A 482,234-nucleotide genomic window follows, 5' to 3' on the forward strand; every position below is an offset into this window, starting at 1 on the left:
GGACACGCATGTGGCATGGCACACCCAATGTCTACCAACTTCTAGTTTTCTGAGAAAACAAATATGGATGTCAGTGAAATATTGGCAACTAATGAAACTGAAAAAAAAGTTATGTTTGTTTTAAATATGGCGTAGGCCAGACACAAGTCATCTGCAGGCCAGAGTTGGTTTGTGGGTAGCCGGTTTGCTGGAATAGTTATTCTTAGAGTTTCCTTTCAAGTTTGACATTTGATCATTCCGTTCATTTCATTATTGCTATATCGTAGTATGGCCAGTAGGGGGAGAAAGAGTACTCTAATAATTTTTCTTTCCAGTTTGGTGGGATAACAACATTAAAGAAAATAACAAAGTAGAGATGGGGCGAATTGTAGGCTATGTCCCATGAACACTGAATATTACAAAGTGAGAAATTTCTGACTTTTGTAAATAGAATTTGAAAAAGTGAGAAAGGATTCCAAGCCTCAGTGAATCCTTGAATTAATAGACTAGTTGGTTTATCATGGAATCAACGTGAGATATCCATTCATCCCTCCATTCCTCTGCTGCCATGTATACCTGCCATGTAGTCCAAAAATGTGTGGATTATTTCATCTCCAGCAAAGGAAATCAACCTTAGAGGGTTTGCAACTGGAAGGGGAAGGAAATGGTAACAGGAAAAAGTGACTCAGTACCTAGTTTTTACCAGAGCCTTTTATGTACATTATCTTCCTCATGATAACCCTTTTCCTGTGCCCAAATCCCTCTTTATTTTTTATTTTTTTATTCTGCAGAAGAAGGAAAAGGCTTAGAGAGGCTCAGTAATTTACTAATAAAACAACACAGAAACAAACAATGCTGAAAACAAGCCCCTGTTTGACTCTGAAGCTTTTGGATGTTTCGCCTCGCTACATTGTCTAAAGCCAGCGTGGTAACTACTTAATAACTGCCTGGGGGTTGTATGCGTATGTATGTACATAAGTGTGTTATAACCTTTATTAATATAAATAATGTATGGCACACAATTGACAAATGATGATAAAATATACAACACTTTTTATTATAGATGTCATATAGTCAATTGATTCTCACAGAAGGCTTTCACTGAGTTTTGCTAAACTCTTATATGGTTATAATTCAGCCACAACTTGACAAAATCAGGCTATGAATAAATGCTTTATTACTATCTGATTTAGCAAAGAATTGCTTATGTTATTGATGAACAAGGGCGGTTCTGACCTGAATGTTCACTGTTATTTTCTTTTACATTTAAGACCAAAGTGAAACAACAAAGATATACCTTGGTCATATATCATCATATATACACTGTTGGTCAATGACATGAGTGAACTTTTTGCTCAGTCTGATGATAGTTTTCAAACACTGGGAGAATATTGCTTTCCCTCAATTTTTTGGTGCTATTTATAATGTACAGCTACACACACGATATACTTTTAACTGCATTAACATTTTCTTCATCACTTAAGTCTAGAAAATCAACAAAACAATAAACTAAACTCTAATTTGTAGTTGAGTTTGTAGTGTTTGCCAATTTCCATGCTATAAATATTCCCGCCATAGCATTTCAAGCTACCTACATGATGTCACTGAACATAAAGTTGGGAAGAGATGTGCACCATTAGATAGTACTTCCATTAAATAGTTACAATAGACATAAATAACATCAAGAGCACAGATAATAGCAAAATGTAGTGAAATAATTAGAGGTAAGTTTTGAAAACAAGCAGTTCTCCCTTTGCACAGTAGTGTGGGAACATAAAAATGACCATGCAAGCTGAAACCATGCAAAGTGATCTTAATAATCAATGGGAATAATTACAATTGTTCCCTCACCTTGAATATTTTTTGTTAAAGCATTACAAGCTCTCTGCTGCTGGTTATAAATGTATGTAGGAAAATGTAAAAATAGTACGGCTAATAGTATATAATTTAAGACATTAGAAACATTGAGAATTAGAGTTTTAAAGTTTTATTTCTTTGTAAAATACTTATCAAGAGTTTAAACAGTGCTTGCATTCTTCTCATTGTATAACTTATGCATATTTTCTATATCTTGGTGAATTGTACTTTTTGATCATCTTCCAACATTTTATCCTTCGCGCTTTGAATGTCATGAGATATCTCTGGTAACTCCTCTAATGTGAATTCTGTTGCTGGCATCACTTCCTCTCTGGGACATCGTCATCCTCTTTGTCACAACACTTTGCTAGTTTATGTTGATGAGTTTGCCTTCACTAAATTCCTCTGGCTGTATACGTACAGTCTCCCAAACAGCAGCGTGTCAGCCTTCTCACAATCAGCTTTGTCTTCTTTGGGTCCATTTACATTTGATTCACATTTGACTTCCAGCATTATCATTTTCCATTTCTCTGCTGCACTTTCATCTTTTTTTGGCCAATTCCCTCTTTCCATTATCCATTTTTGTAAAATGTCACGTGGGTTTATCACGGGAAGACAAGAAGGTAACAAAACTACATACTCTGCTGTCTGCATGAACTGATGAACAGATGCGCAGGGATCAATCACCAACAGTCTTTGGAAGAGGCGATGTGACTGGTCACTGATCATGAAGTGCGTTCATTATTAACCTAGTGATTTATGGACTGAAGAGCCAACAGCGAAGTTTGTAATTTATGCCTTCACTCATAGTAAATATACTGTGGTGGCTAAAATTTGGACCACATTGTTGATGGACTGGTGTTATTTAACTAAACTGTGGTAACTGAAATTTGTGCATATCGGAACCATATAAAGTGAGAGCTGCTTATATTTATTACTTTTGTTTTTAATATCATTTAATTGTAAGTTTATGAAATTCAATTTTTAACAATGAGTGTGTTTAACAACTGGTTCACAAAATAGCTGAAAATTTCTCAGCTGACTTTGGTACAAGCCAGATCCAGCACATCACTACGTAACGCCATAAAGCATTTAGTACTTCCACTTTCCTCATTTGTGTGAACAGCAGAGGGGCTGTTATTTGTTCAAGTTTATAGGCAGAATGACATATCCAAGGCTGCTGTTCTTTAAACTCTCCTGATAACTTGGGTTCAAATGATCTCAAGGTTTACTATAAGCCTCCAACCTCATGCTGTGTCTTCTTGGTATCCGTAAAGAGGATATGTAAGAAAAGTTAATAACTTTAAAAAAACGAAACATTTATTTTAGTTCTTCTATTTCATTCCTAGCCTTGTCTCTTTCATTAATAGCAGAGAGACTATTATTAGTCAACTTTCACTAGGTTATACTGCAGTAACAAATGACCCTCAACATCTCAGTAGCTAAAAGCAACACAGCCTTATCTCTTGCTCTTGTTGTATATAGGTCCCAGGTTGGTGGCAGCTCTGCTCCTAGCTACAGCCTATGTATAGTCCATGGATTTTCTTCATGTTTGTATCTGGACTAAAGGAGTAATAGATATTGGACATGCTCTCCTGATGGAAGAGGGAAAAGACGCAGAATTGGACCTTGCAGTGTTTCCTAAAGCTTATGAATGGAACTGGCATGCGCTCACTACTGTCACATGCCATTGTCCAAAAGAGTCATATGGCCAAGCCTCATATCAATAGGGAGGGAAAAACCAGGACAGCAAGACTACAAGTCACACGGTAATGTGTGAGGAAGTATAATCTTCTTACATGGAAGTAAAGAACAGAAGCAAATCTGTTTTTTTTTATTTCAACTCGTGAGAAGACAGGAATAGTTTCTCAAAAATTACCAAAGGTCAAGAATTTGATTTTTAAAAATTCATTTGTTGAGATAGGATTAAGCCCTGTGTTCAATGACCTAATGTCTTGTTACTCCAAGTGTGATCTATCAATCAGGATTAGCATCACCTCGGAATGTGTTAGAAATGCAGACTCTTGGGTGACCTCAGATCTACTTAATCAGAATCTTCTTTTTAACAAGATCTACAAATTTATGTACACATGAAAATGTATGAAACTTGGGCCTAATGGGCATCTCTACCTGGATGCCCTTTCTAGCTCTTGTTTTCTTCCCCCCCAAACCTCCCTTTCCTATATTCCCAGATCTTGGTTAATGACATCCTCAATCACCCCAGTCCAAAGGCTGAATGTTTTCCTCAATTTCCCGCCCCGTCCTCCTCCTATCATTAGTTACCCCTGTCAGATCCACTTCATCCTTGGCTCAGGCCTAGGAACTTGTCTAAACTAATGCTCTTATCTGACTTCCTTGCCTCCAGCCCACCATCCTCTCCCAGCTCCAACCAACCTCCTTATTACTTGCTGTGCGGTCTTATTAAAATTCAGTTCTGATTAAGATAGTAGCAGTGGAGATGACAAAAAAATGCTTAGGCAAGGGAGGCAGTGCAAGTAAATATCCAGTCTAACAGCATACTATTCATCAATAAAAAGGAACAAAGTTCTGAGAGCAGAGTTCTGCCTATCAAATTCAGTTTCAAGGCAAGTCCTTGACTATTTTCCCCCCAAGCTCCTCATGTGGAAATCCTGGAGTGGCCATTGTATGCTAGCCTGCTTTAAAATTGTGACTATCACTTTTAGGGTAATGTCCAAATCTCTTAGGGGGAGATTCTCTGTGATATGTCCTTGGTCTGCCTCACCAAGAGAATCCCTCGGGCTTCCCTGGTGGCGCAGTGGTTGAGAGTCCGTCTGCCGACACAGGGGACACGGGTTCGTGCCGATCAGGGAGGATCCCACATGCCACGGAGTGGCTGGGCCGGTGAGCCATGGCCGCTGAGCCTGCACGTCCGGAGCCTGTGCTCCGCAACGGGAGAGGCCACAACAGTGAGAGGCCCGCGTACCGCAAAAAAAAAAAAAAAAAAAAAAAAGAGAATCCCTCATTGCTTTCCTCCCCATACTAAGTAGCCATACCAGCATCCTGGTCTTGTGTGAAGGTACCTGTTGATTTATAATTCCATACTTTGGCATGGCTCAGAGGCCCTCTTTCTTGCCTCCATTTTGTCTGCCTGACATGTCCCAGCTCAAGTGTCATCTCCTCTGGCATCCTTCCTTGAGTCAGGAAGAGATTTCATATCTCCTTCCTTATGTCATTTTTCACCTATGACATAAATAATTGTTTTATGATTTAATTTATCCATTGCTATATCCTGAGACCCCTGAGGGCGATGGATTTTGTCTTGCTCGTCTTCGTAGTCCCAGTGAGCACAATGTTGGGCACATATTAATAGTAGAGATCAGTAAAGGTTTATTGAACGAATGGAGGAGTGAAGAAAAAACGATGGTTTAAATCAGACATTGTGAAGAATGATAGGATTGTGTTAACATATAGAAAGTCTCCACTCTCAGGCACTTAACAGGTACTCAAGAATGGAAGACATTATTACTGTGCATGTTGCCTTTATTATTATTTTATTATTATTTGGACGTGCTGTGCGGCCTTCGGGATCTTAGTTCCCTGACCAGGGATTGAGCCCATGCCCCCTGCAGTGGAAGCAGGGAGTCCTAACCACTGGACCGCCAGGGAATTCCCACAAGTTGCCTCTAAAGGGGTGATGGTTTCATCTGGTCTGAAGATGCACTTGATTAGATTTTCTATAAAATAGAAGTGTTTTTGGCAAACAAAAAGGGGCTTTGGTTGGTTGGAGGAGCTGGCATTTATCGCTAGTGGGCTAATATCCTTGTTAGGATACGTATTGTTTGTATTACGCTTCTTATATACCTTAAAAAAATGATAGAACTTTAAAATGAAATTTTAAATGTAAATATTCTCTCCTTTGTGTGCATTGAGAAAGGCTTTATATAAAAATAACATCAAAGATTTATTGAGCACTTTGTGCCAAGCTTAGTTTTTTTTGGACAGCTTTATTGAGCTATGACTTACATAACATAAAATTCACTAGTTTTAAGTGTACAATTCAATGAATTTTGGTATATTTACAGAGTTAATCGTCATCACCACGACCTAATTTCAGAATATTTCTGTCACCCTAAAAAGAGAGCTTGTGCCCTTTGCAGTCAGTCACTCCCCATTTTTCTTCCTTCGGCCCCCGGTCACCACTGTGCTACTTTCTGTCTCTTTGAGTTTGCCTTTTCTGGACATTACATACGTGGAATCATGTAATGTGTGGCCTTTTGTGACTGACTTCTTTGATTTATCATAATATTTTCAAGGTTCATCCACGTTGTAGCATGTTTCAGAACTCCATTCCTTTTTATTGATGCTGCTGGAGCACATTTTTTCTGTTCACCAATTCATAGAGATTTCGGTTATTTCCACTTCTTGGCTGTTGTGAATAATGTGCTGCTACAAGTATTTGTATTTGTGTGCACATTTGTTTTTATTTATGTTGGGTAGATACCTTGATATCTTGGGTTGACATGTCCAATTTTCTTAAAGAGGAATACTGAGGCACAGAGAGTTTACAAAATTTCCCCAAGGTCACCAGTTATTAGGTGATAGAGTTAGGACTGGAACCCAGGTTGTGAATCAGTGAGATTTTCAATGGCCAATGCTAGTTGCCATCCCACAGGGCCTGAGGAAAGGGCTTAACGTAGCTAAGCTGGAACATGAAGGCAAAGTGTGCAGTGGAAATGAGCTAGCCTCAGAGTGCCAACGCCTGGACCATATCCCCGCTCTGCGATTGGACGAGCCCCAAAAGCAACAAATATTAACAAGACAAATTAGCCCTTGATGGTTAAAAAACTAATTTTCTCCTCCCACTGGAGGATTTGGAGAGCAATTAGCCAGAAGCCGGGGAGTTGAAATGTCATTAATGGAAAACCAGTTCAAATCAACAAACACTGAATCTCTAGGCTGCCGTAGGGGCCAAGGCCAGGACTGAGGTCAGCATCACCCACCTGGCACTCGGGCTTGGCCCTCGTGGGTGCTGGCATCACCTTGTTGGGCCTGTTGTGCTGGGCCTTAGAGTGAGCTTTGGAAACTTAAAAACATAGGTTGAGAGATGAGCGAAAAGGGAAACCAAGATGATCCACTCTTCTGCAATAGCCTCATTTCAGGTGGCCCCTTCTCCCTAGTCTCATGCCTCTTCTAGTCCATTCTACCGGGTAGCTCCTCTCTCAGGTCCCCTCTGTGTGTGCCCACAGCACTTGCCAGGCGAGGCAGACGTGTGTGTTTACTTGTCTCCTTCACTCCAGGGTGGAGGCAGTGCCTTGCACACCGCAGGGCCTCCAGGACCTACCAAAGTTTTGGGCACAGGAAAGAAGGGCTTCACAGTGTAGACCTGGGCTTTGTACCAGCAGGGAGTGTGAGTAACAGAGATTAGAACTAGGGGAGAAATATCTGCTTATTGCAAAAAGAATGAAACAGGCCCAGGCATTCCCCTCCACGGCAATGGTGGGAATGTCAAGTTGAGGGCCTAAAACCACTGCCCAGGGATTGATCTCCCCACCCCCCGACCCCAATCCCGCCTCATAAATGCTTTGCACGAAAGACACTGACTTCATAAAGCTACATAGCAAAAAATTCACACATAGGTTAAGTCCAAAAGCCCTGTTTAAATAGACTAAAATTAACAAGAGGGTTTATGGTTTAAGAGGGCTGCAATTGTCATATTATATATAAGAGATAAGATTGATTGAGTGCTTATCGTGCGTCAAGAATACTTCTAAATGCTTGAAATGTATCAATTCAATCCTTAACACAACTCAAAGAGGTAGGTGCTCTTACTATTTCCAATGTTATAGATGAGATCTATAGAGATTATGGGATTTGCCCAAAGTTATACAGCTAGTAAATGGTAGAGGCAGAATTTAAATTTAAGTAGTCAAGTAACAGAGTCTGTACCCTCACCCATCAGTCAAGGACTGGGATCTCATCAAGCTTCCTGAGCCTGCAGAAAACCTCTCCGGAGCTGTTCCTACTGGATGAGGATAAGGTACAAACTCAGTCTCTCTACATCTGCCTCCAGCTTAGGTCTCCGGCCTTGAAGCAGGATCTCCTCAGGTCCCCTCTGTGCTGCCCTCACCAGACACTTTACTTTTCCTTGAAAAATGCTGCAAACTCTCACGCCTTTCTACCTTAACTTTTGTGGTGCCAGCAAACTCCAAGTTTAAATGTTACCTCCTTTCACCTCTCCTCTCCTTCCAGGCAGAAACAGCCAGCCCTCACCCACATTCTCGCGATGATGGGCGATGTGCATATATGCCTCTAGCGCATACTCACTGCATCTCTCTGAGGCTAATGCCGTATGTGTCTGCCCCCTAACTAGATTTGAGACTGGGGCTTCTTGAGGCTAAGCATTGTGTCTGCTGTTGAGGCCAGCTCATCAGAGAGAAAGATTCAACGAAACATCAGTCTAACCACCAAAAACACTGACAAGTAATTTATACCTTATCTAACTCTGGCAACTAATGTTGAAGGGAAAATCCCATTTACAATGCAGAGGATATACTTTGCTATCTCTCAGCCCCAAATCTCTGTCCCTCAAATCTCTCTCCACTTTCTCTACATGCTCACAGAGAACCCAGCTTTGGTTGGGTTTTGCCTCTCTTGCCTCATAGCCTCTCCCCTTCTGGATCTTTTCTATCTCTTAGGCCAGCAACGTTCTGTCCCTTTCCATGTGAATTCAGTCAGCCCCTCTGGCTTCCTCAGTCCTAGCCTCCCTCTCTATTCTCTCCCCACTGCAATGTGCAGAAAAGGACTGGGTTTGGTGGGGTGGGGTGGGGGAGGCTGTGACTAGTCAAGGGTTTATATTTCTCTCCATCACACCTGCCTGTGTGTCCTCAGCTGCTAACTCAGAGCCCGCACATCACTGGTGCTCCTGAGACTGACTTTTCTTCCCCTTTTCCTCTCCCTCCCTTTGTGAAAAAGCCCAAATGTGTCCAAAGACCTCCACAAGTTGGTCCCAATATTCCTTCCCCTCTCCACTTCCCACTTCTTCCTAACAGAGTTCTTAGCTTCAAACAAGGGGCCCCAGGGCTCCACACAGGCCTTTTTCTACCTCCCTGCCCACTTTTGCTCTCTTTTCTCTTTGCCCTCTTTCCCCTCCATGCTCCCTGCTCCTCAACACCTCCGCTGCTCCAAATCTTGGCATCTTTCAGTCCAACTTTGCCTGGACTGCTGGCACCATCACGCTCCACCCCGCTGCCCCTGGGATCACCCCTTGTGGCCAGCACCATGCCTCCTATCTTATGGTGTTGTCTGAATCATGGCTTTCTCATTAGTGGCTCAAAATGATTTTTTTGAGCTGTTTTATTGCTGCAGTTAGACTGCAATTTTTTAAAAAAACAGCAGAAGTGGTTTAATTGAACAGCAAACTTAAATAATAAGAACCCCAAGAAGGTATTACTATATGTCAACAAATTTTAGGTGCATGATAAGACACATCTGACTTCTGAGAAGTTAATATGTGAAAAAATGTGTGTCTTAGATGAAATATGGTGTTATTTCCATCCTACAGATGCACAGTAAGTGAGATTTAACACTTTTCCAGGCCCACTGGCTGGCTTGCTGTGCCCTGAATGCCCCGAGTTTTCACCCTTGCTGCCCCTTTTTCCTGGCATGCTCTTCCTGCCAGGCTTATTCCCGCACCTCCTTCAGGTCTTTGCTTAAATGTCACCTTCTTGGTGACACCTTCCTTCCCTCTATTTAACATTGCAACACTCCGTCCCCGATTTTTTCTTTCACACTGATTTTTCTCCATAGCTTTTATCACTGGCTGACATTTTATCTCTTACTTATTTGTTTATTGCCAGTGTACTTCCACTAGAATGTCAGCTCTAAGAGGGCAGGGATTTCGTTGGTGGCTGTTGTCTTCAGTGTCCAGAACAGTGCCTGACACATAACAGGCCGTCAGGAAGTATTGCTGAACGAATAGAGCTGGAGCTTCATCACATCAGGGACTGTATTTTTGCTCGTCACTTAGATCCCTGATGCCTCGCATAGTAGCTGGCAAGCAGTGGGCCCTCAATAAATATTAGTCAATAAATAGGGGATGTGTGAAGCTCCGATGAACTAGGTAACTTGCTTCAGGACATCCAGCTTCGCAAGGGGAAAAGCAAGGAGGCCAGTTCTGCTGATATCGGGCCCTTGTGTCCCACCGGATAGCGACTAAATGTCCTATTTTCAGGAAGGGACTTTTATGAAGAGACTTTCCCCTGGTCTTTCCAATGTGCACGGCTTTGCACATTGTGTGGCTGCAATAAATATTTATAATGCGTTTTAACCCAGAGTGTTATTGCAACTAGGCCACAGGCGCTTCGGTTCCTCAGGGGTAAAACGGGCATTCGGGTGTCCGAGAGCCCCTCAGAGAAGTAGTGAACAAACAGCACAAAGCGCTTCCCCCATCTAAAGGGCTTTCCAAAACCCAGGCCAAAGGGCTTTCTGACCTCTTCAGCACGTTGACCATGACTCTTTACCCCGCTTTTCCGGGCCGGAGGACCTTTCCTGTCCATCTCCCCTCCTCTAGCCGACGGACTGGTGGGGAATGCGAGGAAGGGAAGCCCACCCCCCCACCGCCCTGTACGGATGTCCGCGGCGCGCGAACAGCCGCGAGGGGTCCCCCTCCCCAGCCCGGAGCCCGGCGGGGCGCGCGGGTATGGGGGGCGCGCGGCGGCTCCACGCGAGGATGCGCGCGCGCGCCTGCCTCGCCTCCCTCGCCCGCTCGGTGGCTACGTGCTTTCTTTGTCAATGAGGCGCCGCTCTGAGCTGCAGTAACACTCTCGGCCAGGGAGCCGAAGCCGGAGCTGGAACCCGAACCCGAGCAAGCGAGCGAAGAGAGCGCGGCGGAGACGCTGCAGCCGGCGGCGGGAGGGAGGGCCCTGAGCGCGCCCAGCGGCTACCTGCCCCCGCGGCTCGCAGCCTCGCCCCCTCAGTCTGCGGGAGCCCGCCCGGGGGTGGGGGCTCCGGGCGGCGCCCGTCCCACCCTTGCTGCCCCGGGCGCGCCGGCGCGCGGCGACGGGCACCGTGGGAACCCCGGCCCGCTCCCGCCGCGGCTCCATGCGGCCCCGGCCCCTGCGCGAGTGAAGCCGCGGCTCCGCGGAGCTCGCTCCTGGCGCGGCAGCACGAGCCAGCGAGTCGCGCCGCCCGGCGCCCCCGCCCTCCGGCGCCCGGGCCGTGGCCGGAGATGCCCGGTGAGGACCGGGGCGCCGAAGGCTGGGCTCCCCGGAGCGGTGCGGAGCGAGGCAGTGGCCTGGATGAGTGAAGCGTCCCCATGGCTCGGCAGGAGGCGAAACCCCAGGGCCCGAGGGAAGATGGGCCGGAGGTGCGGGCGCGCAGGGGCCGGATCCAGGCGTGCGGGCTCGGCCGGGCTGGCGGGGGAGCCGCGCGCTGCCCGGGCGTGAGGGGCCCCCGGGCTGCCGGGTCCCAGGATGCGCCGCCGCTGCCGCCGCCACTGCTGCTGCTGGGACTTCTGCTGCTGGCGGCCCTTCCGGAGCACTGCCTGGCGGACCCGGGTAAGCACTTGGCGTCTGCTTTGTGCCCGCGGAGGTTTCTGGAGGAGCGGGGCTGCCCGTCGGGGCCGGCACCTGACCGGGTGGCAGTGGATGGAGAGGTCTTTGCGGCACCGGCGCTAGGAGTTTCCCCTCCCTTTGCTGCTGCAACAGCAGGCGAACTGTCAGCCTTCCCGGGAAGGCACCGTTGGGCGGGGAAGTAAAAAGAGGTGCATTCGCATCTTCCTTATGGACAAGTGGCAGGTCCTTCCTGGTGGTCCCCAAGGCACGCTTCATTTAGATAAAGATATGCTGTGTTTAGGACACCTGAAAAGGGATGTGTTTTAGTAGGACACACAAAGTGGGGACGTCTACTATGTTTTGGGCTCCCTGACGGTTGTCCACTTTGTTTTAACTGCACGAGGTGGCCCAGAGAGTTTTAGGCAATTCCCGTGTCGGCGTTTTCCTCACTGTCTTGACAGGAGACTCCTTTTTCTTTTGGGATAGAGGTACCTAAAATAATTGCTTGCGTCTTGCAAAGGGATCGAGTGTATAATCCACTGTTTGCAGGAGGTTAGTTAAAAATAACCACGCTTAGCTCTTTTGACTCCCAAGAATCCTCAGGGAATAGATTTCTTTAATTTCTTGGACGGTTTTTAAAAATCTGTTGTAACTATTTAGGGGGGATTATTCAGCTAATGTTCTTCAAAACTTCCTGTGCGGTCAGCAATTGCCTTTGAAATAAGAATGATTACTGTGGCACTTGTAAAGGGCAGGCTTTTATTTGTGAAATTCTGGGCTCTTGGTACATTTCAGTTATCAAGGAATATAGCCCTTGCTTCAGCCAGTATGCTTCTGTACTTCTGTGGTTTTTAGCAAGGGTTAAAGAGGACTGTTTTTTTCCCGGTGTGCCTCGCCCCCCAATTAGATTCAATCTCGTAATTATGAAGGAGTTCACACTGTTTTAGATAAGAGGGTTTCAGGTTAAAAACATTTCCTGTCTTCAACAGCTTAATTCAAAGCCCATTTTCCTTTGATTCACTCAAAAGGTTACTGACATGAGGTGTCTATGTGTGCAAGTTGCTCTCCAGGAATTGTCTATTGTGATCATAGTGGTGAGAAAGTTCAGTAATCTTTGGATGTGTGCCCGAGACGGGAGAAAACCTCCGAAGAACTTTAGCCCCCAGTTTTTATGCCTCTAGCAGTTTTCAGTGATGTGTATTTGATGGTTAAAAGGTAAGTTCTGAGTCAGACACGTGTCATTACCTTAGTATTCACTGGATCAGAAACACACTTGGAGTTTTTATTTAAAATGAATCAGATCCTTAATAGTTTTGTAAACAATTTATGAGATACCAACTTACGGAAGGTCTTCATTTGAGTGCAGATACCAAAATCTGTTCAACCGTTTGTAATATGTGAAATTTAGATTTTATGTATTTATCCTGTTCGGCCTGATATGTCAGATGATTTCCTCTGATCGGCTTTGATTTCTGATCTCTCTTCCGACCTTTGTACTTTGCCCCTTTGGAACCTCTGTGACTTTTCTTGGCTCTTCTTTCAGGCTGCCAGAGCCTGACTTAGGGGACTTCTGTTCTGTATCTTTTGTTTTTAGCCCTGATGTCCTTTTCCTTTATTCTCTTAGTGTGGGGATCCTGGGGATTGCTAGGAAAGATGCTTTGATTTAAATGATGGTAACAATCAGTAGTCCTCTGTCTTCTTCCTTCTCGTTGCGTCCTCTGTGCTTTTTGGGTGTCCTTTCTGCTGTCACTCTTGATGACCAGTTTCCCGTGGTCCAGCTCACCTGTGGATCCAGAGCCTACTGCCGGGCTCCACGGTTTCCCGTGTGTTTGCCTCTGATTCAACTTCACGACTTGTTGCTCTCTCAATGGAAGAGTTAAACGTTGGGCTCACTATCTTGCCTCCTGCCTGCTTTCTTTTGTTCTCTGATTTCTACCTGAGGCGGCTTTACTGCGGGTGAGTGCCTCCTGGACCTGATGCAGGGAGTCCCAAGGGGTTTGTGGAGGAAGCAGTGTCAGGAGGGAGGCAGGAGAACAGATGACATTTTCCTGAGACCTTTGACTTTCAACAGACTCCCTGGTTTTGAACTTTTTCTGAGGCACAGCTGCTGCTTGGTGCTGCCACTCGCTGTAGAGTGAGTCTGAGGCCGGGTTGCATGCGAAGCCAAACGCTGATTCTAAGAGCCCCCGAACGTGCTGGCTTGCTACAGTCATGTCATGTGCGTGGTTGCCGCATCTTGTTTTCTAAGCAAGGCTAAGCAGACATTTGCCTTGGCTGACAAATAGGTAAAAATAGGTTGGTTTCTGGACAGTGCTATAGGACCTTTGTGTCCTGGAGCCTCTGCAGTGTGTTCCCAGCCCACCTCCACCCACTCCACCCCAAATTCTTTTTATTTAATATTCCTGACGAATTGGAGTTCCTTCTCAAGGCTGCTGTCTTGAATGTCCTCTCTCGGACTTCCTCTCCTAACTTCCATCTCCAGGAAACCCTTGCTCCCTGACTTTTATTTTGCATGTGGGAGACTGGTGTGGAAAAGAAGGTTCTTTACAGAGGCAAGCTCTGACATCTCCCCATTCTGTTTTGCCCTCTGAGCCTCTGGGCAGATTGGTAAAGTTCAAATTTGACTACCCGATCTTCTTAACTACTGATCTTCCATTCAGTTCATGTCAGTAAACATTTCCTGTGTGTCTTTTAGGTGCAGGTGCAGTGCTCATTCCTTTATGTGACCTGGCGTCTCTGGACCTCAGTTCTCTTGTCTGTAAAATGGGGATAATAATAGCTCCAATCTGTTGTGAAGATTCAATAAGTTAATATATCCGAGGTGTTTAAAACAGTGCTTGGTACATAGTAAATGCTCAGTGAATGCTAGCTGTTCTTATAAAATTGACTGAACATTTACTCTGTCCAGGTGCTGTGCTGGGGCAGGGGATACAGACATGCATAAGCGTCAGGCAGTTTGTAGAAACCCCTCATGAATAGGGTGATACACATCCTTGAACTCTGATACTGTGTGGTCAGACCAAATAAAACGAAGGCACAGTTAATTCTGGAAGACCAGGAGCTTTGGAGGATGAGTAGGTGTTGGCAGGGTTGATGGTGGCATTTCAGGCAGAGGAGAAGTAAAGGTTCTTTACTTCTGTGGCCAGAAGCACAGGATGCTATAGCGAGGAGTACCCTGGACTCTCACACTGCCCTTGGGCTTTCTCAAGCCCTCCTCACAGGCACTCCACCCCCCCGGCCCTCCTCTGCTTCTCTCACCAACTTGTAAGTTCCTGATTTATCTTTGTTTCCCTCTTGCCTGTTACAATGCCCAGCACAGAGTAGGTACTCATTAAAGTTTCAGCCTTCTTTCACTCCTATTTCCTTAGCTTGGATGATTCTGTTAGATGTTAGAATGATTATCTCATCTAAGTAACCCACAGCAAGTTGTTAATGACTGCTTTATTCAGGGAATGTATTTGCATTTTGAAAGAATCTCTAATTGAGCACAATATATGGGGGATAATTTTGACCTAGGATGTCGTTTTTTTTTACCCCTCCCCAACATTTTATACATCATCAGATTGGAGTCCCATTCGAAACAGGTGCAACAGTTCATTTGTTCATTCATTCATTCATTCATCCATCCATCCCTCCATCCATCCATTCATTCAATGTATCTTGAGTACCTCAGCTTTTTGAGGTTACAATAATAAAAGAAAACAAGCTCCCATTCTCATGGCAGTTAGGAACTAGCCCAGTGCTTTCCAGACTTTACTGTGCGTGTGAATCACTTGAAGATCCTGTTGCAGATTCTGATTCAGTAGGTCTGGGATAAGGCCTGCGGTTCTGCATTTCTAACAAGCATCAGGGTGATGCTGACGCTGACCCCACTTTCAGTAGCAAATGAAAATAAACGAATAAATGTAGGTTGGATGGTGGTAAGAAAAATGAATCAGGGTAAGAGGATAGCAAGAGGCTGATGTCTATGTGCATGTGTACCCTCATGCCTGTGCCTCGTTATCTAGAGTGATGGGGGATGTCCCCCATGTCGAGGTGACATTTCAGTAGATAATTAAAAGTGGATATCTGGGAAAATGTATTCAGGCAGAGGGGAAAGCGACTGCAAAGGCCTTGAGGAGAGACTGTGTTTGGGATGGTTGGGGAACAGCAGGGAAGCCATGTGGAGTTGAGTGAATAGGGGGAAGGTGGTAAGAAATGACATTGAAGTGGGAGCTGGACCCAGATCATATAGGACTTTTTGACAAAGTGAAAACTTGGTATTTTACTTTGAATAAGATTAAGCAAGAGGTGATGTGATCTGACTTGAGTTTTAGAAAAATGCCCATGGCTATCATGGGGACAAAAGACTGTAAGGTTGGGACTTCCCTGGTGGCACAGTGGTTAAGAATCTGCCTGCCAGATGGCCCTGGTCTGGGAAGAACCCACATGCCATGGAGCGACTAAGCCCATGCGCCACAACTACTGAGCCTGCACCCTACAGCCCAAGAGCCACAACTACTGAGCCCATGTGCCACAACTACTGAAGCCCACACGCCTAGAGCCCGTGCTCCACAGCAAGAGAAGCCACCACAATGAGAAGCCTGCGCACTGCAACGAAGAGTAGCCCCCCATTGCCGCAACTAGAGAAAAGTCCGCGCGCAGCAATGAAGACCCAATGCAGCCAAAAATAAATTAAAATTAAAAAAAAAAAAAAGACTGTAAGGTCAAGGGTGGAAATGGGGAGACCAGGTAGGATGGCTTAGACAATGGGGAGCAGTGGTTAGATTTTGGACATCTTTTGAAGATGGAGCTAATAGAATTTTCTCATGGATTAGAGGTGGGGTGGGAAAGAAAGAGAGGAACCAATACGGCTCCAGGGTTTTTGGCTCAAGCACCTGGAGGTTGAAGTTGCCATGGAGATGGGGAAGGTTGCAGGAAGCTCAGGATTTGGGTAGGAAATAAAGAGTTGGTTTTGGGTTTGTTAAGGTTGAAATGTTTGTTAAACATCCAAGTGGAGATGTCAGATGGCCAGTTGAACAAAGTAGTCTGGAATCCCAGGCTGATACTGGGTCCAGAGATGTAAATTTGGGAGCCATCAGCACTCAACTAAGCAAGAAAGTATAGAGAAGGGGGAGATCTCAGCAATGAGACCTGGGATATTTCAGCATTTAGGGATTCAGGAGGCGGGGGACCAGCAAAAGAGACTGAAGAAGGCTAGATAGGGACTAGCAATGGATGTTGTATTTAGAGATGTGGAGGTGTTTGGTGGCCCTAAGAGTGGAGAGGACAAAAGTCTTGCTGCAATGGGTTCAAGAAAGAAAGGAAGAAGAGAAATTGGAGACAGTAAAAAAGACAACTCTTTTCGTCTTTTTTATAAAGGAAAGCAGAGACATAGGGGAGGTAGGTCAAAAGAGGGTTCAGATGGGTTATAATTACATTATATTTGTACTTTCTCATTATTTTTTTCCAAAAGGATTTTATTTATTTATTTTTTGAATTTTATTTTATTTATTTTTTTATACAGCAGGTTTTTATTACTCATCCATTTTATCCACATCAGTGTATACATGTCAATCCCAATCTCCCAATTCATCACACCCCCACCCCCACCCCCACCCCCCGCTGCTTTCCCCCCTTGGTGTCCATGTGTTTGTTCTCTACGTCTGTGTCTCAATTTTTGCCCTGCAAACCAGTTCATCTGTACCATTTTTCTAGGTTCCACATACATGCATTAATATACGATATTTGTTTTTCTCTTTCTGACTTACTTCACTCTATATGACAGTCTCTAGATCCATCCACGTCTCTACAAATGACCCAATTTCATTCCTTTTTATGGCTAATATTCCATTGTGTATATGTACCACATCTTGTTTATCCATTCATCTGTCGATGGGCATTTAGGTTGCTTCCATGACCTGGCTATTGTAAATAGTGCTGCAGTGAACATTGGGGTGCATGTGTCTTTTTGAATTATGGTTTTCTCAGGGTATATGCCCAGTAGTGGGATTGCTGGATCATATGGTAATTCTATTTTTAGTTTTTTAAGGAACTGCCATACTGTTCTCCATAGTGGCTGTATCAATTTACATTCCCACCAACAGTGCAAGAGGGTTCCCTTTTCTCCACACCCTCTCCAGCTTTTGTTGTTTGTAGATTTTCTGATGATGCCCATTCTAACTGGTGTGAGGTGATACCTCATTGTAGTTTTGATTTGCATTTCTCTAATAATTAGGGATGTTGAGCAGCTTTTCATGTGCTTCTTGGCCATCTGTATGTCTTCTTTGGAGAAATGTCTATTTAGGTCTTCTGCCCACTTTTGGATTGGGTTGTTTGTTTTTTTCATATTGAGCTGCATGAGCTGTTTATATATTTTGGAGATTAATCCTTTGTCCGTTGATTTGTTTGCAAATATTTTCTCCCATTCTGAGGGTTGTCTTTTCGTCTTGTTTATGGTTTCCTTTGCTGTGCAAAAGCTCTGAAGTTTCATTAGGTCCCATTTGTTTATTTTTGTTTTTATTTCCATTAGTCTAGGAGGTGGATACAAAAATAGCTTGCTGTGATTTATGTCATAGAGTGTTCTTCCTATGTTTTCCTCTAAGAGTTGTATAGTGTCTGGTCTTACATTTAGGTCTCTAATCCATTTTGAGTTTATTTTTGTGTATGGTGTTAGGGAGTGTTCTAATTTCATTCTTTTACATGTAGCTGTCCAGTTTTCCCAGCACCATTTATTGAAGAGACTGTCTTTTCTCCATTGTATATCGTTGGCTCCTTTGTCATAGATTAGCTGACCATAGGTGCATGGGTTTATCTCTTGGCTTTCTATCTTGTTCCATTGATCTATATTTCTGTTTTTGTGCCATGTACTTTCTCATTTTTTAACATTAAAGATGTATAGCAAGAGTGTTTGATTGGGTGAGCTTTCTTTTTTTCCAGGTATAGATAATCCAATAAAATATATTTAGACTTTTTACTCTCAATATTAATTATTAGTGCTTCAAAGATACTTGCAAGATGTCCCAAACTTGCCTCCCTTTCCTTCCCATCCCACACACGAAGTAAAGAAGAAAATTTTGGGACTAATGAGTCTGTGCTTTTAATACAGACATCAAACAGAAATCAGATGTCCCCTCCCTGCCCCTCACCCTTCTCTAGAACCGAACATCACTGTGGAAACTGAGATACTGAAATTCTTCTGAGAGAATCTCTCAGAAGCCTACTTATCTCAAGTCTTGAATTACTAGAATATGATCTGAGAATATTCAAAATGAATGTGCATGTTTCCTTTTTCATTTTCATTAACCTTCAAGCCCTTATTGAAGGCTTTCTTGTGGTTTTCTTTCTTTCTTTTTTCTTTTTTTTAAACAAACAACAACTCCACTCTTCTCCAGACAAAAATGAATAGTTGGAATGACCCTAAAACATTTTCGTTGCTTGACAACACATTACAGGGGATTTCTAAACACACAGAGGGACACATTATTCTAGGTCACGGGATGGCTGCCTTGGACGGTGGCTCCCTGTGGGGACTCCAGGACCAAAGGAGCAGCTGGCAATCCAGGTATTGGAAATGTCAGTTATTGTAGCCAATAGGATGGTGGCAAGTGAGTCACACTGATTTGATGGTATTTATCAAGCACCTGGCATATGCCAGGTCAAACTCTTTCCTAAATACTGGAGGTATAGTGGAGACGAAGCCAGGCCTGACCCCTGCCCTCAAGCAGCCTGTAGCCCAGGACAAGAAATCCTCACTCAGTGGCAGGTTGCTAAGGTACCTCTGGGTCAGGAGGGAGGATATGGCAAGACAGAAAGTACCTGCCTTGTCCAAAGAGGCTGTCTCTGCCCAGCTGCAGTGAGGCTCAGGGTGCCAAAGTTCTGAATTCTCAAGAAAAGCCAGATCTTTACTTCAAATCTTGTTTTCAAATGTCACCAGCGAATTCAGAGTTTTGAAATGTCATGCTGTACGTAAAGCACACCCATGAGCCACCACTCGTCTTTTTTTAAGTCAAGTTTAATTAAGGTGTAAATTACATACGGTAGAAGTCACCCTTTTTAGGCGTTCTGCATGACGGGTTTTGACAGAAGCATACACTCACGGTTCCACAACCACAATCCAGACATAGACCATTTCCGTACTTTCCAAAAATTCCCTCCTGCTCCTTTGCAGTCAGTCTTCTCCGCCAACAACCTAGTACCTGACAAGCACCAATCGATTCTCTGCCCATATAATTTTGCCTTTAACTGAAGGTCATATAAATGGAATCATACAGTATGTAATGTTTTGTGTCTGGCTCCTTTCATTGAATGTAATGCTCCTGAGAATCATTACATCTCTGGTCCTGTCCTTTTTATTGCCATGTAGTATTCCATTGCACCACAGTTGCTTATCCACTTGCCAGTTGATAGACATTTGGGTTGTTTCCAGTTTGGGGCATAAAAGGCTTTGTGTGGGCAGTTTTCATTCTCTTGGGTAAATACCTAGGAGTGTGATTTCTGGGCCATATGTTAGGTATGTGTTTAACCTTATAAGAAACTGCCCAGTCCTTTCCCGAAGTGGCTGCGTAATTTTGTATTCTTATGTATGTGAGTTCTAGTTGCTCCTCTGTATCCTCATGGGCACTTGGTCTTGTCAACTTTTTTTAAAATTTAAATTTCAGCTATTCCAATAATATTTTAGTGGTATCGCGTTATAATTTTAGTTTGCACTTCTCTAATTACTAATGATGTTATTGTTGCATATCTTTACATCTTCTACGTGCCATTTATATTTCTACTTTGAAGTGCCTGTTGAAGTCTTTTGCCCATTTAAAAAGATGGATTGTTTGTTTCCTTATTATTGAGTTTTGAGCTTTCTTTATATATTCTGGATACAAGTCCTTTATCAGATATGGTTTTTTGCAAATATTTTTTCCCAGTCTGTGTGGTTTTTCTTTTCATTTTATCAACAGTATTTTCCAAAGAACAGACATTTTAAATTTTGAGTAGTTCCAGTTTATGAACTTTAAAATTTTTTTTTTTTTTTTTTGGTATGCGGGCCTTCTCACTGTCGTGGCCTCTCCCGTTGCGGAGCACAGGCTCCGGACGCGCAGGCTTAGCGGCCATGGCTCACGGGCCCAGCCCGTTCCGCGGCATGTGGGATCTTCCCAGACCGGGGCACAAACCCGTGTCCCCTGCATCGGCAGGCGGACTCTCAACCACTGCGCCACCAGGGAAGCCCATCTAATAGCTTTTTATAGACTCTTTGGGATTTTTCTAAATAGAAAATCATGTTATCTATGAATAGAGAGTTTTATTTCCTTATTTCAAATCTGTATGCCTTTTATTTCTTTGTCTTGCCTTGTTGCACTTGCTAGAACTTCAAGTACATTGTTGAATAGGAATGGGGAGAGTGGACATCCTTGCCTTGATCTCCTAGTCTTGGAGGGAAAACATTCACTGTTAAGTATGGTGTTAGCTGTAGTTTTGTTTTTGTTTTTTTGTAGAGGCCGTTTGTCAGGTTGAGGAAGTTCAATACTATTCCTAGTTTGCTGTGAATTTTTATCATGAATGAGTATTGAATTTAGTTAAATGTAGAATTGGTAGAATTGGTATTATTTCTCCCTTTAGATCTGTGGTCTTAAAAATGAGAAGATCCCTCAAGGGTTTCTTTAGTAAAATAAGTGTCATGTACCTCTCGTACACTTCCTCATTTTCAGGGGTGCCAGTGGACACTTCCTAGACATTAGAACAGAGTTTGGTTTCAGGTCTAGAATGGCCTGGGTGAGGGGGAATTGTGTTGGATGAGTTCAGGAAATGGGTCTCCCGTAGCGGACTGTTTGCTGTTTTATCAAGTCACTTTTTGGGGCCTTAGTTTTCGCATCTGTGAACAAAAGCCTCAGGATCTTCCCTTCCTCCCTCATTACCCTGGGTATGTGTTTATGAGCCCTAAGCAGATGTTTTGGTGGGTTAGACCAATCCTCTTCTTACCTCTTCCTATATTAGTGGCAAGCCAGGTCACGGACTCTCATTCTGCAAAGGGAAGAATTTTCCCATGGTTTTCTGTCATGGTTCCAACCTGATGCTCAGACAAATGTTGGCTTTTTTAAAAAAATAAATAAATTTATTTACTTTTGGCTGTGTTGGGTCTTTGTTGTTGCGTGTGGCTTTCTCTAGTTGTGGCGAACGAGTGCTACTCTTCGTTGTGGTGCGCGGGCTTCTCACAGTAGTGGCTTTTCTTGTTGCGGAGCATGGGCTCTAGGTGCGTGGGCTTCAGTAGTTGTGGCACGTGAGCTCAGTAGCTGTGGTACATGGGCTTAGTTGCTCTGCCGCATGTGGGTTCTGACCAGACCAGGGCTCAAACCCATGTCCTCTGCATTGGCAGGCGGATTCTTAACCACTGCACCACCAGGGAAGCCTCAAATGTTGGCTTATCTTTAATCTTCATTGGCTTTTAAAAGTTGTAAAAGTAATATATACAGTACTTTATTAAATTCAAGTAATGCACAAGGTATGTAGCAAAATGAAAAAGGCCCTGTTGGCTCCATTGCTATTTCCTAGAGTTGTGTTGTCAAGCAAATATGGTAGGTCCTGGGCTTCCCTGGTGGCGCAGTGGTTGAGAGTCCGCCTGCCGATGCAGGGGACACGGGTTTGTGCCCCGGTCAGGGAAGATCCCACATGCCGTGGAGCGGCTGGGCCCGTGAGCCATGACCGCTGAGCCTACGTGTCCTGAGCCTGTGCTCCGCAACGGGAGAGGCCACAACAGTGGGAAGCCTGCGAACTGCAAAAAAAAAAAAAAAAAAAAAAATATGGTAGGTCCTTCCAGATCTTTTTTCATACAAATATTTATATACATAGCCTCACTTAATTTTTTTAAGATATAAAGGGTATAATATTTAATACCTTTCTCTTTTCATTTACCACTGTATTGTGGCCCTCTTTCCATGTGAAGTAAATTTTGTCATAAGAGAATTTGAACTTCTTCCTGAAACACAGAAAAGCCCTTATTATAAAAGATAACAATTTTAAAACCACAGATTGGATTCAAACCTACAGAGTTAAAATATCATCATTAGACCATTCTTCCTCTTTTCTCTACTCTTTGGCTTCCTTCCCTGGAAAATACTTCCACACATGTTCAAGGAAAATCATGGACCCTTTTAAACACCGAAAAGAACGGGGATAAACACTGTGTATAAATCAATTAATGCAGATGTAAATCGGGCCAAGGAGCTGCCTCAAGCTTCAGCCCAAGGTCATTGCTGCACCTGCCATCTGTCCACTCAGGCGAGACTTTGCCTAATGCCTCCTAACCACAAGAGGGGAATTTGATTTAGATTTAGATTTATATATGTTAAACCTATTCTTAGCTTGAAAGAAAACCTCCTGACCTCAGAAACACAAAATGGCTTTGGTATTTATGCAGTGCCAGTAAATAGGAAGGTCTAGGTTATTTCTCACTTTACTCTTTCGATGTGAAATATGGAATTAAGTGCTAGAATGAACCTGGACCTACCCCTCTACTTCTGTCCCTGCTTGTGAATGCTGCTCCTCAGTCACTTGTCTTTTTATTTACCAAACGTCAAGAGGGAACCAAGGGAGCCTGAAGAAAAATGTGTCTGAGAAGAAAATGTGTTGCAATTAATAGTGCAGCTTCTAAGTCCTTGTTGAAAAGAGCTGAACCAAAATATCTCTAAACCTACAGACATCATTATCAAATGTGAGTCTTTGTTTTGAAGAGAGCAGGAGGATCTGGATTATGAGCATTTTTGGAATATAATTGACCTGGATGGAAGCGTGTTACAAAATCACTGCCACAGAGCTGTCTTTGGTAGTTTCCTCTTATTTTATTAATACTGGAGGTGAACACATGAATCAGCCTGGTGAATCCCAGGGAAATTAAACCTTTTTTGGAGTGGGATGGAGAATGGGTTCTTGTCTCTAGTCCAGCAATAGAAATGACATTCGAAACAAGTGTTTCCCCGTTCTTATGGCTAACGTGATATATTTACTATTCGCTACGGGGATACTCATCCTCAGAGTTTGGTAGAGCACGTCACAGTTGTAGAAGTTTTCATTCTTGTTTCTTGTTTGAATCTCATATCACTCCTGAGAGAGGGTTGAGGAAGTAATTTGCTGAAGGTCACACAGTGGTCCAGGGATTTTTTCATTAGTCTGTGATTTAGGGGACAGATTACCTAGCTCCTCCACTAAAGCTAGCTCAAGTATGGGGCTCCAGGCCACAGGGAAATCTCATGTGACAGATTTGGAATAGGAATGAAATACGACGGGGTCACGTGGACAGTGTAACTCATTGATAGAAATAAATAAGAGGTAACATTTTTGAGCATTTACTCCTTGTATCAGCTCATTTGATTTTCACAGCAACCCTGTGAGGTTGGTTCTGTTGTGACCCCTGGGTTTCAGGTGCGGGGAGTGAGGCAAAAAGCAATTTAACAGTAATGTATTCAGCGTCGCACAGGTTAAGTGTCAGAGGTGGGCTTTGAACCCGGGCGGTTTGATTCCATGGCTCTCACTCCGCTTCGTTATATTGCCTTCCTTGACAGTGAGAAGCTGAGGTTACTGGCTTTGTGTCTCCTGGACCCGGAGGCCTCTCGTCTCTCTTTTCCTGCAGGCTGGGGCTGTCCATCTGCCTCTTTCTGCAGACTGGCCTCTGCTTACCTGTAGCTTCTGGGGTCCCCCATAACTAACCTTTGCAGGCGGCTTTGCTTGTCGTGGTGCTCCCTGCAGCCAGAGGTGACAAGCCTTTTGCATGTAAGCGCCCACCCTCCAGTCTCTGTCCCAGGTCTATATTTCCCAAGAGGGAAAATCAGGCTGCCATAGTGTGGCCAAAAAAGTAAGGAGTCTACCCCTCATCTGATCAGCAGAGGCCAGAGGTGAAAAGGCTGGTGGTTCAAAAATGCCCTCCTAGGGCTTCCCTGGTGGCGCAGTGGTTGAGAGTCCACCTGCCGATTCAGGGGACATGGGTTCATGCCCCGGTCCGGGAAGATCCCACGTGCCGTGGAGCGGCTGGGCCCGTGAGCCATGGCCGCTGAGCTTGTGCGTCAGGAGCCTGTGCTCCGCAACGGGAGAGGCCACAACAGTGAGAGGCCCACGTACCACCAAAAAAAAAAAAAAAAAAAAAAGCCCTCCTAGGCTGAGCCCTCCTTCAGCCTTGGCAGTGGGCAGAGTGCAGTTTTAAATTAGGTGTATGGATAGGGCAAACTTCCCCAAATTCGTCTCTTCCCTCATGACAGTAAAAAGAGGCTCATGTGCTGGCTTTATGAAAAATGGCAATGACAAGTGGCCTGATTGATAGAGTTGACCAGTTTCCATGGTATAAATACTGTCACCGTGGCTGATTTCAAGCTACCAATGTGACAATGGATTTGGGAAGAGATGCTCATGGTTGGCTGAGCGCCGAGATGATCCTGTCCATCTACGGACTGGATGCAGGTCAGCTTACACAGTAAGTGCAGGATGTCTCCAAGGAGTTTGAAGTGTAGGCTTACCAACTAGGTGGGCTTCTAATTATGTAACAGGGAAGGAGATTTCAAGGAAGAGAGGGTGGAAGTTAGGTTTGGCTCAGGCAGCCTGAAATAACTTGTTGCCCTAAGTGTGCATCTGCTAGGCACACGGGGCTGCTTTCTAAAAAATCGCAACTTCCTTTGCCTGCAGCGTCTCATTTGTGACATATAATGAACGCTTTCACTGATTTTAAGATGCCAGACCTCATTTTCTTGGAGGGGCATTGGTCTAGCACCGAAAGGTATAGTTTTTCCTTGCTTCTCTAAGTCAGCACTTCCACCTCGTTTGCTGGTGTCATTAATGGACTCCTTTCTTCCACCTTCCAAACCTAGAGATGCCGAGTCCACGTGGTGGCCCCTTAGACATCTTTCAGCTGTGTACACGCTATTAGTTTCGATTGGAGGCTTTTATTTATGACCATAAGGTCATCTCTCAGGTCGTGTAATTATGCTAAAAGCCAAGACCGGCTGGTGACTGCAGCCTCTGAGAGCATGTCAGATGCCGTCACAGATCTCAAGGCCCGTCTGGGTGGCTCTTTCCCTAGCACATCTGGAGAGGGGGTTGGGAATCTTGGCTTTGGTGCACTACGTACAATTCCCCCATCTTTCGCATGATGTGGCTCCGTTGTTAACCCTGGCCCGCTCCCATAAAGGGTGGTGGTGACCACTGGCAGATGAGGAAGGGGGTGTGGACAGCGTAGATCTCTCCTCAGACATGGAGTTCCAAGTGTCCTACTGATTGATGGAAGGTCAGCGTCTTTACCTATAAAAATAGCACAGTTAATTTATTCTTTTAATTTCCCCAGGGATGTAGCAAGGGAGAAATTTTACAAGATTCTTCTTTTATGTCTCATTGGAGTTTTGCCCTAGTTTGTGGATATGTTGACTTCTGAATAAGAGGACTAACATTTACGAAACAGCTACTACTTGTTAGTTGGTGGATCAAGAGTTTTGTATAATTTAATCTCACAGTGACACTGTTCTTGTCCATTTTGCTTGGAGGAAGCTAAGATTGAGAGAACATTTATGAACCTGACTTGCCTAAGGGCACTGTTGCTTGGAAGTGGTGGGGATGGGATTTGAAACCAGATTAGACTACAAGGTAAATATATTTTCAGCTATACTCTGCCGGCTGTCCCCCCGCCCTGCCCCATTTTATTAAATTTTCAAGCATACAGAAGAATTGAAAGTACTGTACAGTGAACAGACATATACCTACCACTTCGATGGTACTGTGAACATTTTGCTATATTTGCTTTATCGTTTATCTGTCCTTCCTCTATCCACCCATCAGTACATCTTATTTTTTGATGTATTCAAAGTAAGTTGCAGACATCAGTACATTTCACCCCTAAATATTTCAGCATTCATGCCATTGATTATAGTTCAATATTTGTTTATAGTCCTTTTTTTTTTGAGGTAAATTTTACATACAGAGAAATCGAGAAATCCTAAGTATATATTTCCAAGTTTTGACAAATGCATACACAGGTGTAACCCAAATCCCTGTCAAGATATAGAACATGACCGTCGCCTCAGGAAGTAAGTGTCCTCTTGCCTCTCTCCAGACATACCTCTCCCTACTCACCCCCCACCCCAGACATCACGGTTTGATTTTTCTTTTCACCATGGTTTAGTTTTATACCATGCAGTCTTAAATGATGTTGCCTGTTGTTTTCAAATTGACTTTTCATTGTTTGTATTAAGTCAAGACAGTATTTATTGAGCCCTTGGTATGTGGCCGGCACAGTGCTGGTACAAGGGGTACAGCGGGCAGGTAAAAGACATTGGCTCACATGGAGAAAGAGACATTAATCAGCTCATCACAGGAAGAAGTACCCTATTACCAGCGGAGGGGAGTGCTGAAGGGGGAGCCCAGGGTGCTGGGGGGGCTTGGTGAGTGATGAGGTGGAAGGTCAGGAAAGGCTTTCCTGAGGAAGTGACGTTGGAGCCAACATCAGAAGGATGCGTAGGAGATAAGCAGGCAGGGAGGTGGGGCAAAGGGCAAAGTGCCCACTGTCTTCCCTGGTGGGAAGAAGTGTGGTTTCTTCTGGAACTAGAGAGAAGGTGGATGTGGTTGGTGGGCAGGAATCGAGGGTGAGAGTGAGTGATCGAGTAGGCAGAGAGCTAGCAGGGGCCACATCACCCAGGAGACAGGCCTTGGCCTCTAGCCACCATCTTGAGCCATTGCCTGGTTTTAAGTAAAAGAGTGACCTTGACATTCAGTTATCCAGCCAGTTGAGTTGGATGAAGGGGAGATATGGACCGGATGTTCTGGAATCACAGCTAAAATTAAGTATCATTGGCGTGAAGCTTCCAGCTTTTAGGAGAACACTGATTTGCATTATGATCCTATATAGATCTTCAGATGCCGCATGTGAGTTTTCTCCCTCTTCTGCCTGCCTAACTAACTACCATTTAGTTACTAAATAAAGATCCTCTGTACCTCCAGCTCTTGCTTGCTCTTTCCTCCCAGTCTCCCTGCCTCCATTTCATTCTCTCCTCCTCCCTTAACTAATCCCCTTTCCATCACCTGCTCTTCCCTGAAACGGGCCCTCCTAGAGTCACCAATGACTCCCCGATTTCTTAGTCCTGGGGCGGCTGTCAAATCCCCTTGGCTCTGTCATTCTGTAGACCGTCCCAGGTGGCTTCATCCGAACTCATGGCTTTAACAACTGATTATGTACAGATGATGCAAAAACTCTTGACTCTCTCCTGAGGGTGAGATTCATACACCCACCTGTTTACTGGACATCTCTACCCATGACTACAGACAACCCGACATTTTCCCCTTAAAGTGAGCTCATTTTCCCTGGGGTCTTGCTCCCCATTCTGTATTTCCTATTTCAGTGAGTGTGCCCACCACCTATCTGTGGAGCCAGAAATCTGAGAATCATTCTAGGTTCTTTTCTTTCTCTCCTTCTCTTCATCTAGTTGAGCGCTAAAGTTGCTACTTGTATTTCTGAACATTCTCATAATTCTGTCCCTTTCCTGTCTCTGCTGCCTTATTTCAGACCCTTCCTCTTTCTGGTCTGTGTTCTTGTCAAAGCCATACCTCCTAACTGGCCACCCAGCCGCTAGTCTTGGCCCCCTTCTAAGTAATCTCATCCTCCATGCAGAGATTTTCATAAGACATGAATCCACCCAAACCCTTCTATGGTTCCCTGTAATTCTCTTCCACTCCACTGCTTAGCAGTCTGGGTACTTTATGGAAGAGCCACCTTCAACTCGTACCTGCCACCGTAGCCAGGCTTGCAGTCCCCCCAGAGCCCTTGCCTGACCCTTACGTTTTATTCTTTCTGCCTGGGAAGCCCTTCCCAGCCCTGTCTGCTTGGTTAGCATCTGCACTTCCTTCGAGACTCGGTTCAAATATTAACCTCCTTCAGGTAGCCTTTCCGGGCAGCCGCTCTGCCCTCTACCGTGGGAGGGAGACGCTGTCCTCTCTACTCCCACCCTCTGTGCCCTCTGTGATGGCCTTTGGCCTGTGTCCTCCATCAGACTGTGAGCTCCTTAGAGCAGGTGTCAAAAGGGGGGTCCTGGAAACCCTTTCACAGTAACTATGATCCATGTGTAAAAACTGTTTTCATTATAATGTGGACACACAATGTTACAGCCAAGTCTATTAGAAGGAACAATGAATTAAGTGGCTAGTGAGACAACTTGCTTAGAGCAAGAGGGAAAAATGTAAACTCACACCAGCACCGAGGACCACCTGGGCTCTGCCTCCTGCACACATGGCGGGAGACGATGCTGCCAGGGCAGGAAGTGGTGCTCCTTAGTACACGGCTGTAGGTTCTAGGGTGAAAGTGTGCAGACAACCCCTAAAGTTTGGGAACCCACCGTCTCAAAGGCTGGGGTCATGTATTTGTCTCAGCGCAGGCTCTTACACATACATGACAGACAGGGGATGGGTGTGGTGTGTATACAGGAAGGAAGAGAATTTCCAGGTATGTTCTTACTGTACTTACAAAGTCCTGGTCTGTTATTTCTGGTCTTAAAACCTTTCTTGGGACTTCCCTGGTGGCGCAGTGGTTAAGAATCCATCTGCCAATGCAGGGGACATGGGTTCGAGCCGTGGTCCGGGAAGATCCCACGTGCTGCGGAGCAACTAAGCCCGTGCGCCACAACTACTGAGCTTGCGCTCTAGGGCCCGCGAGCCACAACTACTGAGCCTGCGTGCTGCAACTATTGAAGCCTGCGCGCCTAGAGCCTGTGCCCTGCAACAGGAGACGCCACTGTGGTGAGAAGACTGCGCGCCGAAATGAAGAGTAGTCCCCACTTGCTGCAACTAGAGAAAGCCTGTGCGCAGCAACGAAGACCCAACACAGCGAAAAATAAAATAAATAAATTTATCTTTTTTAAAAAGTAAAAAAACAAAGTGCTAGTCCTTTTCTGTGGATAGCGCTCTACACTGCTTGCTATTGTGTTATCACTCCTCTTCTTCCATTCATAGCCAAGTTAGAAGAAGAGGAAAAATTCACCCATAATCCCAACAATCTAACACAACTATTCTTAGGATTAGTGTCTTTCCTTTCATCCTTTCTTTGTTTTTTTCTTTTTAAAAAATTTTTAAGGTAATTTTAGTACAGTTGTCTCATTCACCTAGGGAAGTTTAACTCTTAGAGGTGGCAAGCTCTTTTTTTTTTATAATTAAAAATACTTATTTTATTTATTTATTTTTGGCTGCATTGGTTCTTCATTGCTGCACGCAGGCTTTCTCTAGTTGCAGCGAGCGGGGGCTACTCTTCGTTGTGGTGCTTGGCCTTCTCATTGCGATGGCTTCTCTTGTTGCAGAGCACAGGCTCTAGGTGTGTGGGCTCAGTAGTTTTGGCATGTGGGCTTAGTTGCTCCACAGCATTTGGGATCTTCCTGGACCAGGTCTCAAACCCGTGTCCTCTGCATTGGCAGGTGGATTTTTAACCATTGTGCCACCAGGGAAGTCCCTTTCATCCTTTCTGTGTGTATGTGTGCCTTTTACAAATATAATTGTAACCATAATCCACCATGGTTTCCAAATCTTTAGATTCAGGTTCATAGTTGCCGTATTACGGACAACTTTTGTGTTTCATCTATAGTCTGAGTTAAAGACTTAGTAATCAGTTATGTCTCCTAATTGTTTCTCTTTTTAGGAATTTTCAGCTCCTTCAGTTCCAGTTAGTGTTTATAATATCTTAAGAGTTTTGGGGTTTTTTTGGGTGGGGGGGGAGGAGAGAAACTTTTCTTCTCTATTCTAAATGTTGTTGGTTTCTTGTCATGCAGCCAGAGAACTGCTAGAAAATAATTCAAACGTCTTTACCTTTCTAGTATTCTATTCTCATTAATCCCAGGGGTTACAGAAGATGCTCTTTTTATCCTCTGCTAGTTTTCTCTGTTAAGGTGAGGCAAAATTCTCTCAAGTCACCAAGCTTACCTGGTGGTTGAGACTCCAGGCGGTGAGCTGGCCATCTGGTGAAATGGACATCGCCTCCTACAAATAGGCATCTCCCATGGAGGAATGGCATCCCGAGGGCCATCGTTCTGAATCCCCCAGGCTCCATCCACTGCCCACTGGCCATCTGTTCTCCCCTACCCCAGGGTTTATTTTGGCTTTGCATGCTGACATATGAGATCTCTTCTGAGTCACCTGTGCCCACCTTGGTCTTATTATTATCCTTTAAAATCCCTTCCTAAACCTTGGAAATGATTGTACTCACTCGGTTTTGTGAATTCAGAATGACAAAGATAAAGAAGCAAGAAGGTTGTGGCCATGTTTTCGTCATAGGCTGTGGCATTCCAACTCCTCTTATGTGGCTTATCTGCCTGTGGGCTCAGCTTTTTGGCTCACAGCATCATAAAGCCAGCCCTTGCTGGAAAGAGCTAGCCCCACTCGTGCTAATAGGAAACTGACTTTTGATTCCTCACTCAAGTCATCTTGAGGAATGATGTTTAATAATTAGTTCTGGGGACTTCTTTGGTGGCGCAGTGGTTAAGAATCCGCCTGCCAATGCAGGGGACACAGGTTCGATCCCTGGTCCGGGAAGATCCCATATGCCGCGGAGCAACTAAGCGCGTGCACCACAACTACTGAGCCTGTGCCCTAGAGCCTGCGAGCCACAACTACTGAGCACATGTGCCACAACTACTGAAGCCCGTGTGCCTAGAGCCTGTGCTCTGCAACAAGAGAAGCTGCTGCAGTGAGAAGCCCACGTATCGCAATGCAGAGTAGCCCCTGCTCGCTGCAACTAGAGAAAGCCCGTGCGCAACAACGAAGACCCAATGCAGCCAAAAAGATAAATAAATAAATTAATTAAAAATAATAATAATTAGTTCTGAATTTGGTATTAATAGAAAAGTAATTTCTATGATTTTGACATAATATATACTTTAACAGTAATTTTGACAGTCTTATTGGTTTCTGGCCTTTAAGAGTCAATGCTATTTACAAATATGAAATTTTTACAAATAGAAATCAGCCAATCAAATATTTACAGAACATGCACGATGTTCTAAGTAAGGCCAGTGCTAGGGGAGGTTTTCTAAGTGGTACCAACAGTGTTTTTAAGGAATATACATGAGAACACAGTTGCATGAAAATAGCTAATTGAATGTGGAAGGTGCAGTACCCAGGTGCAAAATAAGCAGTATAGGCAATCAATGTTCAAAGAATTTATCCATTTTCATTCCTCATGGACTGTGCTGCCGAACTCAGCATCTACTTTGCTCCAGGTTACAATGGGAATGAACTGGTGGGTCCCTAATGCTAAGAACCGAGGTTACAATGGGAATGAACTGGTGGGTCCCTAATGCCAAGAACCTAGGTTACAATGGGAATGAACTGGTGGGTCCCTAATGCTAAGAACCTAGGTTACAATGGGAATGAACTGGTGGGTCCCTAATGTTAAGAACCTAGGTTACAATGGGAATGAACTGGTGGGTCCCTAATGCTAAGAACCTAGGTTACAATGGGAATGAACTGGTGGGTCCCTAATGCTAAGAACCTGTCTGAAACAGCAGTGGTTGCTGAGCATCTGTGATCTGGAACCCCATGGTCTAGGATGGCGCTAGAGGTCCTCTGGGAACTTCCAAGTTGTTGATTTTCCCTAGAGCAGGTCTTACAGAATCATGCACAGCAACAGAATCTTTAAAAGAGAAGCTGGCATTCTGCTTCTGAAATATATTCTCACTATAGACAGTGGGAATTGTGGAATAAAATTACCTCTAAACTGTTCTTACTTGAATTACCTTTAACTGGAGAATATCTTTACTGAACAACTCTGTGACGTGTGAGTTACGGTGAAAGTAGTAGTTTCCACTTATTCTGTCAGCACTTAGTATGTTCCTGACACTGTACTGGGTACCTGACATGCTTATGATGGCATTGAATCTTCACAGTCGTTTTATGAGATGTGAACTGTAATTATTCCCATTTTACAGATGGGGAGGCTGAAGCTGAGAGAGACAATGTAACTTGCCCAGGACCACAGAGCATAATGATGTTAGATCTGTACCTCTGCACCCAAGCCTGTGCTCCCGTCTGCTGCTTTGCTAAATGTTCTCTGTGATTGTACTTGCTCCCCCTCTGCCCAGCGAGCTGTAGCCCAGCCCTGAGGATGAAATAAAGCAGTTTTACTTGATAGGCACATCCCACATGCTTTACAGAGGGCTTTCACATCCGCCATCTCTGCCACAAAGAGGGTTTGTGACTCTTCATTTCAGATTTCACATACACACGAAATGATATTTATTTCCAGGCTCTTATTATTGGGGATGATGAGAATTGACTAGATTGTGTTTTGACACCCGTAGTGCTTGAAACTCAAGGACACTGGCAAGAATTCTAAAGAATTTTATGGAATTCTTAAAAACTCACACATGCAGATTGAATCGATTGTGCTTTTGGTCTTGTTTGGGCCCTTAAAAAATGCACAGGCCTGAGTCACACTGTGGTCACATCTAAATAAAATTTAGATGCAGTTGGATATGCTTCTGAATTTGCCCTTTGAGCTTGGCGAATTATGAATTTGTCTTGGAGACTCATCAGTTTCCCTGCCCTCGGTGACCACTACATTTCTCATGCTGGCAATATTGAAAAGAATGTTTAGGTTTCCAGCTACCTTTTGTGGAATTCATATACATTTATACCAGACAGTTGGATCTGAGATGGATATTGAGAATTTCCTGCATCTATACAGATTAAAAATGTTCAGTTAAAAATGTTGCAATAGATTTCTTCTATCATCCATTTATTCAACAGTAATTATTGAGTGCCTACTGCCTGCCATGTTCTGTGCTCTCCTTGACCTTGAAGTCTCACTATTGCTCTTGTCCAGCTCATTTTTCACAGTAGCTGCTAACTACATCTGAGTGACCTTCAGCGCTCACCTGTTCACTAAACATTAGTTGGAAGCCAGTTATCTGTAGAGATTGTTGGGTGTCAAGGCATGGCTGTAAATGTCTGTAATATGGTAGGCTGAGGCTGGGGGAATCTCGGTCAAAGAAATGCCACTAGGCATTGAAGCACAGGGGAAATCCCTCAGAAGCAAAGAATCAAACAAACAAAATAAATAAATGCTGGGTAGACAGGTAACAATCATTTAGTCCATCTCTCTCATTTTACAGATAAAATATTGAGGCCTAGAGAAGAGCCAATTGGTCAAATTAAGTAACCTGTAATATTGAAGTTTCATTTTAGGATTTGGCAACTTCCTTAGCTTTAAACTCCTCCAACAGGATGAAGGAATGAAATCGCACTTTGAAACGTTTTCCTGCATTTTGTCTGGCACTACGTGCATCATGTGGGTGGGACGCTGTTTTGAATTGTTCGGGGTTTCTCTGCTACCTTTATTCTTTCACCCTCATACAAAGCTTCCTCTCGTGTTGAGATTCCTGCCTTCCCCCTCCTTGTTGCTGTCACCTTCTGACTTTACGGGCACCTGGCCCCGCAGTTATCGAGGATTTGACTCTGCTCAGACTCTTTGCATGCCAAGTCCTGCCATCAGCGCCAGCAACATCAGGCTCACGAGGATAACCCACCGTTTCCTCCCCCAGCTTCAAAGCTTCTGGACTTCTCAGTTGGAACCATCTTTATTTTCACTTCAGTTCAGCCACCCTCCCCTACGGCCACACCCCGCACCGCCCTCAGGAGCTTGTGCCCCCTGTGAAATCTCAGACTCCAGTATTCCCGTCTTTGTCCACCACCCCTTAGCGTTCTGTTGCTCACTCCCTTGTTCCCACTGTCTCTACTCTTTGGCGTCCAGGCATTCGCTGTGTCTGCTTCAACCCACAGGCTGCTGGAATATAGAACAAATACAGCTGGGAGTTTGGTGTTCTTAGGATTCTTGTTTCCAGCATCCCTGTAGTCAGCTGGTCCAGCGGTGCTCATCTCTGCAAGGTCTTCCTTGCCAGTTACAATCCCTTCACGGATTCCTCATCAATTCTGCTTCTCATTCCCCATGACTCTCCTGGAACCTTCTAACCTGATTCCAGCCTCAATTCTCCTTCTCAGCAGATGACTTTTGTGGTACCTTCTACGTTTGTTCATCCCTTAAATGTGGGCGTGCCCAAGGTTCTTCCCTAGTCTTCAAGCTTCACCGATGTCTAGGTGGAGTTGACTCACAGGATGCATCACCAGCATAGCTTCTGAAACACGCCAGCCCTCTGCTCGCTCGTGGATGCTTCTGGTTAGATGCCCTCCAGTCACCTGGCACTCAGCCGTTTCCCAGCCTAACCTCCTAACCTGGTCCTCCTGCTGTATTCCCAGTCCTGCTGAATGGAGCCTGTCTGCCTCGCCATGCAAGCCGGAAACCAGTCACCCTAGACTCTTTCCTTTCAGTCTGCACATCTCTGGTCCTGTCAGTTCTGTCTCCTTAATATTTCCTGTGTCCGCCCCCTTCTCCTACAACCGTTACTCGAGCCCCTATGACCGCCCATCTGCATGATTTCTGTAGCCTTCTATCTAGTCTCCCTTCCCCCCTCCCACCTCAATCCATCCTCCACAGATCTTTCTAAATCATAGAACAAATCCCATCTTCTTCCTCAGCCTAAGGCTGAAAACAGCTCACAGATTTGTTTTATTTGACTGATAGTGTTGGCCCGTACCCTGTTTAAGAACAATTTTCTTTTGGCTTTTCTTGTCTATATTAAACAGCAGAAAACTTCACCTGAGACCTCCAGGTTTCCGGTTTGTCTTTGAAAACCAGAAACCCTGGCCCCCTGGCTCCTGCATTCCCCCAGGGTCTGCTGGATGGACAGAGGGACAGCTGTGCCTCTTAGATGGGGTGTGCCCTCATCCGTTAGTCACAGACTCACCTTCCCAGGTATGTTTCACTCACTCATGTCACCCACCTGGCTCTTGCATCCTTAGTCGGTGGCCTTTGGTTTGTGGAATGAAGTTGGGTCTCCTCTAGTTGCAAGGGCCCCACTGTAGTCCTTGTCGCCTGCACCCATTGAGCTGAATTTCTTGGAGTACGTCAAATTTGGGATTCGGTTTCACACCTCTGTGTTGGCATGTATCCCTCTTCTGGTTAAAAATCACATGAGAGGCAATAATCTTTCCTGAGGATCTTGGCAACCAGCTAAGATGACAGTTTCATCCTTAATCATTTGGACCAGGGGTGGTCCCTGAGTCCATGAACCCCTAGAGTATCCTTTCCTAAATTCACAACCACACGCGCACACACACCACAACTAAAAAAAGAGTGCCAGGAAATAATACTTCCCATTACCACTCTACCTCCTTCCTTCCCTTTTCCTCTTTTCCCTTCAGTTCCCTTCTTGCCTCCCTTTCTTCCTTTTCCTTCCAAGCTGGTCATGACCCACCAAACTGATTTCATGATCCACTAATGGATCATAATCTGTATGTTGAAAAACACTGCCTTGGGGGGTGGTGTCTATACATCCTTAAGATTACATGTTTAAATCTGTTGTATACCATACCTGTGTTTTTCTGGGAGAGGGAAACCTCCTTAGCATTCAGCTCTCCAAGGGGCCTGAAGAAACATTTCATAACCACTGATTTAGGTATTTTATTTTCAATGGGATTTGACATTGCCACTTTCATGTACCCAAACATAGAATTTAGTGATAATTATTATTATTTTTTAAATTTTTTTTAGAATAATTCGTTATTTATTTTATTTATTTTTGGCTGTCTTGGGTCTCTGTTTCTGTGCGAGGGCTTTCTCTAGTTGCGGCAAGCGGGGGCCACTCTTCATCGCGGTGCGCGGGCCTGTCACTGTCGCGGCCTCTCTTGTTGTGGAGCACAAGCTCCAGACGCGCAGTCTCAGTAGTTGTGGCTCACGGGCCTAGTTGCTCTGCAGCATGTGGGATCTTCCCAGACCAGGGCTCGAACCCGTGTCCTCTGCACTGGCAGGCAGACTCTCAACCACTGCGCCACCAGGGAAGCCCAGTGATAATTATTTTGAATGTGGGCCCTTTGTGTCAGCTCTCTGACATGTCCTGTATTGTTTGTTGTTAAATGAAGTTAATATTTGCAGACTCTCAGGGCGGGCGAAATGGATCCTTTAAATCTCTTGTTCACATGGGAAGGTGGAAAGCTGGGCAAGGCACCCTATAAAGGATTTACTTGGTGAAGGAGGTTTAATAAAACCTTCATTTAAAGTCAGATAAAATAACAACCCAGAAAACTTTTTTTTTTTTTGGTTGATATCAAGTCATTTATTCAACAACTGCCCTTGGTAATGGGAATGAAGAAAACAGTAGTGAATAGAATACTGTTCTATTCAAATTCAAATTATGGTATTTGAATAGTATAGTGTATACTCTACTATTCAAATTCTTGCCCTCATGGCTCTTTCAATCCAGAAAAGAAGAATGAGAAATAAAAATGGGGTAGCAACAAAGCATTGAAGTAAACAGAATAAATATCGTAAACGCATTGATGCCAAAAATATATATTAGAAAAACCTAGGTTTGTGGAAGGGACTGTGTAGGGAGATAACAGAAAAGACATTACAAGATGACCAAAATTATTTTGAGCTACAAAATTATTTACACAATGGTTTTGAGTAAAAATTCAAATGAAACCACCATAATAAATTAACAAAAAAATTTCCTGATTAAATATCCTCTGGTAATGTCTTTTCTGTTATCTCCCTCTATGTTTTTTTTTTTTTTAAAGCACCAAAAGCTGCATTGGGAATAGTATCTTATCTGTGTTCTAGGTGTCCCTGGCCCTGTTTTTAGAAGGGGAAGGCTATACGTCAGTAGGCTTATGGACCTGGCCTACTACAGGGAAGCTTAATGTTTCTCAAGTAGGGCTATTTATTATGATCGGTGTGTACCACTTCTCTGAGTGATTCCAGCAGTTGGAGCAAAACTGACTCATTACTACAATAGTCAAAGAATGAAAAATGACCACTGTGACAAGTGTTCCTTTTTTTTAACTTTAGTAACACAATTACAATATTATTATAATTTTTGGTGTGAATATAACAAAACCGTGTTGCTCCCCCTAGAGACGCCTGCAGAGAAGAAAGAACATAATCCGGAATCCCACGGACCCCAGCACACCCGCTGGTGGCGTTTCTCTTGGTAACTGAGTGCTGCTCTAATGCGCTTGGCTCGCTTTCAGGATGTCTGGGAGGGCAAGGGGCCCCTGCAGGCTCCCACTTACGCTTCACCCGTGCCCTGGCCATGTGGCAACACGACTGTGGGTGTGCAAGGAGGGGACGGCTGCCGGGACATTTCCATTTGGTGTGTCTGTTTTTTCAGATGATCTTTGGTCCAAATCCTGTGTCTCCCAGACAGGTGGATGTGGTCGGGGGCGGGGGTGGTGTGCTGGAAGCACACACTTATCCTCACTGACTCTGTGTTGTCATCTGGCAGGGAAATCTCAGCAAAGCTCCCCAGAGCCCTGATATTCCCGGAGGCCTGACATTTGCTCTCTGCCCTGCACACTTGCTTGTTTCTGAGGGCCCCCTCACCCCTGCATGGAGGGGATTATCTCCCACTTTCTTCACAAGTCTAATTGAAAGGCATCGGGCACCTTGCAGGGAGCAGTTCCTTTGCTGCTGCCTCTTCTTTTTCTTCTTCTCCTTCTCCTTTTTCCTCTTCCTCCTCCTCCCCTTCCTCTTTTCCTCCACCTTCTCCTCCTCCTCTCCCCCCACCCCCCGGGATAACCTTCGCTTTCATGTACCCAGGTATCAGAAGAGGTCTTCTTGCCCCTTAAGCCCTACTTGAGTGGGCTCCAGCCCCCCCTGTGGCCGCTGGTGGAAGTACAATGCTCTAAGTTTCCTACACATTCCTCAGGGGCCATATTCTTACCCTCAGTTTTGCCTCTGAGCTTCTGCTTCCAGCCAGTGAGCTCAGATTAGGGGCTCTCTACCCTTGTTCCTCACACGTGCATCCTTAGTTTCTTCAAACAACCCCCCTGGAGTAAGCATTTGCAAGTACACAGAAGACGTTATTTAATTTTTTTTTTTTTAACATTACATGCCCAGAATTTATCTTGTAACTGGAAGTTTGTACCTTTGGACCGCCTTCATCCACTTCCTCTACCCTCCACCCCCCACCTAGCCTCTGGCTCTGGAAACCAGCCATCTCTTCTCTGTTTTCAGGTGTTCAGTTTTTAAAGATTCCACATATAAGTGAGATCATATGGTATTTGTGTTTTTCTGTCTGACATTTCATTTAGCATAATGCCCTCAGAGTTCATCCATGTTGTCATAGATGGCAAGATTTCCTTCCTTTTCATGACTTAATAATATTCCATTGTATATGTGTACCACATCTTCTTTATCCTTTCATCTGTTGATGGACACTTATGTGGTTTCCATATCTTGGCTGTTGTGAATAATGCTGCAATGAGTAGGTGGGTACAAATATCTCTTTGACATAGTGATTTTGTTTCCTTTGGATACATACCAAGAAGTGGGATTTTTTGATCATACAGCAGTTCTATTTTTAATTTTTTGAGGCATCTCCATATTGTTCCCATAGTGGCTGTACCGATTTACATTCCCACCAACAGTGTACTAGGATTCCCTTTATTCTGCATATTCACCAACACTTGTCATCTTTCTCTTTTTTCTTTTAAACTTATTTATTTATTTTTTTGGCTGCATTGGGTTTTCGTTGCTGCGCGTGGGCTTCCTCTAGTAGCGGTGAGCGGGGGCTAACTCTTCGTTGCGGTGCACGGGCTTCTCATTGCGGTGGCTTCTCTTGTTGCAGAGCACGGGCTCTAGGCGCGCGGGCTTCAGTAGTTGTGGCATGTGGGCTCAGCAGTTGTGGCTCTTGGGCCCTGGAGTGCAGGCTCAGGAGTTGTGGCACACGGGCTTAGTTGCTCCGAGGCATGTGGGATCTTCCTGGACCAGGGCTCAAACCTGTGTTCTGTGCACTGGCAGGCAGATTCTTAACCATTGCGCCACTAGGGAAGTCCCTGTTATCTCTTGTCTTTATGATGATAGCCATTCTGACAGCTGTGAGGTGATATCTCATTGTGGTTTAGATTTGCATTTCCACGATGATGATTCGTGGTGTTGAGCACCTTTTCATGTTCCTGTTGGCCATTTGTATGTCTTCTTTGGAAAAATGTCCATTCAGTTTCTCTGCTCATTTTAAAATTAGATTCTTCGTGTTTTTGCTATTGAGTTGTGTGAGTTCTTTACGTGTTTTGCGTATTAGCCCCTTATCAGATTTATGACTTACAAATATTTTCTCCCATTCCATAGAATGTCCTTTCATTTTGTTGATGGTTTCTTTTGCTATGCAAAAAGGGTTTTAGTTTGATGTAGTCCCACTTGTTTATTTCTGCTTTTGCTGCCTTTGCTAAGAAGACCTTAAGGAGGATTGTGGAGTCCAAAGGATTTGCACTGCAGCAAGGCAAACGGCTTTAAAAAGTTCAATGACCCCTGCCTATAGGGTCTCATGTTCTAAGCCCCAAAAGCTCATCAAGATTTTTTCCCCCTCCTAAACAAGAGAATTAATTCCCTTCTTAAGGGCTGCTAAGATAATAGAAATTTCACCATGTCACTAAATTATCTACTTTCTAGAGGAAAAAATAATATCAATGAATTCTACTCTTCTGAAATAAGGAATAGATATTTGTTGTACGCACAAAATAAAGATTGAAAAGTGTCTTTTGTAGCATCTTCTTTTCTAAAACAGGCCATAACTGGGCTAATATGTTCTGGAGCTAGAAGGGAAGTTATTTCAACCAGTTGGGGGCCTGGGGGGCAACAGGGGATAGAGAACTAAATTATGAGCTGGAAGTGAAATGCAGGGGACTTTGCTACATATCAGCTGTATATATGGCCTTAGCTTTGGGCCAGTGACTCCCCTTCTGTTTCCCTATCTGCAAAATTAGATTCAATGGTTTCTAATGTTTTCCAACTCTAAATAAATATATGTATGTATAAATAAATACATTTTAGAGCTTCCTAAACCTTTAGGAAAGCTTTCTATACACAGATGCCTTGGGTGAGCAAGTTCTTCTGTGTCTCCATGTCCCAGCTCTGCATGTCCAAGGTGATATAGATTTCCCTCTGTTATAGGGTTGGTTGCCTCACCTATGACCCTGTCCTTGAGATTAGGTATCCTGCCCTTAAACTAGACTCTAAAAAAAGGCCAGAAAAAAAAAAAAAAAAAAAGGCCAGAGCTGCTTGCCTGGGAAATGTTTTCTCCTTTAAAATAACACAACAGTCAAAGGTTAAAGTGTAACTGATGCTGGGGGGTTGGGGGCAGGGGCAGATATCATAGCATCTGTGTTTGTTTCTTTTGTGGGGGGAGGGGTTTGTGAACCTTGGAAAGAGCCTCAAAACTGTTCCTCCGTCTGAAACCAAATCATGTCAATGCCAACACTTGTGAAACTCCAGACTTTTTAAGGTCCTGGTGGACTAAAGTGTTGATGGTTTGATGGCTTTGCAAAAGTCTTCATCAGAGGTGAAGGTGGTGATTCATAATTGATCGCTTTCTAAAGCGCTTTTTGTAGGAAAGTAAAATGGATGACAATTCCCATTCTGAAAGTTTCCTTTAAGTTCTCTTTTTTTTTCTTGCTGGTTTTCCCGGTGATTAAAGGAAGTAGCATTTCTTCCAAGATATTTCTCTTCTCTTTTGTGCTTCACGAACATTTTTGTTAGTCCACTAATTTCACTAAGGGTAGATTCTAATGTCACATTTTGATTGTGACTTCTCCCAGAATCAAGGAAGAAGGTGAAAGAAAATCAATAAAGATCAGTTGCTAAATCAAGGTCATTCTGCTTGCTCTTTCCTCTCTGTTCTCCTTACTCATTTATTCTCTTTCTTTGGAAAACACCCCTTTGGAAAGACTTCATTTGATCATTATCATAATCTCCTTTCTCAGTTTAAAATGAAAACCCAAAAGCTTGCTTTTCTAGTGCATTGTCACCTCTTTTTTTTTTTTTCCCCCCTGTACTTTTATTTCCATAGTGGTTTTCTGTAAGCCCTCAGGGCATTTTGGGATAAGATTTGGAAGAAAAACTCAATACAGTATAAGGTTACCTTACACCCATCTCAGAGTAGGTAAAAGACTTAAAACAGCCAGGAAAAAACCCAAGGGAGTCTGGGCTAGTGGGGGCCACAAAGGTCATTTTGTCTTTTCTCTTGTGCTCCTGGCTATTATCGCTACCTTTCCGTCTTTTATTTCTCTTTATTCATGGCCCTCTGCTGTGTCTACTTTTGCCTCCTTCTCCTTTTTCATAGAACTGTGGGATGCCAGATTTGGAATGTGGACCATGGGAATCACTAAGACAAACCTCATTTTTTGGAAAAGGAAGCTGAGGCTTAGAGAAGGTACCATGAAAGGAGGCAGTGGATTGTAGCGGAGAGATTTCTCACAAGCTTTGGAATTGCAAAGGGGAGGGTTTAATCGCTGGCTTAGACATTCACTCCCGGGTACTCTGGGGCTAGTCTCTCAACTGCATTGCTGGTGTGCACTGCATTTGCCAAAGGCGGACAGTAATATATTCCTCGTGGAGTTATGAGGGTTAGATGAGATAATGAATTTCGTGTTCCCAGGCAGTGCCTAGGAAATCACTCCCAAAATGGTAATTATTATCACTAACTAGTTAGAGTCAGTACCTGGATTTGTTCCTGTTTCAGGTTTCTTACCGTCATGGACATTGTTAACCGTCTTGGTTCTGAAACACCTGCCTCAGTCCATCTTGTGCTCTGCTTTCCTAGGTTTTCAGTCTTCTTGGCTTTTGACTTTGAGGTTGGCTTTTCTGCTTATGACCTCATCTCACTCCTTGAAATGAATACTGCATTTTAAATTCTACTAGGTTCCCTGCCCTGCGGACCCACGGATGGGCATAGGGAGTGGGTATCAATTGACTGTGTCCTTGATTTAAGATTGATGTGGGATTTGGGTCTATAGACAAGGTGGAAGGGAGTTGCAAGAAAAGGCAGCAGCATGAGCAAAACTAGAAGCAAGGATTTGCAAGACATGTTTGGGAAACAGTGAATTGCTTGGCAGGCTAGGAAGAAGACGGTTTCGAGAAGGGGAGACCAGCCCCCTGTGTGAAATGCTGCAAAGATGTGGAGGTAGGAGAAATGAGGAAAAGTGATTGGATTTGGCTAGACAGGATTCCTTTGTGAGCTACGAAAGGGCTACTTAAGTGGAGTGGAGCAGGCACAAGCCAGGTTGTAAGAGATTACAGAGTGAGGGATGGAGAAGTGCAGTGTGTTAGTGTGGACCGGGTATCCCCGAATGCTGGTCCATAAGCTTTTCAGCCGAGGTTGTTAGAAGTGAAACAAGAAATACAAAGTTAACATAGTATGTTTTTCTAGCACAGGGAGATCAGCTCGGTGCTTTGTGACCGCCTGGAGGGGTGGGATGGGGAGGGTGGGAGGGAGGGAGACGCAAGAGGGAAGAGATATGGGAACATATGTATATGTATAACTGATTCACTTTGTTATAAAGCAGAAACTAACACAGCATTGTAAAGCAATTATACTCCAATAAAGATGTAAAAAAACAACAACAACTCAATTTACCAAAAAAAAAACAAACAAAAAACTGCTGCTTAAATTGATGACCCCTCAGATTAGATGAATTATGACAAAAGAGAGAAGGCCCAAATAAACAGTACCAAAAACAAAGTAAGGACATTTCTCTCAATCTTAAAGATATTAAAGAGATATTAATAGGATGATATAAACAACTTACAAAAAAAAACATAGTATGTTTTTCATAAGCCTAATTTTATTTACTTTTAATGGCCGTCCTGTAATCTGAGATTATAGCCTTACTTTTTTGGTTTTAAAATGCCCTTTCTTTAATGGAATGATGGTGGTTCTCAACGCTGGCTGCACATTAGAACCACTTGGGGAACTTTTAGAAACAATGGAGTTCTGGTTCCAATTCAGACAACTGAATCAGGATCCTGGGGCAGGCCTGGTGCTGGTGTGGGTTCAAAGCTCCCCAGGTGATTCTGTTGTGCAGTCAGGATTGTGAATCTGCTAGTGAATGATAGGATTTTTGTTGTTGTTTTCCTTTAATTTTTAAAAGGCCTTATTAGGCAGAATTAAACAGTGGAAACCCTTTGTTCTATCACCTGTTTAAGACAAAAAGATAAGTGGTTCAACCAGCAAAATCGAGTTTATTTGGGAATAGCAGAAGAATTACAATTGGGGACATGCAAACTGTGGGGGACCCTAGGCAGGTCTGGAGAACAAAGGAAGAGTGTTCTTTTATAGAGGAAAGGGGGGAGTTGGGAGGGGCTGTTTTTGAATAAAAGTCCGTTGGAGAAGAGCCAGAGTTCAGAGGTTTGGTAGCTCCTTATTGGCTGAGTTGTCATGACTTCTCATTGGCTGGGCTGTTGCTGGGTGAGGAGATCATCTTTACTCCTGCGAGGTGTGTAAAGTAAGCTTCTTCCTTTTGGGGAAATACAAGGTAAGGCGGTGAGTGGTGGTGCATGTGAGCTCCCCTTCCAGCGCCTTCCGACTCCATTTTAAATGAGGTTTCCGGGACTTCCCTGGTGGCTCAGTGGTTACGAATTAGCCTGACAATGCAGGGTATACGGGTTCGAGCCCTGGCCCGGGAGGATCCCTATATGCTGTGGAGCAGCTAAGCCCCTGCGCCACAACTGCTGAGCAACCCCCGCTCGCCATAACTAGAGAAAGCCCGCACACAGCAACGAAGACCCAATGCAGCCAAAAAAAAAATAAATAAAAAAAATAAATTTATAAATGAGATTCCCTTTATTCATTTTCACAGTTCATTGCCCCACCTTGTTTGTTTTGTTTTGTTTTCATTTGTACTTGTATTTAATTTTTGTTTTACTGACTTGTGAAGTTCAAGTGGCAGGGACCCAAATGACAAGGGAGAGCTATAGCTGTCCTTTAAAAGAGTTAGCTCTTGGGCTTCCCTGGTGGCGCAGTGGTTGAGAGTCCGCCTGTCGATGCATGGGACACGGGTTCGTGCCCCGGTCCGGGAAGATCCCACATGCCGCAGAGCGGCTGGGCCCGTGAGCCATGACCGCCGAGCCTGTGCGTCCGGAGCACGCAGCGGGAGAGGCCACAACAGTGAGAGGCCTGCATACCGCAAAGAAAAAGAAAAAAAAAAAGCGTTAGCTCTCCTAGTGCTTTTGACTGGCATTCAGTGTATTCACATTTTCAGGATCATTGCATTTGTATGAAGTAAGGGTCACTTTTGTTCTCAAGCACACATTGAGTATCAGGATTATTGAGAGAGCAAGTCGGAGACTTAGATTGATGGATGTAAAGAACACAGAACATTCTCCATTTGAGTGTTCTCTTGTCAAGAGGGGGGGGGGTTCTTGTGTTTCAGCTGCGCCTTTTATTCTAGCTGCACACAGGACATTCTGTCCTTTCTGACCTTGAAGGTGAAAATCTTTTTACTTAAAACTGAAGCTCTGAAATGTAGTACCAGATAAGTGGAACATTCTGCTTTCTGGTGCTTCTAGTTATTTTAATGTTTAAAGGTCAGAGTAGGAAACATCTTAAATGCAAAGCATTTAATTTCCATTAGAGTTAAAGTTTTCTAAGCTTGTGTTATAGCCAATAAAAATGATGATGTTTAAATCAGGTAATGTTCTAGTTCTTACATGAATATTTTATATGAACTACACAGGCAGAAAAATCTATATGTTTATCCAGTGTTATGTCCAGTGGCTATTGGAAGCTTGTCTTCTTGGGTTATTATATGAATAACTCCTATTATATATATATATATATATATATATATATATATTTCCAGATTATAAAAAGAATTACATGTATTGTTTTTAGGGCTTGTTTTGTAGACTAAGTATTTGGGCTAAATCTTGCTAATATAGGCATTCCCTGAATTACTAACACCCGTACAGACTTGCTATAAATAAGACTATGTGGGCTGTGCTGTGCTGAGAGAGTGGCTAGGTTCTACCTTGGGGCAAGAAATGATATTTCTGGGTGCTGCCTTGCCCTAGTATTAGTACTGAAGTACATAGAGTCTTATAGTAAAGAGTGTCTTAATAGCCCTCCACTTAACCAGCTGACTGCATTAATCAGTGCTGGTCGTTTGCTCTGTGACTGATGGCATAGCACGCTGTGATAGCCCATGGTTAGAAAGTTGGTACCTTCTCCCACCAGGAGAGGATCAGTTATGTTTGTTCCCAAATCTGTTGATGTCTGTTCAACTTCTTGTTGTAATTTCTTAATTTATTGAAATATTATATAAACCGATTAAATATCAGTACAAACATTTCACATAGTAATCTACTATGAGATAGGTGCTATTTTTCTCTCCTTTCTATAGACAAGGAAACTGAGATACAGAGAGCTTAGATAACTTGCCCAAGCTAGTAGGTGACAGTGACAGGGTTTGAACCCAGGTAGTTCAATTCCAGCTATAGTCTTTTTTTAAAAAAAAATTATTAATTTAATTTATTTATTTTTGGCTGTGTTGGGTCTTCATCGCTGTGCGTGTACTTGCAGTGAGCAGGGCTACTCTTCGTTGTGGTGCGCGGACTTCTCATTGTGGTGTCTTCCCTTGTTGCAGAGCACGGGCTCTAGGCATGTGGGCTTCAGTAGTTGTGGCATGTGGGCTCAGTAGTTGTGGTGCACGAGCTTAGTTGCTCCGCGGCATGTGGGATCTTCCCGGATCAGGGCTCAAACCCATGTCCCCTGCATTGGCAGGCAGATTCTTAACGACTGCAGCACCAGGGAAGCCCCCAGCTATAGTCTTAACTGATCCAGTCTACTGCCAGGGTAATACATAATCCTGGCGTAATTGAAGGCTTTCACAAGGGGAAGATGAACAAGATTTTCCAAACTTATTTGAACATGGAATCCTTTTACCAAGAATACCTATTAATATTCTGCAGCGTGAATGGTCTATGGAACCTGACTTTTGTTGGATGTGGATTTAGAATAATTAATTTTAGGAGAAGATATGTTCCCTTAACAATGCTCAGTTAGGATTGCTTTGCTATCATTTAGCACAATATATATATATCTTTAAAACTTCTTATGACTTTGGTCTTTTAAACTTTATATTGTAGTACGATCTATACAGTTAATTATCCTTATTTATTGCATAAATTATAATTTATCCTTATTAACAGGCCAGGAACAGCTTTGGGCACTGGGGAAACAAAGAAAGTGACAATTATAATGAAAAATTTAGCAATTCATCTACATGAACTGTTGGCATGGACTTCTGTGCCGTACCGAGGTCCAGATACTACATGCAGAGCAGTCCTTTTATACTGTCTTGTTGTAGAGAGTAAGAATATTTGAATATGTTTAGAGTCTCTAGTTAAGGTGTTCACATTTATGAAAAGGAAATCAGAGCAGGGCTGACAAAGAATTTGTGTGTGAGGATATGTAAGACTTGCAATCTCCAGCATCTGGATCTGTAAGACTTGCAATCTCCAGCATCTGTTTCTGGAAACAGAATATTTGAAATTCCCTGGAAATGCTTTGGAAAACCCTGAGATAGCCATTGGCAAAGCATTTTTTGATGTTATAATTTCTTAATTCAGTAAACTTACTACCTAGTGTTTTTGTTAACTACTACTGTCAGCACACAAGCTTAGAAGTCTCTTAAAATTGTAATTGTTGGTCATGAAGATCCTCACTGTAAATGTGTTCTGCAACATCCTTCAGAATCACACAAAAATTAAGCTTTGTACAGTATGGATTTAGCATGAAGTATACTCTGTAATAGGATAATTTATGAAATAAATAATCCATTGATTAGAGAATCTGGTAAAAGAACTTTGAAAAGTTGTGATGAAAAGGACAAAACATGGGCTTCCCTGGTTGCGCAGTAGTTGAGAGTCCGCCTGCTGATGGAGGGGACACGGGTTCGTGCCCCGGTCCGGGAAAATCCCACATGCCGCGGAGCAGCTGGGCCCATGAGCCATGGCCGCTGAGCCTGCGCGTCTGGGGCCTGTGCTCCGCAACGGGAGAGGCCACAACAGTGAGAGGCCCGCGTACTGCAAAAAAAAAAGGACAAAACATAAAATTTACCACCTTAATAATGTTTAAGTGTACAGTTCAGTAGCGTTAAGTATATTCATATTGTTTTGAAACAGATCTCCAAAACTTTTTCATCTTGCAACTCTGAAACTCTACACCCATTAAACAACAGCTTTCCATTTACCCCTCCTGCCAATCCCTGGTAACCACTATTCTATAATACTTTCTGTTTCTATGAGTTGGGCTACGTTGGATACCTCATGTAAGTGGACTCCTACAGTACTTGTCTTTTTGTGCCTGGCTTATTTCACTTAGCATAATATCCTCAAGTTTCCTCTATGTTGTAGTATATAACAGGATTTCCTTCCTTTTAAAGGCTGGATATTATTCCATTGTATCTATATACATTTTCTTTATTCATTCATCAGTTAATGGACATTTGGGTTGCTTCCAACTCTTGGCTAATGTGAATATTGTAAAAGGACTTAAAAATTATGCATAGTTTCTGTCATAGGCTAGTAATACTCACTTACCAACCCTTCTATTGATGGATTTTTAGGTGACTTCTGTTTTCCCCTACCGTAAACATCTGTCACATAAGTCATTGATTACATCTCTGATTATTTCCTTAGAATAACTTCCTGGAATAGAGTTACGGATCAAAAGGGTGCATTTTAAGGCTTTTGGCACAAGTTGTCCAATTATCTTCCTTAAGTGTTTGAACAGTGAAGGAGGGAACCCATTTCTCCACACCCTTGCCAATGTTGAGCACTGTCATTAAAAAGCAAAACAAGGGCTTCCCTGGTGGCGCAGTGGTTGAGAGTCCGCCTGCCGATGCAGGGGACACGGGTTCGTGCCCCAGTCCGGGAAGATCCCACATGCCGCAGAGCGGCTGGGCCCGTGAGCCATGGCCGCTGAGCCTGCGCGTCCGGAGCCTGTGCTCCGCAACGGGAGAGGCCACAACAGTGAGAGGCCCGTGTACTGCAAAAAAAAAAAAAAAACCAAAACAACAGCATACCTTTACCAATTTGATAATTGAAAATGGTATCATATTGTGGTTTTAATGTGCATTTTTTGATTACTGCAGAGAGGTTGAACTTTTTCATGTGTTTATAAGCTATTTGTGTGTGTGTGTGTGTGTGTGTGTATGTGTAGATTCTGTTCACATCCTTTGTTCATGTTTCTACTAAGGTACTATGTATCTTTTCCTGTGTATTTTAAGATCTCTTTATAGAGTAATAGAATTAAGTCTTTATGATATGTTGCAGGTATTTTCCCGAATTTTATATCATTTTCCTTTTAATTTTTATAGTGATTTTGACATCTGATATTTAATATAGCCAAACCAATGAGTCTTTTCCTCTATGATTTCTTTCTTCTGTGCATTACTGATAAGACTGGTGAAGTATTAGGCAAAGCGAGTGTACTTTTCCCTGCTTCTGCTCCAATTCAGAAAGACAAATGAAGTTGTAGCCATATTAGGTTAGTGCAGGGCATTGTACATTTCATATTCAATCATTCATTCATTATTCATTCGAAAATATTTATCAGGTGCCCACCATGTTCTAGGCACTGTGTTAGACACTGGATTGCACAGTATGCAGCTGGGTTGCATGAATAAGATGCCCATACATAACAGATTTTCACAGATATTCCCAGTTTCAAAGATTCCACCCTATTGTCAGTTTTAGATATTAGACTACCTGTTCTGAATTTGGTTTCTGAATGCATGGATATCCTCTCCTTGAGTAACATGCTCATTGGGGATCCTTTTTGGTCTGCCTACACCTGGACCCAGAAGGCAAGTATATTCATCCATGCTGCAGCTGGAAGGGGGCCAAGGTCCTGCTGCAGTTGAAGGTGTGAACTCGAGGTGAGCATAGCTCATTCTGGTTCTCAGGAGTACCCTCCATTGAGGTACCCAGTGGAATAGCCAAGACCCTGTCCTCACTCCCTGGCCCACACTGCTCATGCTGGCACAGTCATTTCGCCTTTCTAAGCTACAGAGCAAGTCAAAGCCTGGGCTGGGACCCTCACATCCATAGGCTTCTTTCTTTACATCAGTGCTATGGGGAGAGCTGAGGTGAAGGAGCTGAAAACACTGATGATTCCCCAGCATGTAAAAGACCCCCTTCAAGCAGAAACCAGCCCCACATACTGCATGGTGAGGACCTGTTTTGGGGTGGGGTGACCACTCCTGAACAAGGTCCCTGAAAACCCTCCGTGTGATATATCACCACCCTCTCTGGGCTGCAGGACTTCTGATGATAACACTAATTGATAATCATTAGAGTCCCACGTGGGAATATTATGCCTTCATTGGATTTGGTTTCAGGCCTTGCTCAGAGCCAGGAAATGAATTTGTAAAAATCACACTGTTGTGTTATAATTGGTTAGCTGCCTGTTCCTGAAGTGCTCCCTTTTGGGATTTTGTAGTTTTTTTCCCTAGTAAGTCCTTAGAATTCAAAACAAACACTGGGTGGTTATTTATTAATAGTGACTTTATGGATCAGAAAATTGAGGCAGCCGTGCTTATGGCTGGTAAGTGTCAGGGTGATTTTCAGTATATTTTGGTTTTATCTCCAGCTGGATGCCAACTGGATGCCAGCTGGATTATGAGACAATATAAAATCAGAACCTTCCATTCAGAAAACCCATTCATCTGATCACCCTGGACACACTTGTAATTCTATCAGGTGACATTAGAGAGGTCACGAAACTCAGAGAGCCATCTAGAACTGTGCTTGCCGAGAGAATCCTGTGTTCAGATGGAAATATTTTATCTCTACTCTGTCCAGTACAGTAGTCACTGGCCACATGTTTCTGTTGAGCACTTGAAATGTCGCTAGTGTGACTGAGGAACTGAATTTTAATTTTTTTTTTTTGTTTTTTTGCGGTACGCGGGCCTCTCACTGTTGTGGCCTCTCCCGTTGCGGAGCACAGGCTCCGGACGCGCAGGCTCAGCGGCCATGGCTCACGGGCCCAGCTGCTCCGCGGCATGTGGGATCTTCCCGGATCGGGGCACAAACCCGCGTCCCCTGCATCGGCAGGCGGACTCTCAACCACTGCGCCACCAGGGAAGCCCCTAATTTTGTTTAATTTTTGTTAATTTAAATTTAAATAGCCACATGTGGCTGGTGGATAGTGTATTGGACAGCATAGATTTATGAAGCACTACATTCATGGTTTTCAAACTGTTCGATTGTAATTCGCTATGAGAAGCACATTTTATATTGTACTGTGGCACAGACACATGTGTATGAACACACACCCCCGCCCCCTGGCGCTCCCCCCCTCGCCCCGCCTCCATCACCAAAATTTCACCAAATGATATTTGGCCTTACTACAGGCAGTGCACAGGGGTATTTTCTTTTTAAAGGTGCTGGTTATGACTTGATCAGTTGATTTTGTGACTCATGAGTGGGTTGTGAGCCCCCAGGTGAAGAACATTGCCTTACATTACCTGCCTCCCGCCTCTAGCCATTTCCTCTATCTCTTTTCCTGTCTCTGCATCTGGCCCCCTTGCAGGGTCTTTGCATTTGCTGTTCCCTCTGCCTGACATGCTTTTCCCTATACCATCTCCTGACTGCATGTCTTACATCCTCAGATTTCTGCTCAGATGCTCACTGGAGATTTCCTCTTGTAGCCACCCTACCTCGGGAAGCTCCCCATCCCTCTTACCCTGACTTGCTTTTCTCTGTGGCAGTGTTCATCACCTGACATATACATCATTTGTTTATTGCCCACTTTCCCAGCTAGGAGGTCAGCTCCACAAAGGCAGGGGCTGTTTTGTTTGCTGGTATGTCTCAGTAGCCCGAAGAGGCTTTCAAAATAACTGTTAGTTGAGTAAATGAACAGACATGGCCCCATGACCTTACTCAGAGTTTTCCTTATGGCTTGATATACTGAGAGGTTTGTGGAATTGTTCATTTGTTCCTTTGGATATATTGAGTTGATACCAGTGGCCTGGCTTGTGTTATGGCTGCTGGGGATAGATATGCTGGAGGAGAAGGGAGACAAGTCTCTGTCCTCTTGGAAATTTTAATTGGCTTTGGGCCTCTGCTGTGTGTGGGTCCAGGAATGTTGTGCTGGAGGTTGTCTGGATATGTACCAGGCAATCAGAGGAGTAGGTGAAGATTTTGTATTTTTTAAAGTACAAGCAGCCCTTAGTAAGGCTGCTGAGAGTTGGGGACAGCACTGCATGGAGGTCTAGGAAAGTAACTGCAAACAGAATTTTACATGGAAACGCTGGGGTCCTGGCGATGTGGCCTGTCTTATGTTGTGGACTCTGTAAAAGTCTGAGACTAGAATTCAGGTCTCTTATCTTCCATGCCAGAAGCTCTCTCTGCACCTCTTTATGGTTGTCTCTTAACATTTTCCTCTCAACATAGGATTAAAAATGGCCAACCTAAAAAAAAAATTATTATTGCTTCAGGGCTGAGTGGCAAGCTTTATGAGAATTGAGGAATGGGTTTAGTGGATAGCTATCTAATTATAATCATACCTTGAAATTTTTATTAGCCAATCTTTATACTTGATGGTTTCTGCTTACACTACAGATATGCTGGTGGTTCTCGAATTCATTTTGAAGGCACAAAGTGTTTCTATTCTTGGTCTGTTCTCTCTCATCTTTTCCTTACAGTCAGATTTATTATTCCTTAGTCTTTTCCCCTGTCCTTCGTCAGAGAATCATCAGGATGGTGCTATTTTATTCTCCTCTGTTGAGTGTACACATTAAATATAATTTGTTGAATGGCTTTCTTTTTTGCAACAGGAAGTCTTCAAAAAGAACCTATTATAATATTAAGGCTCCAGGTAATAAACAGTAGAGCTGGACCAGTAAGTTCAAAACATCTGAGCAGTCTCTTTATTGTGTACACTCGAGCTTTTAGCTGCATACATTTTACAGTACCTCATCTGACGCTATTTGTGATACGTATCCCCCAGTGATTAAGTCATCATTTTATGATCTCATGCACAGAAAGTGCATCCACAAAGCTATTTACTCCCCATTCCTCGAGCTCAAATGTTAAGAATCCTGGTTTGTATCTGAGAGATCTTTTGTTGATTTTAGTCGAGCTGTTCTAAAGAGGTCATGCAGATTTTTACAAAATAGTTTTATGTAAGAAGTACCTTTTTTAGGGAGGGACAGAGTGAGTTGGGGATAGAACTGCCTGGTAGGGAAAAACCAGAAAATGGACCCTGAAGTAAAAAAGAAGTGGTGTCTTAACAGCTGTGGTTAATAAATGTTTACAGCGAAGTCTTGAGCTGCAACTCAGCAGTTTTGTTAACATAAACGTTCCATAACCACAGCATCTTTGATGAGCTCGTGGGGCAGGCGACTGATGCCGTGAGCGCAGAAGGAACCGGGCTCCCACTCGTGAGGGAGGTGCTGTCCGCGAGCATCGTGTTTTTCACTGAGTTAATGCAGTGGTCCCAGCTGGGATTTTGACTGTTCTCGACTGATGGAGCTCCTGGGAGGGTGACCAGAGCCCCTCTGGCCCCGAGGAATGACTGTTGATTTGCAGCCTCAAATGAAGCTAAAGCCGAGAGCTTATGTTTTAAATAATGAATAGTTAGCTTTGTGAACAAACCAGCCAGATCCTGCCTCCGGCCAATGCCCTCTGGAGGTGCTGGAGAGGGCTTGGGAAGTGTACTAACTCCCTCCACTGGCTTGAAGGGCACAGAAAGTCCCTCTTCTCACTCGGGGAACTGTACCTGTGGAAGCGTTGACCCACAGACTGACTGGGAGAAAGGGAAGACACAGGGAGTGTGGGGAGAGTGGGCAGGGGGGCTGCTGCAGCAGATCATGGGGTCTGAGAGCCAAGTCCAACTGGTACGGAGATGGTGTCCTGCTCCAGGGGCTTTGAGATGTCTGGAACCATGTAATGTCTTGCTACTCGCAATGTGGTCTGTGGACCAGTAACACTAGCATCACCTGGGAGCTCACTCGAAATGCAGAATCCTAGGCCCTGCCTAGCCTTATGGATTCAGTCTGCAGTTTAACAAGATCTCCAGGCGATTCGTATGCACATTAAAGTTTGAGAAGGACTGGCTGAACACTTTCATTTAGTACCTTTACAGACCCGTGGCCAAGCAATGTTAGTGACTTATAAAGCAGACGAGTAAGTCATTCAAATACACGCTGCTTTGCAGCCCATCTCGCGTGTTATAGGGAACGGAGTAACAGCAACAGCAATAATAACGTGAATTTGGCTGGGAGTGGAGGTGGTGGGGATTTTGATTCAGTTTTGGCCAGCACACATCATTGCCGGCTTGAGCTCGGAGCAGAGCTCTTCAGACTTGAGCACGCATCCCAGTCCGTGGAGGGCGTGTTAAAACACACATTCCTGGACCCCACCCCAGAGTTTCTGATTTGGTAGATGTGAGGTGATCTTTGAGAATTTGTGCTACTAACAAGTTACCAAGTGATGCTGCTGCTTCCGGTCCGGGGGCTACGTGCTGAGAATCACATGCTTCAGGTATAGTCTGCTCACGGCAACTGCGTGGTGCTTGTCCCTGTGATTCCCCCCCCCCACCCCGGGAATTCTTTGCTCTGGAGCTGCCTTGGCCTCCTCTCCTGCCAGGCCTCTCACCACACCTCGTTAGGACATTCTTGGAGTGTCCTCATGATCTGCCTGTACCTGCAGATTCCCAGAACCTTCTGACTCAGAATCCCTGGAGGAGCACAGGATGGTTCATTAGCATCTCAGGGTCACTATTAGGCACACATAAATAAACAACAATTGCCCTATGTGTTCCTTCCCCAGTGCATTACATCTTAGTTTCTAGGGTATGCTTTGCCCTTTTTTTTGGCCCTTTGTCATTTTGCTTGGGCCACTGTTGCTCTAGAAATGGCCTCTCACACCTACTCACCTGCTAGGATTCTCCCCTCCTTCCAGGTCTTCCTACGAAGCTGCATCCTCCTTGAGACTTTCCCTGGCCCTTCTAGCTGGATGTGATCCCTAGACCATTCTTTTCTTTTAAAATAAGCTTTTATGATGAATTGGGCGATTGGGATTGACATGTATACACTGATGTATATAAAATCGATGACTAATAAGAACCTGCTGTATAAAAAAATAAAATAAAATTCAAAAAAAATAAAATAAGCTTTTAAAAATGAGATGCCAATCTTTATATTTTGATCAATTGTAAGATGCCCTTTTCACCCCTCCTCATACCCCCTCCTCTTTTTGAGTTGAATTTTCAATATATGGCACTTGTGGCTTATTGTGAGGTGTATGTCAGTGGCCATTGCTGTGAAAAACAAGGAAAAGAATACCAAAAGCTTATGACTTTTTCAAAGTTAAGTGTCAAAAACCCAGTACATCACACAAGACAGCATCGGCTGTTAGGTATGTGATTATAGCTCCTACTGATTATAGGCTCCTGGACAACTGAGACTGTCTTATATTCATCTGTTTGGTTCCCCATATAGCTGGCGTATAGTAAGAGCTCAATAAATACTAGTTGAATGAAGTGTGATTCCTTTATCTGTGGGTGAAGTTGACACCCTTCCTTTTCTGGTTTGGCCTTTTGTTTATGTGTAGAAATATGCACCCTGCTCTGGATACTGATGAGAAGGGCAAACAGCAGAGATTCAACCAGGAGAATGATGATCTTCATTCAAACTCTAAATACATAGTGACCCCCCATCAAAGGCTGGCCTACTTCCATAGAGTCCTGGGTGTCTGTGGGACTCGGGGTGGGAGATAGATGGGCTAAGGGAAGTGCTACCCTTCTGGACTCTGTATGCAGGGCATGGGGAAAGCCTAAACTCCTCCAGCCTGGAGACCACGGGCCTCCAGTGTCTCTGAATCCCCAGCTCTTAGAATAGAAAACAGGCAGGGGTCAGTGTTTGTTGAGTGAATGAATGAATGAAATCTTGACTTTGAGTCTCTGGCAGGTATCAAATCTTGACCTCTTTATGTCTCATTTGCTTCATTTGTGGGGTAGGGATGTTAATATGTGATTCAACTCTATCTCAAGGAACTTTCGAGAGTCCAAGATGAGTTAATTGATCCGAGGGCACTTTTTAAAGAGTTGCATGTGTGTTATTACCTAGAGCAGAAGAGAACTCTCTTTTTTCTTATAAACAGCTCTTCTTCTTGGTCCTCAAGGCCTATTTAAAAAATTTGTCAATTAGGGGACTCTTGGTTCTCTTGGGTGGCTCATTCTCTGATGATTTGCAGCAGATGAAGGGCAGGCATTGCAAGTGTTTCCGGGTCACCATGTGTATCAAGGGATCCTCCTGCTAGTCCTTGTTTCTCTGACAGATATGTTTTTTACTTTGTACTATAGATTTCATTGAAGAAACTCCGGGCTTAACGGAATGATTTGTTGTGGCCTTTCCTTTTGGAGCATAAGCTTTGAAATGAGATAAATATATAGGAGTCATCCGGGGGTAGCAGTGAGAGTGGGTGGAAGACAGCATTTGAACTCAGATCAAGTTTAAGTCATGACTCCGCCCCTCATTTGCAGAATGTGTGCTCTTGGGCATGGTAGTTGCTTTTTCTGATCTCTGTGAAATGAGGTACATACTACCCATCTTCTAGCTTTTGTGAAATTTAAAAAGAAAGCATCCAGGGATTACACTTTTTTGTTAGCACTGGGTGGTGGTAGTGGGGGGGCGGGTTCAGCGCCAGGGAAGCTGATTTCCTCCCACGTTGATCAGACTTAATTTTGCTGTGTCAGGAGGCTGAGCGTCAGGTGGCCTTGGTTGGGCTAATTCCTGCTCTACCATTTACTAGTTTTAAGATATGGAGCAAAGTACTGAAAATCTCTTAGCTTTCCTCATTCTCTCAAATGGGGTTAATAACATTTGTCCTCAAAGTCGTGAGGAATGGCGATGATGTATGTAAAGAGCCTTGGATGCAGTGGTCACCATAGGGTTGATACTCTTTTTCGTTGGTCCTTTGGATACGTGAGTTCTCACATGGGACTTGGGGGCACTTAGGTGGTGAAGGGATTCTGGATGTGGCTGAGTGAGCAAGGGCCAGGTGGTTTGAGTTGGGCATGTAACTAAAATTCTTTTCCTCTTTTAAGCATTTTTGGGGATAGAATAATCTAGAATATTAAAAGAAAAATAAACCCTTTGGGTGCTGAGCATGATTACACTTACTGGTGTACAGATGCTGGAATGTGGATGGAAACATCTCTTTCCATCATGATCAGGGAAGGGCTGGAACTCTGTTTCACACTGAATCAAAGATGATATGAGAAAAAAAAAAAAAGGGAGAAACCCAGCAAACACCACCCGAACCAAATGATCGTAAGTGACAGTACCAGTAATGAGGTATATGGACATGTACCCCTCTTTTGATGCACTGAGATGCATAAAACAACACCTCTGGGAGATTTTTTACTAAAAATGCACAAGCTTGCTCTAATCAGGAGAAAACAGCAGACAAGTCCAAATCCAGGGACGTTCTAAAAATTACCTGACCAGTTCTCTTCGCAGATGTCAAAGTCATGAAAGACAAAGACTGGGGAACTATCACAGGTCGGTGGAGAAGGAGACTTGAGAACTGAATGCAATGCGGGGTCGAGGATTGAACCTTGCAGGAGAAAAAGAACATTAGAGGCAGAGCTGGAACGTTCATATAAGGTCTATGGAGTAGCTAATAGTACTTGATCAGTGTTCTTTTCCAGGTTTTGGCAGTTGTATTATGGTTATGTACGAGGTAACATTAGAGGGAGCTGGCTGGAGGGTACTGAACTCTCTGTACTGTTTTTGTAATTTTCTGTAAGTTTGAAATTTTTTCAGAAGTGAAAAACATGATACTGGGATACCTGGCAGCTTTTGTGAAATGTGCCGTTTTGTAGGAAGCGGAGGGAGCTTCATTTGCTGCGTATGAATTTGGGAGCTAGAAACACCTGTTTACTTTTGAGCGAAAGCAGTGGAGTTATATCTTGACTGATGAAGTTCCTGGCTGTCAGGTGAAAGCAAGGTGCATTAACAGACCTGCAGAGGCCACCCTGGTGCACAGGTGTTTGGGTGCCTGGAGCCGACGGTGTTTCGGCTGTTTCACCTTTCACTGGGTTGGTCTGGCAGAGCTGACCTGGCTAATAATGACGATTACCTCCTTAGATTGGATGCTGTTGTATGCTAGAAACTGAGTGCTAAGTGCTTATTATCATTAACACACATAATGGCCTTGAAAGGCAGGTGCCGGTTCCCCTGTTTTATGATACATCTCCGAGCAATTCATTTGCCCAAGACTTGCTGGACTGGAAACCTGCCTCCAAAGCTCAGACTCTGACTGCTGTACTGTTCTGCTCTCCTTCTTCTTAACGGGTGCTCCCGTGACCAGCCTAATACCAGCTCTCCCCTGCGGGGCCTCCAGACCTGACCCCTCTGTTATCATTTATGCCTTCAATGGATAGAAAAGAGGAAAAAGGGGGGTACCAGTATTTTCTATATCCCCTAATTGTTTGAGCATAGACTAGCATTTTATGTAGGCTCTTTGGGGCTGTTACTAGGTTTCTGTGGTCAAATATATTAGGGGGGAACTTAGGGATAAATAAATTAAATAGCTGTCTACCTTTACCCAGGCAACTGAATGTGGCTGGAGAAAAGCACTCAACCAGGCTGAATGGTGCCGTCATTTTATTACTGCTAATGTCAAGCGGGCTGTTGGAGCGGCCAGGCAATGCTGTCCTATTGCCCCAGCCCACGTCCCGCCCACTCCCCAGGATGACTGCATCACACCTCTCCTCCCTTATAAATCTCCACCTTTCCCAAGAAAAAACAACCAGGTGAAAGAGGGTTTCCAAAAGCCCCCACCACTGCCATGACCAAGCTGCCTGAATCCTGCCTTCTATCCTGTTAAGGATGAACCATCTGATTCTTGTGGGAGATGGACCCACAAGGTCTTTGTGCTCGAGGACCTCCTACCGGCATCTTTCCTCCTTCCCGTTGCAGATTGGCACGTCGGTCTACCATCCAACTGAGAAAAGCCCACCCTTGACCACACACACTCCTTCAGCTGCTGCTCTACGGCCCTGTTCCCTTTTCAGCAAATCTCCTTGAAAGAGTTTTCTTACAGACTGTCTCCATTTCCTCTCTTCCCATTCTTGCTTCTTTTAGAAATTGAGGTGAAATTCACTTAACGTAAAACGAACCATTTTTGTGTGTTAAAATGTATAATTGAGCAGCATCTAGTACGTTCACAGTGTTGTGCAGCCGCCACCTCTGTCTGGTTCCAAAACCTTTCCATCAGCCCCAAAGTAGCTCCCAGTACTTTTTAAGTAATCATTTCCTATTCTCCCCTCCCCCTGGCCTCACGCAACTGCAAATCTGTTTTCTGTCTTTATAGATTTGCCTATTTTGTATATTTTATATAAATGGAGTTGGACCGTATGTTGATCTTATGTCACTTAGCATACTATTTTCAAGGCTTGCCCATGTTGTAGCATGTGTCAGAGTTTTCATTCCTTTTCATTGCTTAGTAATATTCTATTTTATATGTGTAGCACATTTTGTTTATCCATGCATCCATTGATGGACATGTGGGTTGTTTCCACTTTTGGGTATTGTGATCAGTGCTACTATGAACCTTCAGGTATAAATATTTGCTTGAGTGTCTAGTTTTAACACTTTCGGGCAGATCCCTAGGAGTAGAGTTGCTGGGTCATCTAGTTCTATGTTTCACTTTTTGAGGAACTGCCAGACTGTCTGGTGGCTTGGACAACTGGCTGCACCATTTTACATGACCACCAGAAGTGTACAAGGATTCCAGTTTCCTTACATCCTTACCAACATTTGATATTTCCTTTTTTTCATAACCGCCCTAGTAGGTATGAAGTGGTATCTCATTATAGTTTTGATTTGCATCTCCCTAATGGTATTGAACCTTTTTATGTGTTTGTTGCCCATTTCTATATCTTTGGAGGAATGTCTCTTCAAGTCCTTTGCCCATTTTTCGTTCGATTGTTTTTTTGTTGCTGTTGTTGAGTTTCCCATTTTCTCTTGAATCTACTCGAATCAGGCTTTTCTCCTTATCATTCCACAAATTTGCTCTTATCCAGGTCACCAATGGCTTCCCACGTTGTCAAATCCAGTGGCCTATTTTCAGTCCTTATTTTTTTTGTCCTCACAGCAGCATTTAAGGGAAGAGCACGCCTTCCTTCTTGAAATGCTTTCTTTACTTGGCTTCCCAGATACTTTTATTTCTTCCTTCTTTTCAGCATCTTTTGCTGGTCCCTCCTCATCTTCATGACCTCTAAACATTACATTTTCCCAGGGCTCAGCTTTTATACCTTCTCTGTTTCTGTCTTCACTTCCCTGGGTGACCTCATCTGTTGGAGGACGGAGGAACAAAAAGTGCCCACTGAACTGAAAAGGCATCTGGAGACTGAAAATGAGGCAGGCAGCTCCATAGAGTCAATGGATCCATTTATTATTGGGTAATTTACTCACAGGGTGGGATTGGAATCAGGTGGACGACGATCTAGAAGCATCGCAGCTGCACTCTGCACTGCTGAGAGGCCACTGGGACAATTTTATAGTTACCCTACGTACGGGGGTACGTGCTTGGAAATAAGATGTGCATTCCCAAGTCAAGATTTATGAGGGGTTACTAGTCTCGTGGGCACCAGGAATGTGTCAGGGAAGGTTTTCATCATTGTTTGGTGACTAGAGAGCATAGTGATTATTAAACAGTATCTATTAACTGCAAAGCCCTTGATGACAGAGAAGTGATTTATTGCACAGCACAGTCCTGGGTAGGGTCAGTGGAAGGACAGGAGAAACTGAATGGGGCCCAAGATGGTGTCAGTTATTCCAACAGCCATATACCATCCTTCCAAGTTGTTCAGGCCAGAAATCTGGGGGTTGTCCTTGACCTCTCTTTTTCCTCCTCCACTTGGCTCTACCTTCACAATATACTCAGACTCTGATCGTGTCTCACAACCTCCAGTGCAGTCACCCAGATCCAAGCCACCATCATTTGTCAGCTAGAGTTTTGAAGTAGCCTCCTAATTGGTCTCCCTGCTTCTCCCCTTGCCCACCCCCATCTATTCTGCGTGAAACACAGCAGCCAGAGAAATCCTGCTAAATGGTGAGTCAGATCATGTTACAGCTCTGCTCTGAAAGCTCCAGTTGCATCTCATTTCACTCTGTTTGAGCCAAAGTCTTTAGCCCTGGCTTCCTCTTCCATCTTGTCTCCTGTCACTGCCCCCACAACCTGCTCATACCACTCCAGCCAACGCTATCCTCTTTGCTGTGCCTTATACCTGCCAAACACACTCCTGCCTCAGGGCCTTTGCACATACTGCTTCCTCTGCTTGGAGTACTCTTCTTCAAAGTCACATGGCTTTCTCCTTCCTATCTCTGCCCAGTGTCACTTGGTCAGAGAGGTCTCCACTGACCACCCTATACATAACAGCAATATCCTCCTCCCTCTTTTGATCTTCCTTACCCTGCTCTGTTTTTCTCCTTTTCACTTATTTATTGCTCCGTATCCTCTATTAGAATATCAACCCCATGCAAGTAAGGACTTTTTGTTTTTTGTTCACTGCTTTAGTCTCTATGTTTACAACTATGCCCAGTACAGCAACATAGATAGTTAGGACTTCTCCTAGTTTGTAATATGCTACTATTCGTTAACAATCTCGAAGGAGAGGATATTTTTGCAATATTCTCCTTACCTCCTTTCTTTCTTTCTTATTGATTTATTTACCCATAGGGTCTATTTTTTTGCAAAATATTTTTGGGAAATGCTGGAACAGACTCTTATTTGTGATAGGTCATGTTTGGGGGTGATGTAGGTAGGGTGAGTGTTATATAACCTGAGTCTTTTTTCCCTTGACTAATAAAACATTTCAGCGTGTGGGAAAACCGTACTTCCAAAAGCCCGGAATTTATCCTGAGGGTGTGTTTTGATAACTCACTAGGTGTGATCTGGCTAATTAATTCTTCTTTGATTTTGAAAAGTGGTTTTACCTTTGAGTGCTTTTGCATAGTTTCATGTTTATAAGCAAAGTGTGGCGTAACTTGGAAGCAGTTTCTCCTAGAGCTGTTCACCCAGTTCATACTTGTCCTTTCTCTGCTTTTGTCTCAGTTCTCCAGATGATCTCTGCTGTGCCCTTTGGGATGTCAGGATCCTGCAGGGTCCCATAGGCGGTCTCTGTCATTTTCTAGCCCCAGACTTCTGTCAGAAGAAGCTCTGAGAGGGTGGGGGTTATTTCTGTTTTGTTTACCACTGTAGATCCTAATGCCTAGCACCATGCTGTTCCCATAATAGGTGGCCAATGAACGTTTGTTGAATGAAACTTTGAAGTAGCACATCCACTTGACCTTGCCTCATGATGACTTATTTTTAGGGCTCAGGTTCAATGGATTTTCTTTGAAAATTTGCTTAAGAATGCTGTCCCAATGGGTTTCATATACAGAAAATTTTTGTGTAGTTCCTTCTGGGCACAATGAGAATTTTGTCCTCTGTAAAACCGCTGAGATTCTGAATGGAAATCTAAGTACCTTTTCCTCCTAGTTCCATGATCTCAGCTCACAAACAATAATATGGACATTCTTGGAAAGATTCTTTAGGTAGTTTGAATAGTTTGCAGTAAATAGATTTGAAAAAAAAGATTCTGTTTGGGTATTTAACTTGAAAGCCACCATAATGTAAAAAGCAGCTTGTGTGATTGACATTCCCGGAGGAAAGTTGCTCTGAGGACCTGCCCATGTCATCTTTTGATTTTGAAAAGGTAAAAGGTACAATGTCAGCCCACGGTGTAGATGGGTTGGTATTTTATTTCTTAGAAATGGTCAACAGAAAAGCTGTACTGTTTCTGGAAATTGGAAAAATAAAAGGTTACTTGGAAAAGCCCAAGATTTTTGTCTTTCAGCCTGCTCTCTTAAGCACAGAATGATGTGCCCTTCCCTTTTAGCTTTTCCAAGGGTGTTCTCTGATTTGCACAGTAAGAAGAATTGCATTGTATCTAGCTAATTAACTCTGAGTGCTAATGTCTGAGTATTAGTGTCTTAACTTTCTCTAATTAAGTTCAGCAAATTCAAAGGCCACCTGAATAGGGATGGGATGGACATTTGCTTTAGAAAGAGGCAATAAAATCAAAGGTGAGGAAGCCAATGGGGCTGTGTGTTTGGTAGTTTTTCACAGATGTCACCATAGTCACAGTGTCTCTGGAAATCACACGTATATTCCAGCACAGAAAATGAAGAAACCTGTGGTTGCAGGTGCAGATGTTAATCTTTCCAATTCTGTAGCTTTTTAAAAAACCTTTTGCTTCTACACATTTTAAGGTTTTTTAAAAAAAGGCTCAGAGCACTGGGATAGTAAATGTCTATTGGTGAAGTATAATATTTATTGAGGTCTTACGCTGTGCCAGACTCTGTCCTAAGATTATTGTCTTAATTCTAAAGTAACCCTGAGGTGTTATATTAGTCTGGGCTCTCCAGAGAAACAGAACCAATAGGGTGTGTATCTATACTATATTATACAATACTATGCTATACTATAGGATATATACTATACTATACTAGACTATGTCTATCCTTTATCCTCTAGCTATATCCATATCTATATCTCTATACCTGTACCTAGAGAGATTTATTATAAGGAAATGACACACCCAATTATGGAGGCTGAGAAGTCCAAGACCTGGCAAGTTGGCAAGCTGGAGGCCCAGGAGAGCTGATGGTATAAGTTCCAGTCTGAGTCTGAGTCTGAAGGCAGGAGAAGACCGATGTCCCAGGCAGACAGTCAGGCAGAGAGAGCAAATTCTTTCGTACTCAACCTTTTATTCTATTCAGGCCTTCAACTAATAGGATGAGGCCCACCCACATTGGAGAGGGCAATCTTCTTTATCTGGTCTACCAATTCAAATGTTATATCATCCAGAAACACCTCCACAGACACACCCAGAATAGTGTTTAACCAAATATCTGGGCACCCCATGGCCCAGTCAGGTTGACACCTAGAATTAACCACAGATGGGTACTGTTTTTGTTCTTTGTAGAGATGGGGAAATGGAGAGGATGGTATAGGTAACTTGTCCGAGGTCACAGGCTGGTAATAGCGGAGGCAGAACACACAACCCAGGCAGTCTGGCTCCCCAGATCCTCTCCTTAATTCGTATAACAAACTGCCTTTCAGAGGAGTAAACTGAGATGGGGGAGGAAGGGTGGGGAGGGGGGAAGTAACGTGCCTAAGAGCCGCCAACTAGTTAAGAGGCAGAGCTGGGATTTGAACCCAGATCTCCTGACACTGGACCCAGCCCCCAGGGAGTCCTTCAACTCCAATATGACTTATCCTCTGTATAACAGACAACTTGTTTGTGAAAGGAAAAAAGTTAACTTTACCCCTGAATTGTTGACTTAAGCACTCAGTGTAGTAGTTCCAGCCGTCTCACCTTTTCAGCATTGTACTTTGTGTCTATAATATTCCAGTCCTAAAATACTCTCAGATGAGTTAGCCTACATGGACAAGTATGGTAATTATTTTTAAAACACTACCTTCCATTTTAAAGCAAGTCAAGCTTTTGAGAGCACTCTCATTTATACACATTATTTAAAAAGTGGATTAGCTTGACAAAGTGGATTTATTCTGGGGTTGTGGCCTTTTGTGGATGTGAATGGAGAAAAGGCTTTTACCTCCTCTTAGCCAAGATTAGAAAAGGAAAAAATGAGTTATGAGAAGATGCTGGAAGAGAAAAGAGTGTTTATTCAAGCAGCATGATCATTGGCAGGCGGCTCTGATGGAGATTGAAGAGCCCTGGACCGGGAAATGTAGAGTCATAGAAACTATGGGTATTGAAGCCACACAGTTCTGGGTTCGAATCTTGGATCTGCTACTTACACATTGTGTCGCCTCTCTGGACCTTTCCTCCTTTGTGAGATGGGAATTATGCCTTGTACCTTACCAGATGGTTGTAAGCATGAGAAGTGCTTGTTCGGTGCATGGCACATAGTAAGCCCTCGATAAATAAGAGCTATTACAAATCCCACCACCTCTACTGGTAAGGCCTACCTTTACCAACCCTGAGAAGACCTTCAGTCTGCCTGCTCTTTCCCACCTATAGTGGCCACATCTGACTATTTATTCCCATTCTTGTCCCTGCCAGTGGGGCAGCTGTGGAGTCATCCTGCTGCTCTAGGCCAGGTGTAGTTGGAGACCACCTGTCCATCAGCCCCTTTGTGTGTGTCCAGCTGGATAAAGGGGCCTCTTCCCTGGTTCCTGGCTTGCATTCTGCATCCCTTCTGAACCTGGCCTGCCTGGCTGGCCCACTACCAGTTGCCTATCCTTCTCCAGCCCTGTCCTGGCCTCTTTCCTCCGAGCTGTCTCTGTCCCTGTTTTACCACTGTTGCTAACTGTTGGTGTCAAACTGGGCAGATTTTTTTTTGGACAGAAAATTGTTACACATGGATTGTTTTAGAAGGAGCTACACCATTTCAAGAGAGACAGTAGATTTGGTTCACTGAGTCAAATTCCTGGTCATTTCTGGGGGAAAAATCAGTTAAGCTGGTGGCTTACTGACTCCGTTGGCTGGTGGCTTCATTAAACTGACTGGCCTGTTTAATCTAAACAGTTCAGCTGGCGACCAGTTTAGACACAGACGTAATGTCCCGTTCCTCCTGGTTTTTACCCTGGTTTCTCCTTACCTTGTGCGTGGAGTATAACAGCAGAACTCCTTTGAACACCGATCTTCGCTTTGCTTTTGCTGGAACTGCCTTGAAAGGATCTGGAAGCTTCCATGTACGGGAGCCAAGGCTGAAGAGGTCTCAGGTGCTGTGCTGACAGGTGACAGGTGGAGGGCTGCTGCTTCCAGCAAGAGCGCCCTGGGTGCTGGACCAGAGGTCATGCTCGCCAGCGTGCCCAGGCCAAGAAAAGGCAGGGATGCAGGGGGCATCTGTGCCTTCCATGCCAACAAAAAGGCAGTTCGTTAAAGCGGAACCCACGACACCCGTTATCTGATTGCATGTGACTTTTTAGAATTACTATCATTCGAACTTTTTAACTGGATTCAGTTCCAGAAGCATCACTCAGGGCTCCAGGTACATGAGTCTCCACTCTGAGCCAGAAGGCACCCAGTACTTTACTTAGGCTCTGGAAAGCATCATTTATGGGGTAAGGAGTGTTCTTCCTCTATTGACATTTTCCCTTTCAGCTCTTCTGTGATCAAAGTGTAGAGGTTTGAAAGTCCTTTAAGATGTAACCTTGGAAACGGTAATTCTTGTTTGGCACAGATCCATCAGATCCATCAGATGCTGGTGACTCCGGTCATTCCTGACCATGTTCTGCTCGGTTAGTGATTTAGAGCTGAAAAGAATCTCCACGCAGTCCTTCTTGGCACGGGCTACATTTCCGACTCTTCCGGTTTCTCCCCCTTGTATCTGAAATGGATCCTAGCCCTGAGAAGGAAAGTCTTCGTGATTTAGTTTGTGGGCCTGGGAAATCCAAACCATCACGTGCCAGTCTTTTGTGAGAGAACAGTCTCAGATTGAAGAGACTCAGAAGGTGGAAATTTTTGAACAAGACTTTTATAAAACGGGGGCTAGTAATTAATAGTCTCTCACAAAGGATTTAGCAAAATTACCATTCCCTTGAAAATCTTAAATTTCTGTGTCTACCCTGAAAATTTTGATTTCAATTACATGTAGAATTTTCTTATCCTGTGGAATTGTTGTATTAAATTACGGCAATTATAGTTTACATGAAAATGAAAGAATAAGTTATGTCCAGCGTTCCTTAGTTGAGCAATTCATGGTTAGTCTGTCCAGTTTATCACTTTCATGAGTAATAAGCCCCTAGCTGGCCTCCCCTTTCTGAAATAGTTTGGACCCGTCTCAAAACTCAACCAGGGTGGACTCAGAGTCCAACTGTAAGCATTGACACTTAACTGCTTAAATATTCCTTCTGACATCTCAGATCTTCCTTTCAAATCACTTTCCTTCTGAGTATATTCTTTAAAAATTTCTTTAGTGAGGATCTGTTAGTATTGACCTCTATCCAGTCTTGTTTGCCTGAAAATGTCTTTATCTCACCCTTGTCTGGAGAGAGAGTTTTGCTTATTCTAGATTGACAGTTATTTTCTCTTGACTCTTTGAAGATGTCATTTTACTTTCATTTTGGCTGCTGAGAAATCAGCTCAATCTTTGTCAGTGATCTGTCTTTTCTCACTGTCTACTTTTATTTTCTTCTCCTTGATTTTGGTTTTTCGATTTCACTGAATGGTGAAATTTTTCATGTCTAGACACTGATTTCTTTTTATTCATTCTGCTTGGGATTTATTGCACTCCTTCAATCTGAGGTTTCATGTCTTCAATTAATTTTTAAAAATTCTTGCCCTTATTTCTTTGAATATTGCCTCTACTTCAGTCTCCTTATTTTTTTCCTTTCTGAAAATCCGATTAGATATATGTTAAACATTTTCACTCTGTTCTCCCTATCACTTAACTTCTTTCATGTACTTTAACTTTTGTCTCTTTGTGCTGCATTCTGGGTTATTTCTTCAAGACTGTCTTAAGGTTCATAAATTCTGTCTTTGGCTAGGTCCAGTATGCTACTTACCTGTTTTTTTTTTTCATGATTATATTTTATATTTCAGAAATTCTATTTATATTTTTAAAATATTGTTAACTCAGTTGTCATCATCATATTATTTCTTTACACACGTTAAACTTATTCTATGTTCTGTATCTGATTATTGAAATATCTCCTGTTTTCTGATAATTTTCACTCACAGTGACTTGCTTACTCTTAGTTTTAGTGATTTTTTATTGTGAGCTTATGTTCCGTGAAACTTTTTCTGTGGGAATTATTAGAGCCCTGTGTTTGAAGAGTCATTCTCTAGAGAGAAATTTTGAAATTTTCCAGCCATGGGGTAATGACAACCAAGGGCTGCTTTAATCCCATTTTCACCTCAGTGGTGGTGGTTGGTATTCTTCTAAGTCATATTGGTAGTATGAATTCTGGCCCTAAACCTATGTAAGTGTGGGCTTTTAGTTAGAGATTTTCAAGAGAGACTTTTTTTTTCTTTTTTTCTGCCTCTCTAAGAGCCAAGGCCAGGATAGATAAGTCTTCTTCTAAAGGACAGTTGTTGTGTTTTTTGTGTGTTTCTTTTGCATCATGATCTGAAGTTGCTTCCATTTGACTATTGTGGTGTTTTGGAAAGCGGTGTTTGATCTGACCTGTGACCAGGATCAGGCCCCAGGCTTTGTTCTCAGGTCCCCATACTAAAGCAGTGTGAAAAAAACTCAGGCTCATGTGTTAGCACGTGTACTTGGAGCAAAGGCCAGCAGCTCTGCATTCCATAGTAAAATTACACTTTCTTCTAGTTTCCGGCTTCCAGCTATTTTCCTTACTTTATTGCAACCTTAGCCATGTTTTAAAACAGATTTAAGAGAATATTTTTTCCCTTTCTTAAATGATCTGTATTAGAAGAGGCTTCTCCACGCATCTAGTTGCAGAAACAAAGGTTCTGCATGTTCTAGGCAGTGTTTTAGATGTTTGGGATACAGCAGTGAATGAGCAAGACAGTAAGACCCCATTTATCACTTATACTTAAGTGGTCGTGGAGAGAAGAAACAAATAAAAAATACCTAAATTAGTTTCAGATAGTATTGAATACTATCATCTTTTACAATATTCACAGTGACCCATACACGGGATTTGGTCCTGTATTTGTGTATTTAATCACCCCATCGTGGTGCTCTTAGATAAATCTACCCATTATTCCGTGGGAATTGAATAAAACCACCTCATTATTAAGTGATTGGTTAATTTAGTGATACGGACAGCATGGTAGAGAAGCCTTTGAATTTGGGCTCTGAGGTAGTTTGCATCTACATCCAACTAAAGCAGTTGCCCTAATGTGATTTGTTAAGATAGGTATGAGATTGAAAATGACGTTTTAATGACAAGCTGAGAGCAATCTTATAAGGCATGAATGCAGCTCTTCTCCGCAAGTAAACATTTTAAAGTCATGTTTTCATTAACAAAATATTTTGCCTCATTTTTATCAGTGATACAGACAGATTAAGGAATAACAAATAATTAGTACCTTCAAGCATTCCTCCTAATCCATACCTCTTTAAAGTGGAAACATGGAGAGGAGAGAAAAAGCTGAACATGTTTTTTTCTTAAATAATGAGATGATCAACACATCTGATAATAAAGTTGATGAAAGAGATTTTGATCATCCAGCGATCTGCTTTGGGGTCAAATGCTCTTTGAGAGAAAGCTATTTTTTATAAGAAATATCTCAAAATATCAAATCAGGAAACCAGGAAGTGAGCTTGGTTTACTGAGCCTCTTTCGTTTGATTTAGAAACAGGCGCCACTAATGAGAAATGTCAAGAAATTTTCAGAGGTGTAAACGGCGAATGGATGAAATGCTGCACTTTTCAAAGTAGTTGATTTTGCTTGGCACCCCCAAATTGATTTTAATCCACTGGTAGTCAGAGAGTCTTACTTTTTTTTGGTGCCATGGTCCCCTTTGGCAATCTGGTGAAGTTTATGGATCCTTCTCAGAATGATAGTTTTAGTATTTAAAACAAAATGCATAGAATTAAAAGGAAACCACAAATATTGAAATATAGCTTTATTCACAGACCCTTAAGAGATATCTAGATTATTAACCTCTGTGACATATTTACATTACCTCTCTATTCTTGATGGAAAAAAGTAGTTTATGACATGACTGATTTCCCCAGTTTTCTTAAAAGCGGAAATGGAGCTGGTATAAAGAGGCACTGTTAAGTCTTATCACATATATTTGAATAAAGCATTTCTGCTGTGGTAACAACATGGTCCCTCGGAAAGGAACTTCCTAAGTTTTGTACCCATATGATTTCTGTAAGATAAGAAATGAGTCAAGACCAGTGCTACCTAGGGCTATTGACACTATATGTTAAGGATGACCTCAGAAAACAAACAAAATCAACAAGGGAAAAACAAAAGAAAACAAAAAGGAAAAATAAAGTCCGTTTATTTGGAAAGCTGTGATTTATTTTTTAACTGCCACAATAGGATGAAATATTGTTTATTCATTATGCTTTTCAGTATCAAAGAAAACATTGAAGTGCTTTAAAACATTGGAAGCGATCTAATTGAACATCCTTACAGGAGTGGCTTATTATGTCATATGCATACAATAAAATCCTATGCAGCCATTAAAAAGGATAGAGATGCATGTGCTCTCATAATGAACTCTAAGATAGGTCATTAAATGGAAGAGGAAAGGTGTAGATGAGTACACTGTGCATTGTCATGTGTTAAGATCTCGCCATTGATAAATCCTTCCTGCGATGTTTCTGCAAAGAGGTACCGGTAATTGGTAACAATGATTATTTCTGGGAAGGGAACTTGAGGTCTAGAGAGTAATGGGGAGCTTGACTTTTCTTTGTGTATCTATTTGTATTGTTTGAATGTTTTGCCACGTGCTTGTATCAGCAGTTCTAATTAATTCATTTAAAAAATGAACTGTCCTTCTAGCAGCTATTGATATTGAAATGCAATTAAAGCATATAAAGAATATGGACTAATTAAGCCTGTCAAATAACACATGTCACTAACTACTACACTATTCTGTGCACCAAGAAGAAAGTCTCAACAATTAGGCCTGCTCCAAATAAGACCTACTGGTTCTTGAGTTCAGGGTTCAGAAGGTGAAGCCCGTGGTTCAGGGTTTCCCCAGGCCCTCTGAGTGTCCTTCTGGGGCCTGTTGTCTTCCTTACACCTCTCACAGACTGCTTTGTAGCTGTCTAGTTCTCTTCCCCTCTCCTCCTTGGTCTGTGAACTCCTGGAGCCACGTGTCTCCCACAGCGTGGCATGGAGCAGGCCCACAATAAATGGTGAAAGAATGATTCACTCGTGATCTTGCCAGGAGTGAAGTCTAGGGATGCAGAAATAAGTAGTAGGCCCCGAGTCTTCCTATAGTGGAGCAGGTGGCACAGTCAGACCCCATGGCTTGGTGGTTGTCAGCTGGATGGGCGGCAAAGGGAAGGGTGGAGGCGATGAAGGGGAGCCAGGGAGAACTGAGTCTGGTAAGGAAGGCACCAGTCCTTGGCATCCCATTTTTATCCCCAAACCTCCGTTGTGGGGCTGGTTGCTGGTGGAGGAGACAAAGCCAGCAGAACAGTGGGAGCAGAAGGTGGGAGTGAATCAGAGAGAATTTGGATAACAGCAGTTGTTCAGTGAAATTTCACAGTGCCTTTCAAGCATGAAATTCAATTTATATTTAGAATTTGATTTTAATCCAGAAGGAACACGCAAACTGGTTGATATTAAGACTCTGTAAGAAAGAATTTTTTGTGTCAGTTATTGAAAGGATTAGTAATCAAGTGTGACAGGGGCGACTGGTCATGCTCATTCATTTATTCATTCATTCATTTATTCCATATTTAATGTTGAGCCATGGTGCCCCAGGAGGGACACAGAGATGGATTAGATAGGTCTTCTTCCCTAAGTAGCAGATCATCAAAACATAATTTTGCATAATGATTAAGAATGATATGTTGAATTCAAGCTCCTGGGTTCAAATCCTGGCTCCATTACTTGCCACCTGTGTGACCTTGAGCAAGTTGTTTAATCTCTTTGTGCTGCAGTTTTCTCATTGTTAACATGATAGTAGCGCCTATCTCATAGGATTAAATAAACTACTACTCTCTATGTAGTTTGTGAAACCGAAAGTTTCTTACAAGGTAAGAAAAGTATCTTCTGGTAGTTGCTTTTTTTAAAAAAAATTAATTTATACCCCCTTCACCCATTTCTTTCATCCCCCACTCCCCACCCCTGGACCCCTGGAAACCACCAATCTGTGACTATGTGCTCGGTTTTTCTTTTGTCTTTTTAGATTCCACATATAAGAAAGATCATACAGTGTTTGTCTTTCTCCGTCTGACTTATTTCAGTGAACATAGTGCCCTCTAGGTCCATCCATGTTGTCTCAAATGGCAAGATTTCATGCTTTTTAAACGGCTGATTAATATTCCTGTGTATTCAATTTCTTTATCCTTTCATCCATTGATAGACACTTAGTTTTTTTCCATATCTTGGCTGTTGTAAATAATGGTGCAATGAACATGGGGGTGCATATATCTTTTCAAGTTAGTGTTTTCGTTTTCTTTGAATACATACCCAAAAGTGGAATTGCTGCATCATGTGGTATGTACTTATGGATACAGACTGAACCTCGTTGGTGGGAGTGTGAATTGGTACAGTTTTTTTGTAGGAGACTTTAGCAATGTTCTGACACTTTGACCCAGCAAGTCTACTTCTAGAACTCTACTTTATAGCTATACGTGCACATGTGGCCATGGCTGTCTGGTCAGTCACGGGAATCTCCATACTGTTTTCCATAGTGACTTCACCAATTATATTCCCATCAGCAGTGCACAAGTGTTCCCTTTTCTCCACATCCATGCCAAAACTTATTTCTTGCATTTTTGTTGATAGCCATTCTAACAGGTATGAGGTGATACCTCACTGTGGTTTTGATTCACATTTTCCTGACGGTTAAGTATGTTGAGCATCTTTTCATGTACCTGTTGATCATCTATATGTCTTCTTTGGAAAAATGTCTATTCAGATCTTCTGCTGTTTTTTAGTTGGATTGATTTTTTTTTTTTTGCTATTGCTATTGAGTATGAGTTCTCAATATTTTGGATGTTAACCCCTTATCAGATATATGATTTGCAATTTTTTTCTCCCATTTAGTATGTTGCCTTTTCATTTTGTTGATGGTTTCCTTTACTGTGCAGAAGCTTTTTAGTATGATATAGTCCCACTTATTTATTTTTACTTTTGTTGCTTTTGGAGTCAAATTCAAAAAATTATTGCTGAGACCTATGTCAAGGAACATACCACCTATGTTTTCTATAAGTGTTTTATTGTTTCAGGTCTTATGTTCAAGTCGTTAATCCATTTTGAGTTAATTTTTGTGTATGGTATAAAATAGTGGTCGAGTTTCATTGTTTTGCATGTGGCTGTCCAGTTTTCCCAGCACCATTTATTGAAGAGACTGTACTTTCCCCACTGTATATTCTTAACTCCCTTCTCATAAACTAATCGACCGTATATGCATGGGTTTATTTCTGGGTTCTCTATTCTGTTCCATTGACCAAAGCGTCTGTTTCTATGCCAGAATTTTATTATTACAGCTTTGTAGTTTAGTTTGGAATCAGGGAGTGTGATGCCTCCCTCCGCCTTTGTTCTCTCTCAAGATTGCTTTGGCTATTTGGGTTTTTTTGTGGTTCCATACAAATTTTAGGATTATTTGTTCTATTTCTTTGGGAAATGCCATTGGAATTTTGATCGGGATTGCATTGAATCTGTAGATTGCTTTGTATAGTATGGACGTTTTAACAGCATTACTTCTTCCAATCCATGAGCACGGAATGTTTTTCCATTTATTTGTGTCATCTTCAGTTTCTTTCATTATTGTATTGTAGTTTTCGATGTACAGGTCTTTTATCTCCTTGGTTAAATTTATTCCTAGATATTTTATTCTTTTTGATGCAGTTGTGAACGGGATTGTTTTCTTTATTTCTCTTTCTAATAGTTCATTACTAGTGTATAGAAATGCAACAGATTTTTGTCTATTGATTTTGTATCCTGTAACTTTACTGAATTCATTTATTAGTTCTAATAGTTTTTTTTTTTTTTTTTTTAATTTTTTTTTTTTTTTTGCGGTACGCGGGCCTCTCACTGCCGTGGCCTCTCCCGTTGCGGAGCACAGGCTCCGGACGCGCAGGCTCAGCGGCCATGGGTCACGGGCCCAGCCGCTCCGCGGCACGTGGGATCCCCCCGCACCGGGTCACGAACCCGTGTCCCCTGAATTGGCAGGCGGACCCTCAACCACTGCGCCACCAGGGAAGCCCTCTAATAGTTTTTTGATGGTGTGTTTAGGGTTTTCTATACAATACGTTATCTGCAAATAGAGACAGTTTTACTTCTTCCTTTCCAATTTGGATGCCTTTTATTTCTTTTTCTTGCCTAATTGCTCTGGCTAGGACTTACTTTTATATAATGTAATCTATATAATTATATAGTAGTTAATTTTTTTAAAAGCACATCAGAGGAGGCATCCTTTGCAGCTATCAATATTTCTAAGCTTAAAACTCCACTAGTTGATAGATGTTCTTGTGCTGTGGCTGTAAATGAAACATGACTACCAGAGTTGCATGTCCTTCCTATAATTGAGCTTTTTTCTCAATACTGTATGCATTTATCTTTTTTTTTTTTTTTGTGGTACGCGGGCCTCTCAATGTTGGGCCTCTCCCGTTGCGGAGCACAGGCTCCGGACGCGGAAGCTCAGCGGCCATGACTCATGGGCCCACCCGCTCCGTGGCATGTGGGCACAAACCCGTGTCCCCTGCATCGGCAGGCGAACTCTCAACCACTGTGCCACCAGGGAAGCCCGCATTTATCTTTTAAAATATATTTCCTTGCTTCAATGGCAATACCTTTAGTTTTCCCTGTAGACTTGACATGAAACATCTTGACTTGAAGATGTTTTTGTGTCACATTGGCACTAGATAGAGCCACAATCCAGGATATTTTACAGTGAAGGAGGTTGTAGGTCTGTGATGAGGGTAGGTTGAATCAGATATTGTTTATACTACTGTACTCTAGGACCAGCTTGAGATCTTTTTTAGGTTATTATTTTCTCAGTCGTCTTCAGTGCAGAAATGTTGGCATGCCTGGAGGTGCTTTCTTGTGGCCCCCTGCTTGTCCCTTGTCTGTGAACTTTAGGAAACAGCTGTACAGAGAAGACTGAAACCTTTATAGATTTCCAGGTACTACTGCATTTATGAAATTCTCCTCAGTGGCCACCATGCTCAGGTAATCTGAAAGTATGAATACCTTTGAAAAACATTTCAAAAGAAGCAACTTGGCCCCAAGGATTTTCTCTGGTCCCCGTTTTTTTCTTAGTAACTCACTTTGATTTTTTTTCTTGTTATCCACCTCTACTCACACTTAGCAATGTAAATGTTCAGTATCAAAGAATAAGCCTTAAATGTTACAGAGGCAATTAATTTTTGGTTCTACTGAAAAAGTGGAACTCAAATTTGATCTTAAATCGGAATAAAAGTTAACAGTAATTGTCTCTGGGTGGTGTGATTAGGGATATTTTTCCTTCTTTCTACTTTCATTTTGCCCTCAAAATCTCAAAAATGAACATGTACTATGATTTTACAGTGGGTTTAAAACCAAGACACTTGGGAAAATCTGCTTTCCAACATTTGCACTATATGTGATCTCTAGGCATTTTTGCAGAATGGATCCTGATTCCTCACTCCTTTTCCTCTTCGGAACTTAGTTTTTGATGTCAGTAATAGTGGATTGAGTGATGGCTTCAAGCAGCAGAAGAGGATTCTCATTTATTAACTAAAATTTGCCTGGAGAAGGTTAGCAGGGCAAGGCAGAGCCAAGCAAATGAGACCATGGAGTCACCGGAGACTGGGGCGGGCCACCAAGGAGGAGACATTTATTTCCACCCCATTCCTCTCATTTCCTATCAAGGAAGTTCAGAAACAGCCATTTTTCTGTGACTCTCTGTTGCTGATCATTGGGCAGTTTTACCCTGGCACATGTCTGCCAGTCTGCTGATGTGCCTTTCGGCTGGTGCTTTTGAAAAACCATCTCCTGACCATCCCCTCTGAACTCAACGGTCGCATTCTCCTCCCACCAACATCACAAACATCAGGTGGTTTGTGGGCACACTGTCTCTGCCTGGCCCAGGGTAACCAGATGACTCTGTGGTATGTCAGATAAAGTCCTACTCTGGAATAAAAAAAAAAAGTAGTGGATTTGAGCAAAGTAAGACAACCTTGAAAACACGTCCTAAATATTTGACTGGCTTACCAATTTTCAACTCCTTTGCTCTGATTCCTGCAGAAAGAACATACAGGTGACAAAAATAGATGAAATCAGCCTTCCAGCCAACCCACCAGGCATAATATATTACTGTTTGTCTTGAGCAAGTAGCTATTTGCAAAGCTGCTGCAGTGTGATGTGCCTTAATGGTACACTTGTAGCTTTTCCTTGGATGAGGATTTCAGAAGTTACTCAGAGTCTCTGATAACTGGACACCTCATCAAGTTATAACCTTAGAAACGTCTTTACCTTGAAGAAGAAGAAAGATATAAGAAAATCCCCTGATACACAACCACTTGGGATGAAAACGGGCAAGTAATGGGCTTTCAGTCCAGGCGTGAGCAAAGAAACCATCCTTAGAAAACCCTGAAGGGAGCTCTCTGTGCCGTTTCTGAGTCACAGGCTGTGGTCTTTGCTCATGTACAACATCGCAAAACTCTCCAGCCCTGCAGAGTCTTAATGGTGCATCCCTGATTTCTGTTTTCCAGAAGTATACTGGACAGGATTATAAAAATTGCAGACTCTCCGAGAGGGAGTTCTTAAACTTCAACAATACAGAGCTGGCTGTCTTCACAAAGAAACGGGATCCCTGTGTCCTTGACTACATGATGAAGAAACTGGACCTCAACTGATGGGCAGCTAGAGTTCCAAGAATTTCTGAATCTTAATAGGTGGTGTAGCTGTAGCTTGCCGTTACTCCTTCCTCTGGAGGAAGGAAGGCCGTTCCCACAAGCAAATCTGAGGAGCCCTGGGGCCTGGCTTTCAAACTTGCCCCCTTTCCTTCTAGCCTCCCAATCTCAATTTATTCTTCCCAGGCTACACTAGCCCTGAGCCCAGTGTACCTACCACCCCACGCAGGCCAGTCCTGCTAGTAGTAATAAGACAATATAGTTTTTTTTAAATTAATTTTTTATTGAAGTATCATTGAATTACAATGTTGTGTTAATTACTGCTATACAGCAAAGTGACTCAGTTATACACACACACACACACACACACACACACACACACACAAACACACACATTCTTTTTCAGATTCTTTTTCATTATGGTTTATCACAGGACACTGAATATAGTTCCCTGTGCTATACAGTAAGACCTTATTGTTTATCCATTCTATATATACTAGCTTACATCTGCTAATCCCAAACTCCCAGTCCATCCCTCTCCACCCCACCCTGCCGCGCCGCCGCACTTGGCAACCACCAGTCTATTCTCTATGTCTGTGAGTCTGTTTCTGTTTCATAGATAGGTTCGTGTCATATTTTATTTTACTTTTTATTTATTTATTTTAAAATAAATTTATTTATTTTTGGCTGTGTTGGGTCTTTGTTGCTGTGCGTGGGCTCTTCATTGCAGTGGGTTCTCTTGTTGTGGAGCACGGGCTCTAGATGCACGGGCTTCAGTAGTTGTGGCACACGGGCTCAGTATTTGTGCTCGTGGGCTCTAGAGCGCAGGCTCAGTAGTTGTGGCACATGGGCTTAGTTGCTCCACGGCATGTGGGATCTTCCTGGACCAGGGCTCGAACCCGTGTCCCCTGCATTGGCAGGCAGATTCTTAACCACTGCGCCACCAGGGAAGCCCTGTGTCATATTTTAGATTCTGCATGTAAGTAATATTATATGGTATTTGTCTTTCTCTTTCTGACTTACTTCACTTAGTATGATAATCTCCAGCTGCATCCATGTTGCTGCAAATGGCATTATTTTGTTCTTTTTTATGGTTGAGTAGCATTCCACTGTATATATGTACCCCACCTTCTTTTTTTTTTTTTTTGCGGTACGCAGGCCTCTCACTGTTGAGGCTTCTCCCACTGCGGAGCACAGGCTCCGGACGCACAGGCTCAGCGGCCATGGCTCACGGGCCCAGCTGCTCCACGGCATGTGGGATCTTCCTGGACCGGGGCACGAACCCATGTCCCCTGCATCAGCAGGCGGACTCTCAACCACTGCGCCACCAGGGAAGCCCTGTACCACACCTTCTTTATCTATTCATCTGGGGATCGACATTTAGGTCGTTTCCATGTCTTGGCTATTGTGAATAGTGCTGCTATGGACAAAGGGGTGCATGTATCTTTTTGAATTATAGTTTTGTCTGGATATATGCCCAGGAGTGGAATTGCTGGGTCATATGGTAATTTTATTTTTAGTTTTCTGAGGAACTTCCATACTGTTTTCCACAGTGGCTGCACCAACTTACATTCTCACCAAGAGCGTAGGAGGGTTCCTTTTTCTCTACACCCTCTGCAGCATTTGTTATTTGTAGACTTTCTAATGATGGCCATTCTGACTGGTGTGAGGTGGTACCTCGACAATGTAGTTTTAAAAAATTTTTAAAATTTTTTTAGTTTATTTTTGACTGTGTTGGGTCTTTGTTGCTGTGCGCGGGCTTTCTCTAGTTGCAGTGAGTGGGGGCTACTCTTCATTGCGGTATGTGGGCTTCTCATTGCGGTGGCTTCTCTTGTTGCGGAGCACAGGCTCTAGGCGCGTGGACTTCAGTAATTGCAGCACGTGGGCTCAGTAGTTGTGGCACATGGGCTTACTTGCTCCATGGCATGTGGGATCTTCCCAGACCAGGGCTTGAACCCATGTCCCCTGCATTGGCAGGTGGATTCTTAACCATTGCACCACCCGACAATGTAGTTTTTAAACACACAGTTACACACACACTCTCTCTTTCTCTCTCTCTAACGCTCAGGTTTATAGATAAGTCATTAAGTTTCTTTCCAACAGTTGTCTTGGTGAGGGTGTACTGTGTGTAGTTCACTGAGGATTCAAAAAGGGAGAAGACATGAATTTTCTCTCAAGGAATTCATACCTTAGATGGGTAGATGGGACTTCCATGCAAATAGATTTTACAAAGTTGAAAGTGAAAATTGCCCCAGAGAAGGTGTAGAGTGTTATGAGCTCGGCTCTGGACTATTTACAACAGGACAACACAACCAACCAACCTGGGTATATTCATAAGCGTTCACAGGCATAAAAAAAATGTTTATTTTCTTGACGCTTCTTTAACATATGGCCATTTTTCCCGACATTATTTCTATTTATTGCACACATTGTGGTAAATTTATGATTGTGCATAAATGTCATTAAATTCTGCTCACTGTCCACTCTCGAGTTAATTCGTTTGCTTTGTAGCCAAAGGGTTTATGAGGAACCATTCTGCTCTTGTCTGGAAGAAAACAGAAGTGTCCCACTTGTGAGGACTCCTCATCCTCTTTTATCCATATGTCAGCTATGTTTCCTTTCCTTAGAAGTTGAGTGAGCTTCTCTCCAGAGCTTTCCCAGTTTTTTTAAGATTTATTTTTATTTATTTTTGGCTGTGTCAGGTCTTAGTTGCGGCACGCGGGATCTTCATTGAGGCATGTGGGATATTTTGTTGTGGTGCGCAGTCTTCTGTCTAGTTTTGGCATGTGGGTTTTCTCTCTCTAGTTGTGGTACGCAGGCTCCAGGGCGCGAGAGCTCTGTAGTTGTGGTACACGGGTTCCAGAGCACGTGGGCTCTGTAGTTTGCGGCACGCAGGCTCTCTAGTTGTGGCACGTGGGCTTAGTTGCCCCGTGGCATGTGGGATCCTAGTTCCCCGACCAAGGATTGAACCCGCCTCCCCTCTGCGTTGTAAGGCAGATTCTTTACCACTGGACCACCGGAGAAGTCCCCAGAACTTTACCAACTTTGAGAACTGAACTGGACACTCTGAAAAAACCTCAAAAGCAAGGACCTTCCTCCCTCTTGTCTCCAAACAGCCAGCTCTTGCTTCCTTGCCACTCTTTTAGGCTTTGCTGGGGCTCCCCTAGAATTCAGGAGCAACTAGCTTTCATTTATTGAGTGCCTACCACGTCCAAGGCACTTTACGTATATTTTCTTTGAATTCTCTCACTTTATCGGATGAAGAAACTGAGGCCAAGCAGTCAAGTAGTTTGACTCAGATCACATAGCTAAAATTTGGACCCCAAACCCGACTCCAAAAACGGATGCTTTCCCCATTGTGCTGTGCTACTTCTAAATCAAAGAACCCAGTAAGAGAGAAGATACTTTAGTCCAAAGGAGAAAAAAAAAATCTCCCTGACCCACAGACTTTAAAGATAGTCTTCATTTAATTAGCTCTCTCTTATTGATAATCCCCTTATTGGCCTGCCCTTCTCCTCATATCCAAGAGGCAGGTGAAATGGGAAGAAACAGCAGGAAAAGGAGGTGTGCATCGTAACCATCCCACTGCAGAAGGAGAGTTTGTTCTACCTTTTTCCTACACTAGTAACCCGGTGGTGATTGGCTGTTGATGAGCTAGTTTTACCTCTTGTCCCATAGTTCAGCCTGTTGGGCATTTCACTGGGGGCCTCTCACCCTTCTCTGAGTGTCTTTTTTCCCCTTTGTGGATCTTCCTGCTTTGCAGCGTCCTGGAGGCTGGGGTGAGTGAGGTGGGTTGTGGGACCAATGCCTCTGTCTAACCTTTTTATGAAGCAGGAGTTTTTCCTGTATGCTTCCTACTGCCCAGTCTGGTGACTCAGACCTGGCCAGGATATACTCATGCTGAAGCTAAAAAAGGAACCTTTCCGGCCGGACTCACACTTTTAAGATGCTGTTGATGACTCTGTTTCCTGGGAAGCCACATGCGTTCTCTGAGTGGCTCACATAGTGTAGCGCTGCTCTTTCAGGTCGCAGCTGGATCCTTGCAAACGTCACAGGATGGATGAAGAAAACAAGATACTGGGAGTGTCAGTGAACTGCAGAGCTGTGAAAATTTGCAGTTTCGGGAATGAGTCAGATTATTTCTGGAAAAGATATCTGCAAGGATGGGCGGGGTGGGGGTGGGGCTCTAAATTTTTCTGGAGAGGGTTCTAGTTTTAGCTTGCTCCAAATTTTAGGATTGCTGGCAAGGGTAGGGAATGGAGGATAAGAGTTATTAAAGTAAGACTGTTGCAGGGGGAGCTTCTAGTTCATCGTGAGTTCAAATGTGACTCAGCAGTGTGAGATGGCTGGGTAAGAGAACTAATTCACTCCTAGGGCACCTTAATAGAAATACGATACCTTGAATCAGAGATGTGATTGTTCTCCATACTTGGGGATGCTGTGGAGATGCTCCTAGAGGACTGGGTTCATTTCTGGAATTTCAATTCTGTTTTGTCTAGGAAATTCTAGAATTCTAGAATCTTTCTAGGTCACTTTTCTGAGCTCAAAAAGCAAGCGTTGTCAGAGGTGACAGGCATCTGATCGTATCAAGAATATAATAGAATATGGCCAAATGGAGTCAGTTTCAACTTAAATTTTGAACCAATCAGATAAAAATAGCTCAGAAATATTAAAACTTAATCACCATTGAGCATCTGCAGTTTCTGCTTTGAGTAATGTTTAACTTTGAAAACTAGTTTTACTGTGCTTAAACTTTATGAAAATAAACTCAGAAGTAAAATACAGTATTGGTTCATCCAACATCCAGTTGATCCTCTCTTGGTGGATATTGCTACGCAAAATATTGTAAGGAACACAATTAAGAATAACACATTCTTTCCTCCCTCTATTCCCCAAGGTTTTTACTCCTCTGTTACCAAAATGTTTATGTTCTATTTTGGGAAAGAGGTAATACTGAATAAAAAGTTAAATAACAATTAAGGGCAAGAATAAGATCCCTTGCAGTAGAAAATAAGACCCACCTATCTGCAAGCAGCTATTATGCAAGCTCTCTGCCTAGAATCAAGAAGTAAGAATTCAACTGTAGGGGCTTCCCTGGTGGCGCAGTGGTTAAGAATCCACCTGCCAATGCAGGGGACACGGGGTTCGAGCCAAGGTCTGGGAGGATCCCACATGCCGCGGAGCACCTAACTACTGAGCTACTACTCAACTACTGAGCCTGTGCTCTAGAGCCCATGAGCCACAACTACTGAGCCTGAGTGCCACAATTGCTGAAGCCTGCGTGCCTAGAGCGCATGCTCCACAACAAGAGAAGCCACCGCGATGAGAAGCCTGAGCACTGCAACGAATAGTAGCCCCAGCTTGCCGCAGCTAGAGAAAGCCCACGCGCAGCAACGAAGACCCAACGCAGCCATAAGTAAATAAACAAACAAACAAATAAATAAATTTATATAAAAAATAAAAAATTTTTAAAAAGTAAGCGGAAGAGTCTCTGAGCTGGTGAATTAGACATCAGGAGATCCTGGCATTACAACGGAAGTTTACTGAGAACTCTTCATACCCTTGTTTATACCCTAACTATTCTTAATTTACAAACATTTCCAACTATAGTTCTACCATCCTTGCAATGTTGGCAAATCAGAGGCAACAATTGAGATGGTAAAAGAGGCTACCATTGACACAGGCAACTACCTTTTGGAAACAAGGTAGCCAATAAATAAATATAGGCAGATACCGTGACAGTAATAGGGCTTGACATTGACAGCTAGACAATAGATGTGACAGAAAGCTATAAAAATCTCTGCCTGGGGTAGGTTTAAATAGCCCCACTGAGCCCAGTGACCCTGAGGGCTTCATTGCATTAAGGTGCATTATAGTAATTGATGTGTTTCTTCTGAGTCTAATAGCCTGTGTTCATAACCATGACCCTGAGCCCTGCGGGAAAGATTCAGTTATTCTCAGTGGATGCTGTTTAAGAAGGTATGTGGGTGCACTGTATTATTTTTCTTAAATAATTTTAGAAAGATATTCTAATGTCTAAAGCAGTGGCATTGTCATAGAAGAAATATGTTTTGAAAGGAAAGGAGAAATAAGATGAAAAGGAATTGCTGCTTTAAAAAAAGTTGGAAAGCCATTTGACGAAAAGAAGGTTTAGTGATTGCTGCTTAGTTTTCCAGAAACCTTGGTCAGCCGCGAGGACTCATTATCCAAGGGAATTCTCTGGATTGCCAGCAATAATAAATGCTATAGAACTGTGCTGTCTAATAAAATGGTAGCCACAGTTACATATGACTATTTAAACTCAAATAAAATTAAGAATTCAGTGCTTTGGTTGCACTAGCCACATTTCAGGTGCTCACTGGCCACCTGTGACTAATGGCTACCATATTGGACAGCACGGATATAAAATATTTCCATCATTACAGAAAATTCTTTTGGCCATCACTGCCATAGAATGTCAGGAGGAAACAAGGCTTCATGTGGGAATTAAAACAATCATATAGACATCTTTCAGTCTTAGTCTCTTGTTTGGCTTTGAGTATTTGAACTAAAACTTCGTTGCAGAATTCCAGTTAGGTTTGGTTCTGTTAGAATTTGTCAGAAAAATGCTGTTTCTGAAACGATTTCATGAGTATAATGCTTCTGCATAGTTTTAGAGGCAGCTAGAAAAGTTCTTTGAAAATATGATGCTTCTGAGTCCTTTTTCTAAATGCACAGAAAGTTCTGGAAAAATCACAGAGTTCACAAGGCTCTTGGTTAATTCCATGCTAAGTCATTGGTGTATTTATCTTATTTTTTTTTTTTAGAGTTATTCTGCAAGATATATATTGTAAGTAGTAGGGGAAATAATCTCAGCCAGTTCTTCCAAATAGATTTTAGGGAGCAAAATGTCGTTTCTTCTTCACAAATGTGTTCAACCAAACACTATTATGTTTTAAGTTACCTGAGAAGGAAATGTTCACCAGCTCACTAGTGGTCCAATCTGTGAGTGATGGTCATGATAAAGAAGACTTCTCTTAGGAAAAGCGGCAGACCAGTAAATTATGGGGAAGATAAAGGTATTCAATTACTGACCAAGGGGGGCGTTCTCTTTAGCTGGTTGATAGTCGTCATGATATATGTAGGTTTAAAACGAAAAGAGGAGAAACTAAAGTCAGTTTAACAGGTAACATAATTTGAGCAGGTAACAAACTGACTTTCTCAATCTTAGAAAACTCAAATCGATGACCTAATTTATTTTTCCCCCAAGGGCAGCTGATGCTCTGTTGGAGGTGGGCGTCACGAGAATGTTGTAATGTCCGTGCATGCCTTTAGCAACCTAGGTATTTTATCCATGTGAGTTAATGAGCACATATTGGTTTATTGAACGTGCTGAACTTGGTAGGGCACATGTAGGAAACAACTTTGCTCTTTCTTATATCCCTTAACTTTTCTAGCCACTCTCAGGTGATAAGCCAGTAGTCTTCTTTCCCATGTATTGAAAACATCCATCCAATGTAACATCAAAATCCAATTAAGGGCTTCCCTGGTGGCGCAGTGGTTAAGAATCGCCTGCCAGTGCAGGGGACACGGGTTCACGCCCCGGTCCGGGAAGATCCCATATGCCGTGGAGTGGCTGGGCCCGTGAGCCATGGCCGCTGAGCCTTTGCGTCCGGAGCCTGTGCTCCGCAACGGGAGAGGCCACAACAGTGAGAGGCCCGCGTACCGCACCTTCTGCGTTGGCAGAGGGACAGTTGCTGGCTCATTGTGAGGTGCTTTTAGGGTTCTCTGGGCTCCCCCATTGCTGAACTTTCTTATTTTTCCAAGTAAGGACAAAATGTAAGTCCCCTCTCCAGGGGAGGGGGTGGAGTGTGTTGAAATATGCAGCACACTGGTAACTCTCTCCGTAGAAAATATCTTTGCCCTCCCAATGAATTCTTCACTCTCTCTTAAAGAGCCTGGAGGTGGGTGGTAGGCTCAAGCTAGCAGAACTGGCAGCTCAATCTCTTGGCAAGTCCTGCCAAGGTTGTCCAAGATACGAGGGATCTTAACATCTGTTGAGTAGTTTTGCTTCAACCACTCTGAGACCACAGAATAAGTGGACTTAACATCCTGTTATAAAAGCATCTGGACCACTCAGCCAGGAGGAGGCCTAGGTCAACGGGCTTTTCAGTTGTGAACCCTGATCGCCACATACTTGGTAACAAACCCAGGAATTTATGGCATTTCAGCTTAATGTGGCCACTGCTCACAAGGCTCCAAGTCTCTACTGGGGGAAAAGACTGATAAATACAAGCTCAGTCTATATTACAGGTGTTCCGTGCTCATCTAGGTGTTTCTACAGCCTTCATTTAATAAGCATTCATTGAACCTCCTGGATTTGTGTGTGTGTGTGGGTGGGTAGTCAGGGATGACTTCCTGGAGGTGATGATCTCTTCTGAGCTAGGTTCTGAAAGAGGAATAGGATATGCCTGCAGAAACGAGTGGTACCAACCTTAGGCCTGGGCCCATTCTGGCCCTCCTCAGTCTGCACGTTTCCATGGGGCAGGGGCTATGCAGGGACAAGGAGCCGTGCCCTCCCTTCTAGAGTCTAGAATCTGCATTAGGCTTTGGGTGCCCACAACTCTGGAATTCCCTATGCATGTCTTTCCATGGCCTGTGTGGGCTTCATTCCTTCCTCGCAAGGGCAGCCTGTGACACCAGTGTGTGCACCCATAGGCCTAAGAGATGACAAAGAAATGACTGCTCTGTGTGCTGAGATAGAAGGATGTGTATACACAGCCCAGCATTTCCATTAGCGCGAGTCCCCTTGTGCTGTGGGATGGGAGTGAGAAAAGAAGGTGGGCCGGCTGAGATCCAGGGGCTGAGGGCCAGAGTGAGAATTCTGTATTTGAAGCTGGCCTTCTAGGTCGTTACGAAGGAATCAGTAATAAGATAGGATAGAACATACTTCAGTTAGTAACTTGTCAGCTTGATTTATAACTTTAAATATTTACATTTATGGCATGCAGGCCTCTGTTTGTACTCCTGCCCCAGGTTCTGCAAATGTTAGGAGTGGGAGTGAAGGTAAGCACGTTAATTAGGGCAATTGGATGGCTTTAGATCATAGGGGTTAGAAGATAGCTCTAGATTAATTAGAAAAGAATCCTATTTAGGAGGAGATCCAAGAATCAGATGAATTTTAGGTGAAACCTGCAATTAAAGGAAGCTTAGTTTGGTGCAGGAGGACCGGCTGCAGGGTATCTGAGGGCAGCTGTGTCAAAGTGGGCCTGCCGTGAATGCTTACAGATGCTGTCTGGAACAGAGCAGGGCTTGGGAAAACTCACAGCTCGGTAGCTTGATGTTTGGCTCTGTTTGTAGGACCCGTAGTATTCAGAGCACAGACATCTGAAAAAGAGGGTGATCCAAGAAGAAAAAGGGCAGGTGGCCCCTACCCAGGTGTGTTTTTCACTAATGATTGTGCTGATCAAGTGACAGGAGTCACTGTCCTGGTGTGGTTGGATGAGAGCTCAAGATGCTCACTGGTGCTTTTGTCCCCCATGAGGAGCTCTAGATATTGGGTTGGCCAAAAAGTTCGTTCGGGGTTTTGGTAAGATGGCACAAAACCCCGAATGAACTTTTTGGCCAACCCAGTAGATTTAGGGAAAGTGTAGAATTCACAGGGTTAAACTCAAGAGCCCAAAACTTAGAACTTGGGAAATGGAGGCATCTGAAAGTGACAGCTGGGATGGTAGGAGTGGCAGGATGAGGAGTTTCAAGCTTTTAAACAACATGTTTATTACTTACATTGCTTTTTATAATCCCCAGTTCCCCAATTTTGCTTGCAATTACCAGCTGCTAGGAGATAGGCTTTTTTAATGGACTGCATTTATAAATTTGGGCATTTGGGTGCTACTGGAGAGTTTATTTCAACTTTACAGCAGACTGAATGGAAAGGATGCAGAGCTTCACCCATTTAGCTCAGACACAGCTATTTCTAACCTTGTTGGCCGGAGGGGTAGGATGGGAATCCACATCTATATTTATTTGGATCTATACTCTGATGCCGCCCCTTCAGAGGTCTGCTTCCTCCGTCTGCGTGTATGTGTTTTGGGGAGAGGAGGTGGGCACGGCAGGGCTTTCCAAAGGGTGGTTTTTGTCACCTCCTTTGGAAATGATCATATACATTTGGAGCCGTTACCCGACAGATCTGTCATCTAATGTCACTTTGCCTTTGGCCACTTGGCTGTGCTCAGTCTCACATATGTCCTGTCTCATGACGCTCAGCCCAGGAGGGTTTACTTTGTGCAACAGTGTGCTGTTAGCAGCATAATATATTACTTTTTATTTGTTACTATAAAAGGGGTGAGGAGTTGAAAAACCAGTGTCCTAGAGGATGTGGCACACGCATTCTGATTCATGGCCTCGGTCAGAACCATCCATCAGTCTTTTTCCTTTTCTCCTTGTATAAATAGCCTTCATCTCACCTGCTCCTTTTATCTTTATTTCTTCTCTCCCTTAGCAACCCACAGCATATCTTTTATGCTACTCACCACACTCGTGCTCTTCATGGCTACCTTGGACGGACCTGTATTGCTCAAACATAGCAAATAACAATTAATCCTAAGTGCTCGCTGGCCTCAGGGAGGGACCTCAGCTCCACTGAAGTGGAATTAGACAATTAGCTTTTCAGTAGTACCTCTTGATGGGAGCGGGTGGGAGCACAGGGATTGAGATGGGGTGGGTGGGGACAAGGGGAGTTGGGCAAGCATGCACATACCTGATTTTGAAATGCTCCAGAACCAGTCACTACACACAGGGCAGCCCAAGTCAGCTGCCTGGCATCGTGAGGATGGGGATGTGGGATGGAAATGAAATTCCGTTGGCTGGACTCACATGGTTGTGTATATGTATATGAGGTGAGGGTTAAGGGGTTCCTGGTGTATGGGAGCCATCTATTGGCTTAAAAACATGGAGTGGTATTGGAGTGCTGACAGACTCAATCATGCCTTCAACTTGCTTGAGTCCATGAATATTGACTCTATTTGGATTCAGCGTCAATTGTGAATGTGTGTGTACTTTTCTGCCTGGTACTTGGTTACATATTGTTGGTCGCAGGGAGATTTATGCATATTGAGGAGGTTGTAGGTCTTGGGGTAGCATGTTTAATTAAAAATAATTCCCTTACCTATGTGCTCCTGTGAAATAAATAGACAAAAATCCTTCTTAAGCATTTACATTTTGTTCCTTGCAAAGATTGGTGCAGGCAGGGATGGTCCTGAGGGAAATGGGATTCCTGGTCTTTGCTGTATGGGACTATTACAAATGGATTTGCATGTATGTATGTTTATAGGCAGAGAAAAACCTTCTGGAAGGGTAAACACCGAAATGCCACATGTAGTTATCTCTACACAGTGGGATTAGGGGAGGCTAATTTTCTTTCTTTTATTTAGTCTCTATTTTTAAGTTTTTGTTTTAGAGTGAAATTGCTGAGGTATTTAAAAACAGGTTGAAAAAAAAGAAGAGCATTAAAAATTGAGTTGGGGAGTTGATTTTTCATATATATATGATATATGATATGATATCTATGATATCTATGATACATGATATGATATATATATATATATTTCCCTATCTCTAAAGAGTAATCAGTTTTACATCATGTTTTCATAAGAAATTGATTTTTTTTCCTTGGTAGAAGAGAAAACAAAACATTCTTATAGACCACTCTCTCAATAAAGAGGAAACTTGACACTTAAGTAAAATTCAATAGGCTGCTATAGTAATAGTATCTATTGTTTACGGTGTGCCGGGCATTTAACACGTATTATTTGCAGTTGTTTCAGCAACACTACGTGGTAGGTAGTATCATCCGCATTTTATAAACGGGGGTACAAAGAGGTTAAGCAGCCTGCCTGAGGCTGCCTAGCAGGTGAGTGCTGAGCTGGGATTTGAGCAAATGTCTGACTCTAAACTTTGGTTCTTCCCATATGCCAGGCTGCCTTCCTCAATAGGAAGGCATCCAGGATGATTGCAGTGCATCTTGTAGGTGTTTGCTATACCTCATGATTGCTGTTTGTCCCCAGGCATCTCATTCTACCTCATGCCTGAAAAAAATAGTTCACACCTGTGCAACCTCTTCTCCCGAAGGGCCTGAGGGTTACTACTGCTAAATAAATTATCTGTTAGAAAAACACAACTAACCAAATAATAAAACCTGCCAACCTTTTCTAGAGTGCTCACCATGTGCCATACATATGGAGTCTTTTTTTTTACATCTTTATTGGGGTATAATTGCTTTACAATGGTGTGTTAGTTTCTGCTTTATAACAAAGTGAATCAGTTATACATATACATATGTTCCCATATCTCTTCCCTCTTGCGTCTCCCTCCCTCCCACCCTCCCTATCCCACCCCTCCAGGCGGTCACAAAGCACCGAGCTGATCTCATATGGAGTCTTTTATATGAATTGTCTCATTAGGTTTTTACAACGGCCCTGGGAGGTAGATATCATTATGATCTTCATCATTTGCAGATGGAGAAATTGAAGCATCAAGATATCTCAGCTTGTGCAGGAGCGCCCGGCTAGGGAGTATTAGAGCTGGTTTTAGGGTCCAGACAGTTAACTCAGTGCTACGTGCTTTATCAGGACAAGATGCTGAAGAAAGTGTAGGCTTCCTTCTTGGGGCTCACGGTGGCTAAGACTCTGTCACGCAGAAGCCAAGGATGTGGAGACTTTCTGGAGGAGAGGATGGTGTTTGCTGAATCCCAAAGAGTGTCTGAGTCATTTAGTGGCTAGCCAATTCTTAATTCATAAATGGACCACCATATGGACAGAATTTATCAATCAGCAGAATTCTTCCCTCAGGTTTTTGCTGGAGAATATTCTGAACCATCTAATAAACCAGCTGTCGGTAAAAACTGAATGGAGAACAATCATATTTAGGGACGGTAACTTAAGGAGCATATTCTCTGCTTCTCTGGATACATTTGGTTCCATGTATGGGTTGTATTAGAGTATGAGAAGGTGACATTCTTGGACCACATGACTTTATCCATGGGGAATTGTTTTCATTAAGCTGTGTTTTTATATAAGCCTTCTAATTGTTTTTGAAAGTTTTAACAAAACTATCTGCATATACCCCTTATGTAATATTTCTTTTTTTTTTTTTTGGTGGTACGCGGGCCTCTCACTGTTGTGGCCTCTCCCGTTGCGGAGCACATGCTCCGGGCGCGCAGGCTCAGTGGCCATGGCTCACGGGCCTAGCCGCTTCGCGGCATGTGGGATCTTTCCGGACCGGGGCATGAACCCGTGTCCCCTGTATCGGCAGGCGGACTCTCAACCACTGCGCCACCAGGGAAGCCCCTTTATGTAATATTTCTAAGAAATTTTTCTCTGAGTTTTTCACTAGGAAAAGCTTTTGCTTCCCTGAGAAGCTATCGTGTTTCTTCCCAAATAATAAGAATTATGTAATTCAACCTGTGTCTGCCTTCACCGTGACTGCCAGGAAACTCAGCAGTAGAGATACAGTGTATTCGGTGATAAGGGGCCTGAGCTCTCTGGTGTCAGACTTCCTGGGTTCAAAACCTGATTCTTCCACTTACTGAAGTTTCAAGTTTCTTAAGTTGGGCAAGTTTCTTAACTTTCCTGTTTTTCAGTTTCCTCACCTATAAAATGGCAGTGGTAATGCCGTGTTTCCTTGGTTTTCAGCCATGGTTTTTATGTTTGTTTGTTTTTTGTATTTTAACATCTCTGAATTGCCTTAGTTTAACTGGCAGTTTTTCCTTTCTTAATGATGCCTTATATGCAGTGAAATATGGTACCTTTCAACCATGTGGTTATTATAAGAACTACATAAGGTGACACACATCACGTAACACATGAATATCATGAATGTTATGACCTTTTTTCACGCTCACTCCCAGGAACCACAGTCATCCTTATTGTTGGCTCATCTGCTCTTCTCCTCTTAACTGTTGTTCTCCTTTTATTTCCATTTTATTCATTTTGTATTATTAGTCCCTTTTGAAAACCAGTGTAAATAAATTGCAAAAAAGTAGATAGTGTTGTAAGATGCATTAATTATTACTACCACCAACTGAAACCACCCCAAATAAATACCAACCTCTGGGACAAGAGAACAGTCAAGTCCACAGGCACACGTTCTTCTATCAGAGGAAAAGAAATATCGACTATCTGTTGTCAGGCTAATCCCAGGAACACCACTGAAAAAGTAGCTCAGTTAAAATCAATGATTATTTTTCTGTTTGATAGTTACTGGTCACAGACAGTCTGAACCTCTTTCTAATTGGCAGAACATGACCTGGAAAGACTTTTATGTTATGTTGTATCTGTGGCACCTTTCCTACATGCTTTAACTTCTGTGCTCTCTAAATAATAAGCTCCTGCTCTTTAGTGGTTCAGTAGCTACTGAAATGAGGATTGGCCAATTTTTCCCATTACAGACAAGGAAATTTTTTAGAAGTTGTCTTCCACTTGGCATTAGGTACAGGTCTAGAATCTCTACTTGGTTCTCCCCTTGTACTGTATTTCTGGAACACTGTGCTGGTGCCAGGTGGCGGGGGGAGGGAGGGCAAACAAAACTGAAAGGGGCAGAGTTTTGTTTGGTCAGTGCCTATGCTGTGCCAGACCTTTGCTTGGCAGTTTACGCACACGGTCTCACTTATCCTGATGATAATATTGTGAGCAGGTATTATTATCTTCTTTTTACAAATGAGGAAACATTCTCAGAGTGGATCAACTTGCATAAGCTCACACAGCCAGTAAGCGATAGATCTGTGATTTAAATCAAATCCTGCCCGGTTCCGAAGTCCATGATCTTTCCATTAATACTTCCCGAGGTCCCTGTCCTCTGTCACTTGTTTGTTCATTCATACTTTCACCCGCTCATTCAGGCACTCAGTCATTCATTCAACCAGCAGACATTTATTAATTGCCTGCTCTGTGTCAGGCACTGTGCTGGGCCCTGAAGATACAAAGATAAATACGACTTGGTCTCCCCTCTTACATCCCAATGGAGAACACAGACAGGCCAACAGACAAGCCAAGACACACGGTAGACATGCGTGACTGCAGAGCCCTGTGTGTGTGTGTGTGTGTGTGTGTGTGTACAAGCTAGTTGAGGACCCTTGCCCTTTTTTCCCCTAAACATTAACATTTACTGGTCAAAGAAGTTAGCAGTCCCATCTCCCCGTCCCTGCCGTGTCTCTTTAAATTCATTCTCTACACTGCAGCCAGAGTGGTTTTCCAGACGCACACCTACTTATATCACTTTCCTTTTTAAAACCCCTCGATGGTTCTTGATAGCCCCAGGATAAAGCCCAGACTTCCTAACAAGGCTTACTAGCCCCTTCTTGCTCTTCCCTGCATCTCCCTCCACCTTGCAGTGCTTGATTCGGCTGTCCGGGATTTCTGTGATGCTCTTAGGATACAGTCCAGACTTCTTATCCTGCATCTTCCTTCACCGCCAAGTCTTTGATCCAGCTCTACGGAACTTCTTGCAGATCTAAGAAATCTCAGAACATGCTCTGCATCTCTGAGCTCTGACCTTTTGCCCCAGGTGTTCTCCTCTCTTGGAACATCCCCACCTCCACCCCAACCCCCTCTTGACCTTCTTGTCTTCCTTCACCATCACCTCCTGTGGGAAGCATTCCCTGACCCCAAAACCTAAGTCAGGGGTCCCTGCTTTGTGTCCCCATCCCTTCATGCATGACCAGCATTTATCACATAGTTTTACAACCTCCTGTAGACACATCTGTCCTCTCTAATGGCCTGTGAGGGCCAAGAGCTTGAGCTTGTTCTCTGCTGAGTCCTCAGCAGCTAGCACCCTGACTGGCACATGGTAGGAGCTTAATAAGCATTGTTGAGTGAATGGATCAGAAATTTATATGCCAATATGAAGAAAACAGAGACCCCGTTTTCTTTTATACTAGTATGCACTGAAAAATGTTTAGCCTTTCTCTTTTATTTTTTTCACAGTCTGATAGTTAATATTATGTGTCAACTTGTTGGGTCATGGGGTGCCCAGATCTGGGTGTGTCTGTGAGAATGTTTCTGGAAGAGATTAGCATTTGGGTTGGTGGACTGAGTAAAGCTGCCCCAATGTGGGGTGTGTGTGGGTGCATCATACATCTCCTGAGGGCCTGATGGAACAAAAAGGGGGAGGAAGGGAGCATGCTTGTCTGGCTGATTGGGCTAGGACATCGAACTTTTCCTGCCCTTGGTACTCTTGATTTTCAGGCCTTCAGATTCTCACAGGAATCTACACCATCAACTCTCTGGCTCTCAGGCCCTGGAACTGGGTCTCCAGCTCGCAGATGGCAGGTCATGGGACTTGGCAGCCTCCATGGTCCTGTGAGCCAGGTCCATATAATAAACTTCATATATATAAATTTCATTATATATAATATATAAACAAATATATTTCTATCAACATAGTTAAATGAATAATACATTGTATAAATAATATACATATATTAAAATAAATACAAATATATTGGTTCTGTTTCTCTGGATGACCCTGACTAATACACATGGCTAAGTTGATGGACCTACACCTGATATGCAAATACACAAACAAGTGCAAGTTGAAAATTGTGGAAAGCAGCAGCAGTGAGAAGAAGGGATGGTGGTCTAGAATTTATTAAGATGAGAAGGCTGGTATCTTTTGTTCTATAATAGAACATGTTGTGATTAACAAGTAGGAAACAGAGTGCAAGTGCACCCACACTAGTGAGACAACTGAAACGTTTCTAATAAAAAAGCATGTCCAGGGCTTCCCTGGTGGCGCAGTGGTTGAGAGTCCGCCTGCCGATGCAGGGGACACGGGTTCGTGCCCCGGTCCGGGAGGATCGCACATGCCGTGGAGCGGCTGGGCCCATGAACCATGGCCACTGAGCCTGTGCGTCCGGAGCCTGTGCTCTGCAACGGGAGAGGCCACAACAGTGAGAGGCCCGTGTACCGCGAAAAAAAAAAAAAAGCATGTCCAGCAGAGAGAGTGACTGTGGAGCAAATGGAAGGCTCATTCTTGAGTCTGAAGGAGGAGCGTAGGGGTGGTACCTGCTGCATTAAATCAATGGCAGGGACAAAGTGGGAGGGCTCCAGGGGACATGGCCTGGCCACCAGGAGCTTAGTAGGTTTGCTTGATTGGAGTTGAAGTTCCACGTGGGAGAAGGAGAGGCTGGTAAAAACCTTGCTGAAGAGTCTGAGCTGCTGGTTGGGTGGTTTGCTGTGAATACCCTGGGTCTCTGGACGGATGGCAGACTACTGAACATTGGACCCTGAGAACAGTATTGCCATTTTCTTTAATTTTTAATTTTTTTTTTTTTACTGAGGTATAGTTGATTTACATTTCAGGTGTACAGCAAAGTGATTCAGTTATACATATATATATATATATATATATATATTATATATATATATGTTCTTTTTCAGACTCTTTTCCCTTATAGGTTATTATAAGATATTGAATATTGTTCCCTGTGCTATACAGTAGGCCCTTGTTGTTTATCTTATATATAGCAGTGTATATCTGTTAATCCCAAATTCCAAATTTACCCTTCCCCCTGCCCTATGCATTTTCTCTATTGCTTTCTCTGTCTGGGCAGTATAGTAGATTCCTTTTTTTGTTTTGTTTCTAGATCAGCATTAATGAAAATCTACTGTGGGTTGAGAGATGCCACCTTTATTTCGAGGGTGCAAGGGAAAGACAACGGTGACCCTCTGCAGCGAGCAGAGTGGAACACCTGGGGTCTGGCTTGCTTGTCTCATACTATCCCAGAGTTCAGGTGAAGGAGAAGGTGAAAAATTCTGCAGTCCAAAAAGAAAAAGAAAACAACAAAAAAAAATCCAAAACAAAATCTTGTCTTTTGTGCTCCTTTGGAGTAGGGCATTGGGCACTCCCAGCCACCTTGTCATTAATTCCCTGGATGTATCTACAGCCTTCTCCAGACAGCCACACTCTTCCACTGACAAAACATTTAATTCGCAGTGACATTTCTCCATCATTATAAATAGCAGGGAAGTTTCAGTCATGTTTTAAGTGCCAAAGCTTTTTTCGCCCAGTGGGGCTATAGTAGTTTGAGCAGAGCCATTTGGATCCTAAAACAGATCGACTGGCTAGTATTACACTTGGCTCTTCAAAGAGAACTGCTGATTTTAGCACATTAGGAAGTTTCACAGGGGTATACATTTTCATATTTTCCTCCTCCAGTCAGGAGTTTCCACGGCACCAAAATTTTTGTGTAGCTGTCGACACTCTGGGATAGCTCCAATGATCTCTAAGGGCGTCATACATTTTGAAAAAAATTATCAAAAAGAAATTAGTTTCAATTCACTGTAGTTATGAAAAATTCCCCAGCCCTGGCAAAGAGTGTTACAGAGTCACCCAGCTAGGTCACTCCAGACCTGGGACTCGCCTGTGTCCTCAGGTCCATCACTGTCACATTATCTGGAGTGATGCGTATTGCCCGAGAGCTTATCTTCCTCTGCTGTTCTGCCCCGTATCCCTTGCATTGTTCCTCGTTTATGTACTGGTGAGTGATATGGGTTAATAAAATTTGGGAGAAAACATCATGTATGAAGCAAGAAGATTAAATTTGGTGAGTGTTGATTAGCATTCTCAGTACTGCTTTAAAAATATATACTGTAATGAACTCTTCTCGGCTAAAATATGGTGTTACACGATCATAATTCTGGTTTCTGTGCCGTCTTAATCTCCGTGAGTATACTTTATTGCTTCCTGGTCCTGGGTAGAATGAAGATACTGAGCTTATTCTCTTTTTACAATGTTGTAGGAACATCAACAAATCGTTTTTTAAATATCCCCAGGAAGGTAGAAGTAAGTATTGAAAGAGGGAGCATTGATGTGCTCTGGGTTGTATTGGGTCTGGGCAGAAATGGTCCTCCAGTGAAGTTTTTTGGTTTGTTTTTGTTTCTTAAATAACAGCTTTATTGAGATATAATTTGCATGTCATAAAATTCGCCCATTTAAAGTGTACAACTGAGTGGTTTTTATATATTCACAGAGTTGTCCAACCATCAACACTCACTCATTTTGCAGTGTTTTCATCACCCTCGCAAATAAGCCCTGTACACATCAGCAGTCACTCCCTATTCCCCCTTCCTGTCAGTCCTAGGCAACAGCTACTTTCTGTTTCTGTGGATTTGCCTATTCTGTGCGGCCTCTTGTGTGTAGCTTCTCTTACTTAGTGTGCCGTTTTCAGGGTTTATCCATGTTTCAGCAAATATCAGAACTTCGTTCCTTTTTATTGCTGAACAATGTTCTATATGTGTATGTAACCTTGTTCATCCATTCATTGATTGATGGATTGGGTTGTTTCCACTTTTTGGAATTGTGAATAATGGTGCTATGAACATTTATGTGAAAGTTTTTGTGTGGATATATGTCTTCAGTTCTCTCTAGGAGTGGCATTGCTGGGTCATATGGTAACTCTATGTTTACTCATTTGAAGAACTGCCAAACTGTTTTCCCAAAGTTTCCAAGGCACTGTTTTACATTCCCACCAGCAGTGTAAGAGGGTCCCAACGTCTCCACATACTCATTAACACTTGCTATTGTCTGTCTTTTTGATTTTAGCCATCCTAGTGGATGTGACTTGGTATCTTATTGTGGCTTTGGTTTGCATTACCCTGGTGGTTTGATCATGTAGAGTGTCTTTTCATGTGCTTATTGACCGTTTGTACGTCATCATTGGAGAAATGTCAATTGAAATCCCTTGCCCATTAACATATTTTTAAATAGGTTTTTTTTTTAAGAGCAGTTTTAAGTTCACAGCAAAATTGAGTGGAAGGTAGGAGAGTTCCTACACACCCCCTGCCCCCATACACACATAGCCTCCCCAACTATCAACATCCTGCACCAGACTGGTACATTGTTACAGTTGGTGAACCTGCATTAACACAAAGTCATTATCACCCAAAGTCAGTAGTTTACGTTAGGGTTCACTCGTGGTGTTGTACATTCTATGGGTTTTGACATATGTATAATAACAGGTATTCACCATACAGTATCATACGGATTGTTTTACTGCCCTAAAAGCCTTTCATGCTCCACCTATTCATCCCTCTTGCCCCCCTAACTCCTGGCAATCACTGATCTTTTTACTGTCTCCATAGTTTTTGCCTTTTCTGAAATGTCATATAGTTATAATCTTACAGTTAGCCTTTTCATATTGGATCTTCCTAAGTGGCTGCACCATTTTGCATTCCCACCAGCAATGAATGAGAGTTTCTATTGTTCCATATTTATACTAGCATTTGGTGATGTCAACATTTTAGGTTTTTGCCATTCTAATATATGAGGTATATATTATATATATATTATAATATATATATTATAATATATATGAGGTATCTCATTATTGTTTCTTTCATTCATTTTAAAATTGATTTATTTGTCTTTTTGTTGAGTTGTAAGGGTTCTTTATGTATTCTGGATATAAATTATATATCCTTATCAGATATGTAATTTGCAAATATTTTCTCCTATTCTTTGGGGTTTTTTTCACTTTCTTGATGGTATCCTCTGAAGCACAAATGTTTTTAATTCTGATGAAGTTCAGTTTATCTGTTTTTTTTGTGGCTTGTGCTTTTGGTGTCATAGCTAAGAAACCATTGCCTAATTCAAGGTCATGAAGATTTAGTCCTATATTTTCTTCTAAGAGTTTTATAGTTGATGCTCTTACATTTCAATTGATGATGTATTTTGAATTAACTTTTGTATATGATATTAGATGGGAGCCCAACTTCATTCTTTTTTTTTAATCTTACTAAATATTGATTTATTTATTTTAATATCTTTATTGGAGTATAATTGCTTTACAAGTGGTGTGTTAGTTTCTGCTTTATAACAAAGTGAATCAGCTATACATATACATATATCCCCATATCTCCTCCCTCTTGCATCTCCCTCTCACCCTCCCTATCCCACCCCTCTAGGTGGTCACAAAGCACCGAGCTGATCTCCCTGTGCTATGCAGCTGCTTCCCACTAGCTATCTATTTTACATTTGGTAGTATATATAAGTCCATGCCACTCTCTCACTTCGTCCCTGCTTACCCTTCCCCCTCCCCGTGTCCTCAAGTCCATTCTCTACATCTGCGTCTTTATTCCTGTTCTGCCCCAGGTTCTTCAGAACCTTTTTTTTTTTTTAGATTCCATATATATGTGTTCGCATATGGTATTTATTTTTCTCTTTCCGACTTCACTCTGTATGACAGACTCTAGGTCTGTCCACCTCACTATAAATAACTCAATTTCGTTTCTTTTTATGGCTGAGTAATATTCCATTGTATATATGGGCCACATCTTCTTTATCCACTCATCTGTCAATGGACACTTCAGTGGCTTCCATGTCCTGGCTATTGTAAATAGAGCTGCAATGAACATTGTGGTACATGACTCTCAACTTCATTCTTTTACATGTGGATATCCAGCTGTCCCAATACTGTTTGTTGAAATGACATCCTTTCCCCTCGAAGGTCTTGGAACCTTTGTAAAAAATCAATTGATCAAAAAAAAAAAAGTCAGTTGATCGTAAATGTAAGGGTTTATTTCTGGACTCTAAACCTTATTCTGTTGAGCTGTAAGTCTATCCTTGTGCCAGTATCAGTCTCCATTATTGTAGCTTTGTGGTAAGTTTTGAAATCAAGAAGTGTGAATTCTTTGGCTTTAAAAAAAAACACATCATTTTGTCTATTCTGGGTCCCTGCATGGAGTTTTTATTGCTAGAATTCCATTTCCACTTAAGATTCTGGCTTCAGAAAGAAGGGGGCAGGGTTAGTGGCTGACGGAGGGGATAATGACTGAGCATAATGTTGCTGCAGTGTGATTCAGTCCTTTGTTCCGGTGTCCATGGTAACACAGGTACTTCAGTAGGTTTCTTACATTCTGAGGGAAATGTCTTTGAACACCACTACCACCCCCCAACTTTTCATGGCTTAGAGAAGCTGAAAGCCCTTTTTAAAACTTCTTTGAACATCCTCAGACTCGTGATCCCAGGGTCTCCCCTGTCTAGCACCTGCAGCTGGGTGGGCCATCTCAGATTCTTTCCCCGTGGCACCTTTGGTGACAGACTTAGCCACCTCGTTGGTTCTATAAATCATGCAATCATGCCAAGCATTTTGCAACTTTGGTAGACTGCCAGTGAAAATCGGCAGCTCGCTTGGAGTAGTTCTGCAGGGTAGGTAATATTCTTCCATCTCAGTCACCCTTTCTTCTCTCTCTTCTCAGTCCCTTCATTCCAGATCTCCCCCTCCCCTTCTCTAGTGCTTGATGCAGTTATACAGGACAGCTTTCCTCTTTCTTAGACGCCTCATTCAGGCTTTGAAGATATAACTTGTAGCCCAAGGAGCTCAGCAAAGCCTTTATGCAACAGCAGCAGATGTCTCTCTAAGAGGGATTCTCCTCACCACCTGCTAAGAGAAGAAAACCTTTTCCATCTCCTTTCTTATGTTAACTCGCAGCAAAGTCTGTCAGCTCTACCAGGGAATTTGTTAGGCAGGTGCAGATCCGACATGAGCTCTGGTAGGAAGGAACAGGGAGCCAGGTTTCTGAGGTCCTTCCTGGATCCAACATTTTGGGAGTCTGGGAATCCTTAGATTCCTTATCAGAACCTCTTCAACATTTTCATGAAAGCAACCAGACAGTGGCTTAAACATTCATGGCTTTATTTTCTCGTGTAAAAAGTCCAGAGTTAGGCAGCTCAGAGCTGGCATGCAGGCTCCTTGCAACCTGCTGCTCTGATGTCCTTAGAGGACCACCTTGGGATCCAAGATGGCTGCTTGAGCTCTCTGCTTCACGTCTACATTCCTTTCAGCAGGAAAAAGAAAGACAAAGACAGCGTGCCTTTTCCCTTTAAGGACACTTCCTGGAAGTGACAGACAACACTTCCACCTACATTTAATTGACCAAATCTTAGTCATATGGCCACACAAAGGAGACTGGGAACTGTAATTCCAAGGACCATGTGCCTAGTTAAAAGCAGAGTGTTCCAATACTTTCTCTGGACTTGGTGATAACACTTCACTTCCCAGAAGGCTGGACTTGGGCTCATGAGGCTCTGTGGGAACTGGTGTTTAGGGCCTTTGGATTCCATCATGTGACCAGGAGCAAGAGTAGGGGCTGACTTGGGAGGCAGACACACTGTAATTACCAAACCGGAAGCACGGTGCAGGGTATAAAATAGGGCCACAAGAAATGTTTGTTGGAAGAACAAAAGAACAAGTGAATTTACTGCACCTACAGTTCAGACTTGCATGGCTGTGGTTGTAGTGTCCTTTGGGGGCTTTTTTGATGCTGTTCGCTTTAACCCACCAAGCTTTTATTGAGCATCTATTACATGCCAAGAAATCAGGAATTGAGGGAAATCAAAGATGAATAACCATGGTGCCTACCTTCAAGGAGCTTCCGTCTAGAGGGAAAGACAGGAAGCAAACAGAAATTTCAATGTCAGTATTCGGTATGAGGAAGCCCATAGGAGGGGCACCCAACCCAATCTCTGGAGAACAGGGGACAGACGCCTCCTGGAGGAGGTGATGCCCAAGGCAAGTCTTAAGGATTGCTTAGGAATCATCCCAGCGTTGAAGGAAGGGAGAGAAAAGCATGTGTGAAGGGTCATTGGTGAGACGAACTGTCAGTAGTTGGAAGTGACCAGACTATAGTTATCTTGTCAAGGCCCCCGTTTTATCACCCCTCTCCTTTGGCCATCAGTGTTCTGTAATACCCTTTGCCTAAAGAACGTAGTCCCCACTTCCGGTCATGGCATTCAGGGCTCACCACCCTGTTGGTCTCCTACCCATGCTCCTTTCTAATCATATCGGTTTGGCCCCCATTCCCTGAACATGTTCCTCTTTCCCACATCTTGGCTGATTGTATAATCTCTGCATAGAGTAACTTTTCCTAGCTTCTCCTCTGGTCAAGGCTTATCTCCTTTTGGGAAGTTCTAACTAAGACGTCACCTTGTTTGTGAAGCCTTAAATTTGTCCTGAATTGGACCTGCTTTGCCTGTCTCCTGTGGTTCCAGGACTCACGTTTCACCATGTCGCGCTGATCACCTTCAATTCTATACCGTAGTCACATACCTGTTTACCTTGCCCATCGCTCTTCTGTGAACAACCTGAGGGTAGGGGCGCAAGGCTGAGTCATTTTTATGTCGCGATTCTTTACTAAAAGAGCGACATGAAAGCACACCCACTTTAGACTCAAATCTGGGCTCGATACTGCACTCAGGCAGGCGTGATGTGCCTTGGGGAAACCCTTTCCCTGCCCTGGCTTCCCAGCTTGCTCATTTGTACGAGAGAGATAACAATAATCACCACAGCAAGGAGTGGGTTGGATGATTAGATGAAATAACATAGGTGAAGTGTATTTCATAGAAACCGGCACATAATAGGGGCTCAGGAATACTTGCCACATGAAACGGGCTGCGACCTGATCGCTGCTGTTTGTTTTGGTCCTGTTTTTTCCAGGCCGGGGGTCTTGGGGCCTGTCATCCTCATACACAGTCTCATGTGAGAAATGGTGTGGGCATTCTAATTATTTGGTGCTGTAGACTTTTTTTTTAATGAAGGAGGGCTGCAAGATTTTACATGTTCAGGGGAATATCCAAGGGAATTGAAAGCCAGGAAGAATATGCATCTTCAGGGCATGTGGTTTTGAAAACCCTGCGTGTGTGGATTTGCCGGTTGCTGCTGCAGAGCTGTGACCACTGAAAGCTAGGAGAGTGAAGAAGCAGGTGCGTCTCATTCTCCTGCAGTGATGTTCTGAGCAGAGAGGGTCAGGGCTCCATATACTCACTAACCCATAATTCTTCACCTCCTCTTCTCCTTCCTGATATAGTCCTGATCCATGTAAGCAGGAGACAGTTGTTTTTTTTTTTTTTTTTTAAGGCGACAGTTTTTCCTCTTCTGATTCGGTGACTGTTAGTGTATGGATGTGTATTTATTTATTTTTTCCTTAGCCTTGTTCAAAATAAGAATTTGCCGTGGTGAGCTTGTAAATATAGCCTATCTCTCTGCAGTTTCATGGCTGTTAAGCAGAGGTGCATGTCGGAATTGCCTGGGAAACTTAAAAAAAATACAGATTCCATGCCCCCTCCATCCTGGCCGTCCCTGGGTGGTGATTCACTAAATCTAGAGTGGGCTGGGGCACATCTGGAAACTTCGCCAAGTCCCCAGGTGTGTCTATCCCTGGTTGAGAAGCTTGGCTCCACATCACCCGAATGGTCTTGTAAAATCTGGAAACCCCACACAACTGGCTAGAGTGACAGCCTGTGTGAGAGACGGCAAGTTTGAATGCCACTCAGGAAATTTATTACTGAGCTGAGATGGGCAAGCTGCCAGGCTGGCGGCGTTAAAGGGAACGAGAGTGCAGTTTTGTTGAAAGAGAAGTTTCCTCTGCAATCAGGGCACTCGGCTAACGAGCATGCAGACCATGCTGATTAGGGAATAAGGCATTTAGAGGAATGAATGGGGGTGTGTGTGCTCACTGAGAAGGCTCACCCCCATCTCTCAGTGTGGGCAGCAGAGAGGCTGGGGCCAGACGTTGGACTAGAGAGAACCTCAGGTCTAGTCAGCAAAAGTCAAGTTCAGAGAGGTTATCTGAGAAAAGGAGGAACAGGTAGATGCTATAGGGCCAGAGTCCTGAACACTTTTATTTTTATTTATTTATTTATTTATTTATTTATTTATTTATTTATTTTTTGTGGTATGCGTGCCTCTCACTGTTGTGGCCTCTCCCGTTGCGGAGCACAGGCTCCGGACGCGCAGGCTTAGCGGCCATGGCTCACGGGCCCAGCCGCTCCGCGGCATGTGGGATCCTCCCGGACCGGGGCACGAACCTGCGTCCCCTGCATCGGCAGGCGGACTCTCAACCACTGCGCCACCAGGGAAGCCCGAGTCCTGAACACTTTTGATGCAGTAATCTTTTAAAAACATGAGTCAGATCATGTCACCCTTTTGCTTAAAACTCTCCAATGAATTCCCATTGTGCTTAGAATGAAATCCAGACTCCATACAATGGCCTGCTAGCACCTACCTGCCCATCTCTGCGTGGCTGGTTCCTTTTCATTGTTCAGGTCTCAGCTCAGATGTCTCCTTGTGAGGCCTTTCTTGTGCACCTCCTCCCAATGTCACTTTGAAATGCATTACCCTGTTTTATCTTTGCTTTTTCATAGAATTTATCACCACATAAAAATCTCTCATTTATTTCCTTACTTGTGTACTTGCTGGTTTGCTTCTCTATCCGTCTCTTCCATCAGAATGCAGGTTCCATGAGAGCAGACCTATGTACCTGGTTCGATTCTGTATTCCCAGCACCTGGAACAGTGCTAGCCACAGAGTGGGAGCTCAGTAAATAAGTAATCAAGTGAATGAATGAATGAGTGAATGCAGATTCTAGATCTCAAGCCAGTAAGCTGGAGTCCAGACTGTAGTTCTAGCAGCTTGGGGTCGGCAACCAGGGCAAAGGCAGTCACACATCGGAGCTGAGAAGGGAGCCCAGTCAGCTCTGTCTGTGTAGGAGTCTCCTTACAGCCTCCTCAGTGGGACCTGAGCCCAAGGGGAGGAAAAGTGTCCACTGGGTAGATTGGTCCCCAGTGCACTGAGGAGGGAGCTGGGGAGTCTGCCTCTGACACCTCAGAAAGGGTGAATGTACATTTAACAAGATGTAGAAATCCAGTGAAGTATGACTCACACAAATGTTCTCTCCGACCTTCTGTCCAATGCGATGGAACACAATGAATTTTAAGATGCAAGATGTTTAATGTGGGGTTTTTTAGAAAGGCACCATGATGATGAACAATTTGTGGTGGAGTGTGCCTGGGAGGGATGCCCAGGGACACATGCACACGCAAAGAACTCACATTCCTTTGTGCACAATTCTCTTTGGCTAGGTCCTCACTTTTTGAGCTGCATTAAGGTGCCACTTGCTTTGGAAACCATTGCCCCAGGGCCATGGGAAGTGTTCTGATTTGCAGTCCCTTGGCCTGAGCACATCCTACCCGCCCAGGGTCATCAGTTACCTGTTCCCTCTCACACCCCCAGGACTGCGAGCGCCTCAAAGGACTGTGTTGTTTGTCTTTATTTCCCTCTCACCAAGCACAGTGCCTGACCCACAGTAGGTCGTAGTAAATGTTGGTTAAATGCACAAACACATGCACACACGTGTCACTGCAGGAACATATTTTGGCTTTGTCTCAGTTCAGGGAAACAGGGAATAGTCCCAGGGGCACAGAGCACTTGATCTGCTAAAATAGCTCGTGGTTTGGAAACCTGCAAAATACAGGTTAGATGAGCAGGCCACATTTGGACAACAGGCTGGGGTCCAGCCAGGGAGGGTGTTGGCTTGTCCCAGAGAAGGGCAAGGCTTGAGTTTTTCTCTGGGATTTACTTCCCTAGCATAAAAGGGCACAGGAGGGGAAAAATCCCCAACAGTAGTTAAAGCCATTGTCTTCAGCATGCAGATCCCTCTGACCTTGAACTCACTGATGACATGGTATCAATTGCACCTGCAATCCCACGGCAGCAGCTGCTAGCAGAAGCCATGCTAACAGGGCTCTGAGAGAGAGAGTTTTGTTCCAGCCTGACCAGCACAGCTGGCTTTGCCGCTTCAGCCTGGGCAGGGGTTTCTGTAAAGCTGTGTCTTGCACGGGTTGCAGTTTTGTCTTGGGAAAAACACAGATTGACCTGAACTGGTTGAGGGGAGGAACAGAGAGAAAGAGGTTTCTCAGGCTTTGCAGAGCTCTTATAACCACATGGAGCAGATTTTCCGAGTTGATGGGCTTTGCCTGCAGAAGGCTGCATAGCACCGAGGGAGGGCGGGTCGGGAGTCCTCCGTTTCCGTCCTCTGAAGAGCCGGTCACAGAGAGTAATGGCATCTTTCCCAGCGGATTTTTTATTTCGTCCTTCAGGTAAAGAGTAATCTATGATTTTGCCTTAGGTGGACTGATAGAACGACCACAGTCCCAAGCCTTTTACTCGAATCATCTCATTTAATCCACACAATATTATTATCCCCATTTTCACAAATGAGAAAACTGAGACTTGGAGAGGCTAAGCAGGTTGTCCCTTAAAGCCACCGGTTAGTAAATGACAGAGCCCAGATTTGAATCCAACACAGTTAAAGATGTATATGGGACAGATACAGATCTGCAGAACTTCAGAGTTTTCCTTCTCAGCAGTGAACCTTATAATGTCTTTGTCCTCTTTGCCTTTCTTTGGATAGAGAGGAGATGGCCACGGTCTGTGGATTTGCCAGCTGGGGTCTGGAGCGTCAGGGGGTGTCCTGGGGTAGCTGTCAGCTGCCCTGTGGTGACTGGGGAGGCTCTGAGGCAAGGCCAGAGGGCATTCAAGCCACACACAGACCACCCAGGAGCAGCCACCTGGCCTTTCCTCCTCTGGGATTGGCCAGTGTTAGGAAGAAAAGCCAGGATATGGAATTTACGAATGGCTTGTCCAGGGATGGGGTTGGGGGGCTTCCAGATTGAGAGAGGTTGGCAAAGAGTGAAAATAAATCTTCAACCCAAAAGTAAGGCAGCATTGGGCAGGAGGTCTGGGCTACACAGATGACAAGCTGGTCCTTGAAGTGGCTGAGCCAGAGAGAAAGGCTGGGAAGCGCCAGGAATAGAATAGGGAATCAGTGGGAAATTTAAAAGTTGAATTAGAAAATCTGAAATGAAAGCAGCGTCGGGGGGATATGAGAAGGCTCTCAGTTGTACTGGCATAATAGATCTTGTGATTCTCAAACCTTTTCTCCTGTTGTCAAGAGCATAACCTTAGGTCTGAACATTGAATTGAGATGTGTGTTTTTACTAGAATTGTTGGGAGGGAAAACAAGAGCCAATAGTGGCCCAGTTTGGTAGAGAATTAGACTTATTTTAAAAGAGAAAAAAGAAAGAAGAAGAAAAGATAGGACTGTCAGGACCAAGCAAGGGTGGGAGAAGAGAGCTGAGAACTCTACCCAGGGTCTCCATTTAGAAGTTGTAATATGTTTAGCAGGCAGGAAGTTGTTTCAAAAGACTGGGCTACACGAGACATCCTGTTAGCTTATTTTCCTAAATCGAGTTAAATTTGGCTGTAGGCCTCCACTTATCAGGGCCGGAGGCAGGTTCTTATTAATGGTGTGTGTGTGTGGTTTTCAACAGCTTTACTGATACAAAATTCACACACCAAACAATTCACCCTTGAAAGTATATAATTCAGTGACTATATATTCAGAGAGTTATGCAAGCATTACAATTTTAGAACGTTTTTGTTACTTTAAAAAGAAACCCTGTATTCATTCTCCTACTTTCCCCCAACCCTCCCAGCCCCAGGCAACCACCAGTCTACGTTCAGTCTCTATGGACTCGCTTATTCTGGACATTTAAATAAATGGGATCATACAATACGTAGTGCATTGTGAACTGGCTTCTTTCGCTTAGCATAATGTTTGCAAGGTTCATCTATGTTGTAGTATTTATCAGAACTTCATTCCTTTCTATGGCTGAGTAACAGTCCATTGTGTAGATATGCCTCACTTTATTTACCCAGTCGCCAGTTGATCTTTGCTTTTCTCCACCTTTTTGCTGTTACGAATAATGCTGCTGTGCGCATGTGTATAAAGGGGTTCCTCATAAGTTTGGGGGATCTCTGGTCTTCAGTCCCCATGAAGACCACAAGATGCTCATTTCCCAAATCTGTGTGGCCCATTTGAAAGTTAGTGGATCTTCTATTCTCCGTATCCTCTTAGATCCCCCTGCCAGGCTCTGCAAAGGGATGGCCACTGTTTGCAAGGCTGGACTTATGGCTCTGTTCCCTGGCAGCCATGTGCCACTCCCATCAGAAGCCCAGCTACCTCCTAGGATATCACGTGGAAGGAGCAATCTGCCTTTGCTGCTACTTAAAGGACATGGCAGCGACACCATCCTCCACTAAATCTACCATCACCAACATATTTTTTTTCCTGTATAATTGCACCAGCATTGAATTTTGCCATTTGTATTTATTTTAGTTTAATGTGTGCAGTTATGTCTTAAGTCATTTTAGTTTGTTTTGCTATAATGCCTAGGGATGGTACATTTCTCTCTCTCCTTTCTCTTTCCTTTCTTTCTCTCTCTTCTTCCTTCCTTCCTTCCTCTCTTTCTTTCTTTCCTTTTTACTTTCCTTCCCCTTCCTTCCTCTTTTCTTTCCTTCCCCTTCCTTCCTCTCTCTGTCTTTCTTTCTTTCTTTCTCTTCTGTTTACATTTCCTTTGGGCTAAGTGAACCATCTCCTCTGGCCCACTTAATGAATACAGTCTGGGCTTTTTGTATATATTTATATCAGTTCTTCATACATACTATTTTTGAATAGTGAAAGTTTTATCAGTTATGTTTGTCCTATTTCCACATTACTTTTTATTTATTTATTTTTCAAACCCATTGATCTTTTCTCTTTTATTTCTTTAATAGTAAGACCATTCTCTCATCTTCATTTTTCATTTCTAATATAATTCTGGTAGTTCTAATACATAATCCGTTGCCCTGTTTGAAACTTATTTTGTATCACCAGGACCTAAGGTACAACAAACCATTTTTATTTAAGTTGGCATTTAACAGTAGTTATTTTTTTCACTTTTGTATTGCTTCTAATATGTAATTTTTTTACATTCCTTTAATAGTTTGAATTATGTTTCTGAAGTGTATGTCAGACCAGTGATACTTGTTTTTTTGTTAATACATTTATTTATTTTTGGCTGCGTTGTGTCTTTGTTGCTGTGTGCGGGCTTTCTCCAGTTGCAGCGAGCGGGGGCTACTCTTCATTGTGGTGTGTGGGCTTCTCATTGTGGTGGCTTCTCTTGTTGCGGAGCATGGGCTCTAGGTGCACGGGCTTCAGCAGTTGTGGCGCACGGGCTTAGTTGCTCTGTGGCATGTGGGATCTTCCCGGACCAGGGCTCGAACCCGTGTCCCCTGCGTTGGCAGGTGGACTCTCAACCACTGTGCCACCTGGGAAGGCCCCAGTGATACTCGTTTTTAACAAAGCTGCATACAATTTCGATGACTGCGGTTTTATAGTTTACAATCCAGTAGGATGGATCCACCCGGATTTCTTCAAAAAAGTCTGTGATTCCTTATTTCTCCAGATGAGTTTTACTCATCTGTCTGGTTCTCGAAAGTATTCCAACAGGTCTTAGTAGATAATGGATTAATTTGTGTCAACATAGGACATGTAGTCATCTTTACCAACTGAACCATCTCTATGCCCTTAGCTGTCCCCTTTAAGCCCGTGGACTCATCCCATGTCCCCCATAAATGCCCAGCCCCCTACTTCCTCCTCTTTCTCTCAGAGGAAGTTGGAAATTTACCCTTGGAACAGGGAACATCACTCCATTTATTCCAATTTTCTTTATTTCTCTTAACAGAGTTTTACAATTTTCTTTAAGCATTGTGCATCTCAAGTTAAATGAATGTGCAGGAATTTAACATTTTATATTATTATTGCAAATAGCATTTTTTCCTGACTTTTTATTTTTAAGCTGTCTGGCACTAGTACAAGCAAAGGTTATTGATTTTTGAAGATTCATTTTATATCCACAATTTTGAGCAAGTCATTTTCTGGTTAATTTTGAATTTTCTAGGAACATAAACATGTCATCTGGAAATACTGATACTTCTATTTTTTTTTTCCTTCACTATCTTTGCACTTTATTTTTTCTTAAATAGTTATCTACGAATATTTCTAGAGCTAGGTTAAATAGAGATGGTAACAATGGGGCATTGCTGTTTTGTTTGCAGTGGGTATAAAACTGATGCTTCACAGTAAATATGCTTAGCCCTTCCACTAGGCTAAGACAGAAATTCTGTACCATTTATTTTATTTTATTTAATTTATTTATTTATTTATTTTTGGCTGTGTTGGGTCTTCGTTTCTGTGCGAGGGCTTTCTCTAGTTGCGGCGAGCGGGGGCCACTCTTCATTGCAGTGCGCGGGCCTCTCACTGTCGCGGCCTCTCTTGTTGCGGAGCACAGGCTCCAGACGCTCAGGCTCAGTAGTTGTGCCTCACGGGCCCAGTTGCTCCGCGGCATGTGGGATCTTCCCAGACCAGGGCTCGAACCCGTGTCCCTTACATTGGCAGGCAGATTCTTAACCACTGCGCCACCAGGGAAGCCCCCTGTACCATTTTTAAAAAGAAATTAATTAAAAATTAATGCTGAATTTCGCTGAGTTCCTTGTTGGCACACTTAATAATTATATGTATCTAAGGACTTTCTTTGAATATGCTACATTGTAAAAATAGTTTTTAAAATTTGTGCTAGATTTACATGACTGGGACAAACTCTACTTGGTTATAATGATTTTATCTTATTTAAATTAATTAATTTGATAGGTAAGAAGTGGATTTATTTAGAGAGAAACACACTCCACAGACAGAGTGTGGGCCATCTCAGAAGGTGAGAAAGGCACCAGGCTATGGGGTTGTCAGTTTTTATAGAGGTGGGTAATTTATAGGCTAATGAGTGGGAGGAGTATTCCTGCTATTTCAGGAAGGGCGGTGATTTCCAGGAATTGGGCCACCGCCCACTTTTTGCTCCTTATGGTCGCCTGGGAACTGTCATGGCACCGCTGGGTGTGTCATTTAGCTTGCTGATGTGTTACAGTGAGTCTATACTGAGGCTCCAGGTCTAGTGGAAGTGTCCGCCATCTTGGGCCCATTTGGTTCTAGTCAGTTTATGTCATGTCCTTGGTCTATGTCATTCTTTCAAAGGTTGTGCCTTGCCCCCTTCCCTCCTGTTTTATTCCCCCCTCAAAGATTTTACTCCCATATTCTTATGGGAAGCAGAAGTGTGATAGCCCGTCTTCTGTAACTGCTTCAAGGCTGAGTAGGGGCATCGACCCTGCCTGTCAGGGAGTAAAAATCACTGGATGCCTGATCTAGGGGACCCAGGGACAGGACAGGTCCTTGTTTTAAGTCAGTGTGGGCTGGAATCCTCGCATGGCCATCATCTTGGTGTGGAACTATTGTAACTGCTTCCATAGCCTTTCTGTGAATCTCCTTGATGAGGAAGCACTTTTTGTAACAGCATCAGAGTACAAAAATATTTATAAATGACAAAAGACTTAAAAGGCATGCTTAAACATGATTTTAGATGCTACCCCTTCCAAGGTAGTCTCCCAACCAGGTGTTAGTGCCCAAAAAGTTGTCACAAAGAAACGGCACAGAAGACATTCCCAACAGTGTTGACGACGAGCAGGGGTTGGTCTAGCTTATCACTGTCCTTTCATGGTCACCAGCTGAAACCATGCACCTCAGACTGGGACTCGAACCCATGCAGCCGGGACTGGAACCCAGCCAAAACCCACAGTCTTCCAACTGAGATCACACACCCGGTTTCAGGACTTAATGAAGCTCAGGTTCTTGATGTCTTGTCGCAGAAAGAATTCAGTGACAGACAAAGTGATAGGTAAGAAGTGGATTTATTTAGAGAGAAACACACTGCACAGAGTGTGGGCTATCTCAGAAGGCAAGAGCAGGCTACTTGGTTATTAATGATTTTAAATGTCAGTGTTTCCCTGATATTTTCATAAGACAGATAAACCACTACCCAGCTTCCTTCTCCCCATTTCCTTCCTTTGTTCCTTCTCCCCCATCCTCTTTTTTCCTCTTTTCCTCTCTCCTCCCTTTCCCTCCTCTCCCCTTCTCTCCCTTCCTCTTCTTTTTCTTCCCTCCATTTGTCCTTCCTTCATCCCTTGCTTTTGGTGGTACCTTTGTCAGGTGTGGGAGTCGAGGCCTTTATTTCATAAACTAACCTAGTTTATGAAGGTTAGTTCTAGAATATGAGATACTGCCCCCCCACCAGTAAGTAGAATATGAGATCCTTTATCTAATAAGTGGGTTGGAGAAATTTTCCTGTGAGTCGAGTAGTAGCAAATATCTTATTTGAGGGGTGGACAAGGGGATTGGAAGTTGTGCAGGAGAATCCTACATTCTGGGGTGCCCTTTAGGAGATTGATATGCCAGCCTTGAGTGGAATGACTTTGGGGAGATATGGATGGATAAACGATTCAGGGGTTGGATACATTCACCTAGAGAGAAGAGCTGATCTAGAATGGTGGGCATGACACTTACACATGGTGAAAGACACATTGTGAGGGTAGAGTTTATTCCATTTGGCATACAACTGAGCATGACAGGCAAGGAGGCAGGACAGGCACATGTTTTCTGCTCTCAGACCGTCTCTGTCTCTGGTAGTTATCCTTCCAACCAAAGAATTAGCTTGGCCATTTGGTCTCGGTCTTTGGGTCTGGAAAATATTCTTCGTGGTCAGGTACTGTCCATGCTCTGAGGGCTGCATGTGGCTTCATTTGCGGGTAGGTCCTTCCCAGATCCTTCTCTTTTCCTAAATGTGAAAGGTAGACTCTTAAGGTTATTCTTACCATTCCAACCATAACTCTTAATTTTAGAGGCAGCTCATGGATCTTCTCTTTGAATTTCAAGTTTAGAAAGCTGTTAAGTGCAAGTCTCCAGACCTCTCTTTGACTTCAGTCCTGCACGTGAATCTGCAGCTTTGTTGATTGATGTCCACATAGAAGTTGTCTTTCACATGAGGACCTTTGTCTTTATCGCTGCCCTCTTATGATCTCAGCATCATTGCATTTGTTTTCCTTTTTTCTGTTGGTGCCTGTGTCACAGGGTGTGGATCTTCATTCTGTTTCCAGTTATGGCTGTTCCTTCTGCCTTGGAGGCAGTGTGGTGTGTTGGTACGGGCAAGGGCTCTGCCTGGGTTCTAACACCAGCTCCACCACTTAGAGTCACAGTTAAATAACTTGGCCAGTTATTTATCTCTGGTGTAACATGATGTCTCCAACTCTGTGATGAGAATCATGACCACTCTTTCCATAGAGCTGTGAGAATGTGCTTATCCATATGTAAGGCTTTGTACAGTGTCTGATAGAAGTGAGTGTTCTATAAATACTGGCTGTAGCTTTATTGTTACAGTCTACCGGGGTGGTAAAGCTATAAATTAGGTTTTCTGTGGTTCTGTGTGTTCTCTGTTAAAAAATTCTGACTCTGATTACAATGTGTGTGTGTGTGTGTTTTACCCCACATCACCAAGCAATTCTCTGACACCAGCTGGGTTTCCCACAATTCAACTCAATTCAACACTGTCTACCCAGATTCCACAGGTGAAGGGCTCAGTCTCACAAGACTCTCCCTACTTCAGGTGCCAGTCATAAGTCCAGGTTGTTACCTGTGCTTCTGACCAACTGGCTATAAATCAGAGATATGTACCACCCCCGCCTTGGGTTTGATTAATTTGCTAGAGAGGCTCACAGAACTCAGGAAACTCCTTTACTCACTAGATTACTGGCTTATTACCAAGAATATTAAAGGATACAAATCAACAGCCAGATGAAGAGGTACATAGGGCGAGGTCCCGAACAAAGGGGCTTCTGTCCTTGTGGAGTTTGAGGCCAGGCATGGTGGCACGTGGAAGCGTTCTGTTTCACCAACCTGGAAGCTCTCGGAACCCTGTCTTTTGCGTTTTTATGGAGGCTTCATTGCATAGGTATGATTGATGAACTCATCAGCCATTGATGATTGATTCAACCTCCAGCCCTTGTCCTCTTTCTGGAGGTCAGTGTGGTGGGACTGAAGGTTCTAACCCTTTAATTGCACCGTTGGTTCTCCTGGCAGCCCCCATCCTTAGGTGCGATCCCAAAGCCATCTCGTTAGCATAAGAAAAGACACCTTTATCTTGGGACTTGGGAAATTCCAGGGGTTTTAGGAGCTCTGTGCCAGGAACAGTGGATGAAGACCAAATATACATTTCTTATTATAAATCGTAGTATCACACCATAATATCAGTGTTTTACCCCGCCCTCCCTTTTTTCAGTCCCACTCTAGAGTTTGTAATTTTACTGTGGTACCGTTACTTCACTGCCCAATCTTGCTTTGATAATTCATTTCTTCCTGCATCTTTTAAATAAGTAGTCATGTGTCATGCTTCTATTGGCCTTCAGAAGGCACCAAGCCAGTCAGGCCATTTTAAGGATCACCTGTCCACTTCTCCTCCCCTACTTGATCCCAGTATACTTGGGCTGCTTTTTCATCTCTCTGGGTCAGGCTTTCCTCAGCCCCTGACTTTGGCAGCTGCCATCGGCCCAGCACAGATCCGGCTTCCTTCTTTGGCACTCATAGCTCAGATCTTGAACCTTACAACCCAGGTTGGGACTTAATTTGTTACTGAACCTTGGTGCTTCCCGTGGTCAGGTAAGAGCCCCCCGTTCTAACGCAGCATTTGGTCATCTTGCCAACTTGCCCTTTGGAGTCAACAAAGCTTTTGAGGATCTGTGTCTTTTAAAATTGGTTTTAGAGCATACCTTGCTTGGTTTTATTACTGTTTCTGTTGGTTTAAGGCATTTTTTTATTTTGGCCAATTTGGTTCGGAGGGAATCCCCTGGGGATGCTGCCGTTCAACTTGTTGAAAAAAAATTGAACTACTATGCATTTACTTTATGTATGAAATTATACTCTGTATAATTAACTTAACTAAGTCTCTATAATAAGTGATATTATACTCAGAACAATGTTTTATTAAAGGCTAATAGACGATCTTCGATAGGAGAGACACTGTAACAGCTTTTCATCTTGTCATCTCACAAAGGACAAATTATCCTTTGAATCATTGCCTATATCTAGCAATTCTTTTAACATCTTTCAAATGTCAAGGTCTTTCCAGATTAAAGAAGAAAAGAATCTATGAATAACTCAACCAAGGAGCTGCCTGCAAAACTCAATTTCTGCTGGTGATTAGGTATGTCACAGAAATCTGGTTACTGATGATGGAGCAGGTATTCTCAGTCTTGTTCGAGCCAAGACTGCCTTTGGCCCATTCATTCCTAACAGTTTTTTTTTTTTTTAAATTGGAACCACTACATTACTGTCATACACTTTGTGGATCCATGAAAACAAGTGGCTTTAATCATTCTCAACAGAGCCTGCCCATGATGAATATCAAGAAATATTACATGGATTCCCTAGTAATTGATTATTCACTCAATCAGAAATAAATTGCATTTCTTCACTATGCCTTGACCTGTAGGAGGCCCACTAACGGGGAAAAGATAACATCTAATAAAGAAAAGGCTGGTTGTTTTTCGAGATGTCAAAGTGTCGAGGTCAGGTTCCACCAAGGACAGGGTCATTTGAGAAGATTATGAGCCGTCTCTTTTCTTGGCTCCAGCTATAGCTCATTTGCAAGATTCTTGCAGACCACAGAGACTGATTTGGAGGGGTGGGGCTGCACGGTGGGAGGGTGATATGTACTGACCAAAAGGTGCAGTCCACTAGATGGAGGCAGTTTGCTGGATGAAGAGCTCTGGAGGCAGGGACTGTGGTCTATTGTTTTTGTAATCCTTAGCAGCTGACACACAGAAGGTCTTGACTGTTCATTGAATGGCTGAGTGATTGCCATGGGGCTTTGGGAAATGGGATGTTCTAGCAAAGCTCTAGCATTTCAGTGTTGGAAGCTCTTCTTTCCCCTCTTGTCCTCAAAAGTCCATGAGCTGAAGCATTGGTTTGTAACTATGAATGCATTTTAGAATCACTTGGGAACGGTAAAAAAAAAAAAAAAAAAAAAAAGTGACACTTGGGCCCATGCTCAGAGATTCTGATTTAATTAATCTGGGGTAGGACCCAGGCATCAGCTTTTTCCAGAAGTTTTCTCATGTGACACTAATGTCCAGCCAGGGATGAGGACTCCTGGACTAACAGAAAGACCAGTGTAATGGTCTGAAGTTGAAAACCCAAGATCCCGTATGTTAGACTCCACAGTTGAGCAGGGTTGGTTGGGGAGCCTGCTAATGAGTAAGAACTCTGTGTCCTCTCTGTAGCTGAAATCTTGGAAATTAAATCTAGAATCATCTTTTAGAGGAAAGGTGATTTTCAGGGACAGAATGATAGAGTAATCCAGGAAATGGGCTGTGAGAGACTTAGATTCTGGTCCATCTTCTTATAACTAGCTGTGATCTTGGCCAAAACACCTAACATCTTGGAATCCCAGCTTTCTCATTGGTGAAACAAAGACTTCAAATTTTAGAATCTTTCCAGTTCTAAATATGGTTTGGTAAATGTGCCTTTTTGTGCTGACCCGCTCCCTCAGTAGTCAGTCTATGATGTTTGTGGTGCCCAAACCCAAAGAGAGTGTTAGGAAAGTGAGTTACACTGATGTCATAATTATTTACATTCCCTGCTCTAGTCTATGGACAATTCCTGAATGTGGATAAGTCCATCTACAGGTATGTTCCCCCTCAATTTTCTTGAAGAACAAACATTAAAGGATGGCAAAAGGACTAAGTCTAATTATTTTAGTTGTCAAAAATATTTATATTGATCAAATACTGTATGTCTAGGGCTTCCCTGGTGGCGCAGTGGTTGAGAGTCCGCCCGCCGCTGCAGGGGACACGGATTCATGCCTGCGGTCCGGGCAGATCCCACATGCCGCGGAGCAGCTGGGCCCGTGAGCCATGGCTGCGGAGTCTGCGCGTCCAGAGCCTGTGCTCCGCAACGGGAGAGGCCACAACAGTGAGAGGCCTGCGTACTGCAAAAAAAAAAACAAAAAACAAACTGTATGTCTAATGGGAAGGAAGGCCAAAGTGGGCAAAGCAAGACATTTTGGGTAGTTGAAAATTATAATTCGTATGTCCTATTTAATCTTAATAGTTATCAATGTTTATTAATTGTTTGCCATGTACTAGATGCTGTTTTAGGAACTCTATGCCTGTCTTCTCATTCAATACTCACAACGACCATACGAGGTAGATTCTATTATTATCCCAAATTTACGGGTGCGGAAATTGAGGCACATCAATGTTAATTAATGTGCCTAAGGTTACTATCCAGGAAGTAGCAGATCAGAGTTTTGAATTCAGGAAGACTAGTTCCTAACCACTAAGTCATATTGCCTGTGGAATAACAGCTTTCATTTCTATGATGCATTCACTTATAAGAGCCTGTCATCTGCCTGAGAGACCTGTGAAGTGTTATTCTTATCTCCGTTTTCAGGATCGGCTCAGAGAGTATGAATAATTTATTCAAGATCATCCAGTTTGTGTGCAACAGTGCTTGGAGTTGAACTTGGTCCTGACTCCAGATCTGGTGTTCTTTTCATTCTCTTTAAACATTTGCACAGCACTTAACAGTTTATAATGCATTTCTACATTTGCTATGTTGTTAAATGTTCACAACCCTATGAGATAAACTGTGAAAAATGTGACTGTTGTACTGTGCAGCTGTAGTTAGGTGGCACACTAGATGCTATACCAGATATACCCTGAAATTGCTCACTTAACACAATATCAGTTTATTTCTCACTCATACAGAGTCCAGTCAGTAATGAAGGTGATTCACTGCATGAAGTCATCATTCAGGGGCCCAGACTGATGGAGGTGCTGCCCTCCTCATCCCATGATCTCCAAAGTTACTCCATCCAGCAGCATACTGGGGAAAGAGTGGAGGATCCCACAGGAGGCTTTGATGGGCCAGGCCTGGAAGTGGTATCTGTCTCTTCCAACTGCATCCCATTGGCCGAGACAGTCCATGGCCACTCCAGACAGAATGGAGGTCTGCAAAATGTAGTCTAGATGTGTGCTCAGGAATGAAGGAAAATGGGTTTGGTGAACAGCTGGCCAGATTCTGCTGCAGTAGTTAAAAATAATGAAAACATCAAATATTACTAAGTCTTGCTATGTGCCAGGCACTCCATAATCTCAATAACTTACAAACATTATGTCAATAAATTCTCACAACCATCTTTGAGATAAGTTACTACTTCTTACAGATGCAGAATTTGAGAGACATGAAATCAAGCGACTTGCTCAAGGTCAAAGAGATAGATGATAAGTAGCCAATCTTGAATTCAGGCCCAGGTCTCTCTGACTTTGGAATCAATATTCATAACCACTCTGCAAGTTTTACATCTTCTTAGGGCAAGTCAGGAGAGTGGGGTTCCAGTCCCACTTTTGTCATTAATAGTACAGCATAGACCTTGAGTGATGAGGCAGCTAAGCATGTTGGGAAGCACTGATTAGTTTCCCTCTCTTATCCAAGGCCCAGGCCGTGAAGGGTCTGAGTCTCGTGTGGGAGTTGATAGAACTACTTAATTTACTTCAAATTAGCCAGGCTTTTCTAAATCCTGCATCCGTATACATTCAAGCAGATGTAAAAGTCTTTTCCCTTGATTATCCCTGGCACATTCTCCTTGCAGCTCCAGTTAGGTGTGTTAGCAGGGACCCAGGTGACCGGTTTTCCGTTGACATTTAACACAAAGCTTTTCAAGTTCTTATATGCCCATGCATCACCTGGGATCGTATTAAAATGCAGATTCTGCTTCAGCAGGTCTGGGGTGGGGCCTGAGAGTCTGCATTTCTCACAAGCCCCCAGGTCATGCCCACCTTGCTAGCCCATCAACCACGTTTTGAATAGTAAGGATCTGGTATCTGTGTAGCAGAATCGGACCGCTCCCTCCTCCTTTGTTCCTATCTGTCACTTCACTTGTTATATTGTACTACAGCTAATGGGATAGATGGCTGTCTTCTCAACTAGAATCTGAGTTTCTTGAAGACTGAGACCATTTATACCTGAAACTTCTGTGGCTGGCTTAGTGCCTGATTCATAATAACTGCTGAATCCATGTGTTTTGAGTGGACAACTAATGACTGCAAGTGCGAGTATGGAGCGAGGCTTCATGGAATCCTGCCCTTGAGGCACTGTCAAGGGCATTGCCTCTCACCCTATAGGGTGCTATGTGAAAACAGTTGGCCATCTGCAGGTCCCACAGGGCTTTTGATCCTTTTTGGTTCCTTCACTGTTCGCATGACAATACAAAACAAATGCAAGACCAAAGAGTAGAAGGATACATAGGGAAATTGTCTGGCTAATGTTAATTTGGTGGGTGTGGGAGGAGGGATCTGGAATACACAATCCATAATGTTCCAAGCAGCCAAGGTTGACTAGTTACAGTTCCTATTTGGCCATTTTCTTGTAGGTACTAGGTTTTGAATGTGGGAGTACTTTCCAAACTAAAAAATGAAGATCACCATAAAATATATATCTTTCCCCAACAAATCCCTTTTCACATTTTTCTACAGAAAAATCTGTTTTCTCTAAAGAAACAGAATCTGAGGGCTATAGTTGTCTGAAAATGAGATGGTATCGACCCATTTTGTAAAGACACTCCTTCCCCCCAAGTAGTGGACCCTTGAAGTTACCTGAGGTGGCTGGTTCCTGCAGTTCTCACCAGTGACAGACCACTGACAAGAAGAAGAGGACATGAATGTCAAGTGTTAGAGGAGAGATCTGGTTTCCGTCCGAGGTTCAGATGGCTTAGAAACAGGATCTGTTTGTAGAAGGTGAGATCTAGGAAGGGAGTCAGAATAGGCAAGGAGAAGAAGAAGGTAAAGTTTCTGAAAGGTTGTCAGGCTAAGCCTTTCTGTGGATCACCACAAAAGTCTGCTGGGACCCGTGGTACCTCTGCCCAGGAGGGCACATACATGCACAACTGTGCATATGATTGCAGCGAGTTCAGGGTGCCTTTGGGCCCCAGATTAAGACCAGGGTTACCCCTTGGAGTGACAAGACATGAAGACTAGGGTATGGATAACATGAGGCAGGATTTAAAGAGGTTCTGTCTCTCTCTCATCTATTCCCAAATGGAATTTCATGTGGGTACTAGTTATGGACATGGTTCTACCTTGTGTTATTTAGGCTGTTCAGAGAAAGTTTAGCTTCTTTTCAGACACTGATACAATCTCAGAGACGATCAGAGATGTCAAGAGCCTTGATAATTGGGCTGCATAGGTCATGGCATTAGTTCTGCTCCTTTAGCAAGATTGGATTTTATTGTCCCAGGCATGGGTACAATGTTCCCTATCAAAAACTATTCCAGGGACTTCCCTGGTGGCACAGTGGTTAAGAGTCCACCTGCCAATGCAGGGGACACGGGGTTCGAGCCCTGGTCCGGCAAGATCCCCCATGTCGCGGAGCAACGAAGCCCGTGCGCCACAACTACTGAGCCTGCGCTCTAGAGCCTGCGAGCCACAGCTACTGAGCCCAAGTGCCACAACTACTGAAGCTGGCGTGCCTAGAGCCCGTGCTTGGCAACAAGAGAAGCTACTGCAATGAGAAGCCCGCGCACCGCAATGAAGAGTAGCCCCCGCTCGACGCAACTAGAGAAAGTCTGCTCGCAGCAACAAAGACCCAATGCAGCCAAAAATAAATAAATAAATATCCTTCAAAAAAACCCAAAAAGCTATTCCACATACTCTGTTCATTATTTTATCTGCCTGCAGTACTGTCATCAGATGAATACCAATCATTCTGGTGGATAGTTCCCAATGCTGTTTGGAGTAACTGTTTTTCAGCTCAGTTAACATTAGCATTTGCAGTAACAAGGCAGGGAGCGGGGCGGGGGATAGGGAGAGGGAGATGATGCAGTTTATGTTCATCTCCAGGAAAACACAGTGTTTTCTTTTAGCGGGAGTCCATGCAGTTGTCATGATTTCTAATTTAAAGAAAGAACAGGAATCCTCATTGTCTGACTTGCACCTCTGCTTCCTGAAAGTGATGAGAGAAGGTCTTGGTCCCTCTCCTTGGGACTTGGCTCATTGCAGCAATAGTGAAGTTTTCATTTGAGCTGCAGCTGGGATGGTGAACTTAACTGTGCACATTAATGTGATGCTTGGGGCATCATACATCTAGCTCTCTGAGTGCCTGCTGTGTTGAAAAGGGCGATCCTGGTAAAACACAAAATTCCAGAATCGTGGAGACTGTTTCCCATGGGTTTGTGTATCAATTAAATTATGCCTTTATATCTAAAAACAAAATGATGGAGAATTGTCATTTTGATCTTTTGGCTGCCCAACCTCCATTTGCTCGCCTAATAGCACCCTAGTCCCCTTTTGGGGAATTACCTTTTCCCCAGTGCTACAGTCTGGCAGGCTAGTAACCACGTGCCCTGTCTTCCCCTAGCTAAGGGGCAGGCTTGTGAATCAAACTAAGCCAGTAGTACCCTCCCTCCCCTGGGATTTCAGTCTTGAATAGCCTGACTGAGGGACTGAAGATGATTGGAGAGCAGTCATTTCTAACAACAGGTCTCCAGTAAGAGCAGTCCTGTACGAGGCCAGTTAAGTCAGAGTCCCAGAGGACGAGGTCAAGACATCAATATTCTTTCTTTCTTTCTTTCTTTTATTTATTCTTTCTTTATTTTTTTGACTGTGTTGGGTCTTCGTTGCTGCGCACAGGCTTTCTCTGGTTGCAGAGAGTGGGGACTACTCTTCGTTGTGGTGTGCAGGCTTCTCATTGTCGTAGCTTCTCTTGTTGTGGAGCATGGGCTCTAGGTGCGTGGGCTTCAGTAGTTGCAGCACGCAGGCCCTAGAGCGCGTGGGCTTCAGTAGTTGTGGTATGTGGTCTCTAAAGCACAGGCTCTGTAGTTGTGGTGCACGGGCTTAGTTGTTCCGCGGCAGTGGAATCTTCCCGGATGAGGGATTGAACCCGTGCCCCCTGCATTGGCAGGGAGATTCTTAAGCACTGCGCCACCAGGGAAGTCCGACATCAATATTATTTAAAAGCTTTAAAATCTCCCCCGATGATTCAAGTGTGCAGCCAGGATAAGAACCATTGCCAAAGAGGCTGTTCCGGAGCCTCCAAACCTGTCTGCCTGGTTTCCACACCTAATTCACCTTCTTGTTGAATCTGTGAGTTACTAAAAACCTTCTTTTAAATCCTTGAATTATTTAAATTAATCAGTTTGTTTTGTTTCTTGTAGCAGATGACCCCAATATTAAAATAAAAAACAGTCGTATGTGTATGTTTTACTCTGAACCCAATGCAAGTTAAGCCACCTTGCCAAGAAACCCAAAACTAATGGATTTGACAGCTTAAAGCCAATAATTACTCTTCCTTTCCTAATGGAAAAGCCAAATCCACTCATGAAAGGTAAGCCCATTATTCCACCAACACAAAGACTGGGGATTTGCATGGTATTAGGAAAACTTTTTAAGAATCCCTGGAAGACTTAAGCAAAAGGACACTCTAAGTACCAACATGCCCTCTTTTCCTTCTCTACCTGCTAGAGAGAAATTAACATGTAGCCAAATAGCTACTTACTGGCAGCAAACGTGTAAATCAGGGACTTTGCAGGCACTCTTCAAAGGCAGTTGGCAACAGGAGGGCTTTCTGGACCTTCAAAGAGTTTTTAAGTGCCTTAGATTTTCCAGTTGGCATCACAGAAGAGGAAATTGTAGCTTTGAGAATGAGGGTGATAAGTGGCCAGTGAAAATGGAAAATTTTCCAAAAGCCAGATTTCATTTAGATTGTGTTGCAAATCCGGAAAAGAGCCACTTTGGCTTGCTGCTTCTCCCCTGGGTACACAGCTGAATTTCAGGCTTTGGAACAAAGGTGCAGAGGCATCTCATGCAGCTTTCCTGTGAGAAGAAAGAATTTGTAATTTGTGAATATTTATCTGCATTTATAGTCACATCGCCTTTTTTTTTCCCCAGCAAAGCATTTTTATTTTTTTTAATAGATCTTCATTGGAGTATTATTGCTTCACAATACTGTGTTAGTTTCAGTTGTCCAACAAAGTGAATCAGCCATATGCATACAGATGCCCCATATCCCCTCCCTCTTTTCTTTTTTTAAACATTCACAGAATATATATTTTTAAAATTTATTTATTTATTTTTTATATTTATTTTTGGCCGTGTTGGGTCTTCGTTTCTGTGCGAGGGCTTTCTCCAGTTACGGCGAGCGGGAGCCACTTTTCATCGCGGTGCGCGGGCCTCTCACTGTTGCGGCCTCTCCCGTTGCGAAGCACAGGCTCCAGACGCGCAGGCTCAGTAGTTGTGGCTCACGGGCCTAGCCGCTCCTCCGCATGTGGGATCTTCCCAGACCGGGGCACGAACCCGCGTCCCCTGCATTGGCAGGCAGATTCTTAACCACTGCGCCACCAGGGAAGCCCCTCCCCTCCCTCTTGAGCCTCCCTCCCACCCTCCCTATCCCACCGCTCCAGGTCATTGCAAAGCACCAAGCTGATCTACCTGTGCTATGCTTCTGCTTCCCACTAGCTAACTAACTATTTTACATTCGGTAGTGTATATATGTCGATGCTACTCTCTCACTTCGCCCCAGCTTCCCCCTCCCACCCTGTGTCCTCAAGTCCATTCTCTATGTCTACATCTTTATTCCTGCCCTGCAACTAGGTTCATCAGTACCGTTTTTTTTTTTAGATTCCATATATGTGCATCAGCATACGGTATTTGTTTTTCTCTTTCTGACTTAACTTCACTCTGTATGACAGACTCTTGGTCCATCCACCTCACTACAAATAACTCAGTTTCGTTTCTTTTTATGGCTAATATTCCATTGAATATATGTGCCACATCTTCTTTATCCATTCATCTGTCGATGGACACTTAGTTTGCTTCCATGTCCTGGCTATTGTAAATAGTGCTGCAATGAACATTGTGGTACATGACTCTTTTTGAATTATGGTTTTCTCAGGGTATATGCCCAGTAGTGGGATTGCTGGGTCGTATGGTAGTTCTATTTTTAGTTTTTTAAGGAACCTCCGTACTGTTCCCCATAGTGGCTGTATCTATTTACATTCCCACCAACAGTGCAGGAGGGCTCCCTTTTCACCACACTCTTTCCAGCATTTATTGTTCCTAGATTTTTTGGTGATGGCCATTCTGACCCGTGTGAGGTGATACCTCATTGTGGTTTTGATTTGCATTTCTCTAATAATTAGTGATGTTGAGCATCTTTTCATGTGCCTCTTGGCCATCTGTATGTCTTCCTTGGTGAAATGTCTATTTAGGTCTTCCACCCATTTTTTGACTGGATTGTTTGTTTTTTGATATTGAGCTCCATGAGCTGTTTGTATATTTTTGGAGATTAATCCTTTGTTATTTCATTTGCAAATATTTAATCATAGTCAAACATTGAAGCAAAGTGGTCTTGATAGGAAATAAATACATTCTTTATTCAGTGTGAAGAAAGGAGAACTATGCCTTGTTGTAAACAGATTCACACACTTCTAGTCCCTGGGGATTGTTGTCATGTGTATTAACGGCCTTCTTAGGCCACTTGCAGAGATCAGAAGTTGGAATGCAGTTGTCACTTTAAAACTCTTTGATCTCCTTTCACCCATAGACAAACAACCCCTGAAGTCATTGGACTTCCTTATAATATCTGGGAATAGGGGTTTAGGATCCCAGGACCTCTGGGTTGGGCAGCACTGGAGGGGGTGTCAGTGGCAGCCATTGATGTAGTGCTGGCAGCCCTTCTGCAACGCTGTTTTAGTCTAATGCATATCTCAGCTTACTATGCCCAACGTACAGCTTTGGAATTCTACTCCCAGACATGTTCCTCCCATTTCGGTATGGATGGCATCTTCAGTGGGGATGCCTTCTCAGCCTCTCCACTGTCACTCCTTATATTCAATGACCATAAACTTAGCCAGGCCACTGTAATAACTCCCAACAGGTTGTCTTGCTTCTCCTCTTGCCTTCTTCCCTCCGACACTGCAATCATTTCCTCACTATACAGCCAGAGTGATCTTCTAACATGCAACTCAGTTTATATCACTCCCTCATTTAAAAGAGAATAGCTTTTAGAGTAGAGAATTGCTTTCCATCTCAATAAACTAAAACTCAGACTCCTTATGGTGACCATAAAGCCCTATGATCTAATGCCTGCCTTTTTTCTAATCTTACCTTGTATAATTTTTCCCTTTGCATCATGTTCTAGCCACAGTAGCTCTCTTCCCACCCCTTCAACACACCAGCCTTATTCCTACCCCAGACCCTTGCAGTTGGTGTTCTCTTGGCCTAGAATCTCTTCGCCAACTCTTCCCATGCTACTCTTTCTTATGACTCACATCTTAGTGCCAGTGTCACCTCTTCTGAGAAGCTTTCCCTGACTACCCAGGCTAAGGTAGCCTGGCTCTCTTCAGCACCACATTCTACTTTCTCCATAGAATTTAACACTTTTGTGTCCTATTCAGCTGATTTCCCCCACTAGAACCTAAATGCCATGAAAGCAGTGACTTTAAAAAAAATTCATTGTTGTGTCTCCAGTACTTAGAATATTGCCCAGCACAAAGTGGGTAACAGTAAACCCCAAAGTAAAGCTTAATATGTAGCCCCAACGTTCAAAGAGTAACTTAGATTGCCTCACCTTAATGTGCAACTTTATTAATAAGCAGGTGACATTCTTTTGAGGGGGGGTGAACTTTTTAATTTATTTTTTATTTTGTTAATTTAAAAAAATTTATTGAAGTATAGTTGATTTACAATGTGTTAATTTCCACTGTACAGCAAAGTGACTCAGTTATTCATATACATATATTCTTTTTCATGTTCTCTTCCGTTATGGTTTATCAAAGGATATTGAATATAGATCCCTGTGCTATACAGTAGGACCTTGTTGTTTATCCATCCTATATACTAGTTTGTATCTGCTAATCCCAAACTCCCAATTCTTCCCTCCTCCGACCCCCTCCCACTTGGCAACCACAAGTTGTTCTCTATGTCTGTGAGTTTGTTTCTGTTTTGTAGCTATGTTCATTTGTGTCGTATTTTAGATTTCACATGTAAGTGATATCATATGGTATTTGTTTTTCTCTTTCTGACTTCTCTTAGTATGATAATCTCTAGGTTCATCCCTGTTGCTGCAAATGGCATTATTTCACTCTTTTTTTATGACTGAGTTACATTCCATTGTATTGTGTGAGTCATATCCCATTGTATTGTACCCCATTGTACCCCATTTTTATCCATTCATCTGTTGATGGACATTTAGGTCGTTTCCATGTCTTGGCTATTGTAAATAGTGCTGCTATGAACATAGGGGTGCATGTATCTTTTCAAATTATGGTTTTGTCTGGCTATATGCCCAGGAGTGGGATTGCTGGATCATATGGCAACTCTATGTTTATTTTTTTGAGGAACCTCCATACTGTTTTCCATAATGGCTGCACCAATTTACATTCCCACCGACAGTGTAAGAGGGTTCCCTTTTCTCCACACCCTCTCCAACATTTATTATTTGTAGACTTTTTAATGATGGCCATCCTGACTGGTGTGAGGTGGTACCTCATTGTAGTTTTGACTAAGCAAGTGACATTCTTTTTGAGAAAACTAAAAAATTATTATTTCAGCTCATATAAAGCCCAGTTGTCTTGTGGCCATGTTTAGGTATGATGTCACTTTCAAAGAAACATTACTCTGGGACCTCCCTGGTGGTCCAGTGGTAAAGAATCTGTCTTCCAATGCAGGGGACGAGGGTTGGATCCCTGGTGGGGGAACTAAGATCCCACATGCCGTGGGGCAACTAAGCCCACGTGCCACAACTGCTGAGCTCACATTCCTCAACTAGAGAGCCCACGCGCTCTGGAGCCCGGGTGCCTCAACTAGAGAAGAGAAGACCGCACGCCACAACTAGAGAGAAGCCCACATGCAGCCACAAAAGATCCTGCGTGCTGCAACTAAGACCTGACGCAGCCATAGAAATAAATAAATTTAATTTAATTTAAAAAAAAAGAAACATTACTCCATCCTCCAAAATAATCAAAAAGGAATTAGAATCTTTACTGCAGTCTAGAGTTAAAACTCCAAAACGCTTCTCAAATATCTTTCTTCCTTTTATTCCTCCTTAGTATCTCTAAGGGTGGAGGATTGCAATCTATTTGTTAATACTTTCCTTTTTTTCCAACTTACATTGTAAAAATAAATTTTGAAAATTAAAATATAAAAAGAACACAACATAACAAGGCAGTATTCTGTCACTACAGACATATTTTATATTTACTTAACCTTTCTTCAAAAGTACTAGTGAAGTTTGTGTTGAATAAATATGTGCACACAAAATAAAAGTCCATTAGGACTTAAATATGCAATTAAAGTACCAGCGGTTGCACTGCAGTTGCCAGATCTTGATGTTTATTTGAGCTACGGTACCAGACTGACCTGGATTCAAATCCTAGTTCCACCATTTGATGTCAGTGTGATCTTGGACAAGTCATGTAAGCTCTCTGAGCCTTGGTCTCCTCACCTATAAAACAGAGATACTGATAATGGTGACCTTATGGCCTCCTTTGTAAGGATTAAATGAGATCATGCATGGAAAGCATTTAGCACAATTCTGGACTTCTGGTAACCCTCAGTAAGGGTTAATTTTAACAACATAAATTCCTCTTGTTAATGGGACTGGGAGTGATGTCAGAGCATGTTAGTATTATCTAGGGGCTCTCCAGGAAGCTTTGCTATACCTTCTGTCTCCACCCACTCCCACCTCAGACTCACTGTGTCCTCCTTCCTCTTTTCAATTTTATCTGTCATCTGGCAGTCTGAGCCTGATAGCTACATTGAGAGGAGAATTGTCAGTGGTAGCTTGTGCTCTAATTAGAATATGATGTGTGGCTTGCCTCACTCAGGATCCAGCTGGCTGGACCTTTTATACCCTTCTGATGTATCCTATTCCCTGGGTTTTGGTGGAGATGATTAGTACATGCTTCATCATGTCTGGGTTGGCTTAAACAGCTGAGGGCCAGCTTGGATAGCTCAACTGGGGTTGTATGTATGGGTTTCTCCGTTCTCTTCTACATGATCTTTCCACATTGCTAGCTTATTAGGCTTCCTCATAGCATGGAGATCTCAGGGTAGCTGGACTTCTTACATGGCAGTTGCCTTCCTCCTAGAGAGAAAGCAGAAGCTGCTAGGACTTTGAAAGCCGGGACTCAGAAGTCCTGGAACATTTCTTTCATCACATGCTATTAGTCAAAGCAATTATAAAGCCAGCCCAGATTCAGGGGGAGGGGAAAGAGACTCCATCCACATCTTGATGGAGTGTGTGCATACAGGGAGGGGAGTAATTGTCGGCAGCTGTCTTTGGAGATAATATGCCACAGTGAGAAAGTGACCATTCCCTTCCTGCAGAGGGGTTGATGGGAGGGGATAGACTCTTCACACACAGTGCACTTGCTACAAGACCACCACTCGTAGCTCCTAGTCCTTTTCTTACATTTACCTGTGAGGGAGGTAGGAGGGCTGGTTCTTCATCCTGATGACTCTCAAAGAGCCCTGTGACGTAAGGCACGTGTCTGACTCTAAAGCTGGTATCTCTCTGAGCTTACATACGAACACTCAGAGCCTTTTTTTTTTCTTCTCCTTTTTTTCCCCCTGAACTATTGCACTGAGCAATTAAAAGACAAACCCCTACTTGACATTCTGCCGTATAGAAAAGATCTTCCTCTTTCCCCCATGTTAGCTTCTTGGTTATTTTCTCTCTCCAGCTTGTTTCAACAAGTAGCCTTCTCTATCTAGCCTAATCTACTCAGGAACTGAGTAGATTAAATTACTTGTTAAATAAATCCCTACCATCTGAACTTTGATTACTCTTTTGATGACACTCAGAGAGCAGCTAATGCACTGGGTGGCATCCCTCACTCTCCAGACCTGTATCCAAACTCTCCTAGGTTAATACTTATATTTCATATATTTGGGTATTTGGGGGTGGGGGTGGGGAATAGGGAGTCTGTATTCCCACCCTAGAATGTAAGCGTTATTGAAGGCGGAGTCAGCGTCCATCCTAGCCCTATGGTTTATTTAGCACAGCGCCTGGCATGTAACAGGTGCTCAATGAATAGTTGTTGATTGAATGAGTGAAGAGAATGTTACATGCAGAGGCTTAATGCTCCCTGAACCAGAGTGAACATGCTCATCTCTCCATTTTGGTTTTGTGCGGTTAGTTTTTGGACCAATTTGTAGGACCTCAGAGTTATCTCATCTCTATTTCCTCTTGTTAGATCTTGTCAGGATTTAAATCTAGAGCTTTCTGGCTCTAAATATAGTGCTCTTATGGTGCTGATATGAGAATTAAATGAGATAAAGTATGTATAAAGCCCCCAACACAGTGACCGGCATGTAAAGGCACTCAGTTTCCTGATAGAGAAGTCAAATTCATTCCCCATTAATAAAGCAAACAAACAAGGAGCACACATGAATCATTCTCCTTTGAAACTCAATGCAGTTCATAGCAAAATAAAGGAATTTATATGGGGGTCTTACTTAGCTCCAAACATCTGCATTCCTCATATTATGAACCATAAAGTGGAGCATTAGGGAGGGTGGGAGGGAGGGAGACGCAAGAGGGAAGAGATATGGGAACATATGTATATGTATAACTGATTCACTTTGTTATAAAGCAGAAACTAACCCACCATTGTAAAGCAATTATACCGCAATAAAGATGTAAAATAAATAAATAAATAAATAATTGCCTTCAGCGCATTTGGAAGCTGTTGCCGTTGCTGTTCGTGGTGCTGAATCGTTGTTGCCCGATCTCCCTCAGAATAATATTCTAAATATCAGGATAAGGAATGGTAACAAGGAAGAGAAGGGGCAGGAACACAGAGACAAAGCAAACAGACTCTGTTGGAAAGGCCTATTTGCTTACAGAAATTTCCAGGGAGAAAAAAGTGAGCCCTTTGTTTGCTGTTCTTTTCAAATACAGACGTCATTCGTCATTCAAACTTGGGATCAGATAGCTACAAATATATTTTCAGATAAACCTCCTGCTCTCCAAACTCTTGGTACTGGTACTATTATAAAATCAGGAATCAAACAGATTTGTATAACACAGTATCTCTGACAGTTCAAACTTGCTATTTAATCTCAGAAATTTAAATAATTTAGGTAACGAAGGACAGTTGTAATTGCAGTTCATTTATTCTAGTAATGTGTACTGAGCCTTCTGTGTCCCGGGGACTGTACTTGGCAACCAGACATAGAGGAGTGAACAAGAAGGATGAAATCACTGTTGTCATGGAGATAACATTTTTGTGGGCGAAGACTAAAGAAAAACAAATAAATATAAATAATTTGAGATTCTAGTAAGTACTATGAAGAAAATAAGCAGCAGTTATCAAGAAGGAAAATTATCTTTTTTCTTGGCAGTTGTATGTGTATGTGTGGAGGATATTGTATATAATTGATAATACTAACAAGTACTAGCACATATTTAGTGTTAGGTGACAGGCACTACTGTGAACATCTTACCTGTATTAACTCATTTAATAATTACAACAACTCTGTGATGTGGCTACTGTTTTTATCACCCCCATTTTATAGATGAGATGGCTGAGGCACAGGAAGGTTAAGTACTTGTCCAAGGTCACATGGTAAATCAGGGATAGAGCTGAAATTTGAGCCTAGATAGTGTGCTGTCAGAGTCCACCCCAGAATCTGAGATGCCCAGAAGCCAGTGGTGAGAATGAAAGGAAAATGGTAAGAGAAGAAAGGATAAGAGCAACCTCCTCAAGCAACCTCTCTTGGGAGAGGTTGGCCTTTCAAAGAAGCTCATGCAGAACTTTGCATCTTGCTTTTGCAGAGCTTAACCTTGCAGTCTTCATGAATCAGTCTTCATTTTACCGTCTTTTTACATCTGTGATTCTATTGGTGAGACCGGATTCTTAGTGAGATTCTGCTCCACAAGCTTCTGGATAGAGCTCCATTCCATCACTCATGAGAAGTCAGTTTTTTTTTCTTTTATAAATTTTTAATTTTTATTTATTTAGTTTTTCGTTGCGTTTGGTCTTTGTCACTGTGCGCAGGCTTTCTCTAGTTGCGGCGACTGGGGGCTACTCTTCATTGCGGTGCATGGGCTTCTCATTGTGGTGGCTTCTCTTGTTGCGGAGCACGGGCTCTAGGCACGCGGCTCAGTAGTTGTGGCACATGGGCTTAGTTGCTCTGCGGCATGTGAGATCTCCCCGGACCAGGGCTCGAACCCATGTCCCCTGCATTGGCAGGTGGATTCTTAACCACTGTGCCACCAGGGAAGCTCTGAGAAGTCAGTTTTAATCGGGAATTTTTATGTTACTACCTTCGGTCTCTGAGAGGAACTTCAGAGATAGGGAAAAAGGCTTAGGTCAGTTTGGTTTATGAAAAATTTTGTATTGAAAGCTTTAAACACTTCTTTAGAGCATCCATTTTTCCTTTATGTGAAGGCAACTTGGTGATATCTGAATCTAATTCTCTCTAATCCGCCCTCAGGCACACTCACTTTAGGAGTCGTTTTTTAGTTTCTCAAGTTGACCATGTAAACTTAGTTCAGAGTTTGTCCTGGAGTTTTAGTGTTTTATTCACAAAACTATACAAAAAGTGACATCTAATAGGAATATTGGTATCTTCAACTTTAAATGTTCACGAAACCTAACAAGCAGATGCCAAAGACAGATATATCAAAGAAATAGTTATTTTTATTACCAGAACATGCTTCATGGAGTATAATGTGGTCTCATGGAAAGAGCGTGAGCTTCTTAGTCTGTGAGACCTGGTCCAAGCCTCAGATCTACCACTTGTGAGTTGTGACCTTGAGAAAGTGATAATCTTAGAACCTTGATCATCTTGTGTCTTAAAATGGGGATAACCTCATACAGTTGTCTGTCAAGGTCAATTGGAATCATGCAGGTAAAGTTCCTAGCACAATGCCTAGCTAGTAATTGCTAGTTGATTTCTTTTTCTAATGCAAACCTTGTATGAAATATATACAATAGAAAAATGCACAAACCCTAGGTATACAGCTTGATGATTTTTTTTCAGATGAACGCATCTATATAACCACACCTAGATCAAGAAACAGAACATTACTAGCCCACCTGAATACCCCCTTATGCCGCTTCCAATCACAGTCTCACCTTATAGATAAATTTTGAATGTTTTTGAAATTCTTATAAATGGAATTATAGATTAAATTCTCTTTTGCGCCTGAGTTCTTTTCCTCAGCATTATGTTTGTGAGACTGAACCATGTTGGTGTGTGTAATTGTGATTGTTTATCCTCCTTGCTGTATAGCATTACACTGTATGAATGTATCACAATTATTAATCCATCCTGTTGTTAATGGGCGTTTAGGTGGTTTCCTTTTTATCTGTTATGGATTTTGCTGCTAATTATCATTCTAGTATGTGTCTCTTGGTGAACATATGGAGGCATTTCTATTGTATATGTATATTTTTTATTGGGCATATTTCTAGTAGTGGAATTGCTGGGTTATAGGATATGGTAGACACTGTCAGTGTCAGCTTTGGTAGTCACTGTCAGTCAAATGGTTTTACAAAGTGGTTCTACTTCTTCCTTTTCCTTCTACAAAGGAATATATCTCAAGGTTTTTTTAAATAAGTGAGTTAGTAAGTTTACCATATGAATCTATTTGCCAAAATTATATGGATAACCTGCATCTTCAGTAATATTCCCATTATATAAAGTGAAGTACGTCTGGGTGTGTTTGTAACTTTATTTCTGAGAGTTCCTTTTCCTGGGAATTATTGACTCTGCCACCAAAAAGTCATCTGACAGTTTCAAATATGGCAGGGCTTAAACTGGTTGATTTTCAGTAGTAGTTTCAGTGTTTATGCCAAGCTTTTCTCACCTTTCAATTCTGTGAGTGTAACCCTTGAATTATTTACTAGCTCTCACTGAGTCCTGGCTTGAAGCAGGGACAGTTAACAGAATACACCCACTGTTATTACTCAGCTCAAACAACATTCACAAAAATTCTGCCTTCAAAATGGCCTAAAGAATTGTTATTTTGCAATCTCCCAAGTTATGTAAGTTCTCCCCTTGCAATTTAAGAAGTTTGATGCTGCCTCCCATCTTTACTATCCCCATCATTTATTGCTTGCCTCTTGTGAACAGAGAGCACAGAGTGAATTACTTTACATGTGTTTCATTTAATTTTCATAGCAAGGCCATCAAAGAGGAATCATCACAGATTACTGAGCTAAGGCACAGAGAGGTGTTAAGTTGCTCCACAACAGCTCCCAGGTGGTAGAGTCAAGGTTCTAACCACAGTGCACAGGACTCCGAAGTCAGACCTCTTTCCTTCTGTCACACATCTTCACATCTCTGTATCCTTGCCTCAGAAGTACTTAAATCACAAAGAACAAAACACCCCATGCACAGAACTGCCTGAAACGAATGTTCTGTTCACTCAAGTTCATTAGTTGGTTGTGAGGAGACTCTCCAGTGAATGCATTATCTGTGCTTTTAGTCAGTAAAGGCTGAAAACTCTGCATCTGTGAACTTTTTGTCTCTCTTCTCTCCTTGCCAACTAGCGCAGTTATTCTGCGGCCAACACAGCCTTTCTCTCCTATTCCTGTTACCTGATACCCCATGCTCGATTCGCATTGGGTTCCAAATCAATTGTAAATTTTTAGCAAATTGCAAATCCAGGCCGCCTCCCACTCCTGCTCTGCACCCCCTCCCCATTTCCCTCTGTTTATCTTCTATTCCCACTGCCATCAAATTGAGCCTTCACCTATTATGTCTGCTCATCCTCTATTATTTCAGGTCTGAGCAAAGCAATGGAGACTTCCTTTCTTGTACCATCTGTGCTCTCTAGGAGGTTAATATAGCAATATTTGTGAAAATTAGTGAAAAGGAATCTTTTCTTTGATCCTTCCCACCTGTAGCTACAGTTCTGGGTTTTTGGTTTTTTTTTTTTTATGGCCAGATTTTTGGCATCTGGGAATATGATTCCAAGACTACAAAATCTTTCAGTGGCAAAGGGAAAGATTCTAATGTTCGACCTCCACAAAAATAATGGCTTCTATTTATTAAGCTCCCGGACCTGGGATCAAACCCATGTCCCCTGCATTGGCAGGCAGATTCTTAACCACTGTGCCACCAGTGAAATCCCCATATGACATATTAATTTATCAACATGACAACCCTATGAATTCTGTTATTCCCATTTTACAGATGAGGAAATTGAGGCAGAGAGAGTTAAGAAATGGACTCATGGTTATCAACTTAAAAATGGCAGCATGAGGATTTGAACCCAGAAAGTCTAACTCTAGTAACGTTTACTCATTCTGCTCCCCTGCCCAATGATGGATGAGTCCTGGAAAGAGCTCTGTATCTGAAGTTAGGAAACTGGGATGGTTCCTGGCCCTGCCATTTATTAGCTGGCCATTTAGAGTGGAGAGGTCGCTCAGTTTCCCTATGTGTAAAATGAGGACAAGCTGGGTTGATGTGATGTCCCATGAGAGTGCTGCATGTAAAAGTTCTCCGTGAGCTACAAAGCAAAGGCTAGAGCGGCGTTATGAGTATTGTCGCCTCGCATTACTCTCCTTGAGATGCAGCCTCAGTTCATTTAGATTTGATTCAAAACACATAATGGGGCTACAAGGAGCTGCCATTAATAACCATTTGCTGTTTTGTCAAGCTGGTGGGTTGCTTCATCACCATTTCTGCTACCTCCAAACTATGAAAACAGCCAGGTTTTGGCCCATTGGAAGAAGATAAAAATATTGGAAGTGTTTCTGAAATTAGGCTTCACTTGACATTGGAGCTCTACTTTAACAGGTCTACCGATACCAAAATCCAGTTTGTTGCAGGAGCCCCACCTCTTCCTAAACCAGGCCTCAGATACATGGAGGGCATGATGCTTGGGAAGAACCTCTGAAGGGTTGAGGTCCTTGGAATAAATAGGGTCCAGCCCTGTTCAGTTTTCTTTGCCAAACTCCTGAGCAGCTTGATTTCTAGGGAAAACACCTAGTTTCTGGTATGACAGTACCTTAAGTGGGAAACAGCAAGGCCTAGTGGAAAGAACACAGGGAGATTTGGGTCCTTTTGATGGCTCCTTGAAACACCACCAAATTACCTGCAGCCAAGACAAGGCTGAATTTATTGTTTGCTTCAGGCAGGCGAAGGCCACCTTGATGGAGTAGCATCTCAGGGGAGGAAAGTTAAGATATTTATGAGCTTTTGAGGAGGTCTTGATAAGGATTGGGTGAGGATCAAGGTAGAATATTGATAGTTTAGGATTAGGGGACACAGCAAGGCAAGAGTTTCTAAGGGTCTTGGAGTATCAATAGTCATTTGATGCTATCATTGAAAAACCAGGCAGTTTTAAGTAGGTTTTTGGGAAGTCTTTGAAATGAATAATAAAGTTATTTGTAACTTATATCTTCCTGGCCAAGAGTTTCCTGGAAGAGCAAAGTCATGTTGATGAAGACAGTGGAATAGTAGAGTCCTGTCAGTGAAGCCAGTGGAAGAGTCCCATTAGTGTAGACAGTGAGCTGCAGGTGTAGACAGTTTTCACCTCTCAGCCTGACCCCTGGTAGAGCTTACCAGCTGTGTAACCTACATCATTTTGTGTGAGATGGAGTTACTCATGCTTACTTTACAGGATATTTTTGAGGATTGATTCATAGAACATATATAAAATACCTTGAATGAGTAAGTACTCGACTATTAGTAAGTTTCTGAACTTTCAAGAACAACTGCCAAAAACTATCTTGAAGAGCTGTGCTCTGAAAAATCAGGAAGCTGCTATCATAGCTGATGGTTTGAGAATCACGCTGCTGTAGCCACGACCCCTGGCAGCAGAGCGCATGTGCTACACCTTCCTTTCTCTGCATGTGACTTAGCTCCAGATGGAAATCTTGTGCGGTGCCTATTCTTGTTGGAACCTAATTCACACACAAAACCCCAGCTGCAAGGGCATCTGGTAAATATGGTTTTTGGTTTTCCAGCCTCTTCATGCTACAAAGAGGTTGGACTGGGTATTGAGCAAAACGGTCAGTTCACATTATCCACATAGACAGTGTGCTACTGAAACCTTACCCAGACACTCTGCTCTTTCCCCATCCTTATCATTTCACTACCTTTTAGACTCCTAACCTCCAAAGGAAGCAAAGGCAAGGAGTGAAAGAGAAATAAATTGCTCTGCTTTGCTTCTTGCAGATGAAAGAGGTAAGGTTAAAATTAATTAATGGCTGCTGGTATAGTGCACAGAGCTCCAGAGTTGTGGAATTACACCTGAGTGTCTACTCAGGTTCGTTGTCCTCATTCTGCTTCCCCCGGGCTTTGGGCATGGTGATTATCCCCATAACGCAGATGTGGCTCACACCCTTCCCCTCCTACCGCTACCATGCCTGTACTTAGCCTGCTCTTCATTTAGTCATTCATTAATCAGACCACGTCACACACTTGCATGAGAAATGGATGTCTCTGTTGTGCACCCGGACATCTCCCACCACCAACTTGCAAATCCCTTTGAGATCTCTCCTCTGAATGAGGAAGGGGAAGAGCAGTGTTCAAGTAAGTGGAAGCCTGGATTTTTGCCTTAGGGCAGCCCATTTCTCTGCTGTGTGTATTGGTCAGCTCAGGCTGCCATAACAAATACCACAGACTTGGGGGCTCAAATAATAGATACTAATTTTCTCACAGCTCTTGAGGCTGGAAGTCCAAAATCAAGGTGTTGGCAGGTGTGGTTTCTCCTGAGGCTTGTCTCCTTGGCTTTCATGGCTGCCTTCTTGCTTTGTCCTCACATGGCCTTTTCTCTGTGTGTGCTTATCTCAGATGTTTCTCTCTTCTTATAGGGACACCAGTCCTCTTGGATTAGGGACCCATTCTTATCCTCTCATTTAGCCTTAGTTACCTCTGTAAAGGCCTTCTCTCCAAGTACAGTCACACTGAGGGTTAGGGCTTCAACATACAAATGGCGGAGTGGGCACAATTCAGTCCCTAACACTGTGTGGTCTTGGACAAGTCGTTTAACATTTGACCTCCATTTCCCCATGTATAACCTGAGAGGATTGGGGAATATGACTTCCTTTCAGCTCTTTGATGCTACCATCTCTCGGGGAGAAGTTCAGCTCCTAAATGACAACTGAGGGGGTGACTTGTTTTCTGAAGAGAGACCAGTGGCTTATGCCATCTTCTCTTGACCTTGACACCCCATTGCAGACTCCCTTCCTGCTCGGTTTCCATCACTCTTCTAGCATTTTCCATACTCACTGCATTGTACTTGTAATGATTCTTTGGCGTGTCTGTCTTTCCCACCGTCTTTACAGACAGGGACTGCTCTTTATCTTCTTAACTTTAAAAAGAAAGGCCAAACCTACCCTGCGTGATTTGCAAACAGGAAATACCAAAGCACTGTTCTAGGTCCCACTGTAGTTTCTGTATTTTACCTCCAGCAGGAAGACTTGCACCTGCTCCCCCTTTATTCTTGTTCCTTACTCCGTTACCCCAAAAGACCGCGTATTTTATCACCAGTGGTGATGGGATCACATCAGATAACATTTGTGATGTTCAAGAAGTACAAAGTCGGGCTCCCCTGGTGGCGCAGTGGTTGAGAGTCCGCCTGCTGATGCAGGGGACGCGGGTTCGAGCCCTGGTCCGGGAAGATCCCACATGCCGCGGAGCAACTAAGCCTGTGCGCCACAACTACTGAGCCTACGCTCTAGAGCCTGCGAGCCGCAAGTACTGAAGCCCGCGAGCCTAGAGCCCGTGCTTCGCATCAAGAGAAGCCACCGCAGTGAGAAGCCCACACACCACAACGAAGAGTGGCCCCCACTCGCAGCAACTAGAGAAAGCCCATGCGCAGCAACAAAGACCCAACTCAGCCAAAAATAAATTAATTTATTTTTTAAAAAAAAGAAAATAATTATGGTACAGTGGACTCATTTTTCTTATACACACAATTAGACTTTTAATTTGGCCATCATTTTCTTAAAATATTTACCTTTTAATACCGCAGTGGTGGTAACGATTAATGCATAATAGTCACATTTTTTTCAGGCAATCTAGTTTATTTCTGTTTTATAACAATCCCAAGGCAAGGAGGTGGTTCTACCTCATGAAGCCATCCAGGGATTCAGGTGCTTTTCTCTTGCTCCTTAGCCATGTCCTAAGGTGTGTCCCTTGTTCATACAGTACAAGCTGGCTTACCAGTTACATATGTTATGTTCCAACCCAAAGGGAGAGTATGAAAGAATGGTGGAGGGACAGCATTTTCTTTGTAAGAAATAGAATATTACTTTTGTTCACATTCCACGGGTGAGAACTTAAGTCACCTGGTCACGTCATTTGCAAAGGATAACGAAATATTGCTGATGGTTACTATGTATTGTACTAGGCACTATTCTAAACTCTTTTAATGCTGTGTCTCCTTTAGTCCTCACATCAGCTATGTAAGGAAGGTATTTCATAGGTGAGAAAATCGAGGCAGAGAGAAGTAAAGCAACTTGCCCAAAGTCACACAACAAGTGTAGTGCTGGGATTTTTATCTGGGTCTGTCAGGTTCCAAGGCTCATGTTCATATCCACCGAGACGGAAGAGAAAAAAGAAAGCTAAGAGAAAAATTGCACAGGGTTGAGAAATCTGAGCTCAGGGCACCTTTGTCAGTGTCACGTTGGCTCCAGCCCCCTTCCCCCACTGCATGCTTGACGATGTGGTGTGGTTGACGCCAGGACACAGAGACAGAGACGGTCAGCAGCGCTTTCTCCCAGGCCTCCCCTACATGGTGGCCAAAAGTGTCAGCTGGGAAGCTTGCCTCTAAATTTATAGTCAAATTCATCAAGTGTCTTTAAGAAAAAATGAATTTCAGGTGTTATTATGGTGTTTGGGACTGTCCTGAACTGTTCACAGATAGACTCCAAAAATGGGGTAAAATGAAAGTAAATCAAATTTCTTCCAACTCAACAGAAAATCCCCTGGTGACCTAGAGTCTTATCGTGGAGGGATTGACAGTTTTCCTCACGGGTTGGGGTGGAGGTGGGTTGCAAATGTACAGAAGGTTTGGGTGGTCGGAGTCTTTGGGTGCTGGTTACACTCATACTAGCTGAGCCAGAGACGGGAGTTTTATTGGAAGGCTGCAGGGGTACATCAGGGAACCCCAGAAGAGAGAGTACCACCGGGCTTGGTGAGAGAAGAACCAGCAGGTCCAGGGCTGGCCATCTCTGTTTCTATTGTCTGTCTCTGCCTCTCTCTCTCTCTTTCTTGTCCCACCACCCCAATTCCCTCATTTCTGCTTCTCTCTGGTCCTCTCCTTTACCTTTATCTGAAAACTTTCTCTGGGTCCATGGTATTCAATACAAATAGCCAACCTGAAAGGGCAGCATGGAGTCCAGTGCCCACACCCCACCCCCAACACCTTACTGAAGCTCTCCGTGGCCCAGGGACAGCTTGACTGCTGCAAGGTCAGGTACAGTTAACTCTCCCTGGGGCAGGTGTCCACTCTTGGACACCTGAGTGTCGGCAGTAGGGTATGATAGCAAACCAGCTTCGTGTTTTCAGGAGAGGGCGCTTGCTGGCAGAGGGGCTGCGCACTGGACAGAAGCTCCAAATAGTGTCTTCTGCAGCTGGACAGAATAATGACTGTTTATTGGTCATTTACCTTGTACCAGACTCTCTACCGTCTGAAAATGAAAATCAAGACTGCCTTGATCATTCCATAGTATTTTACTCATACCCCAATCTAGGGCATCTGGACAGGTCCAAGGCCCAAGGAGGTAAATGGCAAAGGCAGATTCAGTTACAGCTCTCTTTGCTCCAGGTACAAAGGTTGCTCGCTTGGAGAGTTTGGTTCGTGTTGCAGCGTAAGCTGCACAGCTGCTCCTCGCCATTCCAGGTACCTCTTTTGAGGCATCTGGGTGACTTCAAGGTTGACAACCGGGAAAAGCTCCAGAGGTTTATCTTTTTAGAGGTTAAATGTTACACGTGGTCTTGGAGTCAACTAGAGGAAGAATAAACTCAGCAAATCTAGAGTAGTATTTTATGCAAAATCACTAAAAAATTCAGAGATAATGAAAATTTTAGTCTGGAGTGTTCGTTTCCCAGAATGTGTGGTGGAAACCGCACACTGATCAACGCTTTGCAAATCGCATGCTTTTACAGGTCTACACTGCCTGATGCTGGCCATGGGGACATATCAACAGGATCTTCCCTCCACCTTCTCATTTTCTGTACCAGATTTGGAGGACTTCAGTGAAAACCCAATCCTTGCAAAAGTGAATTGTCTTTTAAAAAGGGTTTATCTCTCCCTACTTTATATCACTTTGCTTTCCTACAAGGAGGCTTCGGAGCAGTCTTTCTACAGGCTTTGCCTAAGCGCTCACCGGCACTTTATTTAATCATAGTTTTATGAACTCTTCCTATGCCACCAGCCAATTTTACAGCCCCAGAACCTTGCTTAGGAGACAGACACTGCATTTTCCCACAGTCGATTTTAAAGGCTTTACGTCTGGGATTTTTAGTAACTTGTGACTAGCAAACGGGTGTCATGTTTTCAGGACTTTGTAGCCTGAAAACTCTAGGGTTGTTGTGCAGAAATGCCTGGTAATAAATAAATGACATATACCTGTTTCACATTCGTTTGAAAAGCTAACCATCAAAATAGATTTTAAGTAGCTGATATCTTGTTTAATTTGATTTATTGCCTTAGTGCCTTACTTGGTGGATAAAAGTCAGTACATTATTGCAGAGGTTACCGTATTATGTCAGATTTTCTGAGAACATTTGACCTGGAAAAGGATACTATTTCTCATCTCCTCCTCTCCACAGCTGTCACTGTGTTCATAGAAAATGGAAACCAACCAGGGTTAGGTTGACTTGGCTGCGGTCATATTTGCTTGCAAAGAACAGAAGCCACCTGAGCTAGTTGAGGCAAAAAAAGTCTTATATTTTGGGAATCATGCAAGGGTATGTCACAGAAAACAGTGGTCTGGAACCCAGCTGAGTCCCCCTGGAATGTGGAACCAGAGCAGCTAATCTAACTGTCTCTTCTTAAGATTACATGGTCTCTTGCCCGTGCAGCTCCTTACATCTGTTTCATCCTTCTCTCTTTCTTCAAACCAGCATTCTCTGTTTGGGCACGTATGTGTGCCAAACGTGGCTTCCTGTTCTGTATCACTTCCCTAGTCAAGCACCCAACACAGAATGACAATGGTCTCCAGGTCCCAGCTTCAGATTCTGGGGGAACAGTTCAGTTAGCCCAGCTCTGACCAAAGTTATCCACTCCAGGTCCAAGCATCTGTGACCACATGACCAGAGATCTGCTCAGATGGGGCTATAAGAGCTGATGCTCAGGGATGGAGCAGGGGAGATGATACAAGTAGGTTCTCTCAGGTGAGTGGTGAGGAGGAAATTGTCAGTATCTTGGACTCACTAGGTGTGGAAGCAGCTAATTTGCATACCCCCTGTAGCCTGGAAGTCATGTCTATCCTCTGACCCATCCCTATTAATCTTGCTGATCTTTTCCTCTCTTTCATTTGGTCCCGCAATCATTCTTTAACTTCCTCTCTTTGCTTCTCCTCACTTCATTTTCTCTCCCCTGTCTCTTAGTTGATGCTTCAGGAAGGTAACATGATGCATCTGGTGATAGAAAGCACACGGTCATTGGGAATCCAAGACCAGCCTCTAATTCAGACTTGCCCAGAGCTAGACCTTGGCCAAGTCACTTAACCACCCTTGGCCCTGGTTTCATCTTCTGAAAATGAATGGAGCTAGGCTAGATGCTGGAAGAAATCTTAGAGATCACGTTGTCCAGGCTGCTAAATATCTATCTGTCTGCTGATGCTACCATTGTGCAAATATGGCATATGTGGCAGACATTACTAATAGATTCCAGCATGCTTCCCTGCTGATCCAGAACTGTGCTTAGAATCCTTCACAGCAGTCTGGGCAGCCACTACCAATCAGTTGAAGGCAACCCACCTTTGAGATGAGACCGATTAGCCATCTCTAAGGCAAGAAATCAAGGCTCAGATGTCTACCGATTTTTCTTCCTTTTACCTTCCTTAGAGGGATGGGATATGTGAAGTCACTATTCCTAATTTCCTGAAACTTTGAAGAAAAAATAAATGCCTTCTTCTGCCCTTTTCTTCCTAATATTCATTCAATCCAATCCATCCAGTTCAGCCTTTAATTTCTCCTGTGGCTGAAAAATTGACAGTTCTTTTAGCAAAGATGTGGAATCGGCCACATTTGTCTGAGAGCTCAGAATTAGACTGTCTCACTTTGCAACTGTGTGGTGGAAGGCAACAGTGAGCGTTATTTTACTTCTTGAAAATATGTTTTCTGCAGTTATATTTGGACTGAAAAAAGATCCTTGCATTCTCAGCTCAAATTATATTCAATGTTCCTAATTGCTGTTACCCTCAAATACGATATTGAGTGAGGTCACATCTTCAATTCACATTTCTCGTCTATATTTACAAATGAAACAGCTTTGAAACATCTGCTCTGCCTACAGAACACTCATTTTTGCAGATGATGCAGCTGTAATGGCTGGTGGCAGAATTGTTTCCTCGACGACAATGCTGGGAAACATATCTTTCTCCCTTTCTGCCTTTCCTGCTAGATGCTGTTTTTTTAAGTCGCCTTCTGGAGTTCATTTCCCCAGGAGAGACGGGTTTAAACTTCTAAGGTAGCATATTCCAATTATTTCTGCTGAAAGGCTGCCTCCTTAGAATAATTACTGATGGCAGCTTCCATGTGGTTAGAGTTAGGACCACCTTACGTAACGGCCTTGAGGTGGGGGAGCTGTAGGTCTAGAAAGGAGACTGATTGTAAGTAGAGGGATGAAAGGAAACTTTTCCAAAGAAGACCAGACCTGGGAGAAAATGCCTGTCTCCAATGCATTGGAGCTGGGAGAAAATGCCTATCTCGAATGCATAGGAGTCTAGAGCTGGCTTCCTAGTAAAAAAGAATCCTTGCTGTTGGTAGAGAATCTGGCCGTACCTCTTTATTCCTCCTTGGAAAGGGGTAGTGCTCTAGGTGAATGAGGAAGAGTGGGGTTACAGTCCATAAAGACGGCATTTAAATGCTTTTCTGTTGTCGTTATGTACTTCCCATTTAAAAATATTATAAGGTAATAGCAGTGAGGACTTAAATGCTTTCATTTCTGGAGACAACTGTCATTTGCAGGAACTTCAGAGGACAGAGGTATATGTTGAATTGCACCGTGAGTAGGTGCTGACCCAGTTCAGACTGTGGGAACTCTACAGGTTCAAGGTGACACATTGTAACGTCACAAAAGGAATGGAGGGCAGAACCTGGAGATTAAAAGATACCTAAAAGACATAACAAGTTTTTGTTTGTTTTGGGGCAAGATTAATATATATCTAGGCTGATAAAACTATTGAAAAATAATTTCCTAGATTAAATCATGCCATAATTAATGGGCTCTTCTAGGCGATCAGTTTTACCCTCTCATGTTACAGAGGAAGAACCTGGGACCCAATCAGACAAAGTAATTTGCTTCACATCTAAGTGGGAGAAGGTAGGAGAACCATGGTCAGAATCCAGATGCCCTGGCCCATGTGTGATGTTTCTACTACTCCCCGAGTATGATCTTTGTCATACATTAATTTTATCTTTGAGTTGATTGAAATAGATAAGATCACAGCAGAACCACGTACATATTGGAGACTACTTTGTGTTAATCTGTTCCGTTACCTGCTTTTCAAGCAAAATTGACTATTTGTCCTTTATATAGTGGCTGTAAGGAAGCCCAGGAGCTGTAGCATTCTCTGACTTTTAGATTCAGAGCATAAAGTTATTCTTTTACTTTCTACTTGTTTTGATATTATAAAGTCACTTTCAATGTTCAGCACTATTAAAATGCTCTAAAGTTGCAATTAAAGCTATTAAATAATCTTTACCTTTGTTATTAAATTTCTTTTTTTCCCAATAGTTCTTCCAGCACTGATTTAAATTACATATTTTCACATGTAGCACTTTTTCTTGGGGGATTCATTCTTATATAGACTGGATGTTTTGAAAATGGGAACTACCTGATGTAGGTTGGCATGAAAAATAACTAGTTAAAATTTCAGAATTCTGAATAAAGATGTGTATCACTACCATGAAAACAATTTAGCCAACAAATTCAACCTTCTGAAATAGATTTAGGATTTAAATTATTCAATATTTCAATATAGTTTGAGAGAAAATAGATTTTAATGAAGTCTCTATAATAGAGATGTTGATTTCTATATGACATATATTTGTCATTGATTATTTCTATTTTTGAAAGGAGCCAGGATTTCAAGATCACTTACATGTACTTAACAACCCAACCAGTGTGCCACAAGAAACATTTAATTTCTCTTGGTATTTGTAAAGAGTGAACAAAACATGCTACTATTTCACTGGTAATGGTTCTAACAGTTATTTACTGTGAAAATAATAGTGTTAACAATTCAGGGTAGAAGAGGGAATTGTATGTTATTTATTTTGCGGATAATAGTGTATGTTTTTAACTTCAAGAAGCTTTATATTGATACTAGGTGGCAGTTCGGCAGGAACACACAGCATCTCCCCCCTCCTCTCACCAAACGGTGTGTAGTCAGTCATTCCTAGGCTTCTTCTGGACCAGAGTGGGAACTGTGTTGGATAGGCCAGGTGCAGAGAGTACCAGCATTCTGGTTGCCTCTTGTGGGCAGCCCTAGTTCTGGCCAGACTCTGTTGCTAGTCGCAGATTGGCCTGGAGGAGACTGGAAAGATAAAGGAAAATCCATTGCCAATACTGAAAAATCATGTCTAATGATTCTGGTTAATACTAGGTAAGCCAAAGTATTGGGAGAGAGAAATGGAAATTCTGTTGAATGGAATAAACTTAATATAGATAGATCTTACTATTTTATACCAAATGAGGGAAAATGTAGTCTCAGGAATGTCTAAATTATAGAATTCTTAAAAAGTAAATGCTATCTTGATAGGACCACATGTGTAAACACTAAAGGCAAATAAACTATAAATGAACTAACACAACATTGTAAAACAACTATACTCCAATAAAAATTAATAAAAAATAATATAAACTATAAATGGAAATTGCTATGAACATATTGGCTATCTTATTGAATTTTGGTGCTTCTAAAGGGTTTGAAAATTATTTACTTAGAATAAATATTTTCTTTTTTATCTTAGAGGTAATCGGTTTGATCATTATTCAATCCTAATATAGTTGGTCAATAATTTCTTCCTACAAGAATCTGACTTAATAAATCCTGAGATAGTGATATTCATATTAATGAAGTTAGACTTCTGTAGTAAAACATATGCCTACATCAGTCACCAGTGAATATGAATTAAGAGTCAGTAATACTATTTGTATTAATATTGGCTACTTATTCTGCTTCTTTGGTCTCCACATAGATACTTGCAGGTTTTTAGTGTCTAATTGTGAGAAAATCATCAGTATCCATGAAGCACCACACAACCTTTTCCGGTAGAGCACTTTTTTTTTTAGGTCTCCAGTCAGGGGGGAAAACAGTCAAGTTATTGATATTATTATTTTACCTAAATTAAATTAACTTAATGCCCCAAGAAGGCATTAGAGCCAATCAGTATAATAATGGTGGTCCTTACGTTAGTGACAGTGCTTTACAGGTTTCCTAGTGGTTAACCTTGTGTTATCTCAGTGATGTGCATCGTTAGAAGAGTTCATGAATAAGTCTGATAAGGTATACCGGGAAACAAGCAAACAGAAGCAGAATTTGTCAGCTATGTAATGACCAAGGGTATGTTTTCTGATTCTTTAATGGATTCAGTCCACCCATCAGTGCTTCTTTAGTTTTTCTGTGTGTCTGAAATTGCTCGAGGGCAACAACTTTAAATTCTGCAGTGATCTAAGCTAGAATTCCAAAGTGTTCTTCAGTTGGGATATTAAGTGGTATCAAGCAAAAAAAAAAAAAGAAGAAAAAGTCCCACAGTCAACCAGCTTGAGTATTTTCTAGATGAAATAGATCTTTTGTTTATCGCACACTTTTCAGAGTCTTTAGTGTATTTGTTTGCACTGTGAATCTCCCACAAGAAATTTCCTGAACTGTCTTGAATATAGAACTTCTTTTCCCTCAAATCATTGCATGGGACCAGGATTTATTGGAACAGATGTTGGGACCTGGTTGTCTTTCCTTTTTCTCAGGTTTAAGAATGTCAGGTTGTCTGGATGTCCATGGGATTATTTTCTTATCAATCTAAAAAAAAATCGTGTGAGATACAAGATGAATGAGAAGGACTCTGCCTATCATGAACAGCAATGCAAATGGTACAGAGTTGAGGTTGCACACATTGAGTCCAGAGTTGGGCCTAGGGTCATACTATTTGGTCTTTAAAAGCAGTGGAAAGTTTTACATTCCCCTTTTGTGTGTATGGATGTTTTGTGCATGCACTTGTGTGTGTGTTTGTGTTGACTGTCACAAACCTTATAAAATTTTTATTATTTATTAATTGATAATTTATGCATTGCATAATTTATTATTATATACACATACATAATTTTTATATAACTGCACAAATGTATCTTGGAGTGTACATAGATTTCTGTTTTTCACTGCTGTCTTTTCCCACCCCCTACATACACAACATTTTTGCTTGGCTGCCTTGTATTCACTTACATATTTTGATCATTGCTTATTTGTTTAATATATCCATACTGGATTTGGGTGTTAAAGCAGTACTGGTTTCATAAAACAAATTGGGGACATTTTCACATATTTCAAAGGCCTGAATTAGTTTAAGAACATTAGAATTACCTATTTTTTTTTAAGTTAGATAGCTCTCAGCTGAATATATCTCATTCTGGTGCCTTTTTTAGTAGCGGCTCTTCTTTTTGTATATTAATTTGTTTAGGATTTTCATATCTGGTTTAATTTTGGTTATCAAAATTTTTCTCATGTAATAAGTAAATAAATATTAATAAATACATTAAGTTTAAAATTTGAGATACATATGTGAGAAGCTCTTGTTCTGTCTCTGTTTTCTTCTCTCAGAGTCTCAGCGATAGTTGTAGTTAGATTTGTAAAGAATCTTATTGGGAAAGTGTTCACTTGGCAACTATGCTGAATAAATCATCTTCAAAACCACATTCTTGACTGTGGAAATAAGCAGGCTTCAGGGGAGAAATCTAATGCAGAAGCTCTGTGAGCTCTTACTAATGCCTAAGAAAGCCAGACGGATTATTCAGGTACTTATTGGAGAATTACGGCTGGGGAAAAGGGATTCATTGTAAGGAGAGAGAACTATTCCTGAGAAGATAGAAGAAGTTTACCCTCAAAAGTGGGAGTATAAGAATTTATTTTCATCAAAGTTTAGAAAAAAGATATGCCTCTGAAACCTCTCAGTGGGATTTTGTGCCCCTTGATGATAATCATAACATTTTTTTTAACATCTTTATTGGAGTATAATTGCTTTACAATGGTGTGTTAGTATCTGCTTTATAACAAGGGGCAGGACAGGAATAAAGACGCAGACATAGAGAATGGACTTGAGGACACAGGGAGGGCGAAGGGTAAGCTGGGATGAAGTGAGAGAGTGGCATGGACATATATACACTACCAAATGTAAAACAAGTAACTTTTTTTTTTTTTTTTTTTTTTTTTGCGGTACGCGGGCCTCTCACTGTTGTGGCCTCTTCCGTTGCCGAGCACAGGCTCCGGATGCGCGGGCTCAGCAGCCATGGCTCACGGGCCCAGCCGCTCTGTGGCATGTGGGATCTTCCCAGACCGGGGCACGAACCCGTGTCCCCTGCATCAGCAGGCGGACTCTCAACCACTGCGCCACCAGGGAAGCCCCAAGTAACACTTTGACTGCTAACCACATACCAGGTTATGTTTCAAATACCCTACATGGATTAATGCATTTATGCCTCAAAACAGCCTGTGAGACAGCAATTCCTACCATCCTCATCTTAGAAAGGAGGAAACAGGCATAGAGAGATACTAACTTGCCTAAATTTACACAGCTGGAACAAGGCCATCAGCTGCTCTGTCCCCAGGTCCCACACCCTAAACCGTGGCCTTTGCCCACCTTCCCAGTGAGATCACAGTTGTTTTTTTTTAATTTTTAAAAATTTTATTATTATTTTTGGCTGCGTTGGGTATTTGTTGCTGCACGCGGGCTTTCTCTAGTTGTGGTGAGCGGGGGCTACTCTTCATTGCCGTGCGCGGGCTTCTCATTGTGGTGGCTTCACTTGTTGCAGATGGAGCACGGGCTTCAGTAGTTGTGGCTCACGGGCTCTAGAGCGCAGAATCAGTAGTTGTGGTGCACGGGCTTAGTTGCTCCATGGCATGTGGGATCTGCCCAGACCAGGGATCGAACCTGTGTCCCCTGCATTGGCAGGCAGATTCTTATCCACTGCGCCACGAGGGAAGCCCTACAGTTTATCAATCTTTGTAAAACAGCGACAATCAGATAAAGCATTCAATATGTATTTGTGGAATAAATGTTAAGTGATTGAGCAAATAAGGGAGATAACTGGCTGTAATACTAAGCAGAAGGGAAGTACTCTAATAGAGCTAAAAATAAAGAGTTGTGGGAACAGTGCCATCTTAATTATGGGACTATCACTTAGGAGTGGTTTACATTTAAACCTTTCAACGTGGGGGAAGACTAGTAATATGTTGTCTTTTTGCTCAACTCTCTAAGCTCCTGTTACTGCTTTTCTCTAGGTCCAGAATTTCTTAGATCTCCAGTATCTTGCTTAATGGATTTAAATGGTCTCAACTCCCCTTAAGGCCATCAGAATGAAATAGTAAAAATTAATACGCAATTTGGAAAGGTTTGCCAATAGGATTGCCCTAGTTGTGAAGGTCAGTTACTGGTGGTTAATTGTCTTCTGTCATTGAGTTAGGCCATCATGAAGTTTTAAATTTATAAATGACCCTGTCCGAAAGATCAGAAGGATGCCAGGGCATAGGGGGAGGAGAGAAACTCCAAGTCCTATTGGTTTATTTCTCTTGATGCAGATGATCTTCGGAGTGTATGGTGTCCTAGTCCATAAGAGGAGGTCATTGTATCTGTCCCATCTGCCACATATGGATTTTGATGACAGAATTGGAAGGAGATGAGGCCATTATTTATAATACTGAAAATTTATAAGCAACCTGTATCCTAACAGTTAGGGGATGGTTAAACAAATTATGATACCACATCTTAGTGGAAATAATATACAGCCTTATCCAATATGGAAAAATGCCTTAATATAATGTTAAAAGACAAGAAGTAGGTGCAAATTTGTATGTGCAGTGTGATCACCAGTCTGAAAATCAAGCTAACCCAAACTTTCCCAAGAATGAAGTCCGGAAGTACAAGTCACCACAGTATGAATCCTAGTTTTCTTGGTGTAGCTGGACATGCACATGGAGGGGGCCGAGGGCAGCACGGGGTTATTTTTCTTTTCTTTCTACTTTTCCATCTTTTCTGAATTTTCTGTAATGATCACATATGCCAAGGTTTTAAAAAACTGAAAATGAAATTTATTACTGTTATAAAGGGGGAAGATCAATTTTATTTTTAAACCTGTTTCACAAAGGATTTGAAAGCAATAAACTTTTTTTAAAGAAGAAAACAGGGGCTTCCCTGGTGGTGCAGGGGTTAGGAATCCGCCTGCCAGTGCAGGGGACACGGGTTCGTGCCCCGGTCTGGGAAGATCCCACATGCCACGGAGCGGCTAGGCCTGTGAGCCACAACTACTGAGCCTGCGCGTCTGGAGCACGTACTCTGCAACAAGAGAAGCCGCGACAGTGAGAGGCTCGCACACCGCGATGAAGAGTGGCTCCCGCTCGCCGCAACTGGAGAAAGCCCTCGCACAGAAACGAAGACCCAACACGGCCAAAAATAAATATAAAATAAATAAATAAAGTTTAAAAATTGTAATATGTTAAAAAGAAAACAGCTGTGAAGGAGCTTTGAAAGTTAAAATGCTTCTGTCGAAGCAGTAAACAGAACCTGTTTGCTGGCATCACTTCAAGGAATGGCAATTTGATTCTATTAACTGGTGCATTTCATTTTAAAAAGCCCCAGGAGAAATCATCTTAGGCAAAAACATCCCAGGCGCCAAACTTCAGGACTGTGGGGTCTGGGGTGTGGGGTGGATGCTTCAGCATAGCAGTGATGCTTAATCCATCTCTTCTGACCTTCTGGGAATCGAAGCCTGACAGGTCTTGGTGATTTAGAGCTGTGTTCCAGTAATGTTTGCCAAAGCAGCACCAAGGAGAGAGACTCATCATCAAACTCAGGAGAGGAGGGCAGCTACCATGTGGGCTGGAGGATGGAGCCCACCCCAGACCTGGAGATGGAGCAAGACCTACTCCTCATGTGGAACAGAGAGCCTTGGATCTGAGGTCAAAGGGGTTGAGTCATACTTGGCTATAGGGTAACTCTCAGAGTGACCTTGGCCAAGCCAGCACTTGACCTCCCTGAACCCTGGTTTCTTCACCTGTAAAATGGGGATAATAACCTTTATCTTCTACCTCACAGGAACTGTAAGGAACAAGGTGGGTTGAGGGTATGACAATACTGTGCAAACTGGAACGGGTTCCACAGATGTGTGGGATTGTGGCAGTGCATGATCTGCAGGCATTTCTAAGTTCTGACTGGTATCCAGATCCTCTGAGGAGGCTTCTGAGTACTTCCATGTCTACTCTGGGCTCAACAGGTAATAAAATAACAGTAACAATACTAGCTAGCAGTATAGGAGCACTAGTACCAGGCAGTGTTCTAAGGACTTGACATGTATCACCTCATTTTAATCCTTAAAACAATTTCGTGGTACTGTGGGTACCATGAAGTAGGGACTGTAATTGTCTCCTGAGGAAACTGAGGCACAGAGAGGTTAAGTAACTCGTCCAAGATCACACAGCAAATAGAGGAGTGAGTGGGATTTGAATCCAGGCAGTCTGACTATGGGACCTGATAGAAAGCCTCAGCTATTTTTCTCTGACATACAAGGAAGAAGAGTTTGGGATATTTATTAATTGGTTGCCTTAGTTTCCTACATTTAAGCGTTGTTGGGGATCAGGTTTGCTTTCCTTTAAGTGCTGCAGGGAGCAAACCTGCTGGTGAGCGGGGAGCGGGACAAAGTGGATGGTTTCTCGACCTTGGTTGAAAACGCAGCCATGCCTCATCACGCATTAGGCCGGCTGTGGAAGGCTGTCTTCCCCTCCATGTCGCCAGCAGTCAAAGAAAGGAGCAGCGCTGATTGGGAAAGGACTGTGGCGGGGTTACAAGAATGGTTTTGAGGAAACCAGCAAGCACCCCAGGGAGGGCAGCATAGAGGCCCTGTGAACCTGAATGAGAATGCTCCTTAAGTTGCAGACTCTGAGGGCTTTGGAAAAGAGGGTCTCTGAAAACAGCCATGGCCAGGGGACTGACACAGCCCTGGGGACTGAGGAAAGAGGCTCAGGTGAGAAGCTGCATCAGCAGAGGAGTCTGCTGTACCTGGGGGCTTCTGTGAGGTTAAAGTGTGCCCGGTGCAGGCAGCAGCATCGCAGCCCAGCTCTGCGTCTTATGTACAGGTACTGAGGATGATAAACGAGGAGCAGCGCCAGGGGCCTCAGGAAGACAGAGGCCTGAACAATCCATCATTACGCATCTCCGTGTTTCCATGTGGATCTCTGAGGTCTGGGGAGACTAAGGAGGTAGTTCTCACCATTTTGACATTAGTCAGTGACAGACTCTGCCTCCAAACCTGGCCAAGCACTTTCTTAACTTTTGATGTTTCATTATGTTAATGATCTGTTTCTGGACTCTTTTCGTTGAAGGCTAAGTTTAGCTGCCCTGGGACTCTGCAAACTTGCTGAGCAACAGAAGCACTTGATGCTTAACCTGTGCGTGCAAGCTTGTGCACTTTATTATTAAGTCTGATGTTTGGACAGGAGTGACTTATCACTTTCCTGAAGCTCTGAGAGTTATGGTTTTATTTAAACCTGACTCAGATAAGCTTGGTTTAAAATGCGTGTGTGTCGGTTGTCTGCTGAGCAGCATTTGTGTGACCACCCATCCTTGTTGCCTGAAGAAGGGAAGAGCTGACTCAAGTTAACTTTTCTTTTCATTATTTTGAGCGTCTTCATCTTGCTTTGCTTTCACTCATTTGCAACATAAGTTGATCTTTGCTCCTTGTCTTTCTTCATCCAGAGCCTCCTTAAATCTCTACCATCTAAACGACTTCCCTTTACAGTTCTTTAGATTACCAGTCCCTTTGTGGGAAACACTGTCCAAACAGAAGGTAATTGTTGGCTTGTCCGTGGAATAGATGATGTTTGTAAATGTTCAGAAAGGGTAGACAGCCTGGGGCTTGTGCGGAAAAACACCACTGTCTTTCATCTCCCTCTGTAATGTGTGGGACTTATCTTTGCTTTCTGTACATGTTTTGAAGACTGTTACCATATTTTCAGCAAAGAATAATCCATTTATTCTAAATAGAAGAAAGTTATGGGGGAGTGGAGATTGGAGAGTCAGCGGGAGTTCATTGAGAAAAATAAGAATTCAGTAATTTGATTAGAATGGTGTGGCTTTTTTTCCCCCTGAAAAATGGGATTTAAACAGAAGAGTACATACACCCTGTTTCATGGCAACATTCCAACGTGTCTGGCGCTTTTTGCTGCTGTGGTTTTGTTTCTGCTCTTGCACAGCCCTGTGTTCTCTTCAAATAACTTCCTCCGAGTCCCAGGTACTGTGTTAGAACTTTTACTTCACAGCTGTTCTCTGTGATAGTCCAAACAAACATATTAATTTGTGCTCCTTTTCTGCTGACTTGAGTACACCTTCTCGCCATCCTTCATGCTGCACTTCAGCCACGGTACCTCGTGCTCCGTCTCTGCCTCCTTCATTCCCTCGGCACCATATACCCTTCCACAGCGTGTTACTGCCTACTTATATCAGCTTTCAACTGTTGTGTAGTCAACTGCCACAAACTGTACAGCTTAAAACAGCACACATTTATGATCTCACAGTTTCCATGGGTCAAGAGGTTGAGGATAGCTTGTCTGGGTCCTTCGTATAGGGTCTAATAAAGCTGCCGTCATGGTGTCAGCTGGGCTGTGTTCTCATCCAGAGGCTTGGCTGGGGAAGAATCCACTTCCAAGTTCACCCAGGTTGTTGGCAGAATTCATTCCCTTGTGGCCGCCAGATTGAAGGCCCTGGCTTTTTGCTGACTGTCAGCCGGAGGCCACCCTCAGCTCTGAGCCGCCACTTGTAGTCCTTAGAGACCACGTGCAGTTCTAGAGGCCACCGACAGCTCTTTGCCACACGGGCTTTCTCAATATGGCCTCTTAATTCATCAAGCCATCAAGAAGAGCGAGTCTGCTAGCAAGGTAGAGCCTTATATAAGATAAGATCATGAGGGTGACAGTCTGTCACCTTTGCCATAGTCTCTTGGTTAGAAACATGTCACAGGTTCTGCTCTTACTCCAGGAGGGCGGTCACACAAAGGCATGACCACCAAGAGACAGGGATCATGGGGCTGCCTTAGTCTGTCCAACATACCACCTCTACCAAGCTTCTACTTCACTTCCTTCGAGTGTGTTTTAAGCCCTCTGTAATTTGGTTTTGTCCTACTTCTTGTAATTTACTTTCCCTTCTTAATCTATACCACCTACCTTTCATTTCTCCTCAAAATTTTTCTTCCCTTCTTCTTTCTGTGATGCATCTTTAATTAATACAAAAATACTTAAAATTTTTATTATTTATTTATTTTTGGCTGCTTGGGTCTTCGTTGCTGCGTGCGGGCTTTCTCTAGTTGTGGCAAGCGGGGGCTACTCTTCGTTGCGGTGCGCGGGCTTCCCATTGCGGTGACTTCTCTCATTGGGGAGCATGGGCTCTAGGTGCGCGGGCTTCAGTAGTTGTGGTGCGCAAGCTCAGTAGTTGTGGCACATGGGCTTAGTTGCTCCGCGGCATGTGGGAACTTCCGGGACCAGGGCTCGAACCTGTGTCTCCCGCATTGGCAAGTGGATTCTTAACCACTGTGCCACCAGGGAAGTCCAGTACAGAAATATTTTTATTAGCAGAGACAAAGTTCTAAAATCTTATGTGTAAAGCAGAAGTATTTTTCATTGAAATGAAGGCTTCTTAACTGTCTTTTTGGCTTCTGAATCCTTTTGAGAATCTAATCAAGGGTATAGAAACTCACTCCCAGAAGTGAGGGACACAACCCTGTACTGTTTCAGTTATTATTTCTGCACAACATACCACCCCTAGCTAAGTGTTGTAAAACAACAACCATTTTGTTGTGCTCATGGTTTCAGGAATTTAGACAGAGCACAGAGGGGATGGCTTGTCTCTGCTTCTTGATGTCTGGGGGCTCCATAGGGAAGACTCAGACAACCACAGTGATTCAGATGGTTGGGGGCTAGAATTATCTGGAGGCTTTTTCATTCACCTGTTTGTGCCTGGGCTGAGATGACTGGGAAGCTTGGCTCATCTGGGACTATTGACTGGAGTACTTGCACGTGATCTCTCCACATGGCTTGGGCTGCTCACAGAGCAGTGTCTGGGTTCCAGGAGGAACAATGAGGGAGGGGTATGGAGGAGCATTCCAAAAACCAAGCAAAAACTGCTTTTTATGATGGTAGCCTCAGAAGTCACATGGCATTATTTCTGCCACACTAATTGGTTTAACAGTCTCAAGTCCACCCAAGGGATGGGGACCTAGACGCCCACCTCTCAACGAGAGGCATATTGGAGAATTTGCAGTCATTAAAAAAAAAGAAAAACCCACCACATACACAAACACACACATTTTTTTTTGATTTTTAATTCAAGTTTTTATCAAACACCAATACTTCATAGACATGCAGGGCATGACCGTACTATATTTCCATATTTTCCACAAAAGTGTGAGGGATCACATGTTGCCCACGTTTTCCTTTTTGCCTCCCATTAGTGAATCTTTTTTTTTTTAACATCTTTATTGGAGTATAATTGCTTTACAATGTTGTGTTAGTTGCTGCTATATAACAAAGTGAATCAGTTACATGTATACATATATCCCCATACCTCCTCCCTCTTGTGTCTCCCTCCCACCCTCCCTATCCCACCCCTTTAGGTGGATGCAAAGCACCAAGCTAATCTCCCTGTGCTATGTGGCTGCTGCCCACTAGCTATCTATTTTACATTTGGTAGTGTATGTATGTCCGTGTCAGTCTCTCACTTCGTCCCTGCTTACCCTTCCCTCCCCATGTCCTCAAGTCCATTCTCTACGTCTGGGTCTTTATTCCTGTCCTAGGTTCTTCAGAACCTTTTTTTTTTTTTTTTTTTTAGATTCCATGTATATGTGTTAGCATATGGTATTTGTTTTTCTCTTTCTGACTTACTTCACTCCGTATGACAGACTCTAGGTCCGTCCACCTCACTGAAAATAGCTCATTTTCGTTTCTTTTTAGGGCTGAGTAATATTCCATTGTATATATGTGCCACATCTTCTTTATCCATTCATCTGTCAGTGGACACTTAGGTGGCTTCCATGTCCTGGCTATTGTAAATAGAGTCGCAATGAACATTATAAACACACACATATTTAAAGGAATATATTATCTTGAACTCTGAGAACTGAAAGGGACCGAGAAGGATTATCCATTTCAATCTCCCACCCACGGCTCAGCTCCTCTTTACAACTTCCTGTCATCACATACCTGGACCACAGCAGGTGTTTCCTTACTAGTCTTCTGTTGTCCACTCTTGCCCATTACAGTCTGTTCTTCACTCTGTAGCCAGAATGATTGTTCTGAAACACAGATTTGCTCCTGTACATCACCCACCCTCAACTCCATTCCCTCCCACTCCTCTTTGAACTAAAATCTGTGACACTCCAATGGTCCAGTCATCAACTACCTCTTCAGCCTTATGTCATGGCCACTCATGTTCTACTTGATCTTGCTATGGTTACTTTTTTAGTTCTTTGTACTACTTATGCTTCTTCCTGCCACAGGGCCTTTGCATATGCTCTCCTCTCTGCATGGAATGTTTTCCCCTACCCTCTTGGCTTGATTAATTTCTCCTTATTCTTTGGCTCTCAACTTGATAGTAACTTTCTCAGTGATGTGCTTTCTGACCTCCCTGGTCAGGTCACATCCTCTTATTGTATGCTCTTAAGGACGATGCATCTTTCATCTGTAACATGTATCATTTTCACATTTGTGAGAATGTCTGATTTAAGTCCACATCTCCCATAAGACTGTGAGGTCCATGAAGCCAGAGACCATGTATGTTTTTTGTTATTTATTCTTTATGTATTTATTCTTACATACAGATGTTATAAATATTATTTCCTAAGTATGCAATAGTTTTTTATTTTAGGAGTGAAAAAAATTTAATGCAGCCTAAGAATTTATACTTTCCTTGCTAGCCTACATTCCTATTGTAGCTTATAATGAGCTCCAGTCAAACCTACCTATAGTTAACGTAAGCTATCCTTAAAGGGAAGCTCCCCCATTCTGTTCTTGTCTGGGTAATATGTGGATTAAGGGTAAGCCTTTATACTTAATCCTAATTTATGTCTTCCTTCAACAATAATTTCAGTCAGTTGACATGTCTTTGAAGCGTGTTTCTCTGGAATTCTTCATATCAATTATTCTTTTGAATTTGCTATCATTTGCTAATTCAGTGAACATGCTTTCTTCCTTAGCTTTATGTATATCGGTGGGGTTATTTTGTCACCAAGTTCTGAGGTCAAATATGTTTGAGAAATATCCTAAACATATTTCAGAAGTTAAATATACTTGATCAATTTTGGCCAAAGTTTAATTAAACCATCCAACATCAATTCATGGAGTTTTTACTGCATCCCAGGCACTATGTTTTCTTGATTATGGGACTTCTCAGCCTTTATTTAAATGTTGATATACATGGGAGTATGCCCATTTAAGTTCCAAATCCACTCTGATACCAATTTCTGAATAGGTTAGGGTAAGTTAGGTTATGCTTCAGTAGCAAACAACCCCCAAATTGCAGTGATTTAAAAGAGCAAAAGCTTATTTTTTCCTCATGCTACCTGGACACACTTTTACAGCAGAGGGCTTTTGCTTATTTCAGTCCCTAAGGGACTCAGGCTGGTGGACCGACCTACAAACATTTTGAAGATTACTAGGTTCCTCCTCATCCTTCTTCATAACAGCTTACTGAGATATAATATTGCTAGGGTTTTTGTTTTTTTATGTCTTCAGAGGAAGCAAGTTCTGGAGAGTCTTGCTCCAGCATTGATTATGAATGTTCTAGACCAGAAGTGACACTTGTCACTTCTGCTCACAACTCATTGACCAGAACTAGTCACATGGCCCCACCCAACCATAGAGGTATCCAGAAAGTGCAGTCCTATTATATGCTCTGAAGGTGGAGAACCAGAAATATATGGTGAATAACATTAGTGACTGTTAGGTGTGAGTGTAGTGTACAACACTTCTCAAAATTGTTAGCTTGTTGAAACTTTTCCTCATGAGGCATCTTGGGACACTGTGTTTTGTAAGGGATAGCTTGGGAAACACTGGATTCTAGTCTAGAAACAACAAGGTTTAGCAGAGGCAAGTCCACTAGAGACTATTTCTTTACTTCAGCCTCCTTTGGCTGTGCCCATTCAGTCAATTACAATCCCCCTTGTATTAATCATCCAACACCCACTTCCCCTTCGTGTTTGTAAGATTTTTATGAAAGAGTTTGTAAAAAATATTTCTGAAAGCAAAAACTGCTTTGCCTGTCACATCCTTTTTGACTTAGAAGGGTACTTACTTGAAAACAGTTTAATTTGGTATGACTCTTGAATCCATGAGTTGAACCCATGGTTGACTCTATTTCCATGAGAGTCCAAAAGAAGAAATTCTACATAGATTCCATCTGACATGCCAGTAATAAAAATGGATTCTAAAGTGTTCACGGAAAATGCCAAAATGCACAAACTACATTAGATGGATGTTATATTCACTCGTGTAAGTACCGCCTATATACATAACCAGACAAGACTGCATGACAAGTGTGAAGCTGAGTCTATCTAGGAGACAAGCATCGTGAACAAGAAGGACTGAGGCATGACAGTAGTATCAGCCTTCCATATAAAATTGCAATCAAGGGAGCATGGATACTTGCTTAGGCTGAGTTTGGTAACAGAAACACAATTTTCATTGCAAACCATGAGGCAGCTCCCAGGGAGTGCAGATATTTTAATGAAAGGCTGTGTAGACTTTTTTGTCCTATAGCTGTATATACATTTGGCACTTTTCCTGTGAAAGGTGCATTTTTGCTGACAGAGGCAGGAGGAAGCTTTGGGTCCTGCAGGTGAGGGCTGTAGTGATTCTGATCTGGCGACAAGGAGACAAAGAGGCTGAGCCTGGCTTATGAAGATGGCTTGCCCAGGAGAAGGGGTTGGTTCTCACTTGCAAAATTAAATGAACAAGGCCGTCGACTGCCGTAGTATTGGCTTATATCCTGATGTGTTCTAAAAATGACTTACGGCTAATTCCTTGGGTGTCTGTAAATCCCGAGAATGGGAAATTTTTAAAACAAGAAAACAAAGAATCAGAAAGGAAAGTTAATTTTTTCTGTATTAATTCAGAGTAAAAGACATCGTTTGTCCTTGCTTTTTCCATCTTAAAAAATGAAACGGAAAACAATATTTCAGAACATCATCACGGTTAGGTTTTTGTGACTCAGAGTGTATTTCATATTCTAAGGGCTCAAATACATGAAAGCTTCAGCTTTAGCTGTTGGGTTTTCTGGCGGCGGATACAACGGGGGTGGAGTGACGGCTAGAACTGGTTTGGGAGAAGCAGTTGGGAAGAAGACGCTGCAATGGGAGTGAGGAAACCTCGCATCTGGACCTGCTTCTGTCCCTGATGGGTTATGTGGCTTCTGGCAATGATGTCTCCACTCTGGACCATAGCGTCCTCTTTTGTGAAACAAATAAACAGAAAACACAGGGACTTAGAGCCTGTAATGACCACTCACTTGTTTAGTGATTTTTTTTTTTTTAAGCATTTGTTTGGTGCTTTTCTGCTTGGGGAGCCCTTCCTTCCACCTCCTTGATTTCCTCTGTTCCTCCCAGCCAGCCAGTGGGGCAGTTAGAGTGTGCTTGTTGCCCTCACTCCTGCCACAGCAATCCGCAGGTGCACACGCAGCCGCGGGTGGCTAGAGGGTGCGTGCGGACCCAGGTCTTCTGACTTCCGCTCTTGGTATGTCTGCTTCTATCAGGTGGTTCCAACGTTTTTTTGGCCAATGACATAGAGAACTCTAGGAGTACCTTTTCTTTGTTATTTTTAATTTAAAATACCATTTAAGGGCACTTAGCCACCTCTGGGGGGTCATCAACACCATCGGGACCACTGTGGAAAGGGGGATCAGAGGATCCTCAAGCAGGATGTCATTTCTCTTCCCAAGCATGGAATTCCCGGCTTTCTGATCAGTTATTTCCTTGCCTCCTTTCCTGCGGAGCCACCATTTGGCCCCGTCTCCTCGCCTTTCTGCCTGCAGTTTTGCTCATTAGTGCTGACAGTTCTGGTTTCTCTGCAGGTGCTGGGAATGACACCAGGCCTCATGAGAGGTGTCTCTGGTCCTAGATGGGATGTGAATAGTGTTTCTCACAGAAATAGCCTAATTTGAAAGAAATCCCCTTTGCTGTTTGACATGGTGTGAACGATAGCATCAGGAATCCTTTTACATCCAACAAAATAAATATGTCTCCTTGGTGCCATGTTCCCAAACACAGGCAACCTCAGTTATTGTGCTTGAGATGCCCTAGGGTCTGAAATAAAAAAGATTTGCATTCAGATAGACAGTCCTTTCCCTTTGCATTTTGGATTATTGGATGGGATTTATTTTGGTGTCCGTGGCCATGGCAGGGAGCCATGTTCATCTTTGATTTTCCAGGTTGTGAGTTTCACAGTCCAACCCTTGTAGGTGGAACAGAAAAGAGATTTAAAATACACAAGTATCTTCCACATCTTTGCTTAAACGTCACTTCATCAGAGACCAGTTCTCACCAACCCTGCCCTGTAGGTTAGCTGCAGCATCTATGTATTTGTAATTACCTAAGTTATCATTTGAATGTGTTTAATGAGTCTTCTGTGATGCGGTGGAAGCTCTGTGAGGTCCGAGCGGTGCCTGTCTGGCCTACCCTTCTCTCCAGGACCTATGGTGAGCCGATGCCTGACTGCTTGATCCTTTGTTTCACAGGAAGGGACAATCTACAGATCACTGTCACCCCAACCCCGGTGTCATTTCCTCATGGGAAATTGTTACCGATTTCACCAACATGGCCTTTGTCCGAAGTTCAGTCTTCCTCAGCGGTGGACAGAATGAAGCCTGTGCCGGGACGGTCCCCTGACAACACGAGCTGGCCGCAGTCTGCCCAGACGCCTCCACCCAAGACACAGCGCCAAGCTCGGGCCCACAGGGACTTCTCTCCTTCCCCTTACCAAGGCAGTGGACATAGCACCTCCCTCGAGCCTTCCAAGGATTCTACGGAGGCCCTGGTCCAACCAAGACCTCCAGGGGGAAAAGAAGCAGCCGCCGTGTCAGGTTTGCCTCACACCAGCATGCTTCCCACACTGTCCCCTCTCCCACCAGTGGCGTCCTCCCGTGCTGGCCTCCCATCCCGGCCACCGTGGGTAGGGACTCCTTCCATGGCAGAACTACATTCCCCGAGGGCAGACGCTCTCCCCTCATCTTCACCTTCTTCATTGGCTCCTGCCTCACCTCATTCCATCATCTTTTCTAAGCCAGCAGAGCAACCCATCAAAGTGCTTTTATTCCCCCAAACAGCTCCAACTGACTCATCCTCAAGGCAGAGCATAGCTAATCCCCTAAACCCATTTGCTGAGGAAATGAACCACACTCCATCCAGAAATGCGCAGGATTTAATAGGCGTCCCTCGTCTAGGTTTTCCTGGATCCTCAAGCCCAGCAGAGGGTCCTGACTCAGCAGTCTCTCACACACCTGAGTTTCCGAGCTCCGTGGCCGACCTGGCCCATCCGTCTCTCCCTCCCCTAGCTCCCGGAAGTCTTCTTCAGCTTCCAGGTGGAACACCCTCATCATCGGTGTTGGAAGGGGCGCCAAGTCCTGCATCCACCCAGCCAATTGAAGCTGAGGTGGCTGAAAGAGCACGTAATGGGGTGTCTCTGCCAGCCTTTAAGAGCACCGCGACCCATGAGGCTGTGTCTTCAGCTGTCCAGGCTGCAGAATCGGTGGCAGTGGGACTGATCAGCCGAAAGGCAGCCCCTGCTACCGCAAAGGACTCCGCTCACCCCCTGCACTTGTCAGCAGCTCCAGAGAATTCCAGAGGGCCCGCCCTTTCAGCAGAACACACATCCTCCCCTTTGGTGCCTTCTCTGCCTCTCACCCCAGCCAGCCGAGGGCAAGAAATCCTTTCTGGGGAGGTTCTCACATCCCCATCAAATGGCGCAGTGGCGGACTTCCCCTCCATGCCTTCTTTCCTCCAGCTGGCAGGGAATCATGCCTTTCCATCCGCCATGCCCCCAGTGCCAACTCCTCAAGAAGCAGGCAATTATGGACCCTCTCCTACTGCAGCTGCAGACCTGCTCCTCTCAAGCACATTTCCTAATCTTCCTTCCACGACTTGGACATTTCCCCTGCAGAAAGAAGGTAGCGGAACAGCTGTTTTAAAGAAAAACAAAAAGGCAAATTTGACAGTTGCTCTCCAGACCGTTTCAAGTAAAGAGAGGCCAAGTCTTCACACTGTAAGTGGAGTCACCTCTGATTTTAGCACTGATCGGGTTTCTTCAGACATTACACCACCAAGAACAAACCTCCTTCCTTCAGAATTATCTCCATCTTCCATCCCCTTCGCACGAGCCACCCAGACTGTTTCCCCATCTCATAGCTCTTCCAACACCAAGCCAGATACTTACACAGTTGTGACGGACCATTCTGAGTTGCCAGTTTCAGCTTCCAAACAGGTGACAGCATTTCCCTCCTCCAGTGAGGTCTATGATTTCTCAACAATGGGAGACATGAAGAAGCCAGCAATCACAGATGTTTTCTGGCATTCTCTTGCAGCAGAAACTGGATCCCGTTCAACAGAACCAATGATATCTGGCTTGCTGCAGCAAACAAATTATGATGTGAACGGGCACACAATTAACTCCACAAGTTGGGAAACTCACTCAGCTTCAACTGCTCCTCCCGGTGGTTTAAATTCTGCTGCCAGTACAATAAAATCTCGGGATTTCAAAGATAATGTTGGGCATTTAGCGACTGCAGAAGGCTTTAGCGTTCAGGATCCAGTCTCTGGTACAAGCAGTAACCAGCTCGTCCAACAGTCAGACGTTACCATGGTTGGAAACCATACAGACTTCTTGTCTATAAACACTAACAACTATTCCAGAGACTTTCAAACAGCTGAGGTTGAAGATGACCCATCCATAAGTCAACCTTCTGTGTCTCATCCCCATCTACGGCTGCCTGCCCATCCAACACACTCTCCTGTGCTGACCTCTCCAAGTCTAACTTCCACAGCTAGCTTATGGGAAATGCTTTCAGATGGAACGGATACAAGTTTCCAAATTTCCGGCAACATCTATCCACCTCCAGTGATAAATGCTTCCCCACCGTTCCAGAGTATCCCGAGATATCACTCTACTGCTGAATCTCCTCCTCTATCAACCAGTGCCTTATTCAGGACCCCATCCAAAGCACTGCCGGCTTCTCAGCGCCCCGAGAAGTGGACAGGTGCAGCCACTAATGCAGGTAGTTTGTTTCCTGGTACCCCCTCCCCCAAAATAGGTGTGACTGCTTCTGGGGCCAAAGCATCTTCAAGCTCAACAGAGATACACAGCTTTGCTCAGAAGGAGCAGATATACCTGATTCCAGGATGGTGAATGAGTTAGCAGTCCAGATAGTCAGGCCCCTGATCTTCTGCCGACTTGATTTTTTGGAAAGTATTCAGAATTTAAGTGTCCTTATTTCCAACCATAGCTTTGCTCTAAGTGGCATTCTCATTATGGTTAATCGACTTAACGAACCTAAAGCTGTTTTGCCTAAATTCCAGTGCTCAGAGACTTTTCACCCCAGCAAATCCATAAGTTACATCCATTCATTCCCACAGTGGTGTGTGCATTCCGGACCAATGACAAACTTCGCTTTTCTCTCTTTGCAGTGGACTCCTCGGTGTCGCCCAAGGCAGAACCAACAACAGCAACCATGTTGTTTCTTCGGAAACCAAGTCCACTGGTGCTGTCTGCAGCCCTGGTTGCTAAGGGCGCCGGCAGCAGCCCTTCGGCCGTGGCCTCGGGATTAGTCAAGAGCAGCTGGACCACTGCTGTAGCTAAAAACGTCACAAGCAATGCAGCATCTGGCCCAAAGGTGACACCAGGGGCAGCCCATCCAGCCTTCTCGTTCACGCCGACCTACATGTTTGCAAGAACAGCACACACCGTGAGCACTCCCATGGCCATGCAAGGGAACACGGGCACTGCCTCTGGCCTGTTGTCCACAACACACCTCCCCAGGAAACCACAAGCCATGTACACGGGCTTCCTGAACCCCACCAACCCAGACACGCCCAAGGTGTCCACCGCACGCCCGCTGACAATCACGGCAGCCTTGACGTCCATCACTGCACCAGTAAGGGCCACCCGGATGCCGCCTTTGTCAGCAGAAAACACAGACGTCGCTCTTCCCTCTGTGTCCATGGCCATGGTCACAACTGGCAAAATGGCATCCAACCTGGAGTGTCAGATGTCCAGTAAGCTCCTGGTGAAGACAGGTAAGAGTCCACTGTCCTGATTTGACTTGAAAGCAGCAAGTGCATCGTGGCCTCAGAGGTGTAGCGGAATTATTAGATTTCTTTGAGATCAGTGGTTCTCAACCAGGGGGCAATTTTGCCCCCCTGCCCAGCCACCAGGGGACATTTGGCCATGTCTGGAGATGTTTTTGGGTGTCTACAACTTGGAGGGTAGGGAGGGTGTTACGGGCATCTAGTGAGTTATAGACCGGGGATGCTGCTAAACGTCCTACAGTGCACGGGACAGTCAGGCGACAAAGAACGATCCAACCCAAAACACCGGTAATGCCGAGGTTGAGAAGCCCTGATCTTTATCGGGTGACAGAGCAGAGGAGCATCATGTGACATGGATTCTAGTCCTGGGATCCATCCTGATATCAGAGGCTCCTGGGAAACCAGTTCTGCCAGCGAGTCTGAGACAACAAATGTACACCAAAGTTTGCGTGTGGAGACCTCGGTGATGTCTCACACGCGTGAATGATGTGATCGGTAAAATGCAGAATCTTGGGAAGGGCTTTCTGTCATGTATTTTCTCAACCAGCAGATACTAACAGTACAGCTACCGTACATTATGTTGGCGCCCAAGATTTCTTCTGATGTTAAAAAGGAGACCTTCTTGAAAAAGTCGCGTAGATGCTGTCTTTTTTAGCCCCCGCCTCTGAGTTGCAGCAGACGGGCCAGGAAGGCACAGGATGCTTTTAATAGTGTGGCAATGTCTGCTATAAAAAGCATTAGACACGTTATTTGAAAGAACATGCCAGTGTTGAATGCTCATGTCCCGCCTTCCTCTTCACCCCGCAAAGAATTAAATGAAATTATCTCTTGAGACGTGTCTTATTCTAAAATGGGAAATTGTGAAACTAGGCAGAGCAGAAAGCACAGTATCTTTTTCAGTTTCTCAAGCAGTTATACCATCTGGTTTTCCACATCCCAGCCACCTAGGTGCAGAAATCTGGAACATTCTCCCCTCCCTCTTCTTCACAACCTCCCTTCACCCCAGCCACCCCCAGTCAACGACCGGTTCCTTCCAGTTCTACCTCCTAAATACCTCTTCCCTCCACCCTCACTGCCGCTTCCCTGGTTCACACCGTCACCATCGCTCACCTAAATTTCTGAAACCACAGCCAGATTTCTCTCTCTGCCTGCAGACTTCCCCCACCCTCCAATCTGTTCTCCAGTCTGGAATCCAGAGAGCCTCCTAAAATACATGCCTTTGCTTTAAACCCTTCATTGCCCGCTGCCCCAGGACCGAGCCTGATATTGTAGGCTGAAATATTCACTTCTCTCCCCTGTGCCTTTGCACTTGGTCTTCCCTCTGCTGGGAGTGGCAGGGGGCAGTCCCTCCGGCCTGGGCCTGGTTCACGCCCATCATCCTCCAAGACTCAGTGGAAGCGACAGTTCCTCCTGGAAACTTTCCCTGATCCCCACCCGCTTGCCCAAGTCAGAGCTGGATCCTCCTCCAAGGGCCTCCAACCACATCCTAGGCTTCCATTCACCTAGCACCTGTCATGTTCAATCACAAATGCCTCTTCTCCATGCCAGGTCTGCATTCCTGTCTCTGTCCTGCTTGTGGGGCGAGGACTGCACCTCCCGATGCAGGGTTGATTTAGGCTGTTTTAGGATGCAGGGCCTGCAGTTAAGGAGGTTCTCAGGGATGCTGTTCCAGGAATTTCCTTGCATGCAGACCGGTCAGGGGCAGGCAAGGCTTAGCCTGGCTTTCAGGGTCAGAGGCAGCGTTGGTCAGAAGTGAAGTACCACCAGCATGCTAGCTCTCTCTCCACTAGGGCCACACGAATGGCTGGGGCCTTCTCTCCTTAGGACTTGAGCGGGACCAACGGAGCTGCTGCCCCATTGGTTGGACCTGTGCCCACTAGCTTTGCTCAGAGCCTGTAGGAGGTGGTGGGTAGCTGGGGAGGAGAGGAGGGCTCATGAATTAGGAGGTCTGCTGCCTTATGCTGATTGCATGCTTCTGTTTCGCCCCACAGTTCTCTTTCTGACCCAAAGGAGGGTGCAGATCAGTGAAGCCTTGAAGTTTAATGTAGCCAGAGGGCTCACACAGGCATTGCGGAAGGCATTTCACCAGAATGACGTCTTGGCTCATGTAAGCCCCCTGCTTTTGTAACCAGGCTCATCTATCTCTTCCTCTTGGGTCCAGAGTCTGTTTAGATTGTTTTCCTCCTACCTGGGTACCATAGCCACAACAGAAGTAGGATCTTTCATCATTTGGGCAAATAGCTAATGCATGGTAGCTGGAGAAGGTCAAATTCTGAGATGGAAAATTGAGGATAATTGCCTTATGTCTAGTTTTTTTTTTTTTTTTTTTAAGCCTGGAGGTTCTGTTTTAAATTGTCCCATTATCCTGTTGTTTGGGGAAAGTATTTAATTGTGTCAGTGTAATTTTGCAGAAATCATCCATTGTGTTTTTCCTTTATCTTCCTCACCATTGTGAACAATTAGTGATTTATTTCTGGACATTTAAAAATTACTCTGACTTGTCAACTGAGTCCACCTTTGCTTGAATTGCCAGCAGCAGATAGGGTAGTAAACATTTTTTTTCTCTAAACACTTTAATGCCAAGAACTATTTAACAGCCACTAGCTGATTTTGATGGCATATCTAAGTGATGGAAGCCTTGCTTTACACCCTTTTGGTTTGATTCCAAGTTTTCAAGCAGTAAGTGTGATTGGCAGTCAATGGACAACCCTTTACATCACTAAAAAATATTGCTGTCGCTTCCTCCTTTGATGCTTTGTGCCCCAGCTGCATTCAGATTAGGGGTCCTTCCCCACCACCACATGAAGGACTAGGAAGGAGATTGGGTACACAGTTTATTGGTCATGGTTAATCTCTTTTATGTAATTCTGAAAAAAAAAAAAAAGAAGAAATGCTCTCCACGAGAGGCATCTGTGGTTTCTGCACCAGAAACTTTATTTGAAAATGTGAGTGCTTCCATGTGGTTACCTGAGACAGTTTTCACTAAACTTTGGTTGTTTGCAAATTTTCTCACAGCTTTTGCCTTTTTTGCGTATCATCACAGACCGCTATGACAATTAGTACCTGTTAGTTTTTTTTAAAATCAGCTTTTATTTAAAAAACACTTAAGATTGGGATTGACATACACACACTACTGTATATAAAATAGATAACTAATAAGGACCTGTTGTCTAGCACAGGGAACTCTTCTCAATACTCTGTAGTGACCTATATGGGAAAGAATTTAAAAAGAGTGGATATATGTATATGTATAATTGATTCACTTTGCTGTACACCTGAAACTAACACAACATTTTAAATTGACTATACTCCAAAAAATTAAAAAAAAAAAACACTTAAACACGTTTCTGTTGAAAGGATGTTTGATATTACCACCATAAATGGCAATCAGGATCATTTGCCACAAATAAAAGGTAATCATAAAAAGGAGAATAGGGAGTTCCCTGGTGGTCTAGTGGTTAGGATTTGCACCTTCACTTCCATGGCCCAGGTTCAATCCCTGGTCAGGGAACTGAGATATTGCAAGCTGAGCGGTGTGGCCAAAACTTTTAAAAGATAAAAATAAAAATGAAAATAATGGAAACAGTCTGTTAAATTCAAGCTAGACATTGTTGCTTACAGAAGGCATTAAGGCTGGGCCTGGTGTTCCTTTGTTTAAAAATATGGTTAGCAAGGATTAGAGAGGTGTTAAAAGTCAATTATCCTCAAACTGAGACCTGCTCCTTGAGGTAATTGGAAGGGTTGGAATGGGAGTAACTTCCTTGCTGGGTGACTTGGTGGCATTTGGTGCTGAGTCCATGTTCCATCCAGAAAGTCACCTAAAGTCACCTTGAACACTGCCTTTAGGTAACAACGTGCTGGGGAGCACACAGTGTGGAGGAAGCAAAGGCATACCCAGCCTGCTGCAAAATCAATTGTCTTGGTTTCTTTGGCAAATACACATGACACTCCTAATGGAAATGCAAGAATAAGGGGGAGGAAAGCAGGTGTTAAAAACACCCTGAACTGCTGATATAAAACACTAAGAAAACAAAACAAAGTAAGAATAAAATCGAAAGTCTCAGAATCTTCCAGTTGGGTCAGAATGAGCTCAGATCATCAATATCCCTTAGGACTCAGCTGTAAGAGAAACTCTCCATGGCCCAACCCTGCCTTGGTCTTGAACCAGTCACAAGCTAAGAATGGAGTGAAGTCTGAACAGTTCTTCTCTCAGCTTCTAAAGAAAGGAATTCACCTCATTTACTACCTGACCCCTGTCCTGAAGGGCCTCCACTTAATCTATCACTTCTGCCTTTTAATGTTTATAAATGATGAGAAATAGGATACAGCTGTTTTTCCCAGCATTCCATTCCCTGGAAATCTCTTTTGCCTGCCGTCTCCTGCCTGCCTTCTTGGGTGCTAATCGATGCTCACAGGATTATACTGGGCACTTAAAGAATAATAATTAAAAAAACCCCACACATTTAATTCTATTCCAGAATTAAATTAAATATAGATTGAATCCTATATCCGTAGGTTCAATATAAACTATATTTTGTTGTATTCTTGTATTTTGAGACTTGACAATCCCCATAGGCTTATGGGATTGTTAGAATATTTGGCAAATGGGAGTGTCCTATTACTTAGCCATGCTGAGTAACAGTTGTGGTTCTAAGAAACACCAAGAAGAACTTAAAGTACCATGGAAATGAACACTGAGTTCTGTGGGTCCATTTGTTTTGTAGGTGGACATGCTGGAACATTCTCACAACGTCACTGTTGGTTATTATGCTACCAAAGGGAGGCTGGTCTACTTGCCTGCTGCAGTGATTGAAACGCTGGGCGTTTATGGGATCAGCAATGTCACTGCAGATCTGAAGCAACACATCCCAGCCTTGCAGTCTGTGGCAGTACTTGCCTCCCCGTGGACTCCCCAGCCTGCAGGCTACTTGCAGCTGAAAACAGGCAAGTAACTCAGAAGGAAAGGATTCCTATCCGTTCTGGGATCCGCGGTGGTACCAAGAGGACACCTGTTTGAAAACTCCATCACTGGCTGCTCTGTTATTTCTTAGAGTCATTGTGTACCTTCCTCCAAGGGCCTTGCTAATCAAATGTCCAAGTTCCCTGCACAGCAGCCTAAACTTTTCCAACCTGGACTCATTAGAAATATTCCTTCACAGGAGTCTTTCTTCCCAATTTATATAATTATGAGTATATCGTACTTGTGAGCATCATATACTGTATTTTTTTTTTTTCCTGTATTAGCAGTGGTTACTGAGGAGAGTTGAGCGTCCATAAAATCTGTGCTTTGCAGCAACATGTTCCAGATGCCCCTGAATCAGAATCTCTGAGCTTAGGCCTTGGAATCTTTCTTTCAAACTCCCTGGTGACTCTGATCTGTGGTTTGTAAACCACAAGAGTAGAGGAACCATTGAAATTGAAAGACTCAAACAACTTAGTCATGCAGGCCAATTGATTGTTTTTTTCCCCTGCAAAGAAATAGAAGACATGATCACTCTTAAGCCATTCTGTTGTCTTGGAGCAGATGTCTCCGTATGCCAATCAAATGAAATCACAAAATCCTTTGCATTGGAGGGAATCTCAGGTTAGATCCCGCTTTTAATTCTTCTATGTTATAAATCATTTTAGGAGCCACTTCCAAAATTGCAACTGTCCTTATTTGCCTGATTTCTCTGATGTAAAATCATGCCGTTTTATATCATGACTGCTATTAAGTTCAAGGAACTAAGACACAGAGCTTTGGTGAGCACTGATTTATTACTCTCATTCTAGTGCTACAGTTTGTGAGCCATTCGGACAACATACGGTCCTGCAAGTTTGCTCAGACGATGGAACACAGGCTACAGAGGGCCTTCCAGGACGCCCAGAGGAAAGTTCTGAATACTAAAAGCAACCTGACGATTCAGGTAAGGAGGAGGGTGCTTCAGCTATGTAGTTGACAGAGGCCAACCGGAACACAAATGTTGGCAAGAAGTGATTTGGTCCCGCATTTCAAAGCTGCCTGGTGTAAATGTAACTTTGTACTTCGGGCATGTGATATCAACAGGAGAAGGTGCCACTTTGGGGCCACCGAGTTGAGTCAGGCCTGGCAATGATGAGGATGTCTGGGGTGTGGTGGTCATGACAAGGGAGATGCTGTGATACTGTGTACCTGCTGTGATTTGGGATTTAATATTTATTTTCCCAAGCCTTTCTTGGGAAGACTTGAAGCTTCCTTAAGCCTTTCTAATACATTTATTATTATTATTATTTATTTTATTTTTTTTTGCGGTACGCAGGCCTCTCACTGTTGTGGCCTCTTCCATTGCGGAGCACAGGCTCCGGACGCGCAGGCTCAGTGGTTTTAAAATTGACATTTAGCATAAGTGAATTATCAGCAAAGCCAATATGATGTGAAAAGCATAATTTTAATTTGAATGAGCAGTCGTCCTTTTCTAGATTCACCCAAAGTATATATGGAAGTATCTCATTATGATCTGGTTCATATTAGACTAAGATCTAAAAACATGTCACAGACATAAGATTTATGTAAGGAGTGTGACTCAGCTCCTTTTTCTTTCTGTTTGCATTTATGATCCTCACAGGTACATGAGTCTTATTGGAGCTTGGCAGTGGAACATATTCTAATTATATTCAAGAAGCACAGACTTATCGACTAGCTTCTCTTTATCAGGCACTGGAAGGGACACCAAGATAAATAAGCTGCCCTTGGCCTTAAGAATCCTCTCTTGTGTTGTCGTATGATAGTCAGGGGCCGTGAGATGAAACTTTATAAAGCAAGTAACAAACATTCCTTGGGAAAGACTACAATGGGCAATTAGATAATTGCATCTAAATAGATTTTAGATGTTCTTGAACCTATCCACAGCTTTGGGTGAATTGTTTTATTAACCCTCTTTCACTTTTTGCCTTGGCTGGCAGGAAGCCCAGAGCCAAAGTTCTTGTGTGGATTTAGTAACCCTCTAGGCCCCTATATCATGCATAGATTGCTACATGTTAATCATCACCCCAGGGTTGTCTTTTTTTTTTTTTTTTTTTGTGGTACGCGGGCTTCTCACTGTTGTGGCCTCTCCCGTTGCGGAGCACAGGCTCCAGATGCGTAGGCTCAGCGGCCATGGCTCACGGGCCCAGCCGCTCCACGGCATGTGGGATCTTCCCGGACCGGGGCACGAACCCACGTCCCCTGCATCGGCAGGCAGACTCTCAACCACTGCGCCACCAGGGAAGCCCCAGGGTTGTCTTTAATCTGTTTTTTCAGGACCTGGTTTTATAATTAATAAATTACCATTTTATTGTATTAAATGTAATTTGTGGGGCACCTTGGATCTTTTGTGGAATAAGACCATGCAAATATTTAATTTGTTCAGAGATTCATCAAAAAAGTGACTTAATTATTTTATACTTGTATAGCATTGATATTAGGGGCTAGAGTATAGTAGACTCAGTTAGGACTTTTTGATTATAAGCAACAGAATCCAAGCTCACAGGCTTATGCAAAAAAGAGGAAGTGATTGGGTCATGTAACCGCAAGGTCTACAGCTCCTTACTTCAGGAGCAGTTGGATCCAGGTGCTTACATGATTTCTTCATGAAGTTCTCTCTTCGTCTGTTGGCTTGCCTTGCTCTGGGCGGCATCATCCTCAGGCCCCTGGCACCTCCAGGTTTGCCTCATCCTTATTACTTACAGTCTCATGGATCCAGAGTGCCTTTTTTGTGTCATTCCAGTCAAAATCCTGGATTAGTTTTCATTGAACCCTCTTGGATCACGTGCCCATTTCTGGACCAGTAACTGTGGTCAAGGATATGAAATATCCCAGTCAACTAAGTCTGGCTGAGATGCCCACTCCTGGAACCTGAGTGGGACAACTGCAACCAAAGCACATGAACTGATTGGAGAGGAGGAGGTGTTTCCCCAAGGAGAATTGTGGTGCTGACAAGGAAGAAGGGAGAATGGATACTAAGAATGAAAACAACAGCTTTCCATTCTGTCAGCGTTGTGGGTCTAATTAGCCAAATAAATCATGGCATGAGTGAATGGGAAGTAAGAGATACGGTCAGAACCCATACGAGTCTAAGAGTAGAGGGGTAATGGGAAAGTATCCCCTGCAAGGCACAAGGCATGACTATCAAGGAGCAGTGATATGACCTTGGTTTCTCTTCTTATTTATGAAGTTGTTGTTAAGCAGCCCCCAAGAATGGTCACACTTTTCTTAGCTATAAGAAAAAAAAAAGAGTACAGTAAAGAAAACACAAATAAATGGAAAGACATTCTGTGCTCATGAATTGGAAGACTTAGTATTGTTATGATGTCAAATACTACCCAGAATGATCCCTATGCAATCCCTATCAAAATTCCAGTGATGTTTTTTGCAGAAATAGAAAAATCCATCCTAAAATTCACCTGAAATATCAAGGGACCCCAAATAGCCGAAACAATCTTGAAAGAGGAAAACAAAGTTGGAGGTCTCACACTTCCTGATTTCAAAACTGAGTGCAAAACTATGGTAATCAAAGCAGTATGGTACTAGCATAAAGACAGACATATGGACCAATGGAACAGAATAGAGAGCCCAGAAATAAACCCTTACATGTATGGTCAAATGATTTTTGATGAGACCATTTGGTGGGGGAAGGGACAGTCTTTTCAACCAATACTACTAGGAAACTGGATCTCCACAAGCAAAAGAATGAAGTTGGATCCTCACCTAACACTGTATACAAAAGTTAACTCAAAACGGATCAAAGACCTAAATGTAGGAGCTAAAACTGTAGGACTCTTAGAAGAAAATGGGGGAAAAAAGCTTCATGACATTGGATTTGGCAGTGATTTGTTGATATGACACCAAAAGCACAGGTAACAAAGGAAAAAATAAATAAGTTAGATGTCATCAAAATTAAAAACTTTTGTGGCTCAAAGGACATAATCAAAAGGCAACCCACAGAATGGGAGAAAATATTTGCCAATCATGTATCTATAGGGGGTTAATATCTAGAATATGTAAAGAACTCCTACAGCTCAGCAAGAAAAAAACCAAACAACCCAAGTAAGAAATGGGCAAAGGACTTGAATAGACATTTCTCCAAAGACGATATACAGGTAGCCAATAAGCACATGAAATGATGCTCGACATGACTAATCATTAGGGAAATGCAAATAAAAACCATGAAATACCACTCACACCTATTGAGGATGGCTATTATATAAAAAAATAGAGAATAATAAGCATTGATAAGGAGAAATTGGGACTCTTGTGCACTGCTGGTGGACGTGTCAAATGGTGCAGCTGCTGTGGAAAACAGTATGGCATTCCCTCAAAAAAACATAGAATTACCATATGGTCCAGCAATTCAATTTCTGGATATATACCCAATAGAATTTAAACCAGGGACTTGAACAGATATTGGAACACCGGTGTTCATAGCAGCATTATTCACAACAACCAAAAGGTGGAAGCAACCTAAGTGTCCATCCATGGGTGAATGGATAAGTCAATGTGGTATATACATGCGATGGAATATTATTCATCCTTAAAAAGGAGGGAAATTCTGGCACAGGCTACAACATGAATGTACCTTGAGGACATCATGCTAAGTGAAAGAAGCCAGTCACAAAAGGACAACTACTGTATGATTCCACTTATAAAAAGTATTTAGTTTTGTCAAATTAATAGAGAGAGAAAATAGAATGGTGGTTTCCAGGAGCTAGGAAGAGGAAGAAATGGGGCGTTATTTAGTAGGTACAGAGTTTCAGTTTGGGGTGATGAAAAAGTTTTGGAGATGGATGGTGGTGATAGTTGCACAATAATGCGAATGTACTTAATGCCACTGAACTGTGCACCTTAAATGATTAAAATGTAATGTGTATTTTACCACAAAAAAGTATGAAACTAATATAATGTTGTATGTCAATGATGTCTCCTCAATAAAAAAATTCTATCTGAAAAAATGTATAACTTACCTGGTCGAGTGTAGTATGTACAGAGATACCATATTGCAAGCTCTTTGGGATCCAGTGAGATTTAGTTTTGTTGAAAAGCAAAAAAATAGAGTGTTCAGAATAGAGATAAAGGTTGCAAAGTTATTTCAGTTATTATTTTTATAGGTGACAGTGCAGTGAGGTCTTTTGAATTATTCAGAAAGAAGTGCCTTTTTTCTTGGTACCTTGGGAGAGGCATGAATATCTGTGGCTAAACCACATTCCAGAAATACTGTTGGAAAGGAAGTAATAGTTGACCAGAAAAGTTGACTCCGTATGTCGTTAATCATGGGACTCTCGCTACTGTGTTAGAGAATTTAAAAGGAACTTCCACTTATGGGAACAAGTTCGAAATAACATGAAGAAGCTATTCTTGACGGTCTTCTTCAAAGTAAGGTTTAAAAGGAACGTTGCAGAGATATTTATGTCTGAGCACACAAAGGTCTGGGACAGACTGGGTATCAGTTTCCGGCAGAAAGAGAGGACACATTCAAATGAAGTTAATTTGAGGAAAGTCCAATGAAATGGACTTTGTAGAAGTGTGGGCGGGCTCTAGGGAAACCACAGGGACAGTGCAGCTGCCAAGGCTGTGACAGTTGGGGCTGATGCGGTGAGAGGAGCCAGCAGTTGTGGGAAGCCTGAAGCCAGAGCTGCCCAGCGTGAGCTGTGACCCCACGGGAGGGAGTCCCTGACACCAACTCTGACCTCACTCTCCTCCTTCTCTCCCACATCCTCCTGAGCTCCCTGTAGCTGAAGCCAGGGGGCCAAGGAGCCCATTGATGTGGTCCACAGGGGTCTGCCTCTGGGGGCACTGAGCAGAATGAGGGCAGGGTGGCAAATGGATCTGGAGGGGGAAGGGGCAGACGCCAGCACAGAAGCCCATAAAGAGTGTCTCACCAGGTGGAATGCCTTCCTACCGCATCTGTTTTTCAAAGCTCATCTGTGGGATATTTTTATGTATACATTGACCTATAAAAGTCTCATTTCCTCATAACTAAAAAACTGACTTAGACAAGATTCGAGAAGAAAACCACACCATCTCATAGTAATATTAACATGTTTTACATTGAATTAATAGACCACAAGGAAATGGAATCTCTCTCTAAAGAAGCTGTTTTCTATTTCTGAATTCTTTTTGTCATCAGGTTCGGTCACGCTGTCCATGACTAGGTTGATGATGGACGGTGTGCATTCCCTGTCCTTTCAACTTTAAAACCCCCATAAGTTTGACTCAGGCTTTCTCTGTCTGAGCAGTTGAGTCCTCCTTAAATTTACCATTCCTATGCTCTATTGTGTATTTTCAGAACCATGAAAGTAGCCTGAGACCATTTAGCCCCTGGAAAAGATACACACACCAGTGGTTAAAACCTGAAGTCAGGCTGCCTGGGTTGGAATCCTGTCTCCGTCACTTATTAGCTGTGTGACCTTGGGCAAGTCCCTTGATCATTCTGGGCTTCAGTTTCCTCCTCTGTAAAAGGGAGTCATAACAGGATACACCTCCTAGGGTTGCGGTGAGGATTAAATGAGATCATGTGCCCTTAACACGATGTCTGGCATGTAAGCAAGCAATCCGTAAGTGACAACTACTGTTATTCTTATCTCTTCCTTGCTCTCTTCCCACCTCCCTTTCATTCCTAACCTCAACTTCTCCTTAAACTTCTCCTCCCACGGCCTCCATGAAACAGACCCTCATCTTATTTGGCATGTCTCCCTCCCCTTTCCTCCTGTGTCGATTCAGATGGTGAGCACGTCCAACGCCTCCCAGACAGTCACCTTGGTGTACGTGGTGGGCAACCGAAGCTCCTTCCTCAACGGCACCGTGGCCAGCAGCCTCCTCCGCCAGCTCTCCGCTGAGCTGGTGGGGTTCTACCTCACCTACCCGCCGCTCACCATCGCCGAACGTGAGTATGTCCACGTCCTACAGGGACTCTGCCACCTTCTCCGGGGCCTTGTCTGTTTAGCAAACCTCCATGGTGCCAGGCCACATGCTACCTCTTTTGTCATTATATCACAACTGAAATATGTGATCAATGGGGATTGAATTGATGAAAACTTTATTACACGTTGAAAAAAGCAGTAGGTGCTTTTTACCCTTCACTTATCTCGTATCTCATTTAATCCTCACAACGACCCTATAAGGTAGGTGCAGAATTAACCCCATTTTGCAGATGGGAAAACTGAAACTCCAAGAGTTTTAACAAGATGCCTACTCTGACATAGCTAGCGAGACGTGGAACCTGGGGTTTGAACCCAAGCAGTCTGCCTTCTGAGCTTATAACACTGCCTGGTATAGCATCTGTCCTTGTGGCAATCTGGGTTGCTATGGTTTCCTCCACTTCTGCCATCAGCAGATGTTCCTGGGCCTACAGCCCTTGCCCGGGCTATAGATATTATGATGCAACTCATGTGCAGTCAGCATCGTGACTTCACTTAATGAAGTCCCCGTAGGCTTGTGGCCTCATCTTCCTCTAATGCTTCAGTTACATAATCCTCATTACCATTCAGCAGTCATAGACTTTGAAGACGATGCAGCCTACATTTTGTACCCAAACATTTACTTGGTAGCCAAAGGAAGTAAAGATCTATGCTCTTAAATTTAATCATTGGTACATTTCTAAAGGTCACTGGGCAAGTTATTTTTTTAAACATGTATTAGCAAAATTGTTTCTATTTCCTTCTTTTATATATGGTAGCTAAGTGAGATAATGTGTGTGAATGTACTTATTAGCACATAGTAGACACTCAGAGTTTTTTTTAATGTTTGTTTAATGGCAAGCTTTTGTGACTTTCCATATACTAGGGAAAGATGCTTCTGGATTTTGTGGAAAAGATGATGTCATTAAAGATGGCATTACGTCACCTGGCAGCACATGAAGAATTTCTTTTTTCATCATCTTGATATTCTGAGAATAATAACAATAACACAACTATGATTTATTGAGTACTTACTATGTGCCAGGTACTATGCTAAGCCTTTTACATGTATTAACTCTGATGGTCACCACACCTGTAAAGAAATGGTACTGTTACATTTGGCTATAAAACTTAGTCCTTGACACTGCAAAAATCCATTCAAGAAATAATTATTCCTAAAAGTGTTGTGATGGTTGGATAATTTTTAAAGAGAAAGCTATTGTTAAGATAGGTTCTACCTGTAGGTCTTGACAATGGAAGTGTTTCACTTAAGAAGGTTTTGATGGAGAAACCAAAAGCAGACACCCAAAAGCCCTTTACTGAGTATTTTAGTTTTCTGAATAGCAAGTTTCAGTCTGTATGTCCTGGAATTCCCAAGAATGATAAAGCAGGATTTAGCTGCTTGGTATTTTGGCAGCTATGTCTATTTCTCTGAACAATATTTACATATAAAACCTGTGAAAGTAATTTGGTGTGTTTCTTGTTTGTTTTAGCACTGGAATACCCCAACCTTGATATATCAGAAACAACCAGAGACTACTGGGTAATTACAGGTAATCTCTTCTTTCATTTCCCCTTTCACCCTATCCGGTTTCTTCCTCCCTTCCTTCCTTCCTTCCTTCCTTCCTTCCTTCCTTCCTTCCCTCCTTCCTTCCTTCCTTCCTTCCTTCCTTCCTTCCTTCCTTCCTCTTTCTTTCTTTCTTTCTTTCTTTCTTTCTTTCTTTCTTTCTTTCTCTCTCTCTCTCTCTTTCTTTCTTTCTCTCTCTCTCTCTTTTTTTTTTAACATCTTTATTGGAGTATAATTGCTTTACAATGTTGTGTTAGTTTCTGCTGTATAACAAAGTGAATCAGCTATACATATACATATATGCCTATCCCCTCCCTCTTGCGTCTCCCTCCCACCCTCCCTATCCCACCCCTCTAGGTGGTCACAAAGCACCGAGCTGATCTCCCTGTGCTATGTGGCTGCTTCCCACTAGCTATCTATTTTACATTTGGTAGTGTATATATGTCCATGCCGGTCTCTCACTTTGTCCCAGCTTACCCTTCCCCCTCCCAGTGTCCTCAAGTACATTCTCTACGTCTGCATCTTTATTCCTGTCCTGCCCCTAGGTTCTTCAGAACCATTTTTTTTTTTTAGATTCCATATATATGTATTAGCATACTGTACTTGTTTTTCTCTTTCTGACTCACTTCACTTTGTATGACAGACTCTAGGCCCATCCACCTCACTACAAATAACTCAATTTTGTTTCTTTTTATGGCTGAGTAATATTCCATTGTATATATGTGCCACATCTTCTTTATCCATTCACCTGTCAATGGACATTTAGGTTGCTTCCATGTCCTGGCTATTGTAAATAGTGCTGCAGTGGACATTGTGGTACATGTCTCTATTTGAATTTTGGTTTTCTTAGGGTATATGCCCAGTAGTGGGATTGCTGGGTCGTATGGTAGTTCTATTTTTAGTTTTTTAAGGAACCTCCATACTGTTCTCCATAGTGGCTGTATCTATTTACATTCCCACCAACAGTGCAAGAGGGTTCCCTTTTCTCCACACCCTCTCCAGCATTTATTGTTTCTAGATTTTTTGATGATGGCCATTCAGACTGGTGTGAGGTGATACCTCATTGTGGTTTTTTGGGGTTTTTTTTGTTTTATTTTCAGTATGCGGGCCTCTCACTGTTGCGGCCTCTCCCGTTGCGGAGCACAGGCTCTGGATGTGCAGGCTCAGCGGCCATGGCTCACGGGCCCAGCCGCTCCGCGACATGTGGGATCTTTCCAGACCAGGGCAAGAACCCGTGTCCCCTGCATCGGCAGGCGGACTCTCAACCACTGCACCACCAGGGAAGCACCGCTCATTGTGGTTTTGATTTGCATTTCTTTAAAGATTAGTGATGTTGAGCATCCTTTCATGTGACTGTTGGCAATCTGTATATCTTTTTTGGAGAAATGTCTGTTTAGGTCTTCTGCCCATTTTTGGATTGGGTTGTTTGTTTTTTTGATATTAAGCTGCATGAGCTGCTTGTAAATTTTGGAGATTAATCCTTTGTCAGTTGCTTCATTTGTAAATATTTTCTCCCATTCTGAGGGTTGTCTTTTCGTCTTGTTTATGGTTTCCTTTGCTGAGCAAAAGCTTTTAAGTTTCATTAGGTCCCATTTGTTTATTTTTGTTTTTATTTCCATTTCTCTAGGAGGTGGGTCAAACAGGATCTTGCTGTGATTTATGTTATAGAGTGTTCTACCTATGTTTTCCTCTAAGAGTTTGATAGTGTCTGGCTTTACATTTAGGTCTTTAATCCATTTTGAATTTATTTTTGTGTATGGTGTTAGGGAGTGTTCTGATTTCAGTCTTTTACATGTAGCTGTCCAGTTTTCCCAGCACCATTTATTGAAGAGGCTATCTTTTTTCCAGAGTATATTCTTGCCTCCTTTACTAAAAACAAAGTGACCATAGGTGTGTGGGTTTATCTCTGGGCTTTCTATCCTGTTCCATGGATCTATATTTCTGTTTTGGGGGCAGTACCATACTGTCCTGATTACTGTAGCTTTGTACTATAGTCTGAAGTCCAGGAGCCTGATTCCTGCAGCTCCATTTTTCTTTCTCAAGATTGCTTTGGCTCTTTGGGGTCTTTTGTGTTTCCATACAAATTGTGAAAATTTTTGTTCTGTTTCTGTGAAAAATGCCATTGATAGTTTGATAGGGATTGCACTGAATCTGTAGATTGCTTTGGGTAGTAGAGTTATTTTCACAATGTTGATTCTTCCAATCCAGGAACACGGTATATCTCTCCATCTGTTTGTATTCTCTTTAATTTCTTTCATCAGTGTCATAGTTTTCTGTATACAGGTCTTTTGTCTCCTTAGGTAGGTTTATTCCTAGGTATTTTATTCTTTTTGTTGCAATGGTAAATGGGAGTGTTTCCTTAATTTCTCTTTCAGATTTTTCATCATTAGTGTTTAGGAATGCAAGAGATTTCTGTGCATTAATTTTGTATCCTGCTACTTTACCGAATTCATTGATTAGCTTTAGTAGTTTTCTGGTAGCATCTTTAGGATTCTCTATGTATAGTATCATGTCATCTGCAAACAATGACAGCTTTACTTCTTTTCTGATTTGGATTCCTTTTGTTGCTTTTTCTTCTCTGATTGCTGTGGATAAAACTTCCAAAACTATGTTGAATAGTAGTGGTGAGAGTGGGCACCCTTGTCTTGTTCCTGATCTTAAAGAAATGGTTTCAGTTTTTCACCATTGAGGATGATGTTGGCTGTGGGTTTGTCATATATGGCCTTTATTATGTTGAGGTAAGTTCCGTCTACGCCTACTTTCTGGAGAGTTTTTATCATAAATGTGTGTTGAATTTTGTCAAAAGCTTTTTCTGCATCTATTGAGATGATCATATGGTTTTTATCCTTCCATTTGTGAATATGGTTTATCACATTTAATTGATTTCCATATATTGAAGAATCCTTGAATTCCTGGGATAAACCCCACTTGATCATGGTGTATGATCCTTTTAATGTGCTGCTGGATTTTGTTTGCTAGTATTTTGTTGAGGTTTGTGCATCTATGTTCATCAGTGATATTGGCCTGTAGTTTTCTTTCTTTGTGACATCTTTGTCTGGTTTTGGTATCAGGGTGATGGTGGCCTTGTAGAATGAGTTTGGGAGTGTTCCTCCCTCTGCTATATTTTGGAAAGTTTGGTTTATTTTTAAAAACTGCATGCCATTCAGTGATAGAATTGGCATCTTTTCTTGGGTCCTGTCTTATACACCAAGGAATTACTTCCCTAGGACCAGAAGTGGGTGGAGTAAGCCGAGATAGGAAAAGACAGCATGCTGAAGATGAGGGTTAAATAACCAATTCAGAACAGCTACGTTGAAAGTCCCACCCAGGAGCTTCCTCTTCGCAAAATGTGTACCCATCAAAAGGTGCGGCATTAAGCTGTGGACGTCTGGGGCATGTCCATGTGAATGGTTGTCTATTTGTTTAAAGATCATTTAAAGACCGTAGGACTTTCTGCACTGCTTTACAAAACCCAAATGAAAGTCAGAGGAATGCCAGGCATGCATTTTTCTCTCTCCCCAGTACGCCCGCGCTGATCCTGGTGGAGCCCGGGCGTGTCCTGACAGTGAGGGTGGATGGAAGTAAAAGGGTGTTTGGGTGGCAGTTTCCTTTTTTCTTCCTTGACATTTCCCAGCTGAGATTTATGAAACAGCAAAAAATTTTTGCTTGTGTTTTTCAAAAGCCAGACAGTAGCTCTGAAAATTAGAGAAGCAAGGATTGGAAGTGGAGAGAGAGGACAGATGCTTGTAGCAGGAAAAGTGACCAGCCGGGCCATAAAGGGTGATGCCAAAAGCTCAGCTTCTTGGGCTTCCCAGGTGGTGCAGTGGCTGAGAGTCCGCCTGCCGATGCAGGGGACACGGGTTCGTGCCCCGGTCCGGGAAGATCCCACATGCCTCGGAGCGGCTGGGCCCGTGAGCCATGGCCGCTGAGCCTGCGCGTCCGGAGCCTGTGCTCCCCAACGGGAGAGGCCACAACAGTCAGAGGCCCGCGTACCGCAAAAAAAAAAAAAAAAAAAAAAAAAAAAGCTCAGCTTCTCTGTAACTGGTGACACACTGAATCTCAGAGACGGAGTTTTGGGTGAAGTAGAAAAGGATAGCTTCGTTGCTTTGCCAGGCAAAGTGGAACACAGCAAGCTCCTGCCTTGAAAAACTTTGTGTCCCAACCCAGGAGGATTTGATGAAGAGTTTTATAGCAATAGTTCAAGGGTGGGGTTGCTGATAAGATTAGGGTGTGTGCAGGGTCTGCATGCCTTTACTCTCATCTCAGGTGGTCGGTCTCCTAATCTTGATGAGCTTCTCTGGTCCCTTCAATCTCAGGTGGTCTCTTGGCTGCTTCTCCCTTGATTAGCAACTGTTCGAATCTGCCCTTTGGAACCCAGGGAGGGTCATGGAGGCTGGAGTCTTGCCTACAAGAAAGGGGGGACAGAAAGGCTTCCATGCCCAGGAGCCCCACAGGGTCCTCCTCAGTTTCAAGGGGAGGGACGGAAGGGTGTTAGTCTGCTAGAGCTGCCGTAACAACGTACCCCAGGCTGGGGGAGCTTCAACAACAGGAATTTATTTTCTCATAGCTGTAGAGGCTGGAAGTCTAAAATCAAGGTGTCACTTGGGTTGTTTTCTTCTGGGGTCTCTCTCATTGGCTTGTAGATGGCCATCTTCTCTCTGTGTATGTCTGTGTCTTAGTTTTCTCTTCTTTTTTTTTTTTTGCGGTACGCGGGCCTCTCCCTGTTGTGGCCTCTCCCGTTGCAGAGCGCAGGCTCAGCGGCCATGGCTTACGGGCCCAGCCGCTCCGTGGCATGTGGGATCTTCCCGGACTGGGGCACGAACCCATGTCCCCTGCATCGGCAGGCGGACTCTCAACCACTGCGCCACCAGGGAAGCCCAGTTTTCTCTTCTTATAAGGACACCAGTCGTATAGATTAGGCCGCACCCTGATGACCTCATTTTATCTTAATTGCCTCTTGAAAGGCCCTATCTCCAAATACAATCGCATTCTGAGGTCCTGGGAGTTAAAACGTCAACATGTGAGTGGTGGGAGGACACAATTCAGCCCATTACAAGGAGGGTGGAAGATTTTGCAAGTCCTGGAAGATGTGCTTGAACAAGCAGGCCCTCCCAAACCACCTTCTTCCCTTGCCTGTCTCCTCCCTCCCTTGCTGTCCTAAACAAGCAGTAGATGGGCTGCTGCCTGGAATACTAACCAAGGAGCTTGGTGAAGCTCGCTCAAGATCTCTCCTAAATTGCAGAAAATTGCATTTCTTTCTCCCCTGCAAAGCCGTGGATTTGTAGAGATTATTTTACCTGCTAAGAAGGCCAACTAAAGAAACGTTTACAGAGGAAACAACAACAGCCCATCAGAGTTTATGCTCGAGAGAGACAATGCACACATTTTGGAAACCAGCAGGTTATGTAACATTTACAAAATCATGTTTCCTGCACACGGAATGCTGTTTTTTAACTTGTAGCCATTTCCTCCCTTCTCGTAACTTTTAAGATTTACATTCAATGATAAAACATCCTGTCCTTCACAGACTCCTGTTTCATGCTTTCCTCATGTACCTGTGTCTTGCCCTGCCTCTGTTTTAGTGACATAACCTTAATAAAAAGCTCCATACATGGTCTTGTTTTCGGGATTCTTCTGGGACTTGACCCCTGCCCACTCACCTACGTATCCAACTTTGTTATCACTGTTGCTGCCTGTTGGTAATCAGCATACACAGTGGCACCCATCACTGTGTTTGGGGCTGATTGGATCAGTTGATTAGTGCTTGCGGGGGAAGAGGGGACAGGTCCAGGTCTCAGGATGACCCTCCTGCCTTCCCTTTGGCCCATAACCACTTTCTAGACCCATGGGCGGCCACCACCAACTTTAACCATCTTTTCCAGAAGGGGTAGGAGATTAGGAACTGAGAGATGAAGACAACACTTGTTCAAACCTACAGTCCCTAGAATAACCTGTCTGCCCAGATATTCATCCTGGGCATCCTGTCTTCTGCTCATTGCTAACAGCCAAGAGGATTTGAAGCAACTTTTCTTCCTGTAATTTGTATTGTAAAAGCCTAACATGTTTTCATCTGTTTTCCGACTAAGCTTATATTAAATATGTTTTGTCACACTGTCCACTTCTCCCCTCCCTGAGTGTGGGTCCCGCTGTGGTGGAAAATCACTGGCTTAGGGTGACTCCTGCAGCCCCTCTTTACAGAGTACCCAGGGGCTACCCTGCTCTCATGGATCCTGCAGTCAGGGGTGTATATATGAAGTGGGGTAGAAATGTACAGACTTAATGTTGCTGCCTGACAGAGGTGAGAGCCCCTCTTAGATTTCTTCATCTGTCTTTATTTCACCACCAGAGTCAAAATATCCCAGACCCAGCAATTACAGGATTTCTTCTGGTCTCAGCTCTGCTACTGACTAACCTAGTGTGTCCTTGAGCAAGTCAACTTAGACCCACTAGGCAGCACATGCTCACCTTTAGAATCAGGAAAAGATGTGAGCTGAGGATTGAGGTTCTTTTGGCTCTGAGTATGTGAGATTCAACCATGAGTAAAACAACTTAACTTGAGTTCACTTGGCCTGATCGTTGGAATCGTAGAGCCCAGTGCAATTGTAAACAAAGAAGGAATGAGAGACCAGTGATGTTACAGCCACCAAATCCTCTGGACAAAGCTCCTAGGAACACAGCTGGGACTTGCCTGCCTCCTCTGAGCTGAATCAGTGGTGGGTAAGGGTGGGTGGCCAGGGCCCTGGCTGATGTACTGAGGGGCTGCGGTCTTCCTGGGCCCCCGTGCCAGGGTCCAACCCCCGCTACTGCTTCCGTGTCTCTGTGAAAGCTGTGGGCACACACCTCTTTCCACTCCCTTCCAGGCGGGCAGAGAGGGCCAGGAGCCTGAGGTCCACAGTGCTTCTCAGGGAAAAGGAAAGGAGCTACAGTCCTGGAACACAGCTCTGTGCTTTCCAGGCAATTCCTTCCTCTGGTGAGGATGTGTCTAGTGAAGGAGGAGGCGCATTTGAGCAACAACAGCTACTGTTTACGGGCACCCCCCTCTCAAGTGCACTATGCTGGAAGCGTTTTTGTATAAAGTATACTGTTCTTTGCAATGATACAGTCAGGAGGAGCTTATGATAACCGTGTTTTCTGATGAGGAACTGGGGCCCAGAGAAACGAGGCAACTTGCTCAAGACACTCGGTAAGGGGGCATCAGGATTCAAACCCAGGCCCCTGGCTCTAACCCTCTGCTCTTCTTCAGCCGCCTCGAGAAGGACACATCCTCTTTGCAAATAGAGCCACGAGGCATGAGGGAGCTGCCCAGTTGATTCCGTGTAGCTCTGTGGCTGGTTCCCACAGGGCTGTACTTCCTGTACAGCTTCCTGTGCTTCCCTGGAGGTATTTTTTCTCAATTTTTAAAACTGTGGTAAAATAAACATAAAGTGTGATTTACCATTTTAACCTTTTTTTAAAAAAATAGTTATTTATTTATCTTTGTCTGCGTTGGGTCTTTGTCGCTCTGCCCCGGGCTTTCTCTAGTTGGGATGAGCGGGGGCTGCTCTTTGTTGCGGTGCGCAGGCTTCTCCTTGTGGTGACTTCTCTCTTTTTTTAAAATATCTTTATTGGAGTATAATTGCTTTACCATGGTGTGTAAGTTTTTGCTGTATAACAAAGTGAATCAGCTATATGTATACATATATCCCCATATCCCCTCCCTCTTGCGTCTCCCTCCCACCCTCCCTATCCCACCCCTCTAGGTGGACACAAAGCACCGGAGCTGATCTCCCTGTGCTATGCAGATAGCCAGTGATTTTCCCACTAGCTGTCTGTTTTACATTTGGTAGTGTATATATGTGCATTGGCTTCTCTTGTTGTGGAGCATGGGCTCTAGGTGTGCAGGCTTCAGTAGTTGAAGAACGCGGACTCAGTAGTTGTGGCTCACGGGCTCTAGAGCACAGGCTCAGCAGTTGTGGCGCATGGGCTTAGTTACTCCGCGGCATGTGTGATCTTCCCAGACCAGGGTTCGAACCCGCGTCCCCTGCACTGGCAGGAGGATTCTTAACCACCAGGGAAGCCCTTAACCATTTTTAAAGTGTGCAATTCAGGGGCATTAAGTACATTCACAGTGTTGTGCAACCATCACCACTATCTATTTCCAGAATGTTTTTGTCACCTGAAGGCGTCTACTCTTCTCTTCTTTGATGTCTGCCCTTGCATCATCTCTGGGATTCCTGTAAAGTAACCCATGATGACGTCCCTCGACCATCCTGTGTCCCCTCTCTTGCTCTTGTCCACCAGTTAGGAGAGACCAGTGTAGAAGTAATCCTTCAGCAGTTGGCGCTGTCCTTTTACGGGAGGGGTGTCTTTGAATGCGCAAGAACACGGGCTCTCCTTCTGGGGTCAGGAGGCTGGTCAGCCCTTCCTCAGCCTGACAGCTGTGTCAGGAGGGTTCCAAGGGGCCACAGTGGGAAGTGCAGGAGTGTTTTATCTTTGTTTGCAGGAGTTCTGCTGAGCTGGGAGTCCCTCATAAGGGCCCTGGAAGGAAAGCTGCTTTATACCCTCCGTGGGGATTATTTAGCATTTGTGGTTTCAAAGAAATGATTTCTAAGACTCAGCTGTGGGTTTTATTTTTCTCTTGATTGGTTTAAGCATCGTTCTCTGTATCTTGTTGTCATCCGTTGCGTGTTCTGGCCCTGTTAGAATGCCATCATAGCAACAATGCCGTCTTTATATCCAAGCTATTGCTAGATCCCAGTAGACGGGTGGTATTAATGCTCCTTGGCTGGACTGTAGTAGAACAAACTCTGCTAAATGAAAAACCTTGTATTACATTCCCAGCCCGTGTAAGTTTTGGTCTAAGAAGATGAGAATTGCTTTTAGCATTTTTGTTTTCAGGGATGACTGTATTTGGAGGGAGTGTTCGTGTGTTTGGGAAGAAGTGTGCTTCTTCCCAAGGGTCTCGGAGGAAGGGCTGGCTTTGGGGGTAGACAGCAAAAGGCAGTCGTCCCCGTAGTAATTGACCACAGCAGTCTTTGGACGGCTCTGGTGTTCACTAAATTCTCTCCCGTGCACCAGCCATTGCCTGGAATTCCATCACCAACACCTTAACCCATTGATTAAGACACCCTGGATGTGGGTGAAGCCCAGCAGTGAAGGAGGGATGGAAAGAGAGGGTTTCATTTTCCTTCTGCACACCAGGCTCTATGCTAAGCTGCTATATACATCTTATTTCATCTCAACCTTAAAGCCCACTAGAAATATATTTGCTGTGATATAGCCTGTAGCCCTTCTTATTCCGTTTTACAGAAAAGGACTTGGACTCTGAGAGGGCCGGTGGTTTGCCCAAAGTCCCCCAACTGGCAAGGGCCAGCACGGAGAGAGCCCAATCTTTCTATCACACGATCCTTCTCTCAAGTGAGAGAGACCCCAGGGGCCCTGGGCAGCTTTAGGGGTGAGCCCTGAAAGGACCCCATTGAGGAGACAAGGAAGAGGACACCGAACAGGGGGGTTTGCCCATGTGGAAGGGGCTGAATTGCAGGGTGGAGCTTAGATTTCTCACCAGAGCTGTTGGGAAGGAAAAGTAAAATCAGGGTAGTGCTGAGCCAGGGCTTCTGAGTGGGAACCACCAAAAATCCAAGTAGTTGTACCCATTAGCGATGCTGTATTCTCATATGGACTCTGACAACACATACTGTCTTAAATAAGGTTGGGACCTAATACAGCAGCGTTACACCTGTCACAGCTTGTGAAGGACAGAGTGCATGCTTTGGGGTTCCACAGGCTCAGGTTTGAGCCCTGGCTTTGCTGATTACTAGCTGTGTGACCTTAGACAAGTCACTTAACCTTTTCAGCATCTCGAACAGGTCAATAGCGATTCCTAACTCCTGGGGCTGATGTGAGGGTAAAGTGAGGGAAGGATGGCCAAACCCTAACGTGGGGTCGGGCCCATGGCCCTTAGTGGCTGGTGGGGGCCAGCGGTGGCGGCTGTGGTTCCGAGTCAGCAGGCAGCCTCTCCTCTGACAGCCCCTCTGTGTCCTGTGTCCACAGTGCTGCAGGGCGTGGACAGTTCCCTGGTGGGCCTGCACAACCAAAGCTTCGCCCGGGTCATGGAGCAGCGCCTGGCCCAGCTGTTCATGATGTCCCAGCAACAAGGCCGGCGGTTTAAACGGGCCACCACCCTGGGAAGCTACACCGTGCAGGTGGGTGTGCGTAAAGTCATGGGGGTCTTATAAGAAGGGTGTGGAAATGTGCTTCCTGAGCCTAAGAAAACCATGCTGCGTGCCGAGGAGCGCTCACATTGCAAGCTGATGAGGCCAGTTCATCCACACTGCTTAGGTTTGGGGGGGGGCGGGTGACAGTCATAATCATCGAAATCATGAAGGAGGCTGAGAGCTGCTCTCCCGACTACTAGCCTGTAGGGAAAGGAGGTCTCGGAAGAAATGCTGCCCACATGCACATATTTATTAAACAGAAGGCTATTAGTAAGCAAGCGCAACTCCTCTGCATCCTCTTCTGGAGGCTGGATGATGTCCCAGCTTTCAGGCCTCTCAGCGCCATGAGTGTGATCAGCAGAGACACCGATCAGCCTTACAGGTGTGGGATTCTGTTAGCCTTGTCGAATCCGTTTCCACAAATACAGCCCTCTACGTTTATAATGGACACGTGACCACACAGGGATTCAGGGTAGGGAGCTGTAGCAGACACCACTGGTGCCCTGCCCAAACCCCCTTCTAATTTCTGTGATGAACGCTGATGAACTCCCAGCATCTCTTTATTGATGGGCTGCTCTTGAGATGCCAGAACGTACTTTGCCCAGCCACGGCTGGCCGGAAGCGCCTGGGAATTCACCAGGGGTGGAGGTATAAATACCACAGCTCTCTTGCTTCTTGGCTGGGAGGATTCTGAAATGTATGCTTTAGGATCATTGCCAGAGCTTTCCCACAGAGAATTACGCTTTAGTTTCCCGCTGTGGTGACTGGCTTCATAATGCATCCCTTGTTAGCTCCCTTCCACCCCTGTCGGTTCCCTGCATCTCTCCAATAAATTACAAGCATTCAACTCATCTCAGAGTCTGCTTCAGAGGGAACCCGACAGAGACAGTAGCCATCCTGAGGGTAGAGGCTCTAAGCCTCTCTAGATTCTTTATCCAGTTCAAGCAAGAGTGGGAATGTCTATAGCATATTCTGGGCAATCCACGTATCTTGAGTACCACTAATTTCACCAAAAGAGAAACCATTTCTAACATTTGTTATGCTAATTAACAAGCTCTCTTGAGCAAGGTATCAGATTACAGAAGTGCTTCTGGTAGTTGCCTCTAGGAAGTGGGCTTCTTATTTTCTGGGATCTAAAATATCCCAGATTGCCCCTGGGCAATCTAAAATATCCCAGATTGCCCCTGGATTGGTAATTGACCACATCTAGTGTGTAACTTAACCCAAACACACATGCATGGTGTCTAACTAAGAGGAAGCTTTAAGGGAAATTGCAGACATTACCACAGTGTCTGCAGATCATGTCCCCAGGCAATCTTGGAAGTACAAACGACCCATCTTCTGGAACACACTTCCCTATGTTAGTCAACATCACGCCCCTGAGGGAGACTCCAGGTCCCCCGTTCGCAGTTGGTGAATTTGGCTTCTTGTCCTATTGGATGTTGCTTTGGTTCTAAAAATCTTTGTGGTCTGAGACAGCCTTGTCATGAGGTAAAGCGATAGTTAATTTCATGTGCCAGGTTTGTGATTTCCCTTCTGTGGGTCCACGTGGGCCCTATAATTCACACTTTTCCACATGACAGAAAGGAAGTTGCTGGGCTTCAGACAGTTGAAATGGGATTTGCCTCAGCTGAAGGGGAGGAAAGACTCACCCTACACTGCTGGTGTTATTTGTAAACCTAAGAAACCCAGAACATTCTAAGTGTCTAAAAGAGCCCAGTGAGATGCTGTTTCCTCTTTTTTTCTGAGTACTCAGTGTGCTTGGTCCCTTTCGTTGCCTGGAAAACCTGAGTGAAGTAAGTAGGGGTTTATTTCTGCAAATCCCCAATTTACCGAGGCTGTAGACCACCTTCCAACATCATCCTTGGAGAAATTTGGTAAGAAGAATTTGCTATTAAATTGAAATTGAGCGAAGTTATTAGATACTTGAATGTTCATTCACCTTGTACCTGGTTATACTAATGCTCTCCCTACCTCCTCTCCCACTGGGGACAGAAATAACACCCCCAAGTTTCCCAAATAAAATTCACCCTACACAGCTTACATCATCCTTCACCCAGAGAAGTCCTTCATCTTGGCTCAGATCATTTGTAAAGATGAGCCACCTTCATGAATATGGAGATTTTAATGTCTAGAATCTAAAGATATTTCTCTAGTGGATGTATTTGAGAAATTGAGTCCAAAGAAGATATACATATGACCAGTAAGCATTTTTAAACATTTAACTCTTGTCATAAAAGTAATGCAAGTTTTAACTACCACAAGATGCCATTTTCAAGATGAGTAAAATGGTACTATCCCGTGTTGATGAGGTTGCAGTGAAGTGGGCACCCTCAAACACAGTAAATGGATATGACCTTGCTGGAGGGCAGGTGAGCAATTTAGACAAGAATCTTTTAGATGGTCACAACATTACTCCTATAAATTCATTTCGAGGAGATAGAGATGAACACAAAGATGAAAGGGTAAGAGCAGTGTTTCTCAGAGAGGGTCCAGAAAATGACTCTATAAGGTGCCCAGAGGCAAAGGGGCTTTCTGGCCAGGGCAGTTTGGGCAAGGCTGCATCCTGTAGAATGTTCTTGAAGATTCCAAAGGCATATTGGCATACCAAAGACTCTAAGAAAACCTGCAAGTAAAGAAATCTCCTCGACTTTCTTCAATATACTGGTTTCTACATTTAAATGCCAAATAAGACCCTTGTTTATAATAATATCTACATTTCCCCAACATTTTATTATAAGCATTTTCAAACTCAGAGAAAAGTTGAAAAAATTATGACGTAAGCACCCATTTACTCACTGTCTAGGTTCTACAATTAACAGTGTATTATGTTACTGTTTTATATTTGATAACATATCATTTCCATACCGTAGATCAGTTTGGACTGTTCTAGAACCTCATATAAGTGGAATCCTACAGTATATTCTCTCTTGTATAAGGCTTTTTTGACTCTGTAGTGTTTTTGAGATTCATCCATGTTGTTCTTTTATTCAGTAGTTTATTCCTTTTTATTGTTGAATAATATTCCCTTGTATGAAATATACTACCGTTTGTTTATCCATGCTTCTGTTGATGGACACCTGCGCTTTTCCCAATTTTTAGCTATTATAAACAAAGCTTCTATGAACCTCTTCTGCAGGTCTTTCCATGGCCATGTGCTTTCATTTCTCTTGGGTATGTAGGAGTGGAATTCCTGGGTCATAGAGTTGGTCTATGTGAGTTCTAGGAGAGACTGCCAGACCTTTCCCAAAGTGTACAGTTTGACATTCCCACTCCCACCAACCAGATGTGGAGTTACCCCACCTCCTCATCAACACGGTGTTGTCAGCCCTTCTTATTTTAGCCACTCTGGTGGTTGATATTGATGACTTGTGTTCGTTTTTTTTTTTTTTTTTTGCGGTACGCGGGCCTCTCGCTGTTGTGGCCTCTCCCGTTGCGGAGCACAGGCTCTGGACGCGCAGGCCCCGCAGCCATGGCTCACGGGCCCAGCCGCTCCGTGGCAAGTGGGATCTTCCCGGACTGGGGCATGAACCCACGCCCCCTGCATCGGCAGGCGGACTCTCAACCACTGCGCCACCAGGGAAGCCCGACTTGTGGTTTTAAATTGAATTTCCTCATTGAGCATTTAAAAAATATGCTTATTGGCCATTCAGATATCTTCCTTTGTGAAGTGTCTGGTCAGACTTTTTTAAAACCCATTTTTTATTGGGTTGTAGTAATATTTATTTTAATTATTATTTATAGCATACATACATAGGAGCATAAAAATATGTAGAGTTTAAAGAACACTAGTAAAAAAGAACCCACAACCCAAAGAGTAAGAACATTACTGTTACCTTATCCCAGAAGCCTTTTCTGTGTCTTTTCTGATTATACATACTCACTTCCTTCCCATCAGAGTTGACTGTGCTTCTGAATTTTGTATTAAATCACACCTGTGTTTTCTGTATAGATTTTACCATCCTCATGTGTATCCTTAAATAGTACATCATTCGGTTTTGCATTTTATATTCTGTTATTTGTTTCTTTTGCTCCATATCAGGCTTTTATATTCACCCATATTGATACAAAGAGTCATAGTTCATTTACATGACTCTATAATATTGCATCGTGTGACTGTACCGTAACTCACGTATCCATCCTACTGTTAGTGAATTCTGAATTTTCAGATTTTTTTGCTATGATATGAACAATGCTGCTATAAATATTTTGGTAACATCTTTTAATATCCTGTGAAACTCGTAATCTGTAATGTACACTTTTGAAAATATTATGCCATAATGTTTGTCGATGGTTAATTACACTAGTAAAAAGTTGAAAACAACCTAAATGTTTAAAAAGGAAGGGTTAGTTAGGTTTAAGAGCCATGCATACAGTAGAACATTATGTAGGTTTTAAATTTATGTTTTCTGTATTTATAATGATTATCAATTGTTAGTTACAATGCTGAAAAATGAATAACAATTTAAGTGTTCAACAGTAAAGGATTGGCTAAGTTTATGAGGCATGCCTTGGAATGCCGTGTAGACGTTAACATTTATGCTTTTGTTATATTTAAGCCCATTATGGATGCAAGTAAAAATGGCAATGTATAATACTATATAGAGAGTATGATAAATAATTTTGTAAAATGATAAATAAAGGGCCTGTGTGGAAAAAACAAAGAATAGACAAAATGGTAATAGTAATTAGCTTGTGGTGGAAGGATTCCAGATTGTTTTTATTTTATTTCATTTCTCGATGCTTTTTTGTATTTTCAGATTTTTCTGTAGTGACGATGTATAACTTGTACAGTGAGAAAAAGCAACAAAGGTTATTTTAGAAAAAGAGCTTTGAGTCTCCAAGTACTGCTTTTATCAGAGTTCTTTTGAATTGCAGACATATAAGTTCATTTTTTTTTTCCTCTCTGGCAATTGCAGGAATTTGAAATTAGAAATCTTGTTTGAGAATAACCTAACATGCCCTGAATTAATGTGGAGGCCTAGTTTCAAATGAGGCCAGAGTTCTCTGGAGGCTGGAAGACATCACCATTTCAACGTTTCCTTCTCCAGCCTGAAACTGTTCTTTCCAGATGTTTATATTTTCAAAACCCTTTTCTCCTCCCTCCTCCAGCCATAGCAGGGTCTCTTGAGACGTTGGTGATAGGGAGGTGTGAGATGGGTGATGTCTAAAATATACGTCATGGGTCCACTTAGCCATGGAAGGCTTCGCAGTCGGGAGACAGCCTGCTGATTGCCCAGGTGATTGCAGAGTTAACGCAAGATGCCCTGTAAACATGGCCTGTCTTTTTCTGAAAGATGGTAAAGATGCAGCGGGTGCCAGGACCCAAGGACCCCGCGGAGCTGACTTACTACACCCTGTACAATGGGAAGCCTTTGCTGGGGACTGCAGCTGCCAAGATCCTGAGCACCATTGACTCCCAAAGGATGGCCTTGACCCTGCATCACGTTGTCCTTCTGCAAGCTGACCGTAAGGGGATAACCTTTCCATTCATTCATTTTTAAATTTTTAATTTATTTATTTATTTATTTTTGGCTGTGTTGGGTCTTCGTTGCTGCGTGCGGGCTTTCTCTAGTTGTGGCGAGTGGGGGCTACTCTTTGTTGCGGTGTGCGGGCTTCTCATGGTGGTGGCTTCTCTTGTTGTGGAGCACGGGCTGTAGGCGCGTGGGCTTCAGTGGTTGTGGCACATGGGCTCAGTAGTTGTGGCTCGCAGGCTCTAGAGTTCAGGCTGTGTTGTGGCACGTGGGCTTAGTTGCTCTGCGGCATGTGGGATCTTCCCGGACCAGGGCTTGAACCTGTGTCCCCTGCACTGGCAGGCAGATTCTTAACCACTGCGCCACCAGGGAAGTGCCGTCATTCGTTATTTTTAATACCAGTAAATGTTTCCTGAATCACTTGGATGTTATTAGACCCAGAGCGAAACATACTTCTGTTCTAGAAGGTTCTCAAATCAACCAGTTGTCTCCTGTGTTGTTTGAAGCAATAGGTTTTGGGTCAGGGATATGTTTTGGCTACTAGGATGATGATAATACTGCTTTTCCCCAGGTCCTATCCTCTCTTCCTCCTCAGTATAATCTTGTGAACAGTTAGAAAAATCACCACAGCTGAGCTGGTATTTGTCTGCTGGGGAATTAAAGGTAATTTCATTCAATAAGCTTTGTAGAGTCCTGCATCAACTGTGTGTTCAGTGCTGGAGGACATATAGAAGCGGGCAAGTCCCAGTCACTGCCTTTAAGGAGCAGAGAAGGCGTTAATGCAGATATAAAGGCATAGAATGCAGGAATGCTTTGAGGAGACAATGTGATTGATACAGGGCTCAACCGAGGGACAGATTGCTCCAAAGGGGCATCCGGGAAGGATGAACAGAGAAAGGATATGAAACATAACAGCTGCCTCTTTGAGGACCCTCCCCTGGCAGCTACTGTGTTTGTTGCTTTACATAGATTTTCTCAATTTCTCTGGGGCAACTTTATTCCACTCCAAATTACAGATGAGGAAACCTAGGCTCAGAAAAGTTAACTAACTTGCGCAACATCACAGAACTAGGACTCGAGTTGCCAAGGTATGAATCTGGATCTGTTTGACTTCAAAAGTGTGTTCTTAACTGTATTGCGTGCTACAGTTTCAGCAGAGGGAGAGGAGGATGTACTGTCCAGAAAGAGGGAGCAGCAGAAGCAATAGAAGGGAGGTGAAAAGTACCAAGGGTGCTTGAAAAAAAGGAGTTCCAGTTGCCTGGAGTGCAGAAGCATGAGGAGGAGGTGATGGGATTAGAAACGAGCATTGCTTAGGAGACTCAGGCGTTGGATGGCAGGGGAAGGAGATTGTACATGATGTGATTGGCTGTGGGGAGCTGTTGGACATTTCTGAGCAGGGCAGTAGTATCACTGGAAGTACCCATTATCTAGGGAGGTTAATCTGTCGGCAGTGCCCAGGATGAGAGGGGGCAGGACTAATGAGGGTCTCTGGTAGCCCAGGCATTGGGGCCCCAGAAGAGGGCTGTGAAGGCAGCGAGGGGAGAGGGGGTTGATGAAGGTGACAGATTGTGTGGTAGAAATATTAGATTCGACAGCACACCGAGCATACAGGGCCTGGAAGGTCATCTCCCGTTGATCTCCTAGTTGGTGTCCGTGTTCCTTAGGAACCTGACGCCTGGCTCATGGTTTTGCTCTCCTCCTCGTCTCCTGCCTTCGTCCGGGGTAGGTGTGGCTTCCACAGGGATGGTGCAGCCCACATGTGGTTACGGCCCTCACTTCTGCTCGGCCAGCACATCCTCACAGACACACCTTTGCCTGGAAATGATGGTCTCCCTCTACAATCTTGTCTTTGAAATGACTTTTTAACCAAGATTCTCTTCCTTTGCACCTCTCTCCTTCCCTCTCTGTGAGCTCTGTCCCATGTCTGGTCAGGTCAGCTACTAACTTCATCAGTTATACTGCATCTTTTTTTTTTTTTTTTTTCCCTGTACGTGGGCCTCTCACTGTTGTGGCCTCTCCCGTTGCGGAACACAGGCTCCGGACACGCAGGCTCAGTGGCCATGGCTTACGGGCCCAGCCACTCCGCGGCATGTGGGATCTTCCTGGACCGGGGCACGAACCCTGCATCGGCAGGCGGACTCCCAACCACTGTGCCACCAGGGAAGCACTTACTGCATCTTCTTTATGTGGGTTCCCCAGGGCTCCATTCTCGGCTCTTTCTCCGTCTCTCCAGGTAGAGAATGAACTGTAGAGGACTGGAGTGAAAACCACCGTAGGTGCCCAGGTGAAAGGGGAAGGTGTCTGAGGTGGAGACTCAGAGAAGTGGTTGGATTCGGGATATTTTTGGAGACAGAGCTGTTGGGGCAAGGTAATGGATTGTGTGCGTGGCAGGAGGAGGTGAGGGCTGGAGGACTCAAGGGTGACTCCCAGGTGTTTGCTTGAGCACTGGTTGTGGTGTCATCTGTTGAGATGCAGAGAGGAGAGGAGGAGGTTTAGTGGGGCTGCAGTGGCGGTGGGGGAGATGGAGTTGAGAGTTTGCTTTTTGTGAGCTTCCACATTCAGGGAGAGCTCAGGAGATAGGAACTCAGCAGTCATCCACACAGGTGACATTTAGAGCTAAGGGAGTAGGTAAGATTAACCAGATTTGCCTTGATTTAGAACTAAAGAGAAGAGGGTAAAAATTCAGGCCCAGGGCATCCACATGAGGGAAGAACTGGAGCCAGCAAAGGACCCTGGGAAGGAGCATCTGGGGAAAAGGAGGAGGTGGTATCTAGAAATAAGTGAAGAAAGTCAATGTCCTGGGAGGGAGGGAGCTGCTGCATCATCTTCTGTTCTGGAAGGATGGAGATGAAGTGAATTTGGTAAACTGAAGTTCGGTGGTGACCTTGGCAGGAGGGGTTTCCAGGAAGAGGTGGTGGAGACAGCTTGGCTGGAGTGGACCCAGGAGAGAGTGGAGGTGGGGAAGCAGTTGCTGGAGGGGCATATGGGAGATATTGGGGTACGTTTGAATATCATGGGTGACTAATAGCAAGGGAGAAATTGACGATGCAGAAGAGAGACGAACACTGCAGGGGTGAAGTCCATATGTGCTCGAGGGGGTGGCACAGGTGGAGGGTTCAGACTCAGCGAGGAGCAGGGACGGCTCAATCTTTTGCACCAGGAAGGAAGGCAGAGTACAGGGGTGTGGGTGTCGGTCAGGGGGTGCATTTGGTAATGGAAGCCTGAGGATGTTTCTGCGGTTGTTTCTGCTCTCCTGGGGCATAATGAAGTTGGCAGCTGAGGTTGAGATTGTGTGGGGGGCATTTGAGCAAGGGTGCAGTGGTACACACTGAGCATCAGCAAACTGATGAGAGAAAAACCGTAAGATTGGCAAGGCTCCCCTCCTCCTGGGTCCTCACTGCTATGTTCAGACCATTTCTTCTATTCTTTCAAAATTCTAGATGCTTTGAACTGCCCCTTCCTCACTGTAGTCACCTCTAGAGCCCAAGCTGGCCCCCATCATCCTGGTTCATTGTCTCTTCCTCTCCATCGTTTCTCCTGTCCCAACCCATCCTCTACTTTGAGGTCAGTTCCTTGACCTCCTCACATCTACTCCAGGCCTTGTGGTATTTGGGAAGGGGCAGAAATGGGAGAGCAAGAGGTGAATGGAGTGTCAGGAGGAGAGGTAAGGGGACTTTGCTGATGGAGATGGATGGGAACAGTGGAAGGTCTGAGAGCATGGGCAGGAGAGAGCAATCAATCAAATTAGAAGGTGCATGGAGCCTTGTGGAAATGAGAGTCGAGGGGTCACTCTGGCTCAGAGAGCCAGGATTCAAACTCTGTTCCGCCTGGCTCCGGAGCTGCTAGCCCTCAACCTTACTTCTTTGTTTCCTTGAAATCCACCTGGCTCTCTCGGTTCCCTTCTAGAGTAACTCACAAACTGTTTCCTCTTCTCCATTTCATCATTATCTCCTCTTGGACTTTGCAGGTCCTTCCCAAATGACTCAGCCTCAGCCTCTTTGCCACTAATGTACCATCCACACTGTAATTAGAGTCATTATAATAAACACAGGTTCTGGTCTTACATCTACTCCATTTAAAAAATATTTGGTGGCTCTCTGCTGTTCATAGAATAAAATCCAATCTTCTTAAAGTGGGTCTTTGAAGCCTTTCACAACAGGTGCTCAGCAAATGTTCAGGGCCCTTGACAACCTGGTCTCCAGGCTTCTTACCCAGCCGTACAGCTACTCTTCTCTCCTTCAGACCTAATGCTTCAGCCACACGGGAGGATTCATTCTTCACATTCCCTATGCCTCTGAAGCCTTCCCTGACCCCCGAAGCATGACCCCTCCCCGAAGTTTCCCTAGTTCCAGGGGCCTCCATTGCCCTTATCACACTGGGCAAATGAGTTGTTTTCTCGCTTTTCTCCCTCATGAGCTCTTTAAAAGCAGGTACCACATCTCATTCCTTTTTGAATATCCAGCCCCAGCTACTGCCTGGCTCGATCCTTGTGAAGGCAAAGAACCCACTTTCGCTAAATGCCTCTGCCAGGCCCTGAGTGAGGCACGTGGTTGGAAGACACCATAGCAGAGCAGTTGAGAGCAGAGCCTTTGTAATAAGACGGAAGACAAATGAATGACCCTCTGACCTACATTTTCCTCATACGTAAAATGGTGATATCAAAAACACTGACCTGGTAGAGCTACTGGGGGGATTAAATAAGGTAATTATTGCATGTAGAGGGTTTAGTACCATTTACTACGTGTCTATTAGGCTCGTAGTAAATGGTAGCCAAGTGTCTCATTTATCCATAAGGTAGAAGGACTCGAGGAGAGGCAATGAAGAGGGAAGGGAGATTTGAAGGTTAAGAGCCTGTATAATTCAGAGAATAGGGTGCTCTTAATGAAATTAGAGAGGGGGTTAGAGTGGAGAAGCACTTTTAGGAGGGAGAAGGTGATTTACTCAGTTTGGACCATGTGGAGTTTAAGTGATGCGCTATTAAGGGGTACCATGGGGGTGTTGAGGGCTGAGGTTAGGAAAGTTGTTGGAAATCCAAGCCTGGATCCCAGGAGAGAGGCCTAAGTTAACACTATGGATTTTGAGAATGTTGTAGATACAGGGTAGAATTTAAAACCTGGAGAAAATTCGAGTCCTGGAGAGAGTATAGCTAGATGACAGACCCTGGGAAATGCCTCCATCCCAGGATCAGATGAGGAGGACACTAAGGCCAGTGAAGAAGAGGAGAAACAGAGAGGTTTTAAATCTCATTTTCTCCTAATAGCTTTGAAATCAGCCTGAGATGTGAATCTGAGGTCAGCACTTTGAATAGAGAGTCATGGTGTTGAACAGACACCTTGTCCCTCTGAAGGTAGGGTGTAGCGTTCTGTGTGTTCCAGTGTCTTCTAAGTCGCTAGGTCTAGGGCCGATGTGCAGTGCCCTACAGCGGAATATATGATGCCCACTCTACCCATGTCATCTCTGGGTAATGGGGCAGCAATGACTTCTATAGAAGCAACTGCATTCCCGATGGAGGTTTTCATCCACTCCCTTTGCAGGATCTGGAGTGAGAGGCCCCTCAGAGAGGTTATCCAGCTGATGGAGTAGGGAAAATTCTCCCCATGCAGAAGCAGTCCAGGGCGGGAATTGGTTTACCTTACACGGCCATCAGAAATTTATCTCAAAAAAAATATCACTTAAAGAAAGCCATAGACTGACCCTTTGGTTAAGGGAACTCTCATTCATTCCTTCAACAAATATTTTTTGAGCACCTGTTATGTGTCTGGCACTGTTCTAGGCACTGGAGATACAGCCGTGAGTAAAGCAGGCAAAACCTCTGCCCTCATGGACCTTACATTCCTGAGCGGGCAGGTTAAACAGACAAAATAACTGAATAATATGTTAGATGCTAATAAGTGCCATGGAGAAAAATTAAGCACAGAAGGGGCTAGGGGATGCCGAGGAGATAATGGCTGTGATTTTAAATTGTTGGGGTGTCGAGAAGAGGATATTGAGGAAGTAACCTTTGAGTGACCACCTGAGGATACCTGGGACAAGAATCCAGGCAGAGGGGGGAGGGTTTGAGAGCCAGCGAGGAGGTCCCGATGGAGGAGAGCAGCAGCGATGAGGTCAGAGGTGCAGACTAGGGGCCACGATCGGTGGAGCCCCATGGGCTGCACCCAGGTGGGGTGAGAGCCACGGGAGTGTGTGGGCAGGGGCAGGATGGGCCTGGGCTCTCACCAGCTGCTGGACCCTCCCCTGTGTCCACTCACAGCAGTCATGAACTCTGATGTTTTGACAGCCACAGAAACGAGCTGGGAGCTTCTTCGAATGGATTCCTTCTCCTTTCAACATTTGCTCCACATGAGAATAATTATTCTGAGTTTAGGTTATGTGGACCCTTTGACTTCATTCCCTCTGACAGATACTTTGTGTGTGTGTGTGTGTGTGTGTGTGTGTGTGTGTGTGTGTGTGTGCATGCACACGCACACATGCACAAACTTCCATTCATGTGTGATAACTCAGAACTGACTTAAATTGTATATTTCAGAGAAATGAATTTTTTGGTAAAAAAAAAATATCTAACCTCCCCGGTGCTCAGTTTCTTCATCTGAAAAATGGGTATGAGAATCTTGACAAAGAGGGTATCCCAATGCCTAACACACGGTAGAAGCTCAAGAATGTGTTGTCTCATTTTCCTGTCCTTCCTCTGACACTCTTGTAAGTTAAATAACCATTTGTTCCTTTTCACCTCTGTACATGACTTTGTAGTTTTAGATCATTTTGCCGATGAATATACTGGGTTTGGATGACTTCAGCTGACCTAACTTTACTATCGCTTTGACTGTTCAATGAATTTATTTATTTATTTTTTTAAACATCTTTATTGGAGTATAATTGCTTTACAATGGTATGTTAGTTTCAGCTTCACAACAAAATGAATCAGTTATATATATACATATATTCCCATATCTCCTCCCGCTTGCGTCTCCCTCCCTCCCACCCTCCCCATCCCACCCCTCCAGGCAGTCACAAAGCACCAAGCTGATCTCCCTGTGCTATGCGGCTGCTTCCCACTAGCCATCTACCTTACGTTTGGTAGTGTATATATGTCCATGCCTCTTTATCGCTTTGTCACCGTTTACCCTTCCCCCTCCCCATAGTCTCAAGTCCATTCTCTAGTAAGTCTGTGTCTTTATTCCTGTTTCACCCCTAGGTTTTTCATGACATTTTTTTTTTAAAATTCCATATATATGTGTTAGCATACGGTATTTGTCTCTCTCTTTCTGACTTACTTCACTCTGTATGACAGACTCTAGGTCTATCCACCTCATTACAAATAGCTCAATTTCGTCTCTTTTTATGGCTGAGTAATATTCCATTGTATATATGTGCCACATCTTCTTTATCCATTCATGCGATGATGGACACTTAGGTTGTTTCCATCTCTGGGCTATTGTAAATAGAGCTGCAATGAACATTTTGGTACATGACTCTTTTTGAATTATGGTTTTCTCAGGGTATATGCCCAGTAGTGGGATTGCTGGGTCATATGGTAGTTCTATTTGTAGCTTTTTAAGGAACCTCCATACTGTTCTCCACAGTGGCTGTATCAATTTACATTCCCACCAACAGTGTAAGAGGGTTCCCTTTTCTCCACACCCTCTCCAGCATTTATTGTTTGTAGATTTTTTGATGATGGCCATTCTGACTGGTGTGAGATGATATCTCATTGTAGTTTTGATTTGCATTTCTCTAATGGTTAGTGATGTTGAGCATTGTTTCATGTGTTTGTTGGCACTCTGTATATCTTCTTTGGAGAAATGTCTATTTAGGTCTTCTGCCCATTTTTGGATTGGGTTGTTTGTTTTTCTGTTATTAAGCTGCATGAGCTGCTTATAAATTTTGGAGATTAATCCTTTGTCAGTTGCTTCATTTGCAAATATTTTCTCCCATTCTGAGGGTTGTCTTTTGGTCTTGTTTATGGTTTCCTTTGCAGTGCAAAAGCTTTTAAGTTGCATTAGGTCCCATTTGTTTATTTTTGTTTTTATTTCCATTTCTCTAGGAGGTGGGTCAAAAAGGACCTTGCTGTGATTTATGTCATAGAGTGTTCTGCCTATGTTTTCCTCTAAGAGTTTGATAGTTTCTGGCCGTACATTTAGGTCTTTAATCCATTTTGAGCTTATTTTTGTGTATGGTGTTAGGGAGTGATCTAATCTCTCAATGAATTTATTAATGTACATAGCATGAATGTGTTCTCTCCCCATTTAAATAGAGGTGAAAGGATTTTCCACACTGCATCAAGAAGGCACACCTCCATCAAAACAGAGCTGAGTAAGAGCAAAACACATGTAAATATTTCATTCTTGCTAATGAAAACACTTATATACATATATAAATATATGTAGGATATCATGTTCTGATCCACTATACATTTTTCTCCATCAGGATAGAACAGCATAGCCGAAAAGAGGCATACTGATATTTTTCACAGAAGCACAGAGCTTTAAAAAATGTTAATGGCCTAAAACTCACATATAAATACTGAATTACTAAAAGCAGCAGCAATTACATGTTTAATGTCAACAGGAGCACATTATCTAATGAGCTGTTTGCAGAAGTTAATAATGTGATTAATCACTGACTGACAAAAACTGTGGAAAAGAAGTTCTTTTGTACTGATAGTACTCCCAAGGCAGTTGCTGCCTGACGAGAGGTAGATCTTGGCTAGTGAGGTGCCAGTTCAAGTCAGGGGCTGGTGGAAGTCAGAGAAAGATCAGCTGGCTCCTCAGGCAGGCCCTCACCATGTGGCACGTACTGGTGGGGCCTTTGTATTCCAGAGTCCAGTCCTCAGCTTTGTGGGTCTAGTAGCCCCCAGAATTAAGCAGGATCAGGAGGACCAAGTTACACTAACCAGACTTATAAGAGATTGATATATAAACCAGATTGAAAGTATTTAGTTTAAAATATGGATTAGAACTACCAAGGAGAGGGGATTTCTTTAACTGGCTGTTACTCTATCCTTTGTGGAAATCTGTATGGGGAGCCAAATTGCAAAAGGAATAATGGTAGTTCAGTTACACAGTCATTCAACTTTTAATTGAGCACCTACTATGTGCAAGGCACTGTTCTAGGCCCTGGGGAATGCAGCAAACAAGGGACAAAAAACCTCCCTGCTCTCTTAGGGTGCACATTCTAATGGAGAGGCAGGGGGTGACAGATGGTGAGCAAATGTATATGTATCATGGCAGATGGTGATACGTACTTTAGAGCCTCACCACTCCAAGTGTGGCCTGGGGGCCTGCTGCATGGGTACCCCCGGGGAGCTTATTAGGCATGTTACCGAGTCCAAGCTTGTACTGCTCACCACACAACAGGCTGATAAATCGAGAGACGAGTTGTTGGGGCCAGGAATAGTGACTTTATTTGGAAAGCCAGTAGACTGAGAAGATGGTGGACTTGTGTCCCAAAGAACGTATTACAGGGGGACCCATCCCAACCCACAGAATCAGAATCCACATTTGAGCAAGATTCCCAGGTGATGGGCATGCACATTAAAGTTTGAGAAGCACTGATTTAGAGAAAAATTAAGTAGGAAGAGGGGGATGGAGAGTGCTAAGGGCAGGGATTGTTATTGATATTTTATAGAGAGTACAGGGAAGGCCTCACAGATATGGTAACACTTGTTCAGAGCCCTGATGGAGGGAGGGAGGGAGCCACGTGGATATGTAGGTGAAGAGCGTTCTAGGTAGTAGAAGAATAAGCTGGTGCAAAGGCCCTGAGGCAGGAGCATGTCCTGCATGTTTGAGGAACAGTAGGAGGGAGGTAGGCTGGAGCAGAGTGAGTTGAAGGAAGAGTTGTAAGGGCAGAGAAGTAACTAGATGGTTGGTCGGGCAGATCACTTAAAGTCTTATAGAAATTATAAGGACCCTGGCTCTTACTCTTAGTGGGGTTGGAGCCTCTGGAGGGTTTGAGCAGAAGAATGTTGTGATCTGAATTTTTAAAGGATCACTCCAGCTTCTGTCTTGCAAATAGACTATAGGGGACAAGGGAGGAGCTCATTGCAGTAATTCAGGTGAGAGATGTTGGTAGCTTGGACTATAGCAATAGAAAGAAGTCATATATTTTGAAGATGGAGATGACAAGGTTTGTTGCTCAGTAGGATATTGAGTGAGAGTAAAAGAGACAGGTCAACATTGATGGCAAAGTTATTGGTCTGAGCATCTGGAAGGAAGGAGTTGCCATTTGTTGGAGTGGAAAATATCACAAGAAGAACAGGTTTGGTTGGGGGTGGGGGGGTTGAGAGTTGGGCTCTGGATATATTAGAGACATTTCTTAAGTATCCAACTGGAGATTTGAGTTGATGGGTGGATACAGGAACCTGGAGTTCAGAGTAGTGGTCCTGGTTAGAGATATAAATGAGCAGCAACAGCACAGATGGTTTTTAAGCCTTGAGTCCATGAGATCATCTAGGGAGTGGGAGAGAAGAGAGCTTGTGTGGTATTAACAGTATCACCAAGCTCAAACAGCCAGCTGCAGCCATCTTGCCCACCAGATAGACCTGCCATCCGGCCAGGTTACCCATGTCTGCTGGTCGGGGTACCCTCCCCTGGCATGGATAAATCTTTGGTTCTCTTTTTCTAGATTTTCTGCAGACCCCACTCCCTTCCAATAACTCTTTATTCCTATAAACAATTATTTTGGTTACTGTTTTCTTTACTCCAGTCCTTTTGATTGGACTGAGGTGTTGCCAAAGCTTCCCCACCTGGGATCGTGGGGGGAGGACTCATTCATCTCATATCAAAGGCTTTTTCTTTTTTTTCACATTTTCCGAACCCAGCTTACTAAAATGTTGAAAGAATTGTACAGTGAACACCCATGTTGCTACCACCTCAATTCCACAATTAGCGTTTTACTCTATTTTAATAATCACATCTCTGTTCATCTAGTTTTCCATTCATCTGTTAATCCATCATATTTTTTGATGTATTTCAAAGTAAGTTGCAAACATCAGTAGACTTCAACCCAAAACACTTCAGTATGCATATCATTGCCTAGAGTTCAATATTCATTTGTGATGTTTTAGATAAAATCAACATACAGTGAAATGAACAGCTCTTAACTATACCATTTGATGTTTTGACAAGTGTATACACCTGTGTGACCCAAACCCCTATCATGATGTAGAGCATGACCACAAACCTGTGGCCCTTTGCAACTTAATTAATGCCAGCCCCACCCTCCTTGAGGCACCTACTGTTCTAATAACACATTCTTCCTACGACAGTCACTTTCGTTACTCTATTTCACTCTGGCTCTGAGAATAGCTGGATCGTTTTGATTAGACAAGGCATTTCCATGCCTCCCCAGCCAGCCATCAGGGGGCGGGGCAGATCCGTCCACTCAGGTATGTTTTATTCGTTGCTCACTCAGCGGGTGACTTAACTACAATATTTAGAGTCATCTCTCCGTGGCCTTTGCCGCCTGACTGCCCCACTGTACTAATCCTCAGATTGCTTCTCTCTTCTCTTTTGACTCACGGACATTACCAGTGGGGAAACTTGATACCAATCCATCTTCCTCTTCCTCCTCTTCATCATAGTGAAGGCTCACATTTCTTGAGCACCTACTAGGGGCCACACCAAAGCACCACATGTACCTTGCCTCTCTGATGCCTTGCAACGTGGTAGCCCCATTTTACAGATGAGGACACTGAGGCTCAGAGACTTTGAGTAGCTTGCCAAGGCAAGAGCCTTTCTGAGCCCAGACCCTCTCAACCATCTCACGACCTGGGACTGGAGGGCATTTATCTCCTGCTTGCTTTCCCCTTCCCTGAGCTCCTTGTCATGTGCTTCCCCTACTCTTCCCTGCAGCCGTGGTGAAGAACCCGCCCAACAACCTGTGGATCATCGCCGCGGTGCTGGCGCCCATTGCCGTGGTCACGGTCATCATTATCATCATCACTGCCGTGCTCTGCCGGAAGAACAAGAACGACTTCAAGCCAGACACCATGATGAACCTGCCCCAGAGAGCAAAGGTACGAGATGGAAGCTGTGAGGAGAGGGGCAGGAGCCCTGGCCCCTTGGGGCTCCACCTGCCTTTTCTGTCATGGCTCTTGAGGTCTTTGCAAGTACCTTCAGAAGCATCCTCATGAGTCCTCATGTTGAAGGAGACCCTTTATTTACTTATTTGAATGTTTTAAAAATTGTGGTAAAATATACATAGCATAAAATTTACCATCTTAGTCACTTACAAGTGTACAGTATTCTTTAGAATATTTGCATTCTCGTGCCACCTTTATTTTTATAATGAGGACACGATAGCTAATGCTCATCTAACGCCCACTCTTCGCCTTAAATGCTTCTCAGGGCTTTGCATATACCAGCAACCCCTAATCTTGCCAGCAACCCTTTGAGGAAGAACATTATTTTACAGATGAGGAAACAGAGGCACAGAAAACGAGTTGCTAGCTAGACCTGAAAGGGGCCTCAGAGGTCATCTGATCGGACACCTTCCCTTTTACAGAGAAGTGACTTCTTCACAATGGCACAGTTAGTAAGTAGCAGAACTGATAGTAGAACCAGGTCTCTTGGCTCCTAACTCAGGGCCCTTTGGGGCACATCAGACCCTCAAAATTTTCCTTCTTCCGCTGGCCGGAGTGGCTGATCTTCAAAGGCTGCATGACGGGCGAGCTACAGATGCTTGGCCGGGCAGCCATCAACCCCCAGTTCAGTGGCTCCCCTGAGGGCCGGCCGGGAGCCCCGGCCGCTTTCCACAGCCTCCATAGGGCCGTACCACCCATCTCCAGTGACTGGAAGGGGAATGAACTGAGGAAATTCCAAAGGCTAATTCTCCAGTCATGTAGCTCCCTTCACAATAGTCCCCGAAGGGGCTATAATAACCTGTAATACCCAGTGTTTAAATAATGCCTTACAATATCCTGGGCTATCCTAGGTCTGTCACCTTGTTTGCGCATCACAGTAGCCCTGTGAGGTAGGTTATAGTCAGGGCAGCATTTATGATTTTCATTTCACTGCAGAGAAACCCAAAGGAAAGAGAGACTGTGGGACTTACTCCACAGCAGTGGGGGAGGTACTCAGGCCCATATCCGAGTCTTTGGGCTGTGTCTACTTTATACCCCTTCCTGAGCTCTGAGATTTGGTGGGTAGGATCCTCTTCCAGCCCTGAACATCTGAGCTTTGTCTACCTGTGCAGGAATGAAACAGCGAATGGAATTTCACATCCACTGGGATGCATGACGTAGTGATCGTCCTTGCTGGGAGTCAGGCATGTCTAGTTCTTCCTGGATGATCATACCTTGCTTCAGCAAAAGAAATCAAATGAATTTGATTGTTTGTTAAACCGAGTCACCTGTTGAGAAGCTGCGGCTTGCTGAGACACTGTCTAGTGAGGAGCCCAACCCCAAAGCATGTCGTTCCGTGTCTGTTGACATAAAGCCACCCGCTGCGCGGACGCAGCACGATGTTGGTAATTACCCAAGCAGTGAAAAATGAAACTATTCCAAGAAGGGGTATTTCATTTCCATCTTAGCTTGGTTATAATCTGAGCCTTGCAGACATAACAGTAATTACCAGAATCTAATTGCAGCTGAGTCCAGGAATGCAAAACATGCCATACTGAGGTTGTAAATGCCATCTTTGTGTGCTAGATGAAGCCAAAATTTTACTAATTTGCCGAGATGAGTTGGGCAGCACATGATTTCAGCATATCTTCTGGCTGGAAAGCTGTCTGAGGCTGGAACAGATTCATGTGTGTGGGTTTTCATAGCCCCTTTTATGTCCCTTCCCGGTGCATTGTGCTGCAACAGATACCCGGCTGCTGTGGAAAATCAAGCAAATTTATGTTCCATGAGATGATTGAGTTCACTTGTGTGGGTTGATGGTGGTTGTTTTCTCCCTCAATGAGACTGGGCTACGCACTTGATTTCCAAAGCCCTTTTATCACGGGAAACCAGCGGGGTGGAACTGCCTGTTCTTACCGCAGTCCTGCCCGTTGCAACCCAGGGGCACTGCAGTGTTTGCAAGAGGAGAGAGCCGCCTGCATCACTTCTCAGAACCGTTGTGTGTGAGCAGAATTCATTGAACGCCAAGGGACCAGGCGGGATGAAAAAGTTAGCTTTCGCCACCAATCCAGAGACCGGGAGGGTGGTCTCCTAGTCTCCAGGGACACCACTGTGCCTGTAAGGATGCGGGCTGCAGTGCCAGAGGACATGGCTGGGGATCCTTGCTGAGCCCCACTAATAGACTTAACATCCTAAGAGGAGGTGAGTGTGGCTGTCCCGGGAGCCAAGACCCAGCCGTGCACGCCCACACCCTTCTGCAGAGACAAGGTACCACAGATGTAACCCTATTACCATTGCTGTCATCCGGGCTTCGGCAGGTAGAAGGTTGAGAAAATGATCAGCGCAGGAGGAGGGCCAGGCGTCATGCCTTTATCGCCTCCTTTCTTCCTAGTTCACTTTTCCCTCCTCTTTGTCATTGGATTCATAGCCTTTCCCCAGGTTTTCCCTTCAACTGAAGAGAACATGATCCCCTGGAACAGGCCACCTTAAGAGAAAGTTGTTAGGGCCATATCCAGGTGCAGAGTGAGCTTGGAGGGCCTGCACTGGTTGGCATGACCTTCTGCTTGGGATGGGTCTGCTTTAGTCACCCCCTAAAGATGCCCAGCTGTCTCCTGTTTCTCACATATTATCTATATGACCATACTTAACCTCTTTGTGCCTCAATTTTCCCATCTGTGAAATGGGGGTGATAACAGTATTCACTTACAGGTTGTTGTGAGGATTAAGTGAGTTATGTGAATTACTTTGAGTGTACCTCGTACAGAATAAATATTATATATAAGTTGATGTTATTATTACACATGCTTTCTTCTTAAAAGATCTGGGTAACATGTTTACCTTTGAAATTGTTGGAGATTATTTTGATTTGATAATTTTACAAAACTCATTAAAGCAACTGTAAATGTTTCATGATGTTGTATTAACGGTGTTAGGGGTCACTAGTGTGTGTCCCGTGGGCAGTTAGTTAATCTCAGGTGATTTTCAAGTTGGAGGTTGAAAGATCACTATCCTGTCAGTCAGAAGAGTAAGGTACTAGTCTTGAGTCTTTCACCACTTAGCTGTGTGATCTTGGCCAAGTCACCGAACCTCTCTGAGCTTTTGTTTTCTTACCTATAAAGTGAAGACTGTGCTGTTTGCCCTGCTTTCCCCATGTGGTTGTTGTGAGAATGAAGTGAGGTGTCTGTGTTTTGCAGGCTGTAAGTACTGAACATGCACAGGGATTGTTCTTATTAACCTAATAACAAGGGCCGCCTTTTAAGCTTGTTATTCCTTAATGTCTCCCTGCTCACCCACCGTCAACCCAGTCTCCTGAAGTGTCTAGCGGGCAACTTCAGCCCAGTGTGAAGGGTGAGAGGCCAAGTTCAGAGAGAGTGAGGATGAGGGGGGCAAGCCAGAGCTTGCTCGTCTTCCTCACTAGGTTCTCAGGTCATCTTAGCCGCCAGTGCAGACTCCCAGTACCTCACATACAGGCCAGGAGGCTCAACACAGGAGCCAGGCCAAGTGTGGTAGAAGATGCCCAACCAAGATGGCAGGCTTCAGAAGGAGAGGAGAGGCCGTGGGAAGAACCATCAAGCAGTGGTTGGGTGTTCTGGCTCTGGGCCATATAGTACTGGGTTCAAATCCCGGCTCTACCATAGACCAGCTGTGTGAGCCTGGGGAAGCTGCTGAACCTTTCAACCTCAGTTTCTTCATCTTTAAAATGGGGAACCATAACAATACCTACCTCCTTGAACTACAGTGAGGATGAAATGACATAATTTATGCAACGTATTCGATACTGTACCAGTAATATCAAGTGAAGCTGAAACTGTGAGCTCCTTGAGGGTAGGGGGCCAGTTATTACTCACCTTTATGTTTCCAGCACCAAGCGCGGTCCCTGACACAAGCCAGTGCTCAATAACTAGAGTTGGAGCAAAACTGAATAGGATAATGGGAGGATGGGGGTATGGCATAAAAGGGACCAACAGGAGATGAGGCTGGGCACATGGGTTCAGACAGAATGTGAAGGGTCTTGGGTGCCTTGCCAAAGGGTTTGGGTGCCATGGAGTGTTTTTCATGAGGTAGTGATGATGACCTGACATGGTTCTAAGGGAGGTAACTTTGGAGGCTTGTCAAGGGTGGGCCTGGAAAGGAGCAGAATGGAAGTAACAAGACCAGGGCAGGGTCCGTACAACAGTGGACCTGGAGAGAAAAGGTCAGCTTCCAGAAACATTTCAGTTGAGTTCAATTGGTGATCAGTTGTTTGTAGGAGAAGCAGGTGAGTCAGTATTCTGGGAACATCAGCACATCCTCTGAAGGCTCCTTTGTATTTCATGTACCACCAAGGGAGGGGAGGGAAATGAACAAACACTATTTCAGAAGCACATTCCCAGATCTTAGCATAGAATTTTAGTGGTTACCACGTGGGTCAGAGTGTGAGTGTCTCAGAGAAGAGGGACCAGTGGCCACACCTCCCAGAGTGATTTATCCAGGGAACTGTCCGTGGCTATACTACAGACAGCTTGAAATAAGGAAGCTTTGCTGGATTTAGCAAGAAAACTTCATCCTATTCTGAGACACTATTTGATGGGTTGGGCCAGGGTCTTAGACCATTAAATCTGGCTGGAGCCTTCCTGTTACAATTCTTAGCTAAGTTACCTGCTGAAAGAGGCACTTCTGAGCATATCAAGTGCTGATAGAACCCAAACAATAGAAGTTTCATCCCAAATTTTCTTAAGGAGAATCCACTGATGTCCATTTCACCTGGCCTATGATTTAGTAGGCAGGAAAGCAGTATTAGCTAATATTGATTGAGCATTTGCTGTGTGTCAGGTACTTAGCTAAATGCTGGACTTGAATTTACTTATGTAATCTACACAGCCTCCCTTTGAGGGTAGTTAAATATCACGCTCACAGACATACACGTTTGATCCTGCTTACGCTGTTATTCTCTCCATTTTACAGGTGAGGAAACATGTGCAGAGAATTTCAGTAACTTGCCCAAGGTCACCCAGCTAATACACGTCAGAGCCAGGATTTGAATCCAGGCTGTCTGCTTTCGGAGCTGCTGACCTTAACCTCCCCATCGTCCTGCCTCAGATCTGTGTTGTGCTGTTTTGGGGTGTCAAGCAGAATAGAGACACTCGCAGGAATTGTTTAAATATGCTTCTTGGTTTTTTCATTACCCCACTAATAAATGTCTGTTGGGTTTTGCTCACAGCTGCCCTATTCACTTGGGATTTCAGACATTGTACAACAAAAGCCTTGCTAATTTTTCAGTGATGAATTATAGGAGAGCCAGCCTGCTTAAGGGAGAGGTCTGGATTAAAGAGTGATTCCATAGATTCCATTTTATTATTAATAATTGTGCTGCCTCGCATATGGTAGCACATTTCCTCCCTCTGTTTTCAGATCTGTGATCCCCTTTCATACTCAAGGGTGGTGGAGGTAAAGCAGATAGGATTATCCTCATTTCTCAGATGAGACAGCTGAGGTTCGGAGTTCAAGTGACTTGGCAAGGCCACACACCTGCTATTAAACAGGCTTTAAGGGATGACAAAATATTCCTAGGTAGGAGAAGATGCGGGACCTGTTTAATGTAGCAATTAAGAGCTTCTAATTAGCAGTATCCTGTGACTTAAAACAAGTGGTCTAAAATCCTTGAAAGTATTTGTCCTCACACACGTATTTGCATCTTGTTTATACTCGTCATTTTTCTGAGTCTTAGCTATAGAGATTCTGGAGCTATAGGTGGAATTAACACGGATTTTGATTTTGCAGAGACAGAAATTATGATGGAGATTTCTGTTAACTCTTGTTCCTCAGAAAGCTAAGTATGGTCCCAGCACGTGCACTTTCCCACCTGTCTTCTCTTAAAGCTGCTGTGAGCGTCTTGCTTTGCCAGAAACGTGACTGCAAATCTGTTTCCTCTTTGCAGCCTGTGCAGGGCTTTGATTATGCCAAGCAGCACCTGGGCCAGCAAGGGGTGGACGAAGAGGTCATCCCCGTGACTCAGGAAACGGTGGTCCTCCCACTGCCCGTTAGAGATGTTCCTGCCTCTCAGGAAAGGGATGCCCCTCAGGATGGAAGTACTATCAAGACGGCCAAATCCATCGAAACCAGAAAGAGGTAGGCACGGGGCCAGCTTCTGCCTCTCTGTGTCAGCAAGAGAAATCATGGATGGGGAGAACAGCTGAAGCCCTCAAGTTAATTCCTCTGTTCTCTTTAAAAATTCCCCTTCGTGCTTGTTTTGAATATTTGAGAAGGAGACTAAGGGAGACGATAAGAATCACAATACCTGCTTCTCATGAGCCACTCGTAAGGTTTTAGATGCCTGATCAACCCCAACGGAAGAGGTTTAGCTCTTAGATTTGTTATAACAACTTTGGCACTGATGTCACACTTATATTTTTAATTTATCTCAAGAGCAGTGCCTTTGGTTCAGGATAGTTGTATTTTATCTGGCAATTTCTCTATAGCTTATGATTTTAGTTCAAAAACCATTTATTGAGCTTTTACAGAGCACTTTGACAGGCATTGGGAGGACTACAAAAAGGTTTAAGATTGATTCCTGACCCCGAGCATCTCCTGATGGAAAGACAGAAATTGCTGAAATACCAAACGTGATGGGCGGGTGCCCACAGTGGAGTCTGAACCAAGTCCTGGGGAAAAGAGAGGAGGAAGAATTTAATTCTGATGAGGGAAAATGTCGTGGAGGAGGTTATGTTGTAGCCAAGCCTTGAAGGGCAAGTGGGATGCCCATAGGTGGGAAGAGATAAAGGGATCCAGGCTGGCAGAGCCAGGAGAGATACGGACATCCATGCTCACTTAATAATGAGTGTCGCTGGGGCTTAGAGCTCACAGTGCTTGGGTTATAGTGAAAGATGAAACCAGAAGATAGATGAAAACTGTGGAGGGTCTTAACTGCCAGCCTAAGGAGTTTGACCTTTATTCTCTAGGCATTGGTAAGGCACTGAAAGTTCTTCAGGGAGACAGTGATGTCCAGCCTGTATCTTAGAAAGACTACTCCAGCGGCAATGTGGATGATAGATGGGAGAGGTTAGGCTGGAGGGCAGGAGCCTGTTAGGACTTTGCAATAGGCTCACAAAGAGGTAATGAACTCTCTGGCCAGCCCTGTTGTCTGGCTGAACCAGCTCCCATTGCCAACCTTACCTGGGGCCACAGTGGCGGCTGGAAAAGCTACATCCTCTCCCCCTCCTTCCCTCCCTTCACCTAACATATTTATCGACTGCTTGCTGTCTACTAGGCACTAGGGATACTGCAGTAAACAAGATAAAGTTCCTACTCCCGTGGTGCTTACAGTTTGGTAGGGAGAGATAGACAATAAACAAATAGAGAAATAGAAATATAGTAGGTTGGGCAGTGATGAGTACAAAGAAGAAAACCAAAGCATGGTAAGGGAATGCAGAGTTGGAGAGGGGAACATGAGGCTATTTTAGCAGGAAGTTGGGGAAGGCCTCTCTGATAAAGTGACATTTGAGGAAGACCTGATTGAAATGATGTGTGAGCCTTGAGGTTATCTTGCAGAAAAACTTTCCAAGCAGATGGAACAGTGTGTACAAAGCCCAGGGGAGGGAACTTCTTGACTTGCTTAAGGAAGAGCACGAAGGCCAAAGAGGCTGATATGAATGAGGGGGGAAGTGGTAGCAGGTGGGCCAGAGGAGCTGCCTGAGGTTGAGCATGGCAGGCTTTATAGACCAAAGTCAGGACTTGAGATTTTGTTGTGAATAAAGATCAGAAGTCATTGGAAGGTTTTGAGAGGAACAGTGATGGGATGTGACTTGCAATTTTAAAGGTTCACTATGGCTGCCATGTGGAAGTAGACTGTAGAGAAGCAGAATAGAAGCAGAGAGACCCATTAGGAAGCTATTGCAAGAGTGGAAGAAGTGATTGGGTTCTAGAGATGTTTAGAAGGAAGGGCTGACAAGATTTGCTGATAGATTGTTGTGGGGTATGGAAATAGAGAGGGATGAATTTGCCATTTATTGTGCTGGGGAGGACTGGAGGAGAAGTTCGTAGGGGACGATCAAGAGTATGAATGTGGGTATGTTAAGTTTGAGATGCTCATGAGACGTGCAAGTGGAGATGTTGAGAGCTCCGTTAACCATATGAGTCTGGAGTTCAGAGGAGAGGTCCAGAGTAGAAATATAAATGTAGGAGCTGTCAGCGTTTGGTTATAAAAAGCTCTGAGACTAGATGGGCACCTAGGAGAGTGTAGCTAGAGAAGAAATCAAAGAACTGACCCCTGGGACATTGCAATGATTAGAGGTCCAGATAATGAAGATGGATCAGCAAAAGAGTCTGAAAAGCATCAGTAAGAAAGGCACAAGGAGAGCGAAGCAACAGTGGAATCTGAGAAGCCAAGAGAGGGGAGTCTTTGCAGGAGAAGGAAGGATTGTTTGTATCAAATATATAAATTTTGCATTGGAGTCAAGCAGCAAGGCTCTGTGCTTTTCTCTAGGAGATCTTGGTACTTAAGAAAGAGGTACAGAGAAACAGGGATGGATTTCAGCTTGTGTGGGAAAGAATGTTGAGGGCATGTGGATTAATTATCTGTTGCCCTCTAACAAACCACTCTAAAGCTTATCAGCTTAAAACAACAACCATTTCTTTAGCTCATGATTTTTGGTGGGTCCGCAGTTTAGGCTGAGCTCAGCTGGGTGGTTCTTCTAGTCTGAGCTAGGCTTGGCTGATCTCAGCTGGGCTCACTCATGCATCTTTAGTCAGGTGGAAGGCCTGCTGGGCTGGCTTGTTGATGACAGCCTTGTCTGGGGTGGCCAGGTAACTGGGACCTCTTGACATGTGGTCTTGAACCCTCTAGCAGGCTAGCACTGACTTTCTCACAAGGTGGTTACAGGGTTCCAAGAGCAGTAAGAAAAGAAGCCCCAAACAGGCTTCAAGTCTCTGCTCTTATCATGTTTGCTACTGTCCTGTTGGCCAAAGCAAAACACATAGTCAAGTCCAGAGTCAGTGTGGGAGGGGACTACCCTAAGCTTGGTTACTGGGAGGTGTGAACAAATTGGGACCTTAACTGCAACAGTCCACCCCAGCATGAAGTTGAAACATACAGAGAAGCGATGGATGATTTATCTGAGTTGACTGGCAAGTAGTATTATCTATAGTAGTTATTCTCATTATGATCTTTGCCAAGTACTACCATAAAGGCATGCTAACAGTTTATCACCTATTTAGAGGACACTGAAAAGAAATAAATAGAATTACTAAAATTAGAATATGAACATAGCACTGCACTGCCAGGAAGAATAGAAACTTTTCCACCCATTCTAGTTGAGTGGTTTAAATTGTGCAAAGATTTCTTTAAAAAAAATTGTTTTAGGGGGCTTCCCTGGTGGCGCAGTGGTTGAGAGTCCGCCTGCCACTGCAGGGGACATGGGTTTGTGCCCTGGTCCGGGAGGATCCCACATGCCGCAGAGTGGCTGGGCCCGTGAGCCACGGCCGCTGAGCCTGCGCGCCCGGAGCCTGTGCTCCGCAACGGGAGAGGCCACAACAGTGAGAGGCCCGCAGACCGCAAAAAAAAAAAAAAAAAAATTGTTATTTTGTTTCTTGAATTTGCAAGGAGTCTATTCTTGCTAATCAACTTTAAATACTTAACCTCAGATTTTTATTAAGAAATATTAGCTTATGAAACAAATACAAATAAAGAAAACAATGCCTACCCTATTGAATGATTTCTCCATCTGCTTCATAATTTTACCATAACAATAGACTTTTATTAAAGACTGGCTATATCCTTGCCATAGCTGTGGGAGAAACATCTCCTCTGTTCAAGTTCCGTTGATCACAGGAATCTCTGATCATTTGGGAAGATTTTAGGATGCCACATCCAAGAGCAAGCCCATCACGCATCTATGTTTCTAGCTTCCCCAACTTGCCACTTCAGTTTCCTCGTTCCCGCTAGAGCAGAACCCTTCAGAATGGGGCCGTTAGATGGTCCAAAAAGTTTTGCAGGTGAAAAATAGGGGAAGCCAGTGATCTGGTGGTCATTAAGATATCTTTAAAAAATTTGTTTTAAAACTGAAGGAAAAATGAAGATTCAGCCATTGCAGACAACCAGATGATGTTTCAGGTCCTTTTCCTTGTGTAGGCTTTTGGCGATGGCTATTTTGTTGTTCCATGACTGGGATTAACGAGCAAGGATAGAGAAGCACCAGCCATTCGCAATGGGTATTTCAGTGCAGGGATTGGTCATGATTGTTCAGCAGTTGATTAATCCCCACCCCCAAGATTGTTCTTCCAGGATCCATGTACACCCATACTCAGAACGGGGACTGCTGAGTTCAATAGACTTAAACTGCAACCTCTCAGGTGACACTTGCTTTCAAAGACATTTTTGTTACTGTCGTGAGTGGACACACACACACACGCACATACGTAGATCTCACTCTCTGTTTTTGACCAGAAATTCTGAGTTGACAGGTCCATGTAAACATAAATCTATAAGCTGATGCAAAGAATAAAAGCAAGATGGGTTTTTTTTTTCCCCTACAGAAATGTGTTCATTCATACCTTTCCTCGGAGCCAGAGTAATAGCGAGCAAATTGTTTCAGGATCAAATGAGGGAAAGGGTACGCAAACGCTACAAAAACCATTAAATGTTTTGTGCATGTGAAGTAGGTTGCAAGGAGCCTTTCCTTCGGGACCTCAGTGAAAGCCTCGTTGTGCCAAGGAAGCCGGTTGGAAGAGTAGGGATCATTAAATGTGAGGTTCTGAAAACGATCCAAAGGTGTGTGTGTGTCTGCACACCCAGCACTCAGTGGTCAACTAGTTAATGCCTCATTCATATTTTCCTGAACTACGTTCTTTGTATTGCTTTTATGGTGAAAGAGATTGTGGCCAAACAAACGGGGAAGTGCTGAATTAAACACAACAAGATGAGTCTCTTTCTGACAGGACTGATGAGAGCCTTTGATATGCTGATGTGCCGTAGGAATATCCAAAGAGGGAGTATAGTGATTGACATCTCCCAGACTCGTGCTTGTCTGTGCGTCCTTGGCGGGGAGCATCTCTCGTGGCCCCAGCGGTGCTCTGTGGAACGCTCGTGGCTGACTCTGCCTTATCCCACGGTTGTGAGCGGGCACTTTCATTGTGCGTGGTTTTTAGGGTGCTAAAGTGCACAAAAGTGTACAGGACTGAGAATCCCAAATTCCCAGAGGATGAGAGGGGGATGGGAGGAGGAGGTAGAGGAGCATCCACCAGGATACGCAGCTTCCACTTAAGAAGCTGCTTACTTATGGGTCAAGGGCTGCATTTTTTTTTGAATTTTATTTTATCTCTTTATACAGCAGGTCCTTATTAGTTGTCTATTTCATACATATTAGTGTATATATGTCAATCCCAATCTCCCAATTCATCCCATCACCCCCACCCCCCGCTTTCCCCCCTTGGTGTCCATACATTTGCTCTCTACATCTGTGTCTCTATTTCTGCCCTGCAAACCGGTTCATCTGTATCATTTTTCTAGATTCCACATATGTGCATTAATATACGATATTTGTTTTTCTCTTTCTGACTTAGTTCACTCTGTATGACAGTCTCCATCCACATCTCTACAAATGACCCAATTTCGTTCCTTTTTATGACTGAGTAATACTCCATTGTATATATGTACCACATCTTCTTTATCCATTCGTCTGTCGATGGGCATTTAAGTTGTTTCCATGTCCTGGCTATTGTAAATAGTGCTGCAGTGAACACTGGGGTGCATGTGTCTTTTTGAATTATGGTTTTCTCTAGATATATGCCCAGTAGTGGGATTGCTGGGTCACCTGGTAATTCTATGTTTAATTTTTTAAGGAACCTTCATACTGTTCTCCATAGTGGCTCTATCAATTTACATTCCCACCAACAGTGCAAGAGGGTTCCCTTTTCTCCACATCCTCTCCAGCATTTATTGTTTGTAGATTTTTTGATGATGCCCATTCTAACTGGTGTCAGGTGATACCTCATTGTAGTTCTGATTTGCATTTCTCTAATAATTAGTGATGTTGAGCAGCTTTTCATGTGCCTCTTGGCCATCTGTGTGTCTTCTCTGGAGAAATGTCTATGTAGGTCTTCTGAAGGGCTGCATTTTATTCCAGTCAATTTTCCATTGTAGGGGCCAGATGCCAGTAGGTGCTGAATTTGGACAATTGACATCAGAACAACAAGGGATTTGGTGAACCTCTGCGTAGCTGCTTCCTGATTGTCTCCCACAGGGGGGAAGGCAGTGGGTCTCTAGCTCAGCCCACCCACAGGCTGATGTGATCCAAGGAGCATGAGCCTTAGCAGGGGTTCCCAAGAGCCCATTTTCCCACAGGTTCCAGAACACCAGTGAGTGGCCCCAGTGGAAGGCGAGAAGGCCCTGTGGCTTGCCCTGTGTAAGGCCTGCCTCATCTGGGACATTGTAGGAGACAGAAAGGGAAGGGGCGCTGGCCTGTGGCGAAAGCTCCTACCCGCAGGGGGAGCCCTGGCTTCCAGGGCTGATCCGCCACTCCCAACTCTGTCCTGGACAAAACACCCCGCCTCCTGAAATTCCTCACTTGCTAACAGAGGTGATAGTCACCACGTCAGTGAGTTGTCATAAGGATGCATTAACAGTTTGGAAGCATTCAGCACAGTCCTTGGCGCATGGTAGGTGCTCGTGGTGGAGAGCTTTTGGAGCGCCTGGGTGGTGTCTTCATATCGCTATATACCTGTATACCTGACACAAATCCACAGAGGAGGTGCACATAAAGTCTTTCCTGAATGAATGAATAGCTCGAATTGGTAGATTCAAATGTAAGTGGTTGCCAGTTAGCTTGAGTGACTTAATCTTTAGGAGTCAAGCTATATTCTGTAAAGAGACCAGCCGAAGAGAACCATGTTTTATGCATGTCCCTCAAGATGCCATGTGAATCAGACACTCTGCAACACTATCCAAAGTGCCGCGTTTTAAAAAGAGGGCACGCTTCCAAACGCCATCACTGTCTTGTCCCTGGTCACTGGGGGTTCATGAAAAAGAGATGGGAATGGAGCGCTGCACTCACTGAACTTCTCTGAGGAGCCCAGCACTGGGAAACACACTTCACAACAGCCAGGTCCTTAACCCATGCTGTGTGTTGGGTGTGTTTTTTTCCTTTTCCTGTATCGTGTCTTCTTTGTGGATAAAACCAGAATGAAAGGCTGCAGACACAAACTGTGCGAATAAAATAACCTTGAGAGGAGGCTGCTCTAGTTGAAACTTACCGTCTCCCTGTTGCTATGGTTACCTCCAGCAGGTCGCCCAGTGAGAATGGCTCTGTCATCAGCAACGAATCAGGGAAGCCCAGCTCGGGGAGGCGCTCACCCCAGAATGTAATGGCACAGCAGAAAGTGACAAAGGAGGAGGCATGGAAGAGAAATGGTGAGAAGCCTTCCCTGCCAAGCAGCACCCCCAAGCCCAGCGCACACGTGCGCGCACACACGTGCACAGGCTCGCACACCAGTGTGCTTCAGACCACCACCCACTCTTCTCTCTACTCTGTCCCGGAAAGGTCCTACCTACCTCTTTAGGTAGTGCCTTACGCCCTTGCCTGAATTACTGTGTTTCACTTCGTCTGCCCTCTGTGCTTATGGAATTGTGCAGGGCCTGAGAAAAACCCTATGCAGATTGAGCTGATGTTTGCTTAGAGATTCTTCTCATTTGGGGGTGAATTGCCTTGATTTGTAGCACCAGGTCCACGAGGGTGGCAGGTTTCTGAAACGCTGCTTGTCTTGGAGAGTCCCCTCATTTTCTTGCCCTGACTCGCTTGATAAGTTTCAGGGCTTCAGTCTGTGCCAGTGAGTCCAGATATTACACATCCACCTCTCCCAGGAAAATCAAGACAGTAATAAATCTCTCATCATAAAAATCAGCCTGAGGTTGTCTTTATGCTCCAGGGAAACTCAACTGTTTAGTTTCTCCCTCGTGCAGACCTTTTCAGCACCTATAAAAGGTTGGTGTTGGGGGTTATTTCCAAGCCGTCGGCGCTGCCTTAGTGTGCTGTGATGCCACCTGGAGATCTCACATCTTATACATCAATGTGCAGCCTCCTTCCTCCTCATCCCACTTTTGTTCTGAGCCTCGTCTCCACTCGGTCCTTCTGTGTGTGATGCTGGCTTCCTAAAGTGCTGCCACTCAGATCAGGGAAAATTCCTTTTGGATATCAAAGGGCTGTAGGTGGAGTCCTACAGAAATGCTGGGCGAAAAGGCAAACCATCTGGCGCTCTGGTTAGCTGTGCTTCCCTTGTACAGGAATCTGATGAAGTGTGGTTCAGGACTCTCCCTTGAAACTAGTGCCAGGATATTCTTTTGTTTTCGAACGTCACTTACTTCTTTCTTTTTTCTGACCAAAAAAGAAAGAATGGCACAATGCATTTGTCTTCTGCATGGAAAATGTGGTCCCTGTTCCCATTTCCAACCATTATATAAAGCATTTCTTTAAACTGTCAAACTGATTTGATTCTTACATTTTTTCTTTTCCTGATCCCCCCCATGCCACACAGAGATTGTGCTTTCCACACCGGAATCAGGGTGTGACCTGTGGGGTTTTCCTGGAATATCACCCTACCCGGGACCACCAGAAATTCTGCCTGTCGGAAGTCTGCCAAGGCAGCTCACAGCGGGCCACAGGAGCTGTGGCTTATAAAGGGAGATGTGAACTTAGCCACTTTCTCCTCTTTCCTCCCAGAGTGAGATGCTAAGGAAGGTGGTCAGAGGGGGTGAGGCAACCCAGAGGCAATGCAGTGAAGCCATAGGGGAAGGTTGTTTTAACCAACTGCGGTGACTGCCATTGCCTTTAACCGAGATGCCCCCCGCTACTCCCATCACACCCCTCCTTCCCTCCTTCCTTTATATTCTTCCCGGAAATGTATAAAGTTGAGTCAAAGTCCATCCTCCCCCAGATACCCCATCACCCACTCCAGTCCTCAAATGGCCTTGAATAACTCAGTGTGTGTCTCTCTCAGACTTTTTTACTATGCATATGACAACACACATGTATCTTCACATGTATCAACACATGTTTTTTGTTGTATTGCCTTACTTTATTTTGTGCAATGGGATCAATGTACACACTGTTCTGTGCCCTTTTTCTTGCTTAAAAATATGCAATATACAGACTCCTCTGTCAGTAAATACCCACTGACAAGATGATGCCTTTCCCCGTGCCCTGCATTTAATCTGTAGAAGAGGAGGGGGCGGGGTCAGTTTCAGACCCCATCACTCCCCACCCAGCTGGTGAGGCATTGACTTCCCTAAATGTTCCCACTGACCTTCCTGTTCTTGTTTTCCCACCCTCTCTACCTGCCTTCTCATTCTGTTTAGGTCACTTTGATTATTTAAATATCAGGTTCAGAAATAACAACAGCCGGGTGCATGAATAAAATGCAATTACTGTACCAGGCTGAGGTTTTAACGTGTTTGTTTTATTAGAAAGGCATCCTTTCTCCAAGTTTACAGTGCTTCATTGCATTTTATTTTTGCCAGAGGTTAACCCAGTGAATTTTCAGACTTGGTCACTTCTCTTTGACCAAACGTTCTCGTTCAAGGAAGTTTCACTTTGAACATTTCAAATAGAAATAAGAGGACCAACTCATTTAATGTAAAATTCAACATACGCTGAAGCACATCAGAATTCTAGACTGGACCTTCAGCGGAACCTACACTTGTCCTTTTTTTTAATCACAGGGCCCCACTTTATCACAAAACTAGGTTAGAGTTCACCAAAAATATCAATAGCATATTTTATTGGATTAGAAGATGAACAGAAGAAGAAGGGAAGGAAGGAGGGAGGGAGAGAAGGAAGAAAGGAAGGAAATAACGTTGAATGGAATTGTGGAAAAACTAAAAGGTGCAGTTCCATCACATTGTCAGCAAAAAGTACTTGATTGTGTGAATGTAGCCTCTGAGAATAGATTATTCTCTTGGTGCAGAATAATCAGAAGTTGTTTTTATGGCTTAGTATCCATTCTAGAGGTTAGGGTTACTGAGGTTAATTAATAAATGTTCATGTACCAGGCTGTCATTCTAAAACTCTTCTTGTTTTCCACCAGGTTTGTTGCATATGTAGCTTCTAATTTTCTAGTTTTTTGTGAAGATAAGAACTTTAAAAGGAAAAGACACTATTCCACTAGCAACATGGCTGGGGGTGGGTGAGGGGGAGGTCCTTATAGCACAATGGCCTCGTTAGTTACCATAACTGCAGGCAGTTTTAGAGTCTGTAGGTCTGTAGGTAATGTTTAAATATAAGTGGGAAAGATAGATGCGAGAGCTAGGATTTTGAAAGCAAAACAATTTGGCATTCTCTCAACTAAATACAGATACTTAAACTTCTGAACCCAAACCAATGTCACCTTAGAAAGAGTGTTTTCCAGGAAAGAGTTAACAATGAGTTCAAGATGAGAATATTATGTATTTGTACCTTCAGTCATTTAGAAGAAAGGACCGCCATAGACCCTTAAGGGTGCACCTTCCTTTAAGACACCAAGATTTCACCGCCAGGTTTCAGAATCTAATCACACCTTGCCTCCTAGTTGTCGTGGGGCAGGTGGGACAGGAGGAGGACAAGCATCAGAGAGCTTGGAGGATGAATCACTACTTTCTTAGTAGGGGCCCTTGAGGATTTGTCAGAAATATTAGCTCAAAAACAGTTTCAGTTTATTCTTTCTTTGCCTTGCCAGTGAGATGAAGACTCACTTATTATTTGATAAGCAACACCAGAGGGCAGTGATTCTAGTTGTAAATTATTTGTCTTTGAGCTTTAATAAAGGTTCCCCAAAAAGAAAATGTTTTAAGAGCATTTTCTGCTTCACATGGGAAGGTTCTCCCCATGCCAGTTCAAGCATAAAGAAATGAAATCTCCCTTTCCAGCCTAATATACTGAAGTTCACACCAGCAATGCAAATAAAACACAAATAGATACAGGGTGGATGCCTGGTGGCATTTACTGTGATGATGTGATGATGTTCTAGGATACTTCCTCAATTTCACTGTGGCCCTTTTCTTTAGCATTGTCCAATGCTTTTTTCTTTAGGGATAAATTATGCTTTAAATATTCCCACGAATCTGCTGTACTCACATAACATTTTAATGTATTAATATTTAATGCAATGCCTTTTAATGTATTTTTTCCATACAGTCCTTTTGCGGGGAGGATAACTATTTTGCTCTTAAACCTAGAGGAATTATTGTGCAAATCTGAATATGACTTTGAGAGATAGTGGAAAGGAACTGCAGTTTATACAGTTTCTAGGGTGTTCTTTTCCTGTCCCATTATAGTTATGCTCCCCCCCTTCCCTCCACGGGGTGAGGAGTAAGGGTGTCACAACCCAGAAGCAATAAGAATGCTAGGTATCATCTCTTCAACCTCGGAATGGTTAACTTTTACATGTTTAATTGTTCTGCAAGTACTAACAGCATCTCTTTTTCCAAGTCAGGAAATTTTAGTCATTCCTTTATTCATTCATTTATTCAGCAAATCCCTATTGAAAGCCAACTGCATGTGAGACATTGCTAATTGCAAAGGCATGAGCCTTTAAAAAGATGGGAAAGAATGGAGCTCTTCTATTCTAGTGGCAGGGGGTGGGAGCTGATTAAATCAATACAACAAATCAATAGTGATAAATGCATTGAAGAAAATACAGCAGAGTGATGAGGTGAGTTTTTTTTAGATTGGTGGATAAGGTAAGTCTTTTTTAAGCTGCAACTTGAAAAATAAGAAGGAACTAGGCATGTAAAGATCTGGGGAAAGAGCAAATGCAAAATCCTGGAGGTGGGAACAAGCCTGCTGTGTTCAAGGCGGCCATTGTGGCTGGAGCAGAGAGGCTCAGGGAAGAAGTGGGAAATGAGCTCAGCAAGGTAGCCAGGGCCACATGGTACAGGACCTTGTAGGTCACAGTAAAGACTCTGGATTTTATTCTGAGAGAGATGAAGCCTTCAGAGGGTTCTGATCAGAGGAGTGCTGTGATCTGGTTATCTTTTGAAAAGATAATCCATCCTGGCTGCTGGTGGAGTGTGTATTTTAGAGGTAGGAGGACAAGAGTGGAAGCAGAGGAGGGGCATTGTTTAGGAAGTGTATTGGTTACTTATCACTGTGTAACAAATTACCCCAACATCTAGCAACCGAAATGACAATCTAAATTTATTATCTCACGTAGTATCTGTGGGTCAGGAATTCAGAAGTGGTTTAATTGGGTGGCTCTGGGTTCAGAGTATCTCATGAGGTTGCAGTCAAGATATTGGCCTGGGCTGTAGCCATTGAAAGGCCTCACCGGGCCTGCAGAACCCACTCATAAGATGGCTCACTCACATTATTGTTGTCAGGAGTCTCAGTTTCTTGCCACATGGACGTCTCCATAGGGCTCCTTGAGTGTTTGCATAACACGACAGCTGCCTTTCCCTAGAGGGAAGTGATCCAAGAGAGAGCAAGGTGGAAGCAACAATGCTTTTTTACGACCTAGCCTTGGAAGAGATACATTGCCATTTCTGCAATTTCCTGTTTTGTTACACAGGTTAATCCTATGTGGTTGTGAATATCGGGAGGCAGGAATTACTGGGTGCCGTATTGGAGGCTGGGTTTCATAGGAGTTGTCTGGTGGGAGATACTGGTAGGAAAGCAAGAATTGCCCAGCAAAACTACACTCTAAAAAGATATATGCATCTGGTAACACATCTGAATAGAGATTTTCCTCTGTCATTGGCTTCTTGGTGGCCTGCTGTTCACAAATAAGTCCACAGAACCCAAAAATCCTCCAATTATAACCCATGGTTAGACTCTGAGGTGTTTTAGCCACATTGCAAACTAACAATTTACTTGGCTCAATTTGACAAATCTTCTGTGATTATGATAAGTGACAGAATGGTACAAACTATGTTTCTCGATAATTTAAATGACATCTCAATCTCTCGAGACGGGAGGGAAGATGAATACACTTCTATTACATTCATATTTCATATAACACCTATTTTGTTCCTAAATTGCCGGCTGGCTTGGTCGTTTGAACAGGCTTAATTTATCTCTTGCCGAGCCATGCTCAATAAACTGTCATTCATATGGTTACTTAATGGGAACGTGCTTTAAGAACAAGTAAATCAGCAAGGTAGCCCTGGCCCTCCAACATCCTCCGTCAGCTTAGCTGTGGAAGCGCAGGCAGATGGCTGTCTTGCAGCAATCACAGCAGAATCCTCTGTCAGAGGGGAGAATTAATTTAACAGAGTGTAGGTGGAAATCGCTCTACTTAATTAGGGGAGTCGTCTGTAGCTTTAAATTCGTTTCTCGGGCGGTTATTTCTTAACTTTCTTTTGTTTTAGTCACATGACAGAAACCAAACCCTAGTCATTGAAGAAGCAGTCTTTAGAAAGAAAGAAAAAGTTTCAGGAGCAATTACTGTGGCTGGTTGACCAGGGAAGACTCGGGACCTTCACATGATGCCAAAATGGGTAGCTTTGGTGGCAGAGACTAAACTGAATGCTGTTATTCTCTTGATTGTCGTATTTTAAGAATAGTTGCCAGGTTTGGCCAAATGGCACTTTTCCCATCTCCGACTCAAACATAGAGAACAAATTTACTTTTTTTTTTTCAAGTGTGTTCTGTCACAGTTTTGAAGGAATGGTTTTTACTTTTTGAATTCAAACCAATGGAGGGGTGAAGAGTGTAGATCTTAAATTAAAAAAAAAAAAAAAAAGAAAGAAAGCCACGAGCAGGAGTGAGCCATTGGCACAGAACCAGACACTGTCGTTCCTGAGGTCATTTTGAGCAAAGTCATATCCTTCGGCCGTGAGCCTCTCATATATTCCCCCACGGTGGCGCAGCTTCCGCACACCAGAAAATCAATGTGTTTATGTTGTGCTTTAGTGCCGGCGAGCGACGAAGAGGAAGGAGCCGTCCTCTTTGACAGCTCTGGCAAGGCGGCTGCTGATCCCTTTGACACGTCTTCTGGGTCTGTGCAGCTCATTGGAATAAAACCCACAGCCCTCCCCGTGGTGCACCCCACCTCGGACAGGAGCCAGGAGCCGGTCGTACTCAACGGCGAGGTGAGCACCTGAGGACCAGAGCAGGAGAGAGCGGGTACAGCCAGGCCTCCGTGGATGCGGACTAAGGAGTAGCACCTGGGGGTCCTGGGTGCAGGTTGCATCCAGGTGTACGGGGCTCTGGGGGTCATTTTTACCTCTGCATGCGTGGGCCTCAGCAGAACTAATCAGGACACAAGTCACCCCAAACCAGTTTGCTGAGTGATGTTTTCAGAGCATTTTCTACCTTCATTAGAAAGCCCAAAGGGGACTTTTTAAAAACTGTAGTTGTGAAGAGAAACATCAGAAATCCTGCTTCCCCAGCACGTCACCCACACAGCCTGCTGTCTTTCTTGATACTAAACTGGTCAGGATGGCACGTCTGTTGCAGTGGTGGTGAGAGGCACTTGAATTGATAGGGGACCGGAGGAGATCCAGACCGGGATATGGCCCACTATCTAGGCTTTGAAATGACTTTTACTCCTTTGAGCAAGCTTGAGACAACCCTTTGCCTGCTTCCAGGAGGATATCGATGGATATCATGATGTTAACCAATTTTCCTAAGTCTGAAAAAAATGATTAATGTACACGAGAATAATGATTCCACCAAAGAAAAACAGATAGATGGATGGGTGGGTGGGTGGATGGATGGATGGATGGAGATAGATAGATAGATTGATAGAGGCAGTTTAGGGGAGAGCAAGAGAGTAAATTGGGTAAAAATTATCTGCCATTTCTCCATCTCCTGCAGCAGAATGGTCAGTGGGCTGAAGACGTTTATGGTCCTTTAAGGCCATGCATGTGGAACCTGCATGTGAATACATTACACATGTATGCACGCACACACGTACTTTCATATATTTTTCTCTGTTGTTAAGCTGTCAGGTTGGTTTTTCACTTCATTAGTTTATACCCAGCTATGGTTACCTGCATCAGGAGGGAGATTGCCTAAGCTTTGAAGTCTCTTTACCCTCACACCCGGAGGACAATGCGACAGCCCCATGCAGCTGTGTATTGTAAGCGCACTTAGCGGTTTGTCTGCGTCCCCCATCGAGGCCACGTATAAAAGCCTGTTACAGACCTGATTCAGGAAGCTCCTCTGGTTTTCTGGACAGAAAGACCGAACTGCCCGGAGGTGTGATGAGTTGAGGTTCATCAACTTTAAAAATAATTTAACTGGGAATTCCCTGGTGGTCCAGTGGTTAAGACTCAGTGCTTTCACTGACATGGGCCCAGGTTTGATCCCTGGTCGGGGAACTAAGATCCCACAGGCCGCACGGCATGGCCAAAAATAAATAAATAAAACTAAAAAGAACTTAACTGGTTGTGGACTTATAGAGCACTTCTATTCCAACCTCATTCTTTTTAGACAAAGCAACTGAAGCCAGAGGGCTCAGGTGGCTTGCTCAAAGTTGCACTGCAGGTTATTGCAACAGTATGATGCTCAGGCCCCCTGGCTCCCTGTCCAGTGCTCGCTCCTTCCCTCTCTTTGACTTCCTGTGGCCCATTAGTGAAAAAAAGCATTGTGCTTGAAAGAGTATGGACTCTCCAGCCATGCTGCAAGAATGTGAATCCCACCTCTTCTACTTACTATCTTTGTGACCGTAGGCAGGTTAATTTATCTGTGCCTCAGTATCTCCATCTGTACAATGGGACTGTTGTGAGGATCAAATGAGTTAATACATGTAAAGCACTTAGAACAGTGCCTAGCCTACAAGTACGTTATTATTACTGTCATCATCATCATTAGTCAGCTAATGAGCAAGGATTCACTGATCGTGTACTTTATGCCCTTTGGCCCTATAACGTGGGAACCTGTATATCTTCTTAAAGCCAATCACAGCCAGTGAATCTTTCCTTATACACAGTTCTGCCACTGGACATGCAAGCCCAGTGATTAGAGGCCTCTGAGGTTATCACTAACGCACTGGTAACTGCTCTTCATTAAGACCCTCTGCCCAGTATGGGCCCAGGTGATGGCTGCCATGCCTGGATCTTTTCATTCCCAGCTTAGCCATGTGAATGTCCTGGGGACAGGTTCCAGATCTCGGCTAAATCTAACTTACCACTCCCTTTTTCTGCCAGGCCCATCACCCTGTCACAGGAGAACAGATGAGCATTTTCCCTGTCCAGAAGTGGATGCATGTTACACTTTGGTAGCCGAAGGAATAGACCTTGCTGACGTTTGGATTGGAAAGGAGCCCTGAACTGTTCTCTGTAATTTACTGCCTTGTGGCATTTGAGGCAGATTGTCTTATAATTTTCCTCTTTCTCCTCTTACGGGCAGCTTGTATAAGTGAAGAAAGTACAGCCTCAAAGCCATAAATTTTCCTTTTATGAATTATAGGTAATTCTTTTAAATATTATTTTAAAGAAAACATAATAACAGCAAAGTTCAGAAAGTAAGAAAGATCACTGTAACTTCACTACCCTAATACATCCTCTGTTTTCATTTTTTCCACCTTCACGCTTTTGATCAAGCGCATGATATTTTAGAATCTCATCATAGACAGACAACTTTATATCTTGTATCTTAAGCACTTGCTGTGTTGCTGTTGTCTTTCTGACGATCATTGTGAATGACCTGATTGAGTAGGTGCACCGTTGATTGGGAAACTACTCTCCCATTGTTCAAACCAGGTATTTTTGGTTTTAGTTTTCATGCATGACTTTTAAAAAGTTTTTAATTTTAGATTTACAAAAGAGTTGCTGTAGTAGGACAGAGAATTCCGTTACCCAGCTAGTTTTTTACCTGCTACCCCTACTGTTAACATATTCTGTAACCATAGAATAATGATCCAACCCAAGAACATAACATTGGTACAATACTATTGACTAATGTGCAGATCTCATTTGAATTTCACCGGTTTTCCCGCTTATGTCCTTCTCCTGTTCTGGAATCCAGTCCAGGATCCCACATGGCATTTAGTTGTCTTCTGAGTCTCCTCCAGTTTGGGACAGTTTCCTTCTTTGTGACCATTTTGTCTTTCATGACCGTTACTCTTTTGAAGCCAGTTACCATGTAGAATGTCCCTCAATTTGGATTTGTCTGATGTTTTCTTATGACTGGATTGAGGTTATGAAGTTTTGGCATAACTATGGGAATGTTGTGGCCTTTCGTGGGCATTGCATCAGGAAGTACTTGATACTGATATGTCTGATTACTGATGACGTTAACTTTCATCTCTGACTTTGAACTTCTCTTGGAACGTTGTTTCAGGAGAGATTCCAGAAATGGATTCCTGGCTCAGAGGATGTCATGCTACCTTCTTCTCTTTACTGGTTTTCTCAGTGGCAGGCAGAATGAGGGAACAATTAAAGATTTGTGAGATGCTACCAACCTAAAGCTATCATCAGGGCCCAGGTTGGGGAGATCTTTGCAAGAGTTAGAAAAAGTATGTCCCTCAGTCTGTTTCTTCAAATGCTGTAAAAATAAAGCATCTAAGATGCAGCCTCGTGTTAGTGAACCTTGGGCTTCGTACGTTGGTTGATACGTATCTTACCACTGGATGAATTCATTGCTAGGATAACCTAGCAGTGTGGAGTGTCAGGACTGGAGTCTCTGCTTGCACATTGAACTACATCCTGGGCATTTGGGAGTTTATCTTAGAGGATGGGCTATAGTTACTCAGGCTCATGACTCCGGAGCTAGCTGCACGGATCCTCGAATGGGCTTTGATAAAACACCACACTCTCACCACAACTTGTTGGCCAGACACAGCTAGTGCTGTATCTGATCCTCAAAGCCCCCCAGGTGTTGGTTTACATTGTTATAGGCTGCTTCTTGCAACTGGCTTGCCCCTTCCTCTTTCCCTCCTGAAACAGGAACCAGAAAGGATGCAACCAGAGTAACTCTCATGGGCAAGAGGAAGGAACAGGGACATTCTAAGACATCAGTGCAGCCTGTGGCCTGTCTGCCTTCCTTTGTTCATCTTGCCCCTGCCCCAGCACACCCACTCCCACAGTGCTGCACCCATGCTGCTCAGCCCAAAGCCCCCTCACTGCACCACTCCACCCACGTCTGCTCACCTTAGTGCTCTGTGCTCCCAAAGCTACTCATTCCCCTTCCCCTTCTCTCTGTCAAGCTCCCTCTCCCTTACTCTTAGATGTAAAGGAACCCCAAACAACCCACATTAGCGATAATAACATTTTAAAGTCATTCTCAGTGATGGTCACGTTGCAAGCATGCCATGCGTGTGAACTCATGCAAATCCTCACAACAGCCCTACGAGGGCAGTAGTATTATCTGCCTCTTCACCTAACGAATCTGAGGCACAGAGAAGTTAAGTAATGTGCCCAGGGTCACGTAGCTAGGGAACGACAGAGCTGGGATTTAAACCAGGCAGTTGATCTGGTCCCCAGAACCTACACCCTTAGCCACAGCTTTATGCTGCTCCATCATTAAGATGCAAACGACTGAAAGCAACGGTATTATCCTCCCAAGTGTGTTTGCATATTAACCCACTGAGCTCTGGTGAACATTTCATGAAGAGTTGGGAATGAGTGAGAGACAGAGATTGACTTTAAAAGGAGATTCTTCCCCTGTGTTACTTGCAAGTAAGTTTGGCTCAAGTGGGGACCCTGCTCCTATGCTTACCTGTGACAGTGGGGGGAACTGGGGGAAAGAGGGGAGCAATTCCCTCAGCAGAAGGGAGTACTGCCGGCCTTCGTTTTTGGAGTCTTGATGTTCTAGCAGATTTTAAGTTAATTATCCAAATAGAAGAGCCTTAAGAAGAAAAAGAGCTTAATCTAAAGTATCGTCAGCAGCATGGGCAGTGAGTCAGGGATTCATGGGCCCGACTGGCCAGAAGCCCAGCATCCCAGGCTGTGGGTCCTTGCTACCTGGGGGACTTTCAAGTCCAGGAGGGACACAAAGGGGGTAAGACAACTGTACCCCTCCCTCCCTCTGTGCCCCGTTGGCATTGGCTGCAACAGTGAGGAAGCTCCTGTGCCATGTCCCGGGGGCCTCAAGTTTCTGACCCTAAGACCATTGGACTTTATGCCTTCTCGAACCCCCTAATCCTTTCTTCAAACACGCTGTTTTGTAGCAGTCTAATATAGAACACGAACAGGAGCATGGAGGGCTGCTCTGTTGGTTGGGGACCAGACCCCACAGCTTAGCTGTCTTCTTTTTTTTTTTTTTTTTTGCGGTACGCGGGCCTCTCACTGTTGTGGCCTCTCCCGTTGCGGAGCACAGGCTCCGGACGCGCAGGCTCAGCAGCCATGGCTTACGGGCCCAGCCGCTCCACGGCATGTGGGATCTTCCCGGTCTGGGGCACGAACCCGTGTCCCCTGCATTGGTAGGCGGACTCTCAACCACTGCGCCACCAGGGAAGCCCATTAGCTGTCTTCTTGCTGCCTCCGTACTTTCCTGGCTCCTGAGGACCCTCCTGGAGCTCTGGGGCAACAGTTCTTAACCCAGGTCCCTGGACTTGCTGAAGCTATTGGCTTTGGGAGGGCAAGACTCCTAATTCTCATAAGATTCTCAGCTGACCTTCCCAAATGACACAAATCCATGGAATATAATTTGAAAACCAATGCTCAGTGCCAGAGGTTTCTCACCCAGGTGCTGGACCAGAGTCAGCTCTGGGACTTTTTTCAAACTACAGATGCCCAGGCCCCACTCTTGAAGATTCGGATTCAGTAGGTCTGGGGTAGAGTCTGGGCCTATGGATTTTTTGCCAGCTCTGTATCCAGCGCCAGTGCACTGCCAGATGACCATTGCCTTGCACATCTTCCCAATGGAAAGACCCAACTCTGGCAAGCCCACACCAACCTCAGCCCTCAGCCATGCTTGGGGTGGAATCTACCAGTCCAGGGGCTTAGACTTTGGACCTTCTGTACTTCCTTGTCTTCTCATCCTGAGAGGCAGTGTACATGGTAGCTAACTGTGCAGACTCAGAGCTCTGACATGGGCTGTCCAAGGTCAAACCCTGACCCCACCACTGATTATCTGTGGGGACTGTGAGAAAGCTCCTTAATCTCATCTGTATAAGGGGGAATGAAATAACCTGCCTATGGGTTGTCATGAAGGTTAAGAAGACTTCACTTCACACACATTAAGTCACTCCAGTGATTGTACATCACAGACTCTATAAGGGGAGCTCTTACTTAGTTTGCTAGGGGTCCCAACTCTGCACTTTACTAAATCAGCCGTTTGGGGGCCTCAGTTTCCTCATCTGTCAGGTGGAAGTCATCCCCACACTTACCAGACTTTCCATGATTGTCCCTTGAAATTACAGCTGTGAACATGCTCTCTACAGTGTACAGGATCATACAGATGTAGTCAAGTCCGATTACCAGCAGCACTAACGGTTCTCCATATCGTTCAGTGTCAGGCAGATTTCACCATTCAGCTCTGTTTGTGGGAGTAACATCCTCATCATTTGTTACGTATTTAGCAAAGTCATCTGCTTGTATCTTTGACAGGTGAGCAGGAACTGGTTGGCAATAGCGACCATGCAAGGCTTCTTTCAAGAAAGCTATAGGTTGACAAGAATAAGCTCTCAAGTGCAGGTCGATAGAGAGGGGAGACCTTGGGAGCAGGGTGTCTGCTCCCCTTTCCCACCCCATTCATCTCAACTCTACTCCTTCAGGAACTGGCTGTCTTATCCAGCTGGACACCAGCCAGACCGCCAGGGGAGGCCACTGGGCTGCTCAGGGCTGGAGCTAGAGTCGGAACCCCAAGTCTAGCTGGGTTGCCAAGTCCGAGTCTTCCACACAGGGGAACCAAAAGGGTTTAGGCGGGACTAAGGCCCACACCACAAAGCTAAAATTGCAGAGTCGGGCCTAGACCCGAGTAGACTCGAACAGATGGGCAAGGGCGCCCTGCGGGAAGGTCTCAGGTGACCTAGGCAAGCGCCAGGCTCCACACTGTTTGTGGTCCACTCTTGAGGGCTGGTCTTGGCATGGGACACAGGTGGGTCTGGCTGGCTCAAAGGACCAGAGGTGAAGCCCAGGATGGCTTTTCCAGGAGTTGTGACTGTCTGATGAAGCTTCCTGTCTGTGGGCTGTGCCTGGTCAGGTATGGGCCTGAGACTGTCTCTCTCCCCAGGTGAACAAAGCCCTGAAGCAGAAGTCAGACATCGAGCATTATCGGAACAAGCTGCGCCTCAAAGCCAAGAGGAAGGGCTACTACGACTTCCCTCCGGTGGAGGCGGGCAAGGCTCAGATGGAAAGAAAAAAGATGTATGAAAAAGCCCCAAAGGAAATCGAGCACGTTTTGGATCCAGACCCAGAAATGTGTGCCCCGTTCACTGAGGCTAAAAACAGGTGCAGTCCCTAAGGGATTCTCTGAAGGTCGCTGTACCGTTAGTGGGATGAGGGCAGGGTGTGCCTCGGGCAATACAGTCTGGGTCTCTGGATCTGTTTATTACTTTAGGACTATCGTCTTTGCAGGCTGCTGGTCTGGGCCACACTGGTCTGTACGAACAGGAGTTCCACAGTGAGTCTGGGAGAGAATAAAACTGAAGCCGTTAAAAAAAAATACTTGTGCAAACAACCATAATTGTCCTTTAGCTGAATGATGTTTTCAAACCTGTAGCTGTTTCAGAGCTGGGTTCAGATACAGTTATCACCCACCTGGTTATGCAACTTCCAGATCAAGGGACAGTGTATTCGTCAATTATTTTAGTGGCTCTTGCATAAGAAAAACAGAACGCATCCCTCACCTTTTCATTCAGCTTCAGTAAGTATTTACCGCACCGCTACTGCAATCTCCATGCCGAGTTCCTCTTTCATTCATAGACTTGTTCATTCACTTGCCATTTATTGTCATCTGCTCTGTATTGGGCACCACGCATGATCCTGGATACTGTCATGGTCACATGTTCATTCATTCAATTCATTCCAAATTTTATGGTGGACAGGACAGCCCAATCACTGCTCTTGTGGAACTTAAGGTCTGATGGGAGAGAAAGATCACCACCCCAAAAGTTCATTGCTCACAAGTGCAATGGGTGTTTGAAATGTGAGCTGCTGTGACAGTCGAAAAGGTGGGCCTGGCCTAGCAAGAGATGGGTAGGCCTGGTGGTTGGAATTGGCATCTCTCCAAGCTTTGCGGCTAATTCAGCAGGGAGTGGCCTCACCTGCTGGGAAAAGGGGTAGAGGTGAGCAAAGCTAGATAGGCCCGCCTTTCTTCTTTGCCTTCCCTCTGAGGCATTTCCCCAAAAGCATTTTCATGATTTGAGAACCTCTGTTTCAAATACTCCTTGGCAGTGGCCCCTTGACTTTGAGCTGCCAGTGCTCCAACCCATCCTGTAGCCTTGGCAGACGTACCCTCTTCAGAGGTCCCCGGGGAGGACAGGATGGTTCCTGGCCTGAGTGGGTATTTATTCAAAGCCAAAATGACTATGTGGCAGGCTTAGATGGAAGCCATAAAATCAAGCTGCTATATTTTATGCATGGAATCACCATAATTTATTTTTAATAATGAAAGGGGAGAATTCTAAGCCAGTGTTTCATTTACCAGCCTTCTCATTAGGCTTGGTGGGGATACCAAGCTGTTGATCTAAAATCATACTGTGATGGGATCACAATGTGTGTGCCACCAAGTTGATAACTGTAGGAAAACAAGAGAAGAACATATGTAGGTGTTATTGGGAGGCTGGGGCTTCTTTAGCTTCCACTTTATACTTTGGGTCTTTTTACTTCAGGGGTCTTTTATAGACGAGGGCGGGGAGTTTTTTTGCTGGGTTTCCTGCTGATACTTGGGAAATGAATCAAAAGCCCTGTACAAGGAAGAGGAACTGAGTTTGGAAATTTTTGAGAAATGAAACTTTCCGTTAAGGTATTTTATAAGGAGAATGAGCAAAACTTTTTTCTGGAGAGGTGCATCTCCACTGCCTAACGAAAGGTCAGGCCAGATTCTGAAGGCCCTTTGATGGCCTGCTGATGCTGGAATGATAAAGGTAATTTTTAGGAAATGTCTGTTGAAGAAATGATTTAATTAAAATGTTTGACCAGTTAAGGGAAAAATAGAGATAACAACAAATCAGGTGAGGTGGGGGGTAGGAAAGGAGATGGGGTCAGCAAGAGACTGGGACGAGAAGAGAAAGATTAATAGAGAAAAGGAGAGAAACAGAGGCTCAGTAAGCTCTTGGGTGCTATTCTTTTTTTTTTAAGCTTTTTAAAAAAAATTAATTTTTAATTAATTTTTGGCTGCGTTGGGTCTTCGTTGCTGCGTGTGGGCTTCCTCTACTTGTGGTGAGCGGGGGCTACTCTTCGTTGCGGTGCACGGGCTTCTCATTGCGGTGGCTTCTCTTGTTGTGGAGCACGGGCTCTAGGTGCATGGGCTTCAGTAGTTGTGGCCCACGGGCTCAGTAGTTGTGGCTCATGGGCTCTAGAACGCAGCGTCCGTAGTTGTGGCACACGGGCTTAGTTGCTCTGCAGCATGTGGGATCTTCCCGGACCAGGGCTCAAACATGTGTCACCTGCGTTGGCAGGTGGGTTCTTAACCACTGTGCCACCAGGGAAGCCGCTCGGGTGCTATTTTTGTCACACCCCACTGTTGACTCCAGGCACTGTCCACTGCTACCTGCTGTGTGTGTTACCTGTTATCACAGGTTAGACTTGCCCGTTAATTACTGTTCACAGTTCAACTTGTTAGAGGTTCTGCTCTCAGTGACCTAGCCCCTGCAAGGCACAAGTAAGGGACTCATTCTCTAGGCCAGAGGTCGCATCAATAACCAGAATCTTACCCTGAGACCTAAATAAAGCAAAGACAAAGTTTAGATTCCAAATGATGACTCATCCTGATACCCTTTAAAAGAGTTTTCACAGGGCTTCCCTGCTGGCGCAGTGGTTGAGAGTCCACCTGCCAATGTAGGGGACACGGGTTCGTGCCCTGGTCCGGGAAGATCCCACATGCCGCGGAGCGGCTGGGCCCATGAGCCATGGCCGCTGAGCCTGCGCGTCCGGAGACTGTGCTCCGCAACAGGAGAGGACACAACAGTGAGAGGCCCCAACAGTGAGAGGCCCATGTACCGCAAAAAAAAAAAAAAAGAGTTTTCACAGCTTTTTTTTAAAAGTCAGAGCACACCCCCCTTTTTATTTTATAAACTCTTACCCAGAGACACAGAGTATGTAATATAACTGAGGCAGGTGCTGTCAGAGGCCCCCTACATGTCCCCTCAGCCCCCCTATAGGCCAGCAGCATCCTTCATCTGTGACTCTGACATGAGCCCCCGACCAGAAGTGTCAGGTACTTAATGTGCTCTGGAGCAGCTGTAGTCACTGACAGATGGGAACTGATGGATAAAGACCCCTGGCAGAAGAACTATACACTGTTGTAATAACCACGTTGTCTGGTTTCTATGTTTGATGATTTGACATCTGGGACCTTGCCCCTGGAGAAACTGCCCCTCCCAGGGCTGGCTAGACTTTTCTTAGGGATAGTAAGTCTCACGTGCAAGTGCACTTGTTAGACACAAACCAAACAAGCTGGAGCCCAGACTCCAGCTGCCTCTTGCACACAGGGCTTTTGCAATCTGAGCCCCCAGCGTCCCTGCCCGAATCACCCTGGCCGGGTACCAGACAAACAGGGACAGCTCCCATGTCCCAGAGTCTGCCAGAATCTTTCAAGTGAGCCAGTCCTAAGCCTGCTTACCCTGCCTTGCCAGTTCTTTCCCATGAAAGCCACAATAAAGGCTCTTGCCCACATTTTCCCCACACTCCCACTGCCTTGTGACTGACCTTTGTGCTTTCCATGTGGCCCTCCATAGTGTGGCATGCCCTTTCCTCTTGAGATCTGTGAATATACGAGCTATCTTTTCAATGGCAGTCATCCCCTGATCTGTTGGTTTTACCATACCTGAATAATAATGAAACCTACATTTTATTTTATTTTATTTTTATTATTATTATTATTTTTTGCGGTACGCGGGCCTCTCACTGTCGTGGCCTCTCCCGTTGCGGAGCACAGGCTCCAGACGCGCAGGCTCAGCGACCATGGCTCACGGGCCTAGCCGCTCTGCGGTATGTGGGATCTTCCCGGACCGGGGCACGAACCCGTGTCCCCTGCATCGGCAGGCGGACTCTCAACCACTGCGCCACCAGGGAAGCCCGAAACCTACATTTTAAAACATGTGTCTCTCACACTCCTCTAGTGAGTTTGAGCCCCCGATGCCCAAAACACTGATCTGCTCTGGATCCTATCCTTTATTGGCCTCCTTTCCTTCCCTCTCTCATTTTCCCACTTCCCAACTTGTGCTTCCTGGAACCCTCTCCCAAACAAACCACTTCTACTTCTACTCAGATCATCACAGAGCTTGCTTCTGGGGGAACCCAACCTAAGGCAATAACCTATAAAGACAGAGTTTCTCTGATAGAAGCAGGGCGTCTTCCTCCTTCTCAGTGGCTCTAGTCCATCTTTATGGAACCCTAGGGTTCTGTAGAACACAGTTTGGAAACTACATTCTTAAACTATAGTGGTTAATCCCAGGCTCCAAAAAAATGCAAATAATATTTATCATTATCCTCCCAGCAGTATTTTCAAAGGTTAAAAAGCTTATATCTCAAGTTTGCAAGTTTCAAAATTTGTTAACTTTTAAAGTATAGCAAAAATACCAATAGGAAATGAATATACCTAAGGGAACTCTTATTCGATTAAAATAAGTAATTTCTCTACCTGGAAGCCTAATTTATCTCGAAGCAGTTGCTTGCACATCAGGCACACACTGGTGATCTGGTCAATTGAGATCCATGTCAAACAGCAGTCTTTAAACTGTATATAAAAGAACATTGTCTTTGACGGAAAAGGAGACTGGGGTGTATGCCAGTGTCTAAGGGCTCACCCCCGTTCATGGTTCTTGAAGGGGCTTACACAATCTCACTATTGTATTTCCAATACTTCAAAATAAACGACTTAAATGACAATTGCTAATCCTAGTATTTACTCCTCCATCAGCTTTATTAGTAATTGGCAATCTCAGGACAGTTGTGAAGTCTGCTTCTTCCAAAAATGATTTGTAATTAAGTCAAGGGTAAGAATTCTTTGGGATCTGCCTTAACATGTGAATCACTCAGAACAGATTCTGTTTCACGAGGCTGTGCTTCTTTCCTAAAGGAAGCCTCTAATTGCAGATAACTACAGGGCACGTTTGATAACACTAGGTGGTAAGCTCCTATATTAGTCAGGATTCTTTGGGATGTAAATGATGGAAAACCAACACAAACTGGTTAAATAAAAGGGGAATTTACCATTGAACAGGCCAAAGCTTCAGGAGTGGCTAGATCTAAGAGGTCATAGAATGTCTTCCATGTTTACCTTGCTGTTTCTTCACTCTTTGCTGGCCGGTTTTCAGGCAGGCTTTTACCTCAGAGTGGCAAACTGGTTACCAACAACTCTAGGCTTATATCCTATCTTCTTAGAAACCTCAATGCCCAGAGAATGCCTCTTTGCTGGTTGCTGTAGCAAAAGCCTTGAGACTTGGTCTCATTTGACTAACTCAAGTGCCCACCCTCTGACCAGCTGTTATGGCCATGGGGCTGTGATGCTATGACTGTCCAGCCTGAGTCACATGCCTATCCCTGGAGGAAAGCTGGCCCCCAAAGAACATCCTAGTGCTCTTACCTAAAGAGGGTTGTCCTGGATGCCAGGGAAGCAAAGACCACAGAGGCTCTCTAAACAGGTATAAGCTCCTCATGGTGAGGGAGTCGGTCTAATAGTGTGTTTTATTCCCTAGACTAATTGCAAGGGTAGTGTCTTGCCTTGGGAGTTCTAATGTCTGTTCTAGACTAACAGTGTGTGAGTGTCATGCTGTGACAAACTGGGTGTGGGATCATGAAAAGGTATCTATATGTCCCAGGTTTCTTCCATAGTCACTGGGAATAAATAATGCAACCTCTTTTCCTTCAACCAATGAATGGATAGAATCTTAGAACCGAGACACAAAATAGGTGGTGTTTGGGGAGTTCTCTGAAGGCAGATGCTCTGAAATGCAAGTTATTTACAGAGAGAAACTTACTGTTGGATGAGAGGGAAGTAGCCAGTGATTTTATCCCACCTTTGTGTGATGAACCCTGCAGGATCATGTGAAAGTCCCTGCTACTAAGAATTGACTCTTGTGCAAGAAGAAAAGCACAGCCACAGCCCTCACTATGTTACTGTTTCTTTCCCCCTCCTCAAAAAATTCCTCTAATGACAAGTGGAAACAAGACAGTGATGATGCATTTCCTAGTGGGAGCTGAGTGGAGCTTCTGAACATGCTACTCCCTGGGCCTGAAATGCTCTATGCCTAGATTGGCATGTGGCTGGCTCTGTTAAGGTGTCTGTCAAAATGTCACCTCTCCAGAGAGGTCTTCCCTGACCATCCTATCTAAAGTCATCCCTCATCCTATCGCCATCTGTCACATCACCTCATTTTTCTTCCTAGCCCTTATTTCTCTTGGAAATTATCATGCGAATTGTCTGTCTCCCTTATTAGAATGTAAGCTCAGGAGAGTGGGGCCATGTCTGTCCTGCTCACTGTGAATCTTCATCATCTTCCACAGTGCCTGGTACATAGTAGCCACTCAGTAAATACTGAATGATGAATGGATGGATGGATGGGCCCCAAATTGCCTTTTGGTTTATAGCTCCTTAGCCCAGAAGGGAATCCACTGTGGTAAAGGTAGAAAAGAAAATCTATCAACACTTGTGTTTGAGAAGCTCATTAGCCACAGCGTTTGTTAACGCATCATGGAACCCTGCATGTGAAATCAGAAAGATGAAAAGGAATGGGAGGCTGCCAAGTCAACAAAGCTAACAAAAGCAAGTTTGTTCTTCCAGCATTAGCTGTCCTAGAGGGTCAAGGGAGAGTCCCTGGCCTTGCCATCAGCAGAATTTTAGATGAGGTTGCAGTGTTGCAATTGATTATAGTTACCTAGTTTCCATACAAAAGAGCATTTACAATTCAGCCAAATGGTTATAGCATCTGGAAGAAAATTCTTTATTCTACTCTTTCTACAGCCCCTGATGGCCAGGGAACAAATACCATCAATTCTGAGATTCGTGAAGCAAATCCAAACCCTTCATTGGTTGCCTGTAGTTTGGATCAGTGGAGAATTCCATCTGTCAGGGCATTTGCTGCATCATAACAGTTGTTGAATTTTCTTCAGGCAACAGATGAAGAACTCTGTCTACCGGAGTCGGCAATCTCTGAACAGCCCGAGTCCGGGGGAGACGGAGATGGACCTTCTGGTGACTCGGGAGCGACCTCGGCGTGGAATCCGTAACAGCGGATACGATGTAAGTCTCTGGTGGGCCGAGCTGAATACAGCTTTGCTTTGTCCTGAATGCAGAGGGGAGAGAGCATCCTATAATGTTTCAGTTTACTGCATATTAGTGGAATTTTAAAATGCACTAAAATGGTTTCTTTTTTATTATTTATTACCTGTTTTGCAAAGTAAGACTAATTGGAATGTGTCAGAGTAACAAATTATTGCTCAAAGGAGCTCAGTGTCTAAATTCAACCATTATATGAATAGTACGTTATTGATCTTAAACTCAACAGCAATTCTAAATGCCCTTAATTGTTTTTCCCTTTGTCCTTACAAACTCAGTAGGAACTATGGCTGTGGGTTAGAATTCATTTGAACATAGGCTTCTTTTAATCCATAGCACCGTTGAGAAGTTGGATTTGTTCCTGATTTCATAACTCCTCAATATGCCATGGAAACAATGAGATTTCCAACAGAGCGATTTGGTGATTGCATATGATGAAGCACATGCTTATGTGCAAGGATGCTCCAGGCTGTAAAAATGCTTCTAATCCCATCAAACGTCCCCAGATGATGACTTACAATGTGGTGCCTCCTCTCAGGTTGTTTACATCCCGTCACATGTAGTTGGATTTCTACACCCTCAGGACTGGTCATTGTTTGCCACAAAAACTTAAAGTGGGATTTTTTAATGGTCCAATTAAAAGCAGAGATATTACACCTAATTTGAACTCTAATTACCTTCCTTACATTTAAACTTGATATTTGTGTTGGTGATGATACCCTTATCTTTTATTTCTCTTTCCTTTTTTATAGAAAACAGTTTGATGGTTTAGTTTTGTAAAATTCCAGATGCTTTGGGAAAATCTTTTTTTCTCCTCCAGATTAAATTATTCAATGTTAAATTTTCTCCCCATACAAATATTTCTTATACTAAACTTGATCATCAATTTGATAATCAGCCTGTGGTTAAAAATAGGGCGTTAGAAATTTCCAATTAATCTCTCCCTACTAACAGTGAGTATTCTTCCTGGATGCTTGTAGTTTGGGGAACTTCTTCTTCTGCTCGGGACTATTCTGCTGAGGTATGATAGGATTCTTAATTTATTTCAAGATTTGTATTAATAGATTTCTTGTGAGGTTCTAGACACAGACATTTTTACAGTTTGAGGAAATAGGCCAGAGGTTTCCCTATTAGTCTTGAAAAGAGAACACTGCAGGTTTTTTTTTACCACTTTGCCAGGACTTGCAGTACTCACCCAATACTCCTGGAATGTTGTGTAGAACAGTAGGAGAGGGACGATTTTTTAAAGGCGGTTGCTCACCTCTCACAAACATGTATAAATATTCCAATTACAGATTACTTTAGGGGAAGCACACTTCATTTCAATAGATATTTTAAAATATACAACTCTTTGAAAAGTGTGTGTGATCACAAAAACATAAGCAAATATGTTTCCTTTAGAGAAGATGATCACCTAGGGAACAATTTTAGGAATTTAGACTGTTGATGCTGAGAATGAAATTGTTTCTTGTATCTCCTCCTGAGCCTTTTAATCCCATGAGAAGTATTTGCTATCATGTCCTGACTGCGCACACGAGACCAGGCCCTATTCTAGTCTTTTTACAGGTATAATCTCATTGAATTGGCAGTCACCAGTCAGGTAGGTACTCTCATCATGTCCGTTGTACAGATGGGAAACCAAGGCTCCAAGCAGTTACATAATAAGTTTACCCGACTCCAGAGCCCATCCCCTTAACCACCACAATACGACCTGCATGTGCCCTCACAACACTGTATATCTGTCTTCTCATAACGTAATATATGCCCAGTATTTCTGATCTCTATAAGATGTCAGGTCTCAACAAAATTCTTGCATGGATAACCCACACAAGCCAAAACTGGACCAGCAGATAAAGTAAAAAATAAGAGTCTTAGTTTTAAACAATGCATGCATTCGTTTTCTGAATCTTGATGTTCCAAAAGTCCTGAATCACTCCTGGCAAAAGAATCCATTAGCTCAGCAGTGAACAGGTCATTCAGTTGGAAACACGTCATGCTTCCTACTGGGTCTGGGGATCTTGAAGCCAGGCCAACATTTGCAAGTCATTTCTGCCAGATTAGGAAACACCAGAGGGACCAGCTCCTTTTTTTTTTTTCTTTTGAATTTTATTTTATTTATTTTTAATACAGCAGGTTCTTATTGGTTATCCATTTTATACATGTTAGTGTATATGTGTCGATCCCAATCTCCCAATTCATCACACGACCACCACCACCCCCTGCCACTTTCCCCCCTTGGTGTCCATACGTTTCTTTTCTACATCTATGTCTCTATTTCTGCCCTGCAAACCGGTTCATCTGTACTATTTTTCTAGGTTCCACATATATGTGTTAATATACGATATTTGTTTTTCTCTTTCTGACTTACTTCACTCTGTATGACAGTCTCTAGATCCATCCACGTCTCTGCAAACGACCCAATTTCGTTCCTTTTTATGGCTGAGTAATATTCCATTGTATATATGTACCACATCTTCTTTATCCATTCATCTGTCGATGGGCATTTAGGTTGCTTCCATGACCTGGCTATTGTAAATAGTGCTGCAATGAACATTGGGGTGCATGTGTCTTTTTGAATTATGGTTTTCTCAGGGTATATGCCCAGTAGTGGGATTGCTGGGTCACCTGGTAATTCTAGTTTTAGTTTTTTAAGGAACCTCCATACTGTTCTCCATAGTGGCTGTATCAATTTACATTCCCACCAACAGTGCAAGAGGGTTCCCTTTTCTCCACACCCTCTCCAGCATTTGTTGTTTGTAGATTTTCTGATGATGCCCATTCTAACTGGTGTGAGATGATGCCTCATTGTGGTTTTGATTTGCATTTCTCTAATAATTAGTGATGTTGAACAGCTTTTCATGTGTTTCTTGGCCATCTGTATGTCTTCTTTGGAGAAATCTCTGTTTAGGTCTTCTGCCCATTTTTGGATTCGGTTGTTTATTCTTTAATATTGAGCTGCATGAGCTATTTATATATTTGGAGGTTAATCCTTTGTCCATTGATTCATTTGCAAATACTTTCTTCCATTCTGAGGGTTGTCTTTTCATCTTGTTCATAGTTTCCTTTGCTGTGCAAAAGCTTTTAAGTTTCATTAGGTCCCATTTGTTTATTTTTGTTTTTATTTCCATTACTCTAGGAAGTGGATCAAAAAAGATCTTGCTGTGATTTATGTCAAACACTGTTCTTCCTATATTTTCCTCTAAGAGTCTTATAGTGTCTGGCCTTATATTTAGGTCTTTAATCCATTTTGAGTTTATTTTTGTGTATGGTGTTAGGGAGTGTTCTAATTTCATTCTTTTACATGTAGCTGTCCAGTTTTCCCAGCACCAATTATTGAAGAGACTGTCTTTTCTCCATTGTATATCCTTGCCTCTTTTGTCATAGATTAGTTGACCATAGGTGTGTGGGTTTATCTCTGGGCTTTCTATCTTGTTCCATTGATCTATATTTCTGTTTTTGTGCCAGTACCATATTGTCTTGATTACTGTAGCTTTGTAATATAGTCTGAAGTCAGGGAGTCTGATTCCTCCAGCTTGGTTTTTTTCCCTCAAGACTGCTTTGGCTATTCAGGGTCTTTTGTGTCTCCATACAAATTTTAAGATTTTTTTTGTTCTAGTTCTGTGAAAAATGCCATTGGTAATTTGTTAGGGATTGCATTGAATCTGTAGATTGCTTTGGGAGTATAGTCATTCTCACAATATTGATGCTTCCAATCCAAGAACATGGTATATCCCCCCATCTGTTTGTATCATCTTTAATTTGTTTCATCAGTGTCTTATAGTTTTCTGCATACAGTTCTTTTGTCTCCGTAGGTGGGTTTATTCCTAGGTATTTTATTCTTTTTGTTGCAGTGGTAAATGGGAGTGTTTGCTTAATTTCTCTTTCAGATTTTTCATTATTAGTGTAAAGGAATGCAGGAGATTTCTGTGCATTCATTTTGTGTCCTGCAACTTTACCAAATTCATTGATTAGCTCTAGTAGTTTTCTGGTGGCATCATTAGGATTCTCTTTGTATAGTATCATGTCATCTGCAAACAGTGACAGCTTTACTTCTTTTCCGATTTGGATTCCTTTTAAATAAATTTATTTGTTTATTTATTTGACTGTGTTGGGTCTTTGTTTCTGTGCGAGGGTTTTCTCTAGTTGCGGCGAGTGGGGACCACTCTTCATCACGGTGCACGGGCCTCTCACTGTCGCGGCCTCTCTCATTGCGGAGCACAGGCTCCAGACGCGCAGGCTCAGTAGGTGTGGCTCACGGGCCCACTTGCTCTGTGGCATGTGGGATCTTCCCAGACCAGGGCTCGAACCCGTGTCCCCTGAATTGGCAGGCAGATTCTCAACCACTGTGCCACCAGGGAAGCCCTGGATTCCTTTTATTTCTTTTTCTTCTCTGATTGCTGTGGCTAGGACTTCCAAAACCATGTTGAATAATAGTGGCAAGAGTGGGCATCTTTGTCTTGTTCCTGATCTTAGAGGAAATGCTTTCAGCTTTTCACCATTGAGAATGATGTTTGCTGTGGGTTTGTCGTATATGGCCTTTATTATGTTGAGGTAGGTTCCCTCTATGCCCAACTTTCTGGAGAGTTTTTATCATAAATGGGTGTTAAATTTTGTCAAAAGCTTTTCTGCATGTATTGAGATGATCATATGGTTTCTATTCTTCAGTTTGTTAATATGGTGTATCACTTTGATTGATTTGCGTATATTGAAGAATCCTTGCATCTCTGGGATAAATCCCACTTGATCATGGTGTATGATCCTTTTAATGTGTTATTGGATTCTGTTTGCTAGTATTTTGTTGAGGATTTTTGCATCTATATTCAGCAGTGATATTGGTCTGTAATTTTCTTTTTTTGTAGTATCTTTGTCTGGTTTTGGTATCAGGGTGATGGTGGCCTCATGGAATGAGTTTGGAAGTGTTCCTTCCTCCACAATTTTTTGAAAGAGTTTGAGAAGGATGGGTGTTAGCTCTTCTCTAAATGTTTGATAGAATTCACCTGTGAAGCCATCTGGTCCTGGGCTTTTGTTTGTTGGAAGATTTTTAATCACAGTTTCAGTTTCATTACTTGTGATGGGGCTGTTCATATTTTCTATTTCTTCCTGGTTCAGTCTTGGAAGGTTATACCTTTCTAACAATTTGTCCATTTTTTCCAGGTTGTCCATTTTGTTGCCATTCAGTTGCTTGTAGTAGTCTCTTAGGATGCTTTGTATTTCTGCGGTGTCTGTTGTAACTTCTCCTTTTTCATTTCTAAGTTTATTGATTTGAGTCCTCTCCCTCCTTTTCTTGATGAGTCTGGCTAATGGTTTATCAATTTTGTTTATCTTCTCACAGAACCAGGTTTTAGTTGTATTGATCTTTGCTATTGTTTTCTTTGTTACTATTTCATTTATTTCTCCTCTGATCTTTATGATTTGTTTCCTTCTACTAACTTTGGGTTTTGTTTGTTCTTCTTTCTCTTGTTCCTTTAAGTGTAAGCTTAGATTGTTTATTTGAGATTTTTGTTGTTTCTTGAGGTAGGCTTGTACTGCTCTAAACTTCCTTCTCAGAACTGCTTTTGCTGCATCTCATAGGTTTTGGATTGTCGTGTTTTCACTGTAATTTTTCTCTAGGTATTTTTTATTTCCTCTTTGATTTCTTCAGTGATCTCTTGGTTATTTGGTAACGTATTGTTTAGCCTCCATGTGTTTGTGTTTTTACATTTTCTTCCCTGTAATTGATTTCTAATCACATAGCGTCGTGGTCAGAAAAGATGCTTGATATGATTTCAATTTTCTTAAATTTTCTGAGGCTTAATTTGTGACCCAAGATGTGATCTATCCTGTAGAAGGTTCCGTGTGCACTTGAGAAGAAAGTGTAATCTGCTGTTTTTGGATGGAATGTCCTATAAATATCAATTAAATCTATCTGGTCTGTTGTGTCATTTAAAGCTTGTGTTTCCTTATTAATTTTCTGTTTGGATGATCTGTCTTTGGTGTAAGTGAGGTGTTAACGTCCCCCACTATTATTGTGTTACTGTCGATTTCCTCTTTTATAGCTGTTAGCAGTTGCCTTATGTATTGAGGTGCTCCTATGTTGTGTGCATATATATTTATAATTGTTATATCTTCTTCTTGGATTGATCCCTTGATCATTATGTAGTGTCCTTCCTTGTCTCTTGTAACATTCTTTATTTTAAAGTCTATTTTATCTGATATGAGTATTGCTACTCCAGCTTTCTTTTGATTTCCATTTGCATGGAATTCTTTTTCCATCCCCTCACTTTCAGTCTGTATGTGTCCGTAGGTCTGAGGTGGGTCTCTTGTAGACAGCATATATATGGGTTTTGTTTTTGTGTGCATTCAGCAAGCCTGTGTCTTTTGGTTGGAACATTCAATCCATTCACATTTAAGGTAATTATCGATATGTATGTTCCTATTACCATTTTCTTAATTGTTATGGGTTTGTTTTTGTAGGTCCTTTTCTTCTCTTGTGTTTCCCACTTAGAGAAGTTCCTTTAGCATTTGTTGTAGAGCTGGTTTGGTGGTGCTGAATTCTCTTAGCTTTTGCTTGTCTGTAAAGCTTTTGATTTCTCTGTCGAATCTGAATGAGATCCTTGCCGGCTAGAGTAATCTTGGTTGTACATTCTTCCCTTTCATCACTTTAAATATACCATGCCACTCCCTTCTGGCTTGTAGAGTTTCTGCTGAGAAATCAACTGTTAACCTTATGGGAGTTCCCTTGTATGTTATTTGCCATTTTTCCTTTGTTGCTTTCAATAATTTTTGTCTTTAATTTTTGTCAATTTGATTACTATGTGTCTTGTCGTGTTTCTCCTTGGGTTTATCCTGCCTGGTTCTCTCTGCACTTCCTGGACTTGGGTGGCTATTTCCTTTCCCATGTTAGGGAAGATTTCGACTATAATCTCTTCAAATATTTTCTCGGGTCCTTTCTCTCTCTCGTCTCCTTCTGGGACCCCTATAATGCAAATGTTGTTGCATTTAATGTTGTCCCAGAGGTCTCTTAGGCTGTCTTCATTTCTTTTCATTCTTTTTTCTTTATTCTGTTCTGTGGCAGTGAATTCCACCATTCTGTCTTCCAGGTCACTTATCCCTTCTTCTGCCTCAGTTATTCTGCTGTTGATTCCTTCTAGTGTATTTTTCATTTGTTATTGTATTTTTCATTTCAGTTATTGTATTGTTCATCTCTGTTTGTTTGTTCTTTAATTTTTCTAGGTCTTTGTTAAACATTTCTTGCATCTTCTCGATCTTTGCCTCCATTCTTTTTCTGAGGTCCTGTATCATCTTCACTATCATTATTGTGAATTCTTTTTCTGAAAGGTTGCCTGTCTCCACTTCATTTAGTTGTTTTTCTGGGGTTTTATCTTGTTCCTTCATCTGATACATAGCCCTCTGCCTTTTCATGTTGTCTCTCTTTCTGTGAATGTGGTTTTTGTTCCACAGGCTGCAGGATTGTAGTTCATCTTGCTTCGGCTGTCTTCCCTCTGATGGATGAGGCTATCTAAGAGGTTTGTCAGGACCAGCTCCTTGACATGGTAGAAACAAAAGCACCAGGAGGTTGATTTAAGTGTGAATTTTTCAAAGGTTGCCTGCTTTAGAGTCCCAAAGGAAACACCTGCATGTAAAAATAAATGAATAAATAAACAAATAAGCCAACAAACACTCTTCATGGGCAAATCTTAGTCCCAGGACTGATGGCAGCCTGGATTGTTTCAGAATTTTTCCACTGAACAGGAAGAGTGAGGGCCTACGGAAGAGAGACTCTTAGCTCCAAGGGGTTTGGGAATCCCTGTGTTTTGCAGCAAGAATTCTCAACCACTTTGCCACCCTAACAGCTAAGGGATGCCACACACTCCTGGCATTTACTGGGGCTCACTTGGATAGTAATTTTCAGAAGGAGGCACCCCTTTTAGAAGAAGGCATGATTTTAGAAGGATGTCCAAAACTGACCCGTCCTAACAAGGACAGATCATAGCTTTAAAGTAACTTTGAAATTAATTCCTCCAAGTGCAGAAAGTGAGTAGAAAAGATAATGTCAGCCTAATATTTCAAAACAAAAATAACTATTTGAATTTTTTTTTAAATGTTATTTTCCAAATGAAAGTCGTACAGAAAATAATGAAGCAGTGGGGAAAGGAAAAGAAAATGCCCCAAATGTGATTTCTCAGGCAGAATAAAGACCCAACTGTTTTTTCCTACATCAGCCAAATTGTTAACCCCTGTATGTGGATGATGAATCAGTCTTTGCTTCCAAAGGGCAAGTAATAATCAAATCATTCCCCAGAAATAGAAACGCACTTCCTCAACCTTGATTTGCATTTGGACTTCAAAAACCTATGACAGGAATAGGGTCAGCTATGTGCCTTGGCCACGAGAGCGTCTCTGAAACAATGGTTTGAATTATAATGTTGAAAATGAGTGCTGACCTCCCAGAAGTAGAGAGCTTTACAAGCATTTCCCTTAGTTTCTCTCCAGCACCGTGTCTGGAATTCCACACCCTGGCGGTGCTCAGACCTTAACAAACATGTGGGCAGTGAGTGAAAATGTTAAGAAGGATGATTGATCCATTGATGCGTCTCAGTAGAGGTGATGTTGAAGGCTCTGATGTAGCCATCACCAGCACTATTACAACCTTGGGGGAAATGTTTTGATATGTTAGCGGAAACCAGATGATTTTACAACTGAAGAGTTTGTAAACCTACAAAAAGGGGCGCTACATCAGGCAAGGTTCAGCTGCAGAAAACAGAAAACATCAAGCCTTTTTTTTTTTTTCTTTGCGGTACACGGGCCTCTCGCTGTCGTGGCCTCTCCCATTGCGGAGCACAGGCTCCGGACGCACAGGCTCCGCGGCCATGGCTCACAGGCCCAGCCGCTCCGTGGCATGTGGGATCTTCCCGGACCGGGCACGACCCCGTGTCCCCTGCATCGGCAGGAGGACTCACATTGAGCCATTTTAAACAGACAAAAAGGGACTGTAAGGAATTAGGTGCTCCCACAATTATCAGAGGGCTGGAGGAGTGTTCCAGGAAAGACTGAGGACAAAACCGCAGGGTTGGCCCTGCAGAGGGGCCACTGCTTGTGCCCCAAGCAAGAAGGTGAGGGAAGTGGGCTGCCCTGGAACTGCTGACCAGCAGAAAGATGGGCCCTGCCTCATTCCCTTGGTCCAAACCACACACTAGTGCATTTAATTGACAGAACCTAAGTCTCAATCACAGCCAGTTCCTCCTGGAGGGCCCCAAGTGCATGTTAGCTGTTAGCCTTCGAGCTACAGCAAAGTGTGTAAAAAAGAGGTTGCCAAGGCCTGGTCCAACATTCCTACCGTGGCACGGGGTAAAAGCAAGATAGAGAATTACCAGGCAGAGCAATATTTGGGAAGCATTTGGGGGAACTGGTGGAGGAAAGCATAGCAAAGAGGAAGATGGAAACACCGCTCAGAGCTCAGTACCCACCCAGGCTGCAGGCTGGGTGCACTGTATTGTGTGTGATGGGCTGTTTATCTTGCTGGCGTCTCTCGGCTGACAATGAAGACAGTTTCCTTTGTTCCAGGTGAACAGTGGTTACTGGAAGGAGGCCAAGGGATTGGAACAGTTGTTTTGACGGTTTCCATTTTCAGGGAGATGAAATATGATCTGGAAGGCCCCTGACTGCCTGAGATAGCATACAGCACGTCTGGGGCCTTCTCAGTAAACTTGTAAATCCTATTATTAATGGGAGTCTCTCCTGCTCACCTCTCCCCTCCCTCCCCCAGCGTCTTATGGCTTTGACATGATAGTTAGAGACCAAGGCAAAGCACAAGGATGCCCTGGCACTGCCTGATGTGCCCAGTTAAGTTACAACCAACTTTTGCTTTCATTGGGAAGCAGATGGTTGGATTTGGGGGTTTTGTCCTTTACCAGAAGCAACCTGCCATTGCCCTCTGAACTAGGTGCCCTGTGTTGGCCCTGACCCCAACACCATCACCTCCTAAGCATCCCACGTAGCACTGCCTTACTGTCTCCCATCTCAGCCTTTCATTTCTTTCTCCTGCCTCTGCCAGCTAGTTTAAGCTGCTAATAAGCCTGGCTTGATATATTATCTCAAGTTAACTTATCATACATTGTGTTTTAACAGGGGCCTTTAATCCAGGGAAATATCTGATAATGGGAGAGCAGGCTCCCTGGTTGAGGCTGAGGCAGAGGTGGAGGTGTTTGGTGGTGAAGTGAGCCTTTTGGTGTCGTCCAGACCCCAGCGGGCTGGTGGCTGCCCACAGAAATGCTTGTTCATCCCACAAAGATGGAGGCCTCTTGGCAGGTGGAGAGCAGGAAGTAGATTCTTGTTTGCAGATTTTGGGGGTGGAAGGCCAGGTTTCAGGACCGCCTAGTGACCCCACTTGGTGCCAGGCCTCCCCTGCTGAACTTTCCCTCCCATGCTGGCAGGTTCCCACTGGGCAGGAGACAAACCGCTTCCCTTCCTTAGTGAGCACTCAGGTGCCATCTGCCTGCCTGTTCTCGCTGGTTCCCTGTGCTCTGGACGCTGCCTGTTCCTGCTCTTGGTACCCGCCTACTCACCCTGCCTCTTCTGAGCTCTGAGACCTCTTAGCCTCTTGACTAGGGCAGCCACTTACTGCAGGCCAGCGTCCCCAGCATGCTCTTGGTATGGACACCTGTAGGGGAAGGGAAGGAAGCAGAATTGGACAGAGTTAAAGGTCGGGCTATGGTACAGGAACTACAAGCCCTCAGCTGACCCCACGGGGAGCTCTGTAGCTCACATGGCCTCGAAGAGCTGTTCCGGGTTTTCGAGACGCATCTGGGCTCTTATCCTCTAGCACTGGCCAGTCCCTAGGTGTCCTTGGGAGAGGCAGCTCTCTTTAGCCAAGGATGATTCCCAGCGAGAGAGTTGCCACTGCCGGTTCCCAATAATGCCCGGGGAGAGCGAGGGCGATTCCCAGTTGACACCTGAGGGCTGGCGGCGTGCCCAGCAGCTCGGGAAGGAGCCCTGGAGTCCTGAGCAGCACAGCACCATCCACCCCACGCTAGTGCCTCCCAACCCTGGTGTTCCTTGGCCCGCTGTGGCCCTTGAAGTCCTGCAGGAGCCGAAGGCCAGGGGACAAATGAGAACACCCCTTGGTAGTTGCTACCCCTTCATTTCCTCTAGCAAGCATTTCTCACGTGCAGTGGAACCACTGCATCATATTGCGTTTAACATACGCAAATTCGGGAATATAGACCCTGTAAGACAAAAGAAAGAATTTTAAATATTGCAAAAAAATAGCTTTTGTCTGTATTCTGTTCATATCATGCATTACAGGTGATCTGTTTCTTTTTACATATTGCTCTGTAAGATGGTACACACAGGCCATGCATGCTGTACCATATGGATGATTTAAGGACTTCTCAAAGGTTTAACTACATGATTTTTCCCTTCTCTGCTGGCATTGGCATCTAAGCCCCACATGTGACTACCTCTATGAGGCTCTATGGAGAAGAGAAAGGTAGATTAACTAGTGCTTGCCCCGAGGCGCTTTTGCAGACTAGTGGAGGAGACAGGTAGCGACGTATGCAGCCGGTTGTGCCAGTGAACTTGGATGGGAACAGGAAGTCTTCCTGAAGGTCTCTTCCTGTCTGTCCCACGGCTGCCAGAGGAAACCTTCTAAAACACATACCCTTGTTTAAAATCCTTCAGTACCTCCTCAGGGCTTGGGCATAAGACTCAAACTCTGAGCTTCCAGCTCAGGACTCATCTGCTCTGGCTGGCCTGGGCCTGCCCTTCTGGCCGCAGCGGCTGCTTCTGATCCACCCCTCGGCTGCGGCCCTACACGCCCTTCCCAGACTTGCCCTGTGATTTCACCTCTCTGCGTCTTTGCATGTGCTCATCCCTCTTCTCAGAACATCCCTTCCCTCCGGCTTAGCGCAGGCCGAGGTTTCTCAACTTCAGCACTGTTGATATTTGGGGCTGGATAATTCTTTGTGTGGAGGGCTGTCCTGTGCATTGTATGATGGTTAGCGGCATCCCTGGCCTCTACCCACCAGCTGCCAGTAGCACCTCCCAGTTGTGAGAGCCAAAAAATGCCTCCAGACACTGCTGAGTGTACCCTGGGGTACCCCAGTTGAGAACTGCCTGTTCAGGCAATGCTTTCAGAACTCGGTTAAGCATCATCTCCCCGAGAATCTTTTCCTCGACCCCACATCTGTGGTCTGACTTAAATGCCGTCCCTCGTGTTCCAGGAGCACCTGGGACTCACCCCCATCAAAGCCCTTACTCCCCATTCTCCCTCTGTGCGTTTATATATATTATTTCCCCCTCTGCCCTCCTCAAGGACAGGAATCATGTCTTCTTCATCGTGGGAGCCTCAGCACTCAGAATGAGAACCAGCGCCTATTAGATGCCATGTCTCTGTGTTTTGAGCAAATGAACAAGCAAGTGTCAACCAGAAGTGACTCCGGAGCTGAGACTTGAAAATATGGGGCAGATTTCGCTCTGAACCATATAAACAGTTGATTTGACGGGCTTATCAACACTGTAGACAAATGCCTGTTAGTGTTTGAAGTTCAGTCTAAATGGTGGTTATCCGTTAGGATGCTTTGGCTAAAATAACAGAAAACTGAACCCAACTCAGACTGTCTCTACGCATTAAGGGCGTGTATTGGGTACAGTAAATCCGGGACTGGTCTGATTGATGCTCCCGTTCCTTTTCTCTGCGTTATGCAGTGCTGTCCCCCTCATGCTTTGGGTTCATCTACAGGTTGATTCTCTCCCGTAGGAAATGGCTGCAGCAGCCTTGGGCCTCGTGTCTACATACTGCGTTGGCCAACGCAAGAGAGAATATCTCTTTTCCCAGCCATGAAACGAAGCTTATGGGTTTTGCTCTAACTGAGCCACCGTAGGTCAAGTGACCACCCCACCCCTGTATCAAGGGATGGGGTGGGGGAGGGGGCTTATACTGATTGATTTAACCCAGTCAGACCTCAGCAGCAGAGCTGGGACAGGCTTATTAGTCCCTGCCGGCCCCCCGCCAGAGCCCCTGTCTGAGACCCAGGGAGAGGAGTGGAGGGATGCTCAGGCCATTACAGTACCTGTGACTTGAGGAACATCAATCTTTGGGCCTTTTAAGGGGCAAAACCAGCACAGTCCTCCATGTCACTTGTCCCTCCAGTCTCAGTTGTGGGACAAACACCTCTTTGGTTGACCGTCCATAAAGGGAAAGATCGGCATGGCGATAAGCCCATGACCATTTCTCCCTGTGGGCTTGGGGAGTCCTGGCTAGGTTGTGTTTTAGAGGCGGAGTGACCAAGAGGGATTTTGTGGGTCTGTCTGGCTTTTTCAAGAGGTGGAAGGAGGAAGAGCAGATTTGAGCTGGTGACAGGGAGAGCCTGTTTGGCTGCGGATTCATGTCGGCTCTCAAAATTGAGCCTGAGTCCCCTTGCTGCCTGCAGGGCCAACTCAGCTAAGAAGATGAGAAGAAGCAGGTGATGACTTGTCTCAAGAGCAAAAAGCAAAATAACTTCCCACGAGAGAAAGCCATTCTTGTGTGTTTACTTTCAGGTGGATTTTTTATTTTATTTTTTATTTATTTTATTTTTTATTTTTTTGCGGTACGCGGGCCCCTCACTGTTGTGGCCCCTCCCGTTGCGGAGCACAGGCTCTGGACGCGCAGGCTCAGCGGCCATGGCTCACGGGCCCAGCCGCTCCGCGGCATGTGGGATCTTCCCAGACCGGGGCACGAACCCGTGTCCCCTGCATCGGCAGGTGGACTTTCAACCACTGCGCCACCAGGGAAGCCCTCAGCTTGGTTTTTTAAAACGTATTAGTCATTAGTTGACTCTGGCTCATGTATTGTTCTCCACATTCACAATCAGTACTGTGTAATGGTTATGCTCGTGGCCTCTGGAGCTAAGCTGGGTTCACAGTCCAGCTTGGCTAGACACTGGCAGTGTGAAGCTGGGCTAGTTACTTCACCTACCTGTTTTAGTTTCTCCACCTGGAAAATGGGCACGCAGGTTGAACCTGCCTTATAGGGTTGTTGTGAGGATTCAATGAATTAATGCAGGTAAAGCACCTAGAAGATGCACAGTGAACATTAGCTGTTGTACCTGTGGCTAACAGATTCCATGAGGGAGAGAGGGATACTCTTTTTTCTGTTTCTTTTTCATTCTAGCACTTTAGACATCGCAGGACTGCTGTGAATTGTCTCACCCACTGTGATATTGTGATTTATAATAAGAAATAGATTATTTGGTCTTAGTCCTTGTTGCTGGCCCGGAGCTCCAAAACCCCTTGGGATTTCCTGAGTGATGGGAGCATTAAATGTCCTTTATGTTAATGAGGTGACCTAGGAAGCACCTAAGGATGGGGGCTGGTTGCCAGTGGAGCCCACCGTGTGATTAAGGGTTGGAACTTTCAGTCCCACTCCCACCCCCTGACCTCCAGGAAGGGAGGAGGGGCTAGAGATCAAGTTCAATTTCCAGTGATTAGTCAATCGTGACTATGTAATGAAGCCTCCATTAAAAACCTAAAAGGACTGGGTTCGGAGAGCTTCCGGGTTGGTGAACACGTGGAGACTGGGGAGAGTGGCACCCTCAGAGAGCGTGGAAACTCCTTGCCCTTCCCCATAACTTGCCCTATGCCTCTCTTCCATCTGGCTGTTCCTGATTTATATCTTTTAATAATAAACCAGAAATCTAGTACGTAGAACGTTTCTCTGAGTTCTCTGAGCCATTACAGCTGAACCTGAGGAGGGAGTTGTTGGAACCTCCAGTCTATAGCTGACTGGTCAGAAGCACAGGTGACAACCTGGACTTGCGACTGGCATCTGAAGCGGTTGGTGGGGTGGGGTGGGGGGCAGTCTGGTGGAGCTGAGCTCTTAACCTGCAGAATCTGATGCTTTCTCCAGGTAGAATCAGAATTGAGTTGAACTGTAGGATGCCCAGCTGATGTCCAAGAACTGGATGTGTGGGGAAAAACTCACACATGGTGATCAGAATTGTACACACTAAAGAGAGGATTGTATTCCTCAAAGAGTGCCTTTCTCCAGCATGATGGGGCTGGAGAAGGGCTTTGTAAAGGGTGCCTGAGACCTTCCCCCCGTTGCCCTGACACAGGCCAGACTTCCAGAGGTGACCTCTAAGAGCACGCTTTGCCAGACCCGGGGTTGCCAGTGGTTATAACTTGGTAAATGTGATTTGCTCAGTAATTGAATTTCCACTGCTCTGTGGAGGGCAGCAGGTCATGGGGAGAAAGACAAGAGGATGGAGCCGGTTCCTGAGGCTCCTTCTTCAGGATGAAGACGTTTTGCTTTGGGAGCAGCGAGTAAAGCTGAGACTTGTCCATTTGCTGAGGACATTGGACACCTTCTTTTACCCTTGATTGTCTATCCCCATAATTTCAGTGTAATTATGGGTCACTCTTTGGAAGATGAGAAAGAAAAAGAATGTCCCTCTTCTTTAGAAATCTATGAGAGACCCTGTAAGGTTTTTTCTACTCATCTGAGACAGAAACAGCATGCTGTTTTCATGTCCCTGTAGCTTGGAAGTGAATGTGGGTCATCCTTTGGAAGGCAATCAGAGTGAAACTTGAAATTTTGCTGAGATTTTTAACAAATTCTTTTTGTACAGCCTGTTGCAGAAGAGAAATCATTCACCATTATTTTGAACCCCCCTGTCTGTTCTGAGGGATACCAATCTCCCTCTATTGTCAGAGAAGGTTTTGAGATGTAGGCTCAGGAGGAAGCTGACCCTGTGTCATGATAGCTCTTCTCCTCACAGGGGAAGTGAAAACTCCTTGAACTTTGGTTTTCACAAGTGGCTTTGTAAATGTCTCTGCTTACTCAGTGACAAGCAGCACTTGCAGTGGGGCTGTAATAGCCAGAGCAGACATTGAACAGAGAGAAGCAGTAGTTTTGTGTTGCCCGAGGGACCCTGTTGGTGGAGAGAAAGATGGTCATGGAGCCAGATCAGTTCATCATGGCCATATGGCCCAGAGACGTATCTTGCTGAAACCCACACTTGATCTTGGGACTCTTGCTGTGAAGATGCAGAATTTGCTCAGAATCTGTTCTCCATGTTAGATAGAGCTGTGATTGGCGCTGAGTTGACAATCAGGGCTTTGGGGCAAATTTTAGAGAGAACCTTCACATTTTTGTGCTTCAGAAATGAAGTGCCTGGGTGGGGCAAAGTGCTGTTGCACACGCTTGTGTGTCCTGGAAAGTATGACCTTGTAAGACATCTGTCCACTTTGGGGCTCATAACTCAAGAAATTCTAGAATAAATGGCTTCCCCAGTCCTTCATCCTTCCTCTTCAATTCCATTCTAGATAAGACTGCCTAATTCATTTTAGACGTTTGCAATTGTCTTTTACTGTTAAAGACTTCTGAGCAGAAATTCTCCAGGCTTCTTTTAAGATTAAGATTAACTTCCATCCATTCATTCATTCAATGAGCATTTATTAAAGTTCTACTATTCGCCATTCTGGGATGCAACAGGACACATGACAAAGTCCCTGCCCTCATGACACTTATATTCCAGCAAGGGGAACAGATAACAAACACGTAAGCCCATAGATACACAGCACAATGTCAGAAACACTATGGAGGGACCTAAAGCAGGGCAAGGCGATGGAGTATTGAATATAGAAGAACGTAGAAAATATAGACTATCAGGAGGTGCTCTTCATAGGTTGACCAAAGTAGGGCTCTCTGGGGAAGTGACTTTTGAGCAGGGACCTGAAGTGAGGAAGCCAGCCAGGCTGACCCCCAGGGGAAGAGCATTCTGGGCAGAAGGTATAGCAAGTTGAAGCGCCCAGAGGAAGATGCGTGCTTGAGGAGCTCAGAGAACATCAAGGAGACCGTGTAGCAGGATGCCCTTTCTTGGTAAAGGGTCTCAGCTCTGACTCCTTCCCTATATCCCCACATGTCACTATCTGCAAGTCCTATCAGCCCTCTTCCAAAATGCATCTTGAACTCAGCTGCATTGTCTTTGTCCATGACCACCCTAATCCAAGCCCCTGCCATCTCTCTCCTTGCCTGGATTATTGCAAGAGCCTTCTAACTGACCTCCCATAAATTCCAATCACATTTCAACCTGGCTTAAATTTCTTCAACACTTTCCCATTGCCCTTTGAAGACAGTCCAGCCTTCTTACCATGGCCTTCAAGACCCTACAGGACCTGGCACCTGCCTGCCTCTCCAGCCACATCTCCTGACAGTTGGAGCTTCAGCCACATGGTCCATGTATTTATTAGTCAACTCGGACTGCCATCGCAAAGTACCACAGACCTGATGACTTAAAACAACTGACATTTATTTTCTCACAGTTCTGGAGGCTGGAAGCCTGAGATCAAGGTGTTGGCAGGGTGGCTTCCTTCTGAGGGCTGTGAGGGAAGGATCTGTTCCAGGTCTCTCTCCTTGGCTTCTAGCTGGTGGTCTTCTCCCTGTCTTCACATTGCCTTCCCTCTTTACATGTCTGTGTCCAAATTTCTTCTTCCTATGAGGATGCCAGTCGTATTGAATTAGGGCCCACTCTAATGACCTCATTTTAACTTATCTCTGTAAAGACCCTATCACCAAATACAGTCATAGTTAGGACTTCAACATAGGAATTTGTGGGGTCAGGGTAGGGATGGGGACACAATTCAGCCCATAACAGTTACTTTTCTCATCCTCAAATACTGTAAGCTTTTCCCATCTCAGGACTTTTCATAAGCTTTCCTATGATCTTCACATGGCCACCCCATTTTCCTTCAGGTCTCCATAAATGTCACCTCTTCAGAGAGGCCTTCCCTACCATTCCCATCAAACCAGCTATGATGCCAACCCATGTTGTTTGTTTCATTAAGCCAAATTTATATATGATAACGTGTACGGGTCTTTAGTGTACAATTGGATGGGCTTTGACAAATGTAGATACCCTTGTAACCACCAGTGCAATCAAAATGTAGAACATTTTCATCACCTCTGGAAAGTTGCCTCATTTCTCCTTTCAGCCAGTCTTTACCACCACAACCTCAGATGGCAACCACTTTTCTGATATCTACTATCATAGTTTTACCTGTTCTTGAATTTCATATGAATGGAATTATTCAGTATGTACTCTTGTGTCTGACTTCTCTTGCTCAAAATTTATCGATGTTTTTGCATGTGTCAGTAGTTTATTTTTTTGTTACTGAGTACTAGTCCATTGTATGAATATACCACTATTTATCCATCATCCTATTGTTGGACATTTGGGTTGTTTCCAGTTTGGAGCTACTAGGAAAAAACTGCTGTAAACATTTTCACATATATGTTTTGTGAACATATGTACTGTAGTCTAAATGTGTGTGTCCCCCTAAAATTCAGGCTTTGAAACTCTAACCCCCATATGTTGGTATTAGGACGTGGGGCCTTGGGGAGGCGAGCAGGTCGTGAGTGTGGAATCTATGAATGGGATTAGCACCCTTATAAAAGAGATTCCCGCAAAGCAACCTCGCCCCTTCCTCTATGTGAGGATACAGTGAGGAGTGTGCATCCTGGAAGAGGGCCCTCACCCAACCACGCTGGCACCCTTGGACTTCCAACCTCCAGGACTATGAGAAATCAATTTTTGTTGTTTATAACCCACCCAGTTTGTGTTATTTTATTCTAGCCGCCGGATCAGACTAAGACAATATGTTTTTATTTATCTTGGATAAAGATGTAGGAGTGGAATTTCTGGGTCCCAATGTAGGTGTATGTTTAACTTTTTAAGAAACTGCAAACAGGTTTACAAACTATTTCTGCTGTTTCCCTTCCCATCAGCATCCTGACAGTTCTAATTCTACTCCTCAATCTCACCAACATTTGTGATTAATCTTTTGAATTTTAGCCATTCCAGTGAATGTGAAATGACGTAATTTCCCTAATTACTCATAATGTTGAACACTTCTTCGTACATTTATTGAACATTTATGTACCTTACTTAATGAGGTGTCTATTCAAGCCTTTTGCCCAATTTTTAAATGACGTTGTCATTTTGTTATTTATTTATAGGAATTCTTTATATATTTTGGATACAAATCCTAATATTTCTCCTGGTTGGTGGCTTGTCTTTTCATTACTTGTATGATAAAAAAAAAAAAAAAAAGCTGGTTTTTAATTTTGATGAAGTCTTAGGGCTACAGAATGTGTTCTAGGACCAGGCAATATGATGGAATATTTTCCAGAAAGAAGATAATTAGGGTTCCTGGCAGGGCTATAATTTCCTTCAAGTTTGTTCCCATGGTGTGTCAAAGAGAAGCTGAAGGCATGTGAATACTTAGCCACTGCGTGGGCCTTCCTAGGTGCGCGAGACAGGTGTGCTCTTTTAGACAATGTTGAAAGGATCGCAGATGTTTACTCTGTCTGGTGGACACCCTAAAGCTCAAGCCCAGAGGCCCGTGTGTTCAGGTATGAAGAAGAAATGACGTTAATTTCTTCTCCATTCCTGCGGCCTTTGCTGCTGAGGATACTTAGATTACCAGCTCAGGTCTTTGGTCTCTTTACTCAATAGAAATTGATAAGAGACCAGACTAGGAATTCAGGCAAGACTTTCTTGGGACTCCTGCTCCAGCAGGAGGGCGTAAGAACAAGAAACACGTGCCCTTGCTCACTCCCTGAGGTGGGGGGCGTGAGCTGGTTCCTTAAGTGGGGTGAGGGTGAAGGCGGATCCAATGGGTCGGGCAGGAGGCGTGGCTTAGGTGGCCTGCCCACCCCGTTGGTGGTCCCGTGTGCGGGGATCGTCCGCAGGACCCTCAGAAATGGTTTGTGTCCTTTTTGTATCTTATTGTTCATCATTTGTCCCAACTGCACTTGTGTGCAGTTATTCTTAGTCCCTTACAGTTTCTTTGTATTCTGTTGCTGGAGATGTTTGTCCAGGTGCAAACACTGCAGCAAAGATTCCCAGGTCTCAGCCTAGCTCACTTAACACCATAAATATCCAAAATCTTAAACATGGGCGTTTCCTCTAACCCAGTAATTCTACTTCTAGGAATTTAACCTAAGGCTAAATTTATGGTTATATGCGAAATTTTAATCACAATATACATATGTCAGCTTTGTTCCTATGGTAAAATATTGGGAAACCACCTAAAATAGTGGATAGTTAAAAATAGGTTGTAGGGACTTCCCTGGTGGCGCAGTGGTTAAGAATCCACCTGCCAATGCAGGGGACAAGGGTTCGAGCCCTAGTCTGGGAAGATCCCACATGCCGTGGAGCAACTAAGCCCATGCGCCACAACTACTGAGCCTGCGCTCTAGAGCCCACGAGCCACAACTACTGAGCCCATGTACCACAACTGCTGAAGACTGCTCGCCTAGACCCCGTGCTCTGCAACAAGAGAAGCCACAACAATGAGAAGCCTGTGCACCGCAACGAAGAGTAGCCCCCGCTTGCCACAGCTAGAGAAAGCCCGCGCACAGCAACGAAGACCCAAGGTAGCCAAAAATAAATTAATTAATTAAAATAAATAAATAAATAAAAATTTTAAAAGTAGGTTGAAAACTCGATATAGCAGAATGCTATGAACTCTTTTAAGGTTATTTCCTATAAATACATATTTTTATTGACAGATATTTATTTGTAATATTGTATAAAAGATTTCCAAATATTATATATAATTCCATTATATATATATGTAAATCCATATATATTCATATATATAGGAGGATTTTTATATAATGGGACATTCAATTTATATATATTTATAAAATATATATGTGTGTGATTATTCTGTTTATAAAATCATGACCCAGATGGCTCTGAGAAAGTATCTAAACTCAAAAGAATTATGTCGACAAAAGTAGATTTTAAATACTTCTACTTCTTTACTCATATTTTCATATATTGATACAAGAAAACTCTCAGTCATGCCCAGTAATACTTTTTCAACTTCCTTAATTCCTTTCCCATTCACATGCTTTATTGCTGCTTTTGCATCTCTCTCCAAAATCTCACTAAAAAAGTCCTGCCGCCTACTCCGCTTCTGCCTCATTGCCCTCCCCCACTTCCTATTCTCCATCACAAAAGCCAGAGAATCTTGTGGCAAGTGGTGAACTCTCCTTGGAAGAGGAGGGAGAAACTGACTTGGGCCAAGTCAGCATTCTTTGTAGCTGCTTGGGGTGGGGTGATGGGTGAGGTGGGGGAGTAGAGAGGAGAGTGTCCGTAATGTGCCACCATTCATAATCTTCATCTTATTTCATATGCATAGAAACATCTGGAAGGGCAAGCACAAAGGTCAAAATGTTAACATTAGTTATCTCTGGTGGTAGGATTAGAATGGATTTTAATTTTCTTCCTTTTGCTTATCTGTGTTTTCTAATTTTCTACCATGAACAGACATTCCCTGATTAATTTTTTAGAATTTTTATTGAAGTATATCTTGATCAATTTATAAAAATCATTTAAAAAAAAGTTCCCCAGTGCTTCTCTGGAGTATGAGGTTGGAGAGGCTAGTATGATAAACTCCAAGTTAAGGAGGTTTAAAAATATATTCTCTGTGCCAGATACGCCACTGACATTTGTACCCAAGCCAGCCATCAGTCAACACTGGGAGATGTGTCTTTGTGCCTGTCTCCCTCTTTTTGTCAAATAAAAGCAAAAGGTATTTTCAAAATTGTACAAGTTAGGAAGAAGGACTTGGAGCAGGTTAGGCCAGTTGACACATACGCCTTATCTGGAAAACGGGTACAGCCATATGGCCATCAGGGATTGGTGAGGGTGGAAAACCCAGCACAGGGCTAGCATATCACAGGTCCTCAAGTAACTTTGAGCACCTGCTCTGTTCAGTTCTTTTGCTTAACAGGCAATTACTGGTTTCAGCTTTGGGCTAAGCTCTGAATTGGAGGCTGTGGATATAACAAAAAGACACTGACCCAGCCTTAAAGGAACCCTCAGCCTGTGGGGAGGAGGAGATATTATGAGAGTGTCTGCCAGACCCTCTTCTAAGTGCTTGATATTTGCATATTGATGCTTTACATCTTTATAGTAATCGATAAGGTAGATTTTCTCAATTATTATTACTTTTATTTATTTTATTTGGGGGGGGGTACGTGGGCCTCTCACTGTTGTGGCCCCTCCCGTTGCGGAGCACAGGCTCCTCACGCGCAGGCTCAGCGGCCATGGCTCACGGGCCCAGCCGCTCCGCGGCGTGTGGGATCTTCCCGGACCGGGGCACGAACCCGTGTCCCCTGCATCGGCAGGCGGACTCTCAACCACTGCGCCACCAGGGAAGCCCTCAATTATTATTTTATAGTCTGTCCTCCTGGTCACAGATATCTGTTCATCCCTCTGCCAGAGCCAATATCTGTGGTACGGTAATGGACCTGTTTATGTATGTGGTGAGTAAGAGCTTGGGTGCTGGGAATCAGGCTCTCTGGGTTCAAAATGCAGCTCCATCAATTATGGGCAGCATTGATCTTTCAATGCCTCAGTGTCTTCATTTGTAAAATAAGGATAGGCATAGTCGTTGCCTCATAGATTACTGTAAGGAAAAAGCGGATCTATATAAAGCACTTACAACAGTGTCTAGCACATGAGCTATTAGTAAACGTTAGCCGCTGTTGTTATTGTTGTTGTTATTTGTCTCCCTCTATAGACTGGGAGCTCTTTGAGGGCTGGGACACTATCTTATTTATTGTTGTATCTGCAAATCCCAGCCCAGGGCCAAGCACAGGGTTGAAATCAATGATTATTTGTTAAGTAAAAGAACAAACATCACTACTCATATATTGATATTTTGAGATAGGGGAGGAGGTGATACAGAGGGTGGGGAGGGATTCCCCTTATGAGTGGACATCAGATTCCCCCCAGGCACGATGATTGTAGGAGGAATCTGGGCTCCCTTAGAGCAGATAGCATCCAAGAAATCAACCTAAATCACAGTGAATGTGAGAACCAGAAGGGACTTCCCCAGACCATGGTTAACACTCCCATTTTTCGGGTGAGGAGCCTGAGGCGTAGGGAATTTGCCTGGCTCGCCTGTGGCTCTGCAGTGTTGGGGGAAATCTGTTAGGGAATGAGGGCTCTTTATCTTAACCTCAAGTTCTTTCTACTCCATGGGCAATTGACAGAATTTTTTATTTTGGTTCAGTTTCACAAAGCTTTCTTGAATGCCAAGTGTCTTGTGCTAAGTTCATGAGAGACAAGTGAAATGGGCGCAGAGCTTCCAGACTTGCTCAAGATTAACTAAGCAAATCAGGTGTGAAGAGGGGAAATCCCAGGGTATAATGAGAGCTCATCTTGTTTCCATCTGTAGATATCAGGAGGCTAAAAAAGCAAGTGAGAACAGTGGGAAAAGTTCTTTAGCACCAACCCGTTGAGGTCATACTTGGGTTATGACTCTGGCCCTCCAGTTAAAGGGAGCCCCCTGCCCACGCAAAATGAAAACGCGGGGCGGGGGGAAGCGCAGGTTGATTTGCGTTGGGGTGTTAACGGGGTAGATGCAACGGGATTCTGGAGAATGTCTCCACCTCCCCAGCCAAGATAGTATCTTCCCTGAGCCTTACTCGGAGAACCCCTCCCCGAACTCAGTACAGCCCCACCCCAGGGCTCCTGGGAGAATGGGTGAGTAGGAAGTTGTTGCTAAGAAATATATTTTTGCCCTGCTGAAGTCACAGCTATAAATTCACATAATAATCGATCCACCAGTATGACTGGAAATGCATAGCCCAGCTCAGGTATGGGAAACAATCATAGCCGTCCTCAGCACCATTAATCTTCCACCTGGGAGTGGCTTAGCACTAGGCATCCATTATTTATCCGGGAGACTGGGGATGTGAGGAGGAAGGGCCGTGTGTGGGTAGCAGCCAGCATTGACAGGGAACTGTGAGAGGTAATGGGGTGCGGCAAGATGTGCAAGGAACAGGAGCTGGGAGAGCAAGGCTCTGCCATTGCCACCTCTGGTGGACATTGGGTAAGTCACTTAACCGCTCTGGCCTTGAGTTTCTCATCCGTAAAATGGGGCTTGAATTAAATGGTCTCCTAAAGTCCCTTCCAGCTCGGAAATTCCATTCAGAATGTTCTAAGCGTTGTAAGAAAATTTTTGCAGAAGTTGCATTCACTACCCTAGAAGGTATCACTGGGAGCACGTTTCCTGGAGAGGGATTTCAAGCCTTTCCCTAAAGAATCCCGATGCATGAGGGCCCCGGGGCGTCCCAAGCCCAGGGTCTGGGGGCATACACCCAGGCATGAAATGTCTTTGAGTTCTTGTTTATTATTATGAAGGTAATTTTGCACTCTACTCCATAATCTGTTCTTGCATGCATTAATATAAAAATAGTATTCTGAATTACTGTTGATGTACGTTGATAAATCTAGACTTGCAGGTCCACAGAAAATCTTGTCTTTTGATCTTGAACTATAGCCAAGCCCTAATTCTGTGTGATAAGATTACAGGAAATGTCTAATTTCTTTTTCATGCTTTCTGTATTTTTTATTCTCTAATGTGTGTGTATTAATACCAAAGAAAAGTACATAAATGTTTAAAACATGAAAAATAATGTAGTTCTGACCTTCCACATCTAGATTATTTTTAATTTAAATTTTTTTGTGTGGTACACGGGCCTCTCACTGTTGTGGCCTCTCCCGTTGCGGGGCACAGGCTCTGGACGCGCAGGCTCCGGACGCGCAGGCTCAGCGGCCATGGCTCACGGGCCCAGCCGCTCTGCGGCATGTGGGATCTTCCCGGACCGGGGCACGAACCCGTGTCCCCTGCATCGGCAGGTGGACTCTCAACCACTGCACCACCAGGGAAGCCCCACATCTAGATTTTTAGGAGGGAAGGGGTCCCTTTAATGAATGGGTTCCCTGATGACATTTTCTTGTTGTGCTCATTCCTATATGTCCGAGTGCTTTATCCGTGAGAAATAATGTGTGGTTGAATGAATAAAAGTAATAATAATGACAATTATGATAACAACAAAAGCTACTATTCCTGTGTTTTTACCATGTGCTGCTGTTCTAAACTCTTTACCTCTATCAACTTGTTCAGTCCTTATAAAACCCTTTGAGGCAGTTATTATTATCCTCATTTTACAGATGAGGAAACTGAAACATCAAAAAGTTAAGTAACTGTCCTGGTTGGAACATCTTTTTTGCCCTTTTACCTTTTCGGATCGCCTTTTAGATCTGGTCATTGCAGCAGCATCCGCCCTGCACGGTAGCAGCTTGACTGTGTTACTCTAACAGTTCCCCATCTCTTGGCTTTGCCCTGTGGCTTCTCTGCACTATTCTGTGGGACACCCGTGGGACCCCATTCTGCCCACCTGGCTCCTGCACAGATCTCAGAGTGCAAGGACAGTCTCTGGAGGGTCATTGACTCATTCCTCGGAGGTCCCCAGAGGGATTAAGCCTCTGTGGCCCACAGCAATCATTAACTCAGTACCGCAACTAGCTTTTCTTCCTTCCCCAGTTTACTCATTCTAGGCCCCCAGTCCCCAGGAATTCTTTTCCAAAATGAATTATCTGTATATAAATGTACGTCTCAGGTTCTGCTTTTTGGAACAACCTAAGCTAAGACATTGTTCAAAGTCACACAGCAGTTAAGCTGTGAAACCCAGGTAGGAAAATATTCACTCTATGTAAAATAATTATAAGCACCTAGAACCAGGATATAAATACATAAATCTTTTTAAAGGGGCATGTGTTCACGGAAGAGGACTGTCACACAAAGTCAGATAGGTTTAGGAATGGAATAACTACGCCAAATGTAAATGGACTTCTTTGATTTTTTTTCCCTCTTGCTTATCTGTATTGTCTAACTTTCCTAAAGTGACAGCTCTTTCTTGTGTCATAGATGGAGAGCAGGGCGGCAAACTGATCTATGCCAGTTTATTCACACAGAACCCTCAGGTTCTTTTAGCAGATAGCGGTAGCCATGGACATACTTGAAGTGGACGTGGGTTAATCAGTCTCTGCAACCTCACTATCATTTTATCACAGAAGCAAGTCTCAGACCAAAATGTGCCGCACATGCAGACTTATTAAATAAGCATTCATTAGCAGGCAAACATAAGACAGTCCAGGCAGCCTGCTCTGGAAGCTGATCAAGTCCTAGCTCTCTGCCCATCTGAGTACCGCAACTGCTCCCCGAATGGAAAGTTCACTGGAAGAAGGCAGAAGAACATTCTAGAGCAGTGGGTCTCAAACTTGAGCAGGCATCAGAATCTCCTGGAGGGCTTGTTAAGGCACGGATTGCTGGGCCCTGACCCCAGAGCTCCTGACTCAGGGGGCACTATGCTTTGAGGTGTGGTTTTGTTATTCTCTCTGATAACTGGCACCAGGCCACCAGCCATTCCCTCAATGGCTGGGGCACAGGACCATTTAGGGGGTTAGTCTGTGGTCTAGAACACCAGCCCCTGGGGTGTAGACTACAAGATGCTCTAGATTCTTTTACCTGAAAGGCCTAAGGGTGGAGAATATCTCTGAAAGGTTTTAGAGGATACCACTAATGTCATCAATGAAAAGCCATTTCTCATCCTCATTATGCGAATTAGCAAAGCCTGATGCATTCCTTAAGGTCCAGAAAACTGAAGTTCACAGAGATAGTTGTGTGTGTTCACATAGATAGTGTGGCCTCACTGATATAATGCTAGCTGACTACCCCTGTAGTGTGAATGCCGGGAGAGGGCGCCTAGGGTCTAATATAAATTAGCGCAAATGCCTAATGACACGCGCCTAAACAGAACATTTTAGAGTAAATTACAGACATCGTCAATGGGAAGGAAAGTTCATTAACAAATCGATGGGCATTTGTTTGGTCCCACAGACTGAGCCTGAAATCATAGAGGAAACCAACATTGACAGAGTGAACGAGCCCCGGGGCTACGCCCGGTCGAGGCAGGTGAAAGGCCACTCGGAGACCTCCACGCTGAGCTCGCAGCCCTCCATCGACGAGGTCCGGCAACAGATGCACATGCTGCTGGAGGAGGCCTTCAGCCTGGCATCCGCAGGACACGCAGGCCAGAGCCGGCACCCAGAGGCCTATGGCTCCGCCCAGCACCTGCCCTACTCCGAGGTGGTGACCAGCGCTCCTGGGACCATGACGCGGCCCAGGGCTGGGGTGCAGTGGGTGCCGACCTACCGCCCAGAAATGTACCAGTACAGTCTGCCCCGGCCGGTAAGTCAGACATCCCTCTGCGTGCCTACCCTCATGAGGTCAGCCCCGGCCAGGATGTTCCGACAGGGGTTTCAGAGCGGGGACTTTCCTGATGAGCCACCTTGGGATTTGGAAACGAACTTTGCTGGGCTTTCACACGTCCTCCACCCAGGATCCAAGCCTAAGCCTTTTAGTCCTGTGGACACAGACACACAGGAAGCCCTTATGTCCGACCGTAATATGTTTTAGAATGACTTCCCTTTTTTATCCCTCCTGTGAAGGGCTGACCTCACTCTTCATGCACTGGTTGTTTTCTACAACCCCATGTTTAAAGGCCCTGGTTTAAATGTCAGAACGTGTTGCAGAGCCCCATGTTAGGGGGCCATGTAGCCTGGTGGCTCCCGGCAGAGGCTCTGGAGGCGGGTACCATAACTTTGAATCCCAGCTGACTTTGTAACTTGGGGACTTAAATTTTCTACAGGTAAAGTAAACAGGTAAGAAAAATAACTGATATCCTAGGGTGGTTGTAAACATTAACCAAGTTGATATACATGAGGTACTAGAAAAATACCAGGCACCCAGTAAATGTCATAGAAGTTTCAGCCATGATTATCTCATTAAGTGGTAACTGTACTTCAGTATCCGAGAAAGCATCCAATGACTAAAAGCTTCCATGATTTAAACAACGATTTTAATTAGTTTGCATATAATTAGTTCATCACCATAGCATCTACAGATATCTTTTTAAAAAGACAGACGTAGTTTTATAAGCCACAGACCATAATAGGCAATGCTTTGTATATGTACAGATTCCACCCTTGTAATACTTCATGCCCTATCCCCAAGGGTTACTCATTAATAGAGCTTTATAAATTGTCGTTGTGATATGTAATTACCCAGTAAAAGCTAACATTTATAGAGTGCTTCACTGTTACTAGGTACTGATCTAAGTGTCATGTGTATGTTAACTCATTTATTTAGTCCTTACTACAAGCCTCTGAGACAAGTACTAGTTTACTAGTTTTATCCCTATTTTACAGATGAGGAAACTGAGGTTACACAGCTTGTTCAAGTCACACAGCCAGGAAGGGGCAGAGCCAGGACCCAAAGCCAGGCCATCTGGTGACAGAGCACATGTTCTCAACCTGCCTTGTGCTGTTACATTGTCTCTCCATCGTATTCTTTCATTTTCAGTAGACTATTCCGGATACCTATGGGCTTGTGAAGCCTTTTGATAACTCCAGCCACCCCCCCGCAAAGCACACACTACAGTGGCACTTAATAAACTGCTGTTATGCTATGTAACTACCTAATCTACACACTATTGTGAATTTCCTTATTCTTTGCTCCAGATTCCTCCTGACCAGGTCCCTGAGATGTCTCCCCTTCACACTTCTCCTAATCCCCTCAGTCTCTCTTTGTGTCGGTGCCCTCTCTTTGAGTGTCAGTCTCTGGCCCAGCCTTTCTCTGTTGATAAAACTCTGTCAGGAGAGACCAAAGTTTATTTCAAACTGAGCCTTTGGGGCAGGGACACTTGTGCTTGCGTGCGGTCATCATCACTGCAAGGGTTTGTCCTTAAGTCGGCAGGTGCAGAATTTCTATTTTGTCTGTTCACTCCAGGGTGATCAGATCATGCTGAATAAACTCACAAAAACTACTTTATTATTAAGAATATTAACTTACAAACCTGCAGTGAGATGCTGAATGATCAGGTGGGCCAGAATACTTGTTTCCTGGTCTTTCCTGTTAATGGTCTTTCGTTAAGTAAAAGCCAATTCAGGGGAAGTACGACATTATCAGAAGGAGAACTGGTTGGTATTGGCGTCATCTTCCTCAGTCTGTAATATGCAAACCCAGAGAGCATAGTCAATAAAGGAAATACAGTGAATGTGGGACCTCTTTTTTTGCATCCCATTTTCTGAGATATGGGTAGAATAAAATGCAAAATTCTTAATATAATGTTTAAGTTAAAATAGAAGACTTTGGGGCAATGCCCAGATCTCAGCAATAGGAGTTGGCCTCTGCCATCACGGAACTTTTCTGAATCTGTTCAAGAAGCACTGCCTTCCAGAAGAGTGTCAGCAACTCGGGGGCCACCACTGGCCATGCTCCCATCAGATGAGATTCCAAATATCCTTTTTTTCAGAAAGAGTTAGAAAAATGCTCACTGAGCCTGGCAAATCTGTTACTTTAAAATACTTTCCCATGACAGTCGTATTATAGTTTCCACAATTACAGTTTTCTTAACTAATTGCCCATTAAATTGGTACTCTTCTTTATGGGGAAAGAAGGGATTTTCTCACTGAGATTTAGAAAACACTCTAATCTTACCACATTTATATCTACCTCTTAAAGTGGCTGTCCCCTGGGGAGAGTCACCTGTATCCACTCTATACTGGTCCACACTGACTTCAGTGTCATTGGCTCATTCTTCCTGATTCCAGACATTAACCATGTCCCCGAATTTTCCCTCAGCCCAGAGTGGAACGGCACTCGCCAGCTGAATGACCTTAGCCAGCGATCGTAACTCTGAGTCTCGGATCCCTCAGCCATAGAATGGTGGCGAGAAGAGGGCTGCAGCGAGGAAGGGATGATAATTCGTGTGAAATGCTCAGCACGGTCCTGGCATTTAGTAAGCACCTAACACGTGTTAGCGGATATTAATCAGAGTGCTTCATATGGCGCCTAGCGCATCAAATTACTGGATAAATGGTAGTCATTGTTATAAAAATATTCTCTTCTTTTCCCTGGGTTCCACTCGTTATCTCCCTTTCTCTGACAGTTCTGAGAGTACATCTTCTTTTCCTTCTACTCTGTTACATTCTTTGAAGAGCATGCTCTGTGCTCAGGGAAGCTTCACTTCTGCTTAAAGATGATTCTCAAGAATGACTGGGCCCCTCTAGCTGGAGGCCAGATTCTGGGAATCTGTGAAGAGATCTGGGTTTCAGAGAGAAAAGCTGAAATAACGGGGTTGAGTCTTCCAATGACAGGCAAGAAGATGCCACAACCCACATCCATATGCCTCCATTTAACAAAACCATCTAAAAATGTCATTGTGGGAATATGAAAACTTGGATGGTTCTGTTTGTTATAATTCAGGGTTGGCAGTTGTGCCAGGAAGGGCAGAAACATTAGCATCGTATACTTAAAAAAATGAAGCCACCAAAAAATGGAAGTGGACTGAGAAATAACACAGCAGAGAGATGGGCCGTCAAACTGAACAACATCAAAGGCAGTTCTTTCGTTATTAAGGTTTCCTTTTGCCAACAAAAAATGAGGTCCTTATTTTAATGAAAAGAGAAATGGCTAACAATACACAGTAGCAGTGATGATTCTTAACCCAAGCTCTTGCCAAGCCCTCTGTGCTATGATAATGTGGAAATCAATGGACAGGGTGGCAATTTAGAATGATAACTGTGATTACTTTTCAGCTTCCAAAAAGGAAGCGCTCTGAGCTCTGCTGTAGGATAGTGGGAAGCCGGTGGTTCTAAATGCACTCGGCCAGGCTGATGGCATGTACATCGTGGAGAAGGTTACTGCTGGCAGCTGGGGATTTCTGCACTGCAGTTCAGAGACCCTTGATCATATTCTACCCCTTGAATCTGGGAGGAAATTGGACTTGACACCTAATGACCAATCCAGTTTTGCTAGCAGCTGTAATGAGTCTGTGCCAAGGGGAATGAAAACATCCTACAACCTTCCTGTTGGTGTCGGGGATTCCGAGAAAGGGATCGGGGTGAAAGCATCTTCCCCACTAGAGGCCTTACAGATGCAACTAATAGTAATAATAATAGCACAATACCAGCTGCCCTCTCTTGCGCTCCCGCCATATACAGGACATTAAGCTAAGTGCTACTGTCTCTTCTGATCTGACACCCACCCTATGAAGTCAACATTACTATCCCCGTGTACTCCATGGGAAACTGAGGTCTGGAGAAGTGAAGAACCTTGCCCAAGCTGACACAGCTCGAAAGGGCAGAACGGGGTTAGAACTCAGGGCTCTCTAACTTCAAAGCCCATGCTCTTTCCACCCTCTGGCCAGGTGAGCCAGAGGATGTCCTAGTCTCTGATGAGAACTCAAATCTCCTAAACTTCAGAGTGTGATCTTATAAGGAAGCTTATCCAGTTTGATGGGATTTTGTCCATTCCTATCATTGCCCCTTGTAGGAGAGACATCGCCATGAGGATGGAATTGAGAATAATATTACAGCCCGTTTTCCTCCTCTCCCCTCAAAAACAAAGCAAAACAAAACCAAAAATCCCCTTCTGAAACCTTCATTAATGATGAGATATGCAGGCATATCAGGCAGGAGTTTGCATCCACCCCAACACTTGGCTTCAAGAAACGTTGCATTTCTTATGTTTCTCCAAATCAAATTTGAATCTGTTCTGAACTCCCATCTGGCCAAGTTTGGTGGGGCGGGAAAGGAAGGGGGGAGGGGGAATGGGAATTCAATGTCAGTTATGCACAGAAGTCATTGGCAGTTTGCTGAAGGTGGAACAGCGGGAGAGGGTCTACCCCAAGCAGTGTTGATGGGTGCTTAAGGATGGAGGAAACCCACCAAACCGAGAAGGTATCTGGAGACTGAAAAATGAGGCAGGTAGCTCCATTTAATCAATGGATCAGTGTGTTATAGGGTAACTTACATGCGGGGTGGAGCATGTAAGGATGGAGCAGATGGCGATCCAGAAGCATTCACAGGCTGCGTTCCACACCACAGAGGGGCTACTGGGACAATTTTATAGTTAACCTGGGGTATGTGCTTGGAGACAGGGAGTGCATTCCTACATCAAGACTTATGGTGGGTAATTAGTCTTGTGGGTGCGGGGACTACATCATGAAGGTCTTTATCATTGTTTGGAGAGTAACAGAGCATAGAGGCCACCTGGACCTAATGGTCATTAAATAATATCTATTAACTACAAAGCCCTTGACGGCAGAGAAGTGATTTACCACACAGCGCAGTCTTGGGTAGGGTCAGTGGAAGGACAGGAGGAACTGAACGGGTCCAAGATGGCATGATTTAGGCTAGCAGCCAGACAATGGAGCGTTGCCCAGCTCCCAGGAGTCCACGGAGGTGGGTCGCTCTGTATTACCTGGGACAGCCTGGGCTGGGGCTGTTTGCCTTTGGACTGCCCCAAGGAAGCCCTCCTTGAAAACCAACAGAGTACCCAGCATCTGGCAAAGGCATACCCCTCTAAGCTTAATCGTTCGAGTGAGTAAAAACCAGTTTGTACAGGAAGGCTGTGTGGAAAGGGAGAGAGGGAGGGAGGAGAGGAGTATGTATCTTAGCTCACAACCTCAGGTGTGCAAGACACGTAAGTTTATTTTCCTGTAATCTTCCAGCGCCAAAAGTTCAGTCTCAGTTCAGGGTTTCCGTCCCCACCTCTGATTAAAGCTTAGTGTGTTGCGGGGGCGGGGGAGGGGAGCTAAATGGTGCAAAGCCTGGTCAGGGTGGGGAGGAGGCTTCAGGACTTGGTTCCAGTTTGCTCTCATCTAACTACTCATCTGGCTGACCTCCCAGAGAGCTGCTTGTTTCCATCTAGTCTGCAGGTGTTAGTCCGGGTAGAGCACAGCTGTGTCCTGGTCCTCCTGCTTAAAGCTCTCTCCAGATCCCTCCTTCCCCTCCTCCCATGCTTGAGCCTTCTCTCTCCCTCTCTCTCTGCCTTCCCCGCTCTCCCTCTCTGTCTCTCTCTTTCACGTGCACGGGCGCGCACGCACACACACACCCTTGCCCCTCTCCCCTCTCTAGCATCTTCCTTATATTTATTCTCTCCTCACCTCCCCGCCCCCCTGTGCTCCCAGATTGAGGCACTTCTCCAGACCCATCAGCATCGAAGCTCTCCTCTTCTTCCTAACCTAAGGGTGTTTAGAGGGCAGAGTGGTCTAAAAGTACCTCACTTCTTCCAAATCTCTTGTTTTGGCATCAGCCTTCAGCCTTCAGTGCTCTAAGGGCTTAGGTTTTTGATATTCAAAATCCTAAATGCTTGCAATTCAGTAGCTTGGACTTTCGAAATGCCAGTAAGAGTTGGCTCTTGGGCCATCTTTAGTGGGGGTGGCCTTCCTTCCCTGGGGCAGGAAGGTGCGATGCCCTCACTGCTTGGGGCAGGGGAAGGGCCCTGGATTCAAGGAACCGCGGTGGCAAAGTCTTGGTTACTACAATTACTATATCAAAATATTATCTTGTCTCAAAAGGAAGAGAATATCATTTATTGAGTACCCACTATGTGCCAAATGTCATATTAACATATGAAATGGGTCTTCTAAACAGTCTTTGAAATGGGGGTGTGATTCTGTTACTTTCATCACTAATGAGAAAACAGACACAGAGAAGGTAAGTTACTCGAGGTCAAGCAGCTGGTAAAGATCAAGCCAGGATTCAACTCCAGTTTTTTGTTTTTGTTTTCTTTTAATTGGAGTATAGTTGTTTACAATGTTGTGTTAGTTTCTGCTGTACAACAAAGTGAATCAGATCCAGTTTTGTCTGACTCCAAACCCCTGCCCTCTGCATCACGCCACCCTTAGCTCAGAATTGCGAGATAGCGCCCTTAACTGGCTATGTGATTTTGAACGAGTCAGTTCACCTCTCTGGGCTTCCATATCTCCCTGTGTTAAGGTAAGAGGTGTGGTCTCCTGCTCTTTCCAACTTGAACCTTCTATGATTCCCAGGGCCTGGAAGCCTCAGCCTTGCTCCATCAGTAACTCCTGGTGACCTGACAGATCAAGATAAGCACTGGGTTTGCACCATGGGGTCAGTCTTCCATTACAGTGCCCTCTGTTTTCAACTAAATAAGAACTGTCCGCTGGAAGATTCTACGTTGTGCACCAGGATGTAAAGTTATTTGTAGCTGCATGCAGACTTAGACACTTGTTGTGCCCGGAGCAGTACTCGCAGGGTCAGCACGGTGCGGTGGAAGGGGCACCTTGCAGTGGAACCCAGCATTGTCAGCAGGCCTGGAAAGATTGGCACGTTCGCTCTGACCTGAGGCTGACTTGCTGTCACAGGACAAGGGCCTCCAATGAGGGTGGGGGGCTTTGGCCTGTTGTTCCTCGTGCTCCCACCAGTGCAGAGCCTGAGACCCCTGACCTGTGCCTCCAGCTGCAGCCTGCCCCTTTGACTTGTCACCCCTCTAGTGCTACCCCTTGAGGTTGATCTTCACCAGATTCCCCCTCTGGATGGATGCATATCCCCAAGGAGGGTCCAGCACACAGTGGGTCTCACCCGGGCTCATTCTCCACTGGGTTTGCCAAAAAGAATGGCCCTGACCCACCTCCTCGCCCCCTGCCCAGGGGCATCAGGACTGGAGCTTTGAGCAAACTGTGGTCACCTTCCCTTCTACTTTTACAACCAAACCTCTGAGCCCAAAGAGTGGCTTATTCTTGTCACATCCAGGCTCCTTCCACCTCAGAGACCTGAGACCTATTTATAAAGACTGCCTGCAGTTCTGAGTGTGTGATCTCCTTTCTAGCCAGAGGCCAGGGATCCCAAAAGATGGTGTCCTTGGGCGCCAGACTGGGCCCCTCACGGCCACTGTCACAGAACTGGAAACTTGGAACTAGGTAACAGTTTTGAGCAATAGCTTCTAGTGGGATCCTGGTCACAAAGCAGCCCGCAGGGAGCCAGGTTCCAAACACATGGAAAGGGGAGCCAGAATGCGAATCCAGGAGGACTTAGAACTATGGGGAAACCGCACAGGGGGAGGTAGGAAGACACTCCTGGGGGGATTTTCCTCAGCCATTAGCACAGGGCACAGGTAGCCTTTCTGCTTTTTATGTGGTCTCTGTGGCTACAGGGAGCCCCGAGGATACAGACCAAAGGAGACCTTGATCTCCTGTGTAGTCTTGCTTTGTACCTGGAAAAATCATCCAAAGAAGGAAACTCCCTTGGTACTTTCTGTCAAAAGTTCAGAACTTTTCATCAATTCCTTGGTGAACTGTTACAAGACAGACATAAAATGCATTTTCTTGGCTGGAAAACTGTGTTGACTACAGAATAAGCCTTCCAAGAACCAGGGATAAAAATAAGTTGTCTGTCTCCTCTACTGATATCATGAGAGGCCAGAAGAGAGAAGAGGGACTATACACCCCTTTCTCTATTTTGGGAAAGACATATCCTTACTTGTTGGTTTGTTGATAATAATGGAATGCAAAGCTAGAAGGACCTCCGGGACAATGATTTTCAAACTCTGTAAAACCATAGGGTTCAGGGAGGTCCCCAGGGTGTCATCATGCAGGTAAGCAAAGGGCCAAAGTCACCTAGGCATCCCTACCCCCAACTTCAACCAGAGCAGTTCTGCTTTAATCTGGTTATGTATTCGGGTCATGTCAGAATGGTTTCATGGCTAAAGAAATGTTTGTTTGGAAGCTCATGAACTACTCCAATGACGTATTTCACAAGGAAAACCAAAAACAGAAAAATGAGATGCAGAGAGACTGAATGACATGTCTACAGAATGTGAATGGCTGAATCAAGATGAGAGCCTGGGTCTCCTGACTCCTGGTTCACTCAACATTCATTCAACAAATAGTTATATAGCACTACTAGGTGCAAAGCACTTTGCTTGGTAAGGCGGGAGAGCCAGGATGAGAAAGATGCTCTTGCTGAACCGCAAGGAGCTTAGGATCCAGTGGACCTTAAGATTTGGGTTCCCTGAATACTACCTTAGCATACATACTGGGCTGGCCAAAAAACATCTTATGGAACATCTTATGGAAAAACCCAAACGAACTTTTTGGCCGACCCAATAGCTTACTGATGCTAAAAAGGAAAATGCAGCATGGTGATGTCGCTTTCCATATTGATTCAGCCAGTACCTCTAGATTTGGGCAAATGTTTTTTCATTCTTGTTCTGGAAAATTACTGTTGCTGATACATTTCTAGGTTGACAGTTATTTTCTTTGAGCACTTTGCATACCATGGTCTTCTGGGTGCTGTTGAAAAGTCATCTGTCAGTCTAAGTATCATCCCTTTACAGGTGATATGCCTTTTTTTTCCTCTGGCTGCTTTTAAGACCTTCTCTTTGTCTTTGGTATTCTACCATTTCACTACAGTGTATGTAGGTGTGTATTTTGTTTTATTTATCCTTCTTGTTATATATTGTACTTCCTAAAATGATTATTTGTTTCTTCAGTTCTGGAAAATTCTTAGTCATTGCTTCTTCAAATATTGTTTCTTCTTTCTCCAACTTTTCTCCTTTGGGACTTTGATTAACCGCATGTTAGACCTTCTTATTCCATCCTCTATATCTTTTACTTCTCTTTTATATTTTCTATCTTTTTTTATTCATTTAATGAGTTTCTTTTAATTTTTTTTGAATTTTAGTTTATTTTTTTATACAACAGGTTCTTATTAGTCATCGTGGTACATATATACAGTGGAATATTACTCAGCCATAAAAAGGAGCGAAACTGGGTCATTTGTTGAGACGTATATTTTCTATCTTCTTGTCTCTGTTTCATCCTTAGTAATCACAATTCCATTTTCTAGTTTATATTTCTTTCCATCTGTGATAAATCTATTACTTAATTCGCCTATATTGAGTGTTTTATTTCAGTAATGTTTTCACTTCTAAAAGTTCTGTTTGTTCTTCTTCAAATCTGCTGGATCATTTCTGATAATGTTTCTGTCTGGTCAGTTATTTTCTTAAAACATTTCTTACCTTGTTACTTTCTATTTTGTATCTGGAAATTTCAAACTCTAAAGTCCTTTAAGGTCTAAATTTGTTGTTTTTTCTAACTTTCACTTATGTTTTCTGGTGTGTTTTCTGATATTTGAGTATGAGCTCCTTTTTGCTTCATCTCAATCTGTGCCAATCCCGAGAGCCTAGGTTAGGAATATCTCTTCCAAAGAGGACTTACAATTGCTTCTGCCTGAGCCTGGGAGCATTACCAACCTTCCTCCCTGGGAGGAGCCGATGTTAGCCCCTTCCAGGTTGGCTGTAAGGGTCTCAGTTTCACCTGCCTCACCTTGCCCTATCCCAGGCTTGATCTCTTAATTGATTACCAGTATGGCATTTGTTTTCCAGGCAATCCCACCTTTCATATTTGTTTGCTACTCATTGTTTCTACCTCTGATTTCAGCTCACAGTTTTTATTTTAGTTTGCTGAGATGTGAGAGGGATGGGGTGGGTAGTGGGTGGAGTCCTTAAGATTTTCCTTGTATCCTGCAATTCCTACATGCATTAAAAGCCAGGTTTTATCCAGAATCTACTTGTTATTTACTGGGGAGGCCCTTATGAGTAGGTAGCCTGCCATGATGCTGAAGGGAGAAGCCCTCATTCGGTTTAAAGAATCCTGTGTATGGATTCTCTCTGCTGCTACTTTCTGTCTGGATGCCTTTAGGTTTACAGCCCTATGATCTTGTTCCTCAAGAGATCTGGCAGGCCTTGATACCTAAAGAAAAAAATGAATGAGAAGCACAAGCCAATCTTTGTCTTCGCAGAGAGCATTTCTAGATTTTCTCCTGCTCAAAGAGGCTGTGGCCTGGCTGTCTGGTCCTGTCTCTGACCATTTTCCTTTTCTCCCCTCCTGTGTTGATTAAAGTCTTCACTTTTGTGGCATTTCTGATCCCTTATCTTTGAATAGTGCTTTATAGATCACAACATACTTACACATACACTCTCTTGCCTGATCTACTTTGCAGCCACGCCCTCTGGGCAAGGTATCCTTGTCCCCATTTCAGAAGAATACACTGAGGCCCAGAGAGGTCACCTGACTTGCTTAGGGACATAAAGTCTATTCATCAGCAAATTAGGGCCTCCACCCATACTTCCTGGCTCCAGACCCATTGCTTTCCCCCACTAAACCCACTTTCCGTGAGTGAGAAAGTAAACGCAATCAATGATTCATTCCTTATCTAATATTTATTGCTCATCCATGATATAACAGGCACTGTTCCAGGCGTGAGGATGCAGCTGAGAACAAATCCCTTGCCCTCATTACAGTCTAGTTTGTGGCACATAATAAGTAAGCAATGATATAACACCAGAGTGACAACTGCTATGCCAAAAAATAAAACAGAATATGGAGACAGAGTAAATGGGGCTCACAGGGAATATGGGGCTGGATGAATGAAATGAAGGAAGGAGCCACGGGAAGGACTGGGAGAGAAGCATCCCAGGGGGAAGGAGCAGCATGTACAAAGCCCGAGGCAGGAAGGAACTTGGCAGATTCTAAGAACAACTGAAGGACTCTGACTGCAGTGGCCCAGCAAAGGGGGGAATGGTGGCAGATGAGACAGAAGAGTGGGCCGGGGAACATGTTAAGGGAGATCGAAGGGGAAAGTTTGAGGAAAGAAGGAAAGTTTAACCCTCGGAAGTTTGCTTCCCTTTTAAGTAAGAAGAACCTGTGTGTTGATGGGCACCGGGTTTTAACACATCTCCCTCTATTTGCTCGTCTCTTTCACAGGCCTACAGGTTTTCCCAGCTTCCTGAAATGGTCATGGGCTCTCCCCCTCCACCTGTGCCTCCGCGGACTGGCCCAGTGGCTGTCGCTTCTCTCAGGCGGTAACACATTCCTTTCTTTGCCTTATTTGGAATATTTGCAGAGGATTGGGTCCTGTGCGCCCCTCCCTGACAGATTTCCTTCCTGCCCTGCCCCATTCAGGGTGCATCACCTGTACAGACAACCATGTGCCTGGGACACCCCAAGTACCATGAAGGAAGGGAGTGGGGGCCACAGAGGGTTGACCTACTCTCTTACCATTGAAAACTGAAAGTCCTGTAGAACCCACAACTGAAAAAACCCAAGGTCAACTGCCCCATACCTTGACCTTGAACATCTAAAAATTACTCCAACTTGGGCCGTCACAACAGCCGCCTCAAGTCTGGGCACCTCCTGCCAGGTGTGTGCACCCAGAAGGCCCTTTGTTGTTGAGGGGTAGTGTCCGAGAGGCCGGGGAGCAGCATGTCTAGGCTCCTGCCCTAACTCTTGACTTGCAAGATGGAGAGGATGAAAGCCCACGAACTTGGATAGGCCAGCTGTGAAACATATATTCAGCAATCTCTTTGCTCTGTAATAGTATAAAAAGCACATGTTTTAAATAAAGATAGACAAGAAACAACAGCCAAGAGCCCTGGGGGAGGTTGGAACAGTCATCATGTCCAAGGCCAGGAGAGACACCCGTGCCCTGGGGCCTGTACGGGCCACTGCCCTGGCCCTCCTACCATAGCTTCCTCCAACATGCTGATCACACACTATTTGTGGGCCACAGGTCTGAACTTTGTCAAAATGGTGAAAAGAAATGAGTTTTCCTCAGAAACGACCTGCCTTCATTTCCAGCAGTTTAGGATGCCGAGCTGTGTGTAGACACCACCCTTTGACCCCAGTCAAGCTTAGGGTGGGATGGGAAGCGGCAGACCAGGGTTCCACCGTAACCTGCCAGTAACGCGCTGTGGAACTCCAGGCACATTGCCTCATCTGTCTGGCTCCTGTTTCCTTATCTGTAAAATGAGGGCACTGACCTAAATGATCTCAAAGGCTCTGGAAGTCCTCAAAGGTGGCCGAGTGTACAGAGCAGAAGCCAGGGATTTTCCTAGGATGGTTTTCTAAAGGAGTAGCAGATGCCTGGAAACAGCCTGTGGGAAGCCAGGGCTGTGGGAGTGAGCAAATGGGAGAAGGAGGGATGGAGAAAGGAGGGGAGACCCTATACTACTGAGCCCCCAGCAACCCACCCTGATGTGTAGTTTAATCCTCACAGCCTGTGTTTGACCCTCCCTGGGGAATAGTTGCTCCTGAGGGTTCTGGATTGGAGGAGCTTTTCAATCAGTCGTTTGAGCTATGTTTGCTAAAGGCCAGCACCTATTTCTTTTTTTTTTTTTTTTGCGGGTTCGTGGGCTTCTCATTGTTGTGGCCTCTCCCGTTGCGGAGAACAGGCTCCGGACGCGCAGGCTCAGCGGCCATGGCTCACGGGCCCAGCTGCTCCGCGGCACGTGGGATCTTCCCGGACTGGGGCACGAACCCGTGTCCCCTGCATCGGCAGGCGGACTCTCAACCACTGCGCCACCAGGGAAGCCCCAGCACCTATTTCTTATTTCTTCTCTCAACCACCAGTCTCCTCTCATGTCCTGCACCGTCTGCCATCCTTGCCAAATACGAGGAGGTCACTGCCCTCCTTATGAACCCAGAGGGTTAGACCAGGGAAGAACCTTTGAGATGGAGTCATCCTCCCCTTTCATTTTACAGATGAGGAGCTGGGGCTCAGAGAGAGGAGGCAGCCGGAACCCAGGCTCCCGATGCGCCTCTATTATGCTCTTACTGTGACAGCCTGCCTCTGCTTAGAGGGTGGCCCTGTGGGCTGGCAGCCTTTGCCTCCCTGCACTCTAATTTTAGGAGAGCCCGAAGTGCCTCTACCAAAGGGAAGGCAGAGCCTGGCTACAGCACCCTTTATACTAGGGGGAGAGGCCCGTGCCCTCACCCCAGCCCCCTCTTCTTACATGGCTTTCTGAGCTATAAGTGGAGAGAGGTGTTAAATGCGCCAGATTCTCTGCTTGCCTGTGGAACTTAAAAAAAAAAGTGTTCTTTCATTCATAATGCCCAGAAAGTACTAGGCTCCTGCTTCCGGGAGCAGCCCGAGCTTCCCAGAGCCTAGGGCTTCTTGCTTCCTGCCAGTAGCAGCAGGGAACGCAGTCCCCGCAGCCCTCCAGGGTCTCGGTCCTGGTGTCAGGAGGGGGAGTGGCGGCGCACTCCAGACGGAGCCTTCCCATTGGCTGCCGATGATGTCATCACCTGCTAGGTCGACCATCCCCAGCTAAGACCCAGCGCTAATTCTTGGCTCATTTTTATGTAGAAATTAAGTGTTCTACTCCTCAGAGACATGAGAGTCACCCTCAGGGGAGCACTGACCTTGAATATCTAAAAATGACTCCAGCTCGGGCCACCGCGACGGCTGCTCCAGGCCTGGGCGTGTAGGCCCCCTTTGTTATTCGGGGGCAAACCCAGGCCTGAGGACCCCGCGGTCCTGGGGCTTGGAGGCCGAAGCCATCCTCGGCCGTGATCTGCCCCGGGAGCCCCGCCTTGCCCGGCCGGCCGCGGTCCTGGGAGGCGGCTAAGGCGGCCCCTTTCCCCCCCGCAGGTCCACCTCGGATATTGGCAGCAAGACCAGGATGGCCGAGTCCGCGGGGCCTGAGCCCGCCCAGCTGCACGACAGCGCCTCCTTCGCGCAGGTGTCCCGAGGCCCTGTGTCTGTGGCGCAGTTGGATCAGTCGGCTTTAAATTACTCAGGTGGGCAAGAGGAGAAAGGCCTGGAAGAAGCCCGTGCCCCGCACCAGCCCCCGTGCTGTGCACTTTGTCTTCCCCGCTCTCCACCTTCTACCCGCCACCGTCAGGAATCAAAGCAACTGTATTTCTGGATCCCCTCTGGACTTCAGTAGCCCTGGCTAGAAGAGCTACTGCTTTTATTTCTTAAAAAGATCTGAACTCTGACAAAATATTAAGATAGGTTACGGTCAGGGTGGATGTTCACATTTTGCCAGACTTAAGGCCTTTTAAAAATTTATTATATATATCTTTAAAGCATTCCAGATACAACTATCCATTCCCAACTCATTCCCCTTCTCCCCAGAGGTAATCACAGTCTCTAAGTCATGGGCTTTCACTCCATATGTATCTCTATACAATGGTCTATGTTAATGCTTTGTATAGTTTAAATTTACATAAGTGATGTTAAGCTATACCTTTCCTTTTGCACTTTGTTTTCTTGGTTTAACATTGTTTTCAGGAGTTCTCCAGCTGTTACACACATGTTGATCTAGTTCACTTGTTCACACTGCCATATGGTATTCCATTATGTGACATGCCACCATTTATCCTATCCCCTAGTGAGAGACATATTGGTTGTTTCCAGTTTTTTGCTATTACAAACAATGTCAATGAACACAGAGGTTTGAACATGCCGTAATGGTTTTTTTCATTTATCCAAACCACACCTTTTAGACTAAAACTGCAAACACCCGGTTGTCAACACTTACTAAAGCATACTGTGTCCAGAAATGCCACCAGTGAAATCTATTCCTTTTGGTTCCTCTTCTTGGCTTTTGAAAAATACCCATCCTCCTGGGAGGAAAACACCTGGCACCCCAGCAGGTCAGGGGTGTTGGGATGGGGTTGGGGGAGTTGGTGAGGGCTCGGCAAGGATTGTGAGCCATCACTTCTCTAGAAAGCTGGGTCTGAGTCCCAGCAGGTGATGCCTCCACTACTGTCTGGACAGGTGAGCAGGGCTGGGGCTGCAGGTGGAGATGTGATGCCTTCCCATTAGCCCTTCCCCCAAGGCCAGAGTCCTCCTATTTCCGAGCTTCCCCCAGCTTGTACATATGTCAGCCCAGTGGGCGAGGTGCCGGCCTAATCTCGCCCGTACATCTCCTCCATGCCAGGTAATACGGTACCGGCAGTGTTCGCCATTCCAGCTGCCAGCAGACCCGGCTTCACCGGCTACTTCATCCCGACGCCTCCCTCGTCCTACAGGAACCAGGCCTGGATGTCTTATGCAGGAGAGAATGAGCTCCCGAGCCAGTGGGCTGATTCGGTGAGACCCTCGCTGATTCCCTCACAACTTTACCTGCTTGACACCCTACAGGGAGAAAAGGGATGTGAGGCTGAGAATGAGTGTTTTGTTATCTCAGGCCCCCTTCCACCAACCAGGTGGCTAAAATCAGCTATTAGAGGAGACAGTGCCGGGGAGAGGAGTGTGATGTCCTTTGACACAGGAGCCTTCAGTCAGATTCCACCTCTTTCCAGAGGGCACCCTTAATCAAATACAGTTTTATAATAACTACCATTTTTTAAGTATTTTCTGTGTGCCAGGCACTATATTAGATGTTCTATTTATGTTATCTTATTTCATCTTCACGAGACCTGTCATGTAGGTATTATTTCCCTGATGTGTTCAGCAGTCAAACCTGCATCTTTCTGGCTCCAAAGCCTTTACTAAATTTGTTCCTTTCAGCTTTGAAATCCTGTGAAAAGTTTAGATGCAATACCAGAAAATGAAGTATTAGAAACCCGAGACTGAATTACTTTGCATGTAGATCTAAAGCTTTCTGCCTGTCTTCCAGCTGAAGACTGTCTTTTCACGGTCAGCTGGTTTCTTCCTTCATTATACTAGTAGGAGTTTATGGCACAGTGGACCTGGCCCAGCCTGGACCAAAGAGGGGCAGCAACCAGATGAGCCTGGATATTCACACCCAAACCTGCCTCTGAGCCACCTGTCAGGCACTGCCAAGTGAAAAACAAAAACCAAGCAAACAAAAATAGCACAGTCATGGCCTCTAGAATGAGTTGCTCCACTCCCTGTGTGAGATCATCCATCATGGATAAGAAAGGCAGGCTGTTTCCTAGGGCCCCGTGGTGCTCTATGTCATTTTAGGGTTTGGTCTCAGCATTTGAAATACATCCTAGATTTAGGAAACACACTGACACCTGTGTCATCTTTTCTCTCTGTCCAAACCCCTGGGGTCCATACTTTCTACCCCTACAGGTTCAATTCAACCTCAGTGTTGGTGTCTCTTCTTATTGTAGTGATGCCACATTTAAACAACATCATCAGGGTAAAACTACCCTACGTATATTAATTTTCCTAATAAAGCTATTCCTTTAATTTCCAAAACATTTAAAAAATATATGCCACCCTGAATTTTTAAATTCTGGAATGAATTACATCCTTCTCCCCTCCTTCTTTAAAAGAAAAACATAATTTAATTTGTCTTTAACAAATGATTCAGCGTCATTATTATGGCTCACTGTACTAAAATGACATTTGTCAGATGGGCTCTGACGGTGTGTAGGATTATTGCCCCTATGTCAGACATCTCTAAACTATTATAATTTTTGGAATTATTATAAGGCTTAGTATGTTTTTTCTTTCTCTGACCTTGCTCCCAGCTCACACCTTGCTCAATTTCCCCACTCTCAGATATATACTCACCTTTAAATATGCTTTTCCTAATGCTCTGTTATCTGCAAATGAGGCATGTCTGAGCTCATTAGAGTTGTTTGTAGAGCTGGAGTAAATAGTCTCTGGGAGAGTAACTGGAGGGATTCCCTACTGTTCAGTCTACAAATCTAAGTGCGGGAGTGTATGGCATCTCTGTTGGTTGTTTGTGGGCCTTTTTTGCTTCCTTTGTCATGCTCAGCTCTTCTAAACAGCTGAACTCACTGGGTGTGAGTTGGTCAGTTCAGAGGTTATTCACCTCCATAATGCCACTTGCAATCTAAACATAATGTGTACTTTTCAGAAAGTAGTTGATACTTGTGCTAATTAGGCAGTAGACCTGCAGCTTTGTCAGCTCACCCTCTGCATGCAGGGTGCACTGGGTGCTTTGCAGGAGTCAGCAGAAGTATTTACAAAACTTGTCCCTTGCCTTCAAGATACTTACAGATAATACTTAGCCAGGCTTATGGTGACATCCAGATACCTTTGGGTTCATGTTGCCTTAAAGATGAAGGAAAAGGAGCCCAGCAAATCGAAACTTAATCTTTTGGACATGATGACTTGATCACCTTGCCACCCACCATTGTGAGGGAGTGCTAGTTTCCTATTAGTTGTTTTTAAGAGGAAAGTGATTGCTGCAGCCTAAATGGGTCTTTCCTGGAGCCCCATTACCACCTTCAGTTAAGCAGGGTTGCGTGCCCATGCGTGGAGCACGGAAGCCAGGAACCAAGCTGGGAGGTCAGGTGCTTTATTGCATTTGAAATTCAGCACAGGAGGCTCAGAGGGACCAGATGTGGGCTTGAGAAAGATACTCCAGTGGGGAAAATGTTCACCCTCCACATCCATGTGAGAAGAAAAAAGCCCCAACCATCATTTGGATGTCTGACCCTCCTGATCCCAGGTATCCAGATGTAAGGAGCTAGCTTGTATAAAATCACCTGGACCTGGCTTGACAAATAGGTTTCATCCTTGGTGCTGGATGGAGAGGGATTGAGAGGGGGTTCCCAGGCTCATCAGGAAAGTGTGCTGTGATCAATAGGTGATGCCTGCCACAGGCACTGGCTAGGGAAGGAGTGGTGTTTGCCAGCCCCGGATTTTGGCCCGCAAGGTGTGGTGGCTCCCGCCTGCCTCTACTGTAAGGGAGGAAGAGTGTGTCATCTCCTCATCTTCCCTGCTTCTGAGTATTACCCTGAGGCCACTCCAGTGGCATCAGGTGTCCCTGGCCTGTCCCAGCCACAAGCACCAAGTTGCTTAATGCTGCAGAACTGGGAGGTCTCAAGAGTTGGACACTGACCCTCAGCTCCAGCTGAACTTGAAATACAGGGAAAGGGGACATGGCAGCTTCCTTCACAAACATACGGCACCAGCTGGTCATCCTTTGGTGATTTTCAAATTGTGCCGCTCAGAACCCCAGGTCTGAGACACTCCCTACTGTGTACCGTGCACAGTTCTGGGCACTGGTGCACAGTGATAAGTAGGTGAGACACAGTTCTGCCTTCACAGTCGATGCCTGAGACAGGCGATGATATTGTGAGTGATGACTGTTACGCTAGACAAAGTGCATGGAAGGACCTTACAGGGAGCCCTCAGCTAATAGAGGACTGGGGAAGGTCTCCCGGAAGAAAGGGAGTTTGAGCTGAGACCTGACAGGCAAGTCCCGTGTCCTGGCCTTGGCTCTCTGTTAGCCCCCAGTCACCTGTGCGTTCCCAGCTGTGTGGCCCAAGGGCTCGGACAGTCTGGCTCTGATTTTCCTCTGAGATGCAAGTGAAATATATTTGCTACTTTGTCTTCCTTTACCAGGTCTTGTAGGGGAATTAAAGCCCCAAACTTTAGGACATCCATCCCATCACTTCTTCCCTCACTCGGGTCCTTCCCGACTCTTACCTGATCCATTGAGGTAGCCTCAGAACTTATCTCCTCTCCACCTCCAGTGGGGCCACCTCCAGAGTGTCCTTCCTAAAATACAGACCTTTCCCCTGCCTGACACCTGTTGGTGGCTCCCAGGCCAGGCCTTCTCCGGAGGGGTTGTCAGAACCTCTGGCAGGGACTGGGAGAGGACTGCTTTCCTACTACACATTTGCCCATACAAAATTCTGAATCCTCACCCAACCCCATCCCACTCCATCCTCACCAGCGCCCAGACATCTCTGTAAGGAATGGAAACACGCTCAATTCCTTAGAAGTGTACCATAGAAAACTTTACTCCGTATCCTGACGTTCAGCAGCTGTTTGATCTGGCCCTGACTGCCTGTCTTCCTGAGCTCCCCTCATACCCCACATACCCTCTCTGGTCAGACCAAATCACTGAACCTCCCTGGGTGCCCCTTCTTCTGTGTACCTCCAGGCCTCTGCATTGCTTTTCCCTCTGCCTGGAATGCCCCTCCCACCTTGTCTTCTGAAAAACAGCCTCTTCATCTTCCAGACTCAGCTGAGCTGCTTCTCCCAGAAAGCTGCCTGACTCCTTACATGTGTCCCATTCACGGGAGCACCCCATACCTAAGTCATCCATGGGCATTTATCTTGCGGTGTTGCAGTTAACATTATGGGATATAAAGGCCTTTTGTGGATTACCGTGGAACAGCATCCCCTTTTATGGCACTGTTTCTGTGGGAAACTTGATCCTGAATTCCAGATCATTGCCCTGTCCTTATTACTATAAGTGTCCATATATTAAAGCATAGAACTGTGTATCTTCCACTTTTAATGCAAAGAGAAATTTTTTTCAAGAAACCCAGATCATATTCCAGATCCAAGACAGTATAGTGCAGTGACTAACTCCCAGCCTGGAGCTGCGTCTCTCAGTGGCTTGTTAGCTGTGGCACCTTCGACTGAGGCACTGTTTGCTTCAGTTTCCTCTTCTATAAAATAAGGGTAACAATACCTACCTCCTAGGTTGTTGTTTTGAGAATTAAATGAGACCACGATTGGAAAGCCCTTAGCACAGGGCTCATTAAGTGTTAGCTATTATCATCAGTGATAAATCCCTGAGTCCTTTTTTTATAAAAATATATACTTAAAGTCTATTTAATTTTTTTAGCATCTTTATTGGAGTATAATTGCTTAACAATGTTGTGTTAGTTTCTGCTGTATAACAAAGTGAATCAGCTATATGGATATATATATATCCCCGTATGCCCATATCCCCTCCCTCTTGCATCTGCCTCCCACCCTCCCTATCTCACTCCTCTAGGTGGTCACAAAGCACCGAGCTGATCTCCCTATGCTATGCAGCTGCTTCCCACTAGCTATCTATTTTACATTTGGTAGTGTATATATATCAATGCTACACTCTTACTTCGTCCCAGCTCACCCTTCCCCCTCCCTGTGTCCTCAAGTCCATTCTCTATGTCTGCATCTTTATTCCTGCCCTACCACTAGGTTCATCAGTACTGTTTTTTTACATTCCATATATATGCATTAGCATACAGTATTTGTTTTTCTCTTTCTGACTTACTTCACTCTGTATGACAGACTCTAGGTCCATCTACCTCACTACAAATAACTCAATTTTGTTTCTTTTTGTGGCTGAGTAATATTCCATTGTATATATGTGCCACATCTTCTTTATCCATTCATCTGATGATGGACACTTAGGTTGCTTCCATGTCCTGGCTATTGTAAATAGTGCTACAGTGAACATTGTGGTACCATGTCTCTTATTGAATTATGGTTTTCTCAGGTTATATGCCCAGTAGTGGGATTGCTGGGTCGTATGGTAGTTCTATTTTTAGTTTTTTAAGGAACCTCCATACTGTTCTTCATAGTGGCTGTATCAATTTACATTCCCACCAGCAGTGCAAGAGGGTTCCCTTTTCTCCACACCCTCTCCAGCATTTATTGTTTGTAGATTTTTTTGATGATGCATTCTGACCAGTGTGAGGTGATACACTGTGGTTTTGATTTGCATTTCTCTAATGATTAATGATGTTGAGCATCCTTTCATGTGTTTGTTGGCAATCTGTATGTCTTCTTTGGCAAAATGTTTATTTAGGTCTTCTGCCCATTTTTGGATTGGGTTGTTTGTTTTTTTGATATTGAGCTGCATGAGCTGCTTGTATATTTTGGAGATTAATCCTTTGTCAGTTGCTTCGTTTGCAAATATTTTCTCCTATTCTGAAGTTTGTCTTTTTGTCTTGTTTATGGTTTCCTTTGCTGTGCAAAAGCTTTTAAGTTTTATTATGTCCCATTTGTTTATTTTTGTTTTTATTTCCATTTCTCTAGGAGGTGGGTCAAAAAGGATCTTGCTGTGATTTATGTCGTGGAGTGCTCTGCCTATGTTTTCCCTCTGAGAGTTTTATACTGTCTGGCCTTACATTTAGGTCTTTAATCCATTTTGAGGTTTTTTTTGTGTATGGTGTTAGGGAGTGTTCTAATTTCATTCATTTACATGTAGCTGTCCAGTTTTCCCAGCACCACTTATTGAAGAGGCTGTCTTTGAACAGGCTATCCTGTTCCATTGAGCTATATTTCTGTTTTTGTGCCAGTACCATACTGTGTTGATTACTGTAACTTTGTAGTATAGTCTGAAGTCAGGGAGCCTGATTCCTCCAGCTCCAATTTTCTCTCTCAAGATTGCTTTGGCTATTCAGGATCTTTTGTTTATCCATACAAATTGTGAAGTTTTTTATTCTAGTTCCATGAAAAATGGCCTTGGTGGTTTGATGGGGATTGCATTGAATCTGTAGATTGCTTGGGGTAGTAGAGTCATTTTCACAATGTTGATTCTTCCAATCCAAGAACATGGTATATCTCTCCATCTGTTTGTATCATCTTTAATTTCTTTCATCAGTATCTTATAGTTTTCTGCATACAGGTCTTTTGTCTCCTTAGGTAGGTTTCTTCCTAGGTATTTTATTCTTTTTGTTGCAGTGCTAAATGGGAGTGTTTCCTTAATTTCTCTTTCAGATTTTTCGTCATTAGTGTATAGGAATGCAAGAGATTTCTATGCATTAATTTTGTATCCTTCTACTTTACCAAATTCATTGACTAGCTCTAGTAGTTTTCTGGTAATGTCTTTAGGATTCTCTATGTATAGTATCATGTCATCTGCAAACAGTGATAGTTTTACTTCTTCTTTTCTGATTTGGATTCCTTTTATTTCTTTTTCTTCTCTGATTGTTGTGGCTAAAACTTCCAAAACTATGTTGAATAGTAGTGGTGAGAGTGGACAACCTTGTCTTGTTCCTGATCTTAGACGAAATGCTTTCAGTTTTTCACCATTGAGAATGATGTTGGCTGTGGGTTTGTCATATATATCCTTTGTTATGTTGAGGTAAGTTCCCTCTATGCCTACTTTCTGGAGAGTTTTTATCATAAATGGGTGTTGAATTTTGTTGAAAGCTTTTTCTGCATCTATTGAGATGATCATATGGTTTTTCTCCTTCAATTTGTTAATATGGTGTATCACATTGATTGATTTGCATATATTGAAGAATCCTTGCACTCCTGGGATAAACCCCACTTGATCATGGTGTATGTCCTTTTAATGTGCTGTTGGATTCTGTTTGCTAGTATTTTGTTTAGGAGTTTTTGCATCTATGTGCATCAGTGATATTGGCCTGTAGTTTTCTTTTTTTGTGACATCTTCATCTGGTTTTGGTATCAGGGTGATGGTGCCTCGTAGAATGAGTTTGGGAGTATTCCGCCCTCTGCTATATTTTGGAAGAGTTTGAGAAGGATAGGTGTTAGGTCTTCTCTAAATGTGTGATAGAATTCATCTATGAAGCCATCTGGTTCTGGGCTTTTGTTTGTTGGAAGATTTTTAATCACAGTTTCAATTTCAGTGCTTGTGATTGGTCTGTTCATATTTTCTATTTCTTCCTGGTTCAGTCTCAGAAGGTTGTACTTTTCTAAGAATTTGTCCATTTCTTCCAGGTTGTCCATTTTATAGGCATATAGCTGCTTGTAGGAATCTCTCATGATCCTTTGTATTTCTGCAGTGTCAGTTGTTACTTCTCATTTTTCATTTGTAATTCTGTTGATTTTAGCCTTCTCCCTTTTTTCTTGATCAGTCTGGCTAATGGTTTATCAATTTTGTTTATTTTCTCAAAGAACCAGCTTTTTGTTTTATTGATCTTTGCTATCGTTTCCTTCATTTCTTTTTCATTTCTTTCTGATCTGATCTTTATGACTTCTTTCCTTCTGCTAACTTTGGGGTATTTTTGTTCTTTCTCTAATTGCTTTAGGTGTAAGTTTAGGTTATTTATTTGAGATTTTTCTTGTTTCTTGAGGTAGGATTGTATTTCTATAAATTTCGCTCTCAGACCTGCTTTTGCTGCATCCCGTAGGTTTTGGATCATCGTGTTTTCATTGTCATTTGTTTCTAGGTATTTTTTGATTTCCTCTTTGATTTCTTCAGTGATCTCCTGGTTATTTAGTAGCATATTGTTTAGCCTCCATGTGTTTTTACTTTTTACAGTTTTTTTCCTGTAATTGATATCTGGTCTCATAATGTTGTGGTTGGAAAAGATACTTGATACAATATCAATTTACTTAAATTTACCAAGGCTTGATTTGTGACCCAGGATCTGATCTGTCCTGGAGAATGTTCCATGAGCACTTGAGAATAAAGTTTATTCTGTTGTTTTTGGGTGGAATGTCCTATAAATGTCAATTAAGTCCACCCTGTTTAATGTGTCATTTAAAGCTTGTGTTTCCTTATTTACTTTTTGGATGATCTGTCCAGTGGTGAAAGTGGGGTGTTAAAGTCCCCGACTATTATTTTGTTACTGTCAGTTTCCCCTTTTATGGCTGTTAGCATTTGCCTTATGTATTGAGGTGCTCCTATGTTGCGTGCATAAATAAATATTTACAATTGTTATATCTTCTTCTTGGATTGATCCCTTGATCATTATATAGTGTCCTTCTTTGTCTCTTGTAATAGTCTTTATTTTAAAGTCTATTTTGTTTTATATGAGAATTGCTACTCCAGCTTTCTTTTGATTTCCATTTGCATGGAATATCTTTTTCCATCCCCTCACTTTCAGTCTGTTTGTGTCCCTAGGTCTGAAGTGGGTCTCTTGTAGACAGCATATATACAGGTCTTGTTTTTGTATCCACTCAGCCAGTCTGTGTCTTTTGGTTGGAGCATTTAATCCATTTACATTTAAGGTAGTTGTCGATATGTATGTTCCTGTTACCATTTTATGAATTAATTTGGGTTTGTTATTGTAGGTCTTTTCCTTCTCTTGTGTTTCCTGCCTAGAGAAGTTCCTTTAGCATCTGTTGTAAAGCTGGTTTGGTGGTGCTGAATTCTCTTAGCTTTTGCTTGTCTGTAAACCTTTTAATTTCTCTGTCGATTCTGAATGAGATCCTTGTTGGGTAGAGTAGTCTTGGTTGTAGGTTTTTCCCTTTCATCACTTTAAATATGTCCTGCCACTCCCTTCTGGCTTGCAGAGTTTCTGCTGAAAGATCAGCTGTTAACCTTATGGGGATTCCCTTGTATGTTATTTGTTGTTTTTCCCTTGCTGCTTTTAATATTTGTTCTTTGTATTTAATTTTTGATAGTTTGATTAATATGTGTCTTGGCATGTTTCTCCTTGGATTTATCCTATATGGGACTCTCTGTGTTTCCTGGACTTGATTGACTATTTCCTTTCCCATGTTAGGGAAGTTTTCAACTGTAATCTCTTCAAGTATTTTCTCAGTCCCTTTCTTTTTCTCTTCTTCTTCTGGGACCCCTATAATTCAAATGTTGGTGCATTTAATGTTGTCCCACAGGTCTCTGAGACTGTCCTCAATTCTTGTCATTCTTTTTTCTTTATTCTGCTCTATGGTATTTATTTCCACTATTTTATCTTCCAGGTAACTTATCCATTCTTCTGTGTCAGTTATTCTGCTATTGATTCCTTCTAGAGAGTTTTAAATTTCATTTATTGTGTTGTTCATCATTGTTTGTTTGCTCTTTAGTTCTTCTGGGTCCTTGTTAAACGTTTCTTGTATTTTCTCCATTCTATTTCCAAGATTTTGGGTCATCTTTACTATCATTACTCTGAATTGTTTTTCAGGTAGACTGCCTATTTATTTCTTCTTCATTTGTTTGGTCTGGTGGGTTTTTACCTTGCACCTTCATCCGCTACATATTTCTCTGTCTTCTCATTTTGTTTAACTTACTGTGTTTGGGGTCTCTTTTTCGCAGGCTGCAGGTTCGTACTTCCCATTGTTTTTGGTGTCTGCCCCCAGTGGGTGAGGTTGTTTCAGTGGCTTGTGTAGGCTTCCTGGTGAAGGGACTGGTGCCAGTGTTCTGGTGGGTAGGTCTGTATCTTGTCCCTCTCGTGGGCATGGCTGCGTCCAGTGGTGTTTTTTGGGGTGTCTGTGAACTTAGTATGACTTTAGGCAGCCTCTCTGTTAATGGGTGTGGTTGTGTTCCTCTCTTGCTAGTTGTTTGGCATCGGGTGTCCAGCACTGGAGCTTGCTGGCCGTTGGGTGGAGCTGTGTCTTAGTGTTGAGGTGGAGATCTATGGGAGAGCTCTCGCTGATTGATATTATGTGGAGCTGGGAGGTCTCTGGTGGTCCAAAGTCCTGAACTCGGCTCTCCCACCTCAGAGGCTCAGGCCTGACACCCGGCCAGAGCACCAAGACCCTGCCAGCCTCACGGCTCGGGAGAAAAGGAAGAGGAAAAAAAGGGAAAAAACCCCCCAAAAAACAACAGATAGAATCCCAAATCAAATGGTAAAAGCAAAACTAAACAGACAAAATCACAGAAAGAAACAAAAAACAACAAAATAGAAACAAACAGTCAGAACCCTAGGACAATGGTTAAAGCAAACCTAAACAGACAAATCACACAAAGAAACATCATCTGCACACTCACAAAAAGAGAAAAAAAGGAAAAAAAATTTTAATTAAAAAAATAATAAACTTTAAAAAAAGAGAGCAACCAAACCAATAAAAAATCCACCAATGATAACAAGCACTAAAAACTAAACTAAGATAAACATAAGAATCAGAAACAAGTCAGATGCAGAAAGCAAACCCCAAGTCTACAGTTGCTCCCAAAGTCCACTGCGTCAATTTGGGGACCATTCATTGTCTATTCAGGTATTCCACAGATGGAAGGTTCATCAAGTTGCTTGTGGGGATTTAATCTGCTGCTCCTGAGGCTGCACGGAGAACTTTCCCTTTCTCTTCTTTGTTCGCACAGCTCCCGGGTTTCAGCTTTTGTTTTAGCCCCACCCCTGAACATAGGCCACCCTCAGGCGTCTGTTCCCGCCCAGACAGGAGGGGTTAAAGCAGGGGCTGATTAGATCTCTCTTGCTCACTCAGGCTGGGGAGTGGAAGGGGTACAGTAGTCATAATTGTAATTCGGGGCGAGCCTGCAGTGGCAGAAGCCAACATGACATTGCAACAGCCTGAGGTGTGCCATGTGTTCTCCTGGGGAAGTTGTCCCTGGATCTCAGGACCCTGGCAGTGGTGGGCTGCACAGGCTCCTGGGGTGGAGGGGGGTGTGTGTGTGGGTAGTGACCTGCGCTTGCACACAGGATTCTTGGTGGCAGTGGTGGCAGTGGTGGCAGCGTTAGCATTTCATGCTTGTCTCTGGGGTGTGAGCTGATAGCTGCGACTTGCACCTGTCTCTGGAGCTTGCTTAGGTGGTTCTCTGAATCCCCTCTCCTTGCGCACCCCGAAACAATGGTCTCTTGCCTTTTCGGCAGGTCCAGACATTTTCCCTGACTCCCTCCCGGCTATCTGTGGCATACTAGCCCCCTTTAGGCTGTGTTCACGCAGCCAACCCCAGTTCTCTCCCTGGGGTCTGACCTCTGAAGCCCAAGCCTCAGCTCCCAGCCCCTGCCCCGCCTGGCGGGTGAGCAGACAAGCCTCTCAGGCTGGTGAGTGCTGGTCAGCACCGATCCTCTGTGCGGGAATCTCTCCGCTTTGCCCGCTGCACCCCTGTTGCTGCGCTCTCTTCTGTGGCTCCGAAGTTTCCCTCCCACCCACCCTCAGTCTCCGCCCGCAAAGGGGCTTCCTAGTGTGTGGAAACTTTTCCTCCTTCACAGCTTCCTCCCAGAGGTGCAGGTCCCATCCCTATTCTTTTGTCTCTGTTTTTCCTTTTTTCTTTTGCCCTACCCAGGTACATGGGGAGTTTCTTACCTTTTGGGAGGTCTGAGGTCTTCTGCCAGCGTTCAGTAGGTGTTCTGTAGGAGTTGTTCCACATGTAGATGTATTTCTGATGTATTTGTGGGGAGGAAGGTGATCTCCGCGTCTTTCAGCTCCTCCATCTTGAAGGTCTCTCCCGCAAGTCCTTTGACATCCATAAAGAACAACACCTCTTTTGGCTAGATGGTGCTTATATTAAAAAGGTAGCCAGGTAGATTCAGATGTAGATTCAGGTATGTGCCCACTGTTTGCATACTGTTTAAAACACGTATTTAATTCATCCAACCAGCAGATCCAGTGAGTCCAAATCACCTATTTTCCAAACAGACTCCAGCTTTTGTATCCATACAATGGTGCGTTGCCTTCATTTTCTTCTAAATCTCTTTCCTTGTCCTCAGTTCCCTCCCGCTTTGGTATCGAGTGTGTCCTATGACTTGAGCCGCTTCCTGACCCCAGGTCCTTGTCTTCTCTCCCAACATGCTTTGTAGGTCCCCCTCCCGGGGTACATCGAGGCTTACCCCCGGTCCCGGTATCAGCAGAGCTCACCCTCCAGGCTCCCTCGCCAGTACAGCCAGCCAGCCGGGCTGCACCCCAGCTTGGAGCAGGCCCCGCTGCCCTCCGCAGCAGCCTCACAGCAGAGCCTGGCGGAGAACGACCCGTCCGACACGCCCCTGACCAACATCTCCACAGCGGCCCTGGTGAAGGCCATCCGGGAAGAGGTGGCCAAGCTGGCCAAGAAGCAGACGGACATGTTTGAGTTCCAGGTCTAATGCCTTCGCCCACTTCCAGACTCTGAGGAAACAGTCTTTGGTTTTCTCCAGCCTGGCTTGATGGGTCTGGAGGCACAGACGATGTGGGCGTTTTTCTCACCCTCAGTTTCTAAAAACGTGAACAGTGGGGCTTCTGGGGAACAGGAAACTCTTGAACAACTGGATGCTTGGCTTATTCAACTGATTGTATGTCAACAAGTCCCCATGTGGGACCATATGTTTGATACTCTGTTACATTAACTGTTTGAACTGAGGGTGTATTTCCCTACGGAGCCTTAGTCACGAGAGATGCTCGCAGATCTGCAGATTCCTGTCCAATGCCATATTTTAATAGATCATCACCAGAATGGGGAGAGCACAGCTCTATCTTCGGTGACCTCTGCATGTTAACTCTATTTCTGTGTTAAAGGCAATGCAGGCGTGTGATGAAGTCCCAGACTGTACTCTCTCTCATTCAGCCATGGCTGTAATCATTGCAATCACCTCCCGTCTCCAAGGGAGACACTGACTCCAGCCAAGAGAGCTGAGTCCTTTTCTTTTAAAGGCTCATATTCAAAGTCAAATAAATTGGATGAAAATCAGTACTGTCAGTCAATGACTGCACCTATGAACAGTCCTGACTCTTTTCCCCCTGCAATTAATTCAACAAAGGCCAAGAAAGAGAGAAGATGAGAGGGAATGGTGGATTCGTGTTGACAGGTTTTTGAAAAGGTGTTGTCATTCTGGAAATGGAGTATTCTGCAAGCTGGGCTCTGGCTGGAAGAGCATCGGTGCTAAGAGCTTTAAAGGTCCTACAAAAGAAAAACAGGTTTTCTTTGCCCTGCAACGAAGGTGGCCTGAGAACGAAGCTTCTCTCTTTTGGGGGACGATAGACACATCGACTTTTACAAGGAAACCTCTGTCTCTTCAGCGATGATGTCCAGCATGTGCTGCCCAGTGATACAAAAGGAAATAGTCATTGATGCCTGTTAGAAGCAGGAACAGTGGACCCAGTCTCCCCAGGCTGCAGCCTCTGTTCATAGAAGCTTCTGAATGCAGAAAACCTGTTGATTTACATTTAAATGTAAATAACATTTTTAAAGGTGTATGGAGTTAGCCAGTCCCCTCCCACACTCCTTCCCATAGTTAGTTAATAGACATAGGAGGACCTTTGCCAAAATGGCAGGCTTCTGACCTCATGACCGTGATGTTGCAAATCAGCCTCCCTGGCGTGGCAGGTGAGCCTCCAGAGCTCTGGGTGGACAATACCTCGCAGCCCTAAGGCACCAGCTGCTGACTGTCAGTGCAAAAGCAAAACAGGTGCTGACTTCAGGTAGCCCAGGGGAGGGGACACCGTGGTGTCCTCACCAACTTTGGGAGCTATGCTCAATGTTGGGGACTTACTTACTTGGTGTCTGTTGGAGAGTGAGGTCCTGTCCTGCCTTCTCACCCGTGATCCATCTAGCTTCAGCTTGTATCCATCCCCTCTGAGTCCATCTTTCCATTCTCCTCATGAGTTTCTTTGGTCTTTATTGAGAGAAGAAGCTGGAAATTTTAACATTCACAGAAGAGTAGGAGTGGAATTGATTAGAGTGGGAGAGTCAAACTGTCAAAGCACAGACTTTTCAAAGAAGCTGTTTTTATTTCCCAATGGCAAATTGCCCTTTCTGGAATGTTCTGGAGATGCTGTGTCATGGAATCCCCAAACGAGTCTCTTGTCCTGATGATATTAGGTAGTGTCCTTTTGGTATGCTGGTTGATCTTTCATAGTGTTAGTTTTTTGTTACTTAAAAAAAATCAGCTATAAATAAAATGTATTTTTGTAATTTCCATGTGTATATATGGTATATTTCTACCAATGGCCGCTTGTTGTAGTCCAAAACCTAAATCAGTTTGCAAAACACTTTGGACAGTGCAAGATTTTACTGACAGATTAACACAATGCCTAAGTCTATCCAAATAGGTATTCTGTGCACTTGAATGAACAAAGAGCCAAAGAAACTCAGCCTTTTCATGCAAACGGTATGAGTCCAATAAAGTCAGCTACATTGTCCCGCCTTATCAATGATATGAATATTTCATCAGTGCAATGACATCAACCTGGTACTTTGTCTACTTGGTAAATGCCTGGAAATACTGTATGTTAAAATGAAGTTCCAAGACCTTAGTGTAATTTAAGTGTAGGCACATGCATTCAAGACAGTGTCTGTGTTTTGGATGTACCAGTGAGTGACTCGCAGAAGAGGAGCCCACGGTGTGCGGTGGTCTGGCTCCAGCTGGCTAAGAGGATGCAGAAAAATCATGGTGAGCTGTGTAGAACCCCATGAAATACTGAGTCAGTCGATGGAGATGGCTAAAAATACAGCATGCTAAATCAGACACTCTTTTAAACGAGATACTGCAGGTTTAAGAGCAGTATATGGGAGGAACACCTTAAGTTGAGAAGAAATCAAATCTGTTTGTGTTGTCCCACCAATGTGAAGATGGCTGCCACTGTTTGATATTCTGTGACTAAGATGTGGTCCCTTTTCTGAAGAGTGTCCTGACCTCATGGAGGTTATGGATACCTGGACAGCTGACTCTGAGAAAGGGCAGGTGGTCAAAAGTGCCCTGTGGAAGTGAACACAGAGTTCCACGCAAACCCAGAGGCTCTGTGTTCCTCATCACCCTCCAGACAGTTGAAGAAGCCACAGAGGACATTGGTGACCTCAGAGAAGGAAGCTAAAGTCCGAAGAAGTGGACTGACCTGCCCGAAGCCTCCAGCCCAAGCCCACTGACTCACGATCGGGCTTGCTTTCCATTTCACCATGCTGCCTGCACGCTTGCCTGCGACACGTTTCTTGAACTGCGCTAGGAAGTTCAAAAAGTAGACAAGGGTCATATGAGGGACTATCTACGTTCTTGGGAAGAAAAAAGATAATTGAATATGTAAAGAACTTCAGATAAAGTGTATGAGGACAATGCGTTTGTGGCATAATAAACATTTTTCGGAACTAGTTTCAACGTGAGTTTTCTGCATTCATGAAAAGAAAGGCATTTTGGCTTTTTCCAGAGAGCGCCTTCGAGGAAATGGTGTTCTCTGCCGCTGTTCAAGACTTCAGGGCTGTGTTCTTCTCTCAGTGCCGTGGGTCCAAACAGGCAGGTGGGGAGGCCACAGCAGCTTGTCACCGAGAGGCAGCCGATTCTGCACTTTGCATTAGGGGAGGCGATCCCGTGGTACAGGAACGTAAAAGTCTATTGCGTGCCCTGGTACCTACCACCCGAGATGCATTGGTACCTGTGGAATAGGAACTTGCCTCTTTCAGGGTGTGCTATGGACTGAATGTGTCCTCCGCAGTTTCTATGCTGAAATCCTAACCCCCAATGTGATGGTATTAGGAGGTGGGGCCTTGGGAGGTGCTTAGCTAGTGAGGGGAGCCCTCGTGAATGGGATTAATGCCCTTATAAAAGGGACCCCAGAAAGCTCTCTTGCCCTCTTTTCTGCCACATGAGGATAAAATAAGAAGTCGACAGTCTGCAACCCAGAAGAGGGCTCTCACCAGGACCTGACCATGCTGGCACCCTGATCTCGGACTTCTGTCCTCCAGAACTGTGAGAAATAAATGTCTGTTGTTTGTGAGCCACCCAGGCTATGGTTCTCTGGTATGGCAGCCTGAGCTGACGAATGACTAAGACAGGGTGGATTGCGTAGGAATCAATTCTCCGGTGCCAGAAGAAGTTATATTGTGCATGTGCTAATTTAAGAATTCAGCAGAAGGGCATGTAATTTCTGAGCATTCTTGATGGAAGAATGGGTAGGATATTGTTAGATTTGTGATATAAAAAAAGAAGACTGCTGAGAGTCCGGATGGAGGAGGAGAAAGATTTAAATACCTGACTAAAATAAGTGCTTCTCTAACAGGCAGAAATTAACAAAATAGATCAAAAGATTTAAATACCGATTACCAATAAATAAGCTTCTTTTTTCTACGTAACACACAGGCACTCATTGTTTAATGAAAAAAAATAACGGGGCTTACCTGGTGGCGCAGTGGTTGAGAGTCCGCCTGCCGATGCCAGGTTCGTGCCCTGGTCCGGGAAGATCCCACATGCCGCGGAGCGGCTGGGCCCGTGAGCCATGGCCTCTGAGCCTGCGCTCCGGAGCCTGTGCTCCGCAATGGGAGAGGCCACAACAGTGAGAGGCCTGCGTACTGCAAAAAAAAAAAAAAAGAACAGATACTATTTTAAAGTTTGAGAACAGAATTTAAATGTCATCCACTCCTATTACACATCAGAAAGTAGTTTGGACTTTTCTAACAAAATACAGCCAAATACGCTTAGGGAAAGATAATCATTTAGCAGTGACTGACTTGGGTCCAAGTATTAGAAATTAAATGCAGCCATTTAGTCCAATCTTGAAGATATTCTAGTCAAGGACCTTTGTGAGGACCAGAAACCCATTCACACTTGCTCAAATGTAGAGACTGACTGAGCAAATACAGGCAGACCTCAGAAATATTGTGGGTTTGGTTCTAGACTGCCACAATAAAGCAAATATCACAATAATGTGAGTCACATTAATTTTGGGGTTCCCAGTGCATATAAAAGTTATATTTACACTATACTGTAGTCTATTAAATGTGAAATAGCATTATGTCTAAAAAAATACATACCTTAATTTAAAAACACTTTATTGGTAAAAAGTGCTAACCATCACCTGAGCCTTCAGCGAGTTGCAATCTTTTTGCTGGTGGAGGGTCTTGCTTCAGTGTTAATGGCTGTTGACTGATCAGGATGGTGGTTGCTAAAGGTTGGCACGGTCGTGGCAATTTCTTAAAATAAGGCAACGATGAAGTTTGCTGCATTGATTGACTCTTCCTTTCATGAACGATTTCTCTATAGCTGCAATGCTGTTTGATAACATTTTGACCACATTAGAACTTCTTTCAAAATTGAGTCAATCCTCTCAAAACGCTGCTGCTGCTTTATCATCTAAGTCATATTCTAAATCCTTTGTTGCCCTTTCAACAGCCTTCACAGCATCTTCACCAGGAGTAGATTCCATCTCAAGAAACCATTTTCTTTGCTCATCCATAAGAAGCAACTCCTCATCCGTTACAGTTTTATCATGAGATTGCAGCAATTCAGTCACATCTTCAGGCTCCACTTTTAGTTCTCTTGCTGTTCCCACCACATCTGCAGTTACTTCCTCCACTGAAGTCATCCATGAGAATTGGAATCAACTTCTTCTAAACTCCTGTTATGTTGATATTTTGACCTCTTCCCACGAATCACAAGTGTTCTTAATGGTATCTAGAATAGTGAATCCTTTTCAGAACGTTTTCAATTGACCTTGCCCACATCCATCAGAGGAATCACTATCTATGAAGCCTTACAAAATGCATTTCTTAAATAATAAGACAAAGTCAAAAGTACTCCTTGATCCATGGGCTGCAGAATGGATGTGTTAGCAAGCAGGAAAACAGCATGAATCTCATTGTACATCCCCATCAGAGCTCTTGGTTGACCAGATGCATTGTCAATGAGCAGTACTATTTAAAAGAAGAATCTTTTCTGAGCAGTAATCTCAACAGCGGGCTTAAAATATTCATTAAACCATGTTGTCAAACAGATGTGCTGTCATCTGGGCTTTCTTGTTCCATTTATAGAGCACAGGCAGAGTAGATTTAGCATAATTCTTAAGGGCCCTAGGGTTCTTGGAATGGTAAATGAGCATTGGCTTCAACTTTAAGTCACCAGCTGCATTAGCCTCTAACAAGAGAGTGAGCCAGTCCTTTGAAGTTTTGAAGCCAGGCATTGGCTTCTCCTCTCTGGCTATGAAAGTCCTGGATGACATCCCCTTCTAATATAAGACTGTTTTGTTGTATGGCTGTTAGCATAACTGATGGCCATCTTGGACGCTTAGTTTCTCCTGTCCTTTTACTGACCTCACCCAGGACTGTACTGTGCAGTGAATCACTTCTCTGTCATCAAAGGCTTTGTAGTTAATAGATGCTGTTTAATAATCGTTAGGACCCGGTAGCCTTTATGCTCTCTAGTCCCCCCAAATGATGAAAACCTTCCCTAATGTAATCCCGGTGCCCATGAGACTAGTTACCCATCATAAATCTTGACTTAGGAATGCACGTCCTGTTTCCAAGCACATACCTCCATATTCTAGGTTAGCGATAAAATTGTCCCAACGGCCCCTCGGCAGTGCAGAATGCTTCTGGATTGTTGTCCAGCCGATCCCACCCTGTGAGTAAATTACCCTGTAATAAATTGATCCATTGATTACATGGAGCTTCCTGCCTAATTTTTCAGTCTCAAGATGCCTTCTCAGTCTGGTGGGTACTTTTCATTCCCTCTGTCCTTCAACATTCGTCTACATTGACTGTCTGTTGTTTAGCGCAGTCACCTTCATTAATCATCTCAGCTGTATCTGCTGGGTGACTTGCTGCAGCTTCTGCATCAGCACTTACTGCTTCACCTTGTGCTTTTATGTTTTGGAGACGGCTTCTTTCCTTAAAGCTCATGAACCAAACTCTGCTGGCTTCAAGCTTTTCTTCTGCAGCTTCCTCACCTCTCAGCCTTCATGAAACTGAAGAGAGCTGGGGCCTTGCTCTGGATGGGGCTTTGATTAAGGGAATGTTGTGGCTGGCTGGATCTTTAGACTACTAAAACTCTTTCCAGACCAGCAATAGGCTGCTTTACTTTCTTATCATTTGTGTTTTCACTGGAGTAGCACTTTTAATTTCCTTCAAGAACTTTTTCTTTGCGCTCACAACTTGGCTACCTGTTTGGTGCAAGAGGCCTAGCTTTTGGCCTGTCTCAGCTTTCAACATGCCTTCCTCTCACTAAGCCTAATCACTTCCGGCTTTTGATTTAAAATGAGAGACATTAGACTCTTTCTTTCATTTGAACATTTAGAGGGCATTGTAGGGTTATTAATTGTCCTAATTTCAATATTGTTGTATCTCAGGGAATAGGGAGGCCCAAGAAGAGGGAGAGAAGAAATGGGGGAACAGCCGGTCAGTGGAGCAGTCAGAACACACACAACATTGACTAAGTTTGTCCTCTATATGGGCGTGGTTCATGGCGCCCAAAACAATTACAATAGTAACATCAAAGATCAGTGATCCCAGACCAACATAACAAATATAATAATAATGAAAAAATCGAAATATTGCAAGAATTACCAAAATGTGATACAGAGACATGAAGAGAACAAATGCTGTTGGAAAAATGGTGCCAATAGACTTGCTTGACACAAGGTTGCCACGAACCTTCGATTTATAAAAAAATGAAATATCTGCAAAGTGCAATAAGGAAAGCGCAATAAGACCAGGTGTGCCTACGCAGGGCCATTTCATGGAAACAGAACAGCTCCCGGTGGGGAGGGATGGAGACCGACGTCCTCCCCCCGGCTCACTGTCTCCTGTTCTCTCTCCACACGGGCTTTCACCTGTTTTTCTCTGCATACCTGCTCCATTCTCCTGCTTCGCTCGGCCTACTGTCCTTCTCTGTTTTCTCATTAGTGTGTATGTAGCTGAAAATCCACCCCAGGACCCGCTCTGCACAACTTGACCCTTTCATTACCCACCCCTCTCTGGCTGCCATCTCTGTGCCCACAGGGCAAATTCTTGAGACTCGGATTGGTCCAGTTCACCCGCCTACGATGAGCCACCCTTGGGTCAGGTGCCTATACAATCAGCTGTCAGCAAGGAGACAGGGGTCATGTGACATAAGCATGGCGCCCCTGGACTGACCTTTTCATTGAGGGCTTTTGCTGAGGGCTTGTACCCAGAGGAGGAAGCATGAGAGGGTAGGTCCTTCAAAAGCCTGGAATTGGCCACTACCCCCAGGATGGCAGCCAGCAGGTGGGCAGTCCCTGTGGACACTGCCACGGAGAGGCGAGGGCATCCTCGACTCCCATGTCAAGTGAGCATGCACGTGCTTGCAGACCTGCCCACCACTCCCACCCCAACACCTGCCCTGTTGAAAATGCTGCTGGGTCTAGGAAGTGACTTCTGACTGAGGCCCAGTTAGCACAACGTCTTGCTTAGCAGATGATAAATACTTGTAAATTGAAACGAATGATCTTAGCTCAGGTGATGTTAATATGGCTCCTGGCCACACACTTGCATGATGTGAAAACTGGTGAGCTTCTCAACAGAGTCTTTTGAAACGAAATTGGTCTCTAGTAAAATTGATATTATTGTGGCTCTTCCCTTCTAAATATTTAATAAGTTAATGTCCCAAGAATTGTAAAGTCTCTTGATTTCTTAAGGTGAACTGTTACAGAATCCTAGCCTGTGATAAGTGCTAAAATGTAGGGTGTTTCTGGGAAGGGATATTTAGGAAGTATCAATAGAATTAGTGCCAGAAACAAAATTCTTTTCGAGGATATTAAGTTGCTTTGATTATGCAGGTTTCAAAAACAGAGAAATTTGTGATGGGGCAGAATTTGTCTTCATAGGACAGATCCGCACTTTAATGAAAGTTGTTATATAATGAAATCTTGAAATTGATTATCTCCATTCTCTGACTTTGGCCAGACTTTTGTGAATTATGGAGGGAGGCCATCAATGTATTTTACATAAATTAACTGTGGCTTCACTTTATTTTCTCCCATCTCTACCTTATGACTAAACTGGCCCCCTCCAAACCCACACACAAACTGAGTTGAGAGATGGTTTGACCGAATAGAATCAGAGGAATATCGTTGGTCTGGAAGTTTTGAGAAAAGCAGAAATAATCAAGGCCTTGACAATTCACATTAAACCAGTCTGTGGTTCCTCATCTGTGAAATGGGTATAAGAACTTTTGCATTTCCTACCTCCCGTGGTGGTTGTAAGGAGCACGTGGCATAATGTATCCGAAAATGCTTTCAAAAGTATATTTGAGGGGCTTCCCTGGTGGCGCAGTGGTTGGGAGTCCGCCTGCCGATGCAGGGGACACGGATTCGTGCCCCGGTCCGGGAAGATCCCACGTGCCGCGGAGCAGCTGGGCCCGTGAGCCGTGGCCGCTGAGCCTGCACGTCCGGAGCCTGTGCTCCGCAACGGGAGAAGCTGCAACAGTGAGAGGACCGCGTACTGCCAAAAAAAAAGTATATTTGAAGATGTTCTTACTAAAGTATTAGCTTCATAATTCAGTTTCATCCAGCGAAATGTTTTAGCTCCTTCCATCTACTGAACTAATTGGTCACATGTTCTATAAAATTTTTAAAGTAGTTACATTCTGTAAAATAAAAATACAAAGATGATCCTAAGTTTGGAACTGCCCATAAAAGCCAGCCTCACCTGGAGCTGTGTTTTGCTGTTGCTGCCTATGATTTGGAGGACATGTAAGTAATTGTGCCTGCGCTTTCGCTCTGGGGGGTAAACCCAGGCCAGGAATTCTCACCAAACATGTTAGACATGCTGGGCAAAGGCAAGTACCGAACAGGAGCTTGACTGTACCTGTTGTAATGTGACGCTTTGCTTCCTAATTAACTTTGTACGTCCTTGGCCTCTGCCAGGAACAGTGTTCATATGCTATTAGAATTTTTTATGGTAAAATAAAATGGCAAAGGCTTTCACGCCCCCAAACCTGCCTGCGCCTCATTTTGCCTACTCCAGATGGTGAGATGGACTCACAAATCAGTTGTACAGCAGTGCCCGCTGGGGGTTGTTAAAGGACAGTTGTGGGTCTGGCAGACCCCCTGTGGTCTCAACCTGGGGCATGAGCTCATCAGCTGAAAAGAGCTCACCCCTGGCCATCCACAGGCCCCTGAGCAGCAGTTCCAGCCCATCCACGACTGTATTCTTCGGGCAGATGGTGTCCAGGGGCAGAATAAGCCAATGTTTGCTTACATGCCCTTCTCAGAACATAAAGAAGTCGCATCCGGTGCTCCCGAGGAGTCCAGGGATGACGTTAGTCTGGGACATAAACTTCCAAGACCACCTATTTCCTCATTGCTAGTCCCAGCAATCATGATGCCAGCCTTATGTTTAGACCTGACCAGAGACTCTGTGTTATACTCCATGCTCTGCCCTTTGATCCAAGCTGGTTGGACAGGAGGCATATCTGACCCAGGAGCCACAGATTCATAGGCTGACCAGCCACCAAAAAAATGTGGCTTAGCATGTGGGGCTAGGCCAACCAGATTCTTTCGCTAGGAAACACCAAGAAACAGAGTCTGTTAGCAGCAGGTGTTGAAACTGAATGGTCAAGGCTCAGAGGCCATGATGGGCTGTATTCAAAACAAAGATCTGAGAAATCAGAACATTGACTAAGAAGTAACCTTGAAGCCAAGGAGATTAGAGATAAGAAAGCCTATCTCCTGTAATAAAAATAGACCAAAACCCCAACTCTGAATGTTTCAGAGGAGTCCCTATGCCCTAATGGAGAGACACGACCCTGGGCTTTTGCGGCTCCAGTGAGAATTGGGCGGCAACACAGTGATGTTCCTCACTTCAGCCTAACTGCTGAAGCTTTCTGCAAACACTCAGAAAGTACCTAGAGACTGAGGGAGCGATTCTTCACTCCACTCTGCCCCTCTGTAAAGAAAGGTCAACTATGTACAAAAGACTCCCCCGAAGCTGCTGTCTTGCTTCAGTGATGAGGAATAAACTTAGAGCCTCTGCAAAATGCTGTTGCAGGGCTCGCCATGGGGTGGAGAGCACGGCAGAGGAGAGGACCAGTGGGCCCAGGAACAGAGGGCTTCCCTGCTCCCGCATTTGCTTTTTCTTTCCTCCTGGACCCTGGCTGCTCCTAGCTCTCAGGACCAATGACGTGATCAAATGGAAGGAAGTGGTTAGTGCCTACTTCCATCCCAGGAATGGCTGACATACACAGCCCCAGGGAGCTGGAAAAGGCACATGACAAAGCCAGCCCCTCCTTGCTGGTCTCCATTAGAAATAGGAGAGCAAACTTATTCCAAAGGATGATCTCCAGGCATCTTTTAGGAAATGTCATGCATCCAACTCAAGAGCTCTGCTGGCCACTGGAAGCCAGAAAGGATGTGCCTAGGAAGGAGTATGGAACCAAGTAATGAAAACATTAGTGAGAGTGATGGTCAATTAACTGTAAAATGTACACAGATGGTTAGAGGGAAACACAATTGCTGTGAGTCTCTCTATGACCTTTTGGAGGTACAGTTATGACAAATACTGGTTGACACAATTGAGTACTTCATTTTAACAACATTCCAGTGTTCATATTTGCACAAAGAAAAACCCACATTTAGGGAGAGGTCATCTGACTCCTCAGAACTGAAATCAAGTTTTGTTAGCATAACAGTTTCACCACCTACCCCTCCTCCAAGCCAAAGAGCTCTGGCTAACTCTTGAAGGGAAAACACTGCAGGTTACCTGGTCTCTGATATGGGCTCTGTGTGCTTGCTCTGGACTCTGCCAGGCCTTCACAGAACATATAAAAGGGCTTGCTTTTGCCCCCAGTGCCCACTCTGTCACCCAGCTCCTGGTGGCTGAGGCCTACGGGAGCCCCACGGGGCCTGTGGAAGCCACATCTCTTGAAGCCATATTCCCAGTGATGCCGACATAACCTAATGAAAAGTCAGGCTACCACCCAGATGTCTTACCTACGGGACGTTTAGAAACTATTGGATTGGGGACATAGGGTCGACCAATAAGTCATCTGTTGGACCGGATTTCTCATGCTTCGGCTGGTGGCAAAGCCAGAAACTGTTTGCATGCTCCTGGAGTAGTCCATTTTCTAGATCAAATTTGACAGCATCAAGAGAAAGGGCGTAGATAGTCTTAAGACCGTGAAAACAAAGGTTGCCAAATTGCCCGAGTTGCTTCATGTATTAATGTTCAGGTGCTTTGGGAACTAAAAGTTTGCTTCTCTCTAATTTAAGGTTTTGTCCTGAAAATTGGAAGGTCCCAGACAAGCTTTCTGTGTCCCAGGGGCCAACTCTTTTAATGGTCCAGGTAAAGGAGAACCAAAGGCTGAGACCAGAAGCCGTGACTTGAGCAGATACGAGGCCCGGAGAAGGGCTGCAGGGCTGTCTTTCTGCCAGGGATGTGCATGTCTGTTGACTGTTAATCTTTCATTTAACTGGAACTGTACAGGAAGCACTGATAGAAGCTTCCACATAGCCATCCATTCAGTCCTTCATTGGCTGAGCAAACTTTCCTGAATTCTTACTATGCATCAGACGCCATGCTAGGTGATCGGGATTCAGCGGTGAGCGAGACAGCGCCTCCCCGCACAGAGTTCACGCACAGAGACTGATCCTTGAGACTCAAAGCCCAACATATGAAGGACTCACCATGCATTCAACGATTTTTCTACCTCATAAGAGCCAGCCTAATGAAAACTGAAGTCCCCTTCTTTCTGGAAACATTTAGGTTTAGAAAATAACAGACTCTGCAATTGCATCTTCTGATTAGGCTACACACAGCTTTCCTTCCCAAGGATCTCTAACTGATTAGTAAGGTACCCACAATATACCAGTGGGGATAGAGAACAAGTTGCCAACTGCCAAGAATCAACAAGTATTTGTTGATTTCAGGAACCATATATTCAGTACTTTACGAATGAAACCACGGTGCACCGAACACTCACTTTGCATTGTTCATATCAGTACACTGCCATTCAGAACATACTGGATTATTAATGAATGGGCTTGGGTTTTTATTCAGCCTCTGAACTATAGTGCTCTGTGGAGCAAATCTAAACAGATGAACCAGGTAGAGCTCTGCAGTGATACCACTTCTTTTTCTTTCTTTGTGATACCATTTCTCTGCTGCATTAGCCTGTTTTCCTTAGTTGAAATTGTGTTTGTTTACTCCTGGAAATTTTGCACATGAAATAAAGCACATCCTCTTGCTGGTAATTTTCTTTCCAAGGTGTTAGTGGATCTATGTGTTCACATTTTGTCTTTTCTCTTGCGTACTAGTTCTTTCTCCATTCCCCATAAGGAAAAGATTTTAACAAGCGTTTACAAATTCTCATAATATTAGAAATCACCATGTGATGAACTGATGTCTCAACTGTTTTTGAAATTATAGGATCCTAGACTCTTTTAGTTGGAAGAGAATTTACTGGGGAAATGATCCAGGTTTCTACCCTGCAATCCACCCCATGACCTGTGGACACTATAGAGGCCTACCTGGTCAAAGATTAAGCAGAATTAGGACTTCAGCCGGGCAGGTACTCAAAAGGAGGGAGAGGGGAAAGAATGGGGAGGAGATGGAGGGTTTTAAATATAATTTAATATTTAGGGGAAGAAAGCAATGTAGTCACCACTGAGTGGGAGTGGAAGAATTTCCTTGATTTTAAATCATGCATGGAGTGAGAGGACACCAAAATATTTTCAGTTTGGGGTCTGAAAAGTTTTACTCTAGCTCTGAATCTATGTCAAGGCCACTGTTATCACACTTTAAAGGGATGCCCATGTTAGGATTTGGGGTCATCCAGGCCTAGATTGGAACCTCACCTTTACCGCATTCTAGCTGTGCTCCTCTGGGCAAGTCATGTCCCCTCTTTGAGCCTTATCTGTGAAATGAAGCTGGGACCTAGTCAGTGAAGTGACTATAGAGCTGGAAGGAGAGAACACAGAGTTTCCAACCGCAGGGCACTCTACGAGCATGATGGACTATTGTTATTGATTAGCCTCTGCTTGAATACTTCTAGCCTTGGGGAACTCACTATCTTGCCAGAGCTGAAGCATTACCCATTGATCCACCAGGAGTGACTCCTATGCTCAGCCCCTTCCAGCCCCCAGCTGTGGACAGCCTCCCTTTTCAACAGCTCAGGACACCAATAAGCCGCCCCCAAAAGAGGGTGAGCTCGGGACACCTAGGGAGAGGTCGCTGGTGCTGTGATAGGAAAGGCTCTTCATCACCTGGCGGAGGTGAGACTAGCTGGAACCGGCTGGAGATCTCCCACAGATTCCACAGTCCCATCACTCCCAGGAGTCATTCTTCTGAGCACCCAAAAGACTCAACTCACCCAGGGCATACCATCCTGGTCCTAGCAAGCAACTTGCAAAACACCTGAGCTTGGTGCATTTAAAGGTCTGGCAGCAAAGACGGTCGGCTCTGTAAGAATGACATGGAACTCATTACCAGAATCATATGGTAAGCCAGAGGAAAATAAGATTCTATTTAGTAAAACTCCATGAGACTGCTCATGTCACTGCTCAGGGACAGCGTTGCTAAAGTGAAGTTCGCCTGTGCTGGATTCAGGAGAAAACTTGCCTGTCCTTATCTTGGAGTCCAGACTCTTGTCAGTTATGACATTTGCCCACACACTCTCCATGGCAGCTGGCTGAGGTGGGCTGGAGGGGAACAGGGAAAATAGAATAAACTGAAGCCAGTCAAGAAACAGTGAGCTAAGGGTTTAAGTGTTTGGGCTTTAGAGCAGCTTGGCCACATCCTAGCTGTACACTTCTCTGTGCCTCTGTAAGTGGGGATGAGGACATATTCCTCATAGGTTCAGGCTATAAACACTAATGAGATGCTATAAGTAGCGTGCTGAGCCCAGGACCTGGCACAGAGAAATCCCTTGATAACTAGTGCTTGATAGTTGGTATCATGTGATATTGTGGCAGGGCTGGGGAGAAACTCCCAGAGTGTCACTAACCCCCAGTGGTCTCTCTTGTACTCAGACCCCAAGACACCTCTTCTGGTGCTAGAACTGGTCTCGTCAGAGCATCTTTGCTCTGTTCCTGAAACAAACTATAAAATGACATCAGTTCTTGAAACGCACCTGTAGTAAACTGTTTCTTTGGGATGGATGGGGAAGGATGCAGTGAGCAATTCAGATTTAGACACCGCCCTCTTTCCCGTGCAGAGGGTCACACAACCTTTTTCTGCAAGAGGCCTGATTGTGTGCATGCCCGCGTGCGCACGTGCACAAACGCTCCACATCTTGGACAAGCGAGCCTTTTCCTGATTGTCCTGTGACTCTTCCCAAATTACTTCCAGGAGGGATAAAAAGGGAGCCTAGCTTCCTGGAGGCTTACACAGAGAGGAGCTGCTACTTGGAGGGAGCGGGTGGGCTCAGCTGACAACCCACTGTGTCCCCATAGGCAGTGGCTTCACTTCACTGGTTTCTAAAGAGATACCACTTTGACCTGCTCCCATATCACTTAATGCTGGAAACCAAGCCTACATTAAACCCCAAACTTCCCTCTTTCCACACTCAACACGATCTAATCAATTAAATAAGGGGGAAAAATATATATATAGACCTGAGCTGTCCAGTATGGTAGCCACTAACCCCATGTGGCTATTTAAACTGAAATTTAAATAATTAAAATGAAATAAAATTTAAAATTCAGTTGCTCAGGTGTACTAGCCACATGTCAAGTCTCAATAGCCATGTGTGGCTAATGACTTCCATATTAAACAGCACAGATACAAAACAGTTCTGTCACTGCAGATAGTTCTATTAGACAACATAGATCTGCTATGGATGGAAACGTGTCCCCCCACCCCACCCCGCCCTGCCCCACATACATAGGTTGAAGCCTTAATCCCCAGTGTGTTGGCATTTGGAGATGGAGCTTTGGGAGGTAATTAGGTTTAGATGAGGTCATGAAGGTAGGGCCTTCATGGTGGTATTAATGTCCTTATAAGAAGAGGGAGACACACCAGAGCTCTCTCTCTCTCTGCCATGTGAGAACACAGCAAGAAGGTGGCCAACTGCAAGTCAGGAAGAGAGCCCTCACCAGGAACTGAACTGGCCAGCACCTTGATCTTGGACTTCCAAGCCTCCAGAACTGTGAGAAATAAACATCTGTTGTTCAAGCCACCCCGTCTATGGTACTTTGTGATAGCAGCCAGAGCAGACCAGTGCAGATAATAAGTATTAATGAGTTCAGTCCAGCTTCTTTTATTCATGTGAACTGGGTTTTTCGCCTTGAAACTGGTTCTGGAAAAATATTTTCCCCGTGCAAGTAAAACGTGGCTCTCAGCAGGTGGCCACCTGCAGCTTCTGAGAAGGGCCTGATGTTGCACCTGTGTTTATTTTTGCAATGAATGCCTGCAATGGCCACAGTGTCTCCTCCTCCCTAAAGATTTCCAAATGGCATTTTCTTCTAGATGATAAAGAACAAGCTTGTAAATATCAGCCCTGGATGTGAGGGGATGGGGGCTGTTTCATCCCAAGTCTAAATCCATGCTGTCACCTAGTGGATCCCCCCCGCCCCACATGAGAGGAACAAGGACTTTGTGTTAATGACCAGAAGCCTTGATGCAAATTTGCCTGGCAAACCCTAGGAAGGTGAGCATTAGCTGTGTGTCAGGCGGTGAGCTGAGCAGTTCACACACATTATCTCAGTTAATTCGCAACACCAATTATCATGTACATTTTCCATGAGGAAAAGGGCTCAGAGGAGTGAAGAACCTGCTTCACTGACAGAGCCATTGGATGAATAAATGAATGAACAAATCAGTAAAGGCATGCAGGCTTAGTTTATGTGCACTGCATTCAGATAAACTCTGCAGAGATTAATAATCCTGAGGGAGTCTGGGAATGGATAGATGGAATAGCTAACATTTATCCCCCCTCTGGAGGAATCCTCCCTCAGGCTCCCATAGAATCATCCGCTGATTATAGGACCTTTCCTGCTCTGTCTCTCCTGGCACCTGACTCACGACCTAAGCTCAAAGCCACTGGCAAGCCACTGCCATTCTGCTCTTAGGAACTGGAACTAGGAAAGGTTCCTGTGAATGGGGAACCCGAGTGACTCTCTAGGAGGAAACTGATCAGAAAGGCAGGAGGTGCACAGGTGTGTAGAGTGAGAAGGAGTTAGGAGGGCAACTGCCTGGGCTCCTGGTGGCTTCCAAGCCCTGGTGCCAATTGGCGTGAGGCTTGTGATGGGACATGTGGTGTGTCTGCAGATGCTCCCCAGCTCCAAGGGCTTCTGGGGGGGCTGCGATCACAGGACCCTGGCCACCCCGCCCCAACATGGACAGAGATGGACATGCAGCCCAGACGAGCCGATCACATTTGCTCTCCGAGGAATGTGGTTGGAGCTGAGTGTCCAGTGGCAGCACCTCATTCCTTTCCTCCTAAAGGCCTGGATGCCTCCTTTGTTTATTTCTCTTGAGTAAGTTTCTACTGTTTGTAACCAAACAAGCCTACTGGCATCTGCTCTTGTTATTTAAGTGAACTAGTTTGAGTGGCCTCTTTCCTCTCAACCAGAAAAGCCCCTAGAATATGTGCATCTCCAGCTGTGCGTCACTGATGCACCTTCTGATTCCTCTCCAGTCCTTTCCCTCCAGTCGCCACACAGATAGCTTCTTGGATGTGCTGATGCTCTGCTATGGACGGGATAGAAGGCCTGGGCGATGGCCAAAGCTCTCCCTTTGGGGCACCACCTCCAGAGAGGCCAAGCCCTTGAGCTCACCTGATGTGGCAGATGTGACGTTGCCTGGGAGAAATGTGGTTGGCCCTCTCTAGAAAAGAATCACCCTCTTCCCCAAACTGCCTTCCAGCCACGCTCACCCACTTGCTACTTTTTGTGGGTGGAGCTCTAGGGCCCTGCAAATTCAACGTTTCTCCCTCCCTGCTGGTCAGGCCAACCTCCAGCTCAAACCCCGAGGCCACCACCACTCCCTGTACTAGTAGCTTAGCAGTGAGGGCTGAGTCCTAAACTGGGTGGGAAACAGTAATCATGACTCCCAGCTGGGGGCAGTTCCCCATCTATCACCTTGTTTGTTGTCCCCACCCAACCGTCCCATGAGAGCAATATCTCCATTTCCCAGATGAGGAGACAGGCTCAGAGAGGTTAAGTAACGTCCCAGATATAATGTCCCAACATATCTGGTTGGGGACAGAATCTAGATGCCGTTGAAAGGAAAAGGCCAGTGTGCATGAGGTACCAACACGGCCTTCATCTCCAGTGAGAGGGAAGTCTTTAAAGCGGTGATTACATCTCTTCTATTCCTGCTCCGAGAAGCCAGGCCCCCGCAGGCGCTGGATCCGGCCTGACCCCTTTGGCCATACAGTGGGGCACAGGTTACTTGGCTGAGGGAGTGGCAGGTTTTCCCATCACACCTGAACTCTCTACTTCCCTCAGGACTGACAGATCCTTTGATGAAGCGGTCATGATCTAAACAGTCGGTTTCTCACTCTATCAGGTTTCCTGCTCCATCTTGCTCAAACCAGTTACCATTGGAGAGGATGTACTTCAGTCCCTCACCCACAGGCTGTTCCCTCTGCGTGCCCTCTACCCTGATGTCCTGAGAGTACAAGTTGCTAATCTGATTGGCCGGAGTCCAGGACATTCCCTGGGCCCTGCATCACCAGTGGCCAAGCTTACTCCATCTTAAAAGTCAGTGCACCTGTGCTCCCTGAGTGCCTGTTACAAGGTAAAGCCTGCCTTTGTGAGCAGGCATGACCAGGTTCTTCTTTCCTAGCTCTTCCATGTTGGTAACTAAGTGGGCAATCAAGCTGGAGGCAGCAGGGAGCTCCAATCATACCTTCAGCCCAACTTTGAATGCTCCAAAGCAGCTTTCCCTTTAGCTCAGTTATACATTTTTTTTCCTGTTTATCTGGTGGTGTACTGGTAAATGTTTGACAACCAAGTCTTTCTGGAGGTTGGGAAGGGTGAAGAGGACAGGAACAACCCTGATTTGTACATTTGCCAGTTTCCATAGTGTAAATACTCTCACTGTGGCCAGTTTCAAGACGTCAAGTGGCATTATTAGGAAGGAATGTAACATTAGCACATCGTTCTATAGTATTTCTGCTCTACAGACGAAGAGCCATAAATAACTTCGAGTGTAGGTAACTGTAAAATGTAGCAAAATAATTAGGGAGTGCTGAATTTTGAATATTTATTACCTTAGTTTTAAATATAGTTTAATTGTAAGTTGATATAGTTTAATTTTTAACAATGGCTGTATTTAACAACCAGCTTACAAAATTCCTGAAAAGTTAATCACTGGCTCTCATGAGCTGTTCGAGCTGGCTCCAGCACACTACTCTATTATTCCTCTGCATAGGGTGTTCGCTCAACTGGGACCCCATCCTGTTTTCATCTGCCAAGCAACCTTCTCTTTGGGGAACAGCCTCTTCCATTCCATTTCATTCTGGAGGGGCTGACAATCACAGGACCTGCCTCCCCCACCATCCTGATAACAGGACCTGTGACCAAAGCCATGGGATGAAGGGATAGGTGACAGGGCTGGGTGTGGGCATTCCTGGGATGTGACACCATAATGCCGTCAACCCCATTCTCACTTGGGAAACTGTGGGAAACAACTCAGCCAACCCCAAAACTATGTCTTGCCAGTATTGAGCCTAATGTTTCCTTCTGATAGCTCACTAGGGCTCCCCCTGTGCCTGTGCCCCATGCCGCGGGACAGCCTGGGTGAACCTTGACGGGCCTGAGTTCCAGTCCTGGCTCTGCCATTCCCTAGCTCTGTGCTCAGGAACAGCAGGGGTGGCGGAGGGGGGTGGGTGTAAGCTACTTCACCTTTCAGAGCCCCTGTTCCCTCATCTGTAAAACATGCCAAGAGCGGTTCCTATTTCACAAGGTGCTAGTGAGAATTAGATTGTTCACATCAACTGCCTCCCTCTGTGCCCAGTATGCACTTAACTGGTGGCCAATTTTCGAGCCTGGAGGGATGGGGGCGGGGGCTACTGGGCCTCTGGAGAGGGAATGGGAAACAGGGTCCCACTGGACAGCCCTGTCTCCACCTGAGCTCTGCGCTGGGTTTCCCTGATGCCTAGTTTATTCTCATTTATTCTCATTAAGAGTCTCTAGCTCCCCTCACTGCACTTGCCAGCCTGCAGTTTTCTAGAACAGTGGAGCCTCTCTTGTAACAACCAGCCTGGGGCAATGGGAATCTGGCTTCTTCCTGGAGAGGGGAGACAGGGCCTGGAATGCCCAGGGTGGGCAGACTCCCATGGGGAGAACAGAGGTTGCAAACTCTGGGGGACTGTCCAGCCTTTATATGTCCCGCATTGGGTTTTGGAAACACTGGAATTCATTGCTAAGATTTACAACCCAAGAGCTTTTGCCTGACACTGGGCCCACACTCCTGGCTGGGCGGCAGTGGCTGGAACTGACCCCGCGGTCAGGAAGGAGCTCTGGGGCTTGCCAGCCTCCCCCTGGCTCCCGGCGCCACACCCGGGGTGTCCAGCTGGGCCTCACAGGTGTGCACATTTGCATCCTCAAGCTAGAGGTCGCTGCACAAACTTAGGGGCAAGTGTATGTAACATCCAGGGCTCTCACCACCCCATCTATCCATCTATCAGCGTCTGCACCCTTACACCGCAGATACAACCTCCCGCTATCACAGATAAACCATCTCTGCTTCCATCTAAAGCCAATCCCTCTACTGTAAACTAGACCCAACCCCGCTGGTTTACTCAAGGATACCATTCCAGCAATTCCTCATCTCTCTGAAACCGTGGGTTAAATCCATTTCACCTGCCTTCACTAATCAAGGTCGTTTTAAGACTTGCATGTCCTCCAAGCAGCACAAAGCCTAAACAGTAAGATTTTTGCCTGAGTTTTTGTCCAGAAACTTGGAATCAGCTGTGTCTAATTCGATCTGAGTGGGTTAAGACTGGATAGGACCACTGACCCTCTAACTGGGCCTGTGCCAGTGTCCGCTCAGTGACTTTTTTTTTTTTTTTTTTTTGCTGTACGCGAGCCTCTCACTGTTGTGGCCTCTCCTGTTGCGGAGCACAGGCTCCGGATGTGCAGGCTCAGCGGCCATGGCTCACAGGCCCAGCCGCTCCGCGGCATGTGGGATCTTCCCGGACCGGGACACGTGTCCCCTGCATCGGCAGGCGGACTCTCAACCACTGCGCCACCAGGGAAGCCCCCGCTCAGTGACTTTTTGACATCAGAGGGCTAAAACCTCCACCCTCAGAACACGCAGAGGCCTGTAGCCGAGTTACACCCAAGCAGAAGGACAATTACCGCACCTTTTTCCAACCACCTCCCCATGCTCCCCACGCCTCCGGCCACCCTGAGTCTTTATTCACTACCCCATAAATACCCCAGGCCCTTGCCTTGGGGGGCGGACCATACCTGACCTGCGGCTTGTTCGCACAGCTTCTCATCTGGCTGCCTCGCAAATCAGTCCTCTCTTCGCTGCAAACCTTGGCGTGTCAGCATTTGGCTTGCTGTGCGTCAAAGGAGCCTCTTCTACCTCGTCAGTTTTTCTCTACTGGGTCATTCTCCATCAGACCACAAACGTCTGGTCATTTATTCCTTCTTAAAAAACCATTCTGTCAACCCCGCTTATCCTGCCGGCTCCTGCTCAGATCTCAGCTTTCCTTGAAGCTAAGCTTCATAAAAAGTCATCTACACCTGCTGTCTCTAGCTCCTCTGCTCCCGTTCTCTCCCCCAAACTACTCCACTCAGGTGTTAACCCCCATCGCTCAACCAAAATTGCTCTGGGCAAGATCACCGGTACTGAATCCAAGTTGCTGAATCCAAAAGCGAATGTTCAGGCTCCTCTCACTTGGCCGAGCAGCAGCATTTGTCAGAGCCGACGGCTTCCCCCCGTTACACCCCTTCTTAACCTGTCTTCTGAAATACCCGGCTCACTGCTTACTCCTATTCATTCTCCAAACTTGATGGATTCTTTGCCTATGTTCTACTGTGCTGCTGGCACAGTAAGGGCACAAGGGAGTCTAGATGCCAAGCACCAAAACGTTACATTTGATGGAAGATTTTTTTCTATCAACTACGTTACCCTTTGCATACTCCTGCGCTGAGCTGTTGCTCCTCCTGGCTGTAGAGGCAGCACCTGGCAGAGGGACGGCGGCCGCAGCGGGTGCCCCATGGGCGACCCAGCAAGGGGGAAAGGGCAGAAATGCTGTACCATCGCTTCTCGCTTAGCTGGATTATTAATTCCCACAGCCTCCTAACTGCTTTCTCTGCGTCCCTCCTTACCCTGTTCTCAACATAGAGCAAGTCAGATCCTGTTACTCGTCAGCTGAAAACACTCTAACTACTTCCCATCCCACTCGGAGTAAAACCCCAAGTCCTTACTATGGTTTGTAAGGTCCCGCTCGAATGGACCCTCTCTGTACTCGTCCCTACCACTCTCCCCCCACTCCTGCTCCAGCCAGCTGGGCTCTCTGCTGACCCTCAAGCATCCCACCTTCAGCCTTCGCACCTGCCCTTCACCCTGAAACATGCCCCCAGGTTGTCACCTGGCTGTCGCCCTTAACCTTTGTCAAACCTTGTTTAGATGTTGCCTCTTCAAGAAACCCTGCTTTCCTCCTACCCTCAGGACCATCCTCACCCCTACTCTTTTTGTTTTCCCCTTAGCCTGTCATCTTCTGATACCCTATTATGGTTTACTTATATTTATTGTCTGCACCCCCCAGCCCCAAGAGCCTAGGAGGGCGCCTAGCACATAACATGCACTCAAATATTTCTTGACTACATGAATTTCTAGGAACGACCGTGTCTTTGATCAGATTATCAAAGAGTTTTGTGCTCCAAAAACCATTTAAAAACTAAAAACATTTCCAAGGACTAAAGCTGTTTGAAACAAACTAAGCCCTTGTCCCAGTCCTCAAAGAGCCTTTCCGAGCAGGGTCACAGCAACAGATCCAAATATATGTTGCCCTTGGCTTTTCCCAGTCCCCCCACCCCGACTTGGCAGTGTTGGGGATCCCCTCCTCCCTTGAATGCCAGCTGGGCAGCAGCTTCCAGCCCCCGTGAGAGTGCTTCCCCAGCAGCAGCACAGACAGGAGAGAGACCATGAGCTTTACCACTCAAGTGGGCACTGTATGTAGAGTATGTGCTGGGATCAACAAGAACAGCAGTAAATACAGAACAAAAAATAACGATCTTTGAAATGACAACAAACGGGGTACATTATCTAAGCACTAACACCTAAGGAGGCCGCTGCTTAGGCTCTGGTGGGCAGCTCCTCAGGAGAGAGAGGCCGACTTCTTTCCAGGCTGCCTCATCTTCAGGCCTTGTAACTTTTCATCTTTCAGCGCTTTCAAGAATTTATCTGCAGGAGAGCAAAACAAACTTAGCTGTAGGAGACATAAGGGCTTTTTCTAACACTTCCAAAGCAAGCTTCTGGGAAGCAATTGTGTGCTCCCTACATGAGCCCCAAACCCATTATGACCCAAGGTGGGTGAGGGGAAAAAAACCCTAACAGCCAAAACACGTCAAAGTGGAGAATAGGTGGTTGAGAAATCCAGGACTCAGAAAAGCCCAAGTACTCCTGGAGTTTTCTTCCCGAGGATGTGAGGAAGGAGACATTACAGGGTGCCTGATGAATTGGGGACCATTCCTACGGCCACATGGACCTAAACGTGTCTGTTATTTCACAATAATGGGGATGGTCTTTCTAGAACCATCTGCCCTTTTCCAGTGGTCAGGGGCTAGCCTTAGCCAGACAAGGTGTTGGGAAGGACAAAATCTGTGGAACAGCCTATGGCTGTTTGGTCCATCTGGGAGCAGAATATTCTACAGTGCAGCTTGGTCCTTCTGGGAGTAGAATTGGGTTTAACAACTTTACTCTCTAACATCAAGGACTCAAGTCTGCGCAGTAGAGGAATCCTGCCCACATCAGTACAGCTGGTCTGCTCTGGTCTGCCCAAGACTTCAGACCTTAGACCAGACGGCAGAGGCAAGGACCCTGGTGAAAGGGCGGCCAGGGGTCACAGGAGGCTACCTTCCAGCAGTGAGAAATTGAGGATGCCCAAACTCCTCAGTGAACATCCTTGGGCCTTCTGGGTCTTACACTTCCCCCTACAGATCAACTGACCCTCACCTACTTCCCCCTCCTCCCATTGAGGACCCCAGTTTAAGATAAACACTAAAAGTCAGGTCTCTAGAGACAGGGGCTGTGTGTCTCGGGAGGGGGTGGGGGAGCGGTGTGCGAAACTCCAGGGTGTTAGTATCACTGTGCAGGAGGCTTAAAGTTCAACTTGGGGGTTGTGATGGACAGAGTTCCAGGTTTAGAGGCTCAGAGTCCAGACTAACAAAAGGGCTCAGGACGGAGGGAGGCTGGAATTTGGGGCAAAGGGGGCCGTGAAGTCCAGATTTATGGTGGGCAAAGGAATCGGTTGAAATCCAGGATGGAGTGTCTGGGTTCTGAGGGGATCGGTTTGGGATCAGGGATTCCTGGAAGCTGGAGTCTGAGCCCAAGGCCACACTGAGGGTGAGGGGCTCAGGGGGCATGGAGCCAAGGAGGGAGCAGAGGCAGGCTAAGGGTGGGCTCGGCCGAGGTTACACACAGCGCTGGGAGTCGAAGCCGTCCCCAGTGATGGTGAGCAGCTCCAGCTCCTTAATCCGGATCTCCAGCTCGCACAACTCCTCGGGATGGGAGGCAGAGGCTAGCCGGGGGGTCGTGGGGCCGGGGGCCAGGGGCGAGACAGCCACCTCGGGCCCCGGCTGTGGCGAGTAGAAGAAGCGCAGAGGCTCGTAGGGGATGGAGGCCAGGCCGGAGGGCCAGGGCGGGGGACAGGGGCGCTCACTGGGGGAACCCAGGCCAGGCGGCGGTGGCGGCAGGGGCGCTGGGGCAGGGAGCGCCTGGGGCAGAGGCTGGCTCCCAGTCGCCCCGCCCGCCGGCGCCCCTCCCGCCTTCAGCGGCACGAAGAGCTTCTTCCAGATGTTGAAGTCGCTGAGCGGGGACGAGGAGATGCCGCGGTCATAGAGGGACGGGAAGTAGAGGGGCGGGGCCGGCCGCTGGCTCCTCGTGGGGCTCTGGCTGCCGCGCCGCCCCTTCGGCATCTTTTGAACTGGAAGGTGAGTGGGAGGAACCCCGTGCCGGGAGACGCGAGCCCTGGCCCCGAGTCACCCTGGTTCTGAGGTTCCACAGGCCACGCCCCGAGGGAGAGCGACCCCCACCCTTTCGCCCGGCCCCGCCCCAAACAATCAAGATTCTAAAGCCCCGCTGGCCACGCCCCAGAATATGACCACGCCCACCGACGCGCCCCTAGAGTGAGAAGCCAGCGGAGTAGCTGGAAAGGGAAATCCCGCACGTACGCCCTGATGTGCGGCCCGTTCCCTCCGGGCGCTCCGCCAACATCCTCGACGACAGGTCCGGGTCCTCCAGATCCCGCCCCACGACTCCTCCTACCACCCCTAGATTCCGCAAGCCTCACAACCGAGCTATTGCACCCCTGGCGCCTGCTCTCGCATCCCGCCATAACTTCATGCAAAAGTAGGAAGCTGGGAGCTGGTCAGAACTCCGAGAGAAAACTTTCTTCAGTCTTCCTCTCCTTCTATAGGGAGAAAAAAATTCCTAGAAACTTGCCCCCTGCCCCAGCAGACTTCCCTTACCACTCCTCATTGCAAAGAAGTTTAGGGACAGGAGTGTCTGACTTTTCCTCCTTTACAACAGAAGAAGAGGGTAGATGGGAATGGCTGTTAGAGCCAACCCATGTTTCTACCAAATTTCCCAGTGTTCTGGACGATTCTGGAAGAAAGGGACCCTGGTATGGATTTGGAATAGATCTGAACTAGGTGTCTTCAATGAAATGTAGTTTAGTTCTCTTCCGAACATTCATTATCAGGAGCTAACAGGGAGTAAACGAACCACCAAAAGGAAATCCTGCAGAATGGCCCTCGAACAGCTCAGCTGTTCTTTAGGGTGTCTTGGACATACTGTCCAAGGGACATGCCCATCTCATATAGATGAGTAGCCTGTACTAATCATAGACTGAGAGTGAGTAAATTTCCTTGAAAACGTCCGCCTAATGATATTGATGTAAATGAACAAAGATGGGTGGGGGCCAGTTTAGACTGTTGGCCAGTCAAGATCTGAGTCAGTACCAGCTCCACTAGCAAATGCTCTGTGTGTGTGTGTGTGTGTGTGTGTGTGTGTGTGTGTTTGGCAGCAAAGCAGAGAGAATCAGATATCCAAGATGGACAAGTTGCTTGACTTCTAAGATGGCTTTCTGTAAAATAAAAATAAGAGAACCAGGCTGCCTCATAGGGTTGTTTGTGATAATCAGATGGAAGACAGAATAGTGTGTGTGAAGCACTTGTAAACTTAGAAACTCTGTCCAAATGTAAGGAGCAGCAACCCCCACTGAGGGGCTTGTCTGAAGCTGAGAAGATTTTCCTCCCCACACTTACCTGTAAGCTCCTTGAGGGCAAGCGTCCAGCTCAAAGATCCTATAATGAGCATATAATAAGATTCAATAAATATTTGGACACTTTTAAAACAGTGTTGTGGGAACTGAAGGGGATCACAATATACCACCCCCAAATATGCCACTTTGGCATCAGAATTATTTTAAGTTGGCAATTGAAAAAAGCAGACACAGGAGGAACTTCCTCCTCTCCTTTTATGGCCTAAAAGCAGGCCATAAATTTCCCTTTGTAAAGGTAACAAAATTTCCTTTGTAAAGAAAATAAATTTCCCTTAGTGAAGGTGTCCCCAACTCCCTCTCCCGTGCCAGGAAGAAGAGATGACCCTTATTACTGGAGATGGCACTAACTTGAGCCTGCATAACAGACCTTACCAAACAACCCTTGTCTTCCATAAGTTTCCCCCATATACTTACCTTCCCACCATTTACCTAGAAATTAAAAGGCCTAGAAATCCAAACCCCTTTCCCTTTGTCTTATCATTTGTTCGCAATTTAACACCCTTTGTTGAAATGGTTTCTGAGCTCTCAAGCCTAAACACTTCTTTGGGTTTTCATTACTTTTCTGTAAGGCCCACATATGCATACATAATAAATCTTTTCTCCTGTTAATCTGTCTTTTGCTACTTTAATTCTCATGACCCAGCTACTGAACCTAAGGGAGTCGAGGAAAAGTTTTTTTTTCCATTCCTACAGTAGTAGGAACCATAGTAGTGGTAAGAACCAGGGTTTGGGACTCAGACCTGGGACTGAGCCCTGGATCCACTATGTATTTGGCTGTGTAGGTTGAACCTTTCTGAACCTGTTTTTCATCTATATAATGGGACTAGTGATGGTACCTAATTGCTTGGATTGGCAAGATTAAATGAGACAATCTAAGTACCTGGCCGTAATACCTACTCAGTAAATGTTAGCACTTGTTATTACCTATTGAAGATCCTTAGAATGGAAAGAGATTTTGCATTATGTTTTTTATAGTTTATTTTTATTAAACTATATTATTTACTACTACTAATATTATTAAATAATAAAATAATATGATTAAATAATATTATTAAACTATTATTTTTAATTAATTAATTTATTTTTGGCTGCGTTGGGTCTCTGTTGCTGCACACGGGCTTTCTAGTTGCAGCGAGCGGGGGCTGCTCTTCGTTGCGGTGTGCAGGCTTCTCATTGCGGTGGCTTCTCTTGTTGCGGAGCATGAGCTCTAGAGCACGGGCTCAGTAGTTGTGGCGCACGGGTTGCTCCGCGGCATGTGGGATCTTCCCGGATCAGGGCTCGAACCCGTGTCCCCTGCATTGACACACGGATTCTTAACTACTGCGCCACCAGGGAAGCCCACATTATGTTTTTTAAATGATGTGACATAATCACATGTTTTTACTTGTATTTATCCATTCAAAGAGAAAAACTTTCCAAATGTTTTTTCTTAACCCCAAGATAATCTAAACAGATTTGATACTGGATGTCTTGCTTATAACACAGTTGTATGAGACAATGGGTTAAAAAGGTTGTTTCCTCTAACAACCACACTACAAGAAAACTCAGGCGCCGCAATGAACAAACACTGAGATAAACCCCAGTTTGGAGGTGAAGTCCATATGGGGTCATAACAAACCATGGTAGTTAAGGCAGAACTTTACCGATTATTTCTGCAAACAAAGGTCCGGGAAATTCAAGTTGCTAATGAAAAGATGAGCAGGCTTGCATGCATTTTAAACAGAACTCTTCTCTCCCTGCGGTCTAAAGCTCTTGTATCACCTGCCTCTTCCCCCAAATCTCCATTAAGTGCCATCCTGTTGGGACTTGAGGGACACAATTCCTAACACCCCTGCCCCCTGCCTGCATTTGGAACCAACTGAGAAAGACACACACGAGTCCTTTTTTGCTGCTAAAGGTCAGCTGGAGGATGCTGCTACTGGTCTGGCAGCCAGGTGGGCTTCCTGATACTGCACCTCTCAGGTGAGCTCACCCACGCTGCGCAAGGCCCTCTGGGAAAACCACAGGCCTCGTGTGCAGGGAAGGGGCCTTTACCGGCACAGTGAAGAGCTGGCCAAGAACTGACCTGGTCCTTTCTCCAAACTCACTAAGCAGGGCAGTCCTTCCTCCACTCTCTGGAGAAGAGGGGCCAGGAGGGTCACTCTTAAGAATCATGACGCTGCGGGATGTAAGTTCCTCTCAACACTCCGATTTAAATTTTCTATTTAACCCAGGCTGCCTCTCTGCAGTTGGGGTTTGTAATTTTCCATTGCCACAGCCCTCTCCAGAAGGTCCTGGGAGTACCTGGGGTGCTGTTCACCTGGTTCTCTCCGTCATGGGACTGCTGGAGATGGTACAGAAAGCCTCCCCTGGGAGTCCCCTTCCCCTCCATCACTCTAACTGCATCTAGACACACTGCCGGCCGTCACAACTTCACTAGGGTCTCCGCCTCTTGAGGGGTGTGTCACGATTTGCCATGCCTGCCTTGGCTCCGGGTGGCTTTTAGGGACATGCAGTGTTTGTGGCTTGGAGTACAACAGAGTTTTTTATGAAGAGAATGTTTGTGTCCCACCCAAATTCATATGCTGAAATCCTAACTCCCAGTGGGAGGGTATTAGGAAGTGGTTAGGGCATGGAGAAAGAGCCCTCCTGAATGGGATGAGTGACCTTAGAAAAGAGAGCTCCCTTGTCCCTTCCGCCACATGAGGGCACAGGAGACAGCCACCTATGAACCAGGAAGTGGGGTCTCACCAGACACCAAATACACTGGAGCTGTGATCTTGGACTTCCCAGCCTCCAGAACTATGAGAAATAAATGTTTGTTGTTTAAGCCACCCAGTCTATGGTATTTTTGTTATAGCAGCCTGAACCGAGACAAGAGTCGTGTCTGAATCAGGACCCCTTGTGACTCTGCGAAAGTCATGCCACCTCCCTGATCCTCCATTTTCTGACCTATAAAATGAAGATAATATCTACATCACAAGGTTGGTGTATTTGATGAAAATATGTATAAGCAGTACCTGGGACACATCACGGGTGCTCAATGAGGTGTGACTATGATTAGTATTCAGTTACACATGGATTCCTTAATTCACCATTAGGTCCTGGTAAATTGATGAGAAAAATGGAGCAGGGGATCTCTCCTCGAAAATCAAACCCACTCCAGATTGAAAAGCCCTACACCCTAGAAGCTGATTCCCTGTTGTCCTGCTGAAGACAGTGGTAGTGAAATCGCAGAATGCGTTTCGGGACTTAGTAGAGCATAGGTTCTCCTGTCTTGGCACGGAATTCAGTGAGAGGCAGAGTGACAGGTAAGGAAAGAGTTTATTAGTAAAGGATGCTTGTGAGAAATACAAGCTGGCAGGCAAGGGAGTGACACCCTGAGAACTTAGTGGGCTACAGTTTTATAATCAAAGGAACAGGGGAGAGGGGGAGAAGAACACCTTCTTCCTCATTCTTGAGTAAACATCAAGCTTCCATCATTAGCTCCTCCTCCACAGCAGGGCGGGGGGGGGGGGTTTCTTGTCCCTAGATAGTCAACCTGGAACTGTCATGGTGCTGTGGAAGTGAGCAAAAAGGTGGTAACATATAGTAAGATATGGTAAATCATCTCAGGTTTCAGTATAATGTCACCTTTTCCCTATATTTCTGCTCTTAGTACAAGCAGATAAATCCCCTTCTCAAGGACGATTAACTTGCTGACTTCAAGGGGCGTGATGTAGGACTCATTCCACAATTGTTTTATTGTTTGGGGGCATGTCTCATGCTTCTGTGTTATGGTTTTTTTGCCAAGCAAGTCTGTGTGGTTTTGTTGCTAGGCAAGCCTGCTTGGTTTTGTTCCTAAGCAAGCCTGCTTTCTTGAGTGATCATGAACTTACAGGGGTCTTCCATACTGTTCTTTCTATTTAAGATCCCCTTTGGGATGAACTATTTAATCACCTACTTTGTCCCTTTACTCTGTCCCTATAGTAGTAAACACATAAAGAGAGGCTACTGCGTGCCAGGTACTTGTCTTCACTAATTTCGTCTTTCTAACAACCCCTAGAAGTAGGTGATGTTATCCCCATTTTCCAGTTGAGGAAACTGAGGCACACAAGGTTAAGTAACTTACCTGAGGTCCTGTGGTTGGTTAGCGTCAGAGCTAGTGTTCCACACAGGCAGGCTGGCTCCAGTGCTCAGTCTCTTCACCACTCCCTGCTACAGCCTCCCAACTGTTCTCTCAGCCCGCAGGCAGGGCCACCTTCCTGCCCTCTGGCTTCCCGTCCTCTTCCTGGCAGGGGGCTGGCTCTAACTGGAAGTTGTTTGTGCCACAGTTCAAGGGCCCAGCTATTCTGGGAAGCATGGAACAGTCTTTTCTTTATTACTCATTTGAAGTAACCATTGTGTTGGTCTGAACCTGGGCGTGGGTAGGGAGCAGGCATTCCCACCTCCCTTCCCAGCATCCACGATTTCAAGAAAGTTTCTAAAAAATGCAGCCCAGCCCTTATTCTTGTTTCTCTTGGTGGATGTGTTCCTCTGCATTTGCAGAGTAAGTACAGTTTTTAATAAACTGAAGCCTGGGAGGCAGATTCCCTGGCATGGAGAGTACAGGGGTTTGGAAGATAAGAGCTGAGTCTAAGTCCCATCAACCAGCATGAACCAGCTATGCAAGCTTGGGTGAAATAATTGTCACTAACACTTATTGTCCACTTACTGTGTTTTCATGTATCCTGACAGTAACACTTACAGGGGTAGGTCTGTCAGAATTTTCTGTTCACAAGCAACAGAGGTTGATACTGAGGATTTACACAGAGGTCTGTGGGACAGCTCATGGAATTAAAAGCTTAAGAATTAGGTTTAGGGCTTCCCTCGTGGTGCAGTGGTTGGGAATCTGCCTGCCAGTGCAGGGTACATGGGTTCAAGCCCTGTTCCGGGAAGATTCCACATGCCCCGGAGCAGCTAAGCCCAGGTGCCTCAACTACTGAGCCTGAGCTCTAGAGCTTGCAAGCCACAACTACTGAGCCCACAAGCCACAACTACTACAGCCCATGCGCCTAGAGCCCGTGCTCCACAACAAGAGAAACCACCGCAATGAGAAGCCCTCGCACCACCACGAAGAGTAGCGCCCGCTCACCTCAACTAGAGAAAGCCCGCGCACAGCAATAAAGACCCAACACAGCCAAATATAAATAAATTTATTTTTAAAAAAAAAGAATTAGGTTTAGAAGGTGCAGAGACCAGGTAGGAGGAAGGAATCAGTAGCCTGTTCAGTGTGGCCAATGGGGTGGTAGATGCTATTGGCTGGCTATTCGCAATGACTGTTTTAAACCCTTTTCCCTCGTTGCCTTCCCCTACAGAGGCTGGAAACTGTGCCAGCCCCCGTGCAGCTAGGAATAGCCATGAGACACAGTTCTAGTCAGAAGACATGAAGAAGGTACCTGGGAGCTTTCTGGGAAAGATTGCACTTTCCTTATAAGAGGGACAGAAACAACTGAAGCTTTCGCCTCATCTCCTTTGCCTGCCTAGAACCCAGATGCAATGCTGACACTTCTGCAGTCACTTTGTGATCAGGAGGGAAAGACCAAAAATAGCACAAATATCCCAGCCCAGACATCACTGAGCAGCTAAAACAACACTAGTGGCTGCCCACCTCCAGATTGTTTATGCAAGGAAACCAGACTCTATCTGATTAAACTACTCTAAATTGGGTTTTCTGTTACTTGTACCTTTCCTGAGACTCACAGCTTCAACCAAAAAATTTTTATCAACCCTTGCATAATTCAAGACTCAAATTCCCGGAGAGAACATGCCTGTCTTTTGGCTAGAGGAGGCGCAGTGGTTGGGACCAGTGGTTAGACCAACTTTATTAACAGTTCCACCAAGACTGCACTTAAAGGGTGAAAGTAATTCCCCAAAAGGTAATTATGGCTCTGTTACAAGAGGGGAGGAGGAGAGATGCCAAGTGGCTAAAAGTCAAATGTCCTTTACTGTAGGTACCACTGTTACAACTGATGACGATACAGAGGCTCAGAGTGGTGAGGTAGTATGCTCAAGACCTCAGAGCTAGCCAGTGATAGAGGCATAAAAAGGACTCTTTTCAACTATGCTGCATATGTACAGCTTTTAAGTAAAGGTCTGTTGCAGTTTAGGCTTTACTGTAAACCTAAACTAAAAAAAAAAAAAATCTCAAAGCTACTTTATTCACATAATATACGTATTATTTCCATTCCAATTTTTAGTGTACTCTTAACTGCTTCCTATAGCTCAGGGAGGAAGGGGTTTAGTTAGCAACTGCCAGTTAACCCTTCTCACTCGTAGTTGTCTTCATCAGGGATGTCTGGTTGCAAAGAACAGAAACTTTCTCAAACTAGTTCAAGCAATCTTACTGAATCCAAGGGCGAGTCACCTGGGCCCCACTGTCCCACTCAGTGAAATGGGCAGGGACTGTAGTTTGTAAACACTCTGATGGGTTTGGGTATAGGCAATACTATTGCATAGTTACTGAAAAAAATTAAATGAACTCATATAAATACAGTGCCTAGACTAGTGTTGGCACACGGTTAAGCCCTCAAGTTGTGACCCACTATGCTCCCTGTTCAAAAATTTGGAGCCGGTCCCATTCTGTCTACCCTAGTAGAGTTTACAAATTACAGTGCTAAGCTCCAGTTCTGGTCATAGCACCGTAAGCCAACACTGCTCACATACAGGATCAGCATGCGGGGGTTGGCTAACTTGCACATGGCTGATAATAGCAAGGGTGGGAAAAGCAGCACCCCCAGGGAAGCTGATCACAGGAAGGAAGCTCCCTACTCCACAATCAGAGTCTTGAGTTTCCCAGGTCAGTGCACTCGCCCCCTGTAGGGTTCATGCTGTCCCACCCCCTCTCCCAGAGGCTCTGGACTCCCCAGCTGCCAGGTGGGAAAAGAACATCCTTACCTACAAGGGATCCTTGTAGACACTGACCTGGAAGTTAAGTACTGTGGTCATTTATTTTATTCCAAAACAACATGTGCCTATGAATAGGAAGCTTTACATTTATTTAGATAAATAAACAGTTTATGGTGAATAATCCTCTAAGAAAATGTTAAAGGTCATCTCTGGTCAGCTTCTACTTTGGTCAAAGCCAGAGGTTAGTAAACACACTGTGGTTCCCTGTAGATTCTGAGACCCCTGGAGCGTCAACAACCCTGTGCTCCAGGTAACCTACATTTTTATTATAGTCCACTTCCCACCTGCTGGACACGACAGATGCATGACCTCAAGCCTCACAACAATTCTCTGAGGTAGGTGCAGGAAGCCAGAGCTCAGAGGTGTTTAGAAAACTTGTCCAGGGACTTCCCTGGCGGTCCAGTGATTAAGACTTCACCTTCCAATGCAGGGGGTGTGGGTTCGCTCCCTGGTCCGGGAGCTAAGATCCCACATGCCTCACGGCCAAAAAACCAAAACATAAAACAGAAGCAGTATTGTAACAAATTCAATAAAGACTTTAAAGATGGTCCACATCAAAAAAAGAAAAATCTTAAAAATAAATAAATAAAATAAACAAAAACTTGTCCAGAGACATAGCCAATTAGTGGAAGAGACAGGATCCGAATTGAGGTTCCCAAAGGCAAACTCCATGCACTTAACAGCTACTATCCTGAAACAAAATATTTACAAGAATCAGTGGGCCTTTTGAAACAGACTGGCAAACACAGTGTTTTGAAATTACCTCCTGTTTCTGGAAAGGTCTAACTAGGTATGTAAAGCTCACACCATTGGGTAATCTAACTGTCAGTAAAAGACACCTGTACTTAATATTTTCCTTTCTAAGAAAAGGCAGGAATTGATTCCTTCAAAGCACAAAGGCACGAGGGTCCCATTCCAGGTTTCTTTCCAGAGTCAGACTGGAGTACATTTAGAGCAGTACATTTAGGGCAGCTGAGTGGTTGACCTGGGGAATTGAGTGGGCATCCTAAACTTACCAACATATTAACTTGGTGACCTTGAGCAATTCAGCTAACTTCCCCAGATGAAGTTTCCTCTTAAGCAAAGTGAGATAATGACAGTACGGATAAAAATACTCTGTAATGACCTATAAGGGAAAAGAATCTAAAAGAGTGGATATAAGTATATGTATAACTGATTCGCTTTGCTGTACAGCAGAAACTAACACAACATTGTAAATCAACTATACTCTAATAAAAATTAATTTAAAAAACTACATGTAAAACACGCCGCATAGAACCTCACACTAGAAAGCACCCTTCATCTCAGTGCTCGGCATGTCAGTACAACCTCCAGTCAGCTCTGCACCTTCTCAGCACATCAGCATCCCTTAGAGGGAACTGTTAGCATTAGTCAAGATCTCTTTGGAAGCAGCAAGACCAATGTGAGCTAGTAGACTTTCAATATTGATGAGGGACTTACAATGTGCAGATAAATAATCTGGCCCTGCTGAGGGTTCAAACTCTCAAGGGGCCCAAAGTCCAAAACATGTGGGCTGGCAGGCTCTTATTTTATCAGGACACACACTGCATGATGTTAAGTCATGGGGCCAACTGCAAGGACACAAAAGTAGACCTGTACCTCGAAGCTCAGTACTTCCCAAAGTTGGACACTGGGCCAGTATCCTTCAGGACATACTACGAGTTCCACTTATCTATCCACTGGGTGTACCTTGCATCTATCTATAGCTCATCCCCCAAAAGAGACGATCCAATGGGGTTGTCACCACCCAATACTGAACGCAAGACTATTGACTCTCCAACTCATCTGGCCTTTACAGTATTGCCTCCGGGTCCAGACATCTAACCCTTAGTCTGTGGTATCAGTCATAGCAACTATCTGCAGAAAGAAACCTCGAAGCTTAAGGCCATTTATACGGCCTTTGCTGATTGACTCCCAGCAGCCCTCTCCCCAGCTCCCCATTTAGCAACACCCAGATTCTGCCTTAGAGAATTACCCCCTTCTCAATGTACTCTGGCCCCAAAGTGGGCACGAGACCCAAGAAAGCAGTCAGACAGTCTCACCCTGGCATCTGAATCTTGAAAGAGATTTCTGGAACTGCCCAACTCCTGTTTATTTTATTTTTTTAATCTCTCTGACTGACTCTTCTGCTCTCCTCTTCCACTTTTAAGGGTGCGTGTGATTACATTTGTTTCACCTTCTCCCTATTTTATTTTTATTATTTTTTAATAGCTCTTTATTGGAGTATAATTGCTTCACAATACCGTGTTAGTTTCTGTTGCACAACAAAGCGAATCAGCAATATGCATACACATGTCTCCATATCCCCTCCCTCTTGCGTCTCCCTCCCACCCTCCCTATCCCACCCCTCTAGGTCATCCCAAAGCACCTAGCCGATCTCCCTGTGCTATGCTGCTGCTTCCCACCAGCCATTTTACATTTGGTAGTGTATGTATGTCGATGCTACTTTCACTTCGCCTCAGCTTCCCCCTCCCACCCCATGTCAACAATTCCATTCTCTATGTCTAACTCTTTATTCCTGCCCTGCAACTAGGTTGATCAGTACCCACCTTTTTTTTTTTTTTTAGATTCCATATATATGCGTTAGCATACGGTATTTGTTTTTCTCTTTCTGACTTACTTCACTCTGTATGACAGACTCTAGGTCCATCCACCTCACTACAAATAACTCAATTTCGTTTCTTTTTATGGCTGAGTAATATTCCATTGTATATATGCGCCACATCTTCTCCATCCATCCATCTGATGATGGACATCTAGGTTGCTTCCATGTCCTGGCTATTGTAAATAGAGCTGCAATGAACATTGTGGTGCATGCCTCTTTTCTTTAAATTTATTTTATTTATTTATTTTTGGCTGCTTTGGGTCTTCATTGCTGCACACACACGGGCTTTCTCTAGTTGTGGTGAGCAGGGGCTACTCTTCATTGTGGTGCGCAGGCTTCTCATTGCGGTGGCTTCTCTTGTTGAGGAGCATGGACTTTAGGCGCGTCGGCTTCAGTAGTTGTGGCATGTGGGCTCCAGAGTGCAGGCTGAGTAGTTGTGGTGCACGGGCTGAGTTGCTCCGCAGCATGTGGGATCCTCCCGGACCAGGGCTCTAACCCATGTGCCCTGGATTGGCAGGCGGATTCTTAACCACTGCGCCATCAGGGAAGCCCCATGTCTCTTTTTAAATTATGGTTTTCTCAAGGTATATACCCAACACTGGGATTGCTGGGTCATATGGTAGTTCTATTTTTAGTTTTTTAAGGAAGCTCCATACTGTTTTCCATAGTGGCTGTATCAATTTACATTCCCACCAACAGTGTAGGAAGGTTCCCTTTTCACCACACCCTTTCCAGAATTTATTGTTTCTAGCTTTTTTGATAATGCCATTCTGACCGCATGAGGTAATTACCTCATTGTAGTTTTGATTTGCATTTCTCTAATAATTAGTGATGTTGAGCATCTTTTCATTTGCCTCTTGGCCATCTATATGTCTTCCTTGGTGAAATGTCTATTTAGGTCTTCTGCCCATTTTTAAACTGGATTGTTTGTTTTTTTGATATTGAGCTCCATGAGCTGTTTGTATATTTTGGAGATTAATCCTTTGTCTGTTGTTTCATTTGCAAATATTTTCTCCCATTCTGAGGGTTGTCTTTTTGTCTTGTTTATGGTTTCCTGTGCTGTGCAAAAGCTTTTAAGTTTAATTAAGTCCCATTTGTTTATTTTTGTTTTTATTTCTGTTACTCTAGGAGGTGGGTCAAAAAAAGGATCTTGCTGTGGTTTATGTCAGAGTGTTTTTCCTATGTTTTCTTCTAAAAGTTTTATAGTGTCTCGTCTTACATTTAAGTCTTTAATCTATTTGGAGTTTATTTTTGTGTACGGTGTTAGGTAGTGTTCTAATTTCATTCTTTTACATGTAGCTGTCCAGTTTTCCCAGCACCACTTATTGAAGAGGCTGTCTTTTCTCCATTGTACGTTCTTGCCTCCTTTGTCGTAAATTAGGTGCCCATATGTGTGTGGGTTTATCTCTGGGCATTCTATCCTGTACCATTGATCTATATTTCTGTTTTTGTGTCAGTACCATATGTCTTGATTACTGTAGCTTTGTGGTATAGTTTGAAGTCAGGGAGCCTGATACCTCCAGCTCCGTTTTTCTTTCTCAAGATTGCTTTGGCTATTCGGGGTCTTTTGCGTTTCCATACGAATTGTGAGATTTTTTGTTCTAATTCTGTGAAGAATGCCATTGGTGGTTTGATAGGGATTGCATTGAATCTGTAGATTGCTTTGGGTAGTATAGTCATTTTCACAATGTTGATTCTTCCAATCCAAGAACATGGTATATCTCTCCATTTGTTTGTATCATCTTTAATTTCTTTCATCAGTGTTTTATAGTTTTCTGAGTACAAGTCTTTCGCCTCCTTAGGCAGGTTTATTCCTAGGTATTTAATTCTTTTTGTTGCAATGGTAAATGGGAGTGTTTCCTTAATTTCTCTTTCAGATTTTTCATTGTTGGTGTATAGGAATGCAAGACATTTCTGAGCATTGATATTGTATCCTACTACTTTACCAAACTCATTGATTAGTTCTAGTAGTTTTCTGGTAGCATCTTTAGGATTCTCTATGTATAGTATCATGTCATCTGCAAACAGTGATAGTTTTACTTCTTCTTTTCTGATTTGGATTCCTTTTATTTCTTTTTCTTCTCTGATTGCTGTGGCTAAACTTCCAAAACTATGTTGAATAAGAGTGGTGAGAGTGGGCAACCTTGTCTTGTTCCTGATCTTAGAGGAAATGGTTTCAGTTTTTCACCATTGAGAATGATGTTGGCTCTGGGTTTGTCATATATAGCCTTTATCATGTTGAGGTAAGTTCCCTCTATGCCTACTTTCTGGAGGGTTTTTATCATAAGTGGGTGTTGAATTTTGTCAAAAGCTTTTTCTGCATCTACTGAGATGATCATATGGTTTTTATTCTTCAATTTGTTAATATGGTTTATAATATTGATTGATTTGTGTATATTGAAGAATCCTTGTGTTCCTGGGATAAACCCCACTTGATCATGATGTATGATCCTTTTAATGTGCTGTTGGATTCTGTTTGCTAGTATTTTGTTGAGGATTTTTACATCTATGTTCATCAGTGATATTGGCCTGTAGTTTTCTTTCTTTGTGACATCTTCGTCTGGTTTTGGTATCCGGGTGATGGTGGCCTCATAGAATGAGTTTGGGAGTGTTCCTCCCTCTGCTATATTTTGGAAGAGTTTGAGAAGGGTAGGTGTTAGCTCTTCTCTAAATGTTTGATAGAATTCACCTGTGAAGCCATCTGGTCCTGAACTTTTGTTTGCTTGAAGATTTTTAATTACCGTTTCTTACTTGTGATAGGTCTGTTTATATCTTCTAATTCTTTGTGGTTCGGTCTTGGAAAATTGTACCTTTCCAAGAATATGTCCATTTCTTCGTGGTTGTCCATTTTATTGGCATATAGTTTTTTGTAGTAGTCTCTTATAAGCCTTTGTACTTCTGCAATGTCAGTTGTGATTTTTCCTTTTTCATTTCTAATTTTATTGATTTGCACCCTCCCTCTCCCTTTTATTCTTGATGAGTATGGCTAAGGGTTTATCAATTTTGTTTATCTTCTCAAAGAATCAGCTTTTAGTTTTATTGATCTTTGCTATTGTTTTCTTCATTTCTATTTCATTTATTTTTGCTCTGATATTCATGATTTCTTTCCTTCTACTGACTTTGGGTTTTCTTTGTTCTTCTTTCTCTAGTTGTTTTAAGTGTAGGGTTAGATTGTTTGAGATTTTTCTTGTTTCTTGAGGTGAGGTTGAATTGTTATAAACTTCCCTCTTAGAACTGTTTTTGCTGCATCCCATAGGTTTTGGTTCGTTGTGTTTTCGTTGTCATTTGTTTCTATGTATTTTTTAATTTCTTCTTTAATTTCTTCAATGATCTCTTGGTTATTTAGTAGTGCACTGTTGAGCCTCCATGTATTTGTGTGTGTTTTTTTTTACAGTTTTTTTCCTGTAACTGATTGCCAATCTTATAGCGTTGTGGTCAGAAAAGATGCTTGATATGATTTCAATTTTCTTAAATTTTCCGAGGCTTGATTTGTGACCCAAGATGTGATCTATCCTGGAGAATGTTCCATGTGCACTTGAGAAGAAAGTGTATTCTGCCACTTTTCAGTGGAATGTTGTATAAATATCTATTAGATCTATCTGCTCTATTGTGTCATTTAAACTTTTGTTTCATTATTTATTTTCACTTTGGATGATCTGTAGATTGTGAAAGTGGGGTGTTAAAGTCTCCTACTCTTATTGTGTTACTGTCAGTTTCCCCTTTTGTGGCTGTTAGCATTTGCCTTATGTATTGAGGTGCTCCTATGTTGGGTGCATAAATATTTACAATTGTTATATCTTCTTCTTGGATCGACCCCTTGATCATTATGTAGTGTCCTTCTTTGTCTCTTGTAATACTCTTTATTTTAAATTCTATTTTGTCTTATATGAAAATTGCTACTCCAGCTTTCTTTTGATTTCCTTTTGCATGGAATATCTTTTTCCACCCCCTCACTTTCAGTCTGTTTGTGTCCCTAGGTCTGAAGTGGGTCTCTTGTAGACAGCATATATACAGGTCTTGTTTTTGTATCCATTCAGCCAGTCTGTGTCTTTTGGTTAAGGCATTTAATCCATTTACATTTAAGGTAGTTGTCGATATGTATGTTCCTATTACCATTGTCTTAATTGTTTTGGGTTTGTTTTTGTGGGTCTTTTTCTTCTTTTGTGTTTCCCCGCTTAGAGAAGTTTCTTTAGCATTTGTTGTAAAGCTGGTTTGGTGGTGCTGAATTCTCTTAGCTTTTGCTTGTCTGAAAAGCTTTTGACTTCTCCATCGAATCTGAATGAGGTCCTTGCTGGGTAGAGTAATCTTGGTTGTAGATTTTTCTCTTTCATCACTTTAAGTATATCCTGCCACTCTCTTCTGGCCTGCAGAGTTTCCACTGAAAAATCAGCTGATAACCTTATGGGGATTCCTTTGTATGTTATTTTGTTTTTCCCTTGCTGCTTTTAATATTTTTTCTTTGAATTTAATTTTTGTTAGTTTAATATGTGTCTTGGTGTGTTTTTCCTAGGGTTTATCCTGTATGGGACCTCTGTGCTTCCTGAACCTGGGTGACTATTTCCTTTCCCATGTTAGGGAAGTTTTCCACTGTAATCCCTTCAAACATTTTCTCAGACCCTTTCTTTTTCTCTTCTTCTTCTGGGACCCCTATAATTCAAATGTTAGTGCATTTAGTGTTATCCCAGAGGTCTCTGAGATTGTCTTCAATTCTTTTCATTCTTTTTCTTTATTCTGCTCCTTGGCAGTTATTTCTACCATTTTGTCTTCCAGCTCACTTATTTGTTCTATTGCCTCCGTTATTCTGTTATTGATTTCTTCTAATGTATTTTTCATTTCAATTATTGTGTTGTTCATCTCTGTTTGTTCTTTAGTTCTTCTAGACCTTTGTTAAACATTTCTTGTATTTTCTCAATCTGTGCTTCCATTCTATTTCTGAGATTTTGGATCATCTTTACTATCATTACTCTGAATTCTTTTCCAGGTAGATTGCCTATTTCCTCTTCGTTTATTTGGTCTTGTAGGTTTTTACCTTGCTCCTTCATCTGTGACATATTTTTTTGCTGTCTCTCTCTCTCTCTCTCTTTTTTATGAGTGGGATTGTGTTCCTGTTTTACTGGTTGTTTGGCCTGAGGCTTCCAACACTGGAGTTTGTAGGCTATTGGGTAGAGCTGGATCTTGGTGCTGAGATGAGGAACTCTGTGAGACCTCACTCCGATGACTATTCCCTGGGGTCTGAGGTTCTCTGTTAGTCCAGTGGTTTGGACTCAGAGCTCCCACCACAGGAGCTTCCCCCCGACCCCAGGCTCGCAAATCAAGATCCTGCAAGCCGTGTGGGGTGACAAGAAAAAAAAGAGAGAAAGAACAGAGTAAAAAATAAAATTAGACTAGGAAACTAACAGATATGTTAGAAAGAATATAAAAATAAAAATACAGATGAATCAACAACTGGAAGGTACATCAGTACCAAAATAGTAAAAAAGAGGAGGGAAAGGAAAAAAAGGGGGGGGGTAGGCCTTGGCTGTGGAGGGCGGGGCCTAATCAAGGGCAAGTTTTGGGCAGTGGGGAAGGCCTATGCTCAGGACCCACAGGGCTGGAAAAGGCCCTGGGGGCTGTGGGGGGTGGGGCTTAGGCTCAAGGAACAGAAGGGGCCCAGGCGTGCCCCCCCATCCCCGTCTGAGGGCAGCGGACCTCACTGGGAGCTCAGCAGGCTTCCTGGGCTCGAGTGGGCGGGGCAAACACCCTCCTCTCCTCTCCTGCTCCTCCAGTCTGGGGTCTGGGAGCACCCCTCCCGCCTGCATCTCTTGATCTCCCTGGCTTCCTTCCTATGTCCCCAGGTCCAATGCAGTCAGGCGGGGGTGGGGGTGGGGGATGGGAGAGCCTTGGAGGGCAGGGGACCCGCCTGGGAGCTCAGCAGGCTCCCCGTGCCCAAGTGGGCAAGGCGATCGCCCTCTGCTCCTCTCCGGCTCTTCCCAGAGTCCCTCCCACATGCCTCTCCTGATCTCCCTGGCCTCAGGGGTGCTGATCTTGTCTTCTCCACTCCTCCTCCCTCCTCGGTCCCCCTACGTCCTACTGGTTCACTTTGGGGTTCCTCCCGTCTCCTTGGGGGTCAGAGTCCCCACCAGCGGCCGGCAGATGCCCTATTTGTGGGGAGACGCTATCTCCGCATCTTCCCACACCACCATTTTGACTCCTCCTCTCTGGCTTTTTTTTAACGTTTTACATTTTTTGGCTGTACTGAATGGCTTGCGGGATCTCAGTTCCCCGACTCAGGATTGAACTTGGGCCACAACAGTGAAAGCACTGAATCCTAACCACTAGACCACCAGGGAACTCTCCCCGACTACTGGTTTTTTGCAGTCTGGTTGAATGCCCCTTCAAAGTTCCCCCAAATTCATTGTCTGCTTAAGTGAGTCAAAATTGGTTCTTGTTCCTTGGAACTAAAAGGCACTGCATGAAATGAGCCACTTTGCTGTGGGCATGGTCAGTACTTTCTTGGGCAGAAAAAGTTCTATTGAGGAAAGAGTCACACCTAGTATTTTGTCTTTGAACAGAAGATTAAAGATGATGTAAGGAAAAGCTCTGAGCCAATAGGGAACACAGAGCACCAAGGTAATGCTAGGTTTTGATGAGGAAGCCTCTATTGGTCAGTGTTTAAGTAATGGCATCAACAGAAGAAATCTGGTACTGTCCAAGATCTCTTCTTTCAGCTGCTACCATTGGGCGTGTCACCTATGTTGTTACCCTTTGGGCCAATCACCACACTCATGCATTTGATGAGATTTTATTTTCAGAAAGGCAGTATTCATTCTGGTTTGTCCAACAGATCACATAATCAAGGTGTTTTGTTTTTGTTTTTTTTAAATGTTAATCAATAAATTCCACTCGCGTCGGCAGAAGTCAGACTATGCTGTTAAATATAGCCAAGACTGTAAGCATACAAATGTCACTGTCTACTGGATCTTAAATTATTCACCAGTACCCACAAGAAAGAGGCAAAACTTTGTCCTCCTGAAAAGGTGTATCACTTTTTAGGAAACCGGTAGCGCTTCTGAAAGCCTCAGCACTTGTGATTACGCTAACAGCCCTTACAGATGTATTTGACACTATCTGTGCTGACTCAGCTAGGAGCCAACAGGCTGGATGTCGGCAGGTAAAACACATCCCTGCAGACCTGTTACTATTCATGATGACATTTGGAAATCTCAAATCGCAACCCCAAAGGCTCCTCCTTTTCCATTCATGTATTATACACACACATATGAAGAGTTTTCCTACCAGTAACATTTAAAATAAGCACCCTTAATAACTGCAAGTCACAAGTAACATAGAATATTCAAATGTTTAGTTTTTAACTGTGTGTGACAAAGCTAAGACAGCCTACCATTCCAATAAAAAAGACGGGGAGTGGGAGGGATAGTTTTAACACACCATTAATTTATGTTACTGCGTTTTTCTACTGAAAGACAGCAAAGACAATACAAAATTTAGGGACAGAAGAAAACACAGATTTCAGCCTCTGGTACCTCTCTAAAGATAAACCTTGTGCTTCCGTGCCCTGCCATCTGGAAAGCTTACCTCCTTCCCAGCCAGTCACCTTCTAGCTGAGAATACAACAGTCATTAAGAATCTCACTGTCCACAGCCCACACCTGGAACATGCACCATGCCTACCTGGCAATACAGGGACCATGAAAGGCGAGAATAATGCATGCCTTGTGAGAGACTGTTGAAAAGGAGCCCCCTGCCCCAGTCACCCAAAAAAGTACTGATCACATTAACTACATCCAAGGAACCAGAGGGAAATAGCTGAGGACTGCAGAGAATCTACTCAAGCTGTCACTGCAAAGAGCAGAGTAAGAAGCATACAACTTTACTCAAATCACATGCACTTCACTCAAACTTTTTCCCTCAAACAGGTCTTCTCTGCCAACAGAACTGGTCTTCAGAGTCCCTCTGAGTTCCTCTCTCTAATCTAACTTGCTCAAGCTAGTTTTAGTCTTTCCCAACAGGATCCAGCTGGAAAATATAAAGCCTTTGGAACGCAGCAGCACAGGAAATGAGGAGTATACAGAAACAGGAGATTTAGGAGAAGCCCTTCTGGTGTAGATTTAGAGACAAAAGCTCCAGACCGCCACCAGCAGCAGGATGACCAGCAGAGCTGTTTTCCCTGATATACTCGTCCCGTCACTTTTGTTACACAGGTTCTTCTGGCAGCAGTGGTACTTAAGCTCCTTCTCCTCTAAGGCTTTCGCAATGGCTGCGAAATTGCAACGGTCAAACATCCAACACTGGTAGTAAGTTTTCATTGGCACTGTGGGGGAAATACACACACGCAAAGATAAGCACTCAAGCAGGTAAAATGCTGCACCTGTCTTTGAACTCGCAGTTCTACTTCTTAGAACTTATCCTGGGGAAATAGAGACATTTGGGTAAAAATATGTATCCCAGTTAGCTTATAAAGGGGAAAAATTAAGTAAATAATGATCCAGCTCTGAATGGAACTTTTCCATAAAAGCAGAGTCTCATCAGAGCCAATACAGTTGTGTGTATATGGAAGGCAACAGGCAATCATACTAATGTTTGAGAGAGTTACAAAGATTTTTAAACACATGCCCTCTTTGATCCAGGAATCCCACTTCTAGAATTTACCCTATGAAGTTACTTGAAAAAAGGTTAAGATATATGCTCAAGAATGGTCACTGCACTACTATCTGTAGCAACAAGAAACGAAAAGACAGTCGGTTAATAAAAAAGCACTTGAATAAATTATGGTAGAGTTCCACACAACGAAGTTCCATGCAGATAAGGAATGCCACAGACCATGTGTATTGACATGGGAGGAGTTTGAGGGTTTTTTTAAAATGCAGAAAAATAGTTAAATTGGACTTCAACAAAATTAAACGTTTGTGCTTCAAAGAACACTATTTTAAAAAATTAAAAAGACAAAACCCACAAAAAGTGAGAAAATGTTTGCAAATCATATATCCGATAAGAGTATAGTATACAGAATCTATGAAACACTCTTACAACTCAATAATAAAAAGACACCCCAATTAAAAAATGGGCAAAGGGTATAGATACTTCTCCAAAGATATACAAAGGGCCAATAAGTGCATGAAAAGATGCCCAACGTCATTAGCCATTAAGAAAATACAAATCAAAACCACAGTGAGGATCAATTCACACCTATTAGGATGGCTATAGTCAAGAAATTGGAAAATAACAAGTGGTGTCAAGGAAGCAAAGAAATTGGAATCCTCAAATATTGCTCGTGGGAAGGTAAAGTGGTGCAGGTATCTTGGAAAAGTCTGGCATTTCCTCAAAAGGTTAAAAATAGTTACCATACGACCTAGTAATTCTACTCCTAGGTAAATATATTACCCAAGAGAATTGAAAACTATGTTCACACAAATGCTTATACACGAATGTTCATAGCAGCATTATTCAAAACACCTAAAAAGTGGAAACAACCCATATGTCCATTAAATGGTAAATGATAAGCAAAATGTGGTATATCCATTCAATGGAATATTATTTGGCCATAAAAAGGAATGAGGTACTGATATATACAATAACATGGGTGAACATTAAAAACATTATGAGCAGGGACTTCCCTGGGGGTGCAGTGGTTAAGAATCTGCCTGCCAATGCAGGGGACACGGGTTTGATCCCTGGTCCAGGAAGATCCCACGTGCTGTGGAGCAACTAAGCCCGTGCACCACAACTACTGAGCCTGTGCTCTAGAGCCCGCGAGCCACAACTACTGAAGCCCGTGTGCCTGGGGCCTGTGCTCTGCAATAAGAGAAGCCACCGCAATGAGAAGCCCGTGCACTGCAACATAGAGTAGCCCCCTCTCGCTGCAACTAGAGAAAGCCCGCGAACAGCAACGAAGACCCAATGCAGCCCAAAATAAATAAATGAATAAAAAAATTTTAAAAAATAATAGATTATATACTTTAAAAAAACAAACAAACAAAAAAACATTATGCTAGTGAAAGGAGCCAGTCACAAAGGACCACAACACTGTATGGTTTGATTTATATCTAAATGCCCAGAATAGGCAAATCCGTGGAGACAGAAAGTAGATAGGGCTCCCTGCCGGGGTATGGGCGAGGGAAGAATACGGAGTGACCGCTAACGGGTATGGGGTTTCCTTTTGGGGTGATAATAATGTTCCGAAGATGAGTGGTGATAGTCGTACAGAGTTGTGGATATACTAAAGGCCACTGAATTGCGCACTTTAAAATGTACTTTGGAACTGAGATATGTGAATTATATCTCAATAGAGAAAAGCCTAGATGCAGAACAACATGTAGAATGTGACCCACCTGTATAAAGTCTATGTGCGGGGGTGAGCGTACTACTTTCCTCTGGAAAGCTTCCCAAGTAATTTAGCAGAGTTGCCCTCACAGAGGCCATCTTTCATTTACACATGTCTCTGTAGATTGAGACTTAAAATAAAAAAGCACTGGATGACGTTATTTTAAACATAGCTTAAACTTCCCTTAAAAATCATTAGATTATTCCGTAAAGCAGGAAAAGTTTCCAAAAGAACGTGCCACTACGGTCCCAATTTTTACACACAAAGGAAGATGCAGGCCAAGATATACGATGCCAATTAGCTTATAGTGACTTAACATTGAGAAAAATTACGTTAAATATTTTAAAAAAGTGAGAGCTGAGAGAGAAGAGAAGTTAGTTGTACTAGATGCTGAGGACACACAGATATAGAAGGTTGGTCCCCGCCCTGGAATCGTTTTCTTTTCTTCTGTGTTGGAAAGAAAAAAAATACAGATGCTTATTTCCTTATTTAAGGCCAATAACTAGTTTATTCTATTTCATTCACAGCTCAGAACAAAACTTCTAAGTTTATAACTGCAGGTATAACTGTTCTGTCCTCCCCCTCAGAGGAGATGGGTGTTTGGCCTGGATTTTAATGAAGTCTGGTCAAGTGGCAGAGGCCAGATAAGAGTGTTCCAGTGACTCTACCTGCTTGGATCATAAATATTTAAGTGGATGCTTCTAATACTGTACTAAAGAATGCTGTTGAATAGGACAAGTTACTGTCTTATGTAGTAGTCATCAGGCTTTGGAACTGCGAAAGCATGAAAGTCACCAAAAGGTTAATTAGGGAAACCTAACAGCTTGGGGAGAGCAGATAGTAATTTATTAATAATTGCTACCAATTAATCACTTACTATGTGTCCTGCAGTGAGCCAAGCACTTTCCTTGAATGATCTTATTTGCAGAACAACCTTCAATGGTGAGCTTCTCACCAAAGCCACTGTCAGAATCACCCGAGGAAAAGTGGATCATATCACAGAGTCACCGGAATGTTAAAGGTTCTCTCTCTGCTAGGCACAGCCTCCCCGCTCTTCGAAGATTTGCCTTGAGTCTGCCTTTACCAAGCAGTAGTCCCCAGTTGCCTTAGGCATCCTTCAGTGTGTCCCTTATTTGAAAGGCCATTACAGAAATGATTGCTTGGCACTGTCATCAAAGGCTCTGCCAGACTCTCCGTACACGGTTTATATTTCCAGGACCTAGCCAGGACGCCAGTAAATTAGTGGCTGAAGTAGCGCCCATCTGTCTCTCTTCTAGACTGAATCCGCACAGCGCTAGCACGCACATTTCTCCACTAACTGCCCCACTGACCCCGGGAGGTAAGTATTCCTATTTCACAGCTGGGGAGACAATGTGGCCAGATTAATTAAATAATTTCTCCAATGTATGCCTGGCCTTTGATTCCTGTTTATGACAGTGTGCCTCGCCTCTCCCAGGCTGACGTCAATCAGAGTCGGAGGGGCATTTAGATGTTCTGTTACTATCTGCCTTACTGTAAGGTTTGAATATCTATATTTCAAGAACTGCTGTTACCACATGTCTAGCTGAAGTTTTGGGACCTATGTTCATGAGAAGAAGAAAATTATTTAAGATTCACATTATCCTTAAAAAAATAGATTTTATACTTGAGAGGAGTTTTAGATTCACAGAGAAATTGAGCAGAAAGTACATAGTTCCCATAGAGCCCCCGATAGCCCCACCTCCACCCCAAACAACCTCCCTCACTATCAACATTTCCCTCCAGTACATTTGTTGCAACTGATGAACCTACATGGACTCATCATTGTCACCCAAAGTCCATTATTTACATTTGGGTGCACTCTGGGTGTTGTACATTCTATAGGGTTTGACAAATGTATGACATGTGTCCATCATTATAGTATCACACAGAGTCCTAGCTTCGTTGCCCGAAAAATCCTGTGCTCCTCCTATTCATCCCTCCCTCCTCCCCCACTTAACCCCTGGCAGCCACTGACCTTTTTATTATCTCCTTGGTTTTGCCCTTTCCAAAACATCACATAGTTGGAATCATAACAATGTAGCTTTCCCAGAGTGGCTTCTTTCATTCAGTAATACATATTTAAGTTTCCTTCGTGTCTCTTCATGGTTTGATACTTCATTTCTTTTTAGTCCATTCTCTGGATGTACCACCGTTTATTTATCCATTCATCTACTGAAGGACATCTTGGTTGCTTCCAAGTTTGGGTAATTATGAATAAAGCTGCTATAAACATCCATGTGTAGGTTTTTGAGTGGACATAATTTTTTGACTCATTTAGGTAAATATCAAGGAATGCAACTGTTGAATCTTATGGTGAGAGTACATACTGTGTACCAATTTATATTCCTTCCAGCAATGAATGGGAGCTCCTGGGGCTCCACATCCTTGCCAGCATTTGGTACTGTCAGTGTTTTAGACTTTGGCCATTCTAATAGACGTGCCTCCTTGTTTACATTAATCATTTTTACAAAGCATAACAGTTCATTATAAGATGAGTAAATTCTGGGGAATCTAATGTACAGCATTATGACTGTGGTTAACAAGACTTATTGTCTATTTGCAATTTGCTAACAGGGTAGATCTTAAGTGTTCTCGTCACACACAGAAAGGTAACAATGATTGATTGCAGTAATCATTTCACAATGTATATGTATATCAAATTGCCATGTTGTACACCTTAAACATATACAGTTTTTATTTGTCAATTATACTTCAATAATGTTGGAAACAACTAAAATGAAAGTGTAACCATTCAGGTAGGAAACAATGGGATTTGTTTCCTAGTCTAGTCTACTTCCCTCTTTCCTTCTCTCCACCTCTACCATCTGACACACCCACTTCATCAATAAAAAAGAGAGGCCGGAAGAACTTACTGGTGGCAAGACAGAGATCAGAGCTCAAAGCTTCTAACTGATAATCTAATACTTATTCTACACATAATATTGCCTTTATTCTCTCATTTGGAAATTATACTTTTTGTAGTGGGGGTCCAAGAGACACAGACCATCAGGGTTAAGAAGTAGGTCTCTGTGCTCATAGATAATTGGTGCTCAAATATTTGTGGAGTGAATGACTATTCTCTCTGGGGGCCTCACTATGCTTTCTACATTAACAATGAGTTAATACAGTCCTCCAGGTGAGGCAGAGGAACTGTCGCCTACAGAATCAAGGACCTTACATGTAGACCTTGGAATCTGAGCTGTATTCCAGGAGTTTATATCAAAATTATGAGGTACTCCTGTTCTTTAAACAGGATAATTCTAATTCATCCTTACTTATTGAGGGATTCTTCCTTTCTGGGGAAGTGAAACTCCTCCTCCTTTCAATCAGGTTTCCTAAATTCTATTTTAATAGGATTTATGGAGGAAGCGATTCCATAGTCTAACCAATTTGGAAAATGCAGACTTGACAAAATTTGTCAATGTTGCCAGTTCCCTACCCCAAGCCCACGAGTGCCTTGTTCTCTGAGGCCACCAAGCCTCGGTAGCTACTGTTGCCTTTCTTGGGAACACCCTTCCTCTCTTAGTCCTCTTACTTCCTACCTGTCCTCTGAGCTCAGCCTGAGTCCCCTCAGGACTCTGTATGTATTAAATTCCCCACGGAATGAGACACGGGTATCAATAAAGACATCTGTAATAGCTACACAGGCCTCTTTCACAATTTTCATCGTCTCCTTTCTTCATCTCTGCACCCCGACCTCCTAGCTCAGGCTCTGGCACAGGGCAGGCTCTCAAAAGTTTGCGAGGCAGCCAGTGTTGCTGTTAAGAGCACAAGTGTTGGAATTAGATGGGTTCCCACGTTCAGATCCTGAGCTCGTTCCTTGACCTTAGTCTGTTGCTTAACCTGAGTCTCAGTTTCCTCATTTACCAAACGGGAATAAAATATTACCCCGAGTGGTAGATGGGAAATATTAAATAAAAAAACAAATGGAAAGTGCTTAGTGCCGCACACAACTGGTGCTATTAAATGGTAGCTATTACTTGTTGAATACGAGTCTAACAAGAATGAGAGCGGCACAGATCTCTTCCCAGGCTCTCTTCATCCCATTACACTCAGGAAGAGGGGGAGGGGGAGGCTCTTACCGGCTTGAACGATGAGACAAGCATCTTGATTACGTGAACAATTGACAGTGGTAGTGCAGCCATTAGCTGGGTTAATACAGCTGTAGCACTCCAGGCTGTGGCCTAGGATCAGGAAGAATGCCCGTCAGAACCTGGTAGACCAGCAATGACTCACCCTCCCGGCAGCAGAAGCAAGCCCACCAGCTCCATTAGTGTGGGTCAGAGGTCAGCAACTCAGAGTGGGCTTCCTTCCCACATATATCTGCAGCAGATGTATTTTTCCAAGCTCAAACTACAGTTCCAGCAGCAGTTTTTTGGACCCTGAGGCAAGTGCAAAGGGAATTTCCAGATTTCAAAATCCATTTAACTGTGCAATTGAGAAGCTTTTTCCTACTTTCAACCGGAAGTGATTCATCTGCAATGCAATGACATATTAAAAGGAATCCATTAAGAGGATAAACTAACAGAATTCTATAAACACCTTCCAAGCAATGAATATGCTCTATCACGTAACATTCTCACAGACTGATCGTCAGTATTTGGCAGTACCTATCTGTGTGAAAAGACATGCTCCAAGACGAAATGCATGAAATCTCATTACAGATCAGTATTAACAGATGAACGTTTGCAACCAATTTGATGAATGGGGAACACTAACTTTTGAATCCCAAGTAAGCAAAATGTTATTCTCCCAGAAAGAATTCCATTCTTCTCATTAGTAGATCTGTATTATAAATAATTGTACTCAATTATTAAATTTTTGAATTCTGCCAATTAAAAACTTGGAGAAATTTGTTTTCTCTCTTATTTATATAAAAGCCTACATAATATCCTTGATTTTTGTCTCTTGGCCTGCAAAGCCTGAAATATTTACTATCTGGACCTCTGCAGAACAAGTCTGATGGCCTCTGGGATAAGGCGTCCTCACTGCAGCTGTTCTCTGCTGAGGGACTGACCCATAGCCAGAAGCAAACACAGTCAAGGGGCAGGCAGCAGCCATACACTTTAAGCCCATGTGGGTGGGAAGACATGCACAGTGACACTGAACACGAGGGTCGACTTATATCAGAAGCAAATGCCTCTGGTTCCCCAATTTGAAAAATGACTACCGCTCCCACTCATGTTCTTAGGATTCATCTTTGGTGGCTAGACTTCAAGTTTCACTGGATTATTTTCCCTTCTCTGTTTTTACAACAATGGTGATGGAAAAAGATGAGTCATATTCCACATCTGTGATGGGAAGAGTTGGAAGCAAGTTTTCCTGATTCATGTGGACATACTCTTTGCTACAATAAGAGATCACCTTCTTCTGGCCACATGGCTTCTGCCACGTAATCAGTATTTGGAAGTACCTATCGGTGTGAAAAGACATTTTCAAAGATGAAATATGTAAAACCTCATAAAAGAACGGCCTGGTTAAACCAAGACGAAATGTGGGTTTTAGAACCCAAGAGCTGACTTTTAGTTCTAAGGCCAAAGTTCATCACCAGGAAGAGGAATTCTCCAAAGGCCAGAAGAAAGTGGCTCCTCACTTCCTGAGCACAGATAGGAGTGAAGCTCTCTATAACATCTTTTTAAAAAAATTAATTAATTAATTAATTTTTTGCTGCATTGGGTCTTCATTGCTGCAGGCAGGCTTTCTCTAGCTGCAGCGAGCAGGAGCTACTCTGTTGTGGCGCGCGGGCTTCTCATTGCAGTGGCTTCTCTTGTTGTGGAGCACAGGCTCTAGGCACGCGGGCTTCAGTAGTTATGGCACACGGGCTCAGTAGTTGTGGTGCACGGGCTTGGTTGCCCTGCGGCATGTGGGAATCTTCCCGGACCAGGGCTCAAACCTGTGTCCCCTGCATTGGCAGGTGGATTCTTAACCACTGCGCCACCAGGGAAGTCCCTATAACATCTTAAATGGCCAGGTCAAACCTTCAGACAGAGGAAAGAGAGCTCACCTTTGGAACTTCTGTGAGGCAGAAATATTCACAGCTAACACAGTGTTCAAATACCTAAACTTTCAATCTTCAGAGAACTGCTATAAGAGGCAGGCTCAAGGATCTCCATCCCCATTTTTCAAGAGAAAATTAAGACCAAGATGTTAACTAACTTGTCAAAAGTCACACGGCTACTAAAAGGAGAGCTGGGACTCACACCCAGGCGATCAGTTCTGAAGCCCACGCTTGGTTTATTTACCGTGATGTTCTTCTAATTGTCCTGAGTGGGAAAGAGAAGAAACCAGGACCAGTTATGGGGGAGACCGGGTCAGGGGCAAAGCAATAAGTCAGTGGCTGTTTGATATTCTAGCTACTTAGCCAGGGTGGAGGGGATCTTCTTCGCACTCCAACTCCCTCAGGAAAAACCTAAGTGCCCCCGAGACCCGTCACAGAACAGCTAACAGCGCCAAACCCAAGCCTGATCCATAAACAAACGTAGACTGCTGGAAAGCAGGTATGACCAGGCTATTCTTCCTACAGAAAATTCACTGGGTAGAAGAATTAAGACAATAACGTATATTGTAACATAGCGGACCACATTACAAACCTCCGTGACTACAATCAACAGACGTGGGGAGGGAGGGGGGTCGTGACTTCTGTCTTTTCTCAGAAAGGGAAAACTTGTGCAAACATGTCCTTGGGCTACTTTGTTCTTTGCTTCCGTTTCCTCAACTGTAAGATGGGCGTAATAGTACGGAGCCCTCACAGGATGGCTGGAAGGATTAAATGAGCCAGGGTCGGGTACAGGCCCTAGTACCTAGTAAGCATTCACCATATGGGAGCTACTAAAGCTACAAGCTCTAAGACATGCTCCAAAATGCAGATGCCTCTGTAGTGCCCACCGCATGGCTACTTCCTTTTCTGCCTCCTGTCCCCACCCCTCAAAAATAACAGTTAGTAGGGCTTCCCTGCTGGCGCAGTGGTTGAGAGTCTGCCTGCCGATGCAGGGGACACGGGTTCATGCCCTGGTCCGGGAAGATCCCACATGCCGCAGAGCGGCTGGGCCCATGAGCCATGGCCGCTGAGCCTGCGCGTCCGGAGCCTGTGCTCTGTGGCGGGAGAGGCCACAACGGTGAGAGGCCCGCGTACCGCCAAAAAAAAAAAAATAATAACAGTTAGTAGTACCAACGTGACATAGGCAGAAAATGACCTTTGATGTTTACAGTGAAGCAAAGCAAATAACACAGGTGTTCCTACTGTTACAGAGGTAACGAGGATCTCCAGCAGGCAGGGAGGGGTGGCCCCGAGAAGGAGCTGGGGCAGACACTCTGGTGCCAGGCTTATTTGGGTTCAAATTCTGGCTGCACCACTTTGGTGTGATATTTTACAAGTTATTTAATCTCTTTGGGCCTCAGTCTTGTCACCTGTAAAATGGCAAGAAAAATAGTCCCTGCTCCACAGGGTGGACATGAGGATTAAATAAGTAAATACATGTAAAATGCTGAGAATAGTGATTGGCACGTGAATGCTACAAGCAGCAGCAGCATCACACAGGAGAAGCCCAGGGCGGGCGGCTGGGCTCAGCACCCTAAAGATGGCATCTATCGGTAGCCCCAGCGGCGGGTGGTGAACAGGGTGAAACTTAAGCAGCTCAGTGTAATCGCTCCCCACTCAAGCAGCTCTGTCACCCAGGATGAACTGTAACTCAGGAAGCTGCTCCACTCAGGGTAGGGCCGTAACACAGGAAGGAGCAGTCACACCACCCTGGACCTGTAGCACTGATGGCGAAAGAATGGAAGCTCGGCCCGAGGTCTGTGGCATCAGCTTGGTCTTCCTGAGGCCTAAGAAAAAGTTTAGGGCCGAGGCGGCCTACCTGATCCAGATTCACGTCCCTGTGGACCACTCACCTACATGGCAGACGACAGCCAGGCTGAACAGGAGCCCGAGCAAGGCGAACCCTCCTTTGCTTCCCATTGTGACCGGCTACAGATTCTGGAAGAAAGGAGCACAAAGCATGGTCATGAACCAACAGGTGATTGCCGGGTATCTCAGAAACCAAGAGGTGGAAGGCCTGGGGGCTTCAGGAAACATGGGAAGGAGTGAGCAGACCAAGAAAGCAGGGAATGTCCGGGCTGGGTGCGATGACCCTAGGGTGCTCTCAGGTGGGGCCGTGCTTGCTCCCTCCCTGGCTGAGACCTCGGCTTACTGAAGAAATGCTGCCGGGCCTGGTGGGAGGGGCAGCTGCGGGGAGTCAAAGCACACCGGGCCCACCCCAGCTCTCACCTACAGTAGCCGTGCACCCTTGAATAAATTCAGTTCCTCTGAGCCTCAGTGTTCATGACTGAGCAGTGGGACAGCACTATCTTCCCCCTCAGGGTCGCTGACTCAAATGAGAATATTAACAAAGTACATAACGCAGCACCTGTGATTTCAGCTCTGCAGGCCCCACCCCCAGCTGCTGGCTGAATTGAGCCTGAGCCCAGTGAGGGCCACTTCTCCAGGCCACGCCACTAAGTGCATCAGATGGAAGGGGTAACTCTGGAGGGCACCAGTGTGCCTTCAGAACAGGAAGCAAAGGCTTAGCGTGCACAGAAGCTCTGGCTCCCCACCTCCTCCTTAATCACTCTGGAAAAGTAAGGAGGGGTTCCAGGTACCTCTGGTGACAAGTCCCCATTACATTAATGCCTAGATGTGTGGCAGTGAGCATCAGGGGAGAAGAGGGGAGGGCTGAAACACCTTGAACCCTCCTTTTACCTGAGCAGGAGGCCAAGACACAGGGAGGGTTTTTTTCTTTAGACTTTTATTATTATTATTATTATTATTATTTTTGCGGTATGCGGGCCTCTCACTGCTGTGGCCTCTCCCGTTGCGGAGCACAGGCTCCGGACGCACAGGCTCAGCGGCCACGGCTCACGGGCCCAGCCGGTCCGCGGCATGTGGGATCCTCCTGGACCGGGGCACGAACCCGTGTCCCCTGCATCGGCAGGCGGACTCTCAACCACTGCACCACCAGGGAAGCCCTATTATTTGTTTTTTAAAGATTTTTTTTTTATGTGGACCATTTTTTAAGTCTTTATTGAATTTGTTACAATATTGCTTCTGTTTTGGTTTCTTTTTGGTCCTGAGGCATGCGGGATCTTAGCTCCAGGACCACGGATCGAACCCACACCCCCTGCGCTGGAAGGTGAGGTCTTAACCACTGGACCACCAGGGAAGTCCCCACAGGGAGGTTTCTAACTTGCCTAAGTCCAAATCATGAGCAGTGGATCTAAGGAGTCTCCCGACCCTACCCCGACTTCCCTGAGGCCATCCTCCAACAAGGAGGCAGCAGCTGCCCCAAACCGGGGCAGCTCCACATTCTATTCTCCTGGGCCGCACAGGCCAGGATTTCTGCCTGGTAGACAGACGGGGCTCTTGGTGGGTGGGCCCTGCCCTCCTCTGGGTTGGAAATGGCATCTCCCACACCTCTGAAGGTCATGTGATGCTGAGGAGTTGGCTGAGGAAGGCCGGGCAGAATTGGGAAGCGAACAGGGCAGGGCCTGGCATTGCCCAAAGAAGACGCCATTGAGTAAAGCCACGCCCGGGAGAGAGACAGGTTGCTTGCTGACGTGTGGGAAAGTGGGGAGAAAATCTAACTGGGCCTGGCCTTTCTTTACAGGTTGAATACCCCCCACTTCCCTCTGGTACCTGCAACACCTACCACAGCCTACTAATGCCCCCCGCCACCGGGCTGACCCTCCCGGGGCGTAGCTGCCCATAGCACCCCTGTGCGGTGAGGACCTGAGGCTGCCCGAGGCCAGTGGTCAGAAGCTCAGACTGGGCTGGCGAAGACCTGGACACAAGGTCTGGCTCTGCCACGGCTACCGAGCCTGATTCTCTTCACCTATAACAAGGGGCAGGTACATGGGTGCTTTCCCACACCAGGAGACTGAGGTGAGACAAGTTAACTATGTGCTTGACAGTCACAGAAAAGTGGTGGCTGTCACTGCTTCCTACCTCACCCTGGACTTCCTTCCTGACCACACCCAGATTTCCTGCCCAAAGTCAGGCACGCCCATACCTCCGTGTCAGACTATTGGCCTCTCCAGGCTCTCTTGTTCCCTGAGCCTGAGAGATGGAGGCAGCGAGGTCTCTGCATCCTAATAGCTCAGGGAGAGGCCCCTGCCCCTCCTGCCAGCACCTGACGCCCCTGCAATGCCGTCTGTCGGGAACCAGACGGGTCAAGGGAGAGAATCACAGCGTTCCCGTGCCACCGACCCCCCCAGCCAGTGGCCCAGGCCCAGCACACCCCAGCTCCCTGCCTGGTTCCTCATGCTCGGGGGCATCTGGGTAGAAAGGATGATTCACACACTCAGCTTAGGCAGGCCTGGGGCTGGGAAGAAGTGCTGCAAGAGAACAGGAGAGGAAGGCACCCATCTGAGGTCCCCGAACAGGGACGCGGAGAGCAACAGACTCTTCCTAAAAGTTAAGAACATCTGCTTCCTCAGGTAGCCCTATTGGAGGAGGAGGGAGGGACCTCCTGACGGGGGCGGGTAGGTGCTGGAAGGGCGCCAGGCTGGCAGGAGCTGCAAGCTCCAGGAGACTTCCCTCGGAATGGTCCTTGGCATGAATAACACCATTACAACAAAGAGGGTGCAGTGCAGTGAACTCGCCCTTGATGACACGCATCAGAAAGAAGGGTCTACTAAGAAAGGCTCATCTCTTAACAAAAGCTGCGGAAACGGCACAGTGAACTGGTCTAGGGACAGGCTTTCTCCTCGACCGGTGAACAAAGTCTTGAATATTTCTGGCTCTGCCACTTATTGCCGTGTGTTACTCAACCTCTGGGCCTCCCTTCTTCACCAAGTAAACACAGGGATAATCACAGGTACTGCACAGCATGGTGCCTGGCCAAAGAAGGCCCTCAAAAAGCAGTAGCCACCATGAGTATTACTGGGAAGTCACGAGGTTCCCAGGAAAAGAAATTGGGCAGGCAGTGGGTGTTGGTGGGTGGAGGGTGTGGCAGAGAGAGGAAGTGATCAGTGTACGGATGTTGAGCTGTTCGGATCGGAAGACCAGGTCTTCATTAACCACTACTAAAATATGAATTTCCAAGAGCGATATGTTGTTATGAAATGGCAGGGGTGGGGGACAGAAAATAGCTGATTGTTTTAAAGCTATTTTATAAATGCCCCCCAAATGCTGCTGATAGTAGTAAACACTAAGCAGGATTATTTATAATCTCTTATTTCTCTTCCTGACCTTTTACTTTTTGCCATACCTCCCCAAATATTCTATAATGAGCCAAGCATTATTTTTATAATTAGAAATAGGAAACTCCGCACATTACAAAACTTTCCCTTTTAGTAGTCATAGATCACCTGTCTTCTGGCAAGTCTGTTACAGAATTAAAAAGAGAACCGAACCTCATGGCTTGAAACTCTTCCCCCTAGTCTAAAACATCCTCCATTTTAAATTTAAAAATGATGCCCATAAGTTAAGTGTAGATCAGATGGTAGATGAACCGAGAGCTGCCATTACTTTTTCAATCCACCCAACCAAACACTTAGATGCAAGATGTATCCAGAAGACCTCATCACTCTTTTCTAAACATATTGAGACTCATTTAAATGGATTTAATTATTGGAAACAGCCCAAAGTCATTCTGCCTCCCATCCAAGTACTAACCAGGCCCGACCCTACTTAGCTTCTGAGATCAGATGAGATGGGGCGCGTTTAGGGTGGTATGGCCGTAGACCCAAAGTCATTCTGGAAAAGGTCCACAGAATAAGATAGGTAAGCCTATTGGAAAACACCATTTGGGAGTCATAGGACACGTCTGGAGCCAGCCTTAGGAAGTCTGGACAGATTTTCCTGGGTGGCTCTGAAGTTGACTCTAAAGGGAATTCCTTCAGGGGCACGCCAAATAGGCTTTTCACCAGAGGAATAAGTAACAGTCAAGGATATATAAGCATTGTTTAAAATAGTAAAAATTTGGTAACATACATTTCCAACAAGAAGATGAGTAAATTATGGTACACTTCCATGGTGGGGAACTATACAGCCATGAAGAGTAACAGACATGGAAGACTATTCACAATGTATTAAGAAAAAAAGCCAGTTTAAAAATAGCTATAGGGCTTCCCTGGTGGCGCAGTGGTTGAGAGTCTGCCTGCTGATGCAGGGGACACGGGTTCGTGCCCCAGTCCGGGAAGATCCCACATGCCGCGGAGCGGCTGGGCCCGTGAGCCATGGCCGCTGAGCCTGCGCGTCCAGATCCTGTGCTCCACAACAGGAGAGGCCACAACAGTGAGAGGCCCGCGTACCGCAAAAAAAAAAAAAAAAAAAAGCTATAATTTTATTACTTTGTCTTATAAAAAAAAAATACATATATATATACACACACACACACACATACATACATACACACTCGTATAAAAAAATGCTTGGAACACCTTCCCACTTTTCCAAAAATTTTGGATCATGGGATTAACAGCATGGTAGAATTATGAGCATCTTATTTATGCTTAAATATATTTTCTTAACAATGAACCTTTTTATAGAAAGAGCTCTCAACATGAGTGAAGAATATTTTAATGTACTTAGGTGTCGTTTCACTTGCAGCTTAAGTTTTTATTTTCCTACTACTCTACCTGATTAAGTATTAAAAATATATACCACCTTTCAAAATTTGCTACATTAAGGTAAAAAATATTTCATGGGTATATATTCTCCTATGTCTAAAAATAGTTATTTTAGTCACACCCTATATTTGTAAAAAAAAAAAAAAAAATGAGGCTTGTGTGATTTTCTAGTCGTCCTGAAAGACCTATATTCTAATCCCACTCTGCTGTCAATTTATATAACCTTAATGCAGCCAACTACTTTACTTCAGTTCCTAATTTGTGAAGTGGTAATAATGATTTTATAGAATGATAGAATATAAAAATAAGACTTGAGGGTTTTAAAGCTCACTATGGGCTAAAATGTTACGTGGCACTTTAAGGAACAGACAAATGCACACACAATCCTGGGGTTACTCTGTCCTGGGCTTAGACCTGAGCTGGAAATAATATTTTTACTATTAGGTGCCAGATTTCTGAATTTCTTCCAGTTTATCAGGACAGCAAAGTACACAGCTGTAAAAGCCAGGAGAAATGGTTGGGATAAACCAGGGCTGTCCTATTTGGAAAAGTATAGTCAGAGACAGTAACCATCTTCAAATAGGGTAATGGCCACCAAGGAAGAGAGGGAGAGGTTATTCTGTGTAATTTACAAAGACAGCATTAGGATCAATTAGGGAGGCATTCTGAGCTTCCTAAGAGCAACTGCTTGCTATCACTCCACCCCTCCCTCCCTCCCTGCCATGTGCCAGGCACTGTGCAAAGTGTCAGCACATATGGAAATCAATTCCCTGGTGAAATGTGAAAAACTCCCCATCACTTGGAAATGTTCACACAGAGAGCAGAGATCACAGATCAGAGATGATGCAGAAAGATGCCAGCAGAAAGCAGCAAGGGGTTAAAACAAAAGATCTCTGAAGTACTAGAGATTCTCATCCTACAATAAGAACCAACCTGATCATTATTTATTCATTTCCATCCACCTGAGATGTAAGGGGAAGCTACAAGTTGCAAGGTGATTTACAAATACAGGCACCCCTAATCAAATTCCTGAAAATGTTTTGGGTAGCCAGTTTATGGACAGTGTAAGCCTATATTCCATTATTTTAAATAGGAAAACAAAGACGTGTTGCCGTCCATCCAAAGACCCCAGCCAGTCCCCCCAAATATCTATCTATCTATCTACCTATCTATGTATCTATCTATCTATCCATCTAAACAATCGAAATAAATGTGAACATAAAATATTTAACACACCAATGACCCAACAAACTGAAGGAATCCATCGGTGCATATATTTACTCTACGAAGTAAGTTCAGTCTCGGCACCTACCCCCCAGTCATCTCCACAACGGTCATTTATGAGCCCACTGTGAGCTGAGCAGGTGCCATGCTAGGCACTGGGCTACAGTGACTGCTGAACCAGGCGAAGCCCCACTCTCAAGAACCTTACAATCTAGCGGAGGTGGACACCAACTAACACTAAAGACCAGGAAGAAAATAACATAGGGTAACAGTATTGGTTCTCTAGCTTTAGTGGGCATCAGAATCACCTGGAGGGCTGTTAAACACAGATTGCTGGGCCCTGACCCTCTAAGTTCTGATTCTGCAGGTCTTGGGTGGGGCTCAGTTAGAAATTAGCATTTCTAACTGGGGACCACACTGAGCTGAAGATTCAAAGAGTGAGATGGACTTTGCCCACCCATGGGGATTCTGAAGACAGAGCAAGGGGGTCACAGCTGAGGCATACAGGTGGCCTCTAGGAGTGAAGAATGGTCCTTAACTGACACTCAGCCAGGAAATGGCACCTCAGTCCTCCAACCCCAAAGACTGTACTGTGCCAATAGCTTGAATGGTCAAGGGGACAGATTCTCGCACAGAGCCGCCAAAAAGGAACACAGCCCTGCTGACACGTTGATGCGAGCCCAGTGAGGCCCGGGTCAGATTTCTGACAGATGGAACTGTAAGATTAATAAATTTGTGTTGTGTTAAGCCACTAGGTTTGTGGTGATTTGTTTCAACAGTAATAGAAAATGAATACACCAACCTCAGAACTGGTACGTGGCAGAGCAGCATTTAAACCCAGGTCTGAGCTCTTAACCACAGTTAAACTCTCTGGTGGGGAAACTTCTTGTGAATTCAGCTTCTGAAATAAATTGGTTAACACAGGCCACCAGAGAAGAGATTTTACATTGGCAACGTTGCCACAAGATTCACAGATGCCCGGGAGTATAGTTTCTGTTCCTGGGAGCCTGGAGCCTCAGAGGCTGATAAACTTTAAGGCTAGAAGTATTCTCAAAAATTAAACCCAACGTTCCTATTTTATAGGACAGTAATGGAGGCCCCAGGGGATGAAATTACCCATTCCCAAGGCAACAGGTTAGTTGCAAAGACACACTGGGTGGATCTCCCTTCTATTTACCAGGGGCCAGTAACTCACAAGTAGCTTAACATTACCTGGAGGCCAGTAGTGTTAGTGGCTTGGGGCTTTGCCTCCTTATCACCTTGTACACACACAGCCTGGCAAGCTGAGAAGATCACTGATCTTACACAAAGATCACTCAGCTCAGAGAAGTCATTACTTCAGCAAGTAGAGACAAACAGAAAGCCACCATCATAATGAACAGCCCCTCCCAGTTACTCTGAGGTGCCAGAGATAACCATCTCAGAACTCTCTAAACTACACAAATCGGAAGCTTCCTCAACAAGGAAGGGCCTTCCTTGCAATTTGTTCCAGGAACTCAAGTCTCTAGTTCTCCAAAGAGGGCCCTTTCCAGACAGCTTCGTCACGGCCCTGCCCTTTGAGATTGTACGTGGAGAGTCAACTGTGTAGTGAAGATATTTCACAAGATATAGGGTGTAGTAATAACATGTCCTCCGCTTCGGAAATTCTCAAGCATCTCTGGGCTTGGTTTTGTTTATGGCGTCTTTGCTCGTGAGGTTCTTCTGGAGCTGGCCCAGAATTTTTTATGCATTTCTTTTCAAGAGCTTGTACCTGCAGCTGTCAAAGCTGAATTCCATTAGACACCCGCTCTCCACACTCTAACATCCATTTTTATTTGGACTTTTGCCTTACAAGCTACTCAGCATAATGAGGTGTTTTCCTTATAGTTTTCTGTTTGAAAATACAGAAGCCATAGTTTCACACATTTGGTCCACAGTCAGGCACCTCCCTCAATTAACATTCTGAGCTGTATGTGCCTTCCTTAGAGAACTGGGAGTAAGCTGCCCCCAACGGGGAACATGGGTACCGAAACATTAACAGCCACATTTGTTCTCCGCTTACCAGGTGCGCACAGAGTCCTTTCCACGAATTATCTCATAATTGGTGAGATATTCGTGTCCTTATAACACCCTAAGAAGTAAGGCCTGTTATTTTAGCAATAAGAAAATGAGGTTAAATAGCATGCTCAGCATTACGCAGCCAGTAAGAGCAGAGCCAAGGCTCAAACTGGTGCCAAGCCCAGGCCCTTGACCACACATGAACTTCATCACTTCTCTGCAAGCAAACCATGTCAAATTGTACTTATTTTAGGAGCATTCCAGAGCCATCATCACCGACAGATGAAGCTAGACAACGGAGAGCAAGGTGGTAGGAAAGAGCTGTTTCCCTGATCTGTGATTCTCAGAATTGCACACAAAGTAATCTTCGGATTATCTCGCCTGTATTTGAGGTCTCTCCCTCCTTTTCAAGAAATGTCTATCATCACAAGCAACCCTGATATGGTGTGGGCTATGTCTCTAGGTTTGTAAAACGTATGGGCTGATTTGTTTAGAATGAAATAGAATTATTGCAGTTGAGAGTGGTGGGCAGGTCTCAGCTGGAGCCCCCTGATATCCTTAAAAAACTGGCCAAGAACAGGATTTTTAAAAGAATCAGCTGGCCAAGAATCAGGAGGCACTTTCAAAGCGGACATGAGGCATTATAGGAAAGAAGGAAAGCACTGGTCAAAAGGAAAACCGGAGGAAGCCTGGGCCAGAGCCTTCACTAGGTGGCAACCAGGCCAAATCGTTATTTCACAAAGACTCCGAGGGCACGGACGAGATCCGAGTTTCAGAAGTCACACAACTACCGCCAGGGTGAGTCACAAATCCCAGCTCTTCGTGTGAGTTCCGGGATAAGGGGTGAAGCCACCTACGTCAGAGGAGAAATGGACCGTTACCTGGTACATTTCCAGGATCCATGGAGAAAACCACTACTTAACGTTTCCTTAAGTCTGCCGTTAGACTCTATGAAGGGTGCGGCCCAAGCTGGCCCAAGCAAACTAAAATTGGACTCAAAATGTCTAAGTCACGACCCCACCCTGCTGTTTAAAACTCAAAATTTAAACCTCCAGAGGAAGAGAAGAATGTCCATAACTTCCAGGGATGGCATTAACCTCCTTTCAAGGTGCGATGCGATTTCTTTTCCCTAAACTGCAAGAGCTTCCCTTCAGATTCAAATTTCGAAACAAATACTCCCAGGAGAATGGAGGGCAGGGCCCGCGGAATTGGGGGTGTTTTGGAAAGCGCGCCCGCTCCCCCCTTCTCGTTGGTCGTATACAAAGGAATCACCAGTTCTGCGGGCCGCGGGCGGGGGGAAGGGCGCCGGATCTCGCCGTCCCTGGGCGCGGAGGCCGGCGCAGGGTGGGCACGGCCCTCTCGGACCCTCCAAACCCCCCAGTCCCGCGATGGCAGGGGCCCGGGCCCAGCTGCCCGTTGGCGCATGCGCCGGCCCAAATCCCCGAGTGCCGGACTCGGAGCGCGGCTCCGCTCCCCTCCTGGCCCCCAGACCTCACCTTCCAGCCCCCGTCGTCCGCTTCTGCGCGGGTACGCCTGCTAGGGTTGTCCAGTCCCGTTATATCGCCTCGGCTGGGGCGGGCTCCGCCTCCTCCCGCCGGCCCCACCCCGCCCAGACTCCGGCCTCGCCCTGCGCGCCGCAGTTTGCCAGCGAAGGTCACCCGAGCCGGCGCAATTGCGGGCTCCAGGACCCGGTGCAGAAAAAGCCCTGTGGCCAGGACTAGATTAAGACCTTTATGATAAAACACTGAAACGGAAAGTTTATGATGTTCTTCCTCCGATTTGTTATCGAAAACAAAAACAATATGAAACTCCAACACTTATGAATTTTCCTCCTTTGTTGAAAAAAATATGAAAATGTTTTTCAAAATGTTTGTGTGCCCTTGCCAAGCTCCCAATTGGCCTGGCTATCGGGTTAGCCAGCCTGGCTGCAGCCTGAGGCTCCTTTCTGCTCCCGGGCTCTGGTAGCCTCCAAGTACCCTTCAGCCATAGTCACCTCTGTGACTTGTTTGGAACCGAGATGAAATTCTGCTGTGGGTTTTTTTTTGGGGGGGGAGGGGAGGCGTGCCCTGCAGCTTGTGGGATCTTAGTTCCCTGACCAGGAATGAAACCCACGCCCCCTGCAGTGGAAGCCGGGAGTCTTAACAGCTGGACCGCCATGGAAGTCTCTAGAACGTTATTTTTAGGTGAAGATGTAATCTGAAGTTTCTGGTTATCACTTTGTCACTACCCACTGCAGAACCGGCTTAAAGACGGCCATACAAAGGGGAGTGGGAAAAGCAGGCCAAAAGTACAGGTCTTTCTCCAAGAGATTGACCTCTATTGGGGACTGTGAGACTCCTTGAGGATCAGGGTAAGAAGGTATTGCATCTCAGGACTGCTCCTGTTGAATCGGGAGCGGAGGAACCCATGACAAAGTTCAAGCAGGGGAAATCGTATGACAACTGATCATGACACGTGCCTTCTACCATGATCCTCTGATGGCTTTGGGATGTCAGGGAATGAATTTCATTTGGTGGTGCCTTAATCTTGGTTTTTCTCTATGCAAACAGTATTCTCAAATCAGAAAGATTTGCTTTGATATTTAAAGTGTGTCTGCTTAAATCAGCTAATACATGTGTTTCCTATGATAGCTTTACAAAGCTCTTCCATATGCATTTTCTATGCATCCTATAAGCTCTTCCCTCCTTTAAACTCTCTTGGGTTCTGAGATGCCACTCTCTCCTGGTTTTGCGTCCAGTTCCTTGACCTTTCGGTCTTGAGATTCTTTTGTGTGTGTGTGTTTTTTTTTTGCGGTCCGCGGGCCTCTCACTGTTGTGGCCTCTCCCGTTGCGGAGCACAGGCTCCGGACGCGCAGGCTCAGCGGCCATGGCTCACGGGCCCAGCCACTCCGCGGCATGTGGGGTCCTCCCAGACCGGGTCACGAACCCGCGTCCCCTGCATCGGCAGGCGGACTCCCAACCACTGCGCCACCAGGGAAGCCCTCGGTCTTGAGATTCTTTTCCATTACCCCCTCATAATGTGGTGTTGCCAGGGTTGGACTGAGAACCATGGCTGTATGTTTTCCCTGGGAGACTATAGTGCACCCACTGTTTTACCTTGGGAATACAGTTGGCCCTCCATATCTGTAGGTTCGGCCAACCAACTGCAGAATATGCAGTTACCAAGGGCTGGCTGTATGACACCATTTTATATAAGGGACTTGAGCATGTTTTGGTATCTGTGGAGGTCCTGGAATAAATCCCCTGCAGATACCGAGGCATGACTGTATGTATGTTTGCAGATGATTAGCAAATCTTTATTCTCCAGTCCCGACCACTCCCTGGATCTTCATATTCATATCCAACTGATTACTGGACAACTCCATTTGTATGTCCCACAGACACCTTGAACTCAAAATGTGTCCAAATGTTCCACTGCTTTTCCTGCAATTTTTTTTCATAAATGAAGCCCCGTACCTGGAATCAACTTCTATTTCTTCCACTCCCACACAGGCAATCACCAACTCCTGCCTATTTTATCATTTAGCTACTTCAATTTCATCCTCTCTTCACTCTACTCCTACTGATACTGCCCTAATTCATGCCTGTAGCATGTCTTACTTGGGCCATTACAATTCCTTCATACCAGGTTTACAGGCTGCCCATGTTAATACCTGCATCTCTTGCCCCTTCTCTACTTTTGCTCCTGCTGGAGACCTGGCTGGTTTACCTCTCTCCAGCCTTATGATTGACTTTTTACTTTCCATTTAATTTTTCCCTTTTCTCGTCATCCTTCCTGGAATACAATATGACTGCAGTTGCTATCTTGCAGTCATGAGGTGACCTTAAAGTCTGCTACGAATGGTAGAACAGGAAGATGGAAGGAACCTAGAATGTTGACACCATTGGGCCACCTTATCAGTCCTGAGCTAGTTACTTTCTACTTTTCACAAGAGAAAAAAAAAACCCTAAGCTATTTAAGCTCCGGTTTATTTACGTATCTGCCTCATCCTGATACATCAAGCTTCAGACAAATGAGTAAAAGTGGTTTTCTGAATGGACCTAGGAGCCAGAAATGGGCTTCACTCCACCAAAAGCAGTCTGATCAACTGTTAGATACCTTTTCTGTGTGAATACACATTCTTGCCAATGAAATAAAACACCTGAGGATGTTATCAACTAATCAATCACACCTTAGTAAGAAATAGAGACCATTCATTCAACATACTAAGAGAATGAATTCTGATGGAAGGATAAGCAAGCCTGAAGCATTCTGAGGAGCAAGGATTGGATGGGGTGGCAGGGAGATTTGGGACATCATGAGTACTCTGGGAACTGAGAGAAGAGAGGCCATTCTGAAAAAAGAAAGATGCAAAGAATGGCAAGGTATCCTGGCTCCAGCTTTAACTTCCAACGTTAACTAGTTTTAATTAAATCACTACTTTACTGGGGAAGTTTATTTTTCAAAAAACCAGTGGTTTGATTAAAAAAAAAAAAGGATAGGCATAATAGATTTGGGAGCCTATTTAAAAAGAAATAAGCAGGAAAAACTACTTACTCCACTTCAGAACATTTTGACATGTGCCAGTATGAAAGACTAAGTTTGCCTTCATGGTCCCTGATGGGAGCTGCTTAATCCTGTATATACCTCCCTCTTCCTACAGTTTTCCCTACAAAAGAACTGTTCCTGGGCGAAGTGCGAGGTGGAGTACATGACAGAGTATCGTCAAAGCCAGGAAATGACTTTGAATGGGCCTCTGGCAATAGGCCAATGAGTTTTGATCTCATCTTCCATCTTAAGAGCAAAGGCTTATTAATATTAGTTTATGGGAAATAGGCAATTATACAAAATACAGGATCGGAACCAAAATATGTTTTCAAAATGTGAGTTTTTGACACTTGGAGGATTTCATTCCAAACTCTCAATTACATAATTACAAAAAAATCCATGTTTTAGGGAAACATACTTAATCTTAACTTAAAATTCATGTCACTTATCACAAAGTTAGACAGTCAAGTATATAGAGGGGAAACAAAACAGAAGCAGTATTTTCAAATTTAGACTACATGAGATATTGTGAAGAATCTTTTGTTAATAAGCAACACAATACATACTTTTACACACTACACTTCAAAAATGATGCATCTGTGAACAACATGATAAAGTTCATAGTGTTGAAGACTTTAAGTTCAAGGTTGGCAGAGTTGAAGACTAAATTCAAGGTCAAAGTCATACTGATAGACTTTAAATTCAAGGTTGTTGTGACAAAAACTCTAAATTTAAGGACAGATTGTCTAAGAAAGGACAACTAGCATTCAAGCTATTTAGTCAATCAGTTCCCTGTGAGTACAAAATATACAGGACTCACTAAATGGATTAGCCTAATTACAAATTCTGTTCATTTCTAAATAACTTATGTCTTTTCACAGAATCATTCAGTCACACTTTCTCTCTATCCTTGTGTAGGTATTTCTGCTTCATTTTAAATCCTTATTCTACTCCCTCCCATTTCCATATTTTTATAAGTATAAAATATCTTTAAACAAAAAAAAGTCTGTTCCTTAGCTAGAGAACTATTCTCCCACTGACTTCTAGAAGAGGAAAAAAAGATTCCCATTTCCTCCTCTACCTCAAAAACACTACGCAAACTCAAACAATCCAGCTCCTAAAGTAGTGTCGTATAGAACCCAGGTCCTGGCACAATATTTCATGCTAGTTTTCCTGCTATAAGCTGAGAACAATTTAGTTATTTACATTACTGAGAAATCTATTTAACAGGCTGATTCACCCCGGGGCTTCCATCAGCAGAGGCTTGCTAAAAAAGGCGAGAGCAGCGGCGTCTCCGAATGGGAACGTCAAAGACTCTCCTCCGTCTCTCCTCCTCGTCGTCTTCATCAGATTCATCCATATCTGCCGAATCATCATCATCGTCTTCCTCCTCCTCCTCCTCTTCTTCCTCTTCCATCTCTTCATATTCATCAGGACCCATTTCCTTGAAAGAGAAAACAATCTTTTGATAAGAACTTCCATCAGTTTTTTGACTCTTATTTAATATAAGTTCTCATTTACCTAGAATCTAAACAACTGGGCATGCCAAATATGAATTTTTATAGACTTCTCAGAGAATGTTTATAGATTTTTAAAATAGAATTTTATAGCCTTTTATACATTTTCATGATGCACATTCTGATGCAAATTCTAGAGTATATATTCTATCACGTTTTAAAATGCTCAATGTGGTTTTAATGGTAAATATATTTCATCAGTATAGTACTTATTTTTTACATGGTGGTTGGTAATTCACACAATGTAGCAAACAGACCACTCCTAACAGCCCAAGATAAAATTTTACTGAACTTATTAGTGTACTGAATAACAATTCTTTATTAACCTACATGCTTACAGAAAAGAGGATCTGAAAATATTGCTAAGGTATGACCTCTACTGGTAAGTTTTATGTACTGTCAACAGGAGGTCTGAGATTTCTATTGAGCTCCTAGTATAAAGACAATCAGCATCGGTAGTCTCTGCTTTTAAATTAATTTGTTGAAGGCTCTCAGAATAAGGCAGTAGTGATGTTGAACATCCAATATCTGAACATCTCTTGGGAACTTCAGTTCCTTTTAAGCAGTGTCTCTAATTGAGTCTTGACCCATTCTGCTGTTGGTTTTCTCTCTCACACATTTGAAGACTCAGTGAGAGGACCTCCTGTATTGGACAGAACTCTGAACGGCAAGGAGGACCTAGCTGGTAATGTGGCAAGTATTGGGAAACTGGGGATGTGATGGCAGCAAAAGTCCTTCCACCAAGGCTTTTATGGCATTGCATATGCAGCATCCCACTACCCCGTGATCGAGTCTCTAACCACTCTCCCCTGTTCACGGCCCTCCAGCTACAGTGGCCTCCGTGCAGTTCTTCAGACGTACCAAGCACATGAGTGCTTCAGCACCTCTGTACTTGCTGTTCTTCTGCTTGGAACACCCTTCAACCACACATCCACCCAGCTCCCTCTACTTCTTTCAAGTCTGAACTCAAATGTCACCAAGGCCTTCCCTGACACATCTTTATATCAGAACAACCCAACAGTATACTCCTTAGCTCCCTTACTCTGATTTTTCTCCCAGAGCACGTATTACTACTTGACGTAAGTGAGGAGTGTGTATTTGCTACACTTTGTCTCTTCCAACTAGAATGTAAATTCCAAGCCAGAGATTTTTTTTTAATCTCCTCAACTTTCTTCTTTTTTTATTTTTATTGAGGCATAATTGACATACAACATTATATTGGTTTCAGATGTACAACATAATGATTCCATATTTGTATACATTACAAAATGATCCCCACAATAAATCTAGTTAACATCCATCACCTTACATAGTTACAGGGCTTTTTTCTTGTGATGAGAACTTCTAAGATCTACTCTCTTAGCAACTTCCAAATATGCAGTACAGTGTTATTAACCATAGTCGCCATGCTGTACATCACATCCCTGAAGGCAGAGATTTTGATTATATCGTTCACTGCATTTTCCCCAGCACCTAGTAGGTACTCAATAAATATCTGTTGAGCAAGCAAATTAATTAACGTGGGGGAAAGGAAATGTCCTTTAGAATTTGTCAAAGGAACTGTCACTTGGGATTTATTATAACACTAACAACAACAATCAGAGAAAATATACATAACTATATTTCATTACTTTTATCTTTTGATTTTTTTAATCTGGGAAATAAAGACTTTAAAATTCAATAGAAGGTACAAAAGGGGGAGAGGATTAAGGCTTAGGAAATTCTGAAACATTAAATCCAGGTAGTATGATTATTAATTATCTTAAGGAAGAAACCAGAAAAACTGTTAAAGAAATCAATGTAGCTAAAGAGGGAGATTGCTGATGATCTCAGACAAAAGTGTACATATACAAACAGTAGATGGAAAGAGGAACACACAGACAAGAATGGAAATAAATAAGCAGCAGGAGCCTCTCAAGTGTCCAAAAACAAACCACCTAGACCAAGAAAAGGCTTAAGACCAACCAAAAAATGTTTTATAGCAATTCAAAGTATAAAGCAAAAGGAAGTATTAAGTATGATAATATATGGCTAGTGGACAAATAAGGGGAACAACTCAACTTCCATATCAAAAAAACTAATTTTTAAACAGGAAAGGTACAATACAAATAAACACAATACAAATACAATCCCCACTGCCTCTTTCATGTTGATTAGAAATAAGTCCAGAATTCTCATTTCATTTTATTGAGTTCTCATCCTCGAGAAAGAGAAAACATTTTCCACAAGGCAGATCAAGATTTTATATGCTTCTTTGTGGTTGGGAGGAAACTAAAACTCTTAAGTAAGAACATAGTTAAGAGAGGGTCGAACATGTAATGAGTTTATTATTGTAATTTGAAATTATAAATTTAAAAATTTTAAACTTTAAAAAAGGAATAATATTATAAAACTTCTCAGTTTTAATTTTTAACATGATAAATGTCATATAACCCATATAAGCAAGAGTTCTTTGGAGTCCTCAATAACTTTTAAGAGCTGAAGGGGATGATGAGACGGCAAAGTCTGAGAACTACTGTCCTTAAGTAAAAACTACTCTATCTCCACCCTAACAAACATTGAAAACAAGCCTCAACAGGATCGACTGACCCAACAGTAACTGCGCAAACTACCTGTGCAAACAAATGTCAGCACTCTTTACGCTTTAGGTCAGGAATATATAGCAACTTTAGGGCAAGGAATATTGCCATAGATAGAGATTTTATAACAATAAAAGAAGCACTTCATTAAAAACATGTAACAATGCTAAACATATTTGCATATAATTAAAATACATGAAGCAAATTAAAAAGAGAATAAAAATTCAGAATTAAAAAAATAGACAAAACTGTAATTATATTTGGAGATTACAACAATCATCTCTCAGAGAACACACACACATACAAAAGATAAGTAAATATATAGAAGACTTGAAAAACAGTCAACCAATTTGACTTGCCATTTATAGAATTAATATTCCCCCAAATATCAGAATATACATTCTTTTCAAATACACAAGGATCATTTACCAAGATAGACCATCATGCTGGGCCATAAAACATTTAAAAATATTGAAATTATACACAGCGAGTTCTCTAACCATAACAAAACTAGAAATCAATAACCAAAAGGTAACTGGAAAAGCTCCAAATGTTTGGAAATTCATACATTTCTAGAAAAGACATAGATCAAAATTAAATTACAAGGGAAATCTGAGAATATTTTGAATTAAATGTTAATAAAAATAATGCATCAAAATTTGTGAAATGTAGCTAAAACAGTGCTTAGAGAGAAGGTCTAAAATCAATAATTTAAACTTCTACCTTAAGAAGTAAAAAAAAAAAAAGCAAATTAAACCCACAGTAAGTGGGAGAGAAATAAAGATAACTCCAGAAATCAATGAAACAGAAAATGAACAAATAGAGAGAAACAGTGAAACCAAAAATTGTTCCTTTAAATAATCAATAAAAGTGACAACCCCCTGGCTAAGATGATGAACAAAAGAGAAGATGTACATTACCAATATTAAGAACAAAACACTACATATAACTATAGCTCTTACGGCCATTAAAAGGATATCAAGGGACTACTGCAAATAACTTTTATGGAAATAAATTCAACATTTAGACCAAATGGACAAATTCCTTGAAAGACACAAAATTACCGAAAGTGAAACACGAAACAGAAAATATGAATATTAAAGAAATAAAATTCATATCTCAAAACGTTCCCACAAAGAGAACTCCAGCCCAAGATGACTTCACTGATAAATTGTATCAAATATTTAAGGACAAGATGATACCAATCTCATACAGAAATGGGGCTAGTCAAAAATGGAAGACTGTTATAGGAAGTAGCAAATTTACAGTATTGGAAATATACCACTGGGAGGGAAGCTAAACTTCACTTCCAAACCCAGGCTGTAGACTCTTTTCACCAGAAATACCACAAGTATAATGGCCTAAAGTCTCATCATCATCCTTCTCTTTCCAAACTGGAGTTGGGAATGTATCCACTCTAAGTCAGATTAATATCATGTCTATCTTCCCAGACTTCCATTAGACCCACCCATCGGGGTCATCCCAGGAGCTAGAGGGCTTTTTTTGAACATTTGACACCTATGACTTGATTATATTCTGGGTATGCAATTCATTATTTATTCCTATTGTATAACTCAAGTGTCATAATTTTCTTTAATCATTTTATAGCCTGTAAGATTGGGGTTACTGCTATACCTGTCACCCTAGAAATGAGATTTCAAAAAAACAGCTAGTTGACTTAGGAAATGATCCCAAAGAGAGACTACTAAAAGTACAAGTCTACCCATTAAATCTTCTTTGTAATGATTTTATAGGATATTTGTGTTATTTTTTTAAAATTGGGAGTTTTAGCAAAATCACTGTAAGAAATTGCTTCCCCAGTCTTAATGAAATAAAATAAAGGCGATTCTAACTGGTCTAGTGTGGTGATTCTCACTAGGCAACAAAACTGTTTTTGGAAACTGGAAAAGACACTGAAACTTTGAAACCAATAACTACCTTATATGATACTGTAATGGTGGATACATGTCATTATACATACACTCAAACCCACAGAATATGCAACACCAAGAGTGAACCCTAATGTAAACTATGGACTTTGGGTGATAATGATGTGTCATGTAGGTTCACCAGCTGTAACAAAGTTACTACTCTGGCGGGAGATATTGATGATGGGGGAGTCTATGCATGAGTTGAAGCAGAGGGTATATGGGAAATCTCTGTACCTTCTGCTCAATTTTGCTGTGAATCTGAAACTGCTCTAAAAAAATAAAGTCTATTTAAAACAAACAAACAAATAAAAACAACAACAAAAACATAACAGTAGAGTTACTCTGATTGAAGAATCTGGAGCCTAGTTTACTTATTGTCCACCCCCCCCCCAACATATTCACACATCTCCCCCTCCCCCCAAAGATATTTCCCTCAAAATCTCTAGGGTTCTCTGAAATACCATTTACAAACTATCTGCCTGGGTAATCAACAAAGACCCTCTGTGGAGTTCATTCCACAAAGTCATGTAAAATCAGCACCAGAGGAAAATTTAACCTACCAATCGAGCTATAGACACCCTGAATGTCGGACATGCCATATGGAATCGGGGAATGGCAACATTAAAGATCTTGTCTTTAAAGTAAAGGAAATGGAAGGTATAATATCCTTCCATATAGCCTGATGTTGTAGAGAATGTGGTACAACTTGTGTATTCATATACCCGGCCTGGGCTGATGATTGGAAATTCACCTGCAGAGAAAACAGTAACAATAAATTAAAGTATAATATTTAGTTCTTCATTATAGCAAACACGATATGTCCTCTTTAAACTATATTAAAGAAAATGCATAATTAGAAAAAATCTAAAAGGAACTATAACAAAATGTTAATATTTTGGGATGGGATTATGAGTATTTTGACATTTTTTTGTACTCTCCTAATTCCCTATAGTGTGTTGGGGGTGGGGGGGTGATATCCAGTAGAATGAAAATTAAAAAAAGAGAGGGGGGCTTCCCTGGTGGCGCAGTGGTTAAGAATCCAACTGCCAATGCAGGGGACACGGGTTCAGGCCCTGGTCCGGGAAGATCCCACATGCCGCGGAGCAACTAAGCCCATGTGCCACAACTACTGAGCCTGCGCTCTAGAGCCCTCAAGCCACAACTACGGAGCCAGCATGCTGTAACTACTGAAGCCCGTGTGCCTAGAGCCCGTGCTCTGCAACAAGAGAAGCCACTGCAATGAGAAGCCTGCGCACCGCAACGAAGAGTAGCCCCCGCTCACCGCAACTAGAGAAAGCCCGTGTGCAGCAAGGAAGACCCAACACAGCCAAAAATAAATAAAATAAAATTAATTTATAAAAAACTAATTTAAAAAAAAAGGAGCGGCATTGAGGACACAATCTTTAAGACACTGGTAATAAAAAGTGTCACATATTCTAGTTCAAACAGAGATAAGGATAATCTAAATGTTTAAATGTAGCAAGAGACTAAAACATAAAACTCTGAAGATGCATCTTAAGCATTTAGCCCAGACAAAATGGCAGTCACAAGGGAAAGGTTTTACACCAATAGACGAAATGACAGAAAAAGAATTACAGCTTTAATAAAATTCTTTAATATCCAGGAAAAATTCCTTAAAAAGACACGTAGAATATGAATCTATTTGTGGCAATTAGTTAAAACAACTTCAATTTAAACTGAATTCTACATATGCTTAGGGCCAATAACAAAAGCACATAGCTTAAATAGTATTATTTTCCTGAAGGACACATATAAAACATGAACAATCTGAGGTCTCAGAAACTTATGATAATCATAATTTTTTAAAAAGCCAAATGTCAATGGTAATCAGAGGCTAGAGATGATTGAAATCAAAAAACAATAAAATCTGTGCTACTAAGTTTAACATTTCTCCTGAAATTTCAAAAAGATGACCAATATGAAATTTATTTTCTCTTTCTGCCATACACCCTGTAACCCTACAGAATATGATAATGAATAATTATCCAGCTAAAAAAATAAAGCAGTTAAGAAGGAAAAGCAAGAAACCCGTGTGATCTACAGAAGGGAAATTCAATCCCTGAATAATTGAGTTTGCTATAATTTTAGAAAAGTTCATGTTTCAGGTACTAAACTGATAAAATAATGACCTTTACACATTATATTTATGAAGCAAAATACTGTAGTTAGGAGAAGAATTCAGAATCTATGATATCTTTCACACTGAAACACAGCTATTAAAAAGATGCAGTCTTATCCACTAACTACATCATGCATTTGCCAAGCTATGTATCACATATATACTCTCCAAAATGTTTTAGAAGCAACTGATGTATAAACCCAAATCTTGGGATACATACCAACTACTCCAGGTCCTTGAACTTCTTCCACGTCACCTTTAGCATTTGTTATTCTCCAGTAGCGACTGTCTAACTGACATGCCTTCTCAGGAAGTGCATCTTTTGACATTTCAATCCTGGAGAAGAGAATGGAGTGGTAGAGACACGTTGGTTTTTTCTGTTTAAGAGCTACAGTATTTTGAGCTAAGCCAGTGAAAGGGATTTCCAAAGGAAATTAAGAAACCCAACCCAAAGTCTGTGTAAATCATCTATTCCTGTAAGTTTGCAAAGATTCTGGCCTAATTAGCTGAACTCCCCCACAGAAATGGTTTCATTCAATTTACACACTTGACTTTCATTTAGGATTTAACGATAGAATGGGCAACATAAAAATTTACAAACATAGTGGTGACAACGATCTTTTGCTGTTCAAATAAAGATCAATGTGGGAAACACTTTCTAGAATATGGTGCCATGAAAAACTTCTGTTCTAAAAAATGGAGTCTTTTCTTTCACTACAAGGCTATACAGCCCTTTTCTCCATTAGCTTCTAGAAAGCTCAGAGCAAAATGTCACTATTTCGTGCATCTACTATTTAGCTACTGGGGTTATACCTTGACTCTGTTTTCCAATACTATTATTTCCCTCCTTTTTCTGAGACTCTGCTGACTCTTATTTTCATTTACAATACCGTATAAGCACGTGTAGGTATTACTATTTTAAGCTTATCTCAATCCTAGGCAGGATTAAATTAAACAATTAAAACAACATTCATCTGAATATGTGTAACTGGACATATCAAAGGCTTCATACAATACCAAAATCCTAGAATGCCTTCTGGTTAAGTATACATTATTATTATTTCTAGTATGTATATATGCATGTATATGTATTTTTTGAAAATATATATCATAAAGTATTTAAAAATACATCTAAAAACAAAGCATTCTTAATCCCTTAGGGCAATGAGTTATCTTTACCTCACAGTACAGAGTACTTCTAATTAAAGTGTATTTAATATTTGTTTTTTATTTAACCAAATCCAGGGCTTGCTCAGCACTATGTCTAATATACAGGCTGTACTCAATAAATATTTATTACACTTTTAATTAAATATAGACAGGCAAGATAAAACTGAAATGCATCGTTTTATCTTGGGCAATTTCATAGCTTTCAGAACGCATTATAACTCTAATACTGACCTTTCATGATGATTACAGCTTAGTGGTCCACCTCTCAAAGTACCTGGCACAAAAGTTGATACAAACTCAAGGTGCTTTACAAACACTATATTGTAGAAAATTTGTTTGTTATCCACCTACCTCCACACTTTAGCAAGAAGCTGCCTTTCAGAATGTGTTTTTATATCATGTCAAATGGGGTGATAACAACACATCCATAAGGTATATTCCCAAAGGCAACCCCATTTAAAATTCTCACCTGATTCGGTATGTGAAGAAATAGTGGGGTGGATGTACAGAGCTAAGTTCTGGCAGAAACGATGTGGAAACTGAAACTGTAATATCCCCAGTCGTTGCTACACACTCTGCATCATGAACATATCTAGGTAATTTTAAAAAATTAAACATTTTTTAATCAATAAGCATCAATTCTGTAAGATAAAAGATTTAAAGATACAATGCAAAATAGTTTATATTTTACTTTACGATAAAAACAAATTTAAATCATATTTGGCACCTTAAAGGTATAGTTATTAAGCTTAAAAGAACAAACAAACTAGAAAACCTTGAAGACTCTGAATCAATAATGATAGCAGTCAAGGTTCAACCAGTGGTTGACCAGTGGTTCAAATAATGGATCAGTAACTAACTTGGAAACTAAAAAGAGCTTATTTCAGTCTTTAGAGCTAAGGAAACTTTTGGAACATCTGAAAACCCAGCTATGCCCTATACACAGTGACTCTGACAATAAAAATGTGTTAGTATTGTTATTCTAGAGGCCTCTAATGTATAATTAACGTATCATTTCTGCCAACTGAGCTACTGTGAACCAACCTCTAGTTCCATCTATAATACCTGAGTGTTCCATTTAGAGATAATGACTAATATTTCCAGGAGCTAATAGTTACTAACTTGCTATTCACAGTAAATCTGTTATTGGCAACAGCCTCCCACTCCACCGCCAAAAAACCCCACAACTATGTAACTACTATAAAGCCACAGCTTCTAAATCAAAATCAGTTTTTTCTCTTGATTCTTCAAGATGAAAAAAATACTGGCTGTTCAACTGTTTGGATGTGTTGGCTTTAAAGTGAGAATAAAATAGTGAGACTTAAGATGAGAGGTTCTGTTATTAATCTTCATGGGAAACTTCATCTCCTGATCTGTAACTGATGTTTTTTCCTGATTTATAATCATTCCAATCCATAAAGCCCCAAGTGAAATACCTGAAAATTTGGTCTCTGATGATAGGGAAGCCACCTGATACAACATTGTTGACATAAGAAGTAAACCAGTCAGTAAAAGTAGCACCTGTAAAAAAGGAAGGGAAAAAAAAGAGAAAAGGACAAATAGTTTTTTTTAAATTTATACAGGAAACAAGGGGAAAAACGACAATTTCTCTATGCTTAATAGTGATATCTAGTGATGCCAAAACTAGAAATATTTATATACACCATTCTACTAATCCTTTATTAGGTAAATTTCTATCCTCAGTTCTATCAATCTTATTCCAAACTACCTTGCTAGGGAATCCTCCGACTACCTTCAAACTACTTTTTACACTTAAAACTAAATAGTTGACTTTTAAACTTTAATTTGTTCTGGTACAAGAATGAAAAGCCTTCTGTCTATAATTTCTGGAACATATAGAACAAAGGAGATATAGCTATGTCTATGAAGAAACTACAGAAAAAGTATCAGCACCTATCCTCACATGATCAGGGTACATCCCTGGTCCAGGCACATCCTGACTCATGCACAAAATTCTGGCAGAAGCCAGGCTCAGTCTGGACACCTAATAGGGGTATAGCACTGTGGAGTTCTGGGCATCAGGCCAATCCCAAAGTAGCCCAGTTGCATTACTACAGATTCAAATGTACAGCGGTCCTCCATATTCTCAGTGACCAGCTCAACGCAGAGAAGAATGACTGGGATAGTCCAGTCCAGACCATATATCCGTGACCTAGTGATTGGATCAATAACAAGTATTTACATGAATTATGTTGCCTCTTGTGGGTAATACAACATAACTTTCTCAGACCCCCATCACTGACTGTTAATACAGCTCAGTGCCTAACACATACTAGTCCCTTAATCAATGTTGTTTAATGAATTTCTTCATAATCTTGTTTCTATTAACCCAGTTCCTGTACTCTGCCACACTGAAAGTCAGATGCTAAATTTATAGTATAATAAATTAATATTTATTTAAAGTATAAATAATTTAAATATTTAAATTAATTTTAATTTAATTTAATTTAATTTAAATATTTAAAGTATAAATAATTTAAAGTATAATAAATATAAAAATATAGTATAATAAATACATACTATAAATTTATAGTATGTATTTACTTATAATTCTAGTTAGGGAATGACTGAAGATACAATTTAAGCTTGAGTCTGAGAGTATACAGCTTTAAAATTTTAAAGGTATCAACTGACAGAAGGTAAACTACAATAGTTTACTCTTTTTTCAATGCCTATTAATGGCCCACTCTGACCCTTTATTTATTAACTGCTACTTTATTCAAATGATCACTGATCATCTTCTATCCACTTTGAGCTAGATATTAAGGGGCCACATGAATGTTTTTAAATTCATAGAAGGTACAATTTTCTGTTTTGAGAACTAGCAGTTTCCCTGCAGGGTTTAAAAAATCATTTTGTAAATTTCATGAACTAAAATATTATATAAGAAAAAAGAAATTTCTTATGATTTACATTAAAAAAGAAATTGGCATGGTGTATTTTAATGTGCCTTAATTTATTATAACACATACCGAAGTGCGTTCTTTCAAATAAGGATAAAATTTTCCATGCAGCCTTCACCACTAAACTTATCTGCACATAGATTCCAGTTTTCTTAAATATGTATTAATAATGCACTGAATATCAGGAGATTCCGTCTTATGTTTTACCAAAAATTCCAAGAAAGTCAAACTTAGTTGAATTAAGATGTAATTTATATGTTCTACAGTAGTTTACCTTTTAAAGTAAGCCCATATCTTGCAGTTCCTTTGAGAGTATTGGGGTTTTATCAAGGTAGTGTAAAGGCAGATCAGATGCTTTCTCATCTTTCCTCCCAGACTAACTTCCCACCTCATTTCTTCCAGTGCATCTCAAATCTTTTGCTTTACTCGCTCATTCTAGGAGAAACCCCAACTCCCAGAAGAGTATTCTCAGACCTTAGTACTCTGCTGTAGTGGTGGGGTCTTCCACACCATGTCAGACCAGCACCAAACTAAGACTAAGAAACTCACAGAGCCTAGCCGGCAGCTTACCTTAGAGCTCAGGCAGCCTTTAGTTTATAGACTGAGCAGCACCACTGGACTAGAGCCAGGACGATCATGTTCTCAGAGTATGTGCCACCCAGAGAAGCCAAAGAGGGCAACGAGCAAGGGCGTAACCCCCAGAGGGTGCTTAACTTAGATACCATAGACCACAGGAATCAGGGTTAGCTGAAGGCTAGGAACCAAGCTTAAAAGTGTTTTATAACTGACTGCGTAGGGGTGAGAACTTCTTGATATTGTGAAGTATGCCACAAACCTAGAATATGCTGTAGTTTGAACACACAGAGACTTATACTCTGTTCAAGGTTCCAATTAGGAGATACAATTAAATACAGATGCCTTGGCCTGCAAGATCCTTTTACTATTAATATATAAAGATGTTTAATATGTTCCAGAAATGCCTTTAAAAAGCAGCATGGATAGTCAGGAAGCTTCTCTTTTTCCTCTACGTGAGCAAAATCTAAGCAAAACAAGAATGGATGAACAGCACAGGGGTGAGCTGCTCTTGAATACAAATTGAATTGTTCTCAAAATCCTATGAGAAATATGCTTTTAAGGCCAAGAAAAACCAGGTGTGCCAAGCAGTTTATAAGGCCCAGTTTATTCTGGTCTCTGAAGACTGCTGGTCTGAAGTCTCTGGTGTGACATCAGTATTTTACTATAGCACTGGCACCAGAAGAGAAAAAGTATAGTTATTTTATGTATCTATATCTCTAATTATGTATTAATATGATCAATGGAAAATGCATGTGTGTGTAAGGGAACTATACACATTCTTAGCAATTCTATACATTTCACTGTTCTATAGCAGAATCCTAAGAGCACAAGGTTGTATATGGCATAGCTTTTTCCAAATGGAAACCCAAGTCAAATAAAGTACAAGGGCTATTCTAATGAGAACCTAGTTATAGTACTTTATGAACCAGCAAGCTTTAAGAAATACAAATATAAAATTGCCAGTTGATCAAGTAACAGAAAAGTTTTTACCAACTTAATTTTTTTGACCAGAAAGAAGAGACTTTTCTCTTACCTATGATAAACATGTCAATAGCAGCTGGATTCCGAGCCATTTGGTCCTAGGTGAGAAAAAGAATATTGTAATCAAGGAAAATACATTTTACTTAATTCCCCATTGTTCACTACCTGTATCCTTCCCTGGGGACAAGACAAAACAGATAAAAATAACTTAAGTGCTCTAACCAATACTCAGACATTCCTCACACTTTTCAGTTTCTGCTCTTATGATTTCTATATTTAGGCTCTTCCTGTTAGTTACAATGAACTAATAAATGATCCTTCAAGAAAACAATTAGGACATTAAAACCGTGAGAAGACACATGGCCTATGAACCCAGAAGACAGGGCTTTGAATTCAGTCAAGGGACCTGAACAGTTCTAGATTAGTCTCTTCTCTCAGTAAATGGAGAGACCAAGTCATCATCCTACAACCTTACAGAGCTATCAAGTCAAAAATGAGATAAAAGATGTGAAAATGCTTAGAAAAAAAATTAAAAGCTATGCAAGCTCTTTAAATAACTTAAATGTTATATGGAGTCACATGTCTCAGATAACTATGAATTTTTTTTTTGAATTTTTTTAAAAAATAAATTTATTTATTTATTTTTGGCTGCATTGGGTCATCGTTGCTGCACGCGAGCTTTCTCTAGTTGTGGCGAGCAGGGGCTACTCTTCGTTGCGGTGCACAGGCTTCTCATTGCGTTGGCTTCTCTTGTTGCGGAGCACAGGCTCTAGGCGCGCAGGCTTCAATAGTTGTGGCACGCAGGCTCAGTAGTTGTGGCTCACGGGCTCTAGAGCGCAGGCTCAGTAGTTGTGGCGCATGGGCTTAGCTGCTCCACGGCATGTGGGATCTTCCCGGACCAGGGCTCGAACCCGTGTCTCCTGCATTGGCAGGCGGATTCTTAACCACTGTGCCACCAGGGAAGCCCCTGAAAAATATTTTCTATTTAAGTTCACATCTAGGCAAAAATGAAAGCAGAAGGTCTGCAACTGAGGAATGACTGAGAACTGAAGAAATAAGAATGAAACCAAATGCCATATTTTCTGTGCTTACATTAAAATCATAACAAAATCCTCTTTAAAAAGATCTACATTTTTCAACAACTCAAATACCTACTGAAGAAAGAGTTTAGAAAGTTTCTATTGCACTCAGAACTTGAATCCAAAGCGAATGATGATGGATGATGTCCAAAAGCTAAAGTTAGAAATTTATATTACAATTAATCACTTCAACGAAAAGCTCATTCATTTTTCTTTTTTTTATAACAGCTTTATTGGACTATAATTGCTTTACAATGGTGTGTTTCTGCTGTATAACAAAGGGAATCAGCTATACATATACATATATCCCCATATCCCCTCCCTCTTGCGTGTCTCATTGGTTTTTCTTAAACTTAAAATGTCCTAATACAAATCACAGCTTCCCTCTGTACGCATGCTAATTTTAAAAGAAAATGCTAATTTTCTTTTAGCATTCCATGCCATTATATCAGAATATTAGCCCTCTAGTTAGATCCATCTATAATCAAATTGCATAATGCTCTATACCCATTCTACAACCCTGAAAATTCCTAATGCACATTTTATACATCCATCAGAACACATCTTAAAGGCACATTTAAACATGCTTCCTACTTACTGGACATTGGTAGAAGACTTCATTTTTGTTTCGGCCCTCCGCAGCTTCCACTGCTATGTACTGACTCAAACCAGTATGTATGCAAAAAGTTAAAGGTAGACAGTATTTCAGTCCCTGTCTCTGCTGGAAGCCTCCAGCAGCCGTGTCGACGTCTAGCAAATCCTCAGAACGATAGTGATTAGACAGTGCCATGCTTCCCAACAACCTGAGAATATAGACTCAAAAATTTAGTCAACTGCAGTCTTTTTGATGAATAATAATTTCACATTGACAACTTTATAAGAACGATTAACATGTCAATTCTAAACCAGGAATACCCCAAACACTACAATTTCTGCATATATTAAATTCAAACTCTTGAGTGGAAAGATTCTGATTTAAATTAAAAGCCTAAATGTCTAAACTGTCTAAATGCCAACCTTTTAAAAAGAAAAATAGTTTTATTGCTTTCAAAAATCTATCTTGCCATAATTTGCCAGTGTTTTGCTATATATATATGTATGACTAATTTAATGTTTAATGTTCTCTCTGATACCTTCATCTTGATACAACCTTTAGCTTACACTATCCTACCAGGCAGTATAAATGGAAATCAGCTTAATCCTTGTCCAAATTTTCATAAACTTGGGATGTATGGGGTCTAAACTCATACGTATGAGAACAACACAGGTGTCGGTCCTTGATGATAGTCTCATCCTAAGTCTCACTGTTTGGGCTGTGGGTAGATAAAAATCCCTGTGTTGCATGATCTGTTTGTCATGTCAATTCTGAGCAACGCTTAGTATAGTTCTCTCATGTTGGTTCTTGAAATATGACAATTTTTCCATTTTGTCAAGCTTCAGCTTGACAGGAAAACAGAATAGGAAAAAACCCAGTGATTTAGGCTTATCTAGTCCCAACTGCCCAATATTTGACTTCTGAATACTACCTTGTAACCTCAGTATGATCACCTCCTAGATTCCCTGTACTCACTCAACTCTGATCTGAAATGGTAACAGAGCCTCATATGGTTCTTCACACACAAAGAGATACCAAGTTCTAATAAGAACAATGCAAAGTTCTCCCTAAATTCCTATCAGTATGTCACAAGTGCAATGTCTCTGAAATACCTTAATTTCATGAGGGAACAAAGGGAGTAGAACCATTAGAAGCATGTAGCTTTAAAAACTGTGAGTAAATTTGAGAGCTACTGCATGGTTTGCTTTTACAAAAGGTTCCACAGTGAATACTTCATATCGTTTAGAAGTAAGTTTAAAATAGGCCATTCAATTATAGACTATGCTTGAATAGGACAAAACTAATATTTTCTTTAGTTAAGTGTATGTAGCTCTGAACAAATTACTTTTAACATGTATGATTCATAGAACTTATATCAAGCTTTCTAAAATACTTTACTTGGCCTGTAACAGGATAAACACTTCAAGGATTTGAAACAGGTTTAGTTAAATTATACTCACACACACATCTCCTCTCCTGTCCTGTAGGCCCACCCCAACCATTTAACTGTAAAGATGTGTTGATAGAAACCATGTTTGTGAGACATTATCTATTTTGGTAAAATCAAATTCAAGCTATAGATTTTGTCTTATGGATTGTTATAAGGAACAGGAGGAAGTTCTTATACTTTTTAATCTGTTAAGAGTAACTACAAATACAATTTGTTTACATTCTAGAAAATAACTTGTATCATTAAAAATAACTCAAACAGTGAACATCTCACCCAGGAACCACTAACTTCTGCCCATTGTGGATACGATATGAACATCGATAATCATCAGGAAGCTTGCAGCCAATCTGAGCTTCCACAGCATCTAGGTCTTCCTCTCGAGCCCCCTCTGCAGATGCACAAAAGAGCAAATTATCAAGAAACCATAAGCCTTAAATCTAAGAAGAAATGCAATCTATCTGCTAGCCAATGATACAATCTTAGAGCAAGTGAATTCTGTCCAAAATGTACTTGCTGAAATATAGGGAAATGAATTGAAAATTCACAGAAATATTATATCACTTTAGATTAGCTCTGACGTTTGAAGCACTGAGGAAGCAAATTTCTCAGTTTTCTCTCCATGGGGAAAACACTGGCACTAAGCAAAATATGGAATGGCAGGCACCAGTGAAATCCACAATAGTTTCTTCGCAGTACAATACAAACTTTAGAGCATATCTCATTTTTCTTAATCTAATATACTCAAATTTCTCTATTTAAAAAACTCTCCAGAAGTTCTCTAAATGGATGTTGTTCAAGAGTGTTAACCTAGTCTCTTAATGGGAAATATAGGACATAGGTGTAGGTTCATGCTGTGAGGAGGCCATTACCTTGAATTTGATTTTCACGTTTATAAGCTTGCCATATATTCTAGCTTTAAAAAGCAGTAATTACAAATACTAAGAGAAGAGATTCACTCCCAGCAATGGCCCACCAGGTTGTTGGACCAAACGTTTTGCTGAGAACTAGAAAAACTGAACAACAGAAAATTGGTTTCAAGGCTTTTGGAGAACCTCAAAGACAGTGAGAACTGGCAGGGGTGGGGTGGGGGAAGGTTGGTCCAGAAGAACAGGGAAACTGAGAGTTTAGCCAGGGCTTTGGAGCCACCTTGTCTCTGAGGCAACTGCCACTTCTGAAAGCAAACACGAGGCTGAGAGGCCGAGAAGCTGAGCAAAGCTTTCAGCAGTACCACAGGGTTGAGAGAATTTTCCAAAACTGATGAAAACATCAAACCATAGATTTAAGAAGCACTATAAACCCCATGGAGAATCATTACAAAGAAAATCATTATCTAGACACATTACTGGAAAATTGCTGAAAATCAAAGACAAAGAGAAATCTTAAAAGCAGCCAGAGAAGGGGAAAAGCCACAGTCATCTTCAGAAGAGCAACAATAAGACAGCTTCTTAACAGAACAATAGAAGCTGGAAGAATGGTATCTTCAAGTGCTGACTAGAATTCTATATCCAGTGAATACACACTTCCAAAGTGAAGATGAAATAAATATATTTTTCGACAAAAAAAAAAAATCTGAAAATATTCAGCAATAGCATTCCCTCGTTCAAAACAAAACAAAACAAAACAAAAAGGAATTCTCCAGGCAGAAGAAAAATTATCCCAGATGGAAGCATGAAGATTCAGGAAGAAATAAAGTGCAACCAGAAAAGGTAAATATTCAGGTAAATCTAAAATAATATTGAACATGTAAAATAATAATAATGTTTTCAAGGATATAAAATATGTTGAAAACTAAAATCACAAAACTATAATACAAAAGACAGGAGGGAGGTAATTGAAATTAAAGTATTCTAAGGTTCTTTCATTGTTCAGGAAGTGGTAAAAATACTAATTTACAATAGACTTTAAGTCAGAGATACATGTTTTAATCTCTAGGCTAATCACTAAAAAAAGTTAGATAAATAAGAAAGGAAAGGAAGTATGGAATAAAAGATAATTAAGAAGAATGCAAAAAAGGAATACCTGCTCAGGTGCCACCAATATAAAACAGAAACATGGTATATTTACACTCAAATGTATTAGTAATTACATTAAATATAAACAGACTAAATAATCTAATTAAAAGACAAACAGACCAGATGAAAAACAAAACACAATCATATACAAGAGGCACATCTTAAAGATGTAGATACAGAAAAGAAAGCTAAAATAGCTACTAAAATCATACAAAGTAGACTTTAAGGCAAATAGCATTATTCGAGGTAATGGAGGACTTTTTGTAATGGCAAAAAGGTTAAATTCACTACACAGGTATTATAAGTTTAATTTTGTGCATCTAATAACACAGCTTCAAAATACTTTTTTTTTTTTTTTTTTTTTGCGGTACGCGGGCCTCTCACCGCCGTGGCCTCTCCCGTTGCAGAGCACAGGCTCCGGACGCACAGGCCCAGTGGCCATGGCTCACAGGCCCAGCCGCTCCGTGGCATGTGGGATCCTCCCAGACCAGGGCACGAACCTGCGTCCCCTGCATCGGCAGGTGGACTCTCAACCACTGCGCCACCAGGGAAGCCCCCAAATACATTTTTTAAATGACAGAATTAAAATGGAAAAAATATATATCTGTAATCATAATGGGTGTATTAGTTTTCTACTGCCACAATATTAGCCACTTAAAATAACACTCATTTATTATTTCACATTGTCTGTAGGTCAGAATTCTGGACATGACTGAATTGGATCTTCTGCTCAGGTCCCACAAGGCTGAAATCATGGTGTTAACTGGGGCTGCTAGTGCACCTTATGCATCTTTTGCTTGGGGTTCTCTTCCAAACTCACTGGTTGTTGGAAGAACTCAGTTCTTTGTAGTTGCAGGATTGAGGCTCTCTACTCTTAGAAGCCACCTGCCATTCCTTATCACCTGGCCCTCTCCACAACTTGCCAGTTTGCTTATTCATGACCTGTAGGAGACACACCCAGGCTCTGAATCTCTCTGACTTCTGGAAGGGCCCAGTTCCTGTTAAGGGCTCACCTGATTGGGTCAGGCCTGCTCAGGATAATTTCCTTTTTGATTAATGATTAATTCAAATGCAACTAATATGGGACCTTCATTACATCTGTAAAACCCTTTTGTCATCTAATATGACCTAATCACAAGACAGAAATCAATTATATCCATTGTACAACTCACACTCAAGGGGAAGCTATCATTATACCAGGCATGTACCACAGTGGGTGAGAATCTTGGGACCTATCTCAGAACTCTGCCTACCACAGTGAGAAATTTTAACATACCTCTCTCAGTAACTAACAGAACAAGGAGACCAAAAACCTCATTAAGAGTACAGAAGATTTGAACAAGATCAACAGTTTTTGCCTAATCATATATATAGTACTAAATGGCAAGAATGGCAGAATATACATTCTTTTCAAGTATACATGGAACATTTGCCAAGATAAATTATATGCCGGACCACATAACAAATCACAATAAATTTCAAATGACTGAACTCATATAGAGTATATCCTCTGATCATAGTGGAATTAAAATATAAATTACATTAAAAAGATTACTAAAAAAGCCCCCAATGTTTAGAAATCAAGCAATACATTTCTATATAATCCATGGGTCAAAGAAGAAATCACAAAATATTCTGAACTGCATGTTAATGAAAATACAGCATATTAAAACTTGTGGGATGAAGTTAAAGCTATGTTTAAAGGGAAATTTATACCCCTAAATGCATTTGAAGAAAACAAGGAAGGCTGAAAAATCTATGATCTAAGTAATCATCTCAAGTCAGGAGAAAAGTGACAGTAAACTTAAAGAGAAGTAATCAGAGAAATTAATGAAATAAGAAATAAGATATTAACATAGAGAGGATTGACAAAGGCAAAAGTCAGTTCTCTGAAAAGACTAATAAAACTGATTAGCCCTTACCTAGCAAAACTGATCCAGAACAACAGAGAGAAAGCACAAATAATATAAGAAATGGAAAGGTGAAATCACTAGAGATCTAACAAGCATTACAAAGAGGATAATTATGAAAAATTTTATGGCAATAAATTACAAAATGTAGATGAAGTAGACAATTTCCTAGAAAAACACAACTTATCAAAACTGACATAAGACTAAGTAGAAAATCTGAGTAGTCCTAAATCTGATAAAGAAATTGAATCCTTAATTTAAAACCTTCCCACAATGAAAACTCCAGGACTGAATGCCTTCACTGGTATATTCTACTAATCATTTAAACAAGAAATAAGACCAAGCTTACATAAACTCTTCCAGGGAACAGAAAAAGAGGCAACACTTCCCGACTTGTTTACAAGGCCAGCATCATCTTGATACCAAAACCTGACAAGAACATTGCAAGAAAGGAAAATTACAGGCCAAACTCCCTCATGAGCATAGATGTAAAAACCCCAAATACTAGCAAATCAAATCCAACAATACATAAAAAAGATAATACATTCCAAGCAAAGTAGGTTTATTCCAAGAATGCAAAATTGGTTTAACATTCAGAAAAATCAATCAATGTAATTCAGAGCATTAACAAAATGAACTAGAAAAATCATATGATAATGACAAGGCTGGAAAGGCATTTGATAAAACTCAATTATCTGTTTAAAGCACAAAAACAAAAAACCCTTTTCCCAAACTAGGATCAGAAGGGACTTTCTTCAACATGCTAAAGAGTGTCTACTAAAAATCTACAGCAAACATCAGCTTTAAAGGAGAAATGTTGAAAGCTTTCCCTCTGCAGTCAGAAAGATAAGGATACTCACTATTATCATTTCTATCCAACACTGCACTGAAGGCTCTAGCCAGTTCAATAAAGCAAGAAAAATAAAGAAATGACATATAGGGATTGGAAAGCTAGAAATAAAACTATCATTCTACATCTTTAAAGAAATGCAAATTAAAATCACCACTACACACCCACTAGAAGGGCTAAAATAAAAAGAATGACAACATTATTAAAGTGCTAGTAGGAATGTTAAGTGGTAAAACCACTTTGGAAAATTAACAGTATCTTCTGAAGTTTAATACAAGCACACTATACAACCCAGAAAACGCAACCCTAGATATTTACCTGATAGAAATATGCTCATATGTACATCAAAAATGATTTACAGCATTATTTGTAATAGTCAAAGACTAGAAACAACCCAAATATCCAACAACAGTAGAATGAATGTATAAATTGTGGTCTAATCATATAACGGAGTATTTATACTGTAACAAAAATGAACAAAATACTGTTACACACAACACTGCTGAATCTCACAAATGAAACAGAAATAATTCACGCAAAAAACATACTTAATCATGCCAATTATATAAAGTTCAAAAAGAGAGAAAACTACTCAGTGGCATTAGCAAACAGGATAGTGGTTACCCCTGAGAAAGACAGAGGGTTCTAGGTACACATAATTATTCTACTTCTTGACCTGACGGGTGTTACAATGGGCATGTTCACCTTGTGACAATTCACTGAGTTGTACACTTATGATCTGTGTACATTTCTATAGGTTGGTTAACATCACTAGTGATAGGCTGTGGATATCACATACCCCCAGCTATGTGATGACACACCTCACCTCGCTGGTAACCTGAAAACACATTACTCCAGTCTAATCGTGAGTAATACTTTAGACAAAGTCAGTTTGAGGGACATTCTGCAAAATACCTGACCAGTACTCCTTCAAACTGTCAACGGTGTGAAAGACAAAGAAAGACTGGGAAGTGTCCACAGACCAGAGGACACTAAGGAGACATGACAACTAAATGCAATGTAGTATTCTGGATTGGATGCAGGAATTGAAAAAGGATTCCACTGATGGAAAATCTGGTGAATTCTGAATAAAGTCTAGAATTTAGTTAGTAGTAAGGTGCCAGTGAAGACTTTAGTTTGACAAATGTCCCATGGGTTGGTATGTTAGGGGAAACTGAAACTGTGTGAGGGGTGTACAGAAATTCTCTGTACTATCTTTGCAACTGTCTTGTAATCTAAAATTAGTACAAAATGAAAAGTTTATTTTTTAAAAAGTTCAATACAAAAGAAAACAAGCTGAATAGCTGCCTGAACCAGAAGGTGAGTAAGAAGAAAAACACTAATATTTATATAGTTAGTGCTACACGTTGGACATTTAACATGTAACATTAAGAAACCAAGAATTTCTTGAAAAGAGAGAGCAAGGCAGAAAAAAAGTAAAATAACAACAAGCAAACATGGCAAAAGACAAATATAAGGAAATACATTTAGAGGGGCATCCTACTATAATAGAGTTTGGGAGCCAGGCAGACCAGGGTCAAATCTCAGCTCTACCAATTACAGCTGGCTTTCTGTATCCAGATGTGGAACTCAAGGATACAAAGGGTCAACTATGGGACTTGAGCATCTGCATATTTCAATATCCTCAGCAGGTCCTGAAACCAATGCCCGGTGGATACCAAGGGATGACTAGACTGACTGTGATCTCTGGCAAATTATTTCATCTCTTTAATCCAGTTTCCTCATCTGCAAGACAGAAGATAATACCACCTACCCAGGAGAATTACAGTGAGGATTAAATAAGCTTCATGTGCTTAATAAAGTGCTTTCCTGGCATACAATAAGTGTTTATGTACTTCCCTTGCCCCCAGACTATTTGTATGAGGAAGCAGTGAAAAGATTACTAGGAGCCAACAAACCTAGATTAGAGTTCTATCTCTGTTACTCACTAGCTACAGGACCCTGAATAAGTCACCTAAACTCTCTGAGCCTGTTCCTTCACCTGTAAAATGAAAGGGCTGGTATAAATCAGGGATCCACAAACTACAGCCTGCAGGCCAAATCCTGGCCTGCGGCCTATTTCCATAAATAAAGTTTTCCTGGAACACTGCCACACCCATTTGTTGTTATATTGTCTATGGCTGCTTTCCCACAATAGCAGAGTTAAATAGTTGTGACAGAGGCCATCTGTCCCTCAAAGCCTAAAATATTTACTATCTGGTCATTTAAAGAAAAAGTTTGCTAATCCCTGGTCTAAATGATCTCTAAAAGTCCCTTCTGACTTTAAAATTTTAAGCCAATACTTAAGGTTAATATGAAATTTAAAGATATGAGATATATACCATGAGATAGATTGGTAGAATGTACATCAATATACTATAATTTCAAGATACTTAATAAAAATTTTCCCAAACCCAGTGCCTATTTGCTTTCCAAGTTTCCTTCCTATCTGTGATCTCTATACCCTTGAAACTGAGTCAGGGACTATGGCCCCTGAGATGAGCAGCTAGTTTCCTGATTCAGCCCTAAAACTCATAGGTCTACATTAATAGAATCCCCAGCTTTCTAGATATCAGAGCCTTTGTTCTATTCCAATTTATGGCAAAGACCCCAGAGAACTGGCACCTGGGAGTAAAACAGGGGCTGACAAGGAATTCTCTGACAACCTCACCTTCAACCATTAAGTACAAAACAGTGAGCAGGGAGCCTGGGAATACCAATTGAGTGTCCCCTCAAAAAATTAAAAAATAAAAAATATAAAGAAAAAGGAAAAAGGAAGAAGCTGCTATGTATCCTTAGTTTCTTCCTTTCCTGGTAGCTCTGTGTCTCAAAGGAGAACCATGTCTATATTCCCATATTCCAAATATTCTAATATTAGACTAGCTCTCTAAGACTCCTAATACATTCTAAACAAAATAGGATAGGTCTTCTCTCCCTTCAACAGCTGGTAAGACCACATCTCTGGAGTCAGCCCTATATTCAAATCCTGGCTCTGCTCTCCTTTGTGATAGCAAACAACTTACTTAGCCTTTTATGCCTCAGGTAGCTCACCTATAAAATAAGACTAGTAATGACCTACCTCATAGGATTTTGGCAACTTAAACGGAATAATATACAGTACTTGGCTTAGTACCTAGCTTTGTGTTTAATAAATAACAGCTATTGCAAACCCTTACATATTTTACTTATCATTACCAAATACCTATTTTCTGAATTATTTTCCTCTTGAAATTATTAAACCCCATACACCAAGTGGATAATATTTTTCTTTTCTTCCAAGGAAAAAACCTATTAAAAATATTAATCAAGGGTACTTTCTTTCAAAGCTGTACTCTCTCTGCCAAATCATTCTTTCTTCTACCTCCTAGCAATTCAGTTTTAAGTACCTGGTCATTCAATCATGATTTGTATGAAATTCATATTTGCATGGAAACGTACAGCAGAAATATGAAATGTAAAAGGAATGCCATGTCAAAAGAGTCCTTAGTTCAAAAGGTACACATTTGAGAAGAACTGATCCCAATTTCAGCTTAGCAAAACCAAAACACATATAAAATTCCTTTTAGTGGAGAAACTTGAAAAAAACTTGGAGGCTAAAGCAGGTAAGTAGCAATATATCTGCAATCCATTTATGTATTTCTTGGGCATAAATTTAAAAATCAAAGTAATGAGAAATAGCTTGTTAATAATTTCTTGCCAAAATTGGACAATAATAGTATAGTAGAGACAGCATAGATTCTGGGGTCAAATAGACTTCAGTTCAAATCTTAGTTTTCATTATTCTGTAAATGTCAAAATAGGGATGAAAGTTTTCCCTACTCTATTAGGCTGCTCCTACATGCTTAAAGACCCAGTCTGTAATATTTGGTCTTTCAAATATTAGATTGTCAAATAAACATTTACTTGTACTAAAAAGAGGGAAGAGGGTTGATACAGCAGGCAATTTTTCAAATAAAAAAAGAAGTCTTTTAAAAGAAATTACAAGTTATCCTTAAGCAACAATAACATTACTAGTTTCTTTATGTAAAACAAATGTAAGGATAAAAAGAAGCTTTCACTGCTAATAATCATGTGGATGCTGAGGTAGGCAAAAATAGGGCAAGCACTAGAACCAGTGTCCTTTTAGCAAATTAGGCTTTCTATGTGCTTGACCAAATGCGAATGGTGAATTACAGATAATGTTGGATTAGCACAGATGATAGAAACCCAAAGTTATTTAACCTATTTATACTATGAAACTAAAATGGGGAAGGGAGACCCTGCATTCCCAATACCTTTCAGAGATAAAACCATACGAGGACATCTGGGTTCCAAATATTTCTTGAGATCATCCCAGGCCTTTTTAATAGCAGCATAATGGTCAATATATCTTCCTACATCAGAGTAAGTATCAATGAAGAGGGATTTCCAACACTGGTTCTTCTGTGTTTTCTCTTCCCTAAATAGATTTAAAAAATAAAATTAAAAATCTTTTGAAATGAAATTAGCATATATTTTAGACACTTATACCAACATACTTTATTGGGAATTTGTGGTTATTTTTGTCTTCATTTTCATTTATTGTAGCTACAAGTGAAGACTAGATAACAAAAAGTGACACATACATCAAAAAATTTAACAAGTTACTGCTGGCATGGTGGGATTATGAGTCACTTATTTTCTTACTTTCTACTTATTTTTTTTCTAAATTTCTAATCCTTGATAAGATATAATGTGAATAGTATATGGGATACGAATTTCAACTTACTCCTAAAAACATGCCAGTTACACAATTTTTAAACATATATTTAATTTTTCTATTTTAGAGAATATTTAGAATCTAATGATACAATAATATTAATCTAACTTATCTACATTGGATTAGCTAGAGAATCATATAGCATATCAAAGGAATCACACGATTCAACATTCCTATTTGGTACAATTCCACAAACATTTACTGTCTACTTAGCTACTGAGGATATTAAAAGTAAGGCACATTTTTTGCCTTCAAAAATGTATAATCTAATCAGGGAGAAAGAAGGAAGTATAAATTTAAGAGTCAGAAGTGGTACAAGATAAGGCAGCCAGAAAGGGCCTTAAGGTAACATACTAATGAGGTTGACCTTATCCTGTAGGGAATGGAGAGCCACTGAAGAGTTTTAACAGGAGAGTTAAAAGAGCAGAATTGTGGTTGTGGTTTGGGAAGGGTGTACACTAGAGCCACAGAGATGGACTGGAAGGGTTTTGCAGCAGTCTTGGTAAGAGATGATGAACTGAGCTAAAACTGTGGTGGCTAGATGAAATGAGAAGAAAGATTCAAGAAATATACAGGGGCTAAAATCAGAAAAGCTTGGTAATTGAATGAATGTAGAGACAGAAGGAGAAAAGAGATCTAGAATGATTCCTGTTTCTGGCTTGGAGGGCGGGATGGATGGTACTGCTATGAAGATATGAATGCAGGAGGATCAGGTTTAGGGATGGGGAAAAGAACAATTCAGGGTGTTGTATACATGTGCCTGCGTTTTTCGGGGTGGGGGCAGTGGTGGAAGGGAAGTGTCTTTTTATTAATCTAAGTAATATACATATATATTATTAAAACCAAAAAGTACTGAAGAACTTAAGATGAAAAACTAGGCAGTCTCCTGTTCTAAGTCCAACCTCTCAAAGAAATCTTTAGTTATTTCTGGAAGTTATCTCTATAATTCTAAATGTTTATGCCTCTAGTTCTTGGTTTACCAATTTATATCTATCTACTGATACCCCAAAGTAAAAGACCAGGATACAGCAATACTTAAAATTCCCTCTTCCTCATTCTTCCTCCTCCCAATGTTTGGAGGCTCTGTTACTAATTTTTCATTCTATTAAGTAGCTTGCAGCTTTAAATAGTATATTTAAACCTCTATTTCTTGCTTCACCAACTTCAGTCACTACCTGACTCCCCTCAACCTAAGAAAAAGATACTAGCAATCCTACCCTCTTTCATCTTTCCCAACTCCCACCTTCTGTCATCTACCCTTGTATTCTATCAAATTTATTAAAATTTACTGAATTCAGTGAACCCTGTGGGTCATCCAACAGAAAGATCCAGCAGACAGTTGTGCAAAGAAATCTGGAGCTCAGTGGGAATGTTAGGAGTGGACACTCAGGTTTGGGAGTTAGAAGCATACAAGTAGTCTCTACAAAGTGCAACAGTGCATGCAGGAGACTTCACAGACAGAGAAGAGTAGTGAGCCAAGGGTAGCAGCTTGGAGAACACCTGCATTTACTGGCAGGCACAAGAAAGGCCACCAAAGGGGTTAAAGAGACAAGGGTTAGAGAGGAGAATCAGGATAGACTAGCATTAATGGAAGCCAAGGGCCAAATTTCAAGAATACATTTCCCAAATACTCACTCAGATATCAGCCAGTATTTTTTGCAATGTCTTCTCCACAGCGGATCGTGACTTGATAGCTGGCTAAGTCTTCGACTGACATAGCAACAACTGGCAGTAACCAGATTCACAGTTAGTATAAAAGAAAACAAGAAAACAATTTAAAAGTAAAGATGAAAATATTCAATGTTAGGTTTTATTCCTTTTGCTTTTCTGCCACTATCTACCTTTATAACTGCAAAACAATCTTTTCTAAAACCTGTTTAACATGTTAGCTAGTATAATTACCTTGTGAGTAGTGAAATCTTAACTATTTGAGTTCACAAACCACAAAATGTCTACAATTGTAATTTTCATACGAAAGTCTATAAAACATATAAACTATTGGAGTTAATTTCAAATCAAAGAGCTTTCCTATATTTATTATTGGGGCAGTAATCATTTCTACATATAGAAACGTTATTCAGGTGTAAACAAAGTGCTTTTTCTTTTTAAGATCTGTGAGACATTTGATATTAAATACACAGGGCTTTTGTTTGTTCTAATTTTTTCTTAACAGAAAGAAATATTACAGCCATATTACTTTTTAACTATAGCAACTATTGGAAAGCCCACCTATAAAAGGTGTCAGATTCTCAACAATTCTGTTTCAATATCCATAGCTATTCAAGTTACTATCAGCTGCTCAAAAATTTGGAACGTTAGAAACAAATAATTTTCTTTTTATACAGAGATTTCTAATACAATAGTGCTTGAATCCTGTAAATCCTACCCTACATAATTAATTTTCAAAAAGAATGAACTTAAGATTTAAAAAAATGCATTTCTATCCTTTCAGAAGAGAAATCACAAGTTATAGAAAGTAGGTATAAAAGATTTCACTTGGGCAATAGCTAATCAATTAAGGGAATCTTAAATCACATGGGATTTGTCAAGGCCATAAGTGGGGCATGTTAAAAAACAACTGATGGTAAACAGATTAGCCTTTGTTCATTTTTCAGATTTTATACAAACATAATTCTCATCCTTTTCTGCCAAGCTCAGGAGATGCCCAAACTAACATTTGCAAACATAGGAATCCTTCCAGTTTTGTGAATTCAGAGTCCATCACTGTCCCAAGAGTTAACATAAAAGAATCTCTGGAATATGCACCAAAGGTGATTTCTGATGCAAGGCAAGGATGAAAACTACTATCCTAGAGCTTCTGACTCAGTTGGCATGGGGTGAGATCTGTACCTCAGGCATGTGTATGTTTAAAAAGTGCCACATGTAATTCTGATACACAGTGAGATTCAAACTATGCAGTTTATATTACATAATGATCCCAATGGACTAATTCAATCCAACCCAATCCAGTTCAGCAAATATGTACCATAACCTTCAGAGCTTAGCAATCGGCAGGACACCTGACAAATTTGGGCTATAAACTACAGGAAAGAAGTTGCAGTACACTGGAAACTTTTCTGTGGATAAAATTCTATGGCATTTGTGTCAACATTCCTGGGCTAAGGGATGCCCAGAGAGCTGGTTAAACATTATTTTTTTAAAACATATTTATTTATTAGCTGCGTTGTGTCTTTGTTGCTGTGTGCGGGCTTTCTCTAGTTGTAGGGAGCGGGGGCTACCCTTCGTTGTGGTGCGCGGGCTTCTCATTGCGGTGGCTTCTCTTGTTGCGGAGCATGGGCTCTAGGCGCGTGGGCTTCAGTACTTGTGGCTCGTGGGCTCTAGAGCGCAGGCTCAGTAGTTGTGGCGCACAGGCTTAGTTGCTCCGTGGCATGTGCGATCTTCCGGGACCAGGGATCAAACCTGTGTCCCCTGCATTGGCAGGCGGATTCTTAACCACTGCGCCACCAGTAAAGCCCCTAAACATTATTTCTTGATGTGTCTGTGAGATGTTGCCAGAAAAGATTAGCATTTGAATTGGTGGACTAAGTTAGCCAGATGGCCCTCCCCAATGTGGGTTGGCACCTTCCAATCATCGAGGGCCTGAATAGAACAAAAAGGCAGAGGAAGGTTGAGTCTGCTCTCTGCCTGACCGCTAAGTTGAGACACTGATCTTCTCTTGTCCTTGGCACTCCTGGTTCTCAGGCCTTCAGACCCAGACTGGGATCTACTTCATCAGCTCTCCAGCTCTCAGCCCTTTAAACTATACCACCAGCTTTCTTGGGTCTCCAGCTTGCATTTGGCAGACTGTAGGACTTCTCAGCCTCTATAATTCATGAGCAAATACCTTATAAAAAACCACACACACACACACACACACACACACACACACACTCTCTCTCTCTCTCTCTCTCTCTCTCTCTCTCTCTCTCTATTGGTTCTGCTTCTCTCGAGAACCCTAATACAGTATTCAACTCAGTTCACTTCCACAAACATTTATGGAGGGATCACTTCTGTTTAAAATGTTGATTACTACCAAAATCATTTAAAATAAAATCCGATCTCCTCACCTTGTTTTACAAGGTCCTGCATGATCTCACTAGTCTCTTCCCAAGCCTCTCTGCCTGTGAATCATTCCCTAATTCCTGCAACACCAGTCTTCTAGCTCCTCCAACAGGCTATGCTATTGTCCAATCAGCTTCTGAAAACACCGTTCCTTCTGCCAGGACTGCTCTATGTTATCCGTCATATACAGCAGCTCCTTCCAATTTGAATCAATTCCTTAACAGACCAACTCGTTCACTTCCTTCATAGCACACAGCAGCTCTTGTAATTACGCACTTATTTGTTTTCCATCTTGCCCGCTAGACTGTAAGCTTACGAGAGGGGCCTTGTCTGTCTTGTTCACTATTGTTTCCCCGACATTTAATAGGCTGGCACACAGCAGGCGCCCAAAAAAAGCAAATCTGTTGAATAAATGGTGACTCTGCAAAGATAAACAAGACAGTCGTTACATTTAAGAAATGCATAATCTATCTGGTATGGTAAATACCTCTCCTTCTGCAGAGGAAGGAGAAAGGTAGAGACTGGACTCGGGAGAGGGGGTCCTTAAAGGAATTCCATCTTGCCAGGTTCAGAAGAAGGGGGCATGGCATTCCAGGCAGGGTCAGGAGTTTAAGCCACAGAACAAAGAAACACAAGTGTGCTGGCAGAGGTCTATTTGGCCAGAGTAGACTATGCCAAATAATAAGGGCCTTAAATGCGCCCAGAAGTTTAGGTTATAATCTGTAAATAACAAGGGGCATTATAGGTTTTTAAGGAGGATGACAGCCAGATCTGTCTTAGAAAAATCACTCTGGGAGCAATGTGGCCCACAGATCAAAAAGCGTGTGTGTATGTGTTAGATTTCTAAAAGGCTATAGCAACAGAATATTTCAGATGAAAATAGTTTGGAACTGTAACAGCCTTTTCGAAAGAAAAAGATAAACTTTATTACAAGCCTGAGTAGAGAAAAATTTGTTTTCTAGAAAAATAAAAGTGTTACAGGTACTAATATAGATAGCAGCCAGAAACTGGAATTATCCCTCTGTCACCACTTAGCTAAACCAACCAACAGCTACCAGTAACTTCAAGAAGGCTGTATTTCTAAAAGGATTCCTGACAACACAGGGTACAATCAGCAAATGACTAAAATCCAATGGTTAATCCAAAAAACAAAACAAAACAAAACGAATCTCGCCTACCTATCCTTAAGAGGGCGAGTCTGCCTCCTTTGCAAATATATGTGGTGGCACAAGAAAGACCCATGCCACCAGCTGTCAAGGGTGTAAACAGCGCCATTTCTTCCACCATCCCAGACGGTCCCAAGCGCTGAAGTAACTGGGCATTTAACCACCCCTACCAGCAACCGGTGTTTATTTTTGGAACAGATGCCGGTAACTTGGGAAACCCAAAGCATACAGGAGGGAAAATGGTCACCTGTACCGCACCACCGGAAGTCAGTACCAAAACACAAAATCCAACATGCAACCGTGAGAAGGAACGCTGAAAGCGAAACAATTATCTAGCACAGAAGTCCGAAAGTGAGCCCTGCCAGATATTACGTCGCTGCGTAAGTCGCACCCAGGGGTCAGGGGGTCGCCTGGCTCCTCTCCGGCGTCCCACCTGCCCACTTTGGCGCCTGACTCTACAGGCTCCTGGCCCAGGCAGAGAAAAGCGCTCGGCCCGGACGGGGACTTTTCCAAAGCGGCCAGGGCTGCCCTTAGCGGGCAAAGACCACGGGGGCCGGGAGGTGCGGGGCGCTGGGGTCCGCGCGGCGGCAGCGGGGAGCACTTGGCCCCGCTTCCAACTGGGCCTCGCCACAGCCTGGGAGAAAGAGCTGTTGTCGCTCCTCAGGCCTGGGCCCGGGACGGGAGGAAGACCTCAAGGCGGGGCCCTTTCCGCCCCGGTCTCGCCCCTGCCCCCGGGTGGCTCTGCAGGATCAGGGCGGCCCTGGCGTCACCTCCTGGCTGTCACGGGAGTCCAGGTCCTGTCGGCGAGCCGGGCCTCCGTCCCTCTTGCCTTACGCCTCCTCCCCCACCCGTGACCCCACCCCTGCCGTGCGCATCGTCCCATTACTTGATTAGGTCCCGGTAGTCCAAGAAGGATAAGATAAGGAGCAGGGGATCGGTGGGCAGCGATTCTAGGGTCAGGGGCGCCGACTCGGTCTCCACGGCCGCCATCTTGCCTGGCCCAGTGCAGGCCTGGCCCCGCCCCGGCCCCGCCCCCTCCGCCACCGCCCTCGCAGTTCCCTAGCCGATTGCACAGGTTTGTTGTGTAACCGACAGGATAGCCCCGCCCACGGGGAGGCCGATGGGCGGCTCCCTGGAAGGCTCCGCCCACCGTCCTGCGGGTCAAGGGCCAGCGCGGTGGCGTCCGTCTGCGTCTCGGTTACCTCTTCAGCCAAGCTGCGCGAGCCCTGCCAGGTGCCCACATGCTCACCCTTAGATCTCCCGGTCTCTCTCCTCCCATTCCGGTCCCTAAACTTGCCCAGCCCGGACCCCTATGAGCCTTTATTACTAAATCTGCTTGGGTCACTCCAGCCTCTCATGCGAAATTTTACATCCGGTATCCTCGAAGCGTGCCCCCAAATCTCACAGTAAGTTCTCTCTCTGCCCTTGGCCCCCAAATCCATCGCTTCTCTTCGTTTTCCGACCTAGAAATTCCTCGTTTCTCCCTTCAGCTTCCCTCGCCCGGCGTGTCCCTTGCACAGAGCAGGAACCTTGTCCGCTCTGTAGTGGGCAGAGTTGGGAATCAACTAGAGGCTCTTCTTCCAAACTAGGGAAATGGTCGTCGAGGGCATAATTTTAACGCTCTCCCAAGTAAACGGTGCATGGGGTCTGAATCTAAGGGTCAGCCTCTCTCAATTAGGTTGTCCCGGTTATTTTTCAGCCCATTAGGGCAATGCAAAGCGTATATTAAATGGATTTTTTTTTTTGCTAAGATTTAATCTCGGAGGGTTAAGTACTTCCGGTGTGAAGGGATGGGTTGAGACCCGGCTGGGCTTGATTGAGGCACATGATGGCCACTCTTCAGCTTAGACAAGATGGTATTAAAATGGGGGTGGGAGACGTGTCATGGATTGTGAGCTAAGGAATACATCACTTATCGGATTTCTTCTTTTCCGTTTCTTTCCAAAGGCAATATGGTGTAAGCAGCTGTGGGGAGTCTGGTCAGACACGAACTTCACACATCTGTTATTTACTAGAAGTGAGATGGTGGACTAGTTAACTATACCTAAGTTCTATGAGCTTGTTTACTCTAAAAACCAACCATTCCCTAAAGTGGTCTATGGATGCTGATAAAGATTTTTGCAAAGTGCCTGGCTAGATATTCAATAAATGTTAATTTCCCAAGCCTAAGTATACATCCATCACTAAGTTTTCCAAACTCTTCCACATCCTGGAGAAAGTTTTCTCCTAACTATTTGGAAAAGTGGGAATGATTCTACCCCTCCCATCTCACCCACCCCCAACAATAAAACACTCCATTTCTTCTATTCACCATGCCATTAATGCTTTATAATTATGGTTTTGTCTAATTTTATAACCCCTCTTCTCCCCCCCCCACTGTATTAATTACATTTTTTATTTTCTGTGTCTTATGATGTTTTGACATCCTAAAAATCCTGCTGGCTGGGGAGAGACTGCCCCCCTCCCCCCAGGGCTAGCTCGTTCCTAAAGATAGCAAACAACTTACATGGACGCACCTCTCATATGCAAGCCAACCACCCCCTTTATCTAACTGTCACACACCGAGCCACTATTTCCCCTGCCTAAATTGTCTCAGGGCTAGGTACCAGGCAATGAGAGAACACCTCTATAGCCCAAAGCCCACCATTTATTGTTCAAATTAGCCAATCCCAAGCTGTTTACTTGCCCTGCCCAGTGCAAACTCCAATAAAGCTCTGGCCTAAATTTGCCTCTTGCTCCTGCTTCTGCCTCCTGACCCAAACCTGATGCTTCCACTGGGCACCTTCACAGTGTCGTGTGCCCCTTTCTCTAGGGAAATGTAATAAAAATCTTCTTTCAATGGCACTGATCTTGCCATGTCGTCATTCAATCACCTTCATAAACTAAAATCCCACAGGTAAAATGAGAGCCACCCAGCAAAAACCAAAAACTAAACAAAACAAAACCCTCTGCTTACATCTCTGTATTTCCAAACTATTTATGCACATATTTAGAGCATTAATTGAACCAGATTCAGGTCAGTTGTTCCCTGTTTGTCTCTCTCACCAGGCTGTAAACTCTCAGTCTTTTTCATCCTTGTAACCCCAAGGCCTTTCTACAACAAGTAGAAAGTTTAAGTTCAGGTTGAATGGATGAAGACAGAGCTGTCATTTCTGTTTACAAGGGAACCTTGCCTGTTGATATAGGTAAATGCTTATAAAGGCATTTGATTCTAATTCATTTTGTCTATTTCTCCCTCAGATGGGCTACTTTACTTGTTTTAAATCGAAAAACTGGTAGGAGTTTCAAGTGGACTGCATTTGCTTCTGCTATCCTATTGCATTTTCCTTCCCTTTGGACTTGGTCCAGTTATGACCTAATGAGAAGACCAGAAGTGTGAAGTTAATCTGTCATGGCCAGGATTAAGGTGAGGCAAGATTTGCGCTCACTTGGGGCACAAAATGTAAGGAAGTACCAAAAAACCAGTAATCAAGATGATGTTAATATTTTAATACAATACTTAAAAAAATTAACGCAAAAACCCATGATGAACAAAATCTTAAACAAAAACGGGATCCCACAGTGCTATGCAAGCCAAACTGGAGCCTAAGGCAAAAGGAAAAATATATGTTTTTATGTCTTTTCAAATGGTTATTTTTTTCCTATAAGGCCAGGAGGGGGTGCTCAGGCAGGGGACTTGCTTCTCCCATGTGGCAGGGCTCAGAGCTCTTGCCATCCTTGGGGAGTGACATCAGGTTGCTGGCCCCTGCTGTGACAGCCCACACCTCCCTGGGGAAGTGGTCCCAGCCCAGGCTCCATTTCTGTCCCCAACATGGTAGAAGCAGGTAGAGGAAGCTGGGGGAGCAATGTAGCTGAGCAGGACCCAGGACAGCCCTCTCCTGGGCTGTGGCTTCCTGTTACCAACTGCCATACCCCTAATCATGGCTGGAAAAGGGTAGGAAGAGGAAGCTGGGACTTGGCTATTTGGGTCCCCTGGGCTAAGGTTGAGGGTGAGGGCTCCATAGCCTTTGTGCCTTGGTGGGAGAAACAGTTTCTCCAAGTCTGCTAATTGTTTTGGAAGCTAGTCTCTAAAGGGCATGGAAGGATTTCACCAAAACAGAATTTGCTTGCCATTAATATTCCTATGGTAGGTCAGAAAGCACAAGGTTCTGAAAGAAGAGTTCATGTGTGGCATAAAAAAAAAGATTTCTCTATTCTCTCAGGAATAGAGATAATGCCTGAGAAGTAAATATACTTACATGTTCTCTTGCCTTCACTGGCAAGCAGTTTTTAGTGCACAATGCCTACCTCCTTACACATGATTACACCTTAGCTTCAAGGTTCCCATTGGCTGTTTTGGTAAATCCCTCAGACATCATTCATACCTTATCACATGCGAGGGTCTGGGCTCAGGACTGGAAGGGATCAAGACACAGTGCTGTTCCTGCTTTGATGCAATTACTCATTAGAAGGTGAGAGATACACCTGTTTGCTCGGGGAGAGACAAATCCGCATGGCCCTGCAGTCTGTTTTCTCCCTCGTTTTCATGGTTTAGCAAGTAGCTGCATCAGCAGATCTGAGTTTGCTGGCAAGCAGGACAGACAGCAGACACTGAGCTTTAGAGGCGCTTGCTAAATGGTGTAAATGGTGCCCAGGGGCCCCCCATGTGTAAAACACCATAGTTTAGGGTCCCTCTCTATTGACCACCCTCTGGGATGTGTCTAGTCTTCTTCTGCCCAGCCTAAGTGTGCCTCCCAGTGGGACAATGAAAGCTGTGAATTGGGATGGGGCGGGAGGTGGGGTGGGGTGGGAGTTCACGTGCATTCTCCTCCTTCTCTGCTTGTAGACCCGCCCCAAACATTGTGTGTTGACACTGCATGGCCTTGGTGGCATGCGTCCTGGGCCCGTGAATAGCAGCTGCACGAAGGTCAGACTCCACTTTGTCTCATGCTCAGTGTTTTGGGAAAGGGCCTTGACCAATTGGGCCTCTCAGGGGCAGGATACATTCTCAGGGGTTCCTGGCAGGTTGTAGGGCAGGCCTGGGATTGGACCGTTCAAGCCTTGGTGTCAGCTCTCCTAGTTGTGGTGAGGCAGATGAGGCGGTGGGAGGACCAGGATGGAACTGCCAGACACCAGCTCCCGCAGACAAGTGCGTCATTCAGAAGGAAAACTGGGCTGCAAGGCTGCTGGTGATTGGTCAAAAGGAAGCCTGCCTCCGCAGAGCCCAGGAAAATTCAAGACTATGCTTATGCTTCATGGCTGAAAGCAGGGAGAAGAATAAAATAACAGGGTGGTAGGGAGGTTAGGGGCTGTCAATGTTGCTCAGAAAGGCATCCAGCCTGATGGGTTGATGCAAAAATCTGGAAGGGATTTAGCTGTTTCTGTGGAACAAAAACACAGACAAACCCATGGCTAATGAGAAGCCTAGAATGAAGGTAAGATTTAAACGCATAGTTCCAGCAGTCACACAAACGAGGTTCTGGGACTCCTGCTCTTCCCGTAGGCAAGACTTTAAATATTCCTGAATTTGCTGAGCATATGTCTGTTGTTTTGTTTTGTCTGGAACATGCTTCTTGATTTCTTGCAACCTGTATAATTAATATGAATTTTCTGGACACATGGTGAATGGACCTGCTTATTGGACGCAAAGTGTCCCCTATTGGTGGCTTCTAATATGGTGAATACTGAAGGTGTGGCCAAGAATGGCCTGTAATCCCAAAGCTTACCAAGATTGCATCATGGAAACAACAGCTCCTCGCAGGGACAGAGAAAAATGCAGTCTTCTCATACAAGATGTTATACAGGTCAGGGAGCCAAATAACGCCATCCAATTCAATAGCCTACAGGGCTGGGGAAGCCACTAGTGTCTGGAGTCTTACTGTGTCCTTTTGAGGCTTATGCAGGTCAGTTTGTCCACTGTTGTTGCTATAGTGCCTGACAGACATCATAAGAGTGGCTGAACCAGTGATGCTTGGTATGTGGGCTTGGATGGGCCAGTGTTTTTTTTTGGTGGGGTGGCGGGATACTTTCCAGGAAGAAGGGAAAATTCAGTCTCTGACCTATGCTCATCTCTGTGCCCTGGGAGGCTGATCTCTATGACCTCCTTCACCTGGGTTCTCTTGTCATCTGGCTTCTGGTGGGGTTCAGCCAATGAAAAGCATTGGTCGGCAACTGAGGAGCGGGGGAGAAAAGAGAAATTAGGGTATTTCTCTGTGTAGACCAAACTTTTTGGTGCCCTCTTTGAAGTCTTTGGCTTGTCCCACTATGGTAACACTATTCCTTCCCATTGCTCTTTCAGGCTTGGAGACATCTCCCCCCTGTTTACTAATCCCTGGGCACCTCACCATCCCTTATTTGTTCCCTCATCCTGTTCATACCTCTTACGTGATCTCCTCATTGAATTCTGTTCAGTAATGTCCCTTTGAAAGTTTTGTCTGTTTTGTTGTAAGACCCTGACTGATATCATTTGCCTTCACCCACCCAGGCAAGCAGTACTGTAAGAAACTCCCTAGTACATCATCAGTGGGTTGAACTCAGGCTAAAACAGTGAGAACTGCTGCTTGCGGCCAAACATTCCACTATATTGATGACACAAGCATTGAGTGTACTTCATGGATTCCATCATGTCCCATGTTGGAAAAATTGACCAAAGATGGATGGGTTCAAAAACTTTTGGAGGTGATGGATATGTTTATTACCTTGATTATGGTGATGGTATCACAGGGGTATGTATATGTCCAAACTCTTCAAAAGGTATACAGTAAATATGTGAAACTTTTGGTATATATCAACTATACCTCAATAAATCTGTAAAAGAAAAAAAAGAAGAAGAAGAAATGATTCTGCCACTCATGGGACCTTCTTGGGTGCTTCCTGTGTGGCTACTAGCTATGGGACTGGAGGCCCAACCTCTGATTGGCCTATTTTAGAAATAAGACTCTCCGTACCTAGGAATTTCACTACAGCCTTTATATACCAGACAAACAACCACACGTGGGGAGGGGGCACATGTGGCAAGAAGCCTGGAAAGTGATCCAGTCATCAGTAAAGCAAACCTGTGCTGGAGGCCTCCTCTCCTATCTCCTTACCACCCATGGAATCACAGATATCAGTGTTCAATCTCGAAGCAGGTTGTAGACTGTGGAAATGGGACTCTACTTTCTCGTCAGCCAGGTCTACAAGAACTTCCTTCTGTTGCCAAGCCTGAAGCTAGCCCATTCTGGAAAAAGAGACTGTCAGTGAAAAGAAAATGACTCTGCCACCTGACATTCTCAACTTGCATTGAGTCCTACACCATCTGAACTGGAACACCCAGAAAGTTCTGTAGTGATATAGAACTGGTCCCTCCAGTCAAGGCCCAAGCCTGTTTCCTGATACTTCAGCCAACTTCAGGAACAGGTGGCTGCCCACCCGTTAGACACAGAGAGACCCACCTACTGTTAAACGTAAGCAGTTGGCTCCCTGGGGACCTCTTCAACAAGACTTCCATATGACAAAAAAGCATGGTTCACTGATGAAATAGCTTGCTTCTGAGATGGGCAAACCCCATGGAATGCCACAGCCATAAATTGTGGAGTTCAGCACTAGACATGCTGAACAATGTGGTAAACTTCAGATGCTATTCTTGGCTGTAGGGCACGCTGCCCCAAGATGGACAGAAACAAACCTTTACGCAGTGTGTCCATTAGGGTCCTCCAAGAAACAAATGCTGGGATAGGATTAGATTCATGAGAGATGCACTGCGGTTGTGAGTAGGGGTTGTGAGGGATAAAAAATAGGGAGTAAGAACAGGCAAAAAGAGCCTCAGACCATGATGCAATTCTGATGCTTGGGAAAAGAGAAGGTGGAGGAAAGAGGATTGGGAAGGAAGAATCTCAGACTGGACTGCAGCTCTAAGAATGTCTCAGCCAGGCCGATGGAGAGTCCTTGAGCCAAAGCTGCCCACTGGAGTAGTCCAGAGACCCACGGGATTGGCCTGCGCTAACACCCCATCATGGTCAGGCCTGGACTGGGAGCACCCCAGAGGAAGTGTGACCTTGATGCAGAAACGTTGTGGGTATCAAACGGGAGTTGTCTGTTAATGATGCTACCTGCAGCAGGCGATCTGAGCTATTTCCATGGCTGTCACACACAGAACATCCCTAATGGTCTAGCAATTGGTCAGGCCATTGGGACACCCAAAGACTGAATTAATAGAGGCATAACAATATGGGGCATCCCCTGTGGACATAGTTACGAAGTGGCAAAATCTAGAGGAAAACAACCTACTTAAAAAGACTGATGAGGTATATATGGGCTTTGTGTCTATCCATGGCAGCCCATTGAATCTATGCTCTAATCCACTACACCAATGGAACCACCAAAAGGATGGGGATACCCAACTGGAAATTCTTTTGACACAAATAGAAGCTACTGCTACTGAAAAAGCTTGCGTTCTTGTCCCACTCTGTCCAGTGATGACCTGGTGGTCTCTACAAGCCTGGCCTGTTCAGCTGTCTTGGGCCATTTGTAAGTTGCACACTGTCATAGTACCCTCTGCCTTGACTGAGCAACTGGGCATCTGGGAGTCAAGGAGGAGGCACAGAGGAAAATGTAAGTGGGAAGAGGACACTCTTCTCTCCACCCCACCCCCTTATCATGGAATAACACACAGTTGAGGAATGTATCAGGTTACTTTGGGGAAAAAGAATTCATGCTCCATATTTCAAAAGAGGAAATTTAACACAAAGAATTGTTAGACAATGTGCAAAGGCTGAAAGAGCAGGGAAAGAATACTGAGGGGATCCAGAAATTAGGACTGCCAGAAGCAGCTACCACCCCAGGGCTCTGGAAACAAAACAGAAAAGAGCTTATAGAACAGAGGAGCTGGAAGTATGTGCCTGAGGATCGAATGATCAGATGTCTAAGGGAGGGATCCCCTGCAGCTGGTGTCAAGATCTCTGAGAGGGGTCACCTCACAGCTGGTGCTAATGAAATCGCTAGGTGGTGTTTCGGGGGGCTTCGAGGAGCTCTGGTGTTTTATGCTTTAGCTCAGAAAGAATTTGGTGAGAGGCAAAGTGATAGATAAGAAGTGATTTATTAGGCTAGGATGCTTGTGAGGCTTACAAGCAGGTGGGTGAGAGGGTGCTGTGCCCCAAGAACTTAGTAGGCTACAGTTTCATAATTAAAAGAAAAGTGGGGAGGGGGAAAAGACCACTTTTTTTTTTTTTTTTAGTAGACATTAAACTTCCATTTTTAGCTCCTCCTCATCAGGTGGGGGAGTTTTCTTTTCCCTACATGGTTAAGCCGGGACTGTCAGGGCACTCTGGTAAAATTATTTCAGGTTGTAGGACAATGAGGGTCTTTCACTTTGAAATGCCTCCTTTCCATAAATTATTATTTTTATGTGTGCAGAGATCACGTCCTAGGGATTATTAACTCACTGAGCTTACTGGGCAGGATGTGGATTTCATGCCACCATTGTTTTTTTGTTTGGGGGCATGTCTCATGCTTTTGTTGCATGGTTTTGTTGCTAAGCAAGCCTGCTTGGTTTTGCAGTTAAGCAAACCTGCTTTCTTTCTTTCTTTCTTTCTTTTTTAAAGAAGATGTTGGGGGTAGGAGTTTATTAATTAATTAATTAATTTTTGCTGTGTTGGGTCTTCGTTTCTGTGCGAGGGCTTTCTCTAGCTGTGGCAAGCGGGGGCCACTCTTCATCGCAGTGCACGGGCCTCTCACTATCACGGCCTCTCTTGTTGCGGAGCACAGGCTCCAGACGCGCAGGCTCAGTAGTTGTGGTGCACAGGTTTAGTCGCTCCGCGGCATGTGGGATCCTCCCAGACCAGGGCTCGAACCCGTGTCCCCTGCATTAGCAGGCAGATTCTCAACCACTGCACCATCAGGGAAGCCCCAAACCTGCTTTCTTGAGTGATCATTAACTTACAGGGGTTTTTTTTTGTTTTTTTTTTTTTACTTACAATCCCCTAGTGGGATTAACTATTTAATTACCTACTTTGGCCCTTTACTCTGTCCCTATCACGAACATATCAGAGCAGGTAACTCACAGCAGATACTCAGAGTCTTGAAGTCGCCAGATTTAGCACACATACACACATACCACCACCACCACCATCACCACCTTCAACAACAACAAAAAAACAAAGGAAAAACAACGCCACCAGGAAACCTAGTTAAATTTGAATGATTTCTAATTGCTTATGTGCATATACATTGAAATAAAAGAAAAATATCACATGGGACACATTTATACTAAAATATTATTCATTCTCTATCTGAAATAAATTATAACTACATAAGTTACCTACCTGTTTCTTTAATTATATTTCCCTGGTGATTTGGGTCTCCCTAACGTTTCTTTGTGTTGCAGAATTTGCATGTATAAGTCCTTGAATTTACAATCTGTTTCATTTACATTGTAAAATAGTTTCTACAGTGGTCACATCCAGCTTATTTTGTTCTTTTGTCTACTGAACGTCCATTAATGAGAAAACACGCTCAACAATTGCGTTGTGAGCTGGTGTGCTGAGGTGTACCGGCTGTCACCAACTGGCTCAATTTCAGAAGTTTGGGGGCTATCTGTGATTTGCTAACTTTCCGTAGTGTGCGTTATTGGAGTGAGGCTGTCATTGACTGGTTGATTTTCAGAACACAGGTTATCTCTAATTAGTGGTGGTTTCTTGTTCATGACCTGGGACTTTGACCAAAGAACAATCTTTTTCTTTCTTGATGATAAGAAGAATCAGTACTTTAATTCTCAAACCTCCTTTTTGGCCTATCCTAAGTCAAACCTGCAGGACAGACCATGTGGAATTGTCCATAACTATATTTGTGGAGGTATGATTTTCAGCTATGTTGCATTCAAGTGACTTAAGCTTCAATTACTATAGCAAAAAAATACTCTAACTGCTGATACTTGGTAATTTATTGGAAAAGAAAAGCTGTCTAGAGGGCATTGAAGGCATTGGGGCAAAGTCAGTACAGAATACAGAGCACAATCATTAAACACAAGACATGTCATATAGAGGAGTCCTGGCAACCCTACTCGAAAGGGTACCACTTGATTGGTATTGGACCTTTGAAAAGGACAACTTCACAGCTAGTGATTTGGATCCTGAAAGGGCATCCTGGGGCTGGGGATCAGAGTGCCTAAAGACCTCCGGAGAGAGACATGCAGGGGCTGGAAATCAGCAGGAGACTCCCCCGCCCCTCCTTCCTTCCAGTCTCCTGCCAGTGCTTCCCAATAGGCAGTGCCTAACCGGAATCCAGCTTGCAGAAGCATCAGGGAAGTGTCATTTTCAGTCTTACAGGCCCACCATCACTGAATAGAAAACATAAGGGCAGCCACAAGCTGAAAGACAAGAGGTAAATAATTAACACAAGGAAGAATTAGTCAAGGAAAAAAAAAAGCATTCAAATCAGAAAAGAAGTAAAATTATCTCTGTTTGCTGATGACATGGTATTATATATAGAAAACACTATAGACTCCACCAAAAAACTGTTAGAACTAATAAGTTAGTTCAGTAAAGTTTCAGGATACAAAATCAATATACAAAAATCAGTTGCATTTCTATACACTAACAACAAACTATCAGAAAGAGAAATTCAGAAAACAATCTCATTCACAATAGCATCAAAAAAGATGAGATACTTAAGAATAAATTTAACCAAGGAAGTGAAAGATCTGTACACTGAAAACTATAAAACACTGATGAAAGAAATTGAAGAAGACACAAATAGATGGAAAGATAGTTCATGTACATGGATTGAAAGAATTAATATTGTTAAAATATCCATACTGCCCAAAGTGATCTACAGACTCAATGCAATCCCTATTAAAATTTCAAAGGCATTTTTCACAAAAATAGAACAATTCTAAAATTTGTATGGAACCATAAGAGGCCCTGAATAGCCAAAGCAACCTTGAGAAAGAAGAACAAAACTGGAGGCATCACATTTCCTGATTTCAAATTGTATTACAAAGCTATATTAATCAAAACATTATAGTGTTGGCATAAAAACAGACACATAGATAAGTGGAATAGAGAGTACAGAAATAAACTAGTGCATTAGTTAATTAACTAATGGTCAGTTAATTTTAACAAATGCACTAAGAATATACAACAAGGGATAATAGTCTCTTCAAGAAATGGTTTTGGGAAAAGTAGATATCCACATGCAAAAGAATGAAACTAGACCACTATCTTACACCATACACAAAAGTCAACCAAAAATGGATTAAAGACTTAAAGGTGAAACTGTAAAACTCCTGGAAGAAAACATAGGGGTAAGCTTTTTGACACTGGGCATGGCAATGATTTTTTGGATTTGTTATCAAATCAAAGGCAACAAAAGCAAAAATAAGCCTGTGGTACTACATCAAACTTAAAAGCTTCTGAACAGTAAAGGAAACCAACCAAATAAAATGAAAAGGCAATGTATGGAATAGGAGAAAACATTTGCAAGCCATATATCCAATAAGGGGTTAATATCCAAAATATACAAGGAACTCATACACCTCAATAGCAAAAAACCAGATGATCCAATTAAAAAATGGACAAAGGACCTGAGCAGACATTTTTCCAAAGAAGGCATTACAGATGGCCAACAGGTACATGAAAAAGTGCTCAACATCACTAATCATCAGGGTAATGCATATCAAAATCACAATATAATATTACCTCACACTTGTTAGGGTGGCTATTATCAAAAAGACAAGCAATTACAAATGCTGTCAAGGATGTGGAGAAAGGAGAACCCTTGTTCACAGTTGGTGGGAATGTAAAGTGGTGCAGCCACTATGGAAAACAGTACGGAGGTTCCTCAAGAAATTAATAATAGAACTATCCAGCTATCCCACTTTTGAGTAAAAATTCAAAGGAAATAAAATCATTATCTCAAAGAAATATCTGTACTCCTATAGTCATTGCAGCATTATTCATAATAGTCAAGGTATGGAAACAACCTAAGTGTCTATAGACAGATGAATGGATAAAAAAGTGCAGGGTATGTAATGCAGTGGACTATTATTCAGCCTTAAAAAAAGGAAATCTTACCATTTGCGACAACATTGATTAACCCTGAGGGCATTATGCTAAATAAATATGCCAGACAGAGAAAGACAAATACTGCACCGTATCACTTATATGAGAAATCTAAAAAAAAAAAAGGTTGAATTCATAGAAACAGAGAATAGAATGGCTGTTGCCAGGGGTTGAGGGGTGGGGGAGGTGAGGCGAGGTTGGTAAAAGGGTACAAACTTTCAGTTATAAAATGAATAAGGTCTGAGAATCTAACATATGACATGTTCACTATTGTTGATAACACTGTATTGTATAATTTGCTAAGAGAGTAGAATTTAAGTGTTCTCACCAAAAAAAAATTTTTTAAAGGTGAATTTGTAAGATGTGTTAATTAACTTGATTGTGGGACTCCTTTTGCCATGTATATCAAATCAGCATGCTGTACACTTAACTACAATTTTGTCAATTATACCTCGATAAAGCTGAAAAAAATAAAATGGGAAAGATAAAAAATAAACACAAATATAATAAAAAAGAAATGCATAAATATTTTTAAAGGATTCTCCTTATATTTTTGTACAACTTGTATTTTTGGAACAGATTGTAAACTTTTTTCCTTCTTAGGAAATATTCATCTACATTATCATTATTAATGACTAGATGTATGTTTCTTAATATGAATGCATCATATTTTACTTAATCTCCTATTATGAGACATATAGACAATTTCCAATTTTGTTATAATAAAAGCATTGTGATAAGTATCCTTGTACATTCATTTTTGTGAATTGTTACTGTTACGTTCATAGCATAAATCTTAGGTTTGGAATCGCTGGGTCAAATTTACAAACTTTTAAATAGTTTGTCACCTATTTCTAAAGGACTCTCAAAATAGGCTACAGACAAAGCACTGAGTTCAAGGTATAGAAGTAGTACAGACCCACATACTCTGACCCAAATATAGTAAAATCAGAAACAAATAATAAATGTATATTCTCAAAGCCCCACCAGTTTAGTCTCAAAAAGCAAATAAATGAAAAATATCCTCTAAAAACCTCTTTGGTCAAAGAAGAAATTAAAGCAGATATTACAGAATTATTTGACAGTAATGACAACCAGAATGGCATATAATAAAATTTTTTATTTTTCTGCCAAAACTTTACCTAGAAGCAAATTAAAAACCTTAAATATTTTCTGTATTAGACAAGGAAGAAAAAAATATATATATATATATAAATTAAGGAAAAGTATAATGGAAAGAATTAGGAATAGAAAATAGTGGAATTGACAGGTAAGTTCCATATCTTGCTCTATGTTTGTGTAAGTGTTGGTGCATTTCTGTGTGTGTGCGTATTCACATGTGCTCAATGGAGCAGGGAGCACCATGGAATCTTCCCACATTTTGCTGACAGTTCAAGAGACAAGAGAAACCTGACCTCACTTGCAGTGAGATTAACTGGGATAATGTCAGTGTCAGCAGAGCGTCATGAAGGCACAAATGTGGAAGTGACTAATTTAGCAGTGGGCGGGTCAGTGAAGGAAAGCGTCCTAAAAAATGTGACAGCTGAGTTGAACATCATGGGATGGTTCGGATTTTGCCAAGTAAAATGCTTGTAGAGAGAAAATGAAGCCTAGATGTGTGACTGTTTTCAAGGAGCTAGAATTTTTTTCCATGCCTAATCAGTCCGAGACATTCATGGGATTATTAAAGATGCAGCCTTATCATTTTTAATTATATGCTTTCTTTTAAAACTGTGATTCTTTTGATTGAGGTCATCTATTTTTAGAGCCTGGTTTATATTATTAGTAATTACGGCAGAAAATGAACTTCATAGAAATTAAATGTCTTTTTGTTTCTTATCTGTACTTAGCTGATGAAGTTAGCATGCAAAGATATATTGAAAACCTACTTTATCCTATGAAAAGGACATGTTTCAAGGATCTAAATGTGGTCAAGGAATGCAGTCTGTTAAACCATATGGAAAACTTTTCATTAATTTTAAATTTTTTAGGAATTTATCTGTTGGGTATACCATGACTAAGTTACAGTATTTTATATATTAAGTATGTAATGGGAAAAATGAGGTATGTAGAACTTCTTTTTCCAGAAAGATATACTTTTTACTGTCCTTGTTGTTATGAGTGTTTTCAAAGCTCAAACTTATAAATTCAGTTGAGTCCTTTTTTGGGGGAAAGAAACAATGTTATCATGGGTGTGTGTGTGTGTGTGTGTGTGTGTGTGTAAAATCAAGAAGAAAGGTGTAAAAAGATATATTTTTTAAAGTGGCTTCTCTGGGGATGGAGACGGGGATGTTGTAGAAAACGTGAGTAAGGAAAATAAGAGAGCATGAAGGGAGACAATTATTTTATTTCTTTTTATACATTTGTATTGTTTTGTTGTTACAGTGATAACTGGTGTGATGGTTAATTTTATCTAGCTACTCCACTGGACAATGGCATTTGGTCCAACATTATTCTGGATGTGTCTGTGAGGGTGTTTCTGGGTGAGATTAACAACTGAATCAGTAGACTGAGGCATCTATGAAATCCCCACGGCTAATGTCACACTTAACAGGGAAAGACTGAAAGCTTTTACCTGTAGGATCAGGAATAAGACAAAGATGTCTGCTCTCATCACTTCTATTTAATATTATACTGGGGATTCCGGTCAGGGTAATTAAACAAGAAAAGAATAAAAGGCATCTAGATTGGACAGGAAGAAGTAAAACTGTATTTGCATTTGACATGATCTTGTTTGTAGAAAATCCTAAGGAATCCACACACACACAAAAATACTATAGCTAATGAACAAGTTCAACACAGTGGCAGGATATAGGATCAATATGCAAAAATTAATTGTATTCCTATATATTAGCAATGGGCAATCCAAAATGAAAAATAAGAAAACAAATCCATTTTCAATAGCATCAAAAACAATAAAATACGTAGGAATAAATTTAACAAAAGTGCAAGACTTTTACACCAAAAACTCTAAAACATTATCGAAAGATATTAGAGAAGACCTTAATAAGTGGAAACTTATTGTTAAGATGACAGTTCTTCCCAAATTGATCTATAGAGTCAGTTCAATCTCTATTAAAATCCTAGATGGTTTCTTTGGAGAAATTGATAAGCTGATCCTAAAATTCATATGAAAATGCAAGAGACTCAGAATACCAACACAATCTTGAAAAAGAAGAATTAAAGTTGGAGGACTCACATACCCTGATTTCAAAACTTACTAGAAAGCTACAGCAATCATGAAAGTGTAGTACCGGCATAAAGAGAATTATATAGATCAACAGAATAAAATTGTGAGTCTAGAAACAAACCTGTACATTTAAGTCAATTTTCAACAAGGATATTAAGACAATTCAGTGAAGAGAGAATAATATTTTCAACAAATAGGGCTGGAACAACTGGCTAGTCCCATACAAAAGAATAAGATTGGATCCTTATACAAAAATTAATTCCAAATGGGTCAATGACCTAAATTAGAGCTAAAACCATAAAACTCTTAGAAGATAGCATATAGGTAAATCTTCATGACCTTGGCAATGTATGTATAAAATAGATAACTAATAAGAACCTGCTGTATAAAAAATAAATAAAACAAAATTAATAAAAAACACAATAAGGCAGCACTTCACATCCACGAGGACGGCTATAATAAAAAAGACAGATAATAACAAATGTTGATGAGGGTGTGGAGAAATTGGAAACCCCACATATTGCTGGTGGGAAGATAAAATTTTTCAGTCACCTTTTTCTGATAAAAAATTATTTAATCCAAACAAGTTTACATGTTGACACATGACGTGACTAGAATAAATCTATCCAAATTAAAATTGTGTTAAGGACCAAACAGATGACTCGTTTATATAATACAGAGTTCGCTCAAAATAGTGGGTCCTAGCTCTAACGTAAGACCTCTCAGTTTGGCAGTTCCTCAAAATATGAAATACAAATTTATCTTATGGTCTAGCAAACTCACTCCTAAGTATATACCCAAAAGAATTAAAAATATTTGTTCACACAAAAACCTACACATGCATATTCATAGCATCATTATTCATAACGGCCCAAAAGTGGAAACAACATATACGTCCATCAACTGATGAACAGATAAATGAAATGTGGTACATCCATACAATGGAATCTTATTTGGCAAAAAAAAGAGAAATGAAACAAACCGAAGGACAGTGGTACAATGCAGATGAACCTTGAAAATATACTAAATGAAAGTTGCCAATCACAAAAGAACACATATTGTATGATTACAGTCACATGAAATGTCCAGTATAGGCAAATCCAAAGAGGCAGAAGGTGGATTAGTGTTTGCCAGGGGATGTGCTGAGGAGGGAGTGGGGAGTGATTGGGAACAGGTACAGGGTTTCTTTGGGGGTGATAAAAACATCTGAACTTAGGCAGTGGATATGATTACATAATTCTGTGACTATACTAAAAACCACTGAACTGTACACTTTAAAAACAAAGTTGATCATTTTTTCATATACTATGTGTTCTCAGGAAAACAGTTGGATAATGCTGCAGAAATGAATATACTCAGTATAATGAACACTGCCCACCTCTACATAATTACACCATATCTATTTCACAGTCCATATTGCCCATTTGGAGAACCCATCAGAAGTGCACATGTGAGTCTCTGTGCTTGTTACTGTCAGAGCCCAGGCAGCCTAAGACCACTAGGGACAAACCTGCAGTTTGACAAAGTCAGGTTTATTGGCTCATTGCAATGAGAAAAACCACACGGTAGAGTTAGTTACTATGGAGCTTCTCAACAAACAAAGGGAAAAGTAGAGTTATTATAGAATTTGGGGGAAGGATGGAACCTGGGTAAAATTCAGATGAAGCAGGTGTTTTAATGCATTTAAAGCAATGCAGGGTGAGTGCAAAAGGGTCACAGCATGGCTAGACTGTGAAATGGATCCAGGGTTATACTTCCTTGGAACCACTAAGTTAAGATAAATGTGGACTCTTGCGTTCCAGACACCTTTATCTGAATGTCTGCACCTGGGTTGTAAATCAAGGTCGCTTCTTTGTGTCAGAGTGTCTTGGTTATTCCAGGCAAAACTGGAGGGGTTTTCATTCTTACCGGAATAACTTCAAACAGCAAAGTTTCTGATAGTCTGATTTTAGAGGACAGGTGAATGGTGAGTAGGGCAGCAGTAGTCATCCTAAGAAGGGGTCCTATGGCACTTTTCAGCGTTTCCTTGGGAGAAATACTGTTTACTGTGAACTTGGCAGCCGTCTTTATTTGTGTCTGTTGTCCCAGCCTGATGAATGGCAGGGATGGTTTTCCCTTCCTCAGTATTTGAGGGAGTTACAAAGATTAATGTGATGCTGTTTGTGCTCTTAAGACCCTAGAGGGAAGAAAGGCAATACTTTGATTAAGGAGGGACCCAGGCAGGTTGCCCTTGTGTTTTGGTGGTTTTCAAGGTGCTGGTCAGCAGGACTCAGTTAGCTCAGAGGAAGGACAGTCTGGACTCCAGAGGCGTCTCCTTTCTAACAAACCGATTTCCTCAACCAGGAACACCTGCTGTAATGTGGACTCCCCCATGGCCCCCCTTCCCTTTCCCCCCTAGAGAAAGAGCAACACTCGGCGGCCAAGACCTTACTGCAGTGCCCAAGCCAGCCCTGTCCGGCCCTGACACACCCTGTGTGCTGAGCTGAGAGCGCGTAGGAGGTTCTGCCTCCCCTGCCCCTGGGTGTCCCATGAACTCTATTTGTACTGCGTGCGACCGCAGTGGGGTGCGTACCCTTGTATTCCCGTATGAGGGTTCCGACCACAGAGGCACACGTCCACTTTGTCTCTAGTTTTTGCAAGTGGTCATTTGAAGCCGGGCCACCATAGAGGTGGCAAACATTTCTTCTCAGAGGTCGTGTCAGGTCTCAGGAAGGGCTGGAGAGTGGGTGAGGGTCTCAGAGTTCGGGAATCCAGATGCTCGGGGTGGGTGGGCTCTGAGATGGGGGAGAGGAGCGGAGGGGTAGCAGCCGCAAAGCGAGTGCGCCGTTTTTAAGAGGTAGATTTAAGAGGAAAAACCTGGTAGCGAGGCTGCCAAAGGGAGGCGGGTGGCAGAAGCAGAGGATGGAAAGGCAGCGGCGGGTAGAGAAGACAGGCAGCAGCCGCTGCCTGAGTCGCAGCCAAGCTGGTGGGCGGATAAGAAAACCTGGCGTGGATTTCGCTACTCCTGGAGGCAAAAACCCTGAGAGGCTTAGGGTACAAAGGGAAAACAAGGAATGGCTCCAGGAAAATGACAAACACTGGACCAGCAGGAACCAGGACTAGGTCTGGGATTTAGTCCCTAACCCCTCCCTCTCCCGCAAGAGGATGCTCAAAATTTCCTGAATCTGCTGGAGACCAGAGCTTACTTGGCTGGTTAGTAGTAGTCAGTTCTTTTGTTTGTAGGGACAAAATTATGCACGATCTTGGGCCTTTGAAGGTACTGATTAGAGACGTTCAGAGCGACCCCTGTTGGTGACTTCTAGAAACAGTGGGCCAAGGGCACTGCCAAGAATGACCTGTACTCCTAAAACTTGACTAGAATCAGTTTTGTTCCTCTTACGAAGAAAAGGAAAAACAAAACAAGCAAACAAACAAACAAATCGAACCCCGCGATTTGTAGGAATCCTGCGTTAAGGAGGTTCTGCAGCTCTTGGCGGCTCCGTGTTCTCTTAGCTGCAGTATAACTTCCTCCTTCCCCAGGGGACATCTGGCTTCCCATCTTGTATTACACCTGTCCTCACCTCAGGCCAGAGTCTGGTCTTGTTCTTGGTAGTCGGGGGATCCCCTTGTCTTCCTCTTCTCTCCTAGGAGACTGAATGTCCACTTTTGTCTCGTATTTTCAAATGTATGGGGCTAATCCTAGCCAAGGCTTTTAAAATTTTTTATTAAAATTTTTTTTGATGTGGACCAGTTTTTAAAGTCTTTATTGAATTTGTTACAATATTGCTTTTTCTGTTTTATAGTTTGGTTTTCTGGCCACGTGGCATGTGGGATCTTAGCTCCCTGACCTGGGATGGGACACGTACCCCTTGCATTGGAAGGTGAAGTCTTAACCACTGGACTGCCAGGCAAGTCCCTACGCTTTTTTAAAATGGGCTTCAAGGAATCAAATAAGGTCCAGTTATCATCCTCAAGGGTCAACCAGTAGTATTTGATGAATTCATTGCATAGAACTAGAGAATAATGTGACATGGAAAGAAAGAAAAACCAATAGTGCTGTGAGGTGGGCAGTGATGACCAAGGCTCAGAGAAATGATCTTGCCCAAAGTTGCAGTGAATAATGATAAAGCTCACGCTAAGCACTCACTTCCCAGGCACTTTACAGATATTATTGCATCATCTCAATTCTCCTACTTGGCTTTGCTGTCTCAGGAGCTCCTCTGAACTTTATCCGTCTGAATTCCCCTCACATCCAGCAGGGAGATCCAGAGGGCTGGTCCTGGGGGCACGTTATTTGTTGTAGGGGAAAAATGGGAATGGAAATGTCTGTGAACCCATGGGTCTGGAGAAGCCAGGCCTTCTCTTTTTCCTCCTCTTTTTAATTCTTCCTATTCCTCTTCTCAGTTACATTTTTCCTGACCCAGGTTGAAACCCTTAGAGGTGGAAGTCTTCCTGTAGTGAGCAACCTGACCACCAGAAGGCAGCATGAGACCATGGCTGTGTCTGAGCATTAACCAGGTCCTTCTAATGAGCGCTTCCCCACCAAACATGAGGATCTCGGGTTCCCAATCCTGTCTGCACATTGGAATCATCCGATGAACTTTTATAGAATCACGACTGCCTGGGCTCCATCACAAGCCAACCGCATCTTACATTCCTGGGAATGGGGCACAGGTGTTGCTAGTCTTCAAGTTTCTCAGGTAATTCTAATATCCATAAAGGGTTAAGAATCACTAATGGAGAACACTGAATCCTGAAAACTGTACAGGCTTTTAGGAATCACCCATCTCAGCCCGTCTGCTCCCATTTCACAGCTTCAGGACCTGAGGCCCAGAGATAGAAACAATAGGCTTAGGGATCATTGGAAGACAGAGCTCAGGACCCTCATGCTCAGCTTGTAATCATTCCTCCATAGCGCACATTCTTCCATGTTTATACCAGGCCTAGGCATCAGAAGGCAGCAAGGAACAGCTCTTTCCTGCCCTCTGATCCCAGGGCTGTGTGGTCTCTGGCTAAAGAGGCTCCCCATTGATGGAAGAATTCAGGAGAAACAGCTGGAGAGCAACCCCAGCCATGGGAGTGCTGAGGTTCAGAGCTCACATGCTCTAGGAAACCATAGGAGGGAGAGAGGGTGTGGAGCGGCTACAGCCAAGGAAGGCTTCCTGGAGGTGAGGCGAGAGTAGAGGACAGGCTGGATTTCAGTGGCCACCATGGATGGTGGGAGCCGCATTCCACACCAGAGGACCAGGACAAATGATGGGCATTGGTGGGGCCACGTGAGCCAGTAGGAGTGGGCAGAGGTGAGGCCTGGAGAGCAGTGAGGGTTAACACCGCAGACAGAGAAGGGGGCACAGCCCAAGGACAGAGGAACATCCAGAGGAACCAAGGCTTTGTATGGAATGTTCTAGGTTTCAGCCTGGATGCAGTGAAGAAACACGGATGGGAGGGGCACAGGTGAGCTGGGCCTTAGAGAGATGCTGCTGGGGTAGGATGGACTAGAGACCCAGAGACGAGGCAGTGTGTATGGGGGCCCCATCCAGGGAACTCCCTTTGCATCATCCTTTTCCAGGTCCTCAGAATCTAGAAAAGATGTGACTTTTGGAAGGTGTCCTAGAAATAACTGCTGAATAGAATGGAACGTTTAGTAGAAGAAGGAGCTCAGCAGGGAGTTGTGGCCAAGGACAGCATGGTAGAAAGATACGGAGGGAATAGAGGGTCGTTTGGAGAGTAGCAGGGGCTCCGTGTCCAGAGGCCTTCTAAGTCTGACAGTTAATGGGGCTGTCAGAACTGTCATAATCCCAGGGGAGCAGGACAGTGGTGTTCAGAGTGAGGCGACCTCCCTCTTTCCCATCCTCTTTCTCCTCTAGTCAGGATATTCTTGGGGATCCCCAGAAACCCCACTTGAGAAAGCTCCAGAAGTCCAGCATTAACCCCGCACCCCATCCTCATGCATCGTTAGAGTTTTGTTGACATGAGGGCTCCTCTTTCCCATGGTTTTGTCCGTGATGTGTCCAGTCCAGTTTTGCCTAATGTAGCCAGCTCTCTATGGGATAATGGGAGCTCAGGAATCCTGTACACTCTACTTTTTTGCTTGTAGGATCCCCCCACCCCATAAACCCTACCATGTGGCACTGATGGTGTGTGCCCTTGTCTTTCTTCCATTACATCTGGTTACCGCATAGGTACACACTCCATTTCCCCCAATGCCGGGTGTTTTTGGAAGAGTCATTATTCGACTGGGCATCCCCAGGGGCAGATGGGTAATATTTTGCTCCTAAGCATCCTAGCAGGTCACATGTTTTTTTATGGTGGGGGAGGGGCGGCAAGGAGAAGAGCCAGAAAACACTGCCCTCTATTTGCAAGGCAATACAAACTTTTCAGAACATCATGTCTGCTATCTCTTCCATCGTTCACTGGAACCTTCCGAGGTAAAGAGTATCCTTATTAGGAAATGGCTGGCCAGAGATGGCCCCACCTGCACTGCCCAGCCAATCCCACAGGGAAAGGGGGTCTTTTCCCCTAAAGAAGTGCCCAGAGAGTAAGCTGTTTTCCCACATCGGGACGTGGGCATGAGGAGATGGGAACACCAGAATTGTTAAGCGTGAGGGAGTCATTCCAGTAAAGGACCAGTTTTGGTAATAATTACGCGGGTTGAAGGCTATATTGGCACTAACATCCTTTGTGCACTCTGGGATGCTGTGAACAGTCAGCGGGTGCAGTCACAGATTCCACATAGTTCCCTTTGGTATCCACCCTCCTGCTAATTAGGAAGATTTGGCAGGTCTTGAAAACATCACCTTCTCAAGGTGACACCATTGCTCTCTCCTTCCTTAGGGAAGATCTGGTCCCTGGTCTTTCAGATTTCATCTGTCTTCAACTCAGCTCAGGGTCCCGGCACTGCCATCTTCATATAAATGGGTACAGGCATCCACCCGCCCTAGACTGGTAGTCGGGGGTGTTTGGTCATAACTCTCGGTAGTCCAGAGATTCCCTTTGTTTTCCATTTCTCTTGAAGCAGCTGGAAGCCCACTTTTACCTTCCTCTTATTTCTGTAGGCAGGGCCTGATGTTAGTCAAAGATTTATTAACTTTGGGTCCATACAACCAAATAAGGTACATATACAGCCTCCATGGGGGTCAATCCACTGAAATTTATATAAAATTTTATGTGTATGTCCATACACATAAGAGAGAAAGTGATTCAGAACTGTTGCCTGAGACTTAGCAGCTACTGAATAATCCTCAGGAAAGGCTGGCTTTCCTCCTTAATAATGGGAATGAGGTGAGGATGTCTGGTCTCTCCAGTTGTTTGTTTGTTTGTTTTTTAACATTGTGCTGGAGGTCCGAGCTAGCGCAAAAAGGCATACAGATTGGAAAGGAGAGACCAAAACTTTATTTGCAGATGATATGATCATGTACTCGAAAATTCTAACGAATCTTAAAAAAAATCTACTGGACTATTAAGTGAACTTAGCTAAGTCACAAAATACAGGGTCAATATCACAATAATCAATTATACTTCTATACATTAACAATGAACAACGGGAAAAGGAAAATTTTAAGTACCATTTATAAAAGCATCTAAAAAGGTGATATATACTAAAGGAAAATTTAATGAAATATGTGAAAAACATGCATGCTGTAAACTATAAAGCGAAGCTGGGAGAAAATAAATGGAGATATATACCAGGCTGATGGATTAGAGGACTCAATATTGTTAGATGGCATTTCTCTCTAAGCTGAGTTACATATTCGATGCAATCCCAATCAAGATCCCAGCAGGCTTATTTCTGATTTTTAGAATTTGACAAGCTGATTCTGAGATTTTATACAGAAATCAAAAGGTCATAAAATAGAAAATTTTTGGAAAAGAACAAAGCTTAAGGGTGTAATCTGTCTAAATTTTAAGACAATGTAAATATACAGTAATCAAGTAGGTTACTATAGATTAAGTATAAAAATAGAAATCAATGGAATAACAGTCTAGAAGTAGACCCATATTCATTGATTTTCAATTAAAGTGCCAAGGTAATTCAATGGGGGAAATGATGGTGTTTTCAGCAGATAATGCTGGTAAAATGGTATATCCATTTGGGAAAAGAAGGTGAATGTCAACTCTTGTCTCACATGATACACAAAAGTTGACTTAAAATGAGTCACAGAACTAAATGTAAAACTATAAAACTTCTAAAAGAAAACATAGGAGACAATAGTGTAAACTTTAGGTAGGGAAAGATTTCTTGTGGGGAAATATGAAGTGTGAACCATAAAAGAAAAAGCTGACAAATTGGACTTCATCAAAATTAAAACTTTCGGTTCTTCCAAAAAACACCATTAAGAAAATGAAAAGGCAAGTTAGGGGCTGGGAGAAAAATATTTGCAATACATGTATCTGTACAGGACTTGTATTTGGAATTTATAAAGCACTCATATCACACAGTGAGGAGGAGACAAACCAGCCAATTGAAAATGGGTGTGGTAAGAATTCTAAGATGACCCATGCCCATGTATAATAATCTCCCTTACAGTATGTGTGGGACCAGTGAATATTGTGGATGTCACTCCTGTGATTGGATTACATCATATTAAATGAAGGGATTGACAGATGTAATTAAGGTTCCTGATCAGTTGACTTTGAGTCAGTCAAAAGGGAGATTACCAATGGGTGGGCCTGACCTAATCAGGTGAGCCTTTTAAATGAGGCTCTAGAAGCAGCGGCAGAGCTTTCCCTTTGGCCTGAATCACCATGGGTTCTACAGCTGCAAGGAAGTGAATTCTGCCAACAACCATGTGTGACTGGAAAAAGACCTGCAGCCCTGGCCAACACCTTGTGAGACCCTGAGCCGAAGGCCCAGCTCAGCCAGGCCTGCAGGACCCATGGAAACTGTGAGACAATACATGTGCGTGACACTTGAATAGCCAATGAGTACCTGAAAAGATGCTCAACACGATTCGTCATAAAACAAAAATGCAAATTACAACCAAAATGCATACCCCTCTATACACGTGATAGAATGGCTAAAGATAGGGAGAAAAAACTGGCAATGCTAATTGCAGCATCTAGAACTTTCATGGACCACTATGGAAATGTAAAATGGTAGAGCCACTTTGGAGAACAAGTTTGGAAGTTTCTAGTAAAACTAAACATAGATTATCATATGGCCCACCTATTCTGCCTGTAGATATTTACTCAAGAGAAGTAACGTGCATCCACACAGACTTATACATTTTCGCTGCACTTTTTGTTCATAACAGCCAAAAAGTAGAACTAGCCCAATTGTATACCAACAGGCAAAGGCATGAACAAATTGTGCTACATCCATACAAGGGAACACTCCTCAGCAGTGGGATCCCTCACGGGGTTGAAGGGAATGACCTCTGACCTCACAGCGGTGGTGGCAGTTACGCAGGGGAATACACGTGTCAGAACTCATCTAACTTTGCACTTATAATGGGTGCCTTTTATATCCACATCATAACTCAATAGAGTTGATTTCTAAAAATTCACTCTCCTAGAGTGATTTTATTTGCTTGACAAGGATCCCATACGGAGGGAAAACCTAGTGATGCAGGTAGATAGAGGTCAGTTTCAGGAGGGATGTCCTTGGTTAGGAAGGGGGGTGGGGTCCACAGCCTATTGATAAAATCAGAGGCGGTTTATCTGTTTTCTCGGTTAAACAGGAAGCAGTGTAGCAGCTGAGAGGGAGGAGAGGTAGGGCATGGGAGGTTTTGGGGGGGGGTGACAACAAGGTGTGAAAGTCATTTCAGAGAGTGGGAGACAAAAAAATGGACCTCAGATCTGCGCCCTGCCCACACACACTCCTCCCCCAGCCCCCCGCAATTCACCTCGGAGCTCTTTTCCCCCCAGATTCCTCTTCCCTATCACTGTCTCACTTGACCAGCTGCCTTTTCAGTTTAGAATCTTAGACTCCTTACCATCATTATGGAAACTCCAGGCCACGTGGGGGACTCTGCAGGGGTCACATCCCGGAAAAGCCTTCTGCTTTGTTTCCCAGGTCCCTGCAACTTCCAGGGCTCTGGGGTTTTGGGGAAGCAGTAGGCTCTCAGGAAGCACAGTGCTTGGGAAGCTCACAAGAGAGGCACCCACCCATGGAGTCAGGAGAGTGGCAGCGGGGGAGGTGTGAGGGCCTGTTGCAATAAGAACTAAGGGCGGGGAACTGGCCAGACAGACACGGGGACAGGCAGAAGACAAGCTGCCAGGACCCCAAGACCTAACAGAAAAACCTTGGTCTGTGGACTTGGGTTTTCCCAGGGCTGCTAAGCGTCTAGGTAGCCGGGGAATCCGACAGGCCTGCTCCCAGCAAAATACCCAGCCTGGTCTCCCTGTGAGAAGGATGCCAACTCCAACCTCATCCATTTGGACCAAGTCCTCCACTGAGAGGACTTTATGGACATCTGTCACTTCTTCAACTTTGATTTCTGTTGTGTCTTACCTTAAGAGACTCTTACCATGGGCAAGAGACATGTCATCAGCATGTCTACGTGTCCGTGTGGACTCAACCTACCAGAGTCAACTCTGAGACTCGTGGTTTTAAAAAACAACATTGGCCACTAAGGAAGGTCACCTGGACTTGGAGCCTAAGGAGGAAGTGCCTACCTGTTTCCAGCAGTCATTGAGATAGGTATGGAGCGAGAACGTTATTAGAAATCGAATGCTTTTAAATAATTTTTGCTAATATCTCTGTAAGCAAAGGACAGTGGCCCTGGAGTCGGGAGAGACTGGGGCCTAGTCCAACTTCTGTGCTCCGTGACCCTTGGCAGGGCTGGCCAGGAGGAGTTATCTGGCTCTAATGACATCGTGACATCATGTTTCTCCTTGGTGCCAGGTGCTCTTTAGGCAAAGGTGGTGCCTGAGGCCAGGGTAGAACAGATGGCAGCTCTGCTGGCCCCAAGGGTTCCAGAAGAAGCTGGTCATGCAGTGATGTGTCCCCCCAAGGAACCTCACCCCTCCCAGGTGATACGCAGCCAGTTTGCAGTTCCAAGGCTCCCCAATGCAGACAGAAAAGACAGGACAGGGCAGAGCACCACTGGTTTCCTCCTGGAGGGCCGTTGTCATGGTTCCCATAACCCTGCACGTCCAGAGAAAAATTTGGTACCAGTGGAACCTCTTTTCAAAATACCTTCGCTCCCAAAGAGCATACAAAATACATGAATTAGTGTCAGAGGAGCTGTTGCCAAAATGTGGACGGTTTCTGCACGTTTAGTTGATCCCTAAGGACGGGGCAGGGGAGTGGTCAGTACAGGTATGAGGCCCAGCCCTCAGTCACGCAGGATGGGGGAGCCACGGTCTGAAGCATAGTTCCGCCATCAGCACCCACCTCCAGACCTCAGTCTCCTTCTGGTCAGAGATGGGTCTTTTCCACCATAAACCACAGAGCGCGCTGGGGCCCTGGATGCTCCCAGGAAGTGGGAGCTCAGAAAAGGAGGAGGTATGAACTAGTTGTCTGGGAGAGTGGGAGAGTGTAAGGACCAGCCAGCGCCAAGGCCCCGTGGACCTGCTTGAGGTTAAAGGTCATGAATTCGGTCATTGTGGTGGAGGTTTTTCTCCAGCCACCTCTAGCTATGCTCCTGGAGGCGGGAGCAGGCCAAGAGCTGATCTTGACCGGGGCTGCCGCTTGCTGGATAAGCCCAAGGAAGGGGGCTGTGGTGTACATGGGATACTGCTTATAACAACCACAGAACGTCAGCTGGAGAGGAAAAGAGATGAGGATGAACTGAGGTTGGATTCCACCACACCTGAGCTGTGTGATCTCAGAAAAAATCACTTAACCTCGCCAATCTGCTCTTTCCTTGTTTACAAAATAGGCATCAAAGCGCCCCTTCCATGGGATTGTGAGCATTAAATGATGTCCTTGGTGGGCAAATGTTCTGGCCTATAAGGAGCCCTGGACACAGTGGGTGTGAGCTTTGCATTAAAGGTGGTCTGTGTGCACAAATGTTGCTGGAGCATCCCCAGGCAGCAGCAGCCAGATGTGAAGCTGAGCCCAGCACCCGCGGTCACTCTGCTTCCCCGAGCTCCTCTCCTCCTGCAAAGCCACCTGCAGACACTCCCTCTTCCCTGGCGGCCCCCATGAGCATGACAGATGTTCCCACAAACAAGTGGTCTCTCACTGAGCTGGGCTGCTGCCCTGTGGGCCCCTCCAGACCCTTGTGTGCTCTTCTAGTGAAAAGGCCTGTGATCAGAATTGGCCTTGATGCCCCTCAGGATGAAGTCTCTCGCTGGAAGCCCCTTACACTCCCCTGAAAGGGCTGCTCAAACAGCTCAGGTGCAGACATCTGTCAGGGGCTGTCCCACAGTCTTTCCCGCGTACCTCAGTTCACTCCTTGGAAACGCAGGGTGGGTGCGAAGGCCCTTCCTGGTCTGTGGTCCACAGGCCTCAGCTTCCTGTCAATTTCCTCCGCTGCACCTGAGCTTCGAGTCCTGTGGACAAAAATAGTCAAAGATCACCCTCTTCTGCCCCTGCGGAGTGACCATCTCCAAGCCCAGCCCAGCCCAGCTCCTGCACTGCTTGGCCAAGTCTCCCCAAGTTTCCCTGCTCTGTTCTCTCCTCCCCTTTAGAGCAGCATGTGAAACTTCAGCCCCTACTCCTTTTTCTCCTCTCCTGCCCGAGGTGGATTCCCGACTCCACTCCACTCCAGATTCCCCTCCCTCTGCTGGGAGTCCACCCCCTGCCTCTCTACCACTGCCTTCCTGTCAGCTTCTCCTCTGCCTTAAAAACCCAAACCAAACCTTGACCTTCTCATCTGTCCCAGGCTGAGCAGTCTTCTATTCCCCGGCAGATGAAGCAAGACCTTCCACACGCTGTCCCCAGACTAGGGACTTCACCTTCGTGCTGACAGCTTCCAAGTCACCAACTCCTTCTCGGATCTCTCCCAAACCAGCCAGATGTCCCCCAACTCCAGACGCGTGGCCACCCAGAAGGCTTCAAACCTGAGCTTCTCATGGAGGTTCCTTAAAAAACTAAAAGTAGAACTACCATACGACCCAGCAATCCTACTACTGGGCATATACCCTGAGAAAACCATAATTCAAAAAGAGGCATGTACCACAATGTTCATTGCAGCTCTATTTACAGTAGCCAGGACATGGAAGCAACCTAAGTGTCCATCGACAGACGAATGGATAAAGAAGATGTGGCACATATATACTATGTAATATTACTTGGCCCTAAAAAGAAACGAAACTGAGTTATTTGTAGTGAGGTGGATGGACCTTGAGTCTGTCATACAGAGTGAAGTAAGTCAGAAAGAGAAGAACAAATATGTGTGGCTTTCACCATAGGTACGATAATAGCACCCATTTAACAGATGGAGGTATTAAGGTACAGAGAAGGTAATAATGGCCCAAGAAGACACAGCCAACAGGGGGCAGGACCAGTGCTCAAATCCAAGCCGTCTGGCTCCAGGCCCCTTGCTTTTAACCACGCGTCCATTCTGCCTGTGGTTCTGAGTGCTCCAGTCTGGGTCTGGGACTCCTTGCTCCACCTTAAGCAACTTTCCCTGCTTCATTTGCTCACAAAGCTTTGTGTACTTCCTTCCCAAGTCTCAGTTCCCAGCCCACCTCCCACCTCTGAGCTTGCCGGCCACCTCCTCCTGATGGTCTCTCAGGATCAGAGAGCCCCAGACTTACTTCAAACCCCTTCCTCTGGCCTCGAACAATGTGATTTTGCAGGTTCATCGGCGAATTTCTTTCATTCAGCCTTGCAGGCTAGTTTCCTGTGAGCTTGCCTGTCTCCTTTACCCAGCCGCGAGGTACCCGGAGGCAGAACCCTGTCGTCTTGGTGCCTCTCTCTGCCTCGCGTGCACTGAAGGCAGATTCAGCTCTCTCTCAGATCATATCCCCTCCCAATTTCCCTGTTTCTGCTCAGGGAACTATTACTTATCCTTTCTTCCTGCCTCTGCCTCACCCCTGGCCTCTGTTTCCCACATCCCACCGGCCACGTCAGGGCTGCCTTCCAACTGTCTCTCAGATTCCTCACGGCTGCCTCATTCCAACTGCACAACTGTCATCCAGCACCAACCCTTCACCATCTGGCCATCCCAATGGCTTGCTGGCCCTGCCCCTTATTTTTAAATGTGGAGTCTAATAACCTAAAACATGGTAATTTTTTTTTTTTAAATCAGTTACCCTGAATATAGCTGTGGGTCGAGAGTTTACTACCTGTGCGTTACAAACAGCTGGAGCGGGGAGGAGAAAGGTCTTGATAAAAGAGGGCGTTGTGGGCTTCCCTGGTGGCGCAGCGGTTGAGAATCTGCCTGCTAATGCAGGGAACGCGGGTTCGAGCCCTGGTCTGGGAGGATCCCACACGCCGCGGAGCAACTGGGCCCGTGAGCCACAGCTACTGAGCCTGCGCGTCTGGAGCCTGTGCTTCGCAACGGGAGAGGCCGCGATAGTGAGAGGCCCGTGCACCGCGATGAAGAGTGGCCCCGCTTGCCTGCTGCAACTAGAGAAAGCCCTCGCACAGAAACGAAGACCCAGCACAGCAAAAATAAATAAATTAATTAATAAAAACTCCTACCCCCAACATCTTAAAAAAAAAAGAAATGATACTTAAAAAAAAAAAAAAAAGAGGGCGTTGTGCTCAGTCTCCAAGATGGCCCCCACAGCTCAGGATGACTGCCTTCTGGGTTTCATGCCCTCGTGCAGCCTCCTTCCACACTGTCTCATGGTTGGTCTGTATGACCAGAGCACATGGCAGAAGTGATGGTATGTCATCTTTGAGGTTAGGTTGCAAACAACATTGGGATCTCTCTCTCTCTCTCTCTCTCTGTGTGTGTGTGTGTGTGTGTGTGTGTGTGTGTGTGTGTTAACTTGCTCTGAGGAATGTAAGGACACTCAGACAACCCATGCAGCAAGGCCTTCTGCCAAAAGCCACATCACATGAGTGATCCATCTTGGAAGCAGATCCTCAGCCCCACTCAAGCCTTCAGCTGACTGCAGCCCTGACTGATGGTTGAATGGACCTCATGAGAGACTCTGAGCCAGAAGGACCCACTAGGCTGCTCTCAGATTCTTGAGCTCAGAAACTGTGTGAGATAATAAATGCCTATTATTTCAAGCTACTAGATTTTGGGGTAATTTGTTACACAGCAATAGATAACCAATACAGAGGATGGGATCCATTCATTCACTTCGTCATTTAACACAGTTCTTTTTTTTTTTTTGCGGTACGCGGGCCTCTCACTGTTGTGGCCTCTCCCGTTGCAGAGCACAGGCTCTGGACGCACAGGCTCAGCGGCCATGGCTCATGGGCCCAGCCTCTCCGTAGTATGTGGGATCTTCCCGGACCGGGGCACGAACCCGTGTCCCCTGCATCGGCAGGCGGACTCTCAACCACTGCGCCACCAGGGAAGCCCCTAACACAGTTCTTTTGAGCTGCTACTATGGGTCAGCTATCCTGGGTACTGGGGGTATAGCAGTGAATAAAATAGCCAAAGTCTTTACTATCAGAGTTTTTACTCTAGTCAGGGGAGGAAGATAATTAAACGAAAGAAAGAGATATGCTAGATGGTGATAAATGCTATGGCGAAAAATCAGTATGAAAATGAAATGGAGGGTATATATAGGCATGATGTTGCAATTTTATATGGGTTGGTCAAGGGAGGCCTCTCTAATAAAGTGCTATTTGGGCAGAGAACTGAAGAAGATGGGCAAGCAGATATACAAGAAACAGCACGCAAGGCAAAGGGAACAGCAGGTACGATGGCTCAGCATCCACCCGCTTCTTACCATTTCATCGCTCATCTCTAGCACAGGCTACCTCATATCAGACATAAATTGCTAAACTAACTTCCTAACTGTCTCTGATACCGAGTCCAAACTCGTTCTGCTCACTGCACGACAGGCCAATAAATTGGGAGATGAGGTGTTGGGGCAAGGAATAACGACTTTATTCAGAAAGCCAGCAGACCAAGAAGATGGTGGACTAGTGTCTAAAAAACCATCTTCCCCCAGTCCGAATTCAGGCTTCTTTTATACAAGAAGGGGGAGGGGGATAGAGGGTGTGGTTGGTTGTTGCAAACTTGGTGACTGTGGAGACCACTGCGAGGCTGCCCATTGGTGGAGCGGGACCACTAATGGCCGGCCCACCCCTATTACAATTCCCCACTGTCAGTGTCCATTCTACAGTCTTGTGGGAAAAAGGGGTAACAATCATTGTGGCTAGTTCCTACTGAACAGGGGTGATGAAGGGGTGATCGTGGAATGGAATTGATCAGCCTTGGGCCGGGAATACTCTTTAAAATTTTTAGTAAGTAATACAATTCTCTTTCTTTAAAAATTTTTGGCTGTGTTGGGTCTTCATTGCTGTGCGTGGGCACTCTCTAGTTGCAGTGAGTGGGGGCTACTCTTTGTTGCTGTGCGCGGGCTTCTCATTGCAGTGGCTTCTCTTGTTGCAGAGCACGGGCTCTAGGCGCGAGGACTTCAGTAATTGCAGCATGCGGGCTCAGTTGTGGCACACGGGCCTTAGAGCATGTGGGTTTCAGTAGTTGCGGTGCTTGGGCTTCAGTAGTTGTGGCACACAGGCTTAGTAGTTGTGGCTTGTGGGCTTAGTTGCTCTGTGGCATGTGGGATCTTCCTGGACCAGGGATCGAACCCGTGTCCCCTGCATTGGCAGGAGGATTTTTAACCACTGCACCAGCAGGGAAGTTCTCTTTCTTTCTTTATCTACAACTATTTGAACCTGATGAAATCTCTTCTACAATGAAATTTTAATCTCAATACTTATCCTTTTTGAAGAGCAACCTCAAGTCTTCTAAAGGGTTCAGAAACCCATTGCTCTCTAGGCCTCTCAGGAGCTGGGCCATTTTCTGATGACAGTGGGGCTATTTTAAACTGAGTGTGATGAATCCATGGCTTTAGTGCAGCTAACTTGACAGATGAGTGCATGGTAAGTAATACCACGTGTGGTCCTGTCCACTGTGCAGTTAGCTGGTGTTCAGGCCTTTGTTCTCAATACGTTTTAAGGAGGACTTGATCCCCAGGTTGGAAAGGATGTAAGGCTACTTCAGTTGGATAGGCAGACCTGCTGGAGGCAAACTCATGAACAGAGGTTAGTATAGTGCCCAGAGTTTTAACGTAATTGGCAACTGCTAGGTCTTTCAGAGCATTTATAGATTCTCCCACCTGGGCAGGCACCTGGAAAGGCTTACCATACAATATGTCAAAGGGGCTTAATTTAAGCCTGCTTCTGGGAGCCACTCTGACCCACAGCAGGGTAACTGGCAAGGCCTTATCCCAAGTTAAATTGACATACGTTAGCAATGTTCCTTTTTAATGTATAATTCACTCTCTCGGTTTTTCCTGTTGATTGTGGTCTCCAGGATGAATGTAGCAGCCAATTAATTTGCAGTGCTTTGGACACTTGTTGGATTATACTAGAGACAAAAGCAGGCCCGTTACCACTTTGAAGGGAGGCAGGGAGTCCAAATCAGGGGATAATTTCCTTAAGGAGGGCTTTAACCACTCTGGAGGCTTTTTCTGTCTGGGTGGTATATGCCTCCACCCATCCTGAAAGTGTCATCAAACACTTACAAGTATCTGAAATTTCCTGCAGCTCACTTGAGTCAAATCTATTTACCAGTCCTCGGTGGGGCAGGTTCCTCTGTGTTGGGTCCCCATCTGGGGAGGTCTGACAGCAGTCTTAGGGTTATTTTTAGCACAAATCATGCAATTTTGAGTGACTTGTCGGATGGTCCTTTGTAGGTTAGGCCCCATTATATATTTTTGAATCCATTGTAAGGTGGCATCTCTCCCGTGATGGGCACTATTATGAACGTGCCACAGCACAGTGTCCAAGAGTGTCTCAGGGATCAAAACAATTCCTTGTGCATGACATTTCCAGCCAGGCGAGGTGTGATCAAGTGAATCCCCACTTTTCAGCCTTCTCCTTGTCCTTTTCTGAATGCACCAGCTGGTATTTTGACAAGTCGATCTGTAGGAGAAGTGACCCTATCATGGCTTGATAATCGCCTTCTTTTGCTGCCTTCTTTGCAGCTCGGTCAGCTAACGAGTTGCCCTTTATTATATGAGTTTCGTCCTTCTGGTGGCCTTGGCAGTGCTTTGTGGCCACTTGTGAGGGCTTATGGACTGCTTCTAATAGTGACAGGATTTCAGAAGCGTGTTTTATGTATTTATTGTTTGAAGTGAGGAGCCCCCTTTCTTTCCAGATTGCCCCGTGAGCATGCACCACAGAGAATGCATAGCGAAGAGTCTGTGTAAATATTTACTCACTTCCCTTCAGTGAGAAACAGGGCTCTTGTCAGAGCAGTGCTTTCTGCCTTCTGAGCTGAGCTCCCTGGGTGCAGGGCTTTGGCTTCAACAGTCATTTTAAGGGTACCGTTGCGTACCCAGAGTGTGGCCTACGTTGGTCCATGATGCTGCTTCCATGGGTGAACAGTCCCATATCTAGCTCGACCAAGGGTTGGTCCATTAAGTCCAGTCTGCTAGAGCACACTAGCTCCATGAGGTGTAGGTGTCGTGCTCTGGGGATTGTGCAGCATCAATTGGAAGCAATGTGGCTGGATTTAGGGCTGAAGTGACCTGAAATCTTATACTGGGATTGCCTAAGAGAACGGCTTGGTACTTTCTCATTTTCCCAGAAGTCAGCCAACAGCCCCCGCTTTGTTCCAGTAAAGAACGGACATGGTGAGGGACAAACACAGTGGTGGGTTGCCCCAGGGTAAACTTCTCAGCTTCCTGAGGTCTGTCACAAGCAGTTGCTATAGCTCCAAGGCAAAGGGGCCATCCCTTAACAGTCTGTTTTAGTTGTTTTGTGAAGTAGGCAACGGGGTAGAGGGATATTCCCCAGAGTTTGAATGAACACGCCAAAATTTATGCCTTGTCTCTCATGGACATATAATCTGAAAGGTTCTTTTAAGTCTGGTAGTCCCACAGCTGGGGCTGAGATTAACTTTATTCTTATTGTTTCAAAGGCTGTTTGGCACTCTTTAGTCCAAGTAAGGGGCTCAAAATCATGTCCCTTTGAAGCCTCATAGAGGGGCTTTCCTATGAGCCCAGATGTGGGGATCCAAATCCTACAGAACCCTGCTAGTCCCAGAAACCCCCTCAGTTGTCTGTGAGTCTTGGGTGTTCCAATGCCTGCAATTGCCTGTTTTCTATCAGGCAAAAGACCCCGCTGTCCTTGGGAAAGGACAAAGCTCAGATATATGACTTGTTGCTTACATATTTGGGCCTTTTTTCTGGGAGATCTTATATGCACAACTGGCCAGACAGTTCGGGGTTCTGATGGTATTTTGTAAACACTTATCATATGTATGACTCGCTATGAGCAAATCATCAACATACCGGAATAGGAGTCTTTCATCCAACATGAAGTTTCTAAGGTCCCTAGCCAACACTTCCCCAAATAAGGTAGGGAAATTCTTAAATCCTTGAGGTAGGACTGTCTAACAATACCGTTGGACTACCTGTGTTTCTGGGCCCTGCCATTCAAAAGCATACAGCTGCTATGATTCTTCTGCAATAGGAATGCAGAAAAAAAGCACCTTTCAAGTCCAAAGCTGCGAACCAGCTGTGTTCTCCCTGAATAGTTGTGAGCAGAGCAGGTGGATTAGGTACCACCCATTAGGGGTGCAAATCTTGGACTATTTCATTAACAGCCCTCAAGTCTTGGAAAAGCGACACTCTGCTGAGTTTGGCTTTTTGACCAGGAGATTAAGGCTGTTATATGGGGACCTGCAAGGTTTATTCAGTCCTATTTTCAAACACTTTTTGAGAATTGGCTGCATTCCCTTTTGGGCCTCTTGCCTCAGAGGGTATCGTTTTAGATTAGGTGTCCCAGCATTTCTTTTTAAGGGCATTTGCATTGGCCATGTGTTCTTGGCCTTCCCTGGGGTGCCACCAGCCCACGCTTCTGGCCTTACCTTTTCGAAGCCTCGGGGGGACAGAGCTCTGTCTCCTTTTCTGGGGTGTCCATGAGGGCCATCTGTAGGCTTACAGTGTGCTCTGGTGGGACCCCAATGTCAAGCTGTCCTGGCAAAAAAATTACTTGAGCATTTAATTTCCAAAGGAGATCTTGGCCCAAAAGAGAGATTGGATATACTGGCATATATAAGAAACTGTGTTTCCGGGTGAGGTCCCCTAACTGGCATTCTAGAGGTTGTAAGAAAGAATGATTTTGTACTTCTCCAGAAACTCCCTTGACCAGGATGGATTGAGATGTTTTCTGCGCTACCTTGGTATTTACCACAGGGTATGTTGCACCCATATCTATCAGAAAGTCAATCAACTTGTCCCCCACTGTCAAAGTTACCTGGGACTCCTGTGGGGGAATTGGAATTGGACGCCTCAAGTCGAGCCCCCAGGCCTCTTCATTCATTTTCAGAGTGTTCCTCTCTTTCTACCACATGAGAGGCCCCCATCTTTCTTTCATTGTTTTCATTCTTATTTTTTTGTCTAGGGCAATCTGTTTTCCAATACCCTTCCTCCTTACAGTAAGCACACTGTTCCCTCCCCAGCGGTGGCTTACCTCTCTTCGGGTTACTCGCCTTCCGAGAATCTAATGCTGCTGCCAGAAAAGCTGCATTCCATTTTGCATCTTCTTCCTTCTGTCATTGTTCCCTGTTGCTCAACACTTTAAAAGCAGCATCTACCAGTTGCGAAGGGTTCATTCCAAATGTACCATCTAACTTTTGTAATTTTCTTCTTATATCTTGGGCACTTTGCCCTATGAAGGTCATATTTACCATTGCCATATTTTGGGGGGCCTCAGGGTCTGCATCAGTGTAGCACCTATAAGCTTGAAATGGAAAATCCTTGCAATGGAATATTATTTGGTTATTTTTAAGAAAGAGATACCTTTTTATATGTTGACTTGGAAAATGTATAAATATATTAAGTGAAAAGAATCGGTTACATGAATCATATCATGTTCGTTAAAAAGAAAAAAGTCAGGGCTTCCCTGGTGGCGCAGTGGTTGAGAGTCCGCCTGCCGATGCAGGGGACACGGGTTCGTACCCCGTTCCGGGAAGATCCCACATGCCGCGGAGCGGCTGGGCCTGTGAGCCATGGCCGCTGAGCCTGTGCGTCCGGAGCCTGTGCTCTGCAACGGGAGAGGCCACAACAGCGAGAAGCCCGCGTACCGCAAAAAAAAAAAAAAATCATATGATTGAATAAGCAAAGGGAAAATACAGAAGGACATTTGCCTAAATTATCAAGGCCTCCCAGTATTTTCCTGTTCCTAATTCCAATGTTTAATTCTCAGGCCTTATCTTCCTTGACTTACCAGCTGATCTGACATGGCCGATCACTCTCTTCCTTGAAATACTTTCTTTACTTGGTTTCTCCCCTGTGATGTACCCTTGGTTTCCTCCTCCTCCTCTGGCCTCTCCTCAAGTCCCCCTTGCTGCTTCCTCCTCCTTTCCTTGACTTTCAAACATTGGAGCTCCCCAGAACATAATCCCTGGACCTCTTCCATGCTCAGCTCCTGCCTCAGACTTTAAATTTCAACTATCTGTTGGATGATACTCAGATTGCTATCACCAGCCCTGACCTCTGCCCAGACCATTGGCCTCATATAGCCAACTATCTAACTGACTTCTGCACTTGGAGGTCTAATACACATTTCTAATCCTGCTATGACCCGTCACACCTTATCCTCCTAGTCTTCTCCATCTCAGTCATGGAAAATGACTCTCATCTAGTGGCTCAGGATCAAAACCTGATTGTTATTGACTCCTCTCTTTATTTTACACTGCATATATAAATTCTGTGGATTCTACCTCCAAAATTCAATTCGAATCTGACCATATTTCCCCTTTCCACTGCTACCACCCTGATCCAAGTCACTACCAATTCTTGGCCTTGATTACCACAATAGCCTATCTCATTTCATTACTGTGTACAATAACCTAATAGAAAAAAAGACCAAAAGATATGAACAAACTGTTAATAGAAAAGAAAGCCCATAAACATAGGAAAAGGTGATGGGCCTCATACATGATAAGGGAAACTACACTGAGATACCATTTCACATCTATCAGTTTGGCAAAAATCTGATAGTTGACAACATATTCTGTTGACAAGGCTTGGGAAACAGGCCCATACACTGTTAGTGGGAATATAAAATAGTACAGTACCTAGGAAGAGACGTTTACCGCTATCTAGCAAAACTACCTATGCAGCTGCCCTTTGACTCAGGGACCCCATTTCTAGGAATTCTATCCCAAAGACACACATGCACAAATACGAGTGAGCTAAGTACAAGGGGGATCTCTGTCTCCGTTATTTATTTTTTGCTCTATTATTTATGAACGGTGCCTGCAACATATTAGGTACTCAATCAATATTTGTTGAATGACGTTTAGCCAATGTTGGACTTTATTGGTCCTGTTTGCTTTGTTAGCAAGTGCTGAAACAACCATTTTATCCCTACACTCCAAGGGAATCCCAGCTCTCAAAATTAAAAAAACTTTTCACCACGGAGCCCTGATTCATTTTAGTGGAGAAGGGTGTTAAAGAGCACAATTTAACATGCTGTGTCGCTCTCTCTGGATGCTTGCCTGAGGAGAGAGCCAGAGCTCACAGCCCCTCTCCTCCCCATTCCCAGCCTGGTCTGCTCCTCACCTGTATCTTCTGCATTTGCCTTTTGATATTCTCAGCTCAAGTCATCAGACAAACCGGCAGCAACCTCTACAGCAACAATGACAGTATTGCTCTTGGGGTCACCCTGAAATGGTACCTGACTTTACGCTAATCCCACCTGAACCCACAAGACTCCTATTCTGAGACCCTCCCTGCCCCTAATCCTACCAGGGGAGAGCCCACTTCAGGGTACCCCTACTTCCTCACAGAACATCACAGGAAGCCTCAGAAGTTCCCTGTAGCAGATTGGTCTCCACTTCTGCCCAGGGGGATCTGCTGGTCCTATCCCCACTGGGCAGGACGGTCCCAGGCTCTTGCAGCGCTCTGGCTCAGACACTCCTCATCCTAAAGCCAGGTCACTGTCACCATCTGGGGATGAAGTGAAAGATAAGCACCTCAGGGGGAACTTGCCCTCCAGGACCTCCCTGATGGAGCCATGAGGGTGAAACAGCATGTGAAACAGCCCAAGCTTAAATTGGTTTTGCCTCCTTAAATAGGTTGTTGAAACAGCACTAGCTTAAACTGGTTTTACCTCCTTAGACAGGTTGATAGATTAATCAAACTTGAATTATTTTAAAGAAACAGCACTGCTCCGTGTGCAAGATGGGAACCCTTGTCTCCAGGATGACCCTGGAACAGAGAATTTTAGTCTACAGAACTCAAAGAATAGAAATGATGCCAGCAGAGCCCTTTAAAAAGCAAGAAGCCCTTCAATAAGGAAAATCTGGCTTCCAGGATCAGTAGTAGCTTATATGGACTAAATCAAGACCGTCAATCAGCATCCAAGTTGGAAATTTCCCTAAACCCTATACATTTCCCCCTGAACCCTGGATCAAGGAGACAGATTTGAGACCTTGCCTCCTATCTCCTTGCGGGTGGATTTCCTGATAAAGCTCTCATTGGTAGCGAGCTGCGTAACAAGCAAAATTCAGTAAGTCGGGAGGACTAGGCCTTCTCTTCCCCACCTTGGGGCACAGAGCAGGACATGACTAGGCCAGCAGAGGGCACTGAGCCTCGACACTGAGGCCCGAGGCCGGCGGGGAAGGGTGTGAGCCCACCGCGCAGAGGAGGGAGTGCGCTCCCCACTTGATACACTTCAGCGGCTCCTGGGCACCCTGCAGCGCCCAGAGCCCCAGAAGCCTTTCTCCGGATCCTCCGGGGGTTAGGGTCAGGTTGCGCTGCATGGGGTACTCGGTCCTCAAACGCTGCCTCTTGCGGAGAATAAGGCCCTCTCTGCGTTCCACCTGGAAACGCAACTCCCCTGCAGGGCTGCGGGGCTCGCTGGATGCTGCTGTCTCCCCTCCGGGTTGGAGGATCCCGGAGCAGCCACAGGGTGAAACCCAGACCCTGGGACCCAGCGAGGTGCTGGAGAGGCGCCTGAATAGCAAGCCTGGAGCCCCGCGCCCGGGCAGAAGGAGGAGGGAAGGGGGGGGGGGGGGTCGTGCTCGGGCTTGGGTCCCAGCTCCCCGGCACCATCTAAGATCACCCCTCCTCTCCCCCGGCCCATTCCGGCTATCAAGCCAGGCACCCTTATCGCTGCAACCCCTGGGCCCTCCAGTCCCTCTTTCTTTCCTCACCTCCCCCGGGACAAAGTGACCGGCGACGTCCCGAAGGTGGCTCTGGCCCCTCTCGGAGACACGGCGACGTCTCGGCCCGGCTCTGCCTGCCCAGTGCCGCCAAGGGGCCCGCAGTCCACTGCGGAAGGGCATCGGCGCCGCCCGGGCTCCTCCTCCCGCGCTACGTTCGTGGCGACCCTGCAGCGCAAGGGCTGAAAGTCATCTGACTTTACGCTAGAGCTCTCCCCAGAGCCAGGCGCTGAAAGCCGCGCCTCCTGGTAAACACCGGCGAGGGTATCCTCCGCCTTCTCTCTGAACGGGGGCGGCTCACAGAGCGAAACCCAGAAGCAGGGAGTTTAAAAGGTGGGAAAGGGCGGCCTTGCCTTCTTGGGCCTCGAGGTAGGTCCCCAGCACCTCCCACCTGGGGTGAGCCAGACACCCGGCCCCGCGGACACCTGGGCGGAAGCCCAGCCGCAGTGAGGAAACTGCGCGGTGGAAACAGATTGCCTGATTTTCTCCGCATTCATTTCGCGTAGTTTTCCGGAGGCCTAGCAAAAGGCTGGGACCCTTTCCAGCAGCGCCCCTGGGTTAACTGGTGAGATTCAGGACTGGGGTCCGACAGGAACACTGACAGGGAAGGAGCACCACCTCGCGGTCAGCGCGAAGGTTATCGGAAAGACCTCAAAGGAAAGCGAGGGACCATCCTGCCCCCAACTGGGAACCCCTACGCCTTTCACAGGGACACTCCACCTTCACCCCTAATTCCATCCCGCACCTTGAGGGGCCTCCAAAGGACACCTCAGCTGCCGCGTTAAAGCTCTGTCCATGCTCTTGCAAGTAGCGGCCCCTTGGCCTCCTCTGAACCTATGGGTGTTCTCACCTGGGGGGAGACGGTAGCCTTAGGATGGCGTGACCAGAACAGGGCAGCACCTGGCAGTGGGGTTTTGGGGTTGGGCAGGGAATTCCAGAGTCCTAAGCAGCCAAAAGGGGGTGGCTGAGGAGGCACATCCCTTGGCCCCCAGGATTTCTTACCCAGTGGGAAGGATGGTGAGTCTAGAGGAGAGCCAGAGCCAGGCTATCTCAAGTGTGGGTCTCTTGCTCCGGTGTAAAGGCGGCAGTGCCTTTTTCCATCTGTCTCACTCACCTGAGTGTCTCCTATGCCCCACCCCTGTCCCACGCTATATGTTATTTTCCTCTCATTCCTCCATCCTTCCTTGTGGCCTCCATTTCCTGGGTGCCATTCCAGTCCATCTCATTCCTGCCTCTTTGCCTATCTCCCAGGTGGCCCCCATCTCTTCTCTTCCTTTAGTCACATTGAGCATGTCGTTAATAATGTTAAAATTCCAAGCTTACTTAACATCTATGAGCCAAAGACTGTTGTAAGGGCTTTACATATATTAACTTAATTCCCGTGAGAACCCTATGCTGTAGGCACTAGTATCGCCCTTGTTTTTAGATGGGGAAACTGAGGTCCCCAGAGAAATTTGCCAAAGAACTGAGATGTGAACCCAGGTCATCTGGCTCCTGTGTCTGGTCCCTTAACCATAACACCCCGCTGCTCCTCTGCTGGATTTCTTTTCCACTTTTGGATTTGACTGAGGCCGTGAAAACTTCATATGGATTTCAGCAATCTTGGAGAAGTTTCACCTCCTCTCTGGATCCCATGATCTCTGTAGCTCCATGGCCCTTTTTATAACCCATGTTGCTTTGAGTTTATATTTCACTTCAGCATTTGCTAAGGTCCTGTTTGAACTTTCTAGTCTTGTCTCAGACGCCTTACAAGGAATTAAGGGAGTACGAAGAGTGAGTAGTGTCCCTGTGCAGCCAGAATATTGGTGGCAGGAAAAGCAGTGAGAGGTTTGTCACCCAAAGAAAAGGTGGAAACGTAGACGCCAGGTCTGGCTTCCCCTCTACACGTGTCCTTCAGTTCTCACCTCAGAGTCTGGCTTTGATTTCGTTTCAGAGATGAAAATTTATGTTCACTTCTCTCCATTGCTTTCCCACTTCTTGCGGATTGAGCCCCAGATGTGCTCAGCCTCACCTGTGAGTCCGTCCTAGCCACAGAGCTAGGAGAAAAACAGGGGAGGGGGATACAACCAGTATCCCCAGTTCCTTCAGGGAGAGAGTTTCCTTCAGGGAGAGAGGTTCTCAGGCAAGATCAGGGCCGACAGGAGGTAAGAGTTCAGGGAATATTTGGTGAATTCAAAGAGGTTCTTACTCAATCCTTTTGTGGGAAACATGGACCCTGGGAAGGAGAAGTCGGCGTGGGCCTCAGAAAGGTTTGACAACATGTGTTGGCTGGTCCTGTTCTGCTCTGGCTATCTCTCCAAGAGGGGGAGGTTCTGTCCTTGGGCAGCTGAGTTCTGCCATCATCTCCCCCAGTGCCACCCACCAGTGAGTGTAACCAGCAGGGAGGCTCTGGGGGCCGAAGTCCCCCTAAATGCTGGACTTTCCAACTTCAACCCCGGACCCTCAGACTGAGTTGGCTTGAAATGTCTTTTGGAATTCCAGAGGCTGGCACAGCACTTCCTGTGACACTCAGGGCTAACCTGAAGTGGGCTGTCTCCTGGCAAGGTTATAGGGCCGGGTTAGGGTCAGGATAGAAGTCTTGTGTACTTAGTTGAGTCCAATTTAAAAGCAGGTCGCATTTCAGGGTGGTCCTAGGGCTTTTGGACTCTGACAGGATTCATTGCTATTTTTGTTGCTGTTGCCTTTGTTATCATGACGATTCAAGTTTAGAAAAGGAGCCAGAGTGACTGTTAACTGTCTATGTAAGTGGCAGAGCTGAGAGAGAACCCAGGACTCTCTGGTCCCAGGGCCACACACCCAGCCACTGCCCCACACTGATCTCTCTGCTTGGGTCCTGCTAGCCCAGGATGAAATTTCCTCTCTATTTTTAATATCAACCACATCCATTACCTTGAGCCTGCTCCTTTCATGTCCATTAGTACTGCTCCATCGGTTGTTCCCTCATCCTCTTACATATCCAATCTCTCCCTCTTAATTGGCTCCGCTTGGCATAAGAACAATGATTCTGTGGCCTGAAAATCCCTTTCCATTGATCCTGCCTCTCAAGCTACCATCCCGTTTCTCTCCTTTTACTTCTTAAAAAACAAAAGCAAACAAATGGTAGCTCTAAAAACTAATCTATGCTTTTAGGAGTCAGGAAAGCAGTTATTTGTTGAGCTTTATACTATGTGCACTTTGCTATATATATATATACACACACATATGCATATACATACTACACATATGTAAGCACAACTATGCTCTATTATAAATACATATTATATGTATAAAAGAGCATACGTTATATTGAGTATGTGTTTTATATGCTATATATTACTTCAATAAATGTATATTAAAATATGTATATTTTAATAATATATAATAATAAATATATGTAACTTCAATAGAAAATTAACAAAAGAAGAGAGAGAGTAGCCTAATTCTCTTTTCTACTCCCTCCCTCCTTCCTCTCCCACTCAGTCATTATCCTTCCTTGCAATCTGGCTGTCATGTCCACCTTCAAAGGCCACCAGCTGCAGTGACCCCTGCTAGACACTCCTCCCTCGCTGGACACTGTCACCATGGTCTCCTGTCCCGAATGCCTGACTGACGCCCCTCCTTCTCCTCCCACTTCATGGGTCCTGCTGCTACTGTTAACTCCACTTGGGATGCCTTTTCTCTCCATCTCTGCCTGTCTGCCTGTCAACGTTCTGCCTCCTTGTCAAGATCTAACTCAAGTAACACCTTCACCTGGAAGCCCTCCCCAGTTCCCCCAATTCTGCATCCTCTGTGCTCACTTGACACAGAGGGGGTAACTCTGGAGTAGAGCTCTTCTCATTTATTCAACAAACGAATGCCCATCATGGGCCAGGGACTAGGGGTACTTTCTGCCCGGTGTTAGTTATTGGTAATATTAACTTTTGCGATTTGAATTGCAAGAAACATAGACTCACTCAATATTTTCCTTCAAATACATGGGATTGGGTAATGGGAATTTCTTATCACCTTGCCATCTAACAATTTGTCTTCTTCCAAGAATAGAAAATATTATTGGATTTATGACCATTGTTTCCAAGCAAAATATGCCAGAGGGCATCTTTCTAGCAAGATGATTGTGAGTTTGCACTGAAGAATAACTAATATGTGTAAAGCTCCCTCTCCATCCCCACCCCCACTTGAAGTTCTTTTGTTCAGGGATCCTGCTGGCCCATCCCTAACTTTAGGCAGAGTTTTTATTTTTCCTTTGATGGTTTGCCTGGGCCCAACACCTCCCCCACTCCCACTCCCTGCAGGGTGAATGGCTTTAGCCCAGAGGAGACTACGTACAGCTCAGATCTCTGGCCTGGGGCCAGTGATGAAAGTCCTGAACAGCCAGTCTTCCCTGCTAGAGTGAGGGGCCATTCTGTAGAAGCTGAATTGTAGGTTGTATTCCCCTCCCCTGTTTTTCTACCCAAAAACATGAATGAGCAACACCAGACTGGACCCCAAGAATGTCTTTAAAATGGGAATTTTTCTCCTTTGTCAGAAGATTGAAAACGACAAGAATGAAATCTAGATGCAGTTGAGATTGGGGCTGCCACATATGATTATTTTGGTTGGGCACTGCACATGTGTTCCTCATCTAAGAGGGCACCATTCACATCACAGACACCTTTATTATTCTGCAAATGTTTGTATGTTTGTTATTATTGTTTATCGCAGAGATGGGTGCTTTGTATATTTATTACAACCTCCCTGCAGATGGCAGTAAAGTGTCTTGTTTTAAGAGGTTTAATATATTTTGTTCTGCTTCCATGCACAAAGGAAAAATGAATCAATAATCAAAACCAACAACAGCTCTAATGTCATCTAAAATATTTCTGCTTCTAAACAAGAAACTGCTTTTCTAATTGATATACTGATAGGTGGGTATTTCAAAAATTAAAAATAAATAATCCCCATTGTTAGTGCACCAACTAATTTAATGTTTCATGTTGCATCACATCACCTCCTGTTTATTTGCTGTTTTCAAAAGGTATTGCTGTGTTCCCAGCATAAATCTGCAAGGATTTTCATTATTCTATGGATCATCATCAAACTAAATACATATGCTCAGATAATCCATAAAAAAATTATATGCACATAAATTAGAAATCACTATTTAATGATCTGGAAATTACATAATAGCAATCACTTGTTGTTATGGATATTCTGTTAGTAATACTATTAACACGACAATATTTAGCAGCTTGTCGATTAGGTATTTTGTGTGTTACATACATCTAAGTTCTAAAATAAAATACTAATTATTGGTTTTGCTCAGATACTATGAAAGAGATTTTAAAATTGATTTCAGAATCAGAAAACAGAGAAGAAAATGAAAAAGAATAATTTAGATCATTAAATACATTTTGGAGAAGATGGAATGGGGGCAGACTGCTGGATTAGGATGTGGAAGAGAAAAAGAAAACATTAAACTGGAGATTGATCTATCTATTTATCTATCATCTATCTATCAATCTAATATACATATACGTTAATGTATATTTTGTCTATCCAGGTACCTGGCTATGTAATTTGAATATTTAATGATTTGAATATTAAAATGATTCTAGCTGAAATTTGTCTATCTTATGTAAGAAATTATGTAACTTTTTATTAAATTTATTTTCATTAAATTTTCATCAAAGTTTATCAAACTTAACTACCATCAGTGCAGGTGGGAAGTTTTCAGAAATTGTTTATTCATAAATTCTTATTAATGATCAAAGCCCCTACATTATTCTACCTCAATGATTTCTGTGTTTTATCTATATTGTAAATTCTTCAGGGATGGAGGAAAAATATCAACTGAAATGGAAACATGAGGAAGGATTGACAGTATACATCACATATTACTAATAGACAGAGGGTAAAATGCACTTCACCGATAGTGTTAAGAATTCAAAGTTAAAGTATGATTTGAAAGCTATGTACTGAGAGAGAGGCAGACAAACAAAGATACTATGAAAATGAGAAACAACACTGGGAACACATACTATGCATGATTCAACTTTTGGCAAGGCCACATCCAGGGAGAAGATTATCCAGGCAACTGTGAGAATTGCCTTCCTTTGGCAGAAACTATACAAAATTCGATAGCATAATGGCACATTGATTAACAAATAATGTTACACATTTTTAAAGTCACAAAATATAAAGCCAAATAATTAAAATTATAATAGATGCAATGAATGAATTATTTTTGAAAAAGGAAGAAATGCAAATATTATTGGATCATTTTAGATGTAACCCCTGGTATAAACCCTGTAGAACAGATAATGTTATTAGATTTGTGGATTTTCAACACGTAAACATTTCATACGTGAATGTTTGGACAAAGGGGGTTGCCCAGTAAATGACAAGACAGAAGAAAGCATATGTGTATCTTCAGAAGGCTACTTACAAAAACTGAATCTAAAGAAAAATTGGATTCAGCGATGCCAAAAGTATGCGTACAGAATGTAATGGATTGTTACAGAAGAGCCTCAAAAACTCTAGGGCATTTTATATTTTTTGTTTTGCCTCTTCTTTACATTTAGTATTGAATCATGTGGCAAAAATCTATTTTGACAACACTGAATTTTTTATATCATCCAAGAAATTATAAAACTACTCTTTTTGCTTCAATCAAATGTTGAAGTATCTTGAAAATGCATTTGTGGGACATAAAATTTTAAATCATTGTTGAATATGAGATGGGGAAATTGAGTAGATGCCATCTTGCTACTAAAACTTAATTAGAGGGAGTATGCAGTGCATATTGATGTTACAAATAAAAGCACAGATTCTCAAATATAAGTCAGAGTATACTTCTGAAAATATTCTCTTTAAAATGCATTGCTCAGTACTAATTTGAAGTGAAGGTAAAATTGATGTTGTAAGCAAAATTAGATGGGAGCCAAAAGTCAACATCTATTATTCCCTCGAACACAGATAATGAGCTAAGAAAATCTTTCAAGAAAAACGAATTTATGATAATTACAAAAAGATATTATTGCTGCTCAACAAATTGCAACTTCTTGACATTGACTCCAACTTCTTCAATATAAAAACACCAGACAGGGGGAGGAAAATTCATTTCAAATGTTATTTCCACAATCAAACCACCTCTGATCCAAAATAGATTTCTGTTTTTTTCTATAATGGTAACAGTAATATTGATATTATCTTTAAAAGAAAGGTTTATATTGCTGAAAGAATATGATGGCCTTTACAGTGTCCTAGATCAGTACTTCTTAGATTTTCCTGTGCATACAGAGTGCCTGGGGATCTTATGAAAATGCAAATTCTGATTCAGTAATTCTGGAATGGGACCTGAGATTCTACATTTATAACAAGCTCCTGGTGATGCCCTAATGCTGGGTACTTGAAGTAGCCGAGTTCTGGATATCTCATGTGATTTGAAGAATTACTATCAATACCAAGTACCAAAGCTAGGTAAAAATGTATGACTGAAATTGACTGATGAGCATATTAAAGAATTTTATGCATCATTCATCAATGTATAAAGAGCTAAAAATCTAAATTTGTCTTTTTATAATCTCATATTCTCCCACCAAAATATTGTAATGTTTTAGTGACAATAATTTATCCATTTCCAAATAACTTTGAAACTTTCAAGGTAAAACTAATTTTTTAAATATCAATATCAGTGAAGAATGTGGCATCTCAAAATTGAATATGTTAAAACCAAGGTAAAGTCCACAGTGTCATAAGAGAGACTGCCAATCTGGTGATCATTTCTATAAAATATGAACTATATAAAAAAGTAAGCATTAAAACTGTCAGAAAGAATTATTTCTACCAAGGCAAGATGTCTATGAATTTTACAACAAATCATTAGATCCAAGTGACTTAAATTTCTAATATTATCATTAACCATTTGAATTTTCTATCATTTTATGATGAATCATTTACCTGTGCAACTCATATAAAATGACTGTTTTTCTTTAGTAATTGTTATTATTATTTTTTAGTAATTGTTATTATTGAGAAGTAATTAACTTTGTTAATTTGAGGAAGGGGTAGCTTTTTCAAATTTGTATAAAATGCCAAGTGGTTTGGTGGTAGCTCTGGTATGTGTAGTGTACTTAATAAGGAATAAAATGACCTATGAAACCCATTTGCCTGGTCTCAGGGTTTTGGTATCCTGAAATTCCTGTCTCATGTGATTAGAAGAATCACAGTATAATCTGTCCCCAGATAGATTGTTACAAGGATATTCATGGTACTAAGGAGAACAGGATATTTGGCCATGGGTCTGTCTGCAGATACCCAGAAAGACCAACCACCAAGACCTCATGGGAAAAATAGGAATCGTGGTCCTGCATGGCATAGAATCCTGGAATCAGAAGCTAGTCCAGGGTCTAAGGCAGCTCTAGCTATCAAGTTCGTTTATTCTGTCCTCAGCCATCCACACTGCAGCCATTCAAGGGTGACTCATTCTTTCCCTCCCTCTTTCCTCTTTCCCTTCTTCTGCCTTTGCTACTTTCTCTGTGTGGGTCAATTCAAGAGAAAGAATTCGATGGGACTAATATGGTCACTTTTGGTCCTGCTGGACAAAACTCCTTAATTAGAACCCCCTTGCTAAGGGGGTGCTAAGAGGACACCCCTGGGGCAGCTCTTCTAAACAGGGGCCAGTGGGAAGGAACCCCTTGCTTTCAGAATGGGGGAGTGTGGGCTGACTAGGTAGTGAACCTTTTGAAAACAGTCCTTTTGTTTAAAAAACACCCTTGATGGAAATTTTCTTTATAAAGAGGATCTATTTTCCTGAATATAAGAGAAATACCTGTTTATTTCAGAAAATATAGAAAACAATAAAGAAGAAAAATCATCACTGTTAATTTGGATGTGTTTTCTTCTAGTTATATATATATATATATATATATATATATATACGTATATGTAAATATACCTACATGCATATATAAAACTGCTATAAGATATGGGATTACACACTTTTTTTTTCATTTATGTTGTGAGATTTTTCCTAGGTCATTAAAAAGAAATCTTCCAAAACACCCTTGCTTATGGTTCCCTCGCACTCCAAGAGACGGGCCATTATCAGCTGCTTCACTATTGCAGGACAGATGTTAATTTTAACTGGACTTCACCTGTATGAAAATGTCAGAGGGATGGCTCTGGGGATGATTCAATTGTGCTTTGGGGCTTTCACCCCTAGGCCAGACTGAGGCAAAATAGCTGGCTTCTGTCTCCAGGTCAGTTCTGGCAGCCTGGACTCCATCTGCACCCACGGAAGCTCAAAGAGGTGCAGGACCTGGCCTGGGGATTTTCTGCACAAATTTATGGGAAGGAGTTGGTGGTAAAGGGTTACAGGATTAGAGAGCTAAGCTGAAGGGCAGCACGTGGAGGCAGTGCTGCGTGCTGAATTTACAACAGGAGCCTGGGAGTCGTATAAATGAGTAATGCTTCGTGATGTTCTCCTCCAAGCGAGCTGCAAAAATTGGCAAGAGTCCTTCAGTGTGTTGTCGATGTGTCTGGAATTCAAATAATTTGATTCTGAGATACCATGACAATGGGAAGCAAGGCATTACCTTGAGAGAATGATGGCAGAGACAGCTGCTGCAACCAATATTCATGGAAGATGTGGCATTAACAACTGTTCTCCATCCACTGTCCTTCCGAAATCGAAATCTCTATCCTGCCTCCTTGCTATTGCCCTTACTCAAGGGCATTAAATTAAAAAGTAATGTCGCTGGTAATTCTTTTTATTTTTTTTCCTAGTCCAGGCGGTGAAGAATGGGGAAAGTGAAATAAAAACCTTGACTGAAACTGATATGTCTCCTTAAAAAAATGATGCTGACATTAGACATAGCTCAGAAGAGCACATTTGAATATCGGGTGGCACTGCAATGTGTAGCATCACTTGCTTCGTCTTTTAAATTTGTCTTTGTTGGCTGAGCACGTGAATATTTTCCCAAGGTGTAATAGCTGGGAGGATTCCGTCAGTAATAACAGGAGATCTGGTGAGCTGGGTCCTGTTATCTTTTGAATCACAAAGCGTTTTGCTCGTGCTGGTTGTCGTTTCCATTAGGGTAGCTGATAAGCAGATTCGGACTTTATTTGTCCAAATATAGTGCTCATGCTACCTCTTGTTTGTACAGTGTTTAGCTTTTCTGAAGCACTTATTTTAAAAAGCCTTTTTATCCATGGCGTAGCGTTCTGGAGAAGAACTGTGGACGGGGACTATATGAGCTATTGGTCACAGGTTTGCCACTGTGACTTTCTTTCTCTATAACTCCTTTTCTCCATCTAAAAAAGGAAAGTGTTGGTCTTTCCTCCGCATCCTCAATTCCCTGATTCTATTATTTCATTTGACAATTTATTACTAATAGTAGCATTGACCAAGTTCCCAGGTATCTTGACTCCACGTTTCCTAAAAAAGTCATATTCCTTTAATATGAATAGGAAAATTTAACATTTTTACACTTTTTATTAACCTACTAATTAGTTCTAAGAAAGTGAACATGTACATAATAATTGCAACCATTTACAGAGCATTTGCTCTGTGACCAGTACTGTTCGACTGCTTTATTTATTTTCACAACAACCCTGTGAAGTAGGTAGGTAGGAATTGTTATTCCAATTTAACAGTTGTAAGAAATAATTTATAATATATCTTGTTTCTGCTACAGAAGTACTTTGGACAGACAGTCAAAAAGAGGTAATGAATGGATGAAAATTCATCGACAACATGTCCCCAGATTCAGCTTTTCTCCTAGATTCATGAATTTAGGATCGAACCTTAAGACATGAAGCCAATGTTGAAGGAGCAAAGATAAATTCAGCAGTGATATCAGTTCACCTTCATGGAAACTGTCCAGGAACGTGGTCATGGGTCTGCGCTGAGATGTTCTGATTGACTTATGGGTCTCTTGCTACAGAATTAGTATTGCAGCTGGCCAGCATTTAGATCCATTATTCCTTCCTAGTTAGCAAGCACTTCATTTGCAGCCATAGCTCCAGGAGCAGAGCCATTGGTGTGTTGGGGAACCCTGGGGTGCCTAGAAAGGGTTACAGTTGGGTCTGTGTTATCAGCATACTCAGAAATCTTGTTGGGCAACAAGGAGCCTCCTCCCATTACCACAGCATTCTGCTCTATATGTGCTAGGATATGGGAATATTAGGAAGCATTAGAAGAGAATTTATTCTCTTTTTTACTTGCTCTTACTGGAAATGAGAATTCCACCAAAATGTGCATTTCAATTCAAAGTCAGGAATTCCTTGTGGAACAAGAAAAGAGGATATCATGTGTAAGCCAGAATAGCCATACAAAATGATCCAGACTTATGCCTATTCCAGGAAAATGAAATCATACTTCATTAGTGCCTCCACCTCTCTCTCTCCCCTGAGCAAGGTAAACTATATTTCTTGTATCCAAAAATATTTTTAAAGACTGGAAGTTACTGGAGAGGTCAGCTTCCCTCTGGCATTTATTGCCACCATCTTGAATTACCATTAGAGCCCGATGGCCCAGAAATGGCACCAGGGAAGTCCACCCATTTGGGCCTCCTTCCTTCACACTAGGGAATCAGGCTCTCAGCCTTGCAAGTCTAGAGACAGGATCTAATGCCTCCCAGAGGGTGATGGGAGATAGGAAAGCAACTCACATGAGATTAAACTATAACCAAGAATGCAGTTTTAACATTCTGAAAAAAAATTATCTAGGGAAGTGGACATTCTTTGGGCCAACTCTCCCTGGAGGAAACTCCTAGGGAAGACAAATCTTAACAGAAGTTTGTTGTGAAGGCTGTTGAATGAGTCAAAGACAAGAGGCTTAGAAAGTGTCCCTGAGCTGGTGATTGAATTTTGTGTCAGGTGCTGTGCAAAGTACTTTACACGTATTATGTAATTTGGTCCTCATAACAATCCATAATATTCTGTTATTACCCCCACATTGCACTTGAGGAAACCAAGACCCAGAGAAGTTAATTACATTATCCAATGCCACGCAGATATTGTGTTTGGTCAAAGGGTACAGAAAACTGTTCATATATTTCTAGCCCTGTCTAGTGAGAGACCATGTCTGGTTTTTAAAATAAGCTTTGTTGAGGCATAATTTACATATGATCAAATCCACCAGTTTTAAGTGTTCAATTCAATGAGTTTTAACAAAAGTACAGTCACGTAGCCATGACTACAGTCATGATACAGAACACGTATATCATCCCCAAATGTCTTTCATGCCCCTCTGAAATCCATACTCCCTACCCCCAATCCCAGCTCCTGGCAACCACTGATTTGTTTTACATCACTTATTTTCCTTTTTCTAGAACTTCATGTAAATGGAATTGTATAATATCTAGCCTTTTTGTGTCTGGCTTTTCCCAGTGCAATGATTCTGAGATTTATTCACATTGCCTGTATCAGTAGGTTTTAATTTTTCCTTTTTATTGCTGAGTAGTCTTCCATTTGTACATCTCCTTTAGTGAAGTGTCTATTCAAATCTTTTGCCCACTTTAGTTGACTTGTCTTCCAATATTGAGTTATAAGAGTTCATTATACATTCAGGATACAAGTCCTTTATTAGATACATGCTTTGTAAGTATTTTCTCCCTGTCTGTATGTTGCTTTTACATTTTCTTAATGGTATCTTTGGAAGAGTAAAAACTTTAAATTTTGATAAAGTCCATTTTATCAATTTTTTGTTTTAGGATTTATGCTGTTTATATTGCATTAAGGGCTCATTGCCTACCCAAAAGTCGCAAGATTTTCTCTTAAGTTTTCTTATGGAAATTTTATAGTTTTATGGGTTACATATAGGTCTATAATTCATTTCATTTTGAGTTAATTTTTTGTATGGCATAAAGGATTGAGATTTACCCTTTTTTCCAGTATAGATATTCAATTATTTCAACACCATTTGAATTACTCTATTGAATTGCCTTGGCATCTTGTCAAAAATCAATTGACCGTATATGTGTGAGTCTATTTCTGGACTATCTGCTTTGTTCCATTGTCTAGTCTTACACCAATATCACTCTATCTTGATCAGGTAGTAGGTGAGTCCTCCAACTTTGTTCTTTTTCAAAATTGTTTTGCTATTTATATCCTTTGCACTTTATGCAAATTTTAGAATTAGTTTATCAATATCTACCGCCTAAAAAGTTTCCTGGGATCATGATTGGGATTATGCTGAATCTACAGAACAATTTGGGGGGAGAATTGACATCTTAACAATACTAACTCTTCAGATCCATGAACATGGTATTGCTCTTCATTTATCTAGGTCTTATTTAATCATTCTCAGCAATGTTTGGCAGTTTTTAGTGTATAGGTTTGGGACATTTTGTTAGATGGATCCCCAAGTATCTAATATTCTTATGCTATTTTAAATGATATTTAATTTTCTTTCAAAGTCTGATTTTTCATTGCTAGTATATGTAAATGCAACTGATTTTTGTCTGTGACCTTGCTAAACTCTTCAGTTCTAAGTTGTTTTTTATGGGAAACTCCTTCAAGTTTTCTAGACAAGCATTCTGTTTATGAAAAGACAATTTCCAGTCCATATGCTTTCTATTTCTTTTTTCTTGCCTCACTACACGGGTTCGAATCTTTAGTACAATGTTGAAGAGAAGTTATGAGAGTAGGCATCCTTGAATTTTTCCCAAACCAAAATTGAAAGTATTCAGTCTTTCACATTATGTATAATTTTAATTGTGGGTTTTTCTTTATTGTATCTATATAAATACACACAACACATCCTGTTGGTTCTGTTTCTCTGGAGAACACTGGCTAATATGTTGTGACTCTGGCGTGTGAAAATTCATGTGTGTGATTTAATCAATTCTGGGATATTATCAGCCATTATCTCTTCAAATATTTCCTCTTCTCAGGTCTCTCTATTCTTTTGTTTTGGAACTCCTAGTAGGTATAAGTTGAAACTTCTTGTTCTAACCTCCATTTTTCTAAATCTCACCCTGGGTGATTTTCTTAACTCTGTCTATAGGCTCACGAATTCTTTGTTCAGTGGTCTAAACTGTTTAACCCATTCATTGAGCTTTAAATTTCAGTTCTTTTTCTTTCCAGAAGTTTTATCTGATACCTGTTCAAATCTACCTTTTTTTAAAAAAATAGACTTGTTCTTTTAATAGATTTCAATTCTTAATGTATCTAATCATTTAAAAATATATTTATTTTATATTATCCTTTAAACAGTTTTTCTATGAACTGAAGTTCTTGGGGGTCTCTGTGTGTTGTATTTTCTGATACTTGTTCATGGAAGGAGTACATACTTTGCATTTTACTTACTTATTTACTTAAAGCTCTTCTTGAGTGAGGCTTTAGTTTTCCGTGGAAATTCTGAAGTATCTAAGTTGCAAAAATGTCCCTTCAGAGAAAGTTGATGTTTGCTTCTTCCCAGTGAGACAAGAGGAATCACTGGCCCAGTGTAGATTTTCATTATAATTTTCTGGGCTGTGCATTTATTATAAATTCAGAATCTGTGAGCAGTAGGCCTGAGGTTTTGGGTACCCAGAGGAAACTTTTGTTTGCTCTCATCCAGTATATCCAGGCAGAGATTACAAACTTCCTTGACATCTCTCTGAGACTGTGGATACGTTTTTTTTTTTCCGGTCTACCCTTTGTGGATGTGGCCCTTTGCCATCTCTGCTTTTATGTAGGTTTTTGCTTCCAATCTCCTACTTCACAACAATTCTCATCTCTTAATCCCTGCATGGAGCCAGATTGCAGTGGCCAGTAACTCCCCCAGGGCATCTCAGGATCAGCTTTACACAATTCTTTCCACCTCTATTTATTTCTGGACCTAATATTTTCTATGTTTGCTTTTCCTGCAGCTCAGTTTTGTGTTTAAATATCTTTGGATTGGTTTTATTCAGCATTTATAGGTGTGGTAGGTTATCCTAGGTGACCATCTTGCCCAAACTAAACGTTCTCCAGTTTAGATTCTACTACATCTTTGTGTACAGCTGGGTCTGAGGCATCCTACCTTCCCTTTGTTCTGGGTGTATGCTGGGTATACTCATCACTGGGCACCTTGGTTTTGTTATAAGCCGTGGCAGGCAGGATCAGAAGATTCACATTCTAGTGGTTACCAGAGGGAGAAGGGGTGGGGAGGAAGGCAAAATGGGTAAAGGGGATCGACTGTATGGTGACGGTTGGAAACCAAATTTTTGGTGGTGAGCACACTCTAGTGTATACAGAAATACATGTGAAATATATAATGTTTTAAACCAGTTACCTCAATTTAAAAAAGAAGATTCACATTCTTTTCTAACAATACCAATTACCCAGAACCTAAGACCAACTATCTTTTTTTTCTTCAAGCACCGGGTAAGGAAGGAAATATTTGTCTATATTCAAATGAAAATTTTCTTTTTTTAAAAATAAATTTATTTATTTTATTTATTTTTATTTTTGGCTGAGTTGGGTCTTTGTTGCTGTGCACAGTCTTTCTCTAGTTGTGGCATGCAGGTTTCTCATTGCGGTGGCTTCTTTTGTTGTGGAGCACAGGCTCTAGGCGCACAGGCTTCAGTAGTTGCAGCACGCGGGCTCAGTAGTTGTGGCTCGTGGGCTCTAGAGCACAGGCTCAGTAATTGTGGCACACGGGCTTAGTTGCTCTGCACCATGTGGGGTCTTCCCGGACCAGGGCTCAAACCCATGACCCCTGCATTGGAAGGCAGATTCTTAACCACTGTGCAACCAGAAAAGCCTGACAAATTTTCTTTTCTTAGTAGCTCATTTCCTCTGATCACACGAAGCAAGTAAAACCTTAGAGAACATGGCAAATTGTGTTGCAACAAACACCATGAAGACAATGTTTCATCAGCAAAAACTGACACCCAAGATGTTTAAGAAGTCCCTATTAATAATAATAACAAGAAAACAACCATTTTTTTAGTGTCACTAAGTAATTTCAGCTACCTCTGAAATACATCTTGAACCTGTCGCCTTTTCTCCATCCTCACTGCAAACACCCTCGTCCAAACCACTGTTATTTCTAGGGCTTCCCTGGTGGCACAGTGGTTGAGAGTCTGCCTGCCGATGCAGGGGACATGGGTTCGTGCCCCGGTCCGGGAAGATCCCACATGCCATGGAGTGGCTGGGCCCGTGAGCCTGCGCGTCCGGAGCCTGTGCTCCACAACGGGAGAGGCCACAACAGTGAGAGGCCCGTGTACCGCAAAAAAATAAAAATAAAAGTTTCTAAATGTGTTTTAATTATGTCTTGCCGCATAATAAAATACCTCAGAACTCAGTGACTTAAAACAATTATTTATCTTACATAATTTCTGTGGGTCAGAAATTCAGAAGCAGCTTAATTGACTAATTCTGGCTTAGGAGTCTCTCGTGAGGTTACATTCAAGGTGTGCCAAGGTTGCAGTCACCTGAAAACCTGACTGGGGCTTGAGGATCTGCTTTCAAGATGGCTTCTTCATAGGACAGGCAAGTGCTGGCTGATGGCAAGAGGCCTCAGTTCCTTTTACTGCATGGACCTCCCCATAGAGCTGATGGAGCACCTTTAAGCCATGGTAGCTGGTTTTCTCCAGAGCAAGTCATCCAAGAGAGAGCTCGGTAGAAGCCACAGAGTCCTTTATGACCTAACATCAGACATCATACTCTATCATCTCTGCAATATCTTGTTGGTTAGACAGGTTAGCCCTATTTGATGTGGGCAGAGACCACATAAGCCTGAAGCCAGGAGGCGAGAATCTCTGGAGGCATCTTGGAGACCAGCGACTACAAATGCTTATTCCCAATTCCCACACTGCCCTGTCTGTAAACCAAAATTTGAGTAGCAAATTCCTAGAGATAACCTGTAATACATTCTTCATTTCGCAGATGAGGAAACTGAGGTCTGCCTGAAGACATAACCCTAATTGGAGGCAAAATCACATTTCCAATTTCCATTTCAGGGTTCTTTCTACCACATTAGATTGCCTTTATATCTATTTTACCTACTATTTATCTAAGGGGTGGGGTGGGGGGCATTTGCCCTGAGCTGCTCATTAAGTAATGAGACTGAATCAGGTGGGGTGGAAAGGCCGTGACACACAGAAGCTGCGGCTGCAGGTTTTCTTAGGATCACCACAAAGCCGTCTTCAAGGTGGCCATCAAGTAGGGTAATTCCGTGAGCCCAGTTCAAAAGCTTCACAATGTTACAATGGAAATAGACTTGATTTAGCTTCAAAGATTCTATTAACTCAGAGAAATGATGGTTTTCTGGGTGAATTAACACACAGCCACTGGTAGAGGACGAAAGTCACTTTAGTGCTTTGAAACTTCTTTCAACTCAATTCTTAGATCTACGTACAAAACATTATAGCTTAGATTCCTGGTCCTAAAATACACACATTTCAGAGCCAGATGATCACATCTTGATCCTAATTTCAAAGGAAATGAAGAATTTGTATCAAGCTCATTTTATAAGGTTGAGAAATAACCTGCTTCAGAAACTGGCACTAAGTGAATCCTCCTAAACACATCATTTACATTACATGTGTGTGTTTGCAAGGAACTGCTGGCTTGAGACACATGAACTTTACTTCTAAGGCTAGAAGTACATTAAAATTGTGATAAACGAATAGTAGAGTATCACTGACTTCCAAACGATATTTTCCCTCTCTTTATCATCTCTCCTATTCTTCTCCTAATTAAATCAAAACCTCCCAAAAAGAAAAGGTCAAGATTTCTAAAGTTTAAAAAAACTTTTTATTTGTAAACGTGTCAAACTGATAGAAAAGATGCACGAACAAAAATAGTGTACCTGTGTATCCCGTACCTAGATTCACCTGTTAACATTTTTACCCATTTGCTTTGCCATTTATTCCTCCCACCCTGCCCTCTCTCTGTCTCTGTCTCTCTCTTTCTACACACACACAGCAGACACACACACACCCCACACATGTAAATTTTTCTTAATTATTTGAGACTAAGTTCCATATGTCATGACCATTTTGTCCTAAATATTTCACTGTGTATTTCCTAAAAATAGGGATAGTCTCTTATGTAACCACAGTACAGTTGTCAACCTCAATAAATTTAGCATTTGTGCAATAATTTGAACTAATCTACCCTCTCATATTTCAATGTTATCAATTGCCCCAATGATATCCTCTATAGCATTTTCCCCCTCCAGTACTGGAGGGAAAGTAAAGGGCCAGGTATTGGACTTAGTTGTCAGGTCTCCTTAGCCTTCTTGAATCTGGAACATTCCCACAGCTTTTCTTTATTCTTTATGACACTGACATTTTTGAAAATAGAGCCCCATCTCCTCCCTTTTTAAAAATACAATGTTCATCGTTTTGAGTTTGCCTGGTAATTTGTCTCGTACTTAGATTCAGGCTATGCATTCTCAGGAGGAATCCTAAAACAGTGATGGTATGTCCCTCACAGAGAATCACATCTGGAGGCACACATGGTCCATCCGCTCCTCACTGATCACCTGGTCAGCGTGCTGTCCAATGTCTCCACTGTGTAATTACGGGTTTCCCCCTTGCAACGAATAACAATACATGGAAAGGTACTTTAAGACCGTCCAAGTATCCCGCTCTCTCTTTGTTGAAATTTAGCAACTCTTGATGATTCTTGCTTGATTCTATCATTTCACTATGATAGTTGCAGAATGATGACTTGCCAACTCCCACACTCTCTTCACATTTACCTGTTGGCATTCAAGATTCTGCTGTAAACAAGAGCCCTTTATTCTCTCCATTTATTTATTATTGGTATGAACTCACGAATTCTTATTTTCCCCCCAACACTTTGTAACTCATTACTATCCTTAATTATTTTGGTAGTCAAATTGCTCCAGATTGGCCAGCCCCTTCAAGTTGGCTTCTTTGTCCTTGTGGCGTACCTACATCACTTTTTTAAAAGCAGTTCCTTATTTTCTAGCATAATAAGATGTTCCAGGCCCCTGTTATACCTTCCTTGCACCCTCCCTCCACCTCTCAGAGATTCCTGGGTTTGGATTTTGATTTGCCATTCAGTCTCAAAACTGTGGAAGACCTCATCTCCCCTGTTAGTTACTCACTGGCCCAGCCCCCCTCCAGCCAAAGCTCACCACCTCCACCACCACCACCATGAAAACTCTGGGCTCACTTGACTACCTGCTCCACTAGGTCAAGGTCTCTGAGTCTTTGCTCTTGCCTGTGTCACCCCCTTGCTGGTCCAGGGGCATTTGAAATGTCACTTCTGCTTTACTCCAGATAGCCGCCCAGGGGCCAATAGAATTGTTCCCTCATCTGTGTTTCCACAGCACTTTCGACATATCTTTATTATGGTGCTAATCTCATATCATTGTACTTTGGTTACATTTCTGGCTAGACTGTACTCAAATGGTTTCAAATAACCTGGGGAGAAAGGTATTCATTTTCCCTATTTTGCAGATGAGAAACCTGAGGTTCAGGGAGGTGAGCCTAAGAGAGGCAGCAGAGCACAGGGTGAGGCCTCAATTACAGACTACTTCTGCCCTTTATTAGCCGTAGGACCTTAGGCAGGTGACTAAGCCTGTCTGTGCTGCAGTTTCCCCGGGAGTCCATGTGGATGATAATAAATAGAAACTGCCACGTGGTGCTGTTCTGTCACTTAAAGGAGTTGCTATTTGTACAGCCCCTAGAAGAGTGTCTGGCACGTGGTAACTGCTGTGTAAATGTTCGTTAAATAATTAAGTCACATCATTGCCATTCATATCCCAGTCTTATGATGATAGAGCTCCTAGCCACTGCTCTGCTGTAACTTTGTAGGATTCCAAGATTCCCTGAGAAGCAGTGATTCTATTAGAGACAGCAATAAAAGGAAGCTGGTTCAGGTTACAAGACATTAATAAGGTAAGAGGAAGTGAAATGTTCCACCAAATTGCTGAAGTAAGTCATGGACCGGGGAAGGGTGCAGGTGCCTGGTTCTCTGCCTCTGGGTCTTGGGCACACAGCCTGCATGCTCAGGCAAGGACCACCAGGGTAGATTCTGGGAGCTGGTCCCTCTCTTTACATGTCCTTCCTCTCAAGTCAGTTGTGGGTTAGACATTTGGGCCCCTGGGGTGATTTACCACAAAGACTCTGCTTGCGCATTCACAATTCTGCAAAATGGCGCCGTGGACAAATGGAAAACGTTAATTATCGCTTTGTTGAGGATGGCAAAGGTATGGGTTGAGCTCCTGAATCTTATGTGTATTATACTATCATGGGGATTAAGAATAAAGTTTACATTTCAAAAGCAAGAACCATTTTTATTTTGACCTAATACTGCACATAGGTCATTCACATAACTAAAATCTATTATTATTATTATTAATGTCGATATGGTTAAAAATGGTGGATTGAATTGTGATTGATCTGGTAGATGACAACTGCTAGCTGAGTGACAGAATTATGTAAAGGTTTTCAGCTTAGGGACCAGGGGTAGACAGTGTTGGTCTACATGTGGAAAAGTTACTCAGTGATTAACCATTGTGTCAAATACTAACTATTAACAACTTAGAGCAGATGATCTACCAAACTGGGGGATGTTTCAGAACATTCTTAAGCTTCAGCATGAGTCAGAATCATCTTTAGGGCTTGTTAAAACACAGATTGCTGAACCCCATCCCCAGCATTTCCGACTCACTCTGCCTGGGATGGAGCCCATGAATCTTCATTTTTAATAAGTTCTCAAGTGATGCTGATATTGCTGGTTCATGGACCACAATCGGAGAACCACTTCCCTTCGTTGATTTAGAACAAATATCCCCTCACTGGAAGTCCCTTACCAACACCTAGTTGAAATTCAGTATAACTAGATTTGTTTTAAATAGGCCACCCTAAGCAGTCAAACTTCCCAACCACTTTTAGTATTTTACAGACCAAGAGAGCCATCACTTAATTATTTCTCCAGAAGAAGAAAAAACCAAGCAAACCCTAGTGATGAACTTTTTAAAGGAATATCACAGTTAATTAATTGTAGCACTAGATGCATGTTTCTGATGTTTTGATAATTAAACGCATTAAGACTTCTTGGTACTTGCCAATATTTTTATGTAACAATTGAAATACATCTCCCGTTCGTCTTTCATTGGGACGTTCTTGAACTAGTGAGCTGAGAGGTGATGACCAGCAGGTGGCGCTCTGAGTCAGTTCATGGCTGCCTGGATGCGGTGAAAGGCAACCGCACAGACAAGGTGCCTGCTTTAAATCCTCAAGGTAAGGTTCTCTTAACCACTTGTCATAAAATACCCTGAGACACACGTCTTGGAAAATCGAAGTGTCAAGCTCAGCATCTTTGCCACATTTCAAACTAGGTAATTACCTTCTCTCCCAAGGGAATCTGTTTTATGTATTTGTGTCCTTCCTAGGTTACAGGTTTCCCAAAGGCAAAGATCTTGCCTTCTGTTCACTCTATACAATGCTGAAGTGAAATGCAGGTTTTACAATAGCAATCTCATTATTCTACATCCCTCTGAGCTACATGATGACCCGTTAGATACTAATTGCTAGTAATATAGAAACGTGCCTGACTCATATAAACCCTAGCCATAAACTTGTTTTTATTTGACCGAAAAGTAAATTGCTTATTTACTTCTCCTTTACAATATAAAAAGCCGTTTTTTTCCTGCCATCCCAAATTGTAAGTCATTACCAGGTAAACACCACTGCGTATTTTAGTCAGTCATTTTTATTGTCCTCGGAGTTTTTTTAAACTACACACAACAAATACTTTGATATAATCTAAGATAATAAAATAGGTGAACAACTTTTTTTTTTTTTAGATTTACATTTGTATAGAAACAATCTGTGGAACTTCTCACTTCAAAACTAAGGTGTCTAAAAACAGTGGTTCATCAGCATTGCTTTAAAGAATTGTTTGGTTAAAAGTTGCAGTTTTCATTCTCAACTGAAATGTTGTCTCCATGCAGTGTCCCTTGGGTCCAAAGCTTAAGGCCTTGGGAAGGTGGCCAAGAATAAAAGGATGGCCACTCTTCTCTCTGTCCTTCCCTTGTGTGGAGGACAGTGGTTGGAACAGGGTTCTCATAAAAGCCAGGAAGAAAAGAAATCAATTGCACATCTCTAGTTTTCAAGGGTTAAAGACATAACAAGTCTGGGCAGAACAAGTCCCCATCTGTAGATGGGAAGTTCCATCATGACGGCACAGAAGCCCCAACACTCTCTCCCTCGCTAATCATGTCAGTTACTACCCATAGGCTGTGGCCATTGTCCATAAGTTCTCCCTCAAGGCCAGTCATTTTGTCACGTTTAAGTTTTGCCCCCTTGCATTATGTCACTTGGATGCTGTGTATTGGTTCTTGGTGTCCAATTAGGGTCTTTCATCCCCTAAGAAATGTCTCAGCCCACCCTCAAATCCCCCAAATGCCTAAGAGTGAAGACCCCACGGAGACAGTGACTTCAGTGAAACACCTCTCCAGAGATGCTGGGGCATCTGGCCTATATCATCCCATTGACCTTAGTCCACTCATAGATGTCCTGTTCACACACTATATCGGAGTTGATGAGGAGGTATCTGTCACCCACACAGAAATGCTTCTGACAGGCGGCACATTTGAAACATTCCAGGTGATACACTTTGTCCCTCACCCGCATCGTCATCTCGTAGGCACGGATCCGCCTGTCACAGGATGCGCAGAGGCCGTCCTGGCCAAAGAGCCTGGGGAGAAAACAGAGAGAAGAGCTAAAGAGACAGTGGCACAGATAATACTGGAAGAAAGGGCCTGAGGATGGGTTCCATGCTGTAGGCTGGATTCCCAAGACGTCCCAGCAAGGAAGAGCTGGGTCCAGACTGATGGCTGACTCGTTCGCAGTGCTTCCTAGAAGGAAGTGGGTCCTCTGGGATGAGACCGTATCTGTGGCATTTGTGTTTGGCATAACTCGTCCCTTTTCTGAGCTCTCTCCCTGCCTGCAGCCACCACCCTCCACGCCTCCAGGTTGCCCCGGGCCCCACCTCTGTGGAAAAGACTCTCAGCTGAAGTGATTTCAGAGGTTAGGCCTGGATTGTGTGTCTCTTCCCAGGGGAACTTTCATTTTAGAAGAGGGGCCAGGAGTGAACCCCAGGGGCCCCTTTGAGAGGAAACTGACCAGGAATGCAGTGAAATGGGCATCTTTCTGAGGCTCCCGAATTCTATCACATCAACAGCCACTAGTTCCACCCATAGGGAGGGTTGGTCTTGAATTCCTTCAAAGGTACCAAGGCCATCTCCGCATGGTTGTTTGCTGGGACCCCAGCCTCTGGGAGACAGAGGGAGCTCAACCGAAAACACGCGGTATAGTTAATCATGCCTCGGACATCGGGAGGATGGGCAGCATTTCTCCACATAGAATGGAAGATCTTAATTCGAGATCCTTGCTGCCCCAATGGCATGAGTCTCTGGAGAAACTCCTCTTCTGACATTGAAATCAAGACTCTCCTAAGTCTCAGCTGACAGGTTACTTATATTAAGCAACATGTAGTGCCAAAGTGGGAGATGCGATATGGTGGAGCCTAGTGCAGTGGTTCTCAAAGTGTGGTCCTGGGACCAGCCGTATTTGCATCACCCGGGAACTTGTTAGAAATGTTCGCTCAGGCCCTCCTGATTGAGATGCTCTGCGGGTGAGGCCCAGCCATCTGTGTGGTCCTGAGCACGGCCAGGTGATTCTGATGCAGGCTGAAGTTTGAGAATCAGCCCGCAAGAGTGGGATAACACAAGCACTGGAATCAGAAGACTTGGGTTCAGCCAGGACTAGCCCTGAGTGCCTGAGTGACCCTGGTGAGACCTCTGATTCCTCTGAGCTTGGCAGTGATCATAGCGTGCCCCTCACCCGGCTGTTAAAGGATGGACGCAGCATGTCAAAGCACCAGCATTCAAGGGCAAAGCCAGCGCTGGCTGGGTTTTAACACATCTTGGGGGTATTCCAACAGGGCCAGTCTTGCTGCCAGAAGTCATTTTCCCACATGCCTGATTACATGGCATGTCAGCAGGTCCTTTCCACGGAAAACCTTCAGGGCGGTTTTAGGTGAATGCCTGTTCTTCTCGGAAGTTCTTATTAACTTCAGAAGAGCAGAGAATCAACTGGTACGTTCTGAGAGGTTCTAGGGGAGATGAGGGCAGTTGACAAATTTTGAAACACATGAACAAAATTAATGGAACCAGGAAGACGTGGTCTGTGGGCAGAGAACTCATGGTTACAGCCAGGCCAGCTAATTTCCCTCCGAATCCCGCTTTCCATTTGAAGAGCTCTGAGTGTTTTCAAGGCACCACCTGGGAGCAAGCTCATTACTGGGGGAGAACATTTTATCCCAAGGCAGCAGATGGTGGAGCTGTAGGGAACTGCCACCCTGGAGGTCACAGAGTGGAAAGACAGTTCTGATTTCCTGATTGTTCAGTAAGTTGAGTTTGGGCCCAAGTGACTTACAAAACAGTGTGTGTGGAACGAAGCCAACCACCTGGGGTGTGTGACCCTTACGGAAAGAGAGCGTTTATTAAAGGGAAGTTGGGGGTAAATTACAACACACGTCAGGCAGCTAACGAAGGGAAGGATGAAGGACTTGTATTTGGGAGACAAGTTCAGGTCCCAGCATCACCTCTAACTAGCCGGGTGCCCCAGAGCCAATGACATCCTCTGCCCTGGCTTCTGTGTCTTAAGCTATAATGCAGGAGAACTGGAAGAGAAGGCCTCTGCAGGCCCTTACAAGCTCTGGTTTGCTGGGACTTCACTAATAGTGAAAATAGCCAGGACTTGACATCTAACTCGGGCGTTCACCTCTGGCACCAAGAACTGGTGCCTTAGGCTGGATATCCCGGAAATAGACCCTGAGACCAGGATTTGTTAAGGATGTGTCATCAGGGGAAACAGGTAAGGTGGCAAGGGAAGCCGGACAGGAGGGGTGCAAGGCAAGCAAAGTTGCACACTCGGGCCAAGTCCGAGGGGAGCTTCAGCCTGACTGCACGGGGACTCTGGGGTGTAAGTTATGTCTCCAAGAGGCCCTGGCTCCCGGCAAGATTGCAGGACTTTGGTCTCCGGCAGTGCCAGCCACTGGGCCAGGTCTGTTGGGCATGGGGGGGTGGGCAGTGGGCACACTTCTGGCTTTAACAGACACAGGTGCTGGCTGTTGAAAGTAAAACACTTAGGGGTGGGGAGGCACTGCACACAAAAACTGGTAAAAAAGCGATCCGAGGGGATCTGGGCTGGGCACTGATACTAACAGCTACTCTTCGGTTCCCAAGAAAACAACATAATAGCACAGGGTTTATTTAGGTTCTGCATGGGGGTCTCATGAATATTTGAGGCTAAATGTCTGAAACGGACAGTAACAGGCAAGTCAAACATTGGAAACCCTCAGGGGGAGAAGTTCTCCTGGGGCAGGGGTGGGTGGGCAGGGGGAGAAGGACTGAACCCCATCATAGAACCCATTTCCTCACTCCTCCAACTTGCCTTTTGCAAAGACACTGCCAGATATGTCAAGAATGCAGGCAAACAAGTCCATGGCTAAAGGGCCATGCCTGCAGCAAGAAATGATTTTTCTCCTCTGTCAAGAGATGTCATGTCTGAAGCTCCCTCCTGCCCATTTTAATAACAATAATATAAATATGAAAGGATGGCTGGAAACGCTTGCACTAACACAGAGTTAATTAACATGTTGCCTAGGAATGTAACAGGGAGAAGAATTATTTCATGTCACCAAGACACAGGTTAATTAACACTGGGTTCTCCCAGACTGTTTTTTTCCTCTCCTTTTTAAAAATGCAAGAGATTAACAAGCCCAGGCAGCACGGGGTTTATTCTTGAATGTTATATAAAAACCGCAGAAATAGGGAGAAGCCCGGGCTCTTTTGACCTTACTCTATCTGTACTTCATTTAATAAGATTCAAATGATTTGACAGGGATGTAGTCAGGGGGCCCAATGGGAATCATTTACCCGTCTGCTTTCTGCACTGTCTTGGCAAACTGATAGTGAGCAGAACCAGGTCTCTATTTATCCCAGTTCTGTTTTCTTGTTACTTAATAAAAAATTGACCAAAATTAAAATCATGATCCTTGGAAACCTGACTTCTTTTCTCTGAACCACCAAATTTGCAAGGACTTTATCAGGAAATTTGGGGGTGGGAAGCTTACTCTGTCAGTCTCTGGGTGAACAGATAAGCTTCCTTCACCATGGAATTGCCTGCATTTTTTTTTTTTTTTAATGTAAAATGCTCTGAGGGCAGGTTTGGGAGGAAGAGCTGGCCTGGCAGCCAAGGGCGCTGGAGTCTAAACAAGCTTCCCTGGTTTGGGTGGTCCTAATGTATTAGGGCTCCATGCTCCACAGACCCTCTGCCACAGGAAGGTGGCAAAAATCTGACAGCTACACAGTTAAGCAGATTTGACAGCAGAGGGCACAGAGTTACCTCTGCAGCAGCTAATATGAAACTGGAGATGCTAGAACATTCCGGGCAAAGGCACTCATCTGAGTGCTGGAAAATTCACATAGCCAAACTTATGACCCAGAGCACCCAAGATGGCCTCAGTGCCTGTCTCACTGGGTGTTCCAGAGTTCCTATTTTGCCTTTCCATTCTTCCCTTTCTTTGTTCATTAGATCGGAAAAGACTCTAATGATCAATGTCATGAGCAGCTAACATCTATTTGATCCTCATACTCATGCAGCAAGCCAAGCCCTTCACATGTATCACCCCATCTAATTCCCACCCCTTCTTGGAAGTAGGTATCGCTGTTATCCCCATTTTACAGATGAGGAAGTCGAGGCTTAGGAAGGTTATGTAACTTGTCCAAGGTCACAGAGCTAGAAAGCAGTGGTGCCGGGGCTCAAACCTACAGCTGACTTCAGGGCCTTCCTGCTGTGACCGTCAAATCCTTGGAATGCAATGGCGAGATCATGCTTTCTATTTTTAATTTTCTCATCACATAATATTGGAATCTTACAAAGGACTATTTAGAACCTATAGGTATATTTTGAAGCATTAAATGAGCTCCTAGGAGCCCCCACTCAAACTTAGAAACTACAAAGCTCGCAGTTCCTTTGGCACATCCTGTGCCTTCTCCCCAACCTTCTCCCCTTTTCTGCCCCACAGAGGGAACCGCTATTCTGAATTTTGTGTTCATCACTATCTCGCCTTTAAAATATTAGAATTTGACCATGTAGGAACGTATCCCTGAGAACATGCTTCTCGAACAGGAAGAAAGGCCGACTGCTTCCCTGCATCGGGCAGCTGAGACCCAGCCTGACCTCGCTGGGGCAAGAGGCAGGCACTGGGGGAGACAGACCCACAGCCCCAGGAGGGCAGCGAGGACAGTACCTGAGATAGTCTCTGCGGCAGAGCTTCCTGCCCAGCTTGTAGTAGAGGCGCCGGCCCACCTCGCCCAGCCGGCACCCGCAGAGGTCACAGCTGAGGCAGTCCTCGTGCCAGTACTGGTCGATGGCCTTCAGGAAGTAGCGGTCCCCGATATTCTGCTGGCAGCCTCCACATGTCAGCAGGGATGGGGGGATCTGCAGCACCTCATCCACTGGCTCCCTGGAAAGAAGGCCAAGCATTAGGGATGACCTCATCTTGGGGAGACAAGCACGGGAGAGGGGTCAGGAGTCATGCTGTGCCCAAAAGGAAACCTCATTCAATTGCCTGTAGGTGACATAGGAGAAAGGAGGGGATAGCATATACCTAGGGCAGACTGCAGAGAGACCCTGCCAGCCTTGGGTTAGGACAGGAGAGAGCTAGACCCTACATCCTAGATCCCGGAAGAAGCAAGTGTGGGGCACCAAGAGGCACCAAGGCAACTGCAGGTGGTACTGCACCCCTACCCACAGTCCAGCCCCACTTTCTTGGCACCTGTGGTCTCTCTTCTTTATCTCCCTCCTACTCCATCTCCACACCTCTCCTCTTTCCTCCTCACATACCCAGGACCCAAGGGCACTGCCCAAACCCAGAGGAGGCATCCAGGACTATAAGAGTTGCTTGCTGCCAGGACAGTGACTTCCTAGAGGGCTAAGAATCTGCAAATTCCCTTTTGAATCTCCGTGCCATCCTGCCTCAAACCCTTCCCAAGTGCACAAAAGCAGAGGTGAGGAAGGAAGAAAGAAGAAAGGGACCCCAAGTTATTTTAGGTTGCTTTCTCTTTCCAAGATAAAAATTCCTTCAGGATATAATAGAAATTCTCATTATTATTATCTTTTAATAGAAATTCCTCATCCCATCCTTCTTACTGAATGAATCCTTGGAGAAAAATCTCAGGTGTTAATTAAGGCCACTGTTAAACTTAGAAAGGACGTCAAACAGAACTTTCTGCACGTGAACATTTTTACAGCAGCAAAACTGATTCAGATGAAGTTGATTTAGGAAAGAAAATGGGGAGAGGGGCAATAATTATTTTCGAGAGAGTGGAAGGCAATTAAACAGACTCTGAAATCTCCATCCAGGCAATTGTTAGGAGCGAGCCTGTGATGTGTGTTCTTTCACTACAATGTCATACAGTGTCTCCAGTTCACTTTGCTTCACTGGAATCTGAATACTTCTGTTTTACATTTTAAAAGAAATAACGTTATTTGCCAAAAGAAAATAAAGGGAGTGGGAGAAATGATTCTCTCACCAGATGGGACACAGGAAAAACAGTATACCTGTTGATGTGTGACAATTAACAAGTGCTTTCTTGACCCTCACTCAAACACAAATCTATTTTTCAAAATTCTATTATGTTTTGAAAAATGGAACTGCCTCCAACTGTGAAATTCCCAAAGGGAGTTTCCCCCTCGGTACTTTGAGGGTATAAATCTGTGTCTCTTATTTCCAGCTGACGCTAACTTACCAGGTGACCTTGTGTCCTGATTGGCCTGTGCCCACAGCACTCAGCGTCCTTTACACCTAGGGATGACAAGGCTCAGGGAACCAGTGTTGATAACACACTCTGACAGCTTCGGGTGACTCTGTCTGTAATGTGCATACCTCCCTGTGAATATCTAGGGCTACTGAAACCGAGCCCACACTTTGTAGATCAAGTATGAGGGTCCTTTGTGAGATGATCTCCTTTTAGAACAGGGAAAGGTAAAACCCAAACCAGTTTCCTCCTAAAAACTCAAGACTTTGAATAGTTTTAAGAATTCACTGAAGCCTGGCTTGCTTTTCTTTGTTTCCATGGGTTATACATAAAGACTTCCATTCTCCCTCCTGAAAAATAAAACACCAGCATTTTCACATGCATCACCTCAGAATCACATCTCTTCCCTTTCCACAGCCCATGGTCTTACTTTAGGCTTTCAGAAACACTCATGGAACCTCAACACTGCTGGATGCCCTGATGCTGAGGCTGCCAACCAACTGTGAAAGAAGAGAATTTGCACTTAGCTGGTGCAAAACTGCCTGGAATTAAAATGAACTGCTCTTGTTACTCACAGGGAGGCGGTAGGGGCCACTGGTGGTCCAGTAGAGGAAATCTCTGTGTGAATTCTGGCTGTCTTTCTGTCTAAATGTTTCATTTGCATATGCCTTGGCAAATTTCTGTGTGTGATTTGGAGATGCTGATCAGACTGACCTCAGCTGCACTGACCCAAGTATGTACACAATGAAGCTTCTGGTAGAATAGTGGTTCGCAGTAGAAATGGTAAGCAAAAGAGCTATTGTGATGGCCTGAGATGAGATAGGAAAGGATAGGATAAGATATTGGCTCTATCTTTCTATAATTAATGATAATATCACATTATCTTTGGTGGATGTTCCAAGCCAATAACTGAGTGGGATTTACTCCCTAATATTTTATATTCTCCTAGAGCCTATCTGAATATTATACCTAAACACACTTCGGCCTGGATTTCTGGGATAATTTCTCAACAATTTCCAAGAGCGATAGGGAAGAAATGTGCTGCAGTAATTTCTCAGTGAGCTGGTCCACCTCCAATGAGAGCTTGCCTGCATTGGGCAAATAGTGAAGCAAAGGATGGAGAAGAGCACCCTTCAGTAGGTGCTTTGCTGTGTTATGAGGTAAAGATGTTTCAATTTTCCAATCTCAGTGAAAAAGCACAAACTTTGAAAAGAGAAACACTTCCTTCAGGGAACTGAAACCTCCAGATTTATCTTCTAATAAAAGGCTTAGTGATTGAGTTCTACTGATCGAAAAGGCATTAGGAGCCTTTCAAAGGTAATTCATCCAATTCACTCTCTTATTGTATTACTATGGTCTTGCCCAGGCTCTGAAAACTCAGGGCTAAGTTGTAATTCTTGGTTTGTTAAAAAAAAAAAAAAAAAGAGCAAACCACCCCTTTAAACCCAGTGTTTTCGTAGATATATACTTTTAAAAAGGAATGTTATCTTTCTCCTGAGAATTTAAGGAAGCTGGGTTTTTGTTAGAACAAACCAGACTCCTTATAGAACTGGCATCTGAACCTTCAAGATTGAATAGGGCTGTTTATATTCTCACTAGATCATGGTACTTCCTGTGTTTTATGAGAACACGCTGAGCTTTTATGCTCGTAACTGAGGGTAAAACCCAGGTATATAAACACCATAGGAGACTGAAATTGGGAGAAGGAGGTACTTCAATCAGGAAAGCACAATTCTTTTAAAGCAGAAAAAGAAAAGAAAACAAAACAAAACAAATGCCTCTTAAAAGCACAAATGGACAAGTCATTAACCAGCTCCTTTGGTCTGTGTAACAAATCCCTTCAAAGGATTAGATGGGGACTTCAAAGGAATAAATGTTCTCAAAACCAGACAGCTAATGAATCTTAAAAGGGCATTTGCGCTGACGGCTAAATGATATCTTAAAACAACCCTTTCTCCGCGTCTTAACACCAAGGAATGGGCTGGAGGTAAACATTGGGAAGAGGGGTTACTTCAAACCAGTCAGAGCCTCAGAAAACAAATGCAGTTCATTAGAGCTCCGGTTCCCAGACTCCAAACCCTTTGAGACTGTGATAAAAGCCGTGAGACTCCGCTCCCCAGAAAAAATTCACCTATACGCAAAATGGTGCACTAACTTTCAAGGTTCAAAGGTCCCCATCGGTGGACCCCGAGGGGAGAGGCGGGGACGTGTATCCAGATTAACTCCGTGTTTAGCTGCTCGAAAGTCTCTGGAGGCCTGAGTGAGCTCCGAGGTGAATTCTCGCACCTCCTCACCCGCCGGTCCCTGGCGCTGCGGGCAGCCGCTCCACCTGCGGACCGGGAAGGGGGCCGTCGGGGACTCGAGAGGCCTCCACTTGTAATGTCCCCCTTTCCAGGACCAAATGGACAAAGAGAAAGGGGACCGAGAAGGAACGAGAGGGGAGAAAGGAGCAGAATCGAGTCCTGAGGGCTCTCGGGACTGCACCTGCGCGCCTCCGACCTCCCCCTCTGCCTGCTCCGGTGTAAACTTTCTGGCCCGCAGTGGCTTTGGGGAGAGTCCCAGGTAGCCGGGAGGGGCCCGCAGCGGCGCAGGGTCGATCCCCTCTTCCTGCCGCCCGCCGCCCAGCCCCTCTCCCAGTGTCCCCGGAGTCACCCGATAGGATGCGGGAGCCCCGCGCAAGGCAGAGGGAACCAAGGGCACGCTGCGGGCGCGCACCTGGAGCCTTCTCGCCGGCCGCCCGCGCCACCCTGCCGCCCCGGGGCGCGAGGCCGTGGACATCGTGGGTGGTAGGGGCACCACACTTACTCAGACGGGTCCAGGCTCTTCCTCTCGATGGCCGAGGACATTGGGGAGGGAGGTGGTGTGCCAGGCGGCGGGGGCGCTCCCTTTGTGGCGCGGGGCTGGCCGGCTGCCGGGGCTCGGACCCCCTCGGATGCTCGGGCGCCGCCGCCTCCGCTCCTGCGCCTCCTCTTGCTCCGGCGCTCTGGCGGCGAGCTCGCCCCTCCGCGCTCAAGGACAGTCACCGCGCTCCCTTCAAACGCCAAAGAGAGAGAGCGAATCACCGGGCTGCCGCGCGCCGCGGCCGAGGCGGGGACAGGGGCGCGCAGCCTGCCCCGGGCGGCTGCAGCTGCCGCTGCTGCTCAGGACTTAACCTTCCATCCCGGTCCCGCCGCCGCCGCCGCCGCCGCCGCCCGGTCCGGCTCGGCTCGCGCGCTGTCGCCGGCTCCGCGCCGCCCGCGGGAATGGGGCGCGACCGTCCGGCCGCCCCTCGCCCCTCGCCCCTTCGGCCCGGGTCGCGGCGCGCAGCTAGCCGCCGAGGGCAGGGAGGGGGCGGCGGCCTGGGGGCCGGGAGGGGACTGCGCCTCTCTCCCCCGGCTCCCTCCTCTCTCGGGAAGGTCTATTTTCGCTCAGCTTCCCTCTGTCTCTGGTTTCATTTCCTTTTTCCTGATCACGATTCAAATACAATAGAAGGAAATCACATTTAAAGAGACAGCTGCCCGGTACCCACCCCCCCTTCTTCTTTTTTTTTTTTTTTTTAACGGGGCTCCTGGGGATTAGCGATACAAACAGCAGCCGCCGCCGCCGCAGCAGCCGCCGCCGCAGCAACCTCCGCAGCAGGACTGAGTTGGCGTCTTAAAGGGGCCAGCGTCGGGGACGGGGAGAGTCTCTCAGTGAACACCTCTCCTTGGAGAGGCGGCTGGGTTGCCTCTAAATCATTCTTTAGGGATTCCCCTCTTCGGCGTTGCCCTTTTGGTAAACTAAGATTGAAAGTAACCAGCGGGCCGCTCGAGGAAGAAAGAAAAGACAAGAATGCGAAATAAGCACATACAGAGATGCACGCGTTCCGAGTGGCGTTCGCGCCCGTTCGAGGTTCCAGGTCCGCGGACACGGAGCGCGGAGATGCCCCAGACAGCGTGGCTCTGCTGGCTGCGGACTTGTGACTGCGTCCGCGCTCCAGGCAGGCGACGGGAACTGTGCGAGCAGAGGCCGCACGGGCTGGGTACGCCTGAGCAGTGCCAGGGGCTGCTAATCCCAGAGGGAGCGTGGTTGGGAGGGACCAAGCTGATCTCAGTCTCCTCTCCATCTGCTGGTGGCAGAATTCCCTCCCTCAGCATCTTTCAAAAATCGGACTCCTGCGGTTAAACTGGTCCCTGTAAAGTGCCAATAGTACTCTGCACAGAGAAGAGTGCCTCTCCAATGAGGGAGAGACTATTTTGCCCTGGGTCAGGGAAAGCGAGAGAAGCCAGACTTGATTTTCGAGTTCAGGTTTCCCCTCCAACCTCAAGGGCAAATTCTAGGAAGAGGGAGGAATGCAGAAGGGGAGAGGAGGAGGCAATAATCTGCCCTTGTGTAGAGCAAAACTTTAGGTCCCTTGGGCCTCATCAGAATTCCTTGAAAATAACTGCATTCAGAAATGATTACTAAAGGCCTACTTGTGCATGACACCAGTCACAAGTCTTGTAGAGAAGAAACTACCAAGTACTTTCAGGATCCATAGTTTTATATGAGCAGTCTGGATCATGGTCATGGGTATTGTATTCCCATTTTAAAGATGGCACTGAAGGACCTGGATGAGTTCACCCTCAAGGGTGGTGGCTGAAATCAGAAGTGCATCCCTGTAGGCATCGTTTTCCCTGTTCAGAGCTTATCCTCACTAACTTCTCACACGTAAAACCAGAATTTACTATTGCTTGCATGCTCTTGTCCTTTCCTTACCTCCATGTCCAAAGCTTGGGTCCCTATGGGTATAATTAAAATCTCTCCCAATCTCCACCCCTCCGATGTGTGTGTGTGTGTGTGTGTGTGTGTGTGTGTGTGTGTGTGTGAAAGGAAGCCTTAAGAGCAGCTTTGGGTCCAACTCAAGGCCTTCTTGAGTCTCTAAAAAGGCCTTCTCTGCTCCTTGTTTTTAATTTAAAAAGGGAAAATGCCTAGAATTTTTAGGTCAGCCTAAATTATGTGATAACCATGTAACCTACTACTCTGCAATTGGAAATGAAAATAAACATATATATAGGCTGTGAGGAGCAGTTCACCTATTTACAACCAGTCAACATGGTGATTAAATGCTAGGACTTGGGCATCCGACTGCCTGGGTTTGATTTAAGCTCTTAGTTATAAGCTAGCGGGGCCTATCTAGGAAAGTTACTTAACCTCAGGAGGCAGTATTGGTAGTGGCTCTGGAGTCAGACAGCCTGCACCGCAACCCACCATTTCCCACCTGTGAACCTGGGCGAACAGCAGGAATTTAAATGCCCAAGATCCTCATCTGTCAATGGGGGTGCCAGAATCTATTGATCAGTTGTTGTGAGGATGAGTGATTGCATGCAGTGTGGCCCTTAGACGTGTAATGAGCTGGGGGAGATACAGACATGAGATTACATACATGGATAGCATTTGGTGTGTGTTAAGCTCTCATAAATTGTAGCTTCTGTGTTACAGCAGACTATCGTTGGGAGAATTTAAAAAGAGTTTGAAATTAAATTTAAAGGTGAGCTGGGGGTTAAAAATAAGAATTTCCCGCCCAAATTAAAAAAACTGTCCCATTTTTTAAAAGCAAACAGAGGAGGGTCACTTCACTTCACCTCCTTGTGCTCGTATAGAAAACATATATGGATTTTCCACTTTAATGTTCACTGCCTTGGTGATTACATGATATGTTTGCATCTGCTGGCTTTTATTAAATCTGATAAGTTGCTTCCTACCTTGCTATATAGTTTTGCATGGGGCTTAAGTTAGTTGTTATATTAAATATATCCTTGGGTTCCGGAGGTAACCTCTAAATGGCCGACTTTGGGACATGAAGTTTCCTTTTAATAATATGCTTCTGTTTTGACCCGAATGTGTAAAGAAAGAGCGATTACTGCCGATGACTTTGGGTCAGTTTCTTATCTCTCACCACTCTTTGGGGAGAACTTCCTTAGAGAAAGTGAATATTTGAAATGGTATCTTAAGATTTCAATTTCACACACAGTAGTTGTAAGAAATAACTGCCTACCGGTGGGATTTCATTTCTATTCAACGGGCAATTAAATTGCTCAAATTTAAGTTTAACATTTAGAATCGAGTCTCAAAATGTGTTTTCATTATGACTAATTTTAAAGCAATCATGACCTTATTGTATCCTTCCATAGCAACCTTATGCCTTATGCAGAAGAGGGACTCAGTACCTATGAGGCAATTTGAACATGTAAAATGGTTCTTGAGAGTTGGGGAAATCTATACTTGATCCCTATCCAGTGGGATTGTCATTTAATTCCTTTTGCCCTCCCCCAACTCCTTGCAGATCTTAAATACCCTAAAATTTAGAAAATTTCCAAGTTTTCCATCCTGAATGTGAATGTCAGAGGAAGACTGAATGAGTTGGCATGATGAATCTGACCCTAGGTGGATTACTTTCTTCCTGTTGGCATTTTCTATTCTTTTTTTGCTTATTACATCTACAATTGTTTTCTCCGGAAGAGCAGTTTAAGTGACTAAGGCTACATATCTTTGTTAAAATGGGCTTCCAATAGAAAGGAAAATGCAAATGTCATTGGGAAAATGTCAAGAATGACAATTTACCTCTTTTATTTTTTTCCAACCATTAGAAGCCAACTTGCGTCATATACCTGTTAGTTGTGACATTCACATACAGGAACAAAAATAAAGGTTTATTTTATTATGGCTTCAGCTCCCATGCAAACTTCTTTAAACTACTCAATTGTCACAAGTATCTGGCTCCCAAACACATTTCAGAATATTTCAGGGCATGTTGATGGGTATGTTTTCAGAACGTTAGACCTATTAGTGACCTTAGTGATAAATAAACCAGATTTCCTATATAGTAGAAAAGAGCTCCAAAAATCTAAAAAAAAAATCTTTATCAACTGAGTTTAGGAGATGAGCATAGGTGTCAGAAGGCATAGCTCAGCTGTTTACTAGCTGTGTGACTTGGGGGAAGTTACTTTACCTCTCTGAACCTCAGTTTCTATATTTGTAAAATGGAGGCAATAGTAACACTCAGCAGGGCTGGGACTAGGGTGAGGCCATAGGGATGCCTGCTTACTTCACAGGAATTTTAAGAGGATTTAATAGGATAAAGTGTGTAAAAATACTTTGTACGGTGATGGTGCATAATATATGCTCAGAAATGATACCTGCTGTTCTTACCCTATCTTTCAGAAGTCATCACCACCGTATTAGGTAGCAACAATCTCCCAGCTAGTCAGGACATCTGGCAAAGAATGCTGCGACTGGGGTGCTGTAGAAAGAGCTGAAGTGTGCCTAAGACATCAGCAGGCTTCAGGCTTGGGGAGCCCCCATATTTTAACCGAAATGCAGGATTGTGCCCATTTAGGTCCTGGGTAGGCTGCTGACAGCTTCACTGCTTCCCTACCACGTTGCCTGTTTCAGCCACATCCCTGATTTTATTCATCTGCTTTTCCCCTTGCCAACAACTTCTAAATCACCTTTTACAACTAAGACAAGAGGCAAAATCAAGTGCTAAAGTAACTGCCCCCAAATGTCACAGCTCCACAGCTAGGTCTTAGCAGAGTTAACCTCACAGCATGTCCTAGTAGAAGGAGCCTCTGGAATGTGATTTCCCAGCTTGCTCCTTGGAGCAGTAGGGGTTCTGAAGTGCTTCCCTAGTGGGCTCCACCGCCCCTGCTCCAACTGTAGCAGCTCTGCACTTATTGACATGTTGCTCAGCCTCTCTGGACTTTAGCTTCTGCATCTGTAAAGTGGGCATATTCAGAGTACCTATCTCATGGAGGTGCTATAACAATTCTGTGAAATGAAACATATAAGGTGCTTGGAAAGGAGAGTGGCACATAGTTAGCTTCTGTGGAAGATTTTGCTTATACAGAGAGATTCCAACTTTAAAATATTTGAACAACCATTGGTGATTCAGACACCCTTTGATGGACAAGGCAAATGAGACATGGAGTCAACAGCTCCTTCTTCCACCTCTGCCCCCATCAAATCCTCCCCCACATTCTCTCTTTGGGTACCAGACCTGAACTTATCTGCTGCTCTGTGTTCAAGGGGGAATCAGAGCTGGGTGAGCTAGCTGACTCACGGAGCTGTCCCAGGGCCCTTTGCTCACATGCTCCATTTCCTCTCTTTAGCTGCTCAGAGGCAGCCCCACCCGGCTGACACACCACAGTGCCTGGGACCCTGCAACAGCGCATTTGAGATCCAAGCTCCTTTATGTGGCTTAGAAAGCTTTATACTATCTGGCCCCTACTACTCTTTTCCATCACAACCCCCTCACTCTCTCTGCTTGAACCACACTGACCTTTTCTCTATTCCTTAAAACAAACGAAGCCAACTCCTATTGGAGGGCTTTTGCACCTGCTCCTCCCTCTGTCTGAGATGCTCTTCCTCTAGATCATCCCATGGCTCCCATGTACTTCACTCAGGTTCAAATGTTTACCCTCATAAGAGCCTTTTAAAACCCCATTTCTCATCATTCTCCATCTCCTCATCCTGCTTTATTTTTCTTCCTAGTGTCATCATTACTTATACTTTACATATGTATTTGTAGTTTTTTATGGGTTTGGTTTTGGCTTTTCTTCCCAGCTAGAATGTAAACTCCATGAGAATAGAAATTCTTTATGATTTGTTTCCAGTTGTGTCCTCAGGACCTAGAATGTGCCTAGCACACAGTAGGCCCTCAATAACTATTCAGTGAATGAATGTACAAATGGTAGCCTTCCCCTTTGGCCAAAGCATGCCTGCATTATGCTTTCTGGGTAAAAGTTAAGAAGGAACTTGAAGATCCCTTGTCTTCCTTGAGCATCGCTTTTGGGAGATGATAAGGGCCCAGATACCATTCAGATGCAGACCCAAGAGTTTGGTTTGGGAACGAGATCAAGCTCTTGGCTGCTAGGAACACGCAGATACAGGTGTTTTCAGGAAGCCACAAGGCCCCACTTTGAAGCTTGATTCTCCACTGCAAGGCCCCCATACCCACAAGGAGATGTGGCTACAGTGGACCAATGTGTAGGATGCAGTCAATTACATGGGTAAAGGCACAGGCTTTGGAGATAGACAGGCTTATGTTTGAGTCCTGGCTCTTTCAGCTACGTGATTTTAGGCAAATTATTTGACAGTCTGAGCCTCAGTTCCGTCACGTGTAGAATAGGGATAATTATATCTTCATCACAGGGCTGGAGGAATAAAATGAGACCATGCATGTCAAATGCTTAGTACAGTGCTCAATGGACGGCAGCTATTATTAGAATTAATTAAGCAAAGAGAACCTCAGAGGAGGATAGTCAACCAGGGCGGGCCTTTCTCGACACAGAGGTGGATAACTGGAGTTCTGCCACAATGAGGGCTCAGCCCAAGCAGGTGGGGTCAGCCTCCTTGCCTGGGGGACTCTTGCCTAATCTTACCTTCTCTGGCAACCCCCAACCCCCACGGGGCAGATGGGTTAGGCTTGCAGACACCTGGTCTAGCTTCATGGTCAGGAAGGCGACATAAAGAGATGGTGTCAGGAGCCTGTCCTGGTCACTGGCTCTTCAGGGTTGGGGGTCTCTGGTCTGAGACACTGCACTCCAAACACACCTTCCATTGGAGGAGAGGCCAGGCTGCTTCCGGGGAAGTGGTGTTTTCTGGCACTCGTGTCTAGCTGAGGGCACTGAGCCTGGCAGGGGAAGAAGATTCTGGCCTTCCTGATGACACTTGACTTCCTAAGCTTAAACCTCAGCGGAAAGGAGTCTTGTGTGTGACGCTCCTAGAAATACCAATTGCTGAGGGAGGTAGCTTTCAGCCAAAACGAGGGAAAGAGCTGTTTGCTTCTTCCTGCCAGTTTTCTCTGCTTCCCTTCAGCTGCCCGTCATGTATCTGACTGCCAGACTAACCCATCTGGAATACTGTTTTCTCCACTGTTACCACCCTGCTCAAGAATTTGCAATGGCTCCCTGTTTCCTCTGATTATTGGCGAGTAGCTTAACCTCTTGGGACCTCGATGTTCTCATTTTATAGAGGAAAGAGGTTGACTGGAAGGTTAGAGCTGCAGCTCTATGTGTGATTCTGTCCTTCTAGCAAATCAAGACCAAACTCCCCATGATTCCATTAAAGGTGCCTGTGATCCTGCCCACGCCATCAAATGAACTTCATACCCCAAAGCCCTAGAGCCTGAACCTTCCCACCAGGCAGGCTGCTCCTCTTTGACCTCAAACATCCTGCTCATGACCATTTCTGCGCACTGCCTTATTCTGTTCTTCCTATCTGGAATGTCTGCTTTGTCTGTGCTTCAAAACTTTGGTGCTAGAAGAGCAGAAGGGTTAAGAATAGAGATAAACCTGGTTTCTAGGCTCCACTTTACAACTTACTATCTGGATAATTAATCTTAGGCAAATCTCTGTGCTTCAGTGCTTGCAATGATAAACTAGAGGCAATGATAAACATAGGGTGAGGAGGCATGGCTGAGATAATGTGTGCAGCAGGCAGAGCACAGAGCCTGGCACAGGGCGAGCGCTCGGTAAATGGCAGTCGTTACTGCAGTTAGTCCAAAAGCCTCCGACTCCTCTCTGCCTCTCCAAATCGTGTCCATCAGCCTGGACCCCACTCAAGCCACATCTTTGCACTGAAGGTTTTTCTGTCCCCTGACCTCAACTCCTTCCAGCTCTTGGCGCTAGGGCCTGGTTAGGTGCTCATTAGACTGCCTTGCAGTGCCATAATGTTATGTGTGCATACCATCTTGCCACCTTGTAAGTGACTTACGTTCTAAGAGAAGAGAGGCCATGATTTTCATTTTTACTAGCTCCCAGGGTATTGATATAAATTTGGAGATCCTCAATAATTCCTTTTGAATTAAAGGCTTCAGATACCACATCCATGTTATCAATTTCCCAATTCCTAGCTTCACATTCGTCAAGACCTGAGGGTCTCCCCAGAATCGGTATTGAGGATGGCCCCATGCATTGTCAGTCATAGACTTCTTAAAAACCTGGCAACTCGAAACTATAAAACTCTTAGAAGAAAACGTAGGGTAAAAACTATATGACATTGGATTTGGCAATGATTTCTTGACTATGACACTAAAAACACAGGCTACAAAATTAAAAACAGATAAATTGGACTGCAATCAAAGTTAAAAACTTGTGTGCGTCAAAGGACAGTATCAAGAGACTAAAAAGGCAACCTATGGAATGGGAGAAAATATTTGCAAATTATATATCTGCTAAAAGGTTAATATCCAGAATATTTAAAGAACTCCTGCAATTCAACAGCAAAACCCCCCCAAAACCCAATTAAAAAGTAGACAAGGACTTCCCTGGTGGCGCAGTGGTTAAGAATCCACCTGCCAATGCAGAGGACATGGGTTCGAGCCCTGGTCCTGGAAGTTCCCACATGCTGCAGAGCAACTAAGCCCGTGCGCCACAACTACTGAGACTGCTCTCTAGAGCCCGCGAGCCACCACTACTGAGATCGTGTGCCACAACTACTGAAGCCCGCACGCCTACAGCCCATGCTCTGCAACAAGAGAAGCCACTTCAGTGAGAAGCCTGCGCACCACAACGAAGAGTAGCTCCCACTCACCGCAACTAGAGAAAGCCCGCGTGCAGCAACAAAGACCCAACGCAGCCAAAATTAAATAAATTTTAAAAAAATATAAGGAAGAGAACTAAAAAATTGTTTTTTTAAAAAAAAGTAGGCAAAAGACTTGGAGTGATATTTCTCTAAAGAAGATATACAGGGGCTTCCCTGGTGGCACAGTGGTTAAGAATCCACCTGCCAATGCAGGGTACACGGGTTTGAGCCCTGGTCCTGGAAGTTCCCACATGCTGCAGAGCAACTAAGCCCATGCGCCACAACTACTGAGACTGCACTCTAGAGCTCATGAGCCACAACTGCTGAAGCCCGCATGCCTAGACCCTGTGCTCCACAACAAGAGAAGCCACTGCAATGAGAGGCCCGTGCACCACAACAAAGAGTAGCCCCCGCTCGCCGCAACTAGAGAAAACCCGCACACAGCAACGAAGACCCAATGCAGCAAAAAATAAATTAAATTAAATTAAATTTAAAAAAAGAAGATATACAGATGGCCAATAAGCATATAGAAAGATGTTCAACATCACTAATCACTAGAGAAATGCAAAACAAAACCACAATAAAGCACCACTTCACACCCATTAGGACGGCTATTATCCCCTAAACAGAAAATAACAAGTGTTGGCGAAGATGTGGGCAAATTGGAAATTCTGTGCTCTGCTGGTGGGAATATAAAATGGTGCATGCAGGTTCCACAAAAAATTAAAAATAGAATTACTATATGAGTCATCAGTTCTACTTCTGGGTATATACCCAATAAATAAATATGCATACGATGGAATATTATTCTGCCTTAAAAAAGAAGTCCTGTCACGTGCTACAATATGGATGAGACTTGAGGACATTATGCTAAGCGAAACAAGCCAGTCACAAAAGGACAAAGACTGTATGATTCCACTCATAGGAAGTACCTAGAGTAGTCAAATTCACAGAGACAGAGTAGAATGGGGGTTGCCAGGGGCTGGGGGGAGGGGAGAGTTATTTTTTAATGGATATAGTGTTTCAGTTTGGGAAGAATAAAAAAAGTCCTGGGCTTCCCTGGTGGCGCAGTGGTTGGGAGTCCACCTGCCGATGCGGGGGACGCGGGTTTGTGCCCCGGTCCGGGAGGGTCCCGCGTGCCACGGAGCGGCTGGGCCCGTGGGCTGTGGCCGCTGGGCCTGCGCGTCCGGAGCCTGTGCTCCGCAACGGGAGAGGCCACGACAGTGAGAGGCCCGCGTACCACAAAAAAAAAAAAAAAAAAAAGTCTTGGAGATGGATGGTGGGTGATAGTTGCACAACAATGTAAATATGCTTAATGCCACTCAACTATATACGGAGGAGTGGTTAAAATGGTCAGTGTTATGCCCATGTATATTTTTACCACACACACACACACACACACACATACAAAATCTAAAAGTTTTTAGATAAAATTTAAAGACGTTTCCCTAGGTGCAGAGCTGTCCAAGGTGCAGAATTTTACCTTTCATTTCAGGGAGCTCACAACATTCTCAGGTTCATCGATGGACCAATTTAACAACCCCAATGTATGGTGAAGCCAGTCCCGTGAGCTCTGAGACATTCTTCAGGTCCCCAATGGCAATTCCTGCTCACTTATGCCCCCATCAGCAGCACTGGTCCCTGACTTCTAGATGACCTTCTTTGCAGGAGCCCACTAGGCCCCAAGGACAGGGGAAAAGGGGGCAGCTTGTTATTAATAAGTATAGCCACATCCTTAAAGGGACTCATGCTCTTATAGATTCCTATCTGCCCTCTCCTCTGAGAAGTTGAGGGTTAGAGTATAGCAGGCACAGGTTCCATTTGGGGTGGGGATGGCTGGAGTAGGGGGTCTCATGTAAGTAGAGCATCTTTAATGCTCCCTTCAGGCCACAGCCCCTCTCCAAAGGCCCCCAGGATGCTCGTGGGCCGGTTCAGCTCCTCCTATGGTATCAGGCTACAGTGCCTCCCATCGCATTGCAAAAAGCTGCCTTGGGTCGTAGCTTGCAAAGGAAGAGCTATTAAAACCTTTTCCATTTGTATTTCCTGCGTGGCCCTCCATCTGGAAATATCTTTTATCTGGCAACTTTTACAAAGCTGAATCTTGAAGGGGGTCCTGGCAGGTTTATGCTGGTCTCTCTATCACTCCAATAAGATATTTCCATCCTAACCTTCACCAGGGTCAAGGAATCATGACTTGGTCTTTAAAACAGGACTGGCATGGCATGGCAGCGATTCTTTCTGGCCCTGAGGCATCTTTTTAACCCTGAAAACACCCACTTGGGGGGCAAGAGCGAAATCTAGAAGATTACTATACGCACTCTCTCTCAGCTCAAATGTTACTTCTGCAGGGAAGCCTCCAGCCTCTCATGACTAGATTAGGACCCATCATTATATGATCTCACTCCCAGGTTTTTTTCCCTTTTTACTTATTTATTTAAGTATAGTTGATTTACAATGCCGTGTTAGTTTCTGGTATATAGCAAAGTGATTCAGTTTTTTTTTTTTCAGATTCTTTTCCATTATAGGTTATTACAAGATATTGAATATAGTTCCCTGTGCTATACAGTAGGACCTTGCTGTTTATCTACTCACTCCCAGTTTGGATCACAATTGGTAATTCTATGTTTTGTGGTTGTGAAGTTCTGTTGAGCTCCCCCAAAGACTGCAAGCTCCTTCTGCTTGGAATTGAATCCAAGAGCCCTAGCACATAGTAAGTACCCAATAATTATTTATTGAAGGAATGAATGAATAAAACTCATCTTACCTGCCTCTCCACCAGTTACTTCAAGTCCAGGTTGAAAAATATCTTCTTTTCAGAACTGGTGTTACTGAAAGAAAAAGAGAAACTCTCTGGTAGGTAGCTAGAAGTAGAATGGGGGTGGGGAGGAAGAGTCCTTTATCTTCAGTTAGAGAAATGTTTCCACAGGTCCCTGATAAACTAGGGACAAATACCTCCAGGGCTCTGCGATAGCCTGAGTGTCCTCGATAGTGTAGCTGGGTGGTGCAGGCCGAGCTTTGGCATCAGGGCAAAGGGATGGATTCTAACGGTTTCTTCACTGGTTGAAAAGGCTGCTTCCTGCCCAACTTTTTTTTTCTTCCTTATGTACCAGCTCAGCTTATAACGTGAGGGAGCAGCCCCCTTCTCCAAATGAGTGGAGGCCAGTAGAGCAGGAGCGTGCTTATAGCTGCTGTTGGGCCCTTCAGTTGGATGGACCGGCTGCTCTGAGAAGGCGAGCGTCCTGTTTGTGCCTTACACTTTGCAAATCTCACATCCCTTTAGGTCTCAGAAATATGTCCCCCCCACTGCCCACTGAATTAGAAAGGGCAAGTAGCCAGGCTCCCTTTTGATAGGAAGGAAATTAGGCCAAAGCCCTTCCAAACCTGAAACCTGCCTAAACTAGAGTGCCGTAGGACATACATTCATTGGACTCTGGCATTCCTGCTCACAAGAAGGTCTTTTGAGAATTTATTTTTCAAGAGGAAGAGTTTTATTGGGCAAAAATCAACTTAGAGGCTATATTAACTGCCTACTAAGTGGTACTTGTTGGGTCTGTCTTTCGAGTAATTCAAACAGAAGATTATAGTTAGGAGTAGATGGGCCTATTGTTGTAAGTAATTGCTGCCTTTTATTGAGCACGTACTATGTGCCAGGAATCTTAAATCTTGTTTTCTGTCTTATTTTAATCCTAATATAACCTCCTGATATGAGTAGTAGTATTATTCCAATTTTACAGATAAGGCAACTGAGGGTCACAGAAGTTCAATAACTTGCTCCGGTCACACAACTACATAAGTGTAGGAAACGGGATGTGAACCTAGGTCTTCTGACCCTGTACCCTCACTCTTACTCACCGTGTCAGCCTTTCCCAAATTTCCTGCATTTGCTTGTTAACAACACATATTCGAGCCCACACAAAATCTACCAGATCAAAATTTCCAGGGGCTTCAGAAAGTCCCTGGACACCCAATCTAAAGTAGCCTTCTCCCCAGGCACTAACACAGCACTATTTTATTTTCATCACTGTACTGATCACTATCTGATATTTTCTCATTTATGAATTTACATATTGTTTTTCTTCCTCACTAAGTGACAAGTTCCATAAGTGCAGCGACAGGACGCCCAAAGTTTTATCTCCAGAATACTAAATGGGAAGTAGTACCTAGTAAGTACTCAATACATATTTATTGAATACATTACTAGACGTCGTCCAAAGCACTGTGTTAAGAAGGATTCTGAGTCTGGACCAAGGTTCGGGGGAAGAGAATTATTATTGGGTACTAGTGTCTCCCAAGGCCATGGGGTAGGGAGGTGTTGGCACACACGCCATGTAATTGCGATTCCAGGGAAAGAAACTCAATCCTAAGCAAATTATGTGCAAGATGACACAGCAAGTTAGTAGGAGAGCCAGGTATAATGTTGTCCCTTCCTTCATGGACCTTTATCTCTTACTTGGGAAGGTCAAAGTGAACGCATAAGTAATGGAGAACAGATACACGGTCAACAGCAAGGTGCTGAACAGAAATGCAATCAGACTGGTCGGATTAAGGATAAGCTGAAGTGGGAATAGGTATGGAAGTTTTTCTGGAGGAAGTAGAAATTGAGTTGCCTCTAAATGAGTAAATACCTGGGTATTTCCTTTGTGTCAGACTTGTACTGTGAGCTTTACCTAGAGTGGGGTTTCTCACACCCCTTACAACACCCTAATGGAGTAAGTACTGTGTTCATAACTTTATGGATGGGGAAAGTGAGTCACAGAAAGGCTAAGGAACTTGTTCCAGGTCACAGAGCTTAGAAGTGAGTAGGGATTAACAGCCAGTGGTTTCAAAGCCACTTCTCCTAAACACCTGGTGAGTGAAGCAGGTGTGGCTGGTAGGAAAAAGCCTGAACAAGGGTCTGGGTGTGGGATCAGGAGTCTGAGGTGCTGTTCTGGGGCAGTGATGGAATAAAGACATGTTCAAGTTGCCTTTTCCTGGAATATTGTTGTAATGCAACTCAACGACCAGTCTGCCATTCCCTCCTGTTTAAAGGCAATGCATGTCCAAACACACCACCCCTGCCATGATCACAAGTGACTCAAAGGTTTATTACCGACTCAGACATTGGCAAAGTGAGGGAAATCCCAGGCGAGGGGCCCACTGCAAAGAGGGCTCCCCATCATCTTCAGAGGGAGAACGTATGGTCCTGGGGACACAGATACAGGACAGGAACCCACCTGTTGCAGAATGCCGGGAGGTGGTAGAGGGGAGAGATTAATTATCACTTATTAACATACTTGGCTGTGGGCTGTACTGGCTTTTCGTGGCCACTTCAGCACGTAAAGTCCACTTTCTGGCAGAAGGGTCCCTGTAACAAGGTCACCCCAGGATGCAGGGGATATCCAGGAACTAGGGACTTCAGGGTGCTTTGTATAAAATTTGGTTTTCGTTTGGTGGTGCATCTGTTGGGCTATTTAGATTACTTTTCCTGCATTGTTTATCCACACAAAATGTGAAATTCCCTGGAGGGCACATACTCCTCTTGGGCAGTCAGGACATCATTTGGAGCTAGTCTGTTATCTGCCACCCTGGCCCCTGGCAGTTAGGCTTTTTGGCCTTCAGTGAAAGCCTCAAGTGCTGCCACTGTTTACGTTACACTGTGAATGTCACAAGGTTCTGATAGAATCTTGGACATTTCCTCTGCTGCATCTGCTATTTTCCTTGTGTAACCGAGCCTTTAGTCCCACTCCTCCAGCCCAAATGTCACTCTTATGCCTAGGGCGATGGGTAGGGAAATGCTTATCACCTTTGCCTGGGGACTGTGAACAGCAGGACCCCATCATGGGGTGGCTGGAAAATGTTAAGAAGGTCCGTGGAGTTAGCAGAGTGTGCGTGTGAGTTTAAGGAGTTGGGACATCTGGAGGGCGTCGTCTAGGGTAGGGCACCGGTGAACCAGGTTCCTTCTGGGTCTTCTGATCACTCATGTTCCTTTACTCTCTGGGCCAGCGGAGGGTTATGCCTCCCGTCATGCTGTGAGGGCCTAGGAAGGTATCAACATAGGCCTGTGGATTTGGATAGATGCATGATCTGGACTCATGGGCCAGGGACCAGACTCGACAACCTCAGTCAATGTCCTGTCCATCAGGTCCTGGATAAGACAGGGCAAGACCCAGGAGCCTAGACCAGTAGCATTAGTGTTGGTGGTTTTGTGGGCCTTCTTCATGAGCCTTGGGTCCTCTGGCATGGGGTGAATAAGGAAGTGGCTTGCTCATGGGGGCTGAGTGCACCCAGTGGCTGGGCCTCTGGGATGCAGTCTTGACCATACGTACATACAGACTAGCCTGGAGATGGCCTTAAGCAGGAGGTTTGCTTTAGGAAGTCCAGGAGGGGAAGTTTTAGCCACAGCGGTAATGGGCTTCATTGTGCGCAGCGGGGAAGGTGGGGAGGAGAGAGGTATGAGTCTGGAGGTCTGTGGTGTTCACTCTTTTGGGTATGTGGTACATGCTGAGTGGGGGAATCCCCTGAGGGGAAGATGCCTGTGTTCCGGCAGGGGGCACCTTGGTAGATGATGTGGGTAGCTGGGTAGTCATCTTCTGAGATGGAGTGGTTGTCTGGGCCGCGGTCATCACCTGTAATGAGGTGGTAGGCTCCCTGAGCCAGGCCTCAGAGGCATAGATTGACATTGGCAAGGCTGTCACGAAGGTGTACAAGGTGGAAGGAGTGGTCGAAGTCACGTGTAGCTATGTGCTGGGCAGCCAGCTGGGCATCATAACTATGGTGGAGGTAGCCTTTGGGGGGCACTAGAATGCAGGACCACATTCCTGTTTGTTTTTCCTGATGGCTGCTCAGGATGATGTAATATGTTTGGCCTATGGTATTGTGGAAGAAGAGTGGTACACTCCAAACATAGGGATGACAGTGTGGGTGCAATATTGCCCAGGTGTCCTGGCATTGAGTAGGAAAACTCTGTCCCAGACCACGGCTATATCAACCATAACAAGCATAGCCAGCTAATGATAACCTAAAGGTTCAACAGTAACAATTTTTTTTTTTTTTCGGTACGCGGGCCCCTCACCGCTGTGGCCTCTCCCGCCGCGGAGCACAAGCTCCGGACGCGCAGGCTCAGCGGCCATGGCTCACGGGCCCAGCCGCTCCGCGGCATGTGGGATCTTCCCGGACCGGGGCACGAACCCGTGTCCCCTGCATCGGCAGGCGGACTCTCAACCACTGCGCCACCAGGGAAGCCCAACAATAACATTTTCAGGTTTGTAGGCGCTACAGTGGTATTTAAGATTGCCCATTTATAATGCTAGGGGGCATCTGTATCCCACAGCTACGAGTGCCTGTCCTTGCTTCAGCATCAGGTGGTGGGAACAGAAAGCCTCAGGAATACTATTTTAGAATATCGGTGTTGGGGCCCAGGATCTCTTTCGCTTTTCTCCAAGATCCACATGGTGGTAGGTGTCAGTCCAAGGGCCTTCCCTGGGAGAAGGACCTGAAATTAGCCAGCCTATAAATTCATCATAAATTCCACCATGGGGGATGTTTTAGGGGATGGTGGTGCCTGTTCGCCAGGCTGGAAGAAGCACAGTATCAGGGATTTTGCTGTTCCGTGTAGCGCCAGCGGGTCCCAGTTTATGATCTGCCCTCAGACCAGGCACCAGTCCTTTGTGGACTGAGCGCAGATTGAAAGGGGATAGAAGAATGGGGGATGGAGAGATCTTGGGACAGAGAGTTGGATGTAGGAATTCATGACTTGAGCCTGGATCTCCCATTAGAACCAGCAAAGTCAAAATAAGGACATTTTGTTATGGGTGAGGGGCCTATAGGGGCAGGTATCAGGGGAGATAAGAGCAGTGAAAGAAAAGTGATTTGGGAAACCATATGCCATTTTGTAGCTTTAAGAGAAGACCCATTATCACGGAGTTCATGATATTGCAGCATGGTGGGAAGGGTGAGCCAGTAATAGACAGGTGTCATGTCCGCCGTGGCTGGAGCATACAATGGCTCAGGGAATCTGGGGTAAGGTTCCTCTGCAGTCAGTTTGTCTTTGGGAGTGTGGTTAGGCTTCTCAGTCATTCTGCTGGGAGTGACAGAGTGCACCTGACTCTCTCCCTTAGTATTTAATATTTCTGGGAGAGCAGTAGAATATGGGTGGGAAAGGTAAATGTGGCATCATACTGGAGATGGTCTTGAATATCAGCGTCTAAGAACGTGAACTTAATGAGCCGTTAGTCCTTTGCAGACTTTTGAGCAGGGAAGGGGTGTGACTGGATTGTACTGGGGCTGGATTGGGGTGGGAGAGGCAGGAGGTGCCTTTGCTCTTTCCCTCGCCCTGGAATCTTATTCTCCAGATGCAGGTTCTCCTTATTAGAAAAGCCTTCCTTCATCCCCTGAATAAGACACTGACACCCTGACTGCCCACTTCCTTCCACACAGCTAATACACCATCCAACACCCTGTTTACTGGCTTATTTGTTTAGTGTCTATCTCTCCCTCTCTAGTTTGCAGGTGCCATTCAGACAAGAGCAATGTCTGTTTTGTTCACATCTACGTATCTCTAGGGCCTAGAACAGTTCCCACCATGTCTTAGGGGCCCAATAAACACTTACTGAAAGGATGAATAGAGTGTATTGTCGTCCTCCTTCGATGAAAGGGGAAACTAACGCTCAAGAGGGGTAAGCAACTCATCCAGACAGGGCAGCCAGTGGTTGCCAAAGCCAGGATTCGAGCCCAGAAAAGCCTGACTACAATGACTGCTCTTTCCATTAGGGTACAATACTCCCAAGGAGACTTAGACCTTTGTAACTGAGAAGAAGGGTCTTTAATAAACAGAAATGGGAACCTGTCTGGAAGAAGAGGGTTAGGTGGTGATGGAAGAGAGATGACAAATCCATTTTGGACTCTGTGCTCCTTGGAGTCCAAGAGGACATGAGAGTCCCCGTATAGCCATCTGAGCATGTCCTGTGTGCCAGGTGCGGTGCTGGACACCAAGGATTTAAAGGTAAACAAGGCATGGTCTCCACCTCGAGGAGCTCACCCTGTAGAGGTGGTGTGTCAAGGGCCTTACTGAATTCAGGGAGGAGGAGGGGCCCCCGCCCCCCGGAGCATGAGACAGGCGTGCAGCTGCACTCCCTCGGCCGGGCACTGGCTGAGCAGCAGCTCATGGTCCTGTTCATCTGTTCAACAGAGTCACCGAACACGTGGGTTGTGCGAGATGAAGTGGTGACGTTAGAAATACAGAAGCGGGTCAGACAAGGGCCCATCCTCAGGGGCACACAGAAGTGAGAGCGCACAAATCCTTCACTGTTATTCATTCATTCACCAGCTAGAAAAGGAGCGCTTCCCATGTGCCAAATACTCCTAGACTCTGGGTATAAAACAATGAACCGAGTAAGCATCATCCCTATATTCAAGGAACTTACATCAAGTGGTAAGTAATTATATGGGGTATTATTGTTACTGTTATTAATAACAACAACGATGGCTGACAAGGGCTAAGTGCCAGCCACTGTCGAAGCACTTCCATGATTTATTTTATTTCTTCCCCACAATGACCCTATGGTCACCCCAATATGACAGATGAGGAAACTGAGGCTGCCATCTCCCTAAAGTCTATGGTTTTCTGGGAGCACGAAGGAGAGCATGACTAATTTTACTGATAAAGTCAGAAAAGGCTTTACAGAATTTTTCAGAGGGCACCTAAGGAAGTATGGGTTTCCCCTAAGCAAAAACAGTGGGGCAAGAATCCGGAACAATGAAAGCATAATACCTGCTTCAAAGGGTAGTTGGAAGAAGCCAACAAGATACATAAAACCCTGGCAAGAAGTACATACTCTCAAACGTTTGCCCCCTTTCCCCATCCCCTGTGGTGGTAGGAACACGTGACAACTTTCTCCATGCACCTGGGTTTTTAGAAGAATACAGGTCATCATCCCCGTGGAGGCCACTCCGTGCCGATCCCTGCTCTCAGTTCAGAGTTGAAATGTGTTTGTAAATGCTGGACAGGGCAGTGGCCCCACCTCTTCATTGTGTAAGGTCGTTATGCAAATACGTATATGTATGTGTGTGCGCGCTCGCGTGCGCGCGCGCACACACACACACACACACACACACACACACACACGGGGTTGCTGGGGAGTTCATGGTAAACACCAGCCTCTCTTTGGGATCAAAATAACTGAGCAGTCTTCTTTGTGGCTGGTGTAGAGGAACACATTACATGAGTGAATTAGCAGTTCCTCACGACATTGTAATCACGGGGCACACACACAGAGCGCCTGACTCACCGTGGGACCCTTCCAAGTCACAGCCCATGAGCAGACGCTCTTCCTTCCTCGCAGAGAGAAGCCAGAGTGCCAAGTACACCCGGGGAAGCTTGAGGGCTCGTGCTCCCTTCAGAATAGTTTTATTTTAAAAGCCAAATCTAATGATCACTTCATCTGGCTCCTCGAAGAAGAGAAAAGTTCCCTTGCAACACTCCATTCATCGGAGAGTTAATCAGGCCTACTCACCCGCAGAGGATGTAACCCTGGTGGCTCCCCCAGTCAGGTCTAGGCCGCCTGCCCCCCGGACGCCTTCTCAGCTAATTGCCCTGCTTCGCACCTGTTCCTTCTTGGGAGGCCCTGGCAACCTAGGGCCTGGTGCCTGTGCCACCTCCTCTCTCTGCCAGGACATCGGCAGGCCCTGTGGACAGCCAGGCCCCCCTCCACGGCCTGGGGCTGAGGGGGGGTTTCCTTTGCCCTTCTGCTCGAGGCCAGTTGCTGTTCTTTGGGGGTGTTGCAAGCCCATGGCTTGGAGGCTGGGCCTGTGAGCCGCCTGGGTGTCTGTCTGACAGGGTGGAGCATGGTTCCTGCAGTGAGCTCTCACACCACATGTGCTCTATGTGCATCTCCCCTGCATCTTCAGGGCAGGGCCACTCTGCTGCGCAGACAGCAACTGCTGGATGGCCCAAGTCCTAACTCAGGCCCTCCTTCTCTGGCTCAGAAAGTGGAGAAGACTTATGATCTACAGCTCTGACCCAGCTCCAACAGACCCTCCGATTCCAAGAAGCCATCCTTGACCCTGTGCACGCATAGCGCCCTCTCGTCTACTAGGGCTCCTCCCTTTGAACTTCTCCCTGCACTTTCGGCCCGTAAGTATCTACTTTTCCCTCTTGCTCAATGCGGCACCATATTATTCCAGTACAGGGATGCTGCAGGCTATACTAGAAAGTTCAGAGGCTCACACAGACTTGGATCTGAATCCTGGCTCAGCCACTTACTAGCTGGCTCAGAACCTCAGCACCCTCATTTCTAAAACCGGGACAAGAGTACCCACCTTGCAGGGTTGTTGGGTGGATTCAATGAGATAAGGCAAGGAAACCGCTTGTGTCAATTGAGGCGAGTGCCAATGCTTCATGACCCATTGCAGTACTGTCTTCCCAGCAGTAATTTCAGGGTATGGATTTGATCATCCCTTAATTGGATGTGTAATTCTAACTTGGTTCTTGCTTTGAACCCCTCAGGGCCTGGAACAGCTATAGGCATAGAGAAGTCACTCATAAGTAGTTGTTTCTGTATTGGCTGAATAAAAGAGACTCCTGACTCCTGTCTCTCCATCCTTTATCTTCACCACAAGGCTGCTATCAGCAGCTCTCCTGGCCCGGCCTCTTTGATCCTGGGCTTTGGGGTCACACTAGGCTCTCCCTTCTTTGTGCCCCAACCCCTAGTGAGCTCACCAGCTCCTGAGGTCCTGGCTTCCATGCTATTGTTGCTGTCCCCTGAAATGGCTGCTTCCCCACAAGGGCCTTGTCTGTCACCTGCTTCCCCCGTCTGCGTTGTCTATCTGCTGGGCCAGGCCCCACCCCAGGGTGACAGCTCACTAGGCCTCACCCCCAAGTCTTTTCCAAGCATTAGCAGCCCACCCTGGTCCAGAGATATCTTTCCTAGCTGATCTCTCACAGTACCTCCTACCTTACAATTGGGAGCTTGTCAACACCCCGGCCATCATTCTTGCTGCAGCAGCTGACAACACAGGTGCCTGCCGAGGCTGCTCTGGGAGAGGGAAGCAAAATTATTTTAGTGGTGCAGGTGGTGTTGGGCACAGGAGTTGGAATCTAGGTGAATCTGAATCTAGTCCAGCTTCCTGGTTCTGTAAGCAGGTGCCTCATCCTCTTTGGATCTGCAGCAACAAGCACAGCGCTGGGCATACAGTAGGTACTTAATAAATGAACACATGTGAATTGAAAAGGCCAAGGACACGTTTTTTTAAGCTATAGCAGATTCCTTTTCTCAATGCCTGTTGATGTCCAATTCATTTCTTTCTCTTGCAAATAAGAAATTTCTCTTGCAAACAAAGTTA

At 43.9% G+C, this 482,234-nt stretch overlaps 5 protein-coding genes and 1 long non-coding RNA gene across 12 annotated transcripts; 1 reads left to right on the forward strand and 5 right to left on the reverse strand.

Annotated features, from left to right (window-relative positions):
* The first annotated feature begins 158,084 nt into the window (after positions 1-158,084).
* On the forward strand, positions 158,085-295,269 carry KIAA1549L (KIAA1549 like). Its single transcript, XM_060017373.1, has 20 exons — positions 158,085-159,966; positions 160,376-160,984; positions 162,988-163,103; positions 165,721-165,940; positions 166,769-166,902; positions 172,710-172,872; positions 174,379-174,438; positions 184,482-184,633; positions 189,943-190,114; positions 201,969-202,132; positions 208,095-208,285; positions 215,431-215,558; positions 222,028-222,206; positions 229,237-229,454; positions 236,280-236,409; positions 263,173-263,523; positions 274,910-275,007; positions 277,575-277,723; positions 278,872-279,023; positions 291,008-295,269. The coding sequence occupies exons 1-20, from the start codon at positions 158,085-158,087 to the stop codon at positions 291,287-291,289; spliced, it is 5,550 nt and encodes a 1,849-aa protein (XP_059873356.1). The 3' UTR covers positions 291,290-295,269.
* An 18,689-nt stretch (positions 295,270-313,958) lies between these two features.
* On the reverse strand, positions 313,959-316,066 carry C8H11orf91 (chromosome 8 C11orf91 homolog). Its single transcript, XM_060018670.1, has 2 exons — positions 315,443-316,066; positions 313,959-314,205 (listed from the first exon to the last, which is right to left on the reverse strand). The coding sequence occupies exons 1-2, from the start codon at positions 315,936-315,938 to the stop codon at positions 314,120-314,122; spliced, it is 582 nt and encodes a 193-aa protein (XP_059874653.1). The 5' UTR covers positions 315,939-316,066; the 3' UTR covers positions 313,959-314,119.
* A 17,536-nt stretch (positions 316,067-333,602) lies between these two features.
* Positions 333,603-354,681, reverse strand: CD59 (CD59 molecule (CD59 blood group)). Of its 2 annotated transcripts, none has more exons than XM_060018671.1 (4): positions 354,542-354,681; positions 345,069-345,153; positions 341,261-341,362; positions 333,603-335,147 (listed from the first exon to the last, which is right to left on the reverse strand). In XM_060018671.1, exons 2-4 carry the CDS (start codon positions 345,133-345,135, stop codon positions 334,945-334,947), a joined length of 372 nt encoding a protein of 123 aa, XP_059874654.1. In that variant the 5' UTR covers positions 345,136-345,153; positions 354,542-354,681; the 3' UTR covers positions 333,603-334,944. The 2 variants fall into 2 exon arrangements, with proteins under 2 accessions (XP_059874654.1, XP_059874655.1); XM_060018672.1 differs by lacking the exon at positions 354,542-354,681 and adding an exon at positions 351,811-351,925.
* Positions 354,682-357,895: 3,214 nt separating this feature from the next.
* Positions 357,896-390,256, reverse strand: FBXO3 (F-box protein 3). 4 transcript variants are annotated; one of them, XM_060018676.1, is made up of 12 exons: positions 390,139-390,256; positions 385,660-385,749; positions 383,561-383,724; positions 374,788-374,902; positions 373,068-373,272; positions 371,443-371,488; positions 368,346-368,430; positions 367,379-367,501; positions 365,960-366,075; positions 364,160-364,350; positions 360,399-360,584; positions 358,886-359,016 (listed from the first exon to the last, which is right to left on the reverse strand). In XM_060018676.1, exons 1-11 carry the CDS (start codon positions 390,240-390,242, stop codon positions 360,441-360,443), a joined length of 1,383 nt encoding a protein of 460 aa, XP_059874659.1. In that variant the 5' UTR covers positions 390,243-390,256; the 3' UTR covers positions 358,886-359,016; positions 360,399-360,440. The 4 variants fall into 4 exon arrangements, with proteins under 4 accessions (XP_059874656.1, XP_059874659.1, XP_059874658.1 ...); XM_060018675.1 differs by having other exon boundaries at positions 358,909-359,016; positions 360,394-360,584; XM_060018673.1 differs by lacking the exon at positions 360,399-360,584 and having other exon boundaries at positions 357,896-359,016.
* A 9,729-nt stretch (positions 390,257-399,985) lies between these two features.
* LOC132429168 (uncharacterized) lies at positions 399,986-429,821 on the reverse strand. Of its 3 annotated transcripts, XR_009520299.1 has the most exons (5): positions 425,947-426,379; positions 425,342-425,450; positions 418,194-418,418; positions 417,769-417,878; positions 399,986-400,575 (listed from the first exon to the last, which is right to left on the reverse strand). It is a non-coding gene; the product is annotated as an uncharacterized lncRNA (long non-coding RNA). The 3 variants fall into 3 exon arrangements; XR_009520300.1 differs by lacking the exons at positions 425,342-425,450; positions 425,947-426,379 and adding an exon at positions 429,638-429,821 and having other exon boundaries at positions 399,989-400,575; XR_009520298.1 differs by having other exon boundaries at positions 399,989-400,575; positions 425,342-426,379.
* Positions 429,822-451,257: 21,436 nt separating this feature from the next.
* On the reverse strand, positions 451,258-461,846 carry LMO2 (LIM domain only 2). Its single transcript, XM_060017374.1, has 4 exons — positions 461,546-461,846; positions 461,199-461,424; positions 456,884-457,099; positions 451,258-452,260 (listed from the first exon to the last, which is right to left on the reverse strand). Exons 1-4 carry the CDS (start codon positions 461,550-461,552, stop codon positions 452,041-452,043), a joined length of 669 nt encoding a protein of 222 aa, XP_059873357.1. The 5' UTR covers positions 461,553-461,846; the 3' UTR covers positions 451,258-452,040.
* Positions 461,847-482,234: the final 20,388 nt, after the last annotated feature.

Source organism: Delphinus delphis, chromosome 8 (genome assembly GCF_949987515.2).
Source record: "Delphinus delphis chromosome 8, mDelDel1.2, whole genome shotgun sequence".
In the NCBI taxonomy this organism is placed as follows: Eukaryota; Metazoa; Chordata; class Mammalia; order Artiodactyla; family Delphinidae; genus Delphinus; species Delphinus delphis.

Excerpts from the sequence above, each read along its gene's own strand:
- C8H11orf91 (XM_060018670.1), bottom strand. The coding sequence starts at position 315,938 with ATGCCGAAGGGGCGGCGCGGCAGCCAGAGCCCCACGAGGAGCCAGCGG. Across the intron at positions 314,206-315,442 it reads CGGCTTCGACTCCCAGCGCT|ATAAATTCTTGAAAGCGCTG; the intron begins GTGTGTAACCTC and ends GCTCTCCTGCAG.
- KIAA1549L (XM_060017373.1), top strand. The coding sequence starts at position 158,085 with ATGAACCACACTCCATCCAGAAATGCGCAGGATTTAATAGGCGTCCCT. Across the intron at positions 174,439-184,481 it reads AGACTACTGGGTAATTACAG|TGCTGCAGGGCGTGGACAGT; the intron begins GTAATCTCTTCT and ends CTGTGTCCACAG. Across the intron at positions 279,024-291,007 it reads CGAGCCAGTGGGCTGATTCG|GTCCCCCTCCCGGGGTACAT; the intron begins GTGAGACCCTCG and ends CATGCTTTGTAG.
- FBXO3 (XM_060018673.1), bottom strand. The coding sequence starts at position 390,242 with ATGGCGGCCGTGGAGACCGAGTCGGCGCCCCTGACCCTAGAATCGCTG. Across the intron at positions 373,273-374,787 it reads CAGAAGTTAGTGGTTCCTGG|GTTGTTGGGAAGCATGGCAC; the intron begins GTGAGATGTTCA and ends CTATATTCTCAG. Across the intron at positions 364,351-365,959 it reads TCAAGGACCTGGAGTAGTTG|GTGAATTTCCAATCATCAGC; the intron begins GTATGTATCCCA and ends TTTTCTCTGCAG.
- CD59 (XM_060018671.1), bottom strand. The coding sequence starts at position 345,135 with ATGGGAAGCAAAGGAGGGTTCGCCTTGCTCGGGCTCCTGTTCAGCCTG. Across the intron at positions 341,363-345,068 it reads GGCTGTCGTCTGCCATGTAG|GCCACAGCCTGGAGTGCTAC; the intron begins GTGAGTGGTCCA and ends TCCTGATCCTAG. Across the intron at positions 335,148-341,260 it reads TTGTCTCATCGTTCAAGCCG|TGCCAATGAAAACTTACTAC; the intron begins GTAAGAGCCTCC and ends TTTCCCCCACAG.
- LMO2 (XM_060017374.1), bottom strand. Across the intron at positions 457,100-461,198 it reads AAGAGCCTGGACCCGTCTGA|GGAGCCAGTGGATGAGGTGC; the intron begins GTAAGTGTGGTG and ends CCTTCTTTCCAG. Across the intron at positions 452,261-456,883 it reads TGCCGCAGAGACTATCTCAG|GCTCTTTGGCCAGGACGGCC; the intron begins GTACTGTCCTCG and ends TTTTCTCCCCAG.